Genomic DNA, 477,395 nt, shown 5'->3' with positions numbered 1-477,395 from the left:
TGAGCTCCAGTAACGACTTAACACCAGGTGGGCTGTGAGCTCATCCACGCATCTAAGCAATAAAAAATAAAAAATAAATTATTAGCTAAAACACGGATTGCAAAGTTGTTGATTGATAGTTATTTTATAGAACAGCGTGTTTCTATTATACAAAATTATTTACATTAAACGCAGTCAGTAAATATATTAATTTATTAAAATATCAAACAACAAAATAAATTAATTGAATAAGAATTAGTTATTTGTGTCATAAAACGAAAACAAAGAACAGAAAGAAGCGAATTTAAATATAACTTAATGATTTATCATTTAAAAAATCGTTAACTGTATATAATAACATCTTAAGGTTAATAAAATTTTTCAAGTTATTTTTATTGATGAATTTTCTAGCAAGCCGACATAAAACAAAACACAGTGGCAAAAGATGGAAGTGTTTAAAAAACAAGATTTTTATATAATAAATGTATTTACAGCAGATCTTACAATATGTAATTGTAACATTTACGAACTGTACAATATAACATTTAGGTATTAAATAAGTATAAGTAATAAATAACAATGAAACAATGAAACTAGCATGACCATTAAAAGGAAACTCTTCAACACTGGTTACTGGTGGTAGGACCTCTTGTGAGTCCGCACGGGTAGGTACCACCGCCCCGCCCATTTCTGCCGTGAAGCAGTAATGCGTTTCGGTTTGAAGGGTGGGGCAGCCGTTGTAACTATACTGAGACCTTAGAACTTATCTCTCAAGGTGGGTGGCGCATTTACGTTGTAGATGTCTATGAGCTCTAGTAACCACTTAATATCAGGTGGGCTGTGAGCTCGTCCACCCATCTAAGCAATAAAAAAAAATAAAAAAACCTGCATCCTCCCTGTCCTTACATACGGATGTCAAACATGGGCATGCTCGAAAATTAGAAGCTTGTCAAAACGCTATAGAGAGGAGCATGACGGGGAAAAGATTATCAGACAAAATAAGAACATCAACAATTAAAAAACAAACTCAATTAAAGGATGTCTCAGTTACAATAAGAAAACTTAAATGGAAGTGGACGGGGCATACTATAAGAAGACAGGAGAAATGGTGTAAAACTATAATGTACTGGTATCCGAGAGACAGAAAAAGAAACCGAGGTAGACCGTTTAGGAGATGGGTGGACGACATTAAGGCAGTTGCGGGAAGCACATGGACCAGAACAGCTGAAAATAGAAGCTTATGGAGGCAGTTGGAGGAGGCCTATGTCTATAATAGACAAACAGACAAAAACTAATAATAATAAAGAAAAAAAAAAAAAACTTCCATAAAAATTTAATTAATATTTAATACCACTACTTACTTATAATAATAATTGTATATGAAAAAAAAAATGTATTTGTCTGAATAAAGACTTTATTATTATTATATTAAATAAGTGGCAAAGAGAATCCGAACTCTGTTAAAAAGTTCCAGGGTCCATAAGTCCCAGGATCCATAATACATAATTTATCAGCGAAGCACTTAATGTACTTACAGATATAACAAATTCAGAATAATTCCGATTCGATTTCAAAATAAGCGCAAATCACTATTGTGCCGAAACCTTATCACATTTACATCTATGTGACCTCATCAATTATGTAAAAAAATCGGTTGTCTGTAAAGTCGGTTTACTGACGATAGTTGAACGTGACAACGTCATAAGAAAATACTGATGGAATGGTTTCATTTTTCAATTATCGCAATTATCGTTGCTATAAACAATTGACACCACATTCACTTTTCACTGAACTTCATACTTGACGAAAACATGTAAATGTATTATTGTATAGCAGCTGTCCACGCGGATGCATCGCTCACTCAAGTAAGAGAGAGACAGATGTCGAACGCTGCTGAACGCGGAGGCCGCTTGTGCCTCTTTGTCGCTCGTTGCGCGCTCTCGCTTGCACTTCAAGCCTTAAATGAAACGCCTCAGAGCGAGGTAACGCCGCATGAGTCATGTTTTTTCGTGCGTGCAGCCGGCTCCATCGAATTATAACGTAGTGTTATGACGTATGCAAGCGTAGTGTTCGCTCACGCAGCCCGCACCAACTTGAAGCCCCTTCAGGTTATTCAATCCCGATTCTGCAGGATAGCCGTCGGAGCACCATGGTTCCTGAGGAACGTGGATCTCCACGATGACCTGGAGCTCGACTCTGTCAGTAAGTATCTACAGTCGGCATCATTGCGCCATTTCGAGAAGGCGGCACGACATGAGAACCCTCTTGTCGTGGCCGCTGGAAACTACATACCCGATCCTGTAGACCGAATGGTAAACAGTCGACGTCGCCCAAAGCACGTCATTACGGATCCTCCCGATCCATTAACGGTGCTTTTAGGCACCACAAGCACCGGGCACCGTCCTCGTCGAACCCGTCGGTTGCGACGAAGGGCTCGACGAGCGAATTAACCCCTAGACACAGCCCACTGAGTTTCTCGCCGGATCTTCTCAGTGGGTCGCGTTTCCGATCCGGTGGTAGATTCTGCGAAGCACTGCTCTTGCTAGGGTCAGTGTTAGCAACTCTCCGGTTTGAGCCCCGTGAGCTCACCTACACACGTTAGGGTGAAGCTGAAATAGCCTCTCAAGGCTATCAGCATAGGTAGGAAAAAAAAAAAAAAAAAAGAATTATAAGACTAGGTCACGTCAAAAAAATTATTCCCACTTAATGTATTAATCATAACAATTATTAATAAAACAGGATTAAGTTTGTTATATTTTCATGAATACGTATTTTCCTTTTGCGTGAACAAACAGAAACGTGTTTTCGAAATTAATGCCTCGAGCGAACTTCCTGGATTTGCCCTGGGCGGTGTGAATTTCGGAATATAATAAAGTATATTAGTAACAACGCAAATACAACAGACTAGATTAACACGACAAGTCTCTCACAGGCTTCACTCGAAATATCCTCAAACGAAACGAGAGACACCAGTCTAGTCCAAGCATTTATATCGTAAAATCAAATGAAGTCGATTCGAAGTGAATGGGACCTGTACAAAACGGAACTCTTAGATGCGAATTATTATCTACATATTTATATTATCTACTAGCTGACCCGGCAGACTTCGTAGTGCCTCAATCGATAAATAAAAGACCTAAACTTTATTTAATTCCGAGAATTTTCATATTTATCTACCTTTTAAACCTTCTCTGGACTTCGACAAATAATCCAAGACCAAAATTAGCTAAATCGGTCCAGCCGTTCTCGAGTTTTAGCGAGACTGACGAATAGCAATTCATTTATATACAGATATATTTTTGAGGACCGAAAATTGGCGCGCTTTTATCTTTACGGCTGGTAATCACTTTCATTCACGTAATAGTTTTCAATATTAACCATACTGTAAAAGAACGATATAATATAATTTAAAACTTCTAAAACTGCATAAAACGAGTGTGCGTGTCATTATAAAGGGAAATGACATTTTGACATTTCAGGTAGAAAGTAGAAAAGTCCGCCATGTTTTAAGACTGTTGTTTTATCTATGGTTTTATTTGTTTTGAGTGACGCGGATATGATAGGGTAAAAATGTGTTTTATTTTATTCTCACTAATCGAGCACGGGAATACGGGCCAAGCGTTTACCGTCACTGTCAAATATGTCATAAAATATTCACAAAACTATTGAAACTATGAAATCCAGGTTAAATTCCTCGTTTACATAATATTAGCTTTAATAAAGTTAATTTAATTTAATTTTAGTATTTCTTAAATCTTAATAAATATCCTACGAGTATATACATATAAATTACATGAACATAATATATTGTGCTGTTATTAAAATTTAGGTCACATAATTTTTATTTATTTATTGCTTAGATGGGTGGACGAGCTCATAGCCTACCTGGGGTTAAGTGGTTACCGGAGCTCATAGACATCTACAACGTAAATGCGCCACCCACCTTGAGATATAAGTTGTAAGGTCTCAAGTATAGTTACAACGGCTGCCCCACCCTTCAAACCGAAACGCATTACTGCTTCACGGCAGAAATAGGTAGGGTGGTGGTACCCACCCGCGTGGACTCACAAGAGGTCCTACCACCAGAAATTACGTAAATTATAATTTTGCGGGTTTGATTTTTATTGCACGATGTTATTCCTTCACCGTGGAAATCAATCGTGAACATTTGTTGAGTACGTATTTCATTCGAAAAATTGGTACCCGCCTGCGGGATTCGAACACCGGTGCATCGCTTCAACACAAATGCACCGGACGTCTTAACCTTTAGGCCACGACGACTTCACATTATGTGAGTATTAAAATTTTAATCGAGATAGTTCATCCAATAAGGATTTTTATCGACTACATTCGCAATTCTATTTTGAAACTCTCTGTGTACAATCCAATCGACAATTAACTCCCTAACCTCTAAACATAATATAAATAAATCATTACGACTGACTCAATACCGTAAAAGGGAATTTAATCTGCCTGAAAACATATCAAAATACGCAAACATTATTAGCAATTAACAAGGCTAAAATAAAAGCAATCGCGCTTAGTTCTTGTATATAATATTGTGTCCGATAGGGATGGTAATAAGATAATTGTGGATTATTGTGGTTTATTTTATTTATTTATTTATTTAAAGTTTGCAGTTTATGTTAATAATCTTATACCTTTAAACGAGCAATTCTTGTATATTAATATATATATAATCTGAATCTCGGAAACGGCTCCAACGATTTTCCTAAAATTTAGTATACAGGGGATTTCGGGGGCGATAAATCGATCTAGCTACGATTTATTTTCAGAAAATGTTGTTTTATTCGTGTTTTCTATAATCAACTCTTCCCGATATCTATTGGCGAATAATAATACAATTTTTCTCAATTGAGGGCAACTAACCGCTTTAAAGACACAACAAGATGGCGTTATCAAAAAAAAAATCGGTCGTCGTCTAGTATTTTTTTATCAGTCGAACTAATTAGCATTCCACGTTATTTGGTTATCGGGACTGATCGTCGTTACAACTCGAATGTCATCAACCTTGAAACATAATATCTAGTCTCGATTATATCACAAAATGGCAGAAGACTTCTAATCTTCTCTAAGCTTCTCTTTTCGAATTTGCGCGCGTAGATGCGTCACGACAAAAATAAGATAGTCAAAAACCTACACTGCGGTCTCATGTTACCACTACTTACCGGTTTTTTTAACAATTATAACATCAAATCCATCTGCAACAAAGTGTGGGCGGATGGTGTATGGCCTAGTGACTGGACTAGGTCGATTATTCTTCCCTTGCACAAAAAAGGCTCAACGAAGCAATGTGATAACTACCGCACGCTTGCACTCATCTCCCACGCCAGCAAGATCTTACTTTACATACTGAACAACCGGATTCTTTACTACCTGGACCAACAGATTCCGCAAGAACAAGCCGGTTTTGTGAAGGGTAGAGGCACGCGTGAGCAAATTCTTAACGTGAGGCAGCTAATCGAGAAGGGTCGCGAATACAACGTTCCATTCATCATGTGTTTTATCGACTACAGCAAGGCTTTTGATTGTGTCAACTGGAGTTCCTTGTGGAAGGTATTGAATGTTCTTGGTGTACCCAATCATCTGATAGTGCTGGTACAGAGCCTGTATATCTACAGTCAGGGAGTTGTCAGAATCGATGAAGCTGTGTCCCAACCGTTCTGTTTTGGAAAAGGTGTCCGGCAAGGTTGCATACTGTCACCTATACTTTTTAATGCATATGGAGAGTACATCATGCGGCAGACTTGTGAAGGCAACAGATCTAGAGGCCGCAACCATACTCGTTGGTCCGATCAGATCCGCACCGCTTTGGACAGTACAGTGTACAGCGCGCTGCATGACGCCGTGGACAGGGGAAAGTGGAAAAAGATCCTAAGATTGAAGCTCATGGGTGATGGTGGTCACGACCCTCAGACATGAGGAACACGACTCGAGGAGGAGGATAACATCAAAAATCATAATTAACATTCAAAGATTGACCAAGAAAACCATAAAAAAATAAAGACGGATTATAGGTGAATGAAAATCACCCCTAGCTGTACCTATATATAATTATAAGATTACGTTATACATACACAACGTTTGAACACTGTTGAACATTGTTATCGCGAATCCGTGAACCGTACTTGAAGGCTGAAGTCCTTGTACAAAACGATTGAGATTTCAGCCTCGAGATCCACTTAAAACGGTAACCCTAGACATCTACAACGCAAATGTGCCACCTACCTGATATACCTATATAAGCTCTAAAGTCTCAAGTATAGTTACAACGGCTGCCCCACCCTTCAAACGGAAACGCATTACTGCTTCACGGCAGAAATAGGCGGGGTGGGGTATCTACCTGTGCGGACTCACAAGAGGTCCTACCACCAGTAATTACGCAAATTATAATTTTCCGGGTTTGATTTTTATTACATGATGTTATTCCTACACCGTGGAAGTCAATCGTGAACATTTGTCAAGTACATATTTCATTAGAAAAATTGGTACCCGCTGGATTCGAACACCGTTTCATCGCTCAATACGAATGCAACGGACGTCTTATCCTTTAGGCCACGACGACTTATTCATCTACGTACTGTTTCAACGATAAATCAAACTGTTTTAACGTTAACATTTTCATAAGGCTCTCCCAATCCCTATTTCGAGCGACGAAACACATTTACAGATCCGACCCTCACAGGATATCCTTACAGAAATAACTTTTGTTTTATGTTTTCTTTTGTAACATAACTCGGTAATCTTTATTGTTTTCTAAAGAATGTCTGCGTTCCACGCATATATTGTTTGATATATATTGCGTTGAAATTGGCAATGTCGCTTAGAAAAATCACGGCGTCAATTTGGTGCTGTTTTCTTTCAAATATTCTCAGCAACGCTAGAACAACGACTATTGTTGCTGAAGTTTCTAGACTGATTACATGTACAGCAGAGAACGTAGGGATATACTAAATTGACGTGAGAATAACGTCGGAATATACGAATTAAATATATTAAATCTAAAATTTGTGGTAAGAACCCTTTAAATAATAGCGCGTGTTGTATAATAGAAAACTGTTCATATTTTAACGTACGATACTAGATTCTTGATTCTTCTTATTGTCGTGATATACATTTCTGATCAATTGCGTCAAGCCGTTCTGTATCCCTCTATTTTCAGTGTTCTTTTTTTTCCTACCTAAGCTGATAGTTTTTTTTTTTTTTTCCTACCTAAGCTCATAGCCCTAGAGGCTATTTCAGCGTAACCCTAACTTTAGTAGGTGAGCTCACGGGGCTCAAACCTGATGACGTTGCTAACACGAACCCTAGCAAGAGCCGTGCTTCGCAGAATCTACCACCGGATCGGAAACGCGACCCACTGAGAAGATCCGGCGAGAAACTCAGTGGGCTGTGTCTGAGAGTTAATTTACTCGTCGAGCCCTTCGTCGCAAGCGACGGGTTCGACGAGAACGGTGACCGGTGCTTCAAGTACCTAAAAGCACCGTTAGTGGATCAGGAGGATCCGAGATGACGTGTTTTGGGCGACGTTGACTGCTTTCCATTCTGTCCGCAGGATCGGGAATGAGCTGATAGCCTTGAGAGGCTATTTCAGCGTAACCTTAACTAGTAGGTGAGCTCACGGGGCCAAACCTGACGACGTTGCTAACACGAACCCTAGTAAAAGCCGCGCTTCACAGAATCTACCACCGGATCGGAAACGCGACCCACTGAGAAGATCCGGCGAGAAACTCAGTGGGCTATGTGTGAGGTACCTAAAAGCACCGTTAGTGGATCGGGAAGTGTTCTTTAAGACCTCACAAAGATATACCTACTCGAAATTTTACTTTTTCTGCCCAATGTGCAATCTACGAATGTTTCCTTCTTGGGGCTCCCATTGGATACTTTAACGTAAATGATCGGTAATGAAACTATACAAAGCATCGATCAAACGAAGCGCGTACCAGTGAAGAAGATAGCAATGAAGACTGATTACCAGAAACTGAATATACCTGCTGAATAATGCTACTTAGAAAAAAAACAAAATGTGTGCAATTCACACGTGGTAGAAGTGAAACCTTCCAAAATTAAAATACAATTATCCTAAACGTCTTAAGTATATGTAAAATTTTGTCATTAGTAAATAATTGTAAAGTAGCGCCCTCTGTGAATTGATATTTTAATTTCACGTATAATCCTAAATTAAAATTCACTACAAGAGCTTTCATACACACGTTAGTATTAAAAAATCTCACAGATGGCGCTGTATTAAATAGTATGTATATTTCTGTCTCATTCTTTGCTGGCTTCATCCTACACATTTTTGTATTTGTGTCTCTTACCTGTCGTTTTTTCCGTTGTATCCGGTTTGAAATCACAACGATTCTAAAGAAGTTTTCACTTCAAAAAAACAGTTTAATTAAAGGAATAAAGGAAATTGCAGTACAACATGGTCGCATCAATTACCCTCCGTCTTCATTAATTCGAGTAAGAAACGACGTCTTGCTGCATATTCAGACACTTTCAGGAATGTTGAAACATCGTTTCTCGAAGGTTCCATTTACTGATTAAATTCGTAAAGTGAGGTTCTCAGGAATACGTCTATGATTTGTCTCAAGTCTGACGGCGTATGGATGTTATGGGTCAGTTTATAAATGACTAAGTTTTATCACGTTGTAACTTTTTTTTGTAATTTTTTTTTATTGCCTAGATGGGTGGACGAGCTCACAGCCCACCAGTAGTTAAGTGGTTACTGGAGCCCATAGACATCCACAACGTAAATGCGCCACCCACCTTGAGATATAAGTTCTAAGGTCTTAGTATAGTTACAACGGCTGCCCCACCCTTCAAACCGAAACGCATTACTGCTTCGCGGCAGAAATAGGCAGGGCGGTGGTATCCACCCGCGCGGACTCACAAGAGGTCCTACCGCCAGTAATTACACAAATTAAAATTATTCGTTTTTTTGTATATTTTCATAACAATTTCGAGGAGAACAGTACAGTCTATTATGTCTGAATTCAATATTCCGTAGGTAGTATTTATTCCACTTGAAACTACTTAGCATGGCTGCTGAGCTATTACTCACGATAAAGCGTTTTATGCACATGTACAGACGGGACCCGCTATTTTTTTTTATTGCAAGGGCTATGCTCGTCTGCCTACAAGGGTAGGCAGACGAGGATACGGCCCACCTGATGGTGAGTGGCTATCATCGCCCATGGACTTCAATAATGCCAGGGGCAGAGCCAAGCCGCTGCTTACCGTAAAGCTATACTTATCTTCTTAGTCGCATACTTCATTGCCGAAGGTCGTGTCCCTGAAAGCCCTTCGTGGCTCTTTGTACCATCGGCTTGCATTTCCTTCGGTTTTCGGCTTCTCTCAGGGCGGTCGCAACAGAGAGTCCAGTGAGTGCCTGACCTGACCTGACCAACGGTTTGGTGGCCGCTGGCGGGTCTTTTCCCTTCTACCTTGCCCACCACAGTCAATTTTTCAGGTTTGTCTGGTGGTCACATTGCTCGGCGGCTATACTTATACAGAAAGAAAAAAAACATATTTTGCTATTCTGATTTTAATACAAACACACTACAATCAATACCGTCTTTACCATAAGGGCGCACGGGGCCCGTGCCCAGGGCCCCCATTCTCAGGGGCCCCCTAAGGACCGACAATTTCTCTCACACATTTATTCGGTTTCCGTTATCGTGATCGTAACCAAAAAACCAGCAGCATTCTAATATCATTAATGACATATTATATCATACCGTATTTGATTACCTATAATAAATGGTCATACTCAGTAAAAAAATGTTATTATGATTCGCTTTTTTTACTTTCCAAAAGTGCCTCAAATTCTTGTGTGCCCAAGGACCCCAGTCTAGTTTAAGACGTCCCTGACTACAACAATAGTCAAATGCAACAAAATACAACAAACGATGCCGGATGCTTTGTTATGTTAAATTTTCGTTCACGAACAACGAAATAGATTCGAGGCTATGCAAATTTTTGACCGGAATTCCGTTACGGCGATATAAATAACCTGGCTCCACAAATCGATGTAAACGTCGCATTACTATAAATAAATAAACAAATCTTTACAGTACCGATGTAACTATTATAATTTTCTATTCTATATTAGCTGACCCCGCAGACTTAGCGAGACTACATTCAGCAATTCATTTTTATATATATCTTATATCTATATATATAAAAATGAATTGCTGTTCGTTAGTCTCACTAAAACTCAAGAACAACTAGACCGATTTGGCTAATTTTGGTCTTGAATTATTTGTGGAAATCCAGAGAAGGTTTAAAAGGTTAGATAAATATGAAAATGCCCGAAATTATATAACAACAAACAATTTTGTTTTTCCTTTGATGTGTCCCCCGTCGCGTCGGACGGATTCCTTTTATTTGAGGCACTACGAAGTGTGCCGGGTCAGCTAGTCTATATATATAAAAAGGAATTGCTGTTCGTTAGTCTCGCTAAAACTCGAGAACGGCTGGACCGATTTGGCTAATTTTGGTCTTGAATTATTCGTGGAGGTCCAGGGAAGGTTTAAATAGTGAGAAAACATAAAAAAGCTCGGAATTATATAAAAACAAACCATTTTGTTCCTTTGATATGTCCCCTTGATGTGTCTTTTATTTATCGATTGAGGCACTACGAAGTCTGCCGGGTCAGCTAGTATATAATAGAATAGATATATAGATTAGCAGTAACTATTATAGAATTGAAAATTCGACAAAAATCTGAAATGCGCTAATGACATTTACAAGGTAAGCTTACATATGTATGTAAATATATATGTCGCAGAATGGGCCGATGTCTTCATTATTTATTGATACAGTGGGTAGTCATGCAAAGAGATTGCGCAGCACAAAACGATGACAGTTCCGAGACTTCTTCACTCCTCCTAAGTCAGGCAACGAATGTGTGTCGATTCCACCCGAGCGGTGCCACCTCGACTTTACCGCTAATTTTTTTTTTCCTAATCTGGAAGCCTGGAGAGGCTATGCCAGCATAACCGAGCGGGTAGTTGAGCTTACGAGGCTCAAACCTGACGAATTTGCTAACACTAACCCTAGCAATAGCAGTGATTCGCAGAATCTACCACCGGATCGGAAACGCGACCCACTAATTAATGGTATATTTCGAAATTCAAATAAATGAACATACCATAATGAATATTAAAGTTCGGCGTAGCACGGATTGGTTAAGAGGGAAAGGATCATCGGCTATCCGTTGTTAAAAAAGGATTGCAGCTGTAGAGATTAGTAAAGTTATTGGAACTCAGATCGAAGATCGATCCATGGACAGTAATCTATCCTAGATTACTTTCAATCTCGGATTGCGGATATATTATTGGTTTCGGGCGTAGGAAGATCCGGTGGGAAACTCAGTGGGCTGTGAGTTAATTTACTCGCAGAGCCTTTCGTCGCAAGCGACGGGTTCGAAGAACGGTGATAGGTGCTTTTGGTACCTAAAAGCACCGTTAATGGATCAGGAGGATCCGCAATGATGTGCTTAGGGTGACATCGACTGTTTACCATTCGGTCCACAGGATCGGGTATGCTTTGCCGAAGCGCACCACCCGAAGTGAAACGATGTTTCACGAAGAGTTGCAACTCGTATCCACTAGATGGCAGGCTTTCGCTTCGTTTTTCGTGTCCCGATGCAACATAAACAAGCTGTGAACTACAAAATTACGAGTGAAATACTCACATCATCTCATGGCTCCTGTGTGTTTAGCTGGTTACGACTAGTGATTGATGTGTGAATTACCAATGACCATTTGTGATGTAATAAATGGAAAGTAAGCGTGTTGTGAGCTCGCACGGGCAGATACCACTGTCCTGCCTGTTTTTTCGTGAAGCAGTGATGCGTTTCGATTTTATGGGTAGAACAACTGTGGTATTATAAAACTGACACTTAGAACTCGAATCTCAAGATGGGTGGTGATCAATACCACCCATCAATACTAACCTAACCAATATAAAAAGGATAATCCTCTAGAAAACGGTAAGAACTTACCTTTCGTCTTGAGACAGCATTTACGTTACGAAATCTCTGAACACCGTTAATCGCTTAATAACACAATTATTAAACTGCGTATTGTCTTAAGTCTGAATTAATTAATTTCTCTGTGCAAGTGCCGCCACAAAACAGTTTTCGTGCGATCCAGCGAGTTCATAACAACGCTTAAACTATTCAAGGAGGCGCGTCACGTCGGTTGATTAAAAATTTCGAAGTTCTATTCAGCTTCTGGAATTAATTCTGCTAACAATACTTAATTGAATAATTTATACGATTAATTATTTATTCAGTATGAATTTATTTATACGATGTCTAAACTATGGATTTGTTTCAATTTTGGTTGTTATTATATAAAAAAAAATAGTTCTGAATCGATAGAATTTATTCACGTAACTAATGACTAACCTCTACATAGGATACATGGTCACTTCTCAATCACTAAGTTTTTGTGAAGATGTTATGCATTCTTGGTTCTTTCCGTTGATTTCAAAAGTGGGACAGGGTTTATTTATTTACTAGTTGTCGCCCAGTGGACGAAATTGGACCATTATTAATTGAAATTATAAGTTTGAACATTAATATGGTATGGTTATTATGGCTTATATGGTGGTTAATATGGTTATGATTTATTAGTATGGTATTAATATGGTTCTATTGTCTAAGCCTATTCTTCTATAATTAGAGATTTCGCCAAACGTACACTATAAACACTATTAAAGACAAACAATATTAATCTATTCTCAATTTGACCACAGACTTTAACAATAAACAAAATACTATATTGTATGCGTGTGTGTCAAATACACGGTAGTGTATGTAATGTATTTTTTATGCATATATTTTTTTAATATATTATTAGCATTCTGCACTCTTTCTCTATATTCTCTATAAGTGTGGCAAATTTCAAAAGATCTCCGTCCCCGCAATTTTCGTACAAAGGAGTACAAAGTTTTTACTTCACATATTAATGTATAGATTTATTTGTGAAACCAACAGTACAATACAAAGAAAAAATATTTTGTTTTACAAGACTAGCTGACCCGGCAGACTTCGTAGTGCGTCGATCGATAAATAAAAGACTTAAACTTTTGTATAAAATAAACTTAAAACAAACAAAAGGAATCCGTCCGACGGGGGACACATCAAAGGAAAAACAAAATTGTAATTGTTATTTAATTCCGAGCATTTTCATATTTATCTATCTACCTTTTAGACCTTCTCTGGACTTACACAAATAATTCAAGACCAAAATTAGCCAAATCGGTCCAGCCGATCTCGAGTTTTAGCGAGACTAACGAACAGCAATTCATTTTTACATACATAGACTATTGAGACTTCGAGCTTACGGAACACTATGGGCCGTGAGCACATTGAATCGTCTATGCAATAAAAAAAATTGGGCGGTGAGTTTACACAAGTAACATGCGTATGTATTGTGTAACTAACTCGCAGCCGAAATAGACAGGACGATGGTGGTACCTACATGTGGGTCCTACCAATAATTTCAACCTACCCTACCAACAATTTTTTAAACGATAGTATTTAGGCTTGATAGCAAGTGATATTTGATTTGTATTAATACTAACTTTTACCATCCGTATGAAACTGCATTGAAAAAGATACACGAATCGAAATTACAGTTAGAAATCGAATTAAATAATTTTATCGGAGGCAGCGGCGTGGCTTTGCTGACGAGTCCATGAGTGACGGTAACCGCTTACCAACAGGTGGGCCGTATACTCTTCTACCTACAAAGGCAATAAAAAGCAGCTTTTTTACTGGTGGTAGGACCTCTTGTGAGTCTGCGCCGGTAGGTACCACCGCCCTGCCTATTTCTGCCGTGAAGCAGTAATGCATTTCGGCTTGAAGGGTGGGGCAACCGTTGTAACTATACTGAGACCTTAGAACTTATATCTCAAGGTGGGTGGCGCATTTACGTTGTAGATGTCTATGGGCTCCAGTAACCACTTAACACCAGGTGGGCTGTGAGCTCGTTCACCCATCTAAGCAATAAAAAAATACAAAATAAAAAACTTACAAATAACACAATCTTTAAAATAAAGAACATAATTCTTGATTCGTTTTGATTCGAATCCGGCATTCGTTTGACATCAATTACTTCTATTAAACTGAATTTTGTAGACAGCAGAAAAACAACAAATCACAAAAGAAACAACAATACAAATATCACAAAACCGACATCACTTGATTTCCGGCACGCTTCGGACGCACCGGAAACACGGAATAATTTTAAAATAATTGTTCTCGGGAAACGCGCGAAAGGTAACACGGATATTTCATGTTTTTTTTTTCGTACGAAAACGCTCTGGGTTACCTTTTATATATTTTAAAACTCCTTTTTGGCTTACCTACTGCATGCTTGTTGTATAAATTTTAAAACTGTTTTGTAGAGTTATGACAGGCACTATGAAAATAAATCACAACTGACAACTTCCGGAAGCTTTGACAGATTGCTTTTATCTTCTATTAGACATTCAGTTATGGACATCTTAAGTTATATAGACGAAAATGTAGCCAACTGGAAATTCAAAAGTATCTAATCAATGGAACACCATTTTAGAATACGTAAATAAATAATTGCTTCAGAGAAGCGTCACTTATTAGATTTATTTTATTTAAAATATTAATAAACTACGTCACATACAAAAAAAAAATTTCTATTGAAATAATACGAATTACACAAAAAGTACACCTTTATCGATGCTACCAAAAAAATGTTCTCCATTTGAGTCATGGTTTTTTTTAACTCAGATACTCTAACTAAAATGTACTCTATGTTACGATCGATAATAATATTACACCGATATCTTTAGCTAACTTAAATTCTTATGTTAATTTATGCTAACTTACCAATAATTGCACTTAGTTTCTCAAATTCCACTTTAATAATTAACTCTGATCAAACATTTTTTTTTGTTCTATTGCTTAGATGGGTGGACGAGCTCACAGCCCACCTGGTGTTAGGTAATCACTGAAGCTCATAGACATCTATAACTTAAATGCGCCACCCGCCTTGAGATATAAGTTCTAAGGTCTCAAGTATAGTTACAACGGCTGCCCCACCCTTCAAACCGAAACGCATTACTGCTTCACGGCAGAAATAGGCAGGGCGGTGGTATCTACCGGTGCGAACTCACAAGAGGTCCTACTACCAGTAATTACGCAATTTGTAATTTCTGCTTCTGCAGTTCTGATTTTTATTACACGTTGTTATTCCTTCACCGTGGAAGTCAATCGTGAACGTTTGTTGAGTACGTATTTCAAGAATAGGTACCCGCCTGGGATTCGAACACCAGTGCGTCGCTTGATACGAATGCACCGGACGTCTTATCCCTTAGGCCACGACGACTTAATTAACAATTCCCTTAGTTCAATAAATTCTGTTCTGTTAATGAACGCCGCATTCTTTAAAGCTAAAATTGTCAAATTAAATCGTTTGTTCAAAACCACATAAACGCCATTCGCCGCGTACGTGAATATTATATTCGTACATTAATAAAATATTATTCGGATGCGACCGTTATGACACCGTAGGGTTGGAGGTATTTGTTGAAATAATTAAAATTACTTTTCAAGGTTTTTATTTCGAATGCTGTATTATGATTTTACGCCTTTTGGGCGACCGTAACCCACAGAAATTGTAAAGTGTACGAAACATCGGAAATATTTCACAATAATAAAGTAGTTTTAATTATATTTAAGACTAGAGACCCGCCCTCGCTTCGCTTCGGAAACATTAAATTTAATTTTTGATAGCTGAGTCTCACGAAGCTACCCATGGCTATTGTCGTACCGCCGGTGACGCTGCGGGGCGAAGCTAGTCTAAAAAATGCAGCCTAAGTTACTCCTTATATCATCAGCTACCTATCAGTGAAAGTCTCGTCAAAATCGGTCCAGCCAGTTCCAGAGATTAGTCGATTATTTTGGTGTATGTACCGTATTATATGAGTCGTCTATTATCAAAGGTGGCAATCTGTGCATTTGGACAAAAAAATGTTATTGATATGTCAATACAGATTGATTTGAATATAATCGTCTCCTTCAAAGAATACGGTTCAAAACCTGCATTAAATAAAGGTTAATACTTAACCTGTTATTTATCTAAGATGTCGTTCCGAAGAGTTTTGTGACTGCCAATGGAATACAAAGTCAATAATTCGTTTTTCTGATTTACCAATAATTATCCAAAAGTCAGATTGCCGGCTTTGATAATAATCGACTCATATATACTCATATGCATGTAGTAAAAAGCGGTTACTTCAATATTACAAACAGACACTCCATATTATTTATATGTATAGATTTACGAAAAAAATATAAAATAATGATTTTTTTGTAAATCAAAAAATCTGTTCGAGGCTTTTCAGACGAGATTCAAAAACGAGCTCTCGGTGGTTAGTACCGACTTGCCCGTAGCCCGCGGATAAGCGTAGCTTTATAGTCAACTAGCGAAACTGTAATTTATTATTGATTTCTCCACTATTTAATGGATGTTATTATACATATAAACCTTCCTCTTCAATCACTCTATCTATTAAAAAAAACCGCATCAAAATCCGTTGCGTAGTTTTAAAGATTTAAGCATACATAGGGATATAGGGACAGAGAAAGCGACTTTGTTTTATAGTATGTAGTGATAGTTCATTTATAGACTCACTATCAGACAATACACCTATTTCATCTCCCAAAAGTTTCACATTTGTTGCGTGTAAGATATTGCCTCGAGAGAACGAACTCAATAGAAAAATTGGCGACCGTCCCAGAGGGCGATGTACTGATTAGGTCTTGCCATCGACCTGAAGCGCTGCACGAAGGTCCGTATTCAGGAATGATGTTGTTACGCGCTGGGGTTCGGGATAAATAAAATTTCACCAAAGTACAACTGAAAAACTGTATTCACCACTTAAAACACTTAAACACTTCACAAACACTCACACTTTAAAACTCTCAATTAGCTTGTTCCGCTTCGCTTCAGGTGATCCGTTCGCTGTTTCGCTTCGAATTCCGATTCTGACTGACTACGTGCCATCCCTACAATGCTTTTATAGTCGATACCTCATCCCTAGAATTATCAAGAATATTCCACACAACTCTAGTCATAGTTTCCGCTGTCTGTCAATAGATGGCGTTGTAATTCTCGAGCATTCTGGATCCTTCAATATTCGTTTCGACTATTCGGCGATAGATGACGCTACTCTTACCGGCGTAACAATATTTAAATCCGAAAATAAGAGAACAGCTTAACCACCTGTTATTCCTGTAAAAGTAACCTTTATTAGAATGGAATTAAAATCACGATATAACCAGACAACGGCATTCACGCTGAGACAAAATAGCCGCTTCTAAATCGTTAATGAGGGTCGTGGGTTCGATTCGCACGTCAGACAAACATTCGTGTGATTAACAAATTTATTTGCTCTTCCTACTTTGCGGCAAAAATAATCAGGATAATGGTACCTACACTGCAGGTCCATAAGACGTCCGACCACGGGCAATTATACAAATTAAATTCTTTTACGGGTTTCTGTTTTAAGTGAATAATGTTATTCCTTCATCGCATATGTCATTCGTGAACATGTGCTCAGTAAGTATTTCATTTAAAAAAAAACACCTCTCTGTGGGATTCGAACACTGTCAAAATCGCATCGCTCGATACGAGTACATCGGACGTCTTATCCTTTAGGCCATTACAACTTCGATGTTCCTGTGAGTGGAAATGCTTTAATGATAGTAACAAATCGCTCTGTCTCACTACTTAGTTGTGCATAGAACATAAGCAGGATGGAGCTTCGGGTCCTGTCGCCCACGGACTACGCTGCTTAGTCCTGCCCCCTTCGGCGAGTACTTACCCTGCCGAAGGTAGGATCGTGCCGGGAATTCGGAAGCGAACAGCCGATTGGTCCCGTTAAATTGTTTGCTCATTGCGAAATTCGGACCGTGTACCGGCATGCTACACACCGAGTCAGATCACGAGTTATAATGTCGGCTTGGAATCGATAGGCATTAGTGTTTTCGGTTACCCATACAATCTGTGGGCTTAGTGCGAGCTTTTTAACGTTCCCGATAGCGTAAAAGTCAAGTTTGTATGCAATTGGAACAGCGCCCCTAGCGGCAAACGTACAAAACGCTCTAGCTCCATACAAATTTTAGTTAACTTTTACGCTATCTTCTTCTTCTTTTTCTCCACCTTATCCCACTAGGTGGGGTCGGCACAGCTAATTTTTCTCTACCATTCTCTTCTATCAGCCGTCATCTCAACACTCACCCCTCTCTCTCTCATATCGTCATATCACACACTCCATCCATGTCTTCTTTGATCGACATCTTCCCCCTCTACCTTGCACTACCATTTTCATACATCTCCTGGTCACATGCATCTTCTCTCTACGCATCACCTGTCCGTATCACGGTAACCGTCCGCTCTTTAATTTATTGATTAAAGAGTGGACGGTTAGTTAGTTTTGCCAAAACATTGCCAATACCTTCACAACTTTAACGCTATCGAGAACGTTATAAAACTCGCACTGAACACACTGTACAACGTGATCATATTTTGCATCAGCACGTCATAAAAATTTCAAAGTTCGAACACGTCTTCTCGCATTAAAACTGTATAATCTCAAAACTTACTAGTTTTACAGGAAGGAGAGTGTTTTAAAGGTTTTAACGTGTAATATTTTTAATATATATCAATCAACTTTGCAACATTAATTTATTAATTTTTACCAGTTACATTATTTGTCCTTTAAAGTAAGATAAAATGGTGTATTAATTTTGTTAATAGTAGTCAAAACATAGGTAAACTTAAAAAATATTAATAAACTAAACTACGCTCTTTCAACAGTTTTTATGAGAAAAATACTGGTTACACCAAATGTTTACGCATATTAACTTAATTTCGAACATATTAGGAAATTGTACACTTTTAATGCGAAAAGGCGTCATTCCTTATCAAAAATACATACGCTATATTTATAAAACAAATGTTAGTTAAATTGAAAATTGAAAAATAGGTCAATCATGTCATCACGAAATTACATATTTTGCTTTGATATTGAGTTTCATTGTCGTGTTTTATGTTTATAATCCAGTTGTATAACTTGTTAATTTATATCCAAGCTAAACAAACACCCATAGAGCGTTAGTGCGAGACTAGGAATATGGCTCGGATAGCCCAGTGACTTTCTCGCCGGATCGTCTCAGTGGGTCGCGATTCCGATCCGATTCGCGATCCGATATGTCCGTATCATCATAATCGGTTGCTCTTGGCAGAGCAGTCGTGGTCATGTGGAATTCTTGCTTATTAAAGCCTTGACAGATGTTTTCCATAGTTTGCGAACCGATGCCCAGCGCACACACTCATTAAGTTGGGTTTCAGTAAGGTCTTTCCCCTGATCAGTCCAGCGCATAGGGATTCGTCCACGAGATCCCTTACCATTGACCCTAACTTGTTGTTCACAACAAGTTTCTCAATTATTAGTTTATGAATTACCACGGCATCTGCCGTTGTTTAACTCTTGCGAACTAGCAGATTTTAAAATCTACAGGATCTGAATCATTATTGAGGTTAGACAAAACGTAGCCCACTGAGTTTCTCGCCAGATCTTTTCAGTGGGTCACGATTTCGATCCGGTAGTAGACTCTGCGAAGCACGGCTCTTGTTAGGGCTAGTGTTAGCAAATTCTCTCAGGTTGAGCCCGTGAGCTTACCTACCCGCCCGGGCGTAGCTGGAATGGCCTCTTATCAGCGGACAGATAGGAAAAAAAAAGAAAACAAAATACTCGGAATCTTCGTAATTAACTATGATTTTTTTCCAGTCCCTGTACAAACAAACAAACTAATTGCAGTCCCGTCCCATATTGTTGTGTGCACAAGCGCCTTATTCACATGCATTATGCCTGTTTTACCAAACACCACGTCGACAAATATGAAACGACTGTTGCTGATAATTATGATGAATCTTACAAATGACGCGATTATAAAACACTAAATCCAATGGCTCCTATTTTATGGGTACCGGGAACGCACACAGTCCGTAACTGAAACAAGTTCCCCAGACACCGGAATTTAAATTACAAATACTGCTATTTCAGAGAGTATATTTTTTTAATGTAATTAGTTACATAAGCTTAAAATAAATTGCTGACGTGCATAGAGAAACTGACATTGACCGAGTTCTGAACGCTGACCCTGCGGTTGGCGATTACCATTACGCTACCGAGACTTTGTATTATATTGAAACGCGCTGGGGTTCGGGATAAATAAAAAATATTCCACTGAAGTACAAATGAAAACCGTATTAGCACTTAGAACATTTAACGAGCACTTTAAAATTCTCAATTCGCTTCTTCCGCTTCGCTTCAGGTGGTCCGGTCGCTGTTTCGCTTCGAGTAGTTCAGATTACTAACGGACTGCATGCCACCTCTGCAACGCTTTTATAGCCGATACCACATCCCTAGAATTATCGAGAACATTCCTCACAAGTCGAATATTTTCGATGGTGTTTCCGCTATCTGACAATAGATGGCGCTGTACTTCTCGAGCGTTCTAGATGCTACTAGATACTTTGACATTAGTTTCGGCTATTCGACGATAGACGGCGTTACTCTGTATTTTTTTATATTCTACATAACAGGGTCTAAGTCTACCGGCTGCCACCCCCCCACCCCCCACTTTCAGACTGACTGCTTCACGGTAAATAGGCAGAATAGTGGCACCTGTCCATGTATATATCCAGGTATATAATATCCAGCTACACCAAGTTGTTTCTGGCACACTATCCGGTCCTGGACAGCAGCCAATACGTGCGTATTACCACGGAAAAATTTCATTGCAGGAGGAGCTCTAACAAAAGTGACTTTTGATTAAAAAATCCTTCATTTCAGTGTCTATTGAAAAAACTTTAATTGCGTCTGTAGTATTTTATTTCAATGTCTTGGTGGCTTAAAAGTCACGATACCAGCCGTGCGATTCTGTAAGCGTTGTTTAACAAACTCGCACGTGAATTTGGTGTGAGTTTTCAAATTGGCATTCTGTAAATTTCATTGTAGTGCCGAATCTACACTAGCGCCCCTCGCGGGTGAATTGAACTAGCAAGCGTGAGTTTTTTTTACTAAAATGTATGAGTTGACGTTTGAAACGGCATTCTGTAGTGTAAATCACGTCGAATTTCGGCAAGAACTTCGCATCGCAAAATCATTTTATTTGTCAAATCAAAAGTTAGTGTTTTATGTGTTTGTTGTGAGTGAGAATATACGAAAACGTTATAAACCGCTGTTAATTATTAAAAAAATACTATTAATTAACAAAATTGCACTTTTAAATAACTTTATTCTTCATCGATATTTTGTGGAGCGTATGTTTTTATTGAAAACATTGTTGAAAGAGGCTGACGCTACGGATCAGCGTGAAATGCGTCGACAAGCCTACGAAATTCACAATTTATCACTTTTAACTTGAGATGACGACCATGTAAAAGTATAAAGAAAGTGTATAGATTGTCGAAGGATCATATGAACCAGTTAGGGTGTGAATTACACCCTTTGATGAAGACCACTAAAAGCCATTGAAAAGGACTTTCAACTCTTCTAAAGGTAGGTATTCCATGTGGTAAGATTGTGTCTTTATGTACAAAATAGGTACTTTATAACATATTATTAAAGTTTGCCCATTTGTTTATATCCAACTCTCCCATTGTAAAACAATACCACTAAACTAATCTACCAAAAATATCTTAAAAGAATACAAATTAGATTCTCTAATAACTATGTGTATTGTTTAATGATTATTTCTTAGTTTCAGTTATTGTGCACCTTGTTATTTTTGGCCAATTGAAGTTACCAAAAAAATCATAAAAGAAAATATAAGAACACATTTGTCCCAGACATCCCAGTGTATATCTGAGGTTGTGGAGGCTCTGAACAACCCAGCAACTATATATAAATATTTAAGATTCCCACAGAATGCTCAAGAATGGCAAAAGTTGAAGGAAAAGCAAAGAAAAAAGAATAAGGTGGTTTAAGCTAAATAGGAACAGATGGCGGTGCACTATAAAAAACAAACTGTTTCAAGGCCATGACCACGACCCTCAGTAATGAGGAAACCGATGCAAGGAGGAGGAGGAGAGGTTTAAGCTAAATAAAAAAATGTTTTCTTCATAAAAAATTACCAATATTAATGTAATGCTAAATATTGCAGTTTTTATGAAAAATTTAGAATCCTTTGGGTTATTGGGTGTATTGATGGGAAGTTGGTGGCCTTAAAAAGATCTGCTACCAATAAAAAATGGATTTACTGTCGCAAAGAATAATAATCATGCAAGAAATGTACAATTTGTAAAGCTATTAATATTTTTCGAAATTCTGATATGTAATCCATAAACGAAATGTGTATTAAGAACCTATGTATTCAGATTGTATTCATTTCAGTTAAATTGTAATTGTGTATATTGCTATAAGTTATTGTGAAATATAGTATTTATCTTAAATAAACTTTATTCAGTTATAATCAAAACAAAATAAAATCTACTAGATTAGTCAATGACAGCAAGTAATGACCATTATAATTATTTAACATCTTTTTGGGCTTTCTGTATATTGTCAACGTTCCAACCTTATGACACCTTTTGCTATATATTTTTTCATTGCTTAGATCGGTGGACGAGCTCCCAGCCTACCTGGTGTTAAATGGTTACTGGAGCCCATAGACATCTACAACGTAAATGCGCCACCCACCTTGAGATATAAATTCTAAGGTCTCAGTATAGTTACAACAGCTGCCCCACCCTTCAAACCGAAACGCATTACTGCTTCACGGCAGAAATAGGCGATAACGCTATGTTATGCTAGCTAATACCTGCTAATAATAGCTAGCTATTGCTAATATGGAGGAAGATACTCCTGAAGCTTTGTAGCACCGCCTTCATTCCACTGCCCGTAACTCAGTATAAAGAACAATAGGTATGTTAAAGTCGACTTCTGCGAGTGCACCATCTCGCAGAAGGAGGCGGCGGGGCGCGTGAGAGACGCACAGGCCCGCCGCCGTCGAGCGGGGGCCAGGGAGGCGGATATCGCCCAAGCCCTGGCCCTCTAAGTGTTTCGGGTCCCCTCACATGTCGGCCTGGGGACCGGCGAAGGGGGCCTAAGAAGACGACGTGCAAGCTGCTCTGCACGCGTTTTATGCATGAGCATCCGGGTGATGGAAGGCCGGCTATTCTCAACCCTCGCTGGTTCTGACCCAGCGGGGTATTCCGTAGGATAGACCATTCTAACCGGCGCCATCTAGGCGGGCTTCGGATAGCCTGCCGACCGAGAGGGCTGGTGGTCGTGGCGCCGACAACCGCCAGTCCGGCGTCCCGAGGGGGAGGGTGATGGGAGAGATGTGCTCTGCACTAAACGCTTCACTTTCCCCCCTTTGCCTTTTCATGAGTTTTGTCTCATGCGAGGTTTGGACGTTGGTTGTTGAGACAGGAGGTTTTAGTCGGTTCTACTCCGACATGCCCCGCCCTCCATCCCCAGTGAAGGGCGGAAGTCCGGCGATTTCCTCCTGACAAAAAAAAAAAAAAAAGGTATGTTAAAGAGTAGATTCAGGTGTTTGCTGATCTATAGGGTGCCAATTTACCACCCTGATAAGATAGCAAAAATAGTTGTTGCGTGTTGTGTTTTGCACAACATTTGCAATTGTGCAGAGCTGCCAGTTCCCATGATTTCAGATGATGAGATTACATGTACATTATGGTGGTCATGTTGAATTACTTTGTTAAATTTTACTAATTAGCTAACTTATAGTGTGAAGTAACTTCAAATATAAATTAATGATTTATAAAAATAGTTTTATTATAGTTTTATTCAATAGTTATATACAATAATTGAAATTTGTTTGCATCATCATGTTTGTAACTTATGTGGAAATACAGGTTTAAAATTGCTAGCTGCATGTGCTAATTCCACCAACAGTTCATCCTTCTTGCAGATTGTCGACTATTCATTCCCCCATGGTTGTAAGTTTCATTAAGTTATATATGGTACTGTGTTCAAAAATGCTTTGGACGACACACATATGAACACCCTGAATCTTCACCTGCAGTTCCTCTATCCACAAAATTCTCTCAGTAATTTGAGTACACTCTGCTTTTCATTGTAAAAGTGGTGAAATAGCAGGTCAGGTGTTGAGGTGCTGAAAAAAATAATAAATTTATTTAAAAACAAGGTTAGGTAAAATACAATGTTTACAATACATGCAACAAAATGTTTTTATTTACAAGTAACAGCATTATACACAAATCAATGTCCCTAATATGGTGGTTCAATGAATAGGTACTTTGACCTGAATAAACACATATCAACCCAATCTCTTGACTAACATGTGAGACCTACTGTGGCTGGAGCTACTAGTAGTAGCATCACAATAAGTAGAAGTCACTTGCATTTAGTTAGAGGATGATGACTGCAAAATAGGTGATTCTTGATGCAATGCTAAAAAGGCAATAAATATTAATTTTTAAAATGCAAGTTTTGTTTAGGTATTTATTTCAGATAATTAGGCATAACATACATACCTGTATGTTTGTGATTGTTCCAATACTGATACATTTTCCGAGTAGGCTATAAATTCTCCTTACAATATTCTGATGATGTGGATTAGTATTTTCAATCTGTTGTAGTTCCTTAAATATAATAAAATAGGTTATGCCTAAATTTTGTTCATTTATTTTAAACTGAGTATGCAGCCTTTAGCCAACATAATGTCAGTTTAGTCAATACTCTGGCACTGCCTGCCACCCCTGTACCAGTATGCACACCGTTTACCATAGATACAGTCACCTCTGCATCAATAAATACATTCCAACAACATCAATCTAACTTGCAATACCTAAATTGTTAATGATTTGATTTATTTAATTCAAAATAATTTTTTTGTTGGTGAATTTGAGATACAAATAAATTACCTTCATGCCCTGTTAAAATAGAACATCAATAAAAACGTTGTAGATAGATATATCATACATAAATATATGTTATCATGTCCTAAATATCTCACCGGGAATGGATCTTAACTGACAAGAGAATTTAGTTCCTATATTTTTTTAATATCCTTGTTCTCTTATTGAACATGTTGAGATTCGATTAATCCTTTTGTTTCTCTAGCTTTTAACCCAAAACGTTTATCAATGCCTCTATTTGCGCCAATGTCGGATGAGAAGAACGCTCTTTAAATCTGTTGGTAATATATTTAAATTTTACATTAAAAACGAATGGATGAAACATTGATAGCCTCAAATTAACTTTTACTTACCTCATAATTTTTATTTAACGTTAAATTCACTCACAAAGTAACAACAAATCTAGAAAAAGCAAAATAAAAACTTCCGACCGCTCGAAATTGTTTTGAAAACAATTAAAATTTTGTTTTTTAATTCTGGTATTCGCCAGTGCACGCAAAGGAACTTAGCGTACAGCCAGAAATTACAATTAATTTCATAAATATATGACTTTTAATTTTCTTTTTAGATATATTAGATGTGGTTTAGACACCAAAGCTTAAATTCATAGTATTTTCTTACAGAATGCTTCTAAATACAAAGAAAAACTGAAACCGGTAAGCTTCGATTTACATTTGCGTGTATACGGCTATCCCTAGTAGTATTGTAAACAAACTTCGTTGTCACTTCACTTCGCTCGAGGCAGGGTAATTAAGATTAGTGTTTACAGAATGCCAAATCAAGGTCATTCTATTGCGAATGCGAAGTGATGGAGAATTTCGTAGTGAGATGCGAGTTCTTGTTTGAATTTTAGAGAATCGCACGGCAGGTTATAAAATCTTAAAAATTATAAGCGCTGACTTGGTGCGACAAGATTTGAAGTTTTAAATTTATTCCGTTAGCTTGGTGTGACGATATTAGGTTTTATTTAATGTATCTCAATTTGTACTTGCTGTGAATAGATTTGAAGTTTTTCATTTACTTCATTGACTCGCTGTGATGAGATTGGAAGTTTTTAATGTATTTCAATAGGTAGTTATGACGAGATTAGAAGCAACTTACTTACTTTACATTTATCATTGTGTTAATTCAATTTATTCAGTCATTCATTCAAACTATATTATTGTAAGCGCCATCTAAGCAGAAAATAAAATAACTTTTCTTAACATAGTAACTGACAACAGATGGCAGTACGTGTATTATTTATGTATTTATCGTGATATACGCGGACGGTACCCGTAATTTCAATCAAACAATATCAACAGACCTATGATATTTTGTATTATAAACAAACCATTCAACTTATTAAAAAATATGATAAATCCCCGGGAAATTACGATATCCAAGAAATGCTTATAAAATATGCTGTTACTGATTTCCAGGAAGAATATCACCGTCTGGGTCAACAGATTTGGAATAATGAAGGATTTTTTATTGCTTAGATGCATCTTAGATGGATGAACGAGCACGCGATTCATCTGGTGTTAACCGTAGTCCACACGATAGGCAGCGGCTTGGCTCTACCCCTGGCATTGCTGAAGTCCATGGGCGACGGTAACCACTCACCATCAAGTGGGCCGTATGCTCGTCTGCTTACAAGGGCAATTAAAAAAAACAGCAACAACGTAAATGCCACCACCCACCTTAAGACATGAGTTCTAAGGACTCAGTTTTAACAGTACAACCGCTGCCCCGCCTTTCAAACCGAAGGTGGTCCTACCTACTCGTGCAGTCTCTCAAGACGCCTTAGCAGCACCAAAAACGATTGCTTCCGCATTATCATGGTAAAGAGTAGAGTAGTCGGATGAACAAAAGGCACCTCTCGGTCAACGCCAATACTGACGCTGCAGCTGATTCCGCGAGATACGTGGTGTATTTCAATGATTTTATTTCATTATATTAGTAGCGTAGTTCAATGACTTCAAGATCACATGACCTTGAAACGAAGATCCTAAGACACAAAAGTAGCGCGTACAAATTAAATCCATCCAATATCGCACCATGACATCATGAACAAGCATCCTTCGCCATAGAAACAAGGCAGTGTTTACCAAACCAATTACGGCGACCAAACACTGATGATAATAACGTAGGAACACGTTTTTTCCTTGTTAAAATGAAGGCACATCGATAATATATAATTGAGAATAATTGGAAATACTTTATCTATATTTTTACGTCTATTATGATTATTTAATAAAAAAAATTAACTTTCGCGTCTATCTATACATTAATACATTATAAATACTGTTATTTGCTGCTCTTGACTCTGTGCAAATGTTTTTAATAATTAAACAAATTAAGGGAAATTAAAAAGCTGATTACATTTTCGACATGTCTACATGTTTGTAGCACTGTAATAGGATGTTTTATATTATACCTATTCGCTGGTAGCCTTAGGGGCTATTTCAGCTAAGCTCTTAACATCCTAACAGCACCCTTCGCTGACGCTTGCAACGGCTCGTGAGCTCTTTCATCCGTCGAAGCAATAAAGAAATCGAGAGGCTCTTTTACTAGTGTTCAAATCAACATCGGAGCCCAAAAGAATTAAGGGATAAACGCCCTCTTCTAAGTGTACTTTATAAGGTTCACTAATCTAGAGTGGCTTTGGTAGTGCCAGTTCTGCCTTCCGTAGTGTCGATGGAGCTCGCGTCGGCAGCATAAGTGCCAATCCATGATACAACTCTCTTGGGAAACGTGTAAAGAAATTACCTGAAGGTATATCTACAAGGGCGGGATGATAATTAACTAGCCTAACAATAAAACACTTAACTTTTCGTGATAAAATTAATTTTATTTTTCGACATAGTCTCCGTGAACCTCAACGCACTTATTCAATCATCGTTCTAAAGCAATAATGCCTACCATAAAATTATATCTTTTAAGGCCTGCAAAATATATAATTGCTTATCGCGGCACCCAACGGGCCGATGACTTTTTCATATTTAATTCCTCACTTAGGATATGATGTACCAGGTCTTTTGAGATACCTACACTGTAGTGTCAGCTGTTTCAGATAAATTCAATCGTCGATCTGTTAAAACCATATAATTTACTTACACGACCATTTCCGGAGTCATGACGCTTTTTGGACGTCCGGAGCGGGCTTCACCTTGGACACATGTACGACCGCGTTTAAACTCTGCCACCAAGGTTTTTACTGTGATATAAGAAGGAGCACATTCACCCAAAACATTTTTTAACTCGTCATAGATATCTTTCCCCTTCATGCCCTTCATATGAAGAAACTTGATCACCGCTCTTCGTTCAATTTTATCCATTTCGAAAATACTTGACGAAATATATTTTCAAATGACAAAAAATCAATAAAATTTTCATGCCACCAAATTCAAATTTAGAACACAGGTGGCCAGAGATACGAATTTAAAAATGACATATATATTTTTTGACATATTTATAAAGAGAAAAGATTTGTTTGTTTGTATTGAATAGGCTCCGAAACTACTGAACCGATTTAAAAAATCTTTCACTGTTGGAAACCTACGCTATCCCCAGGTGACATAGGCTATATTTATTATATTTTAAAAAAAATTAGGGATCCTTACTGAAACTCCAATAATATAACCCAATGTGTAAAAAAATTACCTAAAATTCTTTACATCGTGTGCGCTACTTCCCAAGCGAAGCCGGGGCGGGCCGCTAGTATTTCAATAAAGAGAAATTAGGCGACTTATCGACTTTGCCCGATGATTTTTCTATAATAAGGCATTTAAATTTCATGATAATATCTCCAATAAGTCCAAGGTCGTCGGCAACATCAGAGGGCTGATCGACTCTTAAAGGCAAGGGTAGCACGAGTAAAATTCCCACCAAGGCACAGAAAAGAGGCACCATCGTAAAGCTGTGGAAGCCAGCCTACAATCAAGTATAAAGTGGCCAACATCAAAAGACAGCACAGCTAGTTTTAAACGAATTGTTAAAACCAAACCGTTTTCGGGATCATAAAAGTTTACACTAACTTTAACTAGGTAAGGAACATAAGCGGTTGATTTTGCAAGTTGCTCCTGTCTGATTGTGATTTTGCGAGACGTAAAATCGCTTACCCGTCTCGCAACAGATAAATAAGAAAGGCATTATCCAGAACAAAAACAGCAACATCACTGATCACTATTTATTTCCATTCAAACCATAGACTACAATTATTATTACAATATAATTAAAAGTTATAAAGGAATCCGTAAAAGATTCCGTAATAAAGTTTCAGTTAAGAATTTATCTAGATCTTTCTATTCGCCAAACGTACATTCTGGAAATATAAAGTCGAATCTTTTGGTTACTCGATTATCAGCTGACAGGTGTTATCTTGCGCTCTGCCATAACCAGTTGGGCAACCATCTCCGATGAATATCTCCGTGATTTGCGGGACTCCAGAATCTCCTTTCAAGTCAACTGTATTTTCTTTACGAGTTAAAACTGTGGCATTGAAAGTGCCATTGAATATCACACCTTCGATTGATGGTGAAGTGACGTTGAAACATTTTATTCCTGATACGTTAATAAGTAACAGTACGGTAACACACAACGCGTATTGCCGGAACATTTCGGTGGACTGATGCTAATGTTGGTGTGTGGAGTTTTTTATATAAAGCGCGAGTGGCTTGGGGAGCAATGTACTGATAAATGATTTTATTTTAATAAACAGTTAGATTAGATTTCATTTTATCCCAATTCAAATTAGGAATTCAAATAGAACAAGAAACGTAGCGTTTACGCGGGATAAAAAGTTGCTGGTGTTAACGTTTGGTACGTAAACTACCAGTCAATCTAACACAAAGCAGCGAAGATACTTTTTTAGACTAGAAGGATTCTTCTTATCAGCCCACAGACGTCCACTGCTGGACATAGGCCTCCCCCAAGCCTCGCCACAAAGACCGGTCCTGCGCTGCCTGCATCCAGCAAATCCCCGCGCACCTCGATAGATCGTCAGTCCATCTTGTGAAAGGCCTACCCACGCTATGTCTTCCGGTACGCGGTCGCCACTCAAGAACTTTCTAGCCCCAACGGCCATCCGTTCTACGAGCAATGTGTCCTGCCCACTGCCACTTCAATGAATGGGCAGCAGTGTTCTCCGAGTATCATAACAGCACACTGCGATCGCCAACCCGTATGCCAAGCGTGGCGATTATGGCAACACCCCCCTCCCCCCAACATGACTGACACTGGAAGGATTATTGGTGGCGAACTCGAAACTCAGTCGAAAGTATTAGGATTATCTGACAGCTCCCTGAGAGCCTCCAAAGGAGACCTGGCACCTCATAGGCAGCTGCTTCGCAAATGCATCTGCTATCTATCTACTACCGGGTTGAAATCGCAACTCTCAGCGGCCTGACGCTATGGATTAAGTTTCATTACAGTTACCAGGGTCCCTATGCCTGCTCCCAAGTCCTAGAGTTGCAGGCGTCTAATAATCCTGTTAATGCATCAGATGGATTCGTAACGATCTGAGGTAGTTAGGGAGAGAGAAGACAAATTAAATTACCTAATCAAAAAGCGCTATTTAAAATGTTAAAATATAATCACAGAATAATTTAACTCTGTCCATTCGTCCCGAATCTCCTCAATATTACATCACCACAATTGTGAGAAATTAAACATTTTATAGTTTTTGCATCAAATAAATTGAATGAGGAAAATTTGTTTAATATATTTACCTCTATCACTTATACTGTGGTCCTTTATATTTATTATATGTATATAATATGTTGTACCATATATGTATGTATTTAACTATTCTTCTGTATTTTGTAGGTATACAAATCGCGGTTCAATTAACATTAAATTGTAACCAGAAGCCATAGATTTAAAGGTTCTCTGTCTACCTTAATGCATCAGTGCGATTTAAATCATTCCGATTCAGTTGAATTTAAGTCATAGATAATACTTTTTTTTTCACTACCTGAATAGCCCGGCCTGACCAGGTGACGCGCCGTCTCTATACAGGGGTGGAGCGATCAATGGCCCTATACGGGGCGCCCGTGTGGGGCCAGCCCCTGGCCATGGGGGTAGCGAAGCTGCTGCAACGGCCGCAACGCACCATCGCGGTCAGGGTCATCCGTGGTTATCGCACCATCTCTTTCGAGGCGGCGTGTGTACTGGCTGGGACGCCGCCTTGGGTCCTGGAGGCGGAGGCGCTCGCTGCTGACTATCAGTGGCGGGCTGACCTTCGTGTCCGGGGCGTGGCGCGTCCCAGCCCCAGTGTGGTCAGAGCGCGGAGGGCCCAATCTCGGCGGTCCGTGCTGGAGTCATGGTCCAGACGGCTGGCCGATCCTTCGGCTGGTCGTAGGACCTTCGAGGCGATTCGCCCGGTTCTTGTGAACTGGGTGAATCGTGACAGAGGACGCCTCACTTTCCGGCTCACGCAGGTGCTCACTGGGCATGGTTGCTTCGGTGAGTTCCTGCACCGGATCGGAGCCGAGCCGACGGCAGAGTGCCACCATTTGGTTGCGACTTGGACACGGCGGAGCACACGCTCGTCGCCTGCCCCGCATGGAAGGGGTGGCGCCGTGTCCTCGTCGCAAAAATAGGAAACAACTTGTCGTTGCCGAGTGTTGTGGCATCGATGCTCGGTGACGACGAGTCGTGGAAGGCGATGCTCGACTTCTGCGAGTGCACCATCTCGCAGAAAGAGGCGGCGGGGCGCGTGAGAGACGCACAGGCCCGCCGCCGTCGAGCGGGGGCCAGGGAGGCGGATATCGCCCAAGCCCTGGCCCTCTAAGTGTTTCGGGTCCCCTCACATGTCGGCCTGGGGACCGGCGAAGGGGGCCTAAGAAGACGACGTGCAAGCTGCTCTGCACGCGTTTTATGCATGAGCATCCGGGTGATGGAAGGCCGGCTATCCTCAACCCACGCTGGTTCTGACCCAGCGGGGTATTCCGTAGGATAGACCATTCTAACCGGCGCCATCTAGGCGGGCTTCGGATAGCCTGCCGACCGAGAGGGCTGGTGGTCGTGGCGCCGACGACCGCCAGTCCGGCGTCCCGAGGGGGAGGGTGATGGGAGAGATGTGCTCCGCACTAAACGCTTCACATTCCCCCCTTTGCCTTTTCATGAGTTTTGTCTCATGCGAGGTTTGGACGTTGGTTGTTGAGAGACAGGAGGTTTTAGTTGGTTCGACTCCGACATGCCCCGCCCTCCATCCCCAGTGTAGGGCGGAAGTCCGGCGATTTCCTCCTGACAAAAAAAAAAAAACCTGAATAGCCCATTTAGTCTTTAGTCTGCCAAAACCAGTTGGCTGTGAACCAGGGTTGCCATAATATGTCCTGCTACATGCGAAATAACAGGCTCAATGTCTCTTTGTCCCACATCTTAGTTGTTATCGATTATAGAACTTTATGTTTCGTGAGCAATATTATCGAATTTACAATAAAAGGATTGTTTATTCTTATTTAAGTTTCAATGAATAAGCAGATCAGTAATCAACTTATATTTGTACGGACTTGACAGGTAATAATGACTACATATTAAGATATATTTTTTTAAGTGTGACCATGATCAAATTTTAATCTGCAATAAAATACATTTGTTATTATAAATAATTTGATAAAATATAATTTCTGGTATGTTAAGTAAATCGGTGACAGACAATCTAGTTTCGAATCTAGACTATTCATATCAATGCACCGGTGTGTTAGGTCGATGCGCTTTTGTTGTTTTTTTTTGGGCCGGTCGTCATATCTCCAAAAATACTCCCGCACTGAAGTGGTATGCTTTATATGAGACGGGCTCCAACCAAAGGTGATAACAAAGCGAGTATTTGATAGAATATACCTTCAATCCAAAATATAACCGCCTTATAGCATATTTGAAGTCGTCGTGGCCTAAAGGATAAGACGTCCGGTGCATTCGTGTTGAGCGATGCACCAATATCGCACCATTCGTGGAAAAAGGTCGCAAGTGAAAAACTCGAACTTTTCAGGAACGTAAAAAAACTGTTTTGTTAAGAAATGGTAAATCATAGATGAAAATGTTCTTAAGAGACTTCATGAATAAAATTAAGCTGCATATATATCTTTTATTGATTTAAAACAATTTTGAGTAGTTTTCGAAATAATTTGAAATTAATCTGTTACGTCTTTAATCCCCGTTATGATATTACGACTTTTAGGAATAAGTAAAGTAACCGCTTTGTTGCTACGGTGTTCACACTGATCATAGCTTCGTAATTTTACTTACGTATTTCTTGCCGACAAAATTGACCTAGCATAGTAGGTATGTGTATAAAAAAATACGCCTTTGTTGCGGAAGAATTAAAATAGAAATAATCATAGTAAATAAATTTATGTTTTTATTACAAGTTTAATAATAAAATAAATATGTCTGTATCACTAACAACTTACTTATTCTACTCTGACAGAAAACGTTAAAATATATTTAATAAATCGTATTTTTTTACTACAACAACATTTGTTTGCTATTATTTATGTGAAAATTGAATGCTTAAGGTAGTCATTAAATTTAAATTGTTAATATGAACATATTGAATGCAATCAACCAGCTTTCTTAAACAAAAGGACTTGATAATAATATTTAAAAGTAAATTAGTCAATAAAATGCTCAAGACGTAATCATTTATAAAAACCATGATAATGCGATCGTATATTATTGCCATAACAAGGACTTATCAAGTCTCTGTTGAAATTTCTAGAAATAGATAGATAGATAGACCATTGTATATCTGCGTTAGTGCCGATAATACTTGGTTACTTTCACTCTGAACCTTTCTGTTCTGCCTTTCCTTTCTGTAATTTGCATTGGTATTAACCCATTTAGGTTCTTCTTCATAAATATCATATTTCATATTAATAATTATAGGATTTTGGAGATCAGAAAATAATCGTTTTATTTTAGACCACAAAACTTTGTTGCCAGCGATATCCTCATACCAGTTTTTAGCAAGTTCAACTAATCGTTTATAGTTAAAGAAATTCTCTTGTATCATGTGTTTCACAATACATACTTCTTCGTATTTCCTTTCGCATTGCGAACGATTGAGTGCTTTTCGTCTGGTGCATAATAAACTCGTTTTTTTTTGTTTCTACATGCTGCATCGAGTCTCCTTCATTCTGAGAATGAGATTTTTTTTAAAAGCCGTGGATAATTTTTCTTGCAACATCCATATATACATATATAGTGCAAAACTAAATAGTTTCGGTTTTATCCTGAACAATTCTCCAAATATAACGATATTTTTCTGATACCCCTCGATGCTTCATTTTGTAAAAAAATCCATTGACATCTATTTCATTGGCTTCCCCTTTCGCAATTCCAGCAAGCCGCATATAGCAATAACCACCTTTAGTTAAAATATGATGAACAGTGAAATTTTATACTGGGTATTTTGTTTGCTTGCGAAAAACTCCGACCTCCGATTGATGTCAATTTTTTTTCTAAATCAAGTTTGCTACTGGTTTTTCTTTTGTATTAGCTTTTTCTTTTTCTGTGCTTTTTATATCCCGTACAATTTTTTTGTCCTTTAAATAATTCTCGTATTCGTATTTCAATTGCTTTTTCTTTTTATCATCCGCTTGTTCCTACACCTTCATAACCGCATAAAAAAAAATTTGGGTAGAAAAATCAGATATTGAATTTTGTGTTGAAAATAGAGCAAGGGTCTATTGTTATAGTGTTGCTGGCTTAACATTTTGACAGAGTTGTTGATCTTTTGTCCAATTTAGATATAAACACTTTTAGCATAAGTAAGCTTTTCGTCCAAATTTTCCCTTTGAGTTTCTAGGAAATTGGTTTATATGATCAATAAAGCTTTTTATTTAAATCATCTACTTTTTAGGCCGGTCAGAATGACATCCTCGTAAATCTTTCACTGACTCCATCTCTTATTCATCAAGCTGTGTACACAATTTTATCATTTATATCCAAATTCTGTATAAACATATTTTCGCAAATAGTTACTACATTTTCAGTATTTAAACTTTTTGGGAAATTATATTCCAAAGTATATGCTTTTCGAATCTACCAGTGTCATACGTTTAGGCTTAGATTTTACAAATCTTATAATAAAATACAATTCTATTGACGCTCAGAATTTCCCAAACATCAATAATAGTGGAAAATAACAATTTATCTATTTATTTGTTACACTTTTTTCTTTTATCTACATGGATCTCCCGTAACTTTTTCTCTTCTCTTTTCCTGTATCCATTAACGGTATGATTTACCAAATTTTTTTAATATTTTACTTCTTCACCTGCCAGGAACTTTCATCTCGCATTCTTTTTTAATTATTTTCATTGCTATTTGATTATTTTTATGGGTAAACTACGATGCGATGAAATTTATATCATTGGCAGTTTAAATAGGGTTTTCTTTTCCACTGACTTTCTCCTCCGCTAATTCTAAAACATTTGCATTATGCGATTGTGTTTCTTTTGATCGAGATTCTTTGGTTGATTCTGTATAAAAGTTTATAGTTTCCGACAAAGTTGCTAATACGGAATCACATTGTCTAGTTCCACTGTTCTGTACTGTATTACTTAAACTAGTTTATGGTCCATCGTCATAAGAAGAAGAACATTCCTCTGAGACTTTATTTAGATTTAATACCATCTTCAGTAAACTCATTGACATGTCATGCATGCGCATGCGCATCAAGTCATTTACGTTTTCTTTCAATAATATCCATAACTTTACTTCTGCAGTACAGTTTGCAGGAGTATCGTATTTAACTTTGCGTAAAAAATGGTACCTATATACGTATTCAAAATGGTACACATACGTTTAGATCAATGATAGTTAACTAGGTAACGGCATGCACGTGAGAACTATTCAGCTAGTGCCCATGCACCACTCTCGTGCGTGATAGATTTAAAAACAAACAAGAAATTTCGTGATACAAATTTTTGTATAATCAAATTTCGCAAGAAATAAGTAAATATGTAGTGTGGTTTATCCAACTGATATGCTAATGTTTTTGTTTTTAATTATAATTACGTTACGAAATATTTTCAAAATATACAGTATAAAATTAGGTATTTTCATTTAAAAATTAAAATCCATCGAAATTAATCATAGAAGAAGCGAGCTTATAATATTAGGTATGAATGATTCGCAAAAAGTCACGTACAAAAAACAAGTAACTGAACTTGCGCACTTCACATCTTCATCAAATATCGTGGCATGTTCATTTATGCACGTATATTTTAATAAAATTGTGTATAAGTAACAATAAGCTTTTGTGATAGGGAAAATTTCAGAAATGACCAAATATAACAAAAATTACGTAAATAATAAGGCGAATCATTTAAAAAATAAAAATCTTAGCATTTCGCAAATTTTGCGATATTTCCGTCATTTTTTGGAATATTTTTTTCAAACTTGTTGAGCACATGTGTCATGGTCTCCTTTAACGAATAGTGAAATAAAAAAAATTTGAAGTAATTGTACTTGCGACTTTCTTCTACCAATGGTGCGAATTATGTTCGAATTCCAAGCGGGTACCGATTTTTCTAATGAAATACGTACTCAACAAAGGTTCACGATTGACTTCCACGGTGAAGTAATAACATCGTGTAATAAAAATCTAAACTCGCAAAAATTATAATTTGCGTAATTACTGGTGGTAGGACCCCTTGTGAGTCCGCGCGGGTAGGTACCACCACCTCGCCTATTTCTGCCGTGAAGCAGTAATGCGTTTCGGTTTGAAGGGCGGGACAGCCTTTGTGACTATACTGAGACCTTAGAACTTATATCTCAAGGTGGGTGGCGCATTTACGTTGTAGATGTCTATGGGCTCCAATTACCACTTAACACCAGGTGGGCTGTGAACTCGTCCATCCATCTAAGCAATAAAAAAAAATGGTGTGCAGTAGCAGTTTTGCTTATTAAATTAATTCCCAACTACCTTTGCTTATGTTTTAATGGGTTACAAAATACGCCACAATGTTGTTTCGCCTATATTTAATTTTCTAACATATTCTTTTTTTGAATAATTTCATGTTGATTTGATATAAATTTTGATTTATAGGCTTTGACATTGAGTACAAGTATTGAAGACAAAAATAGAACATTTCAAACATCCAAAGCATAATAACTAATAATAACACTAACATAGGTCTAAGTCTTATTAACAATTTATATGAGTCATGGATACTTGAAATAAAAACATTATTATTATTATTATAATACACTGCAGTCTCGTGTTTGTAGAATGTTAACAAATATGTAGTAAGAGACGCGAGAGCGATACAATCTGTACGTAGCACGTGTCACACTCAGTTCGCTGGAACTATGCCAGAGTAGTTCAAGAGCTTGCACTCTTGTAGAATATTAATGTTTTTAATTAAATCAGTATTGTTTATTACCTAGTGGCTAAGCTGGCATAATCCCTAGATTAGCAGTATAGGTAGGTTAAAAAGAATACCTAGTAGTATTTTTTTCCTTACCTATGCTGATAGCCTTGAGAGGATATTTCAGCTTCAGTCTAATGTGTAGGTGAGTTCACGGGGCTCAAACCAGAGTGTTGCTAACACTGGCCCTAGCGAGAGCAGTGCTTCGCAGAATCTACCACCGGATCGGAAACGCGACCCACTGAGAAGATCCGGCGAGAAACTCAGTGGGCTATGTCTATGCGTCAATTTACTCGTCGAGCACCGTTAATAGATCGGGAGGATCCTTAATGACAAAGCGACACGTCGCGACATTGCCGAAAAGATTGCATAGACCTACGAAAAAATGCTAAATTTAATTCGAGCTTAGCTGTTTTACATTCACCTCCTAAACTAAAAAGTACACGTTTGAACCAGGATTTATGTAGTTCAGTTAGATCGAGATATGCGTCTACAGCAGCAGCTTATTGATTCTACTTGCAGCTTTCAGACAGATAATTCCTTAAAAGAGAACTCCGTTTTCCGAACTGAAACTTCAACGATGTTTGTGCATCGAAATAAAACAGAACCCGTTGAATAAAGACGTTTATCTAGGGCCTATAAATTTGATAGTATTTATTCCGTTTGAAAATTTACAAAAAAGAAACGTATTTTTTGATTTTTTTACCCAAACTCATAATTTGTTAGATGGTGTTTTGGGCCATTGTCGCTACATTTGAAGTTGTATTTTTCGTAAATTAAGGATAGTAATTTAGTCCATATTCTATGTCGTACTCGACATAATCTTTAGGCACGTACGACGCTCCGCTTCGTCTGGTTGCATCAATGTAACTGGATAACTCAGGATAAGCCTCCACCAGCATTCTAGCACCGGACTTATTCATCGTGCCGTTAATGACTATGTCCCTAAACGTGCTGTTCTTCATGAAGTTCTCATTAGCGTATCTTATCTGATTCAGTTTCCTCTGAAGTGCAGCGTCTATCTTCACTAATTCAACTTCATGTAGATTTTTAACGGTCTTTCTGTCTTTCTTATACTGCTTCTTCAGGTCCGATACAAACTTCTTGAGCATTTTGGTCTTCTTTTTTCGTTCGGTCGTACCGTTCCTGTAAGTTTTGCTCAGTAGCCGCTTGATTTCCTTTACAATTCTTCGGATGTTCTTCTTGATTTTGCGTTTGCGTCTGTCCCTTTCTCTCTTGCGTTTGCGTCTATCTCTCCTTTTCTTGCTTCGCTTCTTTTCCTTTGAATCTTTATCTCGTTCTTTACGCTCCTCTGAATCGGTCGAGAGACTTGAGTCGGCAAATGAAATGTCAATATCTTGGTGCATGTCGAATGCGGATAGTTGTAGAGAACAACAAACGAATTCAGTTCTCCCGCAGAAATGATCGCCGCGGTATATCCTGTACTCGGCGTCGCATTCCATGGGCAGCATGCACGTACCCCAAGGCATGTCATGCTGGTTTGGGTCTCCGCACGAGACACCCCAAGGTCCTTTAAAACAAAACGCATTTAGTGGATACAATTTGCAAAAGATTAAACAACTAATAGCATTATAGACACTTTTTTTTATTGCTTAGATGGCTGGATGAGCTCACAGCCCACCTGGTGTTAAGTGGTTACTGGAGCCCATATATATCTACAACGTAAATGCGCCACCTACCTTGAGACATAAGTTCTAACGTCTCAAGTACAGTTACAACGGCTGCCCCACCCTTCTAACCGAAACGCATTACTGCTTCACGGCAGAAATAACCAGGGCGGTGGTACCTACCCGCGCGGACTCATAAGAGGTCTTAGCACCAGTAATTACGCAAATTATAATTTTGCAGATTTGATTTTTATTACACGATGTTATTCCTTCGCCATGGAAGTCAATCGTGAGCATTTGTTAAGTACATATTTCATTAGAAAAATTTGTACCCGCCTGCGGGATTCGAACACCGGTGCATCGCTCAACACGAATGCACCGGACGTCTTATCCTTTAGGCCACGACGACTACTTACTAGCAGCGACCATGTTCACAGAATCTCCAGGGACCATAGTCGTATTCAACGCTTCCAATTTCTTCGCCAGCCAGTATTCTGCATATTCCTCTTTCCAGTCTTTCATCTCTCTACTGGAACTCTCGGTATCGGACGAAGAAGAATCATCCCTTCTGTACTTAGGGATTCGTTTTTTGATAAAATTTAAGTTCGCTCTAGAAGGCAGGTGACGCGGTCTTTTCAACTTTTCAAGATCTTCGTTGTAAAAGCTCTTTATATTCTTCTTCAGGTGATTAGTAGATGGACTATATTCTTCTCTTTTATCATCTTGAATATAGTTGTGAGCCGGAAAATTTCTGATACGACCATGATTATACTGAATTGTTTTTGGAGATATTTTAACTTCGTCTGCCGAAGGTTTTCGGAATATTGTTAATTGTTTATTTTTTGAATCTACGTAGAAAGATGCATTGCATAAAGCTATTAATAATATTATTATTGAAAGAAACAGAAAAAGACGCATTTCACAATTTACATGTTTATCTTGTATTTGTTAAAATATTGTTTTGGCAAAAAAACAAATATGTTTTTGTATATTTTAAATATAATCGTAAAAAATATTTATATTTCCAAACGTGAATTGAAATCAACATTACCTATTGCGATAAGAAGGCTTTACAATCCAATTTATTTCTTTTCTCTCGAAGTTCAAGTAACTTACATTATACCTAGTCAGGTCATAAATTCTGTCACATGTTTAATGTAAAATAATTGAAACAAGTTTATTCATTATGTAACCATTCATATACCAAAATGAACTTAACAAAACATAGATTCTTATGACACTAAAGTTTATTCAAAATGACCTCCGTGATTTTGAATACAGGCCTTCAATCTGCGCGGCCAGTCGTCTATTGCAGCACGAACGAGGTCCATGTCAATATCGGCGACTGCCTTAATCAAGGATATCTTGAGTGACTCCAAATTGGGATGAGGCTTTGAGCACGCCTTTTCCTCCAAGTGTTGCCATATCTTGTAATCTAACGGATTCAAATCTGGACTGGAGTCCAGGCCGGCCAGTCTTCGTGCCGGATGAAGTCGATTTCACGCGCCGCCAGCCAGTCTTGTGTGCTCTTCGCTCTATGAGCTGGCGCCGAATCTTATTGGAATACCCAGTGCCTGTTATTGAACATGGTATGAGAAACAGGTTCCACAAGGTTCGTCAGGACTGTATTTTGATACACAACTGCATTCGTTTTTACACCTTTCTCACAAAAATGTACCTCTGTTAAGCCCCAATAAGAAACTCCCAACCATACCATGAGCGAGGATGGAAAATGACCTCGTTGGACACGCGGAATACGGTTGCTCGCTTCTTCACTACTGTGTGCGTACACCTTATCATTTTGTTTGTTGTAGCTCTCTTCTACGGTAAAAATTTTTTCATCCGGAAAAAAGAATTTCCCGATATTTTTTTCCCGCGTACCGCTTCAACAAAGCGCGGCATCTCTTCAGTCTCAGGTCTATTAGACGAGCATACCAACGATGTCCTGTTTTTCTTCGATATGCCCGAAGCCCTAAGTCTTCATTTAACACCCTTTTCAGCGTGGTTCTGCTTAACCCCATCTGAAGGGCCAACAGTTTCTGCTTACGTTTGGGATTTCTTTGAATTCGCGCCTTCACAGCTTTTATCACTGCTGGAGTCCTAACAGACCGAGGGCGACCACTTCTTGACCTGTCATCTACACTAGAGTCTTCATTGTATCGTTTGATGGTACGATAAACGAATCTTTTGGTTATATTCAAATTTTTCAGTATGTTAAAAATTTTAATTGGCGCGTAACCGCAACGATGCAACGCAATAACTGCAACACGGTCTTCTTTAAGCGTCCACTCCATATTTAAAAATGAGTAAAATTCTAAAAGTATACATTTTTATTTTCATGAACAATTCGAAATTCGAATTCAATAAACTTTATTGTGGCCAGCATTCTAAAAGAAAAGTTTTTACTGTATGACAATACTTATGACCCGACTAGTTATATGCATCACAAAATGATTAAATAAGAACTTATAGTGAGGGGTAGATCTCAGGGGTATTTAAAACTATGGGTTAGTCACCAATATCGAATTTCGAATTTTAATCTTCCTTTATCACAAACAATTTTCAATTTTAAACAATAATTACATTTAGACGCGGGCGCACGCTATTCACACTCAAAACGGAAGCGCCCGGAACATAGATTATACACTGTTGAAAAGATCGACATAGATGCTAACTATGTATAGCGAGCGGGCATACGGCCGCGAGAGTGACGTACCGGTCGGTTTGCTACATACTCCCCCTCTAGTCCTGGAGGACGCCCTCGCTCCTGGACTAGCATCTCATTACTACTGGGCTGAGGGACAGGCGCAAGACCAACCATACCACCAGCTGCGGGAGAAAGACGTGGAGCTTCAGCACATGGTTCAGCATGCCGTGTCGTCATATGCCCTGGAACTCGAGAATCTGTTTTAACATTATTTGGGGGACGACCACGTTTCTTTTTAGGCATCACCGGCCGCGGAAGAGCATCACTCTGATTCTCACGGTATAGAGTGAGATCGTTCACATGATATTTCCCTAAAACTTCATCAGGTTTGTCAACATGCGCGACGTGGTAAGTAGTAGGGCTGACCTTTTTAACGATGCGATACGGACCATCGCGTTTTGGAACAAACTTAGAAGTAAGGCCATTAGCGCTCTTACTGAGGACATGTGATTTGATGAGAACCATGTCACCTTCGTTGAATGTTTCAATGGGCCGTCTCGAACGATCAGCATACCCTTTAGCTTTATCTTGAAGCGTCTCTACACGTTCGCGCACCGCTGAAAAGGAGTTAACAAATTTCCTGAGATAGGGAGTTATTTGGGGAACAAAGTTATCTTTGTCTAGAACAGCACGAAGGTCATGGGCGACTTCTGTGGGGGACCTCATCTCTCTGCCAAATGACAAGTAAGCAGGTGACATACCTGTGGTGCGACATTTAGCGTTATTAAGAGCGAATCGAATCACTGGTAACATGTTTGGCCAGGAAGTGTGGTCACATTCCACGAGTTGTGCTAATAAAGTCTTAAGATCTCTGTTTTTACGTTCGGCGGGGTTTGCTTCTGGGTGATAGAGAGGGATAAGGTTTTGCTTTATCCCCAGGATGGACATGCATTGACGCATGACTGCCGAAATAAATTGTACGCCATTATCAGAAACTAGTCGGCGTGGAAGACCAAACCTCATAAAATACTCCTCTATGAGGACATGTGCACACGCCTCAGCAGTAGCTTCCTTCAATGGGAAAAGTTCTGTCCACCTCGTAGCAGTATCTTCTATTAGCAAGATCCAACGCTCCCCCTGTTTTCCAGGTGGTAACGGGCCGAAAAGATCAACTGCCAAGACTTCGTTGCGCTGGTTCATCACCGGCGTCTGCAATAGACCTGGAGGCTTGGTATTAGCAGCCTTATAGCGTTGACAATGGATACATGCCTTTACATAGTCGGTTATGATTCTTCTTATTCCTGTGAAGTAGAACAGACGTGAGACTTGTTGGTAAGTCCGGTCAATTCCTGCATGCCCAGCGGTAGGGGCATCGTGAAGCTCTTTGAGAATGTCGGTCACTTGATGGGCAGGAATGACTAATTGTGGAGCCTCGGCATCAGAATCCGGATTAAGTCGATATAAAACACCTTGTTCCATTAGAAATCCTCTTTCTGACCATCTTTTAGCAGCAAGTTCATCCACTCCTTCCAGTTCTGTGACGATCTTCTGTATTTCCGGATCAGTCAACTGGTCTTGACGTAACTGGGTAGGTGACTTGGTGGGCAGGTCGCAAATGACAGAACAGATGCCGCAGTTATTTTGTGTTTCGTTGGAACAGATCGGTCTACTTAACGTGTCAGCGACAACGTTAGCTTTTCCTGGGGTGTACTCGAATCTAATGTCAAATTCTTGGAGTTTAAGCGCCCAACGGACCAACCTACCAGCAGGAGAATTTAAAGAAAGCAACCAACGCAAGGGTTGGTGGTCACTGCCTATAATAATTGGTTGGCCGTCGAGGTATGGCCTGAAACGCTCCACGGCCCAGACTACAGCAAGCGCTTCCCGTTCTGTAGTAGAGTAGTTGCGCTCCGCTGCGGTGAGTAGGCGGCTAGCATACTCGATAGGCCTTTCGTCCTTGCCTTCCCCTTGAGCTAAAACTGCGCCAAGTGCATAGTTGCTCGCGTCGGTACGCAGTACTAAGGGTTGTTTAAAATTCGCTTGAACAAGTACGGGCGCCGTGGTCAGCAGACGCTTCAATTCTTTGAATGCCTGTGTTTGTTCAGGTCCCCAGCTCCATGTGTAATTCTTCTTGGTCAGTCGAGTAAGCGGTTCTGCTATCTTTGAAAAGTTTGGAATAAACTTCCTGAACCAAGAGCATGTTTGGAGAAAAGTTTTTAAATGTTTTAGGTTAGATGGTTCCAGCATATTAAGGACAGCACTGACCTTCTCAGGGTCAGGAGACACACCGTCTGGAGTGATGACGTGGCCCAGATAACGGACCCTTTCTTTGGCAAAAGTGCACTTCTCTCTGTTTACGTGAAGTTTAAATTCAGACAGACGTCTAAAAACAGCTTCCAGGTCTTGTAGGTGTTGCTGGAATCCTTCTGAAATAATTAACAAATCGTCTAGATAAGCAAGTACTGTAACATCCTTCAAAGCAGCACAGGAGCGTAGACGATCAATAAGCCTTTGGAAAGTCGCCGGCGCATTCTTCAAGCCGAACGGCATTCTTTTAAAACGATAAGTGCCTAGGGGACAGACAAAAGCTGTTTTGTCTCTGTCTGCTTCTCGGACCATCACTTGCCAATATGAAGAACGAAGGTCTATTGTGGTCATGTAACAATTCTTCTTCATACTCTGGAGAAGATCATCAATGCGTGGGAGTGGGTAAGTATCCGATTTGGTTACTTCATTTAAGCGCCTGTAATCCACGCAGAATCTTACATTACCATTGGACTTCGGTATCATCAATGCAGGAGAGCACCAGGCGGATTCGCACTCTTCAATGATGTCATCTGCCAGCATCTTCTCTATTTCATTCTTCATCGTCTCCTTCTTGGAAGGGTTAAGGCGATAGGGCGGCACAGCTATCGGGGGGTGATCTCCGGTGTCTATGCAATGTTCTATGAATGGTGTCGGACCTCCCCCTGCTGTAAAAATACTTTCATGCCGAATAAGGAACTCAGACAATGCTTGGCGCTCAGCTGATTGCAAGTGCATACCTTCATCATCCCGAAGCATGTTAGTAGAAGCTATGCACACACCACGAGACATAGGTTCAAAAAGTAATTTATAATGCACCTTAGCATCAGTACTAAAATACCATTCATGACGATGAAAATCAATAATAACTTTGGCAGCATTAATAAAATCAATACCCAGTAAAGTTTCATTATCATTAGAATCAGGGAAGATTATAAATGGAATATCAATCACTATGTGTTCTAACCTCACTGGTAATATGGTTGTCAATACATCCATATTCCGAACATGCCCATCAGCAAGTTTGACTCGCCTAGTGGAGGGAGTAAGAGGGTGACCCTTTTGCAGAAGGAGAGCATACAGCGTGTGACCAGCAATACAATGCTTAGCTGCTGTATCTATAAGTGCAGTACCCTGTTTACCGAGAACTTGAATTTTGAAAATAGGCCGTAAATGCAAATACCTATCATCACTCTCACGGTCGTACACGGACGCTACAACACTTCCCTCACATGTACAATAATTAAAATTCAAACAATTATCAATTTCCACACATTCGTTAATTTTTCCAAAATTACACTTACTGCCTTTTGTGTCACAGTCATGGTTAGTTGAAAATTTTAAATTATTACAATTTGGTTCAATTATTTGATTATAAGGTAAAAATGAGTTCTTACATTTAGGTCTAGTTCCCTGGTTATAACAAATATTTAAATTTTTACACTTTGTCCGAACATCTTGATTATATAAAACATGAGAATCACAAAAGGTTGGCATCTCATTATTACTAGTGCAATTACAGTTAATATTCTTTGACACAGAATCATTACAGGCATGAAAATAAGATTTTCTGGAAGTAGGGCCTCTGTTAATGGTAGCATAATTAATATTTGCATCCCGGTTACAAAAATTTTGACATTCAAAATTACTCAGAAAATTATTTTTGTCATGCTGCTTAACATCATACATTGCATTCTGAACAGGTAAATTAGAACTAATTGTGTTATTATTATTAACATTACACTGAACACTATAAAACGCATTATTGTCATTTTGCACACCCTCGGAAAAGTTAGATTGACTTTGCTCACCTCGGTTGTTTAACTTACGGCACTGTTCCCGTGCATGTCCAAACCGTTTGCAGTAGGAGCACACTGGACGCTGTTTCTTCGTGGTCACGAATTGCTCTGCAGAACCTGGCACAGCAGCGGCAGGCGTGGCAACGGTAGGCTGGGCGACAGCGACAGGCACCGCGGTGGCGGGCACGACGGCCGCGGCGGAGTTAGGAAAGCGCGCGCGCGGCGCCGGCGCACTCGCACGAGCGGCGCACGGTTCAGGCCGACTCGCAGCCGGGGCCGCACACCACTAGTGGACGACACTGGTCTCGATTGAGTCTCCTCTATCGAATCTTCTATATTCCGAGCATGGTTTAATAATGAATTGAAAGATGTGATTTCTTCACGGCGCAATCTTGTGCGTATTCTATTATGAAGCAACCCGTATATCATATCAAGTTGTACTTTTTCAGTAATATCATCCCGCGGTAGCTTTGCCATAAGCGCACGAATACGAGCAACAAACTTGTCTGTGTTTTCGTTATCCTGCGGGGAAGCAAATATTTCCAAATATATTCTATGTGGTGGAAGGCGGGTGCCATATGCATATATTAAATTTTCTTTGGCTTCGTTCCAAGTGGAGATGTGATGCTTTAATCCTAGCCACCACGTAGCTGCGTCAGCAGACAAAAGCATGGCTAGGCCTCGTATGATGTTAGCGTCAGATACTTGAACGCATTCTGTATAGCTTTCAATTGCATCTATAAAGGCCTCAACAGATTCACCAGGTGCACCGCTGAAAGAAGCTCTGCAACGCGCCAAGGTACCATCTACGTTCACTGGGGGCATCGGCGGAGGTGCCGGAGTCGACGATCTTTGTTCCATCACGTACGACATAATGTTCTTAAATGTTTCGGCCTGCGAACGTTGCAGCGAGGCCATCAACGCTGAAACATCATCCAGGTTGAACGTAGAATTGTTGCTACGTGATTCGGCGTGGGGGCGATCATGGGGGCTATCATGCTCCTCGTGATTTTCGTTGGCATTTGCATCTGCAGCAGGAATAACGTCGTCTTCGCGACGTTGCTGGCGATCTTGATTTCTAGTTAAAGGCATTCTTTACAATTAAGCACCAACAGCATACAATAGTTAGCAAATTTTTCACAAAAGCGTGCGCGCCATTTTGTTAGTCCAAGCAAGAAAAAAATTAGGAAACGTTGGGCAGCCAGATATAGTGAGGGGTAGATCTCAGGGGTATTTAAAACTATGGGTTAGTCACCAATATCGAATTTCGAATTTTAATCTTCCTTTATCACAAACAATTTTCAATTTTAAACAATAATTACATTTAGACGCGGGCGCACGCTATTCACACTCAAAACGGAAGCGCCCGGAACATAGATTATACACTGTTGAAAAGATCGACATAGATGCTAACTATGTATAGCGAGCGGGCATACGGCCGCGAGAGTGACGTACCGGTCGGTTTGCTACAAACTTCTTTTTTTGTTAAAATTGATGAACAAGTTCTGTTCGCGATATTTGAAATATCGCCAGTTTTGTAGCCAGACATCAATATTAAGTTAGGCTAATAATTTGGAATTTTTATCAGGAACGTGACATTGTCTAAGTACAATCCAAAGCAATATTTTACTGACTCTTCCCGGACGATTAAACATGTGCCTCTTTTTATTTCTAACTAATATGAAAATCCATTTTAATATTATTTTATTTTCGAAGGTCAAACTAAATAAAATATACCGGTTACCCAGGCATCGGCGTTCTCGGTGTATATGGGCTTTTAAAGCTACACTCAGTGTGCTTAGTGCGAGCTTTTTAACGTTCTCGTACGATAGCGTAAAAGAATGTATGCAGTTGGAACAGCGCCCCTAGCGGAAAACGTAGGGAAACGTTCCAAGTCCATACAAATTTGATTTAACTTTTACGCTATCGAGAACGTTAAAAAACTCGCACTAAGCACACTGAACCCTAAGATACCACGACACAATACCATAATCACTAATCATGTCGGATATTTCGTCATTTCATAATCCAAAGCCCATCATCATTTTTCTTATCATTTTCATCAATCAGGGGTCAGTTAAATATATCTTACTTTGATTTATTTTTAGTGATATTCACGTTCACTCCTACTCCATTTATATAATTATATAGACTATATACTTATTCCATCTTCGTTCGTTTCTCCCTCGCTTTCTTCTTTTCATCTACATCAAATTTCTCTAGCTCTTCTAGTAAAGTGCATTTCCTCTGATCACGTGTCCGCAGAACGTTAACCTCCTACTTCCAATCTTAACCACAAATTTGACATTCCTCTAATATGCCTCACCTTAAAAGTCTATCCGATGATTTGCAAGTGAAGTAAATTGTCCCTTAGAAATAAGGTGACAATCTACAAAACTTGCATACGCCCCGTCATGACGTATGCAAGTGTTTGCTCAACTTAAAACCCCTTCAAATTATTCAATCCCGTTTTTGCAGAATAGGCGTCGGAGCCCCGTGGTTCGTCAGGAACATCGACCTGCACGACGACCTGGACCTAGAGTCCATCAGTAAGTATCTACAGTCGGCATCAATGCGCCACTTCGATAAAGCGCCACTACACGAGAATCCTCTCATCGTCGTCGTCGTCGAGAACTACATAGCCGATCCTGCGGACCAAATGGTAAACAGTCGACGTCGCCCAAAACACGCCATTTCGGATCCTCCCGATCCACTAACGGTGCTTTTAGGTACCTCAAGCACCGGCCATCGTTCTCGTCGAACTCGTCGCTTGCGACGAAGGGCTCGACGAGTGAATTAACCCTCAGACACAGCCCACTGAGTTTCTCGCCGGATCTTCTCCGTGGGTCTCGTTTCCGATCCGGTGGTATATTCTGCGAAGCACGGCTCTTGCTAGGGTTCGTGTTAGCAACGTCGTCAGGTTTGAGCCCCGTGAGCTGAGTTAAGGATACGCTGATATGGTCTCCCTAATCATCAGCTTAGTTAAAAAAACCTTAAACGATCGCAAAAAAACTATTTAAGTGGTGACATATACTTTTTTTTAAAGTTTTAATGTCTGTTAACGAATGCATTTTAACAATTACATCACTGCAGTGTGAATACGTAAACAAACTTTATTTACGGTCCTTGGTCACGATCCGAAAGGCATATCAACAAATCAGCCGTTCGCATTATCCAATGCTTACCGAATGCCGAAACATTAAAGTCGCAGAAACCTTCCGACCTAACCAAAATAAACAAAACACGAGTTTGTCATAATTTAAGCAAACGTACGAAAATAAATATTAGTTTAACCCAAACATTAAACTGCGGTTGGATTCTATATACTTGAATAAAGAGTTTCACTGGAGTCTATTTATATAGCCGCAATGAAACGTGTTTTTTTTTTTTAACAAAAAGGCAGTTATTTCGGTAAGCTTTCAGGTAAGCCATCAAGTGTCCAGATTTGAAGGTCATTTTTTTTTTTTTTTTTTTTTATTGCTTAGATGTGTGGACGAGCTCACAGCCCACCTGGTGTTAAGTGGTTACTGGAGCCCATAGACATCTACAACGTAAATGCGCCACACACCTTGAGATATAGTTCTAAGGTCTCAGTATAGTCACAACGGCTGCCCCACCCTTCAAACCGAAACGCATTACTGCTTCACGGCAGAAATAGGCGGGGCGGTGGTACCTACCCGTGCGGACTCACAAGAGGTCCTACCACCAGTAATTACGCAAATTATAATTTTGCGGGTTTGATTTTTATTGCACGATGTTATTCCTTCACCGTGGAAGTCAATCGTGAACATTTGTTGAGTACGTATTTCATTAGAAAAATTGGTACCCGCCAGCGAGATTCGAACACCAGTGCATCGCTATATACGAATGCACCGGACGTCTTATCCTTTAGGCCACGACGACTTAAGTTAAATAATGCTGTACCATCATTCGATTAAAGATTATCCAGTTGGGTCGTTAAAATACCCGGCGTATCAACCGATGCGACTGCTAGCGTCAAAATTATGTGAGATACGAATTGTTACACACGCGCCTGGCCGCCATTATTATCAGCATTATGGGCATTTCAATAACAAAATATGTAGACACTTAATCCTATCATATTTTGAGCTCGGGAGCTCGTTACAATAAGAAATCAATTTTGGTTATAAGAGAAATGATGTTTGGTACTGCGTGTCTTTTTTATTGATTAGATGGTTGAACGAGTTCACGCCCCACCTGCTGTTAAGTGGTTACCGGAGCCCACTGACATCTACAACCACCTTGAGACAGGAGTTCTCAGGCCTCAATTGTTACTATACAACGGATGCCCCACCATTCAAATCGAAACGTGTTACTGCTTCTCGGCAGAAATAAGTTGGTACCAATCCAGTGCAGACTCACAAAGCGTCCTACCAACAGTAATTACGAAAATTATAATTTTTCGTGTTTGATTTTGACTACACAATCATATTAATTCACTGTGGAAGTCAAGGTTTGTTAGGTATGTAAATATTTCATTACAAAAATTGTTACTTGCCTGCGAGATTCGAACACCGTTGCATCGCTTGATACGAATACACCGGACGTCTCATCCGGGCCGGTATATACACCGGGACACGACTTCAAACAAGGTAATAAAAGGTCCAGCCGTTCTCGAGTTTTAGCGAGACTAACGAACAGCAATTAATTTTTATATACAGTCAAACCTGGGTAAGTGAGAACTGGATAAGTAAGAAAACTCTATAAGTGAGAGTAATAGCAAGGACCCGTCATTTTAAGCGACAGCCGAGCTTTATTTATTTATTTATATTATTTAGGAGGAACAAATGACAAAACAAATTACAAATTTAACATCTGCTATTTTATGACTCATTTTTAACTTTCGTAGAACTTCCTATCATTGTTTTTGTATTGTTTTCTCGTGAATATTGAACCTATTCTATTTCGTGGAACTAAATAACGTTGTTATTTTATCGTATTCTTTTATCGCATTATTTTCGAATGGACACGTGTGCCTGTGTACCGTCCTATTTGTCGGACTTACTCAGTTTATCGTTAATCAATTGCGAAGGAAAGTTCTGTTCTGTATCATGTCAAAACGGAAAATTAAAGTACTGTCATTAAGTGATAAACTTAAAATAGTGAATGCATTTGAATGCGGAAAATCGCGAATCGAAATTCAGAGGGAGCATTAGCGAGAAACTCGGATTTTGAATATTGACAACTAAGTTATTTTATAACCTTTTTCATTGGACATTTGTATCAAGGGAATAAGTTTAGTATTACAAATAAATTATACAATGGTTTCACATATCATTTAATTATTTCAACAACGGCTTCTTCTTTTTCAACCCACACTCTGTGGTCTTTATTTTTTTCAGCTGGCAAACCTTTTCTCTCGCCACAGATGTTACATTTCCATTCTATTCTCTTTAATTTATTGTGATTTCTTATTTTCATATTAGTCGATACATTTTCTATGAGGATGCTTCTACACTTTTTGCATATTTGCCTTTTTACCTCTGGGTGTCTGAAACATTTATAAAAAAATATTTCTCAATTTCAATTTTATTTTAATTTAAGATTTTGTCAATCTCATAATTCGAATCATAATAGTAAAAAACAATTTCAAATCGTCGTGGTTTAAATGCGTACTCGGCACACTGTCACGACTGATTTCTACGAACAAAAATAAACCAGCAAAATTTGTAAATATCTATAATTACAGGTGTAAGTAGTAGGTGTAAAGCCTTTATTGGCAGTCACAGGTCCCGATTTGATGGGTGCGACAGCCGTTACACATTACAATTGAGACATCAACCTTATTTCTTAAAATGTAATGATTATGGCTTCTTTGTGGTGTAAAATATTGGGTCTCAATGTGACGCTTAATACATGATGATGAAATTATATGAGTAACAACCCATTTTAGCTGATTCTACTATGGACAACTACAACACCCCTCCATCCTATACGACTAGGTAGCACTTCCCTTCTGACCCATAAAAAGTTAATCCGGTAACACTCCAAGTAAGGCATGTGTTTGTTCACCTGTCTGGTATTAAGTGGTTACCACTGCCCATTTACATTACAAAATGAATACTACCACCACCCTCCTTGAGACAATACGTAAATGCCTCTTTTTATATTTTACAACAGCTATTTCACCCAAGAAGCCTGAGTGCATGAACACTTCGCAATAGACAAGAAAATGGTACAAACACTTGGAGACGTCTATCCTACCACCGGTAATTACACTTTTAAATCCTTGAATATTATACTTGGATATATGGATATTATTTTAATCGTTACATCAACTCAAAGAACACTACATACTTTTTTGGAAGGGCAGTTTTTAAACTTATTGCTTAGATTGTGATTTTAAAATAATTGAAAAATTTTAGACTTACATTTTGAGGACATTCTTTTTGGCTATATTTACTACAAGATTCCCGTAATATGAAGATAGTATTGTGTTCTTGGAAGCCATCGCTTTACTTATCTAAAAAAAAACAATTCTATATATCTCAATTAGTATATAACTTACTTGATTACATGAGGAAAAACACAAAAAAAGTCAGAGTCCTAAGCATTGTATCATTCAGTAAGTTGTTGAGGCCTTGTTCACGGTCCACTTGATGTTTAACAGAAACTGAAGCTCATAGAGACTACAATAATAATGCCAAACTATCCAGCTTGAAATATAGATTAGTCTCACTGCACAGCTAACTAACATTCAAACTGGAACATATGATTGGTTCATTGCAGAAATTGACAGGATGTCGGTGTCTCTATGTACACCAAGGCTATTCGCAACATACCTGATACTCTGCTATTAGTAAATACTAAAAATACCTCCTACCCAAAACAAATTTAATATTTCTGTCTCTTTCAAACTTATACACACACAAACAGTATAAACTAATGTGATAATTCGTTTAATAATAAATAGACTTTAAATTTACAAGTCAACAGTTTTGTTTTATTTTTTTTCTACCTATTCTAGTAACCTCGATGGCTATACTAGATTCACTGAATTAGTATGTGAGCTCACATGGCTCAAACCTCTCAACTCAAGACTAAGTACCTAAAAGCACCATTAGTGGATCAGGAGGATCCCAAATGACGTGTTTAGGACGACGTCGACTGTTTACTGTTCGGTCCACAGGATCGTCACAACAGCTGGGGTAAGCAGGGCACTGGCAAAGAACTGATGATAAAGAGAATGGAGGCAGGTTAGATCCTGTACCTTAGACAAATGGGGAAGGTATGATTCTGGCATGCAAAAACTAGAAGTAGAGCAAAATAGAAAGAAGATAAAACAATGGATTTTAATGACATGAAGGTATTGAATCAAGTTGAGACTTGGTTGAGACAAGGTTGATAGTCACATTTAAACTTCGTAACTTCTAGAGCCCGTACTCGACCACCTGTTCTAGTGAAAATGGAAAGTCCTTGAGGACACCGGTAAAATCTCCTTCCCAAAAAAAAAACAACGCCCTGTCTTAGGCTAGCAAAAAAATCGATTTCACGTATGTGGTCTAAATTTAGAATTTGAAATTATTTAGGATTATTTCAATAGGTAGGTGTACTTACTTGATATAAATAATTGATTCGTTGAAAAGCATCGTTTCCCTGTATTTTTTGTCGCATTTTATTTTATTTAAAAGTAATACAATTATGTTGTTTTCTGTTCTTATTACCATACGATTTTATCCGTGGATTTAATGAAAATTTAAGAAAATTATTACTTAATCTTTGATTTCGTTCGACTTGTTCGTTGGAATTTTCAATAAATTTTTTACACTTTTTTTCTTAAAGTAAATAAAATTGATCATCGAATCCTAGAACGACTCAGCTGATTGCATTAACAAAACGTCCAGAAACGCAAAAGTAAACTTATAATCCGTAAGCATACCGTAAAATGGGGTAAATAGGGACAAAATCGAACTTCAGATTGAATTTTAACATAGTTCCAATTAAATAGTCACTGCTCAACCAAAAAAATAAGTTGAGTCTTGAACGTACCTAGGTGATAAAAACCGTTACATTATTTTCATTATTCATTTTAAAGAAATAATCGGTAAAATAATGGCCATCCCAATTTACCCAGCGTCCGGGGTAAATTGACACGGTTAAGGGTTAAATTGGGATATTTGTAAGGGTTGTCAACTCGCAGTACTGCGATATATAGGTAGGTGCCATATAATTATTTATATGGACCGAAATGATGAATACAATCCATAATTTAAGCACAATACACAACATAGTGTAAATTAAGCTGGTTTCTATACCGAAGCAATGTGACGTGAATGATAATCAACAATACAATGATCAAAAAAAGTATGTGCATGTTATATTTTAGAAAATTATTATTTAATTTCCTTAAAAATCACAACTCTGAAACAAAATCATAAAATAGAATAAAAAATAGAAAACAAAAGGACTGGAAATGCAATAATATAATTTTATTTAATCAACATTTTCAAAATAATCTTTGAGCAAGAGTAAGATATCAGGTGAATAAGATAAAAAAACAGCTTTATCTGATTACTGCCAATAATAACAAAAATAAAAGAAATTCTTTCTAAGCTAAATAACTAAACTCAATTAATTGACTCACTCATAATTGGATATCTCGGATTTTTAATTAATGTTACATTTAAAATCTGAGGCCTGTTTTTATTTGTGTGTGCGTTGTGAATGTTAACAAAATCATGATTCGACGCGTGAATAGATTCTGAAATAACAAAAGTTTTGATTCGTTTGAGTTCTTTTAACTTTTAATTTTTTTTATTGCTATAAAGAACATACGACCGGGCAGATATTACAAGGTAAATGTCGCGAAAAAAAAGTAATTATATATATACTTTTCTTTTACCTATAATACTTACATAAACTAACTGATGAACACATTAACCTTCTTTACATCACGCAATTAAGTGATAGTATAGGCTAAAAAATCTATTATAAGATATCAGTGACAACCCTAACAAGCCATCCCTATTTTGTCTTTTGGCGTTCCAAGTTTGTGTTTTCTCGTCCCTAATTTTTCCAGTCTCGTTCCCAATTACCCTACATACGTTCCAATTTTCCCCAAAAAGAAAGGAAAAAATATACATTTTTTATTTTGTCGAAATATTGTATTTAAAATAAGAATATTGCAACTTACCGTTTGTTGTGGTATTTCCAGGTGTATTAAAAACTTATATAAACTGTGATCTTATTGAAAAAACAACGATAATATTACTTTTTTTAAAAGTTTTGTAAGCTGTTTTAAAACGCACTTTTCAACCACTATTTTCAATTTAATTTGACGAATTTTTGGGACCAACTTAATTCATATTTAGTACTTCCATAGTTAACTTGGTTTTTCTTCTATACATTGATAAATATTAACATAAACAAAATTAGTTAGATTCCGTGCTACAGGTACTTTGAGAATCTTCCGCAGGTTTGTCCCAATTTACCCCAGGATCCCAATTTACCCCATGTCATGGTACTATTTATCATCTGTGTCAGTCTATTGTATTTGGTTAAGTTCATTATTTTTACCCAAAAACTGATATTTATTCTAAATTATAAATATACAACTCCTGAAGTATCTTGAAGATCGCCAGCTGATCAGTGACCGACAGTACGGTTTCCGTCACGGTCGCTCAGCTGGCGATCTTCTTGTATACCTTACTCACAGGTGGGCTGAAGCCTTGGAGAGCAAGGACGAGGCTCTTGCTGTGAGCCTTGATATCGTGAAGGCCTTCGACAGGGTCTGGCATAGGGCACTTCTGTCGAAGCTACCATCTTACGGAATCCCCGAGGGTCTCTGCAAGTGGATCGCTAGCTTTTTGGATGGGCGGAGCATCACGGTCGTTGTAGACGGTGACTGTTCTGATACCATGACCATTAACGCTGGCGTTCCACAAGGTTCGGTGCTCTCCCCCACGCTTTTCATCCTGTATATCAATGACATGCTGTCTATTGATGGCATGAATTGCTATGCGGATGACAGCACGGGGGATGCGCGATATATCGGCCATCAGAGTCTCTCTCGAAGCGTGGTGCAAGAGAGACGATCAAAACTTGTGTCTGAAGTGGAGAGCTCTCTGGGGCGAGTCTCCAAATGGGGTGAATTGAACTTGGTTCAATTCAACCCGTTAAAGACACAAGTTTGCGCGTTCACTGGGAAGAAGGACCCCTTTGTCATGGCGCCGCAATTCCAAGGAGTATCCCTACAACCTTCCGAGAGTATTGGGATACTTGGGGTCGACATTTCGAGCGATGTCCAGTTTCGGAGTCATTTGGAAGGCAAAGCCAAGTTGGCGTCCAAAATGCTGGGAGTCCTCAACAGAGCGAAGCGGTACTTCACGCCTGGACAAAGGCTTCTGCTTTATAAAGCACAAGTCCGGCCTCGCGTGGAGTACTGCTCCCATCTCTGGGCCGGGGCTCCCAAATACCAGCTTCTTCCATTTGACTCCATACAGAGGAGGGCCGTTCGGATTGTCGATAATCCCAATCTCACGGATCGTTTGGAACCTCTGGGTCTGCGGAGGGACTTCGGTTCCCTCTGTATTTTGTACCGTATGTTCCATGGGGAGTGCTCTGAGGAATTGTTCGAGATGATACCGGCATCTCGTTTTTACCATCGCACCGCCCGCCACCGGAGTAGAGTTCACCCGTACTACCTGGAGCCACTGCGGTCATCCACAGTGCGTTTCCAGAGATCTTTTTTGCCACGTACCATCCGGCTATGGAATGAGCTCCCCTCCACGGTGTTTCCCGAGCGCTATGACATGTCTTTCTTCAAACGAGGCTTGTGGAGAGTATTAAGCGGTAGGCAGCGGCTTGGTTCTGCCCCTGGCATTGCTGAAGTCCATGGGCAACGGTAACCACTCACCATCAGGTGGGCCGTATGCTCGTCTGCCTACAAGGGCAATAAAAAAAAAAATATCACAAGCATAATAGCACTTTTAGATAGGTACAAAATGATTTAATAAAAAAAAAAATTCGAATTTCATTTTTATCAAAAAATCTGTTCAGAACTAAAAGGTCCAGATCAAAACTTAAATGGTAGGTAAAAAAAAGTAATTACGCAAAATAATTTTATTACCAAATATCTTATATTCAACTACTCTCAAATGCAATTGGAAGCGACAACAATTGTCTAAAGATGGAATTATTCGTAACGCAATGCTTATTAAGAACAGGACAAACGTTAAACAGAAGCCGTCGCGTCGCCCTCTCAGTGCTTTTCACCAGTTTTATTCCAAGCATCGCATCGGTCACAATTCTTGTCAAACCTGTCGACCGCGACAAAGGAGTCATCATGCAACTTAACCCACGGACAGAGCCTACTGAGTTTTTTACTGGATCTTCTCAGTAGGTCGCGATTTCGATCCCTTTGAGATTCACCGAAGCATTGATTTTACTTGGGCTTGTGTTTGATGTAGCTATTATAACCTATTGAGTTTATTAACGAGTACTGATATTCCAAAATAAGAAAAGATAATGCTTGCAAAGATCATCAGAGATGATTTGATTCTGAATATTGTGACTTATTGTTTGATTGTTTAACTTTAAGATTGATTCTATTATGCTTTAGCTTTAAATATTAAGTGTCAAGTATTTGTAATGTACAGAAAAGAAGGTTTTTTTAAACTTGAAAATAAGTCCCAAGAATTTTAAAATTTGTTGACCCGCATTAACGCGTCAAATGCTTGGCGAATTTTATTTTATATCCAATGCGATTATACCTTTAACTAATAAATATCCTTAAAACTGTTTAATCTGTTCGTCCAGACTCCAGGTCAAAATGTGTTTCAAGCACTGAAGTATTAAAGGTCTTTTCGCGTCATCTGAGAAGGAGCTTGCTGACCTATTCCGTAGAGTGGAGTATGAGAGTAGTTTGGTGGGGCTCTCCGTTAATAAGTCCAAAACAAAGGTCATGATAGTGGACAGAACCAGTCAACTCTCAAGAACTGGAGAGCTATCAGATCTAGAATTCGTCAGCGAGTTCATATACCTCGGGTCCTTACTGACCGACCGCGGAGGCAGTGAGGGAGAGATAAGGAGGAGGACGCAGATGGCCAAAACAGCGATGACCAAGCTCAAACGAATATGGCAAAATCGCAAAGTCTCTAACGTCACGAAAATGAGACTCGTCCGAACCTTAGTTTTCTCAATCTTTCTCTACGGGGCAGAGTCCTGGACAATTAAGGCATCCGAGCGCAAGAAAATAAATGCATTTGAAATGTGGTGCTGGAGACGAATGCTCCGAATTCCGTGGACGGCCAAGAGGACAAATAAATCTATCCTGGATCAGCTTCGCATCCGAGTCAGGCTCTCAACAATCTGTTACCAGAGGATCCTCAGCTACTTCGGTCATATTGCCCGCCGACAGTCAGATAACTTGGACAAAGTGATTGTGACGGGCAAAGTAGAAGGAAAGAGACCCCGCGGCCGATTACCTAGCCGTTGGTGTGATCAAGTAACCGCTCTAACTGGGTTGCCAGTCGCAACCGCCATTCGAGCAGCTGAGGACCGGACGAGATGGAAACAGCTCACGAGACAGGCAACGGTCAAGTTTCAGGGACACGACCTTCAGCAATGAAGAAAGCGACGAAGAAGAAGAAGAATTAAAGGTCTATAGTTTCAAGACTGTCAACTGTCAAAGAAAATTATCAACATTCAGTCAAACAACATCAGTCAAAGTTTTTGCTTGATATTGTCTAATTTAAACTTATTTTTAGTGACTTTCGTTAATTGGCGAACTTATAATATAGATATTATTATGAAAAGTAAACAAATCATTAAGATTATTTTTTAACTAAAACCATAAATTCTATAGTACTTCTAATATCATAACGGGTGTCCTTTTTGACTCTCAAGATCATATACACAAGAAAATGTTACATAAAAAATGTATATTATTAACAAAATTGAAGACGAAAAGTCGGTATTACTGTAGATTTCTCTCATCACAAGCCAAACTTGGCGTAATTGATATTCCTTTTACTAACGGGTAAGTTTCGAGGTTAGAATATTTAAGGTTATATATCGGTACATATCAATAAAAATATATAACAATTACAAATCTACCATTCCTTTTAGAATATACAGTAAACTCAATAATTTATATAACTTTGATATAAATAAAAAATAGCAATAAAATACTAATTTTATAAAATCGATATAAAAAATTTAAAAGTTTTAAAATTAATTCCAATAATTTTCAGGACCACCCTGAAATTGTCCACGGGCCGTTACGCAAGATTCGCAGATGGAGCATGTGTTGTGTCCCTCGGTAACACAAGCGTGCTATCAACTGTTGTGTCAAAAGCTAAACAAAATCCCACTTCGTTCTTACCACTCACAGTTGACTACAGACAAAAAGCCGCAGCCGCAGGACGAATTCCTACCAATTTTTTTAGGAGAGAACTGGGTAAGACATGTAACAATCAGTCGTCAAACATTTAAGCCAACAGATTTGTCAGTCAATTCATTTTAATACACTGAAGTCAAATAAAATGGGCTCTATCTACTGCATAACCAATATTTTCATAACTGATCCTGTATAAATTGCATTCATTGGATATAAAATATAATATATGAGAGCCATTGTATAATAATTGTAATTGAGAATTCAGTTTCATTTTTCAAAGTTTAATACTGCTATTAATGTCTAGACAGCATTGCTGCAAAAACTGACAAAATATGCCAAACAGCAATCTGAACTAATAATCAAGTTCATCTTTTTTTATTCTGTTGATGCTAGTCAGCATAGGGAAGTTGTAAAATTATTGTTTTTGATGTGTCCAAATTTTCCAGTTAAATGGACCTCTTGAAGTTGTTAAAAATGATGATCAAATACCAGCAAATATACATGCATACAAAAGCATGTCAAAAATGGATAGATTTTATTTTAACTAAACACTTTGCATAAGCAGTAGTTACAAAGAAAAACTAGATAATACCAAGACAAATTTATTTTAACAGGTCCATCAGAAAAAGAAATTCTTACTTCACGAGTAATAGATCGTTCCCTACGTCCGCTCTTCCCGAATAACTACAACTATGATACACAGATAGTATGCAACATGTTGGCGATGGATGGAACGAATTTGCCTGAAACAGTAGCTATAAATGCGGCAAGTGCAGCACTTGCACTTTCCGATGTGCCGTGGAATGGCCCTGTTGGTGCTGTTCGGTATTACAATTTTCATAGCTTACACAAATATTAAATTAGCTTTTCATTAAACTTTAAATAAATTTTAAATTACCAAGAGTTTTGTGTAATCTATATATCTGTATCCAGCTCATAATTCTTCTTTCAGATTAGGTCAAATTGACAATGAATTAATAATAAATCCAACACGTAAAGAATTGGAGAAGTCTGTTTTGAACTTAATCGTGACAGCTACCAGCAGTAATCTAGTAGTGATGCTGGAAGGTAGCGCCTCCGACATCCTACAGCAGGATCTACTCAAGGCCATCAAATTAGGTATGAATGTAAGTTGATTTTTTAATCAGAATATTTTCTATAAATAGAATCAGAATATAAACCCGTATATAAATAAAAACGTAACTTTGCTATATATTTTCTAAGATTGTCGTCAATCACAAATTATTAAAATATTTTTCAATATAGTAATACCGTTTGATAAAATCAAGCTGCTATAAACTTGCTGTTTTTATTTTATGGCTCATCTGAAGGCTGTTGTTAACAGAGCTTATAGATATCACTATGTGAATGTCACCACTCTGGGACAGTAATTGTATAGTATAATGGCTTTACTACCTTCAACTTGGAATGCATTATTGTTACGAAGCAGAAGTAGGCTATGTAGTCTTCTTTTTTTCTCCATATTATCCCACTGGGTGGGGTCGGTACAGCAAATTTTTCTCTTCCATTCTCTTCTATTAATCGTAATCTCAATACTCGCTTCTCTCTCTCTCTCTCTCTTTCATATCGTCATTCACACACTCCATCCATGTCTTCTTCGGTCAACCTCTTCCTCCTCTGTCTTGCACTACTATTTCTTTGCATCTTCTCTCTATGCATCACATGTCCATACCACACTAACCATCCGCTCTTTAATTTTTAATTACCGGGGCTACTTTCACACTTCCTCTGATATACTAGTAGGCTATTATAAGTAGAAATGTATACTGTTATTACTATCACAAAAAGGCTTGTCCCTTGTCATACTAATTTCATTATGTATCTAATGAACTTATTATTTAGTTTGGCACTATAGATACTATAGAATATGTAATTACAGTCATTGAATGATTCTGAGAAGAAAAGATTTACACAACACACATTGACAGTGGACACAACAAAAATGCTCTGAACCAAAGTTTTATTTCTATCTCTTTCAGGAACCAAAGAAGCTCAACAAATTGTGAGAGGGATAGAGAAACTGCAGAAGGATCATGGTAAAATGAAAAGAGAATATGAAATTCAACCACCTCTAGAACAAAACATTGTTGATACTATCAAAATATTATCTTCTATGAAAATCAGAGAAATATTGAGGTATATTGTTTTAAATTAATTAGGCCTAATTATTTTTGAAGTATTATGATTATATTTATGAGGTATTATTATTATATTTATGAGGTATTATTATTATATTTATGAGGTATTATTATTAACAAATTTAGATCTTTGCCTTTTTTTTTATTGATTACATGGTTGGAACGAGCTCACAGCCCACCCGGTGTTAAGTGGTTACTGGAGCCCACGTAAATGCGCCACCCACCTTGAGATATAAGTTTTAAAATCTCAGTATAGTTACAACGGCTGCCCACCCTTCAGACCGAGACGCATTACTGCTTCACGGCAGAAATAGGCAGAGTGGTGGTACTCACAAGAGGTCCTACCACCAGTAATTACGCAAATTATAATTTTGCGGGTTTCATTTTTATTACACGATGTTATTCCTTCACCGTGGAAGTCAATCGTGAACATTAGTTGAGTACGTATTTCATTAGAAAAATTGGTACCCGCCTGAGATTCGAAAACCGCTCAACACAAATGTATCGGACGTCTTATCCGTTAGGCCACGACGACTTCAAACGAGTTACATCGTCTTACATCGAGGAGTTTGACAGCATCCACACTGTTGTTCTGAATATATATTTTTTTCAGTGACTTCACCCACGATAAGACGTCCCGGGATAACGCCATATCCGATCTACGACAGACCGTGCTGAACCAGTTCCGGGACACGAACATAGACGTGACCCGTCTCCAGGACTGCTTCAACGAGAACCTCAAGCAGATATTCCGCGAGATGATCTTCGAGACTGACACGAGATGCGACGGCCGGCATCTTGATCAGCTCAGAGATATTAGCTGCCAGGTAAGAGTGGAAGTTACATAAAATATTTTTACAGAGACACCATCACATATTATAGGTTAGGTTCCATGAAATTACTGAAGCTTTTAATCGACTTACGCGTTACACAGAACGCAATTATCTACATTAGCTGAAACGTTTCTAATATGATCCTTAAATATTATTTTTACCTGTGAATTCGTTCATTCATTTATATATAATTTAAAAAGTCAATATTAATAAATAGTTTGGATACTTTTTCAGTGATTCAATTACTTAAGTTTTGTAATGATACTCTTCACAACTTTATACAATATTTTTTTATTTTCACCCTGAGTACATGCAACTTTATAAATAAGCAAAGATCCAACAAAGAATACAATGTGTACAGAAAGGTTTGCCACGAATGATGTTGTGTTGGGTCGTAAGGCAGTATTAAAATTTATTCATTATTTAAAATGATAATTTCACCAAAAGAATGATTGGATTTTCTTTACTTAAATAATTACATATCTGTTAAAATTAGTTTTTCCAAGTCTGTCAGTGTAGTTTTTTTTTCTTCGGGTGACGTCGAGTGTGAACACAAGTGTCTTCGAAGTTTCCCGGTGTTTTAATTAATATTATTTGTTTAAATTGCTGTTGACTTGCGCTACTGATTCGTGTTGGTGTTGGTATATATCTGTTGTGCCGTGAGTGTAAATATATTGTGTTTGTTATATTATTAAAAGGTAAGAATCATGGATGACCCGCACGATCCCGGGGGAGGTTATAAAGGACCACGTGCGCCCCACTCACAAAACTTTTCTTCTCAGATGGATATAGATCCACCCAATTCCAGAAAACGACCACCACAGTCTGAGGAAAACATTCCCCCTAAAAAAACGATTACTAATCTTTCACAAACTTCGCCGTCGATTCAGTCCACGTACACACATCCCGATTTTGTTGAACGTAAGACCCGATACTGTGAAGATGACATTGCCCCTTTTTTAGTCCACGTTAATAAGACGGTAACAGATGTGTCTGCTGGTCCCACCTTGAAACCCATCAAATTCGGACACTTTCTATTCAGAAACAGCATAAAAAATGTAATACAGGATGGTGTGAAACGCATTGGCCGCAACAGGGTTTCAGTGGAATTTAAATCTGCTGCTGCGGCTAACGCTTTTCTAGAACACCCAGCACTTCAGCCGGCTAAATTTGAAGCGAACATCCCATCTTATAATGTTACACGAATGGGAATTGTGCGTGATGTTCCAGTAGAATGGACTTTAGAGGAGCTGGTCCAATCGGTAGAAGTTCCTGCTGGCTGCGGTGCAGTCATTAAAGCACGCCGCTTGAATAGGAAGAAAATAGAAAATAATGTCCCTACCTGGATACCTACCCAATCTGTAGTTTTAACTTTCTCTGGTCAAAAACTTCCAAATCGGATTTTCTGCTTTTTTACTTCTCTCCCAGTTGAAGTTTATGTCCTTCCCATTATCCAGTGCAACAAGTGCTGCCGATTCGGCCATATTTCAACGCAGTGTCGATCAGCCCCTCGTTGCTTTATTTGCTCCCAACCCCACGAAGGAATTACCTGCTCGAAGTCATCCCCTCTATGCCTGTTCTGTTCCGGCCCCCACTCTGCCACTGACACATCCTGCCCAGAGCACAGTCGACAAAAATCGATCAAATTAGTTATGTCACAGGAAAGCATCTCATATTTAGAAGCATCGGCTAGGTTCCCACAGGTGAGAAGATCATTTGCAGATACTGCCCGAATGACTCAATCATTTCCGTCCACGTATCCTCCGACAATCCACACTGATCTCTCTCAGCCACTCCATCCCAATTCTCAGTCCTCTTCTTATAAGAAGACTGTTAATATAGCCCGACGCCCATATTCTGCTGCTCTAAGCCCAGGCTACGATAGAGAAGCCCACTGTCGTATTGTAGATACTCCAGCCTCCACCACCCCCAATGGATGCGCTCTGTTATCTCCCAACCCCCCTCAACAAGAAAATCTACTAGAACTTCTCTTGTCCACCCTCATCAACATCATTTCGAAAATGAATGATGTAGCCCTACCGAACAACGTCTATCAAAAACTGACTCAGCTGATTTCGATTTTCAACAATGTTCCCAACAATCCTACAGTGGAATTGTCGCAGCATTAGATTAAAAAAAGCTGAACTGATTTTTCTCATAAATAAGCATAACCCCTTGATTTTTGCTGTCCAGGAGTCACGCCTACTCCCGGGCTCCCGCTTCAGGGTTCCCGGTTTTGCGTGCCTCCGGGATGATAAGAACAACGGAAAATGCGGTAGCTGCATTTTAGTTTCGAGATCCATCCCATATTCCCAGATCACCCTCCCTCCACATGACAGTAACTGCTTCAATGTAGTGGCTGTTAGAGCCTTAGATATATCTTTTTTATCCGTTTATATACCTGATCCTAACATGTCCATCCTAACAAATCTATTCTCAATCATTGGTGCCCTCCCCCCTCCTGTTGCTGTATTGGGTGACTTTAACATCCACCACAGTTCATGGGGTTGTTATCAGAATGATTCCCTATCCTCCGCCTTCCTTGACCTAGTTGATGACCACAACCTCTGCATCCTCAATGACGGCTCCCCCACACGTAGAGTTCTTCCTGGCCAGAACCCAAAATCCGCTGTAGACCTTTCTCTATGCACTCCAGCCACCTCTTCGCGCCTCACATGGCTTACGCTGTGCAATACGCATGGTAGTGATCATTTCCCCATCCTTATGTCCTTTCCTGACTCCTCTAATTATATACTCCCTCCTCGCAACCCTCGACTTAAATTTAATTTGTCGAAGGCGGACTGGACCCTGTTCTCTCAGTCTGTTGACGCTCTTTTGGTTCATCTTTCCCCAGTCCCCCATGAGAACACTCATGCTGCTTACTCCATCTTTAGGAATGCTTTACTTTCAGCAGCAGAGACAGCGATTCCTACTAAAAACGCTTCTAGGGGTAAAATCCCATCACTTCCCTGGTGGGACTCTGACTGCTCTGATCTATGTAAACAACGTAAAGAAGCCGAGATGGAGTACGCGTTACACATGTCTCCAGCTAATTACATAAGTTATAAAGAAGTAGCTGCAAGGACAGTCAGAACACTATCTGAACGAAAGAGACTGGGCTGGAACATGTTTTGTGAGTCTCTTTCTCCCAGTTCCCGCCCTTCTTTGGTCTGGAATAATGTCAGGAGATTTCGCGGATCCGTATCTGTAGACCACAATTCTTCTTCGAACGACCCATCGGTTTGGATCGATTCATTCTCATGTCGACTTGCTCCCCCTTACGTTCCCACCTTAGCTGAGTCCTCTTCCCTTCCCCCTCCGCTTTCACCTACTCCTGATACTCTTGTGGCCCCTTTTTCTCTGGACGAACTAACTGCAGTTTTGGAGTCTCTTAAGGACTCGTCCCCGGGAATCGATGGAATACCTTATTCATTCATTGTCAAATGTAGCTTTACGTCCAAATTAATATTTCTAAACATATTAAATAATATTTATTCTTTAGGAATCCCTCCAGATGAATGGAAAACCCAAATAATCGTCCCTATCCTCAAGCCAGCAAAACCTAATAACGAGTCAAGTAGCTACCGTCCCATCGCCCTATCATGTACCATGAGCAAAATTTTAGAACATCTTGTTAAAAATAGATTGGAGTGGTTTGTGGAGAGTAGAGGCATCCTCCCTGCAAGTCAATTTGGCTTTAGGAAGGGATTGAGCACTATGGATAGCGTAGGTTGCCTTGCAACGGATATACGCATTGCTCTCTCTAAAAGAGAGTCCTTGGTCGGGGTTTTTCTTGACATTGCATCCGCATACGATAATGTCCTTCTTCCTGTACTCAGGCAAAAAATGCTCCAGCTGAGTATCCCAGAGAAGATGGTTAACTTCATATCTAATCTATTTTCATCTAGAGCCATTTTAATTTCTTGCCAAAATTCTTTACTTCCTCCTAGACTTCTATGGAAGGGCCTCCCTCAGGGATCAGTTTTAAGCCCTCTATTATACAACTTGTATACCTACGACCTAGAACTTTCGGTAAATTCATTCTGCAACGTACTACAATATGCGGATGATTTGGCTCTATACGTCTCAGTCAGGGACTTAGGGGATGCCTCTGCTCGCCTCAACTCCGCTATTAACTATCTCCATGACTGGTTAGGTAATCATGGTCTATCCCTTTCAGTTGAGAAGAGCAGTGTAGTGACATTTTCTCGCATGCGATCTATTCCCGACGTCATTGTCTCGTTTGATGGCAAAATATTCCCAGTGCGAAACTCAGTAAAATTTCTCGGAGTCGTTCTTGACTCGCGTATGACTGGTGTCCAACACATTAACCACATCATCAAAAAGTGCGAAAAGAACATCCATATTCTTCGCCCCCTGTCAGGCGTATGGTGGGGATCACACCCCTACACTCAAAAACTGTTATATAACGCCTTGATTCGCAGCCATTTTGATTATGGCACTCACATTCTAGAACCTTGCAATAAGTCTGCCTTAACCTCCTTGGACAGGATCCAATCAAAGTGCCTACGTATCATAATCGGAGCAATGAAGTCTTCCCCCATTAACGCCCTTCAGGTTGAATGTGCAGAACCCCCCTTGCACTTGAGGAGACAATACTTATCGGACAGATTCATTTACAAAAATTTTCAGCTTTCTAACCACCCCCTTATTTCAAAGTTACATACTCTTTCGGAACACATCTATTTCAACAGTTACTGGAATCATAAGTCCCACCCATGCCTCTTCACCAGTTTTGTTAAGTTTATCAGCCTCCCCTGTCCCGTCTATCAATGTAGGTTAAATCCATTATTCCTCACACCTTATAATGCAATTCTATACCGTCCGGACATTGTTCTAAATATCGGAATAAATAAAGATGACCCCGGTGCAAACGCCAAATTTAACTCTGTCGTCAATAGTAAATGGAACGGTTGGCATACTATGTTCACTGACGCATCAAAAATAAAAGCTGACGGCTGTGTAGGCTTCGCTGTCTGGATACCGGAGTACAAAATCATTTTAAACTTTAAGTGTCCCCCTCAAGCCTCGGTTTTTACAGGAGAGGCGCTAGCTATCCTTGAAGCCCTGATGTATATAGAATCACATAAGCTACACAACACGGTGATATTCACCGACTCTAGAAGCTGTCTACAGGCAATCCTTGCAAACCAACTCAGATCCAAGTCAAAACTCCCTTTTGTTCTGAAAATTAAAGAAATTCTTTTTCGGTGTCACGTGTCTGGCATAAAAATCACCCTAGCTTGGATCCCGGGACATAGCGGTATAGTGGGTAATGAGGGTGCTGATCAGTGTGCTAAGGATGCCACGACAATAGGTAGTGATATTCATTACACAACCTATGCACAAGATCTAACGTCTCTAGCCAAGGCCGATCTCATATCGCGCTGGAATGAAGCGTGGAACCTTTCGAAGCGCATTAAAGGCAAACATTACGCGGATGTTCAAGACTCGTTGCTCGTTCGGCCTTGGTTTTTTAAATACAGGAAAGCCAACAAGAGAGTCACGTCCACAATATGTAGGTTAAGATTAGGTCATGCTTGTACCCCGGTTCACCTAGCTAAAATAAGGGTCAAGGATAGCTCCCTATGTGAGTGTGGGCTCGACGAGGGATCAGCAGAACACATTTTCTTTAACTGCCCTAGAAGACCTTCCCTTTACGAAGTTCTACCGGACATTATCCCCAGACCGACGAATTTCAAATCTTTGTTGAGCCTTGTACATACAACTTTTGTAAATATTTTATGTGAATATGTTCACCAGAATAACATTAGACTATAAGTTGTTTGTCCTTACTAATCTTCTGACAATCTTTTCTGTAACATATATATATATATATGTATGTATATGTATATATACATATATTGTTTGTCCTGTTTTAGGTTAGTAATTCAACAGTTGATTACTTTGTAAAATAATAATAATTAAAATTGATGTGACCTTGTGCAATCACGAAGCCCACCCAACAAAAAAGAATCCAAACTTCACCAAAAGACATCAGCTGAGCATAATCAAAACCACAGACTATAAAACTTGACTTTGGCGAAATCAAAAAGGACCGCCATTACAAAAGAAAATGAATGAAATGTCAGTGTAATTGCGGGTGTCTGTCATCTGTAGTTATTCGAAGGGACTTTTTGGCGGGAACACGAGAAGTGAAGCTGTGTAATTTGTTTTATTTTGTCTATTTAGTGTTTCTTCGGGTTTAAATGTGTAATACTGGTGGTTTATTAACTGTTTAGTATCTGTGAAAGTGCACAAATGTGGGAAAATTAAACAGAGCCGCTGGACGTAACTTCTCAGGATCCTGCAAAAAGTCTCAGTAACTGACCACCATTTTACTAAGATTATATTTTATCCCATATCATCTCATCTCATTTCATTTAATTTCACTCCATCTTATAATCTATCTATATCTATCTTCTATCTTATATATATAAAAATGAATTGCTGTTCGTTAGTCTCGCTAAAACTCGAGAACGGCTGGACCGATTTTGCTAATTTTGGTCTTGAATTATTTGTGGAAGTCCAGAGAAGGTTTAAAAGGTAAAAAATATGAAAATGCTCGAAATTAAATAAAAATAACAATTTTGTTTTCCCTTTGATGTGTCCCCCGTCGGACGGATTCCTTTTCTTTGTTTTGTTTTAAGTTTATTTTATACGAAAATTTAGGTCTTTTATTTATCGATTGAGGCACTACGAAGTCTGCCGGGTCAGCTAGTTTTTCATAAAAATAAGAATATAAATTAAAATAAGACATGACTTAAAGGGCTTAGTTACCGGGTCATAAAATCTCTTAAAACAAAAGTTATTCCAAGTGTGTGTTGCGGTCGCAGGTGTCGCTGTACGAGCCGCTCCACGGCAGCGCGGTGTTCCAGCGCGGACAGACGCAGGTGCTGTGCACCGTCGCCTTCGACTCGCCCGACAGCGCGCTCAGGGTGGACACGCTCACCATGCTCACCAGGTGCTCACGCTGACCACGACACATGCGCTCCAACCGCAGATCTGTCCTGCGATAAGAAAGCACAGACAGATTTTGTTTCAATCACTTAATACGAAAATTGTTTTTTTTTATTTATTGCTTAGATAGGTGGACGAGCTCACAGCCCACCAGGTGTTAAGTGGTTACTGGAGCCCATAGACATCTACAAAGTAAATGCGCCACCCACCTTGAGATACAAGTTCTAAGGTCTCAAGTATAGTTACAACGGCTGCCCCACCCTTCAAACCGAAACGCATTACTGCTTCACGGCTGAAACAGGCAGGGCGGTGATACCTACCCGCGCGGACTCACAAGAGGTCGTACCACTAGTAAAGCATTGTAAAGTAAACCATAAATTGATTATAATATAAAAAATTGTGAACAGCGGAATCAAAGAGAAAAGTTTCTTCCTGCACTACGAATTCCCGCCATACGCAACCGGCGAGGTGGGTCGCACCGGAGCCCCAGGGCGCCGCGAGGCCGGCCACGGAGCCCTGGCCGAGCGGGGGCTGCTGCCCGTCGTGCCGCAACTACCCTACACCGTCAGACTTACAGCTGAAGTCTTAGAATCGAATGGTATTCCATCCAATACGTCCTCGTTTTCACTACCAGTTCAGTCCCATTCTTTTTATTAGATTAAAGTGTGAAAAAAAAAACAAACAAAAAACGCTTTTATAGAAAATCCAACTAAAAAATAGAAAAATAAATTTTAATAAATTTGAATTAAAAAAGAAAAAGCAAAGAATAAGAAAAAATGATTTTATTCTAAAAAAGCGTGGGGTGCTTTTCAGGATATTATCAAAAGAACCCTTCTACTCATTATCTGTTCATAAAATTTAAATGTAACTACTGATACCATGCACCCGACGCTTTTTTTTACAATAAAATAATTTTTCTTACACTATTTTTATTTAAAATTAATAAAAAAAATATTCTATTTTTAGTTGGATTTTTATTATAGTTTTTTTTTATTTTATTTTTTATTGAATTTTCATAGGTCCTTAATAAATATACCAAATTTCGAGTAAATCCGACGTTTTGAGGGGGGGGGGGAATCATGTTCAAAGATTCCGTTACAAACCTACATACATACTGAAGCTAATAAAAGCGTATTAAAACGTGTTCTTGTACCCCAGGATCGAGTTCGATGGCATCGGTGTGCGGGGGGTCGCTGGCCCTCATGGACGCGGGGGTGCCGCTGGGGGGGCCGGCCGCGGGGGTCGCCGTGGGGCTCGTCTCTAAAGCCGACGAGAACGGTCACATGGCCGACTACAGGATACTCACTGATTTGTTAGTGAGTCTCACTTTTGTTTGACTACTAACGGGAACAACGGCTTTATAAAAGAAAACTAAAAATAAATATGATAAATAAAGATTCAGTGACCTAATGAAGGCAGGTGACGCGCGGCGTCACTGATCTCGGCCGGCTGTCTCGCTTCAAAAGACATGTAATTTTAGAAACTTAGTTTTTTTTTTCTTCGCTTATTACATACATACCATTGTAAGAATGTCGTAGAATAAATATTGGGCTAAAAGAATCGAACCTACGCGCCTATTGCTAATAAAGGAGAGAACCAATTAATTAATTTAATTGTAATTGTATATATTTCGGCCGCCCATAGTCACGCGTAATGATTAAAATTAACTGGCGAAGTATAAAAACTAGATTTGACTGTTTCTGCTAATTCGTATAAAAACCTTCTTCTTCTTGCTTCGGTTTCCTCAATACACCGTGACCACCGCAACAAGAGTTTATTGCGGACCATTCCTTGCCTCTATCTGCCGCCGAGTGTAGAGCATCGTGAACTGTGGTGTCGAGGGTAGTGCGGATCTGGCCAGTCCAACGTGTCGGGCCTACCTCGTGGTCTTCTTCCGTCCACCTTGCCAGTCAACATTAGCTTCTCCAAGTTAAAAAACCTAAGGTACGATACTATTAAAAAACAGGAGTTAATTCAAAATTCCTCAGGGCATAGAAGACTACATGGGCGATATGGACTTCAAAGTGGCCGGCACGAAGAAGGGCATCACGGCGCTGCAGGCGGACATCAAGCTGGCCGGCCTGCCGCTCCGCGTCGTCATGGAGGCCGTGCAGCGGGCTTGCGACGCCAAGGCCAAGATCATCGACATCATGAACCAATGCCTCGACGCACCCAGGTCAGCGGGGCACGACGCACCCAGTGCTGCGGGGAACGACTCACACCGGGCACGAAGCTCACCCGGTGCGGGGCACGACGCCCAACCGGTGCGGGGCACGACGCCCAACCGGTGCGGGGCACGACGCCCAACCGGTGCGGGGCACGACGCCCAACCGGTGCGGGGCACGACGCCCAACCGGTGCGGGGCACGACGCTCCACCGGTGCGGGGCACGACGCCCAACCGGTGCGGGGCACGACGCCCAACCGGTGCGGGGCACGACGCCCAACCGGTGCGGGGCACGACGCCCAACCGGTGCGGGGCACGACGCCCAACCGGTGCGGGGCACGACGCCCAACCGGTGCGGGGCACGACGCCCAACCGGTGCGGGGCACGACGCCCAACCGGTGCGGGGCACGACGCCAAATCGGTGCGGGGCACGACGCCCAACCGGTGCGGGGCACGACGCTCCACCTGTGCGGGGCACGACGCCCAACCGGTGCGGGGCACGACGCCCAACTGGTGCGTGGCACGACGCCCAACCGGTGCGGGGCACGACGCTCACCCGGTGCGGGTCACGACGCTCCACCGGTGCGGGCACGACGCCCAACGGGTGGGGGGCACGACGCTCAACCGGTGCGGGGCACGACGCTCCACCTGTGCGGGGCACGACGCCCAACCGGTGCGGGGCACGACGCTCCACCTGTGCGGGGCACGACGCCCAACCGGTGCGGGGCACGACGCCCAACCGGTGCGGGGCACGACGCCCAACTGGTGCGGGGCACGACGCCAAATCGGTGCGGGGCACGACGCTCCACCTGTGCGGGGCACGACGCCCAACCGGTGCGGGGCACGACGCCCAACTGGTGCGGGGCACGACGCCAAATCGGTGCGGGGCACGACGCTCCACCTGTGCGGGGCACGACGCCCAACCGGTGCGGGGCACGACGCCCAACCTGTGCGGGGCACGACGCCCAACCGGTGCGGGGCACGACGCCCAACCGGTGCGGGGCACGACGCCCAACTGGAGCGGGGCACGACGCCAAATCGGTGCGGGGCACGACGCTCCACCTGTGCGGGGCACGACGCCCAACCGGTGCGGGGCACGACGCCCAACCGGTGCGGGGCACGACGCTCCACCTGTGCGGGGCACGACGCCCAACCGGTGCGGGGCACGACGCCCAACCGGTGCGGGGCACGACGCCCAACTGGTGCGGGGCACGACGCCAAATCGGTGCGGGGCATGACGCCCAACCGGTGCGGGGCACGACGCCCAATCGGTGCGGGGCACGACGCCCAACTGGTGCGGGGCACGACGCCAAATCGGTGCGGGGCACGACGCCCAACCGGTGCGGGGCACGACGCCCAACTGGTGCGGGGTACGACGCCAAATCGGTGCGGGGCACGACGCCCAACCGGTGCGGGGCACGACGCTCACCCGGTGCGGGTCACGACGCTCCACCGGTGCGGGCACGACGCCCAACGGGTGGGGGGCACGACGCTCAACCGATGCGGGGCACGACGCTCCACCTGTGCGGGGCACGACGCCCAACCGGTGCGTGGCACGACGCCCAACCGGTGCGGGGCACGACGCTCACCCGGTGCGGGTCACGACGCTCCACCGGTGCGGGCACGACGCCCAACGGGTGGGGGGCACGACGCTCAACCGGTGCGGGGCACGACGCTCCACCTGTGCGGGGCACGACGCCCAACCGGTGCGGGGCACGACGCCCAACTGGTGCGGGGCACGACGCCAAATCGGTGCGGGGCATGACGCCCAACCGGTGCGGGGCACGACGCCCAATCGGTGCGGGGCACGACGCCCAACTGGTGCGGGGCACGACGCCAAATCGGTGCGGGGCACGACGCCCAACCGGTGCGGGGCACGACGCCCAACTGGTGCGAGGTACGACGCCAAATCGGTGCGGGGCACGACGCCCAACCGGTGCGGGGCACGACGCTCACCCGGTGCGGGTCACGACGCTCCACCGGTGCGGGCACGACGCCCAACGGGTGGGGGGCACGACGCTCAACCGGTGCGGGGCACGACGCCCAACCGGTGCGAGGCACGATGCTCCACCTGTGCGGGGCACGACGCCCAACCGGTGCGGGGCACAACCCTCCCCCGATACAGGGCACGATGTTTCTCGGAGACGGGGCACGACGCTCCCACGACTTTGGTAGCTTAGCTTACTTAGCTCATATTCATTCATTCACACAATTCAACACAAAATCTAATCAAATGATTTCTTTAGCAGACAAGGATTAAAAGAGAACATGCCAGTGATTGAAGAGATCGAAGTGGAAGCTCACAAGCGGCCCAAGCTCCACGGGCTCGGCGGCTCCAACTTGAAGAAGCTTTACGTTGAGACCGGCGTGCAGGTAAGTCGTCGTGGCCTAAACGATAAGACGTCCGGTGCATTCGTTGTTGCGATGCACCGGTGTTCGAATCCCGCAGGCGGGTACCAATTTTTCTAATGATATACGTACTTAACAAATGTTCACGATTGACTTGCACGGTGAAGGAGTTACATCGTGCAATAAAAATGAAACCCGAAAAATTATAATTTGCGTAATCACTGGTGGTAGGACCTCTTGTGAGTCCGCACGGGTAGGTACCACCGCCCTGCCTATTTCTGCCGTGAAGCAGTAATGCGTTTCGGTTTGAAGGGTGGGTTAGCCGTTGTAACTATACTGAGACCTTAGAACTTATATCACAAGATGGGTGGCGCATTTACGTTGTAGATGTCTATGGGCTCCAGTAACCACTTAATACCAGGTGGGCTGTGAGCTCGTCTACGCATATAAGCAATAAATAAAAAAAAAGGAGTGTGAGTGGAGTGGGACTTGGGCACGCGCAACTTGCGACACGAGACCGAAGTCTTAATTTTATTGTATGGGCTCTTAAACCAACTAAAAATATTAAGTAGACCGTGATACGTCTCGTGAAATAAAAAAAGGATTTTAGTCCTAAAGGGCCCACTCTCCATAGTGTGCTGGGCCCAAGATGGACATCAAATATTACTATAAAAATGGACTGTTTCAAATTCTTAAATGTATTAGATATCTAAAAAATTTTAAATATTGAAATTGACGCCACTATTATTTATTAAATTATATAAAAAGAAAAAAATTGTTTTGAGGTTAATTTTCTACATAAATAATTGTCGCATTGTGAGAGATACTTAAAGAACTTTTCTTTTCTTAATGTTTAATTTATTAATTATGATAAGAGAGATGTTCCTAAGGTATTTTTATCCAATGTATGGTTTTGAATCTCGGTCAGGTTAAATAAAACCACAATTCACACAATGTTTTTCAGTCGTAGTATGAAACGTTATTGATCGGTATACATAATCGAATGTAGCTGTGACCCTTAACTCCTGAAGCCAAAGTCGTCGTTGAAAGGAGAATAAAATCCATAAAAGAAAGCCAGTAAAATAAATCGAAGAAAAATCAAAACATCAATTTTGAACGTAAGCACAAGCAGCAAGCGAACTGCGAAGTGTCAGTCAGTCAGATAAAATTCAGTGTTGTCAGTATAATGAAAAATAATTACATTAAATTCATATATCGATTATTTTTTTAAGTAACCGATAGTTGATTTCTTTTTCTTAATCTTTTTTTTTTACGAGTACAACACATTTTAAGTATTCTCAAATACTGAATTTTTTTATTTATATACTTAAAATGTTTACTTAATACGTAAAAGGTTTTGATGCTGGCAATATTTTTCCCGCAAAAATCAAAATCCTTGTTTTTTCAATAGAGTTACTTTTTTTAAACTACTTATTGTAAACTGTAGTGGCGCTCATTTGGAAGAAAGTAAATGCATATTTATTTATAACAAAATTAATGCACTAAGTATTTATTTCTCTAATCTATTGTCCGCTTTGGGCCTGAAATGGGCATTCCCCTTTGCGAATACAGTCAAAAGGTTTTTTTTTTGTTGCATAGCTGGGTGGACTTGCTTACAGCCCACCTGGTGTTAAACGGTAACCGGAGCCCATAGATATCTACAACGTAAATGCACTACCCACCTTGAGATATAGGTTCTAAGGTCTCAGTATGGTTACAACGGCTGCCCCACCCTTCAAACCGAAACGCATTACTGCTTCACGGTAGAAATAGGCAGGGCGGTCGTACCTAGCCATGCGGACTCACAAAGGTCCTACCACCACTAATTACGCAAATTATAATTTTGCGGTATTGTTTTTTATTACACGATGTTATTCCTTCACCGTGGAAGTCAATCGTGAACATTTGTTAAGTACGTATTTCATTAGAAAAATTGATACCCGCCTGCGGGATTCGAACACTGTTCCATCGCTACACACGAATGCACCGGACGTCTTATCTTTTAACTAAAACGAACTATCCTTTAACTAGCGTCCGAACTAAAAATACACACGTCCGCAATCGCTTTCGCGGCAGTAGTTTCACGTCGCGTCTACACTATGAAATTAGTTGCATGACACTAATTTCACCAAAAAATCGCGCAGGGCACGAAACTTATTTGCATTCATGAAATTAATGCATGCATTACGAAAGTATTAAAAATTACACGTGAAACTGCTGGTAAAACTAATGTCACGTAATTAATTTCATGCCACTAATTTCGTAATGTAAATTCGCCCTTAACCACGGCGACTACCGATCCCTGATGATCTGATATCGTACCTGCAGGTGACGCCAGTGGACGAGACTAAGTACAGCGTGTTCGCGCCCTCCCGGCCCGCCATGGACGAGGCCCGCTCGCGTATGGCCTCCTGGCTCACCTCCGAGCGGACCCCAGAGCTGGAGTTCGGGGCCATATACAAGGCCAGAGTGGTCGAGGTCCGGGACATCGGCGTGCTGGTCACGCTGTACCCAGGAATGAGTCCGGCTTTAGTGCACAACACGCAGCTGGACCACAGGAAGGTATTTTTAATACGCTTTTATTAGCTTCAGACGTATGTACTAACATACGTATGTACTAACATACGTCTAATGTAACAGAATCTTTGAACATGATTTTGACCCCCTTCAAAACGTCGGATTAACTCGAAATTTGGCATACTTATTAAGGACCAATGACAATTCAATATTAAAAATAAAATTGAAAAACTTGTAATTCAACTAAAAATTTAAAAATTAATAATAGTTTAAAAAAACTAACAAAATAAGATTTTATAGAAAATCCAACTAAAAAATAGAAAATAAATTTTAATAAATTAGAATTAAAAATAGTGTAAAAAAAGCGTGGGTGCATGGTATCAGTAGTTATTTCACATATATTCACTCACTACAATAAATAATGTCTCAACAAATCTGTCGCTTAGATAGTTGTAACGTTTAAGTCGCGGCGTGAACATGTGTGGAGGTCGTATTCGAGAAACTTCCACGAATAATCTATGCTTTAGTAAAATAATTTTATTCCCACCCTCAGATAATGCACCCCTCGGTTCTGGGGCTGGAAGTCGGCTCGGAGATCCAGGTGAAGTACTTCGGGCGGGACCCCGTGTCGGGGCAGGTCCGCTTGTCCAAGAAAGTGCTATCGTCGCCGCCGCCCGCCGTCGTCAGGAATTTGGATAAAAGTTAGATCAGACTAGATTTTAAAGGAGTTTTGTGCCTAAACTGTGTCCGATATAGTGTTTTTCGCGAAATTTATCATATGTTCCTGTAAATATAAAGTGTATTGCTATTATTGTATCGGAAACAAGGACCACCTTGCATTGAAGCAATTTTTTTCTCATTTTTAACTTGCAATTTCAAAGATCAAACAAACACGGTGGTGTATATGAAGGAACACGTGTGTTAAAAATCGTTATGAAAACTATGTAACTCGCGAATTTTTTTGACGCAATGTAACGTAAACTAAATTAGGACGGGCGAGGTCAACGAACCACGATGGCGTGACTAGGAGCGGCAATGTACTGCGAAGACGCTAGTACGAGTCTCGTCGTCACAAATTAAATTTGATTTGTATTTGTTTGTTATTGTAGTTTTTCGTCTCCAAATAAAATAATATAGAGCTTCTATTTGCTTAGAACTTTTAGACCCTCGTCAGTCTCTTGTTTATGCGCCCCACAGAGCCTAATCTATACACTAATCTCCCCTATAACACGGTAGCGCGTTGTAGGAGTGTTCTCGCATAACGCGCTTGTATGACCTCATATAACGCGTTACGTACAAATGTACCTAATATAATATATCCAATATTTATACAATCAAAAACTATTAGCACAAATTTAATAAATTAATTTAATTTAATTTTATACCAACACAATCGACCCAATGTGCAAAGGTACGCGAAATTAATTATGGACTGTAAAAATCATTATAAATTTCACAGCACACAAATATTACGTGTGAAATCACCGCATTATATGCTCGAATACCCGCGTTATACGAGGGACTTAAATCGCGTAATATGAACATGCGCTATAAGAGTACCGTGTTATAAGGGGGGGGTCACTGTTCATATACTAAACATTCAAAAGTCTATTAAGATATCGATATACAATCCTCAAATCTTAATAACAAATTTCTACATTAAAATGAGTAATCTGTTATACCGCCGTTCGTTAGTTTTATTTTTATCGCCCTTGTATGCAGACGAGCATACGGCCCACCTGATGGTGAGTGGTTACCATTGCCCATGGACTTCAGCAATGCCAGGGGCAGAGCCAAGTCGCTGCCTACCGTTTTCGTCGCACACCAAAAATGCACCACCTTTTTTGAGAGGCGTCAAGAGAAGTGCAACTTCAAGAATGTATGAAAATTTATGGTCATTATTTATCCTTGGAAGGTGAAATAATTTAATTAATATGGGCACTCTAACCTTGTACAGTTGTACAGCCCTGACTTGAAATAAATGAAGCCTCGGCAAATAAATATCGTTCTTAAATTGAAACAACCGTGCCTACAGTATGAAATTGAATTTAGTTATGTCAACTTCTGCTTACTCTAAAAAAATCTCAAATGTTGTCCTTATGTTTTAAGAGTAAAACTTGTGGGGCCGTCCCCACCTCAATACCTGAAGCTTGGACCGAACCTCAATGATGCCTCAAAGGACTCAAAGACGACACACACGCTGTGATATCTATGGACATATTGACTCTTGTATCGGTTATTGTTGAACTTAGCCGCCTACATCATACGTAGGCATATAGTCCTTATGCATATCTTCAGTCCAGTTTGTTTGTACAGACGTCGCTGCTGTGGTCCATTGACTGTACATCTTTGAACGATACGATTTTGTAGCTGTATGTATATTTAATGTTTACGAATATTTATATAAGTTGAATATTTCTGTTAGCCACTTAATTATTACTTTAAATGTTATTTGTTAAATTTCGACTCCAAATTATACGTATTATTTTACATTTAATACGAATGTTGTTTTATTTATTTGTTGTAATATTTGTCTGGTGCGGGAATCGAACCCGCGACCCACAACGCAACAGTCAGAGACGCAGACTACGGCACCATCGTGTCGATTAGAGTAAAAACAACTGATTTATATTTTATTACTTTTCTTCAGTCACCTCTTCTTATTACCTATCTTCAATGTACAGATATATCGGATTTGACTTATTTATTGTATTTGTGTACTTTACGAATTATTTAAAAAACGAAAAGAAAAAAAAATTTTCGTTAACGAAGCATTATAACGAACGTTAATTAATTATTTTTATGGACTTTATGACCTGGTAACTAAGACCTTAAAGTCAGGTCTTATTTTAATTTATATTCTTATTTTTATGAAAAATGATAATATGGACCGAAATGAAATGAAATGAAAATGATTAATTTGAGACATTAATCAACTGGGATGAAATTAAATGAAATGAGATGAGATGATATAGGATGAAATCTTATCTCAGTAAAATGGTGGTCATTTACTGTGATTGTTCAGTGGACTTTTTGGAGGATCCCGAGAAGTTACGTCCAGCGGCTTTGTTTCATTTTCCCGCATTTGTGAACTTTCACAGATATTAAACAGTGAATAAACCACCGTTATTACACTTTTAAACCTGAAGAAACACTAGATAGACAAAATAAAACAAATCACAAACTTCAGTCCTCGCATTCTGCCAAAGTTCCTTCGTTAATTAAAAAATTACAAGAAAACAGATTTCAAATTCCAAACAAAAATAAAACACGCGACGCTTTCCATCAATTTTGTATATTTGAAAAGAAATAAAACTGTACAATATCTAATAGATTTTTATTTATACAAAAAATAACTTTGTATCACAAGAGGACGTCTGTAGAAGGCACTATGATTATTATTATAATAATATTTTATTGCAAAAACAAAAAAAACACGAACTTACCACTGGAACGTAAATATATTAATAAATTCCAGTTTCGATAATATAAATAATCACGTCTTAAATAACTAAACAAGTGATTGTCAAAAAATAAACGAATTAAATAACTTATACCCTTAATAATTAAGGAGGGTACATTTGAAAAAGACTAACGATCGAGAAATTAAAAAGCAAACGCTTCGGTAAAACACGTAAAATCCTGCTACAGACTGAATATTCAGGTATTAGTAGCTGCAAGAAGACATTGGGATCGCATACTAGTTTACCGGACAGTTAGACAAAGTGTTGCCAGTTTATAAAAAAAAACTAACGCGTTTGCTTTTGCATCACTCGATTTTAAAACAAAATACAATTTTTATAATAATGTCACACATTTATTACAATATGTTTAATCCTTTTTAATACTCGCAGTCTTTGATTTCGTTGTGACTACAGCATTAAATTAATATTCAGATTTCGAACACTGAAAATCGAATTTCGCGCCAATCTTCGTCCACGCCACTTTAGCTTGGTTGGACTGGGGTACAATCGAAAGGGTAGTACTGGGATGCCGAGTGCAAACAACCCAACAACCGCTGACATACTGTTCAATAACGTCAATGTATCTGTTATCTATCTATCTATATATCTAAAAATGAATCGCTGTTCGTTAGTCTCGCTAAAACACGAGAACGGCTGGACCGATTTGGCTAATTTTGGTCTTGAATTATTTGTGTAAGACCAGAGAAGGTTTAAAAAGTAGATAAATATGAAAATTCTCGGAATTAAATAAAAATAACAATTTTATTTTTCCTTTCAGGTGTCACCCCGTCGGACGGATTCCTTTTGTTTGTTTTAAGTTTATTTTATACAAAAGTTCAGGTCTTTTGTTTATCGATTGAGGCACTACGAAGTCTGCCGGGTCAGCTAGTTGAAAATATAAACGGCTTACATTTCGAGCCTTCAACACATTTTGGGCCAACTCCAAACATTGCAATAGCTATTTTTTCTCCTACCTATTCGTTGGTAGCCTCCTAAGGGTTTATTCCAGACGGAAAAGGATGCGCTCACAGGACATTCAGGTCCTCAAAGTTCGATATAAGCAAATGCTTTCGCTGTATATCTTAACTGACAGCAAAAATCGACTAGATTAAATCAAACTAGACGACGCCAAAGTTCCGTGAGCTTGAAGTAGCCGCAGCTAATATATAAACATCAAAGGTTATATCGACGCTTGAAAGGCAAACGTGACTAAGCGACAATAACTGCTTTGTACATAAATGATATGCAATAACCATATTCGATGCGCAAAAAAAATATATTTCTAGGTCTATTAAAATCATTTCAGTCCTACAGCTACTAGCTAGATTCTACTACAGCTAGATTCGTTAAAATAAAATTTGTTTTCAGGTATTTCAACTTTAAATTAGTCTACTGTATAGTTCACGCATTGTCGCTTAGTCACGTTTGCCTTTCAAGCGTCTATATTTATTTTACACCCTTCCTACTTCCACGAGGCACGAGTTTAAACTCACAGACGCGTAGAAATAACTCTCCAACTCGTCAAACGAATTCAAGTTTCAGTATTCGAAAGCAAAACAAAAGTCAAGCGACAAATAAACTTATAACTACAGACTGATTTACGGAACGAGAATTACCTGAATACTACCGTCAAGTGTATACATATTTAATATAAAATGTACCGTAATATGAGAGAGCGCGTCGTGGTAATTGATTGTAAACTGTACTCTGTGACGAATACAATTAAATATAAAACTTTTTTTTCCTCAGAAATAATCAAAATAGAACAATCAAGTTCTGAGATTTAAACGTTATTCGATTGAGAAGGTATGCTTTATAGTTTGTCATCGTTTTGAACGCTGACGTCACTGTACAAAATATACAGTTCTCTGTCTAGGGTGAAATTAAAGTACCCTAACTTCCTTAATTTTTAACAGATTTTAACTACACTATAAAAAAGACATTTGTCAAAATGTGGATCATCCATGGTTTAAATGTCATGATAATTTCGATTCTCGCCTGTTCACATTCGATAAACTTCCCTCTCCGTAAACCAGCCCTAAGCTTGATTAAAATAACAAAAAAATAATTGTGATTAAAAGAAAAAAAGATATTACAAAATACTCGACTATCAACATTATTTCCAATCACAATTCTCTTTTCGATATTTCAATTACATTTTTAAATTACTAATCCTAAATCTATTTACAATATATTCGATTATAGACAATAAACAATTCGAAATAGGAAAATCTCCGCGCGGAGACAAAAAAAAAAAATACAACTACAACACCGAACACCGTGCGTTCACAATATGGTAACAACAAACTGTGTTAAACAATCTAAATAATTAATTCAAGAATACATTTAACATTCAATATTGCGTATGTGATGTGACCTAATAAGGTCGATTAAGGTGATAAAAATCGATATGAAAAATATTCAATTAATAGACTGAAGTACCAACACGAGTCATGGACGGCCATTGACCCCGGATATCAGCTGATTTTTGGATTGTGCACAGTAAGTAATACACTGCGCAAAAAAATTTTTGAGCATAATTTACTACGCGTTTTTTTTTCACCCCCTTCATTACTGGAAGGGTTATTCGATTACCTCAGTCTTATGATTAGCTCACGTGGGTTTGAGGAGCTCATTTTAAAGCTGCACACTTCCAATTTTGAATGTCAAATGAATCAATATACCAATGACTTTTTTCCACGTACATTAAGTCACAATTTTATATTATATAAAATCTATGCTATAATTAAAAACGATACGCCATTATTTTCACTATTATGCATTTAAAAAAAAAAACATTTGGGCCTTTACATAGGACAATAAAATGTTTTTAGGGTTTTACTTTAGTAACGAAAAAAGATTTTTTAAACACTATTGTTAGTTTTAATAAATAATATTCTAGTCGATTCTGAGATCAAAAGTCTGTTCCTACCATACTGCTCATAAAGACGTGTGCATAATTACACAAAAACGAAGCTTCGAAAAAATAATAATAATAATAATAAACATAAAATATTATTCATACAAACTGACATAATATTATCAATATTAAATATTACCCTATAATTCGCATGAGAAATGCAATCGAAAATGCCACTAATCACCGTCAATAAAACACTATAATCGCCTCTAATATCAAACGATTTCCAAACTTCTGGATAATAACGACCAATAATTCTTATATCCATTTTGGCGTTTCTTAATCGGCATGCGAATTAAATGGCAAAAAGATAAATTATATCAGTTATACGAACATATTTAATAACAAAAATTAACTTTTATAACATTATGCATTTTAAAAACAAGTGTTTTCTTTACATTACTGTTTTTTATTTATTTATTTATTAAATGGCATATTCTTGGACTCGAGAGCATTCTTAGTACGCTCCGTGTGACGTAAAAATACATGGTTTTAAACATTTTTTAATAATAATTATTAAAAAAAAACCATTTAATATAATTCCGATATCCACGGTCTCTATAAATCAGTCCATCAAAAGGCATAACATATTTAGAGAGGCATTAAAACTAAAATACACATTGGCAAGATATTAAAATGTTAGTTAAAAAATAGGGCGCGTTATATTGACTGACAAAAACGTAGACTATTTTGTGTTCAAAAAAAACCCATCGACAATGACAATGCTGCCATGCTTGCAATGCTTTCGGAACGCCGCCTTTAGCTTTGACAGTTGAGCGTGTACGGCTTAAGTCAACCATTAACCCGTGACATTGACAATGTCGAGACACAGCAAACACGCTATCTAACCTTTGACATTCAAAAGCACATTTCTATCAAGTACATTTCTTTCAGGAAAACGTAAAACATTTTTAGATATTCGCGATCTGTGGTTTATGATTGAAACTATTTTTATTTTACGATTTCAGAATTTGAATCTAACGTCAAAACATGATAATCGCTTACAGCGCTAAACCACACTTAATCTCACAGTATTAAAGAATATAATCGCAAAATTAAATCAGTCAAGTATAAACACGCCCTTAGCCTCGAAATTTCGCCATTAGTAACAATTAGTTTTATCCACAAAATGGTCGATTTTTTTTTTGTTTTCGATGATTATTTTGAGTATTTCATTTCGAGATGCGTTTCAAATTTCGATTTCAAACATTTTCAAGGATGACGTCAAAGTTTATTTTCAAAAACATTCATTTACTTCAAAAGAAGAAAGAAAAAATAACTTTTGTAAATAGGTACGTAAATAATTTCTTCGCGTTATTGTTCTGATATATTCCATACAATCTTATTGCAGTAAGGCACTACATACAACCTGTACGATGATCCAATCAAAGCTCGTGAATTCCGATTCTTTAGTATAAAAAGTTCACTCGACGTTAGAATTGTGTAAAACAGATCCTCGATAAATTCATTCGGTAATCTGATTTCTAATATTTCCGCTATTGATTATATAATTTTAGCTTACATCTCTTCTTTAACATTGTAAATGACACTGTCCATAGTGTCTGCTTTGAACGCACTATACGGACGCGCTAAACTACTGTAAGAGTTCTCCTAAAATATATCCTCAGAAGACTAAATAAATATAGCTACTGATTTTATATTTCGGTTATTGCTGTTTTTAATTATAACCCAAATGGACATGCTGTAGATAATGTGTTACACAATTCTAACACAGCCAGCTCAGATGCACAATCTAATTAATTATCTAATTAAAAAAAATCCTTTCTGTATATTTTTTGAATCTTGCAACACCGATACCTGAGCTGGCAACGCCGACGTACCTGACGTTCACTGGCTCAGCCCGAAGAGCTTGAGGGCGTTGAAGGCGGTGGCCAGCGCCACGTCCGCAGGGCTGGTGGCCAGGAAGCCAGCCACCAGTTCCACCACGGCGGGCAGGGCGCACGGCTCGTTGCGTTGGAACGTGCAGTAACGATTCACGAAGTTCATTGATCTGTAACGCGTTCAATTGCTCGCCGCCATCATACGGTGGTAGGACCTCTTGTGAGTCCGCGCGGGTAGGTGCCACCTCCCCGCCTGTTTATGCCGTTGTAACTATACCGAGACCTTCGAACTTATGTCTCAAGGTGGGTGGCGCATTTACGTTGTAGATGTCTATGGGCTCCAGTAACCACTTAACACCAGGTATGCTCGTCCACCCATAAAAAAATTTATTTAAAAACCTGACTACAATACCTTTTTATATATAGTTATAGCGGTATAGTTACAATTACAACAGTAGTTACATACCTATGTTAAGTGAGTACATAGGTAGAGTCCATGGACATAATAAACGTAATTACCGCCTATCTGGAGACATGGGGTCCAGATTTCAATTTTTTCATCAACGGTCTACTATTCCAAGTAAAAGGTATGATTGCTTCGCGACAGAAATAGGTGGTCCCACTCGCGCGCGTCCAGCAATACGTCCTATCCTACCACCAATAAATTGCTTACACTCTCTATGAGAACTCTATGAGACGGAATGAAAATGAGGTTGTTAAGAGAGTGATAACTATGAATGTGGAAGGATTTAGAGGAAGAGGTAGACCTAAGAAGAAATGGATGGATTGTGTGAAAGACGATATGGGTAAGAGGGGAGTGAGCGAAGAAATGGTATATGATAGAAGAGTATGGAAGGAGAAAACATGTTGCGCCGACCCCAGGTGACTGGGAGAAGGGCAGGATAATGATGACTCTCTATGAGAACTATTCGCACTCCAAGTTGCTCCATATAGCTTAAAAGATTGTCTTTAATGACGTTTCTATCAGCTTCACCCATGTAATCGAAACCTTTATTGTAATGTTCACTGACTTCTTGAAACCCGACTCGTAAGCGTTTAGTTGTATCTACAGTATGAAGATCTTCCACCGAGCGTGTGTAATTACTCAGTGGACCAACTTGAGCGAACTTGAGTGGGGTTGTATAATTAAAAAGGTTTTGAAGGTAATTAAGAAAGCTTTGGAGTAACAACTGGTAGTAGGAGGTCTTAAGAGCCCGCACGGGTTAGTACCACTACCCTGAGAACTTCTGCCGTGAACCAGGAATGAGTAAATGCCTTTATCATTCGTACGATCGTAGCATAAATAAACAAACAAACTGATTACCTCTCAGTCAGAGATTCCTTTACGTGCAAAGGCAGTTTCGACGCCCTCATATTCGGGTACATGAAGGGGGAATCCGTTTCGACCAGAAGCTTGTCCAGTGGCAGAATCCTCTCTGACAGCAGCCTCCTGATGCCGCCGTCGGACTTGTCCTTACAAATGTACCCTGTTATTCCAAGATAATAGCCCTTTTCTATATATCTGATCCCTTGCTCGACTGTCCCGGTGAAGGAGTGTATCACGACCGGCGGTAGCCTGGCGCCGAACTCGTCCAGTATCTTGATAAGATCTTCTTGAGCTTCCTTCTCGTGGACGAATAGCGGTTTCCTTAAGTCACACGCCATTTCGACCTTTAATTTCAAAGGGTTTGTGGTGAGTTTCGTTTGTAGTCTGTGGTGTGTAATTACTGGTGGTAGCACCTCTTGTGAGTCCGTGCGGGTAGGTACCAACGTCCTGCCTATTTCTGCCGTGAAGCGGTAATGCGTTTCGGTTTGTAGGGTGGGGCAGCCGTTGTAACTATACTGAGATCTTAGAACTTATATCTCAAGGTGTGTGGCACATTTACGTTGTAGATGTCTATGGGCTCCAGTAACCACTTAACACCAGGTGAGCTGTGAGCTCGTCCACACATCTAGTTGAGGATCTGGTTACTGTTCCGTGTGCTTCGACGTCCGTTCTTAAGGACATGTTCGTCGGTTTATTTTTGAGATGATTCTTTGATTAAACTACCCTACGGTCCAAATGCTGGCAATTCGTGATCGAACCCGTCAAATATCACAATGTGAATATCCCTCCCAATTTCGAGAAATTGAGACCGAAATCTTAACTATACTCTATTTCAATTACGAAGTCCCATTTGACAGATGTTATTGTGTGTGTGAATTAATTGTGTAATGATTTAGATTGACTAGAGGTCCCGCAATAGTCGAAATTCGACTATAATTAATTGGAATTGTAAGTTAATGATTGTATTTTATACTTCTATAATCACAAATTTCGCCAAGACTACACTATAAAAATATTAACAAAGACAAACAATATTTAATCTGTTCTCAATTTCACCACAGACGTCAAGAACAAAAGTTTGACAATAAATAGTATGCATGCGTGTGTGCGTCAAATACATAGTACGTAGTGTGTGTAATTTTACTGGTGGTAGGACCTCTTGTGAGTCTGCACGGGTAGGTACCACCACCCCGCCTATTTCTGCCGTGAAGCAGTAATGCGTTTCGGTTTGAAGGGTGGGGCAGCCGTTGTAACCATACTGAGACTTTACAACTTATATCTCAAGGTGGGTGGCGTATTTACGTTGTAGATGTCTATGGGCTCCAGTAACCACTTAACACCAGGTGAGCTGTGAGCTCGTCCACCCATCTAAGCAATAAAAAAAAATGTTTTCTTTCAATCACAAAACAAACCAACAGAATCGCTAATCGCCTCAAACCGGGCTAAATAAACAAGTGACCTTGAAGGTCAGTCGCGGCGAATCCATCTCGACTAATACAAACAGTTCCTCGTCAACCCCGAATCGGGACGCCCACACCAATAAAGCTAATTCGGTACCAAACAAGATGACTCAGGACTCTTAAACGATAAATATAAGGAGGAATCCGATCGGACTTCAAAGAAGATCTAAACGTCTGGTCACCTTCATTTCGTACCCAGAATCTAATTACGACAACTTGAGGTTGGTTTTGTTAGTTATTAATATATAATACTAGCTGTACCCGTTCGCTTCGCTGGGCATTTAAAATTAACATTATTATTTCTCACCTCCACAAAGATTCTCAACATTAACGCCCCCGCAACTGGTGTAAGGAGTCCAACACTCATATAAATATTAGCCTATCCATTAAGTACATGTATTTTCTACATGGATACAAAGTTTCAAGTCAATCGGATGCATGGTTCAGTAGTTAAAACGGAACATCCGTAAAAACCACTGTAGATTTATATATTAAGTATAGAAATATAGATTATAATCCTTGATCGCTAAATTATTCAAAAAATGACATCCTATGAAATGAGTGAAACAAAGATCATAATCTCGGGCGTTTCAAAGTGCATCTTACGCAATACATTTTCTCTTTTGTTTCTAAATGAACTGTTTGCAAACAAAATAATGCTTGTTTAGACTACAGCCCAAATTAAAGAAAATCAATTGCCAGACAGAGGAGAGAGAAGCTGGTACTTAACTGTTTTCAATGAAAGATTATAGGGCACGTAAAATATCTGTTCTCTAAATTGTTCAGAAAGAACGGAAATATATACACGAGAAGAACTTTAACAACTTCACCCATTATTTTAATATGTTCTGAATATATTCCCAGAATTATTAAAATTTGCGGTAGGCAGCGGCTTGGCTTTGCCCCTAGCATTGCTGAAGTCCATGGGCGACGGTAATCACTCACCATCAGGTGGGCCGTACGCTCATCTGCCTACAAGGTAATAATTTATTTTTTGGATTAAAACGAAATCTCAATTTTATCTCATCGCCGCATTCATCTTGAGACGATTGGAAGTGCGTCATGTACACTACCGTCTAGATCCCTGATAATTTGTGCTATAATTAAATTACTATAATTAGCATAGACATTCAAACCGACCTGACGTTTGAAGACTTCTCTCTGGACGTGTGGCTCAGAGAAGTCCTTGGTGTAGTTGAGGCCGCATTCCCCGACGGCGACGCACTCTGGTGCCGAAGCGGTCTCCAGAAGCTCCGCCCACATTTCCTCGTCAGCCATCGACTTTGCGTCATGGGGATGCACGCCTAATAAATACAAAAGAAATAAACTGGAAACAAATCGCGCATGGTCATCCGGTACCAATTTAGGATTACCTGTGTTATGGCTTGAGTGTGCAATTGCGAATCTATACATATAAATAAAATTAGAGTGTCTGTTTGTAATATTGAAATAACCGCTTTTTACTACATGCATATGAATATATGTACGGTACATAGGTACACCAAAATGTCATTTTTTACAATTTTTGTCTGTCTGTCTGTCTGTTTGTTCCGGCTAATCTCTGGAACAGCTGGACCGATTTTGATGAGACTTTCACTAATAGGTAGCTGATGATATAAGGAGTAACTTAGGCTACTTTTTTAAGACTAGCTTCGTCCCGCAGCGTCACCCGCTGTTGTTGTCGTACCGCGCGCAACATGGCGGGACTCTCCTATCAGTAATAAAATTTAATGTTTCCGAAGTGAAGCGAGGACAAGTCGCTAGTCCTTAATATGTTTGGACATATCAACCTCATTGTAACGATTAATGGTTCAAGGAAGTGTAGACGGTCAACGCTCTCGCGGCCGATCACCCACAAGGTGGACAGACTTGATTAAGTCATCTACTAAGTGTTCCCTTATTGAATGTACACGTATCGCCACAAATAGAGATGGAGAAGCCTTGCAATAGCCGCAACCAAGGAATAAGACATGCATAACCACGACCACTCCACCAGGAGTGTACGACTGAGAAGAAGTGTTATAGGTACCAGAGTGAAAAACATACTTTTGTGGTGTAATAAGATTAAGTAATAAATAAGTATTTGAATAGTAAAGACGTGTTTCATATACGCTGCGGCGTCAATCCTTTATACTTATATACGTTTAAAGTTACACATAATATATAGATATTAAACACCCAGAAAAAGAGCAAACAAATCTGTTCATCACACAATGTCTGCCCGGTGTGGGAATCGAACCCACGACCATCGGCGCAACGGTCAGGACCGCTAATTACTGCAGCACCAAGTCATTCAGTCAAAATAATTCATTTATAAGTTTTTTTTTATTGCTTAGATGGATGGAGGAGCTCACAGCCCACCTGGTGTTAAGCGGTTACTGGAGCCCATAGACATCTACAACGTAAATGCGCCATCCACCTCGAGATATAAGTTCTAAGGTCTCAGTATACTTACAACGGCTACCCCACCCTTCGAACCGAAACGCATTACTGCTTCACGGCAGAAATGGGCGGGGTGGTGGTACCTACCCGCGCGGACTCACAAGAGGTCCTACCACCAGTGATTACGCAAATTATAATTTTGCGGAATTGGTTTTTATTACACGATGTTATTCCTTCACCGTGGAAGTCAATCGTGAACATTTGTTGAGTACGTATTTAATTAGAAAAATTGGTACCCACCTGCGGGATTCGAACACCGCTGCATCGCTACATACGAATGCACCGGACGTCTTATCCTTTAGGCCACGACGACTTTTTTTTTAAAACCAGTAAAACAGTGCGGTAACAGCCTTTTATCATTGTTTTTATCAGACTTTGAAGCGTTATGGCATTAAATACTTCGCAACTTTCGCCATCACCATTGAATTAAACTTAACGTAATGAAGATTCGTATCTTATTTCGTGTTATGGGGCAAGTACCCATTTTAATGTCTACGAGTCACGGTTTGTTGATCGCCACTATGTAGACCGTTAACTCGTCGGACCATTTAAAACAAAATAACAAGTGAAATCGCTGCCATTTCCTGATTTACCGCAAGAGTACTTACTTCTCTTTAAATTTGTTAAGTTTTTTGGAAGGTACAATGGAAATGTTGGTCCCTACACTGCGTACATAAAATTAGAAGTACGATCATTAGACTACCAAGTCACTCGACTTGGAATCTATGCTAATATTATAAAGAGGAAAGATTTGTTTGTTTGTTTTGTATAGGCTCCGAAACTACTGAACCGATTTGAAAAATTCTTTCACTGTTTGGAAGCTACACTATTTCCGAGTGACATAGGCTATAATCTTTTTTGAAAAAAATTAGGGGTCCTTACTAAAACTCCAATGATTTAACCCAAGGTGTAAAAAAATTACCTAAAATATTCTTTACATCGCCTGCCCTGCGAAAACTATTGATGATAGAATAAAATAACGTACTACGACTTTGTAGAACACATTATTAATTACAAAAAGTGTCGCAACAGCATGTCTAACTATTGTAGTTATGTCGCAATATGTGTTTTTTTTACAAATAAAACAGCGTCACATATCGTTGAAATATTTATTAAAGACCCGAGCGGAGCCGGAGCGGGCCGCTAGTTAGCTCATAATTTTTAAAGTAATTAAGATCATTTTTCAACATTTTCTATTTAATCACCGTGGATAAATAATCCACTCTGTCTCAAAGTAAATATCTAAGCCTCATCACATACTGAATTCGAATCCTGAAGTGAATGTGAATGTTATCATACTTAATATTAAAAATTTGAAAGTGAGTTTGTTACACTTTCACATCTAAACTATTCATCCCGAGTATCATGAAATTTTATATGTAAGGCACCTTTCACCTAGCAAAAATGGGACTATTCCTGGGGAATATTTTGCGATATTACTATATGTGCAACTTATGGAACTTACTGCTAATTACTGAAAACAATCTATGGATAAAGCCACTCAGCACCCACCTTGAAACATAAAGTGATGCTATTGCAAATGCCACACAGACAAGTGATAATTACGCATCAATTAAAAATGACAGAAGTGTTATTTAGATTGTAATGCTTATGGACTCTGGTTTCCAACTATCGGAAATACATATATATACTAAATAATAATTACTAAATTACTATATAAATAGTTAATTTAATAGATATGTTGTTTATTTTTCAATATGTTTGTTGTTCTTGTGAATTTCTTAGGTAAATATGTAAGTACTTTTCAAGTATCAGTAAAAATAGAAAATGAACACTAAAATAATAATAATGCTCTTATCAATCAAATTAATACATATTTATTAATTAATTAGGCAATCATTAATACGATGTAAACAAAAACATATTTTATCAGTTTTATTTATTATTCATGTTCTGGAATCATTAGTGAGTTGTATTTGTACAATCTTATTGATCATGAATCATTAGTATGGATTCTGTCGACTGTTAGTGTGGACTGTGGATTCAGTTAGGTATCGATGCTATTTAGTGAGCTTTATCATTGATTTGATACTGTATTTACTATTTCTGAAGCACTATAACCTTCCCCAAACCGGAAATATCTCTGATACAGGTCCTTCTTCGAGCCAGGAATATCTTTACGATACACAACAAGTTGCATTCCTGGCATTGTCGGTGTTCACGAACAATAGTAACCGCCTTAGATCGATGCCTCCAATGAACACTACTCTAACTCAAAATTTTGAATTTTCGTTTTTCACGCAAATCGCTTAACTATGTTAAAAGTATTACAATTAATCATTATTGATGGGGTTCGAAGCAAGAGTAAATCAGCTAGTTACACAAAAAAACCATAAATATCTACAATATTCTGCAATATTAAAGATTTTATCAACTTTTTTCATTTAAACGCTCCTCCTGTAAATCTACGAATTTGGAGTTAGCGTAGTGTTCATTGGAGGCATCGAGATGATGTGGGTTTTGATAAACTTATCTAAATTCAACATAACCGAGATGCGAATTTGTGTAAATCCTATACCGGTCAACGGCACATTTACATAACAAATGTGAATGCATGGTCTGAATATTATCTCTATCATAACAAATTATAATGAAGTAAGTATAAAAATTGTGAAAGTGTCTTAATGAGTCATTCCTTTGCTCACCTGCAGTCGAGTATATAGTGCTGGGGTACAGTCGGGTTAACCTGAGAGCCTCTTTACTGTTCCTAACTGATGTTCCCGTAACCATGATTTTTTGGACTCCTGTTAAACACCACAGTTATTAAATATCATTGAAACACAGCCCAGAAATATTGTGAATGCTATAAAAGTTGATAAGCCTTTCATTTACTGCTAAAAACAATAGCCGTGCATTGTTCCAATTATAGCAGATAAACAACTTGTGTACATTTAAAATAGACAAAAACAAATGTATATTCTGATACATTAAAATTTGGCTGACAATAGCAGACTATCTCCTTAAATATCAACAATGCCCGAACCAAAACAGAACCATAAAAACTACTTTTGTGACCAGTCTCGATGACTGAACAGGAAAACTGTAAATTTTTTTAAGTAATGAAAAAATATTGACAGTTACAATTTTTTTTTCCCTTATAGGCCGATGAGCATACAACCCACCTGATGGTGAGTGGTTACCGTCGCCCATGGACTTCAGCAATGCCAGGGCCAGAGCGAAACCGCTGCCTATCTACTTAGTTACAAATGCTACATTAAAATTACTATTAATTATGTCTATGACTCATATAAACCCAAGAAAACACTTAATGCATACAGCTCAGTTTAACAAATGAAGTTAAGGTTTATGAAGGTAAAAAGAATCAATTATTAATAACAATATCTGAAATAAATAATATGTTTATATGTGCATGTCAAATACTTTCATTCAAAGATAATAATACCAATAATAGATAGATAATAGAACTATCTTATCAAATTTTAGATAAATATTACATTTATTGTAATCTCAAACAACTGCAACAGTTTTATTATTAAGTTGCATTATTTAACCTAAATACATCTCTAAGGGTGGATTCGACCAAACTTAAATTTAAACTCGAGTAACTATACGAGGAATAACCTATTCCATGATTTTAATCTCGAGTAAATTCATAGTCGTTTTTCCACGTATACTTGCGCTAGGAATAACAATACACGAATAGCAGAGTGAATGGTGAACAAAAATAAAATCCGGCAAATAAATGTTGTTGTTCAACGGCATAGTGTAAGAGCATACAAATCGTCAACTCGATTTTGCCGTATTTTAGTGTGAAAAAGTAGCTGTTGTGTAAGATATCCAGCTGTCAAACGTATTATTTTTATTTCTTGTTTGTTTGAGGGAATTGTCAAGTTTTGTCGTGTGGTTTTATCTTTTTTCGTTTAAACGTTGCATTCAGACTATTAATAATCATTTAGTGCATTGCGTTGACTTGAAATTAAAACAGAATAAATATTTATGAAATGACAGAAATCAGATGTTGGACTGACTGACGCCATTACTTTATTCTAGGAATAGCTCCGTTATTCCGTGCGAAACGGCGGTATAGTAGCAATTCCCGAATAGGCCCACTATTCTTAGAATTGTAGTTGGTAAAACGTAAAATTGATTTACTCTCGATTAACTGACGAGTTATTCTAAGAATAAGATTTACTCTTGTTTGGTCGAATCGACCCTAAGTAATTTAAATTTTAACATGAATGTCATTCTTATTAACTCGGTAGATTTAACTTGAGAGCACATGCATTGTCCCAATTCCTCTATACTTTTGAAGGAAAACACTAATCAACCATTTTTAAAACTGTAGATAATTTGCCCCTGTCTAACTATCTAGCTACAGCTACCTAACTGTCTAACTACAGGGTGTTGAAAATAAATAAAAGTGATTTCTATTTCATTATTTAAAATTTTATATATTTTTTATAAGATTGTTAGATAAACTTAGTAACATATTACTTCATGTTTTAAGCACATTTTGTCTTGTGTTTTGTAAATATTAATACACAATTTATTTCACCATATTAGTAAACCATCTTGACAGTATCTTATCAAGAATTATTATAGTGTGTACTTATTGAAAAAAAAAAATACATGGCAATAACATAATTTGGTATATACTATGTTTATAGTTGAAATTTAACCAATACAATCCTTTTCAATATATAAAAAATTGTATCAATTCAAACAAATTTATTTAATAAATTCCACAGAACCTAAGTATTATTCATATAACTAAACGATGTCCATTCAGTGGCACTCTGACAACTCTTACACAAAGAATTTACAGTCGACCGTATCAAACGAATGAATTATCGTGTTAACCGACACTATTGTGTCCAAATTACCATTTCACATGCCATTATTGACATCTATATTTCATAAAAGATTTAGTGAAAACGGCTTTTATAACATTTAGCATTGAAATTTGTATGTACATAGTTAACGTGCATACTAAGGATAACTATCTCTTTAAGAGAAACTAAAATGTGAAATGTACTATGAGATAATCTAAGAGACATTAGTTACCTGCATCCTTAGCCCTCTGCACAACGGAATCGAGATCACGGCCGTACTTCTTGTTGGTCAGATTAGCACCTATATCGATTACAATAAGATTCTCGTAGCATCCTTTCAGTTCTTCAGAAATATGGGTTTCCTCAGACGTCATCCTCGGTTATGTATGAAGCTTATTATGACGGTGTTTACCTATAAATAGATACTTAAGATGAATTCTCTTGAACTTCTCGGCAACTGTGTATGACTAAAAACGCACTTACAAATTGTTTCAAACACTCCTGCTAAATAAGCTTCAAAATTTTTAATGATTACTCAAAAAGTTCACCCACTTTACTGAGTTGCCACCATGTTTTTGAGATTATTCTTTGAAAATGACATTTGACAATTTGCAGTATTTGACAATTAATTTTTTTGCCTCGGTAGGCAGAAGGTTCAATGGCCTGATCGACTAGTATCCATGGATAATAAATACATTTAGCCAGTAGCTCTAAAATTACTAAAATGTGAACACGTATATAAAATAGATAGATTCGTAAATAGTACAATAATATTTACAATATGGACTGGTAGCATGTCAATCGGTAGTGGATAATTTACAGTTTTTTTGTTTGTTTTGAGTGACACTGATCTTCAGTCATTTTGAAAGAAACCTAACATAACTATTTGTCAGGATAAGCAAAATTTGTACCTACTAGGGATCGCTTCTAGTTTAAAAAATTAAAAGCAATAGAATGCAAGTTTTCTAACTTGAAATGTACTTATTACTTGTTTACTTGCCTACAAAAAGCTAGTCGTGTCTTCACAGTGAAATTGAAAAGCTTGTTAACTCACTAGCAACAATTTGATGTGCCTTTGGAAAACATACAGCATTGTATTATGAAGAAGCAGTGTGTACTTAGCTTAGATTCCTTGTCTATGTCCAACCATAGACCGTCAATTTAGTTCCATCTTTAGCCGCTAGGTGCTGCCAGCAAGTATAAAGGGAGCGCAGCCATCTTTGATCTTCATAGCGTTGTGTACTTTCGTACTGTGAAGTCGCAAGTCCACAAATATTTATTCGACTTCTTATTAATTGCAAAAAATATTTATTTTGTGTTTCTATGAGTGTTATTTTGCAATCATTACGAGTATTATTTACCAATCCTATCATCGGACGCCATGAATCACGCGTCATCTGTTGGAGGTGATGTTGAGTCAAGCTCCATAATTTCCGAGAGGGAAGATGTCCAGGCGAGACGCGATGGAGACGCCTCGCGTTCGTACAGCTCGTCAAGCGAAAAAGAACAAAAGGAGTCTCTGCGTAAGAAACGACGGGATTCAAAGGTAACGGTCGATCTTCGAATCGGCTCGTTATCCCACCAGGTCAGTGACGTTGTAAATCTAATAATGCATCAACTGTGTGTAACAATTGAATGTAACGAAAAATGTTGTAAACAAATTGATCTCGTCAATACGGAAATTTTGACAAAAACACAACAGATTTAAACTAATAATCTTTGTAACATAATTACTGAAAACTTTGACAAATCGTCTCCGTCGTACAAGTTACCCGTAAAAAGCGTTTTAAATTGTATACGGAAAAAAGGGCCGTATGTATAGAAATAACACGTCAAAGTTTAATTTCCGTGGTCTCTAACAAAGTATCCTGTTGCCAACGCACCACTCATTGGGGAATTTTTGTTTGATAATAGTAAATTGAAATCTATTCAGTCCCTCGGAGGGCTACAATCCTATTTGTCACGATCTCGTACAAAAGGTAAGCCAAACATTATAAACAATCATAGTCTGTAACATCTGGCACAATCCAGAGGGGGGCAATTGAAGACACCGACGGGAGGCACTGAGTGCCACCAAAATTGTAATAATTTGTAAACCATGTATGGTTACCAAATACCGTAAAAAAAAAAAAAAAAAAAAAAAAACAAAAAAAAAAAACTACCTTTTTTCTGCGGAAGAAAAGCGACGGATCAATGCGTCCAATTTTGGATCTTCGAGAGTTGAACAAGGTCGTAAAGATAAAACACCTAACTGTTTTCGGACACCTAGGTACCAAACTTTCTCCACCCAGGGGACTGGATGATAGAATTGAACATTTCTCAGGAATATTTTTCTAGTATCAGTCGCAAAATTTCGTCGATACTTCTTGAGGATCACTACCAAGGTACCAGTATCAGTACCTCCAGGAAGGAATCGGTACCTTCTTATGAGTTAGTATGAAATGACATGCCTACCCTTCGGTCTGGCTTCAGAGCCACACCTTTTTGCTTCTATAACATGCGGGTCGCAGAGACCTTGCGTGCAAAGGGAACTCGAGTGCTAGTGTCTACTAGACGACTTCCTTTTTGGTCGACCAAGACAAATCCAAGTTGAAACTTCAGGCTGCAGAAGCTGTGAAGCTTTTGGATTAACCTTTTTTGCTTCCATAACATGCTGGGTCGCAGAGACCTTGCGTGCAAAAGGAACTCGAGTGCTAGTCTACCTAGACGACTTCCTTTTGGTCGACCAAAACAAATCCAAGTTGAAACTTCAGGCTGCAGAAGCTGTGAAGGTTTTGGATTATCTGGGCTGGCATGTCAATTTCCATTATATAGGGTGCTCGGTCGCTCGGTCGCGGAGATATTGCGTGCAAAGTCGAGTGCTAGCTTACCTACACGACTTAATCTTGTTTCACCAAGACAAATAAACGTTTTTGTTCCCATAGCATGCTCGGTCGCGGAGACCTTGCGTACATAGGGAAGTCAAATGTTAACGTACCTACGCGACTTTCTCTTGGTCCTTGAAGACAAATACACCTTTTTGCTTCCACAGCATGCTCGGTCGCGGAGGCATTGCGTGCAAAATCGAAGTGCTAGCTTACTTACACGACATGATCTTGTTTCACCAAGACAAATAAACGTTTTTGCTCCCATAGCATGCTCGGTCGCGAAGACCTTACGTACATAGGGAAGTCAAATGTTAACCTACCTACGCGACTTTTTCTTGGTCCATGAAGACAAATACACCTTTTTTGCTTGCATAGCATGCTCGGTCGCGGAAACATTGCGTGCAAAGGGATGTTGAGTGTTATCCCACCTACGCAAATCCCACCAGGTCCATCAAAAGAAGTCCAAGTTGAGTCTTCAGGCCACATAAGCTGTAAAGCTCTTGGATTATTTGGGCTGCCAAGTCAGCCTTACAAAAAATCAATTAGTACACTGGTTCAAGAGATGACATGTCTAGGGATTCGATGGAAAATTGCGAGAAACGAAGTGGCCACTCAACAACATCCTAGCTCAAACTCTGACGGAATTACATCAATCTATGCTAACTTGCAAATTTTCTTGCGAAGTTTCAAGAAAAGGGGTAAAAAACAGGCCATCCTGCATGTGTTAACAATTAAATGCAGTGCTGACGCGAAGCCACATGTTAGACATTGCCGATACACAAAACCAACCATTTCCTGGCAACGGAAGCTTCGGACATGTGTAGGGGTTACAAATGCAGTGCTGACGCGGAGCCACATGTCAAACATTGCCGAGACCCAAAACCAACCATTTCCTGGCAACGGAAGCTTCGGACATGGGTAGGGGTTACAATTAGACAAAATATTAACGTCCTGTCTATGGTCAGCTCAACAACAGAAACGGCTCACCCACAAAAGAGCTATTTGCAATGGTAGTGACAATCAAAATGAATCTGAAAGTATTTCACTAACGTTGACCTTTCGATTTTTAAACCTAAGCGATAAGTTCAAGATAACTGTCAGCTTATCTCTCGGGGAGATACAACATCATAGCCGACAGGCTATCACGAGGAAATCAACCTGCGAAATGGCACTTTTTACCACAAGTGACCACAAAAGTTTTTCGAAAGTGGGGTCATCCGGATATAAACCCATTCGCCGACCAAGATTGGATACCTTCAGCAGACCGTAGAGGATGCAACTAGCATGGAGAATTCCTCCTCTCAACCTTCTCCCCAAAGTACTGACTCACTTCAACAGTCTCTAGGGAACCTACCTGGTAGTGTTCCCAGACTGAGCGAAAGCATTTGGGTTTCCAAGCCCTCAGATCCCGAACGCTAGATAACTCGCACGAAATCCAAAACCTGCCTCCTCCACAGGTTAAACATTAACCCTGAAAGCTTAGAAAGGGGGGGGGGAGGTTGTACAAATAATGACTGGTCTAAACAGGAGAAGATTTGTTGAAAATTAGCTGGTGTCAATCCACTTTGTCAGCATACTTACCAGCAACTAGAAGATGGTGCATATGGTGCTACAGTTTTAAAATTGATCCTAAGTCTGCAGATGTTGCCAAATTCTTTCTTCTTTTCCAAAAAGAAAATTTTGCCTATAAAACAATCCTTCTGCATCATAAAGCAGCGCTGTCGACTTTCTGTGGGCGAAATACATGTAGGACAGCAAACATTCTCAAGCTCGGCAAAAAGCCATCGGAATAGCTAAACAAAATTCAACTACTTATTACAATTTTACTAAGTGTAGTCCCATTCACATGAGATCCGAGAATAGTTCTAAACTGGTTTTCTTCAAACCCAGCCACCACATCACGCCTCAATGTAGCTTGAAGGACACCAACAACCATGTTGCTGGCTACGGGACGCAGAGTTAATGACCTTACTTTGCTCAACATTTCTAAAGACAGTTTCTTTGATAACAGAGAAAAACATCTTTCTGATACCAGTCTTTGGGTCTAAAATTGAAATCCATTTTCGTCAATAGTCTGCATAAGTGCTTTCTAAACATGAAACTAAAGACATGCCCGGTAAGATTCGTAAGGACTTTTTTCTAACTATGTGTGTTGTCACAAAAGCGGCATCCCGTACTGTAATTGGAAACTGGTCTTCGTTCAACCTTACGAGGTAATGGCATCAACGCATCTCTAAGAAGTGGTAGATCAGCAGTAGCCTCTGAGATGGATTGATAATGAACCAATGGACGAAATACTTTCTAGAGGCAATTGCAAATCATCCAAACGTTTAAAATAATTATTGCCGAATAATAGAGCTTCGTAAAGATCCTCACGATTCTTTTTTCAACACATTTACTTCTACATGATGTATATACATCATTTATACAATTTATACATTTTCTTGTATATACAAGATAAAATGTTTATTACAAACTTATAAATATTTTTTAATTATTGAATTAACGTGGAAGTTAACAACTGTTTTTTCGATTTAATAATTATATAAATTATGAACATTATCATTGCGCTTCATAATTTTATTATGGCTTTACCTATTTCATCATAGCGTTGTGCTTAATAATTTCACCAGCAGATAACAAACACGTCTTCATAATACAATGCTGTATGTTTTCCAAAGGCACATCAATATTACGGTTTTACATAACAATAAAACCGATATTATGTGCCGAGAAGGAAAACATACAGCATTGCAGGAAGTTCTTCCTGGTGAAGACTATGAAGATCAAAGATGGCTGCGCTCCCTTTATACTTGCTGGCAGCACCTAGCGGCTAAAGATGGAACTAAATTGACGGTCTATGGTTGGACATAGACAAGGAATCTAAGCTAAGTACACACTGCTTCTTCATAATACAATGCTGTATGTTTTCCTTCTCGGCACATAATATCGGTTTTATTGTTATGTAAAACCGTAATATTAAAAATGAGCCCACTACCTGTTAATTCAAAATACTAATGATAACAATTTTCTGCTGATGGAGAACCAAAAGTAGGAATTCATTATTTGCCAAAAAAGTCAATCGCATCGAAAACTGAACAATCGACGACCAATTGATCAAGGTTGACGTTTTTTTAAAAATCTCGTTTATTGTTCTATTGACTATTTCCGATTACCATTTTTAGACTAAAAACTAGTACGCACGCACTATAGCTATTCAATCACGACATAATCACAATATGATGAAAATTTCAATCTATAACGAAAAAATAGATCTGAAACAAAAACTTTTTTTTCAGTTGTCTTTGCATGTTGTATTATGGAGGAATTTAACTGACTAAAAAGGTCTTTCAAATTACTGACACTGAATAAATGAAACAGTTTAGTGATTAATCCACTTTTGTAACAAAAAAAAAAATTCTTGGACAAGTCAAACTAGCAAAAATGATCAAAACTCGAGCTGTGGGATCGTTTAGTGGGAACGCGAGGATCGAAGTTGTGTGACCTGTTTTAGTTTTTTTTTATATAATATATTTTTTATATTTCGTTTCAAATCGATTTTTCATATTAGAAAAAGGATAAAATATAAGATTTGGCTTAAAGGTTTCGTTACTAGGTTAAAATAAAGCTGTCATTTTCAAGCTGTCAAGCTGTCAACAAAAATTCGAAAAGACAACTAACCTCAAATAAAAAATTCGTAAAAACAAACAGTTTAATACGGATTTTTACTAGTGACAATTTGGAACGCCTCGATAAAAATTATATTCGAAAATGAATTTAAAACAGTTCACTACTAAAAATGCAGTTCTTCTTATAATGATACCAGCATTAGGTGGTCTTCATTATGGTTGGTATAAGCTGCAGAGCGTTGATAGTCTGGTGCCAGACAAAGATCGCAGTAGGCTTCCTAAGGTAATTTATTTGACAACTAGCAGTATATTTACCCTTTATATCTACAGATGTGGTAACAATTAGAATAATATAAATAAATATAGAAGCAGAATAATAAAAATTGAAACTTACTAAAAATTGTTTTTCCTAATTCTGTTTAATGCTATAAGGTAAGGCTATTATAAGGTAAACGAATTTGCGAATTAACTTAGTGATCACTATTCTCCATAGATTTCTGCAATGCTAAAAACAACTGCAGTAAAAATCTTTTAAACCTCTCTTTAAAATTTGAAATCGTTAAAATGAAATTTAAAATGAATTTACGTTAAAGCTCCGATGTTCCAGTTCACACCAGGAGGTTTCTTTGAAAAAGCGACGCGACAAGATAACTCTTTTGTCGTGGTGGCCTCAAATTTAAAATGTCTCTAGGCAGCTATAGCCCGGTGAAGCCGGAATAGGTTCTAGAGCCGTGGTCGCCAAACTGTGGCCAGTATTCCTGCGGCCCGCGGCAGAACAAACAATTTTAGTAGATAATGGGCTCAATTCCCAATAAAAACACACTAAAGCTAAGGTGTCTGTCACTTTCATTTATTCCAACAAGAAAATGGACGTTAGTGATTGGTGTAATTTTAATTGTCAAATATTAAATTCATTCATCTGAATATAATAATATTATTAATAATAATAATGGTGGTCAACTAAGCAGTCCAAAAATGTGTGACAATATACATTGTCTTATGTGGCCCTTGAGCAAAAAAGTGTGACAACCACTATTCTAGAGAAAGGGAATAAAAATCGGGTGGGTTTTGAGTTGCCGACATATCTCGAGAATAATTATTGTAATAGCATTTGCTTTTAATTTTTTCATCTGTTGATATAAAAAATACATCTTTTCCAGTGGTTGCAAGAACTTGGATTCTGAAATATAAATGAGAAGAATAAAAAAACAGCTGTAAATGTATATAGATTCATGATTACCTTGTCATATAAAATTATATTATGCTAACATAGAATTAGAGTAAGTTATGATTGTGTTACATGGTGGAAAATTTGTTAATAAAACAATGTAAAAAATAAAATAAAGTTTTATTTATTTCCACATGTAATTTAAAATTTTACACTAATTTAATTAATTAAATACTAGTTCATTTTAATTTTACAATTTCTAATCATTAAAAGTATTAAGTTAAAGGTAAAAGTAACTTTCTTTTTTACTAAGATTAAGAATTATTAATGTTTTAGAAAATAATACAATTTTATTGATATTTAAATATATACTTACAATATTACTTACCTAATATTTGAATGTTGAAATAAAATTAAAACTTTGAAACTATAATGATAATCAATCTTTTGTAACAGTTGCATAATCTTTTATTTTTGTTGAAGTGAAACTTCCTTATCGGCGTTGGAAAAAAATTTACCGTCACATTTTTCGGTTACGCGTCACATTTTTCCGTTACGCGCCATCTTTTTTGTATTCATGTCTATGATAATAAAATCCTTTTGTTTAAACTTTATCTAATTTAACTTTTTTGTATTCATGTCTATGATAATAAAATCCTTTTGTTTAAACTTTATCTAATTTAACTTTATTTAACCAATTTCTAGAAAGTTGCATGTAGATCATTTTTCGAAAAATAAGGCCATAAAGAAGTTTCACTTCTTACGTGTGTACACTAGTACACGCACACATTTTTTTTTTTTATTGCCATTGTAGGCAGACGGCCAACCTGATGGTAAGTGGTCACCGTCGCTGATGTCAGACGTCAGCAATGCCAGGGGCAGAGTCAAGCTACCATATAAAATCATCAAATAAATTATAATCTGATGAGACAAATGTGAGAAAATTTTATAAATTTACTCGTACTATGGTAATATGATTTATTTGTGTTGTGTTCCATTCTAGGAATAATTTCTATAAAGCTGATAATTTTAAATTTGACTCTTACTATATTCCCATGAAATTCTGTAGAATCCAAATTTTATATGGATAAAAAGAGGTCGAAAGCTCCAAATCAAAATATTTTTCAATTCAGGTCAAAATAAACACACAGGAAACAATTTACATTAATTGTTGTCCATAGAAAATAAATTCCGGATTCATATCGACGCTTGAAAGGCAAACGTGACGCGACAATAACTGCTTTGTACATAAATTATAGGCAATAACCATATTCGATGCGCAAAAAATATATATTTCTAGGTTTATTAAAATCATTTCAATCCTACAGCTAGATTCGTTAAAATATAATTTGTTTTCAGGTATTTCAACTTTAAATTAGTCTACTGTAAAGTTCACGCATTGTCGCTTAGTCACGTTTGCCTTTCAAGCGTCGATATATGTTGAACTATATGTATGTTTATATAAATTTATATGTTATAAATGTTACAAAATGAGTACAAAACATGTTTAAATGTGTTAAAAAATATTTTAAAATGTTTGTAGTTTTGATGAGTCGTCTACAAAAACAATATTTTTGAAACAGAAATTAATATATAAAATAACTTTCATTAGCAAAAAAGCCATCGTAACATAGCTGAATACATCGAACGTCAAGCCTATATACATATATACAGTAAAATAAATTATAGATTAATAAAACATGTGAATTTTATTACTACACTGCGCCTACTACACTGGGCCCATCTGCGATTTTTTCTAGACAGCTATAAGTTCAACAAAGGTCACTGCATACTTTTTATGTAGACACGAGATACTTTTTATGCAGAGACGTATGCATTAGCATTATATCTGGGCACCCATAACCAGCCATGACCATGGACCACACGGTGAAAACACGTAAAAATTGCCGAAGTAGTTTATTCATGCTGTTTGGTCGCTGTGTTGTGCTTTTAAGCTCTCGAAGCACAGAAGAGCGAACGCAACGAAGAGACATCCAACATAACCACAGCGTTTATCGACGATTCGGATTCGGCGAAGCATTGCTGCACTTGCTAGGGCAGATGTTAGAAATCCTCACCCACCTGTCATGGCATAGCCAGAAGTCCCTCATGGGCACTGACAGTTAGATAGGCCATAAAAACATCGCTGGATTGTTTGAACTGTGTCCAATTATACTTTGGGGGATTTAACGACAAAGCGAAGGTCTTCACTAAGCGGGTGATATTGTTCGGTAAACCGACGCGACGGTCCGAATGTTGTTCTAAACTTGTTTAAATCCTGCGGACCGAATGGAAAGCAGTCGACGTCGCCCAAAACACGTCATTTCAGATCCTCCTGATCCACTAACGGTGCTTTTAGGTACCTCAAGCACCGGTCATCGTTCTCGTCGAACCCATCGCTTGCGACGAAGGGCTCGACGAGTAAATGAACCCTCAGACACAGCCCACTGAGTTTCTCGCCGGATCTTCTCAGTGGGTCGCGTTTCCGATCCGAAGCACAGCTCTTGCTAGGGTTAGTGTTAGCAACGTCGTCAGGTTTGAGCCCCGTGAGCTCACCTACAAGCTCTACGAATCTAGAATAACCCCTTGAGGTTACCAGAATAGGTAGGAAAAAAAATAAAAAAAATATATATGTGTAGGTACATGCAAGCTCGTCTTGAAAACGCTGTAAGCGAGATTCAAGCATCTGTCAAATATCTTGTGTTCTATGATGGCTATCGCCACAATTCGCTTACGCTACAGCTGTTCTTTACATAGCTAAGGAAATGAGCTGACTGACTCAGCCCATCTGTTGTAACATAATATGTAACATTCTCTGTCATTCTCTATCCACACAAAAATGAATTAAACACTGTTTGATGATTCAATAGCTTTAATAGAATCACGACAACTTCCGGTGTCGCGCTGGCGGCGCTAGTCATATGGTGGGCAGATGACTCCGGGAATCCAGATCCGACTTTTTGCCTTTAGGCTGAGTTCTCTCGTTGACGATCAGCTGCGGCAGGAGCGGGGATGACTGTACCTGCGCGAGACCCTTGTTATTGTAGGGTAGGGATAGGTAGGGTAGGTAGGGCCTACAGCAGCGGCTTGGCTGGGCCCATCGCATTCCCGACGTCATGAGCGACGGTAACCACTCACGTCACCATAATGTTTAACGGCCGTCTGGTGTAGTGGTAAGTGACATGGTCACTACACAAGGGGGTCGCGGGTTCGAATCCCGCCAAGGGAAGATATTTGTATGATAAATATAAAATGTCTTTTCCAGGGTTATGGATGCGTATTAAATATATGTATGTGTATAATAAAAATCTTACATTTATTTCCGTTATCTGGTACCTTTAACACAAATTCTTTACGAACTTAGCACGGGACCAGGTAACGTGGAGTGTATTAAAAAATAAAATTGATACGGTATATTCGTCTTGCATTTACGGTCCTACGGTTCCGTGTTGAAGTATACCAGAATCATTATTTAAAATTGAAACCCTCAACTTCATGTCTCCATTCCAGTAGCCACTCAACTTAATTTCAAAAAAGTGACGTCACTCTGGTCTCAAGTTTATAGGGAACTTATATGCGTATAAAAACTATAGATATAGTATATAGTAGAGTAGTATCTATAGATCTACCGCATCATTCTAATGTCTAACCAATTTATCATTTAGTCTTCGATTTTTTCTTCGCGGTTCCAATGGAGGAACTCGACCGATACGTCGGAGTATCTTCCACTTGATTAACTCCTTGGGCCGATTTGAATTCGTGCTGTTCATATAATTGATAAACGTTTATTGACATTTATTATTGACTGCGGTAGGCAGCGGCTTGGCTCTGCCCCTGGCATTGCTGAAGTCCATGGGCGACGGTAACCACTCACCATTAGGTGGGCCGTATGCTCGTCTGCCTATAAGGGCAATAAAAAAAATATATTTTCCTAGTTCTATTGAAATAAGATATTTATTGGAAAGTTGATAATTTGTTCACAGACACGTTCAGTGTGCTCAGTGCGAGTTTTTTAACGTTCTCGATAGCGTAAAAGTTAACGCAAATTTGTATGGAATGGGATCGTTTGCCTACGTTTGCCGCTAGGGGCGCTGTTCCAACTGCATACAAAATTAGGTTAACTTTTACGCTATCGACAACGTTAAAAAACTCGCACTAAGCACACAGAGTAAACTATTCCAAAATCACATTATTTTTTTGCGTTAAAAGTGTGATAGAGCTCACGGCCGACGCGATGCCTACGCGATGCTACGTGGCTACCGTAATCACAGGCCCTAGATATCATAACAATATTGCCGCTGCTTGTTTTAAGACATTATGTGAGTTTTTTTTTATTGCTTAGATTGGTGGACGAGCTCACAGCCCACCTGGTGTTAAGTGGTTACTGGAGCTCATAGATATATACAACGTAAATGCGACATCCACCTTGAGATATAAGTTCTAAGGTCTCAAGTATAGTTAGTTACAACGGCTGCCCCACCCTTTAAACCGAAACGCATTACTGCGTGACGGCAGAAATAGGCAGGCTGGTGGTAACTACCCGCGCGGACTCACAAGCTGTCCTACCCACCAGTATCTCAATGTTATGTTTAGTCCCATATTCAAAGGGTCATCATTCACTGGATGATATGTACCAAGAGTCCTATCCGATTAGTATTCTATATCTAAGGAACGTAGGTAGCACGAATTATGTTTTTGAAGCTGGTAAACGCAAGAGTTAAGATTAGATCTTCTTCTATAACGTTCCCTTACTGCTGAGGATCGCGGCCACATGTGACGTTCTTCCACTGTGTTCGATCATGGGTGGCATGGACCGCATGGTACAGACTACCACCAAGTGCTTCTCTTACTAGATCTGACCGTCTGGCTGGTGTTCTGTCCACAGCGCGCTTGCCCTCTATGCGACCCGTAATTATGAGCTTCTCTAATTCATGTCTGGGAGACCGCATGATGTGTCCGAAGAAGCTCATAACACGTTAACGTTAACGATTAAATCATTAAAAGAGCTATGATCGCATTCACAACAAGATAGTAAGTATATCACACAGCCACTAACTACTCCAGTGAAAAAGCCTTCGATCTGTTATACCAAAATCGAAGTCGGCATTCTTATGGTTATAGTGTCTGCGTACCTGAGTACCCGAAATTGACGGCCAAATCACAAACCAAATCAAATCAAATTTATTCAACATAAATGAAAGTACCTACTTGTTGAACGTCAAAAAGAACTACCGCCAATTCACAAAAACTAGCCTCCGTCCTGAGAAGAACTGGCAAGAAACTTAGCGGGCATGTCTTTTTTTCTTTTAATTTTAGATTTTTTTTAAATATTCATTTTTACAATGAGTATTATAACGTAACAATTATTGAAATATTGAAATGCCCGGAGCGAGCAAGTCATTCCCATTTTGTGCAATCTTCTACACACACACACACACACGCGCACACGCACACGTACACGCACGCACGCACGCACGCACGCACGCACACACGCACGCACACACGCACGCACGCACGCACGCACGCACGCGCACACGCACACGCACACGCACAAGCACACGCACACGCACAAGCACACGCACACGCACGCACGCACGCACGCACACGCACACGCACACACACACACACACATCCCAGGACAAACACATCACACAGCTTACCTGAGCTCTCCTGGCCCTTTCGTATTCTTCGTGATCGGAGTGAGGCACCGTGAACAGGAAGTTCTCAAAGATCGGATGCCGCAACAGCTGCTCGCAAGTCCACCTCATCATGGGATCCTTGTCCAGGCATTTCTGAAGAAACAGAACCTTGCACCTTGAGATATGAGTTCTAAAGTCTCAGTATAGTTACAACGGCTGCCCCACCCTTCAAATCGAAACGCATTACTGCTTCACGGCAGAAATAGGCAGGGCGGTGGTACCTACCCGTACCTACCAGTAATTACGCAAATTATAATTTTGCGGGTTTGGATTTTTTTTACAAGATGTTATTCCTTCACCGTGGAAGTCAATCGTGAACATTTGTTAAGTACGTATTGCATTAGAAAAATTGATATCCGCCAGCGGGATTCGAACACCGGTGTATCGCTAGAGACGAATGCACCAGACGTCTTATCTTTTAGGCCACGACGACTTCCGACTGAGAAGATCCGGCGAGAAGCTCAGTGGGCTGTGTCTTTAAGACACATTTACTCCAAGGCTAAGCCACTCCGAACTTCATGTATGTTGTTATGTATACAAATCGAAACAAATTGACATCAATGTCATGACTTGATCAATGACAATAGTCAATAACCCATTTAGGTAACGACGACAAAGGCGGTTAGGAGTTACAAGAATCATTTAATCTATTCTCTTCATTCACATCAAGTTAGTTCCCTTAGTTACCACGAACGACTCCTATTCGCGCTGTATGTTAAATTCAAATATGGCAAACTAATTAAACGCATCGACAATAGGATCACAAACCTTCAAAAAGTCTAGAATGAGTTCGTTGTTGGCATAACGCGGCGGAATCTTCTTTTCGAGTGGTTCTAGAGTCGTCGGCTCCGGTAGCGCCATACCCTAAAACCAAAAAGAATTTGATCTGTGAACGAGCCCACAGCCCCTTGGAGACATGAGGAGAGGCGTGAATACCACGGTAATTGTAGTCGAACTGTCAATTGTATGGTACAACGCCTGTCACGACCTCTAAGCAAAAACGCATGACTGTTTCACGGCAGAAATAGGAAGGACTCTTACCAAACTGCTCACAATACACCCTTTTCACCAGTCAATACGCAAATTTGATCGATGGCTTCATTTTTTTGTTCCTAAGTGACCTAAGTGTACCTAAGCTGATAGCCTTGATTGGTTATTTCAGCGTAACCTTAGCTAGTAGGTGAGCTCACGGGGCTCAAACCGGAGTGATGCTAACACTGGCCCTAGCAAGAGCAGTGCTTCGCAGAATCTACCACCGGATCGGAAACGCGATCCACTGAGAAGATCCGGCGAGAAACTCAGCTGTGTCTGTGGGGTGGCTTCATCAAGAGTGGGACTTTTAATGACAAAATGAAATGTAGTACTTTTACTGGTAGGACCTCTTGTGAGTCCGCTAGGTTAGGTACCACCACCCTATCTATTTCTGCCGTGAAGCAGTAATGCGTTTTGGTTTGAAGGGTGTAGAGGCAGCCGTTTTAACTATTATATATTATATATTACCTTAGTACTCATATCTCAAGGTGGGTGGCGGCATCTACATTGTAGATGTCTATGGGCTTCGGTAACCACTTAGCACCAGGCGGGATGTGAGCTTGTCCATCCATATATGCAATAAAAATAAATAAATAAAAGTTCACTTCACCACCATCACTCACCTGAAAGAAAGTGTTCTGCGAGAAGATGGTCATGTGCCGCGGGAGTAGATCCCCCAACGTCTTCCTGATGAGGTACAACTGGTCCAAGTCGCTCTTGCCCGGCCACAGAGCCTCACTTGACAGGAGCTCCGCGAACACACAGCCTGAGGAATTGCTTCACGAGATCAAAAGCACAAAGCACGTACCTATATGGTCCTGATGCTACAATGAATGGTAAGTCACAGATCACATTGTCTACATACATATACGTCAAAACGGGAGGATCTCACAAATCCTTACGTTACAGGTAATAGGAGGTAATTAGATATATGCGGTCCGATATTAATCATTTTTCCAATGAAATACGTCCTTGACAAATGTTCTCGATTAACTTCCACACAACATCGTGTAATAAAAATGAAACCCGCAAAATTATATTTTGCGTAATTTATTACTGGTGGTAGGACGTATTGTGAGTCGGCACGGGCAGATTCCACCACTCCACCTATTTCTACTGTGAAGCAGTAATGCGTTTCGGTTTGAAGGGTAAGGCAGCCGTTATATTGTTCAAACTGTGTCAAAGTGAGACCTTACAACTCATGTCTCAAAGTGGGTGGCGGCATTTACGTTGTAGATGTCTATGGACTCCGATAACCACTTAACACCAGGTGGGCCGTGAGCTCGTCCAGCCATCTAAGCAATAAAAAAAAGAAAAAAAAAGACGATAATATTATAATGAAAACTAAACTGAATATTTCAGTAAAGGAGTATAGTTGAATTATGATAATCAAAGTCGTTTGAAAAACAAACTCACTTCACATCACCAGTGCGATCTTTCGCGTCTGCGAGTTCAGTTCAAAATGGATTTGAGTTTGGCGGGTGACTACCCGATCTATAGCTTTACGTTTGGCAGCTCAATCCCTACCTATGGCCCACACGTCGACCGGCGTGCTGTACATGGTATCTCCGACCAACAGTTCAGGGGCTCGGTACCAGCGCGTCGCAACATAGTCCGTGTAACTCTCTCCTGGACCTGGGCATGTTTAGCGGAAAGAAATCTGTTAGCTACATTAAGTTTTCAATCATTTAACACTTACACAACTTACTACTTCCAAACAGTTTCTCATATCAGCTTATCAAGCTGGGTTGGTTTCGCTTTTCGGCTGTGAAGCAGTTAAGCGTCCCGGTTTTAAGGGTGGGAAAGTCATTAACTAATTAATCAATACATCGACCTCAGATTTAAAGATGATGGCGGAAAGGTATCTGTTAGCTACATTATGTTTTCAATCATTTAACTCTTACACAAATTACTACTTCCAAACAGTTTCTCATATCAGCTTATCAAGTTGGGTTGGTTTCGCATATCGGCTGTGAAGCGGATAAGCTTCCCGGTTTTAAGGGTGGGAAAGTCATTAACTACTTAATCAATATATCGACCTCAGATCTAAAGATGATGGCGGAAAGGTATCTGTTAGCTACATTATGTTTTCAATCATTTAACTCACACAACTTACTACTTCCAAACCGTTTCTCATATCAGCTTGTCAAGTTGGGTTGGTTTCGCTTTTCGGCTATGAAGCAGTTAAGCGTCCCGGTTTTAAGGGTGGTAAAGTCATTAACTAACTAATCAATACCTTAGACCTAAAGATAATGGTCGTATTCAACACTGGGCAGGCCAAAGATTTGCCCATCTAGCCTAAAAGCGCGCAAGCTATACGACTATACTGATAAACCTGTATCATGCATCGTCAGCATCTAATTTACGTATTTCCAAGACTTTGATTGATGGCGCCGCAGCTACGTGGGTACGACGCGAATAGCGATGGCGCGCCTTCGGCTATTTATAGACCAAGGCTTTGTTAGTTCCGTTCAAACTTTCCTATTGGAGTCTCTCGGAGATTCTCGGGATTAATCCAAGGTCTTATATAGTTTTTCGGTTAAGAAAACCTTGAAACCAGTACATAGCTTACTTCACAGAAATAAGGACGGTAGGGATTTTTTTTCCAGTTCACTAACAACTGAATTTTAATTTTTGTTGCCAATATGATCGACCTCAACAGAGTTTCAAATTGATAGAACAGTATCGTTTAATAAAAGTTAAACACACAAAATTCACGGTAATCTGCATTTTTGTAAATTTAATACTTATCTACCTATTTACACTAAAATATAAATCTACAGTGGTTTTACGGATGTTCCGTTATAACTACTGAACCATGCATCCGATTGACTTGAAACTTGGTATCCATGTAGAAAATACATGTACATAATGGATAGGCTAATTATTTATATGAGTGTCGGATTCTCTAATGATGATGACAATAAATAATAACGTTAATTTTAAATGCCCAGCGAAGGGGGCGAGTACGGCTAGTACATATTATAAATGTAACAAAATATCAATGCATGAGCAATGCTATTGCCATTCAACGACCACCGGTCTTGCGCTGCCTACATCCGGCGCATTCCCGCAACCCTCAACAGATCGTTCGTCCACAGAGTGTGAGGACTATCCACGCTCCGTCTTCCCGTATTTATGATGACAATTACAATTGTTAAAAAAACTTCTAAAAGCACTTCTGAAAGTTTTCGATGACATTGTCGTATCTGACTCAGGTTAATACTTCACACCTGGCAGCCCAAGGTCGACAGTCCATCGATTGCAATAAAAAAAAATCTAATAATAAATATCAGGGTTGTTAATGATTTAAATAAGTCTTATCTTCATATACAACCAACATTTAGATTTCAATTTAATTTAAGTTTATTCTTATTACATAAAACAATTCAAACTTTTAATTTAAAAAAAAAAATCTTTAATTTAAAAAAAGAATGGGCACGCACGCGTTTCAGAGTCAAAGGAGCGGATCCTAAAACTGACATTCGCTTCCCGTAATAACACATTGATTCAACCAGACTAAAACCCTATTTTAATTGATCTCAATATTCAAAACCCAAAGCCCCTACTCTTTTTAAAATAGGATAGGTATAGGTACTAATGCACTGGCCTATCTGTGCAAGATTGTTTCTGAGTCACCAACCAATAAGCTATTATTAATATCGATTGTAAATTGAGAGAATAAAAGAATGCTCATAAAAAAGACTAGATATAGAAGTTTAATGGCAAACCCTTTGCATCAGTGCTAATAAAAAAATCTTCGGCATTTGTTGGTCATCTCATCTCATCTCATCTCATAATACCCTTATATATATACCCATGATAGCTCAGCTCGCACTAAGCACACAGTAATTACGTTGTTTTCATTTTACTCTACTACACGACGTTATTCCTTCTTCGTGGAAATCGTTCGTGAATATAAACGTGGTAGGTACGTTTTAGAAAAGAAAATGTATCTACCCCCTTGCGGGATTTGATCGCCGACATTATCGCATCGCCTGATACGAGTGCCCCGGACTTCTTGTCCTTTTAGCCAAGACGACTTATATAGTCTATGTAGATTGTAGACTTTTTTTTTATTTCCGTATAGGCAGACGATCATACGGCCCACCTGATGGTGAGTGGTTACCGTCGCTCATGGACGTTTAATACTCTCCACAAGCCTCGTTTGAAGAAGGACATGTCGGGAAACACCGTGGAGGGGAGCTCATTCCATAGCCGGATGGTACGTGGCAAAAAAGATCTCTGGAAACGCACTGTGGATGAACGTAGTGGCTCCAGGTAGTATGGATGAACTCTACTCCGATGGCGGGCGGTGTGATGGTATAAGCGAGATGTCAGTATTATCTCGAACAATTCCTCAGAGCACTCCCCTATGTAACCACAGCGTAGCGATCAACGGAATTCAGTCAGTTATTTTCAAAACATATCAGAACTTATACTTAATTACTTTTCACATTCCGCTTGGTTCATTAAGAAATACCCGCAGAATGAAACATTTCAGTTTGCTGTATATTTTTTGTCGTTTTAATTAAACATTGTTAATAATCATATCAGTGCGTTTCTGTGTGTATACTAGACAAACAGGCAAAGAACTGACGTTGCAATTGCACAAGTGCATATTATTTATTCATTGCAACAAAATAAAATGTTAGATCTATTTACATATACAGAATGATTTCGCCAATCGATTTTGACATGCTTCATCTGAGCGCATGTCAAAGCGTGTCAAGGTCATTGATACACGTGATTTGATGACTAGCAACTTATTTCAAACGTGCACTCTTATACAGGGACGTCTTAAACTAGGATGGGGCCCTTGGGCACACAAGCATTTGAGGCCCTTTTGGAAAGTAAAAAAAAGCGAATTATAATAACATTTTTTTACTGAGATTGAGACCATTTATTATAGGTAATCAAATACAGTATGATATAATATGTCATTAATGATATTAGAATGCTGCTGGTTTTTTGGTTACGATTTCGATAACGGTTTCTTTCGGGATTTCTGTTGAGCAAAATCTTCTATTATAAGCATAGTATATGCCTTGTAAATACCTTCTGATTACTGATTTGTGAAAAAAGTGTAATGTGCCCGACAAAAATGGTTTTGAGAATAAACGTGTGAGAGAAATTGTAGGTCTTTCGGGGCCCCCTGAGAATGGGGGCCCTGGGCACGGGCCCCGTGTGCCCTTATGGTAAAGACGGTATTGCTCTTATAGAGATATTGAATAAAACCGTTTTTTTTTACATCCAGCTCCAAAAAGCTTAGTGGTTGTGGCGTACGCTAGGTACGTATCAATCGGGCAATTAACAACAAAAAATTGACTCAAACGCGAACTAAAACCAAACAAGCTAAAATAAAAATAAGCAAACCCGTTTTCTAAAATTTTGATTGCATGTATAAATTAATAGCCCCGTTGTCGAGCGGTTGTGGTCCTAGTAAATTACAGGCCTATTTTTCGCGCTCGGAGTCACTCTCCTTGCTTCCTTGAAATATATTTAGAACTAGATGTGCTCGCGATTTCGTACACGTGGATTTTAACAAAACAAAAGTAGCCTAAGTTATTCCTTATTACATCAGCTATCTGTCAGTGAAAGTCCCGTCAAAATTGGTCCAGCCGTTCCAGAGATTAGTCGGAACAAACAGACAGACAGATAGACAAAAATTGTTAAAAATGTTCTTTTCGTACATATATATACTGTATATACATGTAGTAAAAACGGATATTTTAATATGACAAACAGACACTTCAGCTTTATTTATTTGTATAGATTAAGGTATGTACTTGTACTATTGACATATTATTTTCAGATAACGATTATGCAAGAGACAATTCGGACTTTCGAACGCTGAATGTTAAATGTCACAATGTTTTTGGTATACTGTGTTCACAAATCGACTGTATAATAGGTATCAATTTTTTTAGGGGAATAAATAGAAACTCATGCCATATAGCCCACTGCTCTTGCTAGGACTAGTGTTAGCAAATTCTCGCAGGTTGAGCCCGGGGGCTCGCCTACCCGTCCGGGCACAGCTGGAATAGCCTCGTAGGTTACCAGCGGATAGGTATGAGAAAAAAGCGTGCCATCGTTTGACTCGAGGATGTAGTAGTTAGTGAGGGTCGTGAGTTCAATACCCATGTCGGAAAAAAATACGTGTAACAAACACGTTTGCTGTTTGCTCTTTGTCTGGGTATTCAATATCCATATATTATTTTTTCGTATTTAATTATGTATCAGTCTCGGGTTACCATAGTACAGGGAATCTTACTTTATATAATCTTATGTGATTTATCATTTTTTTATTATTATTATCATATATCATACTAGCGACCCGCCCTCGCTTCGCTTCGGAAACTGTAATTTATTACTGATTTTTCCACTATTTAATGGATGTTATTATACATATAAACCTTCCCTTTCAATCACTCTATTTATTAAAAAAAACCGCATCAAAATCCGTTGCGTAGTTTTAAAGATTTAAGCATACATAGGGACAGAGAAAGCGACTTTGTTTTATACTATGTAGTGATAGGTTCTTCGAAGGTTTTTACATGAATTTTTAAAGAAAATACTAAATTTATCTATTCAGTGTACTGCTTCGCTGTTCTACGTTTTTAATACAGTATAGCTTGTACTGTAACTTAAAAACATATTTTAAGATATTACAGTAGAACTGTAGCTTAAAAATGCGATTGGATTGTAATATCGACAATCTTATCTTATTCAAAGCAGAGCACATAAAAAAAATTCAGTCAACAGTAGAGCAACATCATAAAACAACCAATCTCGTACACAAAAACGAATACTAACAGATGGCTTAATACTTCGGAAGCTACATATCAAAATTAGTAGAACGTAAATTAAATAGTTACTAGCTCTCCTTCTGACGTCCACCCCGAACGGAATCATGGTGTGAACTGAATATTCCGACGAACAGCTGCCACCTGAAGGACGGTAGTTGTGAAAATTCAGGATGGAAATTAGGAAAATGGAGTGGGTTCATAATAACGTGGTCTCGATTTCAGGCACCTTCATCCGTGTTTCGTCTGAATTACTAGTTCCGAGCATAACGGTAAAAATCCGGAAGCTTCTCTATATAATAATGGCAGGTAGTAATACTAATAAAAAATCCAACGTCAGTCTGTAAATATCCGAACCAAAAAGTGAACGGCACGTAATGTATTAAAAACCTTTTGACGTACGGGGCAATGACCTTGTACGACGCTTGAGGGCATCCGCCATTAGTTCGTTCATGTTTTAAACGTTACGCATTTTTTATCGAATTAAGGTGAAGCTTTGCACCAGCGTTTTTGACCAAGAAAGGATTTTTCTGATTTATCATTATTGTACTATACACGCGATAACTGTCATTCGAGTTGTATCAATAAACTAGCTTTACCCGCGTCTCTGTCCGCGTGGATTAGTTGCTTTGGCATAACGCTAAATTTTACCCCCCACTTCATTTACGTAGAAAATATTTTTGAATTATAGAATGTTAAGGAAGCTATTTAAGTCCCTATTTTGAAACATTCTTTATTGGTGTTCCACTTGTATTGGTCTTACCGTGATGTTATAGCCTTCCTCAATAAATGGGCTATCTAACACTGAAAGAATTTTTCAAATCGGACCAGTGGTTCCTGAGATTAGCGCGTTCAAACAAACAAACACTTCAGCTTTATAATATTATTAAGTATAGATGAATATTTTATCTATTTTCAAACAAAACAATCGCTTCGTTTGCCTTTTGTTTCTCTACTCATTCAGATTATTATTAACACTGTTTAACCCTTAAGTAATTGAAATAATTTTTTATACGCACTGATCATCCTTGCGAATCCAAAGTCACAGAGCTTGACGACTCCGTCGCTCGTGAGGAGTATGTTCTCTGGTTTGACGTCACGGTGGATACAATTATGCCGATGGCAGTACGCGACCCCTTGCAAAGTCTGCCAGATTATCTGCTTTGAAAGTAGTTCGGGGCAGCCCTGGCGAAAAAGGAATGATTTTCAGTTTTTTTTATTATTATTTTTTTATTGCTTAGATGGTTGGACGAGCTCATAGCCCACCTGGTTTTAAGTACTTACTACAGCCCATAGACATCTATAACGTAAATGCGCCACCGACCTTGAGATATAAGTTCTAAAGTCTCAAGTATAGTTACAACGGCTGCCCCACCCTTCAAACCAAAACGTATTACTGCTTCACGGCAAAAATAGGCAGGGTGGTGGAACCTACCGGCGCGGACTCTCAAGAGGTCCTACCATCAGATCCTGATCTCTGAGAATTGAATGGCTGCGCAATTTTGAATTCATGTTCATTATGCCAAATATTCACTAAATCCACCTGCGGCAAAGTAATAAAAAATATAACATTAAATTTAAGATAAAACTCTAAGCAAAAAAAAACACGATAAATTTTATTTACGTTTCAATATCTGTAATTACAGTAAATTAAACAATTTTGAGCTATTTAAATACTCCGACCAGACTGATACCGAAACAGTACCGTAATGCAACAAAAAATTAACATGTTCTTAGGGATTTAAGTCTACACATTTTTATAAATGGTATAGATTTAAGTATATTTATTTATACTTTATGCACAAAACAAAACTTGTACACAGGCGGACTTAATGCCATGGGCATTCTCTTCCAGTCGACCATAGGGTATAGTTCGACTATAGTGTAGTCTATAGTCTAGTAACAGATTCTAAATAAGGCATCCATACAAATGTACCTAAATGTATAGTAAAGATAAAGAATTGTAAATTTTAAAATACCGATATAACATTAGAAGCACAATGAATACTTTTTGGTAATTCGTGTTTCTTTTTATCCTAAGCTTTCTGTCGCCTAAGCTTTTTATCATTTATCGTAAAGGTAGCCGCACATACATACGTATATTTGTGATACATTAGAATCGATTATAATCTGAAATGTTCAAGTGAAGGATATCCGAAAACATGCTATCAATACCCATTCCGTTGTTCTATGCCAGGGTTGTTAGAAATAGGAGCACCGCATCTCGTACATATGGAGACAACATCGCAGAACGTATCCAAAAATGTTTCAGAATTGAGATAAAATAATTAAATTCATAAAATTGTTCAATAAATTCTATTTTGCATGACCCTTTATACTTTTTAAGGAGCGTAAATATCTTAGGCCTCGACAGCCCTATACTACATATAATATTGACTAGCACAGTCATTTATAACACATCACAAGTTTGTCTTCCTATGTATTTTAAGCCACATTCAAAGCACGCCGGTTATAATAACCCCAAGTCGTAACATTAGTATATACTTAAAGTACATAAATCGAGGGTAAAAAGTTACCTGTCCTGGTGAAACTACAAGGCCTCTGGGCCACCAGTAATCACTCCTTTATATAAAAACAGAGTGAAAATATTAAGCGACATTTCCCTTAATACGCGACATTTATCTTATAATTAAAGGTGCGTTTTTTTTTTGGCATTAGCATCAACAGTTCGATGTCTCTAATTGAACTTCAATTAAGCTTACTCCATTCAAATAGTTGAAGAAGCTTTTTTTTGTTATGATATTTATTCCAAACTAGCTGACCCGGCAGACTTCGTAGTGCCTCAATCGATAAATAAAAGACGGACGGGGGACACATCAAAGGAAAAACAAAACTGTTAGTTTTATTTAATTTCGAGCATTTTCATATTTATCGACCTTTTAAACCTTCTCTGGACTTCCACAAATAATTCAAGACCAAAATTAGCCAAATCGGTCCAGCCGTTCTCGTGTTTTAGCGAGAATAACGAACAGCAATTCATTTTTATATATATGTCGTGGATAACGACTTTTAGTTGTCGTGGATAACGACTTTTAGTAATATTAAGACGGTGGTTTTGATTATTATTTTAAATGATGAAATGTTGTTTTGATAAATATCACAAAATGAAGGGTAGACTCCGTAACGCCACAGTATAAAATGGCGGTACGTGGACAGAGTCGTGGCATTCCGTGTCAAACAGTCATTCCGTCCGTCTCAGTCAGTGAGTCTCTGACTGACAGTCAGTCAGTCAGTCAGTCAGTCGGTCTGTCGGTATGTGGAACGAAACTGTCGGTTTACCCTGTCATTGTGAAAGTTGTGTGTGTTGAGTTTCAATAATTATTATTGAAAAGTTTTATTGACTAAACTGAGTTCAATCGAATACGAGTGATAACGGAACCTACCGCTCAGCCATCCCTGTCGTGGGCCAACATATAATAATAATAAGCCTTTATTGCTGTTAAAAAATTTACAATGCTTATATCTAAATATTATATATATATATTTTAATGCTGGGAAACAGCTTGTCTCTCGACATAGGCCTCCTCTAATGTTTTCCACAAGGTCCTGTCCTTTGACTTTCTCAGCCACTCTCCGCCAGCTATTCTTTTGAAATCATCTTCCCATCTTTGATTTTTTCTGCCTTTACTTCTATGGCCATCTCTTGGGTACCATTCCGTTACATTCTTTGTCCACTTTTCTTGTGTCTCTCTTAACATATGTCCTGCCCATCTCCACTTTTGCATTTTATGTACCTTTTCGACGCTTTTTAATTTTGTTATATTTTTTACGTATGTTAGTCTAATTTTATCTTTTCTCTTAATTCCAGTGATACTTCTTTCTATATTGTTCTGACATATGTTTATTTTATTTAATTGTTTTTTTGTCAATGCCCATGTCTGGCATCCATAGATCAGGCATGGTAGAATGCACGTATTGTATACTTTTCGTTTGTCTTTCATAGGCATATCTTTATTTTTCATTATTTCACTGAGGGACCAGTATCTCTTCCAAGTATTGGCTATTCTCCGATCGATCTCTTTTTGCATAGTGTCACTTGGCGATATTAACTGCCCCAGGTAAACATACTCTTCCACATATTCGATTTTTTCATTGTTAACGGTGATATTATAGGTCTTCGTAGAATTGGTCATAATTTTGGTCTTAGCGGTATTCATCGATAGCCCTGCTTTTGCACTTTGATCTGACAGTTCTTGTAGCATATGCTGCAGTTTTTCCGGGAATTCAGAAAAGAGGACCAGATCGTCCGCAAATCTTAAATGGTTGAGATTTTCACCGTTGATGTTAATGCCATTTTTTTCCCAATTTATATTCCGGAATATGTTCTCCAAAACAGCCGTAAATAGCTTAGGCGATATAGGGTCTCCTTGACGAACCCCTCGTTCTATTGGGAATTGTCTACCAGTTTTTTCAAGCCGCACTTGTGCTACACTTCCACAATATATGTTTTGAAGAATTTTTATGAATTTGGCCTCCACTCCTTGACTCTGTAGTGCTTGCCAAATAAATGAATGTTCTAGAGAATCGAAGGCTTTATTAAAATCAACGAATCCTATATAAAAGGATTTATTGTATTCTTTGTATTTTTGTATGATTTGTCTTACAACGTGTATGTGATCTATCGTTGAAAATTTGCTTCTAAAGCCGGCTTGTTCCTTTGGTTGGTTTTCATCAAGTGTAGTTGTAATTCGCGAGAGTATAATTTTAGAAAATACTTTATACACATTGGACATCAAACTAATTGGGCGATAATTTCCAATGTCTCCTTTGTCTCCCTTTTTGTGTAATAAAATTATAGTTGATTTTGTCCAATCGGTGGGTATATCTTCAGTCTCAATAATTTCATTAAACAGTTCAGTCAATATCGGGGCAATGGTCGATGCAACCGATTTTAGTAGTTCGTTGGCTATTTGGTCAGATCCAGGAGTTTTGTCTATTTTTTGAGAATTGATTGCTTTCATTGTTTCCTCCGTCAAAATTGTAGGTGTGATATTAGTTCCTACAGATTCTAGTTCATTTATTTGAGCTCTTCCGCTCTTGTTGCTTTTATATAGTTTCTTGTAATAATCTGTAGCCAACTCCAGTATTTCTGGTCGTTTACAAGTGTAGTTATTTTTGTCAGTCTTTACTTTTGGCATCCAGTCCTTTTTTACTGTTAGTTCTTTTATAGCCTTTTTAATTCCACCTGTCTTCTCTATGTGTTTTTTCAAAGTGTTGTCCCTTTTAATTTTTCTATCTTTTCTAATTTATTCATTTATTTTCTTACTAATTTCTGATATTTTATATTTATCCTCCTTTCCTTTAATGAGGTTTTTCCTTTCTTGAAGTAGTTCCTGTGTTTGTTTTGAAATCGCTCTATTATCTTCTATTTTAGTCTTTCTTGTCGCTTCTTTTAATATTTGTATGAACTTATTGTATTTTTCTTCAATGGATAAATCTTTATTGAAGTGTTGGTTCTTTGCCAATAATTTGAGATTCGCTGAGAGTGCTTCGCTTTCTCCCGTACACACTATCCTTGAATTATTGATAAGATACTTCCTTGTCCTTTTCATAGGTATCCCAGTCAATGCAGCACGGACCATTTTATGATCAGAGTGGAAATTTAAGTTGTGGATAATTGACACATCCTTCGCCATTCCTCCGCCAACATATATATAATATATAATATATTTTAATCTTTAAATGGCTCTTCTGTACAGTTGCAAAAATGTCACTTAAACGAAATAGCCTTTTACCCCTCGATATACTCGTGTACTTTGTCAAATGTCTGACAAAATTTTACGATCTTGGTTAATGATAATCCGCAGTGACGTAAACACAGTGACATTCAAGGACGGATCCGTTGTTACGTCAAAGATGTACTGATTTTTATTTGTAGTTCAGTTTTTATGTCGCATTAGACATATCCGATCCTGTGGACCGAATGGTAAACAGTCGACGTCACCCTAAACACGTCATTACGGATCCTTCCAGATCCATTAACGGTGCTTTTAGGTACCTCAAATCCCGGTCACCGTGCTCGCCGAACCCGTCGCTTGCGACGAAGGGCTCGACGAGTAAATTAACCCATAGACACAGCCCACTGAGTTTCTGGCCGGATTTTCTCTGTGGATCGCGTTTCCGATCCAGTGGAAGATTTTGTGAAGCACTGCTCTTGCTAGGCCTAGTGTTAGCAACACTCCGGTTTGAGCCCCGTGAGCTCACCTACACGTCAAGGAGCAGCTGAAATAGCCTGTCAAGGCTATCAGAATAGGTAGGATAAAAAAACCGATACAATCAACCAGACACTCTTTTGTTTTATACTGTCTTATGAGTCTTGAATGGTCGTGTGGAAATAAAAAAACATGATACTCTATCCCACAAAAAAACATATAGGTACATTTGAATAGTTTTACAGTCAAGGCTTAAAAAAATAATTACATTTTAAACATATTTTTACTAATAAGTCACTATGTCAAGATTTTACTAACGTTAATGAGCCCATCGCAAAACGCACCCCGTGAATTTGATATCTTTCTGGTGGTAGGACCTCTAGTGAGTCCACCCTGCCTATTTCTGCCGTGAATCAGTAATGCGTTTCGGTTTGAAGGGTGGAGCAGCCTTTGTAACTATACTTGAGACCTTAGAACTCATATCTCAAGGTGAGTGGCGCATTTACGTCTATGGGCTCCAGTAGCCACATAGCTCGAGGTGCGCTGTGAGCTCGTCCACCCGTGTAAGCAATAAAAAAAAGAATGAATTAAGTACTGGTGTAAGTGAGCAAAAAAACACTAACAAAAGAATTAAAATTAAAAGTTTGAACGCAAGATAGATAGGTACTCACGGCTGGATACTTTTCCAATTCGTGCAGCACCGTGTGGTCACAGTATTCAAACACCAAATGCAGTTTGCGCTTCCGTCGAAAAACTTCAATTAAATTAACAAGGTTCGGATGCTTCAAGTTCTATTTAAAAAAAAAATAAGTTAAAATTCTAGATAATTCTAGATAAGTTAATGTAGACGAAATTTTAGATGTATTAATATAACATTTGTTGAAATCGCACGTAATCTATCGTACATAATTGAAAAACGAACACCAATTAAGAAAAGAACATCAATTATTTTGCCAAATTGTTCAAATATATAAATGCTAAAGGAATTAACTAACGAATCGAAAAAAAACTAGTTGTGTATCGTCCTGGCTTCCACTTTGACCTTGTAAACGATTCTAAAGATAATGTTTAAAAATAAATAATAGTTTAAAAAAACTAACAAAATACGCTTTTATGGACAATCCAACCAAAACAAAAGAAAATATTTTTTTTACTTAATACACTATTATTTATTTTCCATTGCTTAGTTGATTATCAATTTTTTCATTATATATTTTTTCAATTTTTTTTTTTCATGTTGGATTGTCATCGATCCTTAATAAGTATACCAAATTTCGAGTTAATCCGACGTTTTGAAAGGGGTCAAAATCATGTTCAAAGATTCCGTTACGAACATACATACGTCTGAAGCTAATATAAGTAAAGGCGTATTAATATCTATTTACCTTCAACATCCGTATCTCCCGCAAAGCGATCTTCCTGATGAGTGGATCGTCTTCGTTTTCAACGAACTTCTTCACCGCGACTATCTCGCCGGTGTCTCTGTTGCGGCACTTGTAGACCAGACCGTAGGAGCCCTCGCCTAGCTTGGCAAGTTTCTCGTAGCGTTCCATTGCGCGGCTACTGGCGCGTGACCTGTGGGTTAATGGAAAGCATCTCAGTTATAGGGATGTATTATTAATACTACCTACTTTAATCTGAAGTTTTTATGGTCATTATATTTAATATCATTATTAAGAAACAATTTTATAGATTGATAGACGAGCTACGTCTATGAAAACCGACCTAAATACTATTTAGGGTTGTCACCTTTCTATATAATTTTATAAGAACCGTATAGATAATATTGACAAGTTAATATTATATTTTTTTTAAGATACAGAAAAAAATTATTTCTTCAATAAGAACACCCTAGATCTCTTTTGCTCTTTACATGGGATGAGTTCACTCAGCTACACACTTCCGTATGTATGGCTTTTGTGGTAGATAGATATACAACTTAAACTTCGAGTAGAACATCACTGCTTCACGACCGAAACAGGCAATGTGGTGATAACTTATATCCTCACAAGACGGTTTATCACCCGAACATGTGATAAATAAAGGAAATAAAAGATTTCATTGGAAAAATTGGTAAAAGCGTGCGGGATTCAGTCGCATCACTCGAGACGAATGCACAGGGAGTCTTATCCTTTAGGCCATTACAACTTTATTAAAGTACTAGCGACCCGCCCTCGCTTCGCTTCGGAAACATTAAAACAAACATGAAAAAAAAAAAAAATTGTAGCCTATGTTCATCAGGGACAATGTCAGCTTCTAATGGAAAAATAATTTTTCAAATCGGTGCAGTACTTTCGGAACCTATTCGAAACAAACAAACAAACAAATCTTTCCTCTTTATAATATTAGTATAGAAAATAATGTAATAATAGTGAACATAAATTGGTCTATGAACGTACACAAAAAAAAATAGGAATTATAACAATTTGGACAAATTAAAACACAACATACCATGCAGTAACAACACAAGGCGACACCAAATATTTATTTATATCTCCTTTCATGATTTCACTAATTTGATCTTATATTCTTGTAAATATTTACTTAATGATTTTTCATATCATACATAAATTTATTATAAATGCAAAAGGTACACGATCAAACTAAAGGATCCAACGAAAAAATGACATATTTGTTCTTCTGTCATTTAAGCAAGAAGAATGCATCGGAAAAATTTGTTTCTCTTTATAATCTGAGATAATATATATACGTCAGATCTCAAATTGAATCTCAAACACTTAGCTACGGATAGGCCGTCAGCACGTTAACATATTAAGTGTCATAAAATCGTCAAAAAGTAAGTGTCAAAAAAATAATAATCGCGTCGACAAAAAATCAATGCTTCCTCATGCCGATACGGAAAAGATATTAAAATTTGTCATACTTAAACCATATTGTAGTAAGTATGTATTTACTATGCATTACACAATATTCTTCGGTCATGGTCAAACAATCCTTGAGAATAAGCACCATAGAAACAACCTTGTCTCGCGTCGCATTTCAACATTCAAAATCTAATAAGTATTTGAAGTAGGTCAGGTTTTGTTGTATTATAAAATGTTAGATTCTCGTAACCTGCGTTTTCAAACCCGTAATGTATTTATAAAAAAAATGTTTAGTAGAATATAGTACGCACTAATTGTATTTAGCAAAACTAATCTATATGTCAGATGGAACTTATCCGAGGTGGATTATTGCAATAGATGTTGCAAATTAATTTGTAAACTTGAGGCTTAAATAATGTTTTTGGTTGTCAGTGCATAAAAGATTCACTAAAAAGGTAGAGGCTTTTTAATTCCAACTGGCTTTCTACTTGATTTCAATGGTCAAATAATGGTCAATGGGGATCATTGGTTTTTGTCACTACCTAATCGCTGGGTAAGGGACTATTCCAGCTACTCCAGTAGATAACTAACACTGGCCCTAATATAAATAGTGCTTCGCTGAATCTACCCTCAGATCGAAATCCAGATCCACTAAGAAGATCCGGCGAGAAACACGGTGGTTTGTGTCTATGGTTTAGTTTGGACGTCGAACTCTTCGTCGTAATCGACGAGTTCGATGACCGGTGCTTGAAGGCCTAAAAGTATAGAAAGCGGTCCGGAGGGTCCGTTATGACGTCTTTTAGGCAAAGGCAGCTTTGCGTTGCCCCGTCGCTTGGGTCGGATGTGTAATTTTACTGGTGGTAGGACGCCTTGTGAGTCCGCACAGGTAGGTACCACCATCCTGCCTATTTCTGCCGTGAAGCAGTAATGCGTTTTAGTTTGTAGAGCGGGACAGCCGTTGTACTGTTAAAAGTGAGACCTTAAAACTCATGTTTCAAGGTGGGTGGCGGGATTTACGTTGTATATGTCTATGGACTCCGGTAATTACTTAACACCAGGTAGGCCGTGAGCTCGTCCACCCATCTAAGCAATAAAAATAATACGGTCACCGCTTTTTCAAAGTAGAAAGCGATACTGGAGCATACTACTACTGTTCAATCATATTATTTTCGAGGGAAAATTATAAAAAAAAAAAGACGTACACGGCATCTGCATTGGACCTTTTTCAAGACCGTGGGTAGAACCTCAAACGAGGTTCTCGCGCCAAGGAACCAAACAAACAACGATTTAACCTAGACATCTGATGCTTTTTGTTATCTGGCAATAATGATCTCACACAGAGTGATCTCTGATTCTTGATTTTACGTAACAACAAGCTACAAATTTAATTGTAGTTTATGGACTGGAGAGTGACGCGTGCTTTATCCCGGATAACTGTTGGTTTTGGGTGTTTTCTTGACAGTATTTTAAAACTACCATTTTCACCTATGCTTGAGTGGCCAGAGTGGCCAATCTCGTAACTTTCTTTACATTAAAATTTATGAAGAAAAAAAATATATAAAGAATATGTTTTATTAATTAAAGTTTAATAAAGGTATGTCTGTCGGCAACAACTACTGACGACGGAATTCTTCAAGTAGCACGTGGAAGTCAGAAAATCCCACACAAACTTTCATTTTTTTTTGTGCGAAGGCAAACTAGAGAAGTCTGTCTGGTGGTAACCGGTCAACATCGCTCATGGTCATCAGTAATACTAGAGGCGCAGTCAAAATGCTGCCGCCAGCTGAAATGCCTATTCTGTTCAATTAAAAACTGATAATACTATTAAGATATTATTAAAACTACTTTTACGGTTTAATCCCACGTTTTTTATTGTCATTTTATTGTTTCCGATGTTTTGAATACTTTTTACGGTTTTTGTGATGAAGGACGAGTAGGTATATTAGAAGACGAATATATTAAATATAAAATATCATAATCATTATCATCGACATCATCTGGAGATAGGCCTCCCCCAAGGTTCGCGATAATGGCAGGCCCTGCGCTTCCCGCATCCAGCAGATTCCTGCGACATTTAACAGGTAGTCTGTCTTCCTGGTGGGAGGCCTATCCACGCTGCCTTTTCACGAGCATGATCGCCACTCGAGAACTTCCTGACCCTTACACCCATTTACTATGATGCAATGAAGGTTGCCTACTAAAATTGACAGTTAAATTTAATTGCCCAATGTGAGCTCCATAGATCTTGAACTATCATTTTAAGATTAAAATTATTGAAACGATAAATTTTAAATTTAAATAATTTTGTACTCTATGCACTCTATACTCGTTCAAGTACTGATAATTCGCTGTATCACAAGTAATGAAAGTTATTATAAAAATTATGAGCTTTGAACTGAGATTACCTACGTCACAGTTTTGCTTATGTTGCAATATCTAATATCATTGTTGTGGTTTGTCCATTAAAACGTCACTACGATAACAAATAGGTAGGTGCGTTAAATTTTAATGCGCGCTCATTCAATTTTCTGGAATGAATATTTAAGTTAATCGGGTTTCTTGAAGGCGGTGAGAATAACTTTCAAAGTTTCCGTTACCACACGAACATGACATATAACAAATATTTAATGTAATTTTAATCTGTGACACATCCGAAAGGTTATTCACAAACATATCACGCTAATAAAATGTATTAACAATTAATAGCATGTAGCATCGCAATCAGTCAAATAGGTTACGTAGTTCTTCGTTGTCTATTGACATACCTTCTCGGTAACAGCGGCAGGTTGTTGCCAAATAACCAGAGCCGTTTATCACCGAACCATTTCTCCATGCAGGACGCCACGTTGTTCCACAATTTGAATTTCGAGGTGTCCTCGTTCACTGAATTCTTCATTCGCGTTTCTGGACGTAAGTTCTCGGGGTCATTTCCCGCCGTATCAGACGTCAAAAAGCGCGCTTTTTTTTTGTTGTTGTCGAACGGACTTAAGCGGCTTGCGGAATCAGATTCGTTTTGTTGTTTCTAAAATATGTGTTCCCCTTTACGTTACATCAACCGTTTTGAACGTAGTACTGAGTTATATCGATCGGTGTTTTGTTTACGGTTTGTGTTAGCCTGTGTACATGACAACCGCAGTGGTAGGGCTGGTGTAGTCTGGGAGACCGAGACCAAACATTAATTAATAAAACCAATTGTATTGAATTTGAATTTTTGAATTTAAATTAGCAAATACCTAGATGGACTGCAACAAATTGATAAGAATAATCGAAGACCGGGCCCATAGGCGTAAGTCGTGTGAGGCCTCTGTCCAACAGTGTTCAATTATGGGCTGATGATGATGAATGACTTTCCAAGCATATATCAAATTCGATCTTGAGTTTCATGAGTTTGGGACATTGATGTTTTATTGTCTATGTGCTCCGCTATGCGCTCACATAAGACCAACCATGAACTTATAATTATAATACGTAAGCCTAGAAAATAAAATTAAGATCTTGGCACTAACACGGCCATCCACCGTCATCTCTATTTCCCGGCCTACATAACTTTCCATGCATGATGATTATACTGTATATTTAAAATCGATGCTAAGTACCGACCTGTACACGGCGGTTCAACTTTTATGCCTATTTACCTCGTAAGGTCAAAGGTTGTGGTTTCGCGAAGTCTCGTTAGTGAATTATGTACCTATCCTAAAATAAACTTGTTCGATAGTATATGGATGTAGCTTAAAAAAAACACGCTTAATTAGCAATCAAGAAGTAACTAAATAATCTCATATTTTGTTATCCTGTTGATACTGGTCAGGATATTAGAGCGACTTAAAAAAAATATTGTATTATCATCGGTCCTTTAATGCATCATCATCATGTTAATCCTACTTCTTGAAGTCGGTAAAAATTAAGTTCAAAGATTCCATACATACATACAAAGCTAGTAAAATCGTGTTGTTAATTTCTAATTAACTGATTCTTCTTTATCGGTGTCACTCTTGACAGAGTGGTTGTGATCATCACTTCAGGTGTTGGTGGTAAAGTTCACGTTATGATGTTTAACAAAAGCGCTGGTGTCGACTACGCTTTGGGACGAAACTTTAAGAAAGACTTTATGTTTGTCTCAGAAAAACCGACATCGAACAATTAAGATAAAAAAAAATTAACACGTAAGCTCTTGAGTTCCAGTGGGAGAACCAGTATACCATACAATTAAAGTCTTAGACCTCGAGACGGATGGTGGTATTCTCATTGTGATATAACTATTGATCTGGCTCTGGTTACCTCTTAACGAGCCGGCTCATGATGGTAGGTAGGACCCAACTGGTGGTAGGACCTCATGTGAGTCCGCACGGATAGGTACCACCACTCCGCCTATTTCTGCCGTGAAGCAGTAATGCGTTTCGGCTTGAACTATACTGAGACAAGGTGGGTGGCGCATTTGCGTTGTAAATGTCTATGGGCTCCAGTAACCACTTAACACCAGGTGGCCTGTGAGCTCGTCCACCAATCTAAGCAATAAAAAAAAGTCATGAGCTCATTCGTCAATGCAATAAAATATATCAATAAAGGTTTTGAGAATGCAATCAATATATTCATCATTTATGATTGTTGACACCGAAAAAGTTAGATTACTGCCCATTTGAATGTTAATGACAGTAGCAGCTACCCTTGGAGCGGTCAGCCCTTCTTCGGGGACGCTATCGTAGTTGTTATCCACCAGGACTAGCTCCACGCAACTTTCTGTTCTGCTTCTTTGTGATGTTTTCCAAGTACAGAATTGGTTTATTTATTTCTGTTTTTTTATGTCTTATAAAACGATTTTTTCCCTACCCATGCTGATAGTCTTGAGAGGCTACTTCAGCTTCACCCTAACGTGTAGGTGAGCTCACGGGGCTCAAACCGGAGTGGTGTTGCTAACACTGGCCCTAGCCAGAGCAGTGCTTCGCAGAATCTACCACCGGATCGGAAACGCGACCCACTGAGAAGATCCGGCGAGAAACTCAGTGGGCTGACCGCAGGCAATGCGTTCACGCACAAAAAACTGTCACGTTCTGCCTGAGCGTGCAAGCGAGAACGCGGAACAAGCGATAGAGAGGCACGATCGGCCCAAGCAATAGTTTTTTAAACAAAATTGATGTTACAAAAGAATATTAATAGAATTAATAAGTAAAAACCAGAGCAAAAAACCAAGTCATACCCAAAAAGCAGATAATTCCCTGCGTAAACCATAGACCTATATACTTCAGTGGCGTAAACACACCATGAGACTATGATAGAAAATTTTTTTTTTTTTAATTTTAAATGCACGGAAATATCGAAATGTTAATCACTACCAACAACTTCTTTATCATAATCTTTACTGGTGGTAGGACCTCTTGTGAGTCCACCCCGCTTATTGCTGCCGTGAAGGAATAATGCGTTTCGATTTGAAGGGTGGGGCAGCCGCTGTAACTATACTTGAGACCTTAGAACTTATATCTCAAGGTGAGTGGCGCATTTACGTCGTAGATGTCTATGGGCTCCAGTAACCACTTAACACCAGGTGGGCTGTGAGCTTGTCCACACATCTAAGCAATAAAAAAAATAAAACAAAAACATAATGATATAAAGTATGCTTGTTATTAATCAACCTTACTTTGGGTAAAAAATAATAATATACCCATCTCTAGTTATACGCGTACTTTAAATTTTAATAACAATATAATAATTTATTAATACTTTAAATTTTAAACGCCATGGTATTTTTTGATTGACAGAAATTCTCCAAAATATCATCATAGATGGCGCTACATACGAGTTGGATTAACAAAGTAAAATAAAACGGCCATTAAATGTAAGAATCTTCGTAGTAGATAGAAGGACTGGATGAAAATAAAATTTTTATTTCTCTTGTATCATTTAATTTCTTTACATACAGTGAAATTGAAACTTTCCATACTATATAGTCTATGGTCATTGTACAGAAGTTCACTTGACTGACAGAACTATCATTACTGTCAAAATATCGGTAAACAGAACACGTCTCTTCGATTTTTTTTGCGATCAATGAATTGTTTTTGTTGTTAACGTATGTTGGAGCTAGATCACAATTTTTAGTGCAGCAGATTTTTTTTATAATTTGTTTGGGCAGTAATACGAAACATGTTAAATAATGTTGAAATTGTGGAGTGAATTCTGGTAGGCTCAACGAAACGTATTATTTGGCAAGGTTGAGATAGCGCAGTGATTGTAGTAGGACTTATGCGTACCCCTATCTTTTCTCGCACTTTCGAGTGTTGTTCAGTTTCGTGACGGTTTCAGGGAAGATACAAAGATGGGTACATCCGGACTGACTCTGGCAGATTTGCCGAACATATTTATTATGATCGGTGCTTTGGTGGCATTGTTTGTGATGCTCGTAATACTGCTCAGGTAAGTGATTTTGTTTTGTTACATAAATAGTGTCGATGCTCCCGTCCCGTCGATTATTTTTAGAATGAAAATATCGAGTGTAACGCGTCGAAAGTAGAAATTCTACGTCTTAGAAAGTTCGCCCTTGGCGTGTTACAGTCTATATATTTTACAGCATGTTCTTAAGAAATTTTAAATAAAAAACTCCGGGCTTAAAACACATACAGCATTGGCTTTAAGTGTTAGATTATGTGATGAAATATATCTTATAATTAGAAAAATATGCCAATTATTTAATAATATTTTTTTAATAAATAAAATATATTCTTATGTTGTCATACATAGTCAGACAGTAAAATGAATCATAGTAATTACAAGGATTTTAAATTTGCATATATAACAATCTAAGGAGCATATACAGATAATTATTTTAATTGATTAGAAACAGCAATCCTTTGTTATGTACAAAATGTTTTTCATAGCATGATTATGGATATTACACAATAAAAATAAATACAGATTATAATTGAAAAATTATTCAATAATAATATAAATATCAGAGGCTACTATTTATTTTTGTAAAATACATTTTGATCGCGGATAAACAAATTTCTTGAATGACTTTGAATTTAGTATCTTTGTTTAATCGTTACAACATTGATATAAAACCAACCATGGAATGCTATAGCTACAAATATAAAAATGCATATAGGAGGGAATAATTTCCAAACAAAACAAATATAAGTTGCAACTTGTTGAGCAAAGCTATAAATAGATCATAGTGGACTCCCTGAAGTCCTGGATTGTAATTAAGTACACAATTATGCTAAAATTTAGTAAATTAAAATTGAAAAAAACAAGAGACATGCACTAGACACATTAAATTTATTTCTATTTTAGATTACAAAATGGCTACTTAAGAACATAAATCTACATTCATACTGTTTATCCACTTTTTATTGCATTTTTAGGGGTGGGATTTGAAAATGTTCTTCTTTAGTGCACTCTAGAATGTTCTAGTAATGCATACTACGGTCTACATTATCTGAAAATCCCAGACTTCATTGTATTTATTTTTTGCAGATAAAGCTAGATTAAAAGTATTATGCAATTAAATTCAGTTTTTAAGTTATATGACGTATGAAGTATCTATCCACTTGGGCATATGTATTTCCATACCACCAGTAATAATGCTGATTTATAAATCTTTGTAATATCTTCATTGTGGAATTTATTCCTAGACACAAAGGAAAGTACATATACAGTCAAACCTGGTTAAGTGAGAACTGGATAAGTGAGAAAACTATAAGTGAGAGTAATAACCAGGACCCGTCATTTTAATCTCCCAAAACCTCTATTAGCGAGAAACAGAAACCTCTGTAAGAGAGAGTCGTTTTTCCCTCATGGACCTCCGTAAGCGAGACTGCTACTTATCTATACCTCTATAAGCGACAGTCGAGCTTTATTTATTTATATTATTTAGGAGGAACAAATGAAAAAAAAAATTACAAATTTAGCATCTGCTATTTTATGACTCATTCTTAACTTTTTTGGAACTTCCTTCCATTGTTTTTGTATTGTTTTCTCGTCAATATTGAACCTATTCTATTTCGTGGAACTAAATAACGTTGTTATTTTATCGCATTCTTTTCGAATGGACACGTGTGCTTGTGTACCATCCTCTTTGTCGGACTTACTCAGTTTATCGTTAATCAATTGCGAAGGAAAGTTCTGTCAAATGGACAGTTCATCATGTCAAAACGGAAAATTAAAGTACTGTCATTAAGTGATAAACTTAATAAAGTGAATGCGTTTGAATCCGGAAAATCGCGAAATGAAATTCAGAGGGAGCATTAGCGAGAAACTCGGGTTAGTGAGAAACCTCTATAAGCGAGAATAAGATTGTGCTCCCTTGAACTCTCGCTTATTCAGGTTTGACTGTATATTTGAATTGTCTGTCATATCACTTGATATGAGCGACACTGGGCTTATTATCCTCTAGTCTACGACAATTCGTATTAAATACGGTAACACAAGTCTTCATGTTATTACCTCGTTATAGGAGCCCCACAAAGTGAATTCTGCTACATACAATCAGACATAAGGCGTAAGTCCAACATTAGAAAAATATGGTTAACCTACAGACGGGAATGTAAGATTGTCTCAGTATTCGAGATCTGAGCGTACGTGTTCTTGTCTTTTATGTATCTGTGGCACCCTTAATCCGGCTAGATAGTGAAAGCTTCTTAGGATGTTGGTCGAAGCTTCACGCTAACAAACCGTGCGCCGATACAAGTATCGGAACAATGATAGATGAATCAAAAATGCCACGTGCCGGTAGTCTCTTTGACCACGTCTAAATATTTTATCAATTTATACATACTTTACTGCCTTTATGATCTTAACATGAGGAGTGCATCAATGATTCGATGTCGTCGTGGCCTAAAGTATTAGGTCGTCCTGTGTATTCGTATATAGCGATGCATCGGTGTTCGAATCCCGCTGGAGGGTACCAATTTTTCTAATGAAATACGTACTTAACAAATGTTCACGATTGACTTCCACGTTGAAGGAATAAATAACATCGTGTAGTAAAAATCAAACCCACTAAATTTATAATTTATAATTTGCGTAATTACGGGTGGTAGAACGTCTTGTGAGTTCGCACGGGTAGGTGCCACACCCCTACCTATTTCGGCCGTGAAGCAGTAATGTGTTTCAATTTGAAGGTCGAGGCCGCCCTTGTACTGTTAAAAGTGAGATCTTACAACTTCCTGTCTCAAGGTGGGTGGCGGCATTTACGTTGTAGATGTCTATGGGCTCCGGTACCCACTTAATATCAGGTGGGCAGTGAGCTTGTCCACCCATTTAAGCAATAAGAAAAATCGGATCGACGCAGAAACTAATGTATTCTTCCTATGATATAAAGCTTATTGGCGACATTCATTCTGTCCATAATAGATCGATCCCAGGCGAGCGTAATATCATCTTTGATATCATCAAGAACTGGTTGAGGTGGTGATTGGTAACAGTATCTGGACACGAAGTCAACAATAACCTAATAGGGAAATTTTTTGATGAATAATCCTAACTACTTGAACTTACTAGCCGAAACGATATCTCGAGACTCCCGTACGATGGCATGACCGACAATAAATGTCGACCGTCCCATCCTTTAGTAAACATTTCCGGTAGTTGTTCATCATGATAACTTTCATAACTGCGAACTAATCCCAGACCATCAGTTTGGCATTAGACGGGAACATAGTACAATCGAACAAATTCAGAGACTTGTTGAAAGCAGTAGAGCTTTTGAGGGCAAAAAAAATACTGCACGGCTGCCTTTCTGGATATATCTCAGGCCTTCGATCGAGTTTGGCATGAAGGACTCCGACTAAAAATTAAAAAGAAGATTTCTGCCAACTTCAATTTTTTTCTTTGAATCTTATTTGAGTAGCCGATATTATTTAGTTAAACATGGCGATGAAATATCGCCTCTCCATTCAATTAATGCCGGTGTTCCCCAAGGCAGTGTCATTGGCCCCACTTTATATCTATTATATACAGCTGATTTACCCGAAAATGATGGTACGATAATGGGAACTTTTGCTGATGACACAGCAGTAATGACCATGAACGACGATCTAAAAGAAGCTTCTTATAAACTTCAGAACAGCCTTAATAACATCTACTCTTGTCTAAAAAAAATGGCGCATCAAAGCGAATTAATTCAAGTTTGTACAAGTGACTTTCACCACTTGCTAAGAACACACCTTGCTAAGCATTTAATGGACAACCAAATGACTACAGTAAGACTCAGAAGAAGAGTGCCTCAAGATCTACTAGATCTATTGGAACACTACTATCTAGATAGGACTTAACGTGACACTCTTTGATCTTCATATTGCAGTAGGATCTGGAATACTGAACATTCTCGGCCTCTGCCAATTCCCATTAGCCAAGGACAGCAAAGTTGTTGCAAGGAACTCTTATAGATTGCAACTACATACCTATGTATATTCATATTGAACTTACGGAGATATTTCCCGTACGTTTTGTACCTTTCGGTCACATATATCCTTGGTATTTTGTTGGATGAACGTGTATAACACATTCTCGATCCTGCGAACCGAATGGTAAACAGTCGATGTCGCCCAAAACACGTCATTTCGGATCCTCCCGATCCACTAACGGTGCTTCTAGGTACCCCAAGCACTGGTCATCGTTCTCGTTGAACCCGTCGCTTGCGACGAAGGTTTCGGTGACTAAATTAACCCACAGACACAGCCCACTGAGTTTCTCGCCGGATCATCTCAGTGGGTCGCGTCTCCGTTCCGGTGGTAGATTCTGCGAAGCACGGCTCTTGTTAGGGTTCGTGTTAGCAACAACGTCAGGTTTGAGCCACATGAGCTCACCTACTCGGCCGGTGACGCTGATATGGTCTTAGGTACCATCAGCTTAGGTAGGGAAAAAATGTCTGATGCGTTCTGTATGCGTCGACAATCGCCGAACTTTTCTATTCACGCGTCCAGTTCTGATTACGTGCCAAAGGAATAAGTTATCACATTTATATCTTACTGGTGGGAGGGCGTCTTGTAAACAAAAAAGGCATCTTATGAGCTCGCACGGGTAAAGTACTACCACCTCGTCTTATTCCTACCGCGAAGAAGTAAAGCGTTTCGGTTTGAAGGGTGGGGCAGACGTTGTACTGTAAAACTGAGACTTAGAACTCATGTCTCAAGGTTGCGGCATCGACATTGATGTCTACAGGCTCCGGAGACCCCTCAACACCAGGTTAAATAAGCGGACCAGCTCGTCCACTTATTTAACCGATCTTTCAACGGTTGCTTAGTAACATACCTAATGGATTTCACAAAATTTAAGGACCACACCGATTAAATCGTAGGAATTCAAAATTTACGTCATGACAATAAACATCATGATGTAGATGAAAATCTGCAAGAAACGATTAATCAGGGGATTGGCCTGAATAAACAAACAAACGGACGTGCATTTCGGTTTGTTCAATGTCAAATCACCAAATGTGTTGTTTGTTACTACACATTTATTTTGTAGTTAAACAAGTTCATTACCAAAACACATATATTAAAAAAACCAGAATATTTCCAAAGACATTTGAGAAACACGTCTGAGAAATGAATATGTTGTACAAATATATTACTTTCAATTTCTCAATTCTTCAATGGAATAGTAGAGATTTTGTAACATTACGCAACGCGACAACTTGACATTGAAGTAAATAGTGAATTTAATTTATGTGAGTTCGCCAGCATACCTGCCACCAATTTCAACACCACTAATGAATGGCCATGCCATTATTAACAATGTAGATTGTAGTCTATAGATAGATTGGCCGTTATTTGCAACAGCGTTTTAAATAAATAATAGTTTAAAAAAAACTAACAAAATACGCTTTTCTAGAAAATCCAAATAAAAAATAGAAAATAAATTTTAATAAATTTGAATTAAAAATAGTGTAAGAAAAAATGATTTTATTGTAAAAAAAAAGCGTGGGTTGTTTTTCAGGATGTTATCAAACTTTCTACTCATATCTGTTCATAAAATATTTATAACTACTGATACCATGCTATTATTTAGTTGGATTTTCTATAAAAGCGTATTTAGTTAGTTTTTTAAACTATAATTTATTTTGAATTTTTAGTTGAATTTAAATTTTTTCAATATTTTTTTTAAATATTAATAATAATTGTCGTCGGTCCTTAATAAGTATACGAAATTTCGAGTTAATCCGACGTTTTGAAGGGGGTCAAAATCATGTTCAAAGATTCCGTTACATACTTAACATACATACGTCTGAAGCTAATAAAAGCATATTAAAATGGCGCATGTTTTGCTACGACTAATTACGCGCGCTCTCTGCTCAGATACTCGGTATTTTCAGATGCCTGACTGCCTCGCTAAGCAAGGCTTTTTGTCTGGATATTCATAAGCAACTCTTCACGCATCCTGGGTCTTTATACCTATTGTTACAATACAATTGAAGTAGTTCATAAGTTTTTTTTATTGCTTACATGGGTGGACGAGCTCACAGCCCACCTGTTGTTTAGTGGTTACCGGAGCCCATAGACATCCACAACGTAAATGCGCCACCCACCTCGAGATATAAGTTCTAAGGTCTCAGTATAGTTACAACGGCTACCCCGCCCTTCGAACCGAAACGCATTACTGCTTCACAGCGGAAATAGACTGGGTGGTGGTACCTACCCGTGCGAACTCACAAGAGGTCCTACCACCAGTACATTTAAGCTGTATTTAAAGTAAATTTGTTAGTATAATATTTTGGGAATGGTCCTCTATGAAATATCTCTTCGTCTTTGTTGTTCAGATTCTAAGAGCAGCCATAATGCGGCAAAGAAATAAATTTTAGCCAATAATTACTGCTTCGTTTGTTTTAGACACGTTTTGTATATTAACGGGTGAAAGGCTTTATACCCGGTCATCGCTCTCGTCGAACCCGTCGCTTGTGACGAAGGGCTCAACGAGTAAATTAACCCACAGACACAAAAGTTTCTCGCCGGATCTTCTCAGTGGGTCGCGTTTCTGATCCAATGGTAGATTCTGCGAAGCACGGCTCTTGCTAGGGTTCGTGTTAGCAACGTCGTCAGGTTTGAGCCCCGTGAGCTCACCTACTAGCTCGGTGAATCTAGAATAACCCCTCGAGGTTACTAGATCAGGTAGGAAGAAAAAAAAATGGTTTTTTTTGCTCAAGCGTCATTTTGCTTAATACGCTACATTTATCTTTATAATTAAAGATCCGTTTTATTTGGCATTAGTACCAACAATTCGACATTTTTAATTGAACTTTAATTAAGTTTGCCCCATTTAAGTAAATAGCTTAAGAGTTTTTTTGTTATATTTTATCTACATTTTAAACTTGGCCCTCCTATAAATTTGCAAAAATGTCGTTTAAATCAAATAGCCTTTTTTAACCCTCGAAATGCCTACTACGGTAGTTTTCCAATTACAGAGAATAATGCGACTCAGTGACGCACAATGCCGAATTATGCTGAAGCTTAATTGGAACGTGAATTAGTTTTCAAATGCATCAGCAGAGTGCGCTAAGTTAGCACAGTTTAATTAACATTTTTTTTTTTTTGTTGCTTAGATGGGTGGACGAGCTCACAGCCCACCTGTTGTTAAGTGGTTACTGGAGCCCATAGACATCTACAACGTAAATGCGCCACCCACCTTGAGATATAAGTTGTAAGGTCTCAGGATAGTTACAACGGCTGCCCCACCCTTCAAACCGAAACGCATTACTGCTTCACGGCAGAAATAGGCAGGGTGGTGGTACCTACCCGTGCGGACTCACAAGAGGTCCTACCACCAGTAAAATAGGCAGGGCGGTATAACATTGATTATTTCTAAGAAACTACGACGAAACGAAAGCCTAAAAATTTTTTTCAACATTAAATAATATTACTAACGATAATATAAACAAAATTTCGATCAATGCCAACTTAAAGAAAAAAACACTTGTCAATTTTCTGTCACCGAGTCGGTATCGATTGCGAGTATGACGCGAGAGCAGTACTTTTGAGAGTGCTCGATTGTGCGAAGCGTTGCTGTAGTTGGAACATTCAACGTTGAGCATTATGCCGCATAATGCGCTCTTGTGCTGTAATTGGAAAACTACCACCATCTGCTTGTTTGATTACAATGCATAGATGCGGTATAAAATATATTGTAATGGATAGTATTATAAGAAACGATTCTGACTTTCTGATCGTTGATCACAAATAGACTCATTTTAATACGCTTTTATTAGCTTCAGACGTATGTAACTAGTCAGGTCATAAGTATTGTCACACAGTAAAAACTTTTCTTTTAGAATGCTGGCCACAAAAAAGTTTATTGAATTGAATTTCGAATTATTCATGAAAATAAAAATGTATACTTTTAGAATTTTACTCATTTTTAAATATGGAGTGGACGCTTAAAGAAGACTGTGTTGCAGTTATTGCGTTGCATCGTTGCGGTTACGCGCCAATTAAAATTTTTAACATACTGAAAAATTTGAATATAACCAAAAGATTCGTTTATCGTACCATCAAACGATACAATGAAGACTCTAGTGTAGATGACAGGTCAAGAATTGGTCGCCCTCGGTCTGTTAGGACTCCAGCAGTGATAAAAGCTGTGAAGGCGCGAATTCAAAGAAATCCCAAATGTAAGCAGAAACTGTTGGCCCTTCAGATGGGGTTAAGCAGAACCACGGTGAAAAGGGTGTTAAATGAAGACTTAGGGCTTCAGGCATATCGAAGAAAAACAGGACATCGTTTGAATGCTCGTCTAATGGACCTGAGACTGAAGAGATGCCGCGCTTTGTTGAAGCGGTACGCGGGAAAAGATATCGGGAAATTCTTTTTTCGGATGAAAAAATTTTTACCGTAGAAGAGAGCTACAACAAACAAAATGATAAGGTGTACGCACACAGTAGTGAAGAAGCGAGCAACCGTATTCCGCGGGTCCAACGAGGTCATTTTCCATCCTCGCTCATGGTATGGTTGGGAGTTTCTTATTGGGGCTTAACAGAGGTACATTTTTGTGAGAATGGTGTAAAAACGAATGCATTTGTGTATCAAAATACAGTCCTGACGAACCTTGTGGAACCTGTTTCTCATACCATGTTCAATAAAAGGCACTGGGTATTCCAACAAGATTCGGCGCCAGCTCATAGAGCGAAGGGCACACAAGACTGGCTGGCGGCGCGTGAAATCGACTTCATCCGGCACAAAGACTGGCCCTCCTCCAGTCCAGATTTGAATCCGTTAGATTACAAGATATGGCAACACTTGGAGGAAAAGGCGTGCTCAAAGCCTCATCCCAATTTGGAGTCACTCAAGATATCCTTGATTAAAGCAGCCGCCGATATTGACATGGACCTCGTTCGTGCTGCGATAGACGACTGGCCGCGCAGATTGAAGGCCTGTATTCAAATCACGGAGGTCATTTTGAATAAACTTTAGTGTCATAAGAATCTATCTTTTGTTAAGTTCATTTTGGCATATGAATTGTTACATAATGAATAAACTTGTTTCAATTATTTTACATTAAACATGTAACAGAATTTATGACCTGACTAGGTATGTTTGTAACGGAATCTTTGAATATGATTTTGACCCCCTTCAAAACGTCAGATTAACTCGAAATTTGGTATACTTATTAAGGACTGATGACAATTCAATATTTAAAAAAAAATTATTGAAAAAATTTAAATTCAACTAAAAAATGAAAAATAAATTTGAATTCAAAATGGTGTAAGAAAAATGATTTTATTGTAAAAAAAAGCGCGGGGTGCATGGTATCAGTAGTTATAAATATTTTATGAACAGATATGAGTAGAAGGGTTATTTCGATAATATCCTAAAAAGCACCCCACGCTTTTTTACAGTAAAATAATTTTTCTTACACTATTTTTAATTCAAATTTATTTCCTATTTTTTTCTGCAAAAGCGTAATTTGTTAGTTTTTTTTTTAAACTATTATTTATTCTAAATATAGCTCATAGTACGGGAGAGACCTCCAGATTGGTCAGTTGCAAGCGGCCTTGTATACAAACATAATATATTGACGCTTGAAAGACAAACGTGTGACTAAGCGACAATGCGTGAGCTTTACAGTAGACTAATTTAAAGTTGAAATACCTGAAAACAATTTATTTAAACGAAACTAGCTGTAGTAGAATTTAGCTAGTAGCTGTAGGATTGAAATGATTTTAATATACCTAGAAATATATATTTTTTGCGCATCGAATATGGTTATTGCCTATCATTTATGTACAAAGCAGTTATTGTCGCTTAGTCACGTTTGTCTTTCAAGCGTCGATATGCTCTCAACAGAAGCCTCGAAACGAACCTTGAACTTGGGTTTTAAATAGAACGCTCAGTTTCATTCAAATAAACAATGCATTATTCATTCAGACAAGATAGGGTCATGTTTTCTAATGAGTCTTATGTTTTGTATGCATGGAATGTAAAAGTACTTTACATCCACAAACACGACACTCATAAAAATGCATGTTTCGATAAATGATACGACTACTTTAATATGAGGTCTTAGTTCGAAAGCGGTCGGGACAGATATCCAACTGATCCATTTATCCCATTTACGGATACCCGGTCGAGGGGGGTAACGGACCGGGTTACGTCGGACTCCAGCACCTCCTGAGAGGAAGAAGAGAAGGGCCGAGGTCCTCCACCTCCCCCAATTTTTCACAGGAGACTACGCCTTGAAAAAGGCGCGCGAAGCACTTGCCCCGCAGTACAACTACCGACTAAACCCCATCGAGCTCCACCACACCGACTACACGAAACTTACGGTACCGCGGTGCGCGCCGAAAGTCTCGCCTTAGCCGGTACCCGTACTATATCCATTTATCCCAACAACAAATAATCTTCCCTAGTTCGAGTGCTGATTAATAATCTAGTACTATTTGAGGTATTTTTATGCGTTTGTATCCGGTGCATTCGTGTGTAGCGATGCAACGGTGCTCGAGTCCCGCAGGCGGGTACCTACCAATTTTTCTAATGAAATACGTACTTAACAAATGTTCACGATTGACTTCCACGGTGAAGGAATAACGTCGTGTAATAAAAATCAAACCCACAAAATTATAATTTGCGTAATTACCGGTGGTAGGACCTCTTGTGAGTCCGCACGGGTAGGTACAGCAACTCCGCCTATATCTGTCGTGAAGCAGTAATGCGTTTCGGTTTGAAGGGCGGAGCAGTCGTTGCAACTATACTGAGACCTTAGAACTTATATCTCAAGGTGGGTGGCGCATTTACGTTGTGGATGTCTATGGGCTCCGGTAACCACTTAACATCAGGTGGGCTGAGCAATAAAAAAAACTACAAAATCGATTTTTGGCCCACATGTCGAACGATTGTTTTTTGGTTAGTAATAGCTAGCCACTACAACTACGAGCTTTAGTGTTATCAGTACATAATCTATATATAATACGTGAAGCAAAAACTTTGTATCCCTTTTTACGAAAATTGCGCGGACGGAGGAGTATGAAATTTTCCACACTTACCTATAGAGAATACAGAGAAGAAGTGCACAATGCTAATTTTTTTTTAAATAATGCATAAAAGATACATTAAATCAATAAAGAAAACATTACACACACTAAATACCATGTATTTGACGCACACACGCATGCATACTATTTATTGTCAAACTTTTGTTCTTGACGTCCGTTGTCAAACTGAGAATAGATTAAATATTGTTTGTCTTTATTAATATTTTTTAATAGTGTAGCCTTGGCGAAATTCGTGATTATAGAAGTATAAAATACAACCATAATAGTGTACAAGCTTACAATTCCAATTAATTATAGTCGAATTTCGACTACTGCGGGACCTCTAGTAATAATAATTTGTTAATAGTCTTTTTTTATTCCGAAAATGAAACTAATTCCTAAAGTATTAATCATTAATGTTGAATTTCGAGCATTGGGCGTACACGTGTATTTATTCATGTCTAGTAATGAGTCAGAATCAAACTGATGACAAGCGCACGTCAGCCAGCTAGTTAATCTAATTCATTTTCGTTCATTAAATCGTACAGTCAAACAATTCATTGCCTTCGACGAATTGACGATTAACTTTTAGAGACTATGTCTTTTGAATAAATAAAAAATCTATACACATATAAATAAAATTGGAGTGTCTGTTTGTAGTATTGAAATAACCGCTTTTTACTATATACATGCATACACCAAAATAGCATTTTTTTACAATTTTTGTCTGTCTGTTTGTTCCGGCTAATCTCCGGAACAGCTGGACCGATTTTGACGAGACTTTCACTGATAGGTATGTAGGCTGATGATATAAGGAGTAACTTAAGCTACTTTTTTTAGACTAGCTTCGCTCCGCGGCGTCACCCGCGGTACGACAATAACCGCTGGTAACATCGCAGGACTCTCCGACATATACATAATTAATTATATGGAATATTCTAAAAGTGGTTAAACAATAATAAAAAATACTTAATTGCGTTTTCTGTATAATATTAAAAAAACAACATTTAACAAGCCCATATTTACCACAAATAATTTTACACAGTATTCTTGAATTAAATAAAACTGAACTCGTCTTTTTTCTCAATGACAGAGAGTTCAGTCAATATATATAAGAAAAGTTCCGTTTTTAAAAAAAACTAAAAAGGTTTTAAATAAAAATTACAAAAAAAAATATATTTTTCGTTACACCTTAAGCGTTGTTTTTTATTCTATACTAGCTGACTCGGCAGACTTCGTGGTGCCCCAATCGATAAATAAAAGACCTAAACTTTTGTATACAATAAACTTAAAACTAACAAAAGGAATCTGTCCGACGCGACGGGGAAGACACATTAAAGGAAAAACAAAATTGTTATTTCTATTTAATTCCGATCATTTTCATATTTATCTACCTTTTAAACCTTCTCTGGACTTCCACAAATAATTCAAGTCCAAAATTAGCCAAATCGGTCCAGCCGTTCTCGAGTTTTAGCGAGACTAACGAACAGCAATTCATTTTTATATTTATTCTATATATGTTTTGTCCACAGGAACATGGAGGTGATAGGCATAGTGGGCGAGGGTAGGGAAGACGCTTGGAGCAGAACAATGCCACCCCCGCGGCTTTTGATGCAAAGGGTACACATACCGTTCACCTTCAAGATCCAGGAAAACGCACCGATTGGCTACAGTGGTAAGTTGTGAACTTTGATTTCATCGGATGTAGTCGAGCTCAGGATCGATCTGGTGTTGAGCGTGCTGAGATATCGGGCAAGGATCAATAAGACACGTGTTCAGTTAAGTGACTGAAGTATATTGGGATTACAACCTAACGTGCTATCGACAGCCTGACAATTCCGAGACAAAGAGTATGTGTTGTGTCAAATACATGGTAGTGGTACATGGTAGTGTAATGTTTTCTTTATGGATTTATTGTATTTTTTATGCATAATAAAAAAAAAAATCTCTACTCCTCCATATTCTCTATAAGTGTGGAAAATATCATACTCCTCCGTCCACGCAATTTTCGTAAAAAGGGGTAAAAAGTTTTTGCTTCGCGTGTTAATATATAGATAGATAGGTGTGTTAGGATACTAACAGAGCTTACATTCAGAGTTACGTTATAAGCTAAAACCAGTTCCCCGTATTTAGAATGCACTTTCTTCGTGTTAGCGTCGGTGCAACCTAGATACGTTTTAGATACCCCCGGTCCTATGATATTTTCCTTGGTTTTCGGAGTTGCTAACGTTAAGCTCGTCTTTATAATTGCTGAACAATCGTTTTCGAATATTTTGCCCCTCTCCCGGACATTGCTGACGTCTAAGAGCGACGGTAACCACTCACCATTACGGCCTGGCCACGGGGATCGGCGGTGCGAACAGCGAAGCGGTGGGCGAGGCGACCATTCGCGCAGCACCGTTTGCAGGCCACGGGTACTCACGTTCGCCGCCGCGACTAGTAAGGAAGTCCGACAGCGAAATGTCTATATCGAAATTATCTCGATATTGCTTACAAATTAATAGTTTTTTGGTTCAGGACCTATTATTTGGAAAAGATTGTGAAGTACATGATTTGAATAAGAATCGGAGTATACCTATAGATGGAGAATTCCACAAGAAGTACGAGAAATACTTTGGGTGGCTAGACTTCCAAATAGCTGGTCTAGCTAGTATTTCAGCTATTTTATTTTTTTATTGCTTAGATGGGTGGACGAGCTCACAGCCCACCTTGTGTTAAGTGGTTACTGGAGCCCATAGACATCCACAACGTAAATGCGCCACCCACCTTGAGATATAAGTTCTAAGGTCTCAAGTATAGTTATAATGGCTGCCTCACCCTTCAAACCGAAACGCATTACTACTTCACGGCAGAAATAGGCAGGGTGGTAGTACCCACCCGTGTAGACTCACAAGAGGTCCTACCACCAGTAATTACGCAAATTATTATTTTGAAGATTTCATTTTTATCACACGATGTTATTCCTTCACCGTGGAAATCAATCGTGAACGTTGAGTGTTGTTGAGTACGTATTTCATTACAAAAATTGGTACCCGCCTGATATTCGAACACCGGTGCATCGCTCAACACGATTGCACCGGACGTCCGTTAGGCCACGACGACTTTAAAAATATAAAATAAAAAATAAATAAAAAATATAAAAATTTCGGCGTTAATTTTTCGCGGCGAAAACAACTAAACTCATTTAATCACTGCACTATTCGCCGCGACTACCGCTCGACTCCGTGGCTCGCGCCGTCCGTATTCATGCATTTGTTTTGCTCGCCCGCCGCATCGCGCGATTCGCTCGGTACATTTCGCCGGTCGCTTCGTCGGTCGCCGGGGCGCGTGGCTTGTTAGGTACATTTCTATGCGCTTGTTTTAGTCGCTAGACGCTTCGCCGTTCGCACCGCGCGAATATTCGCATCGGCGAATGTCCCGTGGCCAGGCTGTTAGGTGGCCCCTCGTCTGTCTATAATTAAACAAAAAGTATTTTAAACTTTCACGGCTACATTATAAACGCTATTATTTATCGGGTTCTGATCGTGATTTTCAAGCAGACCTGTAGAAAGACAGGGTACACGGATTTGTTTGCTCCGAACAACCTAACAGTATACAGTCTACCGGTGGTCACGACGCTTGCGACAGCATCGAATGACCACTTTATCCACGATACGTATTATAGTATAGAATGATTTGTGAAGTAAAACTTCTTTACGCACGCTTGACTTGGGGAGTAAGCTGGTGAACGCGTAACGAGAGCGTTACGAAAAGTGTGATCGGACGAGGCGAACGAAAGTTGAGACAGAGATGAGCTTAGTGAAGACATAAAAAGAGAGAGAGTTAAGTTTCGTATATCTAAAACATATTTCGGGCCTATTTTCTGTTTCACACTGTAGGAGAAAGAGAGAGCAGTGCGCGCGCGCGTTTTCTTTCTCTATTCGTTTCATAGCCAGTCTTTTTTATATCTGGACGAGCTCACAGCCCGCCTGGTGTTAAGTGGTTACTGGAGCCCATAGACATCTACAACGTAAATGCGCCACCCACCTTGAAATATAAGTTCTAAGATCTCAGTATAGTTGCAACGGCTGCCCTACCCTTCAGACCGAAACGCATTACTGCGTCATGGCAGAAATAGGCAGGGCGGTGGTACCTACCCGCGCGGACTCACAAGAGGTCCTACCACCATACTCCTCTATCATATACCCTTTCTTCGCTCACTCCACTCTTACACATATCATCTTTCACGCAATCCATCCATGCTTTTCGAGATATTGTTTTAGTCAAATACTAAGTTACGATGAGGCACCGATATGACGTTCTGGAAAAGTCTGGAAAAGTCTAAAAAAGTACTAGCGCTATCGGCAGTTTGCCCACCAATATAAAGATTCATCATTAAAGATATCAGTAATTCATTCAGCATCAGCATTCATTATCAAAACACATACGTGACATGTACGTGAAAAAGCGAAAAGATACCACAAAAAAAAAACGAACGCGACCTAAGTTTCAATTACGAAATAAAAATCACTATCGCGTTTCTGTATGTAGATGCGCAATCAGAGGAAAGGCGATAAACGACTTTACGACACCAAGAATAGGGCTTACCGATATGCAATGTTTTGTATTGCGCAATTAAAAGTTATCGCTAAAATAATGAGCATGATACGCTTGCCAGTGAATGTATTGGTCGATAGATACTGTTTAATTTTGATTACATGCGCTAGTTACAAAAAAAAAAACAATAAATGCAATGGCCAGCTGTATTCTAAAAAAAAGCGATCCCAGTTTTTTTTTTCTTCCTATTTTAGTTACATCGAGGGTCGTACTAGATTAGGCGAGTAGGTGAGTTCACAGGGCTCTAACCTGTGGACGTTGCTAGCCCTAGCAAGAGTAGTGCTTCGCAGAATCTACCACCGGGTCGGAAACGCGACCCACTGAGAAGATCCGGCGAAAAACTCAGTGGGCTGTGTCTGAGGATGGAGCTATCCTACCAGATGAGCAATAGGCAGCAAAAATTATAGGTTTAAACGAAAGAATACTCTGCAATTTGTTTTAATCACGTGGACGAGCTCACAGCCTGGTGTTAAATGGTTACTGGAGCCCATAGACATCTACAACGTAAATGCGCCACCCACTTTGAGATTTCAGTTCTAAGATCTCAGTATAGTTACAACGGCTGCCCTACCCTTCAGACCGAAACGCATTGCTGCTTCACGGCAGAAATAGACAGGGCGGTGGTACCTACCCGTGCGGACTCACAAGAGGTCCTACCACCAGTAATTACGCAAATTATAATTTTGCGGGTTTGATTTTTATACACGATGTTATTCCTTCACCGTGGAAGTCAATCGTGAACATTTGTGGAGTACGTATTTCATTAGAAAAATTGGTACCCGCCTGAGATTCGAATACCGGTGGATCGCTCAACACGAAAGCACCGGACGTCTTATCCCTTAGGCCACGACGACTTTCAGCTGGTTGCAGGCAGCACAGGACCGGTCGTTTTGACGAGGCTTGGGGTAAGCATATGTCCAGCAGTGGCCGTCTGTGGGCTGAGAGGTGGATAGATAAAAAATAGATGCCGGAAAAACTTTGAAAGTACATTAAAAAGTATTCAATGAGCCGCGCTGTTAACATACAAACGGTTTAATGTATTGATGTAAATAATTAAATTGATTACATTTCATTGACATAACATAATTACATACGATAAACATAAATAGGCATATTGATAAGCGTGGAATGCTTCAGCTACTTTATAAAAACACTGTGCTTATACATAGTTCCGAATTAAGAAAATGAAAAACTAGACTGTGGTTTGCGCAATATTGAAATGTCGCTTAATAATAATACAGTATTAAATCTATATATATAAAAATGAAACCCGTTTTCCGTTGTCACGACATAACATGAAAACGGCTTGACCGATTTGGCTAATTTTGGTCTTGAATTATTTGTGGAAGTCCAGAGAAGGTTTAAAAGGTATAAAAATATGAAAATTCTCGGAATTAAATAAAAATAACAATTTTGTTTTCCCTTTGACGTGTCCCCCGTCGGACGGATTCCTTTTGTTTGTTTTAAGTTTATTCTATATAAAAGTTTAGGTCTTTTATTTATCGATTGAGGCACTACGAAGTCTGCCGGGTCAGCTAGTTCTATATAAAGATACTGAAAAGGCTGTGTATTTTAAGGCGCCTTAGAGAGATCTTAAATGGAGAGCTAAAAAATCAGAATTATAAAAAGAAAACGTTTATTTCATTTATTAGTTTATTTCATATTAGTAGATATGTAAATAAAAAACAATCTTATTTTAACGCTATTCCGCATTAACTGTTCTTTTTGTCTGACGTATTTTGCTACACCAGTAATTTGGTTGTATTTGTTTTAATAAATGGCCGTCTGGTGTAGTGGTAAGTGACATGGTCACTACACAAGGGGGTCGCGGGTTCGAATCCCGCCAAGGGAAGATATTTGTATGATAAATATAAATGTCTTTGCCAGGGTTATGGATGTATATTAGATATATGTACGTGTATAATAAAAATCTTACATTTATTTCCGTTATCTGGTACCTGTAACACAAGTTCTTTACGAACTTATCACGGGACCAGTTAACGTGGCGTGAATGTTAGTAAATATTTATTATTATTTATAATTACTCTGTTCATATCTTGCGATATTGAAGCATCTTGGTTATACAAATGTTCGCGATTGACTTCCACGGTGAAGGAATAACATCGTGTAATAAAAATCAAACCCACAAAATTATAATTTGCGTAATTACTGGTGGTAGGACCTCTTGTGAGTCCGCGCGGATAGGTACCACCGCCCTGCCTATTTCTGCCGTGAAGCAGAGATGCGTTTCGGTTTGAAGGTTGGAGCAGCCGTTGTAACTATACTTGAGACCTTAGAACTTATATCTCAAGGTGGGTGGCGCATTTAGGTTGTAGATGTCTATGGGCTCCAGTAACCACTTAACACCAGGTGGGCCTTGAGCTCGTCAACTAATCTAAGCAATAAAAAAAAAATATAACTATTCGTCTTAGCTTAGTAAATAAATGTTAATTTCGCCCTAATATTAAATACATTAGACATTTTGGGTTCTGTTTACGACTGTACACTGGCTTACACTCAGTATTAGGAGTGGGTGATATAAATCGTATATAGATTCAATATCTATATATCGCAGCAATATCGTTGAATCCGATATCGCCCCGCACGAAATCTATATATCGATATCAGCCGATACACGATATTGCTCGATGTGATGCGCATCGCCATATCGTACCGATTCGTGAATCGACATCTATATTTCGATATCAGCCGATACACGATATTGCTCGATGTGATGCGCATCGGCATATCGTACCGATTCGTTAATATCAGCAATATTCGTTTGGTTTGTATCGAATCGGCCAGAGTGAGTGAGCGCACGATAGGGATATCATGTGATGAATGAAACAGAAACAGGCATTATCCATACAATTGTAAACCTTATATTTAAGTCCATATGTCTGTAGATTATTCTTAGCGTATCAGCAGGATACAATTAAGGAAAGAAGTTTCAACTTTCGACCCTAACTTGAATGCAGTATAGCCTATTTGCATCGTTGAATTTAATTTCACGCGCTTTGACCTTGAACTAGAATTTTTGGACAAGTGTTTATAAATACTTAAAAGTTTTTTGTGTTTGATTAAGTACACATTTTTCTATTTTTAGTTGAATCCAAATAATTGAGTTTATTTCTTGTGTTTGTATTAAACTTTTGAAATCTGCACTCTTTTGGTATATTTTGTAATTTTAAATTAAGACACAAAATACTAAAAACTGAAAATAATGTAGCCAGTCCTAAGCCTGGTAAAATGGCATGAAGGAAAGTTTTTTTGATATTTTTATTTTCATGTTATTTTTATTACTTTAAGATCATATTATAAATTGATATCAGAAAACCAACCGTATAACGTTAACTTAAATCTATATCTACTACGATATTATATCAGCGTATCGTTTCAAATCTCAAATATCATGAATCGAGAAAATCTACTAGCATCCATCAATATATTATAGATTCAGAAAATATATAGTTTCAATATCCGATATTGATCCTCGATATATAGATACGATTCGATACGCGGCAAAACCGATATTACCCACTCCTACTCAGTATTCGTTCGTAAAGTTTTATTATGGACAAATTGTACCGACTGCAGTTACTAATGTACCCAAAAAAAATTTTTTTATACATGTTATCTCTGGAACTTCCTGAAAAGGTCGAATTTCGTGCTTTCCGTAAAACAAGTACCGTCAACAGAAAAAATAAATTAGAAATCTTGAAATAGAAACGGCGCTACTTAAAATGTAACCGTTGTCTTCATTACACCGTCTGAACATCCAATCGTGTTAATTAAGATCGTCTGTAAGCCAAATTTATACAAGCAATCGAGGCTAGCTTCTAGAGTAGGTTTATAAGTATGTTTTACATCGATGGTTTTTGGTAGAACAATTGGGTAAACATCTTATTTAGATTAACCAATGTAAATGCGTCAATACGATATATTCTCCGCCTGTTTACTACTGCTACTCATTATTGTTACTTGTTGCATATGACTACTGTTGTCAAATTGCAAATGTAGGATAAAATTCATACGAATTTAATTAAAAATTCTATATTAATATACGCTAGTTAAGCTTTCACGATGTCAAAAGTTAACTCAAAGTACTATTTATCTTCTTAATGACTACTATTTCCATATTAGGTTATATTTTATTCTACCCGCGAGTGAAGAACCGGGTAAAAGCTAGTATTATTATTATGTGTAGTCAATAATTAGCTAACAGACGGGTAACGATGTGGGAATGAGGCGTTTGCTCCAAACCACTTTATTATTTTATATTATTTTTTAACGTAAATATATAAACGTATATTTAAAGGGAAAAAAAAATAGTAATGGTTATTTCAAATAAACAATCAGTCCACTGAGTTTGATTCACCGATTATTCGTAGAACTGTGGCTTTTTTTTCGAGCTGCTGGCAAAGATAACAGGTTTTGACATTCAACAAGTCTATTTTGATGGCATGTGCACACATATAAGACGTTGAAATTAATTAATTTCGTATTGACTTTATTTCGATTTTGTGAGTTAGTTAATAAATGACCAAGGTACGAACTATAAAAGGTTGTTAAATTAAAAAAAAAAAAATTAATATTCAACAAAACCAGAACTAGATTGATGATAAATGCGTTTTCGATATTTCGAAAAAACTCGACCCTATTTAAATAAACACTTCCTTGATGATCATTCGCTTTAGGAATTTAAAAATAAACAAGGAATGGTTATTAATAAAACTATTATGTATTACTACTATAATATTTACAATTCTGCCTTGATACGTCCTCGATTTAACCTGTTTGAGAAGTCTTTGTTTTAAGAGTCGTCTTTAAAAAAAATTATATGCAAGGTGCTTTTTACAGTCCACGATTAATCTTAAAATATTATTTTTCATTATCCTATAAAATTGTTACTCGATTAAAATTGACGGGTGTGGTGTTGTGTAAATGACTGAATGACTAAATATTGGTAATTAATTCCCTTTGACCGTTAGTTAGTTTGTGATCATTTTTAACGCATTTTTAATTTTTATATTAAAAATAATGTAGTGAAAACTGTAAGAATATTTTTCCAAGAAATGTAGATATATAAGATCCAAGAAATTACTGTACTTTTACCCTTCATGCAAATTAATGTACATGGGCGGATTTATCCCTGTATCTTTAGTCGTTCACACGAGCTTAACTCGACTCGACTCAACCTCCAACGCGCGTTTTGGTATGTTTGATCGTAAAAATGAACTCCACTCAAACGTCCTTGAAAAAATATCCTCACTAGAGTGGAGTAAATGAACTGTCAAGTCGAGGTACGTCGCGACGTACCTTGAACGTTCCTCAAGGCTGGTTTTCTATCAATGCTCAAATAGGATGTGGACCGGCAATGGAAATATATGATATTGTTGTGCAATGGCCTGGATCTGTGTATGATTCGCGCATATTTTGATAATTTAATTATGATAATTTTTATTAATAAAGTAAATAGTTCGAGGTTAGACTCTTGTTTAGACTCGTGGTTAGACATTTGAAACTCCTTATTTTATTTACCTACATAAGAGTCATATTTTGCTTACTACCTGATAAATAAAGTCAAAGTGATTATAAGTTTTATTTATATAATAATAAACTGGATACAATCAAAATCACGCAAAAACGGCGAATAAAAATTCAAAGCCGGGTCCGAAATCCAAAATAATAATGGGTTAGAAAATCAATAATACACTTTCAAATTTACCGCATGCACACATATTTACGAATAACTCGGCAACTAAAACATCAAACAAGTTCAATGCTTCGCATTCGTGATGACGCAATAATACCACGGCTCTACCTCACTCGAGTAGTTTTTTACTGGTGGTAGGACCACTTGTGAGTTCGCGCGTATAGGTACCACCGCCTAGCCTATTTCTGCCGTGAAGCAGTAATGCGTGTCGGTTTATAGGGTGGGGCAGCCGTTGTAACTATACTGAGATCTTAGAACTTATATCTCAAGGTGGGTGGCGCATTTACGTCGTAGATGTCCATGGGCTCCAGTAACCACCTAACACCAGGTGGGCTGTGAGCTCGTCCACCCATCTAAAGCAATAAAAAAATAATAATAATAATAAATGTACTTTTATTTTTGGTATTGTACGATGTAAGCTAAACGAGTATTAAGATGCCGGAATATGTGGACATGTTTCTCTGCAAAATTCAAGTAAATTTGTAACAATTCTCAAACATATTTTAAGTAGGAGTTCCTTTATGCTTACACGTTTTGCCTGTATTTGATTTGATTCATAAAATTCTCGGTGTCGGGGTTGAAAACGATGAAAATGACGAATAAAATGGAGAAGGAGGAAATAGGGCAACAGGTTTGTATCAACAAAGCGAATATGCGTTTCCGAACGGCAGACATTGCCTGAACTTACGATTTATTTATTTATATTATTATTATTTCGATTATTTTAATCGATCGCGATCATGTTTGTGATTGAAATTAAAAACGCCCCCAATTCGGACCGAATTAAGTCGTTGCTACGTAAAAATGAAATTATCTTATGAAATCGTATTTATCTAACCTTTAAAACAGGTTTGTAAATTTGTTTTACAATCCGACTGCATTTTAAATGTATTCATTAACGACATTGGCTCGTGTTTCCGTAGCACAAGCTAATACTTAGTCTGGCCATAAATACTGTTACAAAGGAAAACAAAAAAATCTATGGCAAATAATATTTATTAGCTTTACAGTGTGTTAGTTTAATACATAAATATAAAACAATTTAAAGTATAAAAAGCTTATTCGAAGTGGTCTCCATTGGCTGCAATACAGTCCTTTAAACGTTGAGGCCAGTTATCAATAGAAGCACGCACTCTTTCCATGGGAAAAATTTGCACTGCCAATCGTACGGATTGTTTTAGGGACTCCCAATTATCATGGCATTTAGAGCAAGCCGTACTCTCTAAAACTGACCATATCTCATAATCCAGCGGATTAAGATCGGGACTAGACGATGGCCAGTCTTCAGCTCTGATGAAGTCCGAAACGTTCGTTTCCAACTAAGACTGCGTAGACCGAGCTTTATGACCTGGCGCCGAGTCTTGCTGGAAGGACCATTCTTGATTATTGAACATGGTGTTGTTAAGGGGCTTCACTACCTTCTCAAGAATGGTATCTTGATACACTGTGCCGATGTTTTGATACCTTTTTCACAAAAGTATGGCTCAGTCACTCCTTCATAGCTAATACCCCACCAAACCATCACTGAAGTCGGATAGTGCCCACGTTGCACTCTGTCGACTAATTGGGAAGCTTCCTTAGAGCTTTGAGCATAAATACGGTCATTTTGTTTGTTAAAATGTTGCTCAATTGTAAAAAAAATCTCATCCGTAAACAAATTTTTTCTATGATCTCCCTTTGCATGCCGCTTCAGTAGTTATTTCGATTTTACCACCCTATTCTCTTTTAAATTATCAGTTAAGAAATGACCACTACGTCTCTTATAGGCTGCATGTCCTAAGTCATCTTTTAAAATATGCGACGTGGTTCTAGGTGCTATCTTCATCTCCCTAGATAAAATCTTTTGCTTTCGGACAGGATTTCTTCGAATTCTTACCCTTACTGCTTTGACCACCTTTTTCGTACGAACACTACGTGGACGGCCAGATCTTTTTCTGTCACAAACAGAGGAGGTCTCATTGCACCTATTAATAGCCCGGTACACAAACATTTTACTAATACCAAGCGTATGGAGAGTTTTAAAAATTGCATTTGGCTCCATACCTTCTTTGTGTAATGCAATCACAGCGATTCGGTTCTCTTTATCACCCCACTCCATTTTAATATCGCAAAATATTGTACAATGTATTGGCGGCAAAATGAGAAAACTCAATGAGCAATCATATAAAAATGACAGATTCCAAATTCAAATGTAATATTTTGTTTATTTTTAATTATAACAGTATTTATGGCCAGACTAAGTATATGTTCGCTAACGACTTAAAATTCTTTAGGAAAGTAAACCGATCTCTTGTGCGTATAGCATGAGTCTGAATATGAGTCTTCTTTGTCGCTTTCTTCATTGCTGAAGGTCGTGTCCCTTAAACTTGACCGTGGCCTGTCTCGTGAGCTGTTTCCATCTCGTCCGGTCCTCAGCTTCTCGAATGGCGATTGCGACTGGCAGCCCAGTTAGGGCGGTTATTTGATCACACCAACGGCTAGGTAATCGGCCGCGGGGTCTCTTTCCTTCTACTTTGCCCGTCACAATCACTTTGTCCACGTTATCTGACGTATAATAACATATCAATGGTGCACTACTATCTGAGGTGAACTCTAATAGGGATCTGGATGGACCATTGATATTAAGCTGCAATTCAGCACACATATTGATAATATTACCAGAATGGCCTATAAAACATTGGGATTTATATTTCGCTTATCACGCTTTCGTACGCAGTACCTTGAAATGTTGATGAATTGTGTGCAGAATCCGTATGAGATATACAAGAAACGATTGGAAAGTTTCCAGAAACCGTTTCCATGGTACTGGGTAGGAAACTGCCCAACTACGGAGTAAGACTTAGCCACTATAATCTAAATTCTCTTCTTAACCGGAGGAAACGAATGTGTGGTATATTTCTATATAAATTAATCCATGGAATAACCGACACACACAATCTCTTAACCCAGATAAAAATATCAGTCCCTAAGTATTTAACAAGAACAAAGAAATATAAACCGTTTATAAGGAAGCCCGCACGCTCGAATTTGGGCGCATACTCTTTTTTAAACAGAATCCTTTTGGACTATAACAATGATCATCCGGAGCTATCCGATTACGCTGAACTAATTGTGAGTCATAAAATAGATGTTTTTTCTAATTGTCTTATCTTGGAATATTTCATCATTTTATCAATATGTGATTCGTATTTAAATATTATATAATTTCTAAAAACCACAATTTATCAAAAAAAAAAATAGCGAACAAAGCTCGGTCATCGTCTAGTAATTAATAATGTAATCAAGTATAATTTCCATTTTTTTTCTAATAAGTGGAGATATTAAAACTTATTTTACTTAGTGAAAACTTAGTTACTTTTATGAAGTCGTCGTGGCCTAACGGATAAGACGTCCGGTGCATTCGTGTTGAAGCGATGCACCGGTGTTCGAATCCCGCAGGCGGGTACCAATTTTTCTAATGAAATACGTACTCAACAAATTAATGTTCACGATTGACTTCCACGGTGAAGGAATAACATCGTGTAATAAAAATGAAACCCGCAAAATTATAATTTGCGTAATTACTGGTGGTAGGACCTCTTGTGAGTCCGCACGGGTAGGTACCACCGCCCTGCCTATTTCTGCCGTGAAGCAGTAATGCGTTTCGGTTTGAAGGGTGGGGCAGCCGTTGTGACTATACTGAGACCTAAGAACTATATCTCAAGGTGTGTGGCGCATTTACGTTGTACATGTCTATGGGCTCCAGTAACCACTTAACATCAGGTGGGCTGTGAACTCGTCCACACATCTAAGCAATAAAAAAAAAAAAAAAATGGTTACTTAGTTAAATTCTGAATTCCGTTTTCATTAAATTATTCATTGTAAATATTTTTATTCAATTATAATTTCAAGATGTTTTCAACTATTGCACTGTCGATTACATCTTTAATTGTCGTGTACTTCTTGTCAATTTGTCAATGTTTTATATTGATGATCACTTTGTTGGTGCAACTAAATAAATAATTATGTAAGTAAGTAAATAAATAGAGTGTAATAGAGATCGCACTTTAAAAATGGATAATTTCAATGCGTTCATGAGTGCTCATAGACTGTTAAGAATGTCCTTACATTTTTTTAAATATCTGTGTGATCTTGCTTTCAAATACAAAACTTCATTGTAATCGTTCAGATAATGTTTTATATCATTTCGTTTATAAGCAGGCTAATAAAAAAAAATTTCGAATTAAGAATTCGAAGGCGAATCGTATCGTACACTATAAATGTCGTCAGTGGGTCATCCAATGGTGGACACATCTGTTCTGTACGATGACCCAAACGACATGTTTAACACGCTGAATCACGGCTGATTTAATTTCCGGAACGGTATCATGGGAATCATAGACGCGACCCCATTTAAAAGAATGTAATAGAAACTTTTTTTTTTAATTACAACCTATGTTTTCATATCTTTAATGTTGTCTATGTATACGTTTTTACTGGTGGTAGGACCTCTTGTGAGTCCGCGCGGGTACGTACCACCGCCCTGCCTATTTCTGCCGTCAAGCAGTAATGCATTTCGGTTTGAAGGGTGGGGCAGCCGTTGTAACTATACTGAGACCTTAGAACTTATATCTCAAAGTGGGCGGCGCATTTACGTTGTAGATGTCTATGGGCTCCAGTAACCACTTAACACCAGGTGGCCTGAGAGCTCGTCCACACATCTAAGCAATAAAAAAAAGTATATATAACTTCTAAATAGCCATTGCGCATGTAGCTAAAATGCTTAGGGTGCTAAGCTTTGCTAGTTAAGCACAGACCCGTAAGCATGTCTGTCAGAAACAAATAGAAATACACCTGAGGTGGCGATGGTAAAACGGTTTTGACGTAATCGTCATCGAATTAATGAAACTAGAGGTCCCGCAGTAGTCGAAATTCGACTATAATTAATTGGAATTGTAAGTTTGTACTCTATTATGATTGTATTTTATACTTCTATAATCACAAATTTCGGCAAGACTACACTATAAAAAATATTAACAAAGACAAACAATATTTAATCTATTCTCAATTTGACAACAGACGTCAAGAACAAAAGTTTGACAATAAATAGTATGCATGCGTGTGTGCGTCAAATACATGGTATGTAATTTTTTCTTTATTGATTTAATGTATCTTTTATGCATTATTTTAAAAAATATTAGCACTGTGCACTTCTTCTCTTTATTCTCTATAAGTGTGGAAAATTTCATAATCCTCCATCCGCGCAATTTTCGTAAAAAGGGATACAAGGAATACAGTTTTTGCTTCACGTATTAATATATAATATAGATAAAACCCTCTAAACTGTTACAAAAAATACAGCCTAGTCTTTAGCGTTTTCTTTTTTAAAAAAATATACGTTTTCATTGTACCATTTGACCACAACGGTACGGTATTTGCTGAGACAAATTAAGTGTCGGTCGGTTTAATACAAAAAAAAAAAATGTCGTAATCCATTGCGCCTTTTGAATTGCTACTTTTGTTTTGAAACGTGTTTGTCGTGGAATTCGCGAATGCTTAAAAGGTCACAGCTAACAAATGGGACCGTACGTTAATATTTGTCAATTTACATAGCAATATGCTTGTAGCAAAAAAGTTAAGGCCAAAAATATGACTGCCTAATTAATAACGTTTTTAATGGCTCAACAAAAATAAAACGCCATAACAACTGATAAAATAAACCAAAATTTTTCGTTCTAAATTTAAATAATTAATTTGTTATCCTTTAGATCTCGGTCGGGATATGAATCGTAAAAAAAAAAAATTTTTTTTTTGTTTGATGGATGACCGAACTCACGACCCAGCCAGTGTTAAGTAATTACCGAAGCCCTTATACATATATCAGCAACGTGAATGCCGTTACTAATTTTCAGAAATGAGTTTTAAGTCCCAGTTTCCAGACTTCCTTTTCCTTATTCCTACCTCAATCCCACTATCAACAACGTCAGTTAACGCTCCAAATAAAAGTATATGTGCATTGAGAAAAAAAAACGGCGGCAAAAAAGTAAAAAAAGACATAACCTTAGTTTCCATTTATCTTACATGGATATTTATATTTATATATTTTCCCCGCAGTAGTCGAGATTCGACTATAATAAATTGAAATTAATAATAATAATAATAATAATAATAATAATAATAAACATTTATTCCAAACACAAATTAAGTACAAAAAATAAATAAAAAAAGATAACAAAAATAACGAGGCTTGGAAATGGTTACCGGCTCAGCAATGCCTAACAGTATCGAGACAATCGGTACTGCGGCGCTGATCTTCCGCCGGCACCTGCGGAGTGACGCGCACACCAGCATCAGACCGACCAATACACATCATTGTAAAATATATTAAAAAACAAAAAGAACATGAGTAATAAAAAATAAAAAAAACAGTTATGAAAAGGACAACAAAATGACATTATTAAATTAATTAAATAAAAATTGCAGTTGCAAAGCACAACTGATTATAGTACGGAGTAATTATATTTGATATTTTCGAATTTTTCCTGTATATTCAAAAGATATACTTTTAAATTTGTTTTAAAGGACCTTAGCGTTCTCTGGTGCCGGATAGGTGGAGGAATATTGTTCCAGCATTTAGAGGCCAAGTAGCGGAAGCTGCCTCTAAAAGCAGCAGAGCAGTGTCGAGGAGTCGCAAACACTTGGGAGCGTTGTCGCGATTGCTTACCGCCATCTCCTAAATAAGTCAACTTAAGATATAAATAATTCGGCGTTTGCAATTTTACGACTCCAAATAATAAACAAGCAAAATGCAACTTCCTTCTCAACTTTAAATTCAACATTTTGCTTTGATTAATTATCGACGTAACATGGGATCGTGGTGGGATGCTAAAGCAAAATCTCATGCATGCATTCTGTACTCTCTGTAATATGCGCCCAGTTGAATTAAGTAATCTTGGTCCGTATACCACGTCCGCATAATTCAGTTTCGAGAGAATCAGTGTCTCAACGAGTTGAATCCGAAGTTTTTCACTGAGATAATTGCGGATGCGGTACAGGACCTTCAAGCGATAGAAGCAGTGGCGGACCATCTCAGTGACATGCTTCTTAAACCGGAGACCTGCGTCCATCAGTAGGCCCAAGTTACGCACCTCATATACTCTCTCAATGGGGTCATTTCGAATATTTAACCCATTGAAAGGTTGTGATGGAAGCTTAGACAATCGAGATTCATTTCCAAACACAATATATTTAGTCTTGCTGGGATTTAAGAAGAGTGAGTTCTGTTCCGACCAATTCGCCACTCTATTTAGGTCCCCTGTAAGTTTCTCAATGGCCATTGTAAACTCGGACATCTTAAAAGAGATGTACAGTTGAATGTCATCAGCATATATATGGTACTGACAATGATTGATATGACCAACAATATCTGCGCTGTAAAGGATAAATAGTAAAGGGCCCAGGATCGAACCCTGTGGTACACCATTAATGACGTTAGCCATGTTGGATCGAACATTACCCTCACCGCGACGAATTTCCACCAATTGCGATCGTTCAGTCAGATAACTTGAGAACCAACGAATGGTATCCGCATTTAAGCCGTAGAAACTCAATTTGGCAAGAAGAAGGTCAATGTTCAAGCTGTCAAATGCTCGAGAGAAGTCCAGAAGTACCAGAATCGTACACATACCCCGATCCCGTGCAGCAAGGATATTATCCGTCACATCTAAGAGAGCAGTTGCAGTACCACGCGATCTCCGGAATCCGGACTGATACTCAGGCAATATGTTATGTTTCTCGAGATAGTCCGTCAGCTGTGAAGATATCACCTTCTCTAGAATTTTAGACAAGCAGGGCAATATACTGATGGGTCGGAGGTCACTGAGTGTCATGGCATTAGGTTTCTTAGGAACAGGACGAACTACAGCAGTCTTCCAAGTGTAAGGAAATATCGATGTATTAATTGACATATTAACAAGATTGGTGACAGAAGTAAGACTGTAGGGCAATGTCATACACAACATTTTAAGCGAAATATCATCAACACCCAGAGCATCCGACTTCAGTTGTTGCAAGATCTGCAATACAGTACATTCCTTTACCCCGGACAGATTAAATTGTGAATCAGAGTAACGATGAGAGTTAAAATAGTTAGTATTGGATATAATAGAAGAACAATTGATTACATTAGGAATTTTCAAAAAATGATCATTAATTTGTTTAGCATCGTTAAAAATTAATGGTAGTTCATGGTCTACAGGAGGTAAAATATTTGTTTTCAAATTTTTCCATAGGATAGAGGGATTATGAATCTTATTGTTAATGTTAAAATTAAAATAAGCCTTTTTCTCACTTTCTAGGGCTTTTTCCACCAACGACTTAAGGTCCTTATAATAATTCAGACTACTCTCAGTCTTACTAACAGTATGACGTTTGTGAGCTTTGTTCCTAAGTTTCATCATCAAGCGAATGTTGTCAGTAATCCAAGGATAAGAGTATGTTTTACATTTAATTGTTTTTAGGGGTGCGTGCAGATCAAACAAAGTCAATATGACCGAGTTAAAATTATTTAGACAGACATTAATGTCTTCAGAGTTAAAAATTGCATCCCAACGTATTCGAGTAAGGTCACTTTCAAAAAGGGTGTCATCAATGTTCTTGAACGGCCTAACAGTGACTATGCTTGCTGGCACTTTCGGTCTCCTGCAATTTATCTCACAAGACAGGAAAGCATGGCTATTCAGATCAACAATTCGCTCAACCTGAACACATTTACTAGCCAAATTATGTGTACAGATAATATCAATAAGTGTTGCACTATGATCAGTAAAATGTGTTGGCTCTGTAATAAGTTGGTCCAAACTACATATGTGAAAAAAATCTTTCATTTTATCAGTTTTAATGTCATTATTGTTCAAAAGGTTTACATTAAAATCGCCTAGCAAGACCAAACTATCAAAATCTGACAAAGAAGAAATAGTATGAGTCAAAGAGTCGAGAAAAACATCAACGTCCTGCCAAGGAGGTCTATACGCCGTACCAAATGCTATTTTCCGAGTGTTAACAACCAAGCTCAACCACATCTGTTCAACTGATTCCTGTACGAGAGTTAACTGTATGGGCTTAAATGGAATGCCTTGCCTGAAATTACAAGTTTAAACATTATTATGGTTCTATTGTCAAACACTATTATATTTCGATAATATAATCACAGCATTCGCCAAAACTGCACTATAGATCAATAATATTAAAAACAAACAATATTATAATCTATTTTCAATTCGACCACAGACCTTAAGCAATAACAAAAGTTTCCCAATTGACAGTAAACAAAGAGTATATTTTTATGTATGTGTTGTGTCAAATACATGGTAGTGTGTGTAATATTTTCTTTATTGATTTAAGGTATCTTTTATGCATTATTTTAAAAAAATATTAACATTGTGCACTCCACTATATTCTCTATAAGTGTGAGAAATTTCATACTCCTCCGTCCGCGCAATTTTCGTAAAAAGGGGTACAAAGTTTTTGCTTCACGTATTAATATATAGATTAGTTACAAATAGAGGCCCAAACGATGGTCGGACCAAATAGCGCAGGAACTGAAAATACGTGTTTTTTTGTTTGTTTTCCCTACCTAAAGTGAGAGCGTTGAGAGGCTATTTCAGCGTAACCTTAACTAGTAGGTGAGCTCACTGGGCTCAAGCCGGAGTGATGCTAACAATGACCCTAGCAAGAGCAGTGCTTCGCAGAATCTACTACCGTTTAATAACTGCCGAACCACTTAAACCTGGAGCCACTGCGGTCATCCACAGTGCGTTTCCAGAGGTATTTTTTGCCACGTACCATCCGGCTATGGAATGAGCTCCCCTCCACGGTGTTTCCCGAGCGCTATGACATGTCCTTCTTCAAACGAGGCTTGTGGAGAGTATTAAACGGTAGGCAGCGGCTTGGCTCTGCCCCTGGCATTGCTGAAGTCCATGGGCGACGGTAACCACTCACCATCAGGTGGGCCGTATGCTCGTCTGCCTACAAGGGCAATAAAAAAAATATATATTAATTATTTTTTTAATGGAACCTCTTTCAATTAATAATTATATGTGTAATAATTAACTGTGAATAAAAATTTTCTTTAGGAAGTACTTGCAAATCCTGTTTGTAGCGCCATCTACTATAAGACGATGTGAGGAAAATATTTTTGCTTAAATCAGTAAAAAGTAATTTGTGTAAAATCAATTACTTGGGAGTCATATAAAATTCATTAACATCTTATTTGAATACTACTTAGCTTAGCATTTCATGAATTGTTTTGCGGTAATTTTATTTGTTTGTGATAAATAAAGTTGTAGGTGCTATAAAAAAAAAAAAGCTGATTATGTAAAAATTAAGGCAGTGTTTTTCTATTAATTACGCCATGGAAACCTTCCAAAAACTTTTGTTTTCGTTGTAACCTCACAAGTGAAAATCCTGAAAAGCACTGTCGACTACACTAAGACTATAATAAATATAACAAAATAAATAATAATATAATATGTCAAATACATATAAGTCGCCATAATTCGGACAAAAAGACTGTTTGATGTTAATAATATCACGCTTTTATCTGCTTAACATTTTCAAGAGAATTGACTCATCGCCACTACTAATTCCTTTTATTAGTATTATTGTCGGTATCGCAGACATCATTAAGAGTATTTTTTTTTATTGTCATTATACAACATATTATTTTTGCCGACGTTTCGAATATTTTACTGTACTCGTCGTGGTCACGGACGATCAAGGTCATTTGTCGACATTTGAATATTGTTTTAACTACCGTCTATGTATTTGTCGGAGACGGTCATTAGTTTGGCAGCTAAACGAAACGCAGCACGATTCCCGAGAGATGGCAGCACGATTGCGGTATCGTCGGAACTCTGCTAACTTCGAGCTGCGAGAGAGCCTAGCCGCCCACTTCGATAAAGCGGTACGACACGAGAACCCTCTCATCGTGGCCGCCGGTAACTACATTCCCGATACTGCGGACAGAATGGAAAGCAGTCGACGTCGCCCAAAACACGTCATTTCGGATCCTTCCGATCCACTAACGGTGCTTTTAGGTACCTCAAGCACCAGTCATCGTTCTCGTCGAACCCGTCGCTTGCGACGAAGGGCTCGACGAGTAAATTAACCCTCAGACACAGCCCACTGAGTTTCTCGCCGGATCTTCTCAGTGGGTCGCGTTTCCGATCCGCTGGTAGATTCTGCGAAGCACGGCTCTTGCTAGGATTCGTGTTAGCAACGTCGTCAGGTTTGAGCCCCGTGAGCTCACCTACTAGTTAAGGTTACGCTGATATAGCCTCTCAAGGCTCTCAGCTTAGGTAGGAAAAAAAAGCCTAGCCGATGGAGGCGCGTAGACGCCATCACACTTACCAACCAGCCTTCTTGAAGAGCGGTGCCTCCGTCCTAAGAACTGTCATTCGTTTTCGTTTGCTAACGTCAAGAGAATATTTTTAAATTGTTTTAAGACAACAAACGTGATTGGTGTACTCAATATATATCTTAGCTCGATCACCCTATTCGCCCCTATGATGTCTGAGGATCGTATTAAAAATTTTGGCTTCTCCGACATCTTTTAAAATGTTTAAAATGGCCTGATATCTGGTGGTAGGACCTCTTGTGAGTCCGCCAGGGTAGATACCACCACCCTATCTCTTTCTGCCGTGAAGCAGTAATGCGTTTCCGTTTGAAGGGTGGGCCAGCCGTTGCAACTATACTTGAGACCTTAGAACTTATATCTTAAGGTGGGTGGCGCGTTTACGTTGTAGATGTCTATGGGCTCCAATAACCACTTAACACCAGGTGGGCTGTGAGCTCGTCCACCCAACTAAGCAACAACAAAAAAATTTATCCGAATCGCTGTAAATTCAATAAACATTTCGACTTGCTAAAACAAATAAAAATCGACTGGCGAAGGTTATATATTCGTTCAAGATGCAATTAACTGCAATCGTTTCCTACTACGCTTCCCCTTTGAGTTACGTGCATTTGTTTCTCGAACGATCTAGCTTCCGTTGAGAAGGCAAACACCGTGTAATCATTCACGGTAGTGATGCACACGGTATGTATAGGTTTTTTTATTTTTTTTATTGGTTAAATGGGTGGACGAGCTCACAGACCACCTGGTGTTAAGTGGTTACTGGAGCCCATGACATCCACAACGTAAATGCGCCACCCACCTTGAGATATAAGTTCTAAGGTCTCAAGTAAGTTACAACGGCTGCCCCACCCTTCAAACCGAAACGCATTACTGCTTCACGGCAGAAATAGGCGGGGTGGTGGTACCTACCCGTGCGGACTCCCAAGAGGTCCTACCACCAGTGATTACGCAAATTATAATTTTGCGGGGCCTAACCAACCAACTTATAACTAACCACCCAGCCTTCTTGAAGAGCGGTGCCTCCGTCCTAAGAACTGTCATTCGTTTTCGTTTGCTAACGTCAAGAGAAGATTTCTATCATAAAACATTAAAATCCGTTATATCTCTACATATACATTAGAGAAAAGTGTTAATTAGAGAAAGGGGATAACTATAGGAGGATAGTTAAACATAAATCATCTATTTTAGAATTGTTTTCTTTCTGTCTGTTTGTTTATTCGCGCACATTATTAATGTAATTCGGCGGACAGATTATTTGAAAGAGAATAAAGATTTTTTTTTTACAGTAAAATAAGATGTTTAAAAAAATATGATTTATAGATTTGTGGAATTTACTGTTCACGCTAACACATGCTTCTGACATACTAACACACTTCTAAAAGTTTTATAAGCAAAAAGTTTATTATTAGTACCTAAGAAACCTACTCTATTTCTCTGTCTCATGAAGCTATCAAAAAATTATTTCGATAAACCATTCTTAAATCCTTGTACTATTTGAGTCGTCTATTATCAAAGGTGGCAATCTGTGCATTTGGACAATAAAAATGTTATTGATATGTCAATACAGATTGATTTGAATATAATCGTCTCCTTCAAAGAATACGGTTCAAAACCTGCACTAAATAAAGGTTAATAGTTAACCTGTTATTTATCTAAGATGTCGTTCCGAAGAGTTTTGTGACTGCCAATGGAATACAAAGTCGATAATTCGTTTTTCTGATTTACCAATAATTGTCCAATAGTCAGATTGCCGGCTTTGATAATAGTCGACTCAATTTTGTAAGTTCATTTTTCATGTTCAGGCTTTTTCAATAATATACATCATGGTCACCCTTGAATCAAATTATGTGTATGTAATGACCACGAATAAAATATTCGAGTAATCAAAATAAAGAAAATCAAAGACAATTAAAACGTTCTCTAATCAGTAAGCAAAGTCGCACATAAATTAAAATAATTTATTATAATAAGTTTAATTAAGACTATATTAAAACGATGTTTTTTTTTTTCTTAAACAAATTATTCGTATTTAGCATAATAAAATAGTTGAGTTTTTGTTTATTGCATTAATGAACGAACGAGGTCAAGGCATACCTGGTGTTAAGCCAGGAGCCCATAGACATCAACAACGTAAGCGCCACCTAAAAGCATTGAGGTAAGAGTTCAACTCTCAGTTTTATAGTTACAACGGCTGCCTCACCCATCAAACTGAAACGCATTATTGGTTCTTTTTCTTTTTTTTTATTACTTAGTTGGGTGGAGGAGCTAACACAGCCCACCTGGCGTTAAGTAGTTACTGGAGCCCATAGACATCTACAACGTAAATGCGCCACACACCTTGAGATATAAGTTCTAAGGTCTCAGTATAGTTACAACGGCTGCCTCACCCATCAAACCGAAACGCATTACTGCATCACAGCAGAAATAGGCAGGGCGGTGGTACCTACCCGTGCGGACTCACAAAAGATCCTACCACCAGTGATTACGTAAATTATAATTTTGCGGGTTTGGTTTTTATTACACGATGTTATTCCTTCACCGTGGAAGTCAATCGTGAACATTTGTTAAGTAAGTATTTGATTAGAAAAATTGGTACCCGCCTGCGGGATTCAAACACCGGTGCATCGCTAGATACGAATGCACCGGACGTCTTATCCTTTAGGCCACGACGACAAAAGAAGAGAGGCGGGCTAGCTTTCACGGTAGAGAAAGGCGGGGTAGTGGAAATCTTCTTATTCCTCGATGTCAGGCGTAGCCAACCGGTAGATCGCGATCGATAAGTCGATCGTGGCAAGACAGAAATATATAAATACATAGAACAGACTGCGCAACGTAATCACCCAATTGCTGCACGCATCATCTTCATCTTGTATCATTTATTAATGACCATTACGTCACATTATTTGTCCTCTCTTCCACGCAATAGTTCTCTTTTAATACATATAATATAATTTCAGCTTTATGTTAATCTATTCAATAAAAGAAAATTTACTATTTATTTCTATACTAAGAAATGTCACTAGTAGATTGTGTTACGGCAGTAAACAGTAGTAGACCTTAGTTCTAATCAAGCTAGCCAACCCTGCTCTACGTAGTATGGGCATAATTCTTTTACTGCACTAGATAGGGAAACGATCTCACAGTGTACCAGCTTATATGCAATAGCAGGAGACCATAGACATACGCCACCGCTCACCAGCCACCTTGAAATTTATCTGCTATCTCATCCTTCAAAGCGAAACGCATGCCAGCTGACATTAGCACCCATAATATTCTTTCCACCATCAGTAGTTCGTAACTTTTTTTTTTGTTACTGTCGCCTATGGACTTCAGCAATGTCAGGGGCAGAGCCAAGCCGCTGTCTACCGCAAAATTTTGCGGGTTTTAATTTTTTCATAATACTCTTATTATTTCTTCGTCGTGTAAGTCTCTCGAGAACACGTGTCGAGTTCATTAGAAGAATTTTTACTTACTCGCGGTATATGAACGCTCGACCGATGACGTCATCACTATAAACCCACGACTTTGTATATGGAGTTTACGGAAGAAATTACCATGTGTTCAAAATAATGCAAAAGTTTCTTTTTTTGGTGTTCGCGTCAGATAACGTGGCCTCAAAACAAAATGTTTCAGTCATTCTATAGTTTCGTTAAGAAATAAATTAAAACTATAAAATCAGGCGCTTTGGAAAGGATACAACGTATAGTTCCGTATTTAGAATTGCATTTTCAATAATCGAAATAAAATTTCATAATAAAACAAACAGATGTCGACGTTAAGACCTGTACAGTACCCGGCGAGAAATGTTGCACATCGACCTTTGAAACGAGACAATCGGCTAATTTGGGTTTCGTAGAGCGAAAGAGTTATTCTTAATTCAAAGCTAATGATTTACTTTACTACAGATAAAAAGATTCATTATCCTCCAAGTTGGGTATGGATAGATCGATGAACGATCACCAAAAAGTAATGAAATAATAATCTTCGAAATATAAAAAGCTCCTACCATATATAGTACTCGTCAAGCTTGGACCGCTTTGCTTGCCTATCGTTGATTTGAGTAGAGTTGGCGAGCGATTGAAGAGCTATCCCTCCGGGAGCCGTGCTTTTTGGTCGCTCGCCAAAGCTGCAGAAGGAAACTTTTGCAGGTCTAGTCTCCCACCACTGCGCAAGTCCGATGACAATCTGGCCCACAGCGCGAAAGAGAAGGCTGACCTTCTGGTCAAACTCTTCGCCTCGAACTCGACTGTGGACGACGGGGGTGCCACACCACCGAGCATCCCCCGGTGTGATAGCTCCCTGCCGGATATCTGCTTCACACAGTGTGCAGTCAGGCGGGAGCTCCGACTCCTGGACGTTCATAAGTCGAGTGGGCCAGACGGCATCCCCGCAGTGGTTCTGAAAACGTGCGCCCCTGAGCTGACACCTGCGCTAACGCGTTTGTATCGCCTCTCTTATTGCACTAACAAGGTTCCGTCTTCATGGAAGACTGCTCATGTCCACCCTATCCCCAAGAAGGGTGACCGGTCGGACCCATCGAGCTACAGGCCTATCGCGATAACTTCCTTGCTTTCCAAGGTGATGGAGCGAATTATAAATACACAACTCCTGAAGTATCTTGAAGATCGCCAGCTGATCAGTGACCGACAGTACGGTTTCCGTCACGGTCGCTCAGCTGGCGATCTTCTTGTATACCTTACTCACAGGTGGGCTGAAGCCTTGGAGAGCAAGGGCGAGGCTCTTGCTGTGAGCCTTGATATCGCGAAGGCCTTCGACAGGGTCTGGCATAGGGCACTTCTATCGAAGTTACCATCTTACGGAATCCCCGAGGGTCTCTGCAAGTGGATCGCTAGCTTTTTGGATGGGCGGAGCATCACGGTCGTTGTAGACGGTGACTGTTCTGATACCATGACCATTAACGCTGGCGTTCCACAAGGTTCGGTGCTCTCCCCCACGCTTTTCATCCTGTATATCAATGACATGCTGTCTATTGATGGCATGCATTGCTATGCAGATGATAGCACGGGGGATGCGCGATATATCGGCCATCAGAGTCTCTCTCGGAGCGTGGTGCAAGAGAGACGATCAAAACTTGTGTCTGAAGTGGAGAACTCTCTGGGGCGAGTCTCCGAATGGGGTGAATTGAACTTGGTTCAATTCAACCCGATAAAAACACAAGTTTGCGCGTTCACTGCGAAGAAGGACCCCTTTGTCATGGCGCCGCAATTCCAAGGAGTATCCCTGCAACCTTCCGAGAGTATCGGGATACTTGGGGTCGACATTTCGAGCGATGTCCAGTTTCGGAGTCATTTGGAAGGCAAAGCCAAGTTGGCGTCCAAAATGCTGGGAGTCCTCAACAGAGCGAAACGGTGCTTCACGCCTGGACAAAGACTTTTGCTTTATAAAGCACAAGTCCGGCCTCGCATGGAGTACTGCTCTCATCTCTGGGCCGGGGCTCCCAAATACCAGCTTCTTCCATTTGACTCCATACAGAGGAGGGCCGTTCGGATTGTCGATAATCCCATTCTCTCGGATCGTTTGGAGCCTCTGGGTTTGCGGAGGGACTTCGGTTCCCTCTGTATTTTATACCGTATGTTCCATGGGGAGTGCTCTGAGGAATTGTTCGAGATGATACCAGCATCTCGTTTTTACCATCGCACCGCCCGCCACCGGAGTAGAGTTCATCCATACTACCTGGAGCCACTGCGGTCATCCACAGTGCGTTTCCAGAGATCTTTTTTGCCACGTACCATCCGGCTATGGAATGAGCTCCCCTCCGCGGTGTTTCCCGAGCGCTATGACATGTCCTTCTTCAAACGAGGCTTGTGGAGAGTATTAAGCGGTAGGCAGCGGCTTGGCTCTGCCCCTGGCATTGCTGAAGTCCATGGGCGACGGTAACCACTCACCATCAGGTGGGCCGTATGCCCGTCTGCCTACAAAGGCAATAAAAAAAAAAAAAAATTAACCTTGATCTGATAGCTACCTAACTTCACAGAATCACCAATTTGAACCGATTTCGTTCTAGCTATTTCGGAGTGTATACACACTTTTTATACTTAGTCTGGCGTTTAGAGCAAGCCGTACTCTCTAAAACTGACCATAAATCATAATCCAGCGGATTAAGATCGGGAATAGACGACGGCCAGTCTTCAGCTCTGGTGAAGTCCGAAACGTTCGTTTCCAACCAAGACTGCGTAGACCGAGCTTTATGACCTGGCGCCGAGTCTTGCTGGAAGGACCATTCTTGATTATTGGACATGGTGTTGTTAAGGGGCTTCACTACCTTCTCAAGAATGGCATCTTGATACACTTGTGCCGATGTTTTGATACCTTTATTTTTAATTTTAACAGTATTTATAGCCAGACTAAGTATATATTGGTTATATACATACTAACACAAATATGCGGTTAGGTTGTAATGCTTTGTGACGTAATCAATATTCACGGTTTTCTTCTGCATTTTTTTATTTATTACTTAGATGGATGGACGAGCTCACAGCCCACCTGGTGTTAAGTAGTTACTGGAGCCCATAGACACCTATAACGTAGATGTGCCACCCACCTTGAGATTTAAGTTCTAAGGTCTCAAGTATAGTTGCAACGGCTGCCCCACCCTGCAAACCGAAACGCATTACTGCTTCACGGCAGAAATAGTGTGGTGGTACCTACCCGTGCATGACACCGTACTTAATCAATATTTTTTTTCTAGGTGTGAACTGCTGTGTATCTTCAACGGTGCGGTACTGGCATGCCAGCTGGTGGGGAGCGCCAGTCAGAGAGCTGCATAGAACTCTGTGGGGTTCCCTAGCGGACATTCTCTCGTCATCACAACTTAAGTTTACCAAGTAAGTCTTTATTATTATTATTATTATTTATTGCCCTTGTAGGCAGTAGAGCATACGGCCCACCTGATGGTAAGTGGTTACCGTCACTCATGGACTTTAGCAATGCCAAGTGCAGATCCAAGCCGCTGCCTACCGTTAAGTACTCTCCACAAACCTCGTTTGAAGAAGGATATGTCATAGCGCCCGGGAAACACCGTGCAGGAGAGCTCATTCCAAAACCGGATAGCACGTGGCAAAAAAGATCTCTGGAAGCGCACTGTGGCAGGATGGATGAGAGATCACGATTGGAAATACAAGTTAACAGAACTGCAATACTGATTGACAAAGCACAGCTGAAATTGATGCAACTAAAAGCAAGAGCTTTTGCACTCTCTCTCTCTCTCTCTCTTCGATCGGTCCCTCACTGCTGAGGATCGTGACTCCGTCCGATTCCGTCAACCAGCTGTCTCCATCGATCCCGCCCTGCAGCCCGCACAGCATGAGCTTTTGCACAAGAGCACACATATTTAAAGTATGTAGGTACGCGCAACTTAGTAGATTCGCAGTAGAGCTTTAATGAAAGTTGCTCCTTTAAACGCGTATAAAATTAACAACCAATACGAGAAACTAAGCGCCGTAACTTTAAGCTATTTAGGATTTGTTAATCCGAAACTAGTCCATAACTAGATCAAAAAGTTAGAACAGGTAATAGACAAAGCAAATTACTTTAGAGTTCTTAATATTTAAATTAAATTCGAATGATTTATGAGCTTTAGCCAATTGGAGGGGCCATTATAATGGTTGAGAAGTACGGTTTCTAGGATCTCTTTAAAAAGGGGACTTGTCTCTATCGATTGAGAAACAGAGAGTGGTTTCTTGTAATCAAATTTGGGAACTAACTGTAAAACCTGTGAAAAGTTAGCTGGTTCCTGAGATGTCCTCTTCAAGATAAGACGGATTGTTCCTAGGATGCTACGAACTAGGAATTCTACTATATCGGTTAAGCTTTATACTGGACATTTACGTGTGTAAATGTCAAAGTTAATCTGATGGCTTGAATCTTCTACTGCATTAGATCGGTGAACGACGCACCTGATGTTAAGTGATTACCGGACCCCATAGACATCTACAACCTAAATGCCTCCACGTACCTTGAGATTATAGTTCTAACTGCCACGCATTACTGCTTCACGGCAAAAATAGGCAGGGTGGTGGTACGTGCCCATGCGGACTCACAAGACGTCCTTACCACCAGTAATCAATTAATACATATATTATTTACACAGTGGATGAATCGTGACGTGGTAGGGTGTCGATGGTGGTTTGCACCTGCATAGGCCGGGTCAAGGGTGTTGTTAGCGGCGGCCACTGGGGTGGGAGGTGTTGGTTAGTGTGTTGCGAAGTACCATTCGACATTAACCTCATGTACCACTGGCTATCTTACAAAATCGGCATTTTAAAATTCGTAGGGACTCTTATGTGGGTGCCGGTCGCGTGAAAGAACACCGCACCACACTCACTAGCTTTTAAGTCATAGTGGTGTGAAAGAAAGTTTTGAAAAGTATTACGTTGCTACGAAGGGACCCCTACTCCCATTGCAGATCATTAAGTAGAGCTTGTCAAGGACGAACGCGGTGCAGATGCGGAATGACTTAATGTGAGGTTGGACTGGATGACTCTTAAGTACTTGATCTTTCTGGCTTTGTTTATACACTGACCGAAATGTATAGGGGCGGAATGATGTTCCTGCTTTACATACATAAGATTGATCCCCAAATTCCACTCTAATATTTTTGTTTTTAATTACGGAATTTCATTGAGCACATTCAATCAAAAGCTATATACTTTGATCATTTTGTCATTAGACATTGACGGCCTCAAATATTAACGAAATAGGCCAAATATAGTATAGTGTATGAATTTATAATAATACTATTAAATCCCGGGCCACCACCATATTTATAATAGTTTTTAATAATAAAGAAATCCGACTTAATGGAGACGATTTCGTCACTGGCCAACACTAGCCAACGTACCTACCATAAATTTCAACGAGCGAACTAACCTATAGACAAAGCCCACTGAGTTTCTCGCCATATATTCTCTGTGGGTCGCGATTCCGATCCGGTAGTAGATTCTGCGAAGCACTACTCTTGCTAGGGCTAGTGTTAGGAAATTCTCTCAGGTTGAGCCCATGAGCTCACCTACCCGTCCGGTCGTAGCTGGAATAGCCTCTTAGGCTACCAAATAGGAAAAAAGGTACCATGAATGAACTACCAGCAAATTTACGACGACGAACATTAACTGGTATAGTAGCAGGAAGAATTAGGTACGGGTAGGTAGGTACATATAACCATCCTAATTATTTCTGACCCCAACAGTCACGTATTTTACCCATTCAATTATTTGTTTTTCTATCAACAAGTGTCTCGCTGATATTTCAGAACTTTACCAGCCGATTTTAGTTACTCCTATATTAATACTAAATAAATGTAGCATTGGCAAGAACGGAACGCATGAAAAGAGTCTGAATGGGAGCGTTGAGATGTGAGTGAGAGAAAACGGAAAGAAAGGGAAAAGAGGAGAATGACAGAGAAAAGGAAGATGTCGAAGACGGTTAAGACGTAAAAAATGTGTTTTAGATAATTTTTTATTATCATAACAGAAGATTTTTGAACAGTGGAAGTTTAATTTTATGCGCTGCGATCCCAATTCTACATAATATATTTAGGTCAAAATATTACAAATTGTAAGTAAGACGCACCGCGATTCGTTTTGTTTTCATATTTCTTGTGCGTGTAACGGTCCTTTTGAGGAGATCGGTTTTAGCGATAAGGACATCCGTTATGCTTTTTTATATGTAGGAAACTTTCTTTTTTATTTGTTGTTTTGGGTTTTAAATTAATGCAGATTGTACCCTACTTTCTGAGTATATTGTTTTTATTAAAAACGATCTAAAAAAAATATTGCTTAGTTGGGTGGACGAGCTCACGACCCACCTGATTTTAAGTTTTAACTGGTGGTAGGACCTCTTGAGAGTCTGCGCGGGTAGGTACCACCACCCTGCTTATTTCTGCCGTGAAGCAGTAATGCGTTTCGGTTTGAAGGGTGGGGCAGCCGTTGTAACTATACTGAGACCTTAGAACTTTATCTCAAGGTGGGCGGCGCATTTACGTTGTAGATAGACATCTACATCATGGGCTCCAGTAACCACTTAACACCAGGTGGGCTGTGAGCTCGTCCACCCATCTAAGCAATAAAAAAAAAACTTTGAGACATGAGTTCTAAGGCTGTCTAACTACGGCTGTCCCGCCCTTCAAACCGAAACGCATCAGAAATAGGCAAGATGGTGGTACCTACCCGTGCCGACTCGTAAGACGTCCTATCACCAGTATATACGTACTATCAACTATGTACTTAGTTTGCTAAATATAGCATAGCGCAGGTTAGCTTAATGTTGGTGATGAGCAGAAAGGAAACAACTACGATTGATTTTAAGCTGGATCTCTAGTGAGCATCCAAATTTCCTACTCAATTTTTTTTAAAAGTTTTTAGCAGCGCGGGACTCATTTTTAAACCGATTTCACCGATAATTCTATTTGTGTTTTTAATAAATCACACAAAGATCTTATTGGTAAGTATGTATTTGTGAGTCCGCGCGGGTAGGTACCACCAGCCTGCCTATTTCTGCCGTGAATCAATAATGCGTTTCGGTTTAAAGGGCGGGACAGCTCTAGTTAGACAGCCTTAGAACTCATGTCCCAAGGTGGGTTGCGGTATTTACGTTGTAGATGTCTATGTACTCCAGTATCCACTTAACACCAGGTGGGCTGTGAGCTCGTCCACCCACCTAGCAATAAAAAAAATCAAGAATGCGGATATCAAAGGAAACATCCATGGTGGCGCTACTGGTTACAGAAAATATATATTTATTTGTAATTAACAAGAGTCGCGTGGTCACTATCACTTTTTGTAGACTTTTGAGGACAACTAGTTAACCAGCTCTAGTAACCACTTAACTTTAGGCAGCGGCTTGGCTCTGCCCCTGGCATTGCTGTGGTCCATGGGCGACAGTAACCACTCACCATCAGGTGGGCCGTATGCTCGTCTGCCTACAAGGGCAATAAAAAATAAAAAAAAACACTAGGTGGGCTGTGAGCTCGTCCCCCATATAGGAATAAAAAATAAAAGAACGTACATATATTCGAGCTTAAGTTTGAACACGATGAATGTTCTGCCGCAATCGTCAAGGTCCGCTCACCTAAGCCCGAGTAAACCGAACGACCTCTATTCGCGAGTGCAATAACACAAACACGTGTTGCGAAGCGGCGCTCTCGTTCTAATCGCTTTCAAACAAGCATCACGCGTGTCGAGTCTCGACAACGGCGGATCCAGGGGGGGGGTCATGGGGGTCATGACCCCCCCCCCCCCCTGAGCTAGTTCCAGAACTTGAACTAACTTGGACTAATTGAAGAACATCATGATTTATTTATTATCTATTGTTATCAAAATTAAATTATAAGTTCTTAACTTGCCCACGACTATGTGACCCCCTCCTGGCGCCAAAGCTGGATCCGCCCTTGAGTCTCGAGACCGCTGAAGACTTCCATGTGCTCAGTGTGAGTTTTTTTTAACGTTCTCGATAGCGTAAAAGTTAACTTAAATTTGTATGCACTTGGAACAGCACCCCTAACGGCAAACGTTCCAACTCCATATAAATCTGAGTTAACGTTTACGCTATCGAGAATGTTAAAAAACTCGCACTAAGCACACTCAACTCGTCGTGGCCTATCTGAGTTTCTCGCCGGATCTTCTCAGTGGGTCGCGTTTCCGATCCGGTGGTAGATTCTGGTGGGGATTCTATTTATTACAATTTCCATCACCACGTACCGCTTGATTCGAATACACCGGGCGTTTTATTGTACAGGTCACTTTTTTTTCTTTCCCGTTTATTCTATTAACCTCGAGGGGTTATTCCAGATTCACCGAGCTAGTCTAGTTAAGGTTACGCTGAAATATCCTCTCAAGGCTCTCCTTAGGTAAGAAAAAAAACAACTGAAAATGTCTATCTCGAAAATCTTTCTGTATTTGAATTTAATTTATTTTTAACACAATTTTATGAGCTTGGCGTGGATGTTTGTTTGTATGTAACATAACCTTTAAACGTCTTTCTCGCCGACTTGAAGTCCGATTAATTTGTAAATTTGCCTACGTATCAAGGATCGATGACAGTAGAATATTTTTTTTATAATTTCGTTCTAATATCATGAGTGGTATCAACAGGGGAAGAAAAACTTGAAATTAATTGTTCAGTTTGCTATTTAAGTAATATTTTTGAAGTGAAACTTCTTAAGCGTCTTAACTGCTTCTCTTTAACTTCTTAGGCGCATGAGGGTAAAATTTTTACAGAACGTCACGCAAGTATGCAACGGAAGTGACATCAAACTACTATTGAAATTAAGTACTTGTCAAATGTCAGTAGTAGTAGTTGTTGTATTTTTCCAACTGGAAAGGCAAATGTATCATACCATACAGCGTAATATTTTATAACTTTTTTTGTGAAAAATGTTAATAGGAATTGAAATGAAATGAAAAGGATTTGGAACATTAATCAAATAGCATGAAATTAAATTAATCAATTCAATTGGCAAAATATTAGTCATTTACAATTTAGAAATCTAAACATAAGTGACTGTCAACACTGAGGTTTGAGATTGACATTTGACAGACTTTTGGCGGGAACATATCTTCCTTTTTCCCTTCCTCTAAGTTTCTGAAATCTAAAGTTTTAGATTTGTATAAATATAAGCAAGACTTATAAATTAGTTCGCCAAAAAAGTTTCACTTCTGACATGTGTACTTTGTACGCACGCACTTTTTTTTTTACAAGTGCAAGTACAAGGCTCCAACTCTTTTAATATATGCAGGTAAAATAAAATAAACGAATTTCAAACAGGCTAGTGAGTGACTTTTTCTAATTTGACAAGATTTCGTTTTATAAAATGTTTAAAATTATAATATGATATAATGTATAAAATTATAATATAATATAATGTATAAAATTATAATATAATAATGCACTCAAAACCGAAATAACCAGATTATGGAAAACACACACAGAAATAGTACCAATAGTAATAGGAGCAACCGGAGTAATAGCCAAAAGCCTACAGAAATACATAGATAAATTAGATGCAAACATCAACCCACACATCATGCAGAAACAAGCTGCCATACACACGGTCACCATCATCACGAAAGTCTTGGGGGATACGGTCTTCGTAGGAGGGGAAACTGAGCCACCCTTTCCCTGAGGGTCTCGGGGCGGGAGCTCAGTAAACCGAGCCTAGAGCTCGAGTAGAGGTAGAATAATGTATAAAATTATAAAAAATTTTCAAAACATTTTTCTTCACTTTTCCAAGAAAACGTGGAAATATCGAAATCTTTAGGTATCATCATGCTTAGTCGAATTTCGACCGGCGAGCAGCATACTATAGCAAAAAAATAATACTCAATGACGCTTTTTGAACAGGTTTCGCAATGCTCGCAAAAGACAATAGTCGGAAACAGTATATTGACTATACAAAGATCACGATTTTGCGGAACAAAAGATATTTTACGAACGAAACCTTGTAACATCAATGTAAGTAATGTGTTGACAATGTACTTTAACAGTAATTGTAAATCTAATAATCACCTATATAGTGCGTGATACTTTACAGTTTTCGTAGTCTTCCACTTGATCTACCACGAGAACTGTAAAGTGTTCTAGTCCACCGCGAAAACTGTAAATATATATATACTGTTTAATAAACCCTTCCTTGAAGTAGCTGGTGGTAGGACCACTTGTGAGTCCGCGCGGGTAGGTACCACCACCCCGCCTATTTCTGCCGTGAAGCAGTAATGCGTTTCGGTTTGAAGGGTGGGGCAGCCGCTGTAACTATACTGAGACCTTAGAACTTATATCACAAGGTGAGTGGCACATTTACGTTGTAGATGTCTATGGGCTCCAACAACCACTTAACACCAGGTGGGCTGTGAGCTCGTCCACTCATATAAGCAATAAAAAAAAGCCACAATAACTGTACCGAACAAAAAAAACATACATTTTCTTTTATTTTGACGAATTGATTATCACCTCCAATCATAAGGAGGTTCGTTTGTGGTTCAGTCGGTCACGGTACTTGAATAAACGCACTGGAGATTTAGCTAACTGTTATAATACAAACACGAGTCAATGCCTCACAATTACCGTTTTTTTGTTTTAGCCAAAAAAGTAAATAATGATAAACAGAGCGAGGAACGTAACTATTAACGGTTTTTTTTCTTCCTCTAATGCGTAAACAGTTAATACTGTTATGTCATTATAATTGGGTACGGAAGTCCAGCTTAATGCTGTAAGGAAGCTAAGTTATATTTATTTTTGTCGACCCGGCGTCTATGATGGAACAAATACGATTTGTGGTGTGATTGTTGTTGATTTTATTGCTTATTGTTATTATTCTATTAATTAACTAAAGTGGCGGATGAAAGGCGATTGCATGCAGCAGAGATGCGAATGTTGCGATGGATGTGTGGAGTAACTAGAATGAATAGAATACGGAATGAATATGTTAGAGAAAGGTTGAAAGCGGCACCTATGACAGAGAAGCTGAGAAGTGCGTATGAAATGAAAATTAGGTTGGTAAGAGAATGTTAACTATGAATGTGGAAGGATACAGAGGCAAAGGTAGACCTTAGAAGAAATGGATGGATTGCGTGAAAGACGATATGGGTAAGAGGGGAGTGTGCGAAGAAATGGTATATGATAGAAGAGTATGGAAGGAGAAAACATGTTGCGCCGACCCCAGGTGACTGGGGTGATGATATTATTATTATTCTATTTTACTCTATTATTTTTTCTATTTTATCATTATCTCACATATGTGGGGTTGGTGCAGCATGTGCTCTTATCACACTGCACAGTGATTTGGCATGAGTTTTACGACTGGCCGCCTGCCCGAAATCAACCCTCCTTGGGTTATATCGCCGTAAATCCATTACAACCTACCACAGGGAGGGACATTTCAGTATCTTCTTTTAGTGTTTCTTTTACTTCACCCGTTCCGTCCGTTTGGTTCTATGAATAGCCATTTATACAGTTATTATTATTAATATTTTCAAAATTTTATTTTCATACAAAATGTGTCCAGTAAAAATCCCAGTCTGTGGGATTTTAGTATCAGTAAAGTGTCTTCACAAGACTACCTACATCAGGAGCCTTGTTCTTTAGGCTATGACAACTTCTAATATGTCTATATGCGGGTGGAGACATTCACGTCGAGATGTCTATGGACTCAGCCAACCAGGCGGGCCGTGAACTCAATCGCCTTTTCACCACCAAATGTATCACTGGGTTTCTTCAGAGTTTTTTGAACTGTAAATCATTATTATTTTATTTGAAATAGGTCATCAGAACGTCAATAATAGCCCTTAGATAAATAAACTAGTTCAGAAAACAATATAATTTTAAATAAACAGGTTATACCGGCCCTGAATTAAACGCCGAGACTTAGTTACCAAACCAGTATATTTATCAATTGACCTAGTCTTAAGATGAGCAGGGTCGATGGAACTCACTGTCAAAGTAAACATAGATTCTGAAGCGACACTGACACACTGACACGCATTTCCCACATTAGTGTATCCACCATAATTATTCTTCATCTAACGGCTTCTCTATTATTTATTTAGCTGTGAATTTTTAATAAGTCACGTACATGTGTGAATTGATGTCATTTTTAACCAATCAATTCAACTGTATTTTTTTGGAACTCTCAACCGGTTTAGGTGAACCAGTTTTGATGTTTCTTTTTCATTCAAAACTGGTGCTTCTCCTGCGGTTCCATTATATTTATGCCATATATGAATTTGATTGATTTCAACTATATTGATGATATTATCTTTTTTGTTTGTCCAAGTCGGTTTTATGTTTTGTTAAAATGTTGTAAATATATCATCTTTTCACATCTTAGGTTCAGAAGCAGCACTGCCTTGTAAATGAACAATGACAATGAACCCCAATACTGCTATTATTAAATCTGACAAGGCAAACTGCTAAATTCGTTGAACTCATCGGATGTGTATGATAAATAACAAAAAATATAATAATAGAATCAATTTAGTGACATCACAATTTTAGAATAACAGAGTTTTACTTGTGTCTCCACGGATAGGTCCCGTCATACTGTGTTTTGTTTTTCGTACCTATTCGCCGGTAGCCTAAACCTGTAAATGAGATATTTCGCATTAAATGACAATATTGAGAGCGTACTAATAATTTATAATTGATGTTCTGGGATGTCTTGATAACTATGAAATCTTAGAAATGCGTTCGTCTTTGTTATTTTTATGTTTTTACCGTCATACATGTCAAACAATGTTTGAGCGTTTTTACCCAATCTATTCGTTGGTAGTCTAAGGGACTATTCAATTAATGCAATAAGACAAATTACCCTAACGCTTTAAATTCATGTATCCTTGATGATACAAAAAAGTCTGTACAGTCTTGATAGTAGGAATTATAATACCCCCCTTTATGTTTGTTTCGTGGATACCATTCGTCAACGAAATGGTAGAGTGGGCAGTACAACATCGTTCATCGGTACCGCCGTCCTCTTTATTACTACCGCAAAACAATACGTTTCGGTATGGACGGTATCTTAGTTGTTATAATCTGAGGGCAAATTCAATGCAATCTCTTCAACCAAAGTCTTAGATTTATCGTTCAGTGTCATTCCTATCCCAGAACCATTAAAAATCGGTAAGAAAAACCTTGTTCTCACCCCAGGTTCGACCCGCAGAAAAGTTACGTGACCCTGACCGAGCCTTGCCTAAACCATCAAAGAAAATGTAAACAAAGAGGCAAATGGACGGGTGCTGAAGTTAATATCACAACTGGTATAGGCGATCTTGCAAATGACAATTAATGGGTGGGACAAGGTAGGGCCGGCACTAATTGCCGAGCCCACAGTTGCCCATATAAACCTTCGTACTGAGCTAATTGTGCACTGTGATTGGATAGGATATTTTAACCAGTCAGTAGGAGATAAAATCGTTTAAATATGTCTTTATTCCTTTTCGTACGGCATGAAATTGGTTCAATTGAAATTGTAATGCATTGGATGAAATGGAATGAAATGAAAGGAAATGCGATGAGATGACATAAAATGTAATAAGGTCCCAGTAAAATGTTGCCAGTTTAAAATTACTTCTCTGGGGTTTTGGAAAAACCCGGGAATACGTCCTGAGATTTGGCTTCATTTTTACAGCTTTTAACCTGAAGAAACACTAAGTTAACAATATGAAACAAGTTCAAATAACTTCTCACCGCACTTTCTCGTTAAAGAGCCCAAGAGACCTATTTACTGGTGGTAGGACCTCTTGAGAGTCCGCGCGGGTAGGTACCACCACCCTGCTTATTTCTGCCGTGAAGCAGTAATGTGTTTCGGTTTGAAGGGTGGGGCAGCCGTTATAACTATACCTGAGACCTTAGAACTTATATCTCAAAGTGGGTGGCGCATTTAAGTTGTAGATGTCTAAGGGCTCCAGTAACCACTTAACACCAGTGGGCTGTGAACTCGTCCCCCCATCTAAGCAATAAAAAAAACCTATTTAAAAATATTATCAAAACTATTTTACAGCATATAAAACTGGGTACGGTCTTTAACATTTCGGTAGTGTGGTCTTGCTTTAAATGTGGTTTGAAAGGAATTAGTTAGTTCTGCCCCTATCCACTAATGCAAATGAAAAAACTTGAAGCCTGTGAATATGCGGGAATGTGAGAAAGTTGTTACAAATAACGAACCGGTTCTTGCGCAAAGCTCTGTGCTACATAAAAGCTTAAGTAAAGTTTCACGATACTGTGGGAGTTTCTTGCAGGGTAGACATATTTTTTTTCTCATTCAAATATTTTAGTCATTTCTATCTTAATAAATACACAATAGAAATAAATTCTGATTATTTTAATTTTTTCAGATAAGTTTCGCGAAACTTCATTTAATTGCTCTTTGTTCTCCAAATGCGTAATTAGTTTTTATTATTATTTTATTTCAAAGATTAATCTTGTGAATAAAATGCTTTTTAAAAGAAATTGTTTGTATTTCAATAACAGTAATTTTGTAATAAGAATCGGGTTTTAATCACATACGTACATTGTCAACGTAGTGTTACGCCGCGAAAATGTTTTCAATTTTCAAGGATTTGATCTGTTTAAATTTCATTCTACTTCCTACATATATCATAAAACAAGTAACAAAGAAGTGTAGGCTGATATTGCTAGGTGACATAGGCTGATATTGTCAATACTCAAATGTTTATGTTGTGGTACTCGGGACAATGGCGGTCCATTTATTTATATCATATTTATTTATATATATAATATTTATTTACATCAAGTAAAAATCCTTACCAAAGCCCCAGTTAACGAGAGCGTGCGCCAAGCCTCAGCTTATAATCAACAAGGATTCCTCATGACCACGACTGCTCTGCCAAGAGTAACAGATTATAATGATGATGAACAGGGGATACCACTAACTACCTTGCAATCACGCCCGAACGTGCGTTCACCACGAGACAGAATCCGGTTGAGGTAGAAGAGACAGACACTCTATGTTTAATTGATCATCATTCAAGAAAACCTGCACAGAATTTAAAGTATTCTCCCCCATTAATAAGAAAAGTGTTATTTGTTTATTTTGACTTTTGAACAAAGAACGCTGTCAGACGCCGATGTTAAAACTATAACTATAATTAATTTCAAATGACACTGACTACAAATAAAAAAAGACAGTTATGAAATACTCTAAATAGGTCTTTAACAAAATATCGCACAGTGCGACCCCTTAACAAATTCTACTCAAAGAGTTCCAAAAAATGTTTACTCCTTCAATTACCATCAAAAGAACGGTACAAACAAAAACTAACACTAACTTAATTAGATGTGTAAAACTTTACATCAACGACATCAAAATGTTAATGTTAATTCGTCTAAAATTAAAATAGAATCAACGGCGACATAACCTCCAAAAACATAAACAATAGATTAATAATCTAACATAATTAATTAACTGCATTAATCTAACTAAAAGATTAAATACAAAAAATAGAACTAGGAAGACAAACATTGTTTGTTTATAACTAGATTATTATAGAATGGAAAACCTGAATCGCCATTTAACGATATTCACGAAACAAGCTTGTACATACAAATTCTGGACCTCCAAATTCGGGTCATTGGACTACCAAACAAAAAGAACCGTTCGGTGGAATATCTCCCATCCGTAGTTGGTTTTTCCTAAACTGGTAACCTGTGACACTACCTTCACATCACACCAATAGTCCATCATCAACGCCCACAACCACAGCATCGTTGCTCTCATTGTCGCTTGCTGTATCGTATCTAGAAATATTCTGCCTACGTACATTTATTTCTAGTTAACCGTCCATAGCACCGAGTGATGAGAATGCGTCAAGTTTCAAAGCTGTAGCGGGTACTTGCCAATCTTTCTTGAGATACGTTCCTTGCACATGTTCACTTTTTCTTTTTTTTTTTCTAAAAAAATATGCACAGCAAGCCTTTGCTGTGCTTTATTTTGAAATAAAAGTAGCTTCAGGAAGTTCAGGTCACATTTATACCCCAGTCATATTTATGGTCATATTTGATTGATAATTAGACACATTTACATTCGCTGAAGGTCACGAAGAAACTCAATCTCGCAGATGAGGGAGCGGCCTTTTTTTCCTATCTAAGCTGATAGCCTTGAGAGGCTATTTCAGCGGAACCTTAACTAGTAGGTGAGCTCACGGGGCTCAAACCTGACGACGTTGCCAACACGAACCCTAGCAAGAGCCGTACTTCGCAGAATCTACCACCGGATCGGAAACGCGACCCATTGAGAAGATCCGTGGAGAAATTCAGTGGGCTGTATCTGAGGGTTAAACATGTTCACGATGAAAGAATAACGTCGTGTAATAACAATGTTAATAAATATGCGCAAGTACATACCAGTAGTGGTATGGGTGTATTCTGAGTATTTACTATTGGTTAGGCATCACCATACTGCTTATTTTTCTTTACCGTAATAATCGTGAATTTCGATTTTAAAGCACAGTTGATGCTACCTCCTAGCGTCGCTTTCCTCATTGCTGAGGGTCGTGACTCTCCCGCTGCATCATTCTCTCATGTAGAATTTCCCTCCATCTGTTGCGATCCCTGGTTTCTCGGTGGTCATTGTGGAACTTGATGATTAGACAAGATTGAATTTGGCCCGACCATCTCGTGGTACTGCGTCCTCCAATTGAGAGTTAAACTTCATGAATGAACGTAGGCAACCTTGTCTATCGGCTCTTGTAATTACAGATAGCTCGTGTGCCAATCTTAAAGCAAAAAATAGTAATTTTAAACTGCTTATACAGTTGTTTTTTCTACCTAAGCTGGTAGCCTTAGAGGGCTATACCAGGGTAACCAAGCGAGTAAGTGAGCTCACGGGGGTCTAACTTGAGGACGTTGCTAACACTAACACTAGCAAGAGCCGTGCTTCGCAGAATCTACCACCGGATCGGAAATGCGACCCACTGAGAAGATCCGACGGGAAACTGAGTGTAACGCGTGCTCTTTTTTTTCCCTACCCAAGCTGAAAGCCTGGAGAGGCTATTTCAGCGTAATCTTAACTAGTAGGTGAGCTCACGGGACTCAAACCTGACGACGTTGCTAACACGAACCCTAGCAAGAGCCGTGCTTCGCAGAATCTATCACCGGATCGGAAACGCGACCCACTGAGAAGATCTGACAAGAAACTGAGTGTAACGCGTGCTCTATTTCGCTTGTATTCATCAAAATTTGAAAATTACATTAAGAATGAAGTAAAAAAAAAACGATCTTAACCCGTTAAAGTAGTTACAAATTAGTCGCATGCATACATTGATATGGTTTTTTAATACATCAATGCATGCATAGCATAACATTCTTCTTCTTTTTTCCCACTTTATCCCACTAGGTGGGGTCGGCACAGCTAAATTTTCTCTTCCATTCTCTTCTATCAGCCGTCATCTCAACACTCACTCCTCTCTCTCTCATATCGTCATTCACACACTCCATCCATGTCTTCTTCGGTCGACCTCTTCCCCCTCTACCTTGCACTACCATTTCCATACATCTACTAGTCACATGCATCTTCTCTCTACGCATCACATGTCCATACCACGCTAACCGTCCGCTCCTTAATTTGTTGCTTACCGGGGCCACTTTCACACTTCCTCTGATATAGTCATTCTTTATCTTGTCCATTCTTGTCACTCCACACATCCATCTCAACATTCGCATCTCTGCCGCATGCACTCCTCTTTCATGCTTTACTTTCGTCGCCCAACACTCAGATCCATACAGCACGACAGGTCTAATGATCGTTTTGTAAATTTTTATAAATAAAATAATATTTTTTTAATACATCAATGCATGCATAGCAGCATAACATTGTTCATTAAAATGATGTTTATTTTAAAGTAACATTTGACAAGACAAGCGCACCTTGCGTATAGACATTGTTTCTAAAGTCACCGAGTACTGATTGTAGTGAGTGTCCTTTGTTTCTTTTGTTCTCGCACAAAGGCCGTATTGGCTAGATGGTTTGTTTTTTTTTTTGTTGACAAAATTCCTCCTTGCGAGAAGACAGAGATTTTCCGTTGCGACTGTTCTTACAGTCGTAATGTCAAATAAAAAAGGTTCGTTTTTCATTATACTAGAGGTCCCGCAGTAGTCGAAATTCGACTATAATTAATTGAAATTGTAAGTTTGTACACTATTATGATTGTATTTTATACTTCTATAATCACACATTTCGCCAAGACTACACTATAAAAAATATTAACAAAGACAAACAATATTGAATCTATTCTCAATTTGACCACAGACGTCAAGAACAAAAGTTTGACAATAAATAGTATGCATGCGTGTGTGCGTCAAATACATGGTATGTAGTGTGTGTAATGTTTTCTTTATTGATTTAATGTATCTTTTATGCATTATTTAAAAAAAATAGCATTGTGCACTTCTTCTCTGTATTCTCTATAAGTGTGGAAAATTTCATAATCCTCCGTTCGCGCAATTTTCGTAAAAAGGGATACAAAGTTTTTGCTTCACGTATTAATATATAGATATACGATTAGAAAGCGAGACTAAGGTTAATAAAAAAAAAAAACTATAACGATACTGGCGACGTAGCTGTGACGTAGAGCATAACTAAAGTAGACAAAATCAAGAATGCGGATATCAAAGGAAACATTCATAGTGGCGCTACTGGTTACAGAAAATATATATTTATTTGTAATTAACAAGAGTCGCGTGGTCACTATCACTTCCTACACTCTTTGGGGACTTTTGAGGACAACTAGTTATTTTGCTCGCTTAAAGCAAAACTTGAGAGAAAATTATTTTAGGCCAATGATAGGAATGCGATAAAATAACAACGAAATAGAATAGGTTCAATATTGACGAGAAAACAATACAAAAACAATGGTAGGAAGTTCCAAGAAAGTTAAGAATGAGTCATAAAATAGCAGATGTTAAATTTGTAATTTATTTTGACATTTGTTCCTCCTAAATAATATAAATATATAAAGCTCGACTGTCGCTTATAGAGGTATAGATATGTAGCAGTCTCGCTTACGGAGGTCCACGAGGGAAAAACGACTCTCTCTTACAGAGGTTTCTGTTTCTCGCTAATAGAGGTTTTGGGAGCTTAAAATGACGGGTCCTGGCTACTACTCCCACTTATAGAGTTTTCTCACTTATCCAGTTCTCACTTACCCAGGTTTGACTGTAGTTATTAAAGAAATTAAAAATAACTGTCTCTTTCCTTCTGTCGATATCTTTCACTGTGCCGACAGAGATGGCACGATAACTGGGCTCGACGAGTGAATTGACCCATAGACACAGCCCACTGAGTTTCTCGCCGGATCTTCTCAGTGGGTCGCGTTTCCGATCCGGTGGTAAATTCTGCGAAGCACTGCTCTTGCTAGGGCCAGTGCTAGCAACACTCCCGGTTTGAACCCCGTGAGCTCACCTACACGTCAAGGAGAAGCTGAAATAGCCTCTCAAGGCTATCAGCATAGGTTTTTTTTATTATTTATTGCCTAGATGTGTGGACGAGCCCACATCCCACCCGGTGTTAAGCGGATACTGGAACCCATAGACATCTACAACGTAAATGCGCCACACACCTTGAGATATAAGTTCTAAGGTCTCAGTATAGCTACAACGGCTGCCCCACCCTTCAAACCGAAACGCATTACTGCTTCACGGCAGAAATAGGCGGGGCGGTGGTACCTACCCGTGCGGACTCACAAGAGGTCCTCCCACCAGTAATTACGCAAATTATAATTTTGCGGGTTTGATTTTTATTACACGATGTTATTCCTTCTATCTATTCCGTGATTCCTTCACCGTGGAAGTCAATCGTGAACAATTGTTAAGTACGTATTTCATTAGAAAAATTAGTACCCGCCTGCGGGATTCGAACACCGTTGCATTGCTATATAATATACGAATGCACGGAACGTCTTATCCTTTAGGTCACGACGACTTCAGGTAGGAAAAAAACAATCATCAGAAAAAGGAAATAGTGCGCTGATTACTGAGTAGGTATTAGCGAACCGGCTCGCCCTTTCTATGTTGGTATGTGTTTAATCCGACTGTCTTGCATGAAGCCAGGAAAATGTCACCGGTAGCACTCACTGCTGTGAACTTTAAGCGGTTATTGTTCCTTGAAAATTGAACTTGTAAATTTTTCGAGAAATATAATGTTTAATGATTTTTTTATTACTTAGACGGGTGAACCAGCTCACAGCCCAACTAATGTTAAGTGGTTATCGTAGCTAATAGATATGATCAACGGCAATTCCGCCACCCAACTAAAGACATGAGCTCTATGTGTCAATTTTGTATTAAAACGGCTGCCCCACCATTCAAACCGGAACGTATTGCTTCCTCGCTGCAGCAATAGCAGAGTGGTGCCTACCCGTGCGGGCTCACAAGACTCCCTACCGCCAGTAATAAATTACTTAAAATGGCTACTGTGGTCCATGGACCTATTTGTGAGCTTACATGCTCCACAGATCTGCAAATTCGAAAATTGTCGCATACGTTATTCAATACAATAAAGATCTCGTGTCCCTAAATAGGCATTAACTTCACTAGGTCCATGGGCTCCGTTGACCACTTTATGTCAGGTAGGTGGTGAGCTCGTTCACCCATCTACGCAACTCACAAAAAAAACACATTCGATCATAACCTTTTGTTGATTTAATTATGGCCTGATTGAAATTTCTTTTGTTTTATATGACCGTGTTCATTATTTACACAATGCGCTGCTTAAAGACAATTGTTTTTATGCTAACAAGTTGTATTCAGTACAATTAAAACACACATAAATAACGTAAGAATATTTGTATATAGGTAGTATTGAAAAAAAAAACAATACAAACCGTCGAACACGATTTTATAACATTGTGTGTTTGTTTCTTTAATTTTTATAACTACTAGAGGTCCCGCAGTAGTCGAAATTCGACTATAATTAATTGGAATTGTAAGTTTGTACACTATTATGATTGCATTTTATACTTCTATAATCACGAATTTTGCCAAGGATACACTATAAAAAAATATTAATAAAGACAAACAATATTTAATCTATTCTCAGTTTGACAACAGACGTCAAGAACAAAAGTTTGACAATAAATAGTATGCATGCGTGTGTGCGTCAAATACATGGTATGTAGTGTGTGTAATGTTTTCTTTATTGATTTATTGTATCTTTTATGCATTATTTTAAAAAAATATTAGCATTGTGCACTTCTTCTCTGTATTCTCTATAAGTGTGGAAAATTTCATACTCCTCCGTCCGCGCAATTTTCGTAAAAAGGGATACAAAGTTTTTGCTTCACGTATTAATATATAGATTTGGATACTGTATAGTCTTTATATATGTATTTCTTCAGTGCGTGTGTTTGTTACTGAATTCCTCTTAAACGGCTGGACCGATTTCAGTGAAATGTTCTGTGTACCGTCAGGTGAATTCGAGAATGTTTTATATTTACAAATCTGCCCGGCGGATGGCGCCGCTGTCGATATCTAGGTTATTTACCTTTTCTAGAAATAATTTATTTGGCAGAACAACGTTTGCCGGGCCAGCTAATTTTATTTGATTTCGTAGCTAGTAAGTAACCTTAAGTTTTTAATTTTTTGCTGCAAACGCACTGTTATACGGGACTTTGAAAGACTCTTTTTAAAAAAAGATTTTATTCACTTTGAAGATACAAAAATTCTACTTAGGAAGAGTGTGGTTCATAGTAACGACGCAGAGTGACTGACTTCGAGCCAACGGGGCTCTAGTATATGTTAGGCCGGAAAGTGCTGATAGAGGCACTTTTCGGTCTTAGGTAAATTAATTAATACTAGAGGTCCCGCAGTAGTCGAAATTCGACTATAATTAATTGGAATTGTAAGTTTGTACACTATTATGATTGTATTTTATACTTCTAGAATCACAAACTTCGCCAAGGCTACACTATAAAAAAATATTAATAAAGACAAACCATATTCTATTCTCAATTTGACAATAGATGTCAAGAACAAAAGTTTGACAATAAATAGTATGCATGCGTGTGTGCGTCAAATACACGGTATGTAGTGTGTGTAATGTTTTCTTTATTGATTTAATGTATCTTTTATGCATTATTTAAAAAAAATATTGGCATTGTGCACTTCTTCTGTATAGGTACTCTCTATAAGTGTGGAAAATTTCATACTCCTCCGTCCGCGCAATTTTCGTAAAAAGGGATACAAAGATTTTGCTTCACGTATTAATATATAGATACTAGGTAATATTATAACAGCACGTACTGTAACTACATACATACATCCAGGCTTCGAATATATATTTATAGGTATTTTCAGTATTTATTGAGAAAGTTATCGTGAATCGTGTAAATCGATTCGAGGACTGTTTCAGTAAAACTAAACCTCATCAGTCTGTGTTGACGTTTCTTCTGTTCTGGAAATGGCTAAATGGATTAAAGTAAAATGACGCACTAAGATAGATTATAAACTGACATCCTTATTATCGTAGTCAATGGCATGACCTACACGACCCGTATATCTTCTCTATTAAATACGATATCGTATTTATTGGTTAGTGATTTTACGTACCAACTAATATACCAATCGACTGTTCGATCGATCGAATAGTTTATATACCAGAGAGTTTTTATTTATTGCACATATTGATAGACGAGCGACAGCCCACCTGGTGTTAAGTGGTTACCGGAGCCAATAGACATCTATATAGGTTCTAAGTTCTCAGTATAACAACGGCTACAACGGCTGCCCCACCCTTCAACCCGAAACGCATTACTGCTTCACGACAGAAATAGGCAGGGTGGTGGTACCTACCCGCGCGGACTCACAAGAGGTCCTACCCCGAGTAATTACGCAAATTATAATTTTGCGGGTTTCATTTTTATTACACGATGTTATTCCTTCACCGTAGAAGTCAATCGTGAACATTTGTCAATTACGAATTTCGTTAGAAAAATTGGTACCAGCTTTCGGGATTCGAACACCTAATGCACCGAGCGTCTTATCCATTAAGCCACGACGACTTCAAATTGGAACTTCAAGAAAAAATAAAAATGGACTGTATCGAACTGTGTACAGAACCGCTTAGACGTTTCTCTAGCGCCACAAGGACATCTTGCAGATGAAATTAGCATTAAAGATGCGTTCGACTTTCTTGCGCAAATTGTCAGTTATACGCACACCAGTCGACAACGGGTCAGGGCCCCGATCGTGTGGGGGCTTAGATTTGGACATTTCCAACAGCCACTGACATTATTAAAATAAATTTTGCTGCATTAATCTTGCTAATACCAAAAATTTACCTTATTTATCTTTGTGTAGCGCAAAATGTTTTTATTATGATACTAGTATGATACTAGTTTTAGTATGATACCGACAGACTTGTTAGTGCCTCAATCTATAAATGAAAAACCTAAACTTTTGTATAAAATAAACTTAAAACAAACAAAAGGTATCCGTCCGACGGAGGACACATCAAAGAAAAAATAAAATTATTATTTTTATTTAATTCCGAGCAATTTCATATTTATCTACCTTTTAAACCTTCTCTGGACTTCCACAAATAATTCAAGACCAAAATTAGCTAAATCGGTCCAGCCGTTCTCGAGTTTTAGCGAGACTAACGAACAGCAATTCATTTTTATATATATAGATATAGATTAATGATCGAAAATACAGGTTGCAGGGCTTGTGAGCCTGCATGATAGTTATAACATCAGTTGTACGTTCCGCCTTGAAGGGTAAGACGGTCGCCGTACAATAAAATTGACACTTCGATCTCAGGTCACTGTGATGTGTGATGGTTCATCGTAAACACATCAGAGCGCCTTGTCATCCCATCTACTAAATAAAAACTGCTAATCACTGACTAACATTTATATACAATCAATCTCGTTTTTACCATTGCACTGCCCGGCTCCGGAGTAGAGTTCATCCATACTACCTGGAGCCACTGCGTTCATCCATAGTGCGTTTCCAGCGATCTTTTTTGCCACGTACCATCCGACTATGGAATGAGCTCCACGGTGTTTTCCGAGCTTTATGACATGTCCTTCTTCAAACGAGGTTTGTGGAGAGTACATAGCGGTAGGCAACGGCTTGGCTCTGCCCCTGGCATTGCTGACGTCCATTGGTGATGATAGCTACTCACCATCAGGCGTGCCGCATGCTCATCTGCCTACGAGGGCAATAAAAAAAAGCAAAAGCAATAGTTAGCAATAGTATCATTTTCTTTTTTTGTTCATTAGGACGCTAAATGTCAACTAGTCTGTTTTTTCGTTCAACTGCAAATAGAAATAACAAATTTTGAATGAAAAACGAGTTGGATCATTGGTCGAAAACTAATAAATACATTATTACTAATAAATACAGTCTGGCTATAAATACTGTTTAAAAAATATATATATTTTTCTCTTTATATCACAAGTTTTTGTTCAAGAATATTAAAATGGAATACGGCGATTAAGCGAACTGAATTGTTATCATAGTGTTACACAAAATATTTGTAGAACCAAATGTAATTTTTGTAACACTATTGTGCTTTTAGTCGAATGTTTATGTACCGATATGGTAGTGCGAGGTAGAGGGGGAAGGGGTCCACCAAAGAAGACAGATGGAGTGTGTGAATGACGATATGATTGAGAGAGGAGTGAGTGTTGAGATGACGGCTGATAGAAGATAATGGAAGAGAAAAATTAGCTGTGCCGACCCCGCCTAGTGGGATAAGGTGGCGAAAAAGAAGTTTATGTACCGATATATTAATAGGTATAATAAAACTTCCTCTATATTTGACAGAAACGGATTCGGCAGTCGATCTACACTCGGGTGCAATGAAATCGCACAGCTTTACATTTTTTGAAAAATATTGTTTACTTCTTTTAATTTAAAAAAATACATATATTTTTTAACATAGGGTTAAAGGTTAGTTCAATACCTATTCAATGATACCATATAAGTGGAGATAGGGTTACTTTCTTGAGGAAAATAAAATACAACAACAATTTAATCTTTATTACAAAATGATTACTCAACTAAACCGTTTAAAATTTGGGGATTAATAAAAAAAAAAACACAAAAAATACTGAAAAATCATTTATTAGTAACAAGTATTGCCCCCTCTTGCCCGAATAACAGCTTCACACCGATTCCCCATCGACTCTATCAAGTTTCTGATAAAGTCTTGTGGCATGGCGTCCCATTCCTCTTTGAGCGCATTTTGTAGCTCCTGGAGATTAGCTGGAGCACTATTTCGACCTCTAATTTTTCTTTTTAATTCGTCCCACAAGTGTTCAATCGGATTAAGGTCCGGGCTCCGAGCTGGCCACTCTATCACGGGTACATTTACTTCTTGTAAGTATTGTCTCACTATCGCAGCGGTATGAGGTCTTGCATTGTCATGCATAAAAAGGAAGTTACTTCCAATTAAACGGCCAAATGGTACGACATGTTCTTGTAGAACTTCCCTTATGTATCGTTGAGATGTTAGACCTCTTGTTTGTCGCCTAATATTGCCCCAACGATGAAGACAAGCTCTGTTTTTTGTTCGAGTGAAAAAAACCCTCAGAACATGCACGAACCACCGCCGTATGCTACACGTTCTGTAATGCAACATTGGGAAAATCGCTCTGAGCGCCTTCTGTAGACCCTTCCACGTCCATCATTATCATGAAGACACATTCTGGACTCGTCTGAGAACAGGACTGCTTTCCACTGGTCGGCTGTCCAGTTGACGTGTTCTTGTGCAAATCGAAAACGAGCCCGGCGGTGAGCTGGCGTTAATTTAGGGCCATTTGCTGGCCTATGCGCAGTCAAACCACCTTCGGCAAGTCTCCTTCTGACTGTCCACCTGCTGACTACCACTTCACGCACCTGTTGAAGCTGCTGTGCAAGTTCAACGGCAATCAAACGACGATTTCGCAACGCTGTCGTTACAAGAAACCTGTTGTCGCGCTGTGTTGTAGCTCTTGCTCGACCAGATCCTCGTCGCCTTTCAAAGCCACCAGTCTCCCGGTAGCGCTGGTACACACGACGAACTGAATATCGGCTGATATTCAGTTGTCGAGCTACAGCACTCTGGTTCTGGTCCGCTTCAATTAGAGCGACGACTTGAGCGGCTTTTTCCGGAGTAGTATCCATCTTTTCAGACAAATGCAATTGGAGTCACTAGAGGGCTTATCAGGTTAAGCGTTGGCTTGCAACTGATGACGTTTTACACAAAACATGCATTTTTATACCTGCAGTTGGTCTTGCAAACTGCAGTGAGTTGAGGGAGCAATTTTTGGAGTTTGCTGTTGTCGTTTTGTTTCAGCAGGCAGGTAAACTTATCATGTCTTATGTGGTATCATTGAATAGGTATTGAACTATCCTTTAACCTTATGTTAAAAAATATATGTATTTTTTTAAATAAAAAGAAGTAAATAATATTTTTCAAAAAGTGTACAGATGTGCGATTTCATTGCACCCTAGTGTAGTATCGTGCTAAAAGGACTATCAAAGTAGTGGAGGAAAGAATCCGAAGAAGTCCCAAAGCAAAATATTGGATCTAAAGAAATCAATAAAGCACCTAGAACCGTGTTGCGTATTTTAAAAGGTGATTTATAGCTTATAGCAAAAGCACTCATGATTACTTAACATATATTTGAATACTAATAGAGTAATAAAAATAATACCGTGAAGCGCCTGGCGAAGACATTTTTACGTTGAACAACATAAGCAGGTCAAGTTTTAAGCTCAAAGCTCTACAGAAACGTCTCAATTAGTAAATAGGGTACAAGGTGAGTATTATCTGTGAAGGTTTGGTGGGGTATTAACTATCAAGGTGTGACTTAGCCATATTTTTGTGAAAAAATCAAATCATCGACTCAGATGAACATACAACTAAGCCCCTTAACAACATCATAACCAAACTCCTTTTAGCAAGATTCAACACCGGGTAACGAAGCTCAATCCATACAAAAGATATCCTCCCGATCCACTAACGTGCTTTTAGGTACCTCAAGCACCGGTCACCGTTCCCAAATTCCAAGGGCTCGACGAGTAAATTAACCCTCAGACACAGCGCACCGAGTTTCTTGCCGGATCTTCTCAGTGAGTCGCGTTTCCGATCCGGTGGTAGATTCTACGAAGCACGGCTCTTGCTAGAGTTCGTGTTAGCAACGTCGTCAGGTTTAAGCCCCGTGAGCTCACCTACTAGTTAAGGTTCCGCTGAAATAGACTCTCAAGGCTATCAGTTAGGTAGAAAAAAAAAAAGATACTGGAAAATGATGTTTCTGACTATATCAGAGCTGAAGACTGTCCAAATCATAATCCACTTAATAATGCTTTATGGTATCTAAATACCATAAATGCGTATAGAGCCATTATTTGAAATCCATTAAAGAAAGAAAGCCCATGCTTCTATCGCTAACTGGCCCAATCGTATGTAAAACATACAGACCAAAGCAGATAATTTTGTATGAGCTTCGAATTCTAAAAAGCTATTATATTGATGTATGTATAAATGAACGGACAGTAATAAATGTAATAGAAAAAAAAAATGTTTTCCTTATAACAATGTTTAAAGTAAGACCGTGTATAGTGTTGTGTACTCAAGTGTGCAACGCAGATGCTGTTTAAATTTAGTTGTTTTTTTTTTAAAGTTCCTTTTGCACATGTCTGACTCCGGACATAAGCGACGTCTGCTAAAGTCTCCCTTCAAATTATTTTAATTGAAAATGCTTGGTTGATGATTCTGTGACAAGCGGCTAGTGGCTTAGCTTTAAACGAAGGCGACTACGCAATGTGGCCCACTGAGTTTCTCGCCTGGTCTTTTCAGTGGGTCGCGTTTCCGATCCGGTGGTAGATTCTGCGAAGCACGGCTGTTGCTAGGGTTCGTGTTAGTAACGTCGTCAGGTTTGAGCCCCGTGAGCTCACCTACTAGTTAAGGTTCCGCTGATATAGCCTCTCAAGGGTATCAGCTTAGGTAGGAAAAAATAAAAACTACACGTGAAATCTCTCTACGAACTTAAAAAAGTATTGTACATGTGTACCAAACATTTTAATCATCCTTTAAATATCATCATACTTGTTTAATGTCGAGATGTTCTAACGCCACTGATAGAACGAGATATGATAATATGTGTTTGTTAAGAAAGAACTGGCGAAAAACTTGCCTTTATTATTATTTTATCTGGATTTATTTTCATTTAGAAGGCATCGCTTGATCCCGTAGTCAAACAAAACTAGACTTTATACGAAAATTCGTACGTTGTTCCCCCAATTTTTTGGTAATACTTATACTACTTATATCAGTCTTGAAGTCATGAAAGTGCACCGGCTGGGAAAGCTGTTACTCTTATGTAACTTTCATCCCAAAGTGGCACTAGGGCCGTTTGTAGACGCTTAGACAATTCTCGTCTACTTCGTATTTGAGATTTCCTTGAAAAAACATGCTAATTCACACGCCCCGAGTCAAATCTGTGGTCATGGACGCGAATATACAATGCGATCAAACCATGTTACAGCCGAACGATTCGTTTCCTAATCGCGCAGCAACACAAGGCTCTAAACATTATAAAATCCGTCGGTTCATTACGTAACTCTTATAAATAACCAACTCCCCGAGTCCTTATCGGAAATTGCATTTCGTGTGAACGTAAAATTCGATCGTTAATAATGATTTATTATATTAGTATGTTTACAAATGTGCAAATGTGTTCGGGTGGAAAAAATGTTGTATCTTGTTGATTTATGGGCCTTCGTTTGGAAACAGCGGTAAGTTTGGTTGGCAACGATAAATGGATAGTGTTTTCCTGACTTTCACTGTTCAGTTATGCATTTCTTATTTCAAAATTTCCACACTTACTTTCGGACTTCACAGGTTTCGCAGTCACGGATGACTAAGATGTAATGTTAGGCGTTGAAATTTGAATATTGTCGTTATTAATAACATTTCTTTACACGTTGAAAGGACTTAAATTTAGACGCCTGCCAATTTCACTTTAATTTTCATCTCCAATAGAGTTGGGATTCATTTTGACTAAGCTCGAATCGTCTTCTTCTTTGAAGTTTGGATATGTTATAAACGAAATGGCCTTGCATACTGTAAATATCAAGTGCCCATAAGAACGGTGAAAGGAATTATGGTTGAGAAACATTGAGTAAGAACTACTACCGCATGGTGTGAAACAGAACGGACTTTTTTTTAATTAACAACTATCTATGCTCTGATCGCGGCGATGTCTATAGGCTCAATTCAAATCAGGAACAACAGTGTGGCATACAAGAGCTAGACTTAATTCATGAATTTCTTTACAGAAGCGGTCCCCACGACGAGGGACCGATGAGGTTGTCGACAGTGGAGCCTCTACAACTAGGTCCTCCGCCGAGAACCTGCTACCCTCTAGTGGTAATTTTGGCGAGGGACCTTAAGGACATTGGAGAGCTGAGGCCCGACGACACGGTGAGAATCGCAATCCCTAGAAATATCCTAATCTATACTAATATTATAAAGAGGAAAGATTTGTTTGTTTGTTTGTTTCGAATAGGCTCCGAAACTACTGGACCGATTTGAAAAATTCTTTTTCCATTAGAAGCCGAAATTGTACCTGATGAACATAGGCTACTTTTAAAAAAAAAAAAAAAAAATATTTTATTATTTTGGTTTCATGTGTGTTTTAATGTTTCCGAAGCGAAGCGAGGGCGGGTCGCTAGTTTATAATAATTTTCTTCTGATGAACAAAGCAGGTGATGTTATACGAAATAGATTGACATTGATAGAGAGATATTTCTCAACGCATCTTTCTTCGTTATAACTTAATATTTATAATCGTTACATTATTTTTGTAATGTAAGACGATGCACAATTTAACAGACTTTCATAATCAGCAATTAACACAAACGCACGTCATAAATTTTACACGTCCACAAGAAAATTCAACAGTAGGGTACGGAGGTAGGTGGCGCATTTACGTTGTGGATGTCTATGGGCTCCAGTAACCACTTAACACCAGGTGGGCTGTGAGCTCGTCCAATCATCTAAGCAATACAAAAATTATAAAAAAAACGTACTTGTAATAAGCGCTGTACTGCTAGGTAGATTACTGAAATAAATTCCTATGAGTGTTACAGCGATAAACTTTTATTAACCGCTGACTAACGTCTGACGAAGGCTAAACTCTATCTACGCCACTAAAGAAACATAAAATATCTAATATGTAGACTTGTATTGTTGGAGATGCCTTAGTTCATAGTTCACCGCAAAAACTCTATCTGCGCCACTAAAGAAGCGTAAAATATGTAATATGTAGACTTGTATTGTTGGAGATGCCTTAGTTCACCGCAAAAATCAATTAAAATTCAAGGTCCTCGCAGACCATACGAAGGGAGCAACGATTAAGTTAAAATGACGTGGTGACATTGTTCAGGTGGCGCTAGTAAGCGTGGTTCACATACGAGACGAACAGTGTCCGCTGCCGAGCGGCGTCATCGCTCAGTACCTCAAGCAGGCCAATGGTCATCTCTCGTGTTTGAAGGTCAGTAATATACGTGTAACTATACTTGAGACCTTAGAACTTATATTTCAAGGTGGGTAGCGCATTTACGTCGTAGATGTCTATGGGCTCCGGTAACCACTTAACATCAGGTGGGCTGTGAGCTCCTTCACCCATCTAAGTAATAAAAAAAATATACGAGTTTGGCGGTCTCAGAAGCATGGTCACGACAGCCGAGCGGGTATTAGGGGCTTAGGGAAGTGTCCGGAATTGTTATCATCGGTCTTTAAGGGTTAGTGTAGACTTTAAAGGCATTTTGTGAGTGACAGAGATTGGGATTGATAGTGTAGTGTTTCGTTTAGCTTTCTTTATTGGGATCAGATTCGTCTGCGCGGCTATGCCAATATCAAAGGTAAAGCAAACGTCACATAGATATCGCGCCTGTAAAGCTGGAAACCAAGTGAGATATATCAATTAGAAAAGATATCATTTCGGATCTGAATTTCAACTCGTATAGCGAATGTTTGCCATAAGGAAAATTAGTAAAGTTTAGAGAGTCATTTGGGAGGAAATAACTTTCCCTGAATTTATCCTTGGTTAGTTTCAAATGCTCAAAAAGAAAACCGAATGGTTGCTGATGTCGATTGAAATTTTCTACATATTTCATTTTTGTAAGATTACGGTTATCAACTCGTTATGTACTGGTGGCCCGCTCTGGCTTCGCCCGGGTAATACAAAATATTATACTTAAAGTAGATTACAGTAGTTTTATATGTATTATTTGTAATATTTTTTCCTAAACATTTTATAAGAAGCTTTAATGTTATTATATTTTTCAAAAGTGACTTTGAACTCCTAATTCAATTCAATTATATATGTACATCTATTTATAAACATAAGTCTTACGTTGATGTATATGGGCTCCGGTAACCACTTAACACCAGATGGATCGTGAGCTAGTTCAACCGTAAGCCGTATTAGTCCAAGCAAAAAAAATAATTACTTAGCAGACCGCTTAAAATATAAAAACCATCGATTGCCTTAGTTTCTAGCTTGTGTTCCAGCAGTTTAGGGCTTGCATCGATGAGTCAGTCGCTCAGCATAAATAATAATAGATGTGTGGATCGAATTAAAAGCAGAATGTAATCTCATTAAAATTTATTATACAATGTATTCGTTTTAAAAGATTTACTCGCGTTCTGAAGTCGGTACTTGAAAAATTATTTTTGCATTTGTAATTCCATCACCATAGTCGGTTGCTCTTGGCAGAGCAGTCGTGCTCATGTGGAATTCTTGCTTATTAAATAAATTACAAATAAAAATAATCGTAAATTTAATACAAATGCTTTTTAATGCATGCATTTAATAAGCATTTGTATTCCGCATACTATTCAATTGGACACGTAGCTATACCTGATGCTCCATGATAATCTAATCGATTTATTTTACGTGAGCACTCTCTCAAGGTCACCGTTCTCGTCGAACTCGTCTATTGCGTCGAAGAGTTCGACGTGCAACCTAGCCCAAAGACACAGCCCACTGAGTTGCTCACCGAATCTTCTTATTGGGTCGGGATTCCTTTCCGGTGGTAGATTCAGCGAATCACTGCTCTTGCTAGGTCTAGGCGTTAGCAAATTCCTTTCAAGTTGAGCCCGTGAACTTTCCTACCGGTCTGCGCATTGTTGGAATCGCCCCTTACGTACGTAGGGTAAAGAAAGGTGTTATAAGTCTGTAGGAACACAGTTTGTTATGTAAACAAAATTGTTCGCAGTCATAACATGCGGCTGCGCTCGCAAGCTCCGTTGCTTTTTACTTTTTAAGTTCAGTCGCGAATAAACGCTCCGATTAACCAGTTGTGTTATTTAATTATCTCACTTCCGACAACGCCCTGACGCCATTATTGACCATTACTAAAATAACTCCTAAGTCTACGCGATTATGATTTTTAGCAACTGTACGTGACGGGCGAGTGTGGTGAGGAGACAGAGGGCTACACGGAGGGCTCGGAGCACGGAGACGTGGCTCTGTGCTGCGTGTGCGCCGCCCAGCCTCTCTCCAGAGCGCTACTGCCGTGCAGACACGCCTGTCTCTGCGCAAGATGTCTTCGTGAGTACCTCGATCATTCCAGTGCTTAAACATATACCTACACACTCAATTTATATTTTTTATTTATTTTTTTATTTCTTCGGTGGGTGGACGAGCTTACAGCCCACCCGGTGTTAAGTGGTTACTGGAGTCCATAGACATCTACAACGTAAATGCCGCCACCCACCTTAAGATATAAGTTCTAAGGTCTCAGTATAGTTACAACGGCTGCCCCATCCTTCAAACCGAAACGCATTACTGCTTCACGGCAGAAATAGGCAGGGCGGGGGTACCTACCCGTGCGTACTCACAAGAGGTCCTACCACCAGTAATTACGCAAATTATAATTTTGCAGGTTTGATTTTTATTACACGATGTTATTCCTTCACCGTGGAAGTCAATCGTGAACATTTGTTAAGTAGGTATGTTAAGTACGATACCATCATCTTGTTTTTACCACCGCACTGTCCGCCACCGGAGTACAGGTCATCCATACTACCTGGAGCCACTGCGTTCATCCACAGTGCGTTTCCAGAGATATTTTTTGCCACGTACCATCAGGCTTTGAAATTAGTTTCCCGTCCACGGTGTTTCCCGAGCGCTATGACATATCCTTCTTCAAACGAGGCTTATGAAAAGTACTTAACTTAGCCCCTGGCATTACTGAAGCCCATGGGCGACGGTAACCACTCACCACCATCAGGTGGACCGTATGCTCTACTGCTTACAAGGGCAATAAAAAAAAATTGGGGTTAAAAAAAAAATTCGACCCAAAACAATTTGAGTACCTCTGGTATATACGAATGGGTATGTATGTATAGTTTATAGATGATTCAGTGAATAATATCTCCGAAACGTAAAATATTTTTATTACCTTTATAGACAGACAAGCGCGCGGCCCGCTTCCTGGTAAGTGGTCACTGTCGCTCATGGACATCAGCAATTCCGGGAGCACAATGAATCCGCAAACAAGCAATTACCTTTGTACTTAATTCTTCTCATCACTATTGTAGAAATCGTTATATTTTTCTGTGGCTTCATAAATAAATAATGATTCACGCTAAAATTTTAGCGTTCGTTTGCGTGTGTGAAATAAAAGATATTGAATAATTAAATAAATAAAATTACATAACTTGTTATTTGTTCTTATCCCAGCGGAGCATCGGAAAACCGACTCACTGCATTTTTAAACTTTAATTGAATTCCATTTTATTTTGTTTCAACTTTAAAAAAAATAATAGTTTAAAAAAAACGAACAAAATACGCTTTTATAGAAAATTCAACTAAAAAATAGAAAATAAATTTTAATAAATTTGAATTAATTAGAAAAAATGATTTTATTGTAAAAAGCGTGGGGTGCTTTTCAAGATATTATCAAAATAAACCCTTCTACTCATATTCTACGCAAATTTATTTTCAATTTTTTAGTTGGTTTTTCTATAAAAGCGTATTTTGTTAGTTTTTTTTTTAAACTATCATTTATTTTTCATTTTTTATTTGAATTTAAATTTTTTAATTTTTTTTTTAAATATTGTATTGTCATCGGTCCTTAATAAGTATACTTAATTTCGAGTTAATCCGACGTTTTGAAGGGGGTCAGAATCATGTTCAAAGATTCCGTTACAAACAAACATACATACGTCTGAAGCTAATAAAAGCGTATTAAAAATGCCCTCGAAACGTTCATTAATGGTCTAATTAAATTTTACAATCGATCAATAGATACAATAATTCGTTTTCTATTTAAGAGATTAAAAACCTATAATGCATTCAATGGGCGAACGAATGGCACGGGTCAGCGGAGAATCCGTGTCCGAGAACCAATCAATTTTAGGGTTGCGTCCCACTGTAATGCTATGCTATGACAAAACATTTAAATAAACGCACAAGAAGTCACAATTATTTTCATCCTTGAAATGCGTTTTTTTTATTGCTTAGATGGGTGGACGAGCTCACAGCCCACCTGGTGTTAAGTGGTTACTGGAGCCCATAGATATCTACAACGTAGATGCGCCACCCACTTGAGATATAAGTTCTAAGGTCGCAAGTTACAACGGCTGCCCCACCCTTCAAACCGAAACGCATCACTGCTTCACGGCAGAAATAGGCAGGGTAGTGGTACCTACCCGCACGGACCACTGACGTCGTAAATTAACCCACAGACACAGCCCACTGAGTTTCTCGCCGGATCTTCTCAGTGGGTTGCGTTTCCGATCCGGTGGTAGATTCTGCGAAGCACTGCTCTTGTTAGGGTTCGTGTTAGCAAGGTCGTTAGCTTTGAGCCCCGTGAGCTCACCTACTAGTTAAGGTTACGCTAAAGTAGCCTCTCAAGGCTATCAGCATAGATAGGACAAAAAAACAAAATCAAAGTCATATCGCATCTTCGACTACAGAACCGCCCTAAAATGATTACAATTCATAACGGTTAAGGCGGCGTTTTGAACCGAACCTTGGGATCGACCTCAGTTATCGATCGTGATGCGCCTCTGTAATCAGCTAATAAAACGGCTGACATAATAGGAAAACGATTTTGAGAACATCTCAAGGAAACTGCTCATAGTTCAGGCCTATCTATCAGTTTGAATAATGGCATCCACGGTGCCTCTTCAAAGATAAACGTATTCCCGGGGAATGGACTCTCCATCTTTATCGCCGAATACATCATTATATTGAAAACTCTAAGAACAGAGACTGACAGAGAGAGAGAACAGAGAGAAACAGGGTTTTTACTATTATCCTAGTCGTACACTCTTGACAGAGTGATCGTGATCATGCATTAGTCAGATCCTGCGATACCGATGCTCTCGCGATGCGACACCATGTGGCACGGTGTTTCGTAGAATGAGAACAATCATTTATGTTGCAGTGAGTCACAGATTTTATGAGGTCGGTCCATCGTGTTTGAGAGTGTCCGCGAGAAGAAAGGCTTATTCTGTATTCTAAGTGAAAACTATATCTTAAATTGTTAAAGTTTGGCTGGTGGGATTGCGCCCTACTTAAACTCTTGGTTTGGAAATTGCGATAAGCTTACACGGATAGTTGCTTCGGAAATCTAATTAGGTTATTCCACAGGTGATTTGCGGGATGGGTTGGTTAGGATAGTCGTTGCAAAATACAATTGTATTTAACAAATGCGTACTTAATAAATAAATGATTGACATCCACAGTAAAAGAATAACATCGTATAATAAAAATAAAACCCGCAAAATTATAATTTGCATAATTACTGGTGGTAGGACCTCTTGTGAGTCCGCGAGGGTAGGTACCACCACCCTGCCTATTTCTGCCGTGAAGCAGTAATGCGTTTCGGTTTGAAGGGTGGAGCAGCCGTTGTAACTATACTAAGACCTTAGAACTAATATCTCAAGGTAGGTGACTGTATTTACGTTGTAGATGTCCGTGATCCCGTCCACCAAAGCAGTAAATTATAAAAGAATATGAGAATACCATCTTAAGGTGGATTTGTACACGCTTATGGGCCTTGATAACCCCTATACTAGGTGGATCGTGAACACACAGAATGTGGCCTGATATGTTAAACTCCACTCAAAACATTTGAGACTTTGGTCCTTTTTATTTCGAAAAGAAACCGAGAAACGACATCTCTTCCTTGGAATAGAACGGGGAACCAGAATAAGGGGACCTATCACTCAGAGGATTTTATTCTATGTTTTGTTTAATTTTTAATTCCAGCAAAACTGGACAAGTGCCCGATCTGTCGTAGCGCGATCACCAGCTATTTCTGCATAAGAAACGAAGAGGAACCTCTCTCGGAACTGAAGCAGCAGCAGCGTTTCCCTTTCAACAGGAGGCTCTTCAATCTGTTCCATTACCACTAGACTGAGGCTACTAGGATAACGAGGTGGGTGTTTTGGGAGTAGCTAGGTGGATTATCCCAAAGACATAGCCCATTGAGTTTCTCGCCGGATCTTCTCAGTGGGTCGCGTTTCCGATCCGGTGGTAGATTCTGCGAAGCACTGCTTTTGCTAGGGTCAGCGTTAGCATCACTCTGGTTTGAGCCCCGTGAGCTCACCTACTAGTTAAGGTTACGCTGAAATAGCCTTTCAAGGCTATCAGCTTAGGTAGGAAAAAAAAAGGTAGATTATGGAATAAAAGTGAATGCTCTCTTCATCGTCGAGGTATGAAGTCTGAAAGTATGAGCTGTTTTGGGAATATACGACAAAGGGAAGATCTTCCACCGAGCAGGTGTTATTGCTCGGTAGACCGACGGTCCGAATGTTGTTGTTCGGAACTTGTATATATGCGCTTTATCTTGAAAATGTCGTAAGCGAGATTCAGGCATCTGTCAATTATCTTGCGTCGTATGATGGCTACCCGCCACATCACTCCCCTCCGAGACTGAAGGTCGTGTCATTTTTAATTAGAGTTGTCCGTGCTGAGATTAGCTTGCAAGGGCCAGTGCTGCTCGAAGTCTGCGGTGAGTCGAGACTGAGCTTGAATGCTGCGTGCGTGTCGCCAGTAGTCCATGTGTGCAGAGCTGCCACGCCGGAGATGTGTGACCCCAAGCGTTGATGATCCGGTCGTGGGCTGCGATGAACTGTTGCGGCGTGATGAGGCAGTGAAGTTGCGTGCCGTAGGACCAGGAAGCGCGGTGAGTCGGCTGCGATGGTCCTGTTGAGGCCGCGATGCTGGCTTGCTGTGGGACGACTGTCAATGACGTGCTTTTATCTGCGAGAATGCGGGGATTGTGGTAGCCGAAGTTCTTGATGCGCTGATGATGAATCAGAAGGTTGCGTGTTCACATCACGTCGCAGGTCACCAGTTTTGGGAATATACGACAAAGGGAAGATCTTCCACCGAGCAGGTGTTATTGCTCGGTAGACCGACGGTCCGAATGTTGTTGTTCGGAACTTGTATATATGCGCTTTATCTTGAAAATGTCGTAAGCGAGATTCAGGCATCTGTCAATTATCTTGCGTCGTATGATGGCTACCCGCCACACTGTCACTTGGCCACGAATGGTAGGTTTTTGGAGAGCCATAGCTGTATCTCTGCCTCTGGCCGGTAGCGACGACGGTAGATATACTGAATCTCCTTGGCTCATTTAATGTGAAAAGTCGGGACCTACAGGATAAAACGTCCGGAGGAGTATTGAACTATGCGACATGTCTGTCAAATGAGTTAAAACCTAATCCCCATAATATCGGCCCGCTGAGTATCACGCCGGATCTACTCAGCGGATTTCGATAACAACTGCCCTTGTGCTGACCTTCGGAGGCGCTCGGGCAGCTGTTAGTCAATCCCACTACTCGTGGCAAAGCCCGAACTCACCCACATGTCCTGGTGAAACTGGAAAGGGCATTGGGTATTCCTTCCTCAAAAAAAAAACGAATGAGAACCGATTTTAATGAAATTTTCAAGGGAGAATCTGGTAAAGTGCATCGTTTAAAATTTTCTAATCGAGAGGTAAAAGGCTACTTGACTTAAGCGAAATTTCGCTTAATACGCGACATTATTTTTTGTAATTAAAGGTGCGTTTTATTTGGTATTAGCAGCATCAACAGTTCGATGTTTTTAATTGAACTTCAATTAAGTTTACTCCATTCACGTAGCTGAAGAAGTATTTTGTTATAAAAAAAAATCCAAATTTTAAACTCTAAATGGGTCCCATGTAATTTGCAAAAATGTCGTTTAAACCAAGTACATAGTTTTTCACCCCTCGAAATATAAACCATATCGATTTGATAACCTCTTCCTTTTTGTCTCTATGTCTGGTCAAAAAATGACAACTACCCTTCGAATCGAAAAAATCCTTGAGGCTCACACACACAAACTTACAATCTATATATTAATAAGTGAAGCAAAAACTTTGTACCCCTTTTCACGAAAAATGCGCTGACGGAGAAGTATGAAATTTCCCACACTTATAGAGAATATAGAGAAGAAGTGCAAAATGTTAATTTTTTTTTCAATTATGCATTAATAATACCTTAAATCAATAAAAAACATTACACACACTACCATGTATTTGACACACACACACACACGCATGTATATTGTTAAAGTCTGTGGTCAAATTGAGTATAGATTAATATTGTTTCTCTTTAGTATTATTTGTATATAGTGGAGTCTTGACGAAATCTGTGCTTATAGAAGTATTGTCCTTGATAATGGAACCATAATCATGTTCAAAATTATTAACTAATTTCAATGTTAATTTCAATTAATCAAAAATCAAAATTATAGTCGAATTTCGACTACTTTTTTTTAAAGGGATTTTATGACCTGGTAACTGAGACCTTTAAGTCATGTCTTATTTTAATTTATATTCATATTTTTATGAAAAATGATATTATGGAGTGAAATTAAATGAAGATGATTAATTTGAGACATTAATCAACTGGGATGAAATTAAATGAGATGATACGGGATGAAATATAATCTCAGTAAAATGGTGGTCATTTACTAAGATTTTTTCAGTGGACTTTTTGGAGGATCCCGAGAAGTTACGTCCAGCGGTTTTATTTCATTTTCCCGCATTTGTGCACTTTCACAGATATTAAACAGTTAATAAACCACCATTATTACACATTTAAACCCGAAGAAAGACTAAATAGACAAAATAAAACAAATCACACAACTTCACTCCTCGCGTTCCCGCCAAAAAGTCCAATTTCGACTAGTACGCGACCACTAGTACAGATTAACATAAAATTATTCCGTGTTAATTGTGTCGGCGGTGAACTTTAAAAAAAAACTTTTTCATTTTCAGTGAGGGCGAAAAGGAACGAAGATAGTCGACTTAAACGTCTTTGATGTTAGAAGAGCGCTGTGTGAATATTGAATAAATAGCAAAACGAGTGTTGGAACAAAAAAAAAAAATGTTCAAGTGATTTTTGTGAATAAAAGACATTACTAGTTAATACGTATAATGTCTGTCGGCTGCGACCGCGAGCGTCACGTACCCTCCCGACTACGTGTTAGGAACTCGCGAGGTCGTCGACCCGGTGCGTCGATGGAATTTCAGACGAGTTCCATTGCGTGCAGTTAAAAAAAAACTCCATTTTTTTATTTGTCGATATTTTTAGTGTCATCGTTTTCAGAAACTCGTCATATCCCACATACGGTGCTATAAAGTCACTTATGAAATTTTTTTTGTAACACTGAACTGAGTATGAGAAAATACATTTTTTTAGTTATTAGTTATAGTGAGACAAGAGAGATTTTTGCTTTTACTGATAAAGTTTTTAGTTTAAATATTATCATTTTATTTCTACAGTCTAGCAGAACCTCTATATCGACGCTTGAAAGGCGAACGTGACTAAGCGACAATAACTGCTTTGTACATAAATGTTAAGCAATAACCATATTCAATGCGCAAAAAAATATATATATCTAGGTATATTAAAATCATTTCAATCATACAGCTAGATTCGTTAAAATAGATTTTTTTCAGGTATTTCTCAGGTATATTTTTAATTAATTTCAACTTTAAATGAGTCTACTGTAAATTTCACGAATTGTCGCTTAGTCACTTTTGCCTTTCAAGCGTCGATAAGAATTATATAATAATATGTTGAATTTTCCAACGTTACTCCTGAAAAATTACATAATTTGCATAAGTGACGTTATCGCACCGTATGTGCGATATGTCTTCACCTTCGGAAGCGGTCACCCATTACAGACTCAGGATCCAGTAGAGGCTGAGCCTTGTAGCGATATATGATTCGAAATAAACAATACCTTTGACCTGTGTGCTTAGTGGGAGTTTTTTAACGTTCTCGATAGCGTAAGAGTTAACTCAAATTTGTGTATGTCTCAAAGCCAGCAGCGTCATTCACGTTGACGTGTGCACGGAGTTCGCTAACCGCTTATCACGCAGACCGTGATGACGTTCGTAAATCTAAGAAAAATACATTTGAAACAATTACTAGATCTAATGTGTCGCATCCGACCTTTTGGTTGTAACGATGACAAAATTTACGCTCACGTCATTTTTGTAGGGTAGGAGGTAATCGGTCGTGTTGGCATGGAGAAAAGTCAATTAAAGTCAACTTGTTATTTTAAGTGAGCTTATCCAGTAAAGCAAAGACAATCCTAAAGATATGGAGGCGATTTCGACCATCGATAATATATTGAATGGCAAATGAACCGGCCGGCAATGGACAGCAAACATGGAAACCATTAGTCGCGTTCCGGTTTCAAGGTCGACTCGACAGTTTAAAATGAATAAAAGCAATTATTTCACGACAGTAATAATTGAAGACATGAGTGGATTAAGGGGTTAAGTATCATTTTTAAGATTTTTTAGTTTTTATATTGAATGAAGGTGTTATGTGCTTATAAACCATATTAGACCTTAAAACTCCGGGTTTAAAGGCTAAATTGCATGCGATGAAGGAGTTGTTTACGAAGAAAAAGTACAAGTCACAAAAGTTTTTCACAAAATTAACAAATTGTATCATATCACCTTCATCCCACTCCTGTCTTTAATTTACCTGTGTGACTGCAATTTTTTTTTAATTTCTTATAAAGCATTCTGAGGCCTAATTGTTACTATTATTTGTGTAGTTTAAAAATAGGGAACCGCACCGCACTCGGGTTTTTAATTTGTCGCGTAAACTACAAAACTCGACGGAACGAAATTTGCGCGTGACGTCATTTGGGGTTAAATTGCTACGTGCTATAGACGACAATTAGACGCGTATGTATCGTCGCTTAGCTAAAAATGCGACATAATTAAAACTACTTTTACGGTTAAGCACTAGAGCGCGTCGATAGATCGACTCTATTGATGTGTACAAACCGCGAAGCGTCGGAATACCGACTATTGCGCAGTTTGATTATAGATCTGTATTAGGTATCGACCTGTACGGACGTGTCTTAGCGTGTGCATGTCTAACGTTTTTAATAAATTAATAAAATTTATAAATTACCGTTTAAAATTGCTGTTTATAAAATACATTTTTTTTTATTCCTTTAGCAATTTCTTACTATACTAAAATATATGAAAATAAACTCAGCACTAAAAGGGTTAATGTCTTGATATATTTTTTTTATATATAAAAAAAAACAGACGGTAGTTAGAACAAAATTGTAATGTCGCGACGAACAAACACCTGATAAAGTATTCAATATGCAACATTAATCGCGATATTAAACCTTAAAAGTACTTTTAATTACGTCCACAATTCGCAAAAACCAAAGGATAACAAATACTATAATAGACCATCAAGTTAACTATTGACATTGAAGATTCTTTATCAGCACATCAAAAAACTATTTGCGTTAGCTGAGCGATAGTACATCGCGCGTTCTTATCGACATTTGGCTCGACGTGAAAGAAATTCTAAATAAAAAAATCCTAGTAGATACATTTAATTTTATCACAAATTACACACAATACACACGAGGGGCAGTGATCGTATATAAACATTGAGCTAAAATTCCTGGCGACTAATTTTTAGTTCGTTCTGTGACCGACCGTCTTGTCTGGTTGCCGGTTATTTAATTGTAGTTGATAAATTAGCGAATATACATGTAGTTTTTCGTTTACCGACCCTAATATAATGTAGTTTTCGGTTCATTATCGTGTGATTCGCGATGCGAGACCCGAACTGTATATAAGAGATGACTACACGTGACAGAAGTGCAACTTCTTTGAGCCGCCACGTGAGAGGGAGAGAGCTGTTTTCCGTCCTTTACGCGACAGAAGTTCGCCTTCGTGATTTTTACCCCCTCACGTTCTCGCCCAAAGAGGCTTCACTGCGAAACAAAAATAAAATGTGTGGGTGCAAATAATAATTATGATATGAGACTGTGATAAATGTGAAGCTTTGTAAATACGCCAGTTAATGTAAATGGATATAAAATATATAGTATTCATATTAATAGTTTTATTTATTTTCATTAAAGATGTTTAACAGATCCTTATGCTAGAAATTTCTCTTGAGGGTAGGAACCACCATCCTGCCAATTTCTGCCACGAAGGAGGTCATGCGTTTTGGTTTGAAGAGTAAGACCGCCTTGATAAAGTGGATGGAGGCATTCCCGTTTATGATCTTCGCTAACCACTTGGCACCAAGTGGCCTTAAGCTCATGTACCTATCTTAATAAGATTTTTTTTTTGTTTTTTTTTATTGCCTAGATGTGTGGACGAGCTCTCAGCCCACCTGGTGTTAAGTGGTTACTGGAACCCATAGACATCTACAACGTAAATGCGCCACACACCTTGAGATTAAGTTCTAAGGTCTCAGTATAGTTACAACGGCTGCCCCACCCTTCAAACCGAAACGCATTACTGCTTCACGGCAGAAATAGGCAGGGCGGTGGTACTTACCCGTGCGGACTCACAAGAGGTCGTACCACCAGTAGTTACGCAAATTATCATTTTGCGGGTTTGATTTTTATTACACGATGTTATTCCTTCACCGTGGAAGTCAATCGTGAACAATTGATAAGTATGTATTTCATTAGAAAAAATGATACTTGCCTGCGGGATTCGAACACCGTTGCATCGCTATATACGAATGCACCGGACGTCTTATTCTTTAGGCCACGACGACTTCAATTATATTTCTTGCTTCACTCCGACGTAAACAAGTAAACCGTTCCAGTATTGTGTTACGCCATTACGTTGCCCACACGTCATTTCATATCCTCCCGATCCACTAACGGTGCTTTTAGGTACCTCAAGCACCGGTCATCGTTCTCGTCGAACCCGTCGCTTGCGACGAAGGGCTCGACGAGTAAATTAACCCACAGGCACAACCCACAGAGTTTCTCGCCGGATCTTCTCAGTGGGTCGCGTTTCCGATCCGGTGGTAGACTCTACGAAGCACTGCTCTTGCTAGGGTCAGTGTTAGCATCACTCCGGTTTGAGCCTCGTGAGCTCACCTACTAGTTAAGGTACGCTGATATAGCCTCTCAAGGTTATCAGCATAGGTAGGAAAAAAAAACGTTACCCTGCAATCTAATGCGAAGTTAAATGCCGCAAAACAAAATTATCCAACCATTATGGGACTGCCTTCAGTGAAGGAACGCTGAACGATGATGCTATGAATCGCTTTTTTTTAGGAACGATTCTCTTACTCTTTACTGGTGGTAGGACCTCTCGTGAGTCCGCGCGGGTAGGTACCTCACCCTGCCTATTTCTGCCGTGAAGCAGTAATGCGTTTCGGTTTGAAGGGCGGGGCAGCCGTTGTAACTATACTTGAGACCTTAGAACTTATATCTCAAGGTGGGTGGCGCATTTACGTTGTGGATGTCTATGTGCTCCAGTAACCACTTAACACCAGGTGTGCTGTGGGCTCGTCCACCCACCCATCAAAGCAATAAAAAAAAATCTTGAACACGATAATGGATTATTAAATTTATGCAAAATTGGAATTTTATTATGTAACTAGCGACCCGCCCTCGCTTCGCTTCGGAAACATTAAAAGACACATGAAACCAAAAAAAAAAAAAAAAAGTAGCCTATGTTCATCAGGGACAATGTCGGCTTCTAATGGAAAAAGAATTTTTCAAATCGGTCCAGTAGTTTCGGAGCCTATTCGAAACAAACAAACAAACAAATCTTTCCTCTTTATAATATTAGTATAGATAATGTGTGTACCAATCATTTGTTTAAGGAAAAACCAGTAATGAAGCAATTTAATGTTTTAATTGTTCAGTTCCTAGACACTTACACTGAATTCGATCGCTATTACTATGAAACTCCTTCACTTGTCTCCTTAATCCTATCGGCGTAGAGCTGCGAGTGCTTGACGGCGCAGTACAGCGTGAACAGCTGGTGCACAGCCTGGATGCGGCCGGGTGCACCGCTCCCCACCACCGGCACGTCAAACATCCCGCAGACCAGCTCGCAGTACTGGGACAAGCTGCAGTCCAACGAGGCCGAGGGGAAGCCGACCTCGTTCAGCGCCTCCTCCATCGACTCCGGCCACTCCTCCATCAGAGTGTCTATGTCCGGCATCTTGCTGGAAATCATAAAAAAACAAAAACACCCGCGTCTCTACGTCATCTTTTTTTTATGGCCCTTGTAGGCAGACGAGCACACGGCCCACCTGATGGTGAGTGGTTACCGTCGCCCATGGACGTCAGCAATGCTAGGGGCAGAGCCAAGCCGCTGCCTACCGCTTAATACTCTCCACAAACCTCGTTTGAAAGAACGACATGTCGTAGCGCTCGGAAAACACCGTGGACGTGAGCTCATTCCATAGCCGGATGGTACGTGGCAAAAAAGACCTATGGAAACGCACTGTCGATGACCGCAGTGGCTTCAGGTAGTATGGATGAATTCTACTCCGGTGGCGAGCGGTTCGATACTAAAAACGAGATGACAGTATCATCTCGAACAATTCCTCAAAGCACTCCCCATGGAACATACGGTACAAAATACAGAGGGAACCGAAGTCCCTCCGCAGACCCAGAGGTTTCAAACGATCCGTGAGAATGGGATTATCCACGATCCCAAACCTATCCACCTAAACAATGTAAAGGCAAAATGATCAATCACCATCCTAAAACAAACAGACAACACTATCAAATAAACAATAGTACTTGTTAAGGTATATTTTTGAAGCGAAAACTTCTTTAGCCTCGTTATGATTCGAAAGTCGATGAAACGAAAAAGCGACAGTAAAAAGAGACAGACACATAAATTCATAAGATTTAACGTGGGAGAAAATGAGATAGGAAGCATTATACAGTGTTTCTTATATTCGTGGTTCTCTTTGCTTCGTACCTAATATTCGGACTTAATGCATTCTGAATAAATCTATGTAATTATTATACGAATAAAATGTAAAATAATTATCGAACTTGTGTATCACTATGATCATTAACTAAAACCTACAATTATCCTCTTCCCGAAATTTTAAATTCGTCTCAATTGCAAACATTCTTTTTTTTTTTAATGTCTTCGAAACGAAACAGCCAACAGCCAATCTGATGGTGAATTGCCACAAATGCCAACATGGACATCAACAAAAAAAAAAACGGAAACGCACTGTGGTCGGAATTATTCCAGGCAGTAAGGATGGCTCCGCTGACGAGTGGTACGATGGGTGTTTAAAAAAAATATGTAAAAGCCCTGATTTCCTTTAGCTGCCTCACCTGGTATAGGAGACCGTGGGCGCTGGCTTCGAGAGGTGCAGCTCAGCCACGTCCTTGATCCAACGGTCGATCGCTTTGGGATTGCTCTCCGGATTGTCAATCTTCTTCGTCAACTGAACAACAATATCGATATAGTACTTCGGTTTCTTCTTTTTTTATATTTATCGATAAGATGGGTGGACGAGCTCACGGCCTACCCTATGTTAATTGGTTACCGGAGCATAGACATCTACAACGTAAATGCCACCACCCACCTTGAGATATGATTTCTAAGGTCTCAGTATAGTTACAACGGCTGCCCCACCCTTTAAACCGAAACGGACTGCTTCACGGCAGAAATAGGCAGGGCGGTGGTACCTACCCGTGCGGACTCACAAGAAGAGGTCCTACCACCAGTAATTACGCAAATTATAATTTTGCGGGTTTGATTTTTATTACACGATGTTATTCCTTCACCGTGGAAGTCAATCGTGAACAATTTTTAAGTACGTATTTCATTAGAAAAATTGGTACCCGCCTGCGGGATTCGAACACCGGCACACTCACGTCGCTCCATACGAATACACCTGCCGCGTTATCCTTTAGGCCGCGATGAGTTCATATATTTAACAACAGTAACAAACGTGCCCCTGAGTTCACTATTTTTTATCAATAAATAACCCTTCTACTCATATCTGTTCATAAAATATTTATAACTACTGATAACATGCACCCCACGCTTTTTTTTACAATAAAATCATTTTTCCGTACACTATTTTTAATTCAAAATTTCATAAAAAAAAAAATTCAATTTTTTAGTTGGAGTTTCTATAAAAGCGTATTTTGTTAGTTTTTTTTAACTATTATTTATTTTTATTTTTTTAGTTGAATTTCAATTTTTTCCTATTTTTTTTAATTGTCATCGGTCCATAATAAGTATACCAAATTTCGAGTTAATCCGACGTTTTGAAGTGTGTCAACAAAATCATGTTCAAAGATTCCGTTACATACTAACATATATACGTCTGAAGCTAATAAAAGCGTATTAATATACTTATAAACACACACCACGGTGGTTTTAGAATGATTCGTCTTCGATATAGCCCTCAGCTGCAAGTGTAAAAGCGCCGAGTCGCTTTGTTCGGCCGACGGCTCGTCCAGTACCGTCAGCCCTGAAATCATCAAAATATTCCATACAATTCCGCCACCTTGGCAACATTGCCCTGTACGTACGAACTATAGAACCTAGAACATAACATTTTTGGCCAGACACCAAGTCATCAACTCCAAAAAAAAACGAACTATGGAAGGTAGAAGTAAGGATAATTGCCTCATATCGAGGACAAGATGAAAAAGAGCTCAGCTGTAGCTGTAGCAGGAAATTACAAAAAATCTACCAAAATGGCGATGGTGCTGAAATTGATATGAATATACAAGTTGTAAACGAAAATGTAATGGAATATCTTTTGACGCTTTCTTTGCAATTACACCACTAGTTACGGTGGCGCCGCCCTAATTTGGTAATTTTTTGAAGAACAATTTTTCACAAACGGAGAATGTTCTCCATACCTCCATCCTCTATAGACCGAATTACACGTCCTTACGGATCCATCAGATCCAATAACCTTTGCATTAGACGCCTTCAGCTCTAATACTAGGAGCAGGCTTAGGGACCCCGGTAACCGTACTCGGCGAACTCGACAAAGAGTTCGACGTGTTCTGGAGGATTTTTAACTGTTATTTAGTGCTGAAAGTGGGACACTTTCAAGCTTCCTCCCATATAAGCCGGTTCTCCTTACCTCTATCCTCCATACTATAAGTCTAAATGCGAAATTGGCAGTACGGTAACACAGAAACCATAGATATTACACTTAATATTTAAGAACAAACGTGCCGATCTGAGCAACTCTCCCATCTATTTTGAATCTCATCAAAAACCTACCCAAGTTGTCGATGTGTTCGAGTACTTGTTCGGCTAGCTGGCCCCCTCGCACGTCGCACGCCGGCGTCGTCACCTTTAGGAAGGCGTCAATGTCACCAACAGCCGGCACATATTCCGGCACAAACGGTTGCAGCTTGAAGTCAATGTCTATCTTCTGCGGTGTGTATCTAGAAGAGATTTTTATCTTGTAAAAGATATTCATCGAAAAGAACCATGAAAACCGTCCATTATAACCGGAGATGACGTGTAGTGGAAATGTAAATCCTATAAACTCAACCAAAACAACCGTATTCTAATAAAGTGTATTCGACTCTACGCAATGTAACACAATTTAAGACCAGCTGCCGCGTGCGGTCAACGAACTCCAGTGTCGAGCTGTCTTCGTTTCTTAGTATGAATTAACGAAAATGAATTAGATTAGCAATTTCTTTTCGTTTGTGCTGCCTTCATTTATTACAAATATATAGCAGGATATTTTGCCGCCGTCGTAAACCGAAACAGAAATAATATACTACCCCTACCTGCCAAAAAGTATTAGTCCCAATCTGAATCTGATATGATGGGGCCCTGCAGTCTATCTCGTAATTTGGGAGTCTTTGAAACACACTCAAAGATCATGACGTTTATTGGTCTACTTTGTGAGAGGGATATCAATCAAGATCAACATGATTTACTTACAAAATTTGCGTTCATTGACCCCGGGTTCGATGACTGCCGAATTTTAGTTCGATATAGCTTGCGGGTCTACGAAACGTGTGAAAGTATTAAACATACTCTTAGAGTTGCGAATATTGTAAAAAAAAAAAGAAACAAAATAATAAAATCCATCAAATTAAAAATCTTTCTACCGGAAATATGCGATTTCAAGTTTTCGTGATACAAGGTATGATCGCGTGCTCACGTACAATAACATATTGTGAATTATACACGCGCTTAAACAATATGACGGGTTTCGCTTTTATAAATTTAGCTCCCAGTAGGGCTATAGCAGCAACAGTTGTATGCTTCACTCAAATGTTTTAACAGATTATCTATGGTACTTAACAGTTGCTAGAGATCTTTTTGTTTGGATTTAGGAAATCTCCGGGCATTCGCCTATGTGCTGTTTGCCTTAAGAGTGGTATGTCGGGGTTGAATCGGCTAAGGCCTCCTGTAGCTCAACAAGGGGTGCTTGAGTCTCGAAAGAAGCAGACCGGGGCCCCCTCTGGACACCGAATCAGATTCTTCAGTACTGGAGCTTATAGACAATACAAACTTGGAGCATATTCATAGACTGTCGAAATGTCAGCTAACTACAAACCCGACTCAGACAACGGGACAACGAAGAGTCGACTTCGCCCAAGGTGTCCTTTCAGATTCTCTCCCGGTCATTTTTCTCGTGAGTTCGACGTGCATCCTAATCCATAGACACAACCCATAGAATTCCTCGCCTGACCTTCTCAGTGGGTTGCGATTTCGATCCGATGTTAGATGCAGTGAAGCACTGCTCTTTCTAGGACAGATATTCCGAAACTCTTTCAGGCTGAGCCTCGTGAGCTCATCCATGAGCCAGGATGAAGCCAAAATGGCCCTTCGAGACCACCGGTAGATATACAAAAAACAAAGTCGAAACGTATTGTTACATTGAAATATCGGGTTCCCTAAATTCCTTACCTGAAGAGTAAAATCCATTTAATTCAACATTGAGGCAGTGGAACCTATTTTTACAACATTAAAAGGTAAAGCTAGACTGATCAGGTGAAAGACCTTACTAAAACCCCACTTAACGAGTGCGTGCGCCAAGCCTCAATTTGCAAACTATGGAAATATATCTATAAACTATGGGAATATCTGTCAAGGCTTTGATAGACAAGAATTCCACATGACCACGACTGCTCTGCCAAGAACAACCGACTATGATGATAAAAAGGTAAACTTAGTTTTTACAAATACAGACACAATCGAATATTGGTTTTGAAAGAGTAAATAAACCTTCCTCGGACCACTGCAAACCCTAACCTGGTTGACGCTAATAATCTTATTAGATTTCAATTGCCAGCTCGAATTCGACCTAATGTCTATTACTAAAGAGTTGTTAACCGTTAATTTTAGTTTAACTCTAGATCTAGCAAGGTTAAACTGTAGGCGTTTCGCCCACATGTCTGTAAATTTGATATATCGCATTAAAGGACGATATGTAGAGCGCACTAACTATTCCGTTAATAATTTATAATTGATGTTCTGGGATATCTTGATAACTATGAAAATTTAGGAATGCGTTCGTCTTTGTTTTTCTTTATGTTTTTACCGTGATACATGTCAAACAATGTTTGAGCTTTTTTCCCTACCTACCGATTTGCTGACATCCTAAGGGGATATCCCAGCTTCTCGCGGACGAATAGGTGAGGATCAACCTAAGAGAAATTGCTAACACTAGCCCTAGCAAGAGCGGTGTTTCGGAGAATCTACCACAGAATCGGAATCGCGACCCACTAAGAAGATCCGGCGAGAAACTCAGTGGGCTGTGTTTTTGGGACAATATTTGAGCGGGAAAATAGACAATTTCAGATACACAATGTTCAGATTATTCTATAAACCAGAACCCGTGGTTCTTTGGCGGCAGAAATAAGCGGAGCAGTGGTATCTACCCGTACGGGTTCACAATAATTACTATCGTAACTCCCACTGTCCTAGAATCAACAGTCATTTTGCTAATTTTATTTTGATGACCTAAAATCGCTCGTTAACCGGAGAAAATATCTCGTGGCACATATTAAGTTCCAACGCGGGTGCAGTGGAGTATAAATAATTGGCTTTTAAAAATTCAATCTCGAAAAGAGCACGAAGGAAATATTGAAACCCGACTACCAACAAAAGAGGGAGAGGGTGATGGGAGAGATGTGCTCCGCACTAAACGCTTTGCTTTCTCCCCTTTGCTTTTTCATTAGTTATGTCTCATGCGAGATTTGGATGCTGGTTGTTGAGCGACAGGAGGCTTTAGTCGGTTCGACTCCGACATGCCCCGCCCTCCATCCCCAGTGGAGGGCGGAAGTCCGGTGATTTCCTCCTGACAAAAAAAAGCGTTTTCGTAACATGGATCAGTTACATATACGTCATCAATGCCCGAGGATTCGCATATTAGCGCGCCGGCCGCTGGTACATAAATATAAAAACTACTATAAAATTTACAGTAGCATAGTGTTGCACCGGGTCGAATTTAAAATTCCTGTTTAACAAAGTCGAAGTCAATATTTCGTATTTAACTGTTTTCTTACTCTAAAACTTGACCGGCTGGACTAATATAACGACTTTTTCACAATAAGAAAATGAGAATTATTTCATTGAGCTTATTTACTTTGCGGTATCGGCGAGACGTAATCGGATTTAAAACTATTTTTACGGTTTAATCTCGCGTTTCTTACTGTCGATTTTACTTTACAAATTTGTTGTAAAAGTAGATTCTCCTAATTTTCAAAGGTACTTCATTCTTCTGTGCAATAATTATTTTAAGAATATGTATACATATATGGAACGGGACAGCAGTGGGTACAGGTCGTATATAATGTATGTAAAGTTTGTGCATACACATAAGGCAAAACGCCTATTGAGTCCACAATCACTTGCCATCAGAAAATGCTTATCATCGTAGTCAAAGAAACTCGTGTGCAGCAAACGAAAACTGTAAAGACATAGGTTCTCACTTCATAATATACTGAAAGATGTTTTCCATTTCAGGCGGAACCTTCAGATCCTGATACAGCTTGGGATCGTACGCGCCTTCAGCTGGTATCACGACGCCGCCTCGCTTGCGACCGCTGCCTATCAGGGGGTCGGGTCGCTCGCGTTCCATTTCTCCGCTATCTGTTTCTGAATTATAAGATGATTAAAGCTGATTTCAGACTACGCTATACTATAGTGCCATATATGAGGCCGTCAGCACAAAAGTGGCCTATCCTACATTATTTGATATTCGTAGTTTTTTTGTTCTTCCTACCTATGCTAATAGCCTTGAGAGGCTATTTCAGCTTCACCCTAACGTGTAGGTGAGCTCACGATGCTCAAACCGGACTGTTGCTAACACCGGGCCTAGCAAGAGCACTACTTCGCAGAATTTACCATCGGATCAGAAACGCGACCCACTCAGAAGATTCGGCGAGAAACTCAGTGGGCTGTGTCTATGGGTTAATTCGCTCGTCGAGCCCTTCGTCGTAAGCGACGGGTTCGACGAGGACGGTAACCGGTGCTTGTAGTACCTAAAAGCACCGTTAATGGATCGGGAGGATCCGTAATGACGTGTTTTGGACAACGTCGACTGTATACCATTCGGTCTACAGGTTCGGTCGGCAGTCAGTACAGGTCAGCAAATTCAGACCTCATTGTCTCCATACTTATTATAGTAAGCTCAGGTAAGCTTAGACCACTTTTGCGCTGAAGGCCTTATATAGTAGCCTATACTTTTTTTTATTGCTTGGATGAGTGGACGAGCTCACAGCCTACACAGTATAGTTACAGTTTTAGTGATAAGACAGTCTATTGTACGGTAGAGTTGGACTTTTTGAATAGTTTGGGTTATTTCGGTGTACTATTAAACATCACTTAGAGGTTTTATTTTTCAAGACCATTTGTTCGTAGGACTTATGGGCTCCGGTGACCATTTAGCACCAGGTGGGACGTGAGTACCTCTATCGGTTTAGAGGTATAAAGACTGTTATCTGCGGTCTGTAGCAGTATTTGATTTTTTTAACTCACCAGAATTAGAAGAATCATTACGTTTGGAGGACGCTTTGGGTCTCTCGCTGCCTGCCTTGGTAACCTTCGTAACGTTTTTCTGGACATCATTCGCTTTCTCGGGCACAAGCGGCTTCTTGTCTGGTACCTAAAACATAATGCTTGTATCTTCAGAGATCCTCGTAAGCCAGCCTTACTGGGGGTAACACGTCTTGTGAGTCCGTATGGTTAGGTACCACTACAATACCTATTTCTGTCGTGAAGTAGTAATGTATTTCGGTTTGAAGGGCGGGACAGCCGTTGTACTGTTAAAAGTGAAACCTTACAACTCATGTTCTAAGGTTCTAAGTTCTAAAGTCTCACTACAGTTACAACGGGCAGTGAGCTAAATAAACAATAAATATAAATCATTGAATCTCAAAATATTTCTCGGTACAAACGTTAATGATGTTATAAACTAAACAATATTATTTGCTGAAGCTAACCGCTTACAGCTGCAACAACGTACAACGTCTGGACGCGGCCACCATAAAACACTTTGATATGAGATCTCAAGGAAACGCGTTAAACGCGGATGAGAATAGAAAATTCCTGGTGCATTTTTTCAAACAGATCATTGCACTACGATGTCCGTGCGGTATAAATTCGTTAACCCGATCGCAGCCATTGTTTTTTTAACTTAGCATTATAATTTTTTTTTTATTGCTGAGATAGGTGGACGAGCTCACAGCCCGCCTGGTGTTAAGTGGTTACTGGAGCCCATAGACATCCACAACGTAAATGCGCCACCCACCTTGAGATATAAGTTCTAAGGTCTCAAGTATATACAACGGCTGCTCCACCCTTCAACCTGAAACGCATTACTGCTTCGCAGCCGAAATAGGCAATGTGGTGGTACCCACACGCACGGACTCACAAGAGGTCCTACCACAAGTAAAAAATCAAAAATCAAACTATAAATGTTGACTGCTCACTGATATAAATATTTCTATAGATTTTTCGTCATTTCGATTAAGCAAAACGCCTGCCATCGGTAGCGAAGAACGCAAAAAAAAAACATTCTCGAATTTAAGAGTGCTCATTTTTATTTCGAATATTTCAATAAGTGCTATCTATAGTTTTCTTGTTAACATATTACCATATATTATGTCGGTAAATTTAGTACGATTATTCATTCATAAAACTCGGAAACAGTTCAGAAAAAGACAAAGACCTACCTTATCTTCTAAGGACGTGTTACCCAAGAAGTTGTCAGATCCCGAATCGCTTTGACTGTCAGAATCGAAGTCGTGTCGCGCTGTGTGTCTCACCGGGGGATTGAACTTGGCCATAGTAGCTCTGACCACTTCCTCGTCGCTCGAGGGGCTGTCGATCTCGCTAGCGTCTACCACCACGGTCTCGTCATACATTGGAACATTCTCAGGAGTCCTGGCCGTCTGTGACTGTTTGTCATTAGTTGCCATGGAAACGAGCGAACCGCGTTTCGGTGTGTCTATCGCGGAACCTGCATGGAAATAGCACCTTTTTGTGGTCTCATCGGATGTTTTTCGCTCACGTGGCACGGATTGGTACGAAAGTTTTGCGATGTGGTTTTATTAATTTACGTTAGATTCATTTTTTTGTAGACGCAAAACCCATTACGTCTGATCGTGACAAACGCGTCTAATGACTTTTACTTAAAGAAAAAAGTTAACAGTTGAATTGAAATAAAAATGCATATTATTATAAAATTAGTATTATTGTTATTTATTGTTTACTGTACAAAGAAATATTACACATACGACTCAATTTAAATTGTTTTTTTTTTTTATTGCTTAGATGGATGGACGAGCTCACAGCCCACCCGGTGTTAAGTGGTTATTGGAGCCCATAGACATTAACGTAAATGCACCACCCACCTTGAGACATAAGTTCTAAGGTCTCAGTATAGTTACAACGGCTGCCCCGCCCTTCAAACCGAAACGCATTACTGCTTCACGGCAGAAATAGGCGGGGCGGTGGTACCTACCCGTGCGGACTCACAGGAAGTCCTGCCACCAGTAAAAAATATGTAAATTGTATGCTTCAAAGGCAAGTGGGAAAGTGGGAACTCTAACTTTTCCGGCAAACCAAAATCAGAAGTCCGTAGGTCACAAAGGTGGAAAAGTGTGCAGTAAAATAAAACAAAACTAAACCATGAAGATTCAGTTATTTAAATTAAAAATATACAATAACAAGATTCACAAATAATAATAAAACATAGATACCTACATTTTTTTTTTCTATTCATTTTGGGACAATTCTATACTTTCGAATATTATTAAGCCGAATAAGTAAAATGGTTTAAAATTATTTACTTTTTAGTATTGTTCCTCATTACACCCATAATATAAAAAGTGCACGATTTTGATATCTTTCGTCATATCGTAACATGAAATGTGTTCATAAAAGGACATGGGCACACATATAAAAGTTGCATTTAGGCCGCTCAATCTGCATGATGACCTGGAACTTGATCAGTCAGTAAGTATCTACAGTCGGCATCATTGCGCCACTTTGAGAAGGCGGCACGACATGAGAACGCTCTTGTCGTGGCCGCTGGAAACTACATACCCGATCCTGTACCTACACCGAATGGTAATCAGTCGACGTCGCCCAAAACACGTCATTACGGATCCTCCCGATTCATTAACGGTGCTTTTAGGTACCACAAGCATCGGTCACCGTCCTCGTCGAACCCGTCGCTTGCGACGAAGGGAACGACGAACGTTACTCGACGAACACATTGACCCATAGACACAGTCCACGGAGTTTCTTGCCGGATCTTCTCAGTAGGGCGCGTTTCCGATCCGGTGGTAGATTCTGCGAAGCACTGCTCTTGCTAGGGTCAGTACATCACTCCGGTTTGAGGCCCGTGAGCTCACCTACTAGTTAAGGTTACGCTGAAATAGCCTCTCAAGGCTATCATCTTAGGTAGGAAAAAAAAGGCCTCTCGCTCATCTGCGAGATTGAGTTTCTTCATGACCTTCAGCGAATGTAAATGCGTCTAATTATCAATCAAATATGGGAATGTGACTTGAACTTCCTAGAGCTACTTTTATTTCAAAATAAAGAACAGCAAGCCTGTACAACGGCCGAATCCGTATTATCTATACTAATATATAAATCTATAGTGGTTTTTACTGATGTTCCGTTATTACTACTGAACCATGCATTCGATTGACTTGAAACTTGGTATCCATGTAGAAAATACATGTACTTAATGGATAAGCTAATATTTATATGAGTGTTCCACTCCCTACACCAGTTGCGGGGGCGTTAATGATGAGAATCTTTGTGGGGGTGAGAAATAATAATGTTAATTTTAAATGCCCAGTGTAGCGAACGGGTACAGCTAGTCCGTTATAATTTTCCCGCCTAGCGTCAAAATTGTTGAAAATAGATCCTTGTTTGTCATCCATTAGTTTGGCCAGGGAACAGGAGAAATGTTTACTTTGAAAGAAATTATTATCTGTGCCTAATTTTTGCTTCTCACAAATACTTTTGTTTTAAAACTAGAATAAACAGAACTAAGGTACACGGCAAGAAGAATAAAACACTAACATACAAATAGGTCAATAACTTTATTCAACTAAAAATAATGTCAAATTTCAATATCATACAAAAATAATTGGCACATACAAACCGTGCCAACTCGTGCTTAGGAAAGAAAAGAGTGTGACTAATTTATTACAACTATTAAACTATGTACTAACATTAATCTAAAGTTAAATTTGTTTAACACAATCTTACAGCGTTTTTATCTGACTTACTTTTCTGTACGCATTTTAATATTTTTAGCGACATTACATCGAGTACAGATTACAAAATGATTGGACATGCGCAATAATGATGAAACTTGCAAGGAATCCTTAATCCTTATTGGTTTATAGTAATGCAAGTTCATGGGTGGTTAGGGATTTATGTGGTATACTTTAAATTTAAAATGAATTAGAACAATTTTGCGGGACTAAAAATGTAAATTTATTAATTACAATCTTACACTAATCTTAACGCGAGTTATTATAACGAGACAGATATCGACAATTCGTTGTTCATTTCCAAAAACATGGCTACGCATTTTTAAAGCTCCAATTACTATCGTTTTCATTGTTTTTAGAGATACATAAAATAAGTAATCTCTGTGAATAACAACTTTTAAGGATATCTATATATTTATTTTACACATTTTTCTATTCTCTATAGGTACAAATATATCCAATAAGATTCTACATAATTATTTAACAATGTAAAATTTTACGAGATTTAAAGTTTCAATTCACAAGTAATTCAGACTATTCACTTCATCATCTTTTTTTTTTAAAAACACTGTTTAGTTATGTCCAGCATAATACAAACAGTGCATTTCTCGTTTAGAAATATTGAATGTTTTACACTCTAAAAGGCACATAATTGTTGACAAGATCACAGTGTTTTATGGAAAAAAAATTATATCAAAAATCAATTGTAATTTCGTATCACACTAGACAGTCTTGGCGCTACACGAGAGCCGCGAGTTACGTAATATTTTGGCACGAAACTTGGCGAAGGGTAAACGTAAACTTAATGCGACTTATCACAAACGATAAGCCCACAAGCGACCGAAACAAGAGCTCGAATCACAGACACGCAATAAAAAAACAACAATATGTTTTTATGTTCGTCTAAAATTAGTTCAGCCGACTTTGTTTATGAGTTCGTCGCATATCGCGGTCAGTTCCTCGTTCGCCTTAGTTTTCTGAGCTAAGGTCTCCTCCAGCGACGTTATATGAAGCTCCTTGCGTTTGATCATAGCGTTTAGTTTGACCACCTCCGCCTCGTGAGATCTGTTCAGCCTCTGCAATTCGTCGTTGGCGTGATTTAGTTTCGAGGTCGCATGCTGTTTTAGCAATTCGTAATTTTTATGCATTTTCGTGACGTTTTCTTCCATTTCTTTCAGTGAATTCTTGTATTTTTCTTCGTTCGCTTTATAACTCAATATAACTTGTTTACTTTTTTCGTATTTGCTGTGTAGATCGTTGAATGAGACCTCCATGCTGGCCAAGTGAGCAGTTTGCTCATCCCTCTCGTTAATCAAAGCTATGCGTTCTTCTGCGTGTCGTTTCTTGTCTTGTTCCGTATCCGCTATCAGGCTCGCAATCGTTCTTTCATATTCTTCAACGACTGCCGCCATGCTCTTATTAATTTTAGTCTTTTCGGCGAGTTTTTCGTTCAAATCGTTTATCTTTTGCAACCGTTGCTGTCCTTCTGTTTCTAGAACTTTCATTTGTGATTCTAGATTCGTCAATCTCTCTTTAAGCTCTTTGCTCTCCGATCTTAAATTGTAAACGTGCGTCTCTTTTTCTGCTAACATTTCGCGAAGTTGGGTCAGTGCTAAGTCCGCTTCGTATTGTTCTGGACTGAACTGAGTCGGCTCCGGTTCGAGGACAGTATTATTGCCACTAAGAGAGAGAAGTCTATCAATAACGGCCATGGCGGGAGACGTGAATGTAATAGAACGTCTGTTCGATCTGGTAGGAGTTGTGGACTTTCTTGTAGGCGCGGGGTTCACAGCCGGAGTTACTACCATCATTGGTTTGGTAACAGTCACGTTTAGGTCGTCGCCCGTGATGCTATGGTAGTCCGTTTCAAAGGTAACATTGAGGGTAGAAAGTCCTGCATCATTAGTAAAGTTTTCTTGTGTGTTTATATTATTAGTAGGAGTGCTTTGCCTCTGTTGTATTTTCTGCAGAGCAGCCGCCATACTTTCTGTAGACATCCGTTTAGCGAACAGAGGATCAAACTTTAAGAAAAGGCTTTCTTTGCCACTATCGGCTACAACATTCGTCTTGTTTTGATTGAGGAGGAACTCAAAGGCTTCCGCATCAATGAACAATTCACCTTCAGCATTTTCATCATTCTCTGCTGCCGGTGCGTCACTAAAGTTCATCATGTCTGTTCTTTTATGGTCCACAGTAGCATTGGCATCATTATCGTCTTCGAGTTCAAGGAAGGGGCCTTCAATGGTGTCTTCATCTTCTGTATGTATTTCTGTAGTTATAGCACTATCATCATTTGATTTTGATGAAGTCGAAACACTTATGTTTACTGAAGTGTCTTTTTCCATTGCCTCTGTTTCCATTTTGTCTACAGAGTCTTTTTCCATTATCAAATGCGTACCATCAAGTTTACATTCTGCGATTTCAACATTTTCCACAGCAATGTCTTGCTGCATCATCAATGATGAATCTGGAGAAGATTGGATTTTACTTCTCGTGGCAAAAGGATTCTCATCATGCACTGGTAGTGGCGATTGACACATCTTTGATTTTGTAACGAAAGGGTTAAAATTCATGTCATCAATTTCAGGTAAGTTGAAAACGTTTCTAGATTTCAAACCATCAGAATAGCATTGTTCAGCAGATTCATTTTTCGTTTCAGGTATTTCATCGTCTTTAGGTTTTTCTTCGTTGCTTTTGGTTTCCGATTGAATTTCAATTTTAACGACAGTTTCCACACTAATTATAGTTTGATTTGATTCATCATCAACTGTGTTAGGAATTTTATTTAGATCTTTTGTGACTTTATTTACATCTAACGAATGTATTTGAGAAATTGATTCGATTTCTTTTTGATCAGTGATATTATCAGATATACGATCCATTGATGACTCCGAAAATGCTTTACTATTTCTTTTCAAATTAGATCTTTTTCTGTCTAAATACGATTTACGTTTATTCTGATTGCTTTTTTTAAATGGTTCAATAATTTTTTTATCATCTGTTTTACTATCTACACTTTGAATTGGTGTTTCTGGTGCAGGTGATACTCGAATATTGGTCTTCGTAGAGAACGGATCTTCCATGTCATCAAAATTGAAGTTGTATCCTTTAGAAGAGATAGGTGGAGAATTTGCTATTGGCAAATTTTCTATTGTTTCATTTTGCATACCTTGGGATACCTTGTCTAAGTCTACTGATACATACGGACTATTATTTTCAGATGTTATGAGCTCATCATCCATTACTTCACCTTGTATGTTATCTGTTTCTTTTTGAGCATCAACTAGGCCTTCCTTTACTTCTGGAATTTCTGTATTATCATCAGTTGTCTTAACACTAGTCATTCCGAGTTCCAATTCTTGAGTTTTGTTTAAATTTATTGTAGAAATGTTGTCATTTAAAGCCATTTTACTATCTATGTTAATTTCTAGTTTTAATGAAGATTCTTTTAATTGCGTATTTTTACCATTGTGTATGTCCTCCTCAGCAAGTAATGTTTGGTTTACAAGTGTTACATTTTGCTTATGCTCTATTTGAGATTCAATCATACAAGCTGAATCAGTCGTACTTTTTACTTCTGAACTAACACTATTAGCATTAGATATTTCTTCTAGAGCACTTATTGCACCAGTCATACTTTTAATTTCTTCGTCAACAATATTAATATCGTGAATTGCTTCAGTTGTATCAATCGGTTTCGTAATTTCATTATTAACCAGAGTGAGTTCACTTATTTCATCATTTTTGTCGGAATTTTCATTGTATATTGCATTGTTTTGATCTCGATGTTTGACTAACATAGATGCATCTTTTAGTTTTTCTGGAGAACTCTCAGCTTCAAAAGGTGTGATGTCTAATTTAGTTCGATTTTCATTTGTGACCTGTTGTTCTTCATTAGATGTGACATCAAGATCAGCTACTTCATTTGCTGATAAAGCCAAAATTTCTTGGTTACAATTCTCTGCTTTCACAACGGTTGCAGTCGCATTCAATAAATCAGGTAGTACTTGTGGAGCTTGTTCTGTTTCTACGACATCAGCAAGATGTCCTTCTATATTATCTTGTTCACTTATATTCTGCTCTTCCTTCACAGTACTATCCATTTCAGCTTTCTGATTAATTGTTATGTTATTCAATTTAAGTTCTTCAGTATTTACATCGCTTTGTAAATTTTTCTCACAGTGAATATCTAAAGTAGTAATATCACAATCTAAATTATTTCCAAATTCTTGTAGGAAAAACATTGTTTTCTCATTAACAACATTATCAATTAAAGCCATGGCTTCAGATTGTATTGTTTCAATATCATCAATTATATCAAGTTCTGCAATACGTGGTCTAGGGAATCTTGAACATTTTGTGATGTCATTTTCAATTTCATCTTCATCAGGCAAAGGTACGTCTGAAGGTAATCGAGGAAGTGGAGCCCCAGGTGTTTTAACTAATATGTAGTTCTCTGGAGTGACACAGACATAAGGTTTCTCTTCGTTTGACTCGTGTACTGGAGTCGAACCATTATTTTTTGGTGTGATATTTTCTAAGGAATCAAAGCCACTTTCCTCATTAATGGTATTACTTTCGTCCAAGAGAATTTTCTTTTCTTTAATATCTTCAGATTCTTTTTCTACAAAATCAGTCTCCTGCATTGTTTTTAGCATTTGAAATAGACTAGCTGTTTCACTTTTACATGGTAATTTAATTTTCTCCTCAATATTTGTTACATCCACTACTTCATTACCCAAACAAGTAACATTAACATTTGGAAGATCTGTTACTGTACTAGAACTTTCCTTAAGTAATTGACTTTCTTTCTCACATGAAGTAGACTCTTTTTCTTGGGTATGTTCTGTTCTATTTACTTGTTCGTTTATTTTACTCTGTGTTCCATTCTGTTCTACAACTGCTTCTACACAAATGGTTTCATTATTTGCATACGCTTTATCATAATCCATACAAATATCTTGTGTTAGTTCAAATTCTAAGTTGTGTTCTAGATTTTCACTTGTAGCAATATTATCTACTGCTATTGTATCCTGTAAATCTTTTGGGCAAATTAACTTACTCCCTATTTGTGTTATTTGAACTACATTTTCGTGATTTAAGTGCTCTTCATTAGAATTTTCAGTAATATTTATTGCATTAAAAAGATTGCTCTGATGTCTTTCGTCAGGAGCTGGTTTTCGTTCTATAACAGAGCTGTCAAGAACGTCAGTCCCACAGATGTTGACAGTTTCATTTAGCATATGTTCTTCAGTAAAATTATTTTTTTCTTTTTGGTTTTCATCTTTCGTAAATGTCGTCTCACAATCTACAAATTCACTATCAGATTCGACAGTGCTGCAATCATTTTTAAAATTCTCAGATTCAGTTAGAGTTTTGTCTTCCAGCATATCATTGAACGACATATCCATATACTCAACCGTTTTATTTAGATTTTGATTATGTGTTTCAGTTACATTTTTCAACTGACTCTCAGTTGTTTTAGTTAAAAACAATTTGTGTACGGGAATCTTTTCTTGACTGAACAATATTGTTGTTTCGTCTTTCCATAGTAATTCTTTTTCAAGGTCTTCATTAAATGTGACACTTTCTTTGTATGGACTGTTCCTGTTGGATATATTTAAATCTTTATTTCTATGAGCTACGATAGGAGTGGACGCAGAGGCTGTCTTGTCAGTTGTCTCTTCAGTTTTAGGTGTTGAACATTCTTCTAGTCTAGGTGAAATTTGATTTGATCCCACATCATTATCTCCAGGGGGTATAGGGCTTTGTGAAGAACGAAAAATATTAAGTACGCTCTTGAGACCTCTCATTATTGGAGATTCATTTTCATTTTTTTCGGGTTCTTTTGTTGGTGTTGTTGCATCAGGACTGTGTAATGCTGAAGATGATGAACTTGCTAGTGATATGTTTTCATCATCGTTTGTTTTACTAACAGTTACAGTGATATCATGAGTATCACCCGTCAACTCAACACTATCCAACTGTTGTAAAATTGTTATTCGATCTACTTGGTCAGTGGGAAGTGACTGGAGAGGCAATGTTTTAAGAGATTTTACCACATTTTCATTCTTTGATATATTAGAATTTAAAGATCGAGTCAAATTATTTTCATTGCTGGAATAATTTAGTGAATCATCATTATCAAGGCTTCTATTGCTAGTATAGTTAGTAAAGCTCCTCGACATAGGTGATGCGGCTGGGGTTATAGAATACCTCAATTTCATGTTGAGTTCTGACACATCCAACTCCTCATATCCTTTCTCTGTACATGGTAACACATTATTGTGATATGTATTCTCTTTATTATCAAAATCACTCTCTAAGCTGTCTATATCCATCGGTTCATCGCGATTTGCCATTTTTTATATATCACTAAACACACAACGGTTGATTGTAGCGTTTTTAAGACTCTGCTCTGCTCGACACGTCACGATCTGAAGACACAAGTAAATATTCAATCCAACACTAACATCAAATATTTTTCAAATAATTTCACTGATTTCTATTTCGTAAAATAAACGGTTCGGTAAGTATGTCATTAGAAAACAAAAATGTCCGAGCACTGAACTGAAACTCGCATTCGTATTCTATTTTTATCCTTTTTGTGTTGTACGTTGTACGTAGTCCATTTTATATAAGAAGCGCACCCAGAGGGAATCTTGCCAAAAAATAACGATCAGTATACATAGAAGCAGCACACAAACATACCGGATTGAAAACCGTTTGAATTCGGTAACTTTTTCAATTTGAACTGTCAATTGTCAGATTATGGTAGTGCAGTTAGTATCGATAGTGACGTAAAATTAAATCGAGTTGCGAAGGTGTTTAAGCATTATCTATGGTCAAGTGGAAGAAAAAGAATGTCAAACGGCAGGAGACATGATCACCGAAAGAATTCAAATCTAAACTCATAGGATTAACCTTAATGTATAATAAGAGAGTGTCAACCTATAGAGCCATCGCTACAACATTTCGACACTGTCATTTTAAAATACGAAATGTCGTATTTCCGCTACTTGTTAAAAAATAAACATATTATCGTTTATGCGTAAACTTTTGTTGCTGTTTTTCAAAATTTCACTTCTAGGAATATTTTCTTTGAGAGTTAAAAAGTAGGGGTTGAAAGTGTAATTTCTCTCATTTGAAAGAGAACTGTCAATATTGAAGCTTTTACATAAAGCTTAGTAAAAATAATACACGTGATGTAATTACAATATATTACCTATGGCCATTACTGTAAACAATAATGTACTTTCTTTTACTTGTATTATGATGTACTTTCAGCAATAATTAGTTTATACATTATATGATTATATTTATTCATTATTACATAATTCACAATATCATTATTCATCCCGTGCAAAGACGGATCACTACTATTGAACATATGATGATTATTAATTGGATTATAAGATATTTTATAAATAGGCCTGAGACATGAAAATACAACATAAACATGATTTAATATGATGGAGAGATAGTAGTTAATAACAGACATATTTATAATTTAAGTTTAAATTTTAAGTATTTTATCAACAACTCTCGCTTGGAAAGAGGGTTTTTTTGAACCCCTAAAAAGAGATCCTAAAAGAATATCTATATTTTTAAAATACTATAAATGTAAAATTGAGTTTTGTTATTGACTCTTAATTTTCATGTTAAATTTTCGCATGCACCTTATCACGGGTAATTTTTCTTAGTACAATGGGAGCGAAGTAGATATGCTATAAAAATTTAATTACAAGGTGTGGTCCTGTCTTCTAAAGCGATCTCTTTCATTCAACCGTTGTATGGATAAGATTCAAGAAAGAAAAGTGTAAATCTACTATGACTAGAACACAAGAATGAAATTGGATATGCCATTGTAATATTTTTCCAATTAGGTATTTCTGCAACTAATATACTAAACTAATATGGTCTTTTCAACTATCTAGGTCCTAGATTCTAGGAGATGGAAATGGAGCAAAATCACTGGACTTGGCTGGTTGGCCTATTACGAAAACTGATATCATTCAAACTTTAAACTATTACCTTTTTTATACCTTAAAAAAGGTAATAGTATGGCTTGGTAATGACACCTTTACGCTTCTCGTGCAAAAGAATTTACTTTAATTTAATTCACGAAGCCCGCTATAGAAAGCAGAGTATTATATACACTTGACATTGGCGAAATCTAAAAGGAAACGCCATAAACCTAAGAGATAGATAGATAAAAGAATTTACTTTTTGAAACAAAGCCTATGAAATACTATTCCTTTGCCTGTTTTTTGGGATCAAACAAAAAGTTATTAATTCATAAACTATAACAGCTGTCTCTTGTTTTGCTTTTGAGTTTTAAAATTTGAATTTTAACTTAATTATAACACCTAATAGTTAGTAAGAATTTTAAAGAAGTGAAATTTCTAATCTAAGTTTGAGGAAAAAAAACCCTTACATTACTACCATTTAAGACAGAAGATACAGTAAGTATATTTAAAATTACTTTAATAAATAAAATGTTACGATTTTCAAGGTTACGGTATAACCTCCTAGTTATAAAAATCACACAGTTTAAATTAAATGATCGCTGTAATGACATTTGTACCAACGACGTACTTGAAAATATCTAATAATATTATACTGTGTAAAGTATAGGTATCTATTGTATGAAAGTAGGTGTATGTAATTAGATCGTGAAATTCCGACACGGTCCAATGATCAGCAACATGTTTAAAGCAGTCGCCCATAAAATAAAAACTATATCCACGACATTCATGTAGGTAAGTCGAGTGAATCAGTCAGTAAGTAAATGAAACGCCGCGGTGATGCAGTCAGTAGATATATAATTTTTTAAAATACTTTTGATGTACATGGAAAGTGTATAACGGAAATTAAAAACCTTTTTATTATCCTACAACAAGTACAACATATTTAGTCTTTTATGGATCAATTCGAAATAAAGTAAGAATTTAATTTTTTAAATATTTTTCTTTAGATTTTGCAGCACCATTTTGTACTTTCTAGTTTTTTTTTTCAATTCAAATTACATGTATGTATTTTAATCATTATTGTTTACTATTTACACAGATTTAGAAGCAGTATTGACAGTAGCTATATTGATTATTTTGTTGTAATGTTTTTTATTTATTTTTACTTAAGCAACTTTTTTTTACAAACAGGTTTATAATAACACATCTTTTTATTGCAGGCTGGTAGATTGACTATGGTAAATTATGGAAATAGAAAATATAGAAGATACTGTAACAGTGAAGCTATTGTTTTTTGCTAAATCAAAAGAATTGTCGGGAGTTAGAGAAACTTCCATAACTTTACCAAGAAAGTTGGGATATCAGAGATTGTTGAATATTATATGCGATAAATATAACTTAAACAGTATTAAGAAAAATATACTTTTGGCTAAGAACGAGGTAGTGTGTGAGGATACAGTAGATATAGAAATTAATGAACAAGACAACTTAGCTGTTATACCACCATTGAGTGGAGGTTAAATAGTATTTCACAGGATGGACCATATAAAATTAACAGTAGATAGACTGTCAGTCGAAGAAATAAGTGAACTTGTAACTGATGATAGCTGCGGTGCAATTTCATTGTTTATTGGCACAACTAGAGACAATTTTGAAGGAAAAAAGGTAAACTTGTATTATTTAAAATTTTCTAGTCATTAGGAAAATAGGTATTTTGTTAAGATTCTGTATGTGAAGCCCGTTGTTCAAAACGGTAATGGCTTTTAACCATTTTAGTGTTAAGTGATATTTCATGTCACTATAGGCAGCAAATTCTTCGTGATCTACAGGATATGGCACCCGGTGCATTCACATCAAGCGACGCAATTTTCTTAATGAAATAGGTTAACAAATGTTCACAAATTATTTCTATAATAAAGGAATAACATTACTTGTTATAAAAATTGAACCCGCAATAATTATAATTTTTGTGTAATTATTGGTGATAGGGCATCATATCTGAGCCCACGCGGGTAAGTACCACCATCCTGCCTATATTTTCCGCGAAGCCGTAATGAGTTTCCGTTTAAAGGGTGGGGAAATTGTTGCAATGAAAAAACTGAGGCTTAGACAAAAAGAGTTTGAAGAGCAACCTAGCCCAAATACATAACCAACTTAATTTCTCGCTGGATTGGATTTCTCTTACTAGGACTATTGTTAGCAAATTCTCTCAGGATGAACCCCATGAGCTTACCAACCCGTCCGTGCGTAGCTGAAGATATAAATAAAGAAAATATGGCCATAACTCTTTGTCTATTTGCATCTTCTAAATTTACAATTTCCAACACAGATATAGTTGTTTACGTTCCATAGATAAGAAATGATTTATTTTATATTATAGTTTGACCTCTTTGAACACTTTTTGTAAACAACAACCAAGTCAGATAAATGTGGTGAAGTAAAAAATATTCATGTAAATGCAGTAAATAACAAGAGATTGTTTAGTCATACCGATGTTAGCAATGATTATATTTCAAAAATTTAAACTCATTTTTATACCTTTGTTTTCAAGTTAAGTCTGTTCATACGGTATGCTGCGGGCCACTTTGAACTAGAAGGTTGTTTCTTCCTAGTTTCGAGATAAAAAAAATATATTTTCGTAACGAGCTCACGGCCCACCTGTTGTTCAGTGGTTACTGGAGTCCATATACATACATCTACATCTCAATTGTTTAGTAATTACGCACGTTACTATTATATCGGATTTTTATTACACGATGTGGAAGTCATTCGTGAACGTGTACTAAGTACGTATTTCATTAGAAATAAACCTTATCGTGACCGCCTAAAATTACATATCCGACCCAGGCCACGAGGCAAATCAAAGGTACCGTCGTCTAAAGAACATCCGACGACATTTATTGAAGTCGTCGTGGCCTAAAGGATAAGACGTCCGGTGCATTCGTATATAGCGATTGCACCGGTGTTCGAACCCCGCAGGCGGGTACCAATTTTTCTAATGAAATACGTACTCAACAAATGTTCACGATTGACTTCCACGGTGAAGGAATAACATCGTGTAATAAAAACGTAACGTGTACAATAAAAGTTTTAACATGTGGTAGGACCTCTTGAGAGTCCGCGCGGGTAGGTACCACCACCCTGCTTATTTCTGCCGTGAAGCAGTAATGCGTTTCGGTTTGAAGGGTGGGGTAGTCGTTGGAACTATACAGAGACCTTAGAACTGATATCTCAAGGTGGGTGGCGCATTTACGTTGTAGATGTCTATGGGCTCCAGTAATCACTTAACAGCAGGTGGGCTGTGAGCTCGTCCATCCATCTAAGCAATAAATAAAAAATACTATCGAATCCTCTCGATCGACTCTCCGGGCTTTTAGGCATTCCAGGCACTGGTTACCGCTCTCGTCGAACACGTCAAATACGACAGAGTTCCACGTACAACCTATCCACTGAGTTTATCGCCGGATCTTCTCACTACGTCTCAGTGGCTCGCGATTCCGATCCGATGGTAGATTCAGCAAAGCACTGATCATGTTGGGGCCAGGGTTAGTAATTCTCTCAGGTTGAGGGAGCTCATCTACCAAACCGCGCGTAGTCAAAATAACAGCTTGAGGGGGTACCAACGATCCTATTGGAAAAAAAATAATAGAAATAAGTGATTACTGGTGGTAGGACCTGTAAAGTCCGCACGGGTAGGTACCACCGCCCTGCCTGTTTCTGCCGTGAAGCAGTAATGCGTTTCGGTTTGAAGGGTGGGGCAGCCGTTGTAACTATACTGAGACTATACAACTTCATGTCTCAAGGTGGGTGACGCATTTACGTTGTAGATGTCTATGGGCTCCAGTAATCACTTGACACCGGGTGGGCTGTGGGCTCGTCTATCCATCTAAGCAATAAAAAAAACCATAACTATCGGATAAGAACACCGACAAATTCACATCGCAAAATACGAATGTCGAGCTAATAAAAGCGTATTATAAAAAAACGAATTTTATCGACTTCTATAACAGCTGCTGTATATTTGCAATTATAAATAACAGTTGAATTGACAAATCAATATTTGTTCATTCCAATGCAAATTTAACGTAACGAGGAAGTAAAAGAAACAAATAATTTACCTTGAAAATGAATTTTACGTGAAAACGATTATTGTTTTAATTATTTCACTTAATACCTAAATGTCTTCACGGCACGACCTGGTGATAAGTAAATTCCATATTTTTTTTCTACCTATTCTAGTAACGTCGAGGGGTTATTCTAGATTCTTCAAGAGATTTGTACCACCGCCTTCTAAAGACATGAGATCGAATTAATTAAAGCTACTTTTTTTATTTTTATTTCGTGACAGTAATGAAAATAAAACACGTGCGATTACTTTTAATTATGTATATAAATCGCAAAACCGAAGAAAACACGATAAGATCGAATGTGTTGTTTAACGGGTCTACCAACTTTCGGAATGCATGACAACTTCTCCGCGGCGGATCTATGTGAGGTATTGGTACCTACCCGCACGGGCTCGCAAAACGCCATTTTTTTCGAGCAGGGGGGCAAACCTACGAGGTATCAGCGCTTAGGGGGCACGTGGGGTATGCGGGAGTTGACGGTCTGCAGATGTTGGGAGCAGACCACGGACCCAAGGATCACCATGCCACAATTAATTACGTAAATCGACAAACGTATTAGAACCTTTTTCGTGTTTCTATTAAATGTTTCATGTAAAATTTACTCAGTTTTCATAAAAAAACGTTACTAGCATATAACTAGTCAGGTCATAAGTATTGTCACACAGTAAAAACTTTTCTTTTAGAATGCTGGCCACAAAAAAGTTTATTGAATTCGAATTTCGAATTGTTCATGAAAATAAAAATGTATACTTTTAGAATTTTACTCATTTTTAAATATGGAGTGGACGCTTAAAGAAGACCGTGTTGCAGTTATTGCGTTGCATCGTTGCGGTTACGCGCCAATTCAAATTTTTAACATACTGAAAAATTTGAATATAACCAAAAGATTCGTTTATCATACCATCAAACGATACAATGAAGACTCTAGTGTAGATGACAGGTCAAGAAGTGGTCGCCCTTGGTCTGTTAGTACTCAAGCAGTGATAAAAGCTGTGAAGGCGCGAATTCAAAGAAATCCCAAACGTAGGCAGAAACTGTTGGCCCTTGAGATGGGGTTAAGCAGAACCACGGTAAAAATGGTATTACATGAAGACTTAGGGCTTCGGGCATATCGAAGAAAAACAGGACATCGTTTGAATGCTCGTCTAATGGACCTGAGACTGAAGAGATGCCGCGCTTTGTTGAAGCGGTACGCGGGAAAAAAATATCGGGAAATTCTTTTTTCGGATGAAAAAATTTTTACCGTAGAAGAGAGCTACAACAAACAAAATGATAAGGTGCACGCACACAGTAGTGAAGAAGCGAGCAACCGTATTCCGCGTGTCCAACGAGGTCATTTTCCATCCTCGCTCAATGGTATGGTTGGGAGTTTCTTATTGGGGCTTAACAGAGGTACATTTTTGTGAGAAAGGTGTAAAAACGAATGCAGTTGTGTATCAAAATACAGTCCTGACGAACCTTGTGGAACCTGTTTCTCATACCATGTCCAATAACAGGCACTGGGTATTCCAACAAGATTCGGCGCCAGCTCATAGAGCGAAGAGCACACAAGACTGGCTGGCGGCGCGTGAAATCGACTTCATCCGGCACGAAGACTGGCCCTCCTCCAGTCCAGATTTGAATCCGTTAGATTACAAGACATGGCAACACTTGGAGGAAAAGGCGTGCTCAAAGCCTCATCCCAATTTGGAGTCACTCAAGACATCCTTGATTAAGGCAGCCGCCGATATTGACATGGACCTCGTTCGTGCTGCGATAGACGACTGGCCGCGCAGATTGAAGGCCTGTATTCAAAATTACGGAGGTCATTTTGAATAAACTTTAGTGTCATAAGAATCTATGTTTTGTTAAGTTCATTTTGGTATATGAATGGTTACATAATGAATAAACTTGTTTCAATTATTTTACATTAAACATGTGACAGAATTTATGACCTGACTAGGTATTATCATCACTACCTAGTATAAAACTAAGTCGCTTTCTCTGTCCCTATATCCCTATGTATGCTTAAATCTTTAAAACTACGCAACGGATTTCGATGCAGTTTCTTTTAATAGATAGAGTGATTGAAGAGGAAGGTTTATATGTATAATAACATCCGTTAAATAGTGGAGAAATCAATAATAAATTACAGTTTCCCAAGCGAAGCGACGGCGGGTCGCTACTTGTTAATATTATACATTGATACAATACCTAAGCGTTTCTTAAACTAACGGAATATGTAGTCCAATGTTTGTCGGTCGCGTATCTCAATTAGATTTTCCTATAAGGAATCTTATTTACGAAATAAAAAAATTAAAAAAAACTTATTTAATTAGTAGACTGATTAAACAAAAAAGAAGGAAGTGCATAGATGCTTCTAGAACTGCTTCAATTCAACGAATGGAAATGTAAACTGAACAATTAACATACTGAATGTATGATATAGATTAAAAAAACCTGTTGGTGCGGTCGGGTGAATGACTTTTCAGACATACATTGAAGTCGTTGTGGCCTCAAGGATAAGACGTCCGGTGCATGTAGCTATGCAACGGTGTTCGAATCCCGCTGGCAAGTATCATTTTTTCTAATGAAATACGTATTTATCAAATGTTCACGATCGACTTCCACGGTGAAGGAATAACATCGTGTAATAAAAATCAAACCCGCAGAATTATAATTTGCGTAATTACTGATGGCAGGACGTCCTGTCAATCCGCACGCGTAGATACCAGCACCCTGCCTATTTCTGCCGTGAAGCAGTAATGCGTTTTGGTTTGAAGGGTGGGGACTATACTGAGACCTTGAAGTCATATCTCAAGGTGGGTGGCGGCATTTACGTTGTAGATGTCTATGGGCTCCAGTAACCACTTAACACCAGGTATAAAAAAAACATACCAACGTATAAAACATGTCCACGTCTGTCTGTGAAGTATTACGCGAACTGAGACAGTTGATTGCTTTCAACCATCTTTCACCAGTTTCCATCGCTCGCGGGTTGTGCTAAAATCTACATTTTGTTCGGCAGGTACTAAGGCTGGAATATGAGGCCTACGAATCTATGGCCATAAAAGCGATAAAAACAATTTGTGATGACGTCAGACAGAAATGGCCGCTTGTACACGGAATAGCTATTTATCACAGGTAGGACTAAGTTTTTTTTTTTTTTTCGGAAATATTATGAATGACATCCAAATCCCAATGATGGAATACGATCGTTTGTTTTTTTTCTGCTCTGAGTAACTTTATTACGTGTGACGTCATTTGATATAAAAAATCGTTTGTAAAACATGTTGTATTTCAGCTTTATGTGATGATTGGATGGGACAAAAATGTTATCAGATATTATTTAATGTTTCAGTAAATATTAAATTATAATATTAATATTATAAATATTACTAGACGTTAGGGAAGTCAAAGAAAAGTGTCACGTAATTCTTCTAAGAATAATGAAACAGTCGTGCTGCTGGACGAGGCGGGAAAATTGCTGGAACGTATTCTGGCTGCCCGCATCGTTCGGCACCTGGTCGGGGTGGGGCCTGACCTATCGGCGGATCAGTACGGCTTCCGGGAGGGCCGTTCGACCGTGGATGCAATTCTTCGCGTGCGGTCCCTCTCGGACGAGGCCGTTTCTCGGGGTGGGGTGGCGCTGGCGGTGTCTCTTGACATCGCCAACGCATTTAACACTCTGCCCTGGACCGTGATAGGGGGGGCACTGGAGAGGCATGGAGTGCCCCTCTACCTCCGCCGGCTGGTTGGGTCCTATTTGGGGGCCAGGTCGGTCGTATGTACCGGGTACGGTGGGACCCTTCATCGTTTTCCGGTCGTGCGTGGTGTTCCGCAGGGATCGGTTCTCGGCCCCCTCTTGTGGAATATCGGGTACGACTGGGTGCTGAGGGGCGCCCTCCTCCCGGGCCTCCGCGTTATTTGTTACGCGGACGACACGTTGGTCGTGGCCCGGGGGGATGATTTTAGGGAGTCTGCCCGTCTCGCCACAGCGGGAGTGGCCCTCGTCGTCGGAAGGATAAGGAGGCTGGGTCTCGACGTGGCGCTCAATAAATCCGAGGCTCTGTGGTTTCACGGGCCGCGGAGGGCGCCACCCGTTAACACCCACATCGTGGTTGGAGGCGTCCGGATAGGGGTCGGGGTGCAGTTGAAGTACCTCGGCCTCGTGTTGGACAGCCGGTGGGCCTTTCGTGCTCACTTTGCAGAGCTGGTCCCCCGATTGATGGGGACGGCCGGTTCTTTGAGCCGGCTGTTCCCGAATATTGGGGGACCGGATCAGGTTGTGCGCCGTCTCTACGCGGGGGTGGTGCGATCGATGGCCCTGTACGGTGCACCTGTGTGGGCTGAGCCGCGCAACCGGGCCACTATGGCTCGGTTCCTGCGCCGGCCGCAGCGCACCGTTGCCATCAGGGTCATCCGCGGATATCGCACCGTCTCCTTCGAGGCGGCGTGTGTTTTGGCGGGGACGCCGCCATGGGAGCTGGAGGCGGAGTCGCTCGCTGCCGACTATCGGTGGCGCAGCGAGCTTCGTGCTCGGGGCGTGGCGCGTGTCCCCGAGAGTGAGCTGCGGGCGCGGAAGGCCCATTCTCGGCGGTCCGTGCTCGAGTCGTGGTCGAGGCGATTGGCCAACCCCACGTGGGGGCTACGGACCGTCGAGGCGGTTTACCCGGTCTTTGATGACTGGGTGAATCGTGGCAAGGGACGTCTCACCTTTCGTCTAGTGCAGGTGCTGACCGGGCACGGATGCTTCGGGAAGTACCTGCGCCGGATAGGGGCTGAGCCGACGACGAGGTGTCACCATTGTGGACACGACCTGGACACGGCGGAGCATACGCTCGCTGTCTGCCCCGCTTGGGAGGTGCAGCGCCGTGTCCTGGTCGCAAAGATAGGACCTGACTTGTCGCTGCCTGGCGTCGTGGCGTCGATGCTTGGCAGCGATGAGTCATGGAAGGCTATGCTCGACTTCTGCGAGTGCACCATCTCGCAGAAGGAGGCGGCGGGGCGAGTGAGGGAAAGCTCTCCTCACTACGCAGAAACCCGCCGCCGCCGAGCAGGGGGTCGGGCCCGGGTCATATCCGTGACCTGGCCCCCTAAGAGCTAGGGGTCCCACCCGTTTTGTGCGGGGAGGGACCCAGACGAGGGGTGGCGTGCTCTGCACGCTCACCCGCAATAGGAAGCCGGGTGATGGTAGACCGCGTTCCCCCGACCGCTCTGGGGGAAGGTGTAACGCGGCGCCATCAAAGCGGGCTCTCGGCCCGCTGAACGAGGGAACCGGTGGTCGTTTCGCTGGCGGCCACCGGTCCGGCGTCCGTGGGACGGTGGGATGGATGTAATGTGCTCTGCGTCAACCCTGTCCCGCCGTTTCAATAGCCCCGACTGGGCTCCGGCCCGGTCCGAGGTAGGGCGCCGGTTGTGAGCGGCAGGAGTTTTTAGTGAGGTTCAACTCCCACATACCCCACCTGCCGCGCGGGTGGGGATCCGGCGATTTTCTCCTGTGGAAAAAAAAAAAAAAAAAAAAGAATAATGAAACAGTTGGAATGAGGAATGAGATGTTTTTTTCGGATTCAAAAGTAGCCTATGTCGCACATTTGACTTAAAACTATCACTTAAAAAAAAACATTCAATTCGTTCGTTCGCTTTTGTTCACGTGAAAGAATGACAAACAAACGCACTTTTACAATTATGATATTGATTAACGTGAAAGTTTGTACGTGTGACGGGTAGCCATCACAATACAGGATAATTGACAGATGCCTGAATCCCACTTAGGACATTTTCAAGATAAGCTTGCATATATACAAGCTCCGAATAACAACATTCGGACTGTCGGTCTACCGAGCAATATCACCCGCTCGATGAAGATCCTCCCTTTGTCGTATTCTCCCACAGTACGCTTCGATGTTTATTAGTAATTTACGTAATAATAGTTAATCAGGTTTCACTTTGAGAAGGCGGCACGACATGAGAACCCTATGTCGTAGCCGCTGGAAACTACATACCCGATCCTGTACACCGAATCCGACACCAGTCGACGTCGCCCAAAACACGTCATTACGGATCCTCCCGATCCATTAACGGTGCTTTTAGGTACTACAAGCACCGGTCACCGTCCTCGTCAAACGCGTCGCTTGCGACGAAGGACTCGACGGGCGAATTAACCCATAGACACAGCCCACTGAGTTTCTCGCCGAATCTTCTCAGTGGGTCGCGTTTCCGATCCAGTGGTAGATTCTGCGAAGCACTGCTCTTGCTAGGGCCAGTTTTAGCACCACTCCGGCTTGAGCCCCTTGAGCTCACCTACTAATTAAGGTTACGCTGAAATAGCCTCTCAAGGCTATCAGCTTAGGTAGGAACAAAAAAATCAGGTTTACAAATTAACTGATAGTTTATGGACCAGAGAATGACAAGGACACATTTGACAAGCACAATTTTTTTTGGATCACGAATTAGTCATTAATATTTCACAAAATTGTAGTTCAATGATTATTTTAATTCAATTGACATTCCTAATGTTGTTCAGTTACCGATTGAATGACAAGTGTCGTCTCTTTCACACTCAAATGATTGCGTTGTAATGTTGACGTCCGGTGCGTTCGTGTTGAGCGATGCATTATAATTTGCGTAATTACTGGTGGTAGGACCTCATGTGAGTACATCGCGTAAGCAATATTTAAAAAAATGATACTCATGGTATTGTTCAAGGTTGGGCAACGTTCCGTGTCGAGAGGCGTCTGTCGTGATAGCCATAAGCAGTCCGCAGAGGAAGGACTCTTTAAGCGCCGTATCCTACACCATCGATCAGCTAAAGGCCTCAGTTCCTATATGGAAGAAGGAAATATACGACGGACAACCCGCCCAATGGAAGGAGAATCGTGAATGTGCGTGGTCCAAGTAGTATTTGTTAAGGGAAAGTCGAGAATCTCAAACCTCCTTTTGTTTTGTTTTTGTTTTATCACGTGTTCGTGAATCAAACGTTTTTTTTTTGCTTTTATTATTCATATTTCGAAAGGCTGTAATGTTCCGGAAAAGGGTTACTTTGAGTAGTTTATGCTATCATTTCTTGCCATAGTAGAAAAAAATACCATAACATAATTTTAGATTTATTAAAAAAAAATATTAGGTAAAGTAATATTTTTTTTATAAGTAGATGTTATGGATTTAAAAAATCCAAATGAATAATTTTATTAAGAAAAAAAAAACATTTTTTCCACCTACCTATAATAATAATATGTAGGTGTTGTGTTTTTAGAATTAAATCTCAAATCAATTATTTTACAATAAACAATGCATAATAATGATATTTTACTTATATATAACAATAAAAAAAATTATGCACTAAGAGAGAATATCTAGTAAAGGTTGTACTAAAATGGACACTAGATGGTGCTGACAATTGAACTCGATACTATTTAATAAACACGTAATAAATGTGATATTCTGTTACTCTGTTTGCATGAAAACGCTTTTATGTCAACTATCGATATTAATATATTCTATTCAAATATTACTCATCAAATTATCGTGTCGGCGGCTGTAAATGAAATCGATTCTTAGAGATAAATTTTCAATTTGTTTTTCGCGCGCTTTGCCACAGGTGACGCGCCATTTTTTAAAAACAATAATTTTAACCGAAATTATATGCATATATATGTATTTATATCACAGTATATGTATTTAGATTTATTACCTTGTGATAGGTCAATCGGTGAACTGGTTTTATATTTCTTTTTTATCTTTGATACGAATAGCGTTTTTGGAAGCCAGTCAAACGATATCTAAATATGTATGTATTGAGTTTTGTTGTTTGAAAGCGAATTAATAGTAGAGGCTATAATAATTACTAGAACTGGTATAGGGTAGAAACTGACTTTCGTTTTTTTTTTATTAGTTCTGTAGGCATACGGTCAATGTGATGTTAAGTGGTCGTGGTCGCGCATGGACATCAACAATACCAGGGTCACGTCAAGTCGCTGCTTGCTGAATAAGCAATCTGCTAACTATGAGATGTCGATTATGTATGCGTTTTGTGATTTACACTGGTGGTAGGACCTCTTGTGAGTCCGCACGGGTAGGTACCACCGCGCCGCCTATTTCTGCCGTGAAGCAGTAATGCGTTTCAGTTTGAACCGCAGCCGTTGTAACTATACTGAGACCTTAGAACTTATATCTCAAGGTGTGTGGCGCATTTACAGATGTAGATGTCTATGGGTTCCAGTAACCACTTAACACCAGGTGGGCTGTGAGCTCGTCCACACACCTAGGCAATAAAAAAAAATAAAAAAACTACGATTATAAATATTCCATATAATATTGAGACGAATTTCGGAATTGGTTGTGGCATCAAGCCCCAGTTCACAGATGGGCGGTGATATTGTTTTGTATAGCGAAAAAATGTTAGCTATTATTTTAAACGTATGGAGTTTTTTTTGTTTACATTTGCTACAATGTGTCTCTGCGACGCGCTAATTCTATTCATGTTTGTTAAATTTTATATTTTATATTTATCCGTGGATTTTTCTGGATTTTTATTTGTAACATAACTAAGGTTGTTATTTAGTGGTATTGGGGTGTTTTAAGTCGTTTTAATTTTATTATTGTTTTTTTTTTAGTTATTGAAAATATATTTTGATTGTTTAAAAATGTTGTTTTATTCACGTCTTGTCCTTGATTAAAATTATCAGGTTTTTTTCTTGCATCTAATATAATTTATAACAATTAATTGATCACTGTTGAAGAGTATAAATTATAGTAGTGGTTGTAGTATTAATCGACTTTTGGAGACACTATATAGACACTTATAGACACAGGACACATTGACGCAAAGTAAACTTTGATTTGAAAATTAATTTATGTAAAATTGTTCGAAATAAAAATTATTTGAAAATTCATGCCGTCCATCTAATCGTATGAAATTATCAAGTTTTCTCGTCTCCGTCGACCAATGAGCGAACCAAGTACATTCACCAACGCACTGCTTACGCTTATTTGTCATTACGGATCCTCCCGATCTATTAACGGTGCTTTTAGGTACCCCAAGCACCGGTCGCCGTTCTCGTCGAACCCGTCGCTTGCGACTACGGGATCGACGAGTAAGTTAACCCATAGACACAGCCCACTGAGTTTCTCGCCGGATCTTCTCAGTGGGTCGCGTTTCCGATCCGGTGGTAGATTCTGCGAAGCACTGCCCTTGAGGGCCAGTGTTAGCAACCCTTAAATCCTTAAATTTTGTACATCGGACCGTGCGTTTAAGACGTAAAACACTGAGCTATCTCTAACTTTATAGTTTCGTTTTAATTATCAGCTAAAATAACAAGAACTCGAAGCGCGATTTTTGTTAAAAAGTTAACGATGCCCATAGATAATATTTATTTTTGTAGCTCGAGAAGCCATAGGCTGTACCTGAAGTACGTTGGTCTGTAATGTGACAGTTGCCTTAACTAGTATTGCAAACAAGAACGCATGATTATTTTCGCGGCTAAAATAGTCTGGCTTATTTTTGTTCTCGCTTTTATTAAATCGTTTTTTTTTGTTTTTCCCTTTTGAATGTTTTGATCAATTAAACCGGTTTTTTTTTTGACTGAAACCTATATTCGGTTTATGATTTGTAACCTTAACCTTAACCAACAGGGAATAAGGTTATCTTTTGTATCCTTATTTTAGTTCCGTCGAAATCGGAGTCGAAGAACATCGACAAAAATTTAGTACAGATCAACGTTTCGAGCGAAGAACTACAGAAGCGGATACAGAACTTTATTGAGAGGAAACGGGAGCAGGTTAATTACGGCAACATACAGGACTTCGTGCCGGGGCGGCGTCAGGACGAGGAGGACACGTGCGCGCGGGTCAGGGCGCAGTTCGTCAAACGAAACGATTCTAAAGGACATTTGAAAGGTAATTGAAAGTCGTCGGACATTGAAATCGTCGTGGCCTAAAGGATAAGACGTCCGGTGCATTCGTGTTGAGCGATGCACCGGTGTTCGAATCCCGCAGGCGGGTACCAATTTTTCTAATGAAATATGTACTTAACAAATGTTCAGGATTGACTTCCACGGTGAAGGAATAAGATCGTGTAATAAAAATCAAACCCGCAAAATTATAATTTGCGTAATTACTGGTGGTAGGACCTTTTGTGAGTCCGCGCGGGTAGGTACCACCGCCCTGCTTATTTCTGCCGTGAAGCAGTAATGCGTTTCGGTTTGAAGGGTGGGGCAGCCGATGTAACTATACTTGAGACCTCAGAACTTATATCTCAAGGTGGGTGGCGCATTTACATTGTAGATGTCTATGGGCTCCAGTAACCACTTAACAGCAGGTGGGCTGTGAGCTCGTCCACCCACCTAAGCAATAAATAAAAAAAAATTGAGTAACTGCAAATGTGCAAAAGGCAGTGACGGATTAAAGGTCCAGAGCGCCCTCGGCAATCACTTTATCGGCGCCCCTGCACCGGCCGTAAATGCCCATCATAATACTATAAATTTTAACTAGTTGTTTTTGCAATTACGATGACGTTGTATCATCAAACCCTAGACTTTAGTAGACCAGGACCCTTGTACTTACGCTAATCCGCGAATGAAATACAAAAACGAACCCCCAATATTGCATAATACGAGTAGGTATATCGATGCTTGTGCAATATAATCTATTATAGATTTAGATTATAGATCAGCGTTTAGTTCTTAATCGTCGATATGTTATTTTCTTTATATATTTAAAAATTCTGAGCTCCCGCGTCCCTTGTAACTACACGCCTCCAGGCACGTGCCTAGTGAGCCAAAGGAATGCCAGTTTTTTTTTATTGCTTTGTTGGGTGGAGTAGCTCACGGCTCACCTGATGTTAAGTGGTTACCGGAGCCCATAGACATCTACAACGTAAATGCCGCCACCCACTATTTGACACACACACGCATGCATACTATTTTGTTTATTGTCAAGCTTTTCTTATTGCTTATAGTCTGTGGTCAAATTGAGAATAGATTAAATATTGTTTGTTTTTATTAATATTTGCCTATAGTGTAGTCTTGACGAAATAGGTGATTAGAGAAGTATAAATAGTCTTTGACAGTAGAATCATAATAGTGTACAAACTTATAATTTCAATTAATTAAAGTCGAATTTTCTAGACTAGACTAGTGTTCCCCTGGTACCCTGGACCACTTTTTGAAGGTGGGTAGGTAGATTTTAGGATGCAACGCAAGCAAAGCTCTTTACCACTACACTGCCTATTTCTGCCATGGATTGATAACCTAATGATTCAAAGCATTCACATTATGCATATCGGCTGCAACTGTCACTGAATATCGAATGGTTTATGCGCTGTCCTGTCCTACATAATCAATAATCTAATCTATACATATAAATAAAATTGAAGTGTCTGTTTTTAATATTGAAATAACCGCTTTTTCCTACATGCATATGAATATATATACGGTACACACACCAAAATAACATTTTTTACAATTTTTGTCTGTCTGTTTGTTCCGGCTAATTTCTGGAACAGCTGGACCGATGTTGACTAGACTTTCACTGATAGGTAGCTGATGATATAAGGAGTCACTTAGGCTACTTTTTTTAGACGAGCTTCGCCCCGCGGCGTCACCCGCGGTACGACAACAACCGCGGGTAACATCGCGGGACTCAACTATCAATAATAAAATTTAATGTTTCCGAAGCGAAGCGAGGGCGGGTCGCTAGTGTTTTATAAATTTGTGAATAGTCCAATAGGGTGTTTGGACAGCCCTAAGTTTCTTGATTAAGATGATTGACGATTTAAAAACGCTTGCGAGAATCGATTTAAATTAAAATGAATATGTAATGTGATTATTTTATTTCAGTATACAAAGTCAACAACGAATGGGGTCCACAAACGGTTAGTTTCAGTGGGGTCCCCGTTGGGTCCTCGGACCCGGGCCTGCCGCCCTCCGTAGCCGAGCGAGTCGTGGCCGTCGAGAAGTTCCTTAACCTGGGCCCCGTCTCCAAGGACATCTTCAAGCGGCTCAAGGACATGGAGGACAGGATCGCGTATCTGCAGTCGGTGTCGCCGGAATACGCGCAGTTCTGGGTAAAGAATGAGTGCTTAAAGCGTAATAGAATTCGAAGTCGTCGTGGCCTAAAGGATAAGACGTCCGGTGCATTTGTATCTAGCGATGCACCGGTGTTCGAATCCCGCAGGCGGGTACCAATTTTTCTAATGAAATACGTACTTAACAAATGTTCATGATTGACTTCCACGGCGAAGGAATAACATCATGTAAAAAAATCCAAATTATAATTTGCGCAATTACTCGTAGGTACGGGTAGGTACCACCGCTCTGCCTATTTCTGTCGTGAAGCAGTAATGCATTTCGGTTTGAAGCAGCCGTTGTAACTATACTGAGACCTTAGAACTCGTATCCCAAGGTGGGTGGCGCATTTACGTTGTAGATGTCTATGGGCTTCAGTAACCACTTAGCGCCAGGTCGGCTGTGAGCTCGTTTACCCATCTAAGCAATAAATAAATAAAGAACAAAAATGGCCGATTAAATTAGATAATTTGTTGTAATTGAGTAGGTAATTGAGCGAGTTCTCTTGTAGGTGGTATATTATTTGGTGCCGTAGTATTTTTTTTACTACATTACTCCATAACTAAAGTGGTAATAATAATTCAATAAATTAAAAAAAACATTACTTAAACGATCCACGTAGCCCATAGACATTAAAAATAGTACTTTTTTTCTATGAAAATATCAATAACCGAACAGAAGAGAGAACGCACTACATTAAACGAATCTAAATCTTGAGGCATCAGTACTTACGGTCGAATTTTGAACGTTGTCGAACGGAAACTAGAAATATTAAATATTTACAGAAATAAAAATAATTTACAGAAAACAAAGGCAGACCTGGAAGAGATAAAATCTGAGGATCGTATAGATTACGCGTTCTCTGCTGAAGACATCGCGAGGAAGATCGACCAATTGGAAAAGGCCAATTTATGACAGTGTTGCCACTAAATCAAAGGAGCCCTAAATTGGGAATTACCAATTAAAAAAATCTACCATTCTTTTAATATCGTTTGAGCATTGAGTAAATAATATCAATTTGATTAATATATTTTTTTTAATTTTACATATTATGTTATTAAAATTTGATATTTTTCAGGTAATGTAAGATAGATTCTTGGAAATTTAACTTGATTATGTAGTATTTGTATTAAAACGATATTTTAAACACTAGTATTATTTATACTTGAAAAAATACGTATTTTTTTAATATGTATATGTATAATTTTAATGTAACGTGGATAATATATGAGTGAAAAATAAAAACGTATCTTTTTGGATTTTGAATTTCTATTAACACTCAAGTCCTGAATACTAATATCAATAAAGATAATATTATATTTCCGGCCAAGAAAATATAGTTTTCAAAAACCAATATTAAATGTATATAATATGTATTTAGGTATATAAAAACTTAATTTACCCATTTATAGATAAAAAATTATTTCAATAAATAAAACACATTTTCAATCAACATTATATTAATAGCTTTCCCTATTTACTATTCATTATGATCACATATTTGTCATTTATATACAATCGATCTACATACAACCAGAGCAATGAATTTGCCGAATGTGAACCAAATTTTTTGATATTGAAATTTGAAATGAATTAACGTGATGATGAACTTTCTTTATAAAGTCTAATCAAATGTCCGTGAAATTTATCACATACAAAATTATAAAAACTATTATTTAAGCTTAATTCGAAAATAGCTTTGGTGTGCATAAAAATAATCTTTTTTTTTAAATATTTGAAATTCTATAAGCGACGGTGACCACTCGCCATCAGGTGTGCCGTACGCTCGTCTGCCTACAAGGGCTATATTTATTTATTTATTAAGGTTTTAAATCGTAAAGACTGAATAACTTTGCAGCATTTATGGTTACTGTAATTGAAAATGATTTATGTAGATGGCAAACCACAACGCGCCACTTAATTTGAAAAAAAAAAAAAAAAACAACCAGTATTTTTACATTTTACAGAACCATTTAAGAAAAGCGCCTTATGGTTGTATGGTGGGCGAGCAGACATACTTAATACTTACGGCACATTATAATATTACTGAATTGATTTTAACAACGTAATAACACAAAAATACCGCTACAAAAAAAAAAATTCGTCAATCAATCAAAAAATCATTCGTGTGAGATGTAATTTTATGATTACAATAAACAAAACAAAAATTATCGGTTTAACAAAGAATAAGACAACTACTAAACAAACCAATAGAAACTTTATAAATTGCAAATCGATTTTCACAGTTTTCTATAGAAAAATAAATAAATGGAGTCAACGATTGGTATTTAAAAATTGTACTAGTGCGGTCTGTTCGACATTTAATCGATGTTTATCGATATTTTATACAAATCGATTATTCGCACGATCTCAACAAAGTATTTACCGTCTATGATGACGAGATATGATTTGTGTTTATTTTCATTTTTATTGCCATTAGTGAAAACAAAAATATTTTTTATTACCATTAAGTAAAAAAAACGAATGAAATAAAGTTTGTGGTGTATTAAAGATTGGTAGTATAATCGAACACAATTCTCATGACGATTTCACTGATGGAATCGATTTAATTCGCGGCCTGCTGCTGTTGCTGTTGCTGCTGTGGTCTCCTCATGTACATGACCACTCCCAGCATCCCGAGCAGTGTGGTGATCACGTACAGGTCCCAGTTGTACAGGAGAGCGGACTCGTCTCCGGTTATGAAGATCATCGCGAGTGGACTCTGCAATATGTACTGTGAGATTATTTCGATTTGAGAATGTGTTGAATCAATCAATCGCTTAGAGTTTGTATTCAATTTTATTGTTACTCAATGTGGGGGTATAAAGAAAGAGCTCTAAGAGTGCTGGTGGCCCGGAGGCCTTTCCAGTTTTACCAGTATATGTGGGCGAGCAAAGACTCAGCCGGGGGGGGGTGGGATTTCCTAACAGCTGCCCGAGCGCCTCCGAAGGAGACCTAACAACTCAAGAGCAGCTGCTTCGCGGATTAATCTACTACCAGATCGGAATCGCGACCCGCTGAGAAGATCCGGCGAGAAACTCAGCGGGCTGATGCATAGGTTAGGTGTAGGTCGTCTTTGTCGAGTTCGACGAGTATGGTTGCCCGGGTTCCGAAGCCCGCTCTTAGTGTTAGAGTTGAAGGCGTCTAATGTAAAGGTTATTGGATTTAATATATCCGTAAGGACATGTTCTCTAAGAGTGTCTGCCGTGTGGGTGCAGTGGCGGGACATACGTACAGCGGCGAGGTCCTGCAGCGCGAGGCGCGTGTGCAGGGCGGCGAGGGCGAGGGCGGCGGGGAGGCGGGCGTCGGGCGCGGTGTCGGCGGCGAGGTCGTGCAGCGCTGTGTGGGTGCGGTGGCGGGACATACGTACAGCGGCGAGGTCCTGCAGCGCGAGGCGCGTGTGCAGGGCGGCGAGGGCGAGGGCGGCGGGGAGGCGGGCGTCGGGCGCGGTGTCGGCGGCGAGGTCGTGCAGCGCTGTGTGGGTGCGGTGGCGGGACATACGTACAGCGGCGAGGTCCTGCAGCGCGAGGCGCGTGTGCAGGGCGGCGAGGGCGAGGGCGGCGGGGAGGCGGGCGTCGGGCGCGGTGTCGGCGGCGAGGTCGTGCAGCGCTGTGTGGGTGCGGTGGCGGGACATACGTACAGCGGCGAGGTCCTGCAGCGCGAGGCGCGTGTGCAGGGCGGCGAGGGCGAGGGCGGCGGGGAGGCGGGCGTCGGGCGCGGTGTCGGCGGCGAGGTCGTGCAGCGCTGTGTGGGTGCGGTGGCGGGACATACGTACAGCGGCGAGGTCCTGCAGCGCGAGGCGCGTGTGCAGGGCGGCGAGGGCGAGGGCGGCGGGGAGGCGGGCGTCGGGCGCGGTGTCGGCGGCGAGGTCGTGCAGCGCTGTGTGGGTGCGGTGGCGGGACATACGTACAGCGGCGAGGTCCTGCAGCGCGAGGCGCGTGTGCAGGGCGGCGAGGGCGAGGGCGGCGGGGAGGCGGGCGTCGGGCGCGGTGTCGGCGGCGAGGTCGTGCAGCGCTGTGTGGGTGCGGTGGCGGGACATACGTACAGCGGCGAGGTCCTGCAGCGCGAGGCGCGTGTGCAGGGCGGCGAGGGCGAGGGCGGCGGGGAGGCGGGCGTCGGGCGCGGTGTCGGCGGCGAGGTCGTGCAGCGCTGTGTGGGTGCGGTGGCGGGACATACGTACAGCGGCGAGGTCCTGCAGCGCGAGGCGCGTGTGCAGGGCGGCGAGGGCGAGGGCGGCGGGGAGGCGGGCGTCGGGCGCGGTGTCGGCGGCGAGGTCGTAGCACCGCTTGGCGAGGTGCGCGTCCTTGGCTAGTCCCAGGCCGCGCTCGTGCATGTAGCCCAGGTTGAAGGTCGCCTGCGCGTTGTGCAGCTGCTCTGATGCTACCCTGCATTTAAACAAACAACAGTCAAATAAACCCCAGTAAATGTCCCCAGAAAACAATTAAGCAATTCACACAACTTCTCTCCTCCTAGCGTTCCCGCCAAAAATAGTCCAGTTGATTAGAATTTATTGCACAGATCACGTGTTTTGTTGTCCATTGCTCTTCGCTTCACTCTTTTTACTGTCCATTGCTGAACACAGTAATGGACAGTACAAAAAGTGAAGTGAAGTAAAAAGTAAAAACTTTTCGGTAGCTTTTCGAACTGACCGCTTATAACATTACGATTACGGTCGATTAGCGCAATTCCTAACTTGTTTCTCTAATATCAAGTCGTCTGTGTACATTCAGGTATTGTTATTCTTCTAATAGTCTACCTTATATTTAGGGCGGTTTTTTTAATGCATCGATACGACAATTATACATTTATTATTTATGCCCGTAAAAAACAATGTAAAATTTGGTGTTTTCCCCTTATCATCTCTATCAGGAAGAATTTTTTATTTATTCATGATTATTTAAACCTAATCTTGACATAATGAAAACTCTATGTAGCTTTGATCTAAATTTTTTAATATACTTATTCGTGACTAATCTAAGATCCCACAGGCTATGTATGACCCCGTCTCACGGAGTCCTCAAAGTCTGCAAATCGACCCCCGGGTTTTAATTAGACGTGCACGATTGATAGTCTCGTCTCCTGGCGGATGAAAGGCGATTGCATGCAGCAGAGATGCGAATGTTACGATGGATGTGTGGAGTAACGAGAATGGATAAAATACGGAATGAAAATGTTAGAGGAAGTCTGAAAGTGGCACTTGTGATAGAGAAGTTGAGAAGTACGCGTTTGGGATGGTATGGACATGTGATGAGACGAAATGAAAATGAGGTTGGTAAGAGATTACTAACTATGAATGTGGAAGGATCTGGAGGAAGAGGTAGACCTAAGAAGAAATGGGTGGATTACGTGAAAGACGATATGTGTAAGAGAGGAGTGAGCGAAGAAATGGTATATGATAGAAGAGTATGGAAGAAGAAAACATGTTCTGCCGATCCCAGGTGATATGATGATTGAGTCTCGTCTCCCAGTGTATCAAATCAAATCAAATCAAAAAGTTTTTATTCAACGTAAATGAAAGTACATACTTGTTGAGCGTAATGTCAAAAAGAACTACCGCCAATTCATAAAAACTAGCCTCCGTCCTGAGAAAAACTGGCAAGAAGTTTAGCGGGCATGTCTTTTTTTTTAATATTAGTTTTTTTTTTTATATTCGTTTTTACAATGAGTATTATAACGTACAAGCCTCTGTCCACTGAGAGATTTTCTGTTGTTCCCCAATACTCAGAGGGATTGTGTAGAAGTTACCTGTAATGATGAGCGGCCGCCTCCAGATCCTGTGGGGTCCCGAGCCCGTAGTAATGGTAGTCCCCGAGCTTAACCCTGGCGGCGCTGCAGCCCTGCGTGGCGGCGCGGCCCCACAGCTGCAGCGCGCGGACGTGGCGCTCCGCCTCCGGGAACAGCCGGACGTCGCCTGGGTGTACACATTTCAACACATTTATTTAAATAATACGTTAATATTGTGTATAGTGTTCTGTTTCCTTCGTTTGCCGCTAGGGGCGCTGTTCCAACTTCAACTACAAACGTGCTTCTTCAAACGAGGCTTGTGGAAAGTACTTAACGGTAGGTAGCGGCTTGGCTCTGCCCCTGGTATTGCCGAAGTCTATGGGCGACGGTAACCATTCAGCATTAGATGGGCCGTATTCTCGTGAGCCTGCAAGGGAAATAAAAAAAAAAAACTATCAGTGGGTCGGAATCACAAAAGGGTTTTTTTCCTACTAATGCGTGTAAGTGAGCTCTCGGGGCTCAAACCGGAAATGTCGTTAACACGGGTCCTAGCAAGAGCAGCGCTTTGCTGAATCTATCACCGGATCGAATACGCGACCCACTGAGGAGATCCGGAAAAACTTGGTGGGCCACAAAGGGTGGTAAATTGACAAAGCGCGTACAGAGTGTGTGTGCCATGTGCGCATGCAAAGTGCCTGTGCCCTGTGTGCGTGTGTGTGCGTCTAGAGTGCAGAGTGCGTGTGCCGAGTGCGTGTGCTGTGTGCGCGTGCAGAGTGCAGAGTGCGAGTGCCGTGTGCGATACCGTTGTCGAGCAGGTAGGCGGCGTTGGTCTGCGCGACCTCGTAGCCCCGCTCGGCCAGCGCGGCGTACTGCAGGAAGGCGCGGTGCGGGGAGTGCGCGCGCCACGCGCCGTGCGCCGCCTGCAGCCGCGCGCCCCACCGCCCGCGCTCGCACACGCTCTTCAGCAGCTGCACGGGACGACCACACCGACAATATTCAATAGGTAAATACATAAGCGCTATGACATGACGTTCTTCAAACGAGATTTTTGGATACTATTTAACGCGGTAGGCAGCGGCTTGGTTTAAAAGTTGTCGTGGCCGGAAGGATAAGTCGTTCGGTGCATTCGTATCTAGCGATGCACCGGTTAGTAATTACTGGTGGTAGAACGTAATGTGAGTCCGCACGGATAGGTACCACTGCCCCGCCTATTTCTGCCGTAAAGCAATAATGCGTTTCGGTTTGAAGGGTGGGGCAGCCGTTGTAACTATACTGAGACCTTAGAACTCATATCTCAGGATAGGTGACGGCATTTACGTTTTAGATGTCTATGAGCTCCGGTAACCATTAAACATGAAATGGGCCGTAAGCTCCTCACGTATCTAAGCAATTTTTTTTTTATTCAGCCCAATCGCACTCACAATTTTAACGTTTTCTTAAATAACTTTGAAACTAGTGTGTGTGGTTAGCTCTTGTTTTCATGTTGTTTTCAAATATATATATTGCTGTAACATGTCATAGTGTGTTATAGGAGATTGCTGTACATGCCTGTAACTGGCTTACATACCAGTACTTAATTTTATATATGTTAATTGTAAGCTTGAATGTTTTGTGTGTATTGCTGTTGGTGTGTCTAAATAAATAAATAAATAAATAAATAAAAAACAGACTTTGAATTAGATAAGCATGAGCCGTGAATAAAGAAGATTGAATGCATAACACAGTGATTCCCAACCTTAGGCGCGTTCCTAACGTTTTCAAAATATAACAGCACACAAAGAAAAAAATAATTTAAAATTATTTAATAATATAATATATAGTGTTTATTACGTAGTTTTGAAAATAACATAATATGTACTACCTACATAATAAAAAAATATGTGTGCAATTCATACGTGGTAGAAGTGAAACCTTCAAAAATTAAAATACAATTATCCTAAATGTCTAAGTATATGTCAAATGTTGTCATTAGTAAATAATTGTAAACCATCTTTTATAGTATGAGGTAGCGCCCTCTGTGTATTGATATTTTAACTTCACGTCTAATGTGTTCTATCTCATTCTCTCGCTGGCTGAATCCTATACATTTATGTGTTTGTGTCTCTATGGACTTATTTTTTCGTTTCATCGAGTTTGAAATCACAACGATTCTAAAGAAGTTTCACTTCAATAAGAATGAGGAATATACTATAAATAAATAAGCCATTTATTTCTTGCTTTTACAAAGTTTAAAAAAAATATATAAATGTATGTATGTATTCATATTCAGTATGCAAAATAAAAGAGTTTTGTAATTAAACAGTTTTTGTACATTTTAGTTAGCAAGAACCCCGGATTGGGTAAAGGCCTCCTCCAAAGGTTGATGATTTTGTTTGGAGTTTGTGCTCGTTTGGGACTATGATTTTCTTTGGAGGGTTGTGGTCATAATCCTCCACGGTGACCAACCGGTTTGGGGTATAAATATACTATACATTTCGAAAATTTGGCGTCGCTTTAGTGCCGTAACGCAGAGGTTGAGAATCAATGGCCGGGCGCCACGCGGCGGATATTGAGCGCGGTTACCTCTACGGCCGTGGTGCAGGACTTGAGCACGCCGAGCCCGTGAGCGTGCATGAGCGCGAGCTGGTGCAGCGCCAGCACGTGGCCGGACTGCGACGCGTGCGAGAAGTACTTGTTGGCCTGCTTGAAGTCGCGCCGCACGCCGATGCCCCCTGCGCACACCGACACGTCACGCACCTGACACACGACCCGCCATCTTGGGGCCACTTACCGACTACCGCGTCGGGTGCTCGAGTACTTTCATACGTAATTCGATAACAATTCGGCAAATTAATTTACTGGGTACCACCACCACGGCTCGGTTTGAAGGGCGGGGCAGCCGTTGTACTGTTAAAGTTTCGAGGTGGGTGGCGGCATTTACATCGTAGGTGTCTATAAGCTCCGGTAACCATTTAACACCAGTTGGGCCGTCAGCTTGCCCACCCATCTAAGCAATAAATTAAAAATCATATTAACATCTGTTGATATAGTAGCCTTAGTTTAGTCGAGTCGTGGCACAACAAACAGGTGGACTTTTTGGCGGGAACGCGAGGAGTGAAGTTGTGTGATTTGTTTTATTTTGTCTCTTTAGTGTTTCTTCAGGTTTAAATGTGTAATAACGGTGGTTTATTAACTGTATAGTATCTGTGAAAGTGCACAAATGTGGGAAAATGAAACAAAGCCGCTGAACGTAACTTCTCGGGATCCTCCAAAAAGTCCACTGAAAAAGTCTTTAGTAAATATGACCACCATTTTACTGAGATGATATTTCATATCATCTCATCTCATTTCATTTCATTTTACTACATATTATCATTTTTCATAAAAATAAGAATATAAATTAAAATAAGACATGACCTAAAGGTCTTGGTTACCAGGTCATAAAATCCCTTACAAAAACAAACAGATCCCAAACTGTCGTGTCTTTAATCATTATCATCCTACATAATACACACGCTCTATATATTATAAGCACAGACTCAACTAGTCGTGACTCCGACGTGATATATTGCTTGACGGTTTGTAAGTAAACAGAGTAATAATGAATTAAACAGACCGAAGTACATGAAGCCCAGATGGAACTGCCCCTCGACCCAGCCCTGGTTGGCGGCCATCGTGAAGTACTTGAACGCGGCCGTCGTGTCCTTGGGAACGCCGCGGCCCTGGACAAATATATGTATGTATATTCGTATTTGTTTAATGATTATTACAAAATATTTATAGCCATAGACTCTACTGATGTATAAGAATTAAAAAAAACCTATGTGCTTTAAACCACGCGACTGAAGTAAAACGTCTTTAGCATCACCTCTATATGTATATATGAGTCGTCTATTATCAAAGGTGGCAATCTGTGCATTTGGACAAAAAAATGTTATTGATATGTCAATACAGATTGATTTGAATATAATCGTCTCCTTCAAAGAATACGGTTCAAAACCTGCATTAAATAAAGGTTAATACTTAACCTGTTATTTATCTAAGATGTCGTTCAGAAGAGTTTTGTGACTGCCAATGGAATACAAAGTCAATAATTCGTTTTTCTGATTTACCAATAATTGTCCAAAAGTCACATTGCCGGCTTTGATAATAGTCGACTCATATTAAGGGATGAAAAGCTATTTGGTTTATACGACGTTTCGCTTCATACGCGACATTTATCTTTGTAATTAAAAGTTCGTTTATTTGAAATTAACACCAACAGTTGGGCGTTTTTTTTTAATTGAATTTTAATTAAGTTTACTTCATTTAAATAGCTAACGAACTTTTTTTTATGAATTTTTTTTCTAATTTTTAAGCTTTAATTGGCTCTCCTGTGTAGTTGCGAAATGTCGCTTAAACCAAATAGCCTTTCACCACTCGAATATTCGTATATGATTATTACAAAATATTTAAAGCCATATTATACATATTCAATTAATGTAGAATTATAATAAATTAATTTATAAATAAATAAACATTAAAAGACTTGAAGATTGGTTGGGCACATTGATGTCGAAAAAAAAAATTTATAGATTAATTAGCAAGCAATTTAAAAAAAAATTGCGTCGTCGCCTCACTACTAAATCACACTATCACATTCATAACTAATGACATGAGTGGATGAAGGGGTTAAGTACCATTTTTAAGATTTTTGAGTTAGATTGAATGAAGGTGTTATGTAACCTATAAACCATATTAGACCTTAAAGCTCCGGGGTTTAAAGGCTATTTTTAGAAATTACACGCGATAAAGGAGTTATGTACGAAGAAAAAATATTATCACGTCGAATGAAAGTGACATGGGCGCTTAACGTATTCTTTAATTTCAAATGATATTCTTTTTTTCTTCATTTATTTTCTCCATATTAATAAAGAAATGGAAGTACTATAATTTCAAGTTTAAAATAATAACAATAACAGTCGCAAACGCATATAATATCTCAAAAAGAAGTAACAAAAGACTGTTGCACGTTTTCTCAAAATTAATAGATTGTATCATGTCCCCTTCATCCACACTCATGTCTTCAATTACCTGTAAATACATCAACCCTAGTCCGCTTTGGCCCACAGGGTTGTTCAGTTCAGCCGCCTTCTTGAAGTACTTGAATGCCGTGTCGTTGTCTGCCACTATGCCGTCTCCGCCTTCTAAATAAATCTGTTAAACAAAAACAGATTTATTTTATTTACATAGGATCGATACATAAAATTAAGTCAATTGCAAAATGACGTAACCGAATAAGTGAATGAATGAATGAACGATTGATTGAAAAGAGCGAATGAGTCATCGGAAACTCGATAAATAAATAAAGGGATTATAGTGACACCCACTCGAGTAAGCTAAAGTAAATTCATATGAACATTAAAAAAATAACAACGTTATCTGGTAGGAGAGCAGATGAACGACATAGAGAACGATCGAGACCCTTCTAGAAATTGTATCGCGTGAGGAACATTCTGGAAGGTTCGCCTGTGTTCAGGGCCGGATTTAGAAGTCTAGAGGCCTCGGGGAAACAGAGGAGCGTAGGCCCCCTGGCCCCGCTTTTTTAGTCGAGTTTTCCAACAAACAATTTATTGTGACACCACGTAAATTCTCTTAGTATTTATCAAATATACATAAATATAATCGGAGACAAGAAATATCTGAAATTTAATGATAACGTTAAGTAAAACAGCGAAAAAAAGGATATCGAAGGAGAAAGAAAAGATGTTTACTTGTCGGAATTTGAAAGTTTTTTTATCCAAAGTCTCTATTGTCCTCTATTGGCCTTCACAAAAGGAATCCCCCCCCCCCTCCGTTTGTGGAGGCCCCGGTTGCTCTCCCCTAAATCCAACCCTGCCTGGATTCTAAGGTCGTAAGGTGAAGCGTGTGTATTTGTGACAACATCGAAATGAAAAGTGCAAATCCATGTAAGTGTCAAAGTCAAAGTGAACTAATCGCGTGTGACTTAATGAATACTAAAGAATATGGAATGGCATGGCGAATACGCAATTTTCCGGAACTTTTTTGTGATTCGTAAAGTCGTTGTCTCTAATAAAATTAACAAAAAAAAACAATATTAGAATAAATATAGCAACCAAAAATATCTATTATTTTTAATATTCAGAATTTTTTAAATGTGAGTATACTAACCTTTCCAAGGAAAGCGTGCGCCACAGCATTTCCCGTCTTGGCCGCCTGTTGGAAGTAGTGATACGCTTTGTTGATGTCCAGGGTCACGCCGCGACCTCCTTGGAAGTGTAACTGCCCCAGACCCACCTGCGATATTATGAACATAGAAATTATATGACTTGTATATTCAATAGCACTTATTACATTTAGAATTAATAATACAGAATATGTACAGATATTTAAATGTTTTTGTTTTTTTAAAGAGGAAATGAAATTACTACACAAATTAAATAGGGATTATGAAAAAAATACTGAAGGTATAGTTTCATTGACGAAGAAGAAAACTGTGTAAAGTTTACAATTTGGAAAAAAAACATAACAAATAAACTTCTTCAGCTATTTGAATGGAGTAAACTTAATCGAAGTTCAATTAAAAACATCGAACTGTTGATACTAATACCAAATAAAACGACCTTTTAATTGAATATGCAATTTCGAAAAGGGTACATGTCGCACATTTTGTCAAATACGTTTTTTCATATACATGTAGTTTTGAGGCTTACCTACACCCATTTTGTAATAATTCCAGTAATTTTCAATTGCTAATTAACACTAAAATATATCTCAAAAGTTAATATTTTAAATTTTACACGGCTTTAAAAAATAATCAGTTTTTTTTCATTTCCTGAATATTTTACATTTTCAGAGATGTGCCCTTTTCGAAATTGCATATTCTATTATAAAGACAAATGTTGCACATTAATTGAAATGTCTCTTAAACCAAATAGCCTTTGATGCCCTCGATATGAAACTGCTAACCGTAGATAAATTAGTCAAATTGGTACCTGTGCTTGTACATCACCCTTCTCGGCGAGGAGCTGGTAGTACTCGATGAGATCCGTGTCTAGGGCTCCGCCGCCGCCCTCCACCTCGTCGATGAGCCGCGTGCGATGTATGGCCGGGCCTCCGTTCAATGTCATTTTACTTGCCACTACAAGATAAATAATTATGAACAATTTAAGCACAAACGTTGCAAAATTTTCTGAAACATGACTCAATTAAAAATTTTGGTAATAACAAACCATAATAATTTTTATTTCAAACTAGCTGACCCGGCAGACTTCGTAGTGCCTCAATCGACATTAAACGACTTCAAATTTTGTATAAAATAAACTTAAAACCAACAAAAGGAATCCGTCCGACAGGGAACACATCAAAAGGGAAAACAAAATTGTTATTTGTATTTAATTCCGAGCATTCTCACATTTATCTGCCTTTTAAACCTTCTCTGTACTTTCACAAATATTTCAAAGACCAAAATTAGCCAAATCTTGCGGGCGGAACTTTAAAGTGTAGAAAATCTTCAATACCATTGTGTAGCAATTTTGTAAACCTCTTTATATAAAAATGAATTGCTGTTCGTTAGTCTCGCTAAAACTCAAGAACGGTTGGACCGATTTGGCTAATTTTGGTCTTGAATTATTTGTGGAAGTCCAGAGAAGGTTTAAAAGGTAGATAAATATGAAAATGCTCGAAATTAAATAAAAATAACAATTTTGTTCTTCCTTTGATGTGTCCCCCTTCAGACGGATTCCTTTTGTTTGTTTTAAGTTTATTTTATACAAAAGCTTAGGTCTTTTATTTATCGATTGAGGCACTACGAAGTCTGCCGGGTCAACTACTTTTCCTATAAACTTCAAACTGAATATTTGTTTTTTTGAAGGTGTTATGGCCTTATAACCGGACCTTTAAACTAAGACTTATATTTTCTTCTTATATTCTGTTTTAATATGAAACATCATAATAATATGAAGTTTATTAAATTGAGACTTTCATCAATTGGGATGAAATTAAATGAAACGAGGTGAGACAGAATGAAATTTGTTGTTTGAAATTTTGTTGTTGTTAATGCACTGTCGATTGCACCTATAATTGAGGTGACATCTGCCATGAACTTTTGTCAGTTTGTCAATATTTTGTATTGATGATCACTTTGTTGGTGCAACTTAATAAATAAATAAGTGGATCGTGTCTTTATCTGCACCATCTCTAACCAACTCCTTTTCACATACCTTTGGCAGCCACCTTCATGTATAGATCCATTGCTTTCGGACATGAGCTCTGCACCGTGTGACCGCTCCAGTATCGATACGCCAGCGCCATCTGTGCGTACGAGCTATCACCTATCGCACCAATAGTGTAATGCACCACGGCTTTTGCCTGCGACACTGGAACTCCGATGCCTGTTGCGTATAAGAAGCCCATGCCCTGAAAAATGGTTACAATGACAATGCAAATCCAACAAAAAAAATCGTAGCTTCGAAAAATGGAACCTTGGAACATCTGGGTCTGCGGAGGGACTGAGGAACTACTTCACGCCTGGACAAAGACTTTTCCTTTATTAAGCACAAGTCCGGCCTCGCGTGGAGTACTGCTCTCTTGTCTGGGCCGGGACTTCCAAATACCAGCTTCCATTTGACTCGATACAGAAGAGGGCCGTTCGGATTGTCGATAATCCCATTCTCACGGATCGTTTGGAACCTCTGGGTCTACGGAGGGACTTCGGATCCCTCTGTATTTTGTACCGTATGTTCCATGGGGAGTACTCTGAGGAATTGTTCGAGATGATACCGGCATCTCGTTTTTACTATCGTACCGCCCGCCACCTGAGTAGAGTTCATCCATACTACCTGGAGCCACTGTGGTCATCCACAGTGCGTTTCCAGAGGTCTTTTTTGCCACGTACCATCCGGCTATGGAACGATCTCCCCTCCACGGTGTTTCCGGGGCGCTATGACATGTCCTTCTTCAAACGAGGCTTGTGGAGGGTATTAAGCGGTAGGCAGCGGCTCAGCTCTGTCCCTAGCATTGCTGAAGTGCTTGGGCGACGATAACCACTCATCATCAGGTGGGCCGTATGCTCGTCTGCCTACAAGGGCAATAAAAAAAACTTGGCTGTTCGTGCTTCAGTTCCAAGAGTCATGTTTTCCACTTTCACAGCGACAATGATAATGTTACAAATGATGACATGTTTTACCCAGAAAAAAAAACAAGTTGGTTTACAAATTAAGGTCACCTTCTCTAGGTCAATTGATTTAATTATCAATGGTAAGACAACTTACCGCATGGGCATCAGCATTCCCTTCGGCTGCCAACTCTTCAAATATGCTCTTAGCTTTTTCGAAATCTATTTCGACCCCCTCCCCATAGAGATATGACCAGGCTAGCTTGATCTTAGCCGGCACATATCCGACTTCGGCTGCCTGCTTGATCTGAAGGATGGAAGCATCGACATCCAAAGTTCGACGATCTAGTTTTGCTACTGCAGCATCATACAATTCTTTGGCTGTGGAAAAATATTTGTGTAAAATGCTTGGTAAGTAAAACCATACTGACCTAAGGCCGGCCACTCACATGCGCGCAAACATTGCTACATTGTACGAAGGGCCGTCAGACATTCATTCGCAAACTTAACGGCTGTGCAAATGGGTTCGGTATTCAATTTGCGAACCCGCTTGCGCTTCCTCCTACACTTGCTTACGAATGTCTCACGAATTTCTCCTCTTTTTTAATTCGTCAATAGAACATTGAAGAGAAAAAGAGTTTTTAATTCTTTCCCATGCATCATTAACATCAATTCTGTTTTTATGGGATTTCTTTTGGGGGTCCCATATGGTCGATTCATTTTGCAGGAGTTCAATGAACTCCATCACCTTGGTGTTGTTCCAATCCATGATTAAGGTACGCTACACAGTAGATGTCATGATGTATGAAAATGGCGAAACGTCCGTTACCTTCGCAATCGTGGGCGCAACTGGTCACACTAATGTGTGGGAGACTACGCGAAGGTTTGGGGTTCGCGCGCTTTGATGTCCGTTAAAAAACCGACAAAGTTTGGAAACCGCGAACGCAGCGGAAACTGTGCATAATCATTTGCAAATGTCGTTCTACACTTGTGAGTTTGCGTATTCGTGCGAATGTGGGTGACCGGTATTAGAAGATGTTTTCTTTTTGCTGTTAGAATGTCAATGTAGAATGTCAAATATGAATACCTTCTTTTAATTCGGGAGTTAATTCTGGTTCTGTCTCTTCTGGTAATGGTGGTAGACTGTTCAGAATATCCTGTGGATTCTCCTCTAGTGATTTCTAAATGAAAAAAAACAATAGATATGATGTATCTAGGGTTCTTGAAACTGCAGATTTAATTGAATTCATAATATTTCACAATACTACAGACAGAGATGTGAAATAAGATAGAGAATTTGTTTTACGCTTAAATTAAAAATGTGATAAATGTTTAGTGAATTATAGCTTTTATTTCCTATTTACTGTGTTACTGTTTCATTTTACTACGACTTGCAAAGCCATTGTCTTTGATCATTCAAACAATTTACTAATATAAATATATAAATACCTCATTTACAGACAGTTCTGCTTTTTGGTTAGGAAGCCAAGTTGGTTCAGAGTGCTTCTTAAGACTTTTCTGTAAAAGCTTTAAAGTATATGCCATTTGTTCTAAGTGTGATTCTGAAAAATAATAATTATTAATTATATTATATGTATACATATTTCATATGATAAATTATTTTAGGCCAGGACTGTAGTCTAAAGTATAGGAAACCTAATATAGTTATTGCAATTGGTGTGATTTTATTTAGTAAAGTTATTCTTTAGACAGGTACCATTTTTTTAAGTAAACATATACATACCTACTGCATTTTCGCAGTTATGAAATAAAAATGAAACCGAATCTTAGGCAGGCTAGGTCTATTTTCACAGCAAAGCAAATCTGTGCTCTGATACAAAGAATTAGACAGGCAGTATTGAATAAAGCATTGTTTAATAAAAGACTCATATTGTATGAATATATTTAGAATTCAACTATTTAAGAACCTTTTAAAGAGGATAGTAAATAAACATTATTAGATAAAAACAGGTTTCTTATTGAATTTATGCTTTAGACTTTACACGATTTTGGGCTGAGTTCAAGGAAATTCCTCAATTTGGTATTTAAGCTATTTCTTTGCCACTTGCTCTCACCATTAGTGTGATATGATTTTATGTGTGATTGTAAAAAAATCTACAGTTATACTTTTATATTTATGACTGGATTTTACTTGATTAAATATAATTAATATTGAGGTATTGTCATTAAAAATACAATTTATTTATTTAATCTTTATGCTTTTTAAAAAAATGTCTAAGCTCAGTTTTGAGAATAAATCTCTGCAAAAATTAAGGTTTTTTATTGACAATTATAAAGGAACAAACAAATCTTTAATTGACGTAAATTAAGAAGACATAACTTGAAGAGATAACTTAAGGACTGTTTATTTCCAGCAACTCTTAGAACTTCATGTAAGAAACTGGCATCATAACATCTGGTCAATCTGATCAATTGAATTTCTTGAAACAGTTGGTAGAGTAAAATAATTTAATATATACCTATTCAATAAATTTTATGAATTGAATTCGTATAAGATTTGCAGTTTCAGTAATTTATAATGAATATTTCTATACATTAAACAGGAACTTCCAAACCTTTATTGGTTTCATCTTTTGACGACTGACTCTTCATAGCATCAGCATACTCCTGTAACGTCAGTATCTCTTTATTCATAGCATCAGTCAGTTCTTTGATGTACTCTGAATCGGGTTTCCCTTTCGTTTCTTCAACTTCACTCGAGACATCATCTTCTTCGTTTTTCTCGGAGTCCTTTCGTGATTCGGGTCCAACGGGATCGGTAGTCGTCAACGAAAAACACAGAACAAGCACTAATAGTTTGTAGCGGTCCATATTTTCGGTTCGAATAAATAATAACAACACTCACAGCACTTACGTGTCCCAAGCACTTGTTTATGTTTTGTTTTAACGTTAACCGGCGAATAAAAGGAATGTTTCCGTGACCACTTATAGATTTACACGTGTATATTTAAAGTAAAAGGCCAATTAATTTATCAATAATTTACATGCAAGTCTATATTCTCAACTCTTCTCTAAAATAAATTTAAAGGACTGATTTCTATCAACGTCAAATGTAGTAACTGTCAGCAAAAAAGTAATTATTATTTGTTTCGTATTTGAATTGAATAGGCATAGGGAATTAAGCCCATTTTCTTTATTTAGTAGTGGTACTTAAGCTGGCGATAAACATTGCGATTATGTTATTAAATATTAAATTATGAGTGTTAATTTTTGAAGGAAGTTTCGAGTTTTTTTTTCATGAAGCCTCTCTTTAGTGCCAGCTTATCGTCGAATTTTAAGACAGGTTGTATATAATTAATGAAAGTGGACTCCTATAACCCATTGATCATGATAATACGCCGTTTATTATTTGTAAAAATTCACCAGCGCAGGAAAGTGAAACAAAATCGATTACTTCGAAAAAATCCATTGAAGTCTCAATTAATGAAATCTTCCTAGTTTTCTTTAGATTTGATGGATTATTGGTGGTCCGGATGCCTTTCCAGTTTTACCAGGACAGGTGAGCGAGAAAAGGCTCAGCCAGGAAGCGTTGTAGTTTAAAGGAGAGTCTGCTGAATGTTGTGCCAGTCTTCAAATTCTGGTCTAGGGAACTATTTTTACAAAGAAATACGCACATAACGCATGTTCACGATTTACTCTCACGATATACCAATAGCGTTGTCCCGAAAAAAGTAATAATTTGCTTACTATTTTTTTAATAAGACAGGTATCAAGTATGCGGCGCGGCGTATCTGATGGTGAGTAGTCACCGTCAACATACAAATTAGGTTCAAATCTTAATATTAAAATATTCTACTTTTCTATATCAACTTTTTTTTATGGCTAAGATGGGTGGACGAGCTCACAGCCCACCTGGTGTTAAGTGGTTACTGGAGCCCATACTTGCCCACCTTGAGATATAAGTTCTAAGATCTCAGTATAGTTACAACGGCTGCCCCGCCCTTCAAGCCGAAACGCATAACTGCTTCACGGCAGAAATAGGCAGGGTGGTGGTACCTACCCGCGCGGACTCACAAGAGGTCTTACCACCAGTACAAGTAACATATTATAATATATGCTGATTACTGATACTTTTTGGGAATTTTTGATGGGCAATGCGAGCTATCAGGCTCTGTTGCTTTACATAATGCGCTTATTTCTTGTTAATAATTAAGAAGATTGAACTCTCAGTCTACCGTTACAATGTTATGTAATAAAAATATGAGTTTAGGTGGGTGTGGAATAAATAAGTGTTTCTTAAACTGAAGTTTGAGTTCAATCCGCAACGACGACAGATGGCCGCATATTTCCTAAAAAATTACTTCATTTTATAAATACATATATTAAAAATAGTATTGAAGCAATTTAATATTTAAATGAAGTGAGAGTGGAGTTTTACAGGAGTGGAATTTAAACAAGACCTGACCTAAAGGTCTTAGTTACCAGGTTATAAACTCCCTTAAAAAAAAAAGATTTATATGAAAAATCTTGAAATAAATGTCAACAATCAACATGTCAATTGTCAAATAACTCAACAACTGCATAAAGCTAAATCTGAATACCTACATAAATAACTTTATTTTTTAAATACATCTACGATTACAAAACACATTTTTTTTTAATTCAAGGTTTTGGTATTACACAAAACGCCACGGACTAGGTCATTGAAAGTTGGAGTATACAATTTCTAATTAAACCAATGTTTATCCCACATTAAAGATGTTACGTGTACCGGTTAGAAAAAGCACAGGTTTCACACGAATGAAGTCTACCAGTAGTATTCGAAATACGTTTATAAAATATTTTATCGATAATCATGCCCATAAATTCGTGAAATCAAGTTCAGTTGTACCGTTATGTGACCCGACAGTTCCATTTGTAAATGCGGGAATGAACCAGGTGAGCTGATAAAAACTCCTCGGAAAACAAAATCAATAAATGATAATTATTTTCTTTTCCATATTATCTTTGGTTCCCTTAAATTCCATGATCTAAAATTTACGTATTCAGCCAAAAGAGCCACGATTATCAATATATATATCTAATGAGCAATATACCGTCTTGTCAATTGTTGACTGAAAATTTAATATTTTTTTCAAGAAAAAATTAATCTAAATACAGCTCATTAACAGTGTTATTATTAAAATTGGTATTAAAACTGTTCAGAATTAAAAATGTTTGAAATACATAAATTTCTAGTACTGTTTAAAATAGACATATTGAATGATCAATGCTCAAGACCATAATATAAATTCTACATTAATGCCCAATAACGGAATAGGTCATTCACTTTCCATAGCCATTAAAAATTCAAAATACATGAAATCTCAGCACTCTTTAGATGTATATATACTTTATACATAATGTATACATGGATCCCAACAATCTAGGAGATAGAAAAGTTTCTGAGAACAAACAAATATAGACTTTGATAACATAAAAAATGAACTCACTATGACACCATTGAAATCCAAATATTACAAAGGCAGACTCAAGGCTCCTAGAATTAATATTAATATCAATTAAGAAAAATTATATTCAATGGTGTGAATAGCTGGAAATTGCCAGTACAATTATTGCCTGCTTTAATAAAGTTTACAACTAGCACCACCAGTAGCTTTGCCTTCAAATATATTAAAACACAAATCCATAGGATGATTCAAAAAGCTAACTAAATAAGATATTTTTAGCTGAACATATTATTATATTCTTTCTTAAATACATAGATTTAAAATCAATTCTAAGGTTCAAATTACTGCCACTAGTGCCATATGTCAGGGGGAGTGGTCATAATGCCTTTTATATGTGTGAAATTCTATTCATATATATTAAGCTAATGGTACTCTAGTTTTAGTTGAACAATAAAAGTGTCCATTTAAAACTTACCGCAACCTTGTGTACAATAATAAAACATTAAATGTTATTTTTTCAGTTCAAAGGTGTATTCCTTGGCACAGTTAATGCACCATGTCCGAGAGCTGTAAATTCACAGAAGTGCATAAGGGTTGGGGGCAAGCACAATGACTTGGATTTAGTTGGAACTGATAGTCATCATCACACATTCTTTGAGATGTTGGGCAATTGGTCCTTTGGTGACTACTATAAGGTGATTATATGTTACTCTATGGGCTGAGTAAATTTTTTTTTCGGAAATTTAATTTCATTTTTAAGGTGTAGTTTATAGTCATAAAAGTTTTTAAGTAAGTGTGAATTCTATAAATGAAACCCTGGAATCATGTCACGCCACCAATCAAAATATAAAATTATACTACTTAATTAAGCAAAAGTAGGGTAATCAAAACAAACGGCTGTTTATGATTTTGGAGTGAAAAAAAAGTCTTGTATGAAGTTATCACAAATAAATTAGGGTAAATGGCTCGTGACTGTTATAAGTTTTTATTTATTAGCTGTTTTCTTAATGCTTATTTGGGGGGCCGAGCTCTGGGGGACTCACAAGACGTCCTACCACCAGTAGCTATTAGATTAGAATATTTATTATATTAGTGATTAGAAAATCAATATGATCAATTAATAGAAGAGGACAGCAAAAAAAATTTACTGCTTTTAGAAAGAGGCATGTCAAATGGCATGGGATCTGCTGCTCGGTCCCTATCGCTTGAAGCCTGATGATTTGGTTGTCACATACTTTGCCGGTGATCCTACCATGAAACTGAATGAGGATAGAGAATGCAGAGATATATGGAAGTCCCTTGGGTATGTAAAGTCATTATGAAAGTATAAACTTTAATCTTTGTTTAAAACTCTGAAACCAGTAGTGACACAAACATACTATATATCACACTAACTACATAAAATATAATCCTTATTTTATTCTCAAACAGACAAAAACTTTGATTACAGTTTGTTCTATGTGAATAAAAATTAAATTAAAAATATATGAAGCATTATGCAGAGGGATACTGAGGGTAGGGAATCTTATGAATCTGCACAGGTAGGTTCCACCACCTGGGACATTATTGCCGCCAAATAGTAATGTGATCTGGTTTGAAAAATGGTGCAGCAGCTTCAATATAAAACTGAGACTTAAAACTAATGTCTCAAGGTGGGTGGCGGCATTTATGTTGTTGACGTCTATGGGCTCCAGTAACACCAGATTGGTGTTATCACGTTTACCAATCTAAGCAATGAAGAAAGTGTGAACCATGCTACCCGGAATGAAGATGTTAGGTTATGAGCAAATGTACATAATAGTTTTAATTTCATTAATACAATTCACAGAGTGTCTCCGAGTCGTATAAAAGGTCTTGGAGCTTCAGATAATTTCTGGGAGATGGGATTGACTGGGCCTTGCGGTCCATGTACTGAAATACATGTTGTCAACCCTGACGGAAGCCTGACCGAAATCTGGAATTTGGTGTTTATACAGTTTAATAGGTATCCTATTCTTATAGTGTCTTATGTATGTATGGGCTCTTGTTTAATGGTCACTTTATTGATATATAAAAAGTAATAATTTAGCATGAATATTCTATAGAGTATCAAGTGACAATGATAAAGTTTAATGTGTATTAATATAACATTAATATAATATAAATGTCACTGAATTGTTGCCAGTGGTAGAAATGTAAAAAATGTCAATTAATGACTTGTGAATTAATAAAAATCAATGTCTGATGCAGGGAAACAGATGGTTCAGTTACCTCTCTGTCTCGTCATCACGTGGATACTGGCATGGGATTAGAAAGAATGGCGAAGTTGCTGCAAGGCGTACCCTCTAATTACGACACAGATATTTTCAAACCTCTCATCAAGGCGATCGAGAAGGTAATATTATAAGCTATGTCTACTCTAAAGCCTTGTTCGGACTAGGTTAGTATTTTAGTCGAGTACCGAGTAATTTAGTAGCTAAACTACTCGCTACTCGCCCGAAAAAATAGAACAAAATGGATTGACTTGACTAAATTATTTACTAACCTATTCGACTAAATTTTTGGTGCTCAGACATATTTAGCTACTAAATTACTCGGTACTCGACTAAAATACTCGCCTAGTCCGAACAAGGCTTAAGGCGTAGTAGTAGTAGTAGATTTTTTTATAATATAACAAACAATTTCTTCAATCATCAATACGAAAGTATTGGATGCATTGCAAAAGCATAGTACGGTAGCATTTTAGGCGTGGCGCATTTACGTTGTAGATGTCTATGGGTTTCAGTAACCTTAACTTACTTAACACCAGGTGGGCTGTGAGCCCATTCACCCATCTAAGCAATAAAAAAATAAAAAATGTATAGATAAACTGGAAAATTGCATTGTAAAAAAGGATATCATAGTTTAAGATTGAATTGTTACAGAACAGCAAAAATGTACCAGCTTATAGTGGTCAGTACACGGAGAGTTCAACATTGGACTGTGCTTACAGGCGGCTCGCTGACCACTCGAGGATGATCAGTGTCTGTTTAGCTGACGGTGTCTTCCCTGCCAACAGGTCAGTTGAGTCAAAACTTAATATATTCCAGTAGGACGAACCCCTTGGAACAAATCTGATTATGGCTGTATAGCCGATTGCAGACAAACATAGAGAAAAAAAATCCAGTTAGAGGCAAACCGTTATATCAAATCATGAGGAATAAAACTATTTTTTTATTCCGATACTGAAATAATAAGGAGGCTATGGTTTTAGCTGAGTACCAAGAACGTATCCTCTACTGGCTTTGCTATGAACAGTACTTCAAAGCATCATATGTCACTAATTCACTTCTCCTCTACTTGACTTTTTGCCTTATCATTTCCCGAGTTCCATGATGGGTCTTTTTCAAAGAAGAGCATTTTCCTAGATGGCATAATTCTAACCAGCTTATCCTATCTGTGGGTGACACATCTATTTATTTATTTTATAATATTTTATTATAATTACACTGCACAACGATTCGTTTGGCCATTACTCTAAGGCATGTTTGAATTGCCAGTGCTCGAAGATCACAAGACACCGCCCCTGTGGGCAAGCATGACCTACCTTCAGCACGATTTAAACATGCCTTAGACCATTCACGGCAATTTTTCCGCATTAATGGCCAAACGAGTCATTGTACAGTGTAATTATAATAAAATATTATAAAATAAATAAATGTGAGCCACCCACACTATCAAAAACAAAAAAATATGGCTTATAGGAGATTATTACAAGAGGATTTTGTTCCTCTGAAGCTGTTTTCTGCTATATGTATATTTCCGAACAAATTATTTCTCTGTTCCTTATAATGCATCGACTACCAATAGTTTCTTATGATTTCATTTGTACTCCACAACCTATGTGTTGTTCGAAGGAAATGTTCATTGTTTGTTAAAATAAATAATGTATCCATCAATATAATTTCCAGCTTAAATGTAAAGCAAATAATGCGTAAATCGTTCAAAATATGCTCTGATGTCTTCAACAACCCTCACCTGCTGTCGAATTTATATGATGAAGTTGCAGCGACCTTGGGCTCTACCTATCCAGAGCTAGTGAGCAACAAGTCGAGTGCGAAACTTATTATTGAGCACGAAGCCCAGGCCTATGCGAAGATGAGAGCTGGTCTGGTGAAGAAGTGGAAGGACCTGGTGATGAGGTACCCCGAGGTTGAAAGCCTCAATGATGTCGAGACACCTGGATTCGCTTTAGGATATAAGGAGTTCAAAGAGGTAAATTTCTTAATTTTTTATTTGCCCTGATGGATGTAGATTTTTCACTCTATAATTTTGGGTATCTATTTTAAAAAAAGTATAATCTTTTTTGGCACATATTTGTAGATCTTACCTATGTCCAACCTCTTTACTGAGCTAGTACTTCCTAATGCAGAATATCCTCACATTGTATTCCTATCTAACTCTTCAACTAATTTCTTTGCTATCCTAGATTCTTAGATTCTAGGTGGAAGATCTCACGCCCCACCTGCTATTAATTGGTTACCCTAGTTTGAGACATAAGTTTTAGGTCTCCACATTTACACATCTAGGCAATAAAAAAGAAATAAATAAAAAATAGTTTCAATTAATTAAATTTTATTTCAGACTGTTTCAAAACTTAACACATCTATAATACCCGGAGAATTGATATTCAAACTTTACGATACTCACGGCTTGCAAGAGGAACTAATAAATAGAATAGCAGAATTAAACAACATGACCACAGACAAGGAGGGCTTCCAACAACTTCTGTCAAAGCACAAACACAGACACAAGACTGCATTCAAAGAGCAAGCTTTAAACAAAACCATATTATTCAATGATGCAATCGATCGATTAATTAAAAACGGAATTAGTAGAACCAATGATCTTTTTAAATATAATTACGAGATCACAGACAGTAAACTTGAATTTAAAACTTTGACAACGAAATTATGTGCCATTTTGAATGAGGACTGTCAATGGATTGACGTTTTAGATACAATCGAAAATAGACCTTATTATTTGGTAACAGAAGACACGAATTTCTATTGCGAGGAGGGTGGTCAGATATCAGACTCTGGTGTTGCAAGAATCGACGAACATTTATCATTTAAAGTCGATAGTGTTTTTAAAATTCGAGATTTTGTCTTCCACAAAGGCTGTTTTCTAGTTGATAAAAATTATAGTGCTTGTGTTAAGTGCGGTAGTGACGTAACTTTAATTATAGATGGTGAGAAAAGACTTAGGGTCATACAAAATCACACGGCCATCCATCTTTTGAATGCAGCTATCAGGAAAGCATTACCAAACAGTGTTGTAAGTCAAATTGGTTCTAAAGTGACTGACAGGGGCTTGTATCTGAATCTGTCAGTTTATGGTGAGAAATTATCAGAAGATGTCCTATTGGCCGCTGAATGTATGATCAGGTGAGTTTTATTAAAATAATATGATTTCCACTATTCTGTATACATATTCAGAACTCCAAAGCGGATGTTGAGTAGATTTTTATTTTTAATTGAGTGAATGAGAGAGTTTGCTTTATTGTACGCAAAATAAATAAATAAAAGAAAGCTTAAGTACAAAAAAATATAATTAGCGGTCTTATCACTAAGAGCTAAATGGTCATTATTATTTATTAGCATTTATTCCATTTACTAGTCCACAATTGGTAACAAATTTGTGCTAGAAAATTTCTTGAATTTAAGAAGTAGTTAAGAAAGAGATAAGGGAACTAAATCTGATCACCTAATCACCTGTGTTGACATTAGTATGGCAACACTATCACACATTATAACAAAAGATGATTCTGCAAGTTTCAGGGGTGAGTCGGATGTTATTAGAAGTCCACCCCTAATAGCTAATGTAATGAACATAATAGCTAATTGATAGCACAGTATTATTGAATGGAATAAAGATTTTGAAATATGCCTCGCAATTATTAGTTTGACAATAGATTGAAATAGTACATAATAATAGTAATAAGTAAATTTACTGGTGGTAGGACCACTTGTGAGTCCGCACGGGTAGGTACCACCACCCCGCCTATTTCTGCCGTGAAGCAGTAATGCGTTTCGGTTTGAAGGGTGGGGCAGCCGTTGTAACTATACTGAGACTTTAGAACTTGTATCTCAAGGTGGGTGGCGCGTCTACGTTGTAGATGTCTATGGGCTCCAGTAACCACTTAACACCGGGTGGGCTGTGAGCTCGTCCACCCACCTAAGCTATAAAAAAAAAAAGGAAAAAAAAAAAGTAGCTAAATTGTTGTTCACTAAGATATATTTTGGCCCATTTGGTGTTAATCTGAGTTAACCGCAGTCTATAGACGCCAAGACTTAAACCGGTCATTGTTACCCGCTTATAAAGCACTGTGGAGGTATATTCATTTTAGATTCGAATGGTAACCATTGCAATAAAAAAAATTAAATCATTAGCAACCTAACAATATCTCTGCATTGTATTAACATTATTATTGCTATTAATGCAATGGCAAAATATGAAGGCAATGGAATAGGGGATTGATAGTGTAAACAATTTTTTTTTAAAAGGGAATCCATAGAATCGAATGCTCGAATAGAAACGAAAATATTAGACAGCGTCCAACTGGCTCTCGAAGACTCAGTGGTCACCGTTCCGGGAGAGACTTACCCGGAGACCGGACTTAGATTGGTGATAATACAGGAGCCTCTGATCTCCAAGTAAGTTGACATTGTTGAATTTAAGTAAAAATAACAATCGATATTTTAGAAATTAGGGTTAGATTTAATAATAAAACTGGTGGTAGGACCTCTTGTGTGTCCGCACGGGTGGGTACCACCATCCTGCCTATTTCTGCCGTGAAGCAGTAATGCGTTTCGGTTTGAAGGGTGGGGCAGCCGTTGTAACTATACTTGAGACCTTAGAACTTATATCTCAAGGTGGGTGGCGCATTTACGCTGTAGATGCCTATGGGCTCCAGTAACCACTTAACACCAGGTGGGCTGTGAGCTCGTCCACCTATTTAAGCTATAAAAAAAAAACCTCAATGATAATTTTGTATGCTTTTATGCTTTATTTTAATGATGCATACAACTTGTAATTAATACAGTAATCCTCCTTATAACACGGTACTCTTATTACGCATTTTCATATTGCGCGATTTCAACCCCTCGTATAACAAGGGTATTCCCCCATAATACGCGGTAATTTCACACGTTATAAGTACTATTATGCAGTGCACTGTAAAATAATAATAATAATTGTGTTCCTACTTTTTAAATTGTAGATACGTTGGTTACGTTATATTATATTTGTATATAAGGCGTTATATGGGGTCATGTAAGCGCGTTTTGCGAAAATACCCCTACAAAGCGTTTCCTATAATGGAACCACTGTATGTATTTCTTATTGTGAACTGTCTTAAGATAGTCTGGTGAACCAGTATACCCTGAATATTAGTATTAGTTATTGTGTCACTGGTATTTGCAGCTCACTGATTCGATATGGTACACTTTGAATGACTCGATCTTTGTATCTTTCCTGACCAGTGTCGGTTTGAAGCTATTTAAGGCCACACGAGTAAAGCGCAGCAATACAAAAACAGTTCTTTCTTATTGGCTAACATTAACAGATATTAATAAGGGTCATCTGATTTTAATTGCTTAGCCACTGCGACGTGTATGAGGGAAATAAATTTAGGGTGACATTTACAAGTAAAAAAAACCATTCATATTAAACAAGTTAGTTAACAACCAACTTGAGAGAGCATTTTTCGTTTTTTTTGCCTGTGTAGGCTGACGTGCAAACAGCCCAGCTGATGGTGAGTGGTTACCATCGCTCATCAGCAGGACGCCAGCAAAGCCAGAGGCAGAGCCAAGGCGCTGCCTACCGCTTAAATTGATTCTTCTTAAATTTGTTATATTTGTGTAATCAGTTCCGGCAACTATGATAAATAACATGAAGCCAGTTTATAACAGGGAATTGTGTTGCGGTACTCACGCGCCATCTGCCGGCGCGCTGCGGGACGTGTGCATCACGCAGGCCAAGGGGCTCGGGACCAACGCCCCCACCGTGTACTGCGTGTCCGGGGAGGCGGCCCGGCAGGTCGGTGCCGACGCTGTTAATGACAGTGCCAGTATTTGTGTTTACATTGGAAATATGGAGGGTCGAGGTAAGGAGAACCATCTCTGAATTTGAAAAACGTCCGTTAAAATCTGCTCAATAAGGGCGGCGTTACAGTAGCAACCGGGTAAAATTTAAAAAAGGCGCTGAAAGTTATTAGAATAGGATAGAGAAATAAAAAAGGACGAAAGAACTGTAAGCACTAAAAAGTATTTTATTTAAAACAGATAAAAAAATGCAATGTCTCCACGTTTTACCACAGCAATAATTTTAGGTTATATTAACGAAATTAGTTTTGGACTACGTAAACATGTGAGGTCTTGTATATTACACTGTCACTAACTACTCTAGTCATTAAATATATTAAATTTCCTAACTCAGCATACTTCAATCAGTTAACAACTGCTCAATTCATATCGTACCCTGTGCCTATGCTAGCGCCATTCTGGAGGATTTTTGAACTGTTATTTAGTGCTGAAAGGGGGACTCTTTTTCAAGCTTCTCCCATATGAGACGGTTCTCCTTACCTCTATCCTACATATTTGGAAAGGAATTTTTAATTTTTTGATAAATACCCTTAATGATTAACCGAAGAGTAATATGACAATTATGGCATTAATATTTTTAAAGGGATACGTTTGAGTAATGCTCAAGTGTGATCTCAGATTGAAAAACTCAATGATATCCATTAAAACGCACACAGAATTAATTACAGTTGATATTCAGTAAGTTAGATACTGGTCCATGTTGTGACTGACTTTTTTTTAATTTTTTGACCATGAACCATTCGTGAAAATATTTAACCTCAAACTAGCAAGACAGCTAGGTTCAAAGATTAATTTGACCTACCCTCACAAAACAATTTTTTTGCGCCTTTGTTTTTAAAAACACAGGCAAGGGAGCTGTTCTGCCGTACAAAAAAATTGGAGGAAGTGGTTGATCTGATGGACCCTGAGCGACTTAGAGAGGAGGTGGCGGACATCCGGCGCGCCCTCGGGGACGTGTGCGGGGACCGCGGCGCTCCCCGCGGCGAGCTGGCGCGCTGCCTGACCGCTCTGCGCCGCGCCGCCGCCCGCCCCGCGCCGCACCCCGAGCCGCACCCCGCGCCCGCCCTGCAGTCAGTACCGCACTTCCTTACATACACCAGGCCGAACCGGACGATACCGCTGTCAATTTAAACTTGCTTTATTGCATCAAACACAAATGTGTGTAGTTTACTTGCGATAGAAAAGAAAAAAAAGCTTGCAGGCGGGTACCAATTCTTCTAATCCGCGTGAGTAGGCACCACCGCCCTGCTTATTTCTGCCGTGGAACAGTAATGCGTTTCAGTTTGAAAGGTGGGTGGCGCATTTACGTTGTAGATGTCTATGGACTCCAGTAACCACTCAACACCAGGTGGGCTATGAGCTCGTCCACCCATCTAAGCAATAAAAAAAAATTCTATCTCTTTCACCTGCAAACTAACTCCTGTAGAAATAGGATAGGTTGTCTCTCTTTAGTGAAGCTTTTACGTTGTGTCATCAATCAACAAACCGCAACAGAGTTTTAACAAATACTAACAGGCAAAAAATACAAATTATATTAATACTTATAATAGTACATAAAATATATTACATTTGGAAACCTCTTAAAAAGATTAAATATGTCAGCACTTTGACTTGTTTGAGGGTGGCAACACTCCGAGCGGTGACAGCTGACAGCTGACGTGGTTGTCACTCTGACACAACTGCAATGTTATTCTCATTTCAAATACTTTAATTGCAAAAATTTTGTATTGATGCATTAAGTTAGAAATTGTTGTTGTCGACATTGACCAACCTCCTGTCAAATGAACATCTTCGAAGCTCGAGATCTGAGTGGCTACGTAACATTTCCAATGCTATAACATAATGTCGGTAAGCCTACAGTCAAACTGTCACGTAAGAGCATCATAAAAACGTATCTAATTCACTATTACATAGTTTTAATGCAGCAAGGATCAGTAAAGTGGAGTCCTCATCCTCGCGTCCTTTTCCCAGGGCCATCGCTGAGGCGGAGATCCGTGAAGCGATCCAAGAGGCTGTTGATGGCGGTCGTAGGTTCGTGGTGCAGTTTGTGCGGTGCTCCTACCTCATGCAGGACTCCGGGCTGGCGTGCGCGCTGCGGTCCGGGGGCGCCCTGCCCGCCCTGCTGCTGGGCTGCGCGGGGGGCGTCATCCACGCGCAGGCGCACGTGCCCAAGGTACCAGCTCGCATATGACCTTAGAACTTATATCTCGAGGTGGGTGGCGCATTTACGTTGTAGATGTCTATGGGCTCCAGTAACCACTTAACACCAGGTGGGCTGTGAGCTCGTCCATCCATCTAAGCAATAAATATATATGGCAACATCAACTCGGAGTTGGACTTGCATTCCTTCTCACAAACGCTAGAAATACATAGGCAGCAGGGTTGCCAGATGTGGCGATTTCTCGCTATTATGGCTCCTAAATAGCTAATCAGGCGACATAATTTTATCGTATGGCTACTGATAGCCAAAGTGGCTATTTTCGTTTTATAGATTGTTTTGAATATTTAAGTATGTTCTGTATATCAAAAAACTATTAATTTCAGTAAAAAAAAAAACTTATTCCCTATCTAAAATCTATGAATAAATAAATGTATTTAAATCCTAAACTGTTATTTAAAAATTTACAAAATTATTATTAATATTATTTAAATTTTAAATAAAAGAAAAAAAAATATGTACACGTATATTTCATTTAAATATTGGCGTTTACTTGAAGTACTACTAGCGCCACATTACGGTCATAAGGAACACAGCGCCGTAACTTGGCTACTTCGGAAAAAAAATATCTGGCTACCCTGATAGCGTTAAAATAGGAACTAAGGATATAAGTTCCACTGCAAACTGGCGATATCACACACTATTACCAGGAGACCTTCGGGTCCCTTGGTGCCAGAAGCTATCAGGACTCGTACACGTTGCAGGATCTAGTGACACAGTCCTTCACGGCGGAGCGCTGGTTGGGCTGCATCCTCCCCGTGTTCAGAGCCGCCGCGCAGCCCCCCGCCTGCGGAGACTCCGCCCTCACGCGAGCTGCGATGACTCCCACCAAGGTAATCTATCCACAGATGTAGCCAATCGGATTTATAAAATGAATTTCCACAGCCCACTGAGTTTCTGGCCGGATCTACTTAGTGGGATACCACTCCGATCTAATGGCAGATTCTGCGAAACACTGCTATTGCTAAGGCTAGCTAAATTCTCTCAGGCTGGGCCCGTGAGCTCACGTACCCGTCAGCGCATAGCTGGAATAAACCCTGAGACTACCAACGGTTAGGTAGGGAAAAAAATGAGCTTTCACTAGCGTATACAGAACTCGTAAAAAGCTTGGTCCGGTGTAATGAGAAGTTCCGGGAAATTGCGACGTCAAGGTCGCTTGCTTGGTCCTTAATAAAGTGCGATAGAAAATTTGCATCTTGAAAAGAAATTCTGAGCTACATATCTACCGATGATATGCAAACTAGACTCGTAAAATGTATACCGTTGTACACCTATGTTATTATGTAAGTAATGTTACAGGTGAGCCTGATCGACTGTGAGGATCTAGTGCAGGACGCCATGCGGGCCGCCATCAGGTTCGCGCAGGCGCACGCGCACGCGCCCCGCCGCCCCGCCGACAAGAACAGGCAACACAATTAGATATCGTTACACTTCTCCTTTTTTAAGGGATTTTTAGCCCTGGTAACTAAGACCTTTAGGTCAAGTCATATTTTAATTAATGTTCTTATTTTTATGAAAAAAGATAATAATATGTATAATTTGAGACATTAATCAACTGAAATGAAATTAAATAAATGAGATGAGACGAAATATAATCTCAGTAAAAGGGTGATCATTTACCGAGATTTTTTCAGTGGACTTTTTGGGAGGATCCCGAGAAGTTACGTCCAGCGGCTTTGTTTCATTTTCCCACGTTTGTGCACTTTCACAAATATTAAACAGTTAATAAACCACCGTTATTACACATTTAAACCCGAAGAAACACTAAATAGACAAAATAAAACAAATCACACAACTTCACTACTCGCGTTCCCACCAAAAAGTCCAAATAAAAAATGATATTTGAGTCTTGCACAGAGTATATAAAAATGTAGGCTAAAATATCTGTTTGAATAAAACCAATAATGACGTTTCGTCGTGACTACGTCAGCTAGCCTATTGACGTTTGAGGACAAACAACGGTCAAAGATATTTGATTTAGAATATCGGTAATTAAAGATTATTTGTCATTATAAATTGATTTTTTTATACATATTCCTCGAAATGGTTTTTCAATAATAATAGAAAAATACCCTTTGGAGATAAATGAAAACAGAAAAACTAAACTTTTATAATCTGTATTTAAATTAATACATTTTTTAAATACGATATTATCAAGCTTCGCTTTAAAACTCTAGTCACCCACTTTTAGTTGTAAAACTGATAAACTAGCAACACCGGAAAAGAGAAGCGAGGTATCACAAATATATCATGTTAAGACCTATAGACCTAAGAAGTACCATCTTAGTGTATTAAAAATTGTCCGCTGGAATGTAGCTAATTAAGTTGCCGCCATAGCAGCAAGTGGAAGGATTTTAAAAATAAGCGCCATAAACTAGCACACTTAGCTTCAATCCAGCACACTTCGTTCTGTTTATAAATGCTATATTCATTTCCCTTCTGGCTGAGCCCTTGCTCGCCCATAAAATGTATGAAAAAGTCTTGTCTACCCTCCATAACATGTATGAACAAAAGTCTTTTCTACCCTCCATAAAATCATGAAAAAAAGTGTTTGTAGAGTAGTATCCCCTCTCGGTTTCAGCAGTCACTCGTTCCGGTTTGAAGAGTGGAATAATCGTTGTACAACAAGGATGAGCAACACGCAACAACAAAATTGAATGAAATACATTCAATTTTAGGAATGCTTGACGGACGGTGAAGTCGATAAAATATATCGACTTTTCAATTCCTTTTTCCGTTCTTTTTTTGTTTGTTTTTATCTTGCATTAAAATTTGTATATGAAATCTTTTTTTTTTTGTTTTTTTTTTATTCTAATATTTATTATAAATAAAGTTTCGTAAATGATTAATAAGAGTCAATATATGAGCGGTCCAACAAAAAATTTTTTTTTTAAATTTGCCCTTTTATTAAAAAGGTTGATCACCCCTGTTGTACAACATAGTTGAAGATTCGACCGCGTGTCTCAAGCTAGGTGGGGTCATTTCAAACACTCGATAACTAGCATAATTATGAAAAACTGAGGTTGGAGGGGGAGGATTGGTTGATTTGAATATACTGCTTACTTATCTTATGCTGTACTTATCGACAGTCAGCTGTCTTTTTACAAATTTATTATAAATTTATTAAATATTAAAGATGATTGTATTGTTTTTATGTAAATGTTTGTTAATAAAATCAGCTGAATTTTGCAAATACTAAAAAATGTTTTATTTATTTATTTTATAAATAGTAAATTGTGCACCCAGGGAGAAAAGTAGGACATTTCTTCCCGGGTGTAAAATTGCCAAACACGCGGGATGAGATGTCCTACTTTTGTCCCGCGGTGCACATACTATTTTTTCTCCTACCAGGCCAAAAGTTCGTGGAGTACCGAGCTGGGGTCCAGGGGCGAAGCCCTGGCCGGGAGTAGGGAGGGCGCCCCCCCCCCCCCCCCCGTTCTCATGAAAAAAACAATTTAACTGTTTTTTAAATTTTAAATAAACTACTATTAATTGAATAAGCATTGTCTGATGAACTCATCTTTGTTTAATACTTCACTATTAAATTTTATTGCCTTTTGTTTATTTCACTTTTACACTAAACACAATATTGCAAATTACCCGAGCACAACAATGGCGAAGAATTTTAGGGGCGTGTGAGAGCAGACGTAGACACTAACGCGCATGCGCACTTGTACCCCGGGAGGAAAAGTTACACTTTCTTCCCTGTACAGCGGGAGGAAAAGTTAGATTTCTTCCCTGTACAGCGGGAGGAAAAATTAGACTTTCTTCCCTGTACAGCGGGTTGAAAAGTTAGACTTTCTTCCTTGTACAGCGGGAGGAAAAGTTAGACTTTCTTCCTTGTACAGCGGGGGGAAAACCGAACTTTCGGCGTAGGTAGGAGAAAAAACAAATTGACTTTTTCCGATATACTTGTAATAGAAACCTAGATAAAGTATTTTATCAATTTAAGAGTAGTAAAAAAATAGTATTTCTTAATTAATTAACATATATTGATTTCATGGATGTATCTGCCAAATAATAAATGTAGTGGTGTAGGTACATAGTTATTGAACTAAACATTATGTGGTAGGGCACCCGGAATATATATGGATCACGGACAAGGCGTTTTGTTCCGTATCTCTTAAAATAACACAGAATATCATCAGTAAAGTTTTTCTAACTACTTAATCTGCACCTGAACTCTATTTAGGAAGGAGCTTGGACAAACTTTGGTGCACGTGAGGTAACTCAGGCGGATATTTTTTTGCCTTATTTACAGACGGGTGTTTGTTATAGATATTTGGACAGTGTTTTTTCTGCAAATGCATTGCCTGTTTCGTGTAGACCTGTAGCCGTATCTCTACTTTGACCCACTTTATGTATCACAGCCTTTGTATTTTGAACCATCGCAGTATCTTCCTATTGGACCCAATAAATCTATTCATCATTGTGCGATTTCTCGGATACTCTAGGCTTAAATATCTACTTCATTAGTTATTTTTCCGCGACCGGCCGCAAACTTCATCCGAGTTGGTTTCTATTAAATCCTATTTCCAATATTTCATACTTGTAAATAGCATCACAGAGATTGCAAAAAGCTTTTGATAAACACATGGTTACATATGTGGCGAATAAGAGCTAGTGCAAACTTCATACCCGATCCTGTGGACCGAATGGTAAACAGTCGACGTCGCCCTAAACATTCATTCAAACAGTCATTACGGATCCTCCCGATTCATTAACGGTGCTTTTAGGTACCACAAGCACTGGTCACCGTCCTCGTCAAACCCGTCGCTTGCGACGAAGAGCTCGACGAGTAAATTAACCCACAGACACAGCCCACTGAGTTTCTCGCCGGATCTTCTGAGTGGGTCGCGTTTCCGATCCGCTGGTAGATTCCGCGAAGCACTGCTCTTGCTAGGGTTAGTATTAGCAACACTTCCGGTTTGAGCCCCGTGAGCTCATCTACTCGTCGAGGAGAAGCTGAAATAGCCTTTCAAGCCTTTCACAGGTAGGGAAAAAAGTGCAAATAAGTTCGTTCACGTTACGAAAAGGTGATTGTTCACTTGTTCATGTCGAAAACGCTGTATTGCCTCACCAAGACAACGTAAGATACCTGGGAAATGCAATTGGGCCGCTGCTTAACATGGAAACAACACATCAAGACCAAAAGACAGGAACTAAGCATCCGATACATAAATCTCCATAGGCTGTTGGGATGTAACAGCAAGCTAAGTAACAAACTTTTAATCTACAAAATTATCCTTAAACCAATTTAGCTCTACGGAATCGAATTATGGGGTAGCGGCCTGTAATTCGAATATCAGGATAATACAAAGAATGCAAAATTATATCTTGCGCTCTATAAGTGTTATTCCGTGGTTGGTCACAAACACTAAAATACACAAAGGACTAGGGATACCTACAGTGATGCAAGAAATTGCCAAATTTAGACAAAAACACCGCGAAAGATTGGAAAAGCACCCAAACAATCAAGCTGCTGTCTTGAAAAAGCTTAAACGATAAACGGCTCAAGAGAAAATATGTCTTATAATTCAATGACGAACCTCTAAATTTAGAGTAGACTAGCCGTACTCGCCCGCCTCGCTGGGCATTTAAAATTAACATTATTATTTATTGTCATTATTATTAGGGAGTCCAACACTCGTATAGATATTAGCTTATCCATTAAGTACATGTATTTTCTACATGAATACCAAGTTTCAAGTCAATCGGATGCATGGTTCAGTAGTTATGACGGGACAGCCGCAAAACCACTGTAGATTTGTATATTAGTATAGATGGCTCGCCGGAGCCACGCTCTTACTCATTACGTAATGAATTTTAACGCATCTAATAAAAGCACAGGATACTGATTAAAGAGAAAAACCAAAAAGTTGTAAATGCTTTACGTCAAGGACAGGGTAATTAAAAATAAAACAACGACAAATAAATATTAAAACAAGTTATATTCGATAATTTACAGTCTTGTAACACATCTTAAGTCTAAGCACTTATCAACGCTAATGATTGTCCATGTATTGTAGTTCTGATAACAACAGGATCGTGTTGGGCAGAGGGCGCGGCTGCGGGGACAGGACCGTCAAAGTCTGTCGCTCCATGTCGACTGCCGTTCTGATAAAAACAAACTTCAAATCAAACCCGCAAAATTATAATTTGCGTAATCACTGGCGGTAGGACCTCTTGTGAGTCCGTGCGGGTAGGTACCACCACCCTGCCTGTTACTGCCGTGAATTTCATGTCTCAAGGAGGGTAGCACATTTACGTTGTAGATGTCTATAGTCTCCGGTAACCTAACACCAGGTGGGCTGTGAGCTCGTCCACACATCTAAACATTAAAAAAAGTTAAAGCCGCGCCTGTAATATAACACAGCTCCGTATCTGGACGCGTATATTCGAAGTAAAGATAATAATAAAACGGTGCGCGTTCACGTGAAAGAAGTGTATCTTCTTATGGCTTCTTCTTTTGAAGGCAGCGACCTGGTTCTGCCCCTGGCATTGCTGAAGTCCATGGGCGACGGTAACCACTCACCATCAGGTGGGCCGTATGTTCCGTAGTATTGTGGTTTTCTTCATATTTCATCTTTAAATCAGATTTCTCTTGTAATAGGGAATGCTGTGTATAAGAGAAACGTCCTAGCTCGCTTTGTCCTCCTTCCCTTCTCTCCACGATCGAGTGGATCATGTGTTTGTCACTGAACTCCTCCGAAACAGCTGGACCTATTTGAATGATTTTTTTGTATGCGTTTGGGTGGCGTCCTTGATATCTACGTTAATTTATTTTTCCTAGAAATTATTTATAAGGCCGGGTTTGCCGGGTCAGCTAGTGCTATTATGTTATAAATGAATATTTAAAATAAAAGACATGCCCGCTGAGTTTCTTGCCAGTTCTTCTCAGGACGGAGGCTAGTTTTTGTGAATTGGCGGTAGTTCTTTTTGACGTTCAACAAGTAGGTACTTTCATTTATGTTGAATTTTTTTATTTGATTGATAGCGTAGTTTGAAAGCGGCTTTAATAGCACCAGATGACTGCTAGAGGGTCGTTCTAAAGCTGAATGAATAAATCGTGGACACTAACACACAGACGAACCCCGCGAGGTTGGAGTGCAGCACGTGGTCGTCGGGCTCCGCCGCGAAGGACACGGCGAGCAGGCGGTGCTGCAGCGCGCGGCCCCCCCACACCGCCACCAGCCGCGTCAGCGCGTCCTCCGCGCGCATCCCCAGCGGCATGCACGAGTCCGGCAGCGACGGCGCGCCCACCTGCCTCAACACCTCTTGTGACTCCACCCTGCCTACTTCTGCCGTGCCCTTCTAACTGTACTGAGACTGATAGATGGCAACATTTACGTTGTAGATGTCTATGGGCTATAGTAACCACTTAACATCAGGTCCACCCATCTAAGCAATAAAAATAAATTAAAAAAAACGCATAACTGCATAAATAAACTGATGACGAATGAAATTATTGAACTTATGCAAATTTGTATAATAATGATAGCAAAAATGTTAAATTATACCAAGTATTTCATAAACCACTGAAAGGATTGTTTATAATGACCCGGACAAAAAGTTTCTCAGTAACAGTAACAAAGAATTAGCTTAAAATTCTATTTGACTTAACACATATTTTATGACACCCTGTATATACTGTATATACATACACCCTTTATATACTTGATAGATCTACTTTAATTAGGGACAAAATAGTTTTTGCGAATGAACATTAATTCATTAAAACTTTACACAGTACAACATACCTTGTATATCTTGAGATCTGAGAATTTAACATCAAAGGAATGCGGGTAGTATGGTGTTCTCTTCCCGTAGAAGTACTCCCGGATGCGCGCGTCCCGGGCCTCCGCCCTCTGCGTGCCGGAGCGCTCCACCACCTGCCCGGGGGCACACAGATAACACATGTCCATCTACATATCGTCGCTTGAAAGGTAATCGTGACTAAGCGACAATAACTGCTTTGTAAATGATAGGCAATAACCATATTCGATGCGCAAAAAATATATATTTCTATGTCTATTAAAATAATTTTAATCCTACAGCTAGATTCATTAAAATATATTTTTTTTCAGGTATTTCAACTTTAAATTAGTCTATTGTAAAATTCACGCATTGTCGCTTAGTCATGTTTGCCTTTCAAGCGTCGATATATTCAAGAATTTAACCCCTATATATTTTGCTAAACCTTTTGAGTCATAGAAACGATCGTGATAGTGTTCACGTTGGGTTACTTATGCGTGCACTCACATTTTTTATTGCATATATAGGCGATTGAGCTCACGACGCACCTGATCTTCAAAGGCTTCTAGAGTCCATAGACAGTATTATTGCTATCACTGAATTGGTAGCTTCTACATAAGACATATGTATAATACTACAGCCTACCTAAACAGTTTAAAACATACAAAGTATTTTTTTCTGCTTAGATGGGTGGACGAGCTCTATCTAGTGTTCAGTGGTTACTGGAGCCCATAGACATCTAGATACAACGTAAATGCACTACCCACCTTGAAATAAGTTCTATGGTCTCAATATAGTTACAACGACTAGCTCACCCGTCAAACCGAAACGCATAACTGGTTCACGCAGAAATAGGCGGGGCGGTGGTACCTACCCGCGTGGACTCACAAGAGGTCCTACCACCAGTAAAAGTATATCAGTGAGACCGTTGTCAAAGTAACGTCTGTCTGATGACGAAGGTTAAACACCTTCATTTTCTTGTCATGTAACAATATTAGGTGCAATACAACTTACCCCACCACTTTTAGGTAGATAGACTACTTTCACAAATTTAGGCATGTCACGCTTCAGCTCGTTGTACAATCTCTCATTGTCTAAAACTAATATGACGTCAACCTGAAAATTATGAATGTTATTATTAATTTCTTATTTCATCATACCGATATCTTCTCAAACTGCGAATGGCTTATCAACTCACTCTGTGTTCATAACAAGTATTCAAACTATCAGTTATCTCTCTCTCTCTCTTCTCTTTAGTATTATTAGTAAAAAAATGCTTTCAGCCCACAGACATTCATTCCTAGATGTGAAAGATAGTAAGAAAATATATAATTGTAATACATGTTGATTGGCTGGTCGTTAGCAAACCAGTTTAGATTTGGAAGTCATATGTTTCGTGCTACGGGGTGTACAGATTCCTAAGCCACTTAACAACACTTAGTCACTGGTGGTAGGACCTCTTGTGAGTCCGCACAGGTATGTGCCACCACCCTTCCTAGGTCTGCCGTGAAGCAATGCAGATGCATTTCGGTCTGAAGGGTGGGGCAGCCGTTGTACTATACTGAGCCCTCACAACTCGTATCTCATGGTAGATGGCGACATTTACGTTATAGATGTCTATGGGCTCCAGTAATCACTTAATACCAGGTGGGCCGTAAACTTATCCACCCATATAAGCAATAAAAAGATAGAGAACAAAATATTTTACCAAGACTAAGATGCATCTTTAAAACAACCAGGTCTGTTTTTTGACAAATCTAAATTGACAGTTACTACTTACCACCAAACAAACCTGTGCTTTTCAAAAACATTGTTTTAAATTTTCCATTCTGTAGCTTACCTGCATCAGTAATGCATATTTAATGAACAGTGGTGTCCATAAATTCAATTCAGATACATAACAGTTGTCAATGAAATTGTCAATTTTAGGAACTCACCTCAAATGCTTGAGCGGCATGAGTTAAAACCTTGTAACCAGCATTCTTAATCCATCCACACGTGTTTATTATGACGCCCGAAGACGCCGCTGCGTATGAAAATATTAATGTTAATGATGATCTTGTTTTCAAATTTTGTTGTGATATTTAATGTTTGTTTTTGTTTTTTTTTAACAACCGATACTTGCAACCATCTGAAGTGAAATGTAACTTTTGCATAATTATCCCTGGTTCAATCTGTGCTTTATTTTTTATTATTCAAGGAGATACTATGTATTTTAAGTCCAAAAACACAGATGAATGTTTTTATTTAACTAGCATGATACGACACGAATAGTAATGTTTTGTGGAAGATGCTAAGAATGAGTTTGAATAGATCATGCCTAATGCTGGTGCTTTAGTATTCTTCTTGTGGTGATGCATTTAGGTAAGGATGGAAGAAGAAAATCACTCGTTGCAAATGTTTTTAGGAGAATTAAATTACTGATGCAATATCTAAACAAAGATTCTTACCTTTTTTATTCGTTTCGCATTTCTCTGTGATCACTTCGGCTAGCCTCGACACAATGGTGTTGTATAACTCAATATTATCGCTCGGCGAAGTGTGACCAAAATGATAAACCAACGGAGCCTGCTGACTGAAGCCTTCTTCTATAGACGCAGGGCGCTCTACTAACAATGCACCTGTGGACCAAATAATTATATGTAGTTATATTAACTTTTTATCATAATCATGAGCCAATGGGTTCTTGGTGTTATGTAGTCTTGAGGTTCTGGGGCTGTTGACACATCATAACCTGTATCTTGCTAATGAGCTGGCTCACTTGAGGTTTGATGCAACAGTGACTTAAGAGCAAGGTATTAGAACCTTCCCATGCGGGTTCTCAAGATGACCATCAGTACTCATAAAAATTAATATATTTATGATTCAAATATAGAACATGGTGTTATTTCTTTATTGTGGAAGTCATCCGTGAACATGTATTAAGTATATATTTTATTTGAGAAATTGGGGCCAGCCTACGGGGTTTGAACACCTGCATAGTTGCAGTGTTCGGTACGAGTACACCAGGCACCTTATTTTCTTAACTACAATAACTGCATAACATTCATACAGAATTTAATCTATAATACCCACCGATTGTACCAGGAACGCTAATCTGGCCCTGTCCCACATCCAAATCAACATAAATAGGCCTCCTGCCCATGCGGACAGCATAGTTCAAAAGGATCCTTGAGAGTGTGGACTTGCCAACATCTGCAGGCCCAACTATCATTGTTACCGGACCTCTTGTGTTCTCTTGTTCTGCTGCAACTCTTTGCTGTTCTAATGCCGCATGTACGTTCAAGTACACTATCTGAACAAGAATTAAATGGAATAAAATTGAATATAAATGTTACTATAAAAAAGAAATCAAATTCTAACTGGAACTATTCAGAATCCAAATGTTCAGAAAGCAAAATAAAAAAAATCGTGACGAATAATGCATGCATTTATCAAACTAACAAATAAATTACCATCGGTGTTTCTTTGGCTACATAGCTGACTTCAGTCTTTCCTCTGAGTTCTATAGTACATCCGTGCCAAGTAAACACAGCAACTTTAGCTCCTGTGTGAAATTCGTATGGCTTTCCTTTCACCAGTTCTGTACCGAATAATTCAGCATATCCACTTTTTACCTGTCATAATTATTTAAGTTATCAGTTTCAGTGTTTGAATTAAACAAATACTTATATTTATGTACTATAGATCTTTACAACAATACATTCTTCACTCATTATTTTGACTAAAGGTCATTAAGAGTATAGACTACAATAATCATTTCACATGTTGAACACGAGACTAGAAACCCTCTGACCACCAATAAATCAGGATCAGGGAACTGCAACGGACACCATGTGCCTGCTGTTTGACATCTCTCAGAAAATTATAAGTAGTCACTGTTTTCATAAGTCACACACTTTATCTATTTCTCAACAATATTTGTCAAAAAACACCTCAATGATTTTTGGATGACTCTTGATATATTAGTGCAGTCCTAGGGGAAGTATGCCGAGTGACACATTGTATCCATTCCACATTTTAACACCAGATTGAAAAACGACATCAGTCTCAATTATTTACTGTATAATGACTGTCCAATGATTTAAATGAATTATATTTGATTTTAAATTTGAGTACAACACAAATGAATAATGATAAATAATGAAAATTGTTTATTTATTGGTGATTGCAATAAGCAGAAAATCTACCAAGGTCTCTTTACTTTTTTTTTTTTTTTTTATTGCCCTTGCCGGCAGATGAACATACGGCCCACCTGATGGTGAGTGATTACCGTCGCCCATGGACTTCAGCAATGCCAGGGGCAGAGCCAAGCCGCTGCCTACAGCAAACTTACTCTATTTATATTATAGTTATTTTGAAGTAGTCATACTTTCAATCTTCATAAATACAGTAATGAATTGGGATGACACGGTGGTAGAAAAATAAGCATTTTCGTGAATGAAATTGGTGCAGCATGTTCATATGTTCAATAATAATCTATGCATAAACTTTTGTTCTGTTGTAATCTAAATTATCAAATTTACCATTTAAAATTATCCAAATTGAATAAAAAATATATTATTAAAAATTAATTAATAATAAAAAATTTAGTTATTATCTTTAGAGAGGATTGTTGCGTTTAGATTTCTATCCTACCCCCTTCTGCTTTCAACTAATCCTCTCTCTGTTTCTGTCAATTTGCTTTTAGTTTTCGTGTTTTCAGGTTAGAATTGTTTGAAGTGGTGCATTAAATTTTCACAGGTATGGTGCTACTGTACAAATGATTTTTAAAGTCAATTGGTAGTCGTGTTCAGAGCCCAACTTGAATCAACCTTGTAATACAACAAACAATTTGAAAATGAAACCTAGAAACGCTAATTAAAAAAATATTTTTATAAATATAAATATAAATAATCTGCCGTGCTTGTTAAAGTGTACTGAACTAAATAAATTTATCTACCTCTAAGACGACTTTTTCGTTCTTCGATTCTACTTCAAAACGTAATTCCGAATCGGGGTCAAGCTTAAATTCTTGTAGTTGCACTTCAGTCATTATGAAAGACTTGCACGTTCACTTAATTTAATTAAAATTTAACAAAACAATAACAATAATTAAAATCAGTAGGTAAACACAATTCAACTCCAATACAAATACACAAATACATACAAAAATTACAAAACACAGAAAACCACTTTAGGAAACCTACAGAAAACACATCCACAATCCACATAAGTCATTCGAATTTCGAAATTGGTATTTATGTAGGTATCTCTACCAAAATATTAAGTGTATTTATTACCTATGCTGCCAAGTGTATTATCTGTCTCTACGACTTTTTGGCGGGAACGCGAGGAGTGAAGTTGTGTGATTTGTTTTATTTTGTCTATTTAGTGTTACTTCAGGTTTAAATGTGTAATAACGGTGGTTTATTAACTGTTTAATATCTGTGCACAAATCTGGGAAAATGAAACAAAGCCGCTGGACGTAACTTCTCGTAATCCTCCAAAAAGTCCACTGAAAAAATCTCAGTAAATGACCACCATTTTACTGCGATTATATTTCATCCCATATCATCTCATTTCATTAAATTTCATCCCAGTTGATTAATGTCTCAAATTAATCATCTTCATTTCATTTCACTCCATATTATCATTTTTCATAAAATTAAGAATATAAAGTAAAATAAGACATGACTTAAAGGTCTTAGTTACCAGGTCATAAAATCTCTTAAAAAAAAAAATATCTGTCTCTACCATGACATGGGGTAAATTGGGATTCTGGGGTAAATTGGGACAAACCTGCGGAAGATTCTCAAAGTACTTGTAGCACGGAATCTACCTAATTTTCTTTAAGGTAATATTTATCAATTTAAAGAAGAAAAACCAAGTTAACTATGGAAGTGCTAAACATGAGTTAAGTTGGTCCCAAAAACTCGTCTAATTAAATTTAAAATAGTGGTTGAAAAGTGCGTTTTAAAACAGCTTAAAGAACTTTTAAAAAAAGTAATATTATCGTTGTTTTTTCAATAAGATCACAATTTATATAAGTTTTTAATACACCTGGAAATACCACAACAAACGGTAAGTTGCAATATTCTTATTTTAAATACAATATTTCGACAAAATAAAAAATGTATATATTTTCCTTTCTTTTTGGGGAAAATTGGGACGTATGTAGGGTAATTTGGAACGAGACTGAAAAAATTAGGGACGAGAAAACACAAAATTGGAACGCCAAAAGACAAAATAGGGATGGCTTGTTAGGGTTGTCACTGATATCTTATAATAGATTTTTTAGCCTATACTATCACTTAATTGCGTGATGTAAAGAAGGTTAATGTGTTTATCAGTTAGTTTATGTAAGTATTATAGGTAAAAGAAAAGTATATATATAATTATTTTTGCGCGACATTTACCCTGTAATATCTGCCCGGTCGTATGTTCTTTATAGCAATAAAAAAAATTAAAAGTTAAAAGAACTCAAACGAATCAAAACTTTTGTTATTTCAGAATCTATTCACGCGTCGAATCATGATTTTGTTAACATTCACAACGAACACACACAAATAAAAACAGGCCTCAGATTTTAAATGTAACATTAATAAAAAATCCGAGATATCCAATTATGAGTGAGTCAATTAATTGAGTTTAGTTATTTAGCTTAGAAAGAATTTCTTTTATTTTTGTTATTATTGGCAGTAATCAGATAGAGCTGTTTTTTTATCTTATTCACCTGATATCTTACTCTTGCTCAAAGATTATTTTGAAAACGTTGATTAAATAAAATGGTATTATTGCATTTCCAGTCCTTTTGTTTTCTATTTTTTATTCTATTTTATGATTTCGTTTCAGAGTTGTGATTTTTAAGGAAATTAAATAATAATTTTCTAAAATATAACATGCACATACTTTTTTTGATCATTGTATAAATTGTTGATTATCATTTACGTCACATCGCTTCGGAATAGAAACCAGCTTAATTTACACTATGTTGTGTATTGTGCTTAAATTATGGATTGTATTCATCATTTCGGTCCATATAAATAATTATATGGCACCTACCTATATATCGCAGTACTGCGAGTTGACAACCCTTACAAATATCCCAATTTAACCCTTAACCGTGTCAATTTACCCCGGACGCTGGGTAAATTGGGACGGCCATTATTTTACCGATTATTTCTTTAAAATGAATAATTAAAATAATGTAACGGTTTTTATCACCTAGGTACGTTCAAGACTCAACTTATTGCTTTGGTTGAGCAGTGACTATTTAATTGGAACTATTTTAAAATTCAATCTGAAGGTCGATTTTGTCCCTATTTACCCCATTGTACGGTACCTGTTTTTTTAAAGGGATTTTATGACCTGGTAACTAAGACCTTTAAGTCATGTCTTATTTTAATTATATTCTTATTTTTATGAAAAATGATGAAATGAAATTAAGATGAATAATTAATATTATAATTCATAACATTTATTACAGATAATATACATGATTAGATTAGGCAAAAAGAACATTATCCATAAGGCATGCAGCAGAAACAAATATTTTGTAAGAAAAGTTTATCATATTTGGTGTATAAAAAGTAACCGGAAAGATGTATTAATAATGTAATTAGAATGGATTGTAAAAATTTACTTTTTGAATTTCATTATAGATGAAACTTTATATATTATAATACATCACTTAATACTGAACGAGCAGTTTTCTGGAAAACAAAATCTATAAGTCATTCCCCACACATTATACTCACCACTTTTTACATTTTTAGTACCTGTACTGCTATTTTTATTTTTATTTTATTTAGATTAATATAATATTTACCTTTTGAGCAAGTTTATTAATAATCTACTTCGGAGAAGCTTACTTCATCTCAAGCAATCAAAATTTCCTACACCCTGATAACCTTCAATCTGTCCAACTACTCATCAGTAAAAATTGAGTTCAATGAGGCTGCTTGAGAAACCCGAGCAGTCAGAACTTAAATAATTTTAGATCGACGATTCCAATTCTTAAATTCGGATGTGGTGATTATAAGATTGGTTTGTGGCGGCACCATCTGATTACATTTAAATAGCGATATAATTTGAAAGCTTATATGATTAACATTGATAATGCAGTTAATTTGTGCATAATTGTCTAGTAAAAATAAGGCGTAATTAATGAGTACTTAAATTTCCGACTTCTTTTATAATTAGTAAAATAACTTTTTTTTTTTTTATTGCCCTTGTAGGCAGACGAGCATACGGCCCACCTGATGGTGAGTGGTTACCGTCACCCATGGACTTCAGCAATGCCAGGGGCAGAGCCCAGCCGCTGCCTACCGCTTAATACTCTCCACAAGCCTCGTTTGAAGAAGGACATGTCATAGCGCTCGGGAAACACCGTGGAGGGGAGCTCATTCCATAGCCGGATGGTGCGTGCCAAAAAAGATCTCTGGAAACGCACTGTGGATGACCGCAGTGGCTCCAGGTAGTATGGATGAACTCTACTCCGGTAGCGGGCGGTGCGATGGTAAAAACGAGATGCCGGTATCATCTCGAACAATTCCTCAGAGCACTCCCCATGGAACATACGGTACAGAATACAGAGGGAACCGAAGTCCCTAATTATTCTTAAATCCAGAAATCTTTAGTATACATATTCGAATGGATGAAAAATATTGTCTTCTACCTTCCTTCAATCCATTTAATAACCAAGCAATAAGATCTGTCACTGATGGCCCTAAACGAAGAAAAAAAAAAACGAAATGTCAAAATCCAAAACGACGAAATAATTTCAAATTATTTTGAAAGTGTTTTTCGTTCTCTTGATAATATTTTATTGTTCTGTAGTACGGACACTACCGTGATTAGTAGTTATTAATGGAATTTAGCCAATGTAAATGATGGAGAACTCATTTTTTGAGTATCGTGACGAAACCGGAGTTGAAAGCGACTCTGATTACGAAGTAATCGACGACAGTTTAGTGGAACCGAAAGCTGTACTGAAGCAGGGAACAAACCGCACAGCATTCGTGCCCGAATCGGAAGAATCTTCCTCTGAAGGTTAGTGCCTAATGTAGAAAAATAAAATAAGGAATAACATACATCCTCCTCCTCCTCGCGTCGTTTCCTGTATAATCTATGCTCAGTGCTCACTGCTGAGGGTCGTGACCATTATAATTCGACATGATTTTACTCCTTGTGATGTCCCGCCAGCGCCTCCGATCATTGGCCATACATCAACTACCAATAACATTTCTCTAAGTGCATTCCCTAAATTAACAATAAATAAAAACGATTTGTAGAACCACTTTGACTGTATTATATAGCTATGTTGATAAAATTAGCAGATATGCTTCTTCTGAGTGCACCCATACGATTTTAATGCTGTCTGAATATAGCAGCAAGCTAATTTAATTTTAACTTTTAATTTTCCAGAATTTAACATTGCTCAGTATGCATCTTCTCCATTTTATACAAAAATATCATGCATTTGTAAATATATAGTACACCAGATATGAGCCTAAAATAATAGAAAAAAAATTTGAAACATGTTAAAATTCAAAACTATGAATTAATTAGAAATATTTTGAAAGTTTTTTTTTATTCTCTTGGTAATATATTATTATTCTTTAGTATCAAAACGACTGTGATCAGTAGTTATTTATGGAATTTAGCCAATGAAAATGATAAACTCATTAGAGATCATGAAGAAAACAAAGTTAAAAGCGAAATATAGTTGGATGAATGAAGTTATACTCAAATATGATAAAGAATTAATTCGGTTTAGATTATAAAAAATGTACTCCTTTTTTTATGTCTGTCTGGTATAAACTGGCATATGTTTAAAATCCATATACCTATTCAATTTTCAATGAAAAAAAAAACATAGTATACAACTTAATATGTATAGAACTAGTTCTGTGTTAAAACTAATGCACTGGTCTCAAGCTAACCACTAAGATTCTAGACATATGTTCTGATATAAAGGGAAGAAGAGATGTTATACTCTATTATTAAAATACATGTCTTAAGATATATTTTTAAAATATGTTGGAAGTTGTCTAAAAAAGTAAAAAATTAAAGAAATTCTCATTGGATACTTAATGTTTCTGTATTTCAATAAAACTGAAGTTCTAGGGTGTTTAAACGATTCACGCTGACCAAACTGATATACTGTTATTCATTGTTCATACTTTAGCAATTTCCTAGTTCAGTAAACCAGGATGAAATTTATTTTGTTTACAGATGATTCACAACAGGATCAACCTAAGCAAAAAAACTCCCAACGAAGCCTCAGAAAAAGTATTATCAATACTCATATCATATCTAGCAGTGATGATGGTAAGAATTAACAAAGTCTATATATGATAATACCACAGCTATCTTCTGTATTTTAGTGCCAGAATATTGACAGTTCTACAGTTTGGTAATTGCCAGATACAGATATAAGAAATAAACATTCATAATTGCTGTAACCTTTCACAAAATAATATCATCTACATTATATTTTAATCTTCATCTAACAAATCTGGAACCATTCAACAGTGTAGGTGTCATTTAAATCTTTAAATACTTGACAATTTCTTTTTATGTTAAACTAAATCCAATTCAATGAATGATACTTCAGAAAATGAGAATCTTCCCAATTCAGTTTATAAACATAAACATTATTTTTATTATTATTATTTTAATATTAACTTTATTACTCAATGCTTACTTTTAACTTATCATATTGCTTAAATTAACTTCATTAACATCTAGATGGGAATCAAATCATCAAAACAACATCTCATAGTGAGGCAGCAGTTAGCTCTTCTGAGGAGGATGGTAAGCAATCATTTGTTTCATTAATTGTGGGTTTCATTTCATTTTTAATAATAATCCCATGCTTTTTCTGATTACTTATTTCACTTTGACCATATAGCCAATGTTGAGCAAATATACATTTGTGTCTTTCATTAGTAATTAATACTTATAGTTAAAATAGTTATAAGTAAAAATATATTCCTTTCTCAATTTTTAGACGAAGAATACTCCCCTGAAATGTTGCCGCGCCGTCCGCAATCAATAAAAAAACCTACAGACCAAACTAATAGAGTTCAAGGTCTCAAGAATAAACGTATGATGTTTGATTCAGATTTAGACAATTCCATAACAGTTGAACACAACAGGCACCGGAAACAGATGTGCTTAAAAGATACGCCAATAAAAGTTGAAGATATAAAGAGGAAGTCTTTGCTAGATGACAGTATGCGAGACGCAAGCGGCTATGTGTCAAACGATAATTCAGATGGCGATAGTGCAGAAAAAGAGGACAGCAGTGATGAAACGAAATATGATAGTGATGGTGATGAACCTGTGTCCCGCCTAGATATAGAAGGACATAAGAGTAATAGTGAAAATAAACAAAGTAACGATGAGACTGTCAGTCATGATAAAACATTAGACAGCGATAGCCAAACACCTTCAAAGAACGACAGCATTCGATTCACTGCTAGAAAACTTAAGAATTGCAGACAGATTGTCAGCGATGAAAGCAGTTCTGAGACTGACGATGAACAAAAACAAGAAGTTGATGATCCCAAAAACGGATCTCATGGTAATAGTATAGATGATAAATCTAATTTAGATTTTGATGATAATGAGAAATGGAGCAGTAAAACTAGTGCCTGTGAAAGTGATTTAGATGGTCCAGACGAGTATGAGATGGCAGTTAGGCGTGCAACACGGAAGAGTATTATGGGCTTCATACCAAATGAAAATAATGATAGTGATGAATCTGACTGTATACAATCTGATGAGGTGAGTAAATGTGTTTACTGATAGTCTGCTAAGTTAATACCGGCCAGGGGGAACATTTACCAAAGCAGGAATGAAGATTTTCGGTATTTTATCATCATCATCATCATCGTTTGTGATTGAGAAATACAATTCAGAAGGCCTACAACTCATTGTAACAATTTCAAGTCAGATGAAGTTCGGGGTCAATAAACTCGTTGCACAATAGACGGCTGATTGTCTTCGAATTACATGGCGCGTTCAAGAAAAACTATTTATATAATATAGGCAAACAAAAAAAACGGTTCAGTGCCTTATTCTCCTCCATTTGTCCACTGTTTTAACATTGAAAGTAAAGAAATGTATGAAAGGAAAGATAACATTGGAAAGTTTTTCCCACGTTCACAAGAAAAATGTCAATAACAAATCTAGAGGTGTCAGTGATTATGATCGAGAATTTAATTTTAATAAAACAAAAAAGAATTTTAGTTCCTTCTTTTTACGTTTCAATCCATACTCAAATGGATCAAGTTGACTTTTCATTGAAAATTTCAAACACACTATGCAGTCGAACTTATTACCTATCTTTCAAATATTTAAGCACCGACAACGACGCGCGCTGTGCAAGTATTGTAGTAAATAATTAGTTTTTAGTTTATCTGTTTACATATTTATCGTATTCACATGACACTTGCTAGAATTGTTCTCGACATCAAAAGGATATCTGATATATTACTAATGTAATGTAGCGCATATAGTTCTTAGCAAGGTCTCTAGTTAAAATCACATTATATTTTATATATTTACATATTTTAGGCAGCGGCTTGGCTCTGCCCCTTGCATTGCTGAAGTCCATGGGCGACGGGAACCACTCACCATCAGGTGGGCCGTATACTCGTCGGTCTAGACGGGCAATAAAAAAATATTATATATGGTATTATTTCTCGTTCGCACGCGTATATGACAATGCAATCTGAAGCCTAGTTTTGCTGAAATTGAGGTTTTTTATACAGAGCCACCGGATATCAGGACATAGTGATGTGATGCAGGAAGAAAATCAAAACAATAAAGAAGGATCGCGTTCTGTGAAGACGCCAGAAAGAGACGGCGATAACTCTCGCCTCAGCTGTTCACCGATCAAAACCCCTTTGCATGACGTTACGAATGTCATTATCGAATCTGTCGAGAATTCACCCAGTGCTCCTAAAGGTCTCACGAATAAGGTTCAAAGTGAACTGGCGACCGAAGAAACAGGAAACAAGGAGAATTATATTAAGTACGACGACGACGTCACTATTGTTGATACTAAACCGGAAGTGATACAGTTGAGCAGTGATGATGAAGATGAGGTGAGCAGTCTTCTATAATTTTAAGTAAATCCGAAAATTATGGTCAGATTGGCATATCATGATAAGCATTACTTTGGGAATTTTTCCGCCTATTTCGCTTGGTCTTCGACCTCGTGTCTCAAGACAGGAAGCGGCATTTACGTTGTGATGACCACGGGCTTCCAATCGCTTCTATAACATTCCGATAAAAGCTCTGTATCTCAAAGGATATTTAAAGATACAAATGCAATCCAACAGAATAGGGGTATCCAATAACCCATATTTAGTAGGGACAGTGCATGTGACTAGGAGATGTATGGAAATGGTAGTGCAAGGTAGAGGGGGAAGAGGTCGACCGAAGAAGACATGGATGGAGTATGTGAATGACGATATGAGAGAGAGAGAGGAGTGAGTGTTGAGATGACGACTGATAGCAGAGAGTGGAAGAGAAAAATTAGCTGTACCGACCCCACCTAGTGGGATAAGGTGGAGAAAAAAAAAAGAAGTAAAAGTTTAGGAGTGAACACAGCTACTTGGCTTCTGAGATGAGACAAGCACCTGATAGACATATAATTGTAAGATCCTCAACTTTATGTTAATATTAATGTAATCCATGCTTAATATTATACATATCAAATTAGCTTTGTCCGTCTGTTACGTTGTACACTGGAGTCATTGGACCTATATCGACGAATTTCGGTATGGAAATAAGTAGAACTCTCTGAGGGAACACAGACGATATTATAAAGTATAATCCACGCGTGCGAAGCTACGGGAGGATACCTAGTGTAATACATTCTAAACAATAGTGGTGATTTTGTTTGACTGTCCGTTTCAATACTTGAAGTTTAGCTGATTGAAGTACGTATAGGTGGCGTGCGAGTCGTGTTTGTTTTATATAATATTATACCAAAGCAAAGTTTGGCAAGCAATCAGTAGCGAATATTTGATAAAATAAACATGATTTAATACTAGTTGAAGACTTTGTCCAATTGGAGAGACGAAGGGAACGTAAGACACACAGCCAAGTATTTACCATAAACGGTAAACATCATGTTTGTGAAATGTATAATATTCGCGAAGCAGCCGCTGTTGAGTTGTTAGGTCTCCTTCGGACAACCTCGCGCATTTCTGCCGTGAAGCCTTACCTTCAGGGTGGGGCAGCCGTTGTAACTATTCTTGAGACCTTAGAACTTATATCTCAAGGTGGGTGGCGCATTTACGTTGTAGATGCATAAGGGCTCCAGTAACCACTTAAAACCAGGTGGGCTGTGAGCTCGTCCATCCATCTAAGTAATAAAAATATGAAATTAAAAAAGACGCTCGTGTAGCTGTTACCAAATCCCACCCCTCCGGGCTTAGCCCATGCTCATGCCCACCTGTCCTGCTGAAATTGGAAAGGCCTCCGGGCCACCAATCCTTCAATCCTAAAGAAAAACCAAATTTTATTCAATTCTTTAAACTTGAACACTTTTACACAAATTAAACGGTCAAAAAGCCATCATAATGACATGTTTACATTAAAATAAACACTGAATTGATTAATAAAACAAATTGCATAGTATCACGCGTTGTATTCCCGCTAAAAAATCGCCACTATATATTCAAGTTTTAGTGCCACTGACCATTAAAATAAAAGTGTATTGAGAACCGGCGATTCCGTTTATGAATACCTTTACTTATACGAATTGCCAACATTTAAATATGAAATAAGTAACTGACAATAGAAAAAATGAAATTTATCGAGGGTAGCTATAAAATATTAGTGAGACATTCCAAATGTTTCAATATCAATGTTTGCTTTATAATTTTTCTATTCGATTTATTTAATTCAATAGGATAAATTTTATATTATTTGCTTTAAATACAAATATTAATTATTTATTGATTCGTGAATGTGTAATATCGCATAGAATATGCCGAAAACAATGCCCAAAAGTCCAAATACCAGTGTGAGTGTAACATTTCCTAATAACGACATTGAATGATATCATAATTTAATTGGCACGCTTCGCCGCCGCTATTGGTAAATAAATATTAAACATATGTCCAATTTTTGTATATACTGAAACACTATATTATGTCCTTCGTTGATTGTATCATAGCAGAAATGTGCCTCCGAAGTGTCGAAATATAGCATCATTCGAAATATCCTTCGACTTTATTGTGCATATGAGATACTATATGATTATATGTGCTTCAAAACAGAATCCATCGTTTGCAAATGAAAATATTAAATAAATATACTCACAGGTGAAAATCGAACACAAAACGTCTAACGTAAAAAAATCACCCAAAATCAAAAACGAAGCGGACAAGTCACCGAAAAAGTCCAGGGACAACACCATAAAGTCGTACCTGGTGCCGCCCAGCTACCCGAACCAAGGCGTCGTCTACGTCAAGAAAAGCATCCGGGAGAATGAGCTGTTCAAGTTAAATAGTTTGAAAGAGGATCTACATAATGTTAAGGTGAGGGCAAAGCGCCGCGTACTGTGTGTCGGCGGGGGGGACCGGTGGGGGGTTGCCATAGAGAGGGATACCACCAGCCTGCCCGTTTCGAACATAGAAAACCCCGTCTTTTCTCAGACTAAGGCGATAATTGTATATTACTTGTTACATTCGTATCGGTTTTAATTGCAACATGTAATCTGAGTTTTGTGCGTGTTCCCAGAGACTTCTGCAACAAGTGGAGGTGAACACGCTGCCGGACGGCGGAGTGAAGCTGATCGAGCGTCTCACCGGACTGGAGGCGGAGATCCGACGCCAGGGAGACAAGGTCGCCAACATGGTGGTCGAGCCTGGTCAGTTTAGTGCAATATTTGCTTTGGCGATTAGCGTAAAACCGGCCTTCTAATAAAAAAATCCGGTAAAAATATCTTTTTTCTAGAGAATCCAACAATAGAGGAAATAGCTAAAGATGGCTTCGAGAAGGGGCTCTCCTGGGAAGAGATACAGAAGGCCAGCATCGCCGTGCAGCCGCGGATGTTCGGCAAACAAGGTGACCGGATTTTGTGAACTCATCTGGTTCTATTAATGACGACACCTTAAAGTACACCTTCGTTCTTGCCTAAAATTAACTTAAGCAGGGCGGGGCAGCCGTTGTAACTATACTGAGACCTTAGAACTTATATCTCAAAGTGAGTGGCGGTATTTAAGTTGTAGATGTCTATGGGCTCCAGTAACCATTTAATACCAGGTGGGCTGTGAGCTCGTCCACACATCTAAGAAATAAAAAAATAAACTTATTAAATAATTGTGTCTTAAATATTTCTTTAGCGATTTGAGAGAAACATTTGTGGTCAGAAAACTAATGTTTCTCACGCAGAGTGCTATTTTTAATACTAAACATATCATAACGGGTCAAATGACCCATTTTGAACTTTTGGATTGAAAATTCAACATAATATCATCTTATTGCTTTTGCACATTTGACTTTATGATATTTTCTTGCCAATTAATCTACAGTTATTATACTATTTTTGTTATTGTTTTGTTTTGTTTATTTTGAGTAATCATTTTCGTATACCCGTTATGGTAGAAATAGGTACCAGTCAGTGCTGGTGTGATTAGTGTTAAGTTGTTATTTTATCATAACAAATTACGTACGGGGGCGTCGTTTTTTTTGCTTTTCTTTTATTTGTATTTTATTTTATTTAATGTGAAAGGCAATAAATGATTTTATTATTATGTGTATTAAACACTGCCTCGCCTGAGAAGACGGCAGGACACACTCCGGCGAGGTGGGCAACAATCGGCCGGAGCGTTAGGGACTATTGGGAGAGAAACCGGCGACTTTACGGGCATTGTCAAGCAAGACTGCTTTTTGCATTTGGGCCACCACCGGCTTTTTGTTGAGACCAAGCCTCTCGAGATGTTTTGAGAGGCTTTTAGGGACCAAACTATTCACCGATACAACTACCGGGATTATTTCCGTAGATACCACCCTCTCCATGTCGGTCACCTCGTGCGCCAGGTCCAGACATTTGGTCTTTTTATCTGCCTCGGCGCGCACGAGGTTCTCGTCGTAGGGAGTGGTGATATCCACCAGAAATACCCGAGACTTATTATTGATGTGACAACGTCTTATAATTCGATGGAGCCAAGTGCACGCACGAAAAAACATGACTCATCCGGCGTTACCTCGCTCTGAGGCGTTCCATTTAAGGCTTGAAGTGCAAGCGAGAGCGCGCAACGAGCGACAAAGAGGCACAATCGGTCTCGGCGTTCGGCAGCGTTCGACATCTGTCTCAATGTGGTGTCAATTGTTTATAGCAACGATAATTGCGATAATTGAAAAATGAAACCATTCCATCAGTATTTTCTTATGACGTTGTCACGTTTAACTATTGTCAGTAAACCGACTTTACAGACAACCGATTTTTTATTATTATTTGCGGCATACCCTAACATGCGACTCCCGCGCAGCCATGGCGAGCCACATGGCGGAGCGGAACCTCATCCTGGACCGGCTCCGAGACCTGCACGAGTCGCTGGCGTCCTGCCCGCCGGAGTCGCAGCTGGCCGCCCCGCCGCGCGGCCTGCGCTCCCAGCTCATGCCGCACCAGCTGCACGCGCTGGCCTGGCTGCACTGGAGGGAGACGCAGCGACCGGCGGCCGGAATACTAGGTACTCACGCTGGCGCTGGACCCGGAGGATCTCGGGTTCATACATTATCTTTATTGTCTCATACAAAAGTTAACGTAGAATGCTATAAGATCTCGCTCTTAGCGATAAGACCGCCATTTTTTTTCCTCCTGCCTATGCTGGTAGCCTTAAGAGGCTATTTCAGCTAACGTGTGTAGGTGAGCTCACGGGGCTCAAACCGGAGTGTTGCTAACACGAACCCTAGCGAGAGCAGTGCTTCGCTGAATCTACCACCGGATCGGAAACGCGACCCACTGAGAAGATCCGGCGAGAAACTCACTGGGCTGTGACTATGGGAGACCGTCAACTGTACTTTTTTTGCATTTATTGTATTGCATTTTTTTTTTTGTGTTCTATATAGAATACTCTCTCTCTCTCTAGAATGCATCAGCAAACCGGAAAGGAAATAAAATTTTATTCTTTTGTAATATTGCATACGTGCTCACAGACCACTGGGTGTTAAGTGAGCAACCTACCTCAATTGATTGAACTAGTTGTTGTGTCCCTCGCACTGAGTGGCATGGCAGCCTCGTGACTGGGTAGTCAGGATGTGGGTACCTATCCGTGCAAGCTTACACTGCACCGTTCATATTGCGAAATAAATGGGTTATGGTGACCGTTTAATACTAGATCGATTGTTTAATAATTTCCTTGTGAATCCCAAAAATGAGAAAAGCAATGTCTCTATACTCTATTTTTCATTGCATTTTACCTTCGTTAACCATTTCAGCGGACGACATGGGTCTGGGCAAGACCATCACGATGATAGCGCTGATGGTCAGCGACAAGGAGAACAGCGCCGAGGATGACGACTCCGACGACGAGCGGCCCGGGGACAGCAGGTGTGAGTGTCGACTCATATCACTACATAGTATAAAACAAAGTCGCTTTCTCTGTCCCTTTATCTGTCCCTATGTATGCTTAAATCTTTAAAACTACGCAACGAATTTTGGTGCGGTTTTTTTAATAGATAGAGTGATTGAAGAGGAAGGTTTATATGTATAATAACCTCCATTAAATAGTGGAGAAATCAATAATAAATTACAGTTTCCGAAGCGAAGCGAGGGTGGGTCGCTAGTCACATATAAATGAAGGCATCTTGAATCCGGGGATAGTGTCGAACGAAATAAAAGAGCATATTAAATTCATTGAATAAATCTAAATCTTGAGCTGCTAGTAATTTGGTCGGAATTTGCTTGCTGCCCCAATGCCGTCAGTTCCCAATGAGCTCACGACAAAGCCTCAGCCATTCTTTGTTCTAGCTTAATTCCAGCAATATGCTATTTTTCGTTTATCTTCAAATGATAGTTCATAGTGGGAAAAAGAAACAAACCTTGATATCGAAAGCACCAGTCCGATATACATGGCATAAGTTGATGTTCGTGTAGCGATTGCATCTATGCAGCTATTTTCAGAAAATAATCTCAATGATCCATTTAAATTTATTTTAATAAAATATCGTAAATGTATTTTTTTCTTTTCGTTTTTTTATTGCTTAGATGGATGGACGAGCTCACAGCTCACAGCTCACATGGTGTTAAGTGGTTACTGGAGCTCATAGACATCTTTAACGTAAATGCGCCACCAACCTTGAAATATGAGTGCTACGATCTCAGTATAGTTACCACGGCTGCCTTACCCTTCAGACCGAAACGCATTACTGCTTTACGGCAAAAATACGCGGCGTGTTGGTACCTACCCGCGCGAACTCACATGAAGTCCTACCACTAAATTTTGCACATAGCAGATTTTGGTTGGACAGCGACGATGTGCTACAAGTGTTGTTTGTGTGCAGTGGTGCGCGGCGGCACGCTGGTGGTGTGCCCGGCGTCGCTGGTGCAGCAGTGGGCGGGCGAGGTGGAGAAGCACTGTGCGGGCGGGCGCCTCGCCGTGGCGCTGCACCACGGGCCCGCGCGCGCCCGCCACGCGCACCGCCTCGCCGCCGCCGACCTCGTGCTCACCACCTACAACATCCTGCAGCGGGACCACGACAAGGTCAGCAGCAACTACTAACTAACCCGGCTCCGATCTGTGTCTTTGCCTACGTTTGCCGCTAGGGGCGCTGTTCCAATTGCATACAACATTGGATTAACTTTTACGCTATCGAAAACGTTAAAAAACGCGCACTAAACACACTGATAGTAGAATCTCAGGGCTATCAGATAAGTTAAGAAAGAAAAAAAGTTCGACAAGTCCGAAGGGAATTTCGATATAATTAATTAAACCAAAAACTCTTATTAGGTACCTACTCCAAGATGGATGGAGCGTGACGCGATTCTCTTTCCGCTTAAAATTTATTTGTGTGAATTTCGGAAACTGACAATTCATTGCATTTGAAAAATTTTATTACTTCCCGTGACGTTGCTTTGAGTGTAAATGAATTATGATTATAAATGCTGTTTCGTTTATAAAATATGATTAAGTAGCAAAAAAAATGTAAAGTGCTTTTGGTCGAATGCAATACGTCACGACGAATCTTATATAATAATGGTATGATCATAGTCACGAATATTAGTTTACTGGATATTACTGTTACGGGCTGGGGCTCGGGATAAATCAAATTTCACCAAAGTACAATTTAAAACTGTATTCAACACTTAAAACACTGAACAAATACTTTAAAACTCTCAATTCGCTTCTTGCTGTTTCGCTTCGAGTAGTTCCGATTACTGACTGACTGCGTGCCATCTCTACAACGCTTTTATAGCAGATACCTCATCCCTAGAATTAAAGAGAACATTCCACACATTTCTAGTAGTAGTTTCCGCTGTACTTCCCGAACATTCTAGATGCTACTAGGTCCTTCGATATTCGTTCGACTATTCGGCGACAGATGGCGTTACTCTTACTGGCGTAATACTACGTAAAGCTTTTTTTTATTGCCCTTGTAGGCAGACGAGCACACGGCCCATCTGATGGTGAGTGGTTACCGTCGCCTATGGACTTCAGCAATGCCAGGGGCAGAGCCGAGCCGCTGCCTACCGCTTAGTACTTTCCACAAGCCTCGTTTGAAGAAGGACATGTCATAGCGCTCGGGAAACACCGTGGAGGGGAGCTCATTCAAAAAAGACCTCTGGAAACGCACTGTGGATGACCGCAGTGGCTCCAAGTAGTAGTAGTAGCTACAGAGTGTCTCACAATGTCGTTGAGGCGGCGGGGCGGGGGCGACACAGTAAGGGCGCTTGTGCGCAGGGCGTGCTGTTCCGCGTGCGCTGGCGGCGCGTGGTGCTGGACGAGGCGCACGCGGTCCGCAACCACAAGTCGGCCACGTGCCGCGCCGCCGCCGCGCTGCCCGCCGCGCGCCGCTGGGCGCTCTCCGGCACGCCCGTGCACAACAAGGACCTCGACCTCTTCGCGCTGCTGCAGTTCCTGCGCTGCTCGCCCTTCGACGACCTGTCCGTGAGTGTCCCGTACCACGTTTTTTTTTATTTTTTTGAATCGTTGGGTGTGATTTCAAACTTGATGGAACGAAATGAAACGAAACGAAAAAATAAGTGTGCCGCGATGGGCTTGCCGAAGTGGGTCCGAGCGGCGCCGATAAATCATGAAGCGCTCCACACGGTCTCGCGTCCCCTACTAGTTCAGTGTGTTTTTGACGTCCGTGCACGCTGTCGTGGCTCTCTGAGCGCCCCGAGATACTTTTATTTCTATTTAGTTTGTTATTAGCAGATGTCGCTGCACATAAATTCAACAATTCCTGAATCGCGGTGACAAGATGTTACACAGTTGATAGACATTCTCGTATTTCTCTTACTAAATTATACTTACCTGGCCTAGGGATACTGTGATCATGCAGGTGATTCCCCCAGGGTGAGGCTGCTCCATTGCACTGCAGAGTGGTTGACCCTTGCGATTATGTTTATTTTTTATAAGTTTCACTTCTACCGAGTGTGACTTGTGCACACACACTTTTTTTTTTGTTGGTTAGCTGGGTGGACGATCTCACAGCCCTCCTGGTGTTAAGTGGTTACTGGAGCCCATAGACATTTACAACGTAAATGCGCCACCTACCTTGAGATATAAGCTCTAAGTTCTCAGTATAGTTACAACGGCTGCCCCGCCCTTCAAACCGAAGCGTATTACTGCTTCACGGCAGAAGTAGGCAGAGCGGTGGTACCTACCCGCGCGAACTCAAAAGAGGTCCTACCACCGGTAACTCGTGTAACTCACTCTCACTGTTCGTGCTCATTACTGTCGAGTCTTTATCATCAGATGTGGAAGAAGTGGATCGACAACAAGAGCTTGGGAGGGCAGGAACGTTTAAGCACCATAATGCGTTGCTTACTTCTGCGGCGCACGAAGATGCAATTACAGCAGAAGGGACAGCTGGCGTGTCTCCCGCAGCGCCACACCCACGAGCAGCAAGTCACTCTCTCCAAGAACGAGATGAATGTTTACCAAAAGGCAAGATCAGTCTGAATGATGACTTTATTCATAGCTAGCGACCCGCCCTCGCTTCGCTTCGGAAACATTAAATTTTATTATTGATAGGCCAGTCCCATGCCATGTTGCGCGCGGTACGACAATAACTGCAGGTGACGCCGCGGGGCGAAGCTAGTCTAAAAAAAGTAGCCTAAGTTACTCCTTATATCATCAGCTACCTATTAGTGAAAGTCTCATAAAAATCGGTCCAGCCGATCCAGCCGTTCCAGAGATTAACCGGAACAAACAGACACACGGACAGACAAAAAATGTAAAAAATGTTACTTTGGTGTATGTACTGTATATATAATTATATGCATTTAGTAAAAAGCGGTTATTTCAAACAGACACTAATTTTATTTATATGTATAGATGATTGGTCCTGAGTCCCGACTCACTGAGTCCGAACTGAGGCTTGAAGCGGTTTAGCCTTTTATTCTTCCAATTTGTGAATTTGTGTATCATTTAAGTAACTCACAATTTACTACTGATCATGTAATAGTCCTAAATGCATAGTAGCTATAACCTTATAAGTGTTCAAAATGAAAATTAATTAATTTGCAAGACAAAGCACCCGAAAAAAAAAATTTATTAAATTTGTCCAGGTGCTGGTATTCTCGAAGACACTGTTCGCTCAGTTCCTCCACCAGCGCGCTGAGAAGAACTCTGAGCAGTTTGGTGCCCCTCTCCCCGACAAGGACTCGGAGTACGCGAAGATGCACAAGAGAATGATCGCCTTACAGGGTATGTTCATGTTTACAAAACAATGGTGATAATGTGGAATGTCTTCTTTATTCTCACCTTAAAAAATAGTTTTTAATAAATGAATTTTTTACGTGACAACGTCTTATAATTCGATGGAGCCGGCTGCACGCACGAAAAAACACGACTCATGCGGCGTTACCTCGCTCTGATGCGTTCCATTTAAGGCTTGAAGTGCAAGCCAGAGCGCGCAACGAGCGACAAAGAGGCACAATCGGCCTCCGCGTTCGGCAGCGTTCGACATCTGTCTCTCTCCTACTTGAGTGAGCGATGCATCCGCGTGGACAGCTGCTATACAATAATACATTTGCATGTTTTCGTCAAGTATGAAGTTCAGTGAAAAGTGAATGTGGTGTCAATTGTTTATAGCAACAATAATTGCGATAATTGAAAAATGAAACCATTCCATCAGTATTTTCTTATGACATTGTCACGTTCAACTATCGTCAGTAAACCGACTTTACAGACAACCGATTTTTTTAATAATTATTATTATATTACATTGTGTATTAATTGTATGTATATTTACGGATATGTCTATGTATGTATGTGTACATATATTAGTACACCGCGCGTAGTTCGTTTCCAAATGATTCTTGTCCACCTGATGGTTGTCTGGAAGAGATCGCTCTTAGTGATAAGACCGCCAATTGTACTTCTTTGTATTTAATGTATCGCACTGTTTATTTGTTTTTTTGGTGTACAATAAAGAATACTCTCTCTCTCTCTCTCTTTCTCAAAAATGGTCTTTATAATACTGATTGAAATATGGATTCTTTTTGTGTCTATCTCAACAAACAAACTGCATAAATCCAACGCTCCTTTGAGACGTTACATTGGAATAATATTCCTTCGATAGCTCGGCTATAAACACATATCTATATCAAAGTTAAAATTTTCCAACACATCCCAATCAACTTATCGTCACAGACTATTCTTAAAGAGAAGTATATTAAAACTCAATTTAAAAAAATGCTTAACAACAAATACGTACATATACCCTAGAACCCATTGAAACACCGCCCACTGATTTTCTCGCCGGATCTTCTCCACTGAGAATATCCGGCGAGAAACTATCTAGATTCTAACTAGATTCTGCGAAGCACGGCTCTTGCTAGGGTTCGTGTTAGCAACGTCGTCAGGTTTGAGCCCCGTGAGCTCACCTACTAGTTAAGGTTACGCTGAAATACCCTCTCAAGGCTATCAGCTTAGGTAGGAAAAAAAAACCCACTGAGTTTATCGCTACAGCTTCTCAGTGGGTCGCGATTCCGGTCTGGTGGTAGATTCTGTGAAGCACTGCTCTTGCTAGGGCCAGTGTTAGCAATGCAATGTTGAGCCCATGAGCTCACCTACCCCTCCACATGAAATTGTAATAGCCCCTTTGGCTACCAACGATGAGCTAGGGAAAAATGAACTCTATTTGAAGGTGCTAAACCGGTCAAGTCCCACGAGATCCTGGTCCTGTTGCTCCGTCTGCGGCAAGTGTGCTGCCACTGCGGACTCATAGCCGCCATGCTGGACGACGCCGCGCCCGACCTCGATGCGGACCCGGCCGGCAACGACTTGCTCGACGAACTCAACAAAATGTCGCTCGAGGACAGCCGGAAGGAGGTATCTTTTTTTTTATTTATTGCTTAGATGTGTGGACGAGCTCACAGCCCACCTGGTGTTAAGTGTAACTGGAGCCCATAGATATCTACAACGTAAATGAGCCACCCACCTGAGATGACGAGATAAGTTCTAAAGAACTCAAGAATAGTTATAACGGCTGCCCCACCCTTCAAACCGAAACGCATTACTGCTTCACGGCAGAAATAGGCAGGGCGGTGGTACCTACCCGCGCGGACTCACGAGAGGTCCTACCACCAGTAGTTACTGCTCACTCACACATTACTCGAGTCATTAGCTATTAGAATGATTTGGACAGGCCATAATAATAATTAATCCAGCTAATCATCAGCCCAGTATAAGCCGTGCCAATAAAGAAACGAATCGAAAATGGCGGCAGCGATCATGCGCTCTCACTCTAAACTATTGCTGTCTTTAGTCGCTGATAATACTTGATTTTCATTACATACCTCTCAACTAAATATAAACATCTCGCAGAGTTCGAAAGACGATGAAGATGAATCCGAAGGTGTCCAAGAGGAAGGCACCACGGCAGCCGAAGCCATAAGGTCTGTCCTGAGTCCGAACAATCCCGTGTTCGAACTAACCAGGCCTTCATCAAAGATCAACGCTGTCATGGAGTGTCTCAAAGAGAATGTATTTTCTAAGCCAGGTCAGTTGCCCCTGGGTTGTGTAGAGTTCTTTGCAAATAACTTTATAGCAAAAAGTTTACCAATTCGCAATAAAAAAAATCAATAACAATTAGCACCATAATCCCTATATCCTGTGAAACACTTATCTTAAAACAATTTTAAATTTTCTAACGTCAACTTCAACAGGTGAAAAGGCAGTGATCGTGTCACAATGGACAAGTGTTCTTCACTTGGTCGAGAAGCAGCTGTCAGCCATGGCGGTCCGCAGCGTGACGCTGAGCGGGAGCGTGCCGGTGACGGCCCGGCCCGCGCTCGTGCACGCCATCAACGACCACAACAGTGCCGTCAAGGTACGCAGACCAGCTCATACAGTAGGGGGGCAGCCCCCGCCATGGGGTCCGCAGCGTGACGCTGAGCGGGAGCGTGCCGGTGACGGCCCGGCCCGCGCTCGTGCACGCCATCAACGACCACAACAGTGCCGTCAAGGTACGCAGACCAGCTCATACAGTAGGGGGGCAGCCCCCGCCATGGGGTCCGCAGCGTGACGCTGAGCGGGAGCGTGCCGGTGACGGCCCGGCCCGCGCTCGTGCACGCCATCAACGACCACAACAGTGCCGTCAAGGTACGCAGACCAGCTCATACAGTAGGGGGGCAGCCCCCGCCATGGGGTCCGCAGCGTGACGCTGAGCGGGAGCGTGCCGGTGACGGCCCGGCCCGCGCTCGTGCACGCCATCAACGACCACAACAGTGCCGTCAAGGTACGCAGACCAGCTCATACAGTAGGGGGGCAGCCCCCGCCATGGGGTCCGCAGCGTGACGCTGAGCGGGAGCGTGCCGGTGACGGCCCGGCCCGCGCTCGTGCACGCCATCAACGACCACAACAGTGCCGTCAAGGTACGCAGACCAGCTCATACAGTAGGGGGGCAGCCCCCGCCATGGGGTCCGCAGCGTGACGCTGAGCGGGAGCGTGCCGGTGACGGCCCGGCCCGCGCTCGTGCACGCCATCAACGACCACAACAGTGCCGTCAAGGTACGCAGACCAGCTCATACAGTAGGGGGGCAGCCCCCGCCATGGGGTCCGCAGCGTGACGCTGAGCGGGAGCGTGCCGGTGACGGCCCGGCCCGCGCTCGTGCACGCCATCAACGACCACAACAGTGCCGTCAAGGTACGCAGACCAGCTCATACAGTAGGGGGGCAGCCCCCGCCATGGGGTCCGCAGCGTGACGCTGAGCGGGAGCGTTTACCTTTTTTCTTATATTTTGAAACTAATGGTACCGTAAAATAGGGAGAATCGGGACACTTTTTAAGTTCCACATTGATTTTTAACGTTTTTTTTAGTTATAGTAATAAAATGGAGATTAGAGTGGTTCCGAAGGCTAAATTTTTATATACGATGTGTTTTTATTCCTAGTTCATTACAAAATATACACAAAAACTGAAAAAACTGGCTTGACCCGATTCACCTTGATTTTGGGGTGAATCAGGCTATGTATGGGGACAATAGAGTTTTTCGATAGGGCTGGCACTATTTAGTTGTTAGGTAGGTACCTAACTTTAGCTAATTATTTTTTTAATATCTTTAATGACTTAAAAAAACTTTGATGACTAAATTAAACTATTTAATATTTTTAAACACTAATTAAAAGTCATTTTCAGTTCAACAAAGTTTAATCTCTAACAACTCAACAAAAGTATTGTGACATCCCAAATTTGTCCCTATTCTAAGTCTCTATTCCTCCCAATCTACTGTACTATCATTTTACTCCTCTGTCGATATAGACCAAAAATATCCCTCTTTCTTTCTTTCTTCGATGATGACACGGTAACGTTGTTCGCTCAGGTGATGCTGCTGTCGCTGTGCGCGGGGGGCGTGGGTTTGAACCTGTGCGGCGCCAACCACCTGTTCCTGCTGGACCCGCACTGGAACCCGCAGCTCGAGCAGCAGGCGCAGGACCGCGTCTACCGCGTCGGCCAAGATAAGACCGTGCACATTTACAGGTAACTAACTAGCTGCCCCATATATTAGTCACACTTTTTATTTGGTATAGAATAGTAATAAATAAATAATAATAAAGGATTGTGTGGTTTTATGAAACCACGGTAAAAGAGAAACTTTTTTTCACATTACTAGCTGATCCCGCAGACTTCGTAGTGCCTCAATCGATAAATAAAAGACCTAAGCTTTTGTATAAAATAAACTTAAAACAAACAAAAGGAATCCGTCCGACGGGGACACATCAAAGGAAAAACAAAATAGTTATTTTTATTTAATTTCGAGCATTTTCATATTTATCTACTTTTTAAACCTTCTCTGGACTTCCACAAATAATTCAAGACCAAAATTAGCCAAATCGCTCCAGCCGTTCTCGAATTTTGGCGAGACAAACGAACAGCAATTCATTTTTATATATAAAGATAGATAGACATTTAACTCTGATATACAACATTTATATTAAACACTGACAAAAAAAAAACAAAAACAAAATAGCGTGGAGCACTGGCACAAATTAGTAATAGTCTATATACACTACACGGTCAGCTGCTGCGAACTATAGGCGTCGCCATATTGGCCTTGGCTGCTCTGACGAGCGCCTTTCACTTTATCCCTACTCCGCGGCCGACCGTCACGCGACATGCAACACACAGACGAAAAAGTTTCAGACGATGTAATAAAAGTTTCATTTTAAAAAAAAATAAATAACTCTGAACAAATCAGGCACAGTCATCCGGCCCCAAATTAGGATTCCATTTGTTGTGGGTACCAGAGACTGACATAGTACATCACACGAATGTTTGCCCGATGTGGGAATCGAACCCACGACCCTCGGCGCAACAGAACCGCTAACTACTGCGCTACCAAGTCAATATTTTGACTCTAGTATTTACATTGATTCTCTCTCAATAATATGCAATTAGCATATTAAGTGTTCAAAGATGAAATATGTTTACTTAACCTTAGGCCGTAACTGTCGAACAATATGATCTATTTACGAAAACTAAACGAAAGTTAGTTGACCAACAAGTGTGTTGGGAGCGTCACAATAGAGCGCCCCCCCCCCGGTCCCGCGGCGGCTCTCTTTGAGACAGCCGCGCCGCAGGGTTGATGACACGAGGTCGTTGACCCGCAATTCGTCAAACCGACTGGACCGCGCACGCATCACGCTGTATGATATAAAATTATGAAAACAATAATAACATCTCGCGTTTCGAGATGCCGCGTGGATCTTTTTTTTTATTACCTATGCTGAGGCTAGCCTTGAGGCTATTTCAGCGTTACCCCAGCGTGTAGGTGTGAGGTCTCGGGGCTCAAACCGGAGGTGTTGCTAGCACTGGCCCAAGCAAGAGCAGTGCTTCGCAGAATCTACCACTGGATCGGAAACGCGACCCACTGAGAAGATCCGGCGAAAAACTCAGTGGGCTGTGTCTGAGGGTTAATGTACTCGCCGAGCCCTTCGTCGCACGCGACGGGTTCGACGAGGACGATGACCGGTGCTTGGGGTACCTAGAAGCACCGTAAGGGACAATTTACTCCGCTTATAAGTAAACAAAAACTAAATAACTTTCCACCATTAACATTAAATGAGGGTATAGGCGTGAACAGGGAAACTTTTTTTTATTGCTTAGTTGGGTGGACGAGCTCAGCCCAACTGGTGTTAAGTGGTTACTGGAGACCATAGACATCCACAATAGGAGTGGGTGATATAAATCGTATATAGATTCAATATCTATATATCGCAGCAATATCGTTGAATCCGATATCGCCCCGCACGAAATCTATATATCGATATCAGCCGATACACGATATTGCTCGATGTGATGCGCATCGGCATATCGGACCGATTCGTGAATCGAAATCTATATTTCGATATCAGCCGATACACGATATTGCTCGATGTGATGCGCATCGCCATATCGTACCGATTCGTGAATCGAAATCTATGTATCGATATCAGCCGATACACGATATTGCTCGATGTGATGCGCATCGGCATATCGTACCGATTCGTTAATATCAGCAATATTCGTTTGGTTCGTATCGAATCGGCCAGAGTGAGTGAGCGCACGATAGGGATATCATGTGATGAATGAAACAGAAACAGGCATTATCCATACAATTGTAAACCTTATATTTAAGTCCATATGTCTGTAGATTATTCTTAGCGTATCAGCAGGATACAATTAAGGAAAGAAGTTTCAACTTTCGACCCTAACTTGAATGCAGTATAGCCTCTTTGCATCGTTGAATTTAGTTTCACGCGCTTTGACCTTGAACTAGAATTTTTGGACAAGTGTTTATAAATACTTAAAAGTTTTTTGTGTTTGATTTTTAAAGTACACATTTTTCTATTTTTAGTTGAATCCAAATAATTGAGTTTATTTCTTGTGTTTGTATTAAACTTGAAATCTACACTCTTTTGGTATATTTTGTAATTTTAAATTAAGACACAAAATACTAAAAACTGAAAATAATGTAGCCAGTCCTAAAAGCCTGGTAAAAGCATGAAGGAAAGTTTTTTTGATATTTTTATTTTCATGTTCTTTTTATTACTTTAAGATCATATTATAAATTGATATCAGAAAACCAACCGTATAACGTTGACTTAAATCTATAACTACTACGATATTATATCAGCGTATCGTTTCAAATCTCAAATATCATGAATCGAGAAAATCTACTAGCATCTATCAATATATAGATTCAGAAAATATATAGATTCAATATCCGATATTGATCCTCGATATATAGATACGATTAGATACGCGGCAAAACCGATATTACCCACTCCTAATCCACAACATAAATACGCCACTCACCTTGAGATATAAGTTCTAGGTTTCAAGTATAGTTACAACGGCTGCCCCACCCTTTAAACCGAAACGCATTATTGCTTCACGGCAGAAATGGGCGGGGTGGTGGTACCTACCCGCGCGGACTCACAAGAGGTCCTACCTCCAGTAAGAACATTTATCTTTGTAGTTAAAGGTATGTTTTATTTGGTATTAGGATTAACAGTTCGATGTTTTTAATTGAATTTCAGTTAAGCTTAGTCCATTCAAATAGGTGAAAAAGTTTTTTGTTATGATATTTTTTCCTAATTTTATACTATAAGTGGCCAGGGACGTCTTAAACTAGGATGGGGCCCTTGGGCACACAAGAATTTGAGGCCCTTTTGGAAAGTAAAAAAAGCTAATTATAATAAATAAAAATTACTGACTATGACCATTTATTATACTTAATCAAATACAGTATAATATAATATGTCATTAATGATATTAGAATTGATTGATTTAGAATTGATGATATTAGATAATAGAATTAGACTGGTTTTTTGGTTACGATTTCGATAACGGTTTTCGGGATTTCTGTTGAGCAAAATCTTCTATTATAGGCATAGTATATGCTTTGTAAATACCTTCTGATTACTGATTTGTGAAAAAAGTGTGATGTGCCCGACAAAAATGTTTTGAGAATAAACGTGTGAGAGAAATTGTCGGTCTTTCGGGGCCCTTATGGTGTGCCCTTATGGTAAAGACGGTATTGTAAGTGACTCTTCTGTAAAGCTGCTAAAATGTCGCTTAAACCAAATAGCCTTTTACTCCTCGATTTATTGGCAGTCGATGTACAGAAATGACGTATTTCAGTAACAATATCACACTCGGTCTCAATGTAAAACATTTGTTTAACGTAATATTGAAATATTATTCTCTTATAGAACTGAATGACATCTGCTCTATTACTTTGGACGTAATTCGAGGGTACGTTGCACAAAAATACACGCAAAAGGTAAATACGTAAATAATACACAACTGTATTACAGAACAATGCGAACTCGCTAATGTCCTATATCCGGTTTAAGATTAAGGTGACCAAAAGTTTACGTGTGTTTGGACATATCCGTACGTTACAGAGGTTCGAGAGTAGGTAGTTTCAAATTTTGAAATCGTATTTTTTTCTTCTTTTTTATTGCTTAGGCATGTGGACGAGCTCATAGCCCACCTGATGTTAAGTGGTTACTGCAGCCCATAGACATTCACAACGTAAATGCGCCACCCACCTTGAGATATAAGTTCTAAGGTCTCAATATAGTTACAACGGTTGCCCCACCTTTCGAACCGAAACGCATTACTGCTTCACTGCAGAAATAGGCAGGGCGGTGGTACCTACCCGTGCGGACTCACGCGAGGTCCTTCCATCAGTAAAGTTGATGTCTATACATGATGCCCGCTAGGGACGAAAACTTTGAGAGGCGATCTCGTACCGGATAACGTAGCGTGGGTAGGCTTTCTACAAGATGGATGGACGGACATATTGAGGTTCGCGTTAATTGCATCCACTAATTGCATCCAGCGGCAATTAGTGCAGGACCGATCTTTGTGGCGAGCCTTGGGGAACGCCTGTGTTTACCAGTGGACGTCTGTAGGCTGATAAATCGATAGATATCTACATGATCGTAAATAGTTTATAGTTCGTTGATTTTATCGTTTTATTTATTTTGAAAGCGGGTAAAATAAGCGTCAAACTTTTTGTAAAATGTGTAAAAATAAATACCTAAACAAGAGGTTATACTGGTACAGTGAATCCGTCCGTTCTATTACGAGACTTATAAGCTGCCGTTTGAATGATAAGAATGTCTATAAGCGGTGTTCGTCTAATCTGATTTCCAGGTTTTTTTATTTTTTTTATTGCCGTATAGGCAGACGAGCATACGGCCCACCTGATGGTTAGTGGTTACCGTCGCTCATGAACGTCAGCAATGCCAGGGGCAGAGCCAAGCCGCTGCCTACCGTTTAATACTCTCTACAAGCCTCGTTTGAAGAAGGACAGGTCATAGCGCTCGGGAAACACCGTGGAGGGGAGCTCATTCCATAGCCGGATGGTACGTGGCAAAAAAGATCTCTGGAAACGCACTGTGGATGAACGTAGTGGCTTCAGGTAGTATGGATGAACTCTACTCCGGTGGATGTCGGTATCATCTCGAACAATTCCTCAGAGCACTCCCCATGGAATACAGAGGGAACCGAAGTCCCTTCGCAGACCCAGAGGTTTCAAACGATCCGTGAGAATAGGATTATCGACAATCCGAGGTTACAGCAACTACTTATCACCAGACGTGTGAATGCGTGTTCTAACCGAGAATAATAAAAGGAAAGCGCCACCTATGCAGATTTTATTTGGGGCGGGGGTAGCCATCATAAATCACAAGACATTTGATAGATGCCTGGATCTCGCTTACGACATTTTCAGGATAAGCTTCCTTATATACAAGTTCCGAACAACAACATTCGGACCGTTGGTCTACCGAGCAATATCACCCGCTCGGTGCAAGATCTTCCCTTTGTCGTATATTACCAAACATTTAATATCACAAACGTGGGTTTTACTGGTGGTAGGACCTCTTGTGAGTCCGCACGGGTAGGTATAACTATACTGAGATCTTAGAACTTATATCTCAAGGTGGGTGGCGCATTTACGTTGTAGATGTCCATGGGCTCCAGTAACCACTTAACACCACGTGGGCTGTGAGCTCGTCCACCCATATAAGCAATAAAAAAAAAGTGTCCTATAAACTGTAAATGTTGGTCACACGAGCAAATGACGGCAAGTGCTCGGTGTCTCTCTCTCGGAGAAGTTGCCCGTTGCCAAATATTTTTATTAGCATTACGTGTGGCGTGTCAACTATTTGGCTAAAGATTTTAATCATTCCTTAAGCCAATTTCACTGGCTAATTCGAACTAATTGAGTCATTCGCCGGTCCCATTATTGGGGCTTGTTGGTGGCTCATAATGACTTAATGAATCTTATGTGGGATAACTTTGCGGTTCCTAAGACTGATGTAAAATTAAACTATATGTGTGTTTGTGTGTGATATTTGCTCGGTAGAGCGGCGGTCCGAATGCTGTTGTTTTTTTTACTACCTAATTGAGCGATGCACCGGTGTTCGAATCCCAAGCGGGTACCAATTTTTCTAATAAAATATGTACTCAACAAATGTTCACGACTGACTTCCACGGTGAAGGCATAACATCGTGTAATAAAAATTAAATCCGCAAAATTATAATTTGCGTAATTACTGGTGCGCGCGGGTAGGTACCACCACTCTGCCTATTTCTACCGTGAAGCAGTAATGCGTTTCGGTTTGAAGGGCGGGGCAGCCGTTGTAACTATACTTGAGACCTTAGAACTTATATACGTGGGTGGCACATTTACGTTGTAGATGTCTATGGGCTCCAGTAACTACTTAAAAAACCAGGTGGGCTGTGAGCTCGTCCACCCATCTAAGCAATTAAAAATAATAATAATACACTTTATCGGAAAAAAAACATGGTAATAAATGTAAACGAAGTATTCGTCGTCATTAAAATACTTTATTCGCCTTTAGGGTAAAATAATTACGTATTTTTTTCAAAATCTATGAAGCATTTTGTTCTGTGGGTTTTTAAGGACTAAATCGTTGTTTGGTACATTGGTTGACTTGGGATTCTGGTAACCGTACTCGTCGAAGTCGACAAAAAAATCGACGTGCTACCTAACCTAAGTATCAGCTCGCTGAATTTCTCGCTGGATCTTCTTAGTGGGTCGCGATTCCGATCCGGTAGAAGATTCATCCGCGAAGCAGCTGCTCTTGAGTTGTTAGGTCTCCTTCGGAGGCTATCGGGTAGCTGTTAGCAAATCTCATCCCTCCTGGCTGAGGCCGTGCTCGCTCACCTGTCCTGGTGTAACTGGAAAGGCTCCGGACTACCAGTAACCTTTCGATCATATAAAAAACTAGCCCGTACCCATCCGCTTCGCTGGGCATTTAAAATTAACATTATTATTTCTCACCCCCACAAAGATTCTCATCACAAACGCCCCCGCAACTGGTGTAGGGAGTCGAACACTCATATAAATATTAGCCTATCCATTAAGTACATGTATGTATCTTCTACATGGATACCAAGTTTCAAGTCAGTCGAATGCATGGTTCAGTAGTTATAACGGAACATCCGTAAAAACCACTCTAGATTTATATATTAGTATAGATGAAAAAAATTGATTGGAAAATGGGTATGCAACCGTCGCGTCTATAGTCAAAAATAAATGAATAATCACTTTGAATATAGGTTCATGTGCGTGGACACCGTCGAGCAATCGATAAGGAAGCTGCAAGAAGCGAAGCTGGAGTTGGCCGACAACGTGCTCACGGGCGCTAAGAACACGAACGCTTCGAAACTCACCATCGAGGATCTCAAGATGCTTTTCAATATGGGGCAGCAGCAGTAGCGCGCGAATATCACGATGTGACATTAATAAAATTTGTGTGTTGCGACACAACGAACCCGTTTGCTTAGTACGAGTTTATTTACTGGTGGTAGGACCGCTTGTGAGTCCGCGCGGGTAGGTACCACCACCCCGCCTATTTTTGCCGTGAAGCAGTAATGCGTTCCGGTTTGAAGGGTGGGGCAGCCGTTGTAACTATACTTGAGACCTTAGAGCTTATATCTCAAGGTGGGTGGCGCATTTACGCTGTGGATGTCTATGGGCTCCAGTAACCACTTAACACACAGGTGGGCTGTGAGCTCGTCCACCAATCTAAGCAATAAAAAAATGGCGTTCTCGATAGCGTAAAAGTTAACTCGAATTTCTATGGAGTCGGAACGTTTGCCTAAATTTGCCGCTAAAGGCGCTGTGCTTAGTACGAGTTTATTAACGCTCTCGATAGTGTAAAAGTTAACACGAATTTGTATGCAGTTAGAACAGCGCCCCTAGCGGCAAACGCAGGCAAACGTTCGAACTCCACACAAATTCGAGTTAACTTTTACGCTATCGAAAACGTTAAAAAACTCGGCACTAAGCACACAGATAGTTGAGAAATAGTTAAGAAGTTTGTCGTCGAAAAATGGTGCCTTATAATCCGGTTCTCTTATAGCCCGAATGTGTGTGCTAGTTACGCTTAAAGTTGTCTGCGGATTGGCCTGAATTTTTTTTGGTAATAAATAAAAAAAAACATTCCTATAGAAAACGACGTTTTTAAATAAATAAAATATGATGACGCTCAATTGTTATTAATATTTTCGAAAATTCCAGAATAATTGCTTTCGGTTTGTATTCGACGGGTCTTTGTTAAGTGAAGATTTCGAGTCACGTACGTTAGCGATAGTGTTTTAAAAAACGTTGAATTTGTATAATAACTATTTTTTATGTGAATTGTTATACATTAAATTACTTTAAAATAAAATTGTGTTTTATGTTTGTCACCACCATCGCTGTCCGCCTTTTTTTCTACCTATTCAAGTAACCTCTCGAGGGGTTATACTAGATTCACCGAATTAGTAGGTGAGCTCACGGGGCTCAAACCTGACGACGTTGCTAACACGAACCCTAGCAAGAGCAGTGCTTCGCAGAATCTACCCCCGGATCGGAAACGCGACCCACTGAGAAGATCTGGCGAGAAACTCAGTGGGCTGTGTCTGTGGCTTAATTTACTCGCCGAGCCCTTGTCGCAAGCGACGGGTTCGACCAGAACGATGACCGGTGCTTGAGGTACCTTGAATCACCGTTAGTGGATCGGGAGGATCCGAAATGACGTGTACCGTCCGCCGAAGGCAATAAGTGACCTTTAAAACATATTTGCTGACCACGGACATATGCAGAAATGCATGTTAGCATCGGAGTGTACTTAATATAAGCGAAATTTGTGCTTGTACGAGTGGAAACCTCAATTCTGCCTACTTCTGCTGCGAAGCAATCATGCCTCAAAATGGCTGTCCAGAGAGACTCCGTTAATTACTTTTTATGTTTTTATTGCTTAGGTATGTGGACGAGCTCACGGCCCACCTGGTGTTAATTGGCTACCGAAGCCCATAGACATCTACAACGTAAATGGCCACCTACTTTGAGATATGAGTTCTAAGATCTCAGTACCTATAGTTACAACGGCTGCCCGACCCTTCAAACCGAAACGCATTATTACTGCTTCACAGCAGAAATAGGCAGGGTGGTGGTATCTACCAGTGCGGACTCACAAGAGGTCCTACGACCAGTAATTACGCAAATTATAATTTTGCAAGTCAATCGTGAACATTTGTTAAGTACGTATTTCATTAGAAAAATTGGTACCCGTCTGCGGGATTCGAACACCGGTCCATCCCTCACAAGAATGCACTGGACGTCTTATCCTTTAGGCCACGACGACTTCAACTGTCGAAAGATACGATGAAAATGTACGGAATTTGAATTGATGTACCTCTTGGACGCGAGGCGTTGCGAAATGCATACAGACCTGCTCGTTGCCAAGTTTGTTTGTGTCGTATAGTAAATAAATGGCCGGTTGCAGCCAAGGAGCCCGCTACAAAGGAATACAAAGTAATTAATAACTAAGAAAGTAAAGTGTTCCCAGTGTAATACTAAATATATTGCGCAATCCATTTAATTACGTTATAGGTACTAGTAAGTGCTGTGGCGGGTAGCCATCATAGAACACAAGGTAGGTATTTGGCAGAGGCCTGAATCTCGCTTACGACATTTTCAAGATAAGCTGACATATATTCGGACAGTCGGTCTACCGAGCAATATCACTCGCTCGGTGTAAGATCTTCCCTCTGTCGAATACCCTCAAACTGGTGACCCGTGACGAAACAATTCGCAGTTTTCAGATTTTATCATCAGCGCAGCAAGAGCTTCGAGTACCACAGTTCCCGCATTCTCGCATAAATAAATGAAGTCGTCGTGGCCTAAATGAGAAGACGTCCGGTGCATTCGTGTTGAGCGATGCACCGGTGTTCGAATCCCAGGTGGGTACCAATTTTTCTAATGAAATACGTACTTAACAAATGTTCACGATTGACTTCCACGGTGAAGGAATAACATCGTGTAATAAAAATCAAACCCGCAAATTATAATTTGCGTAATTAATGGTGGTAGGACCTCTTGTGAGTCCGCACGAGTAGGTACCACCACCCTGCCTATTTTCTGCCGCGAAGCAGTGATGCGTTTCGGTTTGAAGGGTGGGGCAGCCGTTGTAACTGTACTTGAGACCTTAGAACTTATATCTTAAGGTGGGTGGCGCATTTACGTTGTAGATGTCTATGGGCTCCAGTAACCACTTAACACCAGGTGGGCTGTGAGCTCTAATAATAACAAGTCTTCAACAGTCGTCCCCCAAAGTGCTTTTAATTTAATTATCTGAAATCAAATTTTTATTTATACATTACATTATCATTTTATTTGCCTGCCTAATCGCTAGTAGCTTCGAGGTGCTATACCAGTTTCACCGCTTTGGTTTAACTTGAAAGAATTCGCTAACACTAGCCCTAGCAAGAGCAGGGCTTCGGAGAATCTACAACCGGATCGGAATCAGGACCCACTGGGAAGATATGGCGCGTAACTCAGTGGGTTGTGTCTATGGCTTGGTTGCACGTCGAACGCTTTCGTTCTGTCGTTTCGAAACTCGTGTTCGACAATCACGTCATTTCGGATCATCTCGATCCAGTAACGGTGCTTTTAGGTTCCTCAAGAACCGGTCACCGTTCTCGTCGAACCCATCGATTGCGACGAAGGGCTCGGCGTGTAAACTAACACACAGGCACAGTCCACTGAGTTTCTCGCCTGATCTTCTTCTCAATGGGTCGCGTTTCCGATCCGGTGGTAAATTCTGCGAAGCACTGTTCTTGCTAGGGTCAGTGTTAGCAACTTTGCCAGTTTGAGCCCCATAAACTCACCTACTCATTCGGTTACGCTGATATAGCCTCTCAAGGCTACCAGATTAGGTAGGAAAAAAAAAGTTCGACAAGTTCGAAGTAAATTTCGATATAATTAATTAAATCAAAAACTCGTATTAGGTACCTACTCCAAGATGGATGGAGCGTGACGCGATTCTCTTTCCGTTTAAAATTATTTTTGTGAATTTCGGAAACTGCCAATTCTTAGCATTTGAAAAGTTTTATTACTTCCCGTGACGTTGCTTTGGGTGTAAATGAATCATTATTATAAATGCTGTTTCGTTTATAAAATATGATGGATTTAGAAGATATATTGAAAATTATCGATTAAAAAAATACTGACCGAGCGCTGTGAGTGATAATTGACGTCAGCAATGCCAAAGGCTCAGACAAACCACTTTGAGTAAAACCACAATTTCCATAGTGCGTTTCCAGATGACTTTTTTCCACGGCTCTGGGCTTGGAATGAGCTACCCCTCTACGGTGTTTCCCGAGCGCTGTGACATGCCTTTCTTCAAGTGAGACTTGAAGAAGTACTTAACTATAGACAGCAGCTTGGTTCTGCCCCTGGCTTTATGCTTGTCTGCCTACAAGGGTAATAATAAAAACTTATATTAACTAGTAAATAAACAAGCTAAATTAGCAAACAAAAAGATGTCCTGAATTCGTCTCTGATTAAATAATATCAGGCGACGAAATTCTCAATGAAACATTTTACATTACCAACAGCGAACGCTTGTGGGTAGTACGCGACCTTTGTTCGGTATTACTATGTCGTAGAATTAATATGTTAAAACAGAAAGCAATCAAATACGAATATAAATTTTATAGTTCGTAAAAATGTTCGTCTCGAGGAGAGTATTTTACATTGGTGTTGTAGGTCCACTTGATTTTTTTTATAGTGTACTTCAAGAGAAATCCGCTTCGCAGTAACATCGTGCCAAATATTTAGGTTTTCTACGGAAATGATGACGAATTATTTTAAATGTGAATGAGACACGATTTCTAGTAAAACGCCCGTGAACTTTTATGAAAAAAAAAATCATACCCGCATCGGTCAATTAGAATGATGACGGACAGTCATTCACCGTCGCAGACACAACATGAAACTGTCTAAAAATAAAACGGGATTCACGGCCGGCGCGCAGAACTCTAGCAATACGGGAGAATATCGGCCATTCCTCGGAGCGCGCCTCCCAGCGAAACATTATTGATAAATACCACAGTTCTCTTTGCCGCGTTTCGTTAACTCGTTTTAATTATGAGTCTAGAGCGAAGGTCATTCGGCAGCACCGATCCACAGGTTACAAAACGTTTATTCACGATTATAGTGCTCTTAGTTGGGTTGCTATGCATCTTTGGAGGTGAGTGTCTATTTTTCCATTTCTTCGTTTGTAAACCGCTCTGTTCGTATAATATTATAATGCATGCTAAACAATTTTTGTTGAATATTTATTTTCACATGAACATACGTAGGTATTTTGATATTATTTCACTATTACCAGTTAAACGAATGTAATGCCTTATTAAATTTGGTAAATCGAAACACAAATACTTATTACAAATAGTAATTTTGACGGATAAGTAATTGAAATATTGTTTTTTTTTATTGAAACAATTAATTTGTTTTCTCATGTAAACAAAACAAATACATAACAACAAGACATTTAGACTACGCACCCAACTGCATCGAACAATACAATAAAAACTATGATGTCGGTGGTATGTTCATTAAATTGTATTAATTATTGTTTACGAGATATCTCTTCTCTAAGTAGTCCAAAATATTGTCGCCGTTTGCCTCTGTTTCTCCGCTTATTTTTTTTAATCCACAGTAACTATTTTCATACAGTATCCACTAATTTTGTGACTAACAAAAAGAGCTAAGGTCCAATCAGCTTGACCCACAAACCCACCCACACAAAATTATAATTTGCGTAATTACTAGTGTCTTGTGAACCCACACGTGTAGGTACCATGGTCTTGCCTAATCCTGCCGTGAAACAGTAATGCGTTTCGATTTGAATGGATGGACAGCAGTTGTATTGTACAAACTGAGACTCAAGATGGGTACCGGCATTTACGTTGTTAATGTCTGTAGGCTCCAGTAACCAATTAATATCAGGTGGGCCGTGAGCTCGTCCTCCTATCTTAGCCCTAAAAAACCTGATTCCACGAAGTCGACCTTCTCACGGATTCCTTGGCACCTCTGGGTCTAAGGAGGAACTTCGGTTCTCTCTGTATTTTGTACCGTATGTTCAATGGGGAATGCTCTGAGGAATTATTCGAGATGATCCCCTCACCTCTTTTATACTATTACACCTTCCGCCACCGTAGCAGAGTTCATCCATATTATCTGGAACCGCTGCGTTCATCGTTGTAGCGTTTCCAAAGCTCTTTTCTGCCGCGTACTATACGGCTTTGGAATAAACTCCTCTCCGAGGTATTTCCTGAGCCCTATGACATGTCTTCCTTCAAACGAGGCTTGCGGAGAATACTTAAAAGTAGACAGCGGCTTGGCTCTGCCCCTGGCATTGCTGACGTCCATGAGCGACGGTAACCGATTACCATCAGGTGGGCCGCATGCTCGTCTGCCTACAAAGACAATTAAAAAAACCACACACGTAATGTTAAATTTAAACCTTAGAATAACGGTCATGCCAAACTTGCCTACTCTCCGAATGGCGTGTTTACTCTGTAGGGACACAGTTTGTTGTTTTTTTTTTATTGCCTTGGCAGACGAGCATACGACCCACCTGATGGTAAGTGGTCACCGTCGCTCATGGACGTCAGCAATGCCAGGGGCAGAGCCAAGCCGCTGCCTACCATAATGCCAGGGATTACCTACAAGCCGCTGCCTACCAATTGCCATAAACAAAGTTGTTCGTAGTCATAACAGGCGGCAGCGCCCGCAAGCTCCGTTGCTTTTTACTTTTTAAGTTCAGTCGCGAATAAACGCTCCGATTAACTAGTTATTATTTAATTATCTGACTTCCGGCAACGTCCTGAACCATTATTGACCACTACTAAAATAACTCCTAAAACTCTGTGGAAATAGGCAGTAAGGGATAAACGAACCTTGCTTACCTTACAACACGCCCTAGAAATAACTCGATCTAGGAATCAGAGGGGTTCCGGTCCGCGTCAAGTTGGGATTGCCCTTAGACTACCAAAGGTTAGGTAGGGAAAAAAATAAAGAGGGGTGAGTTGGCGACGTTACGTAGGAAAATTAGTTCTGAAATAAATTTTTTTTACTGCCCTTGTAGGCAGACGAGCGTACGGCTCATCTGATGGTGAGTGATTACCGTCGCCCATGGACTTCAGCAATGCCAGGGGCAGAGCCAAGCCGCCTGCACTTGGATGATGATGAAATCTCTAGATTACTAGATGTTTTCTTTGATTATCAGCTGGACTGTCGACCCTCTTGTTAGATGATGTGGTATACGCCTTTGTAATGTGTGTTTAACGGTGTCCTCAAATCTAAATACATAGCCATAAAAACGATTTTAGCTTTGATTAACTTCGCTCTAGTTGCTTTTGATTTGCCAAGCTAAACGAATCTGAGTTTTGTGTGGGCGATATTCGAAGAAACACTAACGCTGATTTTTTGAGGATCTTGTCGCACTAAATTGTATAGATTTTTTAAAATGAATTGAGTTGTCAACGTTTTAATTGTAGATTGAAGTCATCATAATCCTATCATAATTATTTTACTGGTGGTAAAGCGTCTTGTGAGCAGGCCCGGGTAGGTACCACCGTCCTGCCTATTTCTGCCGTGAAGCAGTAATGCGTTTCGGTTTGAAGCGTGAGGCAGCCGTTGTACTGTAAAAACTGACACTTAGAGCTCATGTCTCAAAATGGACGCGGCTCTGGTAATAACTCCGTCTAGTCATTTAAGTAATACAAGAAAGGTCACCCAATTGGTGTCTACCGCCTCCAGCCTCGTTTCGGGATACGTCATAACGATCAGAAAACACTGATGAGAGAGTTCATTCAAGATCTATTTGGTATAAAATAAAATAGGTTCTGGACTGGACTCATAATGTGGACGGGCATATTATTACCCCTTTGGTTAGGGCGACTTCAAAACAGCTCATTGTTGTTTGTCCATTAACGGAATTGACTGCTCGCCACCAGATGGTACATGTCAGCCCTTTCTAAGCTAATAAAACAAACATTCTTAATGGGATACAAGGGCAGATGAGCTCAAAGTTGTTGTTGCTCAATGTTAAATGGATTTAAACCCACATCACAACTTAAATGCCACTGTTAATTTTTGCATACAGGATCGAAGCCTGGTAGTAGGACCTCTTGTGAGTCCGCACGAGTGGGTACCACCGCCCTGTCTATTTCTGCCGTGAAGCAGTAATGCGTTTCGGCTTGAAGGGTGGGGCAGCCGTTGTAACTATACTGAGACCTAACAACTTATATCTCAAGGTGGGTGGCGCATTTACGTTGTAAATGTCTATGGGATCCAGTAACCACTTAAGACTGGTGGGCTATGAGCTCGTCCACCCATCTAAGCAATGAAAAAAAAAAGAGAATTTAAAATAATAATATTTTCACAGGCTATTTGCTTGGGAGAATGGCTCGGACCGAAGTGAAGCGCGCCAACGAATTATTAACACACAATTTGACGGCCGTGGCGGACTCGTTGTACAAAAAAGCCAAAAGGATCACGCCCAAAGTGATCCATCACAACGATCCAGAGAAAATACTAGCGAAATTACTTGACACGTTCAGTTGTAACGATTGCGGGAAAATTAATAAATATAATCTAGAAGAATACGTTAAAAATTCTATTAATTACCAAATCGGAAAATTAATAAAGGCAGTCAACAACGCTACCGTTTATCTGGACTCATTAAGTTGATATTCTGTGTTATTCCTACGTATTTAATTAGTCAATACATTTATTGTGATAATTATGTGTGATTTTGGATTTATTAAAAACGAATTATTATATAACTAAATGAATATTTCATTGAGGAGTGAATAATTAATGTTCCATTGTTTAATTCAAAACTGATTCAGAGATTTTAGATATTATTTAAAGGTAGGTATTTAATTATGTATTAAAAATATTTTCTAAGTATCTATATGCCCTGTTATGAGATTATAAGATGGTCCGATAATTGTTTAGTTATCAATGGGGCCCATAACCATAAAGGTTAAGTTTATCCCACAGTTTTATAATAGTTCATGTAAATATTTATGAGCAGTATCTATATGAAAGAACATGAAATTTTGCAAGTATAGCATACTTATAAAACCGACCTTGACCAGCTACCGATTTAGTCCATTAACCAAAGAGTTCAGAGTTTGAGACACTATTGTAATTTAATAACTACGATGCTACAGTTGTCGTCGTGGCCTAAAGGATAAGACGTCCGGTGCATTAGTATGTAGCGATGCATCGGTGTTCGAATCCCGCAGACGGGTACCAATTTTTCTAATGAAATACGTACTTAACAAATGTTCACGATTGACTTCCATGGTGAAGGAATAACATCGTGTAATAAAAATCAAACCCGCAAAATTATAATTTGCGTAATTACTGGTGGTAGGACCTCTTGTGAGTCCGCACGGGTAGATACCACCACCCTGCCTATTTCTGCCGTGAAGCAGTAATGCGTTTCGGTTTGAAGGGTGGGGCAGCCGTTGTAACTATACTGAGACTTTAGAACTCATATCTCAAAGGTGGGTGGCAGCATTTACGTTGTAGATGTCTATGAGCTCCAGTAACCACTTAATACCAGGCGGGCTGTTAGCTCGTCTACCCATATAAGTAATAAAAAAAAACATTTTAATAGGAATTAAAATTATTATACCAACCGATACGTGGGACCAGTATTCGTCACATTTTCATTGTTTTTTAAAACTTGACGTTTTTTTTTTTTTTTTTTTCCACAGGAGAAAATCGCCGGATCCCCACCCGCGCGGCAGGTGGGGTATGTGGGAGTTGAACCTCACTAAAAACTCCTGCCGCTCACAACCGGCGCCCTACCTCGGACCGGGCCGGAGCCCAGTCGGGGCTATTGAAACGGCGGGACAGGGTTGACGCAGAGCACATTACATCCATCCCACCGTCCCACGGACGCCGGACCGGTGGCCGCCAGCGACACGACCACCGGTTCCCTCGTTCAGCGGGCCGAGAGCCCGCTTTGATGGCGCCGCGTTACACCTTCCCCCAGAGCGGTCGGGGGAACGCGGTCTACCATCACCCGGCTTCCTATTGCGGGTGAGCGTGCAGAGCACGCCACCCCACGTCTGGGTCCCTCCCCGCACAAAACGGGTGGGACCCCTAGCTCTTAGGGGGCCAGGTCACGGATACGACCCCGGTCCCGACCCCCTGCTCGGCGGCGGCGGGTTTCTGCGTAGTGAGGAGAGCTTTCCCTCACTCGCCCCGCCGCCTCCTTCTGCGAGATGGTGCACTCGCAGAAGTCGAGCATAGCCTTCCATGACTCATCGCTGCCAAGCATCGACGCCACGACGCCAGGCAGCGACAAGTCTTAAAACTTGACGTAAAAGCATTTGGTTCATTCAGTCAATTTAGTTCAGTGAGCTATTGCACTCATAACTGGGATGATAGTAATAATAAATAACTAGGATCAAATCACGCACGATCATCCGTCTTCAATTTAAGATTTATTATTAAGTATTATGGGTACCTTTTTTTTTTTTTCCTACCTAAGCTGATAGCCTTGAGAGGCTATTTCAGCGTAACCGTGGCTAGTAGGTGAGCTCACGGGGCTCAAACCTGATGACGATGCTAACACGAACCCTAGCAAGAGCCGTGCTTCGCAGAATCTACCACCAGATCGGAAACGCGACCCACTGAGAAGATCCGGCGAGAAACTCAGTGGGCTGTGTCCGAGAGTTAATTTACTCGTCGAGCCCTTCGTCGCAGGCGACGGGTTCGACAAGAACGGTGACCGGTGCTTGAAGTACCTAGAAGCACCGTTAGTGGATCGGGAGGGTCTATGGGTACCAGAGACTGACAAACATACTTATATATGTACGTTTAACTACATACGTATATATAATATTTATACATTTTTTATAAGCATTTATAATAAACACTGAGGCAAATAACAAACAAATATGTTCATCACAGAATGTTTACCCGATTTGGAAATTGAACCCACGATCCTCTATGCAATAATCAGGATCGCTAACTTCTGCACCACCGAGTCAGTCACTCATGAAACAGTGTAAAGGTCATCGTTGCTTATGAACATTAGCTTAAAGATCAGAAATACTTTTACTAAGATGGCAGACCGCAACCCATGGTCATCACAAAGTCACTCGCCTTGAGAAAGAAATCAGTGATCGAAGTCTCATTTTTGATACGCTTTTATTAGCCTCATACTGAAGTTAGTATCGATGTTGGTATGTAACGGAATCTTTGAACATGACTTTTATGCCCTTCAAAACGTCGGATTAACTCGAAATTTGACGTAATTAGACCCGTTAATTAAGTACTTTCGGCACTCATAACAACAAATTCATATTTTTTTACTTAGAATAATTGGAAGCTGTAGTATTTGCCTGAATGTACATTAATGAATAATTTTTAATACAAAATGGTACTTAAACTAAAAAAATTCCTAATTAACAAGATCGTTTATTAATAAACAGTCAAATCAAAATAATTTAACATAACTCAACCCACACAGTAGAACAGATCTTCCAACGCGCTTGAAGGAGGCACAGTCCCCAAGATACTGGCTACGTTGCCTCGTTGGACAGCCAGACTCACTCTCTGTGCAAAGTACCAGCCAGCCTTAGCATCATGTGTAACCTCCTTCAAGCGTTTGGAGATTTCTGTTAAAAATTTCTTTGCTTCAGGGCCCCAAGGGCCCATCGTCTCGACCGCGAAAGGCAAAAAAGAATAAGAAGACCCCAAACCCGAATACTTCCGCTTTTTTGTAATTTCTGCTGAAGCTGCAGCTGAACCGGGGCGGGACGAAGTACCATCTAAATGACTAAAAAATTAAAAATAAATAATAGTTTAAAAAAAAAAACAAATTTCACCATAAATTAATTTTTTATTTTTTAGTTGCATTTTCTATAAAAGTGCGTATTTTAGTTTTTTTTAATCTATTATTTATTTATTGTAAGGGCTGTCCCACTCTCCAAAACAGAATTCATGACTGCTACGGGACAGAAATAGGCAGGTTGGCAATACTCAGCCATGCCAGCATAAAATACGCCTTACTTCATTTAATTCTTTATTACATGATTTTGTTTCATAACAAAGCCGAAACTATGTCTAATAAACGAAAAGTAAAATACACTGGAACGAAATGAAAATTATTTATCTGTGTGCTTAGTGTGGTTTTTTAACGTTCTCGATAGCGTAAAAGTTAATTAAAGTATGCAGTTGGAACAGCGCCCCTAGCGGCAAACGTAGGCAAACGTTAAAAAACTCGCACTAAGCACACTGAAATTGGTTGAAATGGTAGAATTCTACTGAGACTTTGGTGGTATTTATGAAAGTCCACGTACAACGACTTTGTCTCATTTTCGAAAGAATTCAATAATTTCTAGAAAAATCGGCACGAATCTTGGTTTTGTTCTTTTTCAGGTATATTACCACTGAAGCATGAAACCAATATGTATATTAAACGCTGTCTGATTGATGTTGTACAATACAGTTGAGGCTTCGACCTCATGTCTCAAGGCGGATGACGGTTTTTACACAGTTATAGCTAAAAAAAATTTCCTACCTATTGGCTGGTTGCTTAGGGGGCTATTTTAGCTACATCCAGACAGGTAGGTGAGCTCACGGACTCAACCTGAGTGAATTTGCTAACAGTAGCAGGAGCACTGTTTCGCAGAATCTACCACTGGATTGGAAACGCTACCCATTGAAAAGATCCGGCGAGAAACTCAGTGGGTTGTATCTATGGGGATAGCTCTATAGCTCTATAGCTATCGCCATATGCTATGTTAAGAGCTGAAGCTCTTCTGTACACTTATCACCATTCGTTCCCATTAATGTAATAAAGAAAGCACGAAGGATGGAACTACCCTAGTAGATGATAGTTCTACTCTCCATAAAAGAAAATTGGAATGGAATTATTTATGTCTGTCTTGGCCTATTGTTTTGAATGCATCGTTAGTCTAGTGACTAGACTCCAATCATTAATAATCTTGAGTTTTAAAATACAGAATTGGGGTTCGTATTTTTGGTCCAAGTCAGTAAATGTGTCACAATCTCGCACGATTTAGCCGTAGCCGTGAAACAGCAGTAAAAAACTCTAGCTTGGGGCCATTTAATGTAGACTATTAACCCAATAAACTATTAACTAATTTATTAGGTTAATAAACTATTAACCTAATAAATTACTTTGTTAATGTTTATCTTCTAATTTTAACTTTCAGATACCATAACAATAGTTACGGTATTATCATTAAAAAAAGGATGTATCCCTTTGCCAGAAAAAATGGTGATAGGCTTTTGGCGGGAACGCGAGAAGCAAAGCTGTGTTCGTGAATTGTTTTAATTTGTTAATTTAGTTTTTGGTCAGCTTTAAACGTGTAATAACGGTGGTTTATTAAGTGTGAAGAATCTGTGTACCTACGTGTAAAAATTGTAAATGCTTATCTACTAATTTTAACTTTCAGATACCAAAACAATATTTACGGTATTATAATTAAAAAACTGGCTGTATCCCTTTGCCAGAAAGAATGGTGATAGGCTTTTGGCGGGAACGCGAGGAGCAAAGCTGTGTTCGTGAATTGTTTTAATTTGTTAATTTAGTTTTTGGTCAGCTTTAAACGTGTAATAACGGTGGTTTATTAAGTGTGAAGAATCTGTGTACGTGTAAAAATTTTGAAAATGAACCATATATGTTGGACGTAGCTCCTTAGGTTCTTTTGAACACCCACATAAATCTTAATAAAATAACCATCATTCTACGTAGGCTTTATTTCATTTCATCTCATCTCGTTTCACTTCATTTTATCCCAATTTATTACATTCATAAATAATTCAACTTGACCTTATTTCACTACATATCATTTTTCGTAAGCCTAATAAAATTTAAGTTTTTTTTAAACTCAACACTGACACAATAGCGTTACCAAGAAACCCATTGCCATATTCACAGAAAATGTTTCATGAATTGAAAAGTGAACTGAGATTGAAGATGATTTTGTCTATTTATTGAGTTTAGTAAATGTGCAAAGAAACATACAACTTGTCACTTGCTTATTTCTGATTAAATTTAGCGCTGAGTTTAGTGAAGTCAGAACGACTAACCAGTTAATCTTTCGTGAAAAGCGTAGAAAATTGTTAAGCCAGCCTTTGAAAATTGCCCCACTATTTTAAGTCCCACCGTTCTTACTCCATTTTCCATGTCCAAATTCCGGTAACCATAAAATAGCTACACATTTGGGCAACAATATATTATGTAAATACCCAGTCGTATTGATTTATTACTTATTCATTGGATAATTAAATAATTTTAAAATATTCTTGAGTCTCGTTGTTCTTTTGTATATCTTTAACATATTGTATATAAAAGCAGCTACATAAGAATTTAAAGTAAATACAGTATTAACTCAGATTACAGAATGAGAGTATTAAGTGCATAAACCTCTCATAATAGCGAAGTTATTTTATAAGTTTATAAACCAATTCCACATAATAAAACCACGTACTAGCTCTAGACATTTTGAGCTTAATTGGTTTTTTGGTTACGATACCGTTGTTCCAGCTTCGGAAAATAAGTACAAGTAATAAAATAAATATTGTAAGTACATAGGTACAAGGTACAAGTAAACCCAAGGTTTAGTAGTTTGTTGCGTTGCTTTCTTTTTTAAGGGATGACCTGGTAACTAAGACCTTTAGGTCAAGTCTTATTTTAATTTATAATTCTTATTTTTATGAAAAATGATAATATGAAGTGAAATGAAATAAGATGATATGATATGGTATGAAATATAATCTCAGTAAAACGGTGGTCATTTACTGAGACTTCTTCAGTGGACTTCTTGGAGGATCCTGAGAAGTTATGTTCAGCGGCTTTGTTTGATTTTCCCACATTTGTGCACTTTCACAGATACAAAGCAGTTAATAAACCATAGTTACTATACATTTAAACCTGAAGAAACACTAAATAGACAAAATAAAACAAATCACACAACTTCACTCCTCGCGTTCCGGCTAAATAGACAGTTGTTTGCTTTATTTCTTCGTTCGATTCCATGGAGTTAATAAAAATACTAACTCTATGTTCGATTCACAGTTCTCCGTATCGATATTGAGTAGGTATCGCAGTATTGATTATTCTGTCAGTACTAGTATCGAACTAAAAGTAGGTATCGAGTATTCACTTGTATCGGGATATATCCCTATTTCCGGTAGCCATCTTACTTTAATTGCGTCGGGTGACTTGAGACTAGTGCGCTCGTTTTTTTTTAAATATTAACGTAACATTTAATAGACATAATTTCTTGGAAGTGATATAAATCAGTGATCATGGTGCCGGTGAGTTCATTTTATTCCGTATCATATCAAGCTATTCTGGTGAAACGAAAATTTAACGGTACACAATTTCGCAGCAAACGAAGGTGTTCGTCGGCAGCCTGCCGCAGGGCTCCAAACCGGAGGACCTAAGAAAGCTGTTTGAGCGTTTCGGCGTCGTCACAGAGTGTGATATAATGAACCGGTGCGGGTTCGTGCATATGCAGACAGAGGAACAAGCGGCAGCGGCGATTCGCGCGCTTCATAACTCTACATTTAACGGCGGCGTTATATCCGTGGAGCGCGGTCGCATCAAAGAACGCGGGCAGCGTGGGGGCGGTCGCGGTGGACGAGGTTCCATGCGCGGTGGCATGGAGCGTCGCGGAGGCGGCCCCGTGCGACACGCGCCCCCGCCTCGGGACGCACCATACATGAGGGACCGGCCAGGTCCGGTGCGCGGCTACGAACGCGGTCCGCCGGCGGCGCCCTATGACGAGCGCTATGCGTACGGCGAGGACCGGCGTGGGTTCGCGCTGATGGATCGCGGCCCTAGGGACGCTTATGCACCGCCGGCGCCTGCTTACCCTGACGAACGCTACCAGAATCACATCTCAGTGGTGGAGGGTACGCGACGTTACGATGAGCCTCCCTATGACGACCGCCACTACGACGAGCGCGCACAGTATGAACGCCCGAGACCTGCTCACCACATACCTAACGGGGACATGTACAGCCGAAGATCACCTGCCCCCATGTATTCCGGGTCAGTCACAACAATCTAAATCTTTAATTCCTTTTTCTTTGTCTCTTCCATTATATTTATAAATAATCTAGTAGCACCACGCTCATAAAAATACACATGTAATTTTCTAAATCCATTATGGTGATAGTAACCAGTGATTTAATGTAGGTTATGATTATCGAGTTAAGATTATTCAGGGACCACAATCTGCACTGCAGAAAATGCAACTCTGGTGGGAAAGTTGCCGAATTGATATTAAACTAACCTTAGTACAAACAGTTTATAATATAGTGTTATTAAAACTTAAAAACAGAATACAAATGACTCTCTTTTTGTGGTGTTTTTGATTACCAATAAGTATAACAACAACGTACATGCCAGTGTAACAAAACGAATAATGTGTTTACTTGTGTAAGCATTATCAATTAAATTGTATGTAAACATTTCAGGCGTGGAGGTCCAGCTCCAGTGGCCGGAGGTTACGAGAGAGATCACTATGTACCACAATACATGCAACCTCCATTGGGACGGTGAGTTAAAGAAAACTATATTTTACTTATGAGCTGGCAAGTGAACAGTGATATAAATAAAAAACCAGAAGCTATAAAAAAATAGAATGATTACCACACAGAAATACACTAGCATTACTTTATTTTGTGTGGCTTAAAATGGGACCTAACATTTTTTGCTTTGGGTGTTGTAAGAATCGTATACAGGATTCACCAGAGAATGAATTCTTGGCCATCACACCAGCACTGCTATTCTTTTTATTGCTGTTAGGGGTTATTGGCAAAGTCGCAAGTATATCATGTGTATTCTCGATGTGGAGAAGTTGTGTGTTCCAGTTGGAAGGGTGAGACAACCATTTTATAAAACAAGTCTTTGTAGGTTTCTGCACAGCAGCCTAACAATGAATCCACAAGATTGTCTAAAGTTTATCAACTGGAAAGCTTTCGATTTAAAAAAAAGTTACATGTTGCAATTTTAGACCCATTTAATGCATATAGAACCACAGGTCTTATTTAGAAATTTATAATTACCACAATAGATTCTATGAATAATGAAATTACTGCTAATATTAGACAATAGTAAGAAGTACTCAATAACACTTATAAAATGCTACAGTAGGATATTTGCTAATTGTACTAACAAACAAATCTGGTTGTAGCTATACATTTTCGTCAACCATATTAGTACTGAAATTTGGCAATTATCTCATCAATGTTTGTTCTGTAGAGTGGAAAATTAATTGACAAAATGGAAAATTTGAATATTGCTGCCCACATTATCAAAACCCCATTTTATTTGTACTAACAGCTAATGCTCCTAATATTCAAAGTGGATTTACTGAACACAAACCACTTTCAATACAAAGAATTGTTTTTATTTATTTATTAAAAAAATAGATTGCTACTCTATCTCAGGGATTCCCGAACTATTTTGGGAAAGAGACCCTATTCCAAATTCAGATCAATGTAGACTTTAAGACTTTAAAAATCTCTAGTTTTAATTCCTATGAAATACTTATCAAATACTTATCAATTTAGGAACTTTCCAGTTGGTTAATTGAGTAAATTTGACATATTTTATTTTCTCATCAAAATTGGTACACATAACACAACTTATACTGTGCCTTTATAAGTTTTAAACAGGAACTTGTGTTAATTAATAGAGGTTGATTTGAAGACCTTGTCGACGCCACCTAAATCAGTTTTCATTTAATATGTCGACCCCTGGGAAACCGTAGACCCCTTGGGGTGATAATGTCCACTTTGGCAATCCCTGCTTTCAAGTATGTCCTAGTCACTTGTTCACTTGCCAGTTGAAGATCGTATAGAACGAAATGATAAGTACTGGTATGCGTTGAGTGTGAGAAGTTCCCAATAAGTCTTTCTAATTTTAAATTAAAGAATAATGACCATTTTCATACTGAGGGTGATTTCGGTGATACTGTTATTTTATCTGATCTTTCGGACACTAGTGTACAAGTGAATGTTTTTTAATAAGCTGCAATAATTTCATAAAACCCCCTTCATATACCTATATCAAGGCTGTGCAAGTTATGGATGTTTATGGCCGAAAATTACATGAAATGCCTTTTCACATCTTTAATGAAAACTAAATGCTAGAACACTTATACAAAATTAGTTATTTAATTTTCTCTTTATTGCGTTACGAATTTTAAATGTTAAACACTCTTAAGGGTCGCACTAATTTGAGACCGCATGCGGGTCACGTTTTGCATAGCCCTGCTCTAGAAAGTTGTTTGTACAAAAAAAGCAAGGATCTTACGAAAATTGTTTGTGTTAATTTCAATGAACATAACAAAACTTTTTAGGATCTGGTGAACAATATATAACTAAAAGAAACTGATGAAAAAGACCTTTTGACGATACTACTAGAAAACAACTACTAACTGCAAGAAAAATATAACGAAGGGATATATAATAAATCGGAATTAATCGATGTGTGTTTACCTTAAAAGAAAGTTTAGTACACTGCTTAATTTCTAAATAAAATGGTCATTTTTTTTAATATTGTACGGAACCGTTGGACGCCTCTCTGAGTATAGTGGAAATAATGTGTTAGACATGTCGATATAACTGATGCGTGCGTCGATGAAGCGATGAGCGACAAGGGAGGGCGCTGGTCCACTATAAGCCGAGCGGGTGTCGGTTGTGTCGGGGCTGATGGCTCACGGTGTGTGTTGTGTGTAGCGGGGGCGGAGCGCCACGGGGCCGCGACATGTCCGGGGGCGTCGGCCCGCGCCGGTACTAGCCGCCACTGACCACGAACTTCAGGACCACACGTCTATAGTCTATAAGTTAATTAGAATTATGTCAATCGTTTTTTAATTAAATAAATGAGAACAATCAAGACGAATCGCCTTCATTTTGTAACAAACCTTATGTTTTTGACGTAAGACGCAGATTAGGTTAAATCAATTATATGATGTTGACGTTCTTCCCTAGAAAAAATGTAAAAATATACTTGTTTCAAAATGTAATTGTCTATCTGTGGAATTAAAATCGTTAATGAATCGAAAGTTTTCACTTATATATACACATCCCCGACAATAATCTGCATGTTTTGTTAGTTGCCCCGTTCAGCTTCCTCTTCGTTGCTTTACAACGGGTGTTTTTTAAGCCCGATAGAACTTGAGAGACTATATATTAATCTGAAAGTATGTAGAGAATTGTTTTATTAATGCAAACGATACCGTGGCGTTAAATTTGAATATGATTTCGGGCCATACGCCACCGGCTATTCTTGACGATGCGTATCTATTTAGACGTCCAATTGCGATTCACTATTTCCAACACTGCCGACCGGTCGTCCCATATAACATTAGCAATTTAGCGTCCAAGCCGTTAAGGATAAAATACTGACTTGAAATATAACCTAACCCCACAAGATAAGCAGTTGATTCAAATTGCACGACCTCGGAAGATCATAACGAGCTTATCCATAAATTTATTATTACGTGTCTGCGTAAAGCTTTCTTGTTTAAACAATCACAAGTCCGCATCAATGTCGTTCTAATAAAACAAACCCAGTGACGCGAAATCTGGCCTAGTTGTTGAGAAAGAAGGACTAACGCACTATGTTATCCGCTCCTAATTGATATTTCTGGGCCTAACGAGAGTCTTCGCTCTCTTGTGGATTGGGCGAGCTCTTAAGCCCAAAATTGACTCGAGTTTTTGGATATAATAAAAACGGGTCAGTTTCAAATTTTTCTAAAAATCGTTTCGCTCTGGTTTTCGTACCAGCCTGGGGATATTTACGCTTAGAAAGACAGATTGCGTAAAATTTACCACATACTAGTCTGAGAACGATTATGATACATTTTGTTCATCGTTTACGCCTTTGTTTATGTATTATCTTAATTACGTACATTACTTTTGCGGTTTATTTAAATTATTGCATCATTATAAAGCGGTGTTGTTGTAATCTATGTACAGCTCAAGGTATTGCTTGCTCGGTAAATGGACGGATTACATGCGCCTTTTAAAATTACCAATCGTCAAGTAGCGCGAATAAACGTCTGATTTTCAATTCAATTTAGATTATATAGAGTAGCATCGCTCAAACGTCAGCATATTCAGCATGGTTTGTCGGAGTATGTCGATAGTGACCGGTCTCTCTGAGGACAGTTATGACACGTTTTACGGTTGACGCATTTAAGTTCTATCTCAGCAAAAAAAACACCCATTGCTTGGTTGTGGTAATATTACATTAAACTGATTACAGTGACTATTCGTATAGTTATATAAGGGATGCGTTCAAATAATAATTTTCACATATAAAATAAACTAATTTTAAATTCTATCTTTCGATATTAAAACGACTACCCACAAGATCGCTTCAAATATTTCTATAAGCCGTTTGGTATAAATATATTACAAGGGCATACGTTGATTACCTACCGACTTTAGAACAGAGGACGCATCCCAGATTTCTGCTTATGAAACAGATTACAGAGCACACGATCATTTAGAACGATACGTTTACGAGATTTGGAAGGTGTGATACGGAAGTTACTATGGAATTAGAGCCTTTATCGCAATGAAACAACACAATACACGACAAATATTCACATTAACATTCTCGTCAAGGATATTGCAAAGCGGCCGTTAATAAATCGGTTTAAATACAGTTTTAGTTCGTGAAAAATCAAAGGACGTTAGCGGAATCGAATACTATAGTAATTTACGGATAATTTTGGGTCTTGGGCGATATACAGTGACACGTCCGGTCCTTTGGAGTGTCAGCGTGGAAGTCTTATTGTTTACCCCAGTGTCTAATCCTCGTTGGGATATGAGGACACCAATTGTCATATATATTGTTACAAAACAGACCCGTTGCTTATGACGTTATCCACGCATGGAACATATCGATAGAAATGACGGTACGGCATTACGCGTTGATGTCTGAACTCATAAACAATTCAACGTAAAAACTGGCGATTTATACAAAAAAAAAACGGGCACGCTAAACCGCATAGTTTCTATAAGCGTTTTGTGTTGTAACGATAAAGGCTCGTGGTGCGTGTTCTGCGATCGTTTCGGAATGCTCTGTAATCTAATTTGACTAACGGCGTTGAGCGTCGCCTGTGCGTCCCAGAGTCCTTTCAGATAGTTAGTGGCGGATCAACGTTCGGGCGGCGATGCGTACTCGATGCTAACAGAAGCCTTACGCACTAAATAGGCGGCGACAGACGAAGACACAGGAAAACGTATACACAAATTGTAAGTACGGCCATCGAGCAACGTAAAGTGTGCGCTCAAATAAAACGGTGATCGAATACGCAGCTGTACAGTCACGTCGAAAACGTTACGTCTTTTACATTCTGACTATCAAAAGAAGTTGTACATTACGAATCGTAACGGCAATAGTTTTCAATTTTTGACGTGACAACGTCTTATAATTCGTTGGAGCCGGCTGCACGCACGAAAAAACATGACTCGTGCGGCGTTACCTCGCTCTGAGGCGTATTTTCTTATGACGTTGTCACGTTCAACTATCGTCAGTAAACCGACTTTACAGACAACCGATTTTTGATTGTGACATCGACAGTTCGTTAAAGAACTGTAATGTTTACGGGCTGTTGTTTTTGTTTGGCGTCGATCGATAACTAAATTTCGGGTTATTGTTTGTTAACAGATATTATTATGTTTACAGGCAATGGTTGGCCGGATGAGATTGTGAGCGTCCATCAGTTGTGGCAATGGACCAGGACTCTTATGATTCAATGCACCCTCGAGGATTCAAACCTGTTACGTCGTAATCGGTTTTTCGAGTGGACAATAAATTTGTTGTTGTTAATGTGGAATTTGTGTATTTATTTTCCAATCATCCCTGTTTTAGAACATTAGTCAGGTAACACAAGTGAAATTCAGAAAAGCGGATTGCATTATTGTTTTTTAAGCTATTGGCATAGATTTTATCGCGGGCCTTGAGCGCGGCTTGAGAGCGGAATCATGAAATTCTGTAACGAAAAAAACCTTACACCCTCACTACACCTACTATGTAGCTCGCGTTCAACATATTCACACGTTGCGCTTGTGTACTGTTTAAAGTAAGAAGTCTAAACACCGATTCAGGTACTATCAAAATGTGTGATATAATTTCGTGGGTAACACAACGATAGCGCGATTCAGTTTTTGCGTCAAGCGCCATCTATCGGCGACAAACGGAATTTTAAAATAGAAAATTGTATCACATTACAATGCGTTGGGCGTGCCATTTTCTATCGCTTAGTCGAAGAATTTTATTACTACTACTACTCATTCAGTGATAGGAGTGGCATTAAAAATAAACTAGCTAAACCGTTGATTCTGGGCGAATGAGAGTTAGAACTAGCATCCAAAGGCGTGTCTCTATCCCATGTAGCGCCCTCTAGTGAGTGCGCGGTCAAAATGGAATACTCACAATGTAGCAAATTCATTGAAAGTTAGCCCACTGAGTTTCTCGCCTTATCTTATTGTTGTTTTAATGTTAAATTATTATTGTCGATTTATAATTGCATAAGTTGATAAAAAACGCTATGCAATAGCTTTACCGCGGCAGTCTCAGAATGCCACACGTCTTTTTTTTAGATGCTTTAGACTGTAGTGGTCACAGTTGTGTTTTTAGAAGTCCACAAGACATAATAGCGGGCGTGCAGCCTAAAAGCTTAAGACGTGAGGTCGAAAACGAATTGTGATAACAGCGTTCCCATCCTCCCAAACCGAGACGCGTGTTGCTTCGCGCCGGAATTACGCATATCGCCGTCTGAAGAATTGCTTTTATTACTTTGTTCCTGGACGAACTGTTCTCGTCATGATGGAAACCCTTCATGCAGTAATTGTAACTACAACTATTGCGCCCAATGAAGCACTCGCTCAATATATTTTATAAAGGAAACAGAATGAAGAGGTTCTGGGCAAGCGTCATTTAAATAAAAACAATAAAATATTTCTCAATATTTAATCAGCATCTTTCAAAAAGCATAAATGTAATCAATATAATTATAGATTTGAGTTGAATAATCGATTTGAGATTCACTAAAAGTCAAAATTTGTACTGAAACAAATAAAGTTACAATAAATTGGAAATGTTATCTATGGCACCGGTCATGGTAACATTGCGAATTACAATTAAGCCAAAATGAAAACGTTTATACATGTCTATGAAAATACTGCTTTTTTAAATTACAGACACATTCTTGCTTTGCGCTAAAACTATGTTCCGAGTTGTTCTATGCGTTTCAAACAAAATAATAATTCTATGATAAAGACAATCGCAGAGTTCACTTTGTGCTTCGGCAATTACTACTGGGGTGGGGGAGCTCTGGATTAAGGTCGACTCGTAATTAAAGAATGCATTTAAATATTTTTTTGTAGTAGATCCGACATTTCATATTCTTACGTACAATAACAAGACGGCACATTTATCTGTTTTATTTCATTTAATTATCGGAATTAAGTTTTAAACAAAAAAAAGTTCCAGAATTTATTTATTTGTAATTTTTTTTTCATTCCAAAAATATATTTTTTTTTACATCAGATATAGTAATAACCTTATTCGATTCACGCGGCATACAATAAAACTTACAATTATAAAATAAATTAAAAACAACCAAAATAATAAGTCGAAGGACGGCAGTTCTTGAAATTTTTTTTTTAAATCCAACAAATAATAATACCTAAATTTAACTTAATAGATTCTTTTCAATAATATATTTTGAATATAAATATTCCTTTCTCATATATTATTTTGTGTTAGTGAATATTATGTGCAAGAGAGTAACGACTAGCATTGTGTGTCAAGTTCTTATAGATACCTAGTTTAGTATTTCTATATAAATATTTGAAATCATGCAAAATTTGTATAATACAAAAACTGGAATTTTTTACATAAATGCTAGAGATGCACTAACAACGATCAACTATTACAATATTAACCAGATATACTCGAGACAACCGCAAAATAAAATTAAATATTTAAGTACCCTCAAAAAATTTTAAACTAAATTTTTCAAACAAATGCAGGAAAATCTAATAAAACACAAAAACATTTTTATAGATAATTTAGGAGACTACAAATGCTACAATATACTTAGTGAGGAACACGAATAATATGTTCAAACTCGCTACAAATATCTATTTTATATCAAAAAATTGTAATTTCGTTGCATGTAAAGCTAGCGTTTAAGGCATGTACTAATGTAAATAAATACTCTTCTAATTTATACTTTCCGATAAAAATAAATACAATTTTCCATGAATCTACACGAATATACTTGTCTATGTATGTAATATACTTTACGCATTACAAGTGTTTACAAAAATAGTTTTCAGGCAAAATGTTGAAATTTAAGTCAGCATCAAACAAACGAAAGCTAATGAATAAATTACTCTTAAACGATTAATATTCATCATTAAGATTTAGAATCACAATTACTTGTATTATTTCTGACGTAAGTACCGCCGACTTGTAACATCCGTCCCGAGGGACCACAAGTGACGTCACTGATCGCAGCACCTTCGTGGTAACTATAACTTGACTTAGTAACCTCATATATCTACATCCATACTAATACTATAAATGCGAAAGTGAGTTTGTCACGCATACACGCCTCAACTGCACGACCGGTCCTAGTTACGCGCGCACATTGTCAGAAAAAGCCACTGCACTATCCATTCACAAAAAATTATACTATTCAAGCGGTTTTTCTTTGTATATTAACGCGAATGAAGCCGCGCGTAAAAGTGAATATAAATATTACTGATATTTCAAAGATACATCTATCTAAGTACATTAATTTTGTTTAAATATTAGAAGAATCTCGCATGTTGTTCGCAGCAGGCAAGTCTCGCCATTGTGAATCGACTTTACCCCTTTTTTCGTTAGTACAAATTAATATGGAAATGTTTTAGATTAGTCTACAAATCCTAATAGTTTTTTAGATAGAGACAAGCAACGGCAGCTGTTAGGCGTATTTTTACCTTTGGTTTCTATACAAACTTCATGTTTACAACACTGACCATTGTATTAACTAATTGGGACTAGAGTTCAGGGTAGTTTGATAATTACCTACCCGACCGCCCTCTCGCGGCACGAATGCGCATTAATAATTTTGATCAAACACAACACACACACACTATGTTCTAAACTGATATCAATTTGAGATTCTTTCCAGCTACGTTGTCACACAATTGTGAGGCTCTAAAATGTTGGGTCAACGTAACTTTCAGTCACATCCCCGCTACGATTTTAAGAGACCCATGTTTGAATCTAGAAATTAAATTTAAATTACTGGTTTATTGCAGTTTTCTGAACACATATATTGCCAAATATTGCCAGTATAATAAAAAAAACATCTTCAGTGTTGCCTGCAGACCCATGTTTTGAAAATACGGCTAATTTTATATTTATCATTGTATGTTATGACCTCGCGTATTTGAGAGCTTGCGTGAAAGGTTTTTCTTCTTTGAGTGACTCTTTTAGGACGATGTCGGAGCTCGGGAGGGGGGTCGGGGAGTGCTCTCGATCCTCCGGTTCTGAGCGGCTTTGGGAGTCAATTGATGGTCTGTAATAATAAAACGATAATAATATTAATGTGATTGTATTTAATAATATCCTTTAGTATAGCAGCCGACAGAGGTTGCTTTGATCCTTTGGCGGGAATGTAAAGGGTGACGTTGCTGAGTTCTTGCCAATACGCCATTTTACCAGTTTACTGCTTCATTGGGTTCAAGCCAATGATAACGGTGACCTATTAACCTAGAAAGGCATTTGATACGGTTTCACAGACCCTCTTAAAAACTCTGCTACGTCTCATTGAATTTTTGTCGTTCCACGACACGTTAATGATGAAATTCAGTTCAAAAGGTCGAGTAACCAATGGCCGTATAATAAAACAAACGAAAAATATACATGATAGTGGACTTTTTGGCGGGAACGCAAGGAGTGAAGTTGTGTGATTTGTTTTATTTTGTCTATTTGGTGTCTCTTCAGGTTTAAATGTGTAATAACGGTGGTTTATTAACTGTTTAGTATCTGTGAAAGTGCATAAATGTGCAATATAGAACGTAAGCCGCTGGCCATAATTTCTCGGGGTCCTCCAAAACGTCCACTAAAAGTCTCCGTAAATAACCTACCACCATTTTACTGAGATATTTCATCCCATAGCATCTCATTTCATGCCATGCCATGTTTTATATATAAAAAAGAGATAGTGAAGTTTTCATTAAAATTAAAATAAGACCTAAAGGTCATAGTTACCCGGTCATAAAATTCCTTAAAAAAATACATGATATGTAGTATTTAAAGTTGGTTGCTTTTTCGTTTTATAGCGTTTCAAATGCCAGTGCACTAGTGTAAAATTTGGCCCAAGGTTGTTCCTATGCACCTGTAGCGGCGGCTGCTGGCCGGCACGAGCGCGGCGAGGTGCCGCAGCAGCGCGTGCCTCTGCGGGCGGCACGCGTCGCCCTCCAGCCTGTCGGGCGGCATGTCCACGCACAGCTGGCACCGGGACTCGCCCAGAAACTTGATCGTGTACTTGTCAGTCTTCAGCACCAGCAGCAGGATCTCTTCCAGGTCGGCTTCGCTGCAGAGCGCCAACGGGTATTGGTTACTCGACCCATTAACGGTGATTTTAGGTACCTCAAGCACCGGTTACCGTCCTAGGCGAACCCGTGTTGCGACAAAGGGCTCGACGAGTTATTATTAACCCACATTCTCAACCCACTGAGTTTCTCGCCGGATCTTCTCAGTGGGTCGCGTTTCCGATCCGGTGGTAGATTCTGCGAAGCACGGCTCTTGCTAGGGTTCATCTTAGCATGTCAGCAACGTTTGAGCCCCGTGAGCTCACCTACTAGTTAAGGTTACGCTGAAATATCCTCTCAAGGCTATCAGCATAGGTAGGAAAAAAATATTGGTTACTGGCTTCTTAGTCGCGTTACTCGGAGGTGGAGCATCATCACCTTTTACGTGTGTTGCCAGAACATTAAATCGAAAAAAAAAAATTTGAATTTTGTAAACGATATTACTGAGATCTATGAACTCTTTGTTTGAATATTATTTGCGATTTTTAATTAGTAGATAGAATATGACGTTTGCTTGCTCTGTAACGGTTAATTAATTTAAAGTATTCGTAACGTGGGTAGTGGTGTAATGATAATAGCACACGCGAGCTCTTTTTTTTCCCTACTTAAGCTGATAGCCTTGAGAGGCTATTTCAGCGTAACCTTAACTAGTAGGTGAGCTTACGGGGCTCAAACCGGAGTGTTGTTAACACTGACCCTAGCAAGAGCAGTGCTTCGTAGAATCTACCACCGGATCGGAAACGCGACCCACTGAGAAGATCCAGCGAGAAACTCAGTGGGCTGTGCCTGAGGGTTAATTTATTCGTCGAGCCCTTCGTCGTAAGCGACGGGTTCTACGAGAACGATGACCGGTGCTTGAGCGGCACATGAAGCTTGTATTTGTGTATAAGTGTCGAAGTAAGGTTACCTGGCGGAGGACAGGAACTGCGCGAAGTGTATATTGGAGACGCGACCGGCGCGGTCCTCGCCGTCGGTGCAGAGGTCCGTCTCCCGGTGGTACATGTACAGGAAGTCGTTCAGCTGCTTGGCGATCACGGCGCAGCGGTCCTTGTCGCACATCTTGGCGGGGGGGCCCTGCGAACACGGCGGGGGTTGGGGGGACGGGTTGGCCCAAACGTGTGAGCGTGTTGCACACAGCTACACATACTCCAAGTGGACTTTTCCGACATTAAAGGTTTTAATGCTGTTTGGCCTTGCAAAATAACAAACTAATTGTGGCCAAATCAAGCAAATCGGAAATAACTGTATTTTTAAGAGAAAAAAAAGTGAATATTTCAATAAATGTACACTACATTTACTATTGGGGGCGGTCCTATCATATGGTGCGGAATAAAATGCGTCCATGCGGCCTCGTTCTGGACAGACGTTGGACCTTCCGTGTTCACTTTCAGAACCTGGTCCCTCGTTTGTTGGGGGTGACCGGCGTGTTAAGTCGGCTTCTGGTCAACGTCGGGGGGCCTGACCAGGTGACGCGCCGTCTCTATACAAGGGTGGTGCGATCAATGGCCCTATACGGGGCGCCCGTGTGGGGCCAGTTCCTGGCCATGGGGGTGGCAACAGCTGCAACAGCCGCAACGCACCATCGCGGTCAGGGTCATTCGTGGTTATCGCACCATCTCCTTCGAGGCGGCGTGTGTACTGGCTAGGACGCTGCCTTGGGTTCTGGAAGCGGAGGCGCTCGCCGCTGACTATCAGTGGCGGGCTGACCTTCGTGCCCGGGGCGTGGCGCGTCCCAGCCCCAGTGTGGTTAGAGCGCGGAGGGCCCAATCTCCGCGGTCCGTGCTGGAGTCATGGTCCAGACGGCTGGCTGATCCTTCGGCTGGCCGTACGACCGTCGAGGTGATTCGCCCAGTCCTTGTGGATTGGGTGAATCGTGACAGAAGACGCCTTCTGGCTCACGCAGGTGCTCACTGGGCATGGTTGCTTCGGTGAGTTCCTGCACCGGATCAGAGCCGAGCCGATGGCAGAGTGCCACCATTGTGATTGCGACTTTGACACGGCAGAGTATACGCTCGTCGCCTGCCCCGCATGGGAGGGGTGGCGCCGTGTCCTCGTCGCAAAAATAGGAAACGACTTGTCGTTGCCGAGTGTTGTGGCATCGATGCTCGGCGGCGACGAGTCGTGTAAGGCGATGCTCGACTTCTGCGAGTGCACCATCTCGCAGAAGGAGGCGGCGGGGCGCGTTAGAGACGCGCAAGCCCGCCGCCGTCGAGCGGGGTCCAGGGAGGCGGATCTCGCCCAAGCCCTGGCCCTCTAAGTATTTCGAGTCTCCCTCACATGTCGGCCTGGGGACCGGCGAAGGGGCCTAAGAAAACGACGTGCAAGCTGCTCTGCACGCATTTTACGCAAGAGCATCCAGGTGATGGAAGGCCGGCTATCCTCGACCCACGCTGGTTCTGACCCAGCGGGGTATTCCGTAGGATAAGTCACTGTAACCGGCGCCATCTAGGCGGGCTCCGGATAGCCTGTCGACCGAGAGGGCTGGTGGTCGTGGGGCCGACGACCGCCGGTCCGCAGTCCCGAGGGGGAGGGTGATGGGAGAGATGTACTCCGCACTAAGCACTTCACTTTCCCCCTTTTGCCTTTTCATGAGTTCTGTCTCATGTGAGGTTTGGACGTTGGTTGTTGAGCGACAGGAGGTTTTAGTCGGTTCGACTCCGACATACTCCGCCCGCCGTCCCCAGTAGAGGGCGGAGGTCCGGCAATTTCCTCCTGACCAAAAAAAAAACATTTACTATCACTTCAGTTTGCACTAAGCTGAGCAGGTAAGACTTATCAAGGTCCATTTGCAATTTGAACGCCATGGCATTTGATCCTGAATGGGAAGTGCTGGAGGGCTACCTGCACGTGGTAGGGCAGGCGGAGCGCGGCTGAGGCTCGCCGCAGGAAACGCAGGACGAGCGCGGCGTGTCGCGCAGCCGAGCTGTGAGCACTCGTGATCCTCTTGAGCACCAGCGACAAGTACAGGCCGAACAAGCGCCGGCTCTCACCCGTACTGCAACAACAGAGCGTGTGGTGAGGCGCGCGAGTCGACGCCAAGCCCCGGGGCCGCAGCGCGTGTACTGACGTGAGCGTCATCCCGGCGCCGAGCTGCTCCCGCACCAGCTCCTTGGCGCGGCGCGCGTCGTGCTGCGGCGGGGGTGCCGGCTCGCACAGCCTGATGGCCGGCGCCGTGGACGTCACGCTCACCGCTTCGTAACGCTTTAACCTGAAATTGTACATTGGGCAGTGTTAATAACGCATTACGCACTGGACGTACCGTGCGGGCGTGTGCGTGAGGCGGGGCGCCGTGTACGTACCGTGCGGGCGTGTGCGTGATGCGGACGCCGTGTACGTACCGTGCGGGGGTGTGCGTGAGGCGGGGCGCCGTGTACGTACCGTGCGGGCGTGTGCGTGAGGCGGGGCGCCGTGTACGTACCGTGCGGGCGTGTGCGTGAGGCGGGCGCCGGGTACGTACCGTGCGGGCGTGTGCGTGATGCGGACGCCGTGTACGTACCGTGCGGGGGTGTGCGTGAGGCGGGGCGCCGTGTACGTACCGTGCGGGCGTGTGCGTGAGGCGGGGCGCCGTGTACGTACCGTGCGGGCGTGTGCGTGAGGCGGGCGCCGGGTACGTACCGTGCGGGCGTGTGCGTGATGCGGACGCCGTGTACGTACCGTGCGGGGGTGTGCGTGAGGCGGGGCGCCGTGTACGTACCGTGCGGGGGTGTGCGTGAGGCGGGGCGCCGTGTACGTACCGTGCGGGCGTGTGCGTGAGGCGGGCGCCGGGTACGTACCGTGCGGGCGTGTGCGTGATGCGGACGCCGTGTACGTACCGTGCGGGGGTGTGCGTGAGGCGGGGCGCCGTGTACGTACCGTGCGGGCGTGTGCGTGAGGCGGGGCGCCGTGTACGTACCGTGCGGGCGTGTGCGTGATGCGGACGCCGTGTACGTACCGTGCGGGGGTGTGCGTGAGGCGGGGCGCCGTGTACGTACCGTGCGGGGGTGTGCGTGAGGCGGGGCGCCGTGTACGTACCGTGCGGGCGTGTGCGTGAGGCGGGGCGCCGTGTACGTACCGTGCGGGCGTGTGCGTGAGGCGGGCGCCGGGTACGTACCGTGCGGGCGTGTGCGTGATGCGGACGCCGTGTACGTACCGTGCGGGGGTGTGCGTGAGGCGGGGCGCCGTGTACGTACCGTGCGGGGGTGTGCGTGAGGCGGGGCGCCGTGTACGTACCGTGCGGGCGTGTGCGTGAGGCGGGCGCCGGGTACGTACCGTGCGGGCGTGTGCGTGATGCGGACGCCGTGTACGTACCGTGCGGGGGTGTGCGTGAGGCGGGGCGCCGTGTACGTACCGTGCGGGCGTGTGCGTGAGGCGGGGCGCCGTGTACGTACCGTGCGGGCGTGTGCGTGATGCGGACGCCGTGTACGTACCGTGCGGGGGTGTGCGTGAGGCGGGGCGCCGTGTACGTACCGTGCGGGGGTGTGCGTGAGGCGGGGCGCCGTGTACGTACCGTGCGGGCGTGTGCGTGAGGCGGGGCGCCGTGTACGTACCGTGCGGGCGTGTGCGTGAGGCGGGCGCCGGGTACGTACCGTGCGGGCGTGTGCGTGATGCGGACGCCGTGTACGTACCGTGCGGGGGTGTGCGTGAGGCGGGGCGCCGTGTACGTACCGTGCGGGGGTGTGCGTGAGGCGGGGCGCCGTGTACGTACCGTGCGGGCGTGTGCGTGAGGCGGGGCGCCGTGTACGTACCGTGCGGGCGTGTGCGTGAGGCGGGCGCCGGGTACGTACCGTGCGGGCGTGTGCGTGATGCGGACGCCGTGTACGTACCGTGCGGGCGTGTGCGTGATGCGGACGCCGTGTACGTACCGTGCGGGCGTGTGCGTGAGGCGGGGCGCCGTGTACGTACCGTGCGGGCGTGTGCGTGAGGCGGACGCCGTGTACGTACCGTGCGGGCGTGTGCGTGAGGCGGACGCCGTGTACGTACCGTGCGGGCGTGTGCGTGAGGCGGACGCCGTGTACGTACCGTGCGGGCGTGTGCGTGATGCGGACGCCGTGTACGTACCGTGCGGGCGTGTGCGTGAGGCGGGGCGCCGTGTACGTACCGTGCGGGCGTGTGCGTGAGGCGGGCGCCGGGTACGTACCGTGCGGGCGTGTGCGTGATGCGGACGCCGTGTACGTACCGTGCGGGCGTGTGCGTGATGCGGACGCCGTGTACGTACCGTGCGGGCGTGTGCGTGAGGCGGGGCGCCGTGTACGTACCGTGCGGGCGTGTGCGTGAGGCGGACGCCGTGTACGTACCGTGCGGGCGTGTGCGTGAGGCGGACGCCGTGTACGTACCGTGCGGGCGTGTGCGTGAGGCGGACGCCGTGTACGTACCGTGCGGGCGTGTGCGTGATGCGGACGCCGTGTACGTACCGTGCGGGCGTGTGCGTGAGGCGGGGCGCCGTGTACGTACCGTGCGGGCGTGTGCGTGATGCGGACGCCGTGTACGTACCGTGCGGGCGTGTGCGTGAGGCGGGGCGCCGTGTACGTACCGTGCGGGCGTGTGCGTGAGGCGGACGCCGTGTACGTACCGTGCGGGCGTGTGCGTGAGGCGGGCGCCGTGTACGTACCGTGCGGGCGTGTGCGTGAGGCGGGCGCCGTGTACGTACCGTGCGGGCGTGTGCGTGAGGCGGGCGCCGTGTACGTACCGTGCGGGCGTGTGCGTGAGGCGGGCGCCGTGTACGTACCGTGCGGGCGTGTGCGTGAGGCAGGCGGCGGGCGCGGTGCGCGGCAGTGCATGCGCGTGCAGCACCAGGTTGTAGTTGTGGGACACCACGGGGTACCCGCCGCCGCCCCGGAGGGACGTGGAGCACACCGGCACACCGGACACAGGATCTGCACAAAATTCAATTACCCTTATCTATTAATCATTACGCTATCTACAATATTTTTACATTTCCTATAGGTAGTCGAGAATGTGCCACAGTCTACCACTGAAAATTACTGACACTTATGGACATAAAAGTAAATGGTTATTTTAATCCTTCACTATTTACTTTGTAACGAGGTGTGGGGTGTTGGTTCGACATGTCCGAAGCTTTGAACAATATTTACCCGGAGCGGTAGGTAGCGGCCTGGCTTTGTCCCTGGCATTGCTGAGGTCTATGGGCGACGGTAACCACTCACCATCAGGTGGGCCGTATGATCGTCTGCCTACAAGGGCAATAAAAAAAAAGAGCAGGTCTACAGACATAGTTCTAAAACAGTATACATATGACAACTTACCCAAGTACTGAGAATACTTCTGCCAAGAGTTGAGGCTCGGAAAGATCCTGACGAAGCCGCCGCGGCGCTGGTACTGCGCCTTCACGGCCCTGACGAGGCGGGCCTCCTCCCCGCTGAGCGCGCCCGCCGCGGCGGGGGCGGGGGCGGGGGCGGCCGCGTTGCCCTTGCCGTTGCAAACGTTCTCTGCCGAGTGCACGCGCCGACACTGGCGGAATCATTTATAAAATATTCGATATTTGGAAATTAGTTTCGACAATATACAGTTGAAAATTAAGTATAAATACTTATAGTTTTAATAGTACATATTTCGTGAAGCCGCAGTCTAAAGCAGTTCAGTCATGTGGGATCATTGACCCCGCTCGTCTTAGTCAAATGTGTTACATTACGTGCAATGCAAAAAAATAGAAAAATAATTTTTTTCAACACCCGCTGTCTACAGCCTGTTTCCGAGGACGGGTCTTATCCGGTTTAAGCTTTCTATCAGTCGTTGTATTTTAAAGTATCAATTAATTTAAATTAGTTTTTAAAATAAATAATTTTAAAAAAATGTTAAATTTATAGCTATTTTTAGAAATTAGTATAAACGTAGGGACGGACGGCAGTAATCGGAAAAAAAAAGTTTTTTTAATTAACACAAAAAAAGGCATAACATTTTGAGTGTCGGCGTTTCATAGAGGTGGCATGTACTCACGGCGCCGATCCTCATCTTGAGCGAGGTGCTGCGGTCGGCGGGCGCGGGCACGGCGGGCAGCCCCACCAGCGTCAGCGTGTCCGCCAGCAGCGCGGACTTCACGCGCGCGTCCAGCGGGCTCTCGCACGCCAGGCTGCGCGCCGCGGACAACGAGACGTACATACACACACGCTATATACACTTCCAACCAATAAAATTGGAATTTTTTATTTTTTATTTATTGATTAGATGGGGGGACGAGCTCACAGCCCAGTCGGTGTTAAGTGGTTACTGGAGCCCATAGACATCTACAACATAAATGCGCTACCCACCTTGAGATATAAGTTCTAAGGTCTTAGTATAGTCACAACGGCTGCTCCACCCTTCAAACCGTAAACGCATTACTGCTTCACGGCAGAAATAGGCAGGGCAGTGGTACCTACCCGCGCGGACTCACAAGATGTCCTACCACCAGTAATGTAATCTCACCTGGGCGACAGATTGATCTCCAGCAGCCAGGGCTTGAGCACGTCGTCTATGAGGATGTCGTAGCCGAAAAGTTCTGAGACAAAATTACAATAAACATAATAACATCACAGCAAGCAGCAGTCGGGCTGGTCGAATTGCTGGTGCCATGAGCGATGGTGACCATTTGCCATCAGGTCCTATAGTCGTATGCTCGACCGCAATGGCAATAAGAACTCTATGATAATGGCAGTAGGACGTCTTGTGAGCCGGCATGGGTTGGTACCACAACCATTCCTATTTCTGCCGTGAAGAAATAAATATGTACATATGTCTATTTTCTCTTCAAACAGTGCAACATTGAAAAGACGCTAAAGTAAAAACCATACATATTTTCTCAGACAATAAACTAGTTTTGACAATTATAATGACTGAACCATATTTTGCTAATGCAGTATGGAGCCGATCTAACGTTTCTCCATGATGCAGCAGCCACCACAACGCATGACGTCATATGTTGCTGAGCGATGTATCCCACAGACACAGCCCACTGAGTTTCTTGTCGGATCTTCTCAGTAGGTCGCGTTTCCGATTCGGTGGTAGACTCTCTGCAGGACCAGTGTTAGCAACACTTCCGGTTTGAGCCCTGTGAGCTCACCTATATGTTAGGGTGAAGCTGAAATAGCCTCTCAAGGCTATCAGCATAGGTAGGAAAAAGACGAAGAAAAAAAGCGATGTGTATTAGTGTATAATTCACGGTTAACTCAGTGTTTTGGCCCCAAATGACGTCACACACGTGAAATTGCATTTACCCATTATTTCTATTACTTTAGCTTATAATTAGGTAGATAGTGAGCTCATCTGCTCTGTCCTACCTGAGCGTTCGAACGGTAGGAACAGATAACATACCGAAGCAGTTAAAGTGATTGGGAACGAAAACCCTGGCGGCCGCGGTGATGGTCTGCGCCGAGGACAGTATGGACTTGACGACCAGGTCCTCGATGGCGGCCATCAGCGCCGTGGTGTTCCGGCCCTGCTTCCTCAGGTGCCGGAGCAGCGCCGACAGCGTCCACTTGTGACCGATGTTGCCAGCGTTCGGGTCGTCGCATCTGCAATTTATTTGCGGGGTTGCTGTATTTTAATTTTTCAAAGTATTTTAATTCTCTTAAATAATTGAATGAATGGCTGATGACTATTATTTAATGTTATCAGAATTTAATAATTCTTTATGACCCATTATGAGCTTCCCAACTTTTCTGTGATCACACGGCAAGATCACCAATTATCACACGACAATTATTGAACTAATTTTACAGGTTTTGAATCTAATTTCATTTCGAAATGAATCTTAAAAATTTATAATAACTTTAGTAGAAAAATAGACGGTAGCAAAATATTCAAATGTCGAGAAATGATACATCAGTCCTCCGTGACCACAGCAACTGTAAATAAAAAACGCTAGATTAAACCCGTATAATTACTTTTGTTCCTACGAATCGTAAAAACCGAAGAGTGAATATTAATTGGGTTATCAAAAATGAAATTGCAGCACGTAATAATGAAAATACTTAGGCAGCTACAAGGAGAGCTAACTCATAGTCCACAGGACACTCCACTTGCCGACACGAGATCATAGTCTCAATCTTGCTGTACTTCCAAATGGATGTTTCATCATGAGTTCCGAAGAGCTTTCTGCTATTGGCAATTGAATGTGGAACTTCCAGTAACTTGGGGAAATAAGGGCGAATAATAGTAGTCGTCAGCCGGGGTCCCGTGAGGTGATGTCGGGATGAATACATAGTTTGCTTAGTGCGAGTTTTTTAACGTTCTCGATAGCGTAAAAGTTAACTTAAATTTGTATGCAGTTCGAACAGCGCCCCTAGCGGCAAACGTAGGCAAACGTTCCAACTGCATACAAAATTTAAGTTAACTTTTACGCTATCGAGAACGTTAAAAAACACGCACTAAGCACACCGAGAATAAATTAAAATCTTCTAACCTTGCTTACATATGAGGTGACTTCACTCAGCATTGGGTGGACTCGGGCTGAAGGAGAGAACCTCAATTACGAAATCAACTCACTTAATGTAATCCGTGTGGTACTTATTGATGCTGTAGTTGCAGAGATGCATGCACGGGTTCCACAGGTTCTTGTTGGTGTGGTCGTACTTGACGGCGGCGAACCTGACCAGGCCCTCCTCGTACAAGTAAATGAGGAGGGGGTCCATCGAGGTCACGCACACGTACAGGCGGAGGTCGCACTTGTGGCCCCCTATGAGGAGGGGCTTGTCTATATACTTCGCTACCACCACGTTTTCGCCCTTCGGTATCTGTTCTGGCTGAAACGTTGAAAGCTATGACCATCTTGAGTTTATATTGAGTCTTCGTAGCCTACAAACCTACGATAGCTAATTATAGATCAAAATGCGTAAGGGAAATCCCCTAAATATGTGTGGGAAGCCCGATGTGCCTTGATTGATCTGGACCGATATAGCCGGAAGGTGGATATAAGAATTTTCCTAACTACTATAACCATAATATATTAAGTTCATTGATTTATCTCGACAAATACTGTAGACTTCTGTCCAAGGTTCGCTTATACAGCTGAAATGTGGCCATAGGAACTCTCCATCAAAGATGATGACTCTTTTTTTAAAAAAACTATAATAGCCTTGTGAGTTATCATTGAAAGTCGTTTAAGAGCGCACCGTGTTGACGATGTAAATGCCGCGACCTCGGCTGGAGGCAGCCGGCTTCACGATCCAGGGTCCCTTCGTCCTGTAGTGCGTGGTGCAAAGCTCCTTGTACTCCGCCGGCATAAGGAACGTGGTCGGTATGAAGTCGAAGTGCTTCAGGCCGCGGAAGTACTGCATCTTCTCGATGTTCTTGAACAGCTTGTCTTTGCGGGTCAACTCGTACGACCTAAATAAAAAGGGGAATTTTTTGAAGTGAAACTTCTGATGCGACTTCTAACAAGGTTGCGTTAAACGTTTAACGCTATCATACACCGGTCATCGTCACTTGCGACGAAGGGCTCGACCAGAGAATTAACCCACAGACACAGCCCACTGAGTTTCTCGCCGGATCTTCTCAGTGGGTCGCGTTTCCGATCTTGGTGGTAGATTCTGCGAAGTTCACAATAGCTCCTACCGCCAGGGTATATACAGGGTGTTGTGACGTAACGCATTCAAGTTACAGTTAAAATTATTAGTTTCCAAGTTTTTACTGGTGGTACCTCTTGTGAGGCCGCGCGGGTAGGTACCACCACCCTGCTTATTTCAGCCGTGAAGCAGCAATGCGTTTCGGTTTGAAAGGTGGGGCAGCGGTTGTAACTATACTGAGATCTTACGACTTATATCTCAAGATGGGTGGCGCATTTAGGTTGTAGATGTCTATGGGCTGCAGTAACCACTTAACACTAGGTGGGCTGTAAGCACCCATCTAAGCAATAAATAAATAAAAATACAACGCGAGCAAAAATAGCTACATTCCTACATTTATAAGGTTAGATAAATTAGTTTTTGAGTTGTTCCCTTCTTAGATTATCAGATAAGGACCTTCCCTACCCTATAAACCTGGTACGCATGATTGCTTAGCTATCGACAGGATATTGGTCGGTACTTATCCGTGTGGAGCTCCTACAATACCAGTAATTACGCAAATCGAAAGTAAAAAGCCACTTTTTTGTAGTAACATTCCGATTTGAATTTCGGTGAAACGAATATGACACTAAAAAGAGACATATATATAGGACATCTGAAAGGAGACATCTGCATCACGGCTGAAATAGGCGGGGCGGTGGTGCCTACCCATGCGGACTAACAAGAGGTCCTACCACTAATAAATCACGTAGTAACGTCAGTAATATATTCACGTGTACCTCAACGTGCTATATACACATGCGGTGAGAGTCGTTCCAACCACTGGCCACGACACTCATGTGTATTATGTATGCATAAGCAATTATGCAAATTATGCTTTATAGTGTAGTATAGAAAAATAACAAAATTGTAATAAATATATGTATTTGATTGTCATAGTACCATTTACATACGACAGGTGGCATGCCGGTAGTTTCACAATATACGTACCTATACTGGAGATTATGAGTAATTTTGTTTGTCCTTTACAGAGACTGAGGGTATGATGGCAATATTTTTTATAACACATTGATCACGGGCGAAACAGCGTTGCATACCTAGCTACACACGCAAAAACGTAGCTACCCTCACCTAGGAAAATGGTTCACCCTTTGGTATGGCGACAAAGACCGTAACACGTCAGGTTTGGGATGCAAGCCCGACCACAATAGATTGAAGTCTTTGGAGTCTATAGTCGTCTCCTGCAGTCCGTGGGCCTGTAGTAGCCTCTGCAGCAGCTTCGTCTCCGTGTTGACCAGCTTGTAGGTTATCTTGAGGAGACGGGCCGGCATGTGGGTGCTTTCTAATACCTGGAAATTGTAACTGGGTTTGGATTGTATATGGTGCTATTGGAAACGGTCACGCAGCTGAGCTGCTGGCCAAATGAGTTCTACCATTCATCTATATAAAAATAGGGAAAGGCAAACGCACAAATATATCATTTTTGATGTCACTACTGACAAAATTTTGTTTTAAAAGAATGGAAAGTTCTTTCCCACCATTGCATCGACTTCCATTGCGTGCAATATAGGCGAAGACGTCAGTAAAAAAATTAATACGAACACGATTTCTTTATTACAAGAACAGTTGATAAACTTTACAAAAATATGTTGTTACCACTAACTGATTGTAAATATTATAAATGTAAATCTGTTAAAAAATCTGTCGTATTTACTCTCGGAAGGTGTGACTTGTAATGGCACGAGAACCGCTATTGTCAGTACGCCCCACTGTCACATTCCAAAGTAATCTAAAAACGGCTATAAAAAATTTACAAGACGCAAAACATTCAGAATAAAATTGGGTGGGTGACTCAATGAATTTTGTATTAAAATAAAGGCTGGACAATTCGATTAGAGGTAACTTCGTCATAAATTAATACAGCAATTCACGAACCTTGATACTGTCGACGTCTTTGACTAGCAAATGTTCGGAGTCCTCACTCTCCAGCACCGGCGACACGGAGCGCTGTATCTGAGTCTTGCGTTTGCTTTTCGCTCTGATCTTTTTCGACTTCTTATCATCATCATCTGCAGTTGTTTTAGTATCATGCATTGATGCTTATTGAAATTGACATCCCACCTAAAATTGCTTGACAGAGATATCGGGTATTTAAACCGGCCAAGTCTTTAATAGTGCCTTTACTAGTCGAAGGGTGTAATACTCTGGCCTAACACTGCTAATAGTGCCTATCGCTCGTCAAGAAAGGATTAAGTGAGTCTTGAATTTGTTAATATAACCCACAGAAACAGCCCTCTGAGTTTCTCGCCGGATATTCTCAGTGGGTCGCGTTTCCGATCCGGTGGTAGATTCTGCAAAGCACTGCTTTTCCTAGGACAGATGTTAGCAAAATCTCCCAGATTGTGCCCCGTGATTTCGTCTATACGTTCGGTGAAGCTAGTATAACCCCTTGAGGTTACTGGCAGTAGGTAGGAAAAATAAGTTAATCATATGACGTGGTAGAATCAATATCAAAGAATTAGCATGTCGGTGACGCGAACCCATAAAATTTTCCCTTACCAAAAAGTGCTCAACGCGGCTAAAGAAGTTTTCAATTCATAAATTCCTTAATGAAAATCTAAGGGCTTACCTTTCGGTGGGGGGTCTTCAGGTGGCTTTATCTGTGCTGTCGTGTTCTCGATATTCAGATGTTTCTTCAGAGTTATCTTGCTTAAATCGTTTAGAACGTCCTGGATGTCCCGTTTGTGTTCGGCCGGTTCGTGTCCTTGCTCCGCCACCGACTCAGTCTTAGGTAATTCCGCTTCACTAACGTGTCTCACTACTATTGCTTGGCCTGTGTATTTATTGCTATTCCCAAAAGTCTCCATAACATCGTGCATTACATTCTTAGGTCTAACGCTAAACGAATGGGGCTCTGCGACCAGTCTCCTCGCCATATTCTTGGCCTTATTCAATAAGATAGACGTTCCAGTGTTGTTACCAACGGTTTTTGTGGTAGACTCCATTGAAGGAGTTCTAGAGGCTAGGACACATGATCGGAAGACCAGTACCGCTCCTTTCGAGCCGAACGGACCCCCCGAAACCCAGTCAGATATGGAACCATCCTTGTCGTTGTCCTTATCATTTGTCGTAGCTTCGTCATAATTCTTTCTCATGCTGTCCTTTTCTATCTCGGTCGTGTTTTGAAGGTTTGATGTAGACGGATTCGGCGTTTCCGGTGATACATGTGGACTGAAATAACCGTAACCGTATTAATGGAGACGCAAAATAAAAATTATTATCTTACAATCTACAGTGCAGAGAGAACATTAATTAATTGAACTATAAAAGAATGATCGTAAAAAAGTTGTGGTAGACATAAAGGCAAATTAACGAGGCGGTCGTGGTGATTCATACGACGCTAGATTCGATGTACTAAATGCGGCATGGAGTGTTTTCATTGTGCGAATCCACTGACCGAAGCGATAACTTAGCCTTGTGACAAGCGAAAATTGAACACTAAAGCACCGTTTGACCAATGAAGCGATGAAATCGTCAAAGTCTGCCAAGGACGGAATCGTTTGTCGTTGCCATATGGTCGCCTCAATGGACCATTGTGCGGTTACATAAATGGCGATGCCCGATATAAGTTATGAGGTCGAACCATTCAATCAAACTTTGTAATAAGGCATTAAGTAATGTCACTATTAATATGAAATATACAAGTAATTGGAAAATTCATTACATGGCTATTTTTGCCGAACAAATAATTGAAATAGTGTTATGAACTACGAATATAGTAGTAGTTGGTAGGTACTATCTATATCCATACTAATTTTATAAATGTGAAAGTGTGTTTGTTTGTTTGTTCTTCTTTCACGTCGAAACCAAGGGCCGGATTGAAATGATTTCTTTAAAATTGATACTTTTAAGTTAGAAGTTTGACATGGCTCCCGAAAAACCATTTACATAATTCTTTTTATTTTTTTATTGCTTAGATGGTTGGACGAGCTCACAGCCCACCTGGTGTTAAGTGGTTACTGGAACCCATAGATATCTACAACGAAATGCGCCACCCACTTTGAGATATAAGTTCTAAGATCTCACTATAGTTACAACGGCTGCCCCACCCTTCAAACCGAAACGCATTACTTCTTCACGGCAGAAATAGGCTGGGTGGTGATACCTACCCGCGCGGACTCACAAGAGGTCCTACCACCAGTTTCCCACGGGAAACTATATTGACAATCTTTCTTGACCACGCGAGCCAAACGGCGGGTAACAGTTGGTAATAACAAAAAATAACTACTAGCATTAAATAAAAAACGAAAAATAGCAATCAAATTCTTTAAGTCTTTCGAATATTAATAAAGTTGTGATTATTCATGTTGCGTTTTTATCACATCTAAAGTAATTATACTCTCTGTATTATAATTAAGACATTTAACGACTTAATTGGCGTTAAGAGACTACCAATTTCCAGATTTGAAAGTTTACGGTTATATTGCCGTCGATGTAGAGGGCATATGAACATATGGCCTATCTGATAGTGAACGGTCACCGTTATCCGGCGATCGATTACGGTGGATCCGGGTTAGAAGAAATTACCTACCCTGTTGCGGCGGCTGCTGGTGCGATGATCAAAAGGAGACGACGGAATCATTTTAAAGAATTCCACACCTCATCGAACATACACAACAAAACTCACGGGAGCACGGTCTTTGCGTAGACCCAGCGATTCCGAACAACGTATAGTAAGTCTCTTACGAGCGGGACAACGATGACCATCAAACGTGTGGCCCTAGACACCTTCTTACGGAGCCATCAGATCCAATAACCCTTGCATTAGACGTCTTTAGCTCTAACACTAGAAGCCGCTTTAGAGATCCCGGTAACCGTACTCGTGGAACTCGACAAAGACGACGTGCAACCTAACCCATGCATCAGCCCGCTGAGTTTCTCGCCGGAATTTCTCAGCGGGTCGCGATTCCGATCCAGTAGTAGATTCATCCGCGAGGCAGCTGCTCTCGAGTTGTTAGGTCTCCTTCGGAGGCGCTCGGGCAGCTGTTAGTTAAATCCACCCCTTCTGGCTGAGCCTTTGCTCGCCCACTTATCCTGGTGTAACTACAAAGGCCTCCGGGCCACCAGTAAATCTTCAATCATAAAATAATCTTTTTGCTACCATCATGTTTGTAGGCAGCGGCTTGGCATTGCTAAAGTGCATGAGTGACGGTAACCACTCACCATCAGGTGGGCCTTTGCTCGTCTGCCGAAAAGCGCAACAAAAAAAACTGTCTCTGATTCCCATAACAGACTTTTCATTAAAATTCTATCAATCAATGCTATGCGGGTCACGGGTGGACGCCAGATGTAGTTTATTTCAAGCTCTAACAACTGTGACTATCGATTAGATTCGATTTACGATTACGTCTACAGTACTCTCATACAATGTATACATATATACACAATTTACATTTAAATATTTATGTCATATCCATGGACTCCAAACATAACACCAGTGTGCTTAGTACGAGCTTTTAGCGCGTAAAAGTTAACTCAAATTCGTATGGTGTTGGAACAGCGCCCCTAGCGGCAAACGAAGCGCGATCGAGAACGTTAAAAAACTCACTCACTCACTCACTCACTCACTAAGCACACAGATGGGTCATAAACTAGTTTACTAAGCTGTTTTGATTGTTGCTGATGCATTTATTCTAAGCGACTCTGAGATATGATACCCAAGTTTTACAGAACGCACGTCTGCTTCGTGATAGAAACAGGCATGTTCCTGGTATGCTGGCGGTCACCGTTCTCGTCGAACCCGTCGCTTGCGACGAAGGGCTCGACGAGTAAATTAACTCTCAGACACAGCCCACTGAGTTTCTCGCCGGATCTTCTCAGTGGGTCGCGTTTCCGATCCGCTGGTAGATTCTGCGAAGCACGGCTCTTGCTAGGGTTCGTGTTAGCAACGTCATCAGGTTTGAGCCCTGTGAGCTCACCTACAAACGTTAGGGTTACGCTGAAATAGCCCCTAAGGCTATCAGCTTAGGTAGGAAAAAAAAAAAGGTGTGCTGGTTAAAAAAAAACGAATGAAACCAAATGTAAAGACAATTACAGTAGGTATTAATTAAAAAGAAGGCGCCCTTGACATAGCACGCGACAATTACATTGTATTTCGTAAAATATTTAGCAATAACTGATAGAGCAAGAGCCCGCGACGGCCAGACCTTCGTTATTTTATAAAAGCTGAAAGTTTCTCTGTGTATGTCCCCAACACAGGTAAGAACGACCCGCGGGTTTTATAAAATAACGAAGGTCTGGCCGTCGCGGGCTCTTGGGCTATGACAGCGGTGTCAAGATATTTCGCAAAAGTTCATGAAATCGCAATATTCTTTCTCCGTGTGATTCTGGAATTAAATTCGGAGAAGCCATTACGCACGCGAGGGCCGCTCATTATATTTTCGTTTTAAATGGCAAAGCTATACAAAAACGTTGCCTCGTTTTTATGACGCCGATATGATTATTTTTCTTGCAAATACAATAAGGAAAGAAAATATTCACACATAGATCCTTGGTTGGAAAAAATAAATTAGAACACTGAAGTGGAGATGGACAGGACATATCTTAATAGAGAAAAACGAGAAATGGATAAAAATAATTACAGAGTGGTATCTACGGGACGGCTATAGAAGAAAAGGAACGCAACGAAAGCGTTGGGAAAATGAAATAAAGAGTATAGCCGGCCGGCATAAGAGTTGAATAGCCAAAAATAGAGAATATAGGAAAAAGAGAATATTGAAATATTGGAAATAGAGAATAAAGGGCTCCCCTTTGTCGAAAGACAAGCTGTTTCGAAAACGACACCGACGTTGAACGGAATACTTAATGATAAGTTGGATTTAAATTTAAGTTATTATTAAGTAAAACAGCAATAAAGGTTTATTTATTACTAGCTGACCCGACAGACTTCGTAGTGCCTCAATCGATAAATAAAAGACCTAAGCTTTTGTATAAAATAAACTTAAAACATACAAAAGAAATCCGTCCGACGGAAGACACATCAGAAACAAAATTGTTATTTTTATTTAATTCCGAGCATTTTCATATTTATCTACCTTTTAAACCTTCTCTGGACTTCCACAAATAATTCAAGACCAAAATTAGTCAAATCGGTCCAGCCGTTCTCGAGTTTTAGCGAGACTAACGAGCAGAAATTCATTTTTATATATACCTAGTCAGGTCATAAGTATTGTCACACAGTAAAAACTTTTCTTTTAGAATGCTGGCCACAAAAAATTTTATTGAATTCGAATTTCGAATTGTTCATGAAAATAAAAATGTATACTTTTAGAATTTTACTCATTTTTAAATATGGAGTGGACGCTTAAAGAAGACCGTGTTGCAGTTATTGCGTTGCATCGTTGCGGTTACGCGCCAATTCAAATTTTTAACATACTGAAAAATTTGAATTTTTTTTTTTTTTTTTTTATTGCCTTTGTAGGCAGACGGGCATACGGCCCACCTGATGGTGAGTGGTTACCGTCACCCATGGACTTCAGCAATGCCAGGGGCAGAGCCAAGCCGCTGCCTACCGCTTAATACTCTCCACAAGCCTCGTTTGAAGAAGGACATGTCATAGCGCTCGGGAAACACCGAGGAGGGGAGCTCATTCCATAGCCGGATGGTACGTGGCAAAAAAGATCTCTGGAAACGCACTGTGGATGACCGCAGTGGCTCCAGGTAGTATGGATGAACTCTACTCCGGTGGCGGGCGGTGCGATAGTAAAAACGAGATGTTGGTATCATCTCGAACAATTCCTCAGAGCACTCCCCATGGAACATACGGTATAAAATACAGAGGGAACCGAAGTCCCTCCGCAGACCCAGAGGCTCCAAACGATCCGAGAGAATGGGATTATCGACAATCCGAACGGCCCTCCTCTGTATGGAGTCAAATGGAAGAAGCTGGTATTTGGGAGCCCCGGCCCAGAGATGGGAGCAGTACTCCATGCGAGGCCGGACTTGTGCTTTATAAAGCAAAAGTCTTTGTCCAGGCGTTAAGTACCGCTTCGCTCTGTTGAGGACTCCCAGCATTTTGGACGCCAACTTGGCTTTGCCTTCCAAATGACTCCGAAACTGGACATCGCTCGAAACGTCGACCCCAAGTATCCCGATACTCTCGGAAGGTTGCAGGGATACTCCTTGGAATTGCGGCGCCATGACAAAGGGGTCCTTCTTCGCAGTGAACGCGCAAACTTGTGTCTTTATCGGGTTGAATTGAACCAAGTTCAATTCACCCCATTCGGAGACTCGCCCCAGAGAGTTCTCCACTTCAGACACAAGTTTTGATCGTCTCTCTTGCACCACGCTCCGAGAGAGACTCTGATGGCCGATATATCGCGCATCCCCCGTGCTATCATCTGTATAGCAATGCATGCCATCAATAGACAGCATGTCATTGATATACAGGATGAAAAGCGTGGGGGAGAGCACCGAACCTTGTGAAACGCCAGCGTTAATGGTCATGGTATCAGAACAGTCACCGTCTACAACGACCGTGATGCTCCGCCCATCCAAAAAGCTAGCGATCCACTTGCAGAGACCCTCGGGGATTCCGTAAGATGGTAACTTCGATAGAAGTGCCCTATGCCAGACCCTGTCGAAGGCCTTCGCGATATCAAGGCTCACAGCAAGAGCCTCGCCCTTGCTCTCCAAGGCTTCAGCCCACCTGTGAGTAAGGTATACAAGAAGATCGCCAGCTGAGCGACCGTGACGGAAACCGTACTGTCGGTCACTGATCAGCTGGCGATCCTCAAGATACTTCAGGAGTTGTGTGTTTATAATTCGCTCCATCACCTTGGAAAGCAAGGAAGTTATCGCGATAGGCCTGTAGCTCGATGGGTCCGACCGGTCACCCTTCTTGGGGATAGGGTGGACGTGGGCGGTCTTCCATGAAGACGGAACCCTGTTAGTGCAATAAGAGAGGCGATACAAACGCGTTAGCGCAGGTGTCAGCTCAGGGGCGCACGTTTTCAAAACCACTGCGGGGATGCCGTCTGGCCCACTCGACTTATGGACGTCCAGGAGTCGGAGCTCCCGCCTGACTGCACACTGTGTGAAGCAGATATCCGGCAGGGAGCTATCACACCGGGGGATGTTCGGTGGTGTGGCACCCCCGTCGTCCACAGTCGAGTTCGAGGCGAAGAGTTTGACCAGAAGGTCAGCCTTCTCTTTCGCGCTGTGGGCCAGACTGTCATCGGACTTGCGCAGTGGTGGGAGACTAGACCTGCAAAAGTTTCCTTCTGCAGCTTTGGCGAGCGACCAAAAAGCACGGCTCCCGGAGGGATAGCTCTTCAATCGCTCGCCAACTCTAGCAACGTGCTCCGACTTCGCCTTGGCAATTACCTTCTTGTAGGACCTGGAAGCGGCGTTATATTTCCGCCTTTCCCCTGAGATGTTAGGATCCCGACGTCTCCTGGCATTATCCCATGCCACGTATGCGGACCGCTTGAGGCGTGCAGCATCCCTGCTGGCATTGTTATACCAGGGTCTGCTGCGACCCCCAACGGGCACTTCAGAGGAGGGAATAAACAATTCCATCCCCTGGAGCACCACGTCTTTAAGACGGTCCGCACAGACGTCAGGATCAGCAGAGGAAAAGCAGAACCGCCCCCATGGGTAGGATGCGTAAAATTCACGCAATCCATCCCAATCTGCTGACATATACCGCCAAACTCTTCGATACCCGGTCGTCGTTCGACGATCAGGACGAGAGAGTGGTACGGCAGCACGAATAAGGCAGTGATCAGACGATCCAAGCGGAGCGTCGACCACCACACTGTATCCGGCCGGATCTGTGGTCAGCAGAAGGTCCAACAAAGAAGGCTCGTGCCCCTCGATATCTGGGACACGGATATAACCAAAAGATTCGTTTATCGTACCATCAAACGATACAATGAAGACTCTAGTGTAGATGACAGGTCAAGAAGTGGTCGCCCTCGGTCTGTTAGGACTCCTGCAGTGATAAAAGCTGTGTAGGCGCGAATTCAAATAAATCCCAAACGTAGGCAGAAACTGTTGGCCCTTCAGATGGGGCTAAGCAGAACCACGGTGAAAAGGGTGTTAAATGAAGACTTAGGGCTTCGGGTATATCGAAGAAAAACAGGACATCGTTTGAATGCTCGTCTAATGGACCTGAGACTGAAGAGATGCCGCGCTTTGTTGAAGCGGTACGCGGGAAAAAAACATCGGGAAATTCTTTTTTCGGATGAAAAATTTTTTACCGTAGAAGAGAGCTACAACAAACAAAATGATAAGGTGTACGCACACAGTAGTGAAGAAGCGAGCAACCGTATTCCGCGTGTCCAACGAGGTCATTTTCCATCCTCGCTCATGGTATGGTTGGGAGTTTCTTATTGGGGCTTAACAGAGGTACATTTTTGTGAGAAAGGTGTAAAAACGAATGCAGTTGTGTATCAAAATACAGTCCTGACGAACCTTGTGGAACCTGTTTCTCATACCATGTTCAATAACAGGCACTGGGTATTCCAACAAGATTCGGCGCCAGCTCATAGAGCGAAGAGCACACAAGACTGGTTGGCAGCGCGTGAAATCGACTTCATCCGGCACGAAGACTGGCCCTCCTCCAGTCCAGATTTGAATCCGTTAGATTACAAGATATGGCAACACTTGGAGGAAAAGGCGTGCTCAAAGCCTCATCCCAATTTGGAGTCACTCAAGACATCCTTGATTAAGGCAGCCGCCGATATTGACAGGATCTCGTTCGTGCTGCGATAGACGACTGGCCGCGCAGATTGAAGGCCTGTATTCAAAATCACGGAGGTCATTTTGAATAAACTTTAGTGTCATAAGAATCTATGTTTTGTTAAGTTCATTTTGGTATATGAATGGTTACATAATGAATAAACTTGTTTCAATTATTTTACATTAAACATGTGACAGAATTTATGACCTGACTAGGTATATATATTATAGATCCTTGATGGAAGTCGTCGAAAATTTTAAAAGTTTTCGTGGCCTGAATGATATGATCACTCGGTGTACTCGTAGCACGCGATGTGATGTTTAAAGATCGAGAAGATCTAGACGAGCAGCGACCATTTGTAAACAAACAGACACTAAAAGACCTCCGTCCTCATGAATATCATCAATGTCAAGTGTATGCTCAGGCTGCTGCCTAAGGCTAACGACTGCTTTTAGCCGCCACCCACCTTGAGACCTGAGTTCTAAGTCTCAGATTTTCAGTACGACGGCTGCCCTAAGCTTGGAGCTTATTTGGTTCTATAACTGATCTAGCCTATTCTACACATTTTTTCTGCATTATTTAAAGAAATGTGCGCATAGTTTCATAACAAAATTAAATTTTAGTACAAGATTGAAAATTTTCGATTTGCTAGTGGGCGGTGTGTTGGTGCGACCCCAAATTGACCTCTTGATGTCCACATCAATCGCTATGTTTTTAATAATTGTATTCAATGAAGTAGTTTTAGATGGTACTTTTAGATTGAAGGGCCATTGCCTCTACTAAAAATATTTAAAACTATTCATTACAAATGTTCAGCGTAAGCAGAACCTTTCTTACCTCACCTAACATGTTACCACTCACAGTAAGAAATGAGATTTTTACTGCGCTCGATCGGTAAACTAGCTTACGGCCCTGATACGCCACATTATGATGCAGATGCTTAATAATTAATTGACGGTTTCTTACAACTGTCTAACTAGGTAGGTCGAACTTCTAGCAAGAGATTAATCGTCGAATCTAATTGATATTGGTAAAGTTTGGAAAGTTGCGCAAGACCTTCTCATCCTAAATACATCAGTGGTTTAAGACTAAAATCTTTGAACAGTATGTGTTGCAAATGGTAATATACGGCAATGACACGTGATCGCTGACAATGGGCCTTATCAGAGAGCTCAAAGTCACCGAAAGGGCTATGGAGAGAAAACTATGTTAGGAGAAACATGATAACCGGCAAGGGCCCATTGCTCGAAGAGCAGATGGCCACCGGCGCCAAAAAGATCTCGATTGGTAACCACGTACCGGAAAATGCAGCATTAGTAGGTCTCTCACAAGGAGGACCGACCACTTGTTAAATATCGTGGGAATGTACTAGACGTGGGCTGCGCAAGACCGGTCATTGTGGCGAACTTTCGGGGCCTATGTCCATCAGTGGGCAGATGATGAAACTTATTCGTTCTATAGATATGCTCGACAGCGGTTCTATTCGTATAAAGGTTTCCGTTTTCCCTCAGACGGAACTCTAAAAAGCAATATAGAAACCGCATAACATTGGCCTAACGACACAAATTCTAATGGCTGTAACACACGTACACGATAATCGCGTATCCGACAGTTACAATGTAATTAAAATGTTCAATAGTTTAGTTTTCCAGTTACCTACGTCCGTTTTGAGTGTTATTTTTGATTGTTGACTAAATAAATGATCCATAGATTTAAGATTACTTTCCACGGCAGACACGTGAAGTTCAACAAACCACAAAATTATTTAACTTCTTCCGACATCCTCCCACAGCCGCCATATCTGGAGGTTGCGAACGTACTACTGAATATTTGATAGGCAACGCCGGTCGATGACATAATTGAAGTGGACAATATGAAATATAAAAAAGTAATAGGTACATTAAATAATGCTAATCAATTCTAGGGTTTAAGCTCTCATTAATTTGATGCATTTTGCTATACACAACGTTTTAGTAAAACCCTTTGACCCAACGAAATTGTCTGGTCATCACTCAGTTGTTCTGTTTTGAATATTGAGGATATAATTAGCTAGATAAGACCCTGGTTGTCTTCCATTATTTTTCTCAATTTGTATGTTGTATTCTACGATTTCTTTTGAGTTTCTGGGAAACTAATTCTATTATAATGTACTTCTACGTATTATTCTACTTTTTGGATTAAAGAGCATGTACGATACTTTGTGGCGTGTCGATGAACTCTGGCAAAAGCTTCAGACCAAGGACGACTAATAATTTACAATAAAATTAAAAAGAGATGGACATCAAAGTTTAACATAATCGTATAGAGATCTTTAGTATTATTATGTACCCCCAACGCACTTTAGAAAATATCAATGTGAATATGTATAGTAGTTCCACAAAAAATACATTTTATTGGAAAACAATTACTATTGTACTACCCTCAAAAATTATTACAGACACTCTGGCAAATTTTCTTTCATTTTAGCCCAAAAATTATTGAATCTCGAAAGGAGAGGACGAAAGAATTTAGGGCGAAAGTATCCTTGACAACGTGACGAGTATTGATCAGTCCGAGCTGCGAGTACGTAGCGTAGGGAGACACCCTCGTCTATAGGGAACGTGTAATAAAACCGGAAGCGACGCGGTGCCTGTGGCAGCGGAAACACGAAAATCACAATATTTTGAAGTTAAAATATTGCGGTTTCTACTGCTGCAACCGTAGGTATTTTGAGTGTTAATTTCGAGGCTTTTTTATTTGACGGACGTTAAGCCTTGCGATAAACTGAGATTTTATTAATTGTGTAAATAGCGAGATATAAGCGTTGAGCTCATGAACTCTACTATACGGATGATGTAATGACAAAAATATCGATAAAATTTACACAGTACCTAACCCCGGACCGGCTACAGAGAGTTAACGGGAATTTGGTAGCGGACATTCAGACATTAGCGCAACAATTTTTGGTTAGCAAGCTAACTGCGATGAGCACTCGAAAACATACTTCACGTTGCACACAGAACAACTTCTTGAAAAACGAATAAATTATAAATTCGCATCGGGTCTTGACATTTTATTTCGAACGATATTATGAATGAGCGGACGGATGGCGCGGGCGTGGCGTGGACATGTAATGCGTAGAGAGGAGATGCATGTGACTAGATGTATGGAAATGGTAGTGCAAGGTAGATGGGGACGAGGTCGACCGAAGAAGACATGGGTGGAGTGTGTGAATGACGATATAAGAGAGGAGTGATTGTTGAGATAACGGCTGATAGAAGAGAATGGAAGAGAAAAATTAGCTGTGCCGATCCCACCTAGTGGGATAAGATGGCGAAAAAGATGAAATGATAATAAATATTGTGTATTTCTTGATTGTTTACATTAGATTGTCAGTAATAAATGCTAAAGAAATGAATAGTAAGGAACACGTTAGACATATTTTTACAGCAGATGTTAATACAAATGCAGATAATGCAAGAAATGACGTCATCCGTTTTAACAATAGTTAAATGCTAGTTTTTATAGCACCGATTCAACCCAGTTGCGGTACAAACAAAAATTTAGCTCCGAGACAATAAGAGCAGTTGCGTTTTATTTTTTTATCACATACTTTTTTGGCTTTAGTAAAAACACCTTGTCTTTTTCGATGCGCTATGATGACACCTTCTTCTAGCGAGTTTTTAGAAGAGCTTATTTTAAGCATGTTTGGAAATATCGACACAGGGAAGATCTTCCATTGAACCGGAGAAATTTCTCGGTAGATCGACTGTCATAATATATGTAACCAAGAAATACCTTGTGTTCTACGATAGCTGCTGCAGCATATGGTAGTTTTCCAATTACAGCACAAGAGCGCATTATGCGGCATAATGTTCAACGTTGAATGTTCCAACTACAGCAACGCTTCGCACAATCGAGCACTCTCAAAAGTACTGCTCTCGCGTGATGCGTGCAATCGATACCGACTCAGTGACAGAAAATTGACGTGTTTTTTCTTTAAGTTGGCATTGATCGAAATTTTGTTTATATTATCGTTAGTAATATTATTTAATATTGAAAAAAATTGTAAGGTTTTCGTTTCGTCGTAGTTTCTTAGAAATAATCAATGTTAATTAAAACTGCTAGCTTAGCGCACTCTGCTGATGCATTTCGGTAGGCAGCGGCTTGGCTCTGTCCCTGGCATTGCTGAAGTCCATGGGCGACGGTAACCACTCACCATCAGGTGGGCCGTATGCTCGACTGCCTACAAAGGCAATAAAAAAAAAAATTTTGAAAACTAATTCACGTTCCAATTAAGCTTCAGCATAATTCGGCATTGTGCGTCACTGAGTCGCATTATGCTCTGTAATTGGAAAACTACCTATGTGTACCTAATCTTTGATAATGAGCACGTAATTCAGTACAAAATAATCTCCATTTTAATTTACAAGCGTGCTTCGAGGAGGGACGAACTGCAATCGCGAGATTAACAGAACGTTTGAACCATTTAATTTCTAGGTCGAGCCAAGAAACTGAACTAACGTCTTAACGGTTTGAAACTTTGTACTATGCATAATATTGTAAACTATGTGTAACCATCGCATAGGCAACCTGATAAGAACAAGAAACCAAACTAAAAAGCAGCTCTAAGGGATTTGAATTTTAGTTAAAAAAAATAATAATGTGAAATATGGTTTTGTATTTTAAAAAGCACGTGGTTAATCATCGTGTATGGTATTACTGTATATAATCTATGATTCGCTCAACGTACTCTTATACTTTGATACCAAATGACGTCATACGCACATACCTACTATAGTAGCGTTCCCTCGAGTTTTGTAAGCAGGGCAATTTTTTTAAATATATATGGGCTTTGTTACTACGGTCAGAATCCTATCAAGTAAAAATTTCCGCAATGACCCGCGGTTCCAATTCAGTCTGCGTCTCGTATTTGTATATATACCTAATACATTTCAAAATCGGGACGCATTAAAAGAAAAATTCATAAGACATATTTCATATAGTGATCAAGTTTCAAGTATTATTTTTTAAAAAATACATGAAAACATCCGATGAAGATTTTTTCCTTGAAGCCTGGTAAAATTTAGTTTATATGGCCCGTAAGTTCACATTTTGGGCCCACGGACATCCGCAACGTAAGCGCTAAGCGTCCACTGATATAGTACAAGTTTTGTTAACTAGACTTCTCTCAAACACGTTTCTCATATTAACTCTTTTGTATGCATAACATATTATGCTGTCTTCCATCGAATAAATGAATATTAAAACATTTGAGTATGTTGGATATAGCTCAACTTAGGCTAATTTCGGAAGCCGGTTTTCTCTGATAATTACTGCTATAATTACTTACATCTCAATTAGGAGAATAATCTAAACGTTATAAAAATACAATTTAAATCGTGCATGGTTTAATTTTCGCTAACTATGATGCGGATATTGTACCTAATTGTGAAAGTGTAGTTGTCTGTTTGTCAAGCACAGCAACTTAACAGTGGTTATTCGAGATTATTTTTTGCGAGGATACAAGTTATATTCCGGAGTGTGGCTTTCGACTTTATCTCGAAAATATGACACGTTCGTTCTTAATGTACAGTTAGTGTCGAAGATATCGCGGAGCACTTTTTTTCCGCTGTCTATTCGTTGATAGCTCAAGGGGCTATTACATCTACGGCCTAACGGGTGCAATTTTACTGGTTCCGTTGTTTTAGGAGATATGTAATAACTAGCTGTTACTCGCGGTTTTGGGCGGTTTTCGAAGAGTAGTGTCAGAGTATTTTCCGCTGGGAATGAGACAATTTTTTTAGGATAAAAGGTTGCCTATATCACTAGCCTGATATAATACTATAGCTTTGGGAAAAAAATCATGTCAATCCGTTGCTTCGTATCGACGTGACAGAAGACTGGTGGAAGGACCTCTTGTGATTTACTGGTGGCCGTTGTAACTATACTGAGACCTTAGAGAACTCATATCTCAAGGAGGGTAGCGCATTTACGTTGTAGATGTCTATGGGCTCCAGTAACCACTTAACACCAGGTGGGTTGTGAGCTCATCCACCCATCTAAGCAATAAAATATAGAACAATCACAGACAATAGACAAACAAACAAACAAACACACTTTCAAATTTATAATATCGACAGGTGTAATGAATAACAATAGCATATTAGATGAACAATAGTCAGTAAAATGGTGACGTAAAATTGATTACTTCACAACGGGAATTAGTGTGCGATGTTTCCCAGGTTATGACTTACAAAGCCAAAACAAGATTAATATTTTAGGAAATATATTATCGATGTATGATGTAACCTTTTAATAGAGTATTTGGAAAATAATCAGTCATTCGATATAGCTGAAGACCCACAGAAATAAATTAAGATATTATTTCTCTGTTAAGACCAGCACGTGTCAATATATGACGTAATAATAAAATAATATTTATCCAATTTCCTTTGAAATTTTAAGGCTGATTTATTTTGTTGTTTTGGTAATATTGCATTCGCGATGACAATCGGACGCGTTAATACCCTTTAAATAATTATAGTACATAACTAGCCGTACTCGCCCGGTTCGCTGGGCATTTAAAATTAACTTTATTATTTATTGTCATTATTATTAGGGAGTCCAACACTCATATAAATATTAGCCTATCCATTAATTACATGTATTTCCTACATGGATACCAAGTTTCAAGTCAATCGGATGCATGGTTCAGTAGTTATAACGGAACATCCGTAAAAACCACTGTAGATTTATATATTAGTATAGACAAGACATTTTCAGTGAATTTAATAAGGCCTGATATGATCTCACTCATATTCTCACAGTCAACTCATAATTAATCCATCACAGTAAAATAAAATAAAAAACAATAAAATAATTCGCTTCCGCTTTCCGCTCCTCTCGTCAATGAGTCGCTGTTATATCGCGTTCCGACTTCAGGATATCAGATGCAAGTGCGGGCCTACGTTTGCAGCCGTACATCGTAATCGTGCACACGCTACCAAATATAACATTTTGCATGACCTAACGGGGCTACGCACACATTTCAGTCGATTTGTAACCGTATTGAAAAATGAATCGATGTTTTCAAGTTAATCGATTTGTTGTCGTATGTAAGCGAAAAGCGTGGTTTTTTTTACTGGTGGCAGGATCTCTTGTGAGTCCATACGGGTAGGTATCACCACCCTGCCTAGTTTTGCCGTGAAGCAGTAATGCGTTTCGGTTTGAAAGGTGGTGCTCCCGTTGTAACTATACTGAGACCTTAGAACTTATATCTCAAGGTGGTTGGCGCATTTACGTTGTAGATGTCTATGGGCTCCAGTAACCGCTTAACACCAGGGAGGCTGTGAGCTCGTCCTAAGCAATAATTTTTTTTTTTGTGTGTGCGATAAATCGTTTCTAAGTGCGTCTTTTTTTTTAAGCTATTAAATAAGCTGAAAGAGCATCAGCCTCATGTTTGTGAAACTTTTTATATCAACTCTCACCGATCAAGATTACAATTGTTGCAACGGTAACGTGTTTTGTGTTCTCTTAAATCGTTTCTCACGATTTTTACAAGTCAAATCATTTTGTGTACTTATCGCACAGGCGCATATTCAATAGATATTTTTTTGGTGCGAATTAGTGCGGAATAAATCGGAGTACCTACCAAAAATATAATAATCTAATATATAAAATTCTCGTGTCACAGTTTTCGTTGCCATACTCCTCCGAAACGGCTCGACCGATTTTCGTGAATCTTAGCATACATATCGGTCAGGGTTGAGAATCGAACAACATCTATTTTTCATCCCCCTAAATGTTAAGGGTGGTCCACCCCTAAATTTGATTTGTTATTTTTTGAACAAAAATTTTTGTTTTTATTTTTTTATGATACAGCATACAAAAATACATACAACCCTAAATTTTCATCCCTCTACGATCAACCCTTATTTTTTATTTGCTAATTAAAACTTTAAATTTTTTTGCGAGAATTTTGTTTTTATTTTGTCATGACGTAGAAAAAAAAATATCATATTACTCTGAAATTTTCACCCCTCTACGATCAACCCCTATTTTTCATTTGTTAATAAACTTTAATTTTTAGATTTTCATTTTAGATTTTCATTTTCATTTTTATTTTTATTTTGTCATGAATTAAAAAAAAAAACTGATGTTACTCTAAATTTTTCATCCCTCTATGATCAACCCCTATTTTTTATTTGTTAATTATAAACTTTAATTTTTTCGCAAGTTTTTTATTTTATTTTGTCACTAGCTGACCCAGCAAACGTTGTGTTGCCTTAAATAACATATCTAGGGAAATTCTACTGTAGAAAAAAAAACTCATTTAACCACATAATACCTCATTATAAATAAATAAAAAATATCCAAAAAATAAAAATAAAAAATAAATGTTTGGGGTGGACTACCCTTTTCACTTAGGGGTATGAAAAATAGATAGTAGCCGATTCTCAGACCTACTGAACATACTATTGATACACAAATAAAACCAAAAAAATATGGCTGAAAAATTTTTAGTATTGTATAGCTCTCAAATATATTAAGTGTTTAATCTAAGATGTATAGTGAGTAAGTAAGACAGGAGACCGGCTTCGTCCTCATCCCTACTACGTGATGTTTGCTGGATGAGTGGTGACACCTGGCGGGGATAGCTGATCGATTGATAGTTGATCAATAGTCGGCCGGCGAGGCCGGGAGATCAAATTCAATTTAAAAAAAATCTTAATTAAAGGAACTTGAAATTATAAATTCTGAATTAGAATTTATCGTACTACAATTATAATATTTGATTGCCATCTTGCAACCTTATTGCGGATCTGTGCATAGAAAAAAAAAAAAACATCGGATGGAAAAATAGGGGTTGATCATAGAGGGATGAAAAATTTAGAGTAACATCAGATTTTTTATTTTAATTCATGACAAAATAAAAATGAAAATCTTGCAAAAAAAATTAAAGTTTTTAATTAGCAAATAAAAAATAAGGGTTGATCGTAGAGGGGTGAAAATTTAGGGCTGTATGTATTTTTGTATGCTGTATCTTCTTAAGGCTGTATCATAAAAAAATAAAAACAAAAATTTTTGTCTAAAAAATAACAAATCAAATTTAGGGGTGGACCACCCTTAACATTTAGGGGGATGAAAAATAGATGTTGTTCGATTATCAATTCTGACCGATATGCACGCTAAGATTCACGAAAATCGGTCGAGCCGTTTCGGAGGAGTATGGGAACGAACATTGTGACACGAGAATTTTATATATTAGATAATGAGGTATTATGTGGTTAAATGAGGTTTTTTTTTCTACAGTAGAATTTCCCTAGATATCTTATTTAAGGCAACACAACGTTTGCCGGGTCAGCTAGTTTTATATAAAAAAAAAACTTAAGTAATGAACTTTCTTTAAATTTGCATTGACGTAATAATACGACTAATATGAATTCAATTTTAATTCATTATTGTTAATATTTGTTTTGCTTAAAACAATTATAATAGAATCACTTAATGATTTCTCCGGCAAATAATATTGAATTAAAAAAACGTACTTAGTTCTAAAAAAAAATAATAAAAAAAACTCACAGAAAGATCTTTCCCATCTCAAATGATTTTTTTTTAATTCACCACAAATTCATATCGTAAATTAATGTTTGATAATGTTAAGGCACGCGCGATGCAGACGTGAGGTTCGGTGTACGCGTGAGTCACGGTTCTAATACCGTCGACGTAAATAAACAATTCCCTCACAGTATATTATGTGTGTGCAGCCGTACGCGACCTAGCGACGCGACGGTCGGTGGATGACTGGACGTGTCGGGAGTTTCGAACTAAGGAATTGTTCACGGTAACCCGTTCTATGTTGCGACTGTGCGCTTTTTATATGTGTAACCACTGCTTTATAAGTATTTTAGTACTATACTAGCGACCCGCCCTCGCTTCGCTTCGGAAACATTAAAACACAGATGAAACAAAAAAAAAAATTAAAAAAAAATAAAAAAAGTAGCTTATGTTCATCAGGGACAATGTCGGCTTCTAATGGAAAAAGAATTTTTCAAATCGGTCCAGTAGTTTCGGAGCCTATTCGAAACAAACAAACAAATCTTTCCTCTTTATAATATTATTATATTATACTAGCGACCCGCCCTCGCTTCGCTTCGGAAACATTAAAACACACATGAAACCAAAAAATAAATATAAAAATAAAATAAAAAAAGTAGCCTATGTTCATCAGGGACAATGTCGGCTTCTAATGGAAAAATAATTTTTCAAATCGGTCCAGTAGTTTCGGAGCCTATTCGAAACAAACAAACAAACAAATCTTTCCTCTTTATAATATTAGTATAGATTAGTATAGATTTCGATTAACATGAGTCGTATACATGATTAAAACGGCTTTTACGGTTTAAAACCTGTCGTCCGCAATAAGCACTATTTGATAAAGCCGTTTACCGTTGGGCGTTAAGTTCGGAATCATACCTTAAGAAGTGGAAACCAAAGTGGCGTTAATATAGCGTTTATTCCTCACAAGATGCTCTGCGATCGGTAATTACGCAAATTATTTTTTTAATTAATATTACTTTTACTGTTTAATCTGGTGATGTTTAATGTCACTTATATAATTTCCATCGTTTCGAATAATTTACAGTTTTCGGAGTCGCGGGCGATATAATTTATTATTACGTCTACGAATTGTGAAAACCGAAAAAAAGAAATATGTAACCTCTATACGATTAATCCTTGAAGAGGTTAATATGTTATTTATATCATTCTTCTATAGATGACATAAATAGAATTTCGATTATTGAAACATTAGAACATTAGACATATAAAGAGCATTTTTGCAATATTAAAATATAAAAAGATATAAAAATAATGGTGAAGCAATAGCTTTAAATGTTGTTTCTCTTTATAAGAGCAACTCAATTGCTATAGTTTTACAAAGTTAAACTGTATTTTGATTTAAATAAATAAATACATTATAAATATGTATATATATTTTTGCGGCTTTTATTTCCATTAGACAATATTATTCCTTCATCGTGGAAGTCATTCGCAAGTACAATACCTATTTCATTATATTGATTTGATATCCGCGGGATTTGGACCTTCATCTTCTTTTAATAAAGACTTAATCGGGTTTATCATAATGCTCGGAAATGAGCCAGCGACTTTTCTTTTTATTTTCCTTGCCTATTAGCTAGTAGCTTAAGGAGCTAATCCAATTACGTCTGGACGAGCAAGTAAGCTTAAAGGGTCAACTTGAAAGAATTTGCTAACACTAGCCCTATCATGAGTAGCGCTTCGCAGAATCTACCACCGGATTGGAATCGCGACCCAGTGGTGGATGCCCGGTCGCATCGCTTGATATGCTTACATCAGGGGTCTTATCCTTTAGGCCGCGATGACTTCAAGAATAAATAGCGTGAAACGTTTCCGTTTTTCGAGTAAGCACCAGACTTGTTTCAACTAGCAGACCGAATGGACAATGTTTTTTTAGCCATAATGGCGGGTAGCCATCATACAACGCAAGATATTTGACAGATGCCTGAATCTCGCTTACGACATTTTCAAGATAAGTTCGCATATATACAAGTTCCGAACAACAACATTCGGACCGTCTGTCTACCGAGCAAATATCACCCGCTCGGTGGAAGGTATTCCCTTCATCGTATAAGTATCCCCAAACTGGTGACCTGCGACGGAACAAGTGCAGCCTTCACACTTCATCATCAGCGCATCAAGAACTTCGGCTACCATAATTCCCGCATTCTCGCAGTTAAAAGCAAGTCATCCACAGTCGTCCCACAACAAACCAGCATCGCAGCCTCAACAGGACCATAGCAGCCGACTCACCGCGCTTCCTGGTCCTACGGCACGCACGTTCACTGCTTCATCACGTCACTACAGTCCATCGCAGCCCACGACCGGATCATCAACGCTTGGGGACACACATCTCCGGCGTCGCAGCTCTGCATCACATGGATTACTGACGATACACGCAGCATTCAAGCTCAGTTTCGACCCACTGCAAACTTCGAGCAGCACTGGCACTTGTAAGCTAATCGCAGCATGGATAACGCTAACTAAATGACACGACCTCCGGTCTCGGAGGGGAGTGATGTGGCGGGTAGCCATCATACAACGCAAGATATTTGACAGATGCCTGAATCTCGCTTACGACATTTTCAAGATAAGTTCGCATATATACAAGTTCCGAACAACAACATTCGGACCGTCAGTCTACCGAGCAATATCACTCGCTTGGTGGAAGATCTTCCTTTCGTCGTATATCTCCAAATATATCGATCTCTGTTCCGATGGGTGACAATAAAATATACACCTCGTAGTAATTGAACAGCGTATTCTTTTAATACAGTCAGAACAAGACATCCAGTATTTTCTTTTAGATTTTTCCTTACTTCATACTGTATGAAGGGGAATGATCAGGATTCTTCAGGATCAGGAGGATTCTTACTTATGAAATATATGTACTATTAAATAAACTATTTTATTAATTAATTTATATTTCTTTTCTTTAACTACATTTTTTTCGTTATTGTGAATAAGACTTTAGTTCACTCGGATTAACATTGATCTCCACAATGTTAATATTCAAGTGTGCATTTTAGAAGAAAAAAAAAGATCGTAAATAGGCGAACGAACTCACCGCCCACCTGACGTTAAGTCGTTACAACAGCCCAGAGAATATAACCAGAATCACTACGCCTACGTTGTAACGTGAGGTCGAATCACAATCGCATTAGAAATGTGGCTATTAAAATTTCTCACTGCCATTCTACATAGCCTTAAGAACATTTAAATTGACAAGAGGTCCCGAAATTCGACTATAATTAATTGGAATTATAAGTTTGTACACTATTATGATTGTATTTTATACTTCTATAATCACAAATTTCGCTAAGGCTACTCTATAAAAAAATATTAATAAAGATTAACAATATTTAATCTATTCTCATTTTGACAACAGACGCAGACGTCAAGAACAAAAGTTTGACAATAAATAGTATGCATGCGTGTGTGCATCAAATAAACGGTATGTAGTGTGTGTAATGTTTTCTTTATTGATTTAATGTATCTTTTATGCATTATTTAAAAAAAAAAATTGCATTGTGCACTTCTTCTCTATATTCTCTATAAGCGTGGAAAATGTCATACTCCTCCGTCCGCGCAATTTTCGTAAAAAGGGATACAAAGTTTTTGCTTCACGTATTAATTTAAATTGATAATCCTCTCGCAACACGGCTTGCTTGCAATTAGAATACTTTTTAATAAGCTTAATCGATTATCGAATTGATAATTGACCCGGCTTAGAAAAAGCTATCGATTGCAGACTGAAGATCCTTCTGTTTGCTTAGTGCGAGTTTTTTAACGTTCTCGATAACGTAAAAGTTAACTCAAATTTGTATAGCCTATAACCGAGAATATTAACTATAATAATATATAATATAAGTCGTCGTGGCCTAAAAGATAAGACGGCCGGTGCACTCGTGTGTAGCGATGCGCTGGTGTTCGAATCCCGCAGGAGGCGGGTACCAATTTTTGTAATCAAATACGTACTTAACAAATGTTCAGATTGACTTCCACGGTGAAGGAATAACATAGTGTAATGAAAATCAAACCCGCGAAATTATAATTTACGCAATTACTGGTGGTAAGACCTCTTGTGAGTATGCACGGCTAGGTACCACCGCCTTGCCTATTCCTGCTGTAAAACAGTAATGCGTTTCGGCTTGAAGGCTGGGGCAGCCGTTGTAACTGTACTGAGTGAGACCTTACAACTTATATCTCAAGGTGGGTGGTGCATTTACGTTGTAGTTGTCTATGGGCTCCAGTGACCACTTAACATCAGGTGATCTGTGAGCTAGTCCACCACTTTATCCTTTTCTGGCATTGCTGAAGTCCATGGGCGACGGTAACCACTCACCATCAGATGGGCCGTATGCTCGTCTGCATACAAAGGCAATAAAAAATATTCAGTATGCGGACTCGGCTGGGATTCCTAAGCGGTATTCACTAGTATTAACACATATTGTGGTCCGCATGAATAGGTACAATCATCTTGCCTATTTTTGCTGCGAAGCAATCATGCGCTCCGGTTATGATGGGTGGGAGAATTATTATACACATACTAGCTGTACCCGTCCGCTTCACTGGGCATTTAAAATTAACATTATTATTTCTCACCCCCACAAAGTTTCTCATCATTAACGTCCCCGCAACTGATGTAAGGAGTCCAACACTCATATAAATATTAGCCTATCCATTAAGTACATGTTACATGGATACCAAGTTTCAAGTCAATCGGATGCCATAGTTCAGTAGTTATAACGGAACATCCGTAAAAACCACTGTAGTTTTTTTTTTTATTGCCCTTGTAGGCAGATGAGCATACGGCCCACCTGATGATGAGTGGTTACCGTCGCCCATGGACTTCAGCAATGCCAGGGGCAGAGCCAAACCGCTGCATACCGCTAAATACCTACCTACCTAGATAACGCTTCGACCTCATCTCTCAAGATGGATGACTACATTCAGATTGTTGTCTATGGGCTCCGGTAAGCACTTAACACGTTGCGGGCCGTAAGCTCGTTCACACATTTACGTAAGAAAAATATTATATAATTTTTTTTCTCTGGCGTATCGATAATTTTATAGTCCTAGTTACGTGGCAACGAAAACTGCAAATAAACGCTATACTATACCGTAAAAGCGTTTTAATGACATGCTGGATGTATTTTTATTACTATCGGCATTCCCCGAAGAAGTTATTTACGCACTCGTGTTGCGATACGTAGGTCTTTATTAGGTATCTCACGCCGAGAGAGACGGGGCCCACTCGACGATGCTAATCCCGAGCGTTTGAAGGATACGTTTTTATTTATTATTATCGATTTTGTTGCACAGGAGAGCGTATAAACCAATAGGGCTTTGAAGATATCGACAAAGGAACGATCTTCCAATGAGCGTGTGAAATTGACGAGTCAGTAGATTAACGGGACGAAAGGCCTTTTATCACGAAGCATTAAAAAAATAGCGTTAGTGAGAGAGAGTATTCTTTATTGTACACCAAAAAAAAAAAATAAGCAATGCAAAACCATAAAAAAGTACAATTGACGGTCTTATCGCTAACTGCGCCACTTTGAGAAGGCGGCACGACATGAGAATCCTCTTGTCGTGGCCGCTGGAAACTAAACACCTGATCCTGTAGACCGAATGGTAAACAGTCGATGTCGCCCAAAACACGTCATTACGGATTCTCCCGAACCATTAACGGTGCTTTTAGGTACCACAAACACCGGACACAGTCCTCTTCGAGCCCGTCGCTTGCGACGAAGCGCTCGACGAGCGAATTAATCCATAGACACAGCCCATTGAGATTCTCAAGGCTAACCGTTTAGGTAGGATTAAAAAAAAATCGCTAAGAATGATCTCTTCCAGACAAGCAATAGGTGGACAGGAATCATTTGGAAACGAATTACACGCAGTGTACCTATCGATTGAAATGTATGCATATACATACCTACATTATAATAATTTACACACGCAATGTACACAGTAAGTAGTACTCCAGCACTATTTTATTGAAAATTAAAAATATAGCACCCGGAGTGGTGGTTTTTCGAGATTGCGATTTTGAATTGTTTTTAGATTTTAATGTTGTTTTGGCCTAGCAAGCCAAACTAAGTTGAAGTAGTCGTAGCCTGCGGGAAAAGGCGCTCGGTGCATTCGTATCTAGCGATGCAACTGTGCCGGTGTTCGAGTCCCGCAGGCGGGCACTAATTTTTTAGATTAAATACGTACTTAACAAATGTTCACGAATGACTTCCATGGTGAAGGAATAAAATAAAGTAATAAAAATGAAACCCGCAAAATTATAATTTGCGTAATTACTGGTAGGACTTCATCTGATTCCGCACGGGTAGGTACCATCACTCTGCCTATTTCTGCCCAGAAGCAGTAATGCGTTTCGGTCTGAAGAGTGGAGCAGTCATCGTACTAAAAACTGAGACTTAGAACTCATGTCTTAAGGTGGGTACCGGCATTCACGTTGTTGATGTCTATGGGCTCCAGTGACCACTTAACACCAGGTGGGCCGTGAACTCGTCCACTCATTATAACAATAAAATTAAAATTTGTGGCCAAATCAAGCAAATTAGAAACAATGAAATTTTTAGAAAAGAATAAGTAAAGATCATCAATAAATGAACACAAAATTTATTATCACCTAACTTTGATAACTCTTACTAAAAGAAAAACATCAAGCTGAGCAGGCAAAACTTATCTAAATATGGTCGATTTGCATTTTGGAAGCATAGCATTTCATTTTCATTGTTAAATTCTAAATTGACATACGCTAATGTGTGTGTGAAAATAAAATAAAAAGCTTGAAATCATTCCATTTTTAAAATCCCTTTTTATTTAATAACAAAGCCAATTTATTTTGTTTTATCTGATTTCATGTGCGAGTATGTATGCTTTCTATTTATTGGGAAAGTGGTAGATAAATTGGTTGATTTCAAGATTTAAATGTAAACGTTATAGAATTTGAAATAGAATAGATACTACTTAGAAGACCTTGTGTGCGGACGGTTGTGGTTGCATTTTGTATGTACTTTCGGTATATCCACTTTTGTTATGTTAATAGTAGGCTCACCAAAATCGTCCAGTTCCATTTCCCTGATAGAATAATTAAATTTTTTATCCATTTGTTGCTATTGAAATAATCTTTATATTTTTTATCATATGAAATTAACTCATTATTGATTTGTTATAAACTGATAATTAACATAGTTATTACTACTATATTAATACTTTTAACATTTTAATACCTAATACCTACCTACATTATTTTATTACTAAGAAAATATTTAATTTAAATGTAATTTACTATGGTTGTACTTAATATTAACAGGACAATCTTTTTCTCTCATGATTAGGCGATAATTATTTCTTAAAAATTAATAGTTCTAAATAATTAAGCATTATCGAGTTAGTTTTAGCATTATTCATCCAATATTTGCAAAAAGGTGGTTAAATTGACTTGAAAACTTTTTACAACTTTCTCAGTCTATTTCTGGTCTGTTTAGTAATTAGTTATTAGTATTGTTCATTTGTTTTAGAAATCATCTGATCAAATCTTAATCTGCATTAGAACCCCGCATTCAGTTCTGCTAATCAATAACCCGTGCAATGCGACAAGATTTTCGCACTTTTCCACAATACTGTCATGCATTGTTTACGAAATGTCAAAAATGAAAATTTACAAAAAAATAGGTTAGGTACTTACGAATGACTTGTTAAATTTGGCTGGTGTTCCTCGGTTGATGTATTTTACTGCAGAATAATTTCACATGTCTCAAAATAATGTATAAAATGTATTATTAATGTAAAATTAAAACTAACTAGGTACTAGAATTTTGTTAGGTTCGAATTCATGTTTCAAATTTAGCACACGCACGCGCCTTTCATACGATTCTCATACAGACGCGTTCATCTCTAGTCAAACTATGCATTTAAATTTGTTGAAATAAAAAAAAGATTTACGAATGAGTCGTAGTTACTATGAATTGTGTATATGACCCCAATATTATAATTTTTTAAATAAAACGATTTGTAATTTCTCTCTTCAACTTTAAAAAATAAAATTTCTTTTGCATAATTGTGAGCGCACCGATATGTTTTTATTCAAGTTAATGATAAAAGTTTATTTCATTCTCTTAAATTCGCATATTTTTCTATTTCATATTTTTTTTTTATTTCTTTGCATGCACTTTACATTCATGACCTGTATTTTAATAGTACTGTTGGTGTCCAGAGGCAGCATTCACCACTTTTACTAAGAGTGATCACTTCGTATGTTTAATTATTTAATTTTGATTCTGACCAGGATTTTGTTATTATTAACTAAATTCTGGTCAGAATCAAAACAGACAATATAAATGTGAAAAAATCACACAAAAAAGATAACGCAATAATATTTTGGCACCAAATTCAAAGATCAGTGAGATGTCTCCTAATGTAAGAAATTCATTCTTGTATCCAATGATATTATAGTAAAAAGACATTACCATAACATCATTGCATATTACTGTGTTTTCAGTATCATGATCGGTTTCTAGCAACGCATTTGTTGCCAACGTCGAGTTTGCTATTTGAAAATATTGCGATAAATATTACAATATCCATAAAAAAACAATTTGAAGTAAATTTTTATTTATACAAATTATTTATATTTAATACAACTAAGCATAATAGCTAAGGTTGGCCTTTTTCTTAGCCTGGACCTCCAGTATGGCGTCCATAAAGTCTTCGTGAGTGACGGCAGTTGCTGAACGTCGCAGCGCTATCATACCAGCTTCGACGCAGACCGCCTTGCACTGGGCGCCATTGAAATCATCAGTCGAACGCGACAGTTCTTCGAAATTAACGTCTGGACTTACATTCATTTTACTGAAATCAGAAATGTTAATATGAACCTGCACTATTTACGTACCAGTTACACTGTCGATTTTCATTACATGTTTTTAGTATCGTTATCTATGTTGCCGAGTAGTTTGCAGATTCTGACTCTTTATTTTAAATCTGTTTTTTTAATGTTACTTTTTGTAATTTTGTATAAAGTAAAAACTCCTCGCCTCTAATTCGCGCTGTAAGTTCACGTTAATAGTAACCCAAACACAAATCGATTTGAGCATTGACAAAAACGTCAGTACTGAATTGTTGCATTTATACTGTGAATGTAAGCCTGAATCTTGCATTTGCGTCGAGGTAAACGGCCACAATCATGTTTTGATATCTGGATTCTAATAATTAAGTGGGCCATGATCTTGTTTGACTATGTTCACCAAAAAATTAATTAATATATTACAAAGCATAGCTTGAATTCGTAAGCACATTCAATTCATGTTCTTATTTTTTCTGTTTTATAAATAAGTTATAATTGATAAAAAAACATTTGACATTAATTCAGATTTGTTCTTTTATATTTTTTTCTTATCATAAATTCATTACCGGGAATGGATCTGCATAATTCTGGCTCGGGCTTCTTCATTGGGATGAGGAAATTCGATTTTTCGGTCCAAACGTCCAGATCTGAGCAGGGCAGGGTCCAAAATGTCCACTCTATTGGTAGCTGCAATGACCTGTGAGGAGAATGGAGGTATTATAAATGAAATGAATGGAGATCTTATAAATGAAAACAGTTTAATGTAATCATCATAAGCACCAGGTTTATTTTTTCGCTGCAGAGACAGATGGGATGATGGGAAGTACCCATATGTCATCAGGGAATTCCTAGTTGTAAAAAGAGTATGCTGGTAGACATACTGTTCTCTGCAATTCGAGAATCCTAACTGTGCATCTTTACCATTTTTAACCAACTTAAAAAAAGGAGGAGGTTCTTAATTCGACTGTATGTTATTGTTAATGTTTGTTACCTCATAACTTTTGAATGGGTGCATCAATTTTGATGATTCTTTTTTTATTAGAAATCTGACGCTTCCCGTGTGGTCCCCATTTCAATTTAGTCCAGTTCTGATAACGGTACTTAAATGACTTAGGTGTTGTACTAGTATATTATATAATTATGGTTACCTTGATGTCAGCAGTTGAGCTAAACCCATCAAGCTGGTTTAACAACTCCAACATAGTACGCTGCACCTCACGGTCTCCAGCCTTTTCTGAATCAAAACGCTTTGTACCAATAGCGTCCAGTTCATCAATGAAGATGATTGCTGGTGCCTTCTCTTTAGCCAATGCAAAGGCGTCGCGGACAAGCTTGGCACCATCACCTGAGGGTATGAGAGAGATATCATAAAATATGTCATACTCAGCATATTGGAGTGACAACAAAAAATAAATCTTTATTTTTTTTAATATATGTCATACCAATGAACATCTGCACAAGTTGTGGACCAGCCAGCTTCAAAAATGTAGACTTTGTTTGAGCAGCGCAAGCTCTCGCCAGCAATGTCTTCCCTGTACCAGGAGGTCCATATAAAAGAACTCCTTTGGGTGGGTGGATGCCGAGATTCACAAATTTCTCCTTGTGTGTCATTGGCAACACTACAGCTTCAATTAATTCCTAAATAAAAAAATAATTCAATTTCAATTACTTTATAATTTTTGATTATTTAAGGTCATACATAACCCTAAAATTGTTTTCAATATTAAAATGAGCTTGTACAATGTTTACAAGAATCATTATTTATGATTTGATTCAGAAAAACAAGCCCTTGATATTCAAAAAAAACAAATAAGTATTTGAGTGTCCTATAAAGGCACTGTTCCTAAGCCAAGCAATACTTGTTTTGTAAAAGTTTTGTAAAATTTTAAAATCGTCAGACTTAAAATAAGCAGCATAACCATTAATAAATTTAAAATTAAATAAATCTGAGTTTCTTACCTGTATCTGTTTATCCAGACCTCCAATATCTGAGTATTGTTCAGTTGGTCTCTCATCTACCTCCATTGCCTTTACTCTGGCGTCATACTCCGCTGGGAGCGTTTCTAAGATCAAATAAGAGTCTTTGTTGACTCCTACCAAGTCTCCTGGTTTGAGTTTCTCTGCATCTACCAAGCCGATGACGGGCAAGAAATATGTTTGCCGGGTTGAAGTCTTGATTACAGCGCATTTCCCTTTACGCTGTGAGTCTAGATCGACAACGGCGCCGTCTTCTTCCTCCTCTTGCGGATCCACATCTAAAAGTTCAATGACGTTCGATACGAGATATGGTAGCGTCTTATTGACCTTGATTTTCTCCGTGTTTTCTTTAATTTTATCGTTTTGAGCCTGCAGCTCGTGCGAGATCCTCATCACTTCGCTCTTCATTATTTTGATTTCATTGTCCAAAAGTCGGGTTCGACTTACGATTTCATCAGTTGGCATGCGAAGAACTTCCTCACTGAGAGCTTCCTCGCCATCCTCCCAAATTGACTTGTCTTCTAATGTTGTGGCCATTGTAATATTATGATTTGTTTTTTCGTAGTAATCTTTTAAATTAAGAAGTTCTTGAACCCATACACATTTGACGACTCTAAAATGAATTGTCATTCCATTTTGATGTGACCAGCCTGATGTATTTTTTTTTCATTGTTTACGACATTGGTTACTCAACTTTCTAGTCGATCTGACCTTAGTTAAAATGTTCAGCTCTGTAATTATCAAAATTCACTTGTTTATCTAGCATAATTCTATTATTGTAATATATGTATGAACAAGCTAAGGACCTACTGGGTAAAAATAAATATCACAACATGTACATATTCATTACATGCAGTATACACTAACCACGCTAAGATATATATACAGTGAGAATCATAATCCTTTAATTTAACGACTATCAGAAAGACCTCTAATTGTACGGGAGTACCTTATCATGTTTTACCATCAGTATTTATGTAATTTGAAACAGGAATTAGACGATCTTGGTCTTTATAATTAAGTCTTCCTAGGTAGTTATTTCCTTAAAAAACATTATATCTGCCTCCGTAATTTGAACATTAGCGTAGGCAAATCGCTCAAAACGAGTACACCGGTAACTTATCCCTGTGTGCTACAACTTCATGTTACCTATAACCGTAAACAATTGACAATTAACATTTGACATTTTGAATTATTTTGAATCTGACGTTTTGACTTATTCCAATTTTGGTTGGGTTTGGTGATTTCGTTCTGTTGGACTTTAAAGTAATATTTATATTTTATTATTATAAAAAAGTTTTAGTAATATATCACACGATAAATAACCATGGCGTTCTCCATGTTTCTTCGTACATCAGGTAACAGATTAATTAATATTGCGCTCACATTATCATTACATAATAGGAATCTGAATCGTTTTTTTTTCGACGCCTGTAGATTTTCCACATGAACATTAAAATACTATGATAAGACCGGTTTACTGTTGGAGTTCTTTAATCGCCCCAAGAGAAAAAAACACGTTTTGTATTTCGTATCTAATCTTAATGTTATTGTTTACATTTTACGTTTCATTTTAAGGTTGTGTTGGTGATTTTTAACTAAATTTAAAATATTTGAAAAGGAGTTATATTTTCTTCAAGTTTGTGATATAATTTAATATACAACAGAAGATAAAAAAAAAAAAAACTATTTTCAATGAATAGTAAAAATATATTAAACTACAAGCTAAAAAGCGTAATATTATTCATTTATTGTTATTGTTGGACGGTTAAATTTCAGGGGATTGGGTTCTGTAGGTGATGAGGGGCTTATTTAAAAACACAACTGCTTCATTATAATTATATTGCAGATAGCTTGAACACTTTTACACCATAATACAATTATTATCTTTATATTTTATATAAAACTATTACATGTTTTTCATGCCGTGTCTAGATGAGAAGTTCTGACATTTTCTTACGAGAATACAATGATCTGTTTTTTTAAACATTTTAAAATATTTCTAATATTCGAAATCTAATCAAGTGTCAAGTGTTGCCTGCCATTACATTTAATATACAAACTCCAACAGTTATCCAAATTTTGAGATGTTTTAAGTAGGTTTTTAAATTAAAAGAAAAATTTTCAAAATACTACCAAAACCCTGAGGAAGGGAAGATTCATGAGTTTGAAGTATTATCATAGATAAGAGTGTTTCACTTTTGTAAACCTGATCAATCAAAAATAATCACCTTTATATTTATTTACTCTACCAGCAGTCAGTACTTTGTATGACTCTAGCATAGAATAAAGTACTGTTAAACAAGTCTTAGCCTCATAATATATGCCACTATATGAGATCAAAATGTGTAAAATTAAATATAATGGAAAAAAAAAACATTTGCCAAGTACATAATCATAATTATCAGTTGTACTAGTTGAATGTTCTAAAGCTAGCTCTAGCTTGGAGTATACAGTGATGTGCCCTTGGCACAGGTCACTCAGGTTCATGAATGATCGTAACCACTCACCATCAAATGGGCTATATAACTAAAAGGCAAAAAAAATATTAAAAAGAAGATAGCTGGTGACTGTAACCCCACTTCAATTGTTCACTTCACCATTGTTGAGAGTAGCTAATTTTGAATTGTGTGAATTTTTTATATGAGATGCTACCAAAAAAAATTTTAATATTACTAAAATACTAAATATTTTGATATATTAAGAATTATTATATTTATTTTTGCTGTTTGAAACTATTTCTTTATATTAGTCATAACTATGTAAATAAATAATACAATAAACAGTGCATGAATAAGCTATAATAGAAACTAAAGCAACAACTAAATGTGTCATTAATTTTTTTAGTCATTAAGGAACAATTGAAACTTTAACCTAAGTGCACATAATGTAAGTGCGAGTACCATACATTGTGGTCCTTAATAATTTCCACTCATTAGTTGTACCAATTGTGTTATCTTGATAGGGGGGTGTTTTATGAATGCAGGGAAGTGCCATGTACATTTTTTAGCTGTTGGGGTGTGTTGTGGGGGGTTGGCGGTGGGACTAAATACCACTATTCAACTTGGCTACTGCTTGTTGCCCATGGGATTATCTCGTCTTTACGCTTCTTGTTTTGCTACCTCCCAGATACAAAAGAATTCCTGTCCTGGTGAGACTCGAAAGGTCTCCAGGCCACTAGTAAACCTTCAATCATAAAAAAAACACAAATGAATGAAAAGAACTACACTAAGTTATAAGGGGCTTACATTTATGCCACGAATCTCATTAAATGTCACAAAATTCAATCAAAATTCCTATAAGAATTATAGAATAATAACGAGGCAAACTTATATCAATTAAGATACTCTGATTTCGTTCAGATGTTTAAGGTGTCTTCTTATCATTAAGTTGCGAGTTATCTATTCCATCCATGGCAATAAAAAATAACTCAATCAATGTAATTGAACCAAGATAATAAAATTTCTATTTATTACAGGATGCCAAAGTCGAATGTTCACTCAACAAGCTATGAGGCTAGCGACCCAGCCAGCAATAACACAACGTATGATCTCCAGCTCATTGCCTGTTAGAAATATAATGAAGGATACTAAAACGACACCCATATTGAATGCTGTGAGTAAAACTAACATTTTTGAGATTTAATAAGGTCACTTAAATATAGTTAATGCTGCCATCTAATGCCGACATCTTTTGTTTGTCACTTGTAGCAAGCTATTTTAAAGTATTTATAAGGTGATTTAGTCCGATGAGTATTATAGTTTTATAGTGTAAGTTGATGTACAAAATTATATGTGCGTATAGTGTTGCTTTTATTGAAATTATACTTCTTTAGGCGCGTTATGAAAAATTGATGAGAGTGAAATTTTACGATGCGCGCGCAACGTGACACAAAATTAACAGAAATGAAGTTGCCCACTAAATCGCTCATTACAATACAACCGACGTAACTTGGCGAGTCTGATATAGCCGCAGGTGAACTTCATGTACACTCTGTGGCGCATGTTGGCACGCACGCCGCCTCTGTTCACTGTGTATTTATATTTATAATATAAATCCACATGCTTTGAGTTCCTACATTTAAAAAACGTGTTTTCATTTTGTTTTCATTATACAAGTGCGAATTTTATATGTGCGTCTGAATTATAATCAGAAGTGATTAATATTATAAATTTTGAAACTGAAAAAACTGCTCATCAACCTTCCTAAGTGCTTCAATACAATTGAAGTTAACTATCCGTATGTATTATTTAGTAATATAAATGAAAAAAATATTACTTAATATAATTCATACTAAATATTATTAAATTATTAACGTTAAATATGTATTATTAATTATTTAATATTAAAAAAAAAGAAAAAAAATTAATAAAAATAAAGTATAACTTCTTACGCGCGTACATAAGTACACGCACCCTTATTTTGGTAACTTAAATTTCTAAATTTCTCTTTGTTCACTTTCTACCTATATATGATTTTGATTGTTGAAACATATTTGGTTATTGTTTTAGCTATTTTTGAAGTGAAACTTCTTTAGAATCGTCGGGTGTGATTTAAAACTCGATGAAACGAAAAAATGAAACGTGTAGTTAAAATATCAATTCACAGAGGGCGCTACCTAATACTATAAAAGATGATTTACAATTGTTTCTATTTAGTTTGTTATCAACAGACGTCGCTGCACGTAAATTCAACAATTCGAAAAAGTTTGAGATGGCTGAGTAATTGAAGCAGAAATTGGCAGTAGTCTTATTTAAAAAAAAAAATGTTTCAGATTCGTTCATTCCGTACGTCTTGCGTGCGCCGGTCAGCGGAGAAGGTCGAGGACCACTCCAGGCTCTGGGTCATTGAGAGAGTGGTTTCTGCTGCACTGGTCCCATTGATTCCGTTAGCCCTCATGATGCCGAACAAACTATTCGACTCTCTCCTGGCGATACTGATCACCGCTCACAGTTTCTGGTATGTATTTTGTTTTTTATAAACACCCACATATTTATATGTATAGGCTTATAAGATTGTATATTCTATTAATCTAATTTAGTATATATTACACGTATTATATTACTAGTATATATTACGACGTACTCTTTATACATCGATATGTAAAAAACAAGGAACTAAAGTGTATTTTCTTTGTTCAAATGAACCAGTTATAAATTTAACTGTCCTTTATTTAACAAAAATTTAAAAACACAAAAATGTTTGGTCTAAAGCTTCCTTTATTTAGCAACCTAATCCCTTCACATCCCATCCCAGTTTTCCTATCCTCAGGGGCATGGAAGCTATGGTAGTGGAGTACATCCGCGTCCTACTCTTCGGTCACGTGATACCGAAGATAATGATGCTATTAGTGTACTTCCTAACAGCCACCATGCTGGGGGGGCTGTTCTATCTGAACTTTAACGACATAGGCGTCAGCAGGGCGTTCTGGCGGATCTGGAAGAACATGAAATCCAAGAATGCGAAATAGGTTATACAGTTTTTATCACAGAATTGTAGTGAATGGAAAAGACTTGAATTAAAAACCCGTTCTTTAATGTCAATATACTCCTAAAAACCTGCCAAGTGCCAGAGAGTTTTGTTCTGATACGGCATATTGTCAGTCCGCCTGGTTATATAACACGATCCGGTATTTTTACGGCAAAGCAGTCGTCGGTTTTGGTTTGTAGGGTGGGACAGTTGGTCTTTGATCGTGTGAAACTTTGTCTTTGTAGAAGTGATCTCAAAGTTGCTTTGGATAAGAAACCCGTATCTGAGACCCGTCCTTGCGCGGGGCTTCTTATTTAGGCCAAGACGACAGCGACTTTGCGGTTGGTCAAGATAGCTTAAGCCTTTTACGGTAGGCAGCGGCTTGGCTCTGCTTCTAGCATTGTTGAAGTCCATGGGCGACGATAACCACTTACCATCAGTTGTGCCGTATGCTCGTCTGCGTATAAGGGCAATAAAAAAAAAGTGTAAGAAGTCAATACCGACCTCTTTGGAAATGCCCGCATTACAGTACACAGACTGACGTTGTTCTCGACGTTTCAATATTATTCTAACTACCGTCTAATTTAGTAAAAATATATTTCTTGAAATTTAGATTTCGCTGCAGGTAGAAATAATAAAATGTAAATAATTAAAGCGTAGAAATAGTTTTAATTAATTCATTTACCCAGTTTTAGTGTCAGTATTGTTATTATAATACTATTTCGTAGAAGTTAGTACGTTTGTAGATTATTTATGTATTTAAATGTATATTTTCCAGGGGCCTGGAAGCGATCGCGGTCGACTACGTGCGCGCTAGTATATTTGGTCCTATTTTACCCAAAATTGCCATAGGCCTGGTGTATCTCATCTCCATTGCCACACTGGGAGGCTTGTTTTACATCATCAGCCACGATGTCGGCATCGCCAACGGCATCAGACAGTTCTGGGCCATCAAATCGGACGCACAGAAGTCATAAGTTCCTTTTTTTTTGTCGTTTTACGGAATGGTAAAAGAATAATAATCGAAATCGCCTATTATTACCCGCTTATTGAGTTTTTAATTGGAAGGTGGTGACGCAGCAACCGTCCTTGTTGCATTAGCGATCGAACGGTAACAGAGCTGATGCTGAGATCTGAACTGAAAATTTCTGTTTTGTGTGTGACATTGTTTAGTGTCAAAATGGGAGAAGGTTGACGACAACAGCAAACTGAAGTTTTCAATCCGTATTTCGGTAACGGCTTCACGTATAATTGTTTGCCTTAGTTTAATATTTTTTTGGTTTTTATTAGTGACATAAAACTAAAGTTGACGTTAGCAAAGTTTGTTCGTCTTCTGTTTTAGAAAATCTGGTAATTTCTTAATTTGAAAACATAATGATTTTAGTCGTTTTTTTATTTGAAAAAAACAACATCTGTTCATATGCGAAAGCAAAATAAAGAAAATGTAGTAAAATCATACATTTAAAAATACCAATAAAACTTGGATGCTTTTATTGTTGGCAACACACTCTCAATGTAGGGCAATGTATAATCAGGAAATAAAAAGAAATAAAATCATTTTATTTGATTAGCTCGGTTATTTTAAAATGTAACGTCCCTTTTAATAAATTATGAGCTTATTTTAAGTGACAAGAATCACTATAAAATTATACAGTTGTTACGTTAATTTTTAAGGACTTTTTTCCCCTTTTTTAATTCATTTTAAAAAGATGAAAAATTCAGCATAGCTGCGAGTTACGGTTTCTACGACGTGAGTGAATTTAAATTTATTTCAAAACGCTGCGTAGATGTGATTGAACAGTAAGCAATAATTGCTGAATGAAATCTATTGATAGTTCAGTTCTAACTTGTACGTTAGGCAAAGTTTTTTATTTTCTTTTATTCCCGTCCTTTGTTTAATGAAATTATTAATTTAAAAGTTAATTTTAGATATTGCCAGGCAATAAATGTTACCACACTTAAAAAATTTAAACTACCACTTGATTAAAACTTACGATCTCCCAACTTCTCGAGTAGTTTTAACTGTTTATTTTTTAGGTGCTATTTTGACCGTTTGACGATTTTTTTTAATTCGACATTTTGACCGCGAGACCATTCCGTACATTTTGTTTGACTTCGAACACGTTTCGAGATTTAATTGACATTGTACTTAATAAAATTATTCTATAAATGCACGTTTTATTGAAATGATAATCATAAAAATTCATTGATGTATTTTCCTCCCGATCCGTGTTGTGGACACATTTTAATGTGGAGTAATTTATTATTAGTAATAAAACAAGTTTAAATGTTTTTTTGTTGTTGTTTTATTTAACCAAATATGGTAACCAAGTATAGTATGTTACATTACATTCCTAGTGTTGTATGAAAATGCTGACAATGCCAAAACGTTGGCTGGCCAGTCAGTCCATTCTTCGGTACAAGATGTACCCCTATTGCATATCTGAAAGATTAAACATGTGATAAAAAGAATACATTACAATTTCAATTTTCTATTTCGAATATACTTAACCAAGTTTAGTTTAAAGATCAAAAAGATTTTTTTTAAATAATTTCCACGAAATACCGTATAACAGTACCCAACAATAAATTTGTGTAGTATAAATCTTGGAATAAACTGATAAATGTTTATAAGATATTATTATATAACAGTATTATAAATACAACCTTACGTTATAATGAAGTAATAAAAGAATAAATATTTTAGCGGAAAATCATAGACTAGAAAAACGACATGGCAGTTTTTTTTTTAAATTAAATTTAATAGATATTCATGGTTTATTTACATTTATTGAATAATATCTTCCCAATCATCAGTAGAGAATATTGCAAAAACATATTCTAAATAAACTGATAAATGTTTATAAAATATTATTATATAACAGTATTATAAATACATCCTTACGTTATGATGAAGAAATAAAAGAATAAATATTTTAGCGGCAAGTCATAGACTAGAAAAACGACATGGCAGTTTTTTTTTTAAATTAAATTTAATAGACTTTCATGGTTTGTTTGCATTTATTAAATAATATCTCCCCAATCATCAGTAGAGAATATTGCAAAAAATAAATTTACTTTATTTAGGAATAGTATTTGTTGGTGAAGGTACTTTTTTTCTGTACTCTGGGCAATGTGATTGCAAAGTTTCATATTCAGGTTTTTTAAAAGAACGCCATAAAGCTGTTTTAACTACGTTATGAAACTTTAATCATGCAATTTCTTCGTTAACAGCAAATTATTCAATAGCGGCGCAATAAGGTTCAATTTGCTGTAGCGATATAAATAGTAATGGTGTTACCTGAGTTAAAGTTGGGTAAAAAAAAGACAAAAAACAATTATTTAAATAAACTTTGTAATATTCATTTTGCATAAAATATAGTATTTATAAGTCTCAATAACAGTTTCACAGTAATAATAACAATTTAAATATTACATTAGTAAAATTCGTTTGATTGCCGTGTGTAAGTAGGTACGTATTTTGAAAAATTACAATGCGTTATTTTATTTAAAACTAGTGAAATCCGCTCGTCCCCTGTCTCTGACGCATGTATGACACATAAAAGCATATTCAAACTACAACGGCCCCATCTGTCAATGAATAAGGCAGCAAAAACACGCAAGTTCCAAGTCATACCACAGATAATCTGTGTTTCTATGATCTGTGAGTCATACCATCCTACAGTATGGATCGTGAATGAACAAACACAATAACACAAATATTATTATATTTTTTATTAGATTTGAGCTGTGATGATTTCCTTAAATCCCGTTTACCATGTACCATTGTACTAAAATGCTTTTTTTTTATTGCCCTTGTAGACAGATTAGCATACGGCCCACCAGATGGTGAGTGGTTACCGTCGCCCTTGGACTTCAGCAATGCCAGGAGCAGAGCCAAGTCGCTGCCTACCTATGCGAATTCTTCCTCCACTTTGAGACACGAGATTGGATAGTTTTAATACTGTTCTAAGCTTAAAACCAAAATCAACTTATCTACCATTAATTATCTTCCGATTGGATCAACATATTCTGACATAACTGAAAAAAAATCTACGGTGATCGAGCCAGAGTATAAATAGAATTTGTAAGACTTTACATTTTTTTTACTGGAATATAAGCGTATTTACTTAATTTAGTTCGGATTTTCAATTCAAACCCTATTCAGTTCACTGCGTTTCGTATGTCAATTGTTGTGAGTATCTGTAAATTAGTTGGCTTTATGGTTGCACTAATCGTTTGTCATAAAATATTTTTTTTATATCCGGTTCTTAATTTAATAACCTATTAACTTAATACGTCACGCAGAAGAGATAACGCCTGACATTAATTAAAATTGAGCTAGATATAAATTATTATTGTGTATTATTACAAGCAACGACTAAAACAATGAGTTTTATCACGATCGGACCTTGTTCGGTTACTTGATTTGTCTATGGTTAAAAATTGCGCTATCTACATTGTTTATGGTAGGAGCAGGTCACGTCCGCACATGTTGTCTGTGAAATATATCGAGGGCCTCCCACTGCTTCGTGTGGAGAAGTATGTGTGGACGCCTCGATCTCATGTACTCTACCGCTTCGTGGGGTGACCAACCGTTTTTCTGGAAGTGGAAACCGGCTATCAGTTATGTCATAAGCACATATGTTTTTTTATTGGATAAGGTGGTCCGAGGTACAAGTCTTGGTTTTACCGTAAACGGGTTGTCCCTTAAAACACTACTGTGAACAGTAGTCTACTACCGCTGTGTCAGTAGAAGTGACTACAATCAGGTCGTAGGTAGCACCCCTAGATTTGGTATGAAATGTTAGGACAACGGCAAGTTTTTTAATACGTACTCAAGCATTCTAAGGTTAGACAGGGACTTGGCTGCGCCCCTGTCATTACTGCCGTGACCACTTACTATGGAAATAAAGAGATCTAATAATTTCAAATTACAGCAAGGAGATTGCAACTCTGAGAGAAAAATTTGCATAATATTTTTGTTACATAGCATGCAACAGTAAGGAGACCAGCCAATCCAGCAAGATACGCGTATCAGAGCATCCTTGAGTTACGAGAACCCTGGAACAGAGACATGGCGCTAGGCAGACTACCATGTCCATAGATGGATAACATGCAAACACAATTGGATGCGTGTGTTCTAAATTGATGCGAATAGAGAAGACTTATTTCTTCACAAAAGAGTAGGTATAGGTGTGTCGTGGCGTGCAACTTCTTTGACAAGACATAAGACCTACAATGACTAGACATAGACAAGACTAAGACAGAGACTTGACAAGAATTCGAAAAGAAATGGAACGAGGGCGTACGTGACCAGCGGCACGCAGTACATTTTTTGACTTCCTTAAAGACAAACACAAAGACAACAAGGAACGAACCGACCGTTCTCATATACATATAAAAATAGTCGACAAAAGAAAGAACCGACCGTTCAACTGATCCTTCGACCGTTCAAGGTGGATGAATATGGATTCCGTCGTCCATGAACTGGTATAACCGGTAGACTTGTATTGTCGAACTCAAAACGTGGTGTAACGAAGATTATGAAGTTTGCAGATGCCGTCAGAAGGACTCACCATCATAAGGTAGCAGCCCACGAGCGTGGCGCTTCTCGTCCTACCCGCCTTGCAGTGAACGTATACGGTGCCGGTGTTGATCTGCCCCACGTCGGCAGGGACTCCCGACAGTTTGTTGTCTAACGGCAGGAATCTGGAAGAGCCGGAAGTGTTCCATATTTACAAACATCACGATTTGCCTAAAAGTGATTCTGTTAACGTCTTTGCCGTGTCTGTCTGTCGTGTATAATTTATACAATACGGCCGACGTAACTTGGCGAGTCCGAACTTCGCGCAGAAGGCTGCGCACAAACGTTTTTAGGAACCAAATGGTGGTATGAGCTACGTGCGCGGGGCGGAGGTCTAGGCTAGGGATTGACTCTATGTAAACACAATCGTCCCTTTATTCAATCAAATATCGAAATCGATTTTTATCGGTTTGGAATTTATTGATTTTTGTTTATATGAGATAATGAATGAAATAGATTTACAAACATATTGAATGTTGTCTTTAGTAAATGTTAGGAAACCGACTAAAATTCCCTTTTCCTAATCCACGCCATCTATCGGCATAATGAAGAAACGTAACGCGCCTCCTAGCGGGCGAAGAAAAGAACTACAGTCGACGCTTTTAAACCGCGCGCGCGCCAAATTAAAAAGTATTTTAATTCAAAAATACTGTTTTTCGCAAACTTTGCGATTCAACTTGTGCGTGTGTCCGTGTATTAAAAACTCCAGCATCCAGAACAGTGCCCCGGGGACAGAAGACCACAAAATATAGAAAGCAATCATTTGTGAGTACCTTCCCCTTTTTAGTCGGTTTAGTTTCTGGGAATTTAAATTTAACTCAACAAACTTGTTTACACAACATAATTTGGCCCTATCGAGCCGGACATTTACCGAATACAACTTCAAAATAGGTAAATACTCAATATTTCACGTATAAACCTGCAAACCTGTAGGTACCTACACACGTCTTACATATCGGTATTATTTGCAGAATATTCATTCAATAGTTCTATTTATTGCAATAATACGCATATATACGTAGTCAAATACTCTTAATATCCATTTCTACGTCTATCATTACTTTAGGACTCAGTTTTAGTATATTTGGGTACGCGTCAAGCGGTAGTACATTTTTCTTCGAATCAAAATGGCTCCATTGTCCGACCTTCAAATAAAAATTAATACACTTAGAAGTCGTAAAGAACGATGTTTTAGACGTGTTCAACAATATTACGATCTAGCTAAAGCTGTGCAAAATAATACAGCAGAATTTAGTAATTTGTCTGTGCGGGTCAGTGACCTCGAGTCCACTAGGGAATCTTTCGAAAAAATTGTTGATGAGATTTCAGTTTTGGAGTTAAAAAATGACCCTAATTATATCATCGGTAACCAAGAGGTGCATGCCCTTGATGACCTCTATTTTGAGATTTTACGTATTTTTCAAGAACATGATTCGCATTCGAAGTCATCGAAACAGGAAAACAAAGGCGCATCGGAGCGCGGCGCTCAGCCTCGTTTGCCTAAAATCGAATTGGTTCATTTCGACGGTAGATTAGAAAATTGGATCACATTTCGTGATACTTTTTCCAGCTTAATTCATACCAATACAAGTTTAGGTAATATTGATAAATTCTATTACCTATTGTCAGTCGTAACTGGCCCTGCGCTTCAAATTGTTAAAAGTCTGCCGATATCAAACGACAATTATAATATAGTATGGACTAGCTTATGTGACAGATACGAAAATAAGCGTGCCATAGCTACGCGCTATATGGATAAGTTGTTTGCGTTCAAGCCGTTGTCTAACGAATCCGTGAACGGATTAAATTCCTTTTTGGAAACGTTTCAAGAGTGTGTTCAAGCCCTTGAGTTATTAGAAATTGGTAACTTAGCGGGATTTATTTTATGTTATATCGGATTGCGTAATATAGACCAGGTTTCAAGGCGTGAATTCGAACAAAAAATAGGTACAAACGAAATACCTGTTATCAAAACATTGATCGATTTTGTCACAAACCAGACCCGAATATTGGAAATGTCAATGAACACAAGTACTTTCTCGAAGCCGAGTACTAGTAAAACTTTTACTCCTTCGATTCAAAATAAATCCATTAGTAAGCCTACCACTAAAAATACAAATTTAAAAACTTGTTTAGCAAGTAGTACGAGCGCTGATAAGGCTGATTACGCAAAAAAGGGATGTTTGTACTGCAATAAACCCTTTCATTCAATTTATAAATGTTTCGAGTATATCGCACTAACACCTGTACAGCGCATTAATAAAATAAAGGAGTTGCATTTGTGCGAGAACTGTCTCCGTCAAGGTCACGCGTCTAATGAGTGCCCGTCGAAGATAACATGTACGGTGTGTAAAAACAGGCATCACCACACGTTGCATGTTGATTCTAAAACAAGTGTAATTACTTCGGATTTTAATAATTCTTGCAACGATAATTTTATTAATAATAACGAAGATCGAGTCTCGTTGACGTGTTCGACTGGATCTACAGTCATGTTGGGCACTGCGATTATACACGTATTGGACGTTTTAGGCAAATATCAACCCGTACGAGTAGTAATTGACAGTGGATCCCAATCTAGTTTTTTGACGAATGATTGTGCACAACGACTAGGACTCCCACGCCAAAAGTGTAACACACAACTGATAGGTTTAGGCGGAGCGGTAGTTCGTGATCACGGCATGGTTTTATGCAAAATCAAACCAACCACGTCCGATAATCCGATATTCAATTTAAAAACGGTTGTGGTTTCAAAAATTTCTGGTGATATGCCTTCGGTTAACTTTACAGAGAATTTAAAACTCGAATATAAAAACTTGTTGTTGGCTGACCCTACTTTCTATCGTTCGAGTCGCATCGACATGTTGCTCGGCAGCGACGTATTTCCGTTTATTTATGACGGTGGAAGGTATAGTCCGTCGAGGCAAGGATTACCGTTGGCGTTAAGTAGTGTATTTGGTTACGTAATTACGGGTCAGCTGTCTTGCAATAATACGAGTAACACTAGAAATGTATCAATGTGCATGTTAAGCAGCGAATCAAAAGTCGATGACTTAATTAAATCGTTTTGGGAAACAGAAAGCTTAGTCGCTGATTTGCCCAAAAACCCGGATGACGTCATCACTGAACAGATGTTTGTAAATGATTATAAGCGTGATAGTACAGGTCGATACATTGTTAAATACCCGTTTAAGCCTGACTCTGAACTGGGAAACTCAAGGCAAATTGCGATAAAAAGATATCAAAATTTAGAACGTAAACTGTCGCGTTTACCTGACCTACGGAAGGAATATAAAAAATTTATGGATGAGTACGCTTCGCTCGGTCATATGATTTGTGTCGGCGAGGTATCAGAAGTGGAATCAGGGTACGTCATTCCCCACCACTGCGTACATAAGCCTGACAGCAGTAGTACTCGTCTCCGTGTAGTTTTCGACGCGTCTTGTCAAACCTCAAATAATAAATCTTTAAATTCTGTTTTATACACGGGCCCGAAGTTGCAGGCTGATCTCGTGGAACTTTTGATACGTTTTCGGTTACGTAAGATTTCCTTATGCGGTGACATATCTAAAATGTACCGTTGTATTTTAATTGATGAGTCCCAACGTAAATATCAACACATTTTGTGGCGCGACTCGCCCATTGAGCCCATTAAAGTGTACGAGCTGTGCACCGTGACGTATGGTGTAGCGAGTAGCCCGTTTCTAGCGATACGCACGTTACAGCAGCTAGCCGCGGACGAAGGCGCCCGCTTCCCAGAGGCTTCTCGTGCTCTGCGCGAAGGATTTTTTGTGGACGATTTAATTTGGTCTGTGGATAACTTGGAAGAGGCTCTTAAGATTCAGCGGCAATTGGTCGAATTACTGAGGCTTGGTGGATTCGAATTACGCAAGTGGTCAAGTAATAGCGATCAATTACTTAAAGAACTGCCTAGTGATCAAGTTGAGCCCCCAGTGCAATTCGACGACGGTAAAACTATGTCTATCAAAATTCTCGGTCTACACTGGTTGCCTAAAGAAGACGCATTTTCTTTTCGTACTACACATACGGTAGATAATATTACGAAACGCTCAGTACTTTCACAAATAGCTAAATTGTATGATCCCTTGGGATACGTAGCCCCGTGTATTTTTCTTGCTAAGAATTTTATGCAAAAACTATGGTGCGCTCAATTAGGGTGGGACGACACTCTTCCAAAGTTGTTACTCGATGAATGGTCAATGTTTTCATCTCAAATACCGTTGTTATCGAAACTAAAACACGACCGGCATGTCTTTGTCCAAAACCATACGGTCTCTCAAGTGGTAGGGTTTTGCGACGCGTCAACGGCTGGATTCGCCGCCGTCGTGTATATTCGCAGTCAAGACGTGCAAGGTAACGTTAACGTTAGCTTACTGTTATCGAAATCTAAGGTCGCGCCCTTAAAAACAGTATCAATTCCACGTCTTGAATTAATGGCTGCTCACTTATTGTCAAAAACTTTACGGTACGTAATCGATATTTTGGCCAAGGAAGTAGAAATTGGTGAGGTACTAGCTTTTACTGACAGTTCAGTTGCATTAACATGGATAAATACACCTGCGTTCAAACTAAAAACTTTCGTCGCCAATCGTGTCGCTAAAATTAATGAAAGCTCGACAGAGGTACAATGGTTTCACGTGAATGGCACTGACAACCCCGCCGATGTGTGCTCTCGCGGCGCCACGCCAGCCGATTTGCTGCTGATCGCAGATCAGTGGTTCCGTGGCCCTCGATGGCTATACGAGCCACCGCATACGTGGCCTGTCAGATCGATAACAGAGTTCAAAGGTGAACCATTGGAACTCAAACCTCTTAAAGAAAACACTTTACTTAGTGAAACGTCAAATGTGAATACGGACTTTTATTCAATAATACTTAAATTTTCAAACTTTAACAAGGTACTGCGTATATTCGCCTGGTGTTACAGATTTATAAATAATTGTAAAGCTTCTGTTGCTAATAGAGTAAAGGGTTCCTTACTTATTTCTGAAATAAATAAATCACACGATAAAATTATTCAAATTGTTCAATTAAAATATTTTGAGGATGACATTAAATCAATAAAAAAGGAAAATCGATGCTCGCAAAGCCTACGGAAACTCGACCCGTTCATTGATAGCCGTGGTCTTCTCATGGTGGGGGGTAGGCTTTCCCACGCAGATTTGCCATTTACTCAACGTCATCCCTTGATTTTGCCCAAAAAATCGCATTTTACAAATATTTTGATAGATTACTATCACAAGGTATATTTACACACCGGGCCTAGATCTCTTCAAAACATATTAGCTCAAAAATATTGGATTATAGCCGCTAGGTGTGTGATACGATCGCGCCTTTCTAAGTGTGTTACGTGCTTTAAGAATAGGCCCACTATTAATCAACCTAAAATGGCCTCATTACCAAAGTGTCGTTTAGAGTCCGATATTTATCCCTTCCAACATACTGTCGGTGTTGATATAGGAGGTCCATTTTATACAAAGGAATCAAATAGGCGTAATGCGAAAATATCAAAAGCCTATTTATGCTTATTTATTTGTTACTCAACTCGTGCAGTACATCTTGAAGTACTCTCGGCGTTGACTACTGAATGCTTCTTGGCTTCGTTCGATCGGTTTACGGCTCGACGCGGACTGCCACATACGGTCTATTCTGACAATGGAAAAAATTTTGTTGCCGCTGGCAGACACCTAAATGAAATATATCAATTTTATACTTCAAAACAAAATCACTTGACTGATCAGTTCACCATCAGAAAAGTAACGTGGAAATATAATCCTCCAACTGGTAGTCATTTTGGTGGGATTTTCGAAGCTGGAATCAAATCGGCTAAATACCACTTAAAACGCGTAGTAGGTACACGCGCTTTATCATTCGAAGAATTATCTACCTTATTTTCTAACATAGAAGCGATTTTAAACTCGCGCCCTCTGTGCAGTTTATCTACCGATCCTAGTGAATTCGATGTCCTGACACCGGGACATTTTTTAGTTGGTCGTCAATTGGTTTCGGCTCCAAGTTATGATATCTCTGATGTATCTACTAATAATTTAACGCGTTGGCAATGTATTAAACAAGCCACATTGCATTTTTGGCGTCGTTGGAAACTAGAATACTTGCATACATTGCAGCAACGTCAAAAGTGGTACGTTGATGCTCCTAATCTATCTATAAATGACCTGGTACTGATTCACAATGATAATGCCCCTTGTCAACAATGGAGCTTAGGACGTGTAGAACAGGTTCATCCCGGACTTGATGGGAGGGTTCGCGTTGTTACGGTTCGGACGCAAAATTCGAAGCTAAAGCGCCCTGTCACAAAACTGAGTCCTCTCCCTAAAGAGTAGGATGAATAACTTATTATAAATCTATTTAATTCATTTCATTAATTTTATATTACAACTACATATCTATTTCATTTAAATTTATATATACAGTCCATTTCGCTCAAAGGCTAATCGTATTAGTTTTTTTATTTTATTTTTTATTTTATGATTATATGTTTCAAGCAAAATTACATAATTTGTAAAGCCCATTCATATAGGTTAACATTCTAGATATAATAACGTTATTTTGTGTTTACCTATTTTGAAATCATTGTTGATTTCGGTGGGGGGAAATGTTAGGAAACCGACTAAAATTCCCTTTTCCTAATCCACGCCATCTATCGGCATAATGAAGAAACGTAACGCGCCTCCTAGCGGGCGAAGAAAAGAACTACAGTCGACGCTTTTAAACCGCGCGCGCGCCAAATTAAAAAGTATTTTAATTCAAAAATACTGTTTTTCGCAAACTTTGCGATTCAACTTGTGCGTGTGTCCGTGTATTAAAAACTCCAGCATCCAGAACAGTGCCCCGGGGACAGAAGACCACAAAATATAGAAAGCAATCATTTGTGAGTACCTTCCCCTTTTTAGTCGGTTTAGTTTCTGGGAATTTAAATTTAACTCAACAAACTTGTTTACACAACAGTAAATGAGACTTCATCTTTAATAAAAAAAAAAACTAATAACACTTTATTTTCTTGGTTGAAAGACATGATTTAGTTGAATATCAGTTATTTATCAACAACTACTACAATAGGGACTGTTCGTGAATATTTTAAACCTCCTATAAAATGGAATATAAATATATATTTTTATATAAATTTTAATCAATTTGAAAAAAAATCGATTAAACAACATCCTCAAACACGCATATTGGACATCCCTTTTCTTGACATCGTATAAATTCGGTAATTCTCGGTATGCGGTAATGTGTCTCACTCACACGCTAGCATTAGTGTCGTGTTCGTGTCGCTATCTCTGTCTTGAGTACGGGCGGCTACAAAGGTTTTCATTGATTTGTTATTATTATACTGTTTTTGTTTAGTGCTCAGTTTTTTGTTTAGTTTTAAGATTGTTGGGTTTAAATTTGTTTTAGTATTGAGTGTCCCTTGGCATTTATACTATTCGTTAAACCAAAGCATAATAGCTTCGATCAATAATACTTAGATTCGCGATTAGCGCTTCAAAAACGGCCCGAAAAATAAGACCAGTATGGTCCAATCATAGCCAACACTAAGACGTTAAAACGCTGCACTGCGCATTCAAAAACTCAGTAAAAAACCACCGTAACACCAAGGTTTTGGAAGGAATATCTTTTTTTGGTAAATTTATATTATTAAGTGTTTTTCATAAAATAATAAACACAATTATATTGTAAATAAAACACAATTTACGAATATTGTAATTGTTTGGCCAATGTTTGCAACAAGGCACCAACTACTGTAACAAACATCACCTATTCTTGGACAGGGAATGCATAGAGTAGTTTTGTTATTTTATAATGTTATTTTTGTTTGTAGATTTCCTAGTAGCCCCTTGTCGCTGTGCACAATGGATATATATTGTCGCGAAAGAAAGAGGAGAAGAAATATTGAACCCTTATAAAAATTCTAGAATTGTTCAATGGTGGTGGCAAATCAATGCAAAAAAGTATTAAAAAAGCTTTATATGTATGTGTAAATATTTTAAGCGTATATGCTGAAAAGGATTTGTTTTCTGGGGGAAACGAACACAGCCATAAAATAAGCCTAAATTAAACTGATTATAGAAAAATTCATTGATATAAGATTACATTATATTTGTAAAAAAGAAACGGCTCATATAAAAATGACTTCTAAAAGACAGCTTTATAACAAACTGAATCTGTTTAAAGGTAATTAAACCTACATTATTGTTTTAATTACTTCTGTATAAAGAATACGTGGAAAACATGTTTCGTGTTTCCTTTCATATTTTTTTTACTTTATTCAATTTTATTTTTTATCACCTATTTGTTGTAATAGCGGCAATGTAAAATATTATCTACTACTTTTTTGAATCGGTCAAAAATAGTTGCGACCATACAAAACAAACCTAAAACAAATATGTATATTCTGCAACTCTATGTCTTTCAATACTTACTGTGTTCTGAGCATTGAAATGTAATACCAAGAACTACATCTAGTTCCACAATACAATAAGCACGAAATTTTAAACAAATATTTTTAACCTTATAAATTAGGCTTTAAGTATCATTTTAGAATAAATATTTTTGTACTGATGACTTTTTATGTTCAAGTGACATTTTAAATTTATTCCATAATATTCTTTTTCTGACGAAAGGACCTAAATACATATATTTTGCAATGGTAATTAAACTTTATGTTTAAGTATTAAGGTTTATAATAAACTGAAGTCGTTAACATTATTAAACTTTTTTCTAAGAAATGAAGATGTTTTCGTGTCTGCAAACGTGGCCACTGGAGCGTCTTATTTTTGTTCCTGATCCTTAATCTAGTACTATTATTGATCGAAGCATAATAGTGTTTTAAATCGTCAGCCGACAAACATAATTATTGATTATTATTTGTTAAAAGAAAAAGAAGAAGGCTTAAAAGATGTTGACAGTTTTATTTAGAGTTGCTAACGCAACTGGTGTATCGCAACGCACAGTACAGCGGATCGCAACTGAAGGCAGTGTTCGGGCTTACTTTCGAATTAATTTAATTACGTTATTTTTACAGATTTCTGTCATAATTTATTATTCTTTTATTATCTCTCTTTAATTTATTACGTTATTTTTATAGCTTTCTGTCTCATAGTGTTTTGATATTCATTTTATTTGAGTCGACTATTATCAAAGCCGGCAATCTGACTTTTGGACAATGATTGGTAAATCAGAAAAACGAATTATTGACTTTGTATTCCATTGGCAGTCACAAAACTCTTCTGAACGACATCTTAGATAAATAACAGGTTAACTATTAACCTTTATTTAATGCAGGTTTTGAACCGTATTCTTTGAAGGAGACGATTATATTCAAATCAATCTGTATTGACATATCAATATTTTTTTTTTGTCCAAATGCACAGATTGCCACCTTTGATAATAGACGACTCATTTGTACTTGGTACCTGTATAATTAGGGACATTTTAAATCGTATTTTGATTTAAAAAAATGAATGCTAATAACACTTTTTTTTACGAGTGTACATGCGCGAAAGTTGACCTGCGGCTATATTCAGACTCGCCAAGTTACGTCGGTCGTACTGTACTAAGTTAATCAATCTGTAATTAAATTTAAGTTAACTACTCTGTAATTTTAACATAATCTGTTTCTTATAAAAAATTTACGAGGGAAAAATCCCTGCTTTTAACCAAATTTCTTGCTTCTTAACTTCATTATTTTATCAAAATACAAAAATCAAACATCTCTAAATAAACAAACTATTCTACAAATATAGAATAAAGTCTCGTAAGCAACAAAACGGGATTTCATTGTATCATCAGATTTTAAAAGTCGTCGTGGCCTAAAGGATAAGACTTCCGGTGCATCCGTATGTAGCGATGCACCGGTGTTCCAATCCGGCCGGCGGGTAAAAATTTTTCTAATGAAATACGTACTTAACAAATGTTCACGATTGACTTCCACGGTGAAGGAATAACATCGTGTAATAAAACCAAACTCGCAAAATTATGTATCTATCTAAAATCTTCTATTGTTCTAAAAATATTCCTGCATATAATATTATGTTCTGTTGAAATCGTAGGACCGAAAAGTATGGATTTTATAGAGACACCATTAAGAATCTTACCTGTTTATAAACACGACTCCTTCGAATAATTTGTCTTGATTGGGGGCCTCAAAAATATCTGTTGTGGCCAACTGTAGGAATTCCACTTTGTGTTCTCGCCATCTCTGTGATCGAGTCAAGTATCGGCAATTCAGAATATTGTGTCAACAGTTCGAAATAGGACACTACAAATCTACAATCGTATGTAGTGTTGTGGTACCATAAATCTGTTTCAGTTAGTTATTAGGGTACATTTGAAAAGTGTCTTAAAGTCTTACGAAGTGTGGTGACCGCTTTAAGCTGGTGGAAGGTTGAAAAACATAAGTCGGTACCAACAAATACGCGCATTTTTACCAGTAACATAGAGAAGCTTGACTAACATCTGACACTATATTAAAAATTTCACATGAATAAAAATGTTTTAGACAATTTCATTTCCGATATAGGACGATCAAGATAGATGTTTTTAGATATTTACATATTCAAATTGCATTGTGTTCTGGAGCGTGAGATGTTATCGAAACATGAACCATCTGAAAGTCACATAGAGTGCATCTAAAAATAGCAAAGTCTCTATTAAAAACATATTTTCAAGTTTCTTCTTGTTCAAGTATTCTTTATTATATTTACTGATTTAATAATATTTTGTTAAATTTGTGTCATGTATATATTATATATATTTACTATGCAACTTTACAATTTTGATTCTCAATTTCATATATTACACAACACTACTACTACAAAACACTACTACTTCCTCAGAGCAATGACCTAAGCTGGGTCTTTGCCTCCGATACCAAGAGATGGCATTCCTTGTTATTCTGGACTATTTCCTGTGCTGGGTAGCTGGGTAGCTATTATTATTATTATATTTATTTTCATTTTGATATAGTGATTTTAAATTTTAAAACTTTAATTGCACCATATTTCGTATAGCTATGCAACTTGCAACTATTTTAAAGATAAGACTGAATTAAATAATTGATCTAAGCCTTACAGGTCTATACTTTGATACCCTCATTAAACCACACACAAATAGGTTTATGCTACCAGTTTATAAATGATTTATAAATTAAGTAGAATCAGCGGAGTGGTGGTACGTACCCATTTGGGTTTAAAATATATCTTACAACTAATAATGTTACCTCTGCATCATTAGAGAACAATTGTAGCTCATATGTCTCATTCATTGAGACAACTCCCTTTACATTCTCCTCTTCTTTTAACTGTAATAAAAACCAAAAATATTATGTGTAAAAATATATTAATATCCACTAAATTGACAATTAACTAGGGACTTAGTGATCTACTAACAATATAATAACTTTATGGACTTTAAAATTCTATGATTTTTGTAGAGTTCATCTGGTTATCTGAGTCTTTAGGCTATTGCCAGTCCCTTGAAACATGGTACCCATCTATTTTGTACTAATAAAGTGAGTTTATGAATGGAATCAAATAAAAACTTTTAGACAGAACAATTCTATGTCAGGATCTTTTGTTTAAATTCTAAGAATTATTAATAAATACAGGATGTAATAAAGTATTTAATAGTGGTATTAAAATATATTGTTTACACATGTAAAATTAAAGTGAATTCTTTTCCATTATCAACTGGGTCAACAAGAATATTAAATACATACTCTACCGGGTTAGCTTGTGTAAATAGCAAGCTTAAAACATTCAGATTTTATTTATAATCACTGAATAAATAAGTAGTTTTTTTTTGGTGGCATTAAGGTTACCCAAATATTTGTACCTGTTTTGTCATTCCTTGAAAGGGCAGGGCTCCTAGGATAACCGTGTCATCGATTCTGTCATACCAGCGTCTACTGGTCACCTTCTCCATGAAGACATTGTACAAAAGGGTCGGGTAGAATGTAACTCTCGCGAACATTGCCGTACTCTGCCGGATTTACCGTTTTATTAATATGTAAGCAGCCGCGTCACGCACCGCAGCAATGAGCAGTGATTATAGGATGAACGTACCATGGTGAAAGTTTTGTTTTCGTGGTGGGGATTGAATTAATTTTCTTTGAGTATAGCAGAATCGTTTTAATTTTAGGGCCTTTTCAAACGTGACATTGACATTAGCATTCACACTTGATAAATTTGACAGATATACATAAATCATACCTATTCACCGCTGAGTGCCTAAAAAATACAATACCGATAAAGTTAATATTAAAACCTGAAAAAAGAGCCGTTGTATTATTATATTTATTTTTTATTGTCACTGATCATCTAACTTCTTGGCACTGGCAGAGTTGGGCTTGGAAGGACATAAAAAGGCCTATAAAAAAAAAAATATATATATTACACGTTTAGATGGAATCAAAACACTTTATATTATTTAATCTCAACTGATATATAATATTCTCTTACAATAAAGCATACTATTAGAATTAAATTCAATTTAGGAGGTCTAAATCAATTTTAATTAATTAAAACCATAGGTACTGTAACGCTAATTTCGGTTAAATAGCAATAATTTTGTAACTTCTATATATATTTCCGAAAATTTGCTCCAATAAATTATCAAGGCGTTTCTTAATGTTATTTGAGCAGATGGCTATGAATCAGAAATAAATATTATTGATTCTGGTCTATTTCTGTCACCGGCAAGTTGTGTTCCGTTTATAGCGGGTCGGTCATTAGACAATAGAATCGTGTGTCATGGCGGCTTCAAGTAATCACCTTCTATGACTTCTATGACGAGCGCATAGCTCATTTGATGTTAAATGGCTACTGGAAACCAATACATTTATGTGAGAATGCTTTAAACTCTGTCACCGACCATGATAATTAAGGTCGAAATCTTATTGTTTTGCATAACGACTACCCTACTCCATAATTCGGAACGCCTGACTGCTTCTGACCAGCAATTTTATAATGTTACCTACTCGGACGAGCACACAATTAAAATAATATCTGATCAATTTACTTATATTATTACGCGATTTTATAAATTTTTATTATACGACGTTATTTGTTCATCTTAGAAGTCAACCGTGGAAAATATCCAAGTACGTATTCGTGGGCCGCATTCAACTATGTATTTTATTACAAAAATCGGTGCCTGCAGGATTTCAGAATTTCGCTAAAGTCGCATCGTTTGATTCGTAACAATGAGTACTATGCAACGTACTCTCCAAGCGTAGATTGCTTCAAAGGCTTATCTAAGCCCTTTGATAACACACAGAAGTTTCAATTACCTATACAAAAGTGGCTTGCAGTCCTTTATATCAGAAGTAACTACGAGCCAGGAAAGGATCCGGAGTTTCTTTGGGCACACAATGCGATCCCCATTGCACAGCCTGGAGAAACTCATCATTCTCGGAAAAATGGAGGGGAAGCGCGCTAAAGAAAGAGTGCCAGCTAGATGGGTGGACCAACTCAAGGAGGTGACTGGAGGCCAGATACAGGGAGCGGTACATATGGCGCAGGACCGGACCGAGTGGAGAAGATTGACATAAAGTCACGATCCTGAGCATTGAGGGAACAGCCAGAAAGAAAGAAGTACGGTGCTAACGTGAGGTAACTGCATGCCGTAGCACCAAGATTCAGAAAAGAAGATAATGAGGTGCTAGTATCTCAAAAAGACTACCATCGTATATTCGTTCGAGCTACCACATAATAAAATAAATGCTAAATCGCGTTAACGACATTTGCTGATTGATTAGATGACTACTGTTCTTCTTCTTATTTTTCTCTACCTTATCCCACTAGGTGGGCTCGGCACAACTAATTTTTCTCTTCTATTCTCTTCTATCAGCCGTCATCTCAACATTCACTCCTTTCTCTCTCATATCGTCATTCACACACTCCATCCGTCTTCTTCGGTCGACCTCTTCCCCCTCTACCTTGCACTACCATTTCCATACATCTCCTACTACTGATGACTACTGATGACTACTGTTCTGTAGCTGAATAAGTTTATCTTGGCTTAAATCTCTCGGTTATCTTCTTCTTTGGGAATAAAGATCGGTAAGAGGCGGACAGTGTGGAGAACCAAATAAGGAATAACCAAATAAAGTACACGCAACGTACTATCTAAAGGAAGTCTGTCTGTCTCTTAACAGAATTATGGTCGTGAGTTCTCATATTGACCTGCTTTGACCTCTGCAAGTGTTTTATTGTCAGCCATTGATCGATCGAATGATTATTAATTTTAACTATGATTAATGACTTACAGTCAAAATAGTCACTATAGATATTAGGTCTTTATCTATGGAATTGCTCTTTAATATACAGAAACTTGAAGTTATTTTTTTTAAATATATTTTATATCGATCAATTATAATATGGACCTTTATACACTGCGCCTCTGCCAGCGCAGTGGCGATATTTCAATGCTCTTCTTGAAGAATTCAGGTGTATGGGACCCAACAGACTCTCCAAAGGCATTACATACTGCCTCTAGAGTGCTAATTTTTTTCCTTGCCAAGAAGTTGTTTGGAAAAAGTAGAAGTCTGTCGGCGCAAGGTCTGGTAATTTCAGAGGACGAACGAAAGCTAAGAAGAAATTTTGATTAATTATACCGTTGCTAGACCGCTAAACAGTGACCGTGACTTGTTTGTGGTAGATATGTTTTTGATCGGGGTATGGCCTTAGTGTAACACGATGACCGCTTATGATTCAAAAAGAATACATTTCTCATAGCAAATGACAATCCGGTTTAAAATTCCTTCGCTTCTGTATCTGTTAACCGAGGAAAGGCGTAGGTACCTTAACGCCTTCGTCGCCGGCAGTGGTGAATTTACACAAGGGGCAGTCGGGGCGGCAAATTTTTTAGGGCGGCAAAATTTTGAAAGTGAAATTTTTTGTTTTCTTATCAAGATTGCTATATGTAATTAATTAATTCAATAATTAATAATTTTCTGTTTAATTAATAATTAAAGATATTCAATTCATCCATTATTTGTGAATTATAATCTTGGCACTTTTGGTAAAATTAATAATCAAGATTATTTAATCAATTTATATCCATGGAGATTTAAAATAATAATCGATTTTTTATTTACCAGAATTAAAGAAATTTAATTATTATTTTTCATGTATAATTATGAGTCAGCCTTAGTGCCAAATTTATAATTGTTAAAAAAAACACATCTATATAGGCAGGCGTAGGCAGCGGCTTGGCTCTGCCCTTGGCATTGCTGAAGTCCATGGGCGACGGTAACCACTCACCATCAGGTGGCCCGTATGCTCGTCTGCCTACAAAGGCAATAAAAAAAAATAAAAAACACACACACACTATCATGTATTTATGTACACACACCCACGCATGCATACTACTTATTTATTGTCAAACTTTTCTTATTGCTTATAGTCTGTTGTCAAATTGAGAATAGATTAAATATTGTTAGTCTCTATTAATATTTGTCTAAAGTATAGTCTTAGCGAAATCTGTGATCATAGAAGTATAACAGTCTTTGACAATGGAATAATAATAGTGTACAAACATTTAATTTTAATTAATTATAGTCGAATTTCGACTACTGCGGTACCACTAGTATATTTCATTATGTTTTTGGAATATATAAAATATTATAATAAAGTTTCTAGTAAAGTTGAAGAAGAAAATATATAAACTATAAGTTTAAGTAAAATTTCACTATTGGGGCGGATATTTTTCCGGTGCCCAGGAGCGGCATTAAGTTTAAATCCGGCCCTGGTCGCTGGTGATCGTTCAGTTCACTTACCAAGTTCACTTGTCAAGCTTTATAGCTTGTCAATTTGTAAACTTGTAGCGCCTACACTAAATTTAATAGCAACAAATATTCTGCCGAATCATTTGTATACACAAGAGGCAAAGGGTATTACTATTACTATTTACTGGGTATAAAGAGGCCTTATAGCCCATAGTTACATGTTATAGGCAAGATCAAGGCTCACCTGTTGGTAAGTAGTTGTCGGAAGCTATAGAAACCATAATACGACTTGAAACGAATTTTATTACGTATTACGTATTACTACGTATAATATTTATTACGTATTATTTATAATTTTATTTACTCCACCTTTCAAATTGAAACATAAGATTACTTTGTAGCAGAAATATGTAGAATGTTAAAGTATGCACAAGCTCAATTTTCTTTTTAAATTAAAAACAAAAACCAATGCATCTAAAGAGGTCGGACGATTTCATTTTTATTTGTTTGTCAATTTCGGTAACCGTTATCTGTTACGTTTGAATTCCTTTGCCGTAGCGGGTGCAGGAATTGTGTCAATATACTTTTTTTTTTTGGAGTGATATCCTGAAGGTTACGGCTTCGTTCTGGACGGAGATGCCCACGTTCAATACCAAAAATAAAGAGAACACTCTGGTCCCTGAGGTTCCAAAGCTTTCGTGAATTATCGACGATTATTTTCTAACGGCGAGTCCCGCCTCACCTGAAGAATTACTTCCGTATTCGAACCATGAGTGAACTTAAGTCTGTATCGGCTTTTTGCAAGAGGAGAGGTACGATATCATGATTGCTTTAAAACTCCTTTGTGATTTTAACATCTTCAGCTCTACGATTTTCGGTATTATTAAATGTTAAACACACACACGAGTATACGAGAATAAATGTGTTTGAGGGTTAATGCAGATTATAAACTATCTATTTTGTGTCAGTAATTGACATTCTGACATTGACATTTAATTCCTTTTTTTTTATTGTTCAGATCGGTGGATGAGCTCACAGCCCACCTGGTGTTAAGTGGTTACTGGAGCCCATAGACATCTACGACGTAAATGCGCCACCCACCTTGAGATATCAGTTCTAAGGTCTCAGTATAGTTACAACGGCTGTCCCACCCTTCAAACCGAAACGCATTACTGTTTCACAGCAGAAATAGGCGGGGCGGTGGTACCTACTCGCGCGGACTCACAAGAGGTCCTACCACCAGTAAGGTACTCAAGAGTAGGCCGCTGTTGCTGACGTTAATCAGCGATGGTAACCACTTACCATATGGTGGACGATAGGCTCGTTTACCTGCAACCTAAAAAAAATTGACTTACAAACGTACAAACTTTCACTTTTGTATATTAGTATATATACATATAGCTGATTTATGTGTTCGGTTTTGTTTACATGATTAGTTTATTTACGTCTTGCGTTCAGAAATAGCCGCTTGAAACTTTGTTTTAGTTTTACAGAATTCTCGAAGTCGTCCTGGCCTAAAGGAAGAACTCGTATCGCGCCATTTTCTTACTGGTGGTAGGACCTCTTGTGAGTCCGCACGGGTAGATACCACCACCATGTCTATTTCTGCCGTGACGCAGTAATGCGTTTCGGTTTGAAGGGTGGGGCAGCCGTTGTAACTATACTGAGAAATTAGAACTTATATCTCAAGGTGGGTGGCGCATTTACGTTGTAGATGTCTATGGGCTCCAGTAACCTCTTGACACCAGGTAGGCTGTGATCTCGTCCACCCATCTAATCAATAAAAAAAAGTTCGAATCCCACAGGAACTGTGCGTAGTGCGACTTTTTTAACGTTCTCGTTAGCGTAAAAGTTAACTCAAAATTGTTTGTGCGTTTGCCGCTAGGGGCGCTGTTCCAACTGCATATAAATTTCAGTTAACTTTTACGCTATCGAGAACGTTAAAAAACTCAAACTAACCACACAGGTACTAATTTTTACGTATCTAACACGTATTCATGCATAAACGACTTTTTAAATCTTCATAAGAGTGCCACTTGGTACTGATATCAATTCATGTTTTAACCTAAGTCGTGGCTTTCACGTTCCGCTATTTATAGACTCAGGTAGCCACTTAACATCGCATCGACTCTGAGCTAGTTCAATTAGAGCTAATTCAATTTCTCTTAAGTAATTAAAGAGGATAGGGGCAACGAAATAATTTATAAACATCCCTTCGCAAACCAAGTTCATATTTGTAACAAAAATAACACATAAAAATGTTCGTTAAATTAATAGCAGTGCACAAAATACACAATTAAATTACGGACAACATAAAATACAAAATAAAACGTAACGACAAAGTGATAATTATTAGGTTATATGTTTTTAAAGTACCTACGTCTCATTTAAATAAATGAGTATCGATTATTATTATCAACGATAATATCTCGGAACGAATTACGAAACTGTTCGCCTTGGATATAATACGTACCTAGATTATTTACGAGATTTCCAATAAAAATGGAATACAGCTTAAGTTGACTTCTAGTTTCTGGTTACAAAATATAAAAATGTTAATTTCGGGTTTAGTTCATCATCTAATATATCAAGTTGCGGGGTTATTTTTTTAATTTTTTTTTCGTTCAGTACCATGAATGACCATTTATTAATTCGCCGGTCGCGCCGGTTTCCTTTCAAAAGTTGAAAGAGATATCATCGAGTTGATGTATCGATGCCATTTGTAAGCGCGGCGGGGAGCCCGCGCTCCGGACGACATTCCGAATTCAAAATTAAATTAAAAACGCGGTAAAAACAACGCGTTTCCGTTTCGAGTGTTCGGTATTCAAATTCGAACGTAGATTCGATCTGCGCTAATTTGTCTATGACTACATGTAACCTTTTTTGAACAACAATGCTTCGAGAGTACATGACCAGGCTGACCTTCTTGGAAGTTTGGATTGAAAATAATCGTTGTGTAATTAAATTTCGGGCGGCTAATTCGAGGCATTTGTCTGTTAACAAAGAAGTCTTCATGTCGAGTTTGAGCGCGTAAAGATAGTTTTGTTATTTGGATTAAATTGCTAATACATTAATTAAGAAGCACATTCTGTCGCGATAAAAGTGGTTAAATATTGTTTTCAATTATGCCTTTTACGGACTTTCTTTATCTTTAAAGTATTTTTTTTGTTTGTTTGAAATGGGTCGTTAATCGTGTACGCCAATTATTTCTGTTCTTCGCTACTTAAAGATGCCTTCAGTGAAATATACAAGCACTAAACTAGCCGTTGTAATTCTCTAACCGCCCGTTGTGAGGTAATTACGTTTTCATATGAAATTATTTGAGTATTCGTTCTTTTTGTGCAGCTCTCATCGGTTAAAACGATCGTCTCTGAATCCCAACTCAGAACACATTAAGTCGAGTAACTCCCCTCATCTGTCATCATTAATGCCACGGTCTCCTAATAAGTTTGCTACAATAAATGAAAAGAAAAAATAAAAATCAAAGAGTTGCGCCCAGTTTAATGGTTGTAATTGTGGCCAAATGAAATATGGCATCGAACGATACGGACTCCTCCGTCGTGGGTGTTGCCCGCCTCTATATCGACGCTTACACGCTATAAATATTTTAAATGATTATCTCCGTGCTCCGGCTCGTCATTTACATAAGCGACGATCGAATGCCGCGCTTAAAATATTCGCACCGCGCCAAACGAATGTCTATTGCAAACTGCATCCAGTGATTTAAATTGTTAGTGCGCTTCGAAATCTTCGAACCGATGCGTATTATGCGCGTCCCGTTCAACATCAGATTCTTATTTGTGTCCAAAAAGCGTTCGGAAGACTTAAAGCTAGCCCGGTTGATGTATGGCGGCGACACGTGAATGCCGACCTTTATATTCAAATCGACGTTATTCAAATCGGCTCGTTGTCTATTCCACGGTTGACAGTTCGCTTACGTTTCACAAATCGTAAAAAAGGTAAACCGCGAAACGTCATATCACGCGAAATTCGATTTTAGAATGTGAGTTTTTGGCGGGCTCACGATACGCATCTATCTGGGCGGCGTCCATGTTTTGTTTTGTTTACGTTCGATTGTGTCCGCTTCGGACGCGGCCCGAGATCGGTAGATATTTGACGTGAGTCGCTGATAAAGTTAGCGTTTTGCGGCGGCCGGCGCGTTAACGAGATAGTGAGTAATGAGCGACGCCATTGTGAATTGAACAATGGCTGTTTCGGGTGGCTATTGTTTCTATTATTGAAAATGATAACATTCGATAATGATGTGCCGTGTAATTTTAGTAGCGGAACCTGTTACGCCCAGCCTTGTCGTTCGCGACTCTTCTAGATCTGATTCTATCAACGGTTTGGTCCGCTTCGAGCGCATCTGTATGCTTAATTAGGTATTTGTGTGGCCATTTGCAAAATTTCCCTTTTAGTTTGTTGATGGCAATCCGCTTCGGCGTGTCGGGTAGCCGCCGATCTGCATACAATGAGATGCGCTCCAGTTTCTGTTCCGTAATTTACTGCTGAGGGTTAGATGTCGCCGTCTGATACCGCGAATCTCATTTAAAGATGTTGTCTCCTGAATATAATGTCAGAGTGATTTACGTGGTTTTCTCTTAAATACGGACCCGCTAGATCGACTTTTTGCCTTCGGGGGAAGACGAAGTGACGGTCGCCCTGATGGTGAGTGGTTATTGTCGCTCAGTCAAGCCACTGGCTACCGTTGGGGACCAGTGTCGATCATGGGCCTCTAATTCTGTACTCAAAACAATATCAATAAAAGTCCTAAACCGAATAGATATAGCCATAGCGCTGACCATAGGTAGGTATGTTACTAGTATTAATATAATTATAAACTCGGTTATTTAATAACGGGTTCTGATCATGATAATTAGTATTAATAGCTTTAGCATATTTCGGCACTGTCGCAAGCGCCCAGTTTACGGGTAGACCCTGGTCTGGGAATGCTAGTCACATTTCCTCCTTGCTAAGCGTCGGCTTTACATACCCGACCGACGAGGACTCTTTATGAAATTCCTTTAAAGAGGTCCATGTGTGGACATAGCTCTCGGGTAGCCCCGTGAACTTTCCTATGACAGATTCAGGTGGTTTGTTATAAAAAGGGTCTCTGAAATGCACTGCAGGCGAGCGCTGGTTGCTGCGGAGGAAAAATAGAGGAACTGACGGGATCGTCTCCAAAAAAAAAAAACCATAGAGCACTTATTTTTTTACTGTAATTGAGTTTTTAATAAAGATGAATCGGACCGTGCAAAATAGTTTGAAATAAAATAAAAATACACAAAAGGGCTTTTATTATCCTACACAATACACGTTTCACCAGTTTTCCTTATTCCGTGCAGTAAGAGCACAATTGTGGTGAAATAATACTAATGTGTCTGAGTGGAGAGGCAATAGGAACTTGTCTTTGTAGAGATCCGGCTTCGGAAAAAAGGTAGGTATAAAGGTATTTGCTGCGGTAGGGCTTGTTAGCAACGTCGTCAGGCTTGAGCCCCGTGAGCTCACCTACTAGTTCGATGAGTCTCGAATAACCAGACGAGGTTACTAGAAAAGGTAGGAAAAAAAATTAAAAGTGTGCTTACTGACATATCCGGCTTTAAGACCGGCATGATATCCGGTATCCAGCCAAATAATTTTTCAGTGTTTCGTATCTCTATTTTTAATCATAAATTTAAGTTGTCTCTATAAAAAAAAAAAGGAATCTAACAGAGACAGTAAGTAGTGCAAGGTTATTACATTTTTATTAAATTTAAGGCATGTAGGTTTTAAAAATAAACAAAATTAAAAAATCTAAATATACTTGAACTGCGTAACATGTTGCGGCAAATACATTGCACGGGTCTACGTTAATTAGTCTTGAAGTTCGATTTTGGCCACCAATAACTGCTTTAGGAACGCCCCGTGTTGACATGTTAATGTACAAAAAAGGATGCTGCCAATATGGCGGGCTAGTCCTTAATCACGTGAGCTCAATATTTAGTATCAGCTTTGTTGCTCTAGCGGTGTGATTGTCGAGTTCTATTTAGTTCAAAAAGAAAAAAAAAATCAGTTAGTGTTTTCGTGGTCGGACTATTAAGTGTTCGTCAGAAGATCTAATAGAATCGTAAGCGTATGTTAGACGTATCGAGCCTTAGGCTACCAGCGAATACGCAAAAAAAAAGAATTAAAATATGATTTAACATCATATTTGTCCGGTAATTTAATGTTACCTTAATTTAGCCTCATCTATACTAATATATAAATCTAGAGTGTTTTTTACGGATGTTCCGTTATAACTACTGAACCATGCATCCGATTGACTTGAAACTTGGTATCCATGTAGAAAATACATGTACTTAATGGATAGACTAATATTTATATTAGTGTTGGACTCCCTAATAATAATGACAATAAATAATAATGTTAATTTTAAATGCCCAGCGAAGCGGGCGAGTACGGCTAGTAACAGATAAGTTTAATATCGATTTAATTCTTTACTAAACGGCTAAGCGCTAGTCAACAGTAAGCTTAGTATCGTTCCCATTTCATCCAGTTTTAAAGCACTTGGGCAGTAAAGAAGTATTAATAAATACAAAAAAAAAAACATTGTACAGAGAAGGAAGCTATTTGATATAAATCCAATTCGTGATAATGTCACTACGATTTTATTAGATTACTAGCCGTACTCGGCCGCTACGCTGGGCATTTAAAATTAACATTATTATTTATTGTCATTATTATTAGGGAGTGCAACACTCATATAAATATTAGCGTATCCATTAAGTCAATGTATTTTCTACATGGATACCAAGATTCAAGTCAATCGGATGCATGGTTCAGTAGTTATAACGGAACATCGTAAAAACCACTGTAGATTTATATATTATAATTTTTTATTTTATTATGTAGTATTTATATATATATATATATTAGTATAGATTAATGTGGGTGAAATAATTAATTACTTTAATGTAATCGTTTGATTTTGTTCTTATTTGGATATTATTTTTAATTGACAGAAAATTTAAAATATTCTAGCGTCTCAGACAGTTAATAGATAGTGAATTTATCTGAGTGCGTCAAATATTAGAAATTTCTTTTTATCCCGTTTAATTCAGTGTGCTTAGTGCGTGTTTTTCAACTCAAAATTGTATGGAGTTGGAACAGTGTCCCTACGTTTGCCGCTAGAAGCACTGTACCAACTCTATAAAACTTGAGTTAGCTTACGTGATCGAGAAGTTAACAAACTTGCACTAAGAACTCAGTACTGGAAAAGTGACCGAAATAACCACACATTGGTCTCTGGGTTATGTTACTCAACGGGCACAATAATGAGATGCCGGCATTTGTGATGACTAAGTATATCGTTTGCCTTTGCAATTGCCAAGTCCAGGAGAACCAGTCAAGCGTGTTCCAAGCCTAAATTAGCTCAAAGAAGCAAATTGGTGAGGTGGTTGTTTAATCCGGTACACTTCTATTAGGGCCTAACTAGATCAAATGTCATTATTTTCATATTTGCTAATTAGTATCCGAAATAGTAATAAATGCGCCACCCACCTTGAAATATAAGTTTTAAGGTCTCAAGTATAGTTACAACGGCTGCCCCACCCTTCAAACCGAAATGCATTACTGCTTCACGGCAGAAATTATGTGTAAGCCGACCAATATTTTTATTGTCTTCACTGAATGTGTGTTCTAGGACAGCGAAATCATCTACATTAACATTAACTAGTGGTCCTGGGTAGTCGAAATTCGTAGTGTGTGTAATGTTTTTGTTTATTGATTTAATGTATATTAATAATGCATAATTTTAAAAAAATATTAGCATTCTGCACTCCTTCTCTATATTCTCTACAAGTGTGGGAAATTTCATACTCCTCCGTCCGCGCAATTTTCGTAAAAAGGTATACAAAGTTTTTGCTTCACGTATTAATATATAGATAATTACCGGGTTAATCCCCGGTCTATCGACTGTTAACGTAGGACAATGCTAAAATGATAAAAACGCAACGTTATTTTTTTTTCGCAGTTAATTAGAGAGGTATACGACGGTTGCAGCGTAAATCGCAGGTGCAGCGCACTGCAAGCTGTCGTTTTTATCAACGCTACTTTTTCTTTATACGAAATATGGCTTTTGAAAAAGCTTCATGTCTAAAATACGTTATATTGCCTTAGATTTCGTTGTTTGGTTAAATTATCTATATATTAATACGTGAAGCAAAAACTTTGTATCCCTTTTTACGAAAATTGAGCGGACGGAGGAGTATGAAATTTTCCACACTTATAGAGAATATAGAGAAGAAGAGAACAATGCTAATATTTTTTTTTTAAATAATGCATAAAAAATACATTAAATCAATAAAGAAAACATTACACACACTACATACCATGTATTTGACGCACGCACGCATGCATACTATTTATTGTCAAACTTTTGTTCTTGACGTCTGTGGTCAAATTGAGAATAGATTAAATATTGTTTGTCTTTATTAATATTTTTTTATAGTTTAGCCTTGGTGAAATTTGTGATTATAGAAGTATAAAATACAATCACAATAGTGTACAAACTTACAATTCCAATTAATTATAGTCGAATTTTGACTACTGCGGGACCACTAGTTATTATTATTTTTTCTAATTGTCTCACAACTTACAGGAAAAATCTATCGCAGATCATTTCCCAATTAAATATAAATTAATCTTAGGCAATCAATCAAATGTAATCAAATCTTAGTTATATAATTATTTTTTTTGTTGATAATGCACTGTCGATTGCACCTATAATTGAGGTGACATCTGCCATGTACTTTTGTCAGTTTGTCAATGTTTTATTTTGATGATCACTTTGTTGGTGCAATAAATAAATAATAAAAAAAATTATAATACATCATAGATTGATGTAGTCTAATGTATGAATGACGATATGAGAGAGAGAGGAGTGAGTGTTGAGATGACGGCTGATAGAAGAGAACGGAAGAGAAAAATTAGCTGTGCCGACCCCACCTAGTGGGATAAGGTGGAGAAAAAGAAGGATTAATGTAATCTTACTATAATGTACTACTAGTATGTGCACTGATATTTTATATGCAGCAGATTAAATTCTGGTCTTGAAGAATATTGAGTTGATAATTATCGTCTATTACAGCCGTATTTAGGAGAAGCTCCTATAGTCCCTCGAGGCTATTAGCAAATAGGTAGAATTTAAAAAAAAATTACTTAATATACTTTAGTGTCGGTTTTAGAATTTTTTCGTTTTGAAACACGTAAATAGATATTGCTAGGTCAATAATGATGTTTTTTTAATGTATTTTTATGGAATATAATATGGAAGCACAGAAAAGTATAATAGTTTCAATGAAATTACTGGTGGTAGGACCTCTTGTGAGTCTGCACGGTTAGGTACCACCACCCTGCCTATTTCTGCCGTGAAACAGTAATGCGTTTCGGTTTGAAGGGTGGAGCAGCCGTTGTAACTATACTGAGACCTTAGAACTTATATCTCAAGGTGGGTGGCGCATTTACGTCATAGATGTATATGGGCTCCGGTAACCACTTAACACCATGTGGGCTGTGAGCTCGTCAACCCATCATCAAAACAATAATAAAAAGAAATCCTAAGAAATTATAATTATTTTTATTATACGCGAAATTTTAATTGTAACATTATTTAATTCTTTTTTTCCTTGTAGGCAGACGAAGCATACGACCCACTTTCCAGCGATACCAGAGTCACACCCAAGCCGCTGCCTATTGCTGAGGATTGCCGGTGGTTTGAAGAAGGACATAATATCATAGCGCTTGTGAAACACCGAGGAGCCAAGTTCATTTCAGAGCCGTGGCAGAGTAGGTACATGGCAAAAAAACTTGGGAAAGATCCCATTGATAAACGCAGCGGTTCCAGATAGAATGGACGATCTCTGGTCCGATGGCGGCCGGTGTGATAATAAAAAGGAGATGGAAGTATAAATTTGGTTTTATTTTTTATTTATTGCTTAGATGGGTGGACGATCTTACAGCCCACCTGGTGCTCAGTGGTTACTGGAGCCCATAGACATTTACAACGTAAATGCCCCACCCACCTTGAGATATAAGTTCTAAGGTCTCAGTATGGTTACAACGGCTGCCCCACCCTTCAAACCGAAACGCATTACTGCTTCACGGCAGAAATAGGCAGGGCGGTGGTACCTACCCGTGCGGACTCACAAGAGGTCCTACCACCAGTAATTTTGAATAATTCTTCAGAGCATTCCTCTATTTATTTGCTTTTGTTAGGACATCTTACAATTTAGTTGCAATTTAATTACTTGGACATCATTGTGCGGTTTCTTACTTCATTAGTCCAAGGGGATCGTTTATATAGGAATTATTGGATGTACCGCGATGCATTAGCGTGGTATTAGACGGTCGCGTGCACTCCACTGCTGGCTATCTGTATAGTTCAGGAGTCGGGAACGTTTCTATTCATATCAACGCCAGCATGTTCGCAGTCTGATCGGTTGTCAAATATTGTAACGTCATTTCTAAAGCTGACTTCGTTCGCGTTGTCTCAATGTCAAATTAACCCAACAGCTAACGCGATAAAAACTAAATCCGCTTGTTTATGTTAGTATTTAACGTACATATAATGATAACGGACATATATAACAAATAACGTAAATATAACGGTATACATTTTTTTTATGGTTAGACAGAACCTATTTATGCGATTCTCATATTAGTTTTCAATTTCAACTTGTCTTTTATTCGTTTAAAAATAATCACAGACTGGGAAATGTAATATTTTAGTCATATGTTTTCAACACCAAGACTTTTATGCAAGTTTAAATATTAAGCAGCTTTGACATTTTTGATAGACAGTGCTATTGCTATATATTACGTTATCATGCGACTCTTTTTATTGTTTGTAATACTTATTATGTAGGTGTTTAGTTGGAAATTCGCATTTGCAAGTGTCACGGTATAGTTCTATGATTCTGATGAGTAAATCAGGCGACTTACTTATTAAGTAGTCGAGTCTTCAATTCAATACGACGTCATGAACGAAACCCTGCACTAATAACACCGAGTAAAATCATCACTAACGATTTTACTGCAGTCGGGTAAAAGAAACATGTTGTTGATAAGAACATTGCGAGCTCCCGAGTTAATGCAAATTGCGGGTATCGGCCGCGCCCTCGCTCCGCCCTGGCTTCGCCTCAACCTACAATTAACTGCATGTATACCTTCCGTGGACTTTCACACCTAATCGTGGAAAGTTCTAGATCCAAACTAGCGCTGGCGATAGCGATGCGCGGTCATTTGAATATTAATTCTAGAATTTTCTACAATTCGTTTTCGTTGAAGCTTGGTGCTTAGTGGTGTTTTTTTACATTACTGCTTCACGGCAGAAATAGGCGGGGTGGTGGTACCTACCCGCGCTGACTCACAAGAGGTCCTACCACCAGTAATTACGCAAATTAAAATTTGCGGGTTTGATTTTTATTACATGATGCTATTTCTTCACCGTGGAAGTCAATCGAGAACATTTGTTGAGTACGTATTTCATTAGAAGAATTGGTACCCGCCTGGGATTCGAACACGTTTTAGATATGTTACGAGTTACTATAGTTCGGATGAATAATTCTAGGGCATTCCAACAAAGACGTTATTTTTTAACCGCCTTCAAATTAATAGTCGTAAATTCAGTGGAGACTTCGGCTCAAAATGGCAACGCCAATGCCATTCAAGGCGGCACAGTGAAAAGTGACTAAATAAAAACCAAGCTAGAGTACCTCTTCCTTTTTTTAAGTCGGTCTAATATCGCATTCAATGTTAATGGATCATTGTTGTCTGTTTTTAATTTATTTGGTTGCGACCGCTAGACTTATATAGGCTAAGGTTTTATAGATACTTACATGTAACTTGTTCACCGTCATTGCACAGAACACAGAGTAGTTTTTTTGTTAGACAGATAATTTTTTAAGTATTCATTTTATGTATTTCATTTTATGTATTCATTTAACGTCCGTCTGGTGTAGTGGTAAGTGACATGGTCACTACACTAGGGGGTCGCCGGTTCGAATCCCGCCAAGGGAAGATATTTGTATGATAAATATAAATGTCTTTTCCAGGGTTATGGATGTATATTAAATATATGTATGTGTATAATAAAAATCTTATATTTGTTTCCGATATCTGGTACCTGTAACACAAGTTCTTTACGAACTTATCACGGGACCAGTTAACGTGGCGTGATTGTTAGTAAAATATTTATATATTTATTTATTATTTTATTTAATTATGGGTCTGTGTTGATTTTATTTATGTTCTATTGAGGCACGGCTTTTTTGAACGAAATTGAAATGCTTTTAATTTGTATTTTTATGTTTCTCTCGGTTCTGAAGTTTGTGAGGTTTATAAGGACAAAGGGAAGATCTTCCACCGAGCAGGTCATATTGCTTAGTAAGCAATCCACAACGGTCCGAATGTTGTTGTTCGGAACTTGTATATATGCAAGCTTATCTTGAAAATGTCAAATATCTTGTGTTGTATGATAGCTACCGCCACAGAAACTTTTGTGGTTTGAGGGGTAAGACTGACGTAGAAGATAAGACGAGCAGTGTACTCGTATCAAGCAATGCCAGTTAAAATCCTGTAGACAGGTACCAAGGTACCAATAAAAGATACAGGTATCAATTTTCGTACATAATACGTAGTCAATACGTACTCAGGGACGATTTCCGCGATGAAGCATTTTTTCTATTGCTAAGATGGATTTGCTGCAGAAAGAGACAGGGCTGGTGGTACCAGGGTGGTATCACGAGCCCTATCACCAGTGACAACGTCGCATAATAAAAACACATGGGTTTGATTTTATTTATTAAAAAACCTACACAAATATCTAAGAAATTTGTATAATTATCGATAGAGTGTTTTTTAGGCTGCACAAGATAATATAGCTAAAAGCGTTGTATAAATATACCCAATGGCCTTGCGATGTAGAAACAATTTGTCAATCAAAGTTTTTAGTTTGAATTTCGACGAACGAAGATTAATAGTGCTCCGTGTGCACAATCAAATCGAGAACTCTATTAAAAATTATTAAATACTACTTACTTTTATCTATTAAATACTTACATATATATCTAAGAAATTTGTATAATTATCGATAGGGTGTTTTGTAGGCTCGCACAAGATAATATAGCTAAAAAGCGCTGTATAAATATACCCAGTGGCCTTGCGATGAAGAAACAATTTGTCAATCAAAGTTTTTAGTTTGAATTTAGACGAAGGAAGATTAATAGTGCTCCGTGTGCACAATCGAATCGAGAACTCTATTAAAAACTGACAGAACGTCATTCGGAGCCAGTTTGTCAAAGTCATTAGGCGGCCTTGTCACAATACATCGACTTTTCGGCTTCCGAGTTGATAGTTCGAGTTTACGAAGAAAATATTAGTGAAGCGATTCCAGTGCTATAGTTTTGACACGTTAAATCAAAATGAAGACTTTTGACTTGTACATTTTTATTACTACACTAGTGTTCTGAACATTTTGTAGTTGTTACTCGTAGATATTATCATCAAAATCCGTAATACTATAATCCAAAAAAAATTCTAAGTATACTAAACAGATTCTATTTAGAATTTAAACAAAACATTAAGTTGAATTTAGGAAATGAAAACATATCAATTCAAAGGTTAATAACCTGTCAGTTCGTATATGATTTACAGAATAATAAAAAATACACTGTTAATCAAAGTGTTGATCTGTCACAAAAAATATATATTATCAAAATACAATTTCTCATTCAATTGCAAGTATTTGAATCAAATCAAATAAGATGATTAATGATACAAATAAATGTACATTCTAAACAACTGCTGAAACAGCTCTATCATTACTACATTAAGTTAAAATTGTCCCATCACTATAGAGATGACTAATTGACAGTCCGGTGACCGCGTTTGACAGTTTGACTGATGCTGTCACGATGTAAAAATGCTAGTTCGACATTTGAATAAGCGCGCGGAATGGCGTTGTTGACAGGATTCTTATTAACGGGATCATAAAGCTTTTTTTATTGGAATTCGAAAAGGCACACGCTTTTTCTTGTATAATGTGAAGCTGTAGTTTTGTTCTTTTGCCAAAGTGGTAAATTAAACTATAGATGCAATATTTATTGTTCAACTAACTTTTGCCCGCGACTTCGTCCGCTTGGAATAGTTCACAAATAATGCTTTATTTTAGAACAATTTGGTTAGCATATAAGACGTTATAGTGAGCCAACCTTAACATATAGACATATGCTGTAACGCACTTTTTTTAGATCTTTTAATAGGGAACAATTCTGTCATACATTATTTTAGCGAAACTATAACCGATTCTGCAGCGCACGCAGCGGAAGCTCTCAAAAGGTAAAAATAACCCCGATTTTGAAACATTTATTATTGGTACTCCGCTTGTATTGGTCTTAGCGTGATGTTATATAGCCCATAGCCTTCCTCGATAAATGGGCTATCTAACACTCAAATCGGACCACTAGTTCCTGAGATTAGCGCGTTCAAACAAACTCTTCAGCTTTATAAATTATTATAGATAGATTAGAATATTATTTTTGATGAGTCACATCTTTTTCGTTAACACTTTTGCTGTATAAATACATGATGGATTGCGTATAAAGCACTATGTATCCAGTCGTTAAGGATAGAAGTTTACATCGCAGGTGAGGTGTAAGACCAACGTCTGACTGTGCAATCGAGCTTCTGAGATGAAACAGACCGTAAAGTTCAACTTTAAATACGCTCGCTGCCTTCCATACGTATCTTGAATTCGCTAGGCCATTTTGCTGGATGTCAGTACCCCGCTTTTTTTTTATTTATTTTTTATTGCTTAGGTGGGTGGACGAGCTCACAGCCCACCTGGTGTTAAGTGGTTACTGGAGCCCATAGATATCTACAAAGTAAATGCGCCACCAACTTCAAGATTTAAGTTCTAAGGTCTCAAGTATAGTTACAACGGCTGCCCCCACTCTTCAAACCGAAACGCATTACTGCTTGACGGCTGAAATAGGCAGGGTGATGGTATTTACCTGAGCGGACTCACAAGAGGTCCTACCACCAGTAATTACGCATGCACCGGACGTCTTATCCTTTAAGCCACGACGATTTCAGTGTCAGTGCCCCGCGCCTCTGCTGAATACTACCGTGGAAGAAAAGGGATGACAGATAGATCTGAATCTGCATTAAGTCGAATAGTATTTTATTTACAAATTATAATGTACCTATATTAATGCTGATAACTCTATACTAAGTTACGTGGTTAGTTCATGTCTTGTTCAATGGCTATGCCAACGAAAGATGATTGATTATAATAATTGATTTGGCAAATTTGTTTATCCGTACAAATGAAATATAAAATATTATTAAAAAATAATAATTAATTAAGACATTTCAGGATCGACGGAGCGGAATGCTGGAGGATTCTTGTTAAACAAACATCCTTTACGCAGTCCCGGCGTAACAGCGTCTGTGTTGCCAGCGCATAGAGCTCAATATTTCTAATCTATGGTAGTTTTTATGATATTCGTTATACGTACAATTCGATCGGTCTCCCCGATAGACATAAGACGTTTTATCTGATCGGATGCCCGGCATGGAATGTCAACCTAACCTTGTTTGTTTGTCCGGCTAGCGGGTAAATTGGGACGAGGTGTTTTTTATAACTTTGAATGGTGGTTTAACTTAAACAAAAACTCGGTCAACGTGATCAGACTGTTGGGCGCACGAAACTAATCAAAGAGATGCTATTATAATTTTCGATAATTTCACTTATGATGTTTCTATTCATCTGTTTGTATTTCGGAAATTTTAATGTAGTAGAAATAATCGTATGTTTTTTTTTATTGTCTATATGGGTGGACGAGCTCACAGCCCACCTGGTGTTAAGTGGTTACTGGAACCCATAGACATCTACAACGTAAATGCGCCACCCACCTTGAGATATAAGTTCTCAAGTCTCAAGTATAGTTACAGCGGCTGCCCCACCCTTCACACCGAAACGCATTACTGCTTCACGGCAGAAATAGTGCATACCTAACCCTTCCCTAGTTCTAGTAGTTCTGGAATTAGTACTGGTGGTAGGGACTGTTGTGGTCTAGTACCAATGGATACGACAGTTCCTATTACATTAATGCGTTTGAGGAACGCTTATTCGATTAGTGTCTTTACAATTTCCGGTGTTTTGAATATTATATAGCTTCTGTGGTCAGATGAACAGTCTGTCGAAGATGCAGCAATATGGTAGGTAATCACGTACATACATATATTTAATATTTTAACATAATTCACGCTAAGCCCACAAACACGGCACGGTTGCGGTGCGTTTGTATATTATTATAACGTATAATTTACGTTTACTTGTGTTATTGTTGTGCGAATCCTGTTCGGAGCTTAAGTCGTATTATTGTAATAACAAAACGCACCTACGCGTCTTTCTGTTTTGAGGTTATGTTTTCGCGATCAAAACAAATTGCTGTCAAAAGTCTAATAATTTATCGAGATTATGACGTTTGTGCTTAGAAAAAAAACTTAAAATTGTCCGCGAAATATCAAATAATGCCTTATTCTTTATAAAATCGATTTGCCTTGCCGACATGTTTTATTAAACGGTTATACTTTTTTTTTCTATCTATGCTGATAGCGTTGAGAGGCCATTTCAGCTTCTCCTAGACGTGTAAGTGAGCTCACGGGGCTCAAACCGGGGGTGTTGCTAGCACTAGCCCCAGCAAGAGCAATGCTTCGCAGAATCTACCACCGAATCAGAAACGCGACCCACTGAGAAGATCCGGCGAGAAGTTCTGTGGGTTGACGGTCATAGACGCATGAAGTATTAAACTTATAGTTTCAATAGTTAAATTGACATATATCAGCATTTCCGCCATTTAACATCTAGAACCATAAAACAATTTAAAATAAAAATGCAATCACTCGTATTAATCAATTGACATCCCCACGTCAAGCGATTGACAAAAGCGAATACCGCGACTTTAATTTACATGTTAAATGTATTGCTGGTTCTAATTGATTTTGAAGTCGGTCTCCCAAAGAAAAACAGCTTTGTATTTAAAACAAAGAGACCGTGTGCGTGTAGCGTTCGATGTTAGCGCGGTGCGTGTCATCGAACCCGAGCCTTGACCGAGGCAGTGAAAGTTGGACTCCGCGTAATTGACATGGCGCAGACGATGTGATTTTTAAAATTGGAACAACTCATTTACAAATTTATTTTATTACTCATTTCGCGCCAATTCATTTTTGATTGAATGTACAATAGCTACTTTGTTTCATTAGTATTTTTTTTAAATATCTAGTCTGTTAACATAAGTAAATTCTTTTTTTCAACTCAAAGGCTCAAACCGGAAGTTTTGCTAACACTGGCCCTAGCAAGATTCGCAGAATCTACCACCAGAAAGGAAACCCGACCCGCTGAGAAGATCCAACGAGAAACTCAGTGGGCTTAACATTATTATTTATTGTCATTATTATTAGGGAGCCTAACACTCATATAAATATTAGCCTATCCATTAAGTACATGTATTTTCTACATCGATACCAAGTTTCAAGTCGATCGGGTGCATGGTTCAGTAGTTATAACGGAACATCCGTAAAACCAGGTTGTGCCTATGGGTTAATTCACTCGAGCCCTTCGTCGCAAATGACGGGTTCAACGAGGACGGTGACCGGAGGTAAATTCTAGTTAGATACTGATTGTATGAAATTAAGTACTTAAGTCGTTTTCATGAACAACTTCAATGATGAAGGAATAAAATCGTATAATAAAAATATATTTTACTCGATGCGGTGATACGTTCCGGTTTCAAGGGTGGTGCGGCCGATATACAACAAAATTGAGACTCCGGCCTCATGTTTTTGAGCTCAGGTAACCCCTTAACGCCAGACGGGTAAAGCCTTCCATGAATGAAAAAAGTTTCAATTTCGGGCTTAAAAATATTTTAATGTTATTAATTAATCATAACATCGAAATCGAAACGTCTGTATGTGGTTTCGAAATGAAGACTTTTCTGCTGCACGAACCCAATTTGTACTGGTGGTAGGACCTCTTGTGAGTCCGCACGGGTAGGTACCACCGCCCTGCCTATTTCTGCCGTGAAGCAGTAATGCATTTCGGTTTGAAAGGGTGGGGCAGCCGTTGTAACTATACTGAGATTTTAGAACTTATATCTCAAGGTGGGCGGCGCATTTACGTTGTAGATGTCTATGGGCTCCAGTAACCACTTAACACCAGGTGGGCTGTGAGATCGTCCACCCATCTAAGCAATAAAAAAAAAAAGAAATATTTGTACGTTGCCAAAACAAAAACAGTAATTTTGAATGGTCGGTTTAATACTTTTCATTTTGGAAACATTTACCTCAAAAGGAAATGCGTTTGCATTGCGTTTCTGACTCAAAGTTTCTTGAATGCGAGTGGAATCGCGGGTAGCCCCTAGTTCATTAAATGATACGCCTCTCTGAATCACCAGGTCAAGAGTGTGGTACATTATCATTTATTTTTAATGCATTACTAATTCAACGCTGTTTGCAAACCACAGATCACACCACACACATTGCACTGGACCGGCTAATGTTAAATTAAAAACAAAACGTATGATTGAGCTATTTTTATTCACCTAAAATTAAAAAATATTCAACAAACTACACATTAGTCAACAACGATCATAACAAACAGCAGCATTTAACAAACAAACAAAAAAAAAACAATAGAAAACAAATAAATATCACAACGATAGTCATTACTGATGGAAACATATCTCCAACAGATCTACATAGTCTTAAAGTTGTACTCAAAATAGTTTGGCTCCCTCGCACGCTAACTAAATTCATACGTGCGACAGAGACAAAACTAATTCGTTGAGTTTGTATAATATTAATACTATTTTGTATTTACAAATGGCAGTCCTGGCCACTAACACTAATACGAAAAAGTCACGATTTTGAATTCCGGTGTTACGTAAGTAATTTCGAATTTCAAATTTATTACTTTTTTTAGAGCTCACACCAAATTAATAGCCACAAGTTGTAATACGTAGATACGCGTACCAGATATTTACTTCAGACGTTCAAAATTTATTTGGTGTGAATCGAATCCGCTCATTTAGTGTTTACCTCCCTTATGGTGGTAGATGTGTTTGTACACGGGTACATGGACGGGATAGGGCTTAGGGATGGGCACCTCTACTTTTTTTTCGACCTCAACGGGATAAGGCTTTTCGACTTCATAGGGCACTGGTTTTTCGACCGTGTACGGTACTGGTTTTTCAACAACTTGGTGGACAACCTGAAACAAAAAGTAGCATTATTAATATTGTTAGAAATTTTATGTTGGCGCTTTGGTTTTTTTTGTGTGGATTGAGAATTCATGCTTCGCCCAAATTATCCAGCCTCAAAGAGATCAAATACATAGATGCCAATGTTATAATATTAGGTGATGTTATTATTCCTATTATTGTAGTAAGCGTAAAATTATTTCTCTACTACCCAGTTAATTCCAGATTTTGATGTAAAGTTAAAAACGAGCTGGAAACAAGACGTTCTCATTCGAGATCACGCTAGACTGACTGTCACTTTTACTTTCGATGCGGCCTGTTGCGTTACGTAATAATTGGTGCAGTACAACATAAATACTCCTTATGTCATCCAGCAACAAGAGAATGAAAAAAAAAACGCATTGACTTTATTACGCTATTACAGAATTCGTTGAATGAGTAAAAGTGTGCCGTTCGCGTAGTTATTTTTTTTGTGTTCGTTTTTATGAATTGGCGCAGTCGTGAATCGTTTCGAAATTGTAATCACCATTTCTGATTTTATATGAGTTTTTTTTTTTTGGTAATTACATAAAAATCGGTAGATTTATGTAACAATGCGATCTTTTTGGCGTTTTTTTTTTCTGTTACGGATATCACCACATGGCAAAAATCTTCGTTCCGGTGCCCCAGTTATAAAAAGACGAACGAGCAGACAGTTTCACGACTCTTACGACGTTTGTAAATGTATTGAGAGCTTACCTTATAAACAGGTACATGGATAGGTTGCTCCACTGTGACGTGGACCGGGTAGGGTTGAGGTATGGGCACCTTCACGTACTGCGGGACCGACACAGCCACCGGATGGGGAATCGGAACTCCGATCTTCTTCACCACGGTCACATGGTACGGCTTCGTGTGTTCTGTGTGCGTGTGGCCTTCGGGCTCCCATTCTTCAGAAGGCCGAGCGCTGGCGAGCGCTACTAAGAGAAGGACGACTGTTGTTTTCTGTAACACAAAGCAATGCTTACATTAAAATTCTACAATCTACAATCACGACTCAAAGTAATGCTATTATGAATCTATAATCATAGATTTTAATAGAGCTACAAGACAAAGTCAACCGACATTGAATTGCATAAGATTAAATCTTCATTACAAACTCAATTGTCTCTCGCATGCTTCGAAAACGAAAGCAAAACGCGATCACGTTCAGAAGTAACAGTTAACTTGTTCATTACAGTAGAAAGGAAACTCGTCCTTTCACTGCGAGATGATATAGGAAATAACGTAACCAGTAATAATACACTACCTGTTATTTAATATACCAGATGATATGATACATAATTTCGCATCACTGTTTGAATGTATCTGGTATTGTAACATCGTGTCAGAACACGATTTGAATTTTGTTTTCTTTTTTAATGTAAGTTAATAAAATATACACACTTTCTCTTTTGTTTGACTAAATTATTACATTTACAAGGTAGAATAAAATAGAAGACTTTTTTGAGGATATTCTAACAGCGGTCTTGGAATTCCGTTCAGAAAATAACTATCAAGGCTTTTTTATATGCTTACTTTAGAAAGAACACCCATAAAATAATATAGAAGTTACAAAAATTAGAAAAAGTGTTGCCTGGTTAAAAATAATAATTGAAAACTGAGGTAAAAATGTATTCACTCTCGATTTTCTTAATATTATTTTTCGTGATTTTATGTTACAATAAAAGTTATTTGTTCACAATGATTTAAAAAATTCATAATTTTAAAGTGTCTTGTAAAAAATTAAGATCTCACATGGTATTTGGGGTATAGAGTTTTGATCTCGAAACATTAGGCCTTTTGCCTACAACTGAATTAACTTAACCCGATTACAAAACAGACTGTTACATTGTAAATAGCGAAAATTAACTTACAAAAGCGATCATGTTGCCTTACTGAGGTTCGTTCGACTTCTGTGTATAGACTGTGGCATTCTCTGATACCCCCGAGCGTTATATAGTTGGTGAAAGATGGCCAGGCCTTTCGATTCAGCCGTAGGAAGTACTTGGAGTAAAGCATAACAGTGAGACACAATTGCTTCGGACGGTATACATTGAGGGTTTGCAAACAGTATTAAATTGAGGGCTGACGTCTAGTGTTCAAAAAAAATCATTTATTCTCATAATTTTTCAAAACGTTTAAGTGGCTGGGTACGAAGATTTTGACTTAATTACATTATAACGTAAACTTTTACTTACGACAGCTTTTTTACTAACGAATTCTTAATAAACAGAATCTTATACGTTCTACTTAATACTAAGTGTTCTACTTAATACTATAAAAGGTATCTAAGGGCCAAAATTCAGATATGAAATTTAAAAAAAAGGCTACTCACTGACATTATTCAAAAACACTTCTTTTTTCCTACCCAAGCTGATAGCCTTGAGAGATTATTTTAGCGTAACTTTAACTACTAGGTGAGCTCACGGGGCTCAAACCGGAGTGATGCTAACACTGACCCTAGCAAGAGCAGTGCTTGGCAGAATCTACCACCGGATCGGAAACGCGACCCACTGAGAAGATCCGGCGAGAAACTCAGTGGGCGAAAAAACCCAGAATGCTACGTGCCATTTATATTTTATTTTTATTTTGACAGCTTCACAAACATCTAAAGCAACAAGAATTACTCCCTCTCAATATCATTCTTGTATGTAGCAGTCAATGTATAATGTGGTCGTCTCTCGAACCGTCCCAGGCAACGCGGTAAAAGTCCTCACTATAGATTTTATTAACGAGAATTTAAGACAAGTTTTGCATTTTTTTTCTTCTTTAATTTTATATGAATCTGTGCATGTTTTTTTCAAAAGCTATGGAAGTGATTGTTCATTAAAATGTGACATAACGTGTTCCTTTTAAAAGTCAATGAAAGTGATATTGATTTTTTTTTTTTTATTAGCACAAGGGGATCGACTTATGACTATATAGACTTATTAGATAATTTTTTTTGTTGCTACATTATACATGAACTCAAGGGCCCGACGTTGAGAATTCACGAGAATCCATAGATATCGGAGCGTGAATTATCTACCGATTATAGTTTATGTACGCGAAGTGGTCACAAGTGTATTTTTTTTTATTGCTTAGATGTATGGACGAGCTCACAGCCCACCTGGTGTTAAGTGGTTCTTCTTCTTCTATATCGTTCCCTCACTACTGAGGATCACGACCACATGCGATGTACTTCCAATGCACGGTGTTAAGTGGTTACTAGAGCCCATAGACATCTACAACGTAAATGCGTCACTTACCTTGAGATATCATTTAATTAGGTCTTAGTATAATTACAATGGGATGTAATGGGGCAAATTAACACCACACTGTCTCAAATGCCAACCCTACCTGCACGTGGTGCATCCTGCTGATTGACGAACAGGGCTCTGGTGACCGATAGATGGCGGAATAACCATCAACGAAAACCACTCGGTGCGGAAATCTCCTGGCCGGTAACGGGCAGCAGCATTACCGGTGCAAGGCACCGAGCACTGCGATCGCCAACCCGCCTGCCAAGCGTGGCGATTACGGCATAACCCCCCCTTATGGCAGCTACAAATAAAAAACGGCCCCCAGTTCCCGGCAGCTTTACTATCCCTGGCTACGGTAGCAGTCATGGTAACGGTAAGGCAGGGGGTGCGAAGAATCCCCGGGCTACGGACAGCTACCACCAAATGACCCTGGCGACTCTCAATACCCGGACCCTGCGGCTTGACGAACATATTGAGGAACTGGAAGCGGAATTAGGAAGGATACGATGGCACGTACTAGGGTTGTGCGAAGTCCGAAGACAGGGGGATGACGTCATAACTCTGGACTCAGGCCACCTATTCTACTTCCGGGAAGGAGACCAACCTGGACAAGGTGGAGTTGGCTTTCTCGTCAATAAAATCCTGACGGACAACATTATAGAGGTATCCAGTGTGTCGACACGGGTAGCGTATCTCGTAATTAAGCTCACCGAAAGGTACTCTCTTAAGGTGGTGCAAGTATACGCACCGACTTCGTCATACTCGGATGACGATGTGGAGATTGTGTACGACGATATCACCAGGGCTCTGCACGATACCACAAAAGCCCACTTCAATGTTGTCATGGGAGATTTTAACGCTAAAGTGGGAGTACAGACTTGCGACGAATCGGTGCTAGGATCCTTCGGTTATGGATGTAGGAACCACAGGGGGCAAATGCTAGTCAACTTCCTTCAGCGTGAGAGGCTCTTTCTAATGAACTCGTTCTTTAAAAAGAAGCCACAAAGGAAGTGGACTTGGCTAAGCCCCGACACTGTGACGAAAAACGAGATAGACTTTATTATGACGGACAAGAAGCATATATTCAGGGATGTCTCTGTGATCAGCAGGTTCAATACCGGTAGTGATCACCGACTTGTCAGAGGCACACTGAATATGGACTTCAAGTTAGAACGCACTCGTCTAATAAAGTCTACGCTTCGACCCAGCCTACATCACATGGCTGTAGATCCGGAGCAATTCCAGCTAGATCTCCACAACCGATTCGCTGCCTTGGAAACCACCACAGACGTAGACGAGGCCTTAGATGGCGTGGTGAGGACACTGAGACAGGAGGGACAGAGACTGTGTCCAAAGGGTCGTACAGGCAGAACATCAAAGTTATCATCCGAGACTCTCCGGCTAATGGAAGAAAGGCGAGAAAACACACAGGCCACACAATCAGAGAAGGTGGCTCTTAATAAGAAAATCAGGACGCTGGTACGACGCGATCTCCGACGGTACAATACTCAGCGGATCAATGACGCAATCGAGCAAAACCGAGGAGCCAAGGTGTTCGTGCAGCCTCTTGGTAAAAGCCACCTTACAAAACTGACCAAAAAGGATGGCCAAATTCTCGCCTCCAAACCGGAGATTCTCAAGGAACTTGAGGACTTCTACGGAGGCCTCTATACTTCCAAAGCAACTAAGCCTGTCTCCGACCCAGCAGATGTCCGAGCCACACTGTCCCGCCACTACACCGACGAGCTGCCACAGATTAGTGTAGACGAGATCGGGATGGCTCTTGAAAATCTTAAAAACGGAAAGGCCCCGGGGGAGGATGGTGTTACTTCTGAGCTCTTGAAAGCAGGAGGTCTTCCTGTTATTAGGGAGCTCCAGAAGCTCTTCAACACTGTCCTCTTTACCGGTAAAACCCCAAGGGCGTGGAGCAGGAGCATAGTTGTCCTTTTCTTTAAGAAAGGAGATAAAACACTTTTAAAGAATTATCGCCCCATCTCGCTCCTGAGCCACGTCTACAAATTGTTTTCGAGAGTCATAACGAATCGTCTTGCTCAGAGACTTGACGACTTCCAGCCTCCGGAACAGGCAGGATTCCGAAGAGGATTTGGTACCGTGGACCACATTCACACAGTTCGGCAGATTATACAGAAGACTGAAGAGTATAATCTGCCACTATGTCTGGCGTTTGTGGACTACGAGAAAGCCTTTGACTCGATCGAGACCTGGGCTGTTCTGGAATCTTTGCAGCGGTGTCAAGCTGACTGGCGATACATCGATGCACTAAGATGCCTGTACGATGCCGCTACAATGACCGTCCAAGTACAGAAAGACCAGACGAGACCAATCCAGTTGCGCAGAGGTGTAAGACAGGGGGATATTATATCCCCGAAACTGTTTACAAACGCACTGGAGGACGTTTTCAAGACTCTGGACTGGAACGGACGCGGCATTAACATAAACGGCGAGTACATCTCACATCTTCGCTTTGCCGATGATATCGTCATCATGGCGGAATCGCTGCAGGACTTACAAGAAATGGTGCACAGCCTTAATGCTGCATCCCAACGGGTTGGCCTCGGAATGAACTTGGATAAAACCAAGGTAATGTTTAACGGAAACGTCATTCCGAGACCAATCGATGTTGGCGGTACACCTCTCGAAGTTGTTCAAGAGTATGTCTACCTGGGACAGACCCTACAACTAGGTAGAAACAACTTTGAGAAGGAAGTGACCAGAAGGATTCAGTTGGGCTGGGCAGCGTTCGGGAAGCTTCGTCAGGTCTTTTCGTCGCCCATACCACAATGTCTGAAGACAAAGGTCTATAATCAGTGCGTCCTACCCGTGCTTACCTACGGAGCCGAAACGTGGACACTGACTGTGCGACTAGTCCACCAATTAAAAGTTACTCAGCGAGCTATGGAGCGAGCTATGCTCGGTTTGTCATTGCGAGACCGAATACGCAATGAGGTCATTCGGGCAAAAACCAAAGTGATCGATATAGCTCGCAGAGTTAGTAAGCTGAAGTGGCAGTGGGCTGGTCACATATGTCGCAGAACCGATAACCGTTGGGGTAGACGTGTTCTGGAGTGGAGACCGCGAACCGGCAAACGTAGTGTGGGACGCCCTCCTGCTAGATGGAGCGACGACCTGCGCAAGGCAGCTGGCAGTAACTGGATGCGTAGAACCGAAGATCGGGTTCAGTGGCGAGCTTTGGGGGAGGCCTATGTCCAGCAGTGGACTGCCGCAGGCTGATGATGATGATGATGATAATTACAACGGCTGCCTCGCCCTTCAAACCGAAACGTATTACTGCTTCACGGCTGAAACTGGCAGAGTGGTGGTACCTACCCGTGCGGACTCACAAGAGGTCCTACCACCAGTATTAGAATGAAGGTTATTCTCGTATAATTTCAAGTCGTCTTTGTAGCCTAACATGGCGTCATGTACTCAAGTTTTGCAATGGCGTTCAAATGTCACCTATCCGAGATGGAATGAATATAAAATCATATTAATAAAATATTAAAACTGCATTATAAGTGTAAAAACGTGCGTAGGTATTTTATCTCTTCAGCGAAGATGGAAGATGGAAGATATATATGAAGATTGTGGTTTTGTTACTGTCCAATAGGCATCCCATAGGTTCATGCCCGTGAGCGACAGTGACCACTTACCATTAAATAGGCTGTATGCTCGCCTGCCAGAAAAAACAGAAATTTCTAGTAAATGAACTAGGAGTAATGCAGTAGTTATGACGGCGCACCTTGAAAAAACGGGTACACAATTATTCTGTGAATTATTGATACTTGCTCCGCGCTAAAATACTAACTTCTTCCAACAGCAATCGAGGTAACATTAAGGATCAGCTTGAGGTAGCGTAATTCATATTCTATACTTACATAGCTCTTTTAGCACGCATGAGCGAACATTATATAATCGCCTTACATTGAGCTTGACAGTCGCTTCCTCACCTCAACTGAGGTGAAATGGCTATACCTAGTCAGGTCATAAGTATTGTCACACAGTAAAAACTTTTCTTTTAGAATGCTGGCCACGAAAAAGTTTATTGAATTCGAATTTCGAATTGTTCATGAAAATAAAAATGTATACATTTAGAATTTTACTCATTTTTAAATATGGAGTGGACGCTTAAAGAAGACCGTGTTGCAGTTATTGCATTGCATCGTTGCGGTTACGCGCCAATTCAAATTTTTAACATACTGAAAAATTTTAATATAACCAAAAGATTCGTTTATCGTACCATCAAACGATATAATGAAGACTCTAGTGTAGATGACAGGTCAAGAAGTGGTCGCCCTCGGTCTGTTAGGACTCCAGCAGTGATAAAAGCTGTGAAGGCGCGAATTCAAAGAAATCTCAAACGTAAGCAGAAACTGTTGGCCCTTCAGATGGGGTTAAGCAGAACCACGGTGAAAAGGGTGTTAAATGAAGACTTAGGGCTTCGGGCATATCGAAGAAAAACAGGACATCGTTTGAATGCTCGTCTAATGGACCTGAGACTGAAGAGATGCCGCGCTTTGTTGAAGCGGTACGCGGGAAAAAAATATCGGGAAATTCTTTTTTCGGATGAAAAAATTTTTACCGTAGAAGAGAGCTACAACAAACAAAATGATAAGGTGTACGCACACAGTAGTGAAGAAGCGAGCAACCGTATTCCGCGTGTCCAACGAGGTCATTTTCCATCCTCGCTCATGGTATGGTTGGGAGTTTCTTATTGGGGCTTAACAGAGGTACATTTTTGTGAGAAAGGTGTAAAAACGAATGCAGTTGTGTATCAAAATACAGTCCCGACGAACCTTGTGGAACCTGTTTCTCATACCATGTTCAATAACAGGCACTGTGTATTCCAACAAGATTCGGCGCCAGCTCATAGAGCGAAGAGCACACAAGACTGGCTGATGGCGCGTGAAATCGACTTCATCCGGCACGAAGACTGGCCCTCCTCCAGTCCAGATTTGAATCCGTTAGATTACAAGATATGGCAACACTTGCAGGAAAAGGCGTGCTCAAAGCCTCATCCCAATTTGGAGTCACTCAAGACATCCTTGATTAAGGCAGCCGCCGATATTGACATGGACCTTGTTCGTGCTGCGATAGACGACTGGCCACGCAGATTGAAGGCCTGTATTCAAAATCACAGAGGTCATTTTGAATAAACTTTAGTGTCATAAGAATCTATGTTTTGTTAAGTTCATTTTGGTATATGAATGGTTACATAATGAATAAACTTGTTTCAATTATTTTACATTAAACATGTGACAGAATTTATGACCTGACTAGGTATAATAAGAATATGATCCTGAGCCTACCCCTTTGTTGAGTGGAGGCACATCAGGCCACTGAGTTTTTTGATTAGCGAAGCGAGTGCCCTTGAGCTGATAAGTCTCCTTCGGAGGCGCTCTGGCAGCTGTTAGCAAATCCCACCCCTGCTAGGTGGGCCTGTACTCGCCCACCTTTCCTGTTGAAACAGGGAAGGCCTCTAAGTCACCAGCAATCCTTCCACCGCAAAAAGTTTGAGTGGAGTCGAGGTCGTTTCGAGGTATTTACTACGAGTGAGTGTTGGTTCGGACGTTCTCAACTAAGAATTACGTATTATGAAAGACAAACGGGTGAGTTATTTTGGACACATTATAATGTCGTTTTTATAATAGCAAGCATCAGGAACGGTAAGCTTAGATCGAAGTAAAGACTGTTATAAAGTTTGGACCATTAAAAACACGCGCTATAATTATCGTCCGGTACAGGATATAAGCGGAAGCGATTTAAAAATTCTAGTTTAGAGAAGGAATTTCAGCAAACAGAGCTTCTAAAATTAATGTTCATTGTTTATTGCGTGCTTTGTGATTTACAAAGATATTTGAGGACTTAGCACTACACATTAGCATGCTTTTATTAGCTTGGTACGTATGTATGTTTGGTTGATTGTATGTAATGAAATCTTTTAACGACATTCTGGTTGACTTATACAAGTCCGATCAACTTGAATATTTGCACGACCGCATCAAGGACTGATGCTAATGTTTTTTTAGCGGGCAACTGGCCAAACCTCCTACGAGGCGCCTAGGGGGCACGCGGGGTATGTTGGACTTGGCGGCCTGCATATTATTATGTTAGGAGTAGACCGCCGGCCCAAGGATATTCGATGATGACACAATCATTTTATAACTCCACTCTAATATTCTGACCGGAATGAAGAGGGTTTGAAAAACGACGAAGTTAATTGTTAGTCCTGTTTGCTAATTATTAGTTAGCCAATTTTTTTTAAAAGTTTTAAAATGACATACATTTTTTTATTGCGTCAATTTTAATTTTGTTATTTATTTGTGCTCATGAGCTTATGCTTTGTACCACACGGCGAGCGCGCTCAGACTAGGACACGCGGCGTTTCGGACACAGACTTCCGCGTGCACATTGTTTGACTTATCTCGAGCATTTATTGTACACATTACAATTCAATTTATTTTCTTACATAATAACCGCGTTAGTACAATGCTGTTTTTTTTAATTGCTAAGTTAGGTGGACGAGCTCAAGGCCCGCCTGCTGTTAAGTGGCTACCGAAGCCCATAGACATGTATAACGTAAATTAAGCCACCTACCTTGAGATAATACTTCTAAGGTCTCAGTTTTTACAGTACAACGGATGCCCCGCATTACTGCTGCACGGTACAAAATAGGCAGGGTGGTGGTACCTACCAGTGCGGACTGACAAGAGGTGCTACCACCAGTAAATCATTCATTCATCATTCGTTTCATATCGGTCAATCAAAATATGAACCTTTAGTATCACTGCGTTTCTGCCAGCGCAGTGGTAATATGTCACTACTCTTCTTGAAGAATTCAGGTGTATGAGATCCAATAGACTCTTCAAAGGCATTTCGTACCGCCTCTCGAGTATTGATTTCCTACCTACCACCTAGTTCTACCACTAGTATTACCGCCATTGTTGTTTTTAATAGTTTTAAACTTATAGGCTTAGTTATGTTTAGTTTCATAATGTAAGCAGCGTCTACGTGACGTCATATTATTTTTTCGATCGCAAAAACTTCAAAAACTCTCGCAGACGTGTAGACTGAGCGAACCTTAGTCGAAAGCGGTATCTACATAAGCATATTATTCACAAGCAATAAATTTTATTAGACAAATACAAACATGACAATTCGAAGGAAAACAGCTGCGACGTGGACACCTTGTGAACCGAATTAAAATTTATTTTATATTTATCGTTTATCTTTGTCACTTCAAATACAAATAGCTGGGGTTCGTGTTAATTTATAATAAGGTACAATTAGGAACATGTATGGATAGCACGCGTGTGTAATGTGTCTCTAACGTTGTTCGTACGCAAATTGTAAATTACACCTTATTCCTTATGACAGGTGCTATCAGTGGCGGATTTACCCTAAAACCCGGTAGGCCTATGCCTAAGGCGGCCAGATTTAGGGTCAGCCTCAATAGTGTCAAAAAACTTATAACGTATGGCAGGCGGACTGCACTGCATGGTACAATCTATACCGCATAAAACAATTTTTTTTTATTGCTTAGATGGGTGGATAAGCTCACAGCCCAATTGGTGTTAAGTAGTTACTGGAGCCCATAGACATCCATAACGTAAATGCGCCACCCACCTTGAGATATAAGTTCTAAGGTCTCAAGTATAGTTACAACGGCTGCCCCACCCTTTAAACCGAAACGCATTAGTGGTTCACGGCAGAAATAGGCAGAGTGGTTGTACTCACCCGCGCGGGCTCACAAGAGGTCCTACCACCAGTCATTATGCAAATTATAATTTTGCGAGTTTCATTTTTATTACACGATGTTATTCCTTCACCGTGGAAGTCAATCGTGAACATTTGTTGCGTACGTATTTCATTAGAAAAATTGGTACCCGCCTGAGATTCGAACACCGGTGCATCGCTCAATACGAATTCACCGGACGTCTTATCTGTTAGGCCACGACGACTTCAAACTTCGACTTTCCTAAATTTCTAAATCTATTTAGATAAAAGTTGGCAATAAAGTAATTTCATTATGTAGTCTATATGGTGGATGCTGAGAAAGGGGCGGCCAAGCCGCTGCCTACCATTGAGTACTCTCCGTAAGCCTCGTTTGAAGAAGGACATGTCATAGCGCTCGAGAAGCACCTTGGAGGGGAGTTCATTCCAAATCTGGATGGTACGTGGCATAAAAGATCTTTGGAAACGCAATGTCGATGAACGCAGCGGTTCTAGATGATATGAATAAATTCCGGTAGCTGGTGCAGGTGTGATGGTAATAAATAATAGTTATAATTTTAATAAATTTGAATTAAAAATAGTGTAAGAAAAAATTGGTTTTATTGTAAAAAAACGTGGGGTGCATGGTATCAGTAGTTATAAATATTTTATGAACAGATATGAGTAGAAGGGTTATTTTGATAATATTCTGAAAAGCACTCCACGCTTTTTTACAATAAAATCATTTTTTCTTATACTGTTTTTAATTCAAATTTATTATAATTTATTTTCTATTTTTTAGTTGGATTTTCAATAAAAGCGTATTTTGTTAGATTTTTATTAAATTTTTATTTATTTTTCGTTTTTTAGTTGAATTTTAATTTTTTCAAAATTTTTTTTCATTTTTTTTTATAATTTTGAGTTGTCATCAGTCCTTAATAAGTATACCAAATTGCGAGTTACTCCGACGTTTTGAAGGGGGTCAAAATCATGTTCAAAGATTCCGTTACATACTAACATACCTACATATGTCTGAAGCTAGTAAAAAGTAATGGATTGATCATAAATTAAGAAAGCCCGATACCCACCTATCCAAGAGAGCACTGACCTGGAAAGTGTCTGGCGAAAGGAAGAGAGGCCGTCCCAGAACAATTTGGCGTTGCTCAGTAGAGCAGGAAACTGTGCTCTTCGGCATGACGTGGAAGGAGCTAGAACAGACTGCCCAAGACCAATGCAAATGGAAGAATTCGATTCGAGCCCTACACTCCAGCAGAGGGTAATAGGGAAGAAAGAAGAAGAAAGAAAATCAGTCAAATCTATACTAATATATAAATCTACAGTGGTTTTTACGGATGTTCAGTTATATCTACTGAACCATGCCATCCGATTGACTTTTATTTTATTTTATTTTATTGCTTAGATGGGTGGAGAGCTCACAGCCCACCTGATGTTAAGTGGTTACTGGAGCCCATAGACATCCACAACGTAGACGCGCCACCCACCTTGAGATACAAGTTCTAAAGTCTCAGTATAGTTACAACGGCTACCCCACCCTTGAAACCGAAACGCATTACTGCTTCACGGCAGAAATAAGCAGGGCGGTGGTACCTATCCGCGCGGACTCACAAGTGGTCCTACCACCAGTAATGACTTGAAACTTGGTATCCATGTAGAAAATACATGTACTTAATGGATAGGCTAATATTTATAATATGAGTGTTGGACTCCCTAATAATAATGACAATAAATAATAATGTTAATTTTAAATGCCCAGCAATACTTATGGTTAGGATAGATTATATTATTATATTGTTATTATTATATATTATTATATTAACGCCTTATGCGTTTGTGAAAAAAGTTGTGGTACCACCACCACCCTGCCTATTTCTGCCGTGAAGCAGTAATGTGTTTCGGCTTGAAGGGCGGGGTAGCCGTTGTAATGTAAAACTGACACTTAGAACTCATGTCTTAAGGTGGAACGTGAGGTTGTCCAACCATTAAAGCAATAAAAAAAGCAGAGTGGTCAGTTTCTGAATATGAAGTTCTCGACCCAAAATATATAAATTTAAACAGAACTCCTGAATAGTAGAAATTTTTATCTTACCATTGATTATTGTGGTCAGAATATCTTTTCTATTTTAAGCTATCAGCGTAACCTCGCACTGAGAGTAGGTATGGCAAATTTTGTACGTACGAGTTCCTGGACCACAGACTGCTCCGCAACGACTCGATTCTGGATTTATTTCGCACGCGAATTTAAGTGGGGAGAGTACGAGAGAACGCCAAGCTTTTTTAATTTCTTCACAACTACCACGTTAATATTTTTTACTCTTCAATAACCGTTGCGATGTCTACTGCCCTAAAGTTGTGGCAGTCAGTACATGTTACCTAATACATTTTGATAATCTGGATAATTTTCCCCTTTCTTGGTATAGGTATATGGCATCGGTAATTTTCAGGTGAATTCTTTTAATTTACGCGATTTTTAAATATTCCGGGATATTTATCTACGACCTTCAGGCGCAGTGAGAACAGTACCTAATACCTTCTACATACATAACATACATACATCTAATATCTTGTATATATTCTACATATGTATATTAAAAATGAAAGTTAATTCTCTATGCGAATATAAAGCGTGATGAAAATTGATACAGTTGTTGTTTTGATACAATTAGCGACAATCATAATGGAGCGTGGGCTATTGTCGCCACGTTATCTGATAGTATATATGTATATACAGCCTATATTATTGTAGTAGTAGTAGTGTGTACGGCGTGGCGACACGTCGCCATGCGAAAGCGACTCTTTCTTAATATTAATATGTTATTTTCAATATGCCACATGAATTTGCTGTCGTAAACTATCCTTTTATGTATCTCTATACCTGTACAAAATAATATCAACAAAATAATTTCACATCTGCCAACCTTCTCGCGATGTATCATTTTTATTTGGCATGTAGCAATATTTGTTAAAATTATTTGACGAAGAGATGATCAAATAGTACTGTAAATAAATGATAATCTGTAATTGAAAGTAAATTCGGAATTTGCGTCAGGCAAAGCAGCGGGGCACGCCTACTGCTTAAAATACGAACTAAAAGACTTACAGAATTAGCTACACTAAAATATTAGCCACACCAACTTACTGTGTAATCCATTCATCTGTATTAGATAATACAGAAAGAATCCGCCAATATATTTTACACAGAAAACTAATTACGTAAACGTCCGCAATTAACGAACTAAAAACTCTTCGCAAAACAACAAAAAAAAGTTTAAAATTCCGCGCGGTTTGTTTTTACATGTCGTCTTTCCCGCCAACACTGATAGTAAATTGAATTAATTTTGAAACTCTGCATTTCGTATCATGGCCTCGTTAGTGGTTGTAAATTATATAATATATTAAATTGATTCTTTAAACATATTTTAGAACACGTGTTTGAGCCACCTACATGGTTCCTATGAGTGTTACATTATAAATCAATCGTTGTGTTGACCGTGTTTTGACAGCCTGACGCCATTTTCGAAAACAGCGGGAGAGGAGCTTGTGTGGTCTATGAAATTTTGCATTTTATTTATTTTTTCTAATTGTAAATCTGTAACAAATGTCTGAGTTGCGTGTTTTTTGTTGGTTAAAAATGTGTTTCCGTATGCCATTGAAACTACTTTCACATTTCGACATTTGTTTTTGAACGGAGAACATTTTTTTAACATTTTTTTTCATCTTAACATAATCATTTGCTGACGCACCTAGTTAGAAAAAATTACACTTATCATGAATGTTCATTTGGAACATGTACGTCTGCGGATCCATTTTGCTATCACTGGGTTAATACTACCAACAATTATCTCGATTATGGTGGTCCTGAAGAATATGTAGGCTATAATTAATGAAGCGTCCATCGAATAAATACGCGCTATTAAAAAAAACACATTTATTTGTTTATAATTACCTACTGAAATTTATAACACTTTCTTTTCGTTTTTCCGTGTAAGTAATATGAGTGAGGCATCTATATCAAATGTACAGCAGTCATGGCTTCCAATTTGAATAGACAACCATTACCTATACGTTACAATTGAGACTCGGACCTAATGTCTCAAGGTGGGAGGCATATCTATTAGCTCCGAAAACCGCCATCAACCGCGCTGTGACCACATGTGACCTTAAATTATAACTTTTACTAATTTTATTTTTTCAGCTTACTATAATTTTTTTGTCAATAAATGAAAATCCATTGCGCATTGAAATTTTACAAGCAAGGCGTCAATGGACATAAAAAAAAGGGTTTAATAGCAAACTAAACTAATGAGATAGGTACCTACACAATTAGTTATATCTTATTTTATCCTCTACCAATACTGCTCTAGCTAGTAGCGGATATTAGAGCGAACTTACAAAATTATTGAATCGTCATCGGTTTTTGATGCGCATGTAAATTATGAAGTTGATCGGACGTTTTTTTTTGTTTTTTTTCCTACCTACCTATTAACTGGTAGCATAAGTGACTATTCCAGCCACGCGCGGACGGGTAGGTAAGCTCACGGGCTCAACCTGAGAGAATTTGCTGACACTAGCCCCAGCAAGAGCAGTGCTTTGCAGAATCTACCACCGGATCGGAAACGCGACCCACTGAGAAGATCCGGCGAAAAACTCAGTGGGCTGTGTCTGTGGTTAAATTTACTCGTTGAGCCCTTCGTCGCAAGCGGCGGGTTAGATGAGGACGATGACCGGTGCTTGAGGTACCTAAAAGCACCGTTGAAGAGCAGTGCTTCGCAGAATCTACCACCGGATCGGAATCGCGACCCACTGAGAAGATCCGGCGAGAAGTTCAGTGGGCTGAATCGGACGTTTTGTAGTCGGTGAGAATGACGTTCAAAGACTCCATTAAGTACGAACAAACTTATCTACACATCGAGTTAATATAATAAAACCGTGTTAAATACGAAGTGTTTGATTCGTTAAGTGTGAATTAGTTGATTTATGACATGCGACAGGCAAAATGATTAATAACGATAATTTGCTATAATATTAATAACAGGCGACAGATCACTTATAATTATACTCAAATTATAATTTGCGTAATTACTGGTGGTAGGACCTCTTGTGAGTCCGCGCGGATAGGTACCACCGCCCTGCTTATTTCTGCCGTGAAGCAGTAATGCGTTTCGGTTTGAAGGGTGGGGTAGCCGTTGTAACTATACTGAGACTTTAGAACTTGTATCTCAAGGTGGGTGGCGCGTCTACGTTGTAGATGTCTATGGGCTCCAGTAACCACTTAACATCAGGTGGGCTGTGAGCTCGTCCACCAATCTAAGCAATAAAAAAAAAAAAAAAACTTACAAATTAATAATTAAGAATTATTTGGTATATTCGTATATCTTGAGAATGTGCTGTATATTTAAATTTGAGCACATAATATCGTTTTGAAGTCATATTTGACAAGTCTCATAAAACCAGTATTTTCTTTGGTTTTTTAGTTTTCGAGAGACGTAGACGTAATCTATACTAGTCTATATCTATACCTATCTATACTAATCTATACTAATCTACAGTGCTTTTTACGGATGTTCCGTTATAACTACTGAACCTGGCATCCGATTGACTTGAAACTTGGTATCCATGTAGAAAATACATGTACTTAATGGATAGGCTAATATTTATATGAGTGTTGGACTCCCTACACCAGTTGCGGGGGCGTTAATGATGAGAAACTTTGTGGGGGTGAGAAATGATAATGTTAATTTTAAATGCCCAGCGAAGCGGACGGGTACAGTTATTATAATTTTACGAATCAAATTTGTCCGGTCCGAATATTTTACAGTTTACGTGGTCACGGGTGACTGGCACTTTACAGTTTGGGTGGACGACAGCATAACACGGTTAGTCGTTCGTGACCACGTAAACTGTATAGTATTCGAAATGTCGGAAATCTATACTTATAAATAAAATTAGTGTTTGTTTGTAATATTGAAATAGCCGCTTTTTACTACATGCGTATGAATATCTATACGATACATACACCAAAATAATATTTTTTCCAATTTTTGTCTGTCTCTCTGTCTGTTTGTTCCGGCTAATCTCTGGAACGGCTGGACCGATTTTGACGGGACTTTCACCGATACGTAGCTGATGATATAAGGAGTAACTTAGGCTAACTTTTTTAGACTAGCTTCGCCTCGCGGCGTCACCCGCGGTACAACAATAACCGCGGATTACATCGCGGGACTTGCTACCAATAATAAAATTTAATGTTTCCGAAGCGAAGCGAGGGCGGGTCGCTAGTAATATAATGAAAATTAAAAAACGCGAAATTAAATCGTAAAAGAAGTTTAAAAATTTGTATTTAAAACCAGTAGCATAATTTTAAGTTAAGTTAATTTTTCGCAATAATGAAATAACACTTTTTTTAAACATATTAATTATTATCCGCAACACGCTTCGTCAATCTATTGTTTAGATGGCAGAAAACATTGTGAAATGGAAGTTATTGTGCATTAAACGTCTTTAATGTATTTTTTTGGGCGTATTTTAATGAACACATGCATCTATGTAGGTATAAACTTTATCCACTAAGTAAGTTATAGGCAGGAGGAATATAAAAGCTATTAATTGTATGAAAGAGTTGGGTAGGTAGCTATATTTAACTTGGATCGAGATGTATTTTGTTTTTAAAATGTTTTATTTTCTGAATGTTGAAATTATAATAATCTGACAATAAAATAAAAAAAACGAGTAATAATTACACGTATTAATTTCGTGTTTATTATTTTCAATTTATTATGATGACTAAGTTTATTATCATTTTATATAATATCTTGATAATTACTCGATAATAATTTACTGGTGGTAGGACCTCTTGTGAGTCCGCACGGGTAGGTACCACCGCCCCGCCTATTTCTGCCGTGAAGCAGTAATGCGTTTCGGTTTGAAGGGTGGGGCAGCCGTTGTAACTATACTGAGACCTTAGAACTTATATCTCAAGGTGGGTGGCGCATTTACGTTGTAGATGTCTATGGGCTCCAGTTACCACTTAATATCAGGTGGGCTGTGAGCTCGTCCATCCATATAAGCAATAAAAAAAAAAAAAAATTTTTTTTAAATGTTTTACGTACGATTAGGCAAGTTTCTTTAGATAAAGAAAGGATAACTTAACTTGGAGTTTCATCTTCACAATAGGAGGGTCCGGGTGTTGCATAACGAAATGTTAATGATATTTTCGTACCTAATATTGTAGATATTAATTAATAATTAACTCTGCCATTGCCGGTCCCAAGCCCAGATGAGAAAAGAGGAGGGTTGGCGTCGGTATGCCACCTACCCGACCGTAAAAATATAACGCCGAGCAACGGGCGGCGGTCAAGTAACGCGAAGTAGGGCTTCAGTAGCCCAGTAAATCGCCTTTGAAATTCTGCTGTGGAAGGACGCCTGAACCCACCACTAGCAATTTTCCCAAGAAAACCTTTACGTATGTATTCCGTAAAGGTCACGGTCCTCAGCACTGAGGAACACGACGCACGAAAATTAATAATTAATCGTACATATAACTAGTAGTATTTTTTCCTTTGTCATATCACTTTTATCAGAGCGGTTGTGGTGGTCATTTAATATCATTGCTGAGGGCAGAAGTTATAGGTCTCACGAGCAACCGCCACTCCTCCTGGTTTGTGGTGAATACCATAGGGATGTTTATATAAATTTCTTATTTTTCATTTTGTTCGCCATACTTGTCACCAGTTCTACCAAGCTATATTCTAGATAGTCTATAGACATTGCGATATCGACACTCATATTGAGGTATGAGGTACAAATGTATAGTTTAGCACCCCTGCATCAGCCTTCAAAGGCGAACGCATTGCTTCATGGCAGTAGCCTCCTAATACGCCCATCACACCGCCCGCAACCGGAGTAGAGTTCATCCATACTACCTGAAGCCACTGCGTTCATCCACAGTGCCTTTCCAGAGATCTTTTTTGGCACGTACCATCCGACTTTGGAATGAGCTCCCCTCCACGGTGTTTCCTAAGCGCCATGACACGTCCTTCTTCAAACGAGGCTTGGGGAGAGTACTTAACGGTACGCAGCGGCTTGGCTCTGCCCCTGGCTTTGCCGAAGCCTATGGGCGACGGTAACCACTCACCATCAGGTGGGCCGTATGCTCGTCTGCTTACAATGGTAAACAAAAGCGGCACCTGAGAATTCTTTAGTTTAAGATAGTAATTTAGTTCGAACGAGCTCCGTCGCCCTATCGTCTTCATAGGTAGGTATAAATAAAATAGCATTTATTTACGCCTAGATGCAGACTCAATGAACCAATATATTCACGTAGTAAAAAATATAATGCAATTTTACACGAATTATAAAGTTAAACCACGCTAAATAGGTACTAACCTTTAAATCTTTGACGTGTTCGTGAAATTCCCCGTGGTGAAAATTACATGCACGAGGAAAACACTTCGTCACCACGCGACTCTCAAATGGTACATGGGGTACAGGGTGGCTGTGGTTCCTACTTATTCTATTAATTTTTTGTCATGTATGCGGGAAGTTGCAGTTTTAGAATATGAGCTCCACTTTCTTTCTTCTTCCTTCGACCGGTACAGGAGATCATGGCCAGTGTTAGGTACCTAAGTCACAACGTAGATTAAGACTTCATAACTTACCTTTCGCCGCCTATCTTGAGACAATTTGTGGTAGGACCTCTTGTGGGTCCACACGGGTAGGTACCACCACCCTGCCTATTTCTGCCTTGAAGCAGTAATGCGTTTCGGTTTGAAGGGTGGGACAGCCGTTGTAACTATACTGAGACCTTAGAACTTATATCTCAAGGTGGGTGGCGCATTTACGTTGTAGGTGTCTATGGGCTCCAGTAACCACTTAACACCAGGTGGGCTGTGAGGTCATCCACCGATCTAAGCAATGAATAAAAAAAAAAGTCTCACAATTCTATCATTGATAAGTACGGAGTGAGCATTACAAAAGAACGCCCGGTTCGTTATTACTTTGAACGGTTCTTACATGGAAATTGTTATCTAAATAATGAACCCCGTGATCGACAGAAAACTAAGTCAACATGGACCAATTAAAGGTCTTTATTACGCGGTGAGCGGTTTTATAGTTTTAAAAAAAACTTTATTTTAATACACACTGAATTTAGTTATCCTTTTCAAAAATCTAATTTTACAGGGACAGAGTTACGATGTTATAATCTTGAAGATTGATGACGAACTCCTAAGTTTCAAGGAGAAAGAGAATTTATACATGAACAGTATTTACTAAACAATTAGTAAATGAATCCTTTAGACTATGAACCTTATTGGTAAACATATTTAGAATCCGTAAGGACACAATTAGTAAATGACGGAATTTTACCAATGTGAAAGGAATACAATATCTATTAACTAATGTTCTAATTCCAAATGAAGATCTGATGTAAAGTAAACAATATACATATGATTTAGTAACATGAGGAAATAAGTATGTTATATAGTAACAATGATTTAGAACTTAAGAACTAAGAGTTTGAGTACATTGTGTTTATGAGAATTGATATATAGCTTAGGTACTAGTGTGAGGGGCATAACATAACATCGTGATGGAAGTTGACTATCCTCCATCTACCGCAAGTAGAAGCTGAAATAGCCTCTCAAGGCTATCAGCATAACTAGGGAAGAAAAAAAAGATGAACGCATTAAGGTACGTCTTGCCTTCATTAACAAGCACAGAAACGAAGGGATTTTGAACCAGATTGTCCTCAGCGATGTAAATTTAGTGGTCGTCGTGTAGGTTTGACCGTGGTGTAGTAAGTACCTAAGCTATGTCCCACCCAAAAAAGTCATGGTGGATGTTTGGCGGTCTAATATCCATATATATTATTACAGCTTCCTACTAAATGATACCAGCATTACTGCGGGTGTGCACTATGAAGAACTGGACGTACTTAATGGTGAAGAAACTTGCGAATCTCTGGTCAGCTTTGTTGAATCGCTCATTCCCGCTTGCTACGCGCTGGGCGGTATTGTAGTTTTTAAAAAAACTTTATTTTAATACACACTGAATTTATTTATCCATACTAGCATACTACCTGGAGCCACTGCGGTCATCCACAGTGCGATTCCAGAGGTCTTTCTTGTCACGTACCATCCGGCTACCTTTCCGAGCGCTATGACATGTCCTTCTTCAACGAGGCTTGTGGAGAGTATTAAGCGGTAGGCAGCTGCTTGGCTCTGTCCCTGGCAGTGCTGAAGTCCGTGGGTGACGGTAACCACTCACCATCTGGGGGGCCATGTGCTCGTCTGCCTACGAGGGCAATAAAAAAAATCCTTTACAAAGATTTGATGTTACACGGACAGAGTTAGGATGTTATAAGCTTGAAGATTGATGACGAACTCCTAAGTTACAAGGAGAAAGAGAATTTATACATGAATAGTATTTACTAAACAATTAGTAAACGAATTAGACTATGAACCTTTTTGGTAAACATACTTAGGATCTATAACGACACAATTAGTAAATGACAGTAGTATATTACTAATGTAAAAGAAATACATAATATTAACTAATGTTCTAATTACAAATGAAGATTTGATGCAGATTTAGTAACATAAGGAAATAAGTATGTTATATAGTAACAATGATTTAGAACTTAAGAACTAAGAGTTTGAGTACATTATGTGTTTATAAGAATTGATATATGACTTAGGTAGGTACTAGTATGAGGGGTATAACATAACGCGCTGTTCCTACACGACAACGCTCGACTTCATACAACACAACAGACGGTCTCTAAGCTACAAGAGATAGGCTTTTAATCTTTGCATCATCTTCCGTGCTCAACAGACCTTGAGCTAATCGACTTTCTAAAGTTTGAACAATTTCTTGACAGAGAAAAGATGCAAGACTAAATTGCCTTTAAAGAGTTTTTGGCTCCCCTACATCTGATTTCTTCAAGAAGGGCATTGAAAATTTACCAATGCGCTAACTGAGACGCAACGATACTAAAGCTAGTATCTACAGTCGGCATCGCTACGCCACTTGGAGAAGACGGCACGACAGAACGATGAGAACCCTCTCATCGTAGCCGCTGGAAACTACATACCCGACCCAGTAGACCGAATGGTAAACCGTCGACGTCGCCCAAAGCACGTAATTACGGATCCTCCTGATCCAAATAGCTTCTCAAGGCCATCAGCATAGGTAAGAAAAAAGAAAAACTAAAGCTGGATATTTTCATTGATAAAAATAAAAATGTATTAAATTGATATTTGAGCAACAGGAAATCGTCCGTCTAACTGTTCACGGAACGGAGAAATGTGAAACGATAAAACCGAAGCTGAACTTCTGTTAACGACCAGTCTGTTAGATGCGTATTAAATCAACTAAAAAACCCTATCTCCCAGAACGCCCGGTACATAATTAAAACACTTATTAACGACTACATAACAACAACGCGAATAAACGATTGTTTTACCCGACTTCCTATGTGTTCGTACACGAAAGACCTCATTAAGGATGTAATTACGTTCTCCGCTGTCCACCGGTCTTCCCCCGTTGTGACCACACCTCGGATGCAAAAAATCTTTCGAACGTAATTTTGAATGTTGAATAAAAACTTGCACGCACTCCGCATAACGCTTTTCCGCCTCCCTCTTACGCCAATAGTCCACCGAAGCGACATTTCCCCTCGGGCTGCGGCTTTCCCGCGTTCCGTCGATACGTCACTCAGCAGTCGCTGGGAGGGACGGCGGAGCACCCGCCAATCATCACATACGCCATGTTGTTAGCGGGGCGGAGTCCGAGTTTGGTATCGAGTTCCGTCTCCTTCGATGTACGTGTTTTCCCGCTCGCACGCGCTCGTCCCTCATTGGCGGACGCGCAATTAAGCGCGGGAATTCGAATTCTATTTTTGAAGTAAATGTTTTTTCAGCGCTTGTTTATGGTTAGCGGTTCGGTTTACGCGGCCGGTTTAGCGACACCTGACATTAGATGTCCGCCGTAGCGAGACGGATGTTTTTTGAATTCGTTCGCTTTATAAGATGGCGGAAGGCTGTAGTACGGCACACATAGCGTTCGTACATTATTTATAGTTGTGAATTGAGTCGTCGCGGTGCGTATTCCTGATGGATTTATTGTCGGTGGCGTTATTAATATGTCGATAAATCAATTTGTCGCGTCCGCGAGGCGGAGGTGGGCGGCGATCGTGAGCTACCTGCTCCAAGACGGATAACGCTAACCTTTACGTCTGTTGATAGTTTAATGTCGACGTTTGAGTAACGGGAGCGCGTTCTCCGCAAGATTTAGGGGTTCCGATCGTGGCACGCCATTAGTAAGGACCGACACTAAACGAATGCTCGCACCAAAAGCCGAATGCGATAAATCCATTAGAGCCGTTGTTACCGCGGCGCGAGATGCAATTATAAATCGTTGTGTAACGGGATTAGGTTTTGATTGGTATTTGTAAAAAATCCTTTTTAGATTTATATATATCGTGTATACGTATCAAATTGAAATTACCGATAATAATAATATTGTATACGGTTAATGTCTGACCGAGAGTCGATCATCTATTTTGTATACCTAGATATACTAAAGAATCATTAAGTGCTTACTTAAATTACATATAATGAATTTGATAGATACTCTAAGTGTACGATTAGGTTGAAATGACAATATGCTATTTAGACAATTTATTTGTTCATTTATTTAACATTACATAATCAAAGTTATGTTTATGGTTTTGTTATGTTGTAGTTTTTGTTTAAATTTTCATTGTATCATTTCGAGCGAATTTCTAACACTCGATATTCTCTTGTAAAGAATATGGAAACCGAAATCAAACTGTCAAGATTATTATAGTTCGTTCTGTGTGAAATGAAACGTAAAAGTCTAGGCATAATTTCAGGTACAACAATATATATCAGGTATAACAATAATCCAGTGGTCCATCAGCACGCAATACCTACTGTAAGCTATTCGAAACATCGCTAATAATATAATAACAATCAATAAACAGGAGAATAAATCGTATATAATCAAATAGTTTTAATTATCTCGATAGCTCGCGGTAACCCAAGTCTCCGCCCTCGTCGAACCCGTCGCTTGCGACGAAGGGCTCGACGAACGAATTAACCGACAGACACAGCCCACTGAGTTTCTCGCCGGATTTTCTCAGTGGGTCGCGTTTCCGATCCGGTGGTAGATTCTGCGAAGGACTTCTCTTGCTAGGGCCAGTGCTAGCATCACTCCGGTTTGAGCACCGTGAGCTCACCTACATGTTAGGGTAAGCTGAAATAGCCTCTCAAGGCTATCAGCATAGGCAAGAAAGAAAATAAAAACCAAGAGAATATCATACCGTAAACACCATAGTCAGCCTATAGCGGCCCACTGCTGGACATAGACCTCTCCAATTCCACGTCACTGAGCACGGTCGTGGGCTTCCCTCATCCAGCTCCTACCACCCTGCACAGATCGTCGCTGAGCAATAAGGCGTTCTACACTAGGCTCACCAATTTGCGATCTCCATTCAAAAACATAACGTAATAGCAAATAAATACCATATCAAATCATAATTCTAGGTGTTATTGGTATTGAATTTCCGAGGAGGTCCGAGGGATATCCAATAGCTATTACCATACGGGCGATTCTCGGTATATTAGTCCTTGCGGCAGATACCTCGGGCAAGGACAGACCACACTGTCTCTTACTAGCTACCAGATATAAACTAGTCTTTTTATGGAAATACCATGTTCTGTTGGCTATAAAACCACACGAGCTGTGATCTGTTATGACATCCTCTGGTTCCTAGCTTTGCTTCCATCATCACCTTTCCCGAATAGCATCAGCACTTATGATCATTTATTAGAGAACAATCCTCTCCCTATCCGGTCAGTCTTATTCCTAATTCCACACGGCACGGTTGCCGTCATTGTCGTCTTAAATCTTTGTATAATAATAATAATAATAAATTAATATTTACTAACAATCACGCCACGTTAACTGGTCCCGTGCTAAGTTCGTAAAGAACTTGTGTTACAGGTACCAGATAACGGAAATAAATGTAAAACTTTTATTATATACCCGCGACCCCCTTGTGCAGTGACCACTACACCAGACGGCCGTCAAATGCCTATTTCATTATTAAAATCTTTTTTTTAAAAAGATCTTTTCTCAATTCCGTATACCTACCAAATCGCTTGCCGGTTAAAGTAATTTTATAATTAACCCTTCCTTCTCCATGCAGCAGAATTTATTCCTACTTTATCTTTGTTTTTAGATGTGTGAACGAGCTCACAGTCTATCTGGTGCTCAGTAGCTTAACGAGGCCCATGGACATCAACAACGTAAGTGCCATTGAGATATGAGTTTTTAGTGTCGGTTCTATGGTGCAACAATCTGCATATGAATTTGCTTTAGATCGCGAAAGGTGTTCTTATCCAAGCGAGTCTTGCTACGCCGTTGGCATTATTAACACGTTTTTATTAGCTCGGTATGTATGTTTGTTTGTACGTAATTTTTATTAAATTTAATTAAATTCATACTAATTCTCACCGACCTCAAATTGATTGGACTTGTAAATTTGCAAGCGCATCAAATGCCGATGACGATAAAATAACTTTGTAACTTCGCATTAATATAACCGGTATGAGCAGCTTAAAAAAATATGTAAAAATGGTCATCCTTTGGTCAGTTATTTAATGAATTTATGATAAGAAGATATGCTTTAATAACTTTAATAACTTAAAGCATATCTTTTTTTTAATCTCTGAACTAAACATAACTAATTATTTTCGAACCTGCAAAGAGAAATAAAATTGAAAGCTATTGCTTCAATATTTAAATCTTTTTTGTTAAATCTGATTTTTTTAATTTTTTTAAGAAAGCACGTTACCTTTTTGAATGTACAAAGCCAGAGAGCAATTCCAATTATAGAATGAACATAGCTTCCAGCTAAGAGCTCAACTGGTTTATTATATTACCAATTAGAATATCATTTCTGGTTATCTTAGAAGTCTTATAAAACTCACTGGATATATAAGATAACTAAGATAGTTTTTGAAGTGTTAAAATGTATCTTAAACCAATTGGCGCACGAAATAGATAAATAAGGTTTATTACTTTTATTACCTTATTTATCTATTCCGTGGATTGGCGATTAAATATAGGTACAAAGCTATATGGCGAAGTACTTGAAACTCTTGGAACGCATTGTTTCCGAGCACCATACGGCTAAGACCTTCTTTCGTCCATAGACATCATTAATGCCGTCACACATATTGAGGCTTCTAATCGATGTTTCGATTGCGACTGATTCGCGTCAGTACTAGACAGGATGTTGGCGCTAACTCGCGTACATTCAGAATTGCTCCCGCCCCCAGGATCTAATCGTCTATGCCTTAACCTTGCTCCTATTTAAGTTACTTTTTTCCAATTCAATGGCAATCTCATGTTGCTACGTTGGACGATACTAAAATAAAACAAAGAGATATAAGGTCATTGAAATATATGTTTCAACTCGATTTTGTTCGATTGCTTATTCTTATTTATATGTAAAGAAACATTTTTTTTTTAATCATTATTTTATTATATTATAATACATTGTGTATTAATTGTATGTATATTTACGGATATATGTATGTATGTATGTGTATATGTATGTGTACATACATGTATATGTATTTCACTGGAATGGGGGAACCGCGCATAGCTTGTTTCCAAATGATTCTTGTCCACATGATGGTTTTCTGGAAGAGATCGCTCTTAGCGATAAGACCGCCAATTGTACTTTTTGTGTTTAATGTATTGCACTGTTTATTTGTTTTTTGGTGTACAATAAAGAATACTCTCTCTCTCTCTCTCTCTCTCTCTCTCTTTATTATTCTTTGAGCAGTTTTTATTCATTTCGAATGGACGCAGGAAGTAATTGCCGAGTAATCTGCAACCTTAACACATTATGCGCATTACGAGCCACCGGTGGGCCTAGAGAATTTATACCATTCGGGCGAAGCTAAAATCAGAGAATCAGTAATTTTGATCAATTTGAGATTTTCATTCTAAACTTTATAAAATGCGATAATTTGCACGGAAGATAAAAAATAGCGACTTTTACCGTCTAGTTTAGATATTTTAAAAGGCTCACACGGGTGATCCTCGTGACCCGAACGGTTCTGTAAGGTAAGGATCACCGGTGAGCACCGTGGCCTCAATGAAAATACTCGATTTTTCATATGGCGTTTAAGGTGTTAATAGTGAACTTTGTAATGATGCTTTTGGAACTAATCCGGCCAGGGTTGGCACGATATACCTAGTTTCACATTGCAGTTTGTTTTGGCATAGAGTTTTGAGTACTTAAGATATACCTACGGCAATACAAATGGGCCGTCTAAATCTATTCATTTATTTATTTTATTTGTTAGGCACACAACACACAATTCCCTCGATAGTCGAAAAGATCGTGCAGCGTGATGTTTTGTGTCCATTATCATATAATCTGTATATTAATACGTGAAGCAAAAACTTTGTATCCCTTTTTACGAAAATTGCGCGGACGGAGGAGTATGAAATTTTCCACACTTATAGAGAATATAGAGAAGAAGTGCACAATGATATTTTTTTTTAAAAATAATGCACAAAAGATACATTAAATCAATAAAGAAAACATTACACACACCACATACCATGTATTTGACGCACACACGCATGCATACTATTTATTGTCAAACTTTTGTTCTTGACGTCTGGTCAAATTGAGAATAGATTCAATATTGTTTGTCTTTATTAATCTTTTTTTATAGTGTAGCCTTGGCGAAATTTGTGATTATAGTATGTGTACAAACTTAAAATTCCAATTAATTATAGTCGAATTTCGACTACTGCGGGACCTCTAGTTAAAACGAATTTTACGGTTTAATATCGCGTTTTTTTTTATTGTAATCACATTATTAATGACTTTCCGAATACAGTTTTCGTGGTCACAGAAGATCTTGTAATGTTACGTATATGATTATCTATTACATTCGAAATTCACCGGTTACACGTGTTTTTAGATACCAATAAATGTCTCATCCTTGAATCATAGGGTCGTATATTATTCCAATAAAAACGAGGCAAACGATTCGCGTCAATAAAGTTCTTGGATTAGCGCATCGAGTTTGTATTAAATCGAAAATTATGTTTTTTAAGTAAATGTGTGGTCGTGATACCTACATTTTGAATCGCCTGTTGATAATAACGCACTTCCAGCTAATTGAAGCTAAGTGTGCGTAACATTAAGTGGATTTGTTGAACACGGGGTGTTGTGTTTTCGCTCGCAATCGTTTGGATGTAAGCTCGTTTCTATATGCATCAGAGAGGTTATATGTTCCTTATTTGATGTCCGAGTATATTGAAGAAAGTACTGCATCACTTCATTGAGTAACTAGAAAATAGAAAAAACATAGAATGTCTATAGTAAAACGCGCGTTCAGAAATGCATCCGACCGTTTGTGTTTTATCTGTGCTAACTTTCTCAGCCTATTAATATCAAAAGTGCGTTCTTGTGCGCGTGTCTATTTAAAAAAAAAAACAATCATAATTAATTATAACAACGTCGTCGTATATCAGTCAGTTCGCGTTAAATTAAGTCAAAATAATACAATAAATTTCATTGGAAACACCATTTTGAATTACACCCACGACAGCATGGCGACGGACGAATCACGCACGGAGAACTGTCTACAATTTCGTGTTCAATTACAAATATCCGATTGGAATTAAGCGGTCGTTTTAAAATGCAAACGCTATACATTTGAATTCGTTGAACTTCACGAGCGTGGTGTATCCGAGTTGTTTTCTTATCCGCTAATACCAGCGCGCCGTTTGCGTCTGTGACGTCTGATTGACAGGTGAAAGGGCGCGAAATTAGCGAAACTGCCATCTTGGATTTACGGAACTCGTGCGCGACGACCGTAACAGACCTCGTCCCCGTTAAAACCTTAAATAAAACAATAGAAATAGCTTTTGATATTCAAAAGCACACGCCATGAACCTAAATCCGATCCTAACGCAAATATTTTTAGATTTTATAACACTCGAGTGTTTGATCAACAGGTACAGCATTAGGCGCCGTGCTTGTGACATATGTTGGTGAGTGGCCACAGATAAGATAGAGCCCGTATGTCATAAATTTCAAGGGCTACCGTTTGGCATCCTCTGACAAAACGAGGATGCGGGGATTAGGCCGCAAACAATACGCGTTATGTTTTTTTTTTTTTATATATATAAACGTGAAAATGTTGATAAAGACGTGAGACAACAGTGAGACAACGGCGAATGAGATTTTAGATAGCGGTCGCTCTGAGCGGGCGGTTTATTGCGTCCCAAGATTGTTCTCTGTTGGTACGCGGCGCTCACACCGCGCTAGCTTGTCGCCACCACGCTTGATTCACAAATACGAATTCGAGAATATATTGAGATTGTATTTAAATAAACTAGTGGTCCCCCGGTAGTCGAAATTCGACTATAATTATTAATTTAAATTATAATTTTGAACATCATTATGGTTCTATTGTCAAATACTTTACTTCTTTACTCAATATTAATCTAGTCTCGACTTGACCACAGACTAATAATAAACAAAATAGTATATATGCGTGTGTGTGTCAAATACATATTAAGTGTGTGTAATGTTTTCTTTATTGGGTACTTTTTATGCATTATTTAAAAAATATATTAGCATTGTGCACTCCTTCTCTTTAATCTCTATAAGTGTGGAAAATTTCATACTCCTCCGTCCGCGGAGTTTTCGTAAAAAGGGATACAAAGTTTTTGTTTTTTCACGTATTAATATATAGATTATTATTAATCGATGTTCGTCGCTACCGGGCCATTCGGAAATATCTATATTGTTTTTTTAATTGGCGTGAGAAACTTGTAGACTTTGAATACTACAAATCTGTAATGCGTCGCATGCCAATGTCGTGTTGGAATAATACGTAGCTTAAGAAAGAACGATTGTATTTTTTTTTATTGCTAGCTGGGTGGACGAGCTCACAGCCCACCTGGTGTTAAGTGGTTACTGGAGCTCATAAACATCTACGACGTAAATGCGCCACCCACCTTGAGATATAAGTTCTAAGGTCTCAAGTATAGTTACAACGGCTACCCCACCCTTCAAATCGAAACGCATTACTGCTTCACGGCAGAAATAGGCGGGGTGGTGATACCTACCCGCGTGGACTCACAAGAGGTCCTACCACCAGTAAATGATTGCATATATTAATTTTCTTTGGTAACTATTAATACAATATAATTTTGTTCTAGTCGTCGTGGCCTAAAGGATAAGACTTCCAGTGCATTCGCATGTAGCGATGCAACGGTGTTCGAATCCCGCAGGCGGGTACCCATTTTTCTAATGAAATACGTACTCAACAAATGTTCACGATTTACTTCCACGGTGAAGGAATAACATCGTGTAATAAAAATCAAACCCGCAAAATTATAATTTGCGTAATTACTGGTGGTAGGACCTCTTGTGAGTCCGCGCGGGTAGGTATCACCACCCTGCCTATTTCTGCCGTGAAGCAGTAATGCGTTTCGGTTGAAAGGGTGAGGCAGCCGTTGTAACTATACTTAAGACCTTAGAACTTATATCTCAAGGTGGGTGGCGCATTTACGTCGTAGATGTCTATGAGGTCCGGTAACCACTTCACACCAGGTGGGCTGTGAGCTCGTCCACTCATCTAAGCAATAAAAATAAATGTTATAAAAAAATATATCAAAAAATATCTTTATAATATCTTTAATCGAAGAGCTACATAATATATCATTCTGAGCGTTTATAAATCTGATAAGCTTAAAATTAAAAAAGTTGAATAACTAATCGGACGCGATTAACTTATAACGCGTCTAAGTAAGTTATGTTTTATTTAAAAAAGAAAAAAAATAGTACTATTTTCTAAAGAAATAAGAAAAAATATATCTATTTACTAGCTGACCCGGCAGACTTCGTAGTGCCTCAATCGATAAATAAAAGACCTAAACTTTTGTATAAAATAAACTTAATACAAACAAAAGGAATCGGTCCGACGGGGGCCACATCAAAGGAAAAACAATATTGCTATTTTTATTTAATTCCGAGCATTTTCATATTTATCTACCTTTTAAACCTTCTCTGGACTTCCAGGAATAATTCAAGACCAAAATTAGCCAAATCGGTCCAGCCGTTCTCGAGTTTTAGCGAGACTAACGAACAGCAATTCATTTTTATATACAGAGATTAGGCGTACACGGGACAACCTGAGAGAATTTGCTAACACTAGCCCTAGCAAGAGCAATGCTTAGCAGAATCTACCACTGGATTTTCAATGGATCGGAATCGCGACCCATTCAGAAGATCCGGCGAGAAACTCAGTGGGCTGTATCTGTGAGTTAATTTACTCGTCAAAGGACGGTGACCGGTGCTTGAGGAGCTTAAAAGTACCGAGAGTGGATCTGGGAAATCCGATGAGACATGTTTCGGGCGACAAAGGCTTGGCGTTGCCCCGTCCCCTGGGTTGGATATGAGCATTAATATATTGCATTCGTTTGGCTAGATAAAAATTATTCGATGATCTCATTAACATTGGAGGATTGAGGTTGTACTTTGTATGATAAAAGACAAATTGTAAGCCGGCAGGGGCAGGTTATTTCCATCCCGGAACAGTCAACCGATTTGTATAGGACAATTGTAGTACCATTCAATTGATCCGTCGGCCTTATGTTCCAAGGTGAGAGAGAGTCTACGGGTTCTGGTGATCATTTAAGATCAGTTGGGACGTTCTCGTTTACAAGTTTGAGTGTTTTTTTTTTGTAACGATGTCCACGCTTTTTTCTTTACAATATAATTTAATTGCAAATTAAGTATGTCGTAACTGAAGAAGACACCTGATAAACGATTTCAGTATATTGTAGTCCACGTTCTATAGATATTTCTAATACTATTAACTCTAAAAACTATACTGATACCTTAGAAGTTATATTTTAACATGGGTGGCGCATTTACGTTGTAGATGTCTATGGGCTCCAGTAACCGCTTAGCACCAGGTGGACTGTGAGCACGTCCACCCATCTAAGCCATAAAAAAAGCATATTGTGAGTTTTCCAAAGTTTACCACAAGAAAGTTTTTTACGATTTCAGAATTGAACCCACAGCCCACCAGTCAAAGGCGAAAAGTACTGTAGCAATGAGTCGATTTTTTTTTTTAATAAAAATATGATTTCGATAAATTTACAATGAAATACATACAGTTCGTTAATTTTTTTAAACCTTATAACTGCTTATTTTCACAACTATCCCTAGTGAGGTAGTCATAAAAAAAAAAACTACTTACTAATGTAGTATTATCGCAGATATATAATTAGATTTAAAAAATTCTATCTTAGATAAACGAAGCCATGATTAATTTTCGAACGAAACGACAGTAACATTAAAATGCTAATTCGGTAAGGTGTCAGACTTCGGTAAACATCGATAAATTACGAAACGATCGAAAAGATACGGCGCTCGACACGAATATTGGAACTATTATATTAATTGCTGCTGACTTTCCTCAAAATCACTAGAAAAAAATCGATTAAACTTCCGTTTTGGAATGGCGATTTTAAATGACGTATTTGACAGTTTTAAAACGTAAAAAATGCCGGGAAAAATTATCGATATTGAAATGTTTTACGAAGTTTTATTTACCCATAATAAGGCGACTAGCTGCATTCCAATACGGAACGAACATTTCCGCATCAATCAATAAACTCCGCCTCGTGTCAATATGCAACTGACATTGACGCGTCAATCAGTGTCAACGATGCACAGATAATACTTTTGTTCAAAAAAAATATAGAAAGGCAAACGGAGTCACAGTTCACGTCTCGAGGCGTTTACTAAAGTCTACTCACAGTACATTGTTTACCCGGCCGCCAGGTATATAGATGAGTTCTTAGTATTTATTACCTATTTTATTCAATGTTACCTAAATCACTATAATTCCTGCTTGAAATGAGCTTTTGATTACTCAATGGTTGACAGCGATCCGGTGTTAGATTCTACGAAGTACTGCTCTGGCTGGGGCCAGTGTCAAGGAAAAGCTGAAATAGCCCCTTAAGGCTATCAGCATAGGTAGGGAAAAAAAGGTTGGCAGTGCCTTAATTATGCTTCTGGCATTGCTGATGTCCATAAGCAACGGTTCCCACTCACGAGTGTGTACAAGACTTGTCTGACTACAAGACCAATAAATATTATTCTTATTACGTAGTGGCATGAAACAGTCCATGATTTGTCTCTTGCTAAGTTTCCATAGAACTCATAACGTGAATTGACACACGAAGATGAAGCCCCATTTATATTGTACTAGTGGTCCCGCAGTAGTCGAAATTCGACTACTTATAATTGATTGGAATTACAAGTTTGTACATTGGTTCTATTGTCAAATTTTATTTTTTATTTAAATACACAGATTTCGTCAAGGCTACACTATATAGACAAATAATATCAAAGACAAACAATATTAACCTATTCTCAATTTGACCACAGACTTCAACAATAAACAAAAGATTACATATGCGTCTGTGGATCAAATACGTCGTAGTGTGTGTAATATTTTTTTTTAATTGATTTTATGTATTTTTATACATTAATAAAAAAAAATTAACATTCTGCTTACTACCACCGTGTACTAATAGTAATATAATATTTTTCTTTTGATAAAAATGTTTTTTTTTAGGTGGGCGAGCAAAGACTCAGCCAAGAAGGGTGGGATTTGATAACGGCTACCCGAGCGCCTCTGAAGGAGACCTAACAACTCAAGAGCAGCTGCTTCGCTAGTGAATCTACTACCGGATCGGAATCGCGACCCGCTGAGAAGATCCGGCGAGAAATTTAGCGAGCTAACGCGTCGAGTTCGACGAGTACGGTTACCGATAAAACACGTATCGAGTTTCAGATGTTACGGGATAGTTCGATCGCCAGCGACTCGCATATGAGGGTCTTGTTAAAAAACCGAGTGAGCTTTATATACCACATGACTGAAGTAAAACTTCTTTATATTACTTCTTTCTTTCTTTTCTTTATATCTATTATATATCTATTATACTTATTATATAAAGCTGTAGAGTTTGTTTGTTTGAACGCGCTAATCTCAGGAACTACTGGTCCGATTTGAAAAATTCTTTCAGTGTTATATAGCCCATTTACTGACAAAAGCTATACAATATTACGGTAAGACCAATACAAGTGAAGCACCAATAAAGAATGTTTCTAAATATTTTCACTTTCTATGCAAATGAAGTGGGGGGTAAAATTTAGCGTTATGCCAAAGTAACTGTTCCATGCGGACGGAGTCGCGGGCAAAAGCTAGTGTATGTATATATACGTAGGTACAACACATGGTCAGACCTAGTAAAGAAAGTACTTGGTGGTAGTCTGTACCATGCGGTCCATGACACCCATAATCGAATACTGTGGAGGAAAGTCACATGTGGTCACGATCCTTAGCAGTAAGGGAACGATATAAAAGAAGATTACACATATATGGACATATCGCACGTTTAGAATTGAAGTTCCTTAACAAAAATTTTTTAAGAAAATGTGTTTTGTAATCTGTCCGATTTAAAGACATAAATATTCTATGAGCTTATAAAATTAAATTGTTTTTTTTTTTTGGTCTAGAAAAGGATAAAGTAATATTTACGTCTCTTTTAAATCAAGCCCGTACCTATATTAAAGCATTAAAATCGAAAAACTAAAATATTGCAATACTTCAATGAAATTTTTGCCGTTTACCAAAAAACAAGAATTTTGTATTAAGTCACTTCAATTTTAAAGATGCGATATATTGCTTTTCTACAAATATTGAAATTTATTATTTTAATGAGTAAAGAATTTGAATAAATTTGAGGGGAAGAGAGAAAGAAAATGTGCACGCGAACAGCTCTCTCTCTTTCTATATTCACTAAATTATATCTCCCTCTCATCTTCCGTTCGCCTCGCGCGATCACGCTTTTCGTAACGCTGTCTATTGTTATTTTTTTTTATTGCTTAGATGTCTGGACGAGCTCACAGCCCACCTGGTGTTAAGTGGTTACTTGAGCCCATAGACATCTACAACGTAAATGCGCCACACACCTTGAGATATAAGTTCTAAGGTCTCAGTATAGTTACAACGGCTGCCCCACCCTTCAAACCGAAACGCATTACTGCTTCACGGCAGAAACAGGAGGGGCGGTGGTACCTACCCGTGCGGACTAACAAGAGGTCCTACCACCAGTAAAACGCAGTGTCTTGACGCATTCTTCAACTTACTTCCCAACTCAAGCGTGCGTAAAGAAGTTTTACTTCGCAAACCGCAAATCTCACGTACACAATAACGTACAAGCAAAATTGCGAGTCAAACGTTAAACATTAATATTATTAGTGTTCGAAGTCCCAGAAGGCAATTAGTAGGCAAATTTATTTAGCGATAATTCAAGATGTCCGCCGCTCTCCGGTCGAACTTAATTAACGCTGATTGTTATTGCTCTATTGTTGTTGCGACTCGTCGTTTTGCCTCGCCAGCCGTCTTAAAGATTACCCGTAGTTGTGTTTTCTTAATCGAGCAAGATATTTTAACAGAGATTTGTTTTTCGATCGTTCGTAAAAGAGGAATGAGGATTTTATATGACAATTAATATTCGCGTAACAGCCGAAATACGACCATAATTAAAAACGCTTTAAGATTTAGATTTAAAATTATTTTTGTGTAAATAAAACTGTTTCCAAATATTTTTTATTTATTTTTCGATTACCTTCCGTTTGACAAATTCATTAAATTTCCCTTAATTAATACGCTTCTATTTATCTATACGTTTACTGGCGGTAGGACCTCTTGTGAGTCCGCAAGGGTAGGTACCCTACCTATTTCTGCCGTGAAGCAGTAATGCGTTTCGGTTTGAAGGCTGCGGCAGCCATTCTACTATAAGCACTGAGACCTTACGCCTTTGGAATTCAGTGAAGGCTTAACAGCAGGCGAGCCGTGACCTCGTTCAACTATGCAACGGAATCTTTTAAAGTCATTCACACGACTTCAAGAAGTCCAATCAACTTGACAATATACACGCGCGTCAAGAGCCGATGATGATACAATAATTTATTAGTTTTACACGGACCTGGATAAAAAGGTTAATATCAAAGTTAATAATTATATTTTTTAATTCATTAGCCTGATAAAACTGAAAAGATTATTTAATTGTGATGGTATTGTGGCTATCCAGGGGTGGGTATCCCCACTGACTCATTAGCGGGGTCGCAAGCGGCTAGGTTACATGAGTAGGTATATTTTGTTACTTTAGTGTTTCTGCAAGCTTAAACTAGTTGTAATGGTGGCTAGTTAGCAGTGTAGCATCTATAAAATTGCACAGCCGTGGGAAAACAGCGCTGATCGAGGCGTTCGATGTGATCCAAAATAAAAAATCAACCGAAATCTCGAGTAATTTTCCCGCCATTTTTATTAGTAATTATTTCGTTCAATCTCGTCTCATTGCATTTCGTTCAACAAATTAATTTCTGTCCGCTATAGTTCATTTCTAATGTAATAAAGTTTATATTTAAGTAAATACTACGTGTAGCTACTCTATAATTTCTTATTTTTTATAAACTTGACGCTGGCAACAACGGCACAAGAAGAACTCGATAGCCACACTGAAAAAAAAATTAGGACGATAGGTGATACTCACACTGTAATACTTACATCGTTTGAACCATGACTTCTAATGGTCATCTAATGCAATAAAAATGTTTTTAACCACACAGCGAATCCACATAGTATTGATAGAACCCTTTGAAATAGTTCTGAAAATGGACTGGACTTTGGACGCGCTGTTTGTTAAAACACCACATTCAAATCATTAAAGTTTCAATTAACAATAAACAATAAGAGGTCTCATCAACAGACCTCTCGTTCGAACCCGTAGACAATTAAATTTAAGAACTTATGGCCGTAAAGTATTGATATAAAAAGTACCATTAATAATGTAGACAATGATAGATGTAAGTGTCTGGGAGGCCATAAGCGATCTGATTAGCCGATTATAAGCCACATTCGACGCTATTATAACTTATTAAGCGGTTATATATATATAAACGAGGCACTAACATCGACCGTCAACCGTAAAAGCCGTAATAAAACGTCAACTATTAAAAATATAACCAATCAAAATAGTTCGTATTTAGTTTTTACGAGCGCACGCCATATTAACGTTCGGATACAATGTTTTTATAATCTAGCAAGACAAATCGAAACTCGATTACACCTTTGAAAACCCATGAATATATTATAACGTAAAGCTACCGCCTTAAAGAGAGGGGACCTCAACGACCCACGCTCGTTACCTCAATCAGAACGACTATAAAAATTTGACAAAAATTTCCAATTTAAGCCGTCCTTTAATTATCAATATATTACAAGGATCCTAACACGAAAACTACCTGACGGCAATTATACACGCGCTCACCCACGTCAAAAACATATTCAAGTGACGTTTATGGAAGAAAAAAAAAACAGAACCAAGCTGAACTGAGCAATCGCCGTCTTAAACCTTTTAACGAAACTGGCGGGAATAATTCAAGCGAAATGTCCAAACCAGGAATTGAAAGAAAAAAAAAATATTCCAAAAAAAAACAAGAATTAAATTTCGAACATAGAAAGTGTTAGCTACAATAGAATATTCAAAATCTTGTTAATAAAGAGTCTAAGGTCCGAGTCGGGTGCGTCGCATACAATGCGTCGGAACGAACGAAAAAAAAAAAAATGGTATTTGAAAAAAAGAACGAAGCAGAACGAGAATTTTTTTCGGTCGCTCAGCGTGAGACCGTTTTGGAGGGAATTTCGGATTTGGAACGGGCGTCATGTGCGGATACGTGTTTTTTTTTGTATTCGTTGTTGGCAGCCCTGATCCCTGGCCACATGGGGCCGCCGGTGTCTTAAGCTTGAAAAAAATTATTTGTAACGCGAACTTTATCCTCTTAGTTATTACGAAATCAGTCGAAATACGATATAATAGTTCCAGATTTGAAACGAAATTTAACTTTAACTTATGTTAACCTTACGGCTAATTTCATCGTATTGAGAATTAGTGTTATTTATTTCTACTTCACCGCGTATTTAATAAAGTATGGCACCTTCCCAATCGCGTGCCCTGCGGAGAGGTGTCAATCAAACGACACTGTGAAATGCTATCATTTATTTTACCTAGTTTTTAATAATTCAGATACATTTATTTAAAACTAGCGGCCCGCTCCGGCTCCGCTCGGGTCAACAAAAATTTCAATTATATTTGACGTTGTTTTATTTTTTAAATAAAAGAACACGTATTGCGGCATCTATAATAGTTAGAAAGTAAATAATAATGTGTGTACAAAGTTTTCGCAGGGCACGATTTAAATAATATTTTAGGTAATTTTTTTATACCTTGGGTTACATTATTGGAGTTCTAGTAAGGATCCATAATTTTTTTCAAAAAAGATTATAGCCTATGTCACTCGGGGATAGTGTAGCTTCCAAACAGTGAAAGAATTTTTACAATCGGTTCAGTAGTTTCGGAGCCTATTCAATACAAACAAAAAAACAAATCTTTCGTCTTTATAATATTAGTATAGATAATATTAGGAAATATGTACCTAAAAGAGGAGAAAAATAAGATTTTTGGGAAAAAAACAACAATAATATTGGTTCGTAAGATTTGAGTTTTGATATCTCAAATCGTAAGACGTTTTCTACGGATTCCGCGTAATGTTATCACTCAGTTGGTCGAACAAGGTCTTGTAGGTCATGTGAAGATGCATCTCTGTCGCTAATGTCTCAAGGGAGGCGTCGGTAGACAGTTATGGGGTCTGTAGCAGCAGGTCGACGTCAAATAGCAATACCCTGGGTTTGCTGTTTTATTCAATTAATGGAATCTTTTACTGATGGTAGGACCTTGACCTTGAGTCCGCACGGCTAGGTACCACCACCCTACCTCTTTCCGCGTGAAGCATGCGTTTCGGTTTGAAGGGTGGGGCAGCCGTTGCAATTATACTGAGACCTTAGAATTTATAGCTCAAGGTGGGTGGCGCATTTATGTTGTAGATGTGTATGGGCTCCGGTAACCACTTAACACCAAGTGGGCTGTGAGCTCGTACACCCATCTAAGCAATAAATAAAAAAAACCTGTGGATTTATTCAATCGCGTCTTTTCGTCACTGAACTTCAGGGTAGGTTTTAATCTAAGTACCATCATCATACAGAAGATGGCGCGCGTGTCGCTTCATAAAACATGTCGAGTAGTGATAGGCTATTTGGTTTAAGCGACATTTTGACGTGGTCGCTCACAATGGGCCTTATGAGAAGGCTCAAGGTCACCCAAAGAGCAACGGAGAGGACTGTGCTCGGAGTTTCCCTGCGAGATCAAATCAGAAATGAGGAGATTCGCAGGAAAACCATGGTAACCGATATGGCCCAAAGGATAGCGACGATGAAGTGGCAGTGGGCAGGACACATTGCTCGTGGAACGGATGGTCGTTGGGGACAGAAAGTTCTTGAGTGGCGACCGCGTACCGGAAGACATAGCGTGGGTAAGCCTCCCACAAGATGGGTCGACGATCTATCTAGGTTCGTGGGGATCCGCTGGATGTATGCAGCGCAGGACCGGTCTTTGTGGCGAGGCTTGGGGGAGGCCTACGTCCAGCAGTAGATGTCTGTGGGCTGATGAGAAGAAGAAGAAGACATTTTTGCAACATTACAGGTAAACCATATAAAGTTTAAAATTTGGAAAAAAGTCATACCAAAAAAAAACTTCTTCAGCTTGTATTCGAATGGAATGAACTTAATTGAAGTTCAATTAAAAACATCGAATTATTGATGCTAATACCAAATAAAAGGCACCTTTAATTATACAAAGATAAATGTCGCGTATTTAGCGATATGTCGCTTAAACAATTTGATTGGTATATTTATAGTTCGATGTATATTTCACGTACTGTTACAGCCTACAGTGATCGGGTTCCAATGACAATTTTAATCAGCTTTTATTAACTTAATCCCGTAAAACTTTACCAATAGCTATAATAATAATAAATGTTTACTAACGATCATCATCATCATCATTTAGCCGCCTTCATTTAGCAGCATTTAGCAGCCTTTATCTGCCCACTGCTGGACATAGGCCTTCCCCAATGCCTTCCACATAATGCGGTCCTCCGCCTTCCGCATCCTACGACTTCCCGTCGTGCGGACTAAGTCGTCAGTCCACCTGGTTGGAGGACGCCCCACGCTCCTGGTACCCATCCGTGGCCTCCATTCGAGGACTTTCCTCCTCCACCTGGCGTCGCTGGCTCGACAGATGTGACCGGCCCATTGCCACTTCAGCAGGCTAACTTTGAGAGCTATGGCGTCTAAATTAATAACAATTAAATTAATTACTGACAATCACGCCACGTTACCTGGTCCCGTGCTAAGTTCGTAAAGAACTTGTGTTACAGGTACCAGATAACGGAAATAAATGGAAGATTTTTATTATACACATAAATATATTTAATATACATCCGTAACCCTGGAAAAGACATTTATATTTCTCATACAAATATCTTCCCTTGGCGGGATTCGAACCCGCGACCCCCTTGTGTAGTAGTGGCCATGTCACTTACCACTACACCAGATGGCCGTTAAATCGTTTTGAGATAAAATGAGAACTCTATACAAAATATTTCATAAAATATTATAGCACTGTGGACATGGCATTATCTATGTTCGCTTCCGATGTTGCGGCGTGATGATGATTGATGCTGCACAGCTTGACCCGCGGGCCTCGGTAGTCGTGAGACAAACGTGCACACGGCATCTCGAATAAAAGTACTTTGGTTTAGTCAAATAGCTTATAAAATATAGCGTTGCCGGTATATTTGTGAGGCACGAAAAAATATATACGCTGAACGAGCTTTTTAAATGACATTTTAAATAATAAATATATAACTAAGAACAAATTGCAGTCGGCATCATTGCGCCACTTTGAGAAGGCGGCACGACATGAAAACCCTCTTGTCGTGGCCGTCGGGAATTACATACGCGATCCTGTAGACCAAATGGTAAACAGTTGACGTCGCCCTCAACACGTCATTACAGATCCTCCCAATCCATTAACGGTGCTTTTAGGTACCACAAGCACCGGTCACCGTCCTCGCCGAACCCGTCGCTTGCGACGAAGGGCTTGACGAGTGAATTAACCCATAGACACAGCCCACTGAGTTTCTTGCCGGATCTTCTCAGTTGGTCGTGTTTCCGATCCAGTGGTAGTTTCTGCGAAGCACTGCTCTTGCTAGGGCCAGTGTTAGCAACACACCCGGTTTGAGCCCCGTGAGCTCACCTACATGTCAAGGAGAAGCTGATATAGCCTCTCAAGGCTATCAGCATAGGTAGGAAAAAAAATCCAAATTAGGATTCTCTGTGCTATGGGTGCCAAGGACTGACATAGATAAAGTAGTCGCCAAACTTTATGGCCGCTTCAAACCTAGCCGCATTATTACATTACTACATTACATTATACTTATGTAGGTTTAAAGTGCGATGTTCATGGACTCCATCTTTTTTATTTATTGCTTAGATGGATGGACGAGCTCAGGGCTCACCCGATGTTAAGTGGTTACTGGAGCCCATAGACATCTACAACTTAAATGCGCCACCCATCTTGAGATATAAGTTCTAAGGTCTCAGTATAGTTACAACGGCTGCCCCGCCCTTCAAACCGAAACGCATTACAGCTTCACGGCAGAAATGGGCAGGGCGGTAGTACCTACCCGTGCCGAGTCACAAATCTCACAATCTCCGATAAAGATGAGCTGAGCACTAAGTACGATCCTTAGCTTCTCTCATCCAGCTCTTGCCAGCCACCCTGAACAGATCATCACTCCACTAAGCCCTTTGTAGGGACACGTAAGCGCATGCGTATTGTTATGGGAATTCTCTCTGAGGTCGTTTTAAAAAAAGGAAAATTCTTAGGACACAACTATTTATTGGATATTGAATAATATGGATAATGACACTCAGAGTAATCCCGGCAGCCGCACCCGTACTCTAACACAGTTCACTGACTACTGACCGTTCTCCGGTCTCCTATCAAGTCTCTACCTCGGACCGTCTAGTCAGCAGTTCGAGGGTGTCAGCAGTTTAGGGTTCGGTAGGGATATATAACACCTCCCCCCATATTTAATAAACTTCGGGAAAGAGTCCGAAGTTTATTTATAAGTGACGTCTGACAGAAGCTGGGGCTACCTCAGGGATATCAGCATATTCAACTTCTTCTATAGTAGCGGGCTTACTTTTAAATCTCATGCGTTTGAAAAGATCTATATCTTTAGGTGTGCTGCCAGGTTTACATTTTACATACAACTTAAAAGCTAAATAACTAAATAGACATATAAGTAAAAGGATAGTCACTGTAGAGTAATGTATTCCGTACTTAACTATGTGTGGCGTATGAATGACGTCATCGGCGCCACTTAATATGGAATCGAGGATCATCTCATTATTTTTTAAGGATAGGTCATCTAAATCAATGTTCTTTAAAACCACAGGAGTAGGGGATACACTATCTATAAAGTTCTTAATCTTATTAGTATTACAACATGACTTATTATTTATGTTAAAATCTAAAGTATATTCTGTAATTGTTATGTTATTAACATATTTAGATATAAACTTAATGTCCTTAGTATAACCGGTACATCCGTGAGGGATGTTTAATATACCAGTTCCTATGATGTTAAATTCATACAATTCAGATTTGGGACAATCAACGCTTACTTTAGTTAGATTGGATTGCACGAAGATCCATCGGTTATTAGAAATCGTTTGCCAAACATTAACAGTTCCGTAAATGAATTTGTTATTGCACTGCACTGGTAAATCACTGGTCACTTTTATCATCAGTTCCACTTCACAGCTAGGGTTGATGCTCGTCGGATATATGGTCACTATGTCACAGATGTAAAGTTCGGTATGCAATATTTTACATACATTTAGGTCGTCCAAAGTGCAGTAACGTGTTTTGTCTCTGGTCATTGCTATATATTTGCTACTTGGTATTAACATAGAATACATTCTTGGATTTTGAGCCTCATGTGGCGTTGGTAATGCTAAAGCATGATATAAATTATACACAATAGGACATACTAAAGGAATTCTTAAGACAAAAATTATTCTATTCTTACTAAA

General features: G+C 39.0%; 20 protein-coding genes and 6 long non-coding RNA genes across 55 annotated transcripts; 13 read left to right on the top strand and 13 right to left on the bottom strand.

Annotated features, from left to right (window-relative positions):
• Positions 1-20,980: 20,980 nt before the first annotated feature.
• On the top strand, positions 20,981-23,863 carry LOC119630560 (uncharacterized). Of its 2 annotated transcripts, XR_005246311.2 has the most exons (3): positions 20,988-21,630; positions 21,833-22,995; positions 23,604-23,863. It is a non-coding gene; the product is annotated as an uncharacterized LOC119630560 (long non-coding RNA). The 2 variants fall into 2 exon arrangements; XR_009976643.1 differs by having other exon boundaries at positions 20,981-21,630; positions 21,833-23,863.
• On the bottom strand, positions 23,847-28,384 carry LOC119630559 (uncharacterized). Of its 2 annotated transcripts, XR_005246309.2 has the most exons (4): positions 25,331-28,361; positions 25,076-25,252; positions 24,594-24,701; positions 23,847-24,510 (listed from the first exon to the last, which is right to left on the bottom strand). It is a non-coding gene; the product is annotated as an uncharacterized LOC119630559 (long non-coding RNA). The 2 variants fall into 2 exon arrangements; XR_009976642.1 differs by having other exon boundaries at positions 24,594-25,252; positions 25,331-28,384.
• A 4,914-nt stretch (positions 28,385-33,298) lies between these two features.
• On the bottom strand, positions 33,299-237,428 carry LOC105842984 (uncharacterized). Of its 2 annotated transcripts, XM_062676042.1 has the most exons (3): positions 237,257-237,428; positions 39,384-40,090; positions 33,299-38,870 (listed from the first exon to the last, which is right to left on the bottom strand). In XM_062676042.1, the coding sequence occupies exons 2-3, from the start codon at positions 39,883-39,885 to the stop codon at positions 38,116-38,118; spliced, it is 1,257 nt and encodes a 418-aa protein (XP_062532026.1). In that variant the 5' UTR covers positions 39,886-40,090; positions 237,257-237,428; the 3' UTR covers positions 33,299-38,115. The 2 variants fall into 2 exon arrangements, with proteins under 2 accessions (XP_062532026.1, XP_012553103.2); XM_012697649.4 differs by lacking the exon at positions 237,257-237,428 and having other exon boundaries at positions 39,384-40,644.
• LOC134201364 (uncharacterized) lies at positions 48,829-52,671 on the top strand. The gene is made up of 2 exons (XR_009976627.1): positions 48,829-49,140; positions 51,859-52,671. It is a non-coding gene; the product is annotated as an uncharacterized LOC134201364 (long non-coding RNA).
• LOC101735312 (uncharacterized) lies at positions 50,993-53,611 on the bottom strand. The gene is made up of 3 exons (XM_004923330.5): positions 53,296-53,611; positions 52,110-52,201; positions 50,993-51,229 (listed from the first exon to the last, which is right to left on the bottom strand). Exons 1-3 carry the CDS (start codon positions 53,350-53,352, stop codon positions 51,013-51,015), a joined length of 366 nt encoding a protein of 121 aa, XP_004923387.1. The 5' UTR covers positions 53,353-53,611; the 3' UTR covers positions 50,993-51,012.
• On the top strand, positions 57,740-78,580 carry LOC101735544 (polyribonucleotide nucleotidyltransferase 1, mitochondrial). Of its 3 annotated transcripts, none has more exons than XM_062676039.1 (13): positions 57,740-58,337; positions 58,932-59,137; positions 59,692-59,902; positions 60,030-60,196; positions 61,078-61,234; positions 61,850-62,063; positions 68,927-69,054; positions 69,458-69,648; positions 70,209-70,366; positions 71,039-71,226; positions 73,462-73,588; positions 75,893-76,126; positions 76,635-78,580. In XM_062676039.1, the coding sequence occupies exons 3-13, from the start codon at positions 59,793-59,795 to the stop codon at positions 76,785-76,787; spliced, it is 1,827 nt and encodes a 608-aa protein (XP_062532023.1). In that variant the 5' UTR covers positions 57,740-58,337; positions 58,932-59,137; positions 59,692-59,792; the 3' UTR covers positions 76,788-78,580. The 3 variants fall into 3 exon arrangements, with proteins under 3 accessions (XP_062532023.1, XP_037876133.1, XP_037876132.1); XM_038020205.2 differs by lacking the exon at positions 57,740-58,337 and adding an exon at positions 58,368-58,717 and having other exon boundaries at positions 73,465-73,588; XM_038020204.2 differs by lacking the exon at positions 57,740-58,337 and adding an exon at positions 58,368-58,717.
• On the bottom strand, positions 79,361-95,089 carry LOC101735685 (3'-5' ssDNA/RNA exonuclease TatD). The gene is made up of 6 exons (XM_038020206.2): positions 94,833-95,089; positions 94,582-94,761; positions 92,202-92,300; positions 88,234-88,397; positions 85,631-85,977; positions 79,361-84,476 (listed from the first exon to the last, which is right to left on the bottom strand). The coding sequence occupies exons 2-6, from the start codon at positions 94,721-94,723 to the stop codon at positions 84,314-84,316; spliced, it is 915 nt and encodes a 304-aa protein (XP_037876134.1). The 5' UTR covers positions 94,724-94,761; positions 94,833-95,089; the 3' UTR covers positions 79,361-84,313.
• On the top strand, positions 95,233-100,956 carry LOC134201380 (uncharacterized). Its single transcript, XR_009976646.1, has 3 exons — positions 95,233-95,326; positions 100,260-100,338; positions 100,516-100,956. It is a non-coding gene; the product is annotated as an uncharacterized LOC134201380 (long non-coding RNA).
• Positions 102,177-129,790, bottom strand: LOC101735958 (cyclin-dependent kinase-like 4). 8 transcript variants are annotated; one of them, XM_021353587.3, is made up of 11 exons: positions 127,314-127,615; positions 123,109-123,298; positions 122,395-122,514; positions 116,570-116,735; positions 115,623-115,694; positions 110,272-110,385; positions 109,368-109,510; positions 108,481-108,576; positions 107,674-107,805; positions 105,664-105,775; positions 104,868-105,035 (listed from the first exon to the last, which is right to left on the bottom strand). In XM_021353587.3, the coding sequence occupies exons 1-10, from the start codon at positions 127,442-127,444 to the stop codon at positions 105,671-105,673; spliced, it is 1,269 nt and encodes a 422-aa protein (XP_021209262.1). In that variant the 5' UTR covers positions 127,445-127,615; the 3' UTR covers positions 104,868-105,035; positions 105,664-105,670. The 8 variants fall into 8 exon arrangements, with proteins under 8 accessions (XP_021209263.1, XP_062532024.1, XP_012553092.2 ...); XM_021353589.3 differs by having other exon boundaries at positions 110,272-110,379; positions 127,314-127,605; XM_021353590.3 differs by lacking the exon at positions 127,314-127,615 and adding an exon at positions 124,175-124,350.
• LOC105842988 (cell growth regulator with RING finger domain protein 1) lies at positions 130,525-209,612 on the top strand. The gene is made up of 9 exons (XM_012697667.4): positions 130,525-130,722; positions 130,846-130,956; positions 143,536-143,678; positions 170,420-170,555; positions 196,501-196,645; positions 197,610-197,717; positions 199,625-199,781; positions 203,454-203,622; positions 206,494-209,612. Exons 1-8 carry the CDS (start codon positions 130,697-130,699, stop codon positions 203,597-203,599), a joined length of 972 nt encoding a protein of 323 aa, XP_012553121.1. The 5' UTR covers positions 130,525-130,696; the 3' UTR covers positions 203,600-203,622; positions 206,494-209,612.
• LOC101736085 (intraflagellar transport protein 46 homolog) lies at positions 211,365-221,107 on the bottom strand. Of its 2 annotated transcripts, none has more exons than XM_021353593.3 (7): positions 220,683-221,107; positions 219,487-219,613; positions 218,439-218,598; positions 214,759-214,925; positions 213,885-213,988; positions 212,838-212,950; positions 211,365-211,699 (listed from the first exon to the last, which is right to left on the bottom strand). In XM_021353593.3, the coding sequence occupies exons 1-7, from the start codon at positions 220,926-220,928 to the stop codon at positions 211,429-211,431; spliced, it is 1,188 nt and encodes a 395-aa protein (XP_021209268.1). In that variant the 5' UTR covers positions 220,929-221,107; the 3' UTR covers positions 211,365-211,428. The 2 variants fall into 2 exon arrangements, with proteins under 2 accessions (XP_021209268.1, XP_004923392.2); XM_004923335.5 differs by having other exon boundaries at positions 218,439-218,604; positions 220,683-221,105.
• On the bottom strand, positions 224,159-229,606 carry LOC101741656 (putative leucine-rich repeat-containing protein DDB_G0290503). The gene has a single exon (XM_038020428.1). It carries the CDS (start codon positions 229,604-229,606, stop codon positions 224,159-224,161), a length of 5,448 nt encoding a protein of 1,815 aa, XP_037876356.1.
• On the top strand, positions 231,441-248,644 carry LOC101736222 (molybdopterin synthase catalytic subunit). 6 transcript variants are annotated; one of them, XM_004923336.4, is made up of 7 exons: positions 231,441-231,709; positions 232,435-232,879; positions 238,349-238,464; positions 242,029-242,204; positions 244,987-245,217; positions 247,158-247,384; positions 248,190-248,644. In XM_004923336.4, the coding sequence occupies exons 2-7, from the start codon at positions 232,751-232,753 to the stop codon at positions 248,298-248,300; spliced, it is 990 nt and encodes a 329-aa protein (XP_004923393.2). In that variant the 5' UTR covers positions 231,441-231,709; positions 232,435-232,750; the 3' UTR covers positions 248,301-248,644. The 6 variants fall into 6 exon arrangements, with proteins under 6 accessions (XP_004923393.2, XP_062532027.1, XP_004923394.2 ...); XM_004923337.5 differs by lacking the exon at positions 231,441-231,709 and adding an exon at positions 231,781-232,006; XM_012697676.4 differs by lacking the exon at positions 231,441-231,709 and adding an exon at positions 231,994-232,187.
• A 183-nt stretch (positions 248,645-248,827) lies between these two features.
• Positions 248,828-265,292, bottom strand: LOC101736558 (protein sel-1 homolog 1). Of its 2 annotated transcripts, none has more exons than XM_038020273.2 (14): positions 264,780-265,292; positions 263,653-263,765; positions 263,291-263,384; positions 262,361-262,584; positions 261,311-261,506; positions 260,084-260,229; positions 259,260-259,385; positions 258,162-258,284; positions 256,705-256,810; positions 255,672-255,820; positions 253,912-254,077; positions 253,131-253,296; positions 250,621-251,770; positions 248,828-250,119 (listed from the first exon to the last, which is right to left on the bottom strand). In XM_038020273.2, exons 1-14 carry the CDS (start codon positions 265,033-265,035, stop codon positions 249,952-249,954), a joined length of 3,183 nt encoding a protein of 1,060 aa, XP_037876201.1. In that variant the 5' UTR covers positions 265,036-265,292; the 3' UTR covers positions 248,828-249,951. The 2 variants fall into 2 exon arrangements, with proteins under 2 accessions (XP_037876201.1, XP_012553123.2); XM_012697669.4 differs by having other exon boundaries at positions 248,828-250,107.
• Positions 265,293-266,717: 1,425 nt separating this feature from the next.
• LOC101741795 (alanine--tRNA ligase, mitochondrial) lies at positions 266,718-281,158 on the top strand. The gene is made up of 14 exons (XM_038020332.2): positions 266,718-267,102; positions 268,136-268,309; positions 268,772-268,917; positions 269,443-269,598; positions 269,844-269,988; positions 270,518-270,651; positions 271,544-271,847; positions 272,217-273,019; positions 274,139-274,288; positions 275,546-275,672; positions 276,584-276,807; positions 277,709-277,910; positions 278,660-278,788; positions 279,255-281,158. Exons 1-14 carry the CDS (start codon positions 266,923-266,925, stop codon positions 279,372-279,374), a joined length of 2,994 nt encoding a protein of 997 aa, XP_037876260.1. The 5' UTR covers positions 266,718-266,922; the 3' UTR covers positions 279,375-281,158.
• A 2,729-nt stretch (positions 281,159-283,887) lies between these two features.
• LOC101736699 (protein CLP1 homolog) lies at positions 283,888-290,979 on the bottom strand. Of its 2 annotated transcripts, none has more exons than XM_004923340.4 (9): positions 290,653-290,979; positions 289,166-289,327; positions 288,786-289,005; positions 288,161-288,331; positions 287,648-287,736; positions 286,725-286,826; positions 285,716-285,847; positions 285,037-285,218; positions 283,888-284,072 (listed from the first exon to the last, which is right to left on the bottom strand). In XM_004923340.4, exons 1-9 carry the CDS (start codon positions 290,743-290,745, stop codon positions 283,961-283,963), a joined length of 1,263 nt encoding a protein of 420 aa, XP_004923397.1. In that variant the 5' UTR covers positions 290,746-290,979; the 3' UTR covers positions 283,888-283,960. The 2 variants fall into 2 exon arrangements, with proteins under 2 accessions (XP_004923397.1, XP_062532025.1); XM_062676041.1 differs by lacking the exon at positions 290,653-290,979 and adding an exon at positions 290,237-290,385.
• A 3,407-nt stretch (positions 290,980-294,386) lies between these two features.
• On the top strand, positions 294,387-321,096 carry LOC101741943 (transcription termination factor 2). 3 transcript variants are annotated; one of them, XM_038020342.2, is made up of 19 exons: positions 294,387-294,743; positions 295,929-296,024; positions 296,445-296,510; positions 296,707-297,485; positions 298,475-298,810; positions 301,043-301,258; positions 301,461-301,590; positions 301,677-301,787; positions 303,215-303,415; positions 304,164-304,277; positions 305,229-305,428; positions 306,626-306,832; positions 307,646-307,837; positions 308,461-308,599; positions 310,044-310,228; positions 310,724-310,898; positions 311,065-311,228; positions 312,720-312,877; positions 319,982-321,096. In XM_038020342.2, exons 1-19 carry the CDS (start codon positions 294,581-294,583, stop codon positions 320,139-320,141), a joined length of 3,792 nt encoding a protein of 1,263 aa, XP_037876270.1. In that variant the 5' UTR covers positions 294,387-294,580; the 3' UTR covers positions 320,142-321,096. The 3 variants fall into 3 exon arrangements, with proteins under 3 accessions (XP_037876270.1, XP_062532020.1, XP_062532021.1); XM_062676036.1 differs by lacking the exon at positions 296,445-296,510 and having other exon boundaries at positions 294,430-294,743; XM_062676037.1 differs by lacking the exons at positions 295,929-296,024; positions 296,445-296,510 and having other exon boundaries at positions 294,430-294,743.
• A 3,198-nt stretch (positions 321,097-324,294) lies between these two features.
• On the top strand, positions 324,295-328,551 carry LOC101736832 (uncharacterized). The gene is made up of 2 exons (XM_004923341.4): positions 324,295-324,942; positions 328,147-328,551. Exons 1-2 carry the CDS (start codon positions 324,840-324,842, stop codon positions 328,449-328,451), a joined length of 408 nt encoding a protein of 135 aa, XP_004923398.1. The 5' UTR covers positions 324,295-324,839; the 3' UTR covers positions 328,452-328,551.
• Positions 328,552-334,798: 6,247 nt separating this feature from the next.
• On the top strand, positions 334,799-341,629 carry Bmp-2 (bmp-2 protein). 4 transcript variants are annotated; one of them, NM_001047041.1, is given in 5 exon segments: positions 335,070-335,078; positions 335,153-335,817; positions 336,246-336,326; positions 338,514-338,569; positions 338,572-338,651. In NM_001047041.1, coding segments are annotated over 5 exon segments (891 nt in total).
• A 1,122-nt stretch (positions 341,630-342,751) lies between these two features.
• Positions 342,752-385,123, bottom strand: LOC101742089 (tubulin polyglutamylase TTLL5). 3 transcript variants are annotated; one of them, XM_038020456.2, is made up of 17 exons: positions 384,901-385,123; positions 384,189-384,290; positions 359,496-360,097; positions 358,802-358,935; positions 357,998-358,215; positions 356,474-356,687; positions 355,848-356,104; positions 354,675-354,874; positions 353,790-353,862; positions 353,322-353,454; positions 352,631-352,835; positions 352,093-352,240; positions 349,456-349,596; positions 349,230-349,383; positions 347,296-347,462; positions 346,193-346,390; positions 342,752-345,370 (listed from the first exon to the last, which is right to left on the bottom strand). In XM_038020456.2, the coding sequence occupies exons 2-17, from the start codon at positions 384,284-384,286 to the stop codon at positions 345,226-345,228; spliced, it is 3,087 nt and encodes a 1,028-aa protein (XP_037876384.1). In that variant the 5' UTR covers positions 384,287-384,290; positions 384,901-385,123; the 3' UTR covers positions 342,752-345,225. The 3 variants fall into 3 exon arrangements, with proteins under 3 accessions (XP_037876384.1, XP_062532022.1, XP_037876385.1); XM_062676038.1 differs by having other exon boundaries at positions 384,268-384,290; positions 384,901-385,121; XM_038020457.2 differs by lacking the exons at positions 384,189-384,290; positions 384,901-385,123 and adding an exon at positions 377,175-377,399.
• Positions 385,124-385,809: 686 nt separating this feature from the next.
• LOC101737187 (26S proteasome regulatory subunit 6A-B) lies at positions 385,810-388,713 on the bottom strand. The gene is made up of 5 exons (XM_004923344.4): positions 388,018-388,713; positions 387,501-387,696; positions 387,207-387,403; positions 386,625-386,755; positions 385,810-386,063 (listed from the first exon to the last, which is right to left on the bottom strand). The coding sequence occupies exons 1-5, from the start codon at positions 388,663-388,665 to the stop codon at positions 385,856-385,858; spliced, it is 1,380 nt and encodes a 459-aa protein (XP_004923401.1). The 5' UTR covers positions 388,666-388,713; the 3' UTR covers positions 385,810-385,855.
• Positions 388,714-389,112: 399 nt separating this feature from the next.
• Positions 389,113-395,796, top strand: LOC101737567 (succinate dehydrogenase [ubiquinone] cytochrome b small subunit, mitochondrial). The gene is made up of 4 exons (XM_004923347.4): positions 389,113-389,393; positions 391,514-391,650; positions 392,810-392,994; positions 394,283-395,796. Exons 1-4 carry the CDS (start codon positions 389,363-389,365, stop codon positions 394,479-394,481), a joined length of 552 nt encoding a protein of 183 aa, XP_004923404.1. The 5' UTR covers positions 389,113-389,362; the 3' UTR covers positions 394,482-395,796.
• LOC101737334 (phosphatidylglycerophosphatase and protein-tyrosine phosphatase 1) lies at positions 389,861-411,358 on the bottom strand. 3 transcript variants are annotated; one of them, XM_021353604.3, is made up of 6 exons: positions 411,199-411,358; positions 410,969-411,115; positions 410,355-410,435; positions 409,231-409,334; positions 399,084-399,216; positions 395,793-395,947 (listed from the first exon to the last, which is right to left on the bottom strand). In XM_021353604.3, the coding sequence occupies exons 1-6, from the start codon at positions 411,199-411,201 to the stop codon at positions 395,846-395,848; spliced, it is 570 nt and encodes a 189-aa protein (XP_021209279.1). In that variant the 5' UTR covers positions 411,202-411,358; the 3' UTR covers positions 395,793-395,845. The 3 variants fall into 3 exon arrangements, with proteins under 3 accessions (XP_021209280.1, XP_021209279.1, XP_004923402.1); XM_004923345.5 differs by lacking the exon at positions 395,793-395,947 and adding an exon at positions 396,843-398,107; XM_021353605.3 differs by lacking the exons at positions 395,793-395,947; positions 399,084-399,216 and adding an exon at positions 389,861-391,221.
• A 6,958-nt stretch (positions 411,359-418,316) lies between these two features.
• On the top strand, positions 418,317-420,152 carry LOC134201379 (uncharacterized). The gene is made up of 2 exons (XR_009976645.1): positions 418,317-419,034; positions 419,993-420,152. It is a non-coding gene; the product is annotated as an uncharacterized LOC134201379 (long non-coding RNA).
• A 259-nt stretch (positions 420,153-420,411) lies between these two features.
• LOC119630551 (uncharacterized) lies at positions 420,412-424,812 on the top strand. Its single transcript, XR_005246302.2, has 2 exons — positions 420,412-421,060; positions 424,535-424,812. It is a non-coding gene; the product is annotated as an uncharacterized LOC119630551 (long non-coding RNA).
• Positions 424,813-433,483: 8,671 nt separating this feature from the next.
• On the bottom strand, positions 433,484-436,099 carry CPH33 (cuticular protein hypothetical 33). The gene is made up of 3 exons (NM_001173275.1): positions 436,060-436,099; positions 434,903-435,148; positions 433,484-434,175 (listed from the first exon to the last, which is right to left on the bottom strand). Exons 1-3 carry the CDS (start codon positions 436,069-436,071, stop codon positions 433,993-433,995), a joined length of 441 nt encoding a protein of 146 aa, NP_001166746.1. The 5' UTR covers positions 436,072-436,099; the 3' UTR covers positions 433,484-433,992.
• Between the last annotated feature and the right edge of the window lie 41,296 nt (positions 436,100-477,395).

Source organism: Bombyx mori, chromosome 25 (genome assembly GCF_030269925.1).
Source record: "Bombyx mori chromosome 25, ASM3026992v2".
Lineage (NCBI taxonomy): Eukaryota > Metazoa > Arthropoda > Insecta > Lepidoptera > Bombycidae > Bombyx > Bombyx mori.
The sequence above is the reverse complement of the archived record's forward strand: the minus strand, read 5'-3'. Positions and strand labels throughout refer to the sequence as shown.

Bases quoted from the DNA above. Each gene is read 5' to 3' on its own strand.
- LOC105842988 (XM_012697667.4), top strand. From the start codon at position 130,697: ATGTTGAAATTGTGGAGTGAATTCTG. The intron at 170,556-196,500 runs GTAAGTCTTTAT...ATTTCTTTACAG, and splicing joins TCACAACTTAAGTTTACCAA to AAGCGGTCCCCACGACGAGG. The intron at 199,782-203,453 runs GTGAGTACCTCG...TTTTAATTCCAG, and splicing joins TCTCTGCGCAAGATGTCTTC to CAAAACTGGACAAGTGCCCG.
- LOC101735544 (XM_038020204.2), top strand. From the start codon at position 58,602: ATGTTACATAAAAAATGTATATTATTAACAAAATTGAAGACGAAAAGT. The intron at 59,138-59,691 runs GTAAGACATGTA...TTATTTTAACAG, and splicing joins TTTTTTTAGGAGAGAACTGG to GTCCATCAGAAAAAGAAATT. The intron at 73,589-75,892 runs GTAAGTCGTCGT...TCGTACCTGCAG, and splicing joins ACGTTGAGACCGGCGTGCAG to GTGACGCCAGTGGACGAGAC.
- LOC101736222 (XM_004923336.4), top strand. From the start codon at position 232,751: ATGGACCATATAAAATTAACAGTAGATAGACTGTCAGTCGAAGAAATA. The intron at 238,465-242,028 runs GTAGGACTAAGT...GTATTGTTCAAG, and splicing joins GGAATAGCTATTTATCACAG to GTTGGGCAACGTTCCGTGTC. The intron at 247,385-248,189 runs GTAAAGAATGAG...AATAATTTACAG, and splicing joins CGGAATACGCGCAGTTCTGG to AAAACAAAGGCAGACCTGGA.
- LOC105842984 (XM_062676042.1), bottom strand. From the start codon at position 39,885: ATGCGTCTTTTTCTGTTTCTTTCAATAATAATATTATTAATAGCTTTA. The intron at 38,871-39,383 runs GTAAGTAGTCGT...TTTGTTTTAAAG, and splicing joins TGTGAACATGGTCGCTGCTA to GACCTTGGGGTGTCTCGTGC.
- LOC101737567 (XM_004923347.4), top strand. From the start codon at position 389,363: ATGGCGTTCTCCATGTTTCTTCGTACATCAG. The intron at 389,394-391,513 runs GTAACAGATTAA...TATTTATTACAG, and splicing joins CATGTTTCTTCGTACATCAG to GATGCCAAAGTCGAATGTTC. The intron at 392,995-394,282 runs GTATGTATTTTG...TATATTTTCCAG, and splicing joins ATCACCGCTCACAGTTTCTG to GGGCCTGGAAGCGATCGCGG.
- LOC101736085 (XM_004923335.5), bottom strand. From the start codon at position 220,928: ATGGCAACTAATGACAAACAGTCACAGACGGCCAGGACTCCTGAGAAT. The intron at 218,605-219,486 runs GTGAGTTAAAAA...CTTATAATTCAG, and splicing joins TAATGATTCTTCTAATTCTG to AAACAGATAGCGGAGAAATG. The intron at 213,989-214,758 runs GTAGGTTTTTGA...TGATGATTTCAG, and splicing joins CGAACACATCGACAACTTGG to GGCTGACGGTACTGGACGAG.
- LOC101741795 (XM_038020332.2), top strand. From the start codon at position 266,923: ATGTTACGTGTACCGGTTAGAAAAAGCACAGGTTTCACACGAATGAAG. The intron at 270,652-271,543 runs GTCAGTTGAGTC...TATAATTTCCAG, and splicing joins GGTGTCTTCCCTGCCAACAG to CTTAAATGTAAAGCAAATAA. The intron at 274,289-275,545 runs GTAAGTTGACAT...AGTTTATAACAG, and splicing joins CAGGAGCCTCTGATCTCCAA to GGAATTGTGTTGCGGTACTC.
- Bmp-2 (XM_038020203.2), top strand. The intron at 335,818-336,245 runs GTCAGTCACAAC...TAAACATTTCAG, and splicing joins CCTGCCCCCATGTATTCCGG to GCGTGGAGGTCCAGCTCCAG. The intron at 336,327-338,513 runs GTGAGTTAAAGA...TGTTGTGTGTAG, and splicing joins ATGCAACCTCCATTGGGACG to CGGGGGCGGAGCGCCACGGG.
- LOC101735685 (XM_038020206.2), bottom strand. From the start codon at position 94,723: ATGACGTCTGAGGAAACCCATATTTCTGAAGAACTGAAAGGATGCTAC. The intron at 92,301-94,581 runs GTAACTAATGTC...GGTGTTTAACAG, and splicing joins GCAGAGGGCTAAGGATGCAG to GAGTCCAAAAAATCATGGTT. The intron at 85,978-88,233 runs GTCGGTTTGAAT...TTGAAATTAAAG, and splicing joins GAGAAGTCTTCAAACGTCAG to GTCGAAATGGCGTGTGACTT.
- LOC101736558 (XM_038020273.2), bottom strand. From the start codon at position 265,035: ATGGACCGCTACAAACTATTAGTGCTTGTTCTGTGTTTTTCGTTGACG. The intron at 260,230-261,310 runs GTATGTGAAAAG...TTTATCTTGTAG, and splicing joins CATGAAGGTGGCTGCCAAAG to TGGCAAGTAAAATGACATTG. The intron at 256,811-258,161 runs GTAATTGAAGAC...ATATTTGTCCAG, and splicing joins TAGGGTTGATGTATTTACAG to GGCCGCGGCGTTCCCAAGGA.
- LOC101736832 (XM_004923341.4), top strand. From the start codon at position 324,840: ATGAGTCTAGAGCGAAGGTCATTCGGCAGCACCGATCCACAGGTTACA. The intron at 324,943-328,146 runs GTGAGTGTCTAT...ATATTTTCACAG, and splicing joins GTTGCTATGCATCTTTGGAG to GCTATTTGCTTGGGAGAATG.
- LOC101736699 (XM_004923340.4), bottom strand. From the start codon at position 290,745: ATGACTGAAGTGCAACTACAAGAATTTAAGCTTGACCCCGATTCGGAA. The intron at 289,328-290,652 runs GTAGATAAATTT...TAATTATGACAG, and splicing joins ACGAAAAAGTCGTCTTAGAG to GTAAAAAGTGGATATGCTGA. The intron at 285,219-285,715 runs GTATGTTGTACT...GTGTTGAGGCAG, and splicing joins CAGATCTCAAGATATACAAG to GTGGGCGCGCCGTCGCTGCC.
- LOC101737187 (XM_004923344.4), bottom strand. From the start codon at position 388,665: ATGACAATTCATTTTAGAGTCGTCAAATGTGTATGGGTTCAAGAACTT. The intron at 387,697-388,017 runs GTAAGAAACTCA...TTTTTTATTTAG, and splicing joins GTCTGGATAAACAGATACAG to GAATTAATTGAAGCTGTAGT. The intron at 387,404-387,500 runs GTATGACATATA...TCATACCCTCAG, and splicing joins ACTTGTGCAGATGTTCATTG to GTGATGGTGCCAAGCTTGTC.
- LOC101735958 (XM_021353587.3), bottom strand. From the start codon at position 127,444: ATGAAGAATTCAGTGAACGAGGACACCTCGAAATTCAAATTGTGGAAC. The intron at 116,736-122,394 runs GTGAGTACCTAT...CTTTTTCGCCAG, and splicing joins AATTGGAAAAGTATCCAGCC to GGCTGCCCCGAACTACTTTC. The intron at 115,695-116,569 runs GTGCGTATAAAA...ACCGTCCTTCAG, and splicing joins TGGATTCGCAAGGATGATCA to GTGGCAGCTGTTCGTCGGAA.
- LOC101741943 (XM_038020342.2), top strand. From the start codon at position 294,581: ATGATGGAGAACTCATTTTTTGAGTATCGTGACGAAACCGGAGTTGAA. The intron at 297,486-298,474 runs GTGAGTAAATGT...TTTTTTATACAG, and splicing joins ACTGTATACAATCTGATGAG to AGCCACCGGATATCAGGACA. The intron at 306,833-307,645 runs GTGAGTGTCCCG...CTTTATCATCAG, and splicing joins CGCCCTTCGACGACCTGTCC to ATGTGGAAGAAGTGGATCGA.
- LOC101737334 (XM_004923345.5), bottom strand. The intron at 410,436-410,968 runs GTACAAATATTT...TTTTTATTACAG, and splicing joins TTCAAGGAATGACAAAACAG to TTAAAAGAAGAGGAGAATGT. The intron at 398,108-399,083 runs GTGAGTCCTTCT...TTCCACTTCCAG, and splicing joins TGGGCTGCTACCTTATGATG to AAAAACGGTTGGTCACCCCA.
- LOC101742089 (XM_038020456.2), bottom strand. From the start codon at position 384,286: ATGGAACTGGACGATTTTGGTGAGCCTACTATTAACATAACAAAAGTG. The intron at 354,875-355,847 runs GTGAGTTGATTT...AATAAATTGCAG, and splicing joins TACCACACGGATTACATTAA to ATGCGACGACCCGAACGCTG. The intron at 352,836-353,321 runs GTGAGTACATGC...TGATTCCGCCAG, and splicing joins TCAAGATGAGGATCGGCGCC to TGTCGGCGCGTGCACTCGGC.
- CPH33 (NM_001173275.1), bottom strand. The intron at 434,176-434,902 runs GTAAGCTCTCAA...TTTTTGTTTCAG, and splicing joins TCCATGTACCTGTTTATAAG to GTTGTCCACCAAGTTGTTGA.
- LOC101735312 (XM_004923330.5), bottom strand. From the start codon at position 53,352: ATGCGACAAAAAATACAGGGAAACGATGCTTTTCAACGAATCAATTAT. The intron at 52,202-53,295 runs GTAAGTACACCT...GTTTTTTTTTAG, and splicing joins GAATCAATTATTTATATCAA to ATAAGTAAAGCGATGGCTTC. The intron at 51,230-52,109 runs GTAAGTCTAAAA...TAAATGTTTCAG, and splicing joins AAAAAGAATGTCCTCAAAAT to ACACCCAGAGGTAAAAAGGC.
- LOC101741656 (XM_038020428.1), bottom strand. From the start codon at position 229,606: ATGGCAAATCGCGATGAACCGATGGATATAGACAGCTTAGAGAGTGAT.